Genomic DNA, 554785 nt, shown 5'->3' with positions numbered 1-554785 from the left:
ATGAATCTTCTCATATCCCCATTCCCCTCTGCATCCATGGGATACCTGCTTTAACCTCTTAATTTTAGTCTCGCCCTCATTCAAATCACTCCTCAAAACTAATTTCTGACATTCTCTTTACAGGATGCAAGTATAACTCCCTCCTCTTGAACCATTAAGCTGTACACAAGCCTATACTGAGTAAACACTGGATACTGCCTTTTCCTTTTTTCAGTCATTCATTAACATTTATTTCAGGTTTTTCGGTTACTTTTAATATTCACAGATTCTTTCAAAGTGATTTTATGTGCATTTTTCTTCAGCAGTGGCAGGCATCAGTACTGTCTAATCTGCTGCAATTAATACTCTTTCCAATTTTTCATGTCCTGCCTTAAGGTTAGATTTGAACTGGAAAGGTTTGTCAATTCCTGCAGCCACCAGAGCTGAGCCTTTATTAAAGTAGTTTCTATCTAGTTATCAATAATTCCATGGGATTTTGACACAATTTCTGATTCTTTAGCACTTCCTTTATGGCTTCTTCCCTTCTCTTGATACAGATTTTACTGAAGTTCCAGTGTATGCATCCCCAATTGCTATCCTCTCTAGAGGCAGCCATCCTCAGGTGAGGATGTCTCATTTTTAGTAGCCTCAGAATCACCTAGTTGTCTCCATTTTCCATAACTATATCAAGATGCATTTGTGCATAACAGAGTAGCCCCTATCAGCAGGGGAGAGACTTTAAAGACTCTAGCCAGACTTTCCCATCCCAGGATTCAGAGAGCTAGCTATATTATAATATTCTTCACACATGTACTGTATGGAATATTATTATATCAGTGCCTCAGTATGCTAGGTGCTCTACAAACAAAGGCAGACAGTCACTGCCTTGAAGAGACTTCAGATGAATTTAGCCAGGAAGGGATTATAGCAGTAATTTTAATTTCACCAGTATTTCCCATTATAATACCCCTGAAATACTTAAGATACCTCAACAGGCCTTTAAAGTTCATTTAAAGGCTGAGACTAACTGAGTATTAATGGCAAAGGCAGGAGAACAGATTATTGATTGGTAAGGATGAAAAGTGCAATTCTATTTCTTATATCTTCTTGTGTTATACACCACAGAATTTTCATTCAGTCTGGACCCTGGAATTATTTTGTCAAAGCCTGGTGTGTTCTTTCACTAATGAAGAAGATTCCATTTCATCAGGTAGTCCTTAGTACCACCACTCTTCTTCTTCTTCTCCTCCTCCCCTCCCCCCACCCCCTCCCGGATCGGCAACCTTTGGCACGTGGCCCATCAGGGAAATCCGCTGGCGGGCCAGGACAGTTTGTTTACCTGCAGCATCCACAGATTTGTCTGATCACAGCTCCCACTGGCCGTGGTTCGCCGTTCCAGGCCAAAGGGGGCTGTGGGAAGTGGTGTGGGCTGAGGGATGTGCTGGCCGCTGCTTCCTGCAGCCCCCATTGGCCTGGAATGGCGAATCGCGGCCAGTGGGAGCTGTGATCAGCCTAACCTGTGGACGCTGCAGGTAAACAAAGCGGATTTCCCTGACGGGCTGCGTGCCAAAGGTTGCCGATCCCTGGCTTAGCCGAATGGTCAGCCAGAGCGATTGTTCATCATTTGGTCTGTTTCTATGCAGCTGCAGAGGCTTGACGGGCCAAGAGTCCAGTGCCGGAACAGATTTGATCCACCCATGTAATAAGGGTGCCTCTGGGCATCCTCCACTCCTCAGTTGGTGGAACTTTCTCTTCTCTCATTCTATTCATAGAATCATAGAATAACAGAGTTGGAAGGGACCTCTGGAGGCCATCTAGTCCAACCCCCTGCCCAGAGCAGGACCAATCCCAACTAAATCATCCCAGCCAGGGCTTTGTCAAGCCTGACCTTAAAAACTTTTAAGGAAGGGGATTCCACCACCTCCCTAGGTAACGCATTCCAGTGTTTCACCACCCTCCTAGTGAAAAACTTTCCTAATATCCAACCTAAATCTCCCCCACTGCAACTTGAGACCATTACTCCTTGTCCTGTCATCTGCTATCACTGAGAATAGTCTAGATTCATCCTCTTTGGATCCACCTTTCAGGTAGTTAAAAGCAGCTATCAAATCCCCCCTCATTCTTCCCTTCCATAGACTAAACAATCCCAGTTCCCTCAGCCTCTCCTCATAAGTCATGTGTTCCAGACCCCTAATCATTTTTGTTGCCCTTCGCTGGACTCTCTCCAATTTTTCCACATCCTTCTTGTAGTGTGGGGCCCAAAACTGGACACAGTACTCCAGATGAGGCCTCACCAGTGTCGAATAGAGGGGAACGATCACGTCCCTCCATCTGCTGGAATGCCCCTACTTATACACCCCAAAATGCCATTGGCCTTCTTGGCAACAAGGGCACACTGTTGACTCATATCCAGCTTCTCGTCCACTGTCACCCCTAGGTCCTTCTCTGCAGAACTGCTGCCTAGCCATTCGGTCCCTAGTCTGCAGCGGTGCATTGGATTCTTCCGTCCTAAGTGCAGGACTCTGCACTTGTCCTTGTTGAACCTCATCAGATTTCTTTTGGCCCAATCCTCCAATTTGTCTAGGTCCCTCTGTATCCTATCCCTACCCTCCAGCGTAGCTACCACTCCTCCCAGTTTTGTGTCATCCACAAACTTGCTGAGGGTGCAAACCACACCATCCTCCAGATCATTTATGAAGATATTGAACAAAACCGGCCCCAGGACCGACCCTTGGGACACTCCACTTGATACCGGCTGCCAACTAGACATGGAGCCATTGATCACTACCTGTTGAGCCCGACAATCTAGCCAACTTTCTACCCATCTTGTAGTGCATCCATCCAGCCCATACTTCTTTAACTTGCTGACAAGAATACTGTGGGAGACCATGTCAAAAGCTTTGCTAAAGTCGAGGAATAACACATCCACTGCTTTCCCTTCATCCACAGAACCAGTTATCTCATCATAGAAGGCAATTAGATTAGTCAGGCATGACTTTCCCTTGGTGAATCCATGCTGACTGTTCCTGATCACTTTCCTCTCCTCTAAGTGCTTCAGAATTGATTCCTTGAGGACCTGCTCCATGATTTTTCCAGGGACTGAGGTGAGGCTGACCGGCCTGTAGTTCCCAGGATCCTCCTTCTTCCCTTTTTTAAAGATTGGCACTACATTAGCCTTTTTCCAGTCTTCCGGGACTTCCCCCGATCGCCATGAGTTTTCAAAGATAACGGCCAATGGCTCTGCAATCACATCCGCCAATTCCTTTAGCACTCTCGGATGCAATGCATCCAGCCCCATGGACTTGTGCATGTATGTGGAAAATACAGAAGATGTTTTTTTTTGTTTGTTTTTTTTTTGTTGTTTTTTTTTACACACACACACACACACACACACACACACACACACACACACACACACACCATGAAAAAACGGGTGTTTATCACTACAAAAGGTTTTCTCTCCCCCCACCCCACTCTCCTGCTGGTAATAGCATATCTAAAGTGATCACTCTCCTTACAATGTGTATGATAATCAAGGTGGGCCATTTCCAGCACAAATCCAGGTTTTCTCTCCACCCCCCCAACAAACCCACTCTCCTGTTTGTGGGAGGGTGAGGGGGGAGAAAACCTGGATTTGTGCTGGAGATGGCCCACCTTGATTATCATACACATTGTAAGGAGAGTGATCACTTTAGATATGCTATTACCAGCAGGAGAGTGGGGTGGGGGGAGAGAAAACCTTTTGTAGTGATAAACACCCGTTTTTTCATGGTCTTTGTGTATAAGAACATCTTCTTTATTTTCCACAGTATGCATCCGATGAAGTGAGCTGTAGCTCACGAAAGCTTATGCTCAAATAAATTGGTTAGTCTCTAAGGTGCCACAAGTACTCCTTTTCTTTTTACATGTTAACCTGTTTCCTTTAATGCTCACTATCTGTAGAGCCTGCTGCTGTTGTTGGACTTCCTTCACTTTGCTTCTCCCCACTTGCTAAAATCCATTCTATTTCCCAAACTTTTTGGGAATTCTCCAGCTCACTCTCAGCTAACTCCTGCAGTCCTTATTCTCTTAATTTCAATTACAGTTATTTATTTTCCTAGCCCACAGACATAATTCAAAAGTTTCTGGTTGCTGTTCAAACACAATTTGAGAAAAAATTCACTCCAGTGTATCCCGCACATCTTTAGGGGATAAAGCATAGGGTTAAGAGTCAGGAACCCAGGGTTATAGTCTCATTTTGACTATTTGCCCACTGTGTGACTTTGGGTAACAACTAAGGATCTGATCAAAATTTCCATTTAAGACTATTGAGGATTTGGCTCCATAAAAGCTGACTATTATTAAAACCTTTACTTACAACGTCATAATATTAAGACCATAATTATAACCAACAAGAAATATCTTACGTTATTTTCCTTTCAACACTCTGGACTAAACGTTGCCCAGTTTCCCTGATCTAAGCACTTTGAAGCTTTTAAGGGTTTTCATTTTCATGATTTTGCTGTCATTTTAAAATTGTGATGATCTATCTTGACCCTTCAGGGGAAGTCAGCTGTCTTAAGAGGATGCCAATAGATATATTATAAGCACTCTTCTGAATTTAAAAGGTTGGTTATCTATTCCTGCCATTTATCTATAAAACATATGATACAGGAAAGTACAATCATGAAATGAAGACGCTCTGACCATGCAGTTTTTGACATTGCCAAAATCTCCAACCTTAAGTGCTTCTTAGATCATGTTAGTTGATTTTATTTGTATATTTTTAAAAAGGAATTTAAAAATCCTATGGGACGTGAAATTTAAATTCAATAAATTAAATACAAGAAGTTTGTAAAATCTTCATTTTCCCTACTTATAGTGAGGAAAATTTCTTATAAATATTCCATGAATAATAAGGTATAATTTAAGAACAAACACATTTGTTCTCTATGCCCTCCATAAACTGTAACATTAAAGCTACTTTATTACATCAAGCAAGAGTCTAGGAATGGGCACATCTGATGAGTATAATGCAAATCATACTAGATAAAGGAATAGGATAACACCTACTTGAATGGAAGTGATTGTATGCATTCCTCTTTATCTTCATCTCCATGCACAATTCAGGTCCTTCATAATGTCTTTCTCTCCCCCACTCCCCAGCAAATGCACAAGGGGGTTCTTAGAGCCAACAAACAAAAGTCCTCTCCCATCTTTCTTCCCTTATGGGAGTGGGGAGCCCATAGGAAAATAAAGAGAAGGAAGGGTGACCTGGATCTCAGACAGTCTTGCTGGGTCAACCCTTTGGGCTTAGTCCAAAATGGGGTCTACCTCCAGCCCCTCCTCGTTGGGCATGCTGCTCCGAGGCTGCATTTTACAGTTTGGGGAGCAGTAAGACTTATTGCTGTCTCCCTCTCAGCAAGCTTGTCTCAGCTGTTTGAGGCAGGGCAGCCTTCTTCCTATTCACTGCTCCTCCCTGAGGCAGGTTTTCTCTTTAAGCTCTCCTTACCCCAGCCAGAACAAGTCTTGCAGGTGCCCTCATTGGTGTTGAACTGGCCCAGAGGAGCTCATTAGTGTCCTCTCTGCCTGTGTGAGCGCCTGTCCCAAATAATTTTATATTTAAAAATACTAAAAATAGTTAGTTTAGAGAAATAAGAAATGATAGGTTAGCTCTAACTGATTGTTTCTCTAACTGCTAACTCAGGATTGTGACTCCCACTATTTTAGTAACAGGGGTTGTTTAACAAACCTGAGGGGACACCATAATTAAAAGAAAGGAAAATAATCACAATTATTAACCAGAGTTATTTTATTACAGAAAGGAAAAGAAAACATTAAACAAAACAATACAAATGACAGAATACAACTGATAAACTGGTTATTTCCATTACAATCTTGTCTGTATGTCTCTCTGTGGAGAGCTTTCACCAGAGATTACACCTCTGAGAGTGGACTGCCTTTGGGGGTATTCTTTCATTTGGCAAATCAAGACAAGAGTATAGTATTTCCCAAATTTATTGAGAGTCATTTTAGTGTATCATAGATTCTGAAACTGTTTATAATTGAGCAAAAGAATTCACTGAAGAGCAGGTAGGTCCTGTTTGGTATATCATTGATAACCTAAACAGTTCATAATTGGGCAAAGTAAGCAATCTTAATTAAATCCTATGAAATTGAAGAAAACATTTACATCATTTACTTAAAAGAAGCCATTTAAGGAGCTGCCTTGAGACAGGCCAATTTTAAATATTAAGAAACTTAAATTCAATTAAATCTCGCTATTTCTGTTTGCCAATGTTTAGCCCCTGTCTCCTCTCTAGGAATACATAGTCTAATCATTTGGTGATTAACAGGAGAAACTGTTAGTATCTTAGGTTACAACAGTATTTCCATATGCCAATAAAATCATTACAAGAGTTTTAAAACTAATCCCTTGACAGTGTCTTAGTTAATTGCCTTTTACCAATCCATGTTGAAGTATTGGGAAAGTTTTCCTTGGGTTGGTTTCTTCTTGAGTCTTCTCTCTTTTTCTTAACTGTCTGTGGTAGCTCGCTTACAGAGATGGACAGGATGAGTTTTGGAGTGCTTGCTGTTTAAGCAAGATAGCAGAGAGAGAGTGAGAGGGCTGCTGACTTCAGAGTTTTATATTATTCTCCTTCCTATTTTCATGAAATCAGGAATCTCTTTCAAGCTTATTTAGATTCAGAGATGTTTGCTGTCATCCTTCATTGGCTCCAAGCTGTTGTGCGTTGGTTTAGGGTGACACCTTCAGCTTCTGAATATGCAGTATGTTTCATGAATATGCAACATTTCTAATTGGCTTTGTTTTTGTGTCAGGAAAATCCCAGAAAACCTTCTAAAGTTAGTGAATAATGTCTTCTTTTTTATTGAATTCCTTCAATTTTATTAGGGTTCAATGGGAAATTAAATTCTATTTTCATAGAATCATAGAATTGTAGAACTGGAAGGAACCTCAAGACATCATCTAGTCCAGTCCCCTGCACTCCCGGCAGGACGAAGTATTATTGAGACCATCCCTAACAGGTGTTCGTCTAACCTGCTCTTAAAAATCTCAAATGATGGAGATTCTACAACATCCCTAGACAAATTATTCCAGTGATTAACCACCCTGTCAGCTAGGAACCTTTTTGTAATGTGTAACCTAAACCATCCTGTTTGAAATTTAAGCCCATTGCTTCTTGTCCTAGCCTCAGAGGTTAAGGAGAACAATTTGTCTCCCTCCTTCTTGTAACTCAAAAGGTAATAACAAAATGTTTTTTTAAGTACATCAGAAGCAGGAAGCCTTCTAAACAACCAGTGGGGCCCCTGGACGATCGAGATACAAAAGGAGCACTTGAAGACAATAAAGTCATTGCAGAAAAACGCAATGAATTCTTTACTTCAGTCTTCACGGCTGAGGATGTTAGGGAGATTCCCAAACCTGAGCCATCTTTTGTAGGCGACAAATCTGAGGAATTGTCACAGATTGAAGTGTCACTAGAGAATTAATTGAGAAACTTGGAATTAATTGAGAAACTTAACGGTAACAAGTCACCAGGACCAGATGGCATTCCACCCAAGAGTTCTGAAAGAACTCAAATGTGAAATTGCGGAACTATTAAGTATGGTTTGTAATCTGTCCTTTAAATCAGCTACTGTACCCAATGACTGGAAGATAGCTAATGTAACGCCAATATTTAAGAAGAGCTCTAGAGGTGATCCTGGCAATTACAGACCGGTAAGTCTAACACCAGTACTGGGCAAATTAGTTGAAACAATAGTAAAGAATAAAATTGTCAGGCACGTAGAAGAACATAAATTGTTGCGGAAAAATCAACATTGTTTCTGTAAAGGGAGATCATGTCTTACTAATATATTAGAGTTCTTTGAGGGGGGGTCAACAAACATGTGGACAAGGGGGATCCAGTGGACATAGTGTACTTACTTTCCAGAAAGCCTTTCACAAGATCCCTCATCAAAGGCTCTTACATAAATTAAGATGTCATGGGATAAGAGGGAAGATCCTTTCATGGATTGAGAACTGGTTAAAAGACAGGGAACAAAGGGTAAGAATAAATGAGAATTTCAGAATGGAGAGGGGTAACTAGTGGTGTTCCCCAAGGATCAGACCAATCCTATTCAACTTATTCATAAATGATCTGGAGAAAGGAGTAAACAGTGAGGTGGCAAAGTTTTCAGATGATAATAAACTGCTCAAGATAGTTAAGACCAAAGCAGACTGTGAAGAACTTCAAAAAGATCTCACAAAACTGAGTGATTTGGCAACAAAATGGCAAATGAAATTTAATGTGGATAAATGTAAAGTAATGCACATTGGAAAAAATAATCCCAACTATACATACAATATGATGGGGGCTAATTTAGCTACAACTTATCAGGAGAAAGATCTTGAAGTCATCGTGGATAGTTCTCTGAAGATGTCCACACACTGTGCAGTGGCAGTCAAAAAAGCAAACAGGATGTTAGGAATAATTAAAAAAGGGATAGAGAATAAGACGGAGAATATATTATTGCCCTTATATAAATCCATGGTACACCCACATCTTAAATACTGCGACAGATGTGGTCCCCTCATCTCAAAAACGATATACTGGCATTAGAAAAGGTTCAGAAAAGGGCAACTAAAATGATTAGGAGTTTGGAATGGGTCCCATATGAGGAGAGATTAAAGAGGCTAGGATTTTTCAGCTTGGAAAAGAGGAGACTATGGGGGGATATGATAGAGGTATCTAAAATCATGAGTGGTGTGGAGAAAGTGAATAAAGAAAAGTTATTTACTTGTTCCCATAAGAACTAGGGGCCACCAAATGAAATGAATGGGTAGCAGGTTTAAAACAAATAAAAGGAAGTTCTTCTTCACTCAGCGCACAGTCAACCTGTGGAACTCCTTGTCTGTGGAGGTTGTGAAGGCTAGGACTATAACAGGGTTTAAAAGAGAACTGGATAAATTCATGGAGGTTAAGTCCATTAATGGCTATTAGCCAGGATGGGTAAGGAATGGTGTCCCTAGCCCCTGTTTGTCAGAGGGCAGAGATGGATGGCAGGAGAGAGATCACTAGATCATTACCTGTTAGGTTCACTCCCGCTGGGGCAGCTGGCATTAGCCACTGTCGGTAGACAGGATACGGGGCTGGATGGACCTTTGGTCTGACCCAGTATGGCCGTTCTTATGTTAACGACCTTTTATGTACTTGAAAACTGTTATCATGTCCCCTCTCAGTCTTCTCTTCTCCAGCCTAAACAAACCCAATTTTTTTTCAGTCCTCCCTTAGAGACCTTTAATAATTTTTGTTGCTCTTCTCTGGACTTTCTCCAATTTGTTCACATCTTTCCTGAAATGTGGCCCCCCAGAACTGGACACAATACTCCAATTGAGTCTTAATCAGTGCAGAGTAGAGAGGAATAATTATTTCTTGTGTCTTGCTTACTGTAGGGAGCCAGGGTGGCTTCCCTCCGAACCAGAGGGTAAAGAGCCACCCTCTCAGCCTGAGTGGGCGGGGCCAGACCAAGCTTACACCAATCCCCGGAAGGGGAGGGGTGGGACAGGAAGTACAAAGGGCGGGGCCCTTTGCCCAGTGAGAGGAGCACTAGGGAGGGAGATAGACACAGGCTGCTGGCTGCTCCCTCCAGACCCTGCTGCCGACCCAGGGGAGGCCCTGGGCCAGGAAGAACCTAACGGAGAGGAAGGCCTGTGGCGACCAGGACTGCCAGCCGCTGGGTACCTGGAGGACCTGGAGGGGCCAGGCGGTAACCTGGGCCAGCGTGAGCCCGACATAGAAGGGGAGCTGGAGCTGCCAGCAGCTGAATACCCGGATGAGCTGGAGGGACCAGAGAGGCCTGCTTGAGAGACCGGTTAGGAAGTAGCCCAGAGGCAGAACTCCACCGTGCGGTGGATGTATTTGGTCAGCGGGGCGCGGATGGCCCCCCTGCTGACCCAGCGGCGGGACCTTTGCCTCCCGCCACTGTCAGGGCCCTGGGCTGGAACACAGTGGAGTTGGGTGGGCCTGCGTTCCCCTACCGCGGCCAACCTGCCTTGGGTAGCAGAATCACGCACTGCCGACTCGTGCCGGCACACCCTTTCCGCTAATTCCCCAGTGCCCGAAAGGTGTGACTAAGGCCTGCCCATGGGACCATAGCTCTCCATCGCCCCCTAGGGGCTCGGTGGACCGATTGAAACCTGTCACACTTACAATACTCCTGCTAATACAGCAGAATTTTTGCTTTTTTTGCAACAGTGTTATACTGTTGTCTCATATTTAGCTTGTGATCCACTATGACCCCCAGATCCCTTTCTGCAGTACTCCTTCCTAGGCAGTCATTTCCCATTTTGTATGTGTGCAACTGATTGTTCCTTCCTAAGTGGAGTATTTTGCCTCCATCGGCCCTCGCCGCTTCCCGCAGCCCCCATTGGCCTTGTACGGTGAACCCCGGCCCGTTGGAGCTGCGATCAGCCGAACCTGAGGATGCTGTAGGTACACAAACCATCCTGGCCCACCAGAGGATTTCCCTGGCAGGCCGCGGGCCAAAGGTTGCCAATCCCTGCACTAGACAGACTGAGGTGGAAACAATGTGTTGCCTCATGTGTCACAAGGTACAAGAGTATCAAATCTTATCTAATTTGCATTTAAACAATACTTGCAACTATGACAGTAGAAATAATTTGTCATTTTAAGAAATAAACAAAAGTTTAAAACATTTGCAACTACACATGTTTTTCCCCAGAAGCTTTTCTGAAGGAAGTTTTTAGAGTAATTAGAAAATTCATTTCAACTATGATATTTCTAGAATTGTTTGTGTAGGTTTACTTAAGTTTTTCTCAGGAGGGTGAAAAGCCCACTTAACACATATATTTATTGCTCTGATAAATACAACTGTACATTCTTTTTCACAGTTGGGTCTTTTTCTAAAACATAAATGTTTTACGTACTTTGTTTTCTTGAGATAAGGATTACATTTGTACCAAACTGGTATTTTATACATAAGGAGATGTCCTGGTCTAGATAAGACACTCTTAGGGGTGATAAACATGGTTTCATGGCTAAGAAGCGTCTTCCTGACATTTGGCTTGTGTTTGCATGACGCAAAACAGAAGCCTCCTGCAATTTCCATAACCATCCTGAACCTTTTATATCATAACTAACTTTTACATACATAGATATTGTTATATTTCAAGCATCCTGGCTATAACATACATGTAGCTATATCTTAATATTTAGTAAAGGTGCAAACAAGTTTGTAATGACATAATATTAAAATAGTAATAATAATTTTATTAATATTATTTTGCATTAATGTTGAGGTCTGTACACCACACCTGTTTGGTGAACTTTCTGTAATGTATGTTTGGCCATCTTGGTCAACACACTAGGAATTGAACTGAGACCCTTCACCCCCAGAGCTGAAAGCACAAATCTGTACAGCTTGAGCTTTGTAGGTGGAGTTTATAACGGACTCATACCTTCTATGGATCAAACACAAACACACATTGACCAGGGAGTGACTTATTTGTATAGTTTAAAACTAAATTTTGACCTGAACTATGGACCTTCACAAGGCAGTAAGAATTCCCCCACTTTCACAAGCTATCCTTGGCTCCAGACATGTAGGATTAAACAGGTCTATGTACCTACTTATATTCTTCCTGGAACAGGTGGGTGGGGACAGAGTGGAGTCTTGACTTCCCCATTTTTTGGATAACTTATTTTCCCAAGGAATGGGGAAAGATTGTGTAGCAATTTATTGGCCAGCAGTAAATTTCTAACCCATTTCTCCTGGAGGAAAGAGGAAGCAGGGAGGGAATTTTGACTCAGAGGGGTATCTCTGAGGTACAATATTTCCTGGGGCTGCTGCTGGTTTACTGTGGTTTATCTTAGTCAGATCTGTGCCTATACTCATAATCTCACTTCAACATGCTAGTTTTCAGCCTAGTTTTGAGTATGTTCTTTCCTTTTTTGTTAACACCAGTACAGTATGCAGATACAAGCTGGAATATAGAAACAAACAGGCTTCTATGTATGTAGCTTTTAATAATGTCCTGAGTTAATTTAGGTTGCAGCATTTAGAGTCATATACATTCCATATACCAGATTTTTTAAATCATCAGACATCCAACTGACATGGTTTTAAAATGTAAATGGCCAACAATACATAAAGATGTTGGGCCTGCACTTTCAAGCAGGCAGTACACATATCAGAAACACGAGTATCAGTAAATGTGAATAGAACAATTTTTACAATTTATTTTTTGATGTAAGAGCTCGTCCTCTACCTGCAAAATGACAGTGTTAAAAATACTGTACATATTCACTTGACGTGTTTACATTTGCAATTTGTTCTTTTATGTGGAAGAAGAGAGACAGAATGAAAGGAGAATCCTTCTTTAGTAATGACTATTTCACTGTGTCTGTCCAAAGCTCTGTAAATATGCAGTGCTATAAAATTCAGTTATAAGAAGTAATCATTATTTAAAAAAAACAGAATATTTTTTCCTTTTCACCTGCCATTTAAATGTCTGTAGCCATTAAATTTGTCTTGAAGACCAGTTTGTCTATTGACCAGTTTTTCTATTTGTATCCTAATAACAGTAATGCAACGATTCAGAACATCTCAGAAAATTATGCTTTAATGTCTCTTTTCCAGATTGCAAAAAGTAAAGGAGTACTTGTGGCACCTTAGAGACTAACCAATTTATTTGAGCATAAGCTTTCGTGAGCTACAGCTCACTTCATCGGATGAAGTGAGCTGTAGCTCACGAAAGCTTATGCTCAAATAAATTGGTTAACCTGAAGTGAGCTGTAGCTCACGAAAGCTTATGCTCAGATAAATTGATTAGTCTCTAAGGTGCCACAAGTACTCCTTTTCTTTTTGCAAATACAGACTAATGTGGCTGCTACGAGATTCAGGGTTTGGGTTTTTGTTTGTTTATTTGTTTTATATTTTAATTCAGCCCCGTTGGGCAAAAGACATATTTAAAAGAATCTTTGAGAGGACTTTTGTGTTCAGGAGTTCTTTCTGGTGGGGAATGTGAAAACAAACATGCAGCTGATTATAAAATGAATGTTATATTATGCAAACCTCAGAGTGATAGGATGTCGTTAATGACTTATGTATTGTTGAGGTACTTTATCTTGTGGTTAATATGTTGTGTATTTTCCCAGGCAGTTATGTGGCCATTGGAATGTGAAGATGCTACTTACCCTATGTGTCTTCCTCAAAGTGTGATGCTCTTTGAAATGGAGATGTGACCACTGGCTTCTTAGACCTGGGAGGCAAATATGAAATTTGCCTTTAGACTATGTATGCCTTTTGGGAAATGTAGGTTAGTAATTTGGTAGCCATTTTTGCCAGCATTGTTGGTTGTGTTTAGTTACATTAAATAAATACGATGGGATTTCTTGAATTAATGAGGGCAAAGGTTTACCTGATCTATTTTAGTCATGTGAAGTTAACTGGTTTTTTGGAGGGGAAGGAAGGAAGGTACTTTGGGAGTGGAAAGAGGAGGTTGATTGGGATTTAATTGTTTTTGGTGGTATAAAGACACAAAGAAGGCTACAAAGGTAACATGGGATCAGATAGATATCTGAATCTGGTTGTAATCTCTAGGGCAGAAGAATTTAGTCTTTTTAGTGTTTTTAATTCGTACATAAGGCCAGATTTTTAAAGATATTTAGGTGTTGCTGCACTCTGTGCTACAATGCCTACCTATTTTATGAGCCTAAATATCAACCGTCAATGGAATTTTGACTCTTGAGGGTCTAAATCCCTTTTGAAAATGAGATCTACCTTATATTTGTGTTTGGCCATTGTTTTTCTTTTTATAAACATTCCCGGTTCTTCAAAGAGTTTATACTCTCACTGCTGGTTGCTTCCACTGGCTGGAAAACAGTTTGTCTCTTCCACCAATTCCAAGAAGGGGGTGACAAGTTGGGAACTCAGCGTTGTAACTCAGAGTGCCCTGTGTGCTGTTTTTGCTTCTCTGATAGATTTTTTTTTCCAAAGGAGGCCATGTTCTAACAATGAGGAACAAGTACAATGGGTTTATGAAGAGCCGATAATTCCAGACAAAAAAGTTGATTGCTTTTGTGATAGAATTATAATATTACTGGATGAAGGGAATGCAGTAGATGTGAGACAGGAAGAAGAGTAAGGTAGTTAGAATGGTAGCCTGAGACTTGGAAGACCAGTGTTTGATTTCCGGCTCTACCATAGACTTCCTGTGTGGCCTTGGGTGAGTCACTTAGTCTCTCTGTGCCTCAGATAATAATACTCCTCTAACTCACAGGATAAATACATTAGAGACTGTGGAGATGCTCAGATACTATTGTGATGAGGACCACACAAATCACCATATAAACTTAGATGGATTGGGTCTTAGTGAAGTGTTTGAGTCAGTGTTCACAAAATCCTACACAAATTAATTCAAACTCTTAGATAGGATTATCACATGGATTGAAAACCAGCTGAATTACTGCAGAAAAAGGGTGATGGCAAATTGAAATGTACCACGTGGGGAAGAAGTGAGATTGGAGTTAGTGACAGGTTGTTCTGCTTTAACTTTCTCATTCAAGATCTGGAGTAAATGGCATGTTAATGAAATGCACAGGACTTGCAAACACTAGTGAGGACACATAAAAGAGAGACAAAAAGAGGTCTGAAATATGGGCTGAATTGAAATTCATCTTTGAAAAATACAAGCTAATCAATACAAAACACAGATATTAAATGGAAGGGAAAACTCTGGACAATAGTACTCTTGCAGGGACTTAGCAATGATAGTGGGCAGCAAATCAGACAAGTATTTGCATTAGTGATATAGCAGTTAAATGGGACAATACAATATTAAGCTGCATATGTGGAGTCAGCCTATAAATGAGTAAGGAGATAACAGTTCCTGTCTATGAAGCTCTGGGATGACCACACTTGGAACATTGTGGTCATCTCTGGGCATCTCAACACTAAAAATATATTGTGGAATTGGAGGCAGTTCATAGAAGAGCAATGAAAATATCCAGAGGACTTTGAAAGACTGGTCCATGAGAAAAAAAATTAAAGATGCCTGTATACTATGCTTATGGGAACAGGGCATCCACATTCCTCAGGCAGGTTTGAAAATCCTACCCTGAATACCATTAGCATGGCTAACTGAGGACCTAGAGCGGGAACCTAACCCAGTCCTGATCCAAAGCCTATTGAAATCAATGTGGGTCTTTCCACTGACTTCAGTGGGCTTTGGATCAGGATGGAGAGGAATAATGTAGAAACAGAAAAATGCAAAGTTTAGGTTGAATATTAGAAAAGAAATCCTGATAGTAAAAGTTTGAAACATTTAAAATAGCACAGGTCAAGGAAGCTTGAAACATTTAAAATAGCACAGGTCAAAGCACTCACAAATATATTGGCCAGATTGTCAGTAATGTAAATTAGCATAGCTTCATGACTTCAATGAAGCTACTTGCATTTAGACCATCTAAGGATCTGGCTCATTTAAAGGAACAATCCTTTAGAGGCAGGATGGATAGACAAAATGTTCAAAGTACTTTCCATATTTAATTCCTACAATGATTCTGTGACTGTCCTACAGGTTGAACTTAATGAGAAATGAGTGATTATGAGACAGGCTAAGAGACCAGTTGTATAATTGCCCTAGAGAGCTGGAAGCCAAATTAAGAGGCTGAACCTAGGAGGATAGCAGCAGTATGTGTTAGGGATGGGGAAAGAAAAGCAGACTTTATTCATGTTCTCTGCTTGAGAGCCAGGCAAAAGGAAAAGTCAAGGAAAACGATCATGAATGAGAGTATTTAAATGCCTGTCAGTCAGTAGAGCAATAGAACCAATATATAAAACCTTGGATGTTTTTCTTCAGGTCAGTTGGCTGCAATCTGGCTTCACTCAACCTCTCACTGTTGAGAAAAGTTATTCTTTCTAAATATTCTCAGGTCAGGCTTGTTTCAGCATTGTATGTGAGGGGATGTTAGGACATGTGATTCTTTGCACTGTACTATTTAGGGCTAATGAACAGAGTACAAATGCCTAGACAGAATTATATTATTTTAGATAGATGCATTGCCAAACACTGAAGTGTAAACTCCACTGGAATAATCCAGAAAAACGTCTGGTTCTTGAATCAGGATTCGACTCAATAGCAGCCAAATTGTAAAAGCCCTGTGGGGCGTCTGTGTCCAAAACTGCAGAAATCGAATTTAAGCTTGAGCAGATAGCTACAGAAGTAAGTAAGTTATGCCATAATGGTCCATTAGAATATAACAATATGTTGCCTTTTAGATAACTTTCAGTTTGCTAATTTGAAAATTGCTACCCTATGAAAGCTTTCAGAATGACAGCACATACATTTGTTTATATTCTGTTATTTGAATATGCCTAATATTGGCTCTGTTAAGCCATTATAAAGCTGCAGCAACTACATGATGCACATTTTCTTTCTGTAAGAATACAAAAGCATAATGCGCCAGGATTTGCTGAAAACTGCACGATTAAGTACATTTGTTTTCTGCTTACAACAGAAAGCTGTGCTCTTGAAAACCTATTTAAGAACATTGAAGCTTTCACTCAGGGATGTTTCTCCCTGTCTAATGACCAAAGACAGACAGCTATATAATTCTTGGATAAAAAGAGCAGTATATGTCAGTAATCAAGTGTCTCTAGAGACCCCAATTTTTACAGCCTCATTAGCAGTGTCTAAATTAGATGTCAACCAGGTTAGCATTGACTTGTGAAGCTGATACAAAATGTGGTGAAGGGCAACCGATGTGCTCTCGAAATGTCACGTAGAGCATCCATCTCATAATATATGATACATTTGTTAGAAGAGGTTGAAATAAGTGTGTGTGGTGTGTGTGTGTGTATGGGGGGGCTTTTTGTTTCCAGTACCTTCAACTCTCTCAGTAAACCTAATTGGCTTTCTTTTTATAGTTTGGGAAAGGGGAATACCATGGTTTTGAAAAAGAATGTTCTAAGACTATCTAATTTGATAAAAGCAATTTCTTTGTGCCTAAATGGGTTTATCACTATTGATTATATATCCCAACAAAATATATAAGAAGATATTGGGGGAAACATTTATGTTTGAATGAGAACTGAAAGGCCAGTTTGCAGAATTTACTTAATAGTAAACTATCAGATTATTTAGATGCCATAATTTATGTCCATTCAGATTTTTATATTTGACTGTAACTTGTACTAATGATGATTGAAATGAATCAAGAGAATGTTTCTTGCTCAGGAGTGAAAATGTATATGTGTCTTCATAATCCAGAGAATTGTCCTTATTGCATACAATCCATATTCATTTATTGAAATGCACAACTTAAAGATCAACATTATTAATTAATTATTATTTTATTATTATTAAATTCTGTGATATCTATGCCTAAAGACCTCTGAATGCCTTAAAATATGGACTCAACACCCATTCAAATCAGTGTGTATCTTTCTGCCAAGTTTAATGGGTGTTTGAATCTGGCCATAAAAGGAAAATTGCCATCACATAGGGTGAAAGTTCGGTAAAGAATCCAAGAGCCAGCAAACAAAAACCCCACATGCCACCCTATATTCCATTAACATAACCCAAGTAATCAAAAATGGAAACTAAAAAGTTCTGAGCCTTGCCCTGAATGACACCACAAGATGTAATGGATCCAAGGCAAGAGCAATCCAGAATTTTGGCCCCATGAAAAAGAAGGATCTTGATTTTGTCCTATCTGGATAACAGTGAGAATTTCCAACCCCACCGATTTTAACGTCCCTGATGGCACATGGGTCCCTCAAATAGACTAGTCCTGAAATTTTTAAAGGTTTAACTACTACTGATAAAATTTACTCTGAGATCGAAGCACTGTGATAAGATCAGACAGCAGTATAGATCTGGTCATCATACAGGTGATATAAAAGATCATGTTGACATATCAGTTCTCCAAGTGGTTTCACATACACATTGAACAACACTGACAGACACCTGTGGGATTCCATGAAGAAAGGTAAGAAGTAATTAGACTTGCCACTGATTTAACGTTACCTGATGAAATTAATAGAACTCCCCTCCAGCAATTTCAACCACATCTAGCTGGTTGATACACTTGGGCAGCAATGCCCAGTGACCATAAGTATCAAAAGCATTTTATTGGGTTGTTGATCTCATAGAATGGTAGTGGCTGGCTCCAATAAGACACATTTTCTCAGTAAAGAGGAAGGAAACCTCTTCCAGGGCTGCAGTAATGCCCTGCTAAGATAAGGGGAGTAAAAAAAAAATCTTTCTTACCCTGCAATAAACTCTTTGCACCAGAGGTGCTTGTTCTTGCAACAAGGAAAGGTAAGAGATTGGTTTGTTTTCTCCCTTAGACAGAAATATTTTCTTACAAGAATAACCAAAGAAAGACGCAACACTACTTCATAAACAAACAGATTAAGCGGCAGTAAACTGAAAATGTTTGCCATAAGGTTTGATCCAGAAAATATACCTAATATATTGATTTAATACCATTGTGTTCATCTTGTATAATTTGAAAGGGCAGGGTGTGCAGTGAAAACACTGTGGAGAAGTCTGGAGTTATCCTTCATGGAGACTTTTTATTTTTAAAATACCAGTCATTGGGTGCAATCTGGTCCATTCCAAAGATGATAAAATTTGCTTTTCACAAGTATTTTATGAGCTCTCTGGCAGGGATGACTTAGTATCCAGAGAGGGAATGACTCAGTATGAGGCAGGGCAATCATCCAAATCTTACCTTCAAATTGGTGGAGACATGTTAACATGGATCTTCTGGAATTGCTCTCCAGTACAGGACTGCCATGCATCAATACAGTGTTCAAAGGAAACAAGTCTGGTCGGGGTCAGGAAGTCTGGATCAGTCCACACCCTTCAACCACCCATAGAGCTCTTACACACAGGTTTTTTTTTGTCTTGAAGTATGAGAAAATGCTGTTAAAGCACAGTACTGAAAGCAGTAGATTTGAGTTTTATTCCTGGCTTTGCTGTACACTTTTCGTGGAACCTTGAGCAAGCCACATAATCTCTCTGTGCACCAGTATCTTCCACTGAAACAACTGGAGAAAATAATAAGTATCTACCTCAGAAGGGTGTTGGGAGGATCAAGGCCCTAATCCAGCAAAGCACTCAAACCTTAAATTCATGAGTGATCCCCTTGAAGTCCCTTTCCCTGGGAGTAAAGTTAAACCTATGTTTAAGGCCCAGATTTTCAAAGGTATACAGGCATTGCTACCCTCAGCGTTGCAATGCTCAGCTGATTTAGGAGCTTAAATCTCATTTTCAAATGGGATTTAAGCACCAAGAAGCCAAAATCCCCTTGACACACCATGGGATATAGGCTCCTAAGTGCCTAAATCCCTTTGGAAAATGAAACTTAGGCACTGAGTGCAGCAACACCTACATATTTTCAAAAATCTGGGCCCATGATTTTTGTTTTGTTTTTGTTTTAAGATGGCTTAATTCATTAACATCTATAAAGAGCTGTAATATACTCACATGGAAAGAGCATGTTAGATAATTTAAGTCTGCAATGCTTTGGTTTTCTTCCACTAAAAGCAAAAAATAAACTTTCTGTCTCAGCCCCAATACTGCAAGCAGTTAAAGATGGTCATAATTTTCCTCATGGGAGTAGTCCCATCAAGTCTATGGGACTGTGACGTTGCACCCCATAATGCTTTATGTGAATATGCTTATGAATGTATATATGACATAACTGGAATGTGTTTTATGCTACATATGCCATGCAACCTATCTCTGTAAAGGTTATGATCTACTGACTCTATTCATCCTATTTGTATGCATGTCATTTTTGTATTCAAAGTTATGAATATTGGCTGTATGCTTGCTTGATTTTTAAGTAACCTTAGTAAGGCATTTGGTCAGCTTCTTGAGAAAGGAATGTGCAAATTAAGTGCCCAATCAAGAAACGCTTAACGGACAATGGATCTTGGAAGGCTCCAGTCCACATAAGAAGTCTACTTGATGATGTTCAAGGTAGCATGTGAACCATGGCTGCTACCTGTAAGTTCTGAGTCATGCATGGACATGTGACTTGCCCATGTGACTCCAAAACTCCATCTTCTAGCTGGAATTCTACACAGCGGGAGGGAGGAGTATCCACCCACAAGAGAAATTCTATCTAAACCCCTGGGAGACCCCTCCATTTTGCCTTCAGCTGGCTCAAGAGATAGCCTCTCCGCACCCAAGCATACCTGAGAGAAACTGGAACAAAGGACAGTAACTACAGGGGGTGTGAGTGATTGTTGGACCCAGACTAGAAGGAGACTAGTCTGTAAAAGGAAGCCTACTGGAACACCTCTGAAGGTGAGGTTTTATCTGTATTCAGTTTTCTTACTGTATTAGGCATAGATTTGCATGTTCTATTTTATTTTGCTTGGTAATTCACTTTGTTCTGTCTGTTACTACTTGGAACCACTTAAAGCCTACTTTCTGAATTTAATAAAATCACTTTTTACTTATTATTTAACCCAGAGCATATATTAATACCAGGGGCAGGGGGAGGCAAACAGCTGTGCATATCTCTCTATCAGATTATAGAGGGCAAACAATTTATGAGTTTACCCTGCATAAGCTTTATACAGGGTAAAACGGATTTATTTGGGGTTTGGACCCCATTGGGAGTTGGGCATCTGAGTGTTAGAGACAGGAACACTTCTTAAACCGTTTTCAGTTAAGCTTGCAGTTTTTGGGATGTTGTTCAGACCTGGGTCTGTGTTTGTGGCCGGCAAGCATGTCTAAGACAACCAGGCAAGGTTCTGGAGTCCCAAGCTGGCAGGGAAAGCGGAGGCAGAAGTAGTCTTGACACATCAGTTGATGCCCCAAGGGGGTTTCTGTGATCCAATCTATCACAGGGAAAATTCACATGTAAAGTTACACAGGTGCTTAAGTATTTACAGGATCAAGGGCATATATTTTCAATTTAGATGTCTTATTTTAAGAAAGGAAGAAAGAAAGAAACCGAACCTCAGTGAGACAGTAAATTGTTTCTCCTTCAAGATTCATCATCTTGACTTCCCTCACAGTCACAAACTAAACTAAACTAAATTGAAGAATATGGCATGTTCTTTACGCTGCCATTCAAACATTAGTGTGGCCTACCTGTACTAGTATAGTTAATTGTATTACATAGTAATGTTTATAGTAACAGAACACTGAGGCACAACGAGAACAGTAAGATATACTATAGAATTATAGCTCATGGTTACGTAATTATGGAAATAGTTCATTTTTTGCAATTCTTCTAAGCCAATACACTATAGATGAAAATTGACAACGCTGTCCCCTGTTAACCTACTATTTACCAGTTTTACTATACTGCATCTGCACTGTTATTTAAGTTTTATTATTGTATTGTTTATATTTTGTATCAGTGATGTATGTGTTTTATTTCTGTTTACCTTCCGACATTAGTGCACAGTCCTCTGCTGTCCTACATATTAGTCTAAGCTTGATGATATAACTGTCATCTGAAAAATATTATATTATATTCTAAATGAAGAATGTATTTCAATGCTTATGTCTGGAATAGAGTTAAGGATACATGCATGACTTTTATTTTAGCATTTCCTTACTTTTGAATGCTTGACTTTACCATTTTAATGTTCTTCATTTTTTGTATATTATATAGTTTGTTTATAATCCTGTAAAACACATTGAGGTTTATATAAATAAATTATTTTATGAAATATGCTGTAAAATTAATTCATTTTGTATACACTTACTGGTTATTTTAGGGATGGTGCAAATCATTGTGTTTAAATGTGCATTGATGAACACAACTACTTCTTTAATTCTTGAGTTAATTCTTGAGTTATACTTTTTATCAGTGTATAGTGCATAGCACTTTGCTTTTTCTCAGTCTCACATCTTGGCATCAGTCAACTCAAACCATCAAGGTTTAAATTTATAATTCATGTATGAACAACAGTGACCTCATGTGGCTATTGCTTCAGGGATGCACATTTATCAAAGAATGAAGCATTTCTTCATGACAGGATTATAGAAGAGTTCAGAGGAAGCCCATTGTGGTGTATTATAGCTTTTGTCTTCAGACAACATTTGCTACAGTATTGCTTACAAAGAACTCAATTCAATAAGAGATGCCTTGAACTGGCCAACAAGCACTCCTGGACTGTAAAACTTATCTGTCTATCATCTAATTTTAATAACACTTCCCATAATTTCTGAGAGCTCCCCAGACAAATTAGGTTTGTATAGCATGGTATTTCATAGACTCATAGGTTCCAAAGCCAGAAGGGACTGCTATGATCATGTAGTCTGACTAGGGTGACCAAACTTCCTGTTTTGGCCAGGACAGTCCCCTTTTTAAGCCCTGTGCCAGCTGTCCCGACTTTTTTTGTAAAAATGAGTATTTGTCATCCCAGTTGCTCTTGCCAATTGATTATCAGTTGGCAAGAGCAAATGGAACAAATGCCCAGTTTTGCCAAAAAAGTGGGGTGCACCTCCTTAGGGGGTGTGTGGAGGAACATTTGGGGAGGCAGTGGTGATGCAAGGTGCCGGGCGGTGGGGCTCTGGCGAGTGGTGGCACCAGGTGGCTCGAGCCAGCCCCACACAGTGTCTCGTTTTTACTTTGGGAAATGTTTACTTTGGGTCACTCTAAGTCTGACCTCCTGTACAACACATGCCATAGAACTTCCCCCAAATAATTCCTAGAGCAGATCTTTTAGAAAAACATTCAATCTTGAGAAAAATTGTCAGTGATGGAGGACTCCACTGCAAATATTAATAAAATGTTCCAATCATCAATTAGGCTGTGTTTTGGCAGGCAGTTCTGGGCTACTGAATTCCTACTGCAGGGAAAACTTTTAAGTTGCTGTATCTGCCTTTCTATGTAGCCAAACACACAGTAAATTTTACCAACACAACACCTTGTCTTTGTTTGCCTATTTCTGCTTCTGGGGCTAGCACTTTTAAACAGGAGGTCCCACTAGATGATCACAGCGGTCCCTGCTGGCCTTATAATCAATGAATCTTGGTAGAAAAGATGTAATGTGACTTATCACAAAAAGAAGGAAGACTCATACATTCCTCATTCTGTCACATTTACACAACCCATCAGTTAAATCCTTCAAACCTCATTTAATTCTTCAACTGAATAATGGGAGTTTTGCCCAAGTAAGGACCAAGTTAGGACTGCAGGATTTGATCTCACTTAGGCCCCATTCTAGCTTAACTTTAAGCATGTGAGTAGTCCCATGTGCCTAAGTTCTTTGCTGGGCTGGGATGTTACACAGGTGAGTTTTCAGCATGTTTTATTCCCAAATTCAAATACATTCTTATATTTCACCTAACTGTATCAACAATGGAAATGTTAAAACTCCAAGGAAGTCAATATCATTATGTCCCTGTTCTTCAATATATCCCTGTTCTTGTAAGTGGTGAAGCCTTCCTATTTCCCAGCCTTCCCTTCCATAATTAGCAGCTAAGTTGTCTCATCATAAGGGTTTTAACTGATGATTAAGGTAAATAAGAGCCTTACTCACCTGTCTTGCAAAACTCCCTTCTCAGAGCTTTTACATTCAAGTACAAGCTGCTACATTACACCTTAAAGGATAAGAAAAAAGTCTCAGCAATACATGTATATAAATATATTTCTCTGCAAGGATGTTAGTGCTATTCCCATAATCATCCATTCTCTACAAAGGATCTTTACCAGTTCTTTACCAGACTTTGTGTCACTCTTTTGTTTTAATACACAAACATACAATATATGCAATAATATTGGCAGAACAGAACTTTTTGTTTATTCCTAAAAAGCTAGGACCTGAGTCTGCTCACACTGAAGTCAATGGCAAAACTCCCCCATTGACTTTAATGGGAGTAGGACATAGCCCTTAGTTATAAAGATACATTTCTGAACATCAGTGGAATGTAAATTTAGGTAATGATTTGGAACCTTTCCAATTGCAGCTTAAGCCTTGGAAACAACTGATTCCCTCTGAAAGTCATTGTAGCTGAACATTAAAATTCTTGTTATACTATAGCAAACTGACATCACACAAGCATCAGTAATGACTGGTGCACCAAAGAATCAAATACCTGTATTTACATTCTAAGGACAAGGAAAAATAAAAATAAAAGGCTTGGAGTAACTGAATTATGAATTAGAAGTTTGTAAGTTTGGTTTATTTTATTTTTTCATTTTTATTTGCAGCTAATTCAATGACATATAAAATTACCAAAAGAAAAATTGGCTGTGCTGTTTTACAATGGTATACAAAAGGAATCATAAAAGATATCCTGATGATAGCCAATTCTATATTTGTGTGAAAATCATGGCTACATAAAGCTTGAATACAGATGTATCTGTCTCTCTCCCTTTTCCTTTCCAGTTTCATGGTGAGAAGGAAAAGAAATAATTAAGCAGTGTAGACATGAATTAATTATCCCACCCATCCTCACAAGTGAAGATAAATATCATAGCATCAGCCTGCATTTATCAGATGTAGGAGCACAGAATTTAGCATATTGAATCAGCTCACTTGTCCATCAAATCCAAAATCCCATGTCTGCTGTGACCAATACCTGAAATCTTACAGGGATAGACACAAAAGACTCAGTACATCATGTTGTTCATAATGCTGCTTATGCAGATTTTATTTTATATCATTTTTACTTTCTCATACATGTGGATTGCTACCTAATATATTATAATAATCAGATGCTCAAGAAGCTAGCTGCTTTTACAACCAGCAGCCATGGCAACCAATCCCTTGCTGGGTTGGCAGCCTACTCCTCAATTTACACTCAAGTCTATTCTTTTCTGCTATATTTTTCAAAGATGGTTTGGCACTCTGCAAAATCTTTAAGCTTCCTGGAAACACATCAGTGTAAATTATATCAGTTTACAGAAAGATAGATAATCACCTATCTTCATTATTCTGAAAGTGCCTACCTAACTCCTTGATATTTAGCTACTGAAATACCCTTCCCCAATATGAGTATAAAAGTTTATAGTGAAGAATGCTTTTTATAGAGTATAGGTGGATACGAAGCTCAAATTTTGATTCTAGATCCAAACTTGCCCAAAATTTGAGGGACAACCTTTATAATAAGGCTACCTGTGAAGTTCACGTATAGGATGTTCTGGTATAAGGTTTTGGTTCAGGCCCATCTTTAATTTAGAGGAAAAGATTAAGGTCCAGATCCTCAAAGGTATGTAGGTACCTAACTCCCACTTAAGTCAACGGGAGTTAGGTGCATAAATCTGGGCCTAAATTCATTGAAGGAATTTTGATGCAGTTGCCAGGGAAATTAGAAATGGCACAGTCTACTCATGAATCCATATGACTCCCATTCACTTCAGTGGGAGCAGAATGTGTTCATTCAAAGGGCGAATTTGGCTCATAATTAATATACACTGTAGATTCTTGAGATAATTCACAAGGCAAAAAACCATTGATCTCTTAAGTAAAATATAATTTGGCAGGGTTTTACAGTTAAAAACCTTTCATTAGTTATGAGACTTATTACAGTTAATATCAAGTAATTCATGAAAACTGTTGGGGGAAAATACCCCTAATATGTGAAGAAACAAGTTTGTTTCTCTAAATTTCTTAGTAGTTAAACATAAACTCTACAAACCATAAAATGCCCAGCTGTATATTGGGACAATTGAAAGAATAAAGGGGCCATTTTCCAAGACAAAAAGGGCAGGTAGTTGCCCAACTTCCTGTCCTTCGCGCCTTCAGAAAACTTCCCCTCGAGAGTAACTTGCCAAATGAAGTTACACCAGTGTAAGCACCACTTTACACCAGGTTAGCATGTCTACCTTAGCTGGTTGCATTGCTGTAACTCCATTAATACAGTTATGCAGATGCAAATTTTCTTAATTTTAGACAAACTCTTAAATTCTGGGCTTGATTCTCCAATCTGTTATGCCATTTTATACTGGTGAAATTCCACTGAAGTGCATGGAACTAACCTGGTATAAAGGTGGTGTAATGGCATGGAGAGTTAGGCCCAATACAGTCTAAAATTATAATAGTATATTATACTATTAATATTATAATATTAATATATATTAATTATAATATTATAACAGAATTTAAACCAAATCCAGATTTTTACTCTAGCAAGCAATGATCTCTGATTTATAAGGAAACAGTTACTGGAATGTTTATATTTATTACATCCCTGCTTTATGCAAGTGATTAGTTTAATAAGTGTCTGAAATTCAGCATACATTAATTTAATTAAGAGATAATATGAACTGAAGAGAACATTGTCACAGGATAATGGTCTCTTGCTTCTACATGAATGCTAAGACATTTATGGAAAAAAAATACTGAAGGCACACACATTTATTTTCAAGGAAGATACCTTACATAGTTTTATGTAAGAGCATTTATTTCTATTATGCCTAATGATTTATGTAGATCTAGAGCTTATTCCTTGCTGACTTACATCTAATGTAGTCATTTATATCTGTGCAAAGTGGCTTACTAGATGGTTTTTACACAAATCTGCACTGTTGTAAGTAACTTCATGAGCTGAAAGGGAATAACATTATTTTCAGCAACTTCACTTCCACCCTTCCAAAAGATTACTCCACCTTCTTTTTCTCCCTACTTAGAGACTATTTGCTCCAACAGACTTGCTTCTAGCCTGGCCATATTTCTCCTACACTTACTCAACCCCACCAGATGTGAATAAGTTATGGTTGGAAGAGAGTGCCATGTTTTAGTCTTTCCCCTAAAAATACTTTCCCCCCAACCCTAATCTTATTTATTATTCTTTGAACTCAGTAGCTGTATTTGGATCTATGCCTCACTGGGCTATGTACTGTACGCACATATATAATCAAGACAGTCACTGTTCCAAAGACATGAAAGTCTAAGTATATGATGAGATAAAACAGGACAAGGTAACAGTGAGATGATTATGATTAGTGCAATAAACAGCACAGTGGCTGACGATGCTTCATAAGCATCATGAAAGAAGAGAACTTTAAGGAGGGATTTGAAGGAAAATAATGTGGTGACTGTGGATTTTTACAAGGAGCAATGCCTATGCTTATGGGGCAGCACAGGGGAAAGCACAAAGGTGTAGGAGGGAAAACTTGACTAACAAGCAATAAAGGTTTCCATGATTGGCATAATAAAAACTGGGGACTATGCATGTGCTTAAAGTTAAGCACACATATAAGGACTTTGCAGGATCAAGGTCAATATGCAAGCCACATTATTCTGCAACCACTTCAGCTTCCAAGTGTTCTCCAGATGTATCCCTATGTAGAATGCACTACAGTCTATTTTCTTTGGGTGGATTTTCAAAGGCACAAATAGATGTCCCAATTCCTTTGAGTTTTAATGAGAGTGTGACAGCTATGGCAAGTTCCTGCAATATCCAGGACAAACCTTATTGAATTAAGTTAATCATATTGATTTAAGATTGATCATTCAAGCCTCTTAGGTGCTCGTTGTATTAACAATGCAAATGTTTATGTGTTGTTGTGGGATTATATGTAACTTGGGTGGGAGATGTGACCAATGTAAACCTTGGGAAGTGTTATGAGCTTCAACTCTTTCAAACAATGGGACAAGAATGAATTGTTAGTTTCCTAGGAAATATGTGGGAGGAGTGGATGCAAATGCCCACCTCTGGATCTGATCTTTAGAAGCTTCACTCTGGGAAGAGGACCTTTGTCTATGAATTACCTATTCCCAGGATCAAAAGGCCCAAATGGCACAAAGGAGTATCTCATAGATTCCTAGGGTTTCTTGTTCTGAGCCAAAGGAGTTATGAATTTGTAACCACAGGAAACCCCCAGAGAGTGGTTTGAAGGACTGTTCAACAGCCAGAGCCCTTGTTGGAGTTGGGGTGATCTCTGGTAAGCTTATTAGCGTGTGTGTAGGTTCTTTCAATGGTTTCAATAGGTTTCCCCTGTAATGCTTTACCTTAAGAATAAATGGGTTTGCTTAGAACTAGGTGCGTGGTAATTTAAAGTGTTGGGAATTGCCCTGTTAACCATTGCTGAGGAGAAAAGTAAAGAAGGACTGCTGAGGCAGTCTGATTTTGCCAGGGATATTCAAAGCAAAGCCAGAGAGCTCTGAAGCCTGGAAATAACCTCGTCAGGAGGGAGAGAGACACAGCTGGGGAGCCATAAGTGTAAGAGTGGGTGTCTTTCTTGGACCATAGCGGGGGGATACAGGGGCAGCTGCCCTGAACTCTGACAGGAGGTTGGGCACTTAACTCTCTTAAATTCTGAAAATCCCATGCAAGCTGATAAAAACATGGTCCACACTTGAAAGAATCTTTCTTCAGAGCCAAAGTCTTTATGAACAGAATTTCTGTCACCATTCCCTAGTCTATATTTTGTGCTTATTCTTCCATATCCTAGTAGATTTGTGCTAATATTTGATTTAATTATGTGAAATCCATAGCTTACATTTTTTTTTAAGTTTTCTTTGTTCTTATTCTGAGAAAAGCATCTTATTCAGTGTTGCCATTATGTTGCCTTAAAATATGGAATCCTCTAGAAGTCGCTTAATGGAGCTACAATAGTTTCTGAATCCAAGCTGCCAGCCAAATGGCAGATCAGCGTGATATTGAATAGCTGAGATCTGAAACCTAAAAACTGGAATTTATAATGAAGATACCAACTCAAGAATAATTTTAGCAGGATTTACTGGCCTTATACAATAAGGAATATAATAAGCCCCAAAAGCTAAATTTTATAAATTAAAAAGAGAAGAACAAAATAGTCTGCTCTTCCACTGGTTATAATCCTGGAAGACACAGGGTAATTAAAGTACTACTATCCTTTTTTAACTATAGAAGATCATCTCCTGACACTGCACCAATTCTCCTTTGCATGGCTTATCAGCCACTGCTGAATTGATACTCTTTGGTCTAACTGTTCTCTGTCCAGTGAATAGAGAACCATGCTGTGGTACAGCGAGGAGGGGGTGAGGCCATGACCCTACCTGCTTCTTGTCCTTCCTCAATCCTTTAGTAGCTTCATGCTCCCCAGGAGCTCAGAGGGGTCGGGGAGGGAATGAGCAGCCCCTGATCTCAAATACAATGGTGTAAAACTAGAGTAACTCCACTTTAATCTACAGAGTTACACTGGATTTACACCACCATGACTGAGATCAGAATCCAGCCCCATGTTACTAGTTTACCCTTGCCACAGAATTCTCTGTTACTTTCCTTGTAGCAGAAATCAATCCTGAAATGCTGCCAGAATCTCATGGGTTTTTCTTATAACTTAAGCTCCTCAGTGTGTCAAGAATTCAGAAGTAAATAACATAGGTTAGATGAGGTAAGGAATAAAATAAGAAACTCTACCCTCCTCCTTCTTCTCCACATGTGCTTTCCCTTGACTAGATTATAAAACAAAGATTTTGGATTAATGTCAGCTCCTTCAAGCGTTTATGTTATGCAATTAAAATGCACTGAGCAATAAAAAACTCAGGGCATATCCAACAAAAATAGCTAAAAAGGCTAATTGGAAACCTGGCTGCTACAATGACAAATTGCTCCATCTCTTGCTTTTGAGTCATATATCATTATATATCAATAAGGACTAATCTGTAAAATGCCTCACAAACTTTGATTGACACTAACTAACTGGCTAGCTGTTGCTTCACTAATGATAAGACAATCACCACAGTTTCAAGGGTAGAAGAGTCAACATTCTGCAACCTTTGATACTTTTCCCTTTGGATCTGTGAAGAATAATGATTTTGAGCCATAGAATTTAAATTGAATTACCAGCCCTGCTGCCCATCTCACATGCCCATTAGAACTATTTACTTTTACAAAAAACAATCTCACTAGAAATAAAGGCATTCAATTAGTTATTATCCTTAAACACAAATTCCCGTATTAGTGGTTTCGGTTGCCACTGTAACAATCCCAATTAGCTTACTATGCAAACACTGTGACAGTATGAATATTGACTAAACAGATATTGTTACACCACTACCATATAGACAATTGTCAAGCCAATTTATCAAGTGGTTTGGAGGGGCTTTTTTTTAATCTTAGCACCAGGGTTTCTATCAATCTATTCTCTTACATTGGCAACCACCACTGTAGCATCTGAGCTCCTAAAAGTTCTTTGTAAGAAAAAAGTGACATTGAATAACTTTAATAATGTGCTGTATATGAATTAATCCTATAACATGTGCATTAAAGTTTTTCAAACTGCAGTACCTCACTGTCTTAATAATTCTACCAATATGTGTTTTCTCTTATCTGTTCCTTGCAAAGTTTTTAATTACATTTGCTTTTCTAAGTATATCAGAATTATAACACCTCTTTCTACAGGCCTCTGTCCACCAGAGATGGAAAAGGTTTTAGTATATCTAGATGCAGCGTATCTATTCCACATGCCATCATTTTAATCTATAAAATTGTAAAAGGCTGATTTTCAGTAAAGTTTCAGGATTTGGAGGAAGCACTCCTTAGTCTAAGTCAAATAATTACCAAACTCAGGCAAGCACAATGATTATGGAATTGATTATACATTATATACATAACTATCAGGAAAGCAGTAAGATTTCTAACAAGACATGCGTGGTAATATCACTTTAAGTCTTTCTGGAGTTTCATGCATGTGAGTGGATGTCAGAGAATTAGAATCTAAAACATCTACTGACTGGGTTCATAGACATAAAATTTGGCTATATTTTGCTTCTGTAAAGCAACCAGAAAAAGCCACTACATTCATTTCTGAAGTAAGTACTTTAATGGAAAAAAAGTGATTATCCTTAGGGAAACAAAGAAGCTGGGGAATAGTGATAACACTTAGGGTCTACTGTTATCAACTCTTATCAAGCACAATTAAATGTAATACTAAGCCAAAACGTTTAAAGTCGACCAAATGTTTGCATGAAAGAAGTAGAATTGGGCTATTGAGTCATTCTCCTTATTTTTCTTGTCCAATTAACATTTAATTAAAATATTTAATTAAAGGGAACAACTTCAATAGGAGAGATTAAAGAGGCCCACCTCAGAATATCCCATAGATCAGTGGTTAGAACACTCACGTGAGAGGTGGCAGATCCCTGTTCAAATCACTCCTCCTCATGAGGCAAATGAGGAACTTGAACCAGTGGTTTCCCACATTGCAGATGAGTGCTCTAACGACAGGGCAAAAGGTTATAAGGGATGTGTGACGGGTTCGGTCACAGAGACCCCCCTTGGGACTGCCACCTGATGTGCTGAGACTGCCTCAGAGCCTGTTTTCCCTGCCAGCTTGGGACTTTAGAACCCTGCCTTGTTGAGCCAGACACGCTAGCCTGCTGCAAACACAGACCCAGGTCTGACCCACGCCCCCAAAGCTGCAGACTTAACTGAAAATGGCTTAGCAAGTGCTTCTCTCTCCAGCACCCAGACACCCAGCTCCCAATGGGATCCAAACCCCAAATAAATCAGTTTTACTCTGTATAAAGCTTATACAGCGTAAACTCATAAACTGTCCGCCCTCTGTAACACTAATAGAGAGATATGCACAGCTGTTTGCTCCCTCAGGTATTAATTACTTACTCTGGGTTAATTAATAAGCAAAAGTGATTTTATTAAATATAAAAAGTAGGATTTAAGTGGTTCCAAGTAATAACAGACAGAACAAAGTAAGTTACCAAGCAAAATAAAACAAATCATGCAAGTCTAAGCCTAATACATTAAGAAACAGATTACAGATAAAAGCTCACCATCAGAGATAATGGCCCACACTGAGCATTACCTAAGTCCCTGTTTGGATCCGGGCCTAAGAGCGTACTCAGAGGCACATACCAGTCAGCTAGACTGATATTCTGGGCGGAGATGTTTTGCAGGTATGGTTCCTAACCTCTGTAAATTCTATTAAAGTTAATGCAAAATATAGTTTATAAAAGGCTTATATTCCTTTAAAGTTTATACTAGCTGACTGGAATGTCGGTAGCATACAACTGCATTGCTACAAGGTCAGATAGGAAAGAAGTGTTTTTTTCTGCCTTTTACCAGCATGTAAAAATAAAACCCTGAAGCGAATAGGAACAAGTGAAGTAGCTTAGCTCCTTGAGATAACATCCAGTGTAAAACTAGAGACTAAAATCCATGCCACAAATCACTAGGCAACAATGAGATTCTCTGAGACCAGCAGTTAACAAAGTAAACACAAGAATACACTCAGCAAGATATAAGTGAAAAATATAGAAGGCAGAGGTGGAAAGACAAGTGATCTACAAAACAGACGAAAGGTTTAAAATCCAGAGCCCTGCAGCATCATCCTTCCTGCTGATGGGAATGGTTATTTATTTGGTGTATGCAATCTGGTCAAGCTAAGCCACAGCATTCTTATCAACAATGTTCAAGCCATGAAGACCTCCAGGAAGTTGAGTCATTTTGCAGACTTCAACAATGTGTGTCATGGTTTGTGGCTGCCCACATTGACGTAGTGGACTGTCTCTAAAACACCACTGAAATTCTGCTGCAGCACAAATTCCATGTCCGGTACGAAACCGGTTCAGAAGGATCCATTGCTTTTGCAGTAAATCAAACCTGGGTTGATTCTGCATGGGGTCCAAGACAAGATAATTATTTGTCACTTTCTCTGCAGACCATGATGCTCGCCATAAATCCCTCACCCAGTAAACTTATTCACAATGGGCACCATGACAGCAGATGACCAGGTGATGAATTAATCAAGTCTTTAACAGCAGATGTGGTATATCACACAATTTTGTCACAAGCTTTGCTACACTTTCCTCTCTGTGAACACTGGGTGAAACAATATTGCAGAGAACTGGTAACCAAGAGGAGTAGATTTCAATGACAAAACGACCTGACACAGCACAGGTCTGGGCAGTAGTCCCTACTCCAATGTGCTGAATGGAAGGTACCATGCTACTTAGTCATGGACCAGTACGAGATCATTATTTGTTGCTCGCTCCAACAGTTGTTCACTGGTTGAGTCTGCAGTCACACTAATTAAAGTCGCCAACGTACACTGCAGGACGCTTAATCCTTGGGAGAACTTGTGGACCCAGTGTTTCACTTGATGGCTTATATACATTTGTTATTTGAAGCCCACCAACTTCAATCATGTTGCAAAAGGGTGAAGATTCAATATGACATCTGAAATATCACTACAGATGCACGTGGCTCAGCCATGTTTCACATAAAGATCGTGACTTAATAGAGCAAAACCAATTATTTTAAACTGATGAGCTTCATTCAGTGTGATGTGAGTTTCTTGTAGACAAATAATGCCAGCTAGAACTTCCTTTGCCAGAACACTAATAAATTCTCGCTTGACGGCAGACAACCCTTCAACATGCAGCTGGAGGACATCTGACTAGAAAATCATCATCTGGAACCTATTTGACTGGTTGACCAAGATTCGTGGTATGTAAGACCTTGTCTTGTTTTGTTGACAAAAGTCAGCTTTCATCAACAAAACTGTGACGGCGTACACACTACACTGTTCCTCCTGCCAATTTAACTCTCCTGCTCCACTGACAAAATAAAACCACCTTGATTAGAGGCATAGAGCTTTTTGTGAAAAAGTTAGATTGATGAGTGTCAGTGTAGACACTTTTCAGAGTAGCAGCTGTGTTAGTCTGTATTTGCAAAAAGAAAAGGAGTACTTGTGGTACCTTAGAGACTAACAAATTTATTTGAGCATAAGCTTTCGTGAGCTACAGCTCACTTCATCAGATGCATTCAGTGGAAAATACAGTAGACACTGCACTTGCTTATGTCACTCAAATTGGCCTCTAGGAGGTGTATCACCATGCCCATCATGACTGCTTTGGTCCGCAGTTTGAACTCCATTGTCCTGAAGGTACACAGGCATGTGCCCCTCCCCCATTTAAAGGCCCAGGAATTTTTGAAATTCCTCTTCCTGTTTGCTCGGCATGGACAGTTCATGCAGCATCTTCCCAGCTGACTGTGCAGGCTTTCTGCAGTAGATGTGCTCCTGCATGGAGTACACTGGAGCTGTTGAGATACTGCAGGATCAGCTGCATTGTGTTAATAATGCTCAGCACCAGACTGGTCAGCAGCTCAGGATCCATGTTTTCAGGAGGAGATGGTGGGCGCACAGTTAAAAAGGGCTGTTGAAAAATGGCACGAAACGAAGTTGGAATCCCATGGAATGATGGGACAGAAAGAACTGCTTAATGGGATGGTGGGGGTGCCCCCTTGATGTACCATGATCCACACCAAGAGTTCCCAGCAGCAGAGGGTGGCAGAGGGTGGCGAGTTGCACAGTGGGATAGCTACCCACAATGCAAAGTTCTCTCTGTTGATGCAAGAGCACCAACTGTGGACACGCTCTGCTGACACAAAACGTGTTTTGTGGATGTGCACAACCTAAGTAATTAAAGTGGCTTATGATTGTCAACATAACTTAAGTCAGCTTAACTCTGTAGTGTAGACATGGCCTAAGATACCATATTGCTTCTCTACAGTTACAACTGTGTGATAACTAAATGGCAAATGTTGGAAGATGTTGACTTTTTATGGCTATTACCGTATTATATGTTTACGTACACTAGGAAGGGACTGTGCACATGTTAATATTGCTGCGTGCTTTTGTAATCATGAGTTTGGTGGATGCTATGAAGCATTTCTTGCCAAGTTTTTATTGTTAATAGAGAGGCTAAGCATAGTGTGCCTTCACATTAACACTACTTTCCCGCTTTTGTGTTCCCTTCCTGCTTTTGCTTAATAAATGTTGATTTGTCCAACCCACAATGTTCTCCAGAAGAATTTTTTCATCCCCTGAAGACTGGATTTATTGAAATAAATGTATGTCGATGTAGTGCTTCCCACAGTATGAATGCACAAGAGTTAGTTGTGTATGAGTTCTTGTCTTAACAAAAGGGAAACAAACTGCATGATAACAAGTTAGCATTCTTTGTGGTTTTGCCTAATACGTATATTGGGCCCAAATCTACTTTCAAGTACCAGTGTGTAACTTTCATTACACACAATGAATTGAGAACAGAATGTAGTCCATTATGTGGTCCATAGGAGCAGCTGAGAGGTAAACCTGGTGAACAACCTGGTCTGGAAAATCAATCAGAGTTAGAGCTGGTTGGGAGTTTTCCGATGCAACAGGTTTTTGTCAGGAAATGTGCATTCGTCAAAACCCGAAGTATTTGTAAAAATGTAACAGCCTGGGATTCCAGGGTCCACGGCTCCAGGGAAACCCCACCATGTGGACTGCCCCAGGGCCAGGGATCCCAGGCTTCTAGGGTCCAGGGCTGCAGGGCAGACAACCATGTGAACTTCCCAGGGCCCGGGACCCCAGGATTTCCAGGCTCCCTGCCATGGTGGCGGTACCCTGGAAGCCCTGGGAGCCCTAGCACCTGGAAATCCTGACCACCCTAGTGTAAGTTGGGGCTCTTAGGGCTTCCAGGCTCCCTGCTATGGAGCTGAGAGCCTGGAAGCCCTCGGTTGAGACAGGCATCTCAGGGCTTCTGTGCTCCCTGCTCTGCAGCAGGAAGACTGGAAGCCCTGAGCTTGAGCCTGAGCTGGGAGCCTGGAAGCCCTGGGACCCCAAATCTAATCAGAATTTTTTTCAGTAAGAACAATTCTTAGCTGCAACTATAAACTATAATTTTAAAAAGGTGGAAAGAATTACTCACCACAGTCTTAATGAAACCCAGGAAACTTAAATGAAGAGCCTAGAAAAGAGAAAGTAGCCATCAAAGAATCTTTAGTTAAAAGTCTACCACTGAAAGGTTCTATTGCTAGATGCAGTCTTGTCATTATAGCTAAAAAAAAACCTCATATGTGTCTGATTAACTGAGGCGTTGGGATCCTTCTGTGTTTGTGGTTTTTGAGTCACGGGGCATATATACGACATACAGAGGATGCTGGTGAGGTCTGCCTGTGCTCAACATTTTTTGAAATCGGGCCCATTAATTAGAAAAGTGGAGGTGAAGTGGACAATAGAAAATAAGGCATAAAGAGGAATCGGGCGAACAAAATGACTTGATTTTCAGAGAAGCTGAGCACATACAGCTCCCAGGAATGTCAATGGAAGCTACAGGTGTTCAGCTCCTCTGAATATAAGGCTACTTGTTTAGGTGCCTATATATGGCTTAAGTGGTGTGATTTTCCTTCTGCCTGATTTTGGAGCACAAGTCCCAGTGAAAGGCAATGGGACTTGTGTTCTTAAGTCACTTTAGATACTTTCAAAAATTCCACCGTAGATGTTTAAGTCTGAAAAGTTGGGGCTAATTCATGAAAAGAGTTGGCTAAATGTATAACAGTGTGGGCTCTTGAAGGCATCAGGTGTGTGTATAATATCCAGAGTTATAGATATAAACACACACAGGAGTAAATAACATTATCTGGTGCTATGTACTTACAGAATCTTGTTCTGTACTACTTTTATACATACTCTTTATATATACACACAGGGTTAAATGTAGGGATAGATATAGATATATAGATTCATTGATTTTAAGGCTAGGAAAGCCCACTGTGCTCTGTTAATCTAATCTGACCTTCTGAATAACACAGACCACTGCATTTTGCTCTGTAACTCCGTGGAGGGAATTATTCTTTCCTACTATGTAATGAACACTATGCAGCCCTATAGTGTGTGGTTGAAATAGAACATATCTCATAAATATATAAACTTTTGTCAGTCCATGATACTGAATAATGATACTGAACACTGTACAGAATGTGGAGGACCTTCCTCCTGTTTTCAGGAGGAGAATATACTCTGTGCATAATGTTTTGTGTCGGAAGGCAATTTAATATCTTTTTTTTTAAAGAAGGAAATATCCAGACAATCAATGGTTAACTTTAAGTCAAACCTGCTATATAACAATCAATACTGCCTCCTCTCATGGTGTATGTGTGTGTGTTTGTTAGCATGCCGATGGCTGGATCCAGCAATCCTTACTCTGGCAAAAGTCCCACTGAAGTGTGAATAAAGACTGCAAGATGAGGTCCTGAGCGTAATTATAGGAGTATATTTTTGCAAAGATTATAGTCAAAAAATCCCCACCATGCTGTATGGCCACATCCTGAAAATAATAGTATGATTGCTCAAATAAGAAATTATTCAGTCCTAAACCTAAAATGTTTTCAAAGTCTGCAATGTTTCCAATTAGAATCCAATGAATGCAGGTTTCCATGGTGATTTGCTAAAATGTGGAATGAACTTCATTTCATGATAATTGCTACGTATTTGCAGCTGAAGTGTATCTTTCAGTTTCAGCCCAAGACTTTGAGACCCTAATCACAGCTCTGGATCTGAATCTACTGATGAAACCTATAATAAAATGCAGGCTATCTCCATATTTTTGGGGGAGGGAGGCGGAGTTATACAACCAACGTAATTTTTTTTAATGTGTCTCATTATTTTGGCTTTTGTGCAGTTATTTGTGTAATCTGTAGGGCAGCAGAACATACTTATTCCAGTTCATTAAAAAAGAAGCTTTAATAAAAATCCCCTTCTATGACATTGGTCAAAGCAGCACAAGCTTTGATTACCTGTAAATTCCACAGTGCCACATGTTTCAGAGTAGCAGCCCTGTTAGTCTGTATCCGCAATAAGAAAAGGAGGACTTGTGGCACCTTAGAGACTAACAAATTTATTTGAGCATAAGCTTACTTCATCAGATGCTCACAAAAGCTTCTGCTCAAATAAATTTGTTAGTCTCTAAGGTACCACAAGTCCTCCTGTTCTTTTTACAGTGCCACATGTTCCTATTATTTTTGAAAAGCTAGGATGTATGCTGTGGTAATTTTACTACAGTTATTTCATACCCTATATTTCTGTACATCTTACATCACAATGAACTTGCCAGCAGAACTTAATGGCATGCACTTTAGGTCACTGAGAATGTTTGTAACAATTAGACTGTAATAATAAGATGTCAAATGCTACTTGAAACCAATTATTTTTTAAAAAAATCTTTTTTTCTTAGCAGACTGACTATCTTATAAATTCTGGGACCAGTCCAGCTGACATGTTGGCCTGCGACAGAAACTCCTCCCACCAGAAAAAAATAAAAAGGCCACCCCCTCTAGGGAAGGGAGTTGCAGAATTCCTCAAAATAGGTTATATGGAGTATGGGGAAATCTCAGTTGACATACTTTCTCATTGTAGCAAGCTGAGCTCTGAAACAGCCATAAAGAGCCCTCTCTGAGCTCCTAAAACTCTTCTTTGGACAACTGGGTGAGAATCTATTCACTCCAACATCAGGATGTCAGAGAATTCATGTTTATTCACTCAGTATCATTCTTATGACCCTGGTTGCCATAGATGAAAATGAAGTTGAACACAGGCACGGAATCTGACCCTAGGACATGAGAGACCAAATCTGGCAAGGCCTCTAGAAAAGGTTACTTCCCCCTTGGAACAGAAAGTGACCTCTGTCACTGCTGAGTACCAGAGCCAGGTTCAATATATCCAAAAAATCTTCATGAGCATAATAACTACATGTGGACATATGAATAACTTTTCCACCAGGTGTAGATTATATTGATATTTTCTGAAACTAAAAAGTGTCCTAGGAAAATAAATAATATTTTATAGTATTCTATCTACAATACCTTGGTGCATCTTGGTATCTGCTGGAGGATATGGTCATATATGATATGTCTTTGTACTTCTCATTGGAAGCTTTACATTTCCCCCATCATTTTATAAAAAAGGAGGATAGCGATCCATGGTTAATATACACACTCTGTCCCCAAATATGTTAAGAAAATGAATTGCTGTCAACAATAGGTTTCCATAGATTGCGACTTAGCATTGGTGGAGTTAAACTGTTTTCAGCCCTCACTACAGAAAATATACTACACAACATATTCCATCAGCGGAGAGTCTAGCACATGTGCTATAAAACAGTGGTACGAAACAGGTATGCAGAGATCTTCCAGGGGGTACATCAACTCCCTAATTTTACAACAGGCTACATAAAAAAGCACTAGCAAAGTCAGTACAAACTAAAATTTAATACAGACAGTGACTTGTTTATACTGCTCTATACACTGAAATGTAAGTACAGTATTTATATTCCAATTGATTTGTTTTATAATTATATGGTAAAAATGAGAAAGGAAGCAATTTTTCAGTAGTAGAGTGCTGCGAGGCTTTTGTATTTTTAAAAAGAAAAGGAGTACTTGTGGCACCTTAGAGACTAACCAATTTATCTGAGCATAAGCTTTCGTGAGCTACAGCTCACTTCATCAGATGCATCCGATGAAGTGAGCTGTAGCTCACGAAAGCTTATGCTCAGATAAATTGGTTAGTCTCTAAGGTGCCACAAGTACTCCTTTTCTTTTTGCGAATACAGACTAACACGGCTGTTACTCTGAAACCTGTCATTTTGTATTTTTATGTCTGATTTTGTAAGCAAGTAGTTCTTAAGTGAGGTGAAACTTGGGGGTACACAAGACAAATCAGACTCCCGAAAAGGAGTAGTCTGGAAAGGTTGAGAGCCACTGCTATAGAGGGCACTGAAAATGGAGCAGTGCTTCCTAGCAGTCAAATCAGTTTCAATACCAGCATAGAGGAGCCAGCCGGGACAAGTTATCAACAACAGGTCATTTTCCTAGTGTCAACAAGCCTCTAAAAGGAAAATATCTTGCTGCCAGGAGACCATCTCTTCTGACTTTTTTTAAACATATTTTTGGGAATAGGAGGAAGCTAAAAGGAAATGTGTTGTTCTATGGTGAAAATGATGAATGACCCTTTCTGTGGAAGTGGAAAAGAACTGCTAAGCTATTTTATTACGTTTACTGGCATTCTTGCAAGTTGAAGGGCAGCAAGTGTGTTGCCTGAGCTGGCACCACTTTGCTCAATTTTTATAGAAAACCACTGGTGCCCATATTACAAACTACCAATTTGTGTAGCTACAGCTTAGTAAAATGGCCCCCGAATGAGATAATGGCTCTCTTAATCATTAAACTCAAGCAGCAATGGCACTGCCTGGTGGGTTTTCAACAAATGAATTTTTGGGGTGGTGCAAAACAATGAAAGACTGATTGAAGTTAAGTGGGTGTGTTTGTGACAGGAAATTATGTTCAACCGCTAACATCCTGTGATTATTTAAATTTATTTTTCAGATTATTGTCGAATTGTTTTCCTTCACAAATTAGAAGAGCAACTGAATATGTGCATTAAAGAAAGTACAAATGGAAATCACCTGATTGTGGATTTGGCCCTGATTCCCACTGGTATCAGTGAGAACTGGGCAGGTGAAGGGGCTTAACACCATAGAGGAGAAACCCCTGAATGAGTTTCTTCAAAATATTTAATAAAAATTGAGAAGACAGTTGAGAAAGGAAGTGTGGCTTACTGGAGAGAGCTCTGGACTAGGACTCAGGAGTCTGGTTTTTATTCCCTTCTCTGCCACAGGTTGTCCTTTGGCAAACCACTTAACCTGTCCATGCCTCAGTTTCCCTATCTGTAAAATGGAGATGTTGATGCTGACCTCCTTTGTAAAATGCTTTGAGATCTACTGATCTATATAAGAGCTAGGCATTATCCTTATGTTTATTTTCTGATACTTGAAATAAAATAAGAGGCTGCTCACACATTTTTTGCAGCTGATCACTTTTTGTTAACCAAGTATCCAAAGTAACCTAGGTTTCCTCATAATAATAGCTATGTGAATTCTGTGGCCTGAAGCCTCAGAGAAGGGCACACATTCTCACCTGTTGATGAAATGGGAGAATGTGACCCAAGAACCTCTTAATGCCAACTGAAAAGGGGATGCAGAGGTACTACAGGAATCTCCCGATTCTGGTATGTACATTCTGGTTCATGAAAGAATGCCATGTGGGGTCTCGGATAAAAGCTGGTGTCACACTAGTCATCAATATCATTGTGGAATGTATGTACAGATAGTATGTAAGGAGTTGTATATACATCTCTCTCTCTGACTCTCTCTCTACCTACCTACCTATCTCTCTCCCTCTCTCTCTGTGTCTACCTATCTCTCTCGCTCTCTCTCCATCTCTCTCCACCCATCTTCTCTCTCCCCCTCTCTCTCTCTTTCTCTGTATCTAGATATATACTGAAAATAATTTCAAAATGAAACACAAAAACCTATCTGAAGGTAAACACGAAAGGTTTGCTCCACTATATTTTGAAGACAAAGAAAACACCATGGCACCCTTCCATGAGGAAGAAAAAGGACATCGTTTTTGCTTCATGAAAATGTGGTCTCAGCTACGCGTGGCTGAAAGTGCTGAAGAGAACTTTGGGTGAGATGAACTTCTTAAGGAGGAGGTTAACCTGTTAGTTTAGTCTCTAGAAAGGATGTTATGACTTTGTTTTACATGTAACCATTGTTTCCAATAGTCTTATTCACTATCACTTGAACCTCTATTCTTTGATAATAAGGTCATTCCTGTTTTCACTACAAATATATGTAAGTGCTGTGATGTTAAGCAAACTGCTGGTCCTGAGGTGAATCTTACAAGCTGGTGTGTACTGTTGCTCTGGGAATAACAGGCATGATAATTCTGCGAGTGTTCAATGGATAAGAGGCTGGAAGCTCCAGGGAACACGCTGAGGACTTGGGGGTTGGTGTGTGCCTGTCAGAGAGAGCGAGGTCTGGAAGATAGTAGCGGTAATGATAGCAGCTCCAAGGTGATGGACAGTGCGGAATGGTGGCAGTAGCAGCAGCAGCTTCTTCCAGGTAATGGACAGCGCAGAGTGGCAGCAGCATTTTCAAGGAAATGGATGGTGCAAAGCAATGGCAGAACTAGTCAGCTTGGGCTGAAACCTCATAGAGAGGAGCAGCCTACCCAAGGGACTCAGGTCTGGACTACCTAACCCAGCAATTAAAGCTAAAATCACTCCAGCTGGGTTAGGTAGTAGAGCACCCAGAGGTGTCCAGGTAGCACTGACCTGCTAGAATCATTGGACTGCTCCAACGCATGACAGCTAACTGTGAGTGGGTAGCGGGTGAGGAAGGAAGTGGCCAGAACACATCAGCCACTCAGTGACCGAAGAAGTACTGAGGTTGGGACTACTGATAAGACACCTTGTGGGGGCGGAGAGTCTTACATCGTAAAATTTGTTAATTTCTGGTTTTCCAAATTCATTATGCTGTCTTCCTTCTCCCCCGCAACAAAGTTATCGTTGTTGTAATCCCCGATTCAGTGCTTGCAAGAGGCGCCCAGGGTGGTGTATCTAGTTTTCCAGGTATCTGGTTGGGGGCTGGAGCTAGTGCTAGTGAAGTCTTTAAAGAATCTCCTAAAAATGGAACCTGGCACTTTTTGGTGCTGACAAAACCTGGCAGAAGGGTAACAGTTAAATTGCAGCTAGACTTGAAACAATATGTGAAAGATAGTTTTGGGATGGCCTTCTCTTCTGCAACCAAAGTGGAACATTAGAATAGGGAGAAGTAGCCTTCATTAATCTGACACAACTCTCCTCATGAATGAGCTCCCTGTTTGTGGGGGAACTTTCCAGAAAGTAAGTGGGACTACCTATTTCATGTCACTGCATGCATCAAATCTAAGTAGGGAGATAACTCCAGGATTACTGAACCCTGTCATAGTAGTATGGTGTCTTGAGGAAATAAAGACTGTCCCTGATAATAAGCACTTAGACATATGTAAAGCAAGACCATATGTAAACCACATGCTTTATATTGCAACATTTGATTTTGTTTGGCCCAAAGAAAGGGAGACAAGCAGAGGGAAGGAGGAGGAGACTGGGATTTTAGTAGATATTGGATCCAATTTAAATATGTCAGGGAGCAGCTTATGAACAAAGCTGATAATATCTTTTTCCTCTAGACCCTCAATAATGCCCAGGAGGCGAAGACTGCTCCTCTGAGATCTATTTTTCTTTCAGTTTGTCTAGTCTAAGATTTAAGAAGGCAGTTTCTTCTTTAATTTCACTGATTTCAAGGGCAGTCTTTTGTAGTTCATTTTCCAAGTGAGCCATTTGGAATTTGACATCATGTACACCTTTAGAGAGGCCAGGAATATCTTTTGAGATGGAATCCACATGGTCTGTGAGAAGTGCTTTCTGTGCCACAATATCCTGGGCTACATTCTGCTGTGGCCTTGCAGTTTTCCCCTTTAGCTGTTTGGGTGATTCAGGCTTAGGTCTTTTGTTGCCTCTCATTTTTTCATTGCAATCCATATTCAAGAGTTTGAAGTTTATCCAGGGGATTATTTAAACTTTGATGACAGAAACTTATTGCCATTTTGCTAGGAAAGTAACTATAGAGACGCATTAATATGTGTGGAGTGAGTAGGTTTGGGACTAAGCAGCCATCTTCCCCACAGGGACCATGTGACTGATACTGCCTTTCTTAAGCTCTGAAGAATCCAGGTAGCATGCACAACAGTCTATGGCCACACTAATAAAAACAGGGAAATCATCTCCGAGAGAAGATCAGAGGGGAATGAGTTATTTAGATGTCCACATACCGTTAATATAGCCAAAAAACTTCGCAAGCATAATGAGCCTGGCTCTGGTACTCAACAGTGACAGAGGTCGCTTCCTGTTCCAAGGGGGAACTATACTTTTCTAGGGGCCTTACCAGATTGGGTCTCTCATGTCCTAGGGTGTCTGTGACTGTGTGCTTGCAAAAGTATTGAAGTATAGAATGTCATGTTGAAACCTTATATTTGAACGTATGTTACAGTTACAAAGTAGGGGGATTTGTATGAAGAACAGTAGTAGATTACAATCTAAGAATTTTTGTTTAAGAGTCATCCATAATATTCCAAATACAGCTTAAAGAGATTTTTTTTTTACTGTTGACAATGTGTTCTGGGAGCATTATGTGTTTGTTTTATTAAGAAACTGTATGGCACTCTGTCTTTGAAATTGACTGGTAACTATTAACACTTCTTTATTAGGGTCTTATGTACAATAGGCCTGAAGTTGAGTCCTAAAAAGACATAAGTCTGGTCTGTGCTTCAGCAAAGAGTTAAGCTAAGCTAGAGGAAGAAGGAAAATGCAATGAAGTTGTACATAACATTGCCTCAGCATGCCCATGCCCCCTTACACAGAGCACCATACTGCTGAGGTGTCCCATTTTGTCATCCCCTCCTCCCAACATGTATGTATGATCTCCTTCCCCTAAAAGTTGTGTTTGGCAGTCCAAACATACATCGGAAACAAGCACCACTGACCTGCTTGCTTGCAACAAACCCCCCTACATCTCTCTAATGACAACCACCTCCAACATATCCAGTTGACAAACTCCTTTCCCTACCCCACCATATTGTCTAAATCAGTTGAAATCCAACACATCTTACATAACAGCCCTATGCATTGTTCCGATAATAATAACCCGTCTCATATCTAACACTTTGTAGCAGTAGATCCCACTTGTTTTACAAAACTGGTAAGCATCATTATCTCTATTTTGCAGACAGATAGATATTGTGAGGCACAGAGCACTGAAGTGACTTGCTGGAGGTCATTCAGCAGGCCTGTGGTAGAGCTAGGGAAAGAACTGAGGTCTCCTGAGTCCCAGGCTAGTGTGCTCTCCACTAGCTGTTCTGATAAACCTAACTAAGAGAGAAGATATTTCTTCCACTTTGCGTATGAAGACATTGATGTGATTTTCTGCAACACCAATTCTAAAAACCTATTTCAAGATTGGTTAAAAAAATGGATTTTCTCAGTCAGTCTCTGTAAAATCTATTGTTCAGTCCTTGTGTCTGTAATCCTGCTCATTTTTGAGAAGGGCATCATGGATATTATCAGGATTGCATCCCTTAAGAACTGCACAGTGATAACACTGAAAATGAATGTGAAAATCAGTCTTTAGCACTTACTATTATGCTATTTATAGCCTGGATTAAAGACCATTTGGAAAGGGAATTATTATCATGTGATAATTGCACTCCCTGTTGTGTTTTATTGCTTAATTATTTTTCCCTTTCTGATATTTAAAGTGAATGTATTTCTCCAAGGGTTTTTTGCATTCTCATTTTCTTTTTTTTAACGTCCAGACTTCAGATATTTCCCCTAGCCTTCCAGATTTCCCTACATTTGAATGTGTATTTTTTCTTAATTAAGAGTTAATATTAATGGTGCCTGAGAATGTGTGGGTCAATACATGAATGTATTAGTGATATCATGCCACAGCAAAGCTACGCTACTTAATTACTATGAAAGCCAGGTTTGGGGTGTATATTTCAGTGCTATGAACAATACTCCTTCCATGCAACAAGAGAAAAGAAAATTCAGCCAAGCAAAACAGACAGGAAAAAAACAGATCTTTAGACTTTGGGGTGAATGTCACACATCCACTCTTCCTTTATTCAGGGCAATAGGGCTGCAGTGGTATAAAGGGGCTCTAAAAGCCTCAGATCCTACAGGGGAAGAATTCCTGTAGTGCAGGTACTGACGAAGACAGACGTATTTCAAGGACTCCCATGCAAGTACCAGTGTAGTTGGGAAGGGCATGAGGTATGTATTGGGCATGTTGGGGCAATGGCACTACATGCTTTGGGGATTGATGGGGATGGGCTGCCATAATTTAGGCCACGTTCCAGGGCTGCCTAAGTTATACCAGTGACTATTTCAGGTCCCATCACAACCCAGAATTTGGCAGGTGCAAAAGTAGCCTCCCCAGAATCTGGACCACAGCAGCAACAAGCATTTCAATAGCTTTTGTAATATTAACAGGTGACTGAATTAGACATAGAACAGTATTTCAGAACATTTACTACTAGCAGTGGTTTTTTAAAAGAATGTTTTGGTATAATAAGAGCTCTATGCAGCTCAAATTACTCTCTGCTAAACAGCTTGCAGCATCTTCATGAACATGGATGCTGTGAGAGTCAGCCAAGCACTGACTCAGTACCTGTCACTCAAATCCCCAGCAATATAGGTTAATTTGAACCTAAATAGAGAATCAACTAACAAGTGGGGCCTCAGCTGAATGCCTAATTAGTGAGGGGAAGCAACCCCAGCTGCTGGGAGCTGATAAATGCAGAGGGGGAGGAGGAGAACAAAGAGCCCGAAGGAAGGCAGACCTGGCTGCTACTAATACCACTCCCTTTCTTCCCAGAAGAGGAGGAACTGACTGGGACTTGTAAATATATTAACAGTACTACAGACAATGGTTTGATAGAATGCTATAATAAACCATGGTGGTGGAGTGGCCTGGAATGGATGTGGGCTATACTTGTGGCGAGAAAATATGCGCAGGGGACCACCCTGTGACAGATGCTGATACCTATTCCAAATGGGAAGGACTACTTATCTCTCCAAAGGGATTGTATATGTAAGCGGGGGAACAGGCCTGCTCTTGTGGGGAACTTTCCTGGCTTCTGCACTGCCCTGGTGAAGTGGGCTAGCGAAAGGATCTGAGCCCTCGCTCCCACTTCCTTTACTTGGTGGCCTCCCTGCCCTTGAGGACTCCCCTTCCACTCTCCTGTCTGGCAGAGTCCTCGTAACCCCAACAAGGCTGGGCCCAGGATTCCTGGGGGGCTCGACCCCCAACCCTGCTGTGGTCATCTAGGACAGGGGCTAGGGTGTCCCCACTCCGGGGTACTCTCTCTGCACTGGGCGCTTCTCTGACCCACCGGCCATTACATACAAGTTAAAGCAAATGCAAGTTATTTAATCAACAATTAATTTTAAAAAGAATAAGGGAAAATGGGAAAGGTTAAAGGAAACACATCACCCCACTCTGTGGCAGGGAACATCACAAACAGTGTCTCTGAAATGTCCAGGCAGTTCACAGTCTGTTCCTTTTAAGTCCCAGGCCTTCTTCTCAGGCCTGGCTGTGCTGTAGGGATGCTGTGGGTTGGACACTTGCTCTGGTGGTGGCCACATGCTCTCAGGCTCTAAGTGGTAGGACCCTTCTTCCCAGTGTCGCCCCCACCCTGTCGGGGTTACGATCCAAGCCTAGCCTGCAGAGCCTCTTGGCTGAGGCGTCTCCCTGTGCTGGGCCCACTGCCCAGGGTCCCCCTCGCTCTCCCCAGCTGCTCACCACACCCAGCTCCGGACTGCTCCAGCCCCAGCTCCACCACTCTGTCTCAGCACTGCTGCTGCTCTGCCTCCAGCTCCCTGGGCTGCTTCTTTGGCCCCTCTGCCTCTGGTTGCTACAGCTCTGCTGCCAGGACAGGTCTGCTCTGCAGGCTGCTTCTGTGACTCTGCTCCCAGCACTGACCTGCTTCCTGGGGTGCTTTTCTGGCCCCTCTGGCTCTAGTTGCTGCAGCTCTGCTCCCAGGGCAAGTCTGCTCTCTCTGGGCTGTGCCTCTGGCTTTGGGGCTGCAGCTCTGCTCCCAGGACAGGGTCTGCTCTCTCTGGGCTGCTTTTCTGGTCCCTCTTGATCTGGCCCAGCTCTGCTCCCCAGCTTAGCTTGGGCCCCTGCGTTCTCCATAGCTCGGCCCCACTCTGTCTGACCCAGGCAAATCCAGCTCACACGGAGGACGGGACCTCCCTGGCCTCCTGACTCCCTGATTAGCCTGCTCGTCCTGTCATTCAGGCTGACCTGGAGCATTGGCCTCTCCCCATTGCTCCTGGGGGCTGTCAGTCTCAGGGTCCTGGTTCCCCTTCCACCCTTCCCCCTTTTTAGTACTGGGAGCTAGCAACTAAAACACCCCCACTGAATGTTAGTAAGGGGGCAACAGTCCCCTTACATATAATTCTATTATTACATAGATCCAATTCCCCCAGGGTCATGGGGCTGACCAAGTGCTGTTCTAAATTATGCCAACAGGAGTGGTTCCCTAGGGACCACTCTGTTGGTTGGGAACCACCAGAGCCCAGTACATTCTAGCTACACCCTCAGCAAGGAGTAGGGAGAGCAGGTGGCATAGAGCTACCTATGCTGGATTTACACCACCCAGGGATTCCCAAACAACAGAGGAATCTGCATATGAACATCAAGGGTTATTTAATTAGTGGTTTATCTGCATTGCTAGACTGTGTGCAGGATGGGACAGCTGCTGAGGCCTAATAGTCTCCATCCCATACTCCCCTTTCTACTAGATTGTGATGGTCAGTCACTGCTTCTTCTCTGTGCCAGCTCAGCAGCATTGGTTGGCATGTTGAAGGGATTTAGCCAAGGCCTTGCCCGCTCCTTGCCCACTCCTTGCCTACCTTTGCAGTTGAACTGGCACAGCGGGAAAACAGTGACTGAGTGTCAAAGTAATAATTTGGTCCTTGGTCTGGTCCTGGGGCAGTGCAACTATATACTGATCCTTACTCAGCTCTTGGGAACTCTTATGTTCTAGCTCTGAATGAAACCTTTAGAAGATATATGTACTAACTTAAATTTAATGCGAAAGAAACATTTAATACTGAAATAGTTTTAGAATTTAGAACTCTGAAATCATCAGCAAGCAAGAGGTCATATATACAGAATATTGTTTTATATTCTTCACTTTTTACCTTTTCTTTTAGTCACCTGATTCCTTAGAACTAGACTTTGTATCTGAGGGCAGAATCAGGCCTTTAATTACATGATTCTTGCATACAGGATTTTAATGGCCAAGCATTTTGTAGCTAGAATTATCAAAGGAAGATAGTGCTGACAAGTTGTTTAATATAATAGAAAAAGGATAATAGGAATTGTGTGTTTTGCAAAAGCAAATGGGATTCATAAAATGAATTCTAGAACATTTCCAGTTTCAGTATCCAGATATAGTTCTATCGCACCCTTATATATGCTTTATAAAATGTTTTCTATTTTTGTTGTATCAGAAATACAACTGACAAATGTATATCAAAGAAATATTGATTTTCATGCAAAACAACAAAATCAAGGGTGTTAAGGATTTGTGTAAGTTTCTTCACTCATGTCATTGTATCTTCTTGTTTCTTCAGCTACATCTGAACATCTGGTAGCCACTAGCAAATGAGAAATTAATTTCTCATTACACAAACTGTAAACATTTTTTTTACTGGAAAATCGAAAAATATCACCAAAATGCCTGGTGGAAGACCATAATTTGTAATCTAATTCATGATATAAAATAATTCACTTTGGAAACACCTGGAATCTCAAACCATATGTGAGGAGCAGTAAAATCTTCCCCTTAGATCCATCCTAACAAGTGTCTGACCCTCGTGCTCCAGTATATATTTTCAGAATTTGCAGGCATGAGTTATTCTTGGTAAACAATTTTAAAATGGGCTTTCTCTAATGGAAGTACAGATGGAGGATACAGCACCTTTCTTCCAAATTGAACTCTCATTGCTCTCCGGTTGTTGCATTTCCCATTGGTACTGCCCACTGTTTTCTAAAAGTACACTTTCTGTGTGATGTCTGCTGTGTAATTACTGGTACACTGAAATAATTTATGTTGCCCCACTTTACCCCAGTACTGCTTTTAAACACACAACTGTCCACTTTTAAAATACTTGAGAATCATATAACTGTTACTTTAAAATATTAATTGGGGCTCAGGGGAAGTGTCTTTTCCTTTTGATGTGTACCTAATTCCTGTTAGTGCTAATTTGAGATAAGTCTGAGCAGTTAGTAGTGAACTGACCTAACAACTAGTGGCCAGATTATCCCCTGCCATGGTAACACCCGTGGAAGAACATCTCCATTACAGCCTCACAGAGTTCCCTGCAGTGATTCTACTGGGAATATGAGGAGTGTTGTGGTTTTCCCTCACTAGGCCCCAAATGTAGGAGCTGAAAGAGACCTTGACCTTCTGTGAGGAGGTACGATATCCCAGCACCAGTTCTGTACCCCCAACGGCAACTCCACGCCAGCCTGGCTCGAGTGTAGCCCAACTTCCTGGGAGTGCCCCTGCCCAGGGACCTCACCCTCAAATGGGATTTCCACCATGGACGGTGCTCCTGAGGAAAGGAAATACAGCCCCCAGGATGTATATTTTCTGGGTAATCTTAGTACGAACACATGGAGGATGATGTATATTTCTCTAGCCTCTTTTCCACCAATTGTGAGACCTCCCATTCTTTCCCTCACCCCACTTAGCTTCTGTTCCCTCCCTCTACATGATTCTCAAACCCTCTGTGGGGTCTTAAGTGGGGGTGTGGGAATAGTGTTACAAAGGTAACTGCACCCCAATTTCTGCACAGGAGGAGTGAGAGCTGTGCACAGCGGTCCCTCTGTGCATGGGTCAGGAGGATCCTATGATCTGGCCCTATAAATTGTACCAGTGAGAATTAAGAAAATATTTGTAATTAGATTCTGAAATATCGCAAGTTATTTTGGTCAAATGATCTTTGTGAGAGTTTAAGAGGGAAAATAGAGAGGAGTTGTAAATTTTTGTTTTAGAAAGTTGCTGTCAAAGTCAATTTGGCTTACAAAAGCATTCCAAATCAGTGGAAATGAATGCTTGTCAGGTCAAAAACACCTATTCATTCAGCAATGATAGGGGAAAAGCTACCATAATATCTAATAAAATACTATATGGATTCAAATAGGCATCTTGTCAAGATTAGATTTTTCAGTATTTTCCATTAATTGTCATAATCTGAGTTATTGGTCAACAGTGATGAAGCAGACAACTCAGAGAAGAAGATTTTACATGAAGAGGGAGAAACTCATGAATATGTTTTGAAGGGAATCTTTCCATCAACAAAATTCCTCATGAAAGCTTGTGGTATTCCTTCTAACCCAAATGACTGACTGCACCATAAGAGTGGCAAAGGTAAACTATTGACATTACTCATCCACATTAAAGGGAAGAGTTATTTTTAGCACTCCATATCAAGAACAGCAGAAGGTTAATAGGTCCCTTTGGTGAAGTGCAGTTAAATGGGCATGCAAAGTGTTGTACATTGCAAAGAATAAAATGCAGTCAGATAATGAAATGGAGGAATTAGTATAGCTTTGCACAGTTGGCTATCGTTATTAGAAGGAGTGCAGAGATCACCTTCCTCTGTAGTAATACATGTTGGCCTCTACCCCAGGCAGCATGGCAGATCTTTAATCTTAAAAGATTTTTTGTTTATTCTGAAAGGTGGGGGGTTTTTTTGTTTCTTTATTTTTCCATTTTAGACTCAATTTTGAAACATGAGGCAGTACCAATCTTTCATTTTTATGTTTAGATCAGCAATGAGGTGAATAAAATGTGCTTTCTCTGAAGATATTTTTTGACTGAGGTGTGCTGAAGCAGCACAGTAAAAATTACAGAAGTACCGAGGCCACTGCCTCCTAAATTAGGCAACCTACTAAACTGACTGGAAATGGGTTAATGTGAGAAGATAATAAAAAATGCGTAGTGCTGGAGGAGTTTGTCATCAGTGGTATAGTGGTAAAGAAAGAAGTGATAAACTAACCTAAACTAAACTGTATATCTCCAAATGAGAAGTGGGTAAGAGTTTACCCATGACTACACTACTGATTGTGACACTAGAAGCTCCTTTTTCAACAGCCTAGAAGGCTATGGGAATGGTATTTATCTGCAGCTTTGCTCATGTTCTATGCCACTGCTGTACTCTCAGGGCCAAAATTCATTAGAGCTGAAAAGGAAAGGTTGAAAGGAAAAGAAAGTGCTGTATTGCCCATGGCCCGAGGGAGATTGGCTCAGGAGGGAGCTGACGGCTGCAATGCGTATGAGCAGCAAAGTTAGGTTGGAGGCAGCAATGGAGGAGCTGCCTGTGGAGAGAAGGCCAGAGGTTAGCGGTAGCTATGGCAGGTAAATAGCCAGGAGTATCTTGCAGTCACAGGGGCTGTGTAGGTAGGTTTGACTGAGACTGCAGGTGCTGAGCAAAGAGACTGGTGTATCTGCAGGGCAGTGCATGATTACGTCAGGGAGATGACTAGCTTAGAGTGCGTATCCCTGGCAGTAGGTCTGAGGAGCCCAACATACTCCCCAAGTGAGCTGTCTTTGGTGGCTGGATTGGGACCCATTGTGTGCTGTTTATCGTCTTTTGTTTAAGCAATCATGAATAGGGTAATTGCACTGTTTATTTCTGGCAGCCCTAGGAAAGCAACCCTTTGCTGTGCATTAGCATCTGTGAGTGTTTGTGGGCACCCACTAAGGGGCAGAGCCTGAAGGGCCTACTGCTAGGAACACCCACAGTGCTTGACTCTGAGAGTGTGGTGCATAATACCAGATTTCAAGGGTGTGCCACAGCACTCCCAGCGACCTATGGGGTCGGTTACAGTACCTCCAGAGAAGCAGAGGTACAGGTAAGTAATTTTCCCTTTCCAGCAAACTTAAATGTTGAACTGAGTTCTCAGATGTCCTAATTAGACACTCATGTTGGAAAACTGGGCTTCCCATCTTTACCTTGAAGAAGCTCCTTGGTTACTGCTAATCAAAATAGAAGAATTAGCAGTGAGTAATATTTATAGTTAGACTAGGCAGAGTTTGATTTTATTTTTGTAAAATTTCAATGATAAAATCAATGTTTATTTTTAAACACCTTTTTTAATTTTATCAATTTTATTTTTTACAGTTGTGGGAAATTATGGGGGGGGGTCAGGCAATGAAGGGCTCAGACCATAAATATTTAGTAACAGTAAACATTAAGATTTAAAAATTATCACTGTATAACTGTTAAAATACAAATTGTCAGCATCAAAGGTCAAAATATACAAAGTAAATAACCTTAAATCAAACACTAATAAGCTCTTAAGAAGCATTTTTCTTGCTTTGACTATTTGTAAATTTTGATGATCATCTGTAGAAATATTTTTTGTCAGTTTGGGTGTGTTTGATGCCATTGACTTTTACTAACATTTACTGATAAAAATCTAATCCTTCAAAATCTAATCCTATAGTGCTTTCTCTGGCTCCTGGGTCTAAGATAACTTTTCAGCCTTTCAGTCAGGTTCTGACTAGGACCAGAAGCTTGGTATACCATATTTCTAAGAGAGAATTTCTTAGGTGGAGATCAACATGGGAGCATTGAGGTGACAAAGTACTGCTCAAACTCAAATGAATAGAAATTAATGTGATAGTGTAACAATTCAGGAGAAGTTTGAAGATCTGGGAGACTAAGCAAGACTAAATTTGAGAATGGTGAGTCTTCCTAAGGAGCAGTATAGGTAAGGTCATCACAGCCCCTGCTGGAGGCATCACCACTCTGCCCACCTCTGCTTGAGGAAAACCAGCGTAGGCTGGACTACCAGTAAGATTTAGTCCTGGAAGGGCCAGGAGGTGACATAGACCAATAGGAGGCCAATTAAGAAGGCTTTTAAGGTAGGATGGCCTGGCAGCTGTTAGAATGACAAGGTGGGAGTGATAATATCTTTTATTGAACCAACTTCTGTTGGCAAAAGAGTTCTTCTGCTGTGTAGCTGGAAACTTGTCTCTTTCACCAGCAGAAGTTGGCCCAATAAAAGATATTATCTCACCCACCTTGTCACTCTAATATCCAGGGAGTAACACAGCTACAACAACACTGGCAGCTGTTAGGCAGGCAGGCACCGTGTGGTTGTTGGTCAGTGACCAGGTGGCAGGAGGTGGCTGTCTGAACATTGTGCTGTTTGGAGATGGAGACTCCATCACTGAAATAACAGGGCTGGCAGCCTCTCTGCACTCCTTCTCCATACATCAGGTGGGTCAGGGGCCTATACTGGGGCTGGGCAGAGTGTGGGAGCTGCCTGGGCTGGCCTGGGCATGTTGTGCTGAGGGCCACTGACTAGTTGCAGCCCCAAGAAACACAGTTTCATATGACACCCTTTCCCTACACCCTGCTGTCCCTGTCCCATATATGCTCCTCTGCCCTCAGTTTCCCATATACAACCTCATACACTCAATTTCCCCACATCCCATATATGCCCTCCTGCTATCAGATGAGACGTGTCAAAGCTTGTGTTTTAAACATAATTATCTTGCGCTTCTCTGCTGCTTGTTTTGGGCTTGCTTCGAGACCCAGTAGGTCTTGTCGTTCTTGAAAAACCTGTCAACACTGTCAGCTTGCCTGTTTCTCCTGATGGGAGTGGTGGATGAGTCTGGGACAGAGGAGGTAGTCCCAGTGTTAACCCAGAATCCTAAGGCCAGGTTGGGTCCTGGGTTTAAAGCACTGCAATCAACCGCCTGCTTTTACATTTGATTGTTTGTCTAACGGCGCAGACTTCTGAATTCTGAGTTGGTTATTACTTAACTGATTAATAACTATGCCAAAGCTTGAGAATGCCGATACTGGGACAAACCAATGGTCCATCTAGCCCAATATATTGTCTTCTGACAGTAATTGGTGCCAGAAGCTTCAGAAGAAATAAACAGAACAGTGCAATTTATTGAGTGATCGATCCTCTGTCATCCTGTCCCAGCTTCTGGCAGTCAGAGGCTTTGAGACACCAAAAGCATAGCGTTGCGTCCCTGATGATCTTGGCTAATAGCCACTGATGGACCTGTCCTCCAAGAAATTATCTAATTCTTTTTTGAACCCAGATTTACTTTTGGCCTTTACAGCATCCTCTGGCAATGAGTTCCACAGACTGACTGTGCGTTGTGTGAAGAAATACTTCCTTTTGTTTGTTTTAAACCTGCTGCCTATTCACTTCATGGGGTGACCCCTTGTTCTTGTGTTTTGTGAAGGGGTAAATAACTGTTGCTTATTCACTTTCTCCACACCAGTCATGATTTTATAGCCCTCCTTCATATCTTCCCCCTTGTCATCCCTTCTCCAAGATGAGCAGTCCCAGTCTTTTTAATCTCTCCTCATATGGAAGCTATTCCGTACTCGTAATAATTTTTGTTGCTCGTCTCTGCGCCTTTTCCAGTTCTAATATATCTTTTTTGACATGAGGCAACCAGAACTATATGGTGTATTCAAAGTGTGAGTGTACCATGGATTTAGATAATGACATTATGATATTTTGTCTTATCTATCTCTTTCCTCACAGTTCTTAACATTCTGTTATCTTTTTTGACTGCTGCTGTACGAGCTGATGTTTTCCGGGAACTATCCATGATGACTCCAAGAATGCTTTCTTGAGTGGTAACAGCTACTTTAGAGCCCATCATTTTATATGTATACGTCAGCATGTCTGTTCACCCGCTCAGAGAATTGTAATAGATTGACGAGGCATGATTTCTGTTTACAAAAGCCATACTGTTCACCTAGGTTTCTGATAGGTTGTATAATTAAAACCAATTTTCCTGGTACTGAAGTTAGGTTTACTGGCCTGTAATTTCCAGGATTGCCTCTGGAGCCTTTTTAAAAAATCAGCATTACATTCACTACCCTCCACTCATTTGGTACAGAGGCTGATTTAAGCGACAGGTTACATACCACAGTTTTGAATTTCATAGCTGAGTTCCTTCAGAACTCTTGGTTCAATACCATTTGGTCCTGGTGATTTATTACTGTTTCATTTATCCATTTATTCCAAAACCTCCTCTATTGACACCTCAGTCGGTGACAGTTCCTCAGATTTGACACCTAAAAAGAATGGCTAAGGTGCGGGAATCTCCCTCACATCCTCTGCAGTGAAGACTGATGCAAAGAATTCATTTAGTTTCTCTGCAACTCCCTTGTCTTCCTTAAATGCACCTTTAGCACCTTGATCAACCAGTGGGCCTGCTGTTTTGCCTTTGTCCTGCTTCTGTTGTACTTAAAAAATATTCTGTTAGTTTTTGTGGCTTCTGCTAGTTGCTCTTCAAATTCTTTTTTTGGACTGCCTAATTATACTTTTAGACTTGCCAGAGTTTATGTTCCTTTCTATTTTCCTTAGTAAGATTTGACTTTCAATTTTTAAAGGAAGTCTTTTTGTCTCTAATCTCCTCTTTTACTCTGTTTTTTAGCTAAGGGGACATTTTTCTGGACCTTTTATTGATTTTTTTAAAAAATTCAGTGTACATTTAGTTTGAGCAAGTGTTATGAAGTTTTTAAGAAGTTTCCATGCATCTTTCAGGCATGTCACTCTTGTGACTGTTCCTTTTCATTTCTATTTAACTAGTTTCCTCATTGTTGCGTAGTTCCCCATTTTGAAGTTAAATGCTGCTGTGGTGGGTTTCTTTGATGCTTTTCCTCCCACAAGAATGTTAAATTTAATTACATTATGGTTACTATTACTGAGCGGTTCAGCTATATGCACCTCTTGGAACAGATCCTGTGTTCCACTTAGGACTAAATTAAAAATGCCCTCTGTCCTTCTGGGTTTGAGGATTAGCTGCTCCAAGAAGCAGTCCTAAATGATGTCTAGAAATTTAATCTCTGCATCCCATCCTGAGGTGACATGAAACCAGACAATATGGGGATAGTTGAAATCCCCCATTGTTTTGAGTTTCCCATTTTTGTGGCCTCTTTAATCTTTCTGAGCATTTCACAATCACTGTCACCATCCTGATCAGGTGGTTGGTAATGTATTCCTACTGCTATACTCTTATTATCTGAGCATGCAATTTCTAGCCATAGAAATTCTATGGTGCAGTTTGATTCATATAAGATTTTTACTATATTTGACTGTATGCTTTCTTTCACATATAGTGCCATTCCTCAACCAGAGCAATCTACTCAGTCATTGCTGTATATTTTGTACCCTGGTATTGTCATGTCCCATTGATGATCATCATACCACCAAGTTTCTGTGATGCCTATTATATCAATATCCTCATTTTAACTAGGCACTCAAATTCATCCATCTTAGTATTTAGACTTCTAGAATTTGTCAATATTTAATTGTCTGCCCTCATGTGATGTGATTGAACTGGACTCTTTTTCATTTGACTGTTTCTCTTCATTTCCTTGCTGTACTTTATCAACTTCTATTCTCTCCTCTTTACTGGACTATTGAGACTCCTCTTTTAATAAATCCTCCTCACCTAAGTGATGCCTCTGTCTGAACTCTGTCTAGACCTATCAGCTTTTCCCCAGCCCTTAGTTTAAAAACTCCTCTATGATCTTCCAGAGTAGCAGCCGTGTTAGTCTGTATCCGCAAAAAGAAAAGGAGTACTTGTGGCACCTTAGAGACTAACAAATTTATTTGAGCATAAGCTTTCGTGAGCTACAGCTCACTTCATCGGATGCATTCAGTGGAAAATACAGTGGGGAGATTTTATATACACAGGGAACATGAAACAATGCACACTATAACGAGAGTGATCAGGTAAGGTTAGCTATTACCAGCAGGAGAGAAACAAAACCTTTTATAGTGATAATCAAGGTGGGCCATTTCCAGCAGTTGACAAGAACGTGTGAGGAACGGGGGGGTGGGGGGTGGGAAGGGAATAAACATGGGGAAATAGTTTTACTTTGTGTAATGACCCATCCACTCCCAGTCTTTATTCAAGCCTAATGTAATGGTGTCCAGTTTGCAAATTAATACCAATTCAGCAGTTTCTTGTTGGAGTCTGTTTCTGAAGTTTTTTTGTAGAAGAATTGCCACTTTTAGGTCTGTAATCGAGTGACCAGAGAGATTGAAGTGTTCTCCAACTGGTTTTTGAATGTTATAATTCTTGACATCTGATTTGTGTCCATTTGTTCTTTTACGTAGAGACTGTCCAGTTTGGCCAATGTACATGGCAGAGGGGCATTGCTGGCACATGATGGCATATATCACATTGGTAGATGTGCAGGTGAAAGAGCCTCTTTATCCCCCCCCTCAACCCCCCACTGTTCCTCACACCTTCTTGTCAACTGCTGGAAATGGCCCACCTTGATTATCACTACAAAAGGTTTTTTTTCTCTCCTGCTGGTAATAGCTCACCTTACCTGATCACTGTCATTACAGTGTGTATGATAACACCCATTGTTTCATGTTCTCTGTGTATATAAAATCTCCCCACTGTATTTTCCACTGAATGCATCCAATGAAGTGAGCTGTAGCTCATGAAAGCTTATGCTCAAATAAATTTGTTAGTCTCTAAGGTGCCACAAGTACTCCTTTTCTTTCTATGATCTTTCTAATTTTACATGCCAGCTGTCTGGTTCTGTTTTGGTTTAGGTGGAGCTCATCCTTCCTGCATCAGCTCCTCTTTCCCCAAAGGTTCCCTAGTTCCTAATAAATCTAAATCCCTCCTCCCAACACCATCATCTCATCCAGGCATTGAGACCCTGCAGTTCTGCTTGTCTAACTGGCCCTGTGTGCGGAATTGGAATGTTACCACAGCGGTCATGGACTTTAATCTCTTACCTAACTGTCTAAATTTGGCCTCCAGGACCTCTCTCTTAACTTTCACTATGTCCCCAGTACCTATATGTACCATGACCATGGGCTCCTCCCCAGAACTGCACTTAAGTCTGTCTAGATGTCTCGAGAGGCCTACCACCTTTGCATCTGGCAGACAATTCACCATGTGGTTCTCCCAGTCATCACTAACCCAACAATCTATATTTCTAATAATCAAATCCCTCATTAGCATTACCTGTCTCTTCTTAATAGTTATGTGCCCTATCCTGGAGTATCTTCCGTGTGAGAGGATACCATGACATCATCTGAAAGGAGGGTCTCGTCTATGTACCCCTGCCTCACTTAGCTCTTCCAGTTCAGCCACTCTGAAATCTGAAGACCCCATACTTGGTTTCTGAGGGTCATAAGGTGCTTGCACCAAATAAACACATGCCACCTGCCCACAAGGGAGGTAATAATACATGATGCATTCAGTACAATAAACTGGATAGCTCCCAGTCTGCTGATGGACTTCTGACTGTACTTTTTTACTCTTGCATGGTTTGTTCTTTGTCTTTGAGGGGGTGGGTGGGGTTCATTGGTCTAAGTTTGGAGAATGTTTGTTAGGTGTATCTGGCTCTCATACTTCCTCAGTAAACTCCCTGTTCACTAGCTCCTTTGGTTGCTTAGAAGCTGGCTTTTTAAAGCCCTGTTCTTCTGAAGTTAACCCCACCCCTTATCAAGGGATCCTAAAGAGATTAGGGAGCTCACCTGGGTTGTGCTCCTCCAGATTGGCTGCCTCACATGTAAACAGAAGCAGGGAATGCATGCAATGCAATATCCTGATGCAAGGGGATACAACGGTCAGAAGAAAAACTTACAGGAAGAAAGGAGAAGATGTGCTGTCATTTATAAGTAACTTAGCAATAAAGGACCTCTGAGCCTGTCTTTGAATTAAAAAGAGCCTGTCACCACCATTTCCTGCTGACAAATTTAGAGAAAAGAAGGTTTTAAATTTAGCCAAATTTAAATCTATTGGGCAGATTTTAAAGTGCCATGCTGTCACTTTATGCTGGTAGAAGCTGGCTATAGAATTGGTGTATCCACCCCTGGAAAGATCATCTCAATCAGAGGAAATTGTAGTGGTATAGAGCCTTTTTTTGCTATCCTCCTTCCTCTGCTGACACGGCCAGAGGAAACAGGGCATAGCCAGCACTCCCCTGTGTTGTGCAGATCTGCTGCTGCAGCTTTGCCTCTTGGGCCTATTAGCATTTTAAATAAATCCTTAAGGCTGTTCTCACTTATGCTGAGGCACCAGCTCTGTATGCAGCAGCCCTACAATTGAAGGAGTGCAAAGGTAGGCTTTACATTGTCATATATGTACACACATCTTGCACCGTATGCTTCTCAGCTGGGGCCAAAGTACAATCTCTACAACTTATAAAGGGAAAAATCTAATGTTCTTCCCCAGGTTCTGCACCATTACTGAGAGACACAGACTCAGTATTGAGAAGGAAGAAATAATAGAGCTCCCTATGCAGACTGTCATTTTCTGTTTTTTTAATCCAATTTTATTTTAAAGCCTTTGCACTTTCTAAATAGCGGAATACAATGCACAAACAATATGTCCTAAACTAAGTTGATGATAAACATAGTTCAAGTCCTGTGAAGGTTCTGCCTTCCATGGTCTCATGAGTCTTCCTCTGTGGGTTGATGGTTATATTTTTCCAGTGGAACACAGCTGTTGTGACAAGTCATGGTCACAGGAAAGCCACCTCAAACAACATTCTGAATTCAGTGGGGAACCAGTGCAGAGAGCAGAATGTTGGGGTGCTTTGATCTTCATTGGTGAGCTCCTGGGTGGCTGCAATCTGAATAAGCTGGAACTTGCTGAGGGCTTTCTTCCTAGCTATAGAGAACTGCGGTTTTCCAGCCTACACATACATGGCTTAATATGGCCATATCTTTGTTCATTAGGATCAGGCCAGCCACAGAGGTTTTTGGCAACTGTAGCTACTTGAGTATATTGCAGAGTATAAGGGATTGTGTATATGGGGAAATTAACCAGAATAGTTATTGCATAATAGCTCTCTGTGTGGAAACTTATTCTGGAATAAGAGTGTCCACATGGAGAGCTGTTCTGGAGTAGCTCTTCTGCTTTAAATTCACGCCATACCTGATCAAAATTAACTTTCAAGTATAGATGAACCTGAAAGGCTGTGAACCAATTTGACAATCTGAGAGTAAATGTCTATAATGAATGGAATAGATATGAAAGAGAATTCCCCAACGCTGTTTTCCCCTTCTTCCAACTAGCATCACATAAGTCTTGTCCAGTTTCAGTCATCTGCTCTTCATTCAAGTGCTGATCTCAAAAAGGCAGTCAGAAAGCTTGGAGAAGGTGGTGTTTTCAGTTGACATAAAGGAGATGTAGAATTGGTTGTTGTCTGTGGTACTGATGAGGCCTCACCCATGCTGTCTCATTAGCTCTCTCAGTGGATTTATGCAGATGTTGAAAAAAGAAAGGGGAGAGAACAGAGAGCCTTGCATATAAGGAGTCTGGAGGAAAGGGAGCAGTTTCACATGGGTTTGGTCTGAAAGGAAAGACCTGGGTCGCTGTGGGGGATTTCTGTTAACTGCTACCTCCTCTTGGAATTGGTGCAGGAGAGCTAGGAGATCCACTTTATCTCTTGAAAAGTCCAGGAGGATTAGTATGAATATATTTTCCCTGTCCGGGGACAGAGGGAAGTCATGCACCAGGGTGATCAGTGCTATCCCAGTCTTTGCCTGAAGCCAGCCCCAGGATGGTGGCTGCAGAGATGTGGTTTTGAAAATTATATTTAGTTAACTCTGTGATTAGCTTGCTTAGAAATGGAAGGTTGAAAAAGTGGGGGGTGGTTTTCAAGGTTGCTGGCATGAAGTGATGGCTTCTTTGGAAATGGACAGAATCACTAATTTTATCGCTGGAGCTTAGGCAACCTTCTTAAAAGGAGTTGTTGATGATATCTATTAGCATTGATCCTGGGTGTTTGCTACTCTCTTTCCTGCAGCCAGAAAGGGCAAGGATCAGATTTGCAGGTGACAGAAACACTGACAAAATCCAGAATTATCACATCTTATATGAATGGACAGGAAAGGCAGCATGGTGTCCCCAGTCCTGGGCTTTATTTGCTTGTAGAGATCTGTGAGGTGGTCTTGAATGCAGGTAGGAAAACAGGAGGGCAATTCCTCATGAAAAATGCTATATTCTGGGACTGAGTGAAGGCCTTCTGAGTTTACAGAGTGGTTTACCGTTCAGAAGAGCTCTGAAAGGCAAGACATTTCTGCCTCTATAGCTGATGAGAAATAAGCTGTTTTAGCTTCTAGTAGAACAGGAGCATAAATTTGGAGGGAGAAATCTTTGTGTCAGTGTCAGACTGCAGTTTTTTCCCCCAGTTCTCTTCCTTCCTGCTTATTTTGTCACAGGTGGTCAGAGAGCCAAGGAGATCTGTGTGGGCATGTGGTAGAAGGGGGTGCTTTGATGCCAAAGTATCTATTGCATGTGATTGTATTGCTTCTTTAATTCTCCCTGGGGTGAGAAGAGGATTCTACTAGTCAGTTGTGAAATTTGGCAGGGTCCAGGAGCCTTTGGGGTGAATCATGATGATAGCTTCCCCTTCTCTAGTGATTGAGGTGTGTCACTGACTGGCTGGCCCTTTAAGGCAAGCTGGGCTTCCCCTTGCCTGTAACCTAGAAGTTGCCCCTCAGCTTTGCCCATGATCCAGCCATTTAGGGGCAATTAGTGGACCCAGCTGGGTGAGATTGTGTTAGTTGGTCCAAGCTGTGAGAATGACTTAAACTCAGTCAGAGGGAGGTAACCCAGAATATAGAAACAAGGAGGTGTCTCTCTCTGGGAAAGGTTTGGGAAAGTCAGTCTGGAAGAGACTAGGTTAGCTGGGGAGGTGGGATCCTGAGATAGGGCTTGTAAAGTGCAGGGAGATCTCTGCGGTAAATTTCCTTGGGGAAGGAAGGTGGTACGGGGAATCCCACTGCGGAAGAAGCAGCCGAGGAGGAACTCTGTATGGCCCAGGAGTAGAGGACTTCAGCATTGTCTGAAAAGGCAGAAAAAAAGTTATTTGAGATTTATTTTGGATTTACAAGGGGATCGTTTGTTACCGTGGAAGGGGATTGAACTTTTAAGTGGTCACGGAAGACCGAGACGCAGACAGGCCATTGCAGGGCCAAGGAAGCATGCACCAGGGCGTGCCATTGATGATGACCCCCTGCAATGCTGCCTCTAGGCCCCAGGGGGTGCCCACAAAGTGAAGACCCACCATAAAAGGGTGGCAGAGTGGATTACTGACATCAAAGGAAACTGCATAGGTGCAATAAAAATTTCCTACAGGGACTCTTCACACATTCTCCTACACCTGCCATCCTTCCCAACAAACTGGCTTATTATGTTAGTTCTCAGTCAGCTTACAAGAGGTTTAGCTAAACTAACAACTAGGAACAGCTAAATACTAGGTTTACTCCTGAATCATTTGTGTGCTAATGGTCAGCAGCAGTCCTAACATCCAGTAACATTGCAGTTGCCTGGAGAGTTCATCCGTCTCGAACTGCATTACGGTATATAGTTGTCTAATATCTAGAAAAGGAGTCTCATCAGTTGCTACTCTTAACAGGGGTCTGTAAATGCATTCTTACTCTCTGCATATAATAAATATGGACAGTACAAAAGAACCATCTATATATACACCTGTTTAATCTTGTTCTGTGGGGCATAGAGTAAAAATAGCAGCTTGATTTGAAAGGAAAACCTTTTTAAAAAAACACTTTTGGGACCAAAGTGTTCATACAAATCACTGGGTTATTTATACATTCCAAAAATTATGCAAATAATCACTTTAATGGTGAATTAATCAACGTTAATCACTTGAAAAATAGCTGTTAAGTGTTTTTATAAAAATGTATGAAAGTATTTTAAATTATCATAGTGAGCTTCCTTTTTAATAATCCTGTTTTTTTTAAATACTGGCAGATGAATACTCTCTATGTTATTTTAGTGTTGAGCAACAAACACAATGGGTGATCACAGGTGTAAAATTCTGAAATTCGGTCCCAGACTCTTCCCAGGGTTTACAAGATGATTGTGTGAATTTCAGTTCTTGAGGATCTTGAGAATTTCAGCCATAGATTTCAGATGCCTCTTGTTCCAGTGGGAGATTCCTATTTCATGCAATAATATTTAGAGAGGTACATTAAATGAAAGATGCATTTAAAAACTGAAGGGCTTGAAGGCTTTGGACACACATTGCTGTCTAGCTTGAAGAGATGGCTATTGCTGTTGGATACACAAGCAACACGGCTATGTCTAAAAGATAAATGGTGAGGTGCACCCACATACATCTGAGTATTGAAGAAATCATGGCCAAGATTTCTAAAAATCTATATATGCCTATAGTTAGATTCTTAAGACCACATTTAGTCACCTAAATAAGTGGCCTGATTTTTCAAAATTGCTGAATACTGAGCAGCTCCCATTTGCTTCAACTGAGGTGGTGGGTTTTCAGCCTCTGACAATTCGGCCCTAACTGGTTGTGCTTTATGATCAAGTCTTAACCAATTAAAACGCCAAATCCTGTCCTCTGGCGCATGGGGCCACTAAGTAGGTAATGAGTAATAAGGAGCCTCTTCCATCTATGTGGTGAAAGTGCAGGGATCATATCCTCTGTAAGATCATGGGGCCTCACTACATTTAGAGCGGGGTGGGGTGGGGTGTGACCTGCAGCTTGGAGACATACTTGTGCTAGCTCTCATCAAGCTAGCCTGCTAAAAATAGTGTGTGGCCATGGCAACATGAATGGTGGTACGGGGTAGCTGCCCTGAATATGTGCCTAGGATCTCTGGTGGCTATGTACTCTGGACTGCTAGCCTGTCGTCCTGCTCACATTGCCATGGCTACACTCTATTTTTAGCACACTAGCTGGATGGCAGCTAGCACTAGTGTGTCTTCTCCGGCTTGGAATTACATTCCCCAGCTCCAGCTGCAGACTTACCCCATGCTATTTCGTATACTTTCACGCATTTTGTTTAATTGGGTGCAAAGGTTGTTAGAATTTGAAAGGAATGCTGTGTTGGTAGTGTGGTGTTGACAGAGGCTATGACATCTCCTTTGTGAATTGTTTTCCGAAGACCAAGGAATGATTGCCACGGATACAACACTGATAATTTCCATTGATGGGTACTCAATGGAGCAAAAATATGATCACGTTAGTAGCTATTGTTCCCTGTGGAAACCAGGTAGATGTTGCCAGAACTAAAAGAAATAGGAATTAGATTTTCATAAATTCTTTATAGTGTCCTTTTCTCAGACATCATGGCTACTGATTTACTGTTTGTGTGCTAATAACACATAATGTCCATTAGTACCTGGCAACATTCACAGCTAAATTACAACTGCCATCAATTGAAGTTCTCCAATATAACCTATGAAAGGTCTTTTCTGCAGCTGGTGCCTTCCAGGAATGGATTCACCTCAGTTCTCTGAGATATTGCATTGACTATTACTTCTCTTGGGCCCTCAGTTGAACATTTTGTAGGATCAATTTCTGCCTTCTTAAGAGGAGATTTAAACCATGACCTTATGATCTCTAACTCAAGTAGGCCGTATTCTTTGGGAGTGGAAATGAATATTTAATAAACATTTCTCTGAAATATTTTTGAACTTATGAGTTTCCAAACAGGAAAGAACCTTTGTCTGAGTTATTGCAGATCAAAAAGAATAAAGTGAAAGTATCTACAAGTTGGGTTTTACATCTGGAGATGAAGACCTCATAACCTGATGGAAACCTTTTCATCCGGGGTTCAGAAATACTGATAAATTGAAGCTCTGCCAAGCAAAGACACAGATGTTATTTTTGCAGATAACAGTCTTATGGTACATGAAACATTAGTCATATCTCTTAAATAATTCACGATACTATTAATATCCCATAACTTCCTTGTACTTAGGAGTGACAGTTGTATTTAAATTAATCTTCCTGAAACAGACTATTCCAGTCATAATTTGACTTCAGGAAAAACAATTTTTAAGTACCTGATCCTTCAAGCTGCTGAGCATCCTTAGTTCTCTTTGACTCAAATTGAAGTTGATGGCTGCTCAGCACCTTGCAAGATTGGGTCCTGCATTGTAAAAGGTAAAAGCCTTAATTTCCCCCTATGCTGCAGTGGCACAAAACAACCGGAAATCCAGCTTAACTGACCCAGTTTCAAATGGAAATATACTTGATTATTAATAATAGGTGTCTGGGTCAATATACTCTTTCTCCCACCACGTGCAGTACACCATGAGAACAAAGAAGCAGCTGTCCCTCTGCTCTACATTTTTACCCAGGAAAGGAAACAATGGACTATTATATATCTGATCCGCAATTTTAATTTGCATTTGGTGATGTTTGAAAAGTGCACGTATGACTGTGTGTGCTTCTAGTCTTGGGTTTGTGTAGTCTTGATGATGCATTGCTGCTGCTATTAATGCAGCTGAACCCAAGGGTAGAGCTTTAATTGGCATGTGCTGTTTCTTATTTGCACTGTAGAGAGTGAAGTTTTGTTCTTTGTTTCTATTTTGACACTTACATTGTTGGGTTTATGACTGTGTATCACACCTTCATTCCATAGATCCCAGTTCAAAACTTTCATATCCCCCTCATTCCATTTATAAAAGCTTCCCATCTCAATCACCTGTCTGTTCAGAAAATGAATAAACATGGCTTTTAATGTGCTCAGAAAGTCACCAAAAAGTGACTCTGTTGGACCTTGTGGAAAACAAATACCAGAGGTTAAGGGCTTTCTCTGAGAATGCCCTGCCCTCAGACATATGTCAGTTTGAGTTGCCCAGCTCATCTAAACTGTTACCCTAAACACTAAGAGAGGGGCAGTCTCTAAGGTACCTGGGATCCAAAAAGAGATTTACAGATCAAAATCCACACTTTGAGTAGTTTCCAGGAATTTAAAACCCGTGCAGTTTATGGAGCGCAGATGCAATACGTGGAGAGACCCCCATATGTGAGCTAAAGATGATCCCAAACTAGAACACCCAGATCTGTACACCTGCAAACATAGTGAAAGTTCATATCCAGATCTGGATTTTGTGGCTCTGGCCTGTCATAAATTTGAGTACATTCTTGGCCAGAGCCTTCTGTGCAATGTGGATGCCTTGCACCACACAATTGGCTGGTTCTGGCTGTGTCTGTCATACGTAGCCCCAGAAGGATCACCCCCCCTAGGGCAAGGGGAATGGTGTTGGGGTGCCTCCACCACTATCTTTCCAACTTCTGGTGTAGTGGGTATGGTTGTGACACCCTAACATTGTGTTGATCCCTCTACCATTTCCGTCCCATTATTATTTGTATTGCAGTAGCACTTATAGGTCCCAACCAAGGTCAGGTCCCCATTTTGCTAAGTAGTTTGCAAGCACATAGTAAGAAACACTGCCTGCACTTTCAGAGCTTAAAATCTAAATAGAAAAAAGGTGAGAGGGAAGGGGAGACACAGACTTACCCAAGGTGACACAGAGGTCAATGGAAGTGGCGAAAATAGAACCGAGGTCTTCTGATCACCAGTCCAGTGACCTGTTCACTAGACCTACTGCCTTAGGGCCATTAGTAGTCAGCATCTTTTGCAGCTGTCGTTTGTACCAGTGTACCAATCACAGAGTATTCTCAGAACCTGGGGAGTGCAAAGATGAACTTTGCACCACTTTTGCATTCTCCCTCCATCTCCCTGCTTTGCACTCTGGGTGATCTTTGAGCATAGTTGAGGACTTGTTTCTGTGTTCTCCTGACTGCTCGTTTTGTTGGTTTATTTAAATTGTTAATTAAGAAGTGAAAATGTTGAGATTTGCCCTTTAGGGTCATTGCATTCCATGTCACCCATTTTTAGGGAGGTGGGGAGGAGAGTGTGGAAAGGGCAGGGAGTCTGGGTAACTGCTGCATATACAGCAAAATACCTTTTTGGTCTGCATTAGAAAGTTGACTTTGTCTGGACACATGTTGGAGCATGGATAGGAATTTAATGTGATTGACACAGACAAGTGGTGACATACTGTTCAGGGAAAACTAATGTAACAAATCTGCTGAGTGGCAAAGCCATTAATGCTCCAACCTTTTTTCCTTTAAAAAAATCCTTTGTTTTTTATTCGTTCTTTTTCAGAGCAGTTGCAGCTGTCATCTCTGGCTCTCAATCTACTAATTCATATCTTCCAGTCATACTCTATGAAGAAACTAGATTGCATAATGAAAAAGCTATCCATTTAGATTTTTCAGAAAGAACACTGAAAATAGAGAAGTATTGTTGGCTCTGACAGCTACAATTCTGACTTGATTGGTTCAGAAGTGTTGCTTGCATTCAGACCAGGAAAAATAATAATTATAATGAGGGAAAATACTATTGTCTTGTTTTTAAAATGTACCTTTTCAGAAATTTTGTTGCTATCAAAACTGGTTAAAAAGTGACTTTCTTCCCTAATTAATAACCACTGAAATTATTTTCATGCTTTATGTCTTTTTCCTTTTCTGTTTAATTTTTCTCTGTGCATGTTATTGAAGTTTGACGAGCTAAGGATCTGTGACACCAAGGACTACAAAAGGATCACAAAAAACCTAATTGTAACCAGTCATGGGTATAAGCAGGGACAGAATTCCAATCCTATGGCTGAAAAACCCAGGACCTGGAGCTAAAGGAAAATCTTCTCTATTTGTAGCAGTACTTCTAGCAAAAAAACCAAAACAAAACCTCACACACATACACAGTAGGTTTTTAAAGTTGAAAGCCTATATCACTGAAATCCAGCTAATTCTCCAAATCAGTATTTTTTTTCTTTACATTTTTTTTCTAAACCTTCTAGAAAACTCAAATGTTAGAAAGTCAGGAAATGAGGAGTGAAGGCATCTAATCAGTTTCTTTCTGCTGTATATGCATTTACCACTTACTAGTGTCCCTCCCAATGTACACCACCCACCTAACCCTCACTTTACTCCCCTTTTGTGTTCAGAATGAACATATACTGTTTTTTGTATACATCCTTGACTAAGTGTGCAGTAAGACTTTGATAATATAGTCCCAGGGTCCATCAAGTTACACCAGTTCTGCAAGTTTTCCTATAGTGCAAATTTGGAAGCATGAGCTGGGGCTAAGGCTTTTGTCTCTGACCCTGCTGCGTTTCTGTGCATTTACTGCAACACAAGACACTTTGCTTGACCTTAGTTTCATTTTGTAGAATTGGGTTTTCAGAATTCATCTGCTCCTGTTCCTTGTTTACAGGAAGGCCTAATCCTGTGTGACATCACTATAAAATACTATGGAAATTGTGATATCATAAATACAGGATTATAATTTGAGGAAGAGAAGGAAGAGGGGAAAAAACTAGGGAAATTCTCCAAATGTGTAATTTGTTAGCAGACAATCTAAAACCCTATTCTGTATTTCCTTGTTAACAAAAACTGACTTGAATGGCTCTCCAGATGTTTCCTTTAATTAGTATGAAAGTCTCTTCTCCCTTCTCCCAATCCCCACCAATATAATCTGAATTATTTTTTGCCTCCACCCCCTCCCTCATCATTATTGTCATGACAACCTGGAAATCAGCTCCTGAAAGATGTGTACTAGTAATTTGACTATATGAGCAATAAAACTTGTCATGTGAAATAGGAATTAATACTAAAGCTTGTCAAATAGTAAAAGCCCTTGGTTTTGCAAATGAAGTACCTACCTTGATTTGTTACAACTTGCTGCTCAGAATCTCACTTCCAGCGAAATTGTGATCTGTAGTATGTGGTCATGCAGGGGCCAATGGGGCCATAGAGAGCCTCCTTTCTCCCCTGTGCAAATGTATCCCTTACTCGCTTCTCTTGGACTGCTACTTCCCCTCCAATGCAATGGGTGGACAGTGGGCAGAGCCTTGACTTTGTTACCCTGTCTCATGCTGGCCAGTGCAGTTCTAGGAGAAGTAAGCAGGTATGAGGCTGGGACAGCTTGACTCCTCTGGAGTCCTCACTTACTCATTCTAAATCATTTGCCTTCCCTTCTGCTTCTCACCCACCATGCCAGACTTCTTTCCTTGCACCTTGCCACATAAATAGGTGCTTACTTCAGGTGCAGGGGAGATGAAAAGTGCAAATGCCAGCCCTTGCAATAGAGATGACTGTAGATTCACCAGTCACAAGGCTGATAGAGTCAGTTTCTGATTTCATGTGACTGTCTCTACATGCTGAGGAATGCTGGTTCCAGGACAGTTTTTTGTCAATTTCATGTTATCGCCCACTAGTATAATCCTCCAGTTTTGGCATTTCAAGCACCACAGTGGATAGTGTATTTGTTTTTTTTTAAATAAATCCACTAGAACTTTTTAAAAAATATATTGATATTGAGTTTTGTAAAAGTTTGTTTCTAAACACATTTTGCACCAAATTTGACTTGCTAGAGATCCTGGAATTAGGCCTGGGAAATAAAATCTGATCTGCTTAATAACTGTGGAGGTTAATGGATATAACCTATATCTTTTAATCCAAGTATTTTATTTACAAACATTCTGTAATGCTTCAAATAACTTTGGAGGTGAGTGAAGTAATTGAAGAAAAAAACAAGGTAAAGTTTTTAATGGGTGAGGTGCTGTGGGGAGGGATAGCTCAGTGATTTGAGTATTGGCCTGCTAAACCCAGGGTTGTGAGTTCAATCCTTGAGGGGGCCATTTAGGGATCTGAGGCAAAAACTGGGGCTTGGCCCTGCTTTGAGCAGGGGGTTGGACTATATGATTTCCTAAGGTCCCTTCTAACCCTGATATTCTATTCTATAAAATGACTTTACTGGTTGTGTCTCAGTAACTAGGATTGGGAATCAAAGTGGAGAAAATTACCTACATTTACCCTCTGTTGTTGACTGGGAGACATCATAGGACCCTCCCCATTCCTAATAAGGCCAGGAAGAATGTGCCAAGCATTAAGTGTGCTAAGAATAAATTTGAGCTAGGATAGGGATAAGGTTACTTTGAACTCTATATTTCATGTTTTCTGACCTACCCCCGCCCGCCTGCAAAGAACTGTAATTATATTAGAGAAGCTGCAGGGGCTTTAAACAGTTCTTTCCAGTTCCTTTGCTTTTTGCTGCCTTTCCCTGCTCTGCTGTCCCCTTTGGATCTTGGAATTTTTATTTTTATTTATCGGGTGTGTGGTTCTCGTGCTGGGCTATTTTTGTTAGAAGCTGATACTTTAGTCTGAGCTGTAGGCATTGCCTTGAGAAAAGCTTAGGTTGTTCTGGGGGGCCAGGACTCTACAGAGAATACAAGTTCAGAGAGGCACCAAAAGAAGAAACAGAATAGGAAAAGAGGAGGGCCTCCTACCTTTTATTTCTGCATCTCCTGATAGAGTCAGTGACCCAGAAGTATCTAAGCTGCCAATATAACTTGACCTGTTTAGAATATCTCTTACCATCACCGCTATGGCTGAGATTACAACAGAAGGTACTGTAACTATTTTCAAATATAATTAATTGAAAACAATTTGTACTTTGACAGTGTGATTGAGTCAGCACGTCAGTGTGATTTATTGCTTTTTTGGGAATAGCAGTTTTCCTGAAGGGTGGGTTTTTGTGTGAGAAGTGTTTGTCTGGCAGCTGGAGACTCCACTGCTAGTTAGTGAAGCTAGATCACCACATGCCTCTAAAAATAGCATTGGTCATGTAACCTGAGCAACCATAGCTTAGACAGTGATCCTAAAGTGATACAAGAAGGGGAATGCATACTGAACTGGAGCTATTGAGTTTAATATCAATAGGTCCAGTCCTGAACTCCTCACGCAGACAAATCTCCCATCAGCAAAATTGACAGTGAACTCTGTCAGAGTTTCACCCATGTCAGAACATCAGAAATCAGCTCTGTGGTGCTGATCCTGCATCTGGCTCAGTGGAGGCATGGGTACACTTGCAGGATCAGGGTCTAAATTTGTAAGCTATGTTTTAATATTAATTGAAAGTAAACAGTACTGATCCTGCAAGCCTTATCCAGGTAAAGCTCCTATGGAAGCCCATGAGAGCATTGTTTGGATGACTATTCCAGGGTTAGGCCCAAAGAATGAGAAGTAATCATATAAACCACAAAACATTGATCCTAACACATGAATATTTCATATTCTTTAATATTTCCTGGCCATTCATATTTAAATAACTTTTAGATGCACAACAATATTTTATCAACAACTGCGCAAGAAGGAAGCTGTTTTAAATTCCACCTTTTTTACTCAAATATTGAATATTTTTAGTGGAATTTCATGCCAGCTTTTTTCCATTGTGCATCACTCTACTGATCATCTTCAAGTTTAATAATGACTTTTTTTAAAAAAATAGGCTTATTGACAGTCTTCCGAAAGTTTATTTGTATTTTGTTTGTGATAGTGTTTCAGTATATTAAACTTGTACTTTTCATCTTTCAGTTTTAACCATTCTGTTTGAGAGGATTGGCATTATTCACTATTGATGAATGAATCTATTTCCCATAGGCTGCAAAATTAGCAGTGTCAGAACTTGCAGTGTTCTTGCTTGATGTTAGCAATAGCAAACGTAAGGCTGATGTGGGTGAGGAGCATGTGGCTTTTTTTTATTTTATCTTCAGTGCTTGGATGAGTGTATATATATTGCTCCTGGCAGCAAATAGTACTAAAACAGGTGACATAGCCAGACAGCTCTATCCCAAATGCTGGGGCTAGTTCAAGTAGGAATTCTTATCCAAATTTGGTGAAAACACTGCTCATTTTGTATTTGCTATCTGGAGGATTATATTTGTCCTCAGACATGTGCTGGGTAGTACTGCAGGTGTTAAAGGGACTTGTATGCATGAGGGCAGAATGTGCTTAGGTCTGGTTGAGTGCTTTTGATTTGTTTTTTTGTTCTTGTGGGAAGTTCCTTGCATATGGTAGATATTCCTAACTGACAATCTCTAATGAAGAATGGCTCAAAATTAATATGAAATACACAAGGCTTTTCAATAGCATAAGTCATTTCGTGGTATTACACATCTATATAGCTTTTCTGTGTTGCTGAATCTGGCATCTGGTAATTGAAATGAAAAGTTCTTTTAAAAAAATCATACCTAGTACTGTTAAGAAGACTCTAAACATCCCTGTATCAAACTTAAAGACTCTATTCAGCTGTAATGATGTGTATCTTTTGGCCCTGTGTAAGGCAGTGGCAGCTTCAGGTGGTAATAGACGTCAATTCCATAGCACACTGACCTTAAGTAGGTAGGTTGATAGGGCTGTGGAAGCCATCTTCTCCCTTGTGTGTGGAGGAGGGTTATACTGATCATCTGATTTTTTACAGCTGGTTCATTAGGTGGTGTAAAGTTTTAATCCATGACAGCATACTATATTTTGAATTTGAGGGTATAATTAAGTTTCATGGTGGAGTATATCTCTCCTGAGTTGTTACTGTTGCAAATGAGGGAGCTTGCAAGTTCAGTGCAACAAAATCTTACAACTTTCCAGTGCATGAACTGCTAGTGACTTCCTGCCCTTAATAGTATTAAACTTTCTGCTCCTTTTATCTTTGTTATACTGACAATCCCACATCATCCAGGCTGTCAGTCAGAACTTGCCTCATGGAATATCATACATACATGTTAGCATTGCATGGCAACCAGAGAGCATGGAACCATATGTTCTATGACTGAAGAGAAGGCCTTAATGCTCCCTTTGCCGTTTTGCCCACTGAACTAAGGAAAGGTTCTCTAGATCTGGTGGGCTGGGGTCATGTCATTTTGATGCAAATATCTAGACATCTTTTCTGTGACACTCCATTTCAAGATAATGCCCTTCTTAGCGTTAATTATGTAGGATGTTTAGGGCATGATTCATCACTATATAACTTCAGTTTTACCCCAGAAATGTAATGCTGTTGAAATTAATAACATTTATCTGCAATATTAGAAACAGAAATGCACTTTATAAAATCTATTATTTAGCAATACGTAGGTCTGATTCAAAGCTCAGTACGAACATTGACTATTTCATCCTCACAACACACCTGTGTGCACGGTAAACCTTACGTTTCCAAATGGGAAAATATACTGACAGGTTAGGGGCTCAGTTGTGAGCCAGACTATGAGCATGCTCAGGGGAATAATAAAGGGGATCATACTCCGGTGTGCTGACTAGTGTGACATTAAAGGTCATAAAATGGGAGGGAGAGAAGCTGCCACAAGCTTAGTCCCTACCTCCCCAGATGTTTAAAGAATGAAGAGAGCTTTTGTTCTGGTCTCCCAATGCACTAGCTAGCACAGCTGATCCAACACAGAGGGGGAGTAGTCTACGCTGGGTTTAGGCACGCCACGGAGCTAGTAAGAAACCGGATCTGAACTGTCTCTCTGATGGTATGTCTGTTGTTGGAGTTGGAGGTGTAATTCCCAGCTTGAGGAGACATACCCACACTAGCTCTGATCTAGATAACATGCTAAAAATAGAGTGTAACTGCAGCGGCTGAGGCACTAGCTGCCCTGGGTATGTACCTGTCTGAGATGCTAGAGGCTCAAATGCTCAGTCATAGTTCAGTCTCTAGTGTCTTCCTGGTAGCTATGCATCTGTACATTGCCCGTTAGTCAGGGCAGATTGCAATGAGCCAGTTTAGCCTGAAGTGATTTACTAGAGGTTCCACAGTTTATCAGTGAGAAAATCAGGATTAGTTCCTGGATTTTTGTTCTGTGCTCAGTTCAGCAGACAAGTAAGAAAAGTTATATAGTCATAAAGCATTTGAAAAGGCAAGTTTAACAAGGTTTGCACACTTTAAAAATAATGTAGGTCATCACAGTGATACGTGAGAAATAACACATGAGGGGCTGGAGTACAGAGCCATAAAGATGTGCAACACATGCTTTGGGTGTGCTTACGCCAGAAGCTACCCGTAACCTTCAATAGCCCAGAAGTTCACACACAGGATACTCAAACAACTGCTCACTCAGAAGTGTTAAATGCATAAAAGACATTTCTAAATGCTCTCAGTTCAAAACAAACAAGTTTAACAATATTTTATACCATGAAAGAATGGCTTCCTTATTCATTTGGCTAAGATCACAAGAAGCGCAATTGGGAAAGTAACTCAAATACTTTCCTGATGGACTGTTTTTTCTCTAAATTATCCTAAATTCTCAATTACTGAGGGGCAATCTTCACTCATTGATATATTTTGCTTTCCGCCACCAACTCTCTGTGTAACTTTTTTCATGAGTAATGTACCCGAATGCATGGATGCTAAATATCTAAACTGTATTCTTAGATTCATTCACCTAAATTTGGGTTATTGCTGATTATGCACTATCTGTGTCTTATGACTTTAAAAACAAACTTTGTATCTGTGGATAATCTAAGCACTATACCCAGATGTACAGACACTTGTTTCTCAACCTATGTATGATATAATTTTTTTAACATTAGCTTTATTAAAATTTTCAATTTACCTGATATATCCTTGATCAGGAGGCAAAGGGCATATCCTGCCCATGCAAAGGGATGAAGCAGATATTTCTGTCTGACTAATCAGATTGTAACATATATATTACTGAATAATATATTTTGGAATATTGGGCCTGATTCTCAAAAAGAAAAGGAGTACTAGTGGCACCTTAGAGACTCTGCCTCCCTTTTTGCGAGGGAACAATTAACTTCCTTCCAAGCACCTAATAATGCTTACAAACTAATTGTAGCTGCAAACTTGAATCTGCATTTTGTGGACAGACAGACACACATAGGACAGTGTTTCTACATCTGGCCTAGAGTTTTTAAATTTTATATTTTAGTTTAAAATTAATTGAAAATCCCTAGAGTTCTTAGAGCTCTTTAATCCTGAAGCTTTCCATGTTCTTTCTATATACCAGCAATGTATTTATGCACTGTAAAATTGTCTGTACTGTTAAATTCAGAGTAGTAATCAAAAATAACTAGCAATAAAGTTTTAAAGAATTCCTTTCCCCAAATGTTAAAAGCTATAAACTTTATCCAACACTAAATCTACTCTTTCTGGGTGGAAACATACTGAGGATGTATCCAGCTTGTTTTTTAAGGCATTGCCTTACACTAAGGACACTAAAAAAAGTTCCACCACCAACTGGCTGTAGATACTCCCAGGTGCCACATTACTTTAAACACAGTGGGTGAATATGTTCAAAAGCACCTAAGTGACTCCAGAACCTGAAACCGTGTCTACACTAGGAGCGCTTTACTGGTATAGAAATACCAATATACTATTCCTGCAAAATGCTTCTACTGTGGATGCAGCTTTACCAGCAAATCTGTATTTTGCAGTGGTGTAGTAAAACTCCCCTCCACCCCCCCACCCTTAGTGAAACAATACTGGTAAAAGTGGGGTCACCTGCTGGCATGGCTGTATCAGTTAGGGATCACACTTTTTATTTTTACACCCTTGATCAACCTAGCTATGCTGGCAGAAGTCTGAACATGGAAGTTGGGCTATTACAAAAGGGAGAGAAAGTTGATGGGATTTCAGTGTTTAAGTAACATAGGTGATTTTGAACATTTTACCCTAGGAGCTGAGGAGACTCATTGAAAATCAGTGGAACATAGTGCATAGGCTCTTTTGAAAACCCCCCTAACAGAATCTCTTGGTGCTTAAATACCTTTAAACATTTGTCCATTAGGCATTTTTAAAAAATGATTACCCATTGCCCCTAGCATAAACGGGTTTGAGACTGAAGCTGATCCATGCTGCTTTAGTGACAATGTTGAGAGCTAAAACCTGGGAAAGTAAAAAAAAATCAGTTCTGTTTTAAAGCAGGTTTCATAACACAGGGCTGGCTTCAGTCCAGGCTGCATCAAAGTCAGAGAAACCAGAGTTGCCCTAGATGAGGCAGGTCAGCTGCTTACAGAGGGAAAGAAGCTTTCTCTTTCTTTTTGAGGCTAATGTTGCCTAGTTTCTGCTCTATTTAAGCAGATTGAAAAGTGGACAATGTTCACTTTATCAGCTAAATGCTTTTTAAACACTCCAGGTTAATTCCTGGCCCCAATGAAAGTAAAGGCAAACTTCCTTTGACCTCAGTAGGACCAGAATTTCATTCCTACTTTATATTTTTTTGTTTATTCATTGTTTTATGATTAAAACTCATGGTCTAAATATAGAAAGTTAATTCCTAGGAAATAACATAATAGTAATAACTTTTATTTAGAAACCCTTCACCCTGCCAACATCCCTGTTGAGTTGTTCTGAGGGTTTCGCAGTTTGATAAGTTCAAATAGCATAAAATACACAACCAAATAGTAAAACCAAAAGGTAGCATCTTTAGAGAAGTGCATGAAGGAGGGTCAAATCTGTGATTCAGAGGTGTCTCCCGCAGTCTTTTAAAACTGAGGAGAATGCAGAGATGGATGAGCGACAGCAGCAGTGGTTCCATGCCCTAAAGACTTTAGAATGATGAGCTCTTTGGTGTTTTACTAATTTGAAATCAATTAAAAAGTACGCCAACAAAAGCTAACAGAGGAGAACAAACCTAATGTTCTTTATACTTTTTTAGCTGTTGGCTTTACATTGACCTGTCAAACTGGTAGCGGAGAACATGACGTGAGTAAGCAGATATGAACTGTGCATCTAAAGACTTAGCTGGAAACTATCAGCAGTCAGTTATATTCTTCCTTTGTTTTATCCCACATTCATGGTCCTTGACCTGCTCTAAATATTTTTATTAGGGATCATGATTATTTCAAGATTATGTATTAGTCCATTAGGCAAGAGGATAAATCAGTAAATGTTTGCATCCAGTAACTTGCCTCCGTGCATTCGTTCACATTTGTGTGGGTTTAACCCACCCCTTGTTTAACACCACGTGCATTTTAGGGTATGTCTTCACTACCCATCGGATCAGCGGGCAGCGATCGATCCAGCGGGGGTCGATTTATCGTGTCTAATCTAGACGCAATACATCGACCCCCGAGCACTCTCCCATCGACTTCTGTACTCCACCGCCAGGAGAGGCACAGGTGAAGTCGACGGGGGAGCGGCAGCAGTCGACTCACCGTGGTGGAGACACGGCGGTGAGTAGGTCTAAGTATGTCGACTTGAGCTACGTTATTCACGTAGCTGAAGTTGCGTAATTTAGATCGATCTCCCAATGTAGACCAGGGCTAAGGGTGGAATTTGATCTAAAAGGATGTAACAGAAGTTACATGCAAGCATCCGCAGAACTAGAATGTAATGTGTGATTATGTCTTAAATTTCTTCTGGATACTGAGACTAATCCTCAGCCAATCAGTACAGCTTCATGGTAGGCAGTGGGGGTAGAAAGATTTACACCAGTGGAGGGTCTGGCCCTATATTTTTCCTTTTCCTCTGATCTCTTTTATAGAAGATTCTCCCATTTTTTGCTCTGTAATCTAGACCCGCCATCCAGGATTTGACAGGGAGTAGTGCAACTCCCTAAACAGAGGAAAGACCACAGCTGCATGTTGTAAATACAGGGATTATCAGGGAAATATGGTTGGGCAAGTGGTAGTCAATTGAATAATTCTTCAAACTCACTAGAAACTCTGAGGAATAGAGGTGATCTAACACAAGGAGTGGGACCCCTCTCTGTGGGGCGAGGGAAGGCTAATATACTCATTCATTGGGTATATCTACACAGCAGTTGGGAGGTGTAATTCCCAGCTAGGTAAACATACATATGCTAGCTCCTCTTGAGCTAGCATATTAAAAGTAGCAGTTTGGCGGTGACAGCTTGGATAGGGTTGTAGCTGTAAGCTAGCTTGAGCCACCACCATGGCCACACTGCTATTTTTAGTGTGCTGCCTTAAGCGGAGCTGGCACATGTACGTCTACCCATACTGGGAATTACATAGCCTTTGTCTACATCAAACTGTCTAATCTGGTAAAACCCATTTAGGACCAAATTCAGCCCCGGCACAACTCCATTCAAGTGGAGTTGCTTGTGTTTACAACTAGTGCTGGATTTGGCCCTTAGAAACCAGGTTTCAGGAAGTCTCTTGTCCTCTTGGTTTAAACCCCCAATTGGGCCAGGCAATGAAAGAATTAGTCCTAGTTCAGTTCTGTAGTTTGCCTTCTTGAAGTCCGCTCTAGAGCTCAGTATGAGTTTGTCTCTAGACTTAAAGTTCCATTTAGTGCTACTCGAACCCATTTTCCAAAAAAAGATAATATAAAGTAATGGAAATGTACTCAAACTTTCTATCTGGAGAAGCCTCTGCTTTCTATCTTCAAAGATAGTTTAAAGAAATCCTTTGCATATGTGTAATGAATAAAGACTGGCTACTCCCTGTACATGTGTGTGTTCTCTCAACATCAAAAGTATCCCCATACCTTTGCCTGGAGTCAAATTCTCAAAGGCACAATGAATCTATGCCTTTGTTGGATCCTTTGGTATGTAAATGAAATATCTTTCCTATATTCTACTACCTAGACTTAAGCTGTGGTTTTCTATGCACTTCAGAACAGCTGAATCTCATTTCAATCCTTGCAAATAGTTATGTTGATTGTGAGAAACCTATCATAATGTTTTCTCATAAATATTCCATTCTTGTTTTCTAGATCTAATTTTATATCTATATATCAAGTTATGGCACTCATATGGCCTGTAACTTGCACATGTTTTACATATAGGACCCAGTTTCACCTTTAGACTCACCTAGGGTGACCAGACAGCAAGTGTGAAACATCGGGACAGGGGGTGAGGGGGTACTAGGTGCCAGTATAAGACAAAGCCCCAAATATTGGGACTGTCCCTATAAAATTGGGACATCTGGTCACCTGCCAATTCCTGCTACAACTGCTGTGCAAGCATATCTGAAGGCAGAATGGGACTTAAAGCTGTACATTTAACAGTATAACTAGTAATTTAAAAGACCACATGTATGATACGATGTGAGCATAGGTTACTCACCCTTGGTAAATCAACTGGAATGTTTAAAACTGCAACCATGCATATTAATATATCTGTTTTTAAGAAAAAAGTGAAAGTAAAAAAATCATGCTCCTAGAGATTTTGTGCACTTCACAGTAGCAGCCAAAAATGTGTACAACTATGGATTTCTACAGTGCAAAAGCAAAGCCACACCTACACAACATCACTCATGCCTTTTACTGTTTATGTTGTTGTTTTGTCTTTTAAATAGTGTTGTAATCCTAATCCCAGTGGAAATTTCCGAATGTGATGTATTGACAGACCATTGTGCCGCAGCCTGTGCTGCCTGGTGAAGCCCAGTGGAGAAGTACCCTTTTGCGGGTAGAGATTGTCTTGTCAGGAGAGAGTCATCTTAATATAGAATGTTTGTAAACCTACTATAGGCTTTTGTAGCAAAAGGTATTCATGAGCAAATTAAGGAATTCTTTGTTTTGTGGCTTAGGTGGAAAAAACTAACACCACAAAAGCATTATTTTTATGGACTCATGTCCTGGCTACTGCGACCCTGCAACCAGATCCCAAAACAGACACAATCAATGTGAGATAGGTGCTTGCTGGCTCAAGGTCCATAAGCATATATGCTAAAATGTACCCTTTACACCAGACCTCACCAGACCCTTTAGACCTTTCAGAGTGTTAGCTGCAGTATGAAATACATAGACTTTTAAGCAGTCTGAATTATGCTCCACTTGACCATCTTTTTTGGCAAGGATTTATGGGGATGAGGTGGTATGATTTTAATCCTAAATGTGAGAGCTACTGGCTAACTGATTGCTATAGACATTATATGCCACTCATCTATACTGCAGAGATGGCGATATATTGTGCTAGGGCCAAAGATGTAATAAATGACAAGCATGTTTTTTCAACAGATCATTTCCTACCTGAGTAAACATGTAAAAGGGCATAAAGCAAAAGGATTTTCATATTTTCTTTTGTTATTTCATAAACTTTTCTGTGCTTGAAGTGAAAAAGATTCCTTTCTTTTTTTTTCTCCATACATTATTTTGTTGTTGAATTGCTCAGGAAACCTAGGCAGCTGGTGGGATTATTTTTGTTTTCTTTTAAAGACCAGAGAAGTATGCTAAAAAGGATAAGTTTATAAATATAGGACTAGGAAGATTTTGCAAACAACTATTTAAAAAACAAAAAACAATTCAGTCAAATAGGGACCCTATTGATTTTGAAAATCCCTGTAAGAAAAGAACTACAAATAAGTCAGACCTTACTTCAGGAAAACATCTGTATTTTGGAAGGGCACTTAAAATATGCTTAACTTTAAGCACATGTTGCCAATAGGGACTAAGTTTTTAAGTGCTTTCCTGACTCCGGCCCTAAATGAGCACCAGATTTTTAGCTAAACTAAATTCAGGCTAAAAAAAAATATGATTTTCTTACGATGATATTTTTAAAGATAATTTTAGTTTTAAGAAACAAAGAAGTGATGTGGATTAGTTTTTTTTCTCATTAAACTGAAAAAAAAGTTTCCTGCTAAATTACATTTGCCATACTGTATTTGTCATCTTGTGTAGGCTAATGCATCTCACACTGAGAAGTGCTGAAGGCATCTGCATATAAAGATATAAACAGTCTAACTGATTCAGTTAATTGCACTTCTCCATTTCCACCCATTCATCCGCATTCTATATTCATTTTTTAAAAATAAGTAGAAATAACATTGCCTGGCAGAAATTGCCAAGAGTACAAAAACTACTTGATCCATTTCAAAATTATTATTATATATTATTTGTATTATGTTGGTGCCTAGAAGTCCAGAACTCTGTTGTGGTGGGCAGATATATATCAAAGACAGGCTCTGCCCTAAAGAGCTTAAAATGTATTCAACTTGTTGTTAATAAATACCACACTTCAGAGATCCTAAAACAGGCCACGGCCATATAGGGCATCGTAATTAATTATGGTAGTACTACAAAACCAAACTTCACTGTGAGTATTCATTCAAAATTTTGCATAGATTTACTTTAACTCTGTTTGCATCCCTCTTGTATTTAATTTTCTTCCTTGGTATCCTAATGAATAAACTTTGTACATGCATACTCTTGTGAAAGGTGAATTTTAAGCCTGAATATTCTGTGACAGCAAACTTTGAATTGCAGAATTAGCCCATGGTGCAAATTGTAAATTTTGAATTTTATAATTGAATCTGATATTTGTGGTTTGAGCTGTTGCTCATTCTATATATGTTGTTTCAGAGTAACAGCCGTGTTAGTCTGTATTCGCAAAAAGAAAAGGAGTACTTGTGGCACCTTAGAGACTAACCAATTTATTTGAGCATGAGCTTTCGATGAAGTGAGCTGTAGTTCACGAAAGCTCATGCTCAAATAAATTGGTTAGTCTCTAAGGTGCCACAAGTACTCCTTTTCTTTTTATATATGTTGTGTTACTCTTACTGTCTGGTGATTGGATGATTTTTCATACATCATCCAAACAAAGACAATATCATGTGACATGTAACTAACTAGTAATGCACAAATTTTAAATATTCATAATGAACTGTTTTGGATGATGAGGAAAGCAAAAGAACCTTTCAAGAAATGTACATATAGCTTTTTTTAGTGATTACATTTCAGAATTTTGCTATTTTTGATCAGAGGCAAAAATCCTCAAATTTTTATAAATAGTTTCCTCAGCTGTAATCAAAATGCTTCTATGTTGGGGTACATCGGAGTCCTCAAAGATGTAGTGTCAGGCTCACTCAAATTCCATTGTGATTTTTTTGTTTTTAATTGTATTGCCCACCCAAGTGTTCAAATATCATGGGGGCACCCTCCCTTCCCCCAAATAATGAAATTAGCTTAAAAATTGTGATATTTTCATAGAATCATAGAATATCAGGGTTGGAAGGGACCTCAGGAGGTCATCTAGTCCACCCCCCTGCTCAAAGTAGGACCGATCCCCAATTAAATCATCCCAGCCAGGGCTTTGTCAAGCCTGACCTTAAAAATATCTAAGGAAGGAGATTCCACCACCTCCCTAGGTAACGCATTCCAGTGTTTCACCACCCTCCTAGTGAAAAACTTTTTCCTAATATCCAGCCTAAACCTCCCCCACTGCAACTTGAAACCATTACTCCTTGTTCTGTCATCAGCTACCACTGAGAACAGTCTAGATCCATCCTCTTTGGAACCCCCTTTCAGGTGGTTGAAAGCAGCTATCGAATCCCCCCTCATTCTTCTCTTCCGCAGACTAAACAATCCCAGTTCCCTCAGCCTCTCCTCATAAGTCACGTGTTCCAGTCCCCTAATCATTTTTGTTGCCCTCCGCTGGACTCTTTCCAATTTTTCCACATCCTTCTTGTAGTGTGGGGCCCAAAACTGGACACAGTACTCCAGATGAGGCCTCACCAATGTCGAATAGAGGGGAACGGTCACGTCCCTTGATCTGCTGGCAATGCCCCTACATATACATCCCAAAATGCCATTGGCCTTCTTGGCAACAAGGGCACACTGTTGACTCATATCCAGCTTCTCGTCCACTGTAACCCCTAGGTCCTTTTCTGCCGAACTGCTGCCTAGCCATTCGGTCCCTAGTCTGTAGCGGTGCATGGGATTCTTCCGTCCTAAGTGCAGGACTCTGCACTTGTCCTTGTTGAACCTCATCAGATTTCTTTTGGCCCAATCCTCCAATTTGTCTAGGTCCCTCTGTATCCTATCCCTACCCTCCAGCGTAGCTACCACTCCTCCCAGTTTTGTGTCATCCACAAACTTGCTGAGGGTGCAAACCACACCATCCTCCAGATCATTTATGAAGATATTGAACAAAACCGGCCCCAGGACCGACCCTTGGGGCACTCCACTTGATACCGGCTGCCAACTAGACATGGAGCCATTGATCACTACCTGTTGAGCCCGACAATCTAGCCAACTTTCTACCCATCTTGTAGTGCATCCATCCAGCCCATACTTCTTTAACTTGCTGACAAGAATACTGTGGGAGACCATGTCAAAAGCTTTGCTAAAGTCGAGGAATAACACATCCACTGCTTTCCCTTCATCCACAGAACCAGTTATCTCATCATAGAAGGCAATTAGATTAGTCAGGCATGACTTTCCCTTGGTGAATCCATGCTGACTGTTCCTGATCACTTTCCTCTCCTCTAAGTGCTTCAGAATTGATTCCTTGAGGACCTGCTCCATGATTTTTCCAGGGACTGAGGTGAGGCTGACTGGCCTGTAGTTTCCAGGATCCTCCTTCTTCCCTTTTTTAAAAGATGGGCACTACATTAGCCTTTTTCCAGTTGTCCGGGACTTCCCCCAATCATCATGAGTTTTCAAAGATAATGGCCAATGGCTCTGCAATCACATTCGCCAACTCCTTTAGCACTCTCAGATGCAGCGCATCCGGCCCCATGGACTTGTGCTCGTCCAGCTTTTCTAAATAGTCCCGAACCACTTCTTTCTCCACAGAGGGCTGTTCACCTCCTCCCCATGCTGTGCTGCCCAGTGCAGTAGACTGGGAGCTGACCTGGTTCGTGAAGACAGAGGCAAAAAAAGCATTGAGCACATTAGCTTTTTCCACATCCTCTGTCACTAGGTTGCCTCCCTCGTTCAGTAAGGGGCCCACACTTTCCTTGACTTTCTTCTTGTTGCTAACATACCTGAAGAAACCCTTCTTGTTACTCTTAACATCTCTTGCTAGCTGCACCTCCAGGTGTGATTTGGCCTTCCTGATTTCACTCCTGCATGCCCGAGCAATACTTTTATACTCTTCCCTGGTCATTTGTCCAGTCTTCCACTTCTTGTAAGCTTCTTTTTTGTGTTTAAGATCAGCAAGGATTTCACTGTTAAGTTAAGCTGGTCGCCTGCCACATTTACTATTCTTTCTACACATCGGGATGGTTTGTCCCTGTAACTTCAATAAGGATTCTTTAAAATACAGCCAGCTCTCCTGGACTCCTTTCCCCCTCATGTTATTCTCCCAGGGGATCCTGCCCATCAGTTTCCTGAAGGAGTCAAAGTCTGCTTTTCTGAAGTCCAGGGTCCGTATTCTGCTGCTCTCCTTTCTTCCTTTGTCAGGATCCTGAACTCGACCATCTCATGGTCACTGCCTCCCAGGTTCCCATCCACTTTAGCTTCCCCTACTAATTCTTCCCGGTTTGTGAGCAGCAGTCAAGAAGAGCTCTGCCCCTAGTTGGTTCCTCCAGGACTTGCACCAGGAAATTGTCCCCTACACTTTCCAAAAACTTCCTGGATTGTCTGTGCACCACTGTATTGCTCTCCCAGCAGATATCAGGGTGATTGAAGTCTCCCATGAGAAGCAGGGCCTGCGATCTAGTAACTTCCGTTAGTTGCCGGAAGAAAGCCTCGTCCACCTCATCCCCCGGTCCGCTGGTCTGTAGCAGACTCCCACCATGACATCACCCTTGTTGCTCACACTTCTAAACTTAATCCAGAGACACTCAGGTTTTTCTGCAGTTTCATACTTGAGCTCTGAGCAGTCATACTGCTCCCTTACATACAGTGCAACTCCCCCACCTTTTCTGCCCTGCCTGAACAGTTTATATCCATCCATGACAGTACTCCAGTCATGTGAGTTATCCCACCAAGTCTCTGTTATTCCAATCACATCATAATTCTTTGACTGTGCCTGAACTTCCAGTTCTCCCTGCTTGTTTCCCAGGCTTCTTGCATTTGTGTATAGGCACTTGAGGTAACTCGCTGATCATCCCTCTTTCTCAGTATGAAGCAGGAGTCCTGCCCTCTCACGCGCTCCTGGTCATGCTTCCTCCCGGTATCCCACTTCCCCACTTACCTCAGGGCTTTGGTCACCTTCCCCCGGTGAACCTAGTTTAAAGCCCTCCTCACTAGGTTAGCCAGCCTGCTTGCAAAGATTCTCTTCCCTCTCTTCGTTAGGTGGAGCCCGTCTCTGCCTAGCACTCCTCCTTCTTGGCACACCATCCCATGGTCAAAGAATCCAAAGCCTTCGCTCCGACACAACCTGCGTAGCCATTCGTTGACTTCCACGATTTGATGGTTTCTACCCAGGCCTTTTCCTTCCACGGTGAGGATGGACGAGAACACCACTTGAGCCTCAAACTCCTTTATCCTTCTTCCCAGAGCCACGTAGTCCGCAGTGATCTGCTCAAGGTCATTCTTGGCAGTATCATTGGTGTCCACGTGGAGAAGCAGGAAGGGGTAGCGATCCGAGGGCTTGATGAGTCTCGGCAGTCTCTCCGTCACATCGTGAATCCTAGCTCCTGGCAAGCAGCAGACTTCTCGGTTTTCCCAGTCGGGGTGGCAGATAGATGACTCAGTCCCCCTGAGGAGAGAGTCCCCGACCACCACCACCTGCCTCCTTCTCGTGGGAGCGGTGGTCGTGGATCCCCCATCCCTAGGACAGTGCATCTCCTACCTTCCAATCGGCGGAGTCTCCTTCTGTTCCCTTCCCTCAGATGTATCATCTAGTCCATTCTCTGCATTAGTACCTGTGGAGAGAACATGAAAACGGTTGCTTACCTGTATCTGCGTTGCTGGTACATGGACGCTCCCCTTTCTTCTTTTGGAGGTCACATGCTGCCAAATTTCTTCACCGTCCTCCTGTCCCCGCTGCGCAGCCTGCTCTGAATCTTCAGAACGTTGTGCCCGTAGAAGCATATCCTGATGTCTGTCCAGGAAATCTTCAGTTTCTCTTATGCAACGCAGGGTTGATACCTGTTGCTCCAGACCTTGAACCTTCTCTTCCAACATGGAGACCAGCTTGCACTTTGTACAGACAAAGTCGCTTCTGTCCTTGGAAGAAAGACAAACATGGCACATCCAGTGCAGGTCACAACAGCTGAACACCCCCCATCCATATTACCTTCCTTCTACGAGCTTCCTCAGGAGTTGTAGTAACTACTCAGAGAAGCCGGCAAGATGTAAGCCTCAGCGGGCTCTCCCCAGGCAAACTCCCTCTGTTAGCCTCTCTGCTGTTCACTGCTCAGCTGGTTCGCAGCTGACTGGCTTTTTATACAGTCAGGCCCACTCAAGGCTCAGCTGGAACCAAGCACTCCCAATTCACACTTTTCAAACCACACGGTCAAACTGTCCCCACAACAGACACTCAGATACTCACCAACACAGCCCCCTTCATGCAGCCCTTAGCGTACCTCCTCTCAGGCAGATCCCAGGCAAACTCCCTCTGTTAGCCACTCTGCTGTTTGCTGCTCAGCTGGTTCGCAGCTGACTGGCTTTTTATACAGTCAGGCCCACAAATAATAAATTCTGGGTCTCTTCTCTTGCCCTCTCCCCCTACCTGGTGTTTGAGCTTATAAAGTTCACATTTTCAATCTTTATGCAACAGTGAGGCCTAGAAACTTATTGTGAAAGCTGAGATGCTCATATAATCACAGAACGCCAGGGTCTGAGTCTCTAATAAAAATAATAATATATAACAATATTTGTTATTCCTGATCAAATGACATGACTTGGCAGATCTGCTGTTAATAACCACTTTATTACTTATGAGATTCAGACGTGTGTCCTATCAACTTCCTGAGTCTAGCTCCTGTTCTCATGGAAATCAAAGGGAGTTTTGTTTTATTTCAGTGGGAGCATAAACTGGCCTTTAGTGTGTAAATCACAGACTTTTATCAGTTTCCACTGCTCCCTGATTTCAGTAGACCTGGAAATATCATGAGAAGAGGTGGTATGTGAATTCAAGAACGGGGACATGGTTTCAGTTCCTGAGGATTTATGCTAACTGTAAATCAATGCAAAATTATTAATCTTGTAATGATTACATAACCTAGAAAGCTGCAGGTAACATCTCCTGGATCACATCCTATTAATAGAAACCTACCACTAACAATAAAAAAATAACTTCATATATTTGTCAGTCCTGCCATTGGGAAGTCAATCCTTCCAGCAGAGGGAAAGTGTGTATGTATGGTTATCACCAGGTGCTTCAATTCCAGTAGTTAATGTCGTTTTTATTCCAATCTTAAATCTCAAAAATCTCCATATCCTAATGCAATCACTTTGTTCTTCCTGCTGCACCAAGCTCTTCCTCAAATGCTCTTTTGTTTGTCTTTAATTAGAATTTAGAAACTTTGGCCCTGATCCTGCAAATAATTAATCAGTGGGATTACTCATGTGCTTACAGTTAAGGATATGCATGCATTTTTGCAGGATTAAGGCCTAAAACTTCTTTCATGCTGTGCCCTGTTGTTCATAGACATGACAAGTTTTGTATGATATCTGCAATCTAAGGTAACCTGTGTTGCCCTGTAAAATAGAACCACCACAGGGAATATGAAAGGCATAATTTCAGCTTTAATTGCAAATTTTCCTGGACTGAATCATCATCTGTTTTCCAGTTATTCCATAGTTGACTTTAGCCACTTAAATCTGCTCTTTACATTTTCATCATATTATTTTAATTTGCTTTTCTCTGTATCTATGCAAATTCACAATGAAAACACAAGTTTGCTTATTAATGAATGTCTTGGCTTTGACTGCTAAGCACTTGGATTTTGACTGATTGGCAGTTCTTCAATGATAGCTAGAACAAGTGTTCCGGTTTCTTTGATGACCACTGTGTGGAACATAAACCTAAGATGTGTTTTTGCAAACACATTGATAAGAAGAGGCACCAAATTATGGTTTCTTTTTTCATAATACTGTATAGTAAGTCAGATGAACAAATATAATTTTTCTCCCATTGTAGAAAAAATCCATTTGAAAACATTGATAGAGAATATAACAGCTTTTAGCTGTTGGGAACTGGTTTGAATGTGGCTCAAATTTCTTTGATAGTAAATTTTATCCATCTAGATGTTTGAAAATCACTTTGTGAAATGTATTGATTCTCATTCAAGTTCCTATGGACAGGTGTCCACATCTCAAACCATGACTTGGCTATCTTGTCTGCAATCTCAGCTGGGAGAACAAGGGCCAAATGGATGTAGAAACTGAATTTATCCTCTCATCCCTGGAAACACTGCTTCTGTAGTCACAGTTAAGCACATTTAAGAGGAAGCATAAAGAAGGTTGGACTGTCACGGACACAGAAGACTTCAGTCTAATGTGCTTTCAATTTTGTACCTTTCATTCTGAATTCAGTTTAAATAAAATACTAGTACATTTTTATGTACTCTTAATTTACACCTGAGTTCTAAAAATGGACAGATATTAGAATATATTTAAACATTTTAAAGACTTTAATCAATAACTTATTCTTATCTGGGTGTTAACATATGATATGATCAAATTAAAAAAAACAGCACCAAAACAACAGAAATACCCTGCTAAGTCATGGGATAAGAGAAGTTACAGATTCACAGCTAGCTCACATGTGCTTGCAGACCTCATTGTAATAAACGACCAGAGAACAAGACTTTGAAGGAGGCAAAACAGACGTAACACTTGAAAGTGAGAGAGAAAAACCCAATGGGCCAGACAGAACAAAGACCTGAAAAAGGCACAGCTATCAGAGTAATCTGATCCAACGCAATTGTGGTGAGTGAGTCTGCAGTAGCCAGCACTCAGCAGGTAGTATTCTATTACTATAAAGAATCTAGGAACAGTTCTTTAAAGGCATTGAATAATTATGTGCTACTGCTTTCTGTGCGGAACTCAGCAAATCAGTTAATTAAAAATCATCTAAAATATACTTGCCTAAGCCCTACATCTTTTTTTAATGTTGATATTCCCAGACTTTCTTAAAATATGTAACTATAAATTACAAATGGTGGCACTCTATTATGATTTGCTATACTCAGATACCTTGATTACTTCTGTATCAAAATCTTCCCTGTATGCTAGTCGTTATTTGTGTTTTTATTTTTATTGTAATTGTGCTAGGATTAATTGATAAAAGAAAACACAATGGCTTGGGAAATAAATCCCCACCTCTTTAGTTATTTTACACTGTACCTATTGTACAGATCACTAGTCACTCAGTACTTTTGCTTCACACGTGTTGTATATTCCATGCAGCCACTGTAAGACTCATGTATCTGGTGTGTTTGTTAGTTCCCAATTGTTTTCCTTTTTAGGAGCAGTGATGAAGAATTGTATTAGTGAGAGAAATTGTCAGTGATGTAACTGTATGGTTATAGTCAATGCAAGAAAAGCTGCAATAACAACTGTAGTGTAAATGCTCAGCTTCAATAAAGTTGGAAGTATGCATTTTTTATTTGTTATTAGCACTTATCTAATTACCATTGGAACTGCACTCTATTTATATAATAGAAAAGGAAAAGGAAATTAATACAGAAAGGTCCGATGATGAATAGTCCCTTGACCAGACTATAACAGGCTGTGAAATCTTTTAGAGATGTACATTGAATAATTGAATAACTTAGTATCTCTCTGAAGCTTTCTTGAAAATTCAGAAAGGACTATCAACTTCTAAATCTGCAAAGGATATATCTATCTGTTTTCATTACACTGGCAAAGATATGAGCCTGAGACTGCTATATGAATATTAAGGAAACTTCAGAGAACTGCTTCAAACTTTGCTGAAACAATGAAGTATACATGCCAGTATCTTTGATATTTTAAAATCCTAAAGATAGAAAGTTTAAGGATTGCTTCTATGCATATTAGTAAAAAAAATGGGGGAGCTACAAATGGTTTGAGATGTGGGGGGATAATGACAGCCTTCCTTTGTGACCTTGGACAAGTCACTTAGGGCAGTGGTTCTCAACCAGGGGTATTTACAGGGGGTACATCAACTCATCTAGATATTTGCCTAGTTTTACAACAGGCTGCACAAAAAGCACTAGCAAAGTCAATACAAACTAAAATTTCATACAGTCAATGGACCTGGTTATACTGCTCTATATACTATACACTGAAATGTAAGTATAATATAAGTTGACTGATTTTATAATGGTAAAAATGAGAAAGTGAGCAATTTTTCAGTAATAATGTGCTGTGACACGTGTGTATTTTTATGTGTGATTTTGTCAGCAAGTATTTTTTTAAGTGAGGTCAAACTTGGGGTATGCAAGACAAATCAGACTCGTGAAAGGGGTACAGTAGTCTGCAAAGGTTGAGAGCCACTGATTTAGGGCTTGTCCACATGGGGACACTCTGGTAAGTTAATTATCTAAAGGTGTGAATTAAAAGCAGATTAGTTAAACTGCATTACACTCCTGTGTGGACTGTGTGGACTTCTATTTAGAAAGAAAGTGGCCTTCATTCAGTTTCGCTTAATTTTAAAATAGTCTTAATTCAGTTCATTTTAGTTCTGAATGAGTGTGTGCACACAAAGTTTTAATGCAGTTTAATCCACTTTTAGTTCACGCCTGTAGTTAGTTTGGATAAACTTTCCAGAGCGTCCCTGTGTAGACAGGGTCTTAGCCTTTTTGTGCCTTAGTTCCCCATCAATAACGTGGGGGTAATAGTACTTCCTTACCTCACAGACTCATTCAGTTTGTGATTCACTATAACCCCCAGATCCTTTTGAACAATACTGCCACCAAGCCAATTATTTCCCATTTTGCAGTTTTCCATTTGATTTTTCCTTTCTAAGTAAAGTACTTTGCATTCGTCTTTGTTGAATTTAGACCAGTTCTCCAATTTGCCAAGGTTGTTTTGAATTCTAATTCTGTACTCCAAAAGTGCTTGCAACCCCTCCCAGCTTGGTGGCATCCACAAATGTAAATCATGGCACCAGTATTGCCTCTGAAAGCAGTAGGAACTTTGGATTAGCAGATGTATATATGCAAACATGTAACTCTGTACATCTTCTTCATGGACTACCCATCTGATGTAAATGTAAAAGCCATGTTACTCCTTTCAGGTTCAGCTGCATCATGTGCATTCAAAAAAGAGAGGGGGGCATGATGGGCCATAATTTGATAGATGACATTTGGAGAAGTCCAATTTTTTTCCTTTTTGAAGTTCTGAAACTACTGATTTAGAAAGGTTACACAAATGGAGTTTTATAGTGACGCCAACTTGACTGAGAACATGTGAAAAATAACCTGTGAAAATATGCGTGGGAGATGCCATTTTATGAGAAATCATTAGAAATCAGCTTCTTGCCTGAGATTCACAGTAGAATTTGGTCCATAATATATACATAAAAAGCATAAAAAGGCACAGAGATGTTTCATCTCACTCTTTCACATTGTAATTTTAATGTAGACCACTTTTTGAGCTACACTAGATCAAGTCCTTTGGATCTATAGAGAACATGACTAAGGTCCTGGACACAGAGCCATATTCATGCTTGGTGTAACTCAGTGGAGTTACACCAGGCATGAATTTGGCCCAATTTATAACGCCGCTTGCTCTTTCATAGCTCTGTCAGAGTACATTCAAATCTAAAAATAATGTATTTTTCTTTACAAGTTTCTGTCACAAGACATTATATGCACATATTCTACAGGAGGTGTTGTGAGGATAAATATATTAACAATTATAGGGCACGCCAATACTATGATAATGGGAGCCATATAAGAACCTAAAATAGAAACAGAATTTGAGTTTCAATATGAATTTGAGATTATATGGGAGGTCATTAAATAGAACACATTGTCTGTATATGGTATGCTTGAGGATCACCAGAAGATTTGCATAATGCAGCAAGCAGGACTCTGAGATTAGTATATAGATTGAAAAATGCTTCTTTCATTTGACGTCATTTGTATTTCACCTATGTGGTACAAAGTGAATCAAGGAATGAGGGAAATTTTGAGGGGACGAGGGTTGAGGGAAGTAAGACAATTGTGCAAAAGATCTTTTACAAAATCAGCAGGTTTGAAGAAAGGAAGGAAGAGTAGCCTTATAGTACAAATATACATATTCAAATCCTGTTCTTCTCTTTCCTTTCCCCATTGGGAACCAATCGCCTTGAACACAGCAGAATTGGCGTCGTCACGCAAAACAGGGGTGCTGCACGCCAGAGGGCTCATAGTGGGGTTCCCCCTGTGAGTCACTGACAAGAGCTCTCAAGCCTGGAAAGCACTTAGAAGGGCTTCTTGGTGTGGATCTGAGACTAGTCGATCTGCCAGTGCACAGATCCACCATTACAGTACACACAGGACACTACATCCTTGAGGCTACATTAGAAGCAGCAGACTGGCTCTGCAGCAGATAACTTTTAGCCTGAAGGAGTGGATTTATTTTCCATCCCCCATGGCATTTTCATTTTCACAGTTTGAGGCAAAGATTGGTCTTGTAGTCAGTGATATGAGGAAGATGGAGGAACAGGCCTTTTCGTCAAGGTAAACCATCTTCAAACGATCTACTCTTTCAAGACTTTAAGTCCTGGCCTTCACTAGGAAAATAGGTTGGTATAACTACATTGCTCGGGGGTATGAAAAATCCACACTCAGGAGCGATGCAGTTAAACTAACCTGAGCCTGGTGTAGACAGCACTAGGTCGACAGGAAAATTCTCCCATCAATCTAGCTATTGCCTCTTAGGGGAGTGGACAAGAGAAGGCCTCCTGTCAATATAGGTAGCATCTTTGCAGCTGTACTGCCGTAGCATTTCAGTGGAGGTGTAGATGTGACATACCAAGGGTACAATCTAGACTAGTGAGTAGCTGTATCATCCCCACCCTCTAATCTGGGGTGCCCTTTGTACTGTTTTGCTGCTGTAGCCTCCAGTCAGGACTCAAAACAGCCTCCAGCATGCAAGTCACACTCAGTCCCAGATCAGAGGGCAGGGATGGCAGAGCTATTCATTAGTAAGGCTGCGTGTCTGTCACAGAGGTCATGGATTCCGTGACTTTCTGTGACATCCGTGACTTCTGCAGTGGCTGGTGCCGGCTCAGGGGCAGCCCTTGGGCCACCAGCAGCAGTTTGGGTGTGGGAGGGGGCTCAGGGCTGAGGCAAGGGGTTGAGGTGCGGGTGGCGCTTACCTGAGGGGGGGATCCCTGGCTCCCATGGGCATATCCCTGCAGCTCCTAGGCGGAGGGGCCATGGAGCTCCATGCACTGCTGGCACCCGCAGGCACCACCCCTGAAGCTCCCATTGGCTGCGGTTCCCGGCCAATGGGAGCTGCAGAGCTCACGCTTGTGGCGGGAGCAGCACGCGGAGCCACCCTGGCTGCCCCCGCCCCCACTAGGAGCTGCAGGGACATGTGGAGCTGGGTAGCTGGGTAGGAAGCCTGGGAGCCCTGCCATCCCTCTCCCAACGTACCGGGGGGGTCCCAGGTCTCACGCTGCTGCCCCCCCACCAGCACCAATATGGGTCCTGGGCTGTGCACCGCCGCCCACCACCCCCGCAGCACCAGTGGGGGGTTCCGGGCCATCCCCCCATCACCCACGGCATCACCCCCCCCCCCCAAGTTTTAGTTAGGGATATATAGTAAGTCATGGACAGGTCACGGGCTGTGAATTTTTTTTTACTGCCCGTGACCTCTCCATGATTTCTACTAACAATACCTGTGACTAAAACAGTCTTACTCATTAGTCTAGACTGTACCCTGGGTATATCACAGTAGACAGGCCCTAACATTGCAACTGCCTTTCAGACTGACTGAGTCTCTTAAATTTGGAAGGCAGTCAAGCATTATTTTTATTATCCAAGTTAGGTTTGCAAACCACTTTGCTGAAGTCCACTCAGTAGCTATTCAGTCTTTTGGACTTATGTAGAATGCCAATCTATTTTGTTCAGGGTCTTATTTTTTTATTCAGGTAATGGAATCTAGGGAGGCTATGGATTTCAGAAAAATGCATGTAACTAAAGTGTAAGTAAGTGGATGCCCCCATTTGTGAATAGGGCAATTACAGCCAGGTGTTGTTGTTTTAAGCATGGAGTTAAAACATGGAGTTAAGCATGGAGTCGTTTTAAGCATGGTCTATGGCCTCATATGCATGCTAGTGCAGTTTAGATATACACCTGATGAAGTGAAATAATTAAATAATAATTATTTGGTAAGCTCTCTATTCTGCATAATTATGTAAGGTTCGGATGTTTTCAAATTTTTAAGTAAATCAGTTACTCTTACCATATGAACACTATTACATGAGGATGCCATGTATTTGGCATTATTTACTATACCATGTATGTTGAGAACTTTCTATACATTTTAGAATCTTAATTCAAGTACTGTATAGAAAGTGATGTTTTAGATATGATATAATCATTAAGATATTCAAAATAAACCATCTTCTATTTTAGATATATTTGAATTCAAAGGATTTTTATCTTACCTTTCACTGAATGTGTTTAAAGCTTTGTTATCCTACCAATAAATCTTCCAGATTAATCTCTTTCAAGATTAAAATGTCACTCTTCTGAGTCACCCCTACAATTAAACTGGATCATAATCTTTCTTTCCTTTCAAAGGACTGAGTACTGTAATGAAAACTTCTTCCTAAGGTAACACGCCTTTTAAATAGATAAATATTTAACTGTATTTTGGAGAAAAAACATACATTGTTTACTTTCTATGATTCAATGAGTCATGACTTTTTGAGAAAGTGAAGATGTTAGTGAAAAAAATTATATTTCTTAGTAGTTCATTGGAAGTTCAGAAGTGTTGCTTTATAACTTTGGCATTCTATTACTTGTAGAATATGTGCATATAATGTCTTGTGACAGAAACTTGTAAAGAAAAATACATTATTTTTAGATTTGAATGTACTCTGACAGAGCTATGAAAGAGCAAGCGGCGTTATAAATTGGGCCAAATTCATGCCTGGTGTAACTCCACTGAGTTACACCAAGCATGAATATGGCTCTGTGTCCAGGACCTTAGTCATGTTCTCTATAGATCCAAAGGACTTGATCTAGTGTAGCTCAAAAAGTGGTCTACATTAAAATCACAGCGTGAAAGAGTGAGATGAAACATCTCTGTGCCTTTTTATGCTTTTTATGTATATATTATGGACCAAATTCTACTGTGAATCTCAGGCAAGAAGCTGATTTCTAATGATTTCTCATAAAATGGCATCTCCCACGCATATTTTCACAGGTTATTTTTCACATGTTCTCAGTCAAGTTGGCGTCACTATAAAATTCCATTTGTGTAACCTTTCTAAATCAGTAGTTTCAGAACTTTAAACGGGAAAAAATTGGACTTCTCCAAATGTCATCTATCAAATTATGGCCCATCATGCTCCCCCTCTCTTTTTTGAATGCACATGATGCAGCTGAACCTGAAAGGAGTAACATGGCTTTTACATTTACATCAGATGGGTAGTCCATGAAGAAGATGTACAGAATTACATGTTTGCATATATACATCTGCTAATCCAAAGTTCCTACTGCTTTCAGAGGCAATACTGGTGCCATGATTTACATTTGTGGATGCCACCAAGCTGGGAGGGGTTGCAAGCACTTTTGGAGTACAGAATTAGAATTCAAAACAACCTTGGCAAATTGGAGAATTGGTCTAAATTCAACAAAGATGAATGCAAAGTACTTTACTTAGAAAGGAAAAATCAAATGGAAAACTGCAAAATGGGAAATAACTGGCTTGGTGGCAGTATTGCTCGAAAGGATCTGGGGGTTATAGTGAATCACAAACTGAATGAGTCAATGATGTGGTGCAGTTGAGAAAAAGGGTAATACCACCCTGGGATTTATTAACAGGGCTGTTGTATGTAAGACACAGGAGGTAATTGTCCCACTCCAGTCAGCACTGGTGAGGCCTCAGCTGGAGTAGTGTGTCCAATTCTGAGCACAAACATTTTAGGAAATTGGACAAATTAGAGAGAATGCAAAGGAGACTAACAGAAATGATAAAAGTTTTAGGAAACCTGACTTATGAGGAAAGGTTAAAAAAACTGGGCATTTTTAGTCTTGAAAAAAGAAGACTGAGTGGGACCTGATAAGTCTTTGCATATGTTAGTGGCTGTTATAAAGAGGACAGTGATCAATTGTTCTCCATATACACTGAAGGTAGGACAAGAAGTAATGGGCTTAATCTGCAGCAAGGGAGATTTAGGTTGAATATTAGGAAAAACTTTGATTTTCAGGATAGTTAAGCTCTGGAAAGGGTTCCAAGGGAGGTTGTGGAAGCTCCATCATTGGAGGTTTTAAGAACAGGTTTGACAAACCTGAGGGATGGTCTAGGGTGACTTAATCCAGCCTCAGCGCAGGGAGCTGGACTTGATGACTTCTCAAGATCCCCTCCGCAATGTTATGATTCTATGATTTTTGAGACTGGCCAAGAGTGAAAGGGAGTATTTAAAATCCTGTTTCGGATCGGACATGGAAGTGAAGACTATTTTCTCTTCTCCATAATGACATCCAGAAATCTCCTCTATCTAAACTGTTCCAGTTCTGGATAGCTTAGTGAAACCAGGTCATCATTTTCCAGTAGCATAGATGAGTATCTCATTGATATGGATTTCCTAAATCATTCAGAATTAGACTGGGTTAATATCAGTTAGGGCAATGTGTATGGAAGGAACAAACACAAGAGCAGAGGTATTCACACCTCTGTGGTTCAGGAGCCAAATTAGTGATCAGCATTACCCAGAAGAGCCACAGTAGTGTGAATTCATTGTTTCATTTATTATAGTACTATATGTTCATATTTAAACAATATGATGGGAAATATTTAGTTTTTATTTATATATTATTCTCACAGCAAAATGATTTAGTTGGGGATTGGTCCTGCTTTGAGCAGTGGGTTGGACTAGATGACCTCCTGAGGTCCTTTCCAACCCTGATATTCTATTCTATGATAGACCAAGTATTGTTGTTGTTTTATCAACTACAGTTGGTTAATAACATAGTAAGAGCATCCTTATTGGTTAATAACTTAGATTGGTTAATAATTAAATCACAGTGTTTTAATATCATGTGCTGCAAAGAGCCGCTGGAGACGCATTAAAGAGCCACTCGTGGCTCATAAGCTGCAATCCGAGTAGCACCATACTAGGGCATCTTTTTGTTTTCTCCAGTTGAATTTACTGGGATGTTAAATGTGCTGGAGGAACTTCAGATTGCTAATGGAGTGGGACCTATGCCCCAGTAAAATCAAGTGAGGAAATATTGGGGGTGGGACACAGGTAACAGCAACCCTGAAATGAGTGTTCTTGAGGCCACTGATTTTTGGTAACTCTTGCACCAACCGATCCTTTTGCATAAGTTTATTGAGAAAGTGATGCAACTCTCGCAATATCTGAATTCCTTAGGTTTCAGGTTTGAATAGGACACACATGGCCTGGTAGTCTCATTTGCTGATGATCTCTTAGCAATGGACAAAGGTCAGATGTCCACTGTGATTCCTTAAATCTGTTCACAGCCCTCTATTGCTGATTTTGTACTGTTACCGGGATGGACATTATTTTTTTTTGAGTGATTCTGCTTTATTTCCCCCATCAGAGGGATCCCATAGGGTCCTGCTGGCAATTGCTCATCTCTCTTAAAGGTGTTCTTGTTTGGCATTCTGAAGCAAGTGGGGAAGAAAGTGAGATGTTTTGGGCTGTGTGGCACTGTACCTGCATGGTATGCAACAGTCTTTTTTCCCCATCAAACCTGGATTGAACAGTGTTTCTCTTTTTCTAGCATGTGGCCAAGATAAAGTCTTGAGTGAGATGGGCTGAGGGTCAGCGTAGGCAAGACTGAATTGATGCTAATTGATTCAGGGATGGTTCTAGAGAGAATAGTGGGGATAGTGGGTGTGCCCCTACTGCTGAGAGGTTTTGACAAGCTTGGTTTGTAATATAGTTAGTATATTATCCTTGATTGTTGCTGCAGTCTCATGTAGTTTTGTTGCCCAAGAGTTCTGTTACACTTCCCAGGGATATCCAGGGTTGTGAGGCACTTCACCACCACCTGCCCTTAGAGTTAGGTAGCCTTGGTCTATTCCTGCCATGGGTCAGATCCCCAACTCCTCCAGCTACAGCAACTCGAGCACTTTTTGTTAGGGCTCTCAAGCCCCACTGTCACTTACAGGTTAGCAATTGGCACAACCCAACCTTTGAGCCTTCCGAGGGTCTCCCTAGAATGTCCACCTTCTGATCCAGTAGACACACTCAGCATTCACAGAATCATAGCTTCCAAAGAGGTAGTACACACAAGCTTACCAGTTCCACCTCAGATCACCTCTCTGCTTAAACACACAGCACTTAGATGCTTATAGTGAAATCAAGTCTAAGTTTAGTTAACAAAGCCTAGAGATTCAAGTAGTACCAAGCAACAGTACTGGGAATAAATGGTTACATATAAAATAAAATCATAACAGCCATTCTAGAGCCTAGACTTAACAAGATACTCATATCTTGTAGAATATTGCTCACTCCAAATCCTTGCAGTGCTTTACAGCAGGGCTGGCTGCAAGAGGCAAGCACTCTGTCAGTTTGCCTCCTCGATGAAGAATTCAGTGTCCCATTGCACTCCAGGATATACCAGCCCAATCCTTTGTCTTTATTCATAAACAAGACAGCCCCTTGTGTTTATTTCTTCCTGCAGATTTCCACTCTTTAAGATTTCACAGCCATTCCATTCACACCTGGGTCAGTATGCAACAAGGCATGCAATACACAAATGGCCAGACAGGGAGATGGGAGTCAGTTACCTCCTGCCTGAAGGGAACATCTTTGAGGTATGTCACTTCCTGGTAACTTGCCTTAACTCCAAGACCTTACAACCATAATTTTATCTATCTGTCTCCTTAAATATTAACTGTACATACCTTTTGCAGTGATTGATGACCAGTGGTTCTACTGACTCAGTAAAGACCACCCTTTTAACTATTATGCAGATATCTGACCCAGGGGATCCCTGTAAAACTCTGTGCACCCCTGGGTACTCTGTCTATTGGCACCAATGGCCCCCTGAGTGTCACTGTGCCTCAGTGGGTCAGAGCTGAAAATGCCAAATTCAGGACAAACTGCTGAGACATAGGGCAGACTTGCCCCAGACTAGTGGTTATTCTATCATTAGATTATACCAAGCCAGTAACAAAAGTGAACTTGTTCTCACCACACTGGTTAACAAGAGGCCCAAACTGCAGTCTCCTTAGGCATCCCAGCCCTTGGCTCACCACCCAGAAACTGGACTACATGATGAGTGGTTACTGAAAACCAATTTAATCAGATATAGGTTCCTTCCAATCCCAAAAGATCAGCTACTTAAGCCAGGTCAATATATAACTCAAAGATATAATAATAAAAGAAAAGAGTTATTAATGGTACATATACATACAAGTGACTTTTTAGTGTTCATAGATCAGGATCACAGCAGTGATGTAATCAACTGCTATCTTGCAAATGTCCCTCAGGAATTACCCAAACATATGGGGGGACAGGAGGACATCAGTCCTTGTTCAAAGCTTCATTGTTAAAAATCCAGTCCATAGAAATGAAGCAGGAAATAAAGACACCATAGAGATGTCTCATGTGTCTTTTTACATCCTCTGCCATGAGCATGGAATTTTACTGTCCCAAACAAAGTCCACAGCCTCTGTTTGTGGAAAGATACTGGCCCCAGATGAACTCCAGGGTCACATGAACATATCACATGTCCTTACATGCTTTGATGACTCACGGGGGCAACCACTGCCCATATTCTTGCTGAGGCATCCACAGGAAGGCTTACTAGGTGGGATGAGTTTCTTCTATGGCCATTGTTAGAGTGAAGTGTCCTTAATGGGCCATTAACACATAACTGTCTGGCCTTGATGCAAATCTAAGCTGGTGGGTGTTACCCAGGAATACAACACATGTATAAGATACAGGTCCAGGGCCAATATTCATAACATTAGACACAAAGATGATACATGCATATACACACACTTAGCCCTGGTCTACACTGGGGGTGGAGGGAATCTATCTAAGTTACGCAACTTCAGCTACATGAATAACGTAGCTGAAGTTGACGTACTTAGATTGACTTACCATAATGTCTTCACCACAGTGAGTCGACTGCTGCCGCTCCCCCATCGACTCCACCTGCGCTTCTCGCGGCGCTGGAGTACAGGAGCCAACAGGAGAGCACTCGGGTCAATTTATCGTGTCTAGACTAGACGCGATAAATCGATCCCCACTGGATCGATCACTGCCCGCCGATCCAGCGGGTAGTGAAGACATATCCTTAGGAAATCATAACTTTTCCAGTGACATCTTACATGACAATTTGTACAAGATTTGTTGCAATCATACAGCATCACACTGGGTCAGAAGGGCTTTTTTCATCTGTACCTAGTGTAATAATTTATGACCATTTCTCTCAAATATGGAGTTTCCACAGTTATCCATACATTTGTGACCTCCAGATTTAAGTGCTATAACACATTTTACATGGGGCTCTGCATGAAAACTCCACATGGAAGCCTCAACAGGTACATAGTATGTTAGACCAACTGCTTAGTGGTATCTGATGTGGAGAGTCTATTATATCAGCAGACCTTACACTGCACTCAGTTACTTTTGGATGTAATTCAAGGTGTCAATATCGATCTTTAAAGACATACAGTTTGGATACTAGTTTCTTGGAAGGCCGCATCTCTCCCCATTTGCTTCCCCAATAGTGGAAATCAAGTGACCAGACCCTGTTGTCAGTCCCTACATCTGTATGTCTGGGGACTGGTGGCAGAATAGTTCCAGCAGAGGATCCTTGTCTCTGAAAATCTCTTCTCAGTGTTTCTTTACACTTTGGCTTTGTATTATGCCCTATCTACTTGTCCAGGCTGTTGCTGAAATGTGGAGAGTGATATTTTTAGACTACTATTTATTCTGACTCATTTAAAGTAAATATTTGCACTCCGAAACATTATATGGACTTTAGGAGTTATATAGAGTTTAGTTTCCAAACACACATTAGTAACATAGGGAATATATACAGTACCCTGTTCCAAAAGATTTCATGCTATTTAAAGATGAATGAAATCCACTTTCCTCCAACATTCAGTTTGACATTTCAAAAGATACAAAGTGAGATACATTTTATCATCTCACAAATACATCTGTATATCCCTTTGGCTTCCTCAGAAATGTCAGATATCCTAAGATCTGCATTAAGAGAGAGTATTCCTGTTAGTATTTCAGAACTTCAAAGAAGGTAAAGTATGCATATAGAAAATATAAAGAATGCAGGTGCACAAAAATGAAATAAAATACAATGATCAAAGGTCACATACATATTTCCTGCCCCAAAGTGCTCATCCGTTTGTATCTAACAGGTACATAACATTTCTCATTCTGATCAGCTCAACCTCTTTACAGAACATATGCAGGGATCACTTCATCCATCGCTGAAATGCATCCATGTCTAGCCTGGAATGAAAAGCTGTTTAATATAGTTTAGCTATAGAGTGAATTTAGACAGACAATGCGATAATGCACATTGGAGTTTGTCCAAGAATTTGAAGCTATAAACTCCATTCTTCAGATCTTAAATGAAAAAAAAAAATTGGTCAAGTCAGGAGTTTGCTGACTTAACAGGAAGAACACCTCCAGCAGCACAGTGCCACCTAGCACCATACTTGGGCAGTTCAATATTTGCAGTAAGTGGCACCCTTCTTACTCAGTATAATCAACCTCACTTACTACAACACCTTGCCTTTTCTTAGAAAGTCTCTGCTTATGTATTGAGCACTTATTTTGTTTTGATTGGAGCAGTGTGAATAACTGATATATTTTTTTTGTTCACTAACTGATCCAACCAAATGCAAAAATGTGGTTTGGGTCAAACTAAATGTTTTGTTTTTTGAGTTTTAACTTAAAATGAAATTGAAGCAAATTTCAAAAAGAAAAGTCATTTTCAATCAGTGTTTCACTTAGGAAACGTAAAAATGAAACTTTGACTTTTCTGGAATTTTTTCCTACCAAAATATTGGTGGTGCATTCAACATAAATTTGCAAAATGTTTTGGGCAACCTGAATCTGCACTTTTTTTGTTGGAAGAGTTTTGGCTTAAAAACTTCACGCAGTTCTAGTATTGATATTCTTTGGAGGTCTCATATTCTATATTGGTCAACCAAGAGTTCTGCGGGAACTGAAATATTAAATTGTAGAACTACTCGCTGGTGTATGTAACATATTGCTTAAATAAGCTTGGAGGAGATGCTGGCAATTACAGGTTGGTAAGTCTAACTTCAGTACCAGGTAAATTGGTTGAAACTATAGTAAAGAACAAAATTATCAGACACGCAGATGACCATGGTATGTTGGGAAAGAGTCAACACAGCTTTTGTAAACTGAAATCATGCCTCACTAATCTATTAGAATTCTCTGAGGAGGCCAAACAAACAAGTGGACAAGGGTGATCTAGTGGATATAGAGTACTTGGACTTTCAGAAAGCATTTGACAAGGTCCTTCACCAAAAGCTCTTAAGGAAAGTAAGCAGTCATCAGATAAGAGGCAAGGTCGTCTCATGAATCAGTAAGTGGTTCGAGGGTAGGAATATATGGTTAGTTTTTACAGTGAAGAGAGGTAAATAGCAGGGTTCCCCAAAGATCTGTACTGCGGCCAGTGTTGTTCAACATATTCATAAATGATCTTGAAAAAAATGGTTAACGGTGAGGTGGCAAGTTTGCAGACAATACAAAATTATGCAAGATAGTTAAGTCCAAAGTGGACTGTGAAATTTGCAAAGGGATCTCACAAAACTGGGTCACTGGGCAAGAAAATGGCAGATAAAATTCAGTGTTGTTAAATGCAAAGTAATGCACATTTTAAAAACATAATCCCAACTATACATACAATATTATGTGGTCTAAATTGGATTTATCACTCAAGAAAGAGATCTTGGAGTCGTTGTGGATAGTTCTCTGAAGATGTCTGCTCAATATGCAGCAACAGTCAAGAGTTAACAATCTTAGAACGATTAAGAAAGGGAAAGATAAGACAGAAAATATCATAATGTCCCTCTCTAAATCCATGATATGCCTATACCTTGAATACTGCATGCAGTTCTGGTCACCTCATCTCAAAAAGATACTAGATTTGGAAAAAGCACAGCGAAGGGGAACAAAAATGAATAGGGGCATGGAACAACTTCCATCTGAGGGAAGATTAAAAAGATTTGGACTGTTCAGCTTGGAAAAGAGATGACTAAGGAGATACGATAGAGATCTATAAAATCATGAACAGTGTGGAGAAAGTGTTATTTATCCCTCACATAACACAAGAACCAGGGGTCACCCAATGAAATGTATAGGCAATACATTTAAAATAAACATCCGAAAATACTACTTCACACAATGCATAGTCAACCTGTGGAACTCATTGCCAGGATATTGTGAAGGTCAAAAGTATAATTGAGTTAAAACAATAATTTGATAAATTCGTGGAGGATAGGTCCATCAGTGGCTATTAGCCAAGATGGTCAGGGATGCAATCTCATGCTCTGAGTGTCCCTAAACCTATGAGTGCCAGAAGTTGGGATTGGATGACAAGGCATGGATTACACTATAAATTGTGTTCTTCTATTCATTCCTACTGAACCATCTGGCATCAGCCACTATTGGAAGACTGAATACTGTGCTAAATGGACCATTGGTCTGTCCCAGTATGACCATTCTTATGTTCTCATAGTTAATATTGCTGGTCTTTTGAATTCTCAGAAAATTACTGTATAAAGGGATATGGCTGTAGATTTAATATGCTGTATAAAATATCCCATTAAAATCCACTACCTTTTTCTGTAAGAATTTGAAATCTGACCTTTACAACTTTCCCTACTTTCCTTCTTTCTGCAGTGACTTAAGGTATAAATTACTGTGTAGGATATTACAATGCAATCTCAATCACACACGACTTATTTTGACAGGATCAACAATATCATCTGAAGACTTTTCAATGCTAATGCTTTCCTTAGTTATAATGCTTGAATAAGCTGCATCACATAAAAGCTTTCTTTAAAATTACGCACAATAGAAACAACCACACAAGGAGAAGGCTAAATGTTTTGAAGGCGTAATGGCCTTTACAAACAAATTCAGAATAAAGGGAGGGTAGGGGTTTTTTTTTATTATTTTTTAAAATTTTTTTTACCATCACTTGCAAGACACACAAGACTTCTTTTCCCATAGTTTAAATTGAGACATCCTTGTAAATCATCTCTCTGAGTTAATATGTATGACCTATTTTCTAACAAGAAAACATATCAGGGTTTTAAGGGTTTATGAATATACGCTGGATTGGTGATCTGTTGAGAATATAGGATGCTACTAGGCAAGAAAGAGTGGTGAATTAGGGCAGAATTTTCAGAACACTAGAAACCTGTCCAATTTTCAAGAATTGACTTTCAGAGGGATTTCCTAAATCACACACACATTTGAAACTTTAATCTGTACTTCATCAGCTGTGAAGCCACAATGTAGATGTAGGGTGGGATTTTCAAAACTACTCAGCATTGACTTAACTCTGCTTTCATTTAAATAAATTATAAAACTCCTGTTAACTCAGTGGGACCTGAGTTAGTTAATGCTGAATACTCTTGAAAAATCTCTCTGTAGAGTCGTCTTCCCATGGGAAACTGGTGCCAATTTGGGTTTCTCAGACTGCCCCAAGACTCTTCTTTGGGTCTGGTCTATTAGATAATACAGTTTAAGTTTTGTCTTAAACCAAAACTAGTCTTTCCCCAGCTTCACAGTTTCTTCAGCTCCTGGCTGGTAACCGGGGTGGTGGAACAATTTTTATAGTGGGGGTGCTGAGAGCCATTGAACCAACCTGTAAACCCTGTATTTGATGGAAACCACTTCAAGCCAGGGTTGTGGCAGTACCCCTGCAATGCTAGTGCCAGCACCTATTCTGGTAACAGATTTTTTTCCAAAAATACAAGATCTGCTGCTGGCATTTCCTCAAGCGTCTTCAGGTTTCTATTCCTCTTACACCTCCTTCCCTCCAGGTAGTTCCAGGCAAGCCTTATTATTTGCTTGCTGTGGAGAGCAACTTTCCTGGTGTTCTGTGATTCCTGGGTCCACCGCAGCTTTCTCTCCTCAGTTATCCTTGTATCTGGGCTTCAGACTCCAGCTTGCTCTCAATTCCCCAGATCCTTCTAAGCAGGGGATCTCAACCAGATCCACTTTGGACTTCTCTGGAGAAGCCTTCCCCCTAACTACATTCTAGCTCTTTGTCTTCCCCTTTGAGATGGAACTGGCTTGAAGTCTCCTATCTAGGCTACCATCATATGCTTCCAGATCACTTGACCTCAGCCACTGGTGCAAACCAATGGCCTGGGACAACATGACAAAGCACAGGTGGGGCTGAAGCCAAATCCCTTAAAGGGCTAGCCCACACTGTGACACTCACCCATTCTGTATATGCCCCTATGACAGGTATGACATTTTTATGCAATATTCTGGGCAAACCTTATTGAATAAAATTTATGTATCATTGTGGGCCAGGGACTTTATGTAATTCCATGGGGAAGAGGGACCACAGTGCTCCAGGAACTCAGAACAGTGGGCAGTGGTTAGGCAAATTAACTCAGGCTGTAACATGTGCACCTGGAGAGAAACTTGCATACACTTATTCAAACTGGATTCTCCGGGGACCAACAGACGAAAAAAAGGACTTTTGGTTAAAGAGCTTCAGTTAAAACTGGCTCCAGGCCTTTTCTGCTGCAACCAGTGGATAGGACCTTCTGTTCAAGCAGGGCCACCCAATTCTTCCTGGGAATGGTTGGAAACCTTAGAAAAACCACTTCGTAGGGGCTGAAGGACTGTTCATAGGCCAGAGCCCTTGCTGGAGTTGAGGTAATCTCTGATAAGCTTATTAGCAAGCGTGAAGTTTCTTTGATTGTTTTATGTTTTCTCTGTAATCATTTTACCTTAATAAATGGGCTTATTAAGAAAGAGCTGGGTGACAACTTAACTATGGCAATTGCTCCATTTACTATCTCTGAGGAGAAAAGTAAAGAAGCCCTGCTTAGGCAGTCTGACTTTGCTGCGGGATTCATGGGGTAAGCAGGGAACTTTGCAGCCTGGAAATACCCCAGTCAGGAGGGAGACTCACATGTCTATGACCAAGACAGGCAACATTTGGGGAGCTGGAAGCCGGGGCGAGAGTGCCCTTGCTGGACCATGAGGGGGAAATACAGGTGCAGTTGCCCTAAACAATGATTCTCTCCCCACCCCCCAAAAAAAACCCAACCAAAACTCATATGGAGATGCAGACAGATGGAATGTTCAAGTTTTGAGTTGTATTTTATTTGTCTTGACAGTCTTGTGAATGGAAAAGAAGATTTCAGAGTAACAGTCGTGTTAGTCTGTATTCGCAAAAAGAAAAGGAGGACTTGTGGCACCTTAGAGACTAACCAATTTATTTGAACATAAGCTTTCGTGAGCTACAGCTCACTTTATCGGATGCATACTGTGGAAAGTAGAGAAGATCTTTTTATACACACAAATTATGAAAAAATGGGTGTTTACCACTACAAAAGGTTTTCTCTCCCCCCACCCCACTCTCCTGCTGGTAATAGCTTATCTAAAGTGTTCTTGACGGCTTGTAGAACACTATCCCCGATAATGTCATGGCTAACCTGGTGGCTGAACTTTGTGACTTTGTCCTTACCCATAACTATTTTACATTTGGGGACAATGTATACCTTCAAATCAGCGGCACTGCTATGGGTACCCGCATGGCCCCACAGTATGCCAACATTTTTATGGCTGACTGAGAACAACGCTTCCTCAGCTCTCGTCCCCTAACGCCCCTACTGTACTTGCGCTATATTGATGACAGCTTCATCATCTGGACCCATGGAAAAGAAGCCCTTGAGGAATTCCACCATGATTTCAACAATTTCCATCCCACCATCAACCTCAACCTGGTCCAGTCCACACAAGAGATCCACTTCCTGGACACTACAGTGCTAATAAACGATGGTCACATAAACACCACCCTATACCGGAAACCTACTGACCGCTATTCCTACCTACATGCCTCCAGCTTTCACCCTGACCACACCACATGATCCATTGTCTACAGCCAAGCTCTGCGATACAACCGCATTTGCTCCAACCCCTCAGACAGAGACAAACACCTACAAGATCTCTATCAAGCATTCTTACAACTACAATACCCACCTGTGGAAGTGAAGAAACAGATTGATAGAGCCAGAAGAGTTCCCAGGAGTCACCTACTACAGGACAGGCCTAACAAAGAAAATAACAGAACGCCACTAGCCATCACCTTCAGCCCCCAACTAAAACCCCTCCAACGCATTATTAAGGATCTACAACCTATCCTGAAGGATGACCCAACACTCTCACAAATCTTGGGAGACAGGCCAGTCCTTGCCTACAGACAGCCCCCCAACCTGAAGCAAATACTCACCAGCAACCACATACCACACAACAGAACCACTAACCCAGGAACCTATCCTTGCAACAAAGCCCGTTGCCAACTGTGCCCACATATCTATTCAGGGGATACCATCACAGGGCCTAATAACATCAGCCACACTATCAGAGGCTCATTCACCTGCACATCCACCAATGTGATATATGCCATCATGTGCCAGCAATGCCCCTCTGCCATATACATTGGTCAAACTGGACAGTCTCTACATAAAAGAATAAATGGACACAAATCAGATATCAAGAATTATAACATTCATAAACCAGTCGGAGAACACTTCAATCTCTCTGGTCACGCGATTACAGACATGAAAGTTGCGATATTACAACAAAAAAACTTCAAAACCAGATTCCAGCGAGAGACTGTTGAATTGGAATTCATTTGCAAATTGGATACAATTAACTTAGGCTTGAATAGAGACTGGGAGTGGCTAAGTCATTATGGAAGGTAACCTATTTCCCCTTGTTTTTTCCTACCCCCCGCCCCATCCTCAGACGTTCTTGTTAAACCCTGGATTTGTGCTGGAAATGGCCCACCTTGATTATCATACACATTGTAAGGAGAGTGATCACTTTAGATAAGTTATTACCAACAGGAGAGTGGGTTTGTGTGTGTGTCGGCTGGGGGAGGAGGAGAAAACCTGAATTTGTGCTGGAAATGGCCCAACTTGATTATCATACACATTGTAAGGAGAGTGATCACTTTAGATAAGCTATTACCAGCAGGAGAGTGGGGTGGGGGGAGAGAAAACCCTTTGTAGTGGTAAACACCCATTTTTTCATAATTTGTGTGCATAAAAAGATCTTCTATACTTTCCACAGTATGCATCCGATGAAATAAGCTGTAGCTTATGAAAGCTTATGCTCAAATAAATCGATTAGTCTCTAAGATGCCACAAGTACTCCTTTTCTTTTTGCGAATATAGACTAACACGGCTGTTACTCTGAAATCTGTGAATGGAGGCCAATAACAACTGTTCTTCTTGTGTTTAAATAGTTCAGAAAGTTAATTTCAAGATAAAATTAGTTTACATAAGAACTCACTGACTAGAATGTGAGTCTAACTAAAAAAAAAAAGTTGTGAGCCTTCTCTCTGAATTTTATTGCTTTTATTTTAAACAGCACCTGCCATTTCAATGAAGGCTTTGAAAAATATTCTTTTTAGAAAAATGCCACCCATATATTTTATTTTTCTTTTTATTATGAAGGCCATTTGCATGAAAATAGTATATTTTGTTTCTTAAGAGTTCATCTTCTCTTGCTGCTTCCTCCTCATTTGAAGTCATCATAATCTTCACAATAGATTGATGTGGAAATCATTGTGATATCACAAAAGAAGGATTATGACTCCAGTGGGGTATAAGCAGCAGGAGCTGATGAACTCTTAAAGAAGAAAGACACTGTTTCCATGCAAATATGTTTAAAAATAAAGTATAAGGGAGAAGCAATACTGAATATAAAGTATGTAAAAAAACTTTCAGAATTTCTGCTATGGGCCAAATTGTGATGTGATATTACTCACACTGAACAGTATCTTAAACCATGAACTGTCCTGTTGAAGTCAGTGGGGCTACTTGTGTAATAAGGTACTTACTCAGTGTAAGGAAAGGTGTCACAATCTGACCATAAACTATTAGGAAGTGCTTTGCGGGTCAGTGAAATACTCTTTTTTACCTACATTTTTGTATGGGTTTTTAATTAATACTAGTATAAACAATTATTTTGGAGAGAATTTTTTGTTTCTTCCCCTCTGCTCCACATAAAGTGATTGATTGTGTAATGACTCTGCAGGAGTAGTCATTACTACTTTGTGGGAAGCATCACCATTGTTGGGATCCTTAAATGTACATGTTTAAAGGATCTAGAATTAATAACTGTGCCAATTCATAACATACAGTACATGTAGCTCTGTTATTAACATTGTACCTGGTTCCCCATTTCCTTTGAACTGCATGTCTTAATGGAATGCTTAGGAAAGATGTCACTTTTATTCCACAAACTCCCATTGAAATCAATGTGATGTTTTTAAAAATTGATGTACATTATCTCTGAGTCTGAATGGACAAGATAAACAATACAATTTTTATGCCATTACATATTTTATATTGATCAAAAATAAAACCAATGCAGGAATAATAAGAAAAATAGGAAATTGAGTATACAATACAGTAGACAGTTGTCACTGCTTTTTTGGTATTCAGTTCATTTAATTTTCATGTACCATCTTCTTCCATGTTCTATAATCTTGATTCTATTTCTTTTGTTATTTAGAAATTGTCTCTTCATCCCCCCCTTATTTTATAATGAATTTTACATGTTTATAACTGTCAGTCACTGATAAGTCTGTAATTCATTCCCTCACAAGCAAGCCCACTACCTCTTTCTATTATTTTAATATTTATGCAGCTTTTTTATGCCACTTTCTCTGCTAACAAACATTTCAGGTGTTGGGGGATTTTTCTCTTGAAGCTTTTGTTAAACTAACTGTGAGTAGAACACCCCAGTATTTCTATTTTTTTGACAGTTCCAGAACAGACCTGAAATTTCCATTATAATTTGAGCCTTTCCATTCTAGATTGTTCCCGTTCCTTCATTTTCAGCCTATGTGCTATGTACAGCATAGGTAGTGAGATTCAAATGTGATATATGCACCTCTGACACTACAGTTGTAGAGGCGGGTATGGCAGAAGTCAGGGAGAAGCACAAGTCTTTGTGGAGACGCTGTGTTGTGGGTGGCAATGTGCACAGATTGTCAAAGAAATTCCATTCACAAGGTTGCACTGGTAACTTGTAAAGCAAAGTACCATTCAAAGGGAAGAAGTTCAAGTATAAACACCATATTCTAATTACTTTATCTTTAAATTATGGATAGATTAATTATTTCAAGATGTGTTAAGATAATATAGAAATTTCAGCAATCAATACATCTTGCCCAATGTGCATTTAGGGCCCACACAATATAGATAATATAGTATTTGACTCAGTATTTTAGATAGTGTTACCAATCATCTTGCTATTAGATATGTTTAGTGGGAGTCCACGTCTTGTCCAGAGGGGCTCAAGCTTCTTTAATTTCCTCCATTGTCTCCTCGAGCTGTCAGCCAACCCCACTTCCTTCCATGAGATTTTCACCACTTTCAGCCACCTTCCTATATATAGTAGGAAAGTTGATTTATTGCCACTATTCCCAGCTGCACTGTTCTCACATTCCTAGGATGGACTCTAGGTGAACCCCCATGGGGGCAAAAACCACACAGGCAGTTTCCTGACTCAGAAATCCCAAGCGACCCCTCCCAGCCAGCCATGTACCCAAGAAGAAGCTTCTAACACCCAGTGCCTGCGTCAGGAATCTTCTGGGAAACCCTAATGCTGCATGTAGCTTAGCTTGCAATGCTGTGATGGCTGTGATGCCAACCCGGATCAATAGTCACACAATACCCCTTTAATAGCTCTCTGGCTGCAGGGTTGTATGACATCTCTGCTTTCTATGGGGTTCTTACAGTGGGTAACAACAACGACCAATGAGACTTAATGTAACCATTAGGCCCTTTCATAATAACAACTGTAACTGTACTAGCTCTGGAAGGCTCACTAGACTGATAAGTTTTGATAACCTATTTTGTCATTAAAGTAAACAGATATGATTCAAATACAAAAGGTGTAGATTTATTGAATTTAAAAGGTGCTATTTTTACATGGTCACTATCCCCAGTAAAACAGTACTTTATATAGTAATTATATACTATAAATATATAATAATATTGTGGGTTATTCTGGGGATTAGCTCTTTTCCAGGTCAGAAACCTACCCTTGCATATCTTAACCCATTATCCTCTTTCTCACTCCAGGGCTCCTCTCACTCCAGGAGCTGCAGCTTCCTCTCCGTGACTCAGGCTTCTGGCCAGATCACTATATGGTTTCCTCTTCCAGGGTATAGTGTCTCACGGGACCTATTGTCAGTAGCTGGTAGAGGAACCCAGGTGCACCCACTCTTCCAGGGTCCAGCCCAGGGATCCTACAACACACAGCCAAGGTCTGTGCAGTCCCAAACCTGAGTGCTTTCTCCCTGGGCTACTTCCTACTCCCATGGGCTTTCTTATCCACCCTTCCCTCAGGGCCAGGGTCCCAGGGTTCTACTCTTTCTCTGGATTCTCTCATTCCCTCTCCAATGCACAGAGGATGACTGCAGACTTCCTCACTACCACACTTTCTGTTGCCAGCTTCCTGGCTTTATACTAGTCCAGCCCACACCTGCTCAGCGGAGCTTCATCTTCAGCTTCACCAGGGGTTGCTTCTCCAGACTAGTCCCCTCACGTGTTGCCTAACTCATTCTTTCTCAGCTTCCTTAACCTTTTCAGTGCTCATATGGGGTGACCACCCCATTACAATGTAGTTTTAATTGCCTTTGCTTTTACTGTGCAAATGTCTTTCATTAGTATGTCATTTGAGTTATGTTATGATGCCAATCAGACTTGTCAAGATAAGATAGTACCTTTCTGTTCTCTCCCTTACATCATAAACTCCTACTGGTCTCCCCAGAGGAAAGAAAATGCATAATGTGTCATTTATGACTTGTTGCATGCACACGTTCGTTTATTTTTGTATGAATGAATTTGAATGTTACATAACATAATGCTATTGATTTGGAATTTGATTTTAGGAAGCTGATCTTTGTAACTTGATTTTTCTCTCCTGCAGTGTGATGTTTGATCCAATATTTATGTTCAGGAAAATGGAAGCAGTGATGTTTTTAAAATAGAAAAGTGTATAACTTGCATCTTAACAGATGACACTCTTCATTAACTGAACACATTATCCATAAATGAAACCAAATTTCATGTAAGTTACAAAAATCATGTAACATGCCAATTTTGTGCTGCTTATACAACATTACTATGTAACAATGCAGGTTTCTAGGGCTTGAAATGAGACACTTGATCAGTATAGGGATGTTTGGAGTGAATGCAATCTAAAAAGGGGACAAAAATAAGGAAAATTATATACAATCACAATGAATAAAAAGTGTAGAACAGTCAAGGGTGTGAATTATTTTAGTTTCTGTTCTAATGTATGGTGTTTGAGTGTAAATCATATCACTGCTGAAGCTGACACTGACCTTGCTCACATTACAAATCATTGCAAGACATGTAATGATGATTTCATTATCACATCACTCTTGGACTGATTTTCCATTATACAGGGAACAAAAGAGTTTTTTCATCAGTCTCAGGCTTGTGAGAGTTTGTGCTCCATCTCGTTTTTCTAATTTTAAAAAAATATAAATTGATGGACAAAACAAAAGATCTCATTCACCACAACCTATGTATTTATCATTTCTGTAGGTATCTCAAGATAGACTCTGAAATAAAAGCTACTCACAGTGTGCACAACGTCTGGGGTTCTTAAACTCTCTCTTCAAGATTCTTGTAACCTGTCTCTAATGGTAGAGATTCCAGATCAGTATTTGTCAGAAACAGACTGAGTTTGCTTATCATTGTTTAGTTAGAGCTTCATCACATGCCCCTTTCTCTCTTACCTGACTGTTCAGTGACCCAACCAGAAAGGCAGCAATTTTATAGCATCAGAAGTGGTTATTATGAGCATCAGCATGAGAAGACCCAGACAGAGGCAGCACTACTGTACTCTGATATAAAACTCACTTTGCTCTTGCTTTGGTGATAAATAGGGACTGAGTACAAGTTCACTCTCATATTTGCATTGTTCTTTAATTCTTTTAGCAATAAAAGGGATTCTTTGGAAATTCAGAATCATACAGGGCCTGATCCAATGCCCCCCCTGAACTCAGTGAGGACCCTTTAATAAGAATTGGATCAGGATGAATTTAACCAAACTATGCAAATATGTAACATCTGTTTGGATTCCTTTTTTTGGTGACCACTATAAATAATGCATCAGTTTAGCTGCTAGAGAAGTTACCCCAAAGATGATGTTACAGGTACAGATTAGTGTATGTCTGTGTATGTCTATATCAATCTGAAACACTGTTCTGAACTGTCTTGTGCCCTTCACTTTTTCACTGTAGCCTCCATCTTGAGCTGGACACCTGGGAGGTATTAGATGAAATCCTGACACCTAGCAGAGGAGCTAACAATGGCAAAACCATCAACTTGCCTCAGCCTTGATGGTCCATCGTTCAAATGAATACACCCTAGAACAACAGACTGGCTGTAGTCCAGGAAAACTAGTTTTCCCAGTTGGGAACATGGCTGGGTGGGAAAGCAGGAGTCGAGTAACTGATCTGATGTTTGTGGCGGGGGTGAAGCTGCTCTGGCAGGGGGCACCTGACATAGGAGGCCAGAACTCTATTTAAGTCCCGGATCTTCTTGAGCCAGCACCCTCTCACCAGCCATCCATCAGCTTACAATAGGAAGAGTGGGGTGCAGGTGGGGTCTGGGACCCTGAAAGGTCACTAACCAAAACCCAAAAGGATCTTGAAGCATTGAAGACACTGAAGGGAGGGGTTTTCCATGCAGCTGTTTGTTATTTTTGCCTAGGTCTGTAACTCTCGTGCTTGGTCTGAGTAAAGTGTCTGGTGTAGAGGTTCCTTGGCAAAGTCTGTGTGTTCCCCTGATTTAACTGTCATGAGATTCTTGAGTGGTTAAATAATAAACCAAAGTCCCCACAAGGGTAGAGCTCTGGTGGACTTCAGTATAGGAGAGACCATAGGGTCCCACTTCCCAAGAAAGTGGTGCTAGACAGGAGAATGGTACCTCATAAGTGAAAGGCTCAGAAAGGCTGGACTTCGAAACAGTGTCTGCATACAAACGCTGATCCCGTAGGCTTAAAAGCATTTGGAATGCAAGGGTTAGTTCCCATACTGCAGCCTGGTGTCTCCCAAAAGAGGGAGCTCAGCATGTAACAGTGCCATTTGACTCTTGGTGACTAGGGAGGAGTGAATGATTTGATTTTTTGCAGCTTCATATCTGGATATCAGACAAAAGCAATGATTATTTCGTTTATTATTTGTTTGAGTTCAAGAATTTCTCAGATATTTTCAGGTTTTAAATTTCAGCAATTTGAAACATAATATAATGAGATCTTAAGCTTCTAAAAGCTGTTTTGAGCTGTGTGCAGTGTAAGATGTTCTTAACAGCCACAGAGAAGTAAGTTAAGTAGTTTGTATTTAAAAATGCAGCTATTCACCAGTAAACAGGTGGTATCTGCTGAATGAGAATTGACATAGGTGTTCATCTTGCTCTCTGTTTCCTACTAAAGAGCCTTTAGCTTTCAGTGTTAAGCCCATTTGACACTGCAACTCTTGGGAGAAAAGACGGGCTTTTAGAAGGCCATCTCATGAAAGTGAAAATGCTCAAAACAGATTTATTTACAAAAATATGATTCTTCACAAATTGTAATGACACTGTCTAGAAAAGACATGGCACAGCTATAGAACATTTCTTCTGCTATTGACTGGTGAGATGGAATATAGTATAAAACACACTCATTGTCATGTGTCCTTGACAGCAGAATTCAAAGCTGATACTCAGCTGGTGTAAACTGACATAGCTCCATGGATGTAGGTTGTTTTACTGTGGATCTGGCACAGTGTCCATGTAACAGGGCGGGGACTCACCACCGTGGTGCCATCTGCTGGGGAATTATTTCAGTCTTTTCACAGGGCGCCCTCCTCCAGTGGTGTCTCACCACTGTCACTTCTGTTCCAGACCCATGTTGCCTCAAAGATCATGGCATCCTCTTCAGGACACAGCCCTCCAGCCATTTCTTTCCGTTCTCCCCCATTTCCGGGGGAACAGCAGTCCTCTGTCCAGCCACTCCCCTCAGTGGCAAACTGCAGCCCTTCACTGGCCACTCCCCACAGTGGCAAGTGGGGGTGAGGCACAGTGGAAACCCAGGCCCGCCCACTACTCCAGGTTCTGACACAGGGACCCTGTAGGCGGTAGCCACGTGCTGAGTCTCCTTCAACCCCTGCCGTCTGTTTCCCTGGGCCACTTCCCCGTAGCCCTAGCACCTTCTCCGCCCCTGTATCGGGCTGCAGTCTTTCAGCCAGTCAAGCTGGAGCTCTCGCTCGCTCGCTCGCTGGCGCTGGCTCTCTCTCTCTCTCTCTCTCTCTCTTCCCCCCCCCCCCCCCCCCCCCCCCCCCCCGGACCAGGCCCAGCACTGCTCTATCCAGAGTGCTGGTGGTTCCCTCAGCCCTTCAGGCACCCAGTCGTTTCTCCCTAGGCTCCGAAGCGGGAACTACCTCCTCTGCCCTCCAACTCTCTTTATATATGGGTCTGCTCTGACCTGATTGGCTTCTCATTGCAGCCCCTCTCTGATTGGCTGTCTGCTGTGCAGCCTCCCCAGGGCTGCTTTTCTCCACCAGTGTGGGGCAGACGCCTCATCACAGTCCATAACAAGTCAGTCTTTTAGAGGGCTATTATATCAGCCACTGTTTTAGGTGTGTAGCTAGTCACAGCAAAGTGGCTTGTGGTGAGCAATGAAGCTATATATTGGGTTTTTTTCTGTGGTTATTATATGTTTTCTCCTAACTTATTTTGATTGTGTCCTCAGTTCAGGAAGGCATTTTTATTCAGTTAAAAGCAAGTGCTTAAATGAAAGAACAGACGTAAGTCCCATGGAAGTCAGTGTTAACCACTTGCTTAAGTGTTGTACTGAATAAGTATGGATTTAAGAATATGTTTAAATGATTAATTATGGGCCTAGTTCAGGAAAGCAATATAAGGGCTTTTCTAAACAGTCTGAGGCATGCTTGGGTGTGAATCTACTCTGCACTATCCTGCCATGGACGAGCTGTCCCTGTGGGCCCTGCTAATGTGCATTAACAGTTCATGTGCTTTGATGTTGTCCTGTTTCAAAGAGGATTAGCTCACCAGGATGCACGCACACAGTCTGGAAGGCTAGTGTAGGTTGGACTCACCCCCCCACTCATCTTGTTATGAACTAAAAATGTTTGTGTAAACAAGCCCTGTTTTAGGATTCAATGTAATTAACTCTGTCCCTGTTCAGGTTAGCATGTAAGCAAAGTAAAGTACATGTTTAACTACTGTTCTGAATAGAGGTGCATTCCTGAATGAAGGCCTAAGTTGTTAGAAAACTTGACAGCTATAACAACTGTAACAGACCAGAAGCTACATACATGTTCTTTAGCTTAGACTGATAGGTACCTAGCTTAATATATTTATTTGCTCTCTTTTTTTTTTTAATGTTTTACTAGGACATATGTCAACCACCACTACAGTAATGGACAACAAGAATGGGTCAGTTCTCACGCCACCAGTGAAAGTGGGAAAGAAGTCAGTTACAGAGGACCTAATGACGACATTCAGCTCGCCAGCAGCATGGCTTCTTGTTGTTGCTCTGATTGTTACCTGGTCAGCAGTAGCTATTATCATGTTTGACCTGGTGGATTACAAAACCTTTGCAGGTAAGGCCACTCAAATTCTGTTTAACATCTCATATATTTATGACCAAAATGTGCTGTTTATATTTTATGTACACTGTATATTATATACACTTGGATGCACCTCAGCTTCTTTGATCCAGTCAGGTGAAAAGAGAAAGCCCTGATCTTGCAAGAAATGCTAGACTATATTCCATATATTCAATTTATATTCCATACAGCTTTGCATTTTTAAATTGCAAGGAGATTAAATTTTAAAAAGTAATTGTAATCTTTAAAAGTCTTGTTTGTCATTCTCTTAGCCATCTAATTTATGCTGAAGTACTCATCCTATGGGCATTTGTAAACCTTGTTTTTATGGAGGCTTTGCTAGCAATGATAGTGTTAAAGTTGCATTGAGATTTGCATTTAAAGCAGGACCCAGACCCCTCTGGTTCTTCAGCATGAGCATGGGTATATCTGAGCTATGAAACAGTGTGTAGCCTTAACTCTGAGCATAAATGCAACACATTAAAATTTCAGTTCTACATAAAAATTACTACTAAACATAGAACAATCACTAACAGATCATTCATTCACATACATTTTCCTTAATATTACAGAAAACATAATATAGCAATCACATGCAATCTGACACTTAGAGAAACCAATAAAAACACACATATAATATAATATAATTTATGCAAGCCATGTAAACTTTAATACTTTACCATATAGAACCAGATCCTTGGTTGGCATAAATTAGAGTAGCTACATGGTCTTCTATGTAGCAACTCTGATTTACACCAGTTTAGGATCTGGCCAATAACCAGTAAATGTGGTCCAAGCTCAAGAGTATTGGTCCAAGTATGGTCCAAGCTCAAGCTGGTTGTACAAGATGAGGGTGGGGTTACATGACCTCTGAGGGTGGTGGAAGAATGGTAATTGAGGTTGAGAAGAGGAAGTGAAGTCTAGAAGAGGTATTGAATTACTGAACTCATTACTTCCTGCTATTTATGGTTTGTGCTTAGCAATTTAATACATTAAATTTATACAGACAACTCTTGTAATATGTTGTTAACAAAGTAAAAGTTTTTTGTGTTCTAAAGAGTCCCAGTGATAAGTAAGCTACTACAAAAGTAAGACTTTTAGGGGTAAATACAGTGGTGTGGTTGGGAAACATAAGAATAAAGAAAGAAAAACCAATAAAGGTGAAAGAATTATTTTTCTTAAGTGAGAACTCCAGTTCTAATGTTACAACATCTGTCTTTAACTAGGAGTTCAAATTCAAACTTGAGCCTTTTTATTCAGAACAAATTGAGTTAAGATTCAAAGTTAATTTCCCAGAGTTTATTGGTTTACTGACAGATATATTGATGTTGCCCTGCTAAATATCAATATTGATTTACTGACCTAAAGGTTTTGTGCCTCACACAAACCTTCCAATGTTGGATTAATGGATGGCAAATAAGCTTAGAATGTAGAGAAACTGTATTTTGCTCTTTGGAATCCCTTGACTGTCATCTGGCCTCCTTGGTTTCCAGACGGAAACAATGGCAACCTCAATCCCAACAAGTATCTTTATTGAGTGATTTCTCTAAAGGATACATAACAATTTGATTGTCTCTATATTTAATTTCATCTAAACCTAAAAACTAGTATTATCTATAAAGCACTATTTTACAATTTTTTTTTCTTTTGCATAAATCATCAATTAAATATACCTAGTTGATAGTACTTAGCTGTCCCGATCCTGCAGTCCTTGAGCATATCTCAGTCCAGGCTCTCGAGTAAAGCTGAAGGACTGAACTGAAGGATTTAGCTGCCAGTTTGTGCCTACTGGGGGAGGGGGGCAGATTGGTTGAAGAAACATTAAGACATGGATAACTGTGTTCATACTGGAAGCTGAATCAGTCAAATGAAAATCTGACACTTCTGCTTCACTGATTAAGTGAGTGGTTCCAAATGAATTAATGGAAAATGACATCTTCAGGCAGTTGGAATAAAATAATGTAAAATTTTATTTGAAAGGTGACTGCGTATATTTTGTGCAATTCTGTGAAAAATGGTACCTTAGTGTTTCCAGTTGATGAGTCTTTCTCTTTTCTTCAGAAGAGACTTGGTGTTCTGATTCATTAGCAACACAAGTTTTAAACTGGATGTTAGATGGTGCACTATTAGAAAGAGGAATCCTCTCCTTCCTTTGCTTCTTCTCATGGATTTATTAACCAGGTTTCTTTATTTACAGAAATGTAACAATGGGTACATATTTCTCCTCAGCCGGAGCTGGGGCTTTCAACTAGTAGACTCCTAGTTAGCCTGGTTCTCTAAGTGAATCATGCTGCTTAATCTGTGTGTAATAGTAAAAAGGGTGTCACATAGTCCAACCTGCTTGCCTTCACAGAGCTGAAATGACTTACCCCGCTGAGGATCTGGCCCCTTGACTTCAGTGGGATTATTGTACTGTGATTTGGCTCATAATTTGGCACCACTGACAGACTTCTTAAGGAATATGCACTATATTTTCCCTTTGGTTTGAGGCTGTGCCTGAAGCATCTAGGCATGGGTATAAAATGGGAATTGTTATTTTCAGTATTGTTGCTTTAGCTTTGCAAACATGATCTACATTAATTTGCTACCACTTACATATGAAATGTAGAGTAGAAAATGGAGTTAATTCTACAATTGCCTGTCTTTTTTTCCTTAGTACCTTTTGTGTTTTATAGATTTTTCCCTCCAATTTATTTCCTTATCCACTCGAAGATTGCCTTTGGGAGTTGTGCACAGCTTACAAATATACAGCATCTATCCCAAAAGATGGTTTAAACTATCTCTTTGCAGCAAAAGCCCTATTAAAGCCCTTATAATGTCTTTATGTGTCTTTTGTCCAGAGGTCTTAGTAGAAGCGAGATTCTCCCACCATTAAACATCATTGAGTGAAAAAACTGGCCCCATTGACATCAAAGGGAGTTTTATCGTTGATTTTAATGAGACCAGGATTTCTCCCATTGTGTAGTACATTATGAGCAGTTCCGTTAGTTTCAGTGGGATGATATATTTGTTTTAGTGGGACTAACAGAATCATAAGAGAATCTAGCCTCAAAGGAGTAGCAGGCAGTTTAAATTTGAACTAATATGACTTCTTATTTGAAAGATTAACTTGAATTTTGCTTTCATGATATTTTTTTAGTACCTTGAAGAAAAATAACAGTGAGATTCTGAAAATGTCAGGGCATTCAGTTTAATAACATTGTTTTTATTCACTTTTCAAACAAAATCTTTGTTGCAACTCTCCAAAAAGAATGCCCATAGATCTTTGTTCTTGGTTACCATGGTCTCGAATCCTTGATTAGAGGACAAAGTAGCAAGTTTTTGCTTTTTTGGAATTTATTACACAAGTCCAACACATATCATATGGATCAGGTGTGCATGTATATGTGTATATTGTAATTGTATACATCCAGAAAGACTAATTTTGTTGTAAATTCTACAAAGTCAGAAGCCGGTGGTTTGGTTGGAAATTATTTTAGGTCACATCTACATTGCGAGGTAAAGGTGTCATTTCCCTGGCTCGTGTACACATACGTGCGCTAGCATGAGTATAAATAGGGGAGCCGCGGTATCTTGGGGAGCTGCAACAGAGGCACCGCTTAGCTGTGCCACATATAAACCCACCTGAAATCAGTGGGTGTGTACTCTGCATGGCTAAGCTGAGCCTCTGCTGTGGCTACCCATGCTCCTGAGGCTCCACTGCTCTTTATATTTGTGCTAGCTGAATGAGAGCTCGTACAAAAGTGTACACGAACAGAGGAATCCCACCTTTCGTTTGTAGCGTAGCCATAGCCTTAATGGGGGCCAATACGGCAGTATGTATGAATAGAAGTGCTTACCCTTTGAGTGTATGTGTACCAGTGGGCTTGTGCAGGGGCTGGAAAATAAGAGCCACCTTCTAGTCAACTGTGTCTGGCTATGTGATTTGAGAATCCTGTGATGACCCAAGAATTTAGATCAATGGTAAATTCTTTCTTCCAAATCCTTCTTTCCAAAGGTATGGAATTCAATTTTTTCAGTCTTTCAGATTCATTTCTTACACTCATTCATGTGAAAGGGAAAAAAATGAAAGCTTATATTCCTACTACATTTTATAGTACAGTTATAAACATGACTGAAAAATTTCTAATGCAATATGAAGCTGATGTGCTACAAGAGTCTGAGATAAGACACTACAAATTTCATGCATTATGTAGTGTGTGAATAGGATATGAATAAGTGACTAGCGTACTGTATTAGGAATTGCCTTTCATACTTGTATCTTCAAAAATGTAAAAAAGATTATTCATTTTTGGTTTGATCTGAGCCTTGCAGCACTGTCCTGCTTGATTTTTGCAGTCTTTTAAAGTGCAGTTTGCTGACTTGTTTTACAAGTCATTAATGTGTGTTACACATTACAAAACAAAATAATTGGTTATGGTTTTAATTGGTCCAGTTGACCACATGATTTAAGTTTGTTTTAACCCTTACAAAGATGAATTGGCCAAAGATCCAAATTTATAAATGGACTACTTACAACATGTTTGAATATTTTCAGCATTCCTAATAATAACAATAACAATGTATGTGACCAATCACAGCTAATCAGCGCAGCTCTGATTTCAACTCCTGAGTGTCATATTCACAGTGAATTGGTAGTGATTCAGGCATCCATAAAGAAAACAAATAACCAAAAAGAACCTCACAAAATAATCTCAGTAATTTCAAGAAGCAAAACATGTGAAGAGGTTTCAATCTTCTTTTGGTTGTTTCATGACCAGAAAAATAGTCTATCGTTGTTGAATAAATTATTCACAGTGAATTATTCATTCATTGCTGGTACAAATGCATGAGGAGGCTCTTAAGAAAACTACAGCACAGATTCATTTTCTCCAGTTCTCCTGTGTCTGTGTGACTGGCATGGGTGAAGAGTGGGCTGTGGGTGGAGCCATGAAAAGGCATCAGAATGCTGGGGAACCATGGGAAATACCCAGGATCCCAGCCAATCACAGAGGGGACTCTTCTGTGTTTCCTGTAGTACAATGGCAAAAGCAGCTGAATCCTGGCTGTGCTACTATAGGATAGCAGCTGTCAGCTGCTGACTCAAAAACACTTTGAAGTTAACATCTTCCTAAATTAGTTCACAATCACTGCTGGTGCTGCTGTTTAGTCATTGACAGTTTTCTGCAGGCCTGAGTTTATCCCGACAGTGGATAAGGCAATGAGGGGAGAAAAAAAGAAACAAATCTAGCTTTTTCTAACCAAAGCATGTATTCCGCAAAAAAACAACAAAAATTGCAGAAAGACTAAGAATTGTGGAATCCTCGGTTTACATGTGTTCATAACAGGACAACGTGTAGAAGCTGCTTTCCATAAAGTGTCCTTTAATATAAGATATGTTGAATTCAGCAGTAAATAAAATGAGTATTTTTCTTTGGTAAGTATGATTGGCAAATTGTGCATTTTCATGAGCATAGAATGGGCTTTCTTTGGGGGCAGAGCCTGCAATCATTGATTGCATTGGGCTTGTCTACATGGGAAGGTTCTACTTGTATAAACTAAGATGTGAATTTATAGTTATACTGGTATAACACTGCTTGTACACACTCTTAATCTCGTAGAAAGGACTTTTCTTTCTTTCTTTTTTTTTTTTGGTTTAGCTTAAACCTCTTCCCAAGTAACATAAGAAACTGGAAAAAGTCACATTTATACTGCAATAAGAGGGTCCACACAGGGACTTACACTGTTATAACTGCACTGGAAAAACTGGTTAAAAAAAGCACACACAAAAAAACCTTTGCCATGTAGAGAAGGCCTTGGACAATTTTTCCAGAGTAAGGATTGAGTTAGAACAGTAGGGTTTGGCCTTATTTGTGTGCAGTAACTTTAAATCACAGTATCACAGCCTATTGAAAGACCATTTTTACTGTACCCAATGTCACCAGTCCACATCATGAATGAACAGCCTACAAATATCCAAGTTCTCAACTGAAACAGTTTTGAGTTATATGGGAACTCCACAAATGTCCCCTAAATCCACAAAAATTACAGCCCCCCCCCCATAAATCTAAAACCAGTCAAACTGATTTAAACCAAATTCAAGTTTAAAAAAGGGCTGCCCAGCTGACATGTTATTTGCCATGTTTCACCCTGCAGCAAATTTTACAGCTGAGTTATAAGCCCCTGTAAAATGGAGTTTATATTGGAAACAATGACAAGACCATGAAGTACTGTTGTGGTGCTAGCTAGTATTGCTATTATCCCAGTTGGTCTGGTGTACAATATGATAAATTGTGACAGACCTCATGAAGTCGAAAACATGAAATTTCAGAAACTGACTTGGATAATAGGGAAGGCTCTAAGAAGAGAAACGAGTCTTTCATGCTTAAGTGTTTCAGATTACTACAAAATGCCAACCAAATTTCAGGTCCTTGATCATGCTTATTAACATTCTAATTTTAAACAAATAATGGTAAGTCACACTGGTAACAACTGCACAAGGTATCATCAGTGATATAATTTTTTTGGTCTTTTGATGGTGAGGGAACCAAGAATAATTCAGTAGAATTAATCAATTGTTTCTTTTGAGCAAAAGAATGTTTGCATTTTGTAATCTTTGTGAATAATTTTGTACAGTAGTATTTAATTGTACCTTTACACTGGTTGGCTCTTGCTGTATTACCTTACAGTGTATTTTTTTTCTGTTTTCTGAAATCCAATTTCTACTTCATAACGCAGGGATGAAATAAATCCTCATGACATAACTGCTTTATTTAGTCAAGTGCCATCCTATAATGTTCATTATTGCTAATAATGTTTCTTCACTTTTTTTTTTTATTGGCCATTCCTTGGTACATCTTGTTGTCATCCTTTATAGCCACCTATTCACAACATTGTGATGATCCCTGTTTACCACCTGGTAAAGACATTTGCCTGCAGTATTCTAAATATGTGTGTGTGTCTGTGTGTGGCCTACTTAACTAGGATAACAAAGCATGGGCAATCGCTGACCGCCAGCAAGCAGTAACGCCACTTCTTTGCTAACAACTAAATCTAGCTGACTATAATGAATAAAGTTAATTACAGTAGCATCCGGTCAAAGCAGATTTGTCAGTTTAAGACATTGTCCCAATCAACAGATTCTCAGGAGGCTCGGATATGCTGGGAGATCTTCACTTTTGCTTCATGAATGGCTTCAAAAAAGAAGCTTTGTACAAATCATTAGCTGATAACTTTAAAATATTATGCAAAAACATGTGTGTATTGGTCCCTCCATATCAGGCTTGTCCATTGTCTGACTCGCTGTGTCAGGCAATAAATAGAAGTTAATTAGTGGTTTCTGGCACAAGCCTCCTGGCTGGGGCAGACAGTAATCACAGTGTGGGCTCTGACCTTCTGGGCGGGGCACAGCAATAAGCAATCTTTGGGCTCAAGCCTCCTGGCTAAGGCAGGCAGTAAACACAGTCAGTGGCTCTAACCCTGTGGGCAGGGCAAAGCAATAAGCAATTAAGCAGTCTGTAGCCTAGCCTCCTGGCTAAGGCAGACAGCACACACCGTCTATGGGCTTGCGGCCTGCTGGCAGGGGGCAAGCCACAAACAAGGCACAGGCCTTTCACCCTAGGGTAAATAGGCTGCCATCTGAGGGCTGAGGTTGGCAGTAGGGGGACCTGGACCCACCCTACTTCACTGGGCCCCAGCCCAGGTCCCTAATAGTGCCAGGGGATCCTGCCTGTGGGTCAGTGAGGATCCTGCCAAAACACACTGACTTGTAAGGTGATAGCACAACCTGACTAATGTCTGGTTCCGCTGGTGTGGCTCTGTGGTCTGCAGGTTCTCAGTCTCCTCAGGGTAAGTGGTAGACAGCAGCTCCAGCAGTTCCTCTCCCTCTCAGTCTCCTCCAGGGTCAGGGCATGCACAGCTCATGGGTCTGATTCAGAGTTCTGCAGTGGGCTAGATATATGTGCCTCCTTTGCTAGCTCCAGCCCAACTGAGCTGAACAGCCTGACTCATACTTCCCGTCCCTCCCCTCTACTTTTGGTGCAGGGGAGGAGGTCAGCTTGGCTCCACCCACCAAGAAGAGTGTAATGGTCCCTCTGTCTCAGGCTTGCAGAGAGGCCACTCTGTTTCACTACAATGTGACTAATACATGACATGTTTCAGAGTAACAGCCATGTTAGTCTGTATTCGCAAAAAGAAAAGGAGTACTTGTGGCACCTTAGAGACTAACCAATTTATTTGAGCATGAGCTTTCGTGAGCTACAGCTCACTTCATCGGATGCATACTCTGGAAATTGCAGAATATCATTATTATATACACAGACACCATGAAACAATACCTCCTCCCACCCCACTCTCCTGCTGGTAATAGCTTATCTAAAGTGATCATCAAGATGGGCCATTTCCAGCACAAATCCAGGTTTTCTCACCCTCCGCCCCCTCACAGACAAACTCACTCTCTTGCTGGTAATAGCCCATCCAAAGTGACCACTCTTTTCACAATGTGTATGATAATCAAGGTGGGCCATTTCCTGCAGAAATCCAGGTTCTCTCACCCCCTCACCCCCCTCCAAAAACCACACACACAAACTCACTCTCCTGCTGGTAATAGCCTATCCAAAGTGACCACTCTCCTTACAACATGCATGAAAATCAAGGTGGGCCATTTCCAGCACAAATCCAGGTTTTCTCAGCCCCCCCCCTTTCCCCACACACAAACTCACTCTCCTGCTGGCAATAGCTCATCCAAACTGACCACTCTCCCCACAATGTGCATAACAATCAAGGTGGGCCACTTCCAGCATAAATCCAAGTTTAACCAGAAGGTCGGGGGGGGGGGGAGGGGGGTAGGAAAAAACAAGGGGAAATAGGCTACCTTGCATAATGACTTAGCCACTCCCAGTCTCTATTTAAGCCTAAATTAATAGTATGCAATTTGCAAATGAATTCCAATTCAGCAGTTTCTCGCTGGACTCTGGATTTGAAGTTTTCTTGTTGTAAGATAGCGACCTTCATGTCTCTGATTGCGTGACCAGAGAGATTGAAGTGTTCTCCGACTGGCTTATGAATGTTATAATTCTTGACATCTGATTTGTGTCCATTTATTCTTTTACGTAGAGACTGTCCAGTTTGACCAATGTACATGGCAGAGGGGCATTGCTGGCACATGATGGCATATATCACAACAGTGGATGTGCAGGTGAATGAGCCTCTGATAGTGTGGCTGATGTTATTAGGCCCTGTGATGGTGTCCCCTGAATAGATATGTGGGCACAGTTGGCAACGGGCTTTGTTGCAAGGATAGGTTCCTGGGTTAGTGGTTCTGTTGTATGGTATGTGGTTGTTGGTGAGTATTCGCTTCAGGTTGGGGGGCTGTCTGTAGGCAAGGACTGGCCTGTCTCCCAAGATTTGTGAGAGAGTTGGGTCATCCTTCAGGATAGGTTGTAGATCCTTAATAATGCGTTGGAGGGTATTTAGTTGGGGGCTGAAGGTGACGGCTAGTGGCGTTCTGTTATTTTCTTTGTTAGGCCTGTCCTGTAGTAGTTGACTTCTGGGAACTCTTCTGGCTCTATCAATCTGTTTCTTCACTTCCGCAGGTGGGTACTGTAGTTGTAAGAATGCTTGATAGAGATCTTGTAGGTGTTTGTCTCTGTCTGAGGGGTTGGAGCAAATGCGGTTATATCGCAGAGCTTGGCTGTAGACGATGGAACGTGTGGTGTGGTCAGGGTGAAAGCTGGAGGCATGTAGGTAGGAATAGCGGTCAGTAGGTTTCCGGTATAGGGTGGTGTCTGTGTGACCATTGTTTATTAGCACTGTAGTGTCCAGGAAGTGGATCTCTTGTGTGGACTGGACCAGGCTGAGGTTGATGGTGGGATGGAAATTGTTGAAATCATGGTGGAATTCTTCAAGGGCTTCTTTTCCATGGGTCCAGATGATGAAGCTGTCATCAATATAGCGCAAGTAGAGTAGGGGCGTTAGGGGACGAGAGCTGAGGAAGCGTTGTTCTAAATCAGCCATAAAAATGTTGGCATACGGTGGGGCCATGCGGGTACCCATAGCAGTGCCACTGATCTGAAGGTATACATTGTCCCCAAATGTAAAATAGTTATGGGTAAGGACAAAGTCACAAAGTTCAGCCACCAGGTTAGCCGTGACATTATCGGGGATAGTGTTCTTGACGGCTTGTAGTCCATCTTTGTGTGGAATGTTGGTGTAGAGGGCTTCTACATCCATAGTGGCCAGGATGGTGTTATCAGGAAGATCACCGATGGATTGTAGTTTCCTCAGGAAGTCAGTGGTGTCTCGAAGGTAGCTGGGAGTGCTGGTAGTGTAGGGCCTGAGGAGGGAGTCTACATAGCCAGAAAATCCTGCTGTCAGGGTGCCAATGCCTGAGATGATGGGGCGCCCAGGATTTCCAGGTTTATGGATCTTGGGTAGTAGATAGAATATCCCAGGTTGGGGTTCCAGGGTGTGTCTGTGCGGATTTGATCTTGTGCTTTTTCAGGGAGTTTCTTGAGCAAATGCTGTAGTTGCTTTTGGTAACTCTCAGTGGGATCATAGGGTAATGGCTTGTAGAAAGTGGTGTTGGAGAGCTGCCGAGCAGCCTCTTGTTCATATTCCGACCTATTCATGATGACAACAGCACCTCCTTTGTCAGCCTTTTTGATTATGATGTCAGAGTTGTTTCTGAGGCTGTGGATGGCATTGTGTTCCGCACGGCTGAGGTTATGGGGCAAGTGATGCTGCTTTTCCACAATTTCAGCCCGTGCACGTCGGCGGAAGCACTCTATGTAGAACCCCCGCCCGCCCCCGACCTTCTGGTTAAACTTGGATTTATGCTGGAAGTGGCCCACCTTGATTGTTATGCACATTGTGGGGAGAGTGGTCAGTTTGGATGAGCTATTGCCAGCAGGAGAGTGAGTTTGTGTGTGGGGAAAGGGGGCGGGGGGTGAGAAAACCTGGATTTGTGCTGGAAATGGCCCACCTTGATTTTCATGCATGTTGTAAGGAGAGTGGTCACTTTGGATAGGCTATTACCAGCAGGAGAGTGAGTTTGTGTGTGTGGTTTTTGGAGGGGGGTGAGGGGGTGAGAGAACCTGGATTTCTGCAGGAAATGGCCCACCTTGATTATCATACACATTGTGAAAAGAGTGGCCACTTTGGATGGGCTATTACCAGCAAGAGAGTGAGTTTGTCTGTGCGGGGGCGGAGGGTGAGAAAACCTGGATTTGTGCTGGAAATGGCCCATCTTGATGATCACTTTAGATAAGCTATTACCAGCAGGAGAGTGGGGTGGGAGGAGGTATTGTTTCATGGTGTCTGTGTATATAATAATGATATTCTGCAATTTCCAGAGTATGCATCCGATGAAGTGAGCTGTAGCTCACGAAAGCTCATGCTCAAATAAATTGGTTAGTCTCTAAGGTGCCACAAGTACTCCTTTTCTTTTTGCGAATACATGACATGACATTTAAGCAAACTTTGTATAATTAGAACCTGACCCACTCCAAGTGAAGTCAATAGAAGTCTAAGTCCCCTAGGGTCAATTAACTATTTTTGTAGAGTCAAGGCTAAACATATATGTATAGTTGTGCCAGTGTGAGCCAAGTCTGTGATAGTTGAAGTTGCATAGCACTTTGTAGGATTATTTTTAGTCTCTTTTCAATTTCTGGCAAGTATCCCAATTAAGCAGATATACTATTTAGTTGGGAAATTAAGTGTATTTTACTGTAATAGAACTGTTTTTTTGCTTGCAATTCATTTTGGATGAAAATGCCTCTTTCTACATTCAACTGAGGTTTTTGCTACATCCTTGAGCTGAACCTCTTTATAATTACTGGGCAATGGTGGTAGGAAAGGCAAATAATGTAACCAGAGAAGGTTTTATACTGTAGACTGTTAATTTTATATTTACATTTTCAATATCTATAAATTGGCATGTAAGGGAAATGGAGGGTCTGAGTTTTCTCTCCCAGCAGCTTTATATTAGTGTAAATCATTGATACATACCAGAGTTTATCCTGACTCACACTTGAGTAAATGCGAAGAAAATCAGGGCTCTAGAATACCAAAGTGATCCATAAGGAATCCTGAGTTGAATGGATTCTGGTGTTAGTGTTGGGAAACAAGGTGTATGTCTCATCTGCTATATTAAGAGTTTATTTGATATAGTTTCTTTTTGGTCTTCAGAAGCAATAGAAGTATGCAGTAGCAGCTGAAGTTAAAGTTCCCTTCAAAGACAACTAGCAGTCTGGAGACCCTTAGGCAATATGCAAACTCTGAAGTCAAATTACAGTACTTTCTGACATGTACATATGTTTTACTCAAACTAGAATATGTTTTATGAGCATTTAAACTAGTGTGAGGCTTTTATATATTATCAAACATGACAGAAATTCTAAGTTTTCACATCCTGTACCTTGTCATTATCAATGAATTAGATATCTCATAAATAAATCAATCTTTACACCAGATAATTACCTTTATTTGTACAGTGATTTCAAATTACATTCAGTATGTTGTTGCCATCACATGTAATTGAATTAAAAACACAACTGGTAAACAAATCCATTAAATAGGTTAAAATATGATTGGTACAACTACTTGATAGCAAAAGGACTGACGACAGACCTTGTTATTAGCATTGTTATTAAAACTAGACAAACAACTGAAGTAGGAAGTAGTTTAGCAACCTGCACAGACAAGTCAATTAGTACCTTTTGTGTGCTTTACAGCAATAAATAGTAACACCAACCATAAAATCTAAACAAATATGCTCAAATCATTACTGCAAATCATATCATACACTTCATTCATATACTGAAAAATCACTATTACAGAACTTAGTATCTGTTCAGATAAGAAATAGGGTTTTATCTATTCTCAAAAGCTTGTCTAAAATTTTTGACACAGTTGAAATTACTTCAACACTTTCAGGTACAGCATTTTATGACCAAAGGATATATAGAAAAGATATTGAGGGACATGTAAAACTCCAGTGTCGGGTTGATTTCAGAAAGCAAAAGATTTTTCATCAACTTCAAAGTATCATCATGGAAGTTTCATCATATAGTTCAGGCATGAGCTACTAATTACCTTAAAAGACACAAGCACAATTTTCAAATCAATGAGAGCAGAAATTGTAAGCCAAAGAGAATTCAGAGTTAGGTAAATCTGTTGATTCCTATGAGTAAAAGCGATAATTCTTATTCTTGCATTTGGACCAAACTGAAATTCCAGCAACACTGATGCTGGAAGGCTACAAACAAAGAATGATAGTAATCCAGTTTGGATGCAATAAGCATGAAAACCAGTTTCCAAATCTATGGGGGGCTCAGCAGGATTTAATACTGCAACACTTCTTAGAGGATAAAACAAGCTATTTTAATCACATTTTAAATGTGCTTATCAAAGAAAATCCAAGCAAATTCCCAAATTTCTTGTAGATATATAAAACGGGTATCAAAGACCCTCCTAGAGAATTCAGTTGGGTTTTGGTTAGATAAGGTTTTACTGCTAAGTAATGTATAAAATCTTCCCGTTTGACTGGGATTTAGCTTCAGTCACCTGGAAGTCATCCAGCTTTAAACATCTGCAAAACAATTTTGCAAGTGATAAACTGCTTCATAAGGGTCAGTTAGAGAGAAGATAGGTGAAATGGGCTATTATTCTCATAGCAATGGAGATGTAGGTACCAGCAGTACTAAGCTTTCAATGAATTGAAAGGCAGCCTTTATACAGTAGCAAACAATAAATGGACAAATGCTGTGGTTTGCTTCTATTTGAGGTCCCAATCTTACAGTCACTAAGGTATGAGAGTAATTTACTCATGTGAATAGTCATATTGAGCTCTGATTACTCCTATGTGTAAAGTTACTCAAAGGTGTAAGTGTTGCAGGATCAGGACCTAACAGGACAAGGATTAAAAGAGAATTTAATGTAAAACAAAAGTCACCAAGTTATGTGTGCGTGTGTGTTTTTCTTATTAAAAACAGCAGCAGATATCAATAAAAACAAGCCTCTACACATTTAATTGTATTTGCTTTTCAGACAAAGTTCAGCTACAGTACAGGGTTTGTTTTCCCCTCAACAAAACAGTTGGAAAACAGTTGTTCCAGTATTAAATTGTCTTAGAGAAAAATGTTAGGGCTTTTTTTGGCCCAGTTTGTAAAGTGTTCATCAGCTCAACAAAATGCCAAATTTCAAAGCATGCCTCTCCCTGAGCAACCTTCCAATCCTGTAAAGACACCATGCAGATTAAATTCAAGGCACTCACACTAGCTATTCTCAGTACTCAAATCATGGTAAGTCTAGCAACTGACCTGAATCTAGAGGATGACGCCTTCAAATTCACTCTGCCACCCACTCAGCTATTAAATTGGCTTCCTTTAGGGGATAAGAGAGGCCCATGATTTGGTCCCTATCTGAGATAACCAAGAGTGTGACCATGTGAAATAGAATGCAGAAATGTTCAAGCTGCCTAATGATATTGGCCAGGTTTTTTTAAAAAAACTGGATGCCTGAAGTTAAGCTTCTGAAGTCCTAGTTAGCCATTTAAATAAGTGACCCAGTTTTTCAAAAGTGCCGAGCACCTAGCAGCTCCCATTGAGGTCACTGGACATTCTGTATTATGTAGTGTGCTGTGTAGCACAGGTTTAAAGCATGAGTATATTCTGTGTGTGGCCAAAGAGAAAAGTTCCCAAGTGATATGCAGGGGGTAGTTATTCCAGTTTGAGTGTACTTGGTTTCAGATGTATTCTAATAAACTATCAACATATTCTCTCTCGCTAGACCGAAAAAAGACAGAATGGTCTAAATAATATCAAAATAACAAGCTTAAGCTGTTTTGCGAGCTTGCATTTTGTCAGTCATGCTCAGGAATGCAAGGAACACACTAATCCACTGAAAACAGACACAATTCTTTGCATGTTCTTGAGGCAAACAGCATCTCCCTCTCTGTTTAATTCACCCTGGATTGCTCTTCCTTTCCTTATTTCATATGTATTTTATTCTAATAGGAAAACACCAGCCTGATATTGGCAAAGTTCTGGGGAAAGCTGAGAGCAAGGATTTGATCAGTAATTTCTTTATACTTCATGAATATCTGGCATGGGATTTTAAGTACATTAAGATGCATAATTACCGCTAAAACTGTTTTTTTAAATGACAGAGAGCATAACAAAAGGTGTATAGGAGGCTAGTTGGCACAATTGTGTCAAAAGCATCACACTGCAAGGGATATTAGCGAAACTTGCAGTGGTTCCCCCCCGCCAGCCCAATTTCAGATTTTTACAAATGTCACCAAAGGAACATCTTTGCAAACCCAAATAGATTTTTTTTTTTTTTTTACACACCTTAATGTAAGGAGGATTTGCAACATGTGCCTCATAGTGGAGATGAGATTGGGGAATTTTGCCTTTGGTCTCTTAAAATTTTTAGTCCATTTTCACAGCATTATACAAAGGTTTTCTAGAAAAATGTGCTTAATTAAAAACCAGGACCTGATTCTCAGGTATGCAGTAACCTCTTTACACCACTCTGGCGGTGTAAATTGTTTACTCACTTGCAGTCTCTTGTATACTGCCAGACTGGTACAAAGTAAGTCTCAGTGTAAATGACAATAAGCCCCCAGAAGTTTAATTACATTTCAGAGGCTACTATATTTGGAGGCAGGTTGGTGTTTATTTTTTGATTGTCTAGAAAAAGTGTTAAAACTATTGAGAGGGATGTTTGTGATGATTCATTTGAAAAATCTCTGGACTTGGCAGATGGGGCAGATGCAAGAAATTTTTGTGAGCAAAAGTAAATACTTTGTGGTTCTTTATACCACTAAAATTCGCTCTTAAATCTTTTATATTGGCCCAGGGTATAAAACAGTACTGGGCAAAAAGTGAAAAAACGTTGCACGTGCAATACCATGTCAATGTGACGTGTTGAATTTATAGTATGATATGAGCGATATAATGTAACTTAGATATATCTCCAAATATACTTAATCTTCTAACTACTGCTCAAACTCAAAAGCTTTTTTTACACATTGTTCACAGGCAAACTTAAAATTATAGAAAGCTGTCCTGGTCTTCTATGTGGTATAGCGTGTTTTTAGATTAATTCATTGGTAATAAGATAAATATAATAAGGGGGGAAAGCTGTCTTATTTATGCATCAAATAATTATTTTCCTCGTACATTTTATTTGTAGCACTTATAGATCATTGTTCAGATTGTTGCCAGCAATGAGGTTGCTTAAAGCCTGCACTTAGCCTACCTTTGTAACTGAAATGTTCATGTAAGTCTGCTTCTGATTGTGTTTTGCAAGCACAAACCTTACCAGCAAACTCTGCAGTTAGAAACGGTGGTAAACAGAGTTGTATTAAATTTAATTTGACTTATGAAAATACTTACATAATAACATTATAATTCTGTTAGAAAAACAGGTGGTGATAACCAAGGCTATGGTGCCTAGTCTTTTTACAATAGGAGTCAATTGCAATACTTCTGTTGAACTCAATAGGAGCCGGATCGTATTATACAAATCCATTTAAATGGCATAACAATCCTGTTCATGATTTAACTTTGACTGTCTTAGGTAAAATATATTAAATAGTCTTCACTAGTGCCAGGCAGATAAGGGGAACCTTTCAGTCTATCAGTTAATTTGAAATAAAGAGGACAATAGCTTGGACCTGATTTCTGTCCATCTTAATTGGACTGTGGCTACACTCCTAATGGAAAAGTATGTTTTAGCATAAAACACTTCTTTCTTTCTCTTTCTTAAACAATACTTTGATATAGATCTTAGGATAATGCAGGTTTGCTGGAGAGACTAAGAAGGTGGAATGATTTGTAAGAGGCTGAAAAGTTCTCCTGAAATAGATCAAAAGGACAATTGTGGGTAAAGAAAAAGAAAGCCAGTGAAAGCTTAATTGGATGAACATTTAAAAAATATTCTTATTATCCATGTGTGATTCCCTGCACACAAGTGCATATGGCTAGGGGAAGTACTTTACATCTTCATAAAGTGACATTAAGAGTGTGTGTGCATGTATGTATGTATGTGCCAGAAGCATTTGGGGCTTTCACTCTCCTCTTTATTGTAATCTCCATTTTTCATCCCATTTATGTACATCCTTTCTTCCTTGAGTCCTCTCTGTGTACTCCACAAGAACGATGCAACCAGCCTGCACTGCCACCAAGCCGCAGCAAGTTCCTGGGCCAGTATTGCAGGATCCTTGTGGTGATGTACGGAGGAAGAAGTGGAGACAGATGGAGCATTGAGTCAGGCAGAGTAGCAGGTGGAAGCACAGCACACAACTGATTGCTGTTGATCAGCAGACTGTGAATTAGTGCTGAATTTCCACACTGTAGAGGCAGGTTATGGACTTGGGAATGAGAAGGAGACAAAGATCTTGTATGGTATGGAGGGGATGCCTATGTCGGGGTGAGGCATTGGAAGAGACAGTCTGAGGGGAAAACATTTTGTAGATCCAGATCTAAATTTAATCTAATCCGCACAAGCACAAGAAGCGGGTGTGAAAGTTGAGTTATCCTCCTGGCCCTGAGCCACTCTGATAATTGAAAGTATTGCTCTGAAAGTGTTCAGAACATAATTCTTCAGAGGAAAGAGAGCTATGCTTTAAGCTCTTGAGCAATACAAAATTAACATTCACAAGCTTTGTTTTTGGTGAAGAAATTGGCATAATTAGCATTGTATTTGAAGAAATAAAGCAGAATAACTTTAACCCCCAGAAAAATATCTTTTCAAATGTTTTCTGTTTTAACTTATGCACTCAGGAAGCTCTGTTAACAAGCTCAGCAAGGAGCCACTGAGAATCATACATCAGACCGTAGAAGAATCCACTGATTGGCTTTATGGTTTTATTTCTTTACTGTCTGACATCGTATCAACTGATGATGATGACAGTGATGAAGGTATTTGTGATATACAGACTTGTGTAACTGTGCTAACTCATGTTTTACTTGCATAATGTTGACTTACTTAACTTTTAACCTCACAGTCAAAGAAGTCAGGGAAAGCAAATAGAAGTGAACACCTTTGCTAATAAGGAATCAGCTGGCTACTAGGGTTAGAAAACTGATGTCTTTTGATAGCTTTCATCTCTCATTTCATAGGCAATTACAGAAAATATGTCAGATTTAAATGTTACTAGTGGTGTTTCCAAGTAAAGAGGACTAATTTAGGCTGAGATGATATTTCAAAGAATGGCAGCAGCTCTTCTACATTGTTTCTCTCTACTCTATAAGAATGGAAGGATCTAGAAAATGTAAGAATTAGACGTACAGTCAAAACTTGAGAAATCTAAGACGACACGTTTTTATTTGATATTTGAACAGTAGGGGATAGTATTGGTGGACAAAACACTGTAACTGGACTGAAGGGAAGTTTGGGTAACAAACATCAATAATTTAACAGTATGGTCTTGGAAATGCTACTAATATGCATCATCTCATGGAGCAGTCAGATACCTTAAACCAAACACCCAACAGTTAGTCTATTTTTATAGTTTTTGAAAGAACCATCTTTTTGTAAACAGATAATCAGTTCAGTAGCAAGTGGTGTGGTAACAGATGCACAAGTACTTCATATTATGTTTATCATCCTGTACGCATATATGCAGTTAGGCATGATGCTCATAACAGTGTCATAGCATATTCCTATTGCTTTGTGTAGCATTCCATCATAACAAAGACGATTAAAACCCAACAGGAACTTAAACTGAATCATTCACCTACTGTATTCATAAACTAGAAGTATCACCTAATTTCTGCCACTGCAAGATGTCTGCATGGGCTTTCATATTAGTATTGTGTACAAATACTAACAGATATGCTGTTATATGTAGCTTTATGACTTGGGGACCCTATTCTGAGATGTGATTTACAACCACCATAAGGTCAGTTCTTTGTGTTGTTGAGCAATAAAAAGGGTGCAGTGTTGTTTCTTTGTCAATTTTTTTGAAATTGTGCTGGTGGTCAAAACCATGCAATGAGAAACATTTTTGAGTACGAGAGTGGATTGTGTCAGAGTGGACACACCTACATGAGGATTTGAAAGGATCATAAAATGAGCTAGCCTATACCAATTCCTATATAAAAAGTTAAATCATTTAAATTGCAAGGTTCTGAATGCCTTCTGAGAGGACCTCGGCAACCCTAACTCCATTGACAGTACTCAGGGTGGAGAACAGTCAGCACCTCCCAAGAATCACAGGAGGGACTCAGCATCTCACAGTATTAGGCCCTAAGAGTCTGGTGTATGGGTCTGCTTCTTTGCAATGCTTAAAGCCACGTCACAAGTGGAGCCACAGCATTAGACTTTGGCAACAGACTGTTCCTGCTCCCACTGAAGTCAATGGGACTTTTGCCACTGACATCATTGAAAGCATTATTAGGTTTCTTTTGTTCTGAACTTCGCAAGAAGTGTCATTTGGAATGTTTTCTTTGTGGTCAATGAAAATGGAATCCCTGTGGCCCATTTTTAAAATATGGATTCAGGTTTATAACTAAACAAATTCCACTCCCATGTCAGTATCCGGCCACATGTTTAACTATAAGTTCTAGAACTTTTTCTGGTGTCTACAATACATTTAACGTATCCGTCCTTCTTCTTAGAAAGCCCACATAGAAGCAGAAGCGTGGGTGTAAATCTAAAATCTCAGAATAGAATTCTTGTTACTCCACATGTTCAGTATAGAGTTTGAATGCATTTAAAAATGAAAATAAACTAGCATGGAAAAAATTAGTGGCATTGCTACCAGTTAAATCTGACTGTTGTGTTTTTTACCATCTAGGTGAAGTGGAACCTCCATTGAAAAAAAAAGGTTGGTTTTCATTGTTATAAATAACACACGCTTTGATGTGTTAAATGTTATTAGGTACTTTTATTATTAAATTTATTAAATTAGTACAAACCTACTGTCTCTGTACCACTGTTTCTGTCACTAATTGCTTGTTATTCTACTAACTGTATATGCTGTATGGAAATTGAAATTGTTAGGAATGTCAAATTACAATACGGTTTGAAGTATTGTTTGTTGCTGTGCAGCGTGTTTAGGAGAAGTCTTAATTGTTTCATTATGCTGTGCATCTAAAAATAAAAACCCAACAACACTACTACAGTGTTATTTTAAATGTATTCTCTGCCTATTGACTTGTATTAATGTTCATTTGTGTTGCATACATGCCTGGAAAGAATAGACACCTGTTAGGAAGCAGTAGGGAATATAAAAGTATTCACCTCTTGGCCAGGTTTATAGTAAAAGCTGAAGTAAGGGCTGTCTGTATACTTCTGAAAATAACTTGTATAGTTACCACTGGAGTTTGGTAGAAAACAAAGAGGAAGCAAGTAGAACTGTGATACAAATCTTTCTAAATATTGCCATGTAGAAACACAAAACTTAAGTTCAGCTTCTGTTAACTCAAAAGGAAAATCTGTTGGAAGACCCAGGATATTGTTAATAGGATATAGAGCCCCTCATTTCTAGTTTACTGTTCAGACTGAGCACAGTTTGGTAAAAATAACAAAAGTCGTTACCACCTGTTGGTGTTTCCGTGATCTACATGATAAGAGTTTAATATCTATCAAATTTCCAATAGATAAATGTCGATATCACGGAAACTATCACTGCCACACTAAGGGTGCAATCCAGCTTTCTCTGAATTACCTGGAGTTGTATTAAGCCCTTAGCACCTTTTTTGGCAGGCTCAGCAGAGAGGTCAAGAACTGAATGGGCATGAAGAACAGGATCATCTACTCATCCTTATGAGCGATCCCTTCCTGTCAAAATTGTGGCAAACTGGTAGGCAGTGTGGGAAAGCTTGCTCTCCTATTACCTATGATTTATGGGTGGGATTTTTTCAGCATTGGACTAACTCAGTTCCCAATGAAACCATTGGGAAGTATTCCATTGACTTCAGTTGAAGCAGTTAGGCCACTAATGCACAGCATTACTTATCCTTCAACTGATATGACTATAGCGCGACCACCATTGCCTTTGATGAAGAACATCTGATTGAAGCTGAACCCCAGCAAGACAGAGGTAATGCTCGTGGGTGCAGAAAAGCATTGTGAAGCATTTGCACCCCATCAGGCAGTCCTCTTCGGCTGAAGGGGACATATTCACAATTAGTTAATTCAGTCCATAGTTTAGGAGTGCTCCTGGATTGCTCACTGACACTAAGCTTTCAGCTAGCAGCATCCACAAACAATATTTTCTACCATCTCCAGCTCGCTAGGAGACTTTGTCCCAGGTGGATGTTGACCTGGACTTTGTTATGTACCCCTTTGTCACTTTCCGTGTGGACTACAGCAATATAATATACCTGGGACCAAAGCCACAAGCCCTTAAACTCCAACCAGTGCAGAATGCTGCGGCATGTCTCCTCAGCAACATAGTCTACCAAGAATACATCGTACCTGTCTCTGCTGTCTACACTGGCTTCTCGTCTGGAATATGGAGTCACATTAAAGGTTTTGATCCTTATCTTCAACATGGTCAATGACCTGGGCCCAGCATTTCTGAAAGATTTGCCAGAAGCTCTGGCATGAAGACAAAGGCAGACAATTCTGCTCCTTGGGCATTAGGGAACTTTGTATCATAGCTATAAAGCTCATCTCAACAGGAGACAAAACAGTCTTGGGGGCTGGCCTGAGACTATGAAATGAACTCCCCCAGGAACTAAAGACCATCAGAAACCTACTCGCCATCTGCTGCAAGTGCAAGATGCGCTTCTTTGACCTGCTTTCTCTAACATAAACACATAATAGCATGTACTTTTAGAAACAAAATCCCCAAACTCTACCAAAATAAAACATCAGCACACACATGTCCCCCCTCAGTCTTCTTTTCTCCAGACTAAACAAACGCATTTTTTTCAATCTTTCCTCATAGGTCCTGTTTTCTAAACCTTTAATTATTTTTGTTGCTCTCCCCTGGACTTTCTCCAATTTGTCCACATCTTTTCTGAAATGTGGTGCCCAGAACTGGAGACAGTACTCCAGTTGAGGCCTTATCAGCACGGAGTAGAGTGGAAGAATTGCTTCTTGTGACTTGCTTACACCACTCCTGCTGATGCATCCCAGAATGATGTTTGCTTTTTTTGCAACAGTGTTACACTTACAAATTTGTGATCCACTATAACTCCAGATCCCTTTCCGGAGTATTCCTTCCTAGTTACATCCCATTTTGTATGTGTGCAATTGATTACTCCTAAGTGGAGTACTTTTCATTTGTCGTTATTGAATTTCATCTTGTTTAGTTCAGACCATTTTTCCAGTTTTTCCAGATCCTTTTTAATTTTAAATCTATTCTACAAAGCACTTGCAACTCCTCTCAGCTTGGAATCATCCACAAACTTTATAAGTGTACTCTCTATGCCATTATCTAAATCATTTATGAAGATATTAAACAGAACCAGATCCAGAACCGAACCCAGTGGGAACCCACTCGATATGCCCTTCCAGCTTGACCGTGAACCACTGATAACTACTCTCTGGGAATGGTTTTCCAACCAGTTATGCTCCCATCTTATAGTAGCTCCATCTAGGTTATATTTCCCTAGTTTGTTTATGGGAAGGTCATGCGAGACTGTATCAAAAGCCTTCCTAAAGTCAAGACATACCACATATACCACTTCCCCCGCATCCACAAAGAATGTTTGTTACCCTGTCAAAGAAAGCTATTAGGGTCATTTGACATGATTTGTTCTTGATAAATCCATATTCACTGTTACTTATCACATTATCTTTTAGGTGTTTGCAAATTCATTGCTTGATTATTTGCTCCATTATCTTTCTGGGTACTGAAGTTAAGCTGAATGGTCTTGTCAAGGTTCTTCCCCCACTCTGAACTCTAGGGTACAGATGTGGGGACCTGCATGAAAAACCTCCTAAGCTTATCTTTACCAGCGTAGGTCAAAACTTCCCCAAGGTACAAAATATTCCACCCTTTGTCCTTGGATTGGCCGCTACCACCACCAAACAAATACTGGTTACTGGGGAAGAGCTGTTTGGACACGTCTTTCCCCCCAAAATACTTCCCAAAACCTTGCACCCCACTTCCTGGACAAGGTTTGGTAAAAAGCCTCACCAATTTGCCTAGGTGACTACAGACCCAGACCCTTGGATCTTAAGAACAATGAACAATCCTCCCAACACTTGCACCCCCCCTTTCCTGGGAAATGTTGGATAAAAAGCCTCACCAATTTGCATAGGTGACCCCAGACCCAAACCCTTGGATCTGAGAACAATGAAAAAGCATTCAGTTTTCTTACAAGAAGACTTTTAATAGAAATAGGGGTAAATAGAAATAAAGAAATCCCCCCTGTAAAATCAGGATGGTAGATACCTTACAGGGTAATTAGATTCAAAACATAGAGAACCCCTCTAGGCAAAACCTTAAGTTACAAAAAAGATACACAGACAGAAATAGTTATTCTATTCAGCACAGTTCTTTTCTCAGCCATTTAAAGAAATCATAATCTAACACGTACCTAGCTAGATTACTTACTAAAAGTTCTAAGACTCCATTCCTGGTCTATCCCCGGCAAAGACAGAATATAGACAGACACACAGACCCTTTGTTTTCTCTCCCTCCTCCCAGCTTTTGAAAGTATCTTGTCTCCTCATTGGTCATTTTGGTCAGGTGCCAGCGAGGTTACCTTTAGCTTCTTAACCCTTTACAGGTGAGAGGAGCTTTCCCCTGGCCAGGAGGGATTTCAAAGGGGTTTACCCTTCCCTTTATATTTATGACAGGTCTGTAATTCCAGGAGTTGTCCTTATTACCCTTTTTAATAGATTGGAACTATGTTTGCCCTTTTGCACTCCTCTGGAATCTCTCCCGTCTGCCATGAGTTTTCAAAGATACTCGCTAATGGCTCACATATCTCCTCAGTGAGCTCCTTGAATATTCTTCAGTTCTCAGGTCTATCAGCCAGTGTATTTTGTGTGCACTAACAGCCTACACAAAATTCTCACTATCTTGGAAGTGCCATAATTGCAAACACGCTAAAAGTTGGTTGATACCACAGTCAAGTTATTTACTGAGAAAATGTTCAAGGGAATAGTAAGGACACCACAGTAATGATAAGGAAAGAAGAAGAAAGGAAGAATAATAATGATAATTATGAGCCTGAAGAAAGCAAAGATAACCTTGACATGGATGCAAATTGCAGGCAAAGATAATAGGGATATAAATAATGACAATGAAGGTGGTACATGTAACAGGGCTAATATTGGTGTCAGTAGCCACTAGAAAGGCTTATCATAGTACATTCTTTGCCAAAATTAATTTCTTCAGCATTATCACTGATATTTATATTTAGTCACTGGAGAAGACTGAACATTTATATTGTGCAGAAAAAAAATTGTAACCATCAGGTGACATGGTGAAAAAGTATTCTGTAAAGAGCTTTGCAATGTTTAACAATGTGTACTCAGTGCATGCTAAAATTGTTCAGCGTTTCCATGAAAACTATTCAGAAGTCTAATAATGGTTTCTACAAGACTTAATATGTTTTAGCTTTCATTTTTCTAAATCAATGGTTATAGTTGATAATGTTGATTTATGTTTCAGGGTTAGTAAAACATTTATGGACAAATCAATTTATTTGACAACTGTATGTTTAGTTTTTTTGTATGCTTCTTTTATTAAAATTTCTTGTTATAACAGGAGAGTTTTATTCATCGCATTTTATATGCTTATGCCTCTGCAGTCTAAGCCCAGTATCATAGTCTGTTTCTATGAGGATATTTATTGATGAAAGCAAAATGAGACTGATAATCTTTTGAATCTTTGGGATGGGGGAGAAAGCAATGTTATTACTCTTCAACATTCTAGAACTGTAGAATAGAATAATAGTTTACATAAGGCTAATTTAAAGTTAATTTTCGAATATATAGATTAGTGATTCTATGTACAAATTAATATTTTTACATATGGAAGTTATTCTCAATCTTTGGAATTTAGGATATGACCAAAGGCCATTGAAATCAATAGGTCTTAGATCAGGGTTTATTTTATATTTCACAGTTTTAACTTAACATTCTTCCTTTGTTTTAGTTGAAATTCACCCTGCGAGCAAAAAAAAAGGTGAGTGAATTTTAAAGCAATCTTAGTTTAATAAAAAAGAATGAGCTTAATAATAAATTAAGTTAGAAATATCTATGCAAGTAAAGCATTGACATGGCAGTAGATGCTGGCACTGGCTGAATATTATTTAGTAGACTTTTATTGGTGTAACAGATGTTGATATGCATAAAAACAGAGGAAACTTGGGATTTCTGAAACACACAGAAGCACTCAGATATACTGTGGTAATGGAGGCTACATATACCTAGACAGATACATAAATGCAAGGGCCTGATCCTATTGTTCTTATACAGACACAAACTCACATTAGCCCTGTCTTTCTAAAAATTAAATCACATTCCACCTAGTACATTAAAAATAGAAATTTTAGATATCAAATAGAGGAAAATGGCAACGTTTCTGTTTCATATTAGTCTTCAGGGTGTGATAATCATGTGATTTCCTAGTTTGTAGAACCTCAAATTCTAGGCAGTGATTTATCTGGAGAAGAAGAAAAGATATTGTTTAGGGATTTTCACCCTCCCTGTTCCCTACACATATTGATTTTTCACAGTAGTGAAGCAAGAAACACTAGAACTTTCCCATGAAAATTGGGAGAAACTAGCCTAATTATGCAGATAAATAAAGCTCCTTGACAACCAGCTTAGTTGGAATTCTCCAAATTCAAATGAGTTAATGAAATAATATGCTTTTTTGGGTGGTGGGATAGAAGGATAGTAGGAGACTAAAAACATACTAGAGAACTGTCTTAGTAATTATGTGCTATATGGATACAGTCTGCCTGCCCACACACTATGAACTGCAAGATCAGGGCCAAAAGTTCAATGTATAAATATCAGTAGGTGAGTGAAACTACTATCTCATTAGATTGTTGTGAACAGTTAGTTTTCATATCAAGATTTGAAAGCAGACATTTTGCATATTTCAATCTTTTTTCCAAAAATTTCACATAGCTATAACTGATAGTTAACCATGCTCTTTTGTCTTTCCCTCTTCTAAGAGCTTATCGACATAAAAAAAATTGTAGACTCATTTATATGCAATAAAAGTGATATATCAATATAGCTTTGTCATACATATAAAGGGAAGGGTAAACCCCTTTAAAATCCCTCCTGGCCAGAGGAAAACTCCTCTCACCTGTAAAGGGTTAAGAAGCTAAAGGTAACCTCGCTGGCACCTGACCAAAATGACCAATGAGGAGACAAGATACTTTCAAAAGCTGGGAGGAGGGAGAGAAACAAAGGATCTCTGTCTGTCTATATGCTGCTTTTGTCGGGGATAGACCAGGAATGGAGTCTTAGAACTTTTAGTAAGTAATCTAGCTAGGTATGTGTTAGATTATGATTTCTTTAAATGGCTGAGAAAAGAACTGTGCTGAATAGAATAACTATTTCTGTCTGTGTATCTTTTTTGTAACTTAGGGTTTTGCCTAGAGGGATTCTCTATGTTTTGAATCTAATTACCCTGTAAGGTATCTACCATCCTGATTTTACGGAGGGGATTTCTTTACTTCTATTTACCCCTATTTCTATTAAAAGTCTTCTTGTAAGAAAACTGAATGCTTTTTCATTGTTCTCAGATCCAAGGGTTTGGGTCTGGGGTCACCTATGCAAATTGGTGAGGCTTTTTATCCAACATTTCCCAGGAAAGGGGGGGTGCAAGTGTTGGGAGGATTGTTCATTGTTCTTAAGATCCAAGGGTCTGGGTCTGTAGTCACCTAGGCAAATTGGTGAGGCTTTTTACCAAACCTTGCCCAGGAAGTGGGGAGCAAGGTTTTGGGAAATATCTGGGGGGAAAGACGTTTCCAAACAGCTCTTCCCCAGTAACCAGTATTTGTTTGGTGGTGGTAGCGGCCAATCCAAGGACAAAGGGTGGAATATTTTGTACCTTGGGGAAGTTTTGACCTACGCTGGTAAAGATAAGCTTAGGAGGTTTTCATGCAGGTCCCCACATCTGTACCCTAGCGTTCAGAGTGGGGGAGGAACCTTGACAAGTTTATTCCAGTTCAGGAAGCAAAACAATCCAGACCAATATAAGGTACCTTTATGCCAATATAAGTTCATCCACATCAGAGTTTATACTTGTAAAAATTCACACTGCTAACCAACTTACTTATCATGGTATAACTTTTCTAGTATAGACTTTTGAGATTAGGACCATAGGCTCTTAAGTCATATAGTGACTTTTTAAAATGTTATCCAATAGCTCATCTGGAAGAATATTGAGGATGGGCAAGAATCCTTTGGATGATATTCATGCTTCATAAATATTTAGACTAGAAAATAAAAATATTTCTAAACCTAAATTTCTTCCTTCAAGCTGCAAATAGGCTAGGAAACCAAATATTTGAATAGCATGAATGCAACCTGAAAAGTATGGCCCCTTATTGAATTTGCCTATATGGCTGATGTTTGTGATTTGGGAAATTAATTATTCCATGCACTCATCCCTAGAGTATATACTTATTTGCATCTTTAGTGTTTTCTTTTGTATCTCCATATGGCAATATTCATTTTTCTGCATAAGAGTTCTTCTTTCCCAGCTCTGTAAAGTGTTGTCTATTTCTCTCTAAGCTTCTTCTCACTATAAAGTGTTTTGTGAATTTTGTGTAAGGAGCAATGTCTTTAAAAAATATCTTCAGAACTGGGTGAATGCCAAAAACACACAAAAAAACTACTTAGTTTTTTATTTGATTTTTGTTATCATCAATTTCTGTTATGAATGTTTTCTCTTGACAATGCCATCTTGCTATTTATACTGATCAAAACAGCAATAGCATATCCACTGTAAGGGGAACACTTTAAAATATGAAGAAAATATTTTTCAGATTATCTAAAGAAAACACAACTACCTACCCTTAGGCACGAGTGAATTTTCAATTCCAGGATTTTCTTTTTCTTTCTTTCTTTTTTTCTTTTTTTTTTCTTTTCGCTGTGGGAAGAAAGGTTTTTAACTTGGCATTCCAATCCAAAATGTACTGCTTTCTTGTGAAAGATGCACAAAAAATGAGTTCCTGACTCCAATGGTCATGAAAGATCCTTTGGATAGAAGTGAAGTAGCACTTGGTGTTTCAGAGCGTTTAGCTTCCCTCCAGCATATCACAGTCCAAATGACGCTACTGAGCTCTTTTAATTTGTGCTCCTGCCCCAGCAGAGGGTAGCTGAGTTTGTTGCTGTTAAAGAGGGAAGAGGAGGATATGAGTTTGATCTCTTTTCTGGTTGGGGGTCCATTGTGCCACAGTTGGAATGAAGAGAACATGAAAATCAGACTTAGTAGGTGGGAGTTAGGGGAAGACATGAAGAAATGTCTTACTTTTCATAAGAATAACATGTGCGTCCTTCTGATCAAAATCCTCTCTCAGGAGATCCCGGGGTCCTGTATTTTTTCTACAGAGCAAACCCAATGGCTCTTCTTCGCCTCCTCCTATTGATTTCAGGGGTAGGAGAGGTGGCAAACAGTCTCTCCAGATTTTTGTACCCCAGAATGCACAGCATATATAGGTTTCAGAATAACGGCCGTGTTAGTCTGTATTCGCAAAAAGAAAAGGAGTACTTGTGGCACCTTAGAGACTAACCAATTTATTTGAGCATAAGCTTTCATGAGCTACAGCTCACTCCAGTATGCATCCGATGAAGTGAGCTGTAGCTCACGAAAGCTTATGCTCAAATAAATTGGTTAGTCTCTAAGGTGCCACAAGTACTCCTTTTCTTTTAGCATATATAGGAACTTTATTCTGCACATCAGGCCCCAAGAATGAGGTAAGTGAATCCAATAACAGTGGTGTGTTTACATTGACTTTCCAGTTGAGTAGCTGCTGCAAAACAAGGACCCTGCCAGATGTCTGTACTCTTATTAATAATCTAAGAAGGATGAGATATGGTAATACTCCGGATGGTATTTGGTAGAAAATTGTTAGGGTAGGACAAATGTTCTTGCTGTTTTCAAAAGACAGGAGCTTGAGAAATATTCTTCAAGTTTGGTCCTATATTTTTATATAGCACAGAAGATTGAATGGATTTATAATGGAAAAGCAGTCCTTGATGGTAACAAAACTTAGCAGCTATTTTATTAGCACACGCGTTGTTTTACCTCAATCAGAGTAAGATTTTTTTTCATCTGCAATAGGGTAGGTAATAGAGCTCTGGCACTGATGCTTAACTGAAGACCCTCCACCATTTCTTCCTCACTTTAAGTATTGTAAAGAAAATAAAGCTGACATTTTTAAAGCCTTATCCTCCCCAGAAATGCTCTCAAAAGAGACTTTTAGACAGAATATAATGTTAGATGTAATTAACCACAGACCATGATAAAATAGCCTCTTTATTTCTAGATTGATTACAAAACCCATAATTTGTAATAACTTGTCCAATCTCTCTTCAGTGAGATAGAATTCATGAAAAAGAAAAGACTCTAAATGAACTTTACTTTCCCTGGGAAAATTTAACTAACTTTTGGTTGGACCCAGGGTTCCATCTCTGACTCATTAATTCTTCATTTGAGAGGCACAGTGCAAAATTCCTATAGGAATTTTATTCCTCTTCCTGCCCTCTTCTGTTTGACACAGGTTCAGAGTTTATTAGTGTTAGAACATCAGGAAAGTACTGAAAGCATGCCCAGAATGAGGTACATTGCGTTGGACATGTTGAGCGGGGTCCCAGAAAAAAAGATTTATATATTTTTGAGTTGGGGGGAGGAAGAAATCTGTATTAAAAATTAATTGGGGTTAAGAGGTCTTCTAGTATCCCCCATTTCTCCCTAATTTATCCTTTCAAAGCCCTCAATCACTGTGATGCTCCTTCACATGAGAAAGGTTACATGTTTCTTGCTGGACATCAGAGCTCTTGAACATCTGCCAGAAGGGATTACTCAAGTCAGAGACAATGTAAAATGCTGCCTTCCCTTAGATGAAAAATTGCCCTATATATTAGAGTTGATCAGAAGATTTTTTCCTGTTGAAAAATCAAAAATTGATTGGCCAAAAAACAAAATAGTTTTGGAAATGCTACAGTGGTGCCTCAAGCTGCATCCCCTCTCTAGGCCAGGCTCCCTAGTTGGCCTACATATCAGATGATGCACCATGTTCTCACTTTGTGATGTGGGGGGGGCGGTACATCATGATGAACCACAATTTCCACGAGACACCAAGGCGGTATAGCTGAATCTAATATTTTCCATGGAAAGTAGACACTTTGAAAAATTGTATTTACTCAAAATCCCAATGTTTCATGGAAACCATTTAGAGTGGAACATTTTTGACTGACCTACTACTATATATTCTAAAATGCCCAGGCACATCATTACCATGGTAAAAGATCAGTGCCAATGTTCCATGCCTTAATAATAAAATTCTCCTTTCATGACTAAAAATAGCAATGTATTGCTTTATCACCCCATCTGTCCTTGAGACCCCAGAACAAAAACATTTTATTTTGTAGCAGAAAGAATATGATTTGAGTCATAGCAGATGGAAAAAGGCATATATTTCATTGATCCCAAAGTAGTAGCATATAAACAGAGATGGTCATATCAAATTTAGCTTTAGTTTCTCTGTAGGTATGCAGGAGGTTGTGGGGAATGGGGATAATTATGTTTCTCTCGCCACAAGCTGGAAAATTTGGCGATTATCAAAATATCACCTCATGATCAAAACTCTTTTGGGTTGATGATAGGGATGCTGCTGGTCAGTCTATGCTAATGTTTTTACCATGGATAGCTTGGGTGGAGCTCCACCAATGCTAAGAGATTACTTAAAATGTGTGGGGTCAGATCCTAATCGATGCTAAATTTGTTTTGCACTGTTTCTGCAGCACAAAGCAGGCCTAATTCTGATTTCAGTGGCCATCTGAAGATTTGCTTAAAGTGTACAGTAGCACAAAGCCTCTCGGTCTGGCCCTACACCACTCAGTGGAGGGGACTATCTCAAGGAAAGGAGGCATAGCTCGATCACTACTGCATTCTGGCTATCTCCAGCTGCCATAAAAGCCCTCCAGGAGTTATTGTCTTTCGCTATAAATTAGAGCATGTGTGAGGCAACTTCAACTTAATCCTGGCAGCTCCAAGGATCAGGGGAGCATAAAAGATATAGCTTATTTTAAAGTCTACACCATCAACTCTTTGGCCAGTCCCAAAAGCTAGGCCCATAGGGTAGACGTAATCTCAGAGTTAATTCTCACAGTCAGAAATATTTGCAATTTATTTTTTTGTATTGTGGCTACTATAAAGACTTGGTGTTTTGCATAGACTGTGGCTCCATGAAATGTTAACATTTTGTTGGGAATGAGTCTTTTGTACAAAATATTTCCCCCCTACCCCCCGATTAAAATAGCTTTCATCCTAACCAGCCTCTTCCACCTACAGTAGAGCTAGACCACAGCTGTACAGTTTTGAATGTCTGCTAAGGAGACTAACAAGGGGAGAATTGACTACAATTCTCTATAAAGACAATGTCTAAGAGCAAGTTAAAAACGACCCCTCTGAAGCTCCTAACCCAGCTCATTCCAGCTCTCGCTTTGTGGTTCGTTTACACCCCCAGCAACTTGCCAGGTTAATCATGCACCTGATGCTAGGTAGGCTAGATAAACCAGCAGGGATATAGTCCAGCTTAGTTGTGGGCAGCAGCTATAGGGCATCTGGCTGCAGGAGGCAGAGTAATTAACCCTAATTTTAGCAGGCCCTTTGGGTGGGGTCCATTCCCCTTTTCACATATGTACATTTTTGAGAAACTGAAGGTTTTAAACACTCAAAGGACCAGATCCACAAAGATGTTTAGGCTCCTAACTTCCATTGATTTCAGTGGAAGTTAGGAGCCTAAACACCTTTGTAGATCTGGGCCAAAATGTTTACCCTCACTGCCTGTAAAAGCATTTTTGTTTTGTATAGCAAAAGGTATGGGGGGAGAACAAACACAGCCTGAAACCAGGATCAGTTGGTATAGTTTACTCAGCAAAAGACACATACAAATATAACCCTTTAAAATCAATCCAATCTCTACTGATGAAATTTAAAACAATTGTTGATATTAAAACCCCAATTCACTCTCAGAGTGACTGGCTAATATTAAAGCAGAGAGATGGTGGTTAAGGGACCAGACTAGGCTTCAGGGGATCAGAGTTCAGTCACCAGCTCTGATATTGGTTTCCTGTGTGACCACAGGTAAGTCATTTAATCATAAAGCTCCCTATTTAGGAAATGGGAACAATAATATTTCCTTTCAACCATATTCTTCTTCTTTGTTTTTGTTTGTTTGGTTTACATTGTAAGCTCTTTGGAGAAGGGACAGTCTCTCACTGTGTGCAGGTACAGTGCCTAACACGATGGGCCCTGTCCTCAGTTTGGTCCTTTAGGTGGTACCATAATGCATGTTATTACAACTGAATACTTATTAACAGTGAGCAGCCAAACAAGAGCACAGTAAAATAAGCAGACAGGAAATGAACCATTTGTTGATGGAAGAGTAAAAATCTCCTCCTGCCTCATCATGAAGAGGCTATGGGTCTTTATTCATACTAATGTGAGGCTGAACTGTGCTGAGAGGGCACCTCTAGTATAAAGTGCTTCAGGAAACTATAATTTACTTCTCTTTCCCCCTCCCTCCTCTTACTAATGCTTGGTCTTTGTAGTGCACAGGGAGAGCAGGGCTGTTAGTAGACACTGTAAACTCTTGATAAAGAAAATTAACATGGTAAAGGCTGGGTGGGGAGGAAGCAAGGAGGGACGAGAAGCAGAGCTTCCAAAACTGCTTGTTCAGCAGGGATTTTCAATCAAGCTGCAGATTTAGCCCATGTAAATCTGACTGTCATCAGACTATCAGCTTCTTTTGGGTCAACAGCATACAGCTGTGCAGACCTCCTAACAATATAGTCAGTGAATGTAGCTCCTGTCAGAGTTTGCAAATGGTTGGCGAGCAGGCTGCTAGCTTTTCTTCTCGGAGGCATTTAAAACAATTGTACTGCATGTTCTGTATATCCTCAGAATGCTAGATAAGTCAAGCAGTGCCCACATTTTAGGAAATAAACTCTTTGTCCCTTCTAAAAGCCAGCAACATGGGGGAAATGATAATTTTTAAAGCCTGCTTGATAACTAGAAAAACCTAACAATGAAATAAATCTTTTAAAATACATATTCCTTTGCAATAATTTAATAAACTGTGCTGGCATCTCATCAAGAATCAGGATGGTTGCCTTGGTGACAAAGATTATCCTTGCTGCTGCTTGATTCTGTCATTTTTCTCAACATGAATTCATAATATTTAGGATTTATTAACAGTATGTCACATTGATAGAGATAAATTGTGTGCTTTAAACTGGCCATGTAAGTCTTCTATGATATTACAGCTGCTTTGTCAACTCAGAAATAAGATATGATGTGATTACTAGAAAATTAAAACTATTTGTCATAAAGGGAAGACACAGAGTATCAAAACGGCAGAGAAAAAATCCTCAATAGAAAAATCTGATGTTTCGCTATTTTAAATATTTGGAGTTAGTTAGCTGTTACCATTTTATGGCTTGTAAATTAATCAAATTCAATCAACATAGAAACGTATACTTGTTTCTGCTGGTAACATTTAACTTGTAATGTGCAGAAATAATGTATTCTAGAGTGTCATATTTTCTGCTGGCTCCAACTGCCTACAGAGATTAAGGAAAAAATCCTAGTGAAGGCAAATTTTGCAAGTTCAGAGTGTATTTTATATATTCAATTTCTTTAAGGACTTTGCATGATATGTTGTGTTGTAAGCGTTGCTGTAGGTTAGATAATCCATTCAGAAATCTTGAATGTTTCTGGTTGGGAGTTATCTCAGTTAAATAGTTTGTTCAGAAATATTCATGTCAGATTGGATCTGCCTCCGATATGTCATGGGGTCAATTTAGGTTATCTGCTGTATTTACCATATTGGGTATATGAACATTTTTGAAATAAATTACTGTGTGATCCACTTAAACCATTACAAGGGGAAAACCAAACAAAGACTATATCTGAAACACAAGAATTTCCTTGGATTTTGACAGGGATGGGATGGGGAGGTAAGCAATGTATTTGAATAATTTGAAGTCAGTGGAGCTATGGTAGTTTACACCAGTTGAGGATCTCCTAACAGTCCGCAATGTTTGAACCTGTGTGCATGATTCTGCTAATAGCATAAAATTTATGAGTCTATGGGCCCGATTCAGAAATGCTATGTGAAGCTACGTAAAATATGCTCTCCTTACACTGCTCTAGAGCTACGTACACATGCTGGCTCAGATCTACAAAGGGATTTAGGCTTGTATGGCCCAGTTTTAGGCACCACTGTAATCCACAACTGCCCCATTCAGCTGCTGCCTAACCCTGTAGGTGTCTAAACTCACTTGTCCAGCTATACCGAAAAAAGGACAGGAGACGTTTGATGTGGTTTGAACAGGTTGCAACTTTATCATTAGATGGGACTATCTGGCAGATAAAAATGCACAGTGCAGGTAACCCCAAGTTCATTCAATAACCACTTAGGGGGCTTTTGCCACTGCCCACTTTTTCCATCCAGGTAGCCCAGCCAACCCATTCCTTGGACCTTACCATCCAGCTGCCTTGTAGGAGGGTTAAGGTGGGCTATAAGAAAGGGGAGTTGTTTCACTGCTGTACCATTCATAGGAGCCCTAACCTCACTGCTCCTCATCTCCATTCCTTTAACCAACACCTCCTTTTTAAGTCCTGAACCAAGCCATATATTTGGTCACTGTATCCCTTCTCTATGGAGTACCTGCACTGGACATCTGCCCTACACTTACATCATGAGTTGTGACATACAGTCTACCGCTCTTCATGCCACAAGTCAACAAAGCCTTCCCTAACCCACCATGGTGAAGGTCAATCTGGTGGTAAGGGAAAAATTCCTTCTCAGCCCCCCTTGAAAAAAGGGGTGGCTAATGCAATGACCATAGCAGGTCTTACCAAACCTGGTATTTCAACACCTAAAGGGGAGGGAAGGTGGGTGCTGCCTTGCCTGCTCTGTGTAAAATGGGGCTTCACACACAGGGCTGCCCCTTTTAAATACTGGCCTCTTTTCCCCTTTTGCATCAGTTTGACCTCTCTCCCACCGCCTGGCCATAAAGCCTGTTCCCTTCATTTGGCCAACCAGAAAAATCCCCCGCCCCCTGCTTAAAGGTGCAATGTGGTCATTGGTATCTTAATTTGTGCTGTAAATGTTCCCTGGGCATATAACTTCCTGCCTCTGGGTGTGCGCACTGGTGCCTTACTGGAGGGATCCAAATTCCTATCTCAGGCCTAAGCCCCAGAGCAACCACAAACTGGGGGGAGCTAGGTGGAGGAATGCCTATCTTCCCTTCAGGGCCCTGTCAGGTAGTCATGCTCAGAGGTTGCCTAACTCCACACAAAATGACCAGGGAGAGGAGGGGTCCTCCCTTAACTTCTAGCCTAGTGCTTAGGGCAGTGGTTCAGAAAGTTTTTACTAAGATGACCCACCAGCTGTGTTTCATCTCTTTTTGTGAACCACCATTACGTACATGCATCCTTTACAACTCTAATCTTATCCTGGTGTGGAGGGGAGGCCCTGAATGGAGGGGTGAGAGGGAGAAGTTGGAGAGTGAGCCTGACTAGCAGTCACCCCACAGTCCTGTCCTGTCCTGTCCTGCACGACTGGGCCTGCCTTCCAATTTCAGGCATTGAGACCTGGCATACAGGTCACAGTGACACTCAGATTTGGCTTGGCCACCTCTTCCTCATGATAGAGGGAGTGGCTGGGCTAAACCTGAGTGGTACTATGGCCCTGTGCACCAGGTCACAATACTTAGTGTGTGGAGCTGGGCCCAGCCCCATAGTTCAGAAGCCGCTGCTTAGGGTTGCTAACTGTCTGATCACACAAACACCCCTGCCCTGCACCCTGCCCTTCCCGTTCTCTGAGGCCCCACCCTGCTCATTCCATCCCCCTTCCCTCCATTGTTCGCTCTCCCTCACCCTCACTCACTTTCACCGGGCAGGGACAGGGGGTTGGGGTGTGGGAGGAGGTGCGGCTCTGCTGCACTGCCAGAATTTTGGTGCCTAAAATCTCCCAGTTTGGCTTCAGTAGCTTCTGGGAGTTAGAGCCTGATTCCCGGAGACTCCCAGTGAAACCGGGAGGGTTGACAATCCTACTGCCTCTGAAGGGTGGGTTTGCTCTCCAACTGGCTCTCCTTGCCCTGGGGCTTCCCCTCTGCACCGGGCTGGGAGACATGTATGTTTGAACAATGATGGGTCAATCCAGCAACCCTTCTAGAATTTCCCATGAACCACTGGTAGGTCCGGGCCTGCTGTTTGGGAAACACTGGGTTAGGGTACTCACCTGGGATGTGGAGACCTGGTTCAATTCCTCTTTTTTCTTGATGAGCAGAAAGGATTTGGATAGGGTCTACTGCTTCTCAGGTGAGTGCCTTAACCACTAGGCTACAAAGCATTCTCACACTTTCTGTGGCCCATATAATATTTAATTAAAGTGGAGAAGCTTCAAGAAGAGAGACAGAGATCCACATGAGAGTGTCCCATAGTGTAGTGCAGTGTTTCTCAACTTTTTTGTGCTGGTGATCCCCTTTGAACTTAAAAAAAAAAATTGGGACCCCCCCCCCATACTAAGACTTGAAAAAATTGTGACCCCATACCTTAAATGGCATTAAGTAAATTATGAATAATACTGGCCCACTAGTGTTAATAAACTAATATTTAAAACCTATGCAAATAATTGAAGGTTAGAAAACAAATGCGTGTGCCAGACAAAGTTTATTTTTACATAGAAAGAAACTATAAATTCACTTTTTACAAATGACAGGTCTTACAGAGTCCTTCAATGAAACACTTGTGCTTCTTTTATACCAGCTAAATTTTTATGGTGGGTTGAATTAAAGACACTCAGCAGCAGGTCATTCTCCACAGATTATTTATTTAGTTGCTTTTCTTTATTGCAACCATCGATGGGAATCACAATTCACATAAAAATGACGTTGTGAACAGGATTAAAACTTTCAAAGCTTCAGTTACAAATTTGAGAAACTTATGGTTCTGTGCCATCCAAAATATGCACATGTCTTTTGAAGGAAATGAACACTGAAGCATTTTATCAGATGAAAGCTCGACCAGTTATCTTGCAGGCTCCCTGTGAGTTCGACAGACTCAACTACTCTTTTGTTGAACGAATTAATTATTCACCTCCTGCCAAGTTCTTCATCGTCAGGTGGGAAGTAATCCCGGAGCTGCTTATTAAGTTTAAATATATGTTCAATCATAATGGTTTTAATTGTTTAATGTCCACACTCTTGTCATCAGCAATCAGTTTCATGTACTCACATCTCAGAGGAAACTACTTGAAGTTTTCACTCTGAAGCTGAGCAGACCAGGCTCCAAATTTCTTTCCAAAAAAGCTTCTTTCCTTGTCTCTCAACACAATTATGTTTTTGTGTGGTCCTTGAAAACTCATATTCAACTCATTCACATGACTGCTAAGTAAGTTGACTGAAGAAGCCATGGTGGGTCACTGAACGATTTAGCAAAAGGAGACCCGAGATCTTGTAGGAACACACGTACTTCAGCTCTCAATTCAAAAAGTCTGCTTAACGCTTTCCCCCATGAAAGCCCTCTCACTTCAGTGTGCAAGAGAAGAATTTTATGAAGTGCACCTATTTCACACATAAAACTGCGAACAGGCAAGCTGAAAGAGGCTGACTTCTTATGAAATTCACAACTTTTACAGACTCGTCAAGCACCTGACACAACTCAGAAGGCATTCCTTTTGCAGTGAGTGCTTGCCGATGTAAAAAGCAATGGGTCCAAATGGCATGAGGCATAATGGTTTCTCATCTCGAAACAAGCCCGCTGTTCTTGCCAGTCATTGATTTGGCACCATCATTGCATAGAGCAATATGTTTTCCCCAATCTATTTCAATATATTTGGTAGCTTCAACAAACAGGTTAAATAGACATTCACTAGTTGTGTGGCTAGGCAGTGGTTTACAGAAGAGCACGTTTTCCTCAATGGTAGCATCTGAATTATATTGAACGAAAGCTAAGAACTGTGCTAAGCCTGAAACGTCTGTTGATTCATCAAACTAAACATAGTTTTAACTTTTCTTTCAGCTGCTCATGAATGTCACCAGCCATTTCCTTAATACGCCTCGAAACAGTATCTTTGATAAAGGAATAGCTTTAAGCTTATCTGCCTCTTCATGGCCGAGCAGGCTGGTAAGCACAGCTAATGCCAACAGGAAGTATGAGATTCTCAGCTATTGTATGTTTCTTACGTGTTTGGGTAATATGAGAAGGGACACGAGATATGAAGCTTCAAGAGCATTCTTACTGTCATTACTTGTATTCCAAATCAGTGTTTGCTGTCTTTTCAAGCTGTTCAGTTTTCTCTTAAAGAACTCAAGAGGCTTGTTCTTTAATTATGGATGTTTACTTTCCAAATGCCGAATTAATTTAGAAGGTTTCATGCTTTCAGCACTTAGCACTTCACCACCCACAACACAATAAGGTTTATTTTCAATTGCTGTAAAACCGTACATTGAAGAGCTGGAATCATATTTTCTGCACTTCATCTTCTTTACTCCTTCATTCTGTGAAGTACTTGGTTGAGCTCTCTTTAAAAATGTATCCATTGCACAAGAAGGCCTCGCTGAAAAATGTGCATACAGTACTACGTGCTAGCCAAGAAGAACAAAAACGCTGTCTGGACAGGAAGCAGCACGTGGTTCTGTGAAGTTATATGTTTGCTTGAAGCAGGGCCAGCCTTCAACTTGCTGGGGCCTCACAGAAGGCACATGTGAAGATCTTCGGAGATGGAGCCAGTATTGGGCACCGAGGTATATTGACCCACAGGCTGGGTGGCCTCCTGAGGTGAGTCAGGGGGTGGAGGTGGTGCTTCCTCCCTAAGCCCCTGCTGCCTGAAGCCAAAATCCTGCTGCCAGGACTGAAGCCCGAGCCCGATTACCTGGGACTGAAGCCTGAGTCCCACCGTGGGGGGGGTTGAGCTGCTGCTCAAGCTTCACCTCGCCTTGCCTTGCCTCATGGGGGCTGACAGTCTGAACCCCACTGCAGGGCTGACAGCTCGAGCCCGAGCCCTGCTGCCCAGAGCTCACAACCTGGAGCCCGGCCATTGAGGGGATCACAGCCTGGCTAGCTGGGAGTGACAGCCCCAAGCCCCACTGTGGGGGGCTCAAGCATGTAAATTAGCTTCATGGGGCCCCATGTGGCATGGGGTCATGCTGGCCATGCACTTGCAAGGCCCCTGGGGTTTGTGATCCCCCAGGCTGCAAAATACTGGTCTAGTGGTTAGAACACTCACCTGAGAGGTGGGAGGTCTCTGTTCACATTCCTTCTCTTTATCAGTCAGAGAGGGAATTTAAACTGGGATCTTCCATGTCCAGATTGAATACCCTAACCACTAGGCTAAAGGTTATAAGGGTGTCATTACCTCTGCTCCTGGCTGGTGTAGGTGGAGTTAGGCAGGTACCTAACTTATTCTTGCAAGAAATGGCGTAGGTGCCTAAACTGTCTGACTCCAGGAGAGGAGTTCCTGGCTGTGGATTGCATGCAGACAGAGGTGCCTCCCTGCAGCCTGGACCTATGTGTCTCCATGAGAGAGGTGGGGCTTAGGATACATCCCTCTCATCAGCATCTCCCATTGTCTGGCTTACGCGGCTCCCCGCCTAGTGTCCTGCTTTTGTGGATTCCATTCTTAGGCTACATCTGTACTAGGAACTAGGGGAGTGATTCCCAGTTTGCTATCCTCATGATAGCTTGCATTGAGCTAAAAATAGTAGTACTACGGGCACAGCAAGCAGCAGCGTAGGCTAGCCACCCCAAGGCCAACTCACCTGAGCTCTGTGCATATGTCCTGAAGGCGGCTAGCCCATGCTTCCGCTGCCCGTGTTACTGTGGCTACACTGCTCTTTTTAGCATGCTAGCCCAGATGAGAGCTAGCATGAGTATGTCTACATGAGCTGGGAACCAGATCCCTAGCTTGTAGTGTAGACGTAACCTTAGAAGCCTATCTCTGCCTGTGCATTTTATAGGGAGACTAGGCACCTAAGTCAGGTTTGTGGTGTTCCAGCAGTTTTCTAAGCACTGCAATGCCTAAGTCTCTTTGTGGATCCCCATTGCTCTCCCTGAGTATATCTACACTAGACTTAGCTTAGGGGAAAGCATAAATATATCTTGGAAACAACTTTTGGGGAATTGTCTGCACTAGACTTTATCAGTGTGTTGCCTACTTTTTGTTAATTTGAGAAAAAAAGGTCCAGTGTAGACAATCCTGTACACGTAAGGAAGTCTCACTTGGTCTAACATGCTGAGGAGCAATCACAAAAGCAAGAAGATGTAAGTTAAATTAGGGCGGGTGTTACTTTAACTTATAATTTTTTTCTTCTGTAAACATGATGGGGTAGTTCATCCTTCGTATCCTCTCATGACTAGAGATAGTCCCTACATGTGAGGACTGAGAGACAGTGATGTCCATTAACATCTTTCATGTACATTAAATTATCAAAAGAACTGTAAAAACAGAGCCAAAAAAGCATATATTAGAATGCACTAGAAGCCATGTGTAAAATTTGTCGACAATAGCAGTGACTGGGAGAAAAATACTGATATAATTGCAGGAAGAAAACAAACCAAACTCAGTTGTAACAGGAGTCTATAAATTGGGTGATTTCTTTGTAGTCAGAATTTGGAGGCCTATAGAACAACCAAAATGCTCTACATATGAAGACGGGAAGTACAGGGTCATTGGGATCTTATGGCCAGTTTATCTTCTTACTCTGCATTGATGAGTGGTAATGATGCATATCTAGGCCTCTGCTACTCTTTAATAGGTATTTTTACCTCTTTGCAGAAAGAATGAGTGCTGATTTGAAGGCAGTAGAGACTGGTGATATAGCACTATTATGCTTTTTTCTAAACCTGGCACAAACTGTATTTTAGATAGCAAATACTGCTTGAAATTGACGGATAGGTATTGATTCTCAGCAGTCTGTGGACAAATCTGTGCAGCTGATCAATCTGTTAATGGAATATAGAAATTTATCTTTCCCATTTACCCTATTAAGCAATGCACATGATTTTATGTCCTGAACCAGTGTCTATTGAAGACAATGGGAAGACTCCCACCGACTTCAGAGAGCAGTAGATTGGGCCCTTACTGTCCAGTAGATGCAGTATGTTTTTCCTCTGTCTCTGTTGGATTAATTTTGTGATGAGTGATCTTGTAATTGGAAACAGGAAAGCCAAACCTAGCCCTTAAGTAAGGGGATGCACCTCCCATTGACTTTAGTAGGAGCTGCACCTGCTCACATCAGGGATTAATTTGGTCTAGTGTCTGATATCAGTTTCACATTCCAGGAGGTGTGCTCATATTACACTAATGCAGACAGTCTACATAGTGTTAATGGGTTTACCAAATGTCCACTTTGATATCACTTGTTATTTTTTCCCAAATGTTAGCAACCGGAACCTTGATTTTTGGTGGCAGGGGGAGATCTGTTTTTAAAGTCTGTATAATATAAATGTTCTTTGTTTGCCATGATTGTATTTTTGATGCATGAGATTAAATCAAGTATAAGGCCTATGGCACTAGTATAGTACCAAAGTCACAGATGAAATTTTCTACAGAAGAAATGGCACAGTATTTTGTGGGCTGACAGGAGAGCAGACAATTGCTAAAACATTAAGACAAGCAAGTGTAATCCACACACCTCCTGGGTGTGGTGTTCTGTCCCATCTAGTGGCACTGAGAGAGAGAGTGATTAATGAGCCTGCTTTACAGCCTTAGCTAAGAGCCAAATGGCTTTTAGCTCATGCAGTAGAGGCTCATGCACTGAGGTCCCAGGTTCGATCCCGCATGCCGACAACCAGGGTCTGTCGGTTTTACACAAGCATTCTCCAGTCCAGTTCCTAAATAAGTTAACTTCTAAATTATGTAGACCATAGGTGCTGACTCTTATTTTTCCTGATGGAGGCCCCACCCCACTCCACCCCTTCCCTGAGGCTCCGCCCTCTCTCAGCCTCTTCTTACCCTGCTCTGCCCCCTCCCCTAGATTTCCCCCGCCTGCCCCTCACTCGCTGCTCTCAGCCCCCTCCCACAAGGCCCCCCCACCCGCCCGCCACTGGTTCCTCTCCACCCTCCCCCAAGTGCCTCCCGTCAGCCACTGAACAGCTGATCGGCGGCCAGCCCCAGGGCCCTGCTGAACACCTGTGGCTGGTGGTTGCAGAGCACTGTCTGTTTTTTCCTGTGGGTGTTTGAGCCCTGGAGAACACACAGACTCAGCACCTACGATGTAGACTGTGGAACAGGGCTGTGCTATGTTATTTGGGTTATACAAGCCATCCAAAAAAGTGGAAGATGCCGATTTTGGGGAAGGAGATATTCCAATGTAAATACTGTAAAGCACACAAAAGGTAATGTTGTGAGGTATTTCTGAATTTGTGTTTGTTTTCGTGTGGGCAAGACAAGTACAATAACAAGCTGCCCATGATTTTTAAGATTTGATAGTGTTGGAATAATTCTAGGATCTGTAGATTGAGTTATTATAGAAAAGTGAGGTAAAATGTAGTCTAGCCTGTCCTGATTGGGATGTATAAATTAGAATACCATAATCAACCATTCAACATTAATTGCAGTTTTTAAAAGTTACTTGAAGACAGACCAGTTAAACATTTTGATAACAGCTGCATTCTTTGAATTTCCTATCACTGCATTTCACTCTTTCAATCAAAACAAGTCCCAGGCAATCAGTTAATTTAAATTAATCAGTAAAGTTTGCCCATTATGGTATAATATTATATGATTAGTCATTGCTATGGGCTCTGACCCTCAATTCTGGAAACTTATCTCTATTATATGTTATAAAATCTAAGCATTATTACCTGTTATTCCAATGTTAATGGTGTCCCGGGCCTATCCAAAATACAGAAAAACTACATTCTCTCCCCAAAGGAACTTGAATTTTAAATATACACCTAAGTGAATGGAATTCATATTTAACATGAAATGTCTGTCTTGATCAATCTAAGATGTTTATTTAGTTTTAGTAATTATTCAATGTTTATTAAATGTAATCATAAATGCTTAGTAAGAACATTTTTATTGAAATTCAATAACTCTTTATGTATTTTTATATAGTTTTACATATAAACAAAACAATTGATAACTGTATTACTATATTTAAAACTGAATCCTTATTGTAGGCACTTAATATTAAGTGTGACCTTTTGCAAGGTATTTACAGTGTAGAATCCATAATAGTTAATGGCAAGATCTTTTTTAAAACAAGGATATACTTTTTTTCTACTCTTAGGAATGAATAAAAAGCTATGAATTATAGAAACAATAATACACACTGAGAATAATGCTTTGAATATGGCCAGAATTTTATCACATATGATTCCAAATATACAGCTTAGAGATCCATGAATCTTTAATATATCTTTATAATTTATTTTTTTTATTATAATTTATTTTCTTTATTGCTATTTGAGAGTTTCCCCCCTCCCAATAAATAAACTATTAATTGTGTTCTTTCCAGAAATTCGTAAAGATAAGCCTGACAGACAAGAAAAACTTGAAAAACCAGCACCAAAAGGTAATTACTATTTATATATGTGTTTGTAATAGATAACATATTTATTAAAATTATAATATATTGCAGGAGCATTCAGGAAGTTCCTAATCAGGATCAGGGCCTTATTGAACTATGCATTGTATGGCCACATATAAAGACATACCCCTTGACCCCAGTAGGTCCCAGTCTACCTATTCATCTGTCTCTAAATATAATTACATAAAAACCTACATTAAAAGAACATTAGGGTTGCATAGTCAAGCACTCAGAAGTTTAAAAATTGTCAAAATAAAAATTGCCCAGGCAGCCTTGATTTGGTCTCTGTTTATATATGTATTAAAATTCAGTTTTTAATGACAAGATCCTATACTATGTTACAGGAAAGACAATTGTCCTACTCTCAGTTCTTACGGCCATCACCACAGTGTTCCCTGGCAGCGAGAAAAGTCCTGTTCAGATTCTGCAGCCCCAGGCTGGAGCATGTTCAGTGCAAAGAAATCTTTGGAAAATGTTGCTGTCGGCCTCTAACAAACCTATCCAGAGCATGTGCAAGTGGCAATTTTCAGAGGTTTATAAATTGGCCAAATTTCTGTGAATTTTCATGGAGAGAGTAAAAAAAACTTTTCTGATACTAGGGAAATTTCTCTTCCAAATTTCAAGTCTCTCTTCTGAAGCATGTGGAGGCATTACAACTTCTCAATAAAAATGATTGTAAGAATTGTTTATTATGGGCAAAAAATATATTTTTCCATAATCTCATTTTTGAAACAACTGAACCAATTTTTCTGTAATTTTCAAAAACAAATTCAGCCCGAAACAGACACTTGGCATGGAAAATTTCAGCCCAATATTTAAAATCTGGGAAAGCCAAAAGCAACTGAAAACAGGGTCTTATAATGAAAAGTATTAGGCAACCTTACACTGTTAGCTCTGCCTATAATTAAACATTTTATTCAAATCTTTTCTGAAACTACTAATTGCAAAGTAAAATACAGTTACTGTACTTAGAAAAATGTATTTTAAGGAAAGGAAATAATCTGAGAACAGATCCAACAAAGCGCTTATTCTGACAGTAGTGCCTTAACAACACAGTGATTTAAGGAATGATGTCACAGTATTTATTAATTAGCATTAGCTTGTGTTTTCCTTCTATGGAATATACCCATGTTGTGGGGCAAACTCTCTAGGAATGGTATAACTCAAAATATCAGAGAAAGGCTGTATAGTAAGAATACTCAGAGCATACATATAGAGTTTTCCTTTACAAGACCATTCTGATTTATGAAAATAATTCAATCCAACTCTGATTTGGAGTTGCGATGAAATAATGGGTGTACAAAAACTGAAGATCTTTTTATATGACATGGACAGGAAACTCACTAAATTTCAAATGCATCAAACTCAGAAGCTGGGTAAGTGCCCTGGTAACACCTGGCTCATAGAGAGGAATTCTTTTGCAGAACACAGAGTAGTAGTATGCAACTATAGCAAATGCAGATAAACCAGATAACATCACAGGCTAAACCTGTCTTTATTTTAGGAAACAAATGTTCTTATGTTCTTACTCGCTGATTAGGCCTCAACTGCAGAACTGTGTCCAGTTCTGGGTGCCACATTTCAGGAAAGATGTGGACAAATTGGAGAGAGTCCAGAGAAGAGCAACAAAAATGATTAAAGGTCTAGAAAACATGACCTATGAGGGAAGATTGAAAAAACTGGGTTCTGTTTAGTCTGGAAAAGAGACAATTGAGAGGGGACATGATAACAGTTTTAGTTTTCAAGTACATAAAAGGTTGTTACAAGGAGGAGGGAGAAAAATTGTTCTTAACCTCTGAGGATAGGACAAGAAGCAATGGGCTTAGATTGCAGCAAAGGCGGTTTACGTTGGACATTAGGAAAAACTTCCTAACTGTCAGGGTGGTTAAGCACTGGAATAAATTGCCTAGGAAGGTTGTGGAATCTCCATCATTGGAGATTTTTAAGAGCAGGTTAAATAAACACCTGTCAGGAATGGTCTAACTAATACTTAGTCCTGCCATGAGTGCAGGGGACTGAACTAGATGACCTCTTGAAGTCCCTTCCAGTCCTATGATTCTATGTTCTTACTTCTCATCCTCCCATACCTTCTTCCTGGGACTTGATGTTTCACTCCCATCCCCTAAGGACTTTAAGGGAACCAGGGCTTTTCTCTCCCTCATCAGCCTTTTTTAGGATCCACCAGAATGGGCTGTTGCCATTTTCCCTCTGGCTCCCAAAGCAGAGAAGCAGGAGCACAGTGACAACTCCTGCTCTCACTGCCAGCAGGCTCTACTTGGGTGGGATTGAAAGAACATCAATAATCCTTAACATGGAAGCTCATAATCACAATATTAGGCATTGGGTATGTTTGCTTTTTAAGTAGAAATTATGCTAAGGATTATGAGGCTACCTCAAATAAAGCCAAGTCCGAGAAGGGGGTCTTTCTTTATTCTCGCTTCCTATGATGACAATGGAATTTTTACCCTCTTCATAAGATGATATGTTAGGACTGAGGAGAAGACATCAGCCGTAACTTGGCAACCCTCCGAATAATAACATGCTAGGAGTTGGCAACCAGCTCCACTTGAACATCTGTTGGAGGTATCCCAAGGGAAAGGAGCAAGAGGGCTCTCACTTTAATTTAAAAAGGGAGGAGAGAGAGAGGTTCTGAAGTTGTATGCACAGCTACAAAATCCAAGACTGTAAATTCATAAACTTTTGTTAAGAATACACTGCGGTTCACAAATGAATCTGTCCTCAAGCCCAAGTCTCAGTTCAAGTGGCTTTCACATTCAATGTGACTTTCGCACAAATCTAATTTTAAGCTTCATTAGAGGGCTTGTCAACACAGACACACTCAGGAATGTTAAGATGAATTAACTAAAGGTGTTGAAGTTAAAACATGTAAATTAAAGCACATTAAACCCTTGTGTGCACCTTCTCATTCAGAAGTATAGTGGCCTTAGTTCACTATATTGTAATCTTGAAGAAAGAAGCTATAATGAACTAAGGCTGCTTTACTTCTGAATGGGAGTGTCCACACAGAGGTTTAATGTGCTTTAACTTCACAGCTTTAGTTAATTCAGCATTTCCTGGATGTCCCTGTGTAGACAAGCCCTAATTCAGTTAATTGGAGCAAACATTCTCTTCTTCATCTGTACTACACTCATCACTCTAAGTCTTACTGAGCTGAGAACTATTTTTACTTTGCTAAGATATGGAATTAATACCTCCTTAATCTCTTTTTTCCCTTGCTCATTTTGGGCACAGAAATGTTACCCAACACTCTCTCCAACTTTTTAAGTGAGCAGACTAAATTTGACTCCCTGCACTTTTTTTTTCATTTGGTGCAGATTAAATATACTATCAGATGATTAGTGTTTTGGAAAATATCAGAAATGTGCCCCTCACATCTGTTTTTTATTGTCGGCGAAGTGGGTAGCAATGCTTAGAATAGTATATAGTTAAGGAGTCTTAACACTTTCCATTATAAGCTCCTGTGCTCAATTTCTTATAAGTTTGCCACACTTTAACCATTCAGGATGAAATTTTCCATGCTTGCTCTCTGCCCCAGTCTACATTTTCTTTTAAAGTTTCATCAAAAATGGTTAAGCAATTTCAAAAAATGAGACTAGGGACAGAGGAAATGTTGTCAGTATTATTAAAAACACATTCCAGCTGTTTTTCTCAACAGCTCCAACAGCTCCATGGTTTGGGATTTGAAATTTGTCAGGAGGAAAATAAAAGAAGTGCTTTTTCTTCTATTCACATGGAAATCAGCCAGATTTGCCCAAACTATGGGAAATCACAATTTGTGCCAATGCAGCAGAACTAGTTTTGCTTTTGCTTCTTAATTTTTGGAATGTATTGTGCACTGGATGAGTTAGGGATCTTGTCCTCACCTCCTCCCCAAAAAAGGATGTGATCATATAATTGAAGACCATATGATAATGGCACATGCACAAAGGAGTTTAGTTAAGGCTGTACAGTAAGGCTTAATGCTGGCTTTTTTTAACTGCCGAGGGTTTGACTTTGCAACCTTAATGTTAGAGCTGATCGAAAATCTTTTAAAAAACATTTGATGGAAACCAGACAGGCTGGCTGGCCAGACAGCCTGGTTTCCTCGCAGCTCATCAACCTGCCTCCCTGAGCTCTGCAGCTTCTCGGCAGCCAGGCTGGTGGGGAGCTTGAGAAACAGGGCTCTCTGGGTTTCCAAGTTCCACAGCTCTGTGGCAGCCAACCTACCTCCCCAGCTAGGGAGCACATTTCTTGGCAGAAGTGTTTAGATTTGGGGGTCCTAATGTACGTTTATTGTAGAGATGATCCTGAATGCGAATCAGGATTGCTGAAACATATCTGGATCAGTAATCTTCCCAAAGTTTTGTGGGACCTGCTCAGTGTTTCTGTTTTGGGCCTATATCTATTGTTCATAAGCTATTACCAAACACTACATGAAAGGAATGTTAAAGTTGCAAAGTCAAGAATTCAGTACACAGGACAGATGGTGCTCAGGGAATGAATCAGGGATGTGTAATGAAGGAGACTGTCTGTGGGACCTCCTTTGTGGCAGAAGTTGGAAGGTGAGCAAGTCAGGGAACAGCAAAAAGAAAAACAATGGTGTTGAATCTCACAGAGCTTAGTAAAGTCTCTCTCTCTCTCTCTCTCAACCCCCAGTTGAAGTTGCTCCAGTCTGGATAAATACTTAAATAGTCATTGGAGTAGAGGAATTGGACCCTGGCTCTCCCATGTGGGTGCCCAAACCCCCACGCTACAGAGTCAGTCTCTTTTGTTGGCCCAATGACTGTTTAAGTATTTATCAAAAGTGGACCAGATTCAACAAGAGAGATTGAGAGACACTTATACAAGACTGTCCCATAGCTCGGTGGTTAGGCCTGAGAAGTGGGAGACCCCTGTTTGAATCTTTTCTCCTTGTCAGACGTAACGAGAATCGAACCTGGATCTCACACATCTCAGCTGAGTGCTCTAACCACTGGACTAAAAGCTATGAGGGAAGCCGTAGCACCATCACCACCTCTTCCTCTGGTCTTTCTTGCAAAAAATGGCTTAGCTGTGTAAATCCAGGAGAGGGTTCCTAGTTGTGGATCCCAAGCATAGTTAGACACCTCCTTGCAGTTTGGATTTAGGTGCCTTACTCCCAGAGAGGGCAGAGTTTAGGACACAACCCTCTCATCGGCATCTGCTATTGGCTAGCATAGGCAGGAAGCTGCCTAGCTCACTGGTCTTTGTGGATCCCATTCTTAAATGACTAGCTCTCCCCATGCATTCTATATGGAGCCTGGGCACCTAACTCAAGCTTTGTGAAGTCCAGTCATTTTTCTAGGTGCTACATGTCACACAATACCTAAGTCCCTTTTTAGATCCAGGGCTATATCATAATCCCTAGGCACAAGCAGGCCAAATTAAGGTTGCACAGGCAACCTTAAACCTGGCATTTAATTTTGTATACAGAAGTGCTGTATATAAATCCAGATGTGTCTCCCAGTAGCATAACTGCATTGCTATGCAAAGACTCAATCTTGATTTTAGCACCTGCCCAGCCCTGGTCAGACTGAGACTGAGAGCTTTGTTAAGTGGATGATTTAAGCATGCTAGAAGAGAAGGATACTCACATTATTCTAGTCTGACTCCTGCTAGTGGTGAAAAAATGTGGCACCTACCCATCCAGGCCTCCAGGTCTGTAGAAATTGAGGTATTGTATGTAATATGGCTTTGAGGGCTCCCTTCTAAAGTTGAACATGAGAGATTCCATAAAAAGCAATGAGTTTATTTTAATTTGTTTAATTTATGAAAATGTGACATTTAAATGTATTAGATCAAAAGGCCTCAGTGGAGTCAGGTGGCCTGACTGCTGCAGACCTTCATTGTGATTGAGGAGTCAAAAATGCCTCATCACCACAGCCCTGGAATGTGATCACTTTAATTTTAGCAACACCTGCCCTTCCCAGATAAATTTGTTGCCTGAAGTCATAGCTCTGACCGTCTCCATATGAGGTAATGCTAAACTCTACAAACTGAGATTACCATATTCTGAGGCTACTGTGATACCAGCACGGAGGATAAGACTCTCAGACTAATTAGAACAGTCCTTCAGCTTACTGTAAAAAAACCAACAAATTATGCTTATGCCAGCCTTCCACAATGCTTATCCACATTCCAGGCTACGTGCCCAGCTTCATCAAACTACTTTTAATCCCTCACAAAGGAGCCAATTTGTCTGCACTCCCCCCATTTACCTTGCGGCCTACAGAAGCATACATATTTTTCATTTATGCTAAGGTCACTTTATACCGCTCTGGTAATGCAAAAGGATTTTAAAATGGGCACAAATTACATTCATAACTACTTTAAGGCCCCTTTATGCAGCGTACCATGAGGGTGTACATGGGCCTTAGTGTAAATGAGAAACAGGCCCTCTCTGCATAATTTGTGTCTTTGTACTCAGCATGTCTCTTTCAAGGTTCATTTTGGTCTCTGATGCCAAAACATGAAATAGGGAGATGCCATAGGGAAGTGGAGTGAAAGGGGCCTTTGTGAAGGATGATTTGTCTCCTATATACATGTATGACACCTTAAGTAGTCTTAATAGGTCATGTGCAGCCATTTCATTGATGGCTAAAAAAGCACATGAATGGTCATCACCCTGTCTACATAGTTCAGCTATTCTTTCTAGCATTTACAAGGAGTGTCATCAAATGAAAAAAGCTCATGCATCACAGAGGATGAACAACCAGTAGGAAAGCTGTCAGTAGCAGAATTGTGCTGACTTTCTCTCAAAAGCTGGCAGCACAGCTCTATGAAAAGTTGTGCACCTTAATTGAATTTGCTGCTTTTTTCACATGCAACCATCATGCAAGAGCATGTAGTCCTGTTACTGCTTCAACATCCTTACCCCTGCCAAAAGGGGTAACGACAGGGGACACCACCTTACTTTTTCTTGTTACACGACTGAGCATCCTAAAACACACACTGAATCCCCAAAGCCTGTGAGAGTACATTACTTATGTGGTTTTCAAAGCCACGTAAGGGATTTGGACACCCCGGCCCAGATCCATCAAGACACTTTAGCACTTCAACCCCAGACATAGGCATCTAAGTCTCAGTTTTGGATCCACTGCGTTCCACAGAACTCTTGCCAAACCCACTAGGCACCTAAACTCACTTGGCACCTAAGTTTTTAGGATAAAAGTTCCCTAGACACCTATGTTTCTGCCTCTAGGCGCGTGCCCTGCTGCCTCCCTATAGGTGTCTGGATGTATATCTCCTCACTAAGCCTCAGAGTGATTTCCCCCTCTGAAGAAAGATGGGCATTGGTCTGCCTAAGTCACATACGGGGCCCAGTCTGGTAGCTGTGCTCAGAGGTTGCCTACTGGATTGGGTCCCATTCAAAATCTGGCTGGAGGAGGAGGTGCCAGTGCCCACCTTTAAAAACTTTTAACATAGTGAGTAGATGCTTGCTTGGGATGTGATAGATGTGGGTTCAATTCCCACATCTCAGAAGAGTGCTCTAACTTGTGAACTATTGGATAGTCTGATGTGGGGAATCCCTCCATCTCCCTTGTGAAAGCTTTTTCCCTAACCACTGGACTACAGAGTTGTTCTTTTGCTTGTTCTCTCTCTCTCTCTGGCCCAAATGACTGTTTCACTATGGATAAATACTTAAATAGTTATTGGGCCAGAGAGAGAGTGAGAATGACTCAGGGGTTAGGCATCCACCTGGGAGATGGAAGATCCAGGGTCTTGTCTCCCTGCTCCAGCCACTTTTATTATTAATTCACATCCACAGTGGAGCAGCTTCAGCATAAGAGATTGGGACAGTTTGCTGTGGAGCCTCCTCATAGCTCAGTGGTTAGAGAACTCTCCTTAGGATTTAAACAGGGGTCTCCCACCTCTGGCAGACAGAGGAATTGAACCTCGAGCTTCCACTTCCCAAGCAAGTGCTCTAGTCATTGGGCTAAAAGTTATAAGGTGGATGGCAGCAGCTGCATCACCACCACCTTTCCTCATTCCTGCAAGAGGCTCCTAAGCTGCCTGAGTCCAGGAGGTTCCTGTTCACTAAGCAGAAATAGACACTTCCCTGCAGCCCAAATTTAGGGGCTGTCTCCCAAAGAGGAATAGGATTTAGGACACACCCCTCTTGACAGCTGCTCCCATTGTTAGCTTAGGTGGCTCCCCATCTAGTGTGTGGGCTTTTGTGGATTCATTCCAAGGCACTTATCTTTCCTCATTCATTGTGTAGGGAGCCTAGGTGCCTAACTTCGCTTTGTGGATCATGATATTGTTCCTGTGATTTTTCTGGGCACCTAAAAGTTGGATCCCATCCTCAGTTCCCATTCATTATAGTGTAAATTGGGTATCCAAAACCTTTAGGTGGCTTTGAAAAGTCCTCTCCTTCTTCCCATTACACTAGTGAGTAGTAATAAAAATTGTTTGCTTATTATTGACATTTTATTTGCTAACATTTTCACATGTGAGGAAATGATGAAATTAGGGAACATTTGCAACAAACATTTGGTTTAACGAAATACGTACTGAGTCATGATTTTAGGAAGAAATATTTAAAAAAGAAAATCATGTCATTTGTGCTGCTTCTTAGCACCTCTGATAAAGTAAAATTTGCTAAAAAAATAATTGTGAGTAGAGCAGGGCAGGAACGTTGCTGTATATGCATGCAAAAGTGACAAGTCATCCACTTGGCATGACTCTATTTTAGTTTTTGCCAGAAAATTGAGGTGAGGAGAGAAAATGTCTCTTCCTTTTTCCATGAAATGCCACCAACTTAGTCCTTCATGGGGGTTTTGTGGTGGTGGGCATTTTTACATGCAGTTCTTTATGAGCTGGGATACTGTGACATCCAAACTCTTGTGGGTCAGCAGCTGGCTATCTACAGGCATCAAGTCTCTCTGCTAAAGGCAGTATGTGCAGCTAACTGTGTTTTAAACAGCTATTCTTCTGATGTTATGTTCTTATTACAGACGTGTACCCTTGCTAATCCGTCTTTTTGGTTGAAGTAACATCCAAAAATAAAGAACAGCTTGGAAGGCAATGTGTGAGCCATTTTCTGTTAAGAATAGAAAGTGCTCCTGTCAAAATAGTTTCCCACATTGGGATCCGAGAGCAGCATGCTTATGCAATGGAGCAAAACCAAATCCTGCAAATGAGATTAAGCTGAATAGTCAGTTACGGTGCAGATACACGATCCAACAATTTTCACAAGCATAAACAGGCTCATTTGTTAGAAAAAAAGATCCATATTTCTGTTGTACATGTAAGCAAATAGGAACATTTAAGAAAGATTGCTGTTATATATGAGAAGCTAGCATCTGTGATTCAGAGCTGAAATCCATTAGTGTATCTTGCAAATACTTTCCCTTTATCATTTTGAAGGAATAGTTAGATTTGTGGCGTATGTAACAGAGATGACTATGTCGCTATTTTGTATTTCTAGTAATTCACAAAGAGAAACCTGAAAAACAAGAAAAGATTGAACGGAAAGAACAGCCAAAAGGTAGGTGTCCAGAGCTTGAGATTGGCATTCATTCTGGCTCCTCTTTGGTCCAAAATAGCCTCATCTGTTGATGTTCAGGGCAAAGGCCATTTGTTTTCGTGGAGGGAGGAAGTATAATGAAGGATGACTGTATGGAGAGTGGAGATTTTAAAGGACTTTTGGATATATCAGCTATCTATATGGTTTTATTGAACATAAAGGCTGAGATCGTCTTCTTCTTATCATATGTGCAACATTTCTCAGGTGGCACATGACCAGGACTCATCACTGAATTTGATCTACTGGTTAGATCATTAGCTTGCCCAGCCCAGGCCGGGTACTGATGGGGAGTGCAGTATGAATGCTGATGGATTGATGGATGCTTTATGTTGTTTTTTAAACTTATAGAATATAGCAGTAGGGATATACTACCAACCACCTGACCAGGATGGTGATAGTGACTGTGAAATGCTCAGGGAGATTAGAGAGGCTATGAAATTAAAAACTCAATAATAATGGGGGATTTCAACTATCCCCATATTGGTTGGGTACATGTGACCTCAGGACGGGATGGAGAGATAAAGTTTCTTGACACCTTAAACGAATGCTTCTTAGAGCAGCTTGTCCTGGAACCCACAAGAGGAGAGGCAATTCTTAATTTAGTCCTAAGTGGAGCACAGGATCTGGTCCAAGAGGTGAATGTAGCTGAACCACTTGATAATAGTGACCATAATATAATTAAATTTAACATCCCTGTGGTGTGGAAAACACCATCACAGCCCACCACAGTAGCATTTAATTTCAGAAAGTGGAACTATATGGAAATGAGGAAGTTAGTGAAACAGAAATTAAAGGTACAGTGCCAAAAGTGAAATCCCTGCAAGCTGCATGGAAACTTTTAAAGACACCATAATAGAGGCTCAACTTAATTGTATACCCCAAATTAAAAAACATAGTAAGAGAACCAAAAAAGTGCCACTGTGGCTAAACAACAAAGTAAAAGAAGCAGTGAGAGGCAAAAAGGCATCCTTTAAAAAGTGGAAGTTAAATTCTATTGAGGAAAATAGAAAGGAGCATAAACTCTGGCAAATGAAGTGTAAAAAATATAATTAGGAAGGCCAAAAAATAATTTGAAGAACAGCTAGCCAAAGACTCAAAAAAGTAATAGCAAAAAAATTTTTAAGTACAGGAGAAGCAGGAAGCTTGCTAAACAGCCAATGGGACCACCGGACGATTGAAGTGCTAAAGGAGCACTCAAAGACAATAAAGCCATTGTGGAGAAATTAAACCAATTATTTGCATCAGTCTTCACAGCTGAGGATGTGAGGGAGATTCCCAAACCTGAGCCATTCTTTTTAGGTGACAAATCTGAGGAACTGTCCTAGACTGAGGTGTCATTAGAGGAGGTTTTGAAATAAATTAATAAACTAAACCGTAATAGGTCACCAGGATCAGATGGTATTCACCCAAGAGCATAGGCAGTGAGTTCTATGGGCCCGTGGTGCCTGGGCACAAGGAATATTCCTGGCCCGGGCTTGGCTCCAGCAATATTTGAGGCCGTGTCTCTCCCTTGGTCCGACCTTCCGCCCCGGGCACTCCACCCTGCGCATCCCCGAGCGATTTAAAATGGCCCGGGCCCCCACCACCACCACCACCGGCAGCGCAGTGGAGCTGAGTGGCTTCCTGCCTGTTAGGTTCACGTGGCTACCAGCCCATCGCTGTGGCCCCTGGGTGGGGTGGGTCTGGGTCTACGTGCACTGCTCCCTGCTCCAAGCCTACCTGTAGCCAAAGGGAAGCTGCAAGGGCAGTGTCCGGGGGTAGCAGAGCGCGGAGGCTGCACCCCTCACCCCCTGCACCAGCCCAGACCCTGCACCCAGCAGTCAAACTTCATCCCAGAGCCTGCACCCTAGACCCCCTTCCCCACCCAAACTCCCTCCTGGAGCCCAACCTCTCACGCCTTCTGCATCCAAACTCCCTCCCAGAGCCTGCACCCCTCCTGCACCCCAATATCCTGCCCCCACTCAGGGCCTGCAACCCAGACCTCCTCCCCCCAACCCAAACTCCCTCCCAGAGCCTTAGGCAGGTGAGGGGGCAGAGTTTAGGGGTGCAGGCTCTGCGTATTCTGAGCACCACGAAAATTTCTACAAACCTGCAGCCCCTGCCCAAGAGTTCTGAAGGAACTCAAATCTGAAATTGTAGAACTACTAACTGTGGTATGTAACCTATCATTTAAATCAGCTTCTGTACCAGATGACTGGAGGATAGCCAATGTGACGCCAATTTTTTTTAAAAAGGCTCCAGAGGTGATCCTGGCCATTATAGGCCAGTAAGCCTAACTTCAGTATCAGGTTTAAGAATAGAATTATCAGACACATAGATGAACATGGTTTGTTGGGGAAGAGTCAACATGTTTTTTGTAAAGGGAAATCAAGCCTCACCAATCTATTAGAATTCTTTGAGGGGGTCAACAAGTATGAGGACAAAGGGGATTAAGGATATAGTGTACTTAGATTTTCAGAAAGCCTTTGACAAGGTCCCTCACCAAAGGCTCTTAAGCTGTCATGGGATGAGGGAAGGTCCTCTCATGGATCAGTAACTGGTTAAAAGATAGGCAACAAAGGGTAGGAGTTCGGAATGGAGAGAGGTAAATAGTGGTGTACCCCAAGGGTCTGTATTGGGACCAGCACTATTCAACATATTCATAAATGATCTGGAAAAAGGGGTAAACAATGTGGTAGCAAAATTTGCAGATGATACAAAACTACTCAAGATAGTGAAGTCAAAAGCAGACTGTGAAGGGTTACAAAGGGATCTCGCAAAACTGGGTGACTGGGCAACAAAATGGGCAAAAAAAGATGAAATTTAGTGTTGATACATGCAAAGTAATGCACACTGGAAAACATAATCCCAAGTATACATCTAAAAGTGTACATCTAAAATTATGGGGTCTAAATTAGCTGTTATCACTCAAGAAAGAGATCTTGGAGTCATTGTGGATAGTTCTCTGAAAACATCCACTCAATGTGCAGCAGTGATCAAAAAAGCAAACAGAATGTTGGGCATCATTAAGAAAGGGATAGATAATAAGACAGAAAATATCATATTGCCTCTATATAAACCCATGGTATGCCCACATCTTGAATAATGCATGCAGATGCAGTCACCCCATCTCAAAAAAGATATATTGGAATCGGAAAAGGTTCAGAAAAGGGCAACAAAAAATGATTGGGGGCATAGATCAACTTCCATATGAGGAGAGATTAATAAGATAGGGACTTTTCACCTTGGAAAAGAGACGACTAAGGGGGGATATGATAGAGGTATATAAAATCATGGTTGGTGTGGAGAAAATAAATAGGGAAGTGTTATTTACTCCTTCTCATAATGCAAGAACTAAGGGTTGCCCAATGAATTAATAGGCAACAGGTTTAAAACAAACAAAAGGAAGTATTTCTTGACACAATGCACAGTCAACCTGTGGAACTCTTTGCCAGAAGATGTTGTGAAAGCCAAGACTATAACAGGATTCAAAAAAGAACTAGATACATTCGTGGAGAATAGGTCCATCAGTGGCTATTAGCCAGGATGGGCAAGGATGGTGTCCCTAGCCTCTGTTTGCCAGAATCTGGGAATGGGCTGTTCTGCTCATTCACTCTGGGGCACCTGGCATTGGCCACTGTCAGAAGACAGGATACTAGGCTAGATGGATCTTTGGTCTGACCCAGTGTGGCTGCTCTTATGTTCTTATATAAATGGTACCTAGAGCAATATATAGGTTTCTATTTCATTTGTACTATATACAGTAACTCCTTGCTTAACATTGTAGTTATGTTCCTGAAAAGTGCAACTGTAAGCGAAACAATGTTAAGCGAGTCCAATTTCCCCATAAGAATTAATGTAAATGTGGGGGATTAGGTTCTAGGGAAAATTTTTTCACCAGACCAAAGGCTATATTTTTTTTTATATATATATATATATATACACACACACACACAGAGTATAAGTTTTAAACAAACAATTTAATACTGGTACACAGTGATGATGATTGTGAAGCTTGGTTGAGGTGATGAAGTCAGAGGGTGGGATATTTCCCAGGGGATGCCTTACTGCTAAATGATGATCTAGCAATTGGCTGAGCCCTCAAGGGTTAACTCATTGTTGTTAATGTAGCCTCACACTCTACAAGGCAGCACGAATGGAGGGAGGGGAGACAGCATGGCAGAGAGAGACAGACACACACACCCTGTGTATGAGAGAGAGAGATGCGCATTGCTCCTTTAAGTATGCTGACCCCACTCTTAAGTACATTGCCTTTTTAAGTTAATCAGCAAGCTGAGATGGCAGCTGCTGCCAGGAAGCTCCCTCTGTCCTGAGCCCTGTTGTGTCCCCCCCCTGCTCTATGGAAGATGGGGAAAGCAGGGTGCAGGAGCAGGGTGGTGGGGGACACCCTGACATTAGCCCCCTTCTTTCCCCCCCTTCTCCACATAGCAAGCAGGAGGCTCTGAGAGCAGCTCCAAGGCAGAGGGCAGGAACAGCACATGGCAGTGTGGGGAGGGACAGCTGAACTGCCGGCAATTGATAGCCTGCTGGGTGGCTGGCTGCCGCACAGGGAATGGGGAGCTAATGAGGGGCTGCCGGTCCACCCCGGTTCCAAGCCCCCACCAACTGGCTGCAATGGGCTGCTCTTCCTGCAAGCAGTGGACAAAGCAGGCGGCTGCCAAACGACGTTATAAGGGAGCACTGCACAACTTTAAACAACCATGTTCCCTAATTAATCAGTAACATAACAATGAAACAGCGTTAACTGGGACGACTTTAAGTGAGGAGTTCCTGTAAATCTAAGTGCTAGATTGTGCCTTTTTGCCCAGTCCTGAGCTAGGGATGGTGAGTAGATTATAGCAGTAGCCCCTGGAGACACTGTGCCTCAACAACATCCCTCTGTGGAAGAATTTCTTCCTTTCTTCATTCTTGCACTGGGGGATAGTAATTTGTTATTGGCCTATCGGGGTGCTGGAACAATTTGTATAGTGAGGGTGCTGAGAACCATCGAACCAAACTGTAAACCCTGTATATGATGGAAACTACTTCAAGCCAGGGGGTGTGGCAGCACCCCAATGCCCCTAGTTCCAGCACCTATGTGGCCTATGCCAACAGCAAATTACAGAACTTCCTGTGCACTCTAGTATGTTGAGAATCAGAATCAAAGCTCCATCCACTGCTGGGTGGGAAGTAAGTGGGTGCTGTGCAGCCAGAGCCAAGGGCTAAGTAGCCCACACAGCAGTACAAGGGGGATTCTTACTTCTTACTTACTTTCCTGCACCTGTAGTCCAAATTACAGTTTAGCTCCAAATAAATAGTCTAGCTAATGAGCTATAGCGGTAGCTATGCCACATATTTACTGTGAAGTCATTCTGTTTGTTTTTTTTAATGAACTACTTCTCTGTAAATGGAGGTTCACTGTTTTTAAAATAGCCGTTTTCGCATTGGGATATATTCAAACACTTCTGGACTGCTAGTATAGTTCACTCTAAACACAGTTTCACTGTGGCATATCTGAGATCCCCGTGATTTCCACTGTGTCCATGGTTATATATTTAAATACATTTCATCTGTGAGATTTGAATCTGTGGCAAAAACACAATATTCTATTCTAATTTCTAATTATGTTCCATTATGAAGATTAAGAAAATGTTTAATGAGGGGGCGTGGGAAAGATAGAATAGACGTGGGAAATAATTAGCCACCCACATAAATGTTTTGTCATTTAGTTACAGCAGGAGTTTGCGTTCTCCCGTATTCTGCAGCAATCACCCTATTGTTGAAGGAAGCAAGAGGCTCAATACTCCCTGCTTTCTTACTTTTGTTTCCAGTTAGATATGGAATTAACATTCCCTAACAGATCTCGTCTGTTTCCTCTTGTTTGACTAAGGAGCTTTATCATAGTCTGGCGGTAGGTCCACTGGAGTTAAGCTCGAGACTTGGTTACTGTTTAACAACTGACTTTTCTAAGTGCTCCAAAATCCATATGCTTACTGAGGTTGTCTTGAAAATTACTTTGCTGCATAGAGGTCCAAGGTAGGGTCGGTGGTCCTAGTCTGAGGTCATCTGAGCAAGGGGTTTCCGAGATACAGCCATCTTAAAAAATCATGGAATGCCAAAATGTTACAGTGCTTATTTTTGCGCACATGGTGTGTGTGTGTTTGTGTATAACTATTGCTCTGATTTTCATGTGTGTGTGTATGTGTGTGTAACTATTTCTCTGATCTTCCTCAAACTGATATCATCTGCTCAGAATTGGTCTCAACTAGTTTCCAGAACCCACTGCCCCTTTGAGGGAGGAATATTTTTAAAAGTACTCCAAGAAAAAGTTGGATCTACCATGTGGCTCAAGCTGAGCTGCTAAATCATAGAAAGTCATCTGCACACGTGCAGGCAGCCTGCCCTCAGAATAAGTAGGGAGCTGAAGGTGATAAGTTGTGGTTACTGGAGCCACACAGCACCCCTTTACTGTGAGTTTGAGTCCTGCACTTGGCAGTTTTCTGAGAATATGTTATGGTGAGTATATGAACAGGTATAGTACAAATTAGCAGCTCAGAGCCACTGTTTGGTTTTGTGTTTTACTGTAGAATTATTTTAATTTCTGAGTTTGTGAAATATGTTACTAAAAATATAAATGTTGATTTCTTCATAGTGAAAGACAAATCTGAAAGACCAGAAAAACCTCAAAAGAAAGAAAAACCCATAGGTAATTATTTCTCTTCATGATCTCTCAATACTTTTCAGGGCACCCCAGGCCTAATTTCTCCACTCCCTTGCACATCATATAGTCCTTTAAACCTGTGAAAAGTCAGCGTAAGCACTGTGGGCCAGATCCTCAGCTGGTGCGAAGCAGTGTATTTCCATTGAAATCAGTGGAGCTATGCCAGTTTACACTAGCTGAATGTCTGGCCCAAATACCCTGATTTGGTTGCATTTTACACACATGTTGCACAGGTGATGATGCCTGCATCAGATGCAAGGGAGTGGAGAATCAGGCCCAGTATGTTTTAATGATACGATAACCTGCAAGCATAAAGTATATTAAATATGGGTATTCAGGTAAAACATGGCATATTCTCTGATTATTTTCAAAGATAAAATTTAAATAAAGTTAGTGAGGTGGGAAACATGAAAAAATGTTTAACATTAGATAAGGAGTAAGCAGATCTGCAACATAAATATTAGAGAATAGGACTAATGAATTAGTTTGAAAAACACTTTGAAGATGGATCAGTGCTAAATAAATGTAAATCATTACATTCTTTTGAAACATCAGTAAAAAATAACAGGTTTTGAAAATACAAGTGTGTGTGTGCTGTCTTGTAGGCACACAAGTGCATGCATACATTTCTGTATGCCTGAATAATGATATTCCCCCATATACCAGATGTGTACAGGTGTTTTCACATGCACATACCCAGTTTGGTATGCAATTGGTCATGATGTCAGATTTGCGTAGGCATATTGGGTATTTGTGTAGGTCAATTAAGCATGCACAAATGCATGGGTGCAATTGTGCATGCCTAACTTCGAAACATGGGATCCCACACTATAAAATATTCCAGTGGGTGCATTGTGGAGGGATTATTGCCTGACCTGATGTGTTGAGAATGAGAGACAGAAACCCATTCACAAGAATGTACTTTATTTTTATTTGTGAAATAGAAGCTTAAAATAAAACAAAGCATGGTAGTTATTATGCCCTCACAATTACATGTGTAATTAAGCAGAGGGTGATTTTATCATTAGTAGCCAATAAAAAATGTTGTTGTTTTTTTTATCCATGCTTCAGAAGCAACCACATAATTAAAAAAAACAAACAACAAAATTCCCGACTGCAGCATTCCTAGGGCAGTTGTTCAACTTGTCAACTCTGTTAGCTTCACTTTTCTTGATTAGCTACTCTCATGGTACCACTGTTGTGCCATCAAGACAGGTTGTATTTCGATAGGGATGGGAAATGAAAACAAACACGGGAGACCTTAGAGATGGTGCGTACATCTGTTTACAGACTCTACTCTCATGCTGCATACATTTTGACATCTTGAGTGGTCTCCGTGATCTCTCCAGATGCCCACTGTCATATGAACTACTTCATTGGTACCTTTTAACTCCAGGAGATGATTGTTCTATGAAAATGCCATTAAAATAAATCCAAAGCATAAAATCTACTCACATGCCCTTTATGTTGATGAGTTATAATAATAAACCCCCTATCATTATTATACTTAACAGTCCCAAAAAAAAGTACTTGCCTGAGGTGAGTGGGAAGGTAATATTTGTACGTCTGGATTATTCTATTTTTTCCATATAAAAATGTATAGGTACCTTCCAGTATAATTAGATTTCAGTGATTTCATGGACCTTCAGTTCTTAAAGATCTTCACCTGGAGGTTAACCAGCTATGGATGTGCTATTGACAAAACTGCTTTTGGCTGAAATAATTTGAACACATAAACAAAGCTTAGCAAGAGTCAACAAGTCTCACCAGCAGTGAAGCTGGCATTTAGTAGAATCACATCTTTGGTTTTGGCATGACTGGTGAAAACTAAACACTCTTTTATTTCACCTCCACTTTTTGTTTTTTCACCTTCTAAAAACAAGTCAGCCTGAGACAAAGCTTTGCTATTATCTTCATTTAACATGGGTTTACACATTAAAAATAGCACAATGATGTCCTGAGGTGAATGTGTTCATTTTCCCAATATTTTTATTGCAAAAGTGTCTATGCGGTGGTAAGAACGGCAAAATTGCAGTCTGGGCACAATTTGTGAATTTGTCAAACTTTGCATGAACCTCAGTGTTTGCATTCTTACTATTATTACTATTGGAGCAGATCTAAGATTGTAATAGATTTTAAGGCCAGAAGGAACCATTATGATCATCTAGTCTGGCCTCCTGCATAAGTTAGGGCATAGAATTTCACTCAGAATTTCCTGCATCAGGCCCATAACTTCTAGTTGAGGTAGAACTACTCATTTATTTTGTGCTCCAAACTGTGCTTGGTGCTTTTAGAGTAGGGGCCTGTATTGTGTGTCTGTAAAGAGCTTACAGTGTAATGGTTCTGTCCTACAAACATCTACTGTCCAATTTGATGTTCCTTGACTTACAATATCAATAAATCTTTTTCCTTAGTAAATCCTTTTACTTTTTATTTTTTTGTTAAGCCAATTGTGTGATCAGTGCTGTTCAATACCGGGGGAAAACTCAGTCCTTATAAGAATCTTATAATGTAAATGGACAGTGAAATGAAAGTCTCTAAAACTGCCACAAGGGGTTTTTTGGCTGCTGGTAGAGAGAGGAACCACATTGGAATTTCCAACTCTACAACCACCTTTGGGCTACAGAATGTGACTCGGGCTACTGGCTAAAAAAAAAGAAGAGAAGTTCCATGTAGTGCCTGACCTCTTTATGGCTAGTTCTCTCTCCATCTCCATATATTAATGATGTACTATATGACTGTTGTTACTTTGCACTACTTCCAACCAAAATGAGGGCTTGTCTTAACTACCGGGGAGATCAATGCTGCTGCAATCGATGCAGCGGGTGTCAATTTAGTGGGTCTAGTGAAGACCCACTAAATCAATGGCAGAGCGCTCTCCGGTCGACCCCGGTACTCCAGCTCCCCAAAAAGTGTAGGGTAAATTGACCAGAGAGCATCTCCCGTCGACGCAGCGCAGTGAAGACATTGGGGTAAGTCGACCTAAGCTATGTTGACTCCAGCTACGTTATTCACATAGCTGAAGTAGCGTAACTTAGGTCGACTTACCCCGATAGCGAAGACAAGCCCTGAGTGTAACTCTCAGCTGTGAGGTGTCTCAGGCTGTGGAACTCTATTCCAAGGCTGCCTTCAGTGTGCCCTCTTGCAAAGGATCATGCAATGTCAGTGAAACATAACTTTCCTCCTGAGTAGAGCTTTAAATGAGAACTCCGATGAACTACATCCATAAATGTCACAAAATGTGAGCTCTCTAATTTGGGGACAACCTTGTGAGTTGAAGTGAATGGTAGCTGAATGTGCCCAGTTCCTTCTTCACACAATCAGGCCCCAGCAGCCAGGTGTCAGTTGAAATAGTTTTTTGCTTACTCATTTCATCTGAACTCTTTGTCTTTTTAAATAAGTACAATATTGTGTCTGTTTATTTGTAGTTGCTCACAAAACCAAACCTGAAAAACAGGAGAAAGCTGAAAAAGCACCTCCAAAAGGTAATTATTGATTAGTTTTAGATTTAGTATTATTTTATGGTTTTTCTTTTTTCCTTTTTGGGGTTTGGAGGTCTGTTTAGAGTGTGTAGTTGTTTCAGAATGACTTCTTTGGTGATAAACTAATCTTTCCTCGGGCCTATTTGGCTAGGGTTGCCAGGTGTCTGGTTTTTGACTGGAACGCTGGGTCGAAAAGGGACCCTGGTGGCTCTGGTCAGCATCGCCAAAGTCTAACAGCTAGTCCCTACCTGTCCTGGCACCGCACTGCATCCCAGAAGCACCCAGCAGGTCCGACTCCTAGGCACAGGGGCCACAGGGCTCTGTGCACTGCCCCTGCCCCGAGCACTGGCTCTGCACTCCGATTGGCTGGGAACTGCGGCAAATGGGAGATGGGGAGGCGGTACCTGCGGGTGAGAGCAGTGCGTGGAGCCTCCTGCCCCCTGTCACACATGCCCCCACCTAGGAGCTGGACCTGCTGGACTCTTCCGGGGTGCAGCGCGGAGCCAGGACAGGCAGGGAGCCTGCCTTAGACTCACAGAACCACTGACCAGGAGCCTTCTGAGGTAACCCCATGCCCCAGCCCTAAGCCTCCCCCAAACCTGGAGCCCCCCTGCATTCCTAACCCTTCATCCTCGGCCCCACCCCAGATGTCCACACCCCCAGCCGTAGCCCTCACCCCCCACTCCGCAACCCCCTATCCCAGCCCAAAGACCCCTCTTATGCCCTGAACCCCTCATCTCTGGCCCCACCCCAGAGCCTGCACCCCTAGCCCAGAGTCTGTACTCCCTCCTGCACCCCACCCCCTGTCTCAACCCACAGCCCTCTCCCACATTCCAAATCCCTCAGCCCTACCCCTCAGCCTGGAGCCCCCTCTTGGACCCCAAACCCCTCATCCCCAGCCCCACCCCAGAGCCTGCACCCCCAGTGGGAGCTCTCACCCCCTTCCACACCCCAACACCCTGCTCCAGCCCATTGAAAGTGAGTGAGGGTGGGAGAGAGCAAACCACCAAGGGAGAGGGAATGTAGTGAGCAGGGGAAGGGGCCTTGGGGAAGGGGCAGGGCTTCAGAGAAGTGGCAGGGCTAGGGTGTTCGGTTTTGTGCGATTAGAAATTTGGCAACCCTATATTTGGCTAAAGGCCTTGAGCAGTTCCTATCTTAAGTTTTGTACAACATATTTCTTGCTTAGTTCTCCTGTTTTGTAATACAAGGATTCCATGAACCATTCTTGCGTAGCTAGAGTAATGAGCAACTGAGTATTGTGTTTTTGTTTCTTGTTGTCCTCTTCTCCAAAACTGGATTCAGGGATTTGACTGTAACAAAGGCTTTCTCACTTGTATCAGTTTTCAATTTAGTGGAGACTCTTCTGAGATGGTGTTTACCATCTCTTGCTTTGTGTCTTCTCTTATATCCAAAAATAGCTGTTCATTTTCTTGCTTTTATTTACTGCAACAACCTTTTTGTTCCAGCACATGATCTGTGCACTTTTTCACTGATAGAAATTGCACTTTTTCTCTCTAGCAAGGCAAATATGCCTTGGATAAAATGTACGTATCTTCCAATTACCACACATATTCTGGGGCAACAGGGCATGTGCGGGTGGGTTTCTGGTATTCTTTCAATTGAAAATCCTATCTTTAAATACACTTCAGATAGGAGACTTTCCGAATCCATTTAGCCTCCTCCACCAATTCATTTTGTTGACCATAGCATTTATAAATCTTTGATGATTGACTGTGGGTTCCTGCATATTTACTTTTGTCTTAAAGTCTTTGCTTTTTGGGGACCAGATGCTGCTGTACTGGGTTGGGTTAGGGTACATCTTCACTGCATAGACAAGCTGGGCTCATAACTGGGTTTTAGCCGCCATCTCCTCTCCCTTCCCACCCACATGGAAAAACAGCTGACTTGGGGTTAGACGTGCATTAATCCAGGGCTATCTGATTTGGCTGGGAATATCAGTTAGACTGAGCCTGGGCTCTGATTTAACTCTGTCTGGTACCCACTTATTTCGCCGTGATGACTCAATCAAAATCAGTCAAGTACTGATTGTCCTACAATGGCCTTCCCAAAATTCCCTCCAAAGGACAGACAGCGTCTCCTGCAGTTGGCACAACTGAGTGAAAATGAATGCTAGAGTGTATCCAAAGAACCATGGGATATGCCCCAGACACACACAAGTGAGTGCAGAATGAGTGAGGACATGATGACGTGGGTAGGGCTTTGTAGTGCAGACACTCGCACCCATGCTAAATTAACCTAGGTGCTTAGACTTTGGTGCTGATCACCCAAGTTGACTCTGTAATGAAGACGTAGTCTCTAATCTTTGTCTCTTCCTTATTTTTTAGTCAGACTAGGATTAGATCTGGAACCATTAATATGCTAATAGAGTGAAAATGGGCTCTCGGAAATTAATTTTGCTTGATTTTGAAGCTGTTCAAACACAGTGACACAGTGGATTGGAATGTTTGAATCAGACTTTATTAGGTTCACCTTCCGCTAAGGAAAGGTGTGGAAAAAGGAAATGGGAATGGAGAGAAAAATGTGAATGAAAACGTGAATATAATAATAAAAGGCAGCCACTATCTGGTATCTCTTTGGGGGAAGAGATACAGCTGGGATATACTATCCTAAATGTGTAGAACAAACTTTTCCTTAGCTAGAAAAGTATGTTTTTTAAAATTGAATTGCCCTGAAGTAAATCAGGGGTGGTCTTCATAGAAAATAAAAATTCACAAACTCAGTTTAGTCTTGAGAATGCAAAAAAACCCAGCTGTCTCCGTCCCAAACTCCATGAGGTTCAGACATCCCTAATGTATGCTCTGCCTGTCTATCCATCTATTTTTTGATGTATTAAATGTGCCCATGACTGGTCAATATATTTTGTGAAGAGTTCTGTTTGGTTAGCGGTTGGCGCTTTGGCTGTATTAGTAGCTAGGTAGACATTCCATCCCATTTCTCTCTAAGAGATTGTCTACACTTAAAACACTGCGGTGGCACAGCACTGCAGCTGTAGCCATGTAGACATGATCTACATTGATGAGAGGGATTCTCCCGTCAGCATAGGTAATTCACCTTCCCAAGGGGTGGTAGCTAGCTTAATGAAAGGATTCTTCCGTCCACCTATCGCTGTCTATATGGGGACTTAGGTTGGTTTAACTACACCACTCGGGTGTGGATTTTTCACACCCCTGACTGACTTAATTAAATCAACCTAATTTTCTAGTGTAGACCAGCCGCAAACCCTGAGGGAGGATTCTGTGCATCAACAGTTCCTGTGGATCTGCTTAGGGCACATCTCATTCATTTTAGCTGCCCCTCCCTCAAACACATTTCCTGCATCAGTGTGTGTCAGGCCACTTCTCATCTTATCTGAGGTTTGTTCTGTGTCACATCAGCTGCCAGCAGTGCTAAGGGTCATTCCAGCAGCTGGGGATCACTGGGGCATGAGGATGCCCAGGCAATGAATGTAATTCTAGCTGCAGGGAGAGATTGTGGTGTAGGAGCCATTATGATGGTTCTAAACCATTTAAAATTCCCCCTACTCATAGGAGATCCTCTGAAGGTTCATGCATCCGATGAAGTGAGCAGTAGCTCACGAAAGCTTCTGCTCAAATAAATTTGTTAGTCTCTAAGGTGCCACAATTATCCCTTTTCTTTTTGCTGATACTCTGAAATCTGAAGGTTGAGTAAGCAGACTTCAAGGTAGCTTTTTTTCCCTGATAAAGGGGTCCAAGAACGTATATTGGCAAGAACACCATCTAAACACATCAGCTAAAAAGCATACACCCAGGAAACCATAGCGTTGAGTGTCCATTCCAGAGTGGAATGTGTTAAAAGAGAATGTCGCTGTTATTTAGCTGCCACTTGAATGAAGTGAAGATAACTTTCAGGGCTGTTTTGTTCCTGTAAAATATGGCTTAATGGTAATCAGGAAGGAGAGAATCAGAGTAGAATATTGATATGCTTCTGTGTTGCAGAATGAAACCTCATGGAAAAGTGATTTAAATCTGCATGCCACCTCGGAGTTCTGTTTGATAGCTGCTAAAACATCACCAATTTATATGTGTGTAACTGACTCATACAACCCAGAACCTTTTTTTAAAAGAGGGAAATGTGAAGTAAACTGTAAATACATGAAATAGACATAGGTTCGCAAGATGTGTCATGATCCTGTGATGTTGTGTTTTGGCAACTCTTTTTCGTCAGTTTTCACAGCAATTTTTGTAAAGAAAAGTATAATTTTTATTCATTTTAGTAATTCAAAAAGACAAACCTGAAAGAGAGGAAAAAGTTGAAAAGAAAGCTCCTCCTAAAGGTAACTGTTCCTTTTCATTACATTTTAATTTTACAACAGTTTATGCTGAAAAGTTTAACCTTTATTTTGAGTAAGCAGAGAGTGAATGTGTATGAAAGTAAGCGATATACTGGGAATTTTTAGTAAATAAAATATAGTTGTTGATCTTCTTTAAGATAGTACAAAAAATAGATCGTTGAAGATAATCAGAATAAAACCATGTGCAACTGTATCACAGAGAAAGTCAAGAGCAGGCTTACTAAGTGTCACTTACAAGATCAGCCAGGAATTTTAGCACGGGTGTTGGAACAATTTTTGTAGTGGAGGTGCTGAGAGCTATTGAACCAAACTGTAAGCCTTTTATATACTGGAAACCACTTCAAGCCAGGTAGGGTGACCAGATATCCCAATTTTTTAGGGACAGTCCCAATTTTGGGGGCTTTTTCTTATATAGGCACCTATTACCCCGCCACCCCCTGTCCTGATTTTTTACACTTGCTATCTGGTCACCCTAAGCCAGGGGGTGCAGCAGCACCTCCAGTATCCCTGGTTCCAGCACCTGTGAATTTTAGGGAGTGTTGTGACTTTGTTTGGAGTTAGGAATTGGCTGTTGTATGAACAGTAGTTTTCTGGTGTCATCAGTAATTTCAGTTTCCATATTGTTAAAATCAGTTTAATAGGCCCAGTGGTTGGTTTAGCACCGAGGTGGGCAAACTACGGCCCGCGGGCCACATCCGGCCCATGGGACCGTCCTGCCTGGCCCTTGAGCTCCCCACCGGAGAGGCTAGCCCCCGGGCCCTCCCCTGATGCCCCCCCTCCCCTGCAGCCATGCGGGCAGTGCTCTGGGCGGCGGGGCTGCACGCTCCTGCAGGGTAGCACGGCAGCAGCACAGTTGCCAGACATGCTGCTCTGAGCAGCATGGTAAGAAGGTCAGGGGGGTTCCTGGGAACAGCCAGGGGACAGGGAGCAGGGGGCGGTTGGAAAGGCATGGGAGTCCCAGGAGGCCTGTCAGAGCGTGGAGGTGTGGATAGGGGTCGGGGCAGTCAGGGGACAGGGAGCAGAGGGGGTTGGATAGGGGCGGGGCAGGAGTGAAAGGATTTACCGGTATGCTGGAGTACTGAGCGGGGTGTGGCCTCAACCGGAAGAGGTGGGGCCTTTAAATCAAGATTTAAAGGCCCCCAGGCTCCAGCTGTGGCTGGGAGTCCCAGGGCCCTTAAATCACCCTGGAGCTACCTGCTGCAGAGGTGGCTGGGAGCTCAGGGCCCTTTAAATCACCGCGGGAGCCCTGCTGCCACTACTCGGGGCTCCCTGCAGCGGCCGAAAGGGCCGGGGGTCCGGCCGCTGCTCGGGGTAGTGGCGGCAGGGCCCTGGTGGTGATTTAAAGGGCCCAGGACTCCCCACAGCGGCTGGAGCCCCGGCCCTTTAAATCACTGCCGGGGAAGCCTGTCCGGCACGGTGTACCAGCTTTTGCCAGTACGCTGTACCGAACCGTACCGACTTACTTTCACCTCTGGGCGGGGGGTCCCGGGAGGGGGCGGTCTGGGAACAAGGAGCAGGGGGGTTGGATGGGTTGGGGCATCTGATGGGGGCAGTCAGGGGGTGAGATGTGAGAGGGGTCGGATAGGGGGCGGGGCCAGGCTGTTTGGGGAGGCACAGCCTTCCCTACCTGGCCCTCCATACAGTTTTGCAACCCCAATGTGGCCCTCGGGCCAAAAAGTTTGCCCACCCTTGGTTTAGCTGGAATTGCTGTACCACCGCATTATGGGAGACATGAATTTTGCAGCAACTTCTAGAGTTCTGCCTCAAGGTCAAATAACCTTGAGAGTTTCAGAAGCAGCACACTTGGAGAGGGCTAAATTCTACCCTCAGGCACATGCTCTCAGCTCCCATCAACTTCATTTACAGGCACATAAACAGAATTTGGAGCTTGGGCTCTGAAAAACCAGGTTAATTAGTGGTTTCAGAGTAGCAGCTGTGTTAGTCTGTATTCGCAAAAAGAACAGGAGTACTTGTGGCACCTTAGAGACTAACAAATTTATTTGAGCATAAGCTTTTGTGAGCTACAGCTGAATGCACTGAATGCATCAGATGAAGTGAGCTGTAGGTCACAAAAGCTTATGCTCAAATAAGTTAATTAGTGCACACTACTTATTATGCTCCTGATGCAGCTTGAAGTGTCTGCTTATGGCTTGATTAGTTTTCCAGATCTGAAGAAGAGCTCTTCGAAAGCTTTTCTCTCTCACCAACAGAAGTTGCTTTAATAAAAGATATCTCACCTACCTTCTCTCTAATATCCTAGGACTGACCTGGCTACAACTGCATGTGGCTTGATTAGACCTGTTCTCTATTTGGTGCCCCATCCTGTAAAGTCCTGACATTCCCACTGCAGACTGTGTATCAGATTGGCCCCTGGATGACTGCATCTGAAAACTGTTTTTAGTAGCTTCCACAATCTTTAATGTGTAATTGTCTAGAGGCCAATCTGATACAGTCTGCAGTGAGAATATCACCTGATGATGATAGTTAGTGAGCCATCACCTATGATGATGTCACAACATTACCACACAAAATCATGGATGATTCATTATTACCAAACTTGGACTCACTCTCCAGATTCAAGGTATCATAAGGTTGGCAAGGTTACTTATGCACTGGCAGAAGTGTACTACGGGTGCTCTTAATTAGAGGGAGTCATTTAAGATTCATCAAAAATGAAACTTTCTGTGGGAAAGGATTGGTTTGGAAAAAAGTTTAAAAAATTGGCTTTTCATATTGAAATGTAAACTAACTGATAATAAAAATAATTAAAAAGTTGAAAAAGTCAGTCAAAATGAATTTCAAAATTATCAAAATGAAATGTGTCGATTAATCTATCTGAAATTTTGTTCAGCTTTTCAGTTTGCAATTTTTTTTGAGATTTTTGTCTTTTTGTCCCAACTCAGAATGTAACAAATTTTCAATATCTCAAATTCCGATGAGATGCGAAAATCATTTCCTGCTCAGCTCTAAGTGCTCCCAGATAGTGAAAACATTTCACTTGTGTAGCGTCTTGCATCTGATGATCTCAAAGAACTTAAAAAACCTTAACAACAAAGCCATGTAATATACCAGCAAGGCAGAGCACTGTCCTTATATCCAATGTTACATATAGGGCAGCTGAGGCAGAAACTGGTTGTGAGTTGCCCATAGTAACGGAATAAGATCATGGCATCACCAGAATGAGTCACTTGACTCATTACTATGGCAGGAAGAACATTATTCCCCTCCTCATAATGAAAGGCACTGTATATCATTAATACACTTTATAAAAGGAATAGAACTTCTTAGTATTTTATCCACTAGTTTGTTTAGAGTGATTTATATGCCTTTGTTCCTTTGGGCTTCCCATTCTGTCTTGTTCTCTGTGTCCATCTTGATTAGATGGTAAGCTGTTCAGGAAAGGGACTACCTGTATTTTGTTGTTGTTGTGTAAATTGTTAGCACTAAAGAAATAATACATTATGATTAATTGAATTTAAAAGTGCTTGATGTTATTTATTCAGGAAAGAATGATTTTGACGCATTTCTTTATTACGTGCAGAAGAGAAGAAAGCAAAGAGCACCAAAGTTGAAGAAAAAGTTAAAAAGGAAGTGAAAGATGGAAAAGCTGAATCAAAGACAGCTGAAAAAGGCAAGCAGACAGAAGCAAAAGTAGAGGACATTGGGTTAATAAAGGCCAAACCGAAAGTGAAGGAGGAGAAAGCAGTGAAGGCTGAAACAAAATCAGAAAAGAAAGGTAAACAAAACCAGGAGGAATCAGCTGAAGATCCTAAAAGAGTAGTGGGAAAGAAACAGAGACAGTGAAGTTAAAGCTGGCAGAGATCAAAGTCAAACTCCAGACATGGAAAAAAAATAATAGTATCTGCCAATCCCCATTGGGTCTCAGATCACTAAATGGAAACGAAACAAACAAAGATGCTTAAGCTAAGCCGCCAGCATGACAACTGTTAGTGACACAGCTAAAGATTCATTTTGCATGTGAATGTTTCATTGAGAAAACAAGGACCAGTGTTCACAATTACTGAATATTTTACCTAAAATATACATTTTTAGACTTCTGAAAATAATTGTTAAAAGATTTGGAGGCCTAGGAAAAACATGGCTCCTTTCCTGACACTCATTATTTGTTGAGTTAGCATTTTTTACATTTGTTTACATTGCAGCTAAATTTAGTTTTCACATGAAACACTGGAACCTTTTAGGCATAATGGAACGTGAGGAGATTAAAGCAGCTTCCTGCACCCTGATTGTTTTGACCAGTGGGCTGATCCACCAAGGTGCTGTGCTTTTCCTGCAAGGCGTCAGTCACCTCAGTTCCTATTCACTGTGTTAGGAGCTTGGCACGTTGCAGGATGCACTCAACACTTTTTTCAGGCTCAGGCTCTGAGAAATTGGTTCAGATTCAAAGTGATGGCAGCATATCTGAGAACACTGGTGAATATCAGATGTTTCCAAATCAGTTCACCTCCAGTGTGATGGCGTTACAAGGTGGAAACCCTGAAGTAAATCCTTCTTTCAATAGGAAACCTTCAATTAAAATGAATCTTTGGCCCTTAAGTATCAAGCATCAATGGAAAATTGCATCTTTATTTGAAATCCTGAGGGCATGTTTCTTGCACTGATATCATTGACATAAATGGGAACATGATCATCTTACTGTTTCATATACAACAGTGGTGTTATTTGTATTATGGCAATTCAACATTATGACTGCATTTCCATTACAAAGCATTATTTTCAGGGGCAAAGTAACTAAAAAAAAAAATTCCGAGGACTGAAATTTAGCATAAAATATCTCTACCTAGGAATAATTAAACATGTTTTGACTGTTTTAAAATTACAGTAACATAAAGGGGAAAGAAACTAGTTCAGATCTGGTTTTGCCTTCCTCAGGTTAAAAAATGGTCTTTCATATACATGAAATGTTGCAGGCTTATAATCAATAATGGACTAATGCCTTTAGGCCCTGATCTCAAACCCACTGAAGTCAATGGGAGCCCGTCTATTGCCTTCATTAGGCTTTGGATGGGCCCTTTGGGAGGATTCATTTTTCTTTCATGTGTCCTTTTCTTGTTTCAGAGAATATTTTTATTTTAGTGCATAGACTTAATGCACTTGTGCCAGCCAAATACCTTAAAGTCCCTAAGTGTTTGTTGACAGATAGACTGTACCCAATCCGAATGGATTATTAGGTTTTCAATCAAAATTAATTATAAATTATAAATTCATATGTAGAATTTTTTAAGAAAATAGTTTTTCCAGCCACTTTTGGATTTATCAGATAAACATTTATTTTTTTGCGGTCCTTTGCAGAATGATACAATAGACTTTAAAGGCTTCACAAGAACTGTTTATAGTCAAGGATCTTTGTACTCCATGGGAAGCTTGACCTGAATTCTACAGCAAGGGACTGGAATTCTGCGGCACTCCAGGGCAGTGGCAGGAAATCTTGCAGCAGCTTGAGATAAATTAAATATTGAGATTTGGGGGAATTAAGTATGAACATAAACAATACCATCAGCACTCTATAATTTCTGTTATGTAAGTTTCTAATTGAATTTATGTTGGTTCTACATTTTTAATTTTCAATAGCTTGCGTAATCTTTATTTTTTTTTTGGAAAACACATAATTACATAACAGAAGTTGTCAAAGCTGCTCGGTTTGATAGGTGAGTAGGGGATAAATGGGATTTTTTGTTTTGTTTGGTCTCCTAGGCGAGGAAGGTTTGGAGGCGGTCTGGGATTATTGGAGAAGTATGCTAACTGGATGTTAGTCCTAAAATCATCAATGGTTAAACAATGTTGACATTTAAACTGTCATCATTAGCTTTCAAAATTAACATATCTTTGAGATGAATGGGGCAGTTTACCTTTCCATTAGAGCTATTGTTTCAAGTTAACTGCAGACTAAAGCAGACATCCCTGCAATTAGTTTGCACTCAGTCCACAACTGAACGATTTTGTTCACCCCTGCAAATGTTAGAAACTTTGACCAAGGTTTTTCACAATGGGTGCCTAAAGTTGAAATCCGTTGGTGCTAGCATTTCTTGGTCACTTTTTAGACTTAAAGTACATCTACACCACAAATGAAGGTGTGATAGCTTTAATCTAACAAGCACAGGTAACAAGACAGTATCAGTGAAGAAACAGTGGCATGGAACCTGGCACAGGCCAGCAAACACAATATGTACCTAGAGCCCCTGATGGGCTCATACTAGGATGGCTAACCGTCACCAAAGCCTATGCCACCATGGCCTTACTACCGCTATTCCCCACACCAGCTAGATTAAGGCTAATGTGGGTATGCCAATCTGCACTGCAATCACTCCTTAATGTGTGATGTAGATATACCCTGAGAAGCCTAATGCGAGGTATCCTGACCTTCTTAGTTTCATTTTAAAAAAAATTAGTTTAGCATCTGGAACATGATTCTGTGGCAACTTCCACAGCTGCTGAATTGCAGTGTACACAGGGCCCTGTTTATATTCCTGTTGAGTAAACTCTCTCTCTCTCTCTCTCTCTCTCTCTCTCTCTTTTTCTCTTTTATTGGACTTTGAAAAGTTCTAAAATCATATTAACAAAACACTCTGTTAGAAAATATTATTGAATGAGAAAATTTAACATGGAATATTATGGGGTCTAAGGAAGCCATTGGGTCTATCAGCAAAATCAGCTCCTCAGTTTACAGGTGGACTGAACTTTCATACATGCCTGTGAGAGTGAACTTTGGATTCTTCTGTTTAAAAGTAACCAGTGAATAAAAAATTTAAATTACTCACTAAGCCATGTTCAGAAATTGAAGATGACATGATATAAAGGTTCTGTCTTAAATCCACTGAAGTGAGGAAATTCAGAACTAAGAGTGTGCTCCTGCGATTACCTTTCCACTGTGAGTAGTCTCATTGACTTTAATGGAAGAACTCTGGTTCATAAGCAAAACTCTGGCTCACAAGCATAACACTTGATAGTGTTTGCCAGATTGGGCCCTAAAGTTGAAACCAGCACTGAAGGATTATGACTTTTGTTCTAGTTCAAAGGCAGGAATAGCAGCATGGGGAGCTGTGCAGCTGGTGCTGGGTTAGTGGTGAATTCCACTTCCCTAACCTCCCCCACTTAGAACCTTAATACTCAAACTTTATGCAGGTGAATATCACCCCTAACTGTACTTCAATACCTGAACACAGAATGAGGAGTTAAAGACAGAGTTCCAGCTCTAACTCTGAAGTCTATGACCTGGTGGCCTGAAATAAGACCCTGAACAGTCGTGTGTGTGTGTGTGTGTGTGTGTGAGAGAGAGAGAGAGAGAGAGAATTACTTTTAAGGCTGGAAAAAAATACCCAGAGAAAACATCACAAAAATAGCCAAAAATGTGATTTGTCACTGCTAAGCTTTATCTTCATTGCTGCATGGAAAAAAAGGCCTTTAAACTTAGTTTCCTCATTGCTCTTTTTCCTTTCTGCTCTGTTAGATCAATATGCGTTCTGTCGCTATGTGATTGACATGTTTGCGCAAGGGGATTTTTATACAGGTATTTTCATACATCGTTGAACTCTGTTCTACTAGTCTTTGTTTTTCTGAGAAGTTCTGCTTTTTATGCACTAAAGTTTGTTTTGTATTTTTTAAAGGCTGCAAAATGGCAACAGTGTGCAAATAGAATTTTTAAATAAAGCATAAGAACTAATGGCTGTACTATTAGAGCTTTTAACTTTTCATTCTGCAATTGCATGAATTAAAATTAAGGGTAATCAAAAAGTGTAGTCATGGGAAACTATAGCAAATGCTAAAATCTATCATAATCCCTTTGTGCCAAGAAAGGTGCAGGACAATGGAGTAATATCTTAATATGTTTTTTCCACAAACAATAACTCCAGGATACTTAATTTTCACAAGAACTGAAACTGCATTGAAAACCTTCATTGTTTTTAATGTATGAAATCTCTCATCTGATCTGTCACTTTTTTTGCTTTATCTCCCCTCTGACACACACACACACACTCATTTCTTCAAACACGCACTCATTTCGTAGCAAAATGAAGAGAGAACCATTGTTGATGACTGAGAACTGAGTTGGTCCCAGGGCATTAAGTCAGTTCAACTGTCCTAATCTTATTTAACTGATATTTTTTTCTAGAATCATGGTGCCAAGTGTACAATAGAAGTGGCACTATTTCAGAGAGGACATAATCTCAGAGAGAGGACACATACCCTTTAAATGAAACAAAATTTGCTGAAGTTTTTATGGGAACAGTCAATGTTTGAATATCCAGGGATATGAATTCAGTCAATCTTTGTGTAACTGCTTATTTGTTCAAGAGGTTACACATCCATTTTAGACCTAGATTTATCAATTAGTGCTTTATGCATTGTCCCTGTTGTTTCGTTATTTGCCCTGAGGAATCTTCCTGACACAGGTGCTTTCCTTGTGGGGCTGAGCTGCCCCAGAAGGAGGCAGCTGGCAGTGAAGGGGCAGCAGCAGAAATGGAGGAATATGTGCAGGTTATCCTGCCTCATGCTAGGGAAAGGGAAGGGGTAGGGTGTTCAGTTCCCTGCAAAGTTCATAGGATTTTGGAGAAATGGGGAGAGGGTCTGTTTTGTTACTCCCCATCCCTCCTTTCTTTGTTGCCCCCCCCCCCCCCCCCCGCGCCGCTCCAAAAAAAAATGAAGATGGGGAGAAGGCTAGCTGGAAAGAGAGCCTGTTCCCCTTAAAAGACAGGAAAATATTACATTGGCCCAGGTCCTGTCAGGGAAAGCAGATCCAAGTGGAGGGCATTGATCTGGAACTGCAATCACATTGACAAAAAGGTTAGCAAAACTTGATCATTGTTTGAGAGACCCTGATAAGTTTTAACATTAAGACAGCTTCATGGGGTTCTTCAAAATCTCACTTATGGCTCTCCTGGCATTTGCAAGGATGATTGCAGCTCCTTTTGCTTTGTCTGCTCCTCTTCAAGCCGAGCATCCTTCACAGAAGCTCTCCCCACTTTGATTGACACACCCCTGAGGCAGAGCAGGGTTGCCCTGTAAAGGAACTAGGGTTGTTGAGGTAAATTTGTTTTGACATTCCCAACATCCAGGAAGTTGGAAGGGTTAGGAGTGGGTGGAGAGGAGAGGGAGGCTGCATTAAGTAGAATTTTTGAAAATCCCCAAAATGTGGCATGATGCTACTCTGCCGTGTTTGCCTCATGGCATTGTCTCAAAATATCATGATAGTCATACTGATGCAGCATCACAGAGTAAACATGTTTTTTGGGGGGGAGTCAGGTAGCTATACACTTTGAGCTTCTCTATGACTCTTACACTCATGAAGTTACTCTACAGCTCTTTAATGTTGACTATTGCCTTATTAAAGGGTGTCTAAGAGGGGATTCGTTCTGTACTCTATCCCTCACAACTGGTTGAGTGGCAATTACTTTTAGTCCTGCTGAATCTATTTACCACCTCAAGTACAACCCAGTGAATTGTAGCTATTAAGCAATTTTAATTATATCTGTGAATAGTAAAGTAAGGCATTTCTCATAAAACAAGCCATTCCATTCACAGTCAGTGAAGAAAAACACTGAAACATCCAGCACATACCTCACTTCTTTCTGATGAGGTGATTCAAGGTAAAGGTCAGATATGCTGAGTTCTGTACTCTCCACAAAAAGCATCCAGAATGGCACTACCAGCTGCAGCTCAAATAGTCTCTTCCTAAGCCAACATGTTCATTCCACAGTGGTCATTAGTTAGCTGTACCAGTCTTTTAAATTCCTTTTCTGTATAGAAATATAGAGTAATAATAGTGTCACATTATCAGTAACTTTAATGTCCTTATTATCTAATTAACCTTAAAACCTATTTTAATTAATCTCCACATGAGCTCATGTTTTAGAACATTGAATAGCTGATGTGTTATCCTAACCAGGGGATCTCAGCACAGTTAAACTAAGGAGTTTAACTGCAACTCCACCCAGCATAGCAGCACTCTCAGCCCAAAACTAATTTCTGTCAAATCCAATATTTATGTTTATGGAAGAGAAAAAATTGTGTTGAGTATTTATATGATGGAAATTCCATGTCTGCTGAATTTGAACTTCCATCTACTTAGGTTTAGTGTGAGCAGAGTACTATCCTTAGATATTATGTGGACTACATGGATTCATAATAATAGTAAACATTATTATTGTTTAATAATATTTATTGCTGCTTTAGAGGACTTCATTCATACCAACAGTGTTCCCAAATGGTCTATTTTTATTATAATGGGACATTTTTATGTACAGAAAAATATATAGTTTATTTAATATACCTGGTTAGGTGGCAAATATGTTAAGCACTGGCAATATAGAATGATTTCTGTTTTCTTAAAATTTTATACTAGAATGAACAGCGAAAAATGTACCCTTCAATATAGTTTGACAGTGTGACAAATAAATAAAAATTAAATAATACTAAGTCTTGAATTTAACCTCCTGACTGGCTATCTAAAGATATATTGGAAAAACGTATGCCCTTTTTTACATCTGTGCAATCTCCCTGAAGTTTGTAAGGTGGCATTTTTGTAATGAGAGAGAAATATGGTCCCTTTTGTCAATTTCCTGTAGACTTTGCAGTTGGAGGCTTAGAAAGTGAGTGAAACTGACACTTCTGTTCTTGGTGAAACTAAAATATTTTGCCAAGATACATTCTCCTCCCCCCACCCCCCACCCCCTGGTGGCTGCTCCCACTGTGCCTTAGCTGACTTCCCTGTGTTTCTATTGTAGTATGGCTATACCCCCAAACTGGTCAGTTGTTGCCCTAGTCAGTCACTGTCTTAGGTCCTAATCCTGATTCTACTTCAAGAATTGCACTGCTGTCAGTTAGTAACTGAGGTTTCATCTATAGCTGCTCTAACCAGTTTCTAGTTTATGCAGAATTTTTTAAAAAATGCCATAGATAGGAACATAGCACTCAGTCCAGCTCAGCTGAAATCTATGGGAGTTTAGCCATTAATTTAAATGGGAGCTGGATCAGATCTCTATAGTAGCTATGTTGGACGAGACCAATGGTCCATCTTATGCAGTACCTTGTATCCAAAAATGATCTAGACTAAATATTTCTGAGAAAATTTGAGATCTACACATCTATCCAATTGTGTGCTACTGTATCACAAGGGGAAGTTCCTTCCTGACCTTAGTTGATGAGCTTGCTCCATGAAACATGAGTCTTTGTAATTGTCAGTGTCATATGTGTGTAGTGGGTCACTGTTTACTAGTGGATTTTACTGAATTTATTCACGCTGAGTAGCCTTTTCCTCCAAGAATATCCCATTGATCCTTGTTGGACTATCGTCGAATAAGGTGCTATTTAGCATAAATACAGGTCCATCATCTGGTCCTCAATAAATTGCTAATGTAGAGTGGGTAACTATTTACTTATAGTAGATGTTTAAAGGTGAATAGCACATGACAATTAAGGCCAAAAGTTTCAAACTCAGGTGCGTCTGAAGTTAGGTAGCTAAATATGTGGCTGTATTTTCAGAGATGCTGAGCAACATTAGTTCTCATTGGTTCTCTCTGTACCAGATTCCATTCAGGCCAGTGACTATCAGGCACAACGTAGTCCTCGTCGTATCGGGGTCCCACTGTCTGTCAAAGGGTGGGTTACCTACAGGACATCTGATGCACTTGAAATTAGTTTTATATTAATGGAGCTTTGTTCTGAATAACACCTTTGCTATTACTTACTCGGAGTTTTATATCACATCTGCTAGAGTTCATGTTCAGGGTTAGTAGCTTCACTTGGCTTTGATTTCCCTTTTATTTTTATGTCCTTATGGAGGGTGAAATCCTCACTCATGTGGATGGGCACTTGCGCACACATGTACTCTAATGGATTGCACTCTTAAAATGGAGCGGATTACTCCCCTTCATGCACTGGCGCTGCTCTGCTCTGCCTGGTGCCATGTCCTCACTTCATCCTCACCTCCTTTTTTGCCCGCTTGTTCCCCATGGGGATGCGCCAATCGACATGTTGTGCTTTGCAGAGTGCAGGGAGAACAAGGGTTGCTATAATGAAATGCCTTTGTGCAGTCACCCAAGGGGAGGGGCTTATTGTATTCCCCTCTGTCTCTGCATGCCCATGGCAATGCATGTCATAGATTCCAGGGCCACAAGGGACCACTGTGGTTATCTATTCTGACCTCCGGTATAGAAGAGGCCATAGAACTTCCCTGAATCAATTCCTGTTTGAAATAGAGCTGTCTAATTTGTGCACTGCAGAGGCGAAAGTGGTACTTCTCGATTCTGAGCTGCACCTCACAGAAGGCAGAGCTGGAAGGGGAGCTGGGGGAGATAGAAAATGTGCCTTTTTGCCACCTTTTGCAGCTTCAGGCTTTTTGGCTCTTGGTGTAAAATGGCACACTCCCAGGAGCTGCAATGATCTCCAAGGATCGCTGAAGGGCAGTAGATTCTGGCCAGACCCTCTTCCTCCCCCTTGTCTTTTGGATGTCTTGGACAGTGAAATCGAGCATGATGAAACTACCTCCAGCTTTACATGGCTTTTGTTTGTTTGAAACAAGTGTTTCATTGAGAACGCCAGAGATAATATTTTTCTTCTCTTCAAATGTACACTATATTGTTTCCTATCCACTTCCCCCACCCATCATATTAGAGCAGGGGTGGGCAAACTTTTTGGCCTGAGGACCACATCGGGTTTCGGAAATTGTTTGGAGGGCCGGGTAGGGGAGGCTGTGCCTCCCCAAACAGCCAGGCGTGGCCCAGCCCCTGCCCCATCCATTCCCCCCCCCCCCGCTGCTTCTCACCCCCTGACGCGCCCCCCCCCCCCCGGACTCCTGCCCCACCCAACCCACCCTGTTCCCTGATGGCCCCCCGGGACCCCTGCCCCATCCATCCCCTTGCTCCCTATCCCCTGACCGCCCCGGAACCCCTGCCCCTGCCACCGCATCCAACCCCTCCTCTCATTCCTGACTGCCCCCCCAGGACCCCTACACCATCCAACCACCCCTGCTCCCTGTCCCCTGACTGCCCCCAGAACCCTCGCCCCTGACTGCCCCCTGACACCCCATCCAACTCCCCCTCCTTCCTGACCGCCCCCCCCCCAGGATGCCTGCCCCCATTCAACCCCCCTGTTCCCCACCCTCTGACCGCCCCGAATCCTATCCATACCCCTGACCACCATTCCAAACTCCCTTGCCCTCTGTCCAACCCCCCTTCCCCTCCTCCCTGCCCCCTTATCGTGCTGCCTGGAGCACCGGTGGCTGGTGATGCTACAGCCGCACCACCCGGCTGGAGCCAGCCACACCCCGCAAGCACAGAGCACCAGGTCAAGCAGGGCTCTGCGGCTGCACTGCCCCACTGCGCCGGTGGTGCACCGAGCTGAGGCTGTGGGGAAGGGGGAATAGCGGGGGAGGGGCCGGGGACTAGCCTTCCAGGCCAAGAGTTCAGGAGCCAGGCAGGAGGGTCCCGCGGGCCAGGTGTGGCCTGCGGGCAGCAGTTTGCCCACCTCTGTATTAGAGAGTGACTAAAGCAGATGCGGGGCCTGGCAGATGGCTGACTGGGAGCAGGGGTTAACGGGGGAGGCTAAGACCTATACAATGAACGGCAAACTTCCTCCCCGCATTTTTCTTTTGAAAATGTGAATGATCATCGAGAACTTCCAAATCTTCTCTTGCAGGGAGCAGTTGGGTTCCCCTAATTTGCAAAGGCCTCACTAGACTCATCTCCTTGAATAAGTAGGTAGCTGTACATCAATTTCCAAAGAATGCTGGATTGATGGAGCACTTGTTGATGTATTTGCTCCTGCTGATGACATAATTGGGGATGATTTGATGACACAAAGCTGTCTTTTACTCCTCTAGGAACCTGCTGGGATAATTCTGAACACACTCTAAAATAGTCTGAAAGGAAAGAAATACTAAAGAGTAATTTAAATACCTACATGAGAAGCACGGAAAATAAAGGCTTAATCATTGAATAATTTCTGTCTAATTAGGTGTTATTTATTAATGAGCCATTCTTGCAATAATTTCAGCTGTCAGAACCAAATATTCTCTCTTTAAATTTCTGATTTAATTATGCAAAAACCTAGAGAAGCTATTTAAACTGGGTTCTTCTCTCTGACACCCTGCAAAGGCTGTATCTGCTTGGGAGGTCTCTCACATGACATAGATCCCTTAATGGAACATTATCAGTGCATGATCCCCACACCATCCCACAGAGACAAAACAGACACCCATTATTCCCTGCTTATGTCATTCCATCTTGAATCCAAGCCAGATGCTAGCACGCTAGGCCATAACTATCAGCACTCCCATGGCACTGCTATGTAACGATGCCAAAATTCCCTAAATTACTTTCACTGTTTCAGAAGCAACTATGCAGGGAATCTTTCACATCCTGCTTCCATAGAGGCGAAGTGATCTCTTGCTTTAATAGTTCACTCTGAGAAGTTCAGAGCTTTCTGTTTATGAGTTAGCAGTCAGAGAGAGAAATTCTTTGTTGGTATAAATTGTTGCAGCTCTATTGAAGTCCGTGGACATTCAACAATTTACGTAAGCATGGGATACATGCCACAATAAGCATAACTTATTAAATAAATCATATATATAGATATAGAGATATGATATGATAAATCACCTAATAAGGAATATTGAAATTCAGGGTCACATTTCAGTTAAGATTAATTAACAATGGCATAGACAACAAAACATTGTGAACAAAATATGAAAGGCCTCAGAAATCTTGGTCTTTAAAGTAGATCGTTTAGGAACATAAGAACAGCCATACTGGATCAGACCAATGGCCCATCTAGCCCAGTATCCTGTCTTCTGACAGTGGTCAGTGCCTGATGCTTCAGAGGAAATGAACAGAACAGGGCAATTGTCAAGTGATGATCGATCCCATCACCCCGTCCCAGCTTCTTTAGAAAGAAGGGGAGGAGGAGGATGGTAAAAGGAGAACAAGTACATATATATGCACTTGTTCTCCTTATAAACCAAAAGCAAACAAACCATAAAGCTCTAGAAATAAACAATTTCTGTGTTTACATTAAAGAGATTAAATAATCCTTGACAATAGCCGTATAAAGTCACCGTTAAATTTAAATAGTTGTTCATTCTTAGTACTGCTTTCTGGCAAGAAATATTAATACAAATAATAATAGCATTTCAAATGGATTAAAAAAATCAATCAAATGGAGGCACCAATGAGCTAAATTGCTTGTCTTCAATACCTGACTCAGTATTATCTTGACAGGTTAATTGACAACAGAAAATAGCTGTAGCTTCATCAGATTTTTTAAAAGTTATTTTTCTCTGTATTCACTCAGGCAGAGTTTTCAAGGAAACAAAATTGAGGCCATAAAACCTTAAGATAGAAATTTCACTTAAGATCATACATTTCTTTTCACAAACCTGAGTGGTCTTCAGTATATTAGGAAACATATGACCCTTCAAAAGAAATATTACCTCTTTTTCTATCCCAAATCTGGTAATATTTCAGGATTAGTAGATTGCCAAAAAACCCCAACATCAATAGTTGTGCTGTGGTGCACTTTGCTGCCAGTGTCCTTATTTGGAACACAAAAGTTTTGATATTTATAGGAATGGAGCATGGTCACCAATAGAATTTAAATTGGGCATGATTGGCTGGGCTGGTAGCACCATCAATTATTAAAGTTGCCAGATACTTTCCATTATAAGGCCCTATTTTCAGTTACTTATAACTATGCAAAACTTTAGCAATTTGGGCTGAAATTTTCCACGTCAAGTATTTGCTTCAGGCTGATCATTTAAAAAATAAAAAAAAGTTTCAGTCAAAATGGTCCAGCTAGTTCTGAGAATGAGGGTAATGAAACAATGTTACTTTTTCCTGTGTGACAAAAATGCTTGAGGCCTTTTCTTTGAAATGTTGTAGTACTCTCAGGCATGGTGGTAGAACTTGCAGTTTGGCAGGCCTTTGTGTCGGGGATGTGTCCTTTGCCATTCATGTGAAAAACAACACAAATCTGGCCAAGTTATAAGCCTTTAAAAAAATCACAGTTGCACATGCTCAGTCGAGACTTGAGAAGCAGCTAAAATTTCTGAAGAGTCCGTCCTCCTTGAGCATGATCCATCTACTCACAGCTCCTGGTGCTGACCAGACTGTGCAAGTACCAATCCCACCGAGCAACTGAGTACAATTCCAATGCAGGGCTATGAGGGCTCAAAAGGGCGTCTCCCAGCTGTTCCAGGTCAGGGTGAAGCCAAGCATAAGATTCACAGCAGGGATCCTGTCCCTCCTCTGCTCTCAATGACTCCCTACCCAGGTGTCCAGGCAATATGCAGGAGAAAGCTATCTGATTTGAATGCAATGGGACAAGAGATGGACTGGAAGGAGGGAAAGGTGTTGGTGGGACAAGGCGTCAAGTGAAACTGGAGGCAGAGGAGAAACTGATGAAGTTGGAGGGGGAGATTAAGAGTGGTTGGACAAGACTAAGACTGGGGACAAACTCAGATTGGTTGAGTAAGGAGACTGGGACTGGGAACCAGTGGAGGGATGGGGTGGGGGAAAGAGAGAGAGATTTGACAAGATGTAAGGCTATTGAGGGGGAACTGGGACTATCTGGGCAAGGAGACTGGGACAAAGGGTCAGAGAACAGGTGGGGGAAGATTGAGATTGGGTGAGGAAACTGGGAAAGGAGATTGTGACTGGGAGGCAGAGTGGGGTGGCGGGAGAGGCAGACTGAACGAGGAGCTGGGAAGTGGGAACTGGGCTTGGGTGGGCAAGAAGATGGGGACTTGCATGAGTAGCCTAAGGCATGGAGACTAGGAATGGGTAGAGAAGGAGAATGGGACTGGAACAAGGAACCAGAGATGGGAAAGACACAGAACTGGGAGAAGTTCGATGGGATGGGGCAAAGAGATCCAGATTAGGGAAAACTGGTAAAAGAACCTGCATCTACTAATGCACACTCCCTTCTAGAGCCTGGAATGGAACCCATGATTTCTGAGTCTCGCCATGCCTCTTCTGTCAACAAATGCCTGTGAAAGTGTGTGTATTGTCCTCCTCTAGTACTGGACTACTTAGAGGATGAAACCTACTACTGTTATCAGTTACTCTGTTAGCTCAACTGGCAGAGGTCTATGTGATGGATCTAAAGGTTCCAAACCTGCCAATGAACCTTATGGATGTCAATGCAAAGCTACATGATGGAATTTCAGGATGAGGGGAGGGAGGTGGATGTTTTTTTAAAACCTCGGAAATTACATACAAACAAATTAGAAGAGCATTAAGTTTATTAAGTCAAACAATTGAATGTTAGAAAATGCCAGAACTATGATTGTCTGTACAACTTTAATTTGACCCCCTTATGCGTATGCATTTTGATAGTCTGTAATTACATGCTCACGTACTAATTTTTCCATGAAGCCCTGCCTCATTCTGTGCACTGGATTCATCTGCTCTGAGGATGTAGTAATGTAGTAAAGGAGGCTGTTGTCTGTAGATCCCTGCTTCATTTGTTGGAAATTGGAAGGTGTGTACTATTAGTACTACCAGGACAGGTGGGTCTAGGCTTTCCCATAACTAAAGGGTTGGAAGGTGTGTGGTGAATGAGGCAGAGAATGGACGATTAAGACAGCTGAATACTACCCTGGAAAACTCAATTCTATCTCTGCCTCTGCCACAGAGTTTCTATGAAATGCTAAGCAAGTCACTTAAGCCATTCTTTTCACAGATGATCACTAATTGCGTGCTCCGCATTTTATGGGTGGCACTCACAATTGCAACTAAAGTCAATGGGAGCTCTGCTTCAGTATATACAGTGCTATATAATGCTAAGTACTTTGAAAAATCGAGTTTTAGGTGTCCCAAATTGCCCCTCCCTAGCCCCTGAAAGTAGTGGGTACTTTTGACCTTATTCTCTGTGCTTCAGCTCCTTATCTGTAAATTGAGGATAATCCCATCCTCTCATCTCACTGGGGTGTTGTGAAAATAAATAAATTTATGTTTGTAAAGCATTCAGATACTAAAGTGATGAGCGCCATGGAAAAGCCCATGAGGAAATTAATAATTCTGTCTTCACAGCAGGGTTTGAATAGTGTTCAGTAAGGGTTGGGGCCACACACTGAACTATGAGGATAAAACAAAATATTGAATAGCTGCTCAGGAAGCGAACACTGTATGTCCTGTGCACTGAACGAGGCAGGGGTTTTGTGGAAAAAATAATTTGTGAACATGAAAGACTGTATCATAATGTATACCCTCAAGGGGGCTGAAGTAAAGTTGCAGAGGCAACCTTAATTCTGACATTTACTAACTTTTGAATTATTGACATTTCAACCATAGTCATATTATTTTAACACAGTTCTTTGAATATAATATATTTATACCAAACTTCCCCTTCAGAAATCCTCAGGAAAACACAGCATCTGCATGTTATTTATCTGAGAAAAAATTCTTAATAATTCAACTTTTCTATGAAGGAATATATTCTCTTTAATTGAAATGCCAATGTACATCTCTGAGTAGTCCACCTTTGTTTCTACACCTTTGAATTTTTCTTGCTATTTCTACACCTTTTAATTTTTCAGCTATTTTGGATTCTCTCTAACCTGATGGCTTTATAGTGAGTGGTCTAGATAGTGGCTGTGCTCATGTAAGCGATCCTGAAATGGCTGTATACCAGGCTGGTCACTTTGTGTGAATGAGAGTTGCCTGAGGGTTGCTCTAATTGACACTAACTGTGATTGGTCTCAGAGGCTCATAGTGGCACCTGGGATTGCTGAGATTCCTGGATCTGGCTCTGTGAACTTTAGATCATAGTCATGCTTTCTGAATGGCTTTCTGAGATCAATAATTACGTTAAGAGCAGCTAGCTGAAGTTGAGGTGATACTGGTAAGAAGTAGGAAGTGTTTCGGAGAACTTGTCCATAATAATCCCATCCATTGGCAACATCTGCCCTCAGATTGTTAAATAAATTTTGATAGTTATAAGCTATGTGCTTGTGGCCAGAGGACATATGTATGCTCAGGAAGCTTAACCTTTTAAGTCCTTGTTTTGTGGTAGGTATGTTAGTATGTAACCTACACCATTTCACAACTACATTTTGTGTATGTTTGTGACAGCTGCACTGCAGCAGGAATTGAACTGGGGACTTCCATGAGCTGCTAAAGCTTGCCTTAAAGCTCCATAGATGATGGCTGTGACAACTCATATCCTCTGTGGATCAATATAGAGGGGCACCTAAGACACACTCACTAGTGGGCTACATACATATATATCCATACAGTATTCTCTGAAGAATATTGGGTCATTAGGAATTTGTGAAAAAAAAGTATATGGAAATTACAGAATTTAGACCGTTTTCTAGAAGAATAATGTAGAGAGAAGAAATGTATCCAGAAACTGAGAAGAAAATGCAGGCAAATCTTGCCTAAAAAGGTAGGTGAGATCATGACAAATCCAATCCATTAACTTTGCAACTTCATGCTGAAATTGACTTAAGGAAGTTCAGCTTCCGGATGACACAAGGTCTCCCTCAAGTTGAATGGGGAAGAAGATTGCTAGGATCTAGGCAAATTTACCTTTAAAGCATGTCTTTCAAAGCCAGAATATTGCGGGACAGCATGAAAAACATAGACCGCACAGCTACCTGCTTATAATTTCCCATTGGCCTTGTTCACAGCCTCAGCTTAGACAGGCACATCCTATGTTTTCATTACTGCATGAAGAACCTGATTCTCCATCCATTTAAGTCAATGGCAAGGCTTGCTTTTTCCTTGGTGGTGTAAGGTCAGGCCCAGAAGGAACAGCACAGAATATGGTCTCTGTTCACAGGGCCAGAGAGCTGTCAATTAAAAAGGGAAAGGTATAATACATGGGTTTAACTTTGAAGGGGGGAAATCCTGAAAAAGGAATCTGACATACAGTTTTGCCAAACCAAATACCATCTTTTGTGCTTCTTAAAACATTTTCCCTTTGTCCAGAAATTCCTCCCCTCTTATCCTGTGGGGGCGTGCCATCCAAAGAAAATGAGTTAGGAAAAATTACCCTGCCGAAGTAACACATTCTTTCACTGCCTTGTCTTCTGTTGCTTTCATCTTTGTTTTAAAGGTCTCTTCCTCCTACATCTGTCCTGCAGGCTTTATTATTGTTTTCTATCTATCACCCACTCGCTCTTCCATTCACTTTTTAAGAGATGTCCAGCTACTCTCTAGCACACATACTTACAACAGCCTCTTGAAATGAAAGTCACTACAGCTCGATACCTATCCAAAAAATGTCAAGTTTGTTTTCATCTTCTTCACCAAATGCTGTCCTCCTCCTCAGTACTTCAGTGTCCTTCCTCTTCCTGTAAAACACTCAATATTACTACACGCAGTTAGCATCCTGCACAGTTCAAAAGTTCCTTACACCCACACATCGCATTAGACCTAAACAGTGCTTGTCTGTTTGACTTACGCTTCACAGCAGAACCCTGTCCTTCCAAATGCTATTCATTCATGTAGTTGCTAGGGGGGTTTTGTATGCACTGTGGTACTAGGCAGCAGTTATACTGTGCAAAAATGATCCACTTCCTTCAGAGTTTACTCCTGTAATATTTTGACACCACATAATGGTTTTGGATAGGGCCAAAGAGTGAGGCCATATTTCCAGTACTGGTATTCATTTATTTAGATGAAGTGTAGTAATAGTCACACCCAGGAAGTAAGTTTAAAATCATGTTCAACCAAAGGAAAATGTTAAAATGGTGAGAGGATGCAGCAGGTGTGTGGTGAAATAAGGTCCTTTAATACATCTAGGGGACTTTCCCACTTTATTGGGTAATCTTGCCCAAATAAAAGAGCTTCAAAGCAAATCAAGATTCAGAATGGGTTCTTCCATCTTGGGAACTTAGATAGCCCCCATATTCATATTATTTGAGCTCATCACAATCTTTAATGTATTATCCTTGCAACAAGGCTGTGAGTTAGGAAAGTGCTGCTATCCCCATTTAATCAATGGGAAACTGAGGCACAGAGCGGCTAACTGAGTTTCTTAAGGTCACATCATCAGTGTTTGGCTGAGCAAGGAACTGAATTCCAGTCTCCTGAATCCCATGCTGTGCCTTAACCACCGAACCGTCCTCCCTAGTGATGGGCCTTTGTAGAAAGGAGAGCTCTGCAAGGGGAAGCTTAGCAGCACATGGAGAAATTACTATAAACTCTGTTGTAATCAAGTACCATTTATATCCTCAAAGAGCTATTTCTGTGCCTTTACATTTCTCCTTACCCTCCCTACCATTCAAAGTACAACTTTTTCTTTTTTATGGGTGGGTATATATCCTGTAGGCAGCAGCAATGCATGTATGGAAATAGTCCTGTCTGAAAGATTCAGGGAGAACACATTCTACTTCTGCAATCAATTCTAAAAAGAATTGCGTCTCAACTAGCACCACAGCATTTTTTCCATAATCTGACTCCTACACGGCACTTAAACAGAGCTTGTAGGGTTGTCTGTAACACTGCCATCTGATGATTTCCAATAATACTACAACCCTAGGTCTTTCAGAAGCAAAAGAATGCTTACTGAGTCAGATCATTGCTATTTAACTCAAAATTGACATTTTTGAAATACTAATTTCAGAAAATTATTCAGATTATAGATTCAGTCTCTCAGGTAGTTTTAAAATATGGACAGAATAGGTGACATAATTACCATTGTCTTTTGATTCCTCTCTTGCTTCTGGCAACTAAGCTTGGTCAGAGATGTTGTACTAACCCTGTGAACAGTTTTAAAAATAGAAATTCTTGACATAATCAGAATCATATGGATTCAAATTAACTTCTTTTGATTTGAGAAAATGTTGCTTATTACCACTAAATATTCCTCCATTGTTCAGCGGTACCAGTCAGGATTTGGTGTGCATCACTTGGCTTTGATAGTGCCAGGCTGGCATTGCCCATCAGGAATTTGTAGACAAACTCTTTCTTCAGGGAGAGGTAAGGCTTTAGAGTTCCTGGGGTAATACTGGATTTGGTGCATCTGTTTAGCATTAAGCTGTCTCTGAGTTGTGACTGGACTAATGAATTGTGTTATTAATTGATGATATGCGGAAGGCAAACTCAAATGCAAACAAACCATTAATTGTTAGGGAGGTGATTTTGTAGGATATCAGTTGATGTATATTATACCTCATCATAGCAAGGCATGGGTCTCCTCCATTCTGCTTATTTTTTACCAGTAAGTATTTCAAGACTGTCTATTATTTCTGCTTTACTTATTTGACTGCTGATAGTGAGTGCTAGATGTCATATAATGAAAAGTATGCATATGTGCAAAGTGCTGAATTTCTTGTGTTTTATACGATGGCTCATTGTATGATGCCAAATCCTCAAACATCCTGCACTGGGCAAAGGTAACTTTTCACTTACCAATCACTGTGTGAGTTTTTGTGTGTTCCTCCCCTCTGACCAACACATCATAATGACTTTAACTGTACAAGCACAGAGTTTTCAGTTTCCATGTTTTTCATTTGTCCAAGATCTAACTGCAAATGCATTGCTAAACATAATTTGTAAGACTCTCTTCTAAGACCTGCTAAATTGTGCAATGGTTTTGTGATATGACAACCAAATTAATTTTAACTTGTGTGCTATGAACCAAGATTGGAATATAATATCTCAACAAGTGAGATGCTAACCCAGTGCAACACCTGTCACAGAAACGTGTACTTTTCCTTTAAAAGTGATACCTTGACCTTGTTAGTCAATTTCCAAGAACCCTTTCCTGGATGTCTGTATCAAAGTCCTCTTATAGGACCAGTTCTGTCACCCTGACTCATGCTGAGTAATACCTTACTCGGTAAGTAGCTAGATTGAAATCAGTACAAAATAGTTACTTGTGGAGCAGTCATATTCAGCTTGAGTAATGGAGACAGAACTGGGCCCACAGGATGCTAGAAATGTGTATGTCTCTCAGCAGTTTGGCCTTATTTTTTTTTAAGGTCAAGGAAGGATGTATGATTTGATACTCCGATATCTTGACAAAAGCCCTCCTCAGAATTCTGCACTCTTTTGAACAGCAAAACCTCCTACAGCTTTCACAATATTTGATTTGAGCCAAGGAAGCACTTTGGAAGCTCGGTGTTAAAAACCTCAGGAAAAAAGTAGCTCTAAGAATATACTGATCTAGGGAGATTTAGCTGTGCAACGCTGTACTGATTAGATATTTTTATGGTCATGACTGATGGCACTAGCTAAGGCAGGCCTGGTGAAAGGTTCATCTGAAGGTCTGCCAATGCATCTTAAGCCTGTCTTTCTTAAATACCCTGAACCTTGCCTTTGCAGGGTCTGCCAAACTGTATGGGATAAATGTCCTTTGGAGAGTAGGATGAAACCACCAAACTAATTCCCATTAATCAGTATTTGTGGCTAGGTGAAAGGGTAGTGCATTGACCTCCTGGACCATCTAATGTGCATATAAAGGCCAAGTGAGATCTGTGGGAGGGTGGAAACTTATGTCCATTCAGATTCCAGGTGACTGATTGCAGCATGGTGGGGGAAAGGGGTTCCAATAAAGTATTTCTGTTTAACAGAATTCAGTATGTTTGCATTAAAAACATATTTGAAAACAAAAATTGTACAATATCAAAACTAGAAGCTGGTCTTGTTGCTACTCCTTTCTACTCTCAGCATATTGTGAAATGACTATAAAGGAGATGATCACTGAGGTTTTCCCCTCCCTCCTCCCTTAAAAAGCATTCAGCATACCACATTTCCAAAACTGCACACGTCTTTCCCATACCATCTGTCCCTTGTTTTTAGCTTAATAGATGGATGACCTCCCAAGGCTGTTATGTTATTTATATTAGATTTTTTTTTAAGTTTTGGTAGCATGCTTTAAGTAAAAGATATCTGCTGGACTCTATCCAGCATCCCAAAGCTGAGTGTGGTGTTTTAAATTAATTTTAAACTAAAGTGGAATATATTGAACATTTAGATTTGATACTGAATGTATAATCACTCTTTTGACACATCATAATAGTTCTGTTTGGTAGATAGCCAATGAAACATTATGAAATTTAAAGTATTAATTATATCGCTACTGATAATTGCTGAAAATACTAGTCCTATGACAGTGTTTATCCTCCAGAAACATTGACCTCATACTACATTAGAGGCTTACTGGCTGTTGGGCAATTACGTATTTAATTAAGAGCCTGATCCTGAGTGGTATTGAAAAATTGGACTCCTAATGGCTGCAAGAGGGGGTCATATGTGCTCAGCAGCTCTGAGGAGCCAACCATAAATACAGGACTTCATTCTCTAACCCATCACTCCAGTTTTACAGTGCTGTCATTCCATGCAACGTTGTGCAGCATCAAGCTCATGGTATATTATGGTCACTCATTAAAAATGTGATGTAAACTGTTGCATTTTCTTTTTAGTGTAATGTTAATGCCAGTTAAAGCCTTGCCTGTTAACAGAAGTATGGCCATTCAGTGGACATCTTATTTCGTTTCATTGGCTCCCCTCCCTCCTGTCCTCTCCTCCCCCCAAATCTATACATATATATGTTTTTCTAAGTAATTACATACTTTTAGTGACTTCTACTTGCCTGTACTTTCCTAAGGCTGATCCAAATTGCCCCAGTCACTTTTCCCAATGCACACATGTGCTGAATGGAGAAACCATTCCTCAGAACAGTGAGAATTCTAACATTCAAGGAGAAAATACTAGCCTTATGAAGAGAGTTTATGAAACTTGCAGGTCAAAACTAGAAATCCAGTGAGAACAGCAGGAGTCCGTCAAGATTTCATTGCTCTCTAGTTCTAGCATGTCTAATTCCAAGCATCGGCAAACATTTGGTGTGAGTTTTGCTCTAACAATGCCTGATGGTACAAGGTGAATGCTTATGTTAGTTAAACTGGATCACCTATTTCCACAGCGTTAAATGTAAAATGTCCCCAGTGGGCAAAGCACAGATATATTTTAAAACTTTTTACCAGGCTTTTAAAGAGATTTTGTGCCAAAGCCCTGATTTGGTGACCTGTAGGGCACACTGCAAGGTTGCATCTGTTGGGCCGAGCATTTGCCTGAGTATGAGAGAGAGAGATGGCAGGGCAGGAGTAGGAGAGGTGTTTTTTAACGCTGCTTTACTTGTGGCATTATTGGTGCCAGTGTCAGCTTTTGGGAGTGATGGATTCAATAGCAATGCTATCTGCTGTTGCCTGTTCTTAGGAGAAAAGATTCTTTGGTTAATTATATTTTGAATTAGGTAGTACTTCTAGAGGCTGCACTCTGCGCCAGCTAAGGCCCATGTGATGGAAAAGGGACTGGCTTCACACGAGAACAGGGTAGGCAAAAAACAAATTTCACTACTATCATAGGAGGTAAAGTTTGGCATCATTGCTTTGGAAATGAAATGTTTTCACACATCTAGGAAGCTGTTCCCTAGATTAAGGAAATTAGTATAATTAAATTATGTCTTATATTTATTATTTAAAATTAGAAATAGTCATCAATCCAATCACAGACATCTTTTTATCCTTTTTTTTAACCTTAAAAGTCTTTATAAACTTTGATAAAGTAGGTGCTTGAACTGTAGAGTACAGGACTCAGCTTAATCAGACTGATCCACCCATGTTAGCATCTTGACATCTCTAATTACATTTGCAGTAGTATTTCTTCCTTTCAGTTAGTGGAGAAGGATATTCTAATGTCTTGATGTTATTGCTAAATCACATTGTTTCTGATAGGTGAGTTTTATGTGAATTTACAAGAACTCCACTGCATGCAGGAAGTTAGAACCCTTCACCATACTCTGGTTTCCACCAACTATAACTGGTCCTTGAAAAATTATTTAAAAAAAAAGTTAAATGCAGAAATGCAAGTTCAATAGCTGCGATTTTATGTCCAAGTCAGGTATTTGTGCACAAATGGCTAGCTCCCCATCGAACTAGCCAGTTGTGGATATGATCATGATAAGCTCATTTGCAAATTGGGCATGCAAATGAGCACACCTGTTTATGCATGTAATTGCATGTCTGACTCTTAGGAAAAGCAGGCCCTGAATACAAAGAATAAAATAACCAGCCCTTCCATTTTGTCCTCTCTCCTACTAGAATAAAAAGGGCTCCTTTGAAACGAATAGTTAACATATTTAAAACAAAATAAAATGTTCTTACACATCTAATCAGCCTTTAAAATTCACTGCCATACAAGTTCAAATTCAGGGCCATGGCTGCTTTTGAAAAAGGGGTTAGATAATTGTATAACCAATAGTAATGGGTGTTAACCTATGATTTGATAACTTCTGCTACTTCATGAGGCAATCTGATCACCTCCAGTGGTCAGTTAAAAAAAACACACCTGCCTGCCCCTCATTTACAGCATGAATTGTTGTCCAGTTCTAGCCACTGCTGAAATCAGGAGGCTGGATGGTCTGATCAGATATGACCAATTCTGCATTACTATTTCTGAGTTCTCTGTGCAGTAGCAAAATTTCTGTTTTATGTCTTGCCACAGAGAGAGAGAAAAGAAGAAATTTAACTTAGATTTCTCTTTAACATATTTCATCAAAAGAATGGATGAAATATTTATTTGGCTACTGTCCTTTGCCTTCCCATCAAAGTGAATAGATAGACATTTAATAACACATGGAAACATTAAAGTAGCTTTTTATCAGGATATATGGAAACCTGCTCGGAACAAACATTCTGGCCTCAGGGAGACTTTTTGATTTGTGGAGTTGAAGCTTTGGTATTTTAAACACCCTCATACATAGGTCAGGTGGTCAATTTTAATAACTGATTTGCTTAAAACTTGTAAAAAAGAACTTGACAAGTCATTAGTGGTAAATGGTATAACATTGGGATTATACTAACTAACATTGGTGCAGTCATTAGAACTTTTTGGTAAAACAAGGAACAGTGAAGTAATAGGACTGTCCTGCAGAGGCGGATTTACCATGAAACAAACAGTGTGGTGGCACGGGGCCCCCAATGACAGGGCCCCCCCAAAATGCAGGACAAATCTCATTTGACAACCTGCCCGCAAGTCCCGGCTGGCGGTGCAGCTGGTGGCCCCAGGCCTCTCCTGGCTGGTGGCCCCAAGCCTCTCCTGGCTGGTGGCCCCAAGCCTCTCCCGGAAGCAGCTGGCTGCTGGCATGTCTGTGCATGCCCCTGGCAGGGGGAGGTGGCTCCGCGCGCTGCCCTGGCCTCAGGTAGCACACGGAGACCCGTTTTCCCCCTCCTCCTAAAGGATGAGCTGAGACGTGCCAACTGCAGCACAGCAGGGCTAAGGCGGCTCCCTGCCCATGCTGCCTCCCTCTCTCCACGCTGCACCACGCCCAGCAGTGGCCGGCATGTCTCTGCAGCTCCTGTGGGGGGGGGGGGTCTCCTCACATTGCCCCCGCCCTGAGCGCCGACTCCGCAGCTCCCATTGGCCAGGAACTGTGGCCAATGGGAGCTGTGGGGGCGGCGCCTGTGGGCCCAGGGGTATTAGAGAAGAGGATTATAGTAAGTAGCTAATGTAAGGGTATAGGCCATTTTAGGCTATATAACTGCTATTTGGTGCTATTGCACAAAACATTCTTAATAACCACTACTTGTTGTAATCTTAGAAACAAAGTCATAATTTCCTTGTTTAGCACGGTACGGCTGCAATACAGTCACTTTGTTATATATCCAGTGGTACCCATTCTGCGGAGAGTAAGTTAACTTTTTCTTTTTAGAAGTAACAGCCGCAAAACACCTTGTAAGGTTGACTGGTGCCCCTGCACAGTCTACTGTATCTGCACTACTGAAAGGTGCTGATAGGCTTGTGAATTTTGACTGGATGTATTCTTGTAATACATGTCCATGTGCACCCTGCTAGTACATACTAAAAGTTCCCTGGTGAACGTTGACGTAGTACTCTTTGAAACAGTACTACATCAACATGCGTTAGGGAACTTTAGTGCACACCCTCAGGGTCATCATGGACAGTTAGTGCGCACCACTCTGGTGCACACTCAAATTTACACTTCAGCTGGCATGCGCTAATGCACTGTGCAAATAAGGCCAAAGTCTCCATGCCCCATGCAGTTCTTGGCTTCTCTTCTGAATCTATCAATTAGTGCAACGAGTGGCTGTGAGTTGTCCCGTGGAAGCTGGAATGGAGACCCACCCAACTCATCTTACCTAAGGGGCCAGCAAGTATCCAATAGAAGGAACAACTTTTAATCCCTACTGAGCTGAACTAGATTAATTCTTTATAGTTCATTAGCATTGCCCTGAGACACCCTGTCCAAAAGGAAGTGCTAAGGTTACAGCTCCATAAGGCTGGGCATCTTAGCAATGAATGGCTGCTGGTATGCTAATTGAAGGGGGATGTGCCCATATAAGTATTATAATATATTTATTTATTTTGCACAATACAAAATCAAAGGGGTTTTCACAATTATTATGAACTAGTACAAAAAAAACAGTTCTAGAAATATGTACCTGGAAAAAGCAACAATGGGGTAAAAAGCAAATTGAAAACAAACATTGCAAAACAAAAGATAAAATATAAGTAATAACAAGGGGAGGAAAATCGTGTTTGGTTGTTAATGCTTGTTGAAAATAAGTGACGTCTGAGAAAAACTTTGACAGAACACTATCTGCACACAATAAAGTAGACTTACTCTTAGTCCTATGCCTACCAGCTAGCGAAGATTTTTCAGTAGGCAGTAAGGATCAAAAGCTAGATAATGTTTACACTGCATGACCCACCTGATGTTGGTTAATTGAGGATAAAATACACAATATTTTTGAACAGTGTTTCAAACAGTTTTCATAACAAGTGGACATGAGGAAACAACTGAGGATCATTTGTTCTGTAGAAGAAGATATGTTTTTACTATAGACACAGGGCTATGAATATGTGACCTTTTCATTAAAGTTTTAATCTTTTGAGTTGTTTTTAGTCTAATGAAGAAGAATTGAACTGTAAATATTGAAAAATATAGGATTGCACTTAGCTAGAATGGCATCACCCTCAGAGACTTAGAATGTCTCTTTCAATAGATTGTTGTGTTTGTTACGATATGCTTTTTCCTTCAGTGATGTCTGTTGGGTATGCACAATTTTTATGCAAAACGCAATATTTTAGCTAGAAACAGTTCTGAAGAGAAATTAGTCTGCTAGGGGCTCTGTTAAAATGTCAGCTTATACCCCAAGTTACGAATAATACACACTGTGAGGGGAAATATGGTGGTTAAAGACCCAGATGCTAAATAAGATAAAATAATGTTTTGATTCATTTTCTACACTGTTTAACTCGTACCCCTTCATGTGCAGGACAAAAGGAAACAGTGCCTCCTCATCTACTTGTAGAACAAAATCCAAGAAAGAAGCCTGAAGCACCCCCTGTTGAAGGCAAGTTTGATTCTTTTCTTCGTCAATTCACTCACTGGTCTTGATTCTACTTTCCCATTGACTTTGATGGAGCAGGTTCAAGCCTATAGACCAAAATCATTCAAGGGATTAAGTGTTTGCAGGATCGGGACCTAAGACTCTGACTGTGTGTAATCAGATCTGCATGGATTGGCCCAGGGCCCTGTGTGGAGGATCATTTACTTCAGTGAGTCTACAGGAGGGCACCAGGGGCTTCCTGCCTGAATCAGATTGCAGGAGTGGGGCTAAATTTCCAAAGTGCATTGGGGTGTTTCAGGAGGTAAGGTGCTGTATAAATGTAAACAAGCATCCTTATTATTAAATGACAATGGTGGATTACTATTTCAGCAATTGTTATTTAGGAATGTTACTATATAATCCATTGTAACTGAGAACAATATATCTTGCTCTATGTTTATTAAATTTACAGACTTACACATCAGCCGCCTCCCCATAATGCTAACCCCATTAAGTAAAAGTAAACTGTCAGCCCCCCTAAAAAAAGATCATCTTTAATTGTTCTGTCATGGCATTTTGTAATTTACTCACCTAATAATAATGTTAGTAAAATTGGTGTAATACTAATTCTATTATTAAAATGGGACTATATTCAATCACTTTGAAAATATTACCATAGCTTGCATTTCTGGTTCTATACCACTTCTCTGTCTCCCCTTCTAATTATTGTCTAAAGCCTCTGAAACCAGTAAACTCCATGTCATTGGCTTCTGTTGCCTGATATAGCATGCTAGAACTGACAAGGCAGCAAGACCATAACAGCATTCACAAAATACTGTGCAGTCATTCAGTCACACCATGGCACTTCCTGATAATCTCTCAAAGGGGATTTACTTTTATACTATCTAGAAGTTTCACAGTGTAAGAGAAAAACAGATGAGACTGAAGCCTCATGACTTACAACAACTACAAAATCATATTAAAATTTACCTAAATTTAGTAAATAGAAAGCTAGGGAATGGTTTCTGTGGAATTTATGGATAGAACAAAGAGTTAAACTTGATTAGACAGATACTTGTAATCTTATGATTAGTCTTAGTCAAAATAATTGGCCAAAAATAGTCAAGTGACTTGTTATCTCATTGCCCCAAATGAAGTTGGATGAATATTTCTCTATAAATACACTGTTCCCTTGTTTGACAAGAGTATAAATCTGTGATTATTCTGAGACACATTATAGTATATAAATGGATTGCAGTCCTGCCTACTTGAGTCAAAACATTTGAACCCTGCTTATCAGCAAAAAGAGGTTCCTATTGTGTTAAGCACTAAATGCCATTATCCACCAATTAACCATAATGGAAAAAAGATATAATGGAAAAAGACTGCTCCATTTGTTGTGTGATAAGGGAAATATTTAAATATAACTGTTGTACAACATGAACTAGGATCAAATTAATATTAAGTTCCTCATTTTCAAAATTATGAGCAATTACTGAGATTGCACATGGAAACGATCATTTATGTGTCTCACCGGTCATTTGTATGTGTCATTAGATCATTTACGCATGCAATTACAGTAACTGTGAGTGCAAATTAGGCACCCATTTGGCAAACACAAATTGGGGACATATTGTATGCATAGAATTGCACAACTAATTTCTTTTTAAGGCTCAGGGTCTGGTCACCAGGACTGAACGGTATTCATTCAAGAATTTTTAAGGAAATGAAGAAGGAAGAGCTACTAACAAAAGTCTGATATAAATAGCTGATATTTTGCCACCAGTATGGTATCTATGTTTGAGAAAGGAGACATTGGTGCTCAGGGCGACTGTAGTCCATGAAGTCTTATTCCAGAACTGGGAGGAAATTGTTGAGTAATAAACCACTGACCTAGGTGACAGTAAGAATAACTAGTACAAATTTAGGACTTTAAATTTGCAAAGCACTTGAATAAGCACTAACCAATTCATGAGTGTTATATGATAAGGAAAAACCAGAGAGGCCTTTGCAAATGATAATTAATTCTTTGAAATCAAGCGTTAACTAAGATGTTGGCATAAACAAGAATTAGTGCATCATTTATTTAATGTAGGACTTCTGATAAAATGGCACACAGGAAGAAGATTAGGACATTTGTTAGCCAGTTAGCAGGAATATACCTAAAAACTGGTTGACAAGAAAGAAAAAGAGTAGAAGTAGAGGAATACATCTGTCAAGGCTCATTCCCCACTCTGGCACTTTGAGTGCAGAAAGTGGGGTCCCGCAAGGATTTAAAAAATTAATACTGGCCACTCCAGGCTTGTATTAAACTCCCAAAGTTACAGCTTCTCTCTGACCTTGGATGGGTAGATGCTGCCATCATCCAAGGGCAAAAAACCCTTAGGACCCAGGAAGGAGCACTTGGGAATTCCTCCTTGTGGGGTACCCTCAAGCCCTTTCACCTCCCCCCCACAACCCCCCGGGGAAGAGCTGAGAAAGAAACCAAAGGAAATCAGCTGTTGCCACCAGCTAATTAAACAACATGCACAAACCTCTTAAGACACCAAAAATCCAATCCTGTTCTTAAAAAAGGTAAATTTTATTAAAACCAAAAAGAAAGAAAATACATCTGGAACTTAGGCTTTTGCTAGATTAAAAATACCCCACTTACAAAATTTAAACATGAAGAATAACCTTCTTGAGGTCTGGTTTAAAGGTTACAAGCAAAGCAAAAGCATTTGGGATTAACACAGAGGAGTCCACAAACCAATAAGAAATAAACAGAAATAAACCTAATCACATCTTTCTAAACATTCCTAATCTACTTACATATCTGGGTTGTTAAATAAGTAGTTCTAGATATGATCTGATGATTTGCATATCTGGCCTTCAGTTTCTCACAGCATAACTGCCCCCTGTTCCCCTCTTTCTAGAAGACCCACAACACCCAGACAAAGGGAAGATTTTCCCAATTTTAAAAAGTTCTAGCCCTCCCATTGGCTCTTTTGGTCAGGTGCTGAGTCCTTTCCTTTTACCTGTGGGCTTGTTAACCCTTTACAGGTAAAGCAAGTACAGAACAGCTACTAAGAGGAATTTTATAGCTAACTGGCTGGCTGGGCATCCATAAAAGAAAGCTATCCCCCCACCCCACCACTTCATTTATCACAATTTCTCAGGATGTAAAGAGAGCACACTGTAGGGCTGAGCACACTGGTTCAGAGAGACTGAGAATCCACTCATCCAAACTATTGTTTATGCCTGGAAGTAGATTAGCCATTGTTCAGGGCTTGAAATGTCAATGTTAGGATAAAGACAGCACCGGAAGAGGGGCATGGGGCAATCCAACAGTTGATAGGAAGGAATATGGTTTATGAATTCCCTAGATTGAGGTGGTCGGTATGTATCTATGTTCTGTCCCCAGTTTTGCCACTGACATATTATGTGATCTCGCCCCAGTTTCAATCTCTTTGTACTTCAGGTACCTCATTGGAAAAAATGGACGTAGCTACCCCTCTTTGTCAAGCATTTTGATCTTTTCAGATGAAAATCTCTGTCTCAGCCAGATCCAGTGTCCATTGGAAAAGAATGACCACTTTCTTCAGTGGACCTTGGATAATTACTAAGTGTTATTATATATTAAATTCCATCCATCCCTGCCTGTCACTGCCACCTCTCCCATCCCCCTCTCCCCCGACAAAAATCTAACCTGTTGTTGCAAGTCTCAGATGTGCGGGAAATAAGGCTAGGCATTGCAAACCCTTCTATGTTCTTCAAGGGTGGGCATTGCTAATCCCTTCTGATATTAACTTCTGGGTGCAACTGACCAGGTTGCTAATCCAGTCTGGAAGGGAAAGACCAAATAATTACTCTGCTGATTTGGCTGGCTCTTTTTAAAAAGTTAATGCTATTATGGATAATACTCCCCAAAGTGCAATGGGGGATTTTGAAATTGACAGTTTCAGGCCAGTTTTACAAAGGCAGTGGAGCAACCAGGACTGAGGAACAAAAAACAACAACACTGAGTTTTAAAAAAAATCAGTAAATATGAAGGTCTTGGTAGGTACATAGTCAACTAGTGTTATGTACTTCAAGAGCTTCCTCAGCCATGGCATGAAGTGACAAAGCCTCTTTTAAATCCTATATTTTATCTGCCTTTGGAAGTTTCATATGGATTTGAAGCATTGCTCTCAACTCCATATATTGCCATCTAGAGAAAGTAGGGGCACTGGTTGTGCTTTGAACAAGCCCATTATCCATGGCCCTGTTTGCTCTGACCTGAATATGCTTCTGTCTCTTGTATTCTCGCCCACTTCCTCTAACTCTGTTGCTTTACTTTCTTCTTTTGTGCATCCTCATTCGAAATAGAAGTCTGCCACATGTGTTCAGTTCCCTGCTGTTCTGTGTGTGGTTTTCTTGTTTCTGCTCACCAGTTTGCTTTGTTTTCTTCCCACAAATTGCATTTCATAGAATCATAGAATCATAGAAGATTAGGGTTGGAAGAGACCTCAGGAGGTCATCTAGTCCAACCCCCTGCTCAAAGTAGGACCAACACCAACTAAATCATCCCAGCCAGGGCTTTGTCAAACCTGGCCCTAGAAACCACTAAGGATGGAGATTCCACCACCTCCCTAGGTAACACATTGCAGTGCTTCACCCCCTCCTAGTGAAATAGTTTTTCCTAATATCCAACCTAGACCTCCCCCACTGCAACTTGAGACCATTACTCCTTGTTCTGTCATCTGCTACCACTGAGAACAGCCGAGCTCCCTCCTCTTTGGAACCCCCCTTCAGGTAGTTGAAGGCTACTATCAAATCCCCTCTCACTCTTCTCTTCTGCAGACTAAATGAGCCCAGTTCCCTCAGCGTCTCCTCATAAGTCATGTGCCCCAGCCCCCTAATCATTTCTGTTGCCCTCTGCTGGACTCTCTCCAATTTGTCCACTTCATTTCTGTAGTGGAGAGCCCAAAACTGGATGCAGTACTCCGGATGTGGCCTTACCAGTGCCAAATAGAGGGGAATAATCTGCTGGCAATGCTGGCTCGATCTGCTGGCAACGCTCCTACTAATACAGCCCAATATGCTGTTAGCCTTCTTGGCAACCAGGGCACACTGCTGACTCATATCCAGTTTCTCGTCCACTGTAATCCCCAGGTCATTTTTGGCAGAACTGCTGCTTAGCCAGTCCCATCCTGTAGCGGTGCATGGGATTCTTCCATCCTGAGTGCAGGACTCTGCACTTATCTTTGTTGAACCTCATCAGATTCTCAGCATGAGAGTGGCTTTTGTTAGAAATGTGCATCTAGCTAACATACTGTATATGACATATGGCATCTAACTGGCTCGAGGAGAAATTCCAGTTTACAGCCTCAGTCCATGAATATAACACTGGCAGAAATAACTAAGGATATCTACATTACTAAAGCCAATACAAACTTTGATAAATCTTCCTTGATATATGGAAGTGTGGTTCTCTTGTATAAATCACCGTGCTGGTGTCTGGGCACCATCTATCAGTGACCTTTTTTTCCTTCAGACACATGGTACTTCATAATACAGTACATCATTTTTTTCCTTTTGTACAATGAAATCATTTACGTTTAAAACAAGTGGATTCTAATGGAAGTGAACCAACAGTTTAAATACAACAGAAAGCATTCCAAATCAATATACTGTATGTAATGTGTGCTCATATCAGCTAGTATTTGTTGTGGTTCATATTTTCCTCTCTATTATGTGGCACAGAAGACAGCAAATGAGTCTAAGCTCGATCTTAAATGTTCCAGGCCAAGAGATAGTGTGAAAGGAAAATAGACCAATGTCTCTGCTGGAAATACCATCATGCAGTGTGTTATGCTTTAGCCCACCTTTCACAAGGAAGCTGTTGGAAATAATCTAGAAATCTTTAACTAGATATCCTGTAGCAATATCTTTTACTAAATAAATGTGATTTTTAAAAGGTACATTTGGGGGTTTTAGAGTATGTAAAACAAATTATTTTAATAACTCCCTGAATCCACTGTAAAGATAGCAAAAACTTTGAGATGATATGAACAAGGTTTCAAAGCAATATGCTCATTGGTTTAGATTACAAGTTTTAGCTATGAACACTAATGATTTAGCTATGATGAGGAAAAGTCTAACTCTTCACTGTTTCAGAAAGCCCTTGACATTTTATCTAATGAAATGAGGCACTTCTGCAATTCTTCCATTTTAGTGATGAGAGGAAAAAATTAACCAGTCATTGGAAAGAACCTACTAAATTTTAGAACACTGGATTTAAATACATATATATTTGCATAGGGTTTCATTATGCAGATTTCAATCATTTAACTTTATTTTTGTTCAGATTAGCCTGGCAGACAAACTACATTAAAAATAAACATTCACCAAAATTTACCTAACAAAGCCAAACCAAGTATTTTAAATAAGTGGGATTTTTTTTTTTAAGTTTTCCAAATCACCACACGTAATTAGCAGCTCCCTCCATGTAAAAGCACCATGACTGGGAAAAACTTACTTGGATAAAGATGCGTTGCTCTTTGAGATACAATTATGCCATATTCCCTTAGAGAGGCAAGGATAGCACCATTTCAGACGGAGCAGGAGTCAAGGCCTACAATTTTCTGTGTACTTTATGATCATGGTGATCCTCTCTGGCTCTTTCCCCCACCAGCCACACACCCTGATTTCCCATTGTGCAAGTAAAGGGGCTGTTCTTGGCTACATAGTTGAGGCTAGCATGCCACCTATCTTTTTCCCCTGTGTGTACTGTCTAGCTTCATTAAACTGGTATTTGTGTTCTTTTGCTCCCCTCTGTGTTGTTTAGTGAGGAGAGCATATGGCCCCATGTTATTAACAAACAGTTTTTGTGCTTAATTCAACACAGGCATGAAATGGAAAGTCTGTAATCACCCCATGGGGAAATCATGAACTCTTGTGTGGGTCAAAGGAAAGCACCAAGAATTTCAGATGTGATAGTGCTACTTGCATACTTTCCACAGATCTAGCAAATGTTTACATGTAGCAATCTTCAAAGCTTCCAAATAATATTTGAGATTTGGGTTTGAACACAGTAAAATAGCTTCAAAGACAAAATCAGGCAGTACAAATTCACCAGGAGCTCAAGTTTTACTGTGTCATCAGTGACCTCTGTGCCTCATTATTCCTTCACTTGCTTAGTCTAAGAAAACATTATATTGTACTGGTTGACTGAAATGAAAAGGTACAGTGTAAAAAAGATTTGCAGTGGTTACTGTACTTAATTCTGGCCCAGACGTGCCCAGGTAAGCCAAACAAAAAGGCTTACATGTTAAAAATAGCAGTTCTGCAAACATCAGATCAATTTGATTTGGATTTTTGTGACCTTTATGGACTTTTCAGTAACTTGATCAACATAGACAGTGTTACTTCCCTCAGAGAAAATAATTGGATCAAAAAGGACAAACTCATTTAAGAAATGGCTTTTTAAAGGGACTTTTCAAGTCAAATTTGACCCCAAATTTAGATTTCATTTAAAAAACCTCTAAGTGTCCATGAAACTTAATATCAATAGAAATGTTACCATGAAGTTTCTTTTAATTCCCCTTCAGTGTTTCAGTCCAACATTGCAGCATTTTGCTAATGCATGTGAAAACGACTAGAACCCAAAGTTCAACTGACCAGTCTAATTTTATTCTCCATGTTAAGAGAAATGCAAAAAAGGAATGGAACAGCATAAAGAGCAAAAATATAATTAGTCTTTTAACCTTTAGAGTGAAATCTTGGCCCCCACTAAAGTCAATTGCAAAATTCTGATTGACTTTACAGGGGCCAGGATTTCACTCTGGTTTAAAGAAGAAAAGTATTCTTAACAGATAAGGAAATTAGCTTTATTTTTAAAATATATTTTTTTGTTTCTCATGTCTCTTTAAAAACATAAATTATGTGAATTTAAGGTGTGCAAGTTGGTTTGCATAAAATTAAGTGCAGACTTTTACCCAAAACTTATGTTGAAACTGAATGAAATTTTCTCTGAGGTTCTGATAAACTAAATTAACTTTTGTTTTAGTCAGTTTGGTTTTCTTTTTTCTGTACATCTCTGTGTACTTCCTTGTTTCTTCCAAGACCAGAATCATTAGGCAAGAAAGGCTGTTGTAATATTTCACAAAACCAGACAATATCAAGTCTCCCATGAAAGCTTTTATCCTGGGATTTCCAGACAACAGGGATTTTGATAAGTGCAGATAAGCTTTGTATAACATCTGAACTTTAGGCATGTTATCTGAACCAAACCATTTCCAAACCTTTTGACATTCACCCCCACTAGTTATTTTTACTTCTACATATTCCTCTCCACAACACACAATATGGATGGCAGTATTTTGGCACTTTCCTTACCTCCTCTTCTTAGAGGTGATGGATGAGCAGACAAGTTCTTTCAGAGTCAGCACTAATGTGACTGTTTGGAGCATCTGGGAAGGTATGTGTGGATAAGAGACTCTCACAATATCTTCCTCCTCCAGACAGACTGCACCGCTTGTGTAACACCATGCCTTGTAACTCAAGTGCATTCCTAAATTTAGATCTCTCCAGCATTGGCACAGCAACAGGCTGTTGTTACTCCCAAACCTAGTTTGAAGTGGTACACTTTTTGCATGTTAATAATACGGTAACCTCTCCTCCCCCTGCCTTTCAAGAAGTACTTGACATCACAGGTAGAGAACAAGAGAAGCTGTAGAAACCGATGAAGGCAATTCAACCCACTATATCTTTTTTTGTTTGTATTAAATCCACCTTCTTGCTTTTTCAGCAAATCTTTCAATCCCCTCCTCCTTCAGAAATAAATCTAAACTAATACTGAATTTTTCTTTGTGTCAATCAATTTGCGTCAATCAATTTTCCAGTAACCTGTTCCGTATGTTGTTTATCCTTCATGTGTAATAGTTTTGCCTGGGTTTCCCATTTAGTGGTATGGGGGCTAGTGCTGCAGATGACATTCCAGATGGGGTCTAAAAAGTACTCTATAAAAAAAATTCTGAACTTCATCTCTCTGAGAAAATCTATTGTCTGTCTTCGGTAGAGTAGTGCTGAACTACTGTTTAGTAAATGATAATACATAAGTCATTTTTCTTGGTCAGACTCCTGGAGGATTGTTTCTTGTAGCATAAATTCCCTAGGTTGACTCCTGATTTTCCAACTAATTATTTATATTTGTCTATATTGAATTATATTTGAGGACAGCTAGAGTAAGCTTCTGAATGATCAAAATCCTTCTGAATTTGATTGTATAACTTGCTGTTCAGTGTCTATTACATATCCCCCTGTAAGTGGTTGGTCCACAGAGGTTTATGAGTCTGCTATAGCTTCTAGTTGTAGGAATTAATCCTTTAGATTAACAGAAGGGGTTCATTATTTTAGTGCTAAAGGCCATGAGTTCAAACCCTGCATGCAGCCTGAACAGGGTTGGCTAGTTTCCTTTATTTCCTCTGCCTACTATGTTAGGGTACGTCTACATGGCAGATTTTCCACGTCTTACCATGTGTTTTTGCCCAACACCCATTATTATCCACACTCAAAGCCCACAGGGAACCCAAGCTGGCATGCTGGAGGAATGGGTCAGAGCGTGCACTGAGCTCTGACCCATCTCTTACCCACCCACTTCACAGTGTGGAGGTACTAAAGATGCAGGTACCTGGGCTCAAGTTTAGATAGTCCTCCATTGCCATTCTCACAATTTCCTATATCTCTATTTTCTGGGCCACGTACCAAAAGCTACCTGTTGATTCATATACCCTCGCTCGGCATTTAGCCCTTCATGTTCCATTTAGTTACCCGTTTATGCTTGGAAGAAGCTCACCCATTCTATGCTTCAGATGTGGCAAGTTTTCTGTTGGCATTAGACATACTTCTTAACTTGTCATGATCCAAATGTGGAATGTGATACACAAAAAAGACAGTATGTAGGATACAGAAAATGTACTCATGCAGGACACTTAAAATTAGGTGGGATTCCTATTTTTACTGTAAATAACTCTTTCTATAACCTCAGTTTAATGATTCCTTATAATTTGCAACAATAATAGTAAGGGACATCAAATCTGTGTGAAACTTAGATAATGTTGGGGCTACAATGAATGACATCCCTCAGAATGTGGTACGCTAGAGAAGGGTGGCGGTGGCAATTTATTATAGTAGAATACATTGGTGGAATGACTTTGCAAAGAAAACAGTTGTGTTTAGTATGGGATTTCTCCCAGTCCTCCAGGCCCCCATTGTGAAACCGGACTTCCCAAAGGCGTTTCCCTCCCTTTTTAATGCAGATATTCTAAGGGCCCTTCCTCTGAGCACCTGTGCAAGGGGAAAGGAAAGCTGAGCTGGAGTTAACTCCTTTTCCATTGTGGAGCAGTTACCCTGCAACCTGTCACAGGAGCACATTTGCATATAGTTTCAATTTGGTAAGAATTCTAGAATTGGGATCTGCAGTTGGGGCTCGATTATTGTTTCCTGCCTGTCAAGGCACAGGTTGCCTTTTCAGAGCACTGCAGGAATTTCTGAACATGGCAGATCTGATTGGTGCGCCGCTTACTCTTCCTGCCCCCAGTAACAGTGAACAGAGCACCAACGACAGGGGATTTTGTGCTGTCTGATGCACCGATATATGATGAAACTGAGTTGCAGCCACACTGTATCATCTTACAAAGGAAACATTAACACAATGGCTGAACGTGATTTTTTTTTTTTTTAGTCTTTTCTCACTTCATGTAGTGCTCAAGTCACTTTCCAGTGCTTCCAAATTGAGCATCAGTGGTTTCGATAATAGGCTGGATCCTGAGAGGCAGCCTGATCTCCTTTGGATCATTCTGGTGGCTGAAATGAGACAGCAAGCAACCGAGTTTCCCTAGTGAGGGGTCCCACTTGCCCCTGTTTTAGAGCAGAGGGAATGGGACTAGTAGAGAACCAGCCCCAGGATCAGTGGAATCTGGGCACAGATGAGAATGTGGCCCAACATAAAAAGTCATATGCTCACAGTTTTTATGTTGTTATGCATATTTTCTTTACGTCTACTAATGCCCATATTGCTGATTGCACACAATTTTTGAACTTTGCATTGCTTGATCAGTGCCCTGGTTAGCCATATGCGTACGTATAAGCAAATCATTACATTGTTTGTAACCAATGGTCAGCTTAAACTTAATCATGATTAACTGGGGACTAAATGGGGGAATATGAGGCACATAAAAGCAGCTGGGTGAAACAGTTTGTAGACGAATCACTAGGGACTCGTCTTTGGTTTTCCCAAGCTAATAAAATGGGTGAAAATGACCAAATATATTTAAAATTGATTAAATCTTGAGATACTGCTCAACATTTAACCAGGGATTTATCATGTCTGCTAGAAAGTCAGAGCCAATTTGGTTCAGTAAGATTCCTTCATGTTGATAAACTAGTCCCCCTATTTTATGCAATGTACTCTTATTTGTGAAACCAGTTCACAAAGACCAAGGGGTTTATAACTTCTAAGAAAGTGTCTATTTTTGTATCAGTCACACACATATTTTTGTTTGCTTCTTTAATTTCTGAAAGCATGCTGTGCAGTTTTGTAATTAACTTTTTTGCATTCCCTGTTTTAAGAATATTCTTTTTATATATGTTTTCATGCAGAAGAAAAGCCTCTTGTGATAGCTAAGGAAGTGAAAAGTAAGTAACTTATTTTTTTCTTTCTGTTGATGTGAATTTATGCAAGGGCTAATAGCATATTTGTTGCTTGGATTTGCTAGCTTCAGAAAAGCTTCTTCTACCCCGGAACAATTTTCAAGGAAAGAGTCTCACTTTATGGACTCATTATCTTTTGCATGTGCTATTCTGTATAACAATATAGGCTAGCTTCTTGTACATATTCATAATAGCAAAGCGTCACAAAATAAAAAGCTATAGCTCTGCTAACTCAGCTGATACCCATAACTACACAACTTGAAAGGCCAAACCTGGATGGCTGTGGGGTGGGCAGTACAAAGGGCAAATATGTTTGCTGTTATTTTACTAGCATGTAATGGGAATTCATTCCCTAACAAAGAGAGAGAAAGACAACAGGAAATGAGTTTCCTGATGGCTCATACCTAATTCTATTCTACCAATTAATAACACTTATGCAATAAGTAATTAAATTGTTGTGGCCTTCATAGAGAAAAAGCTAATTTCCAGGGTTGCCCAGTGAATCCATAAAATAGAGACAAATGAATTTAAAAGATTGTCATGTTCTTTAGTAGACAATGGTTTAACTGCAATTCACCCTGAATAGCAGATATCTTGTAATGACACGTTTAAAGGTCCAATTCATAAAAATGTTATGAGGGTATATTATTTATATAGGCTTTTGATGGTATTCTGCACTTATTGCTGAGTATCTCTTGCAAGTTTTTCTATTGTCAGTCAGGTTTTATAGGGGAAGCATTAAGTCAGAACAAATGCAGGGTTACTGTATCACTTCAAAAATTGTATTTATAATAGGTTAATTGGTATAATTGATTGAATAAGTGCCTATTTCTTAAATAATTACCTGGTGCACACACTGGCTCCAATTCTATCCTCAGCTTTGTGTGGACTTGCTGGAACATAGAGCATGTTTATATATTTGAAGGGATGACAGTAGTGTTTTTAATAAGTGACTAATTGGTCCAGATTTGCATGTCTTCTCCATTGCATGGACTGATCTCCAGATATACGTTTTCTGCATTGTGATGGCAAATCTTCCAAAGCATACTTCAATTGGCCAAAACTGGGTAGATTTAGTAAAACACAGCACAGAGGGAATATGTACCATCTGAAACAGGTTGATCTACCCAATGGCACAGTTTGGCCCAATATAAGTATAAACATCTGTCACAAGTAGTCATGGTTTACCAGTGTGGGTGCCATAGAGATAAGACACATCTGGGTAGACAAGTCCTCCCACAACTATGCTGTCTTTTCACCTCACTCTCTGTTTAAGTATTGGGCCTTGTTCAAGTCTCTTACCTTATTGTTTTATAAAATGTGGGTCATTGTTCTTTAGTAAGATATAAAAAATCAACTGAACTTCTTTTAAATCTTTTCTTAGGAACAGAAGAGGAAAAGAGGATAACTCAAGAGAAGAGAGCTATTCCTGAAACTAAAAAGAAAGGCATGGAATTGGAAAGTTTGTTGAGAGGCTGATCCAGCTCCCATTGAAATCAACGGCTAAATTCCCATTAACTTCAATGGTGGCAGATCAAACCCTAAACTTGCAGTACCACAATGCTTTCCTATTGGATGATCTTCCCATACCTTAGTAACATCACCATCCCATGTTTTACTACTTTTTCAGTTTGTGTCAATATTTTAAGGCTTTTCCTGGTTGACAAGCCAGAGAACCAATGGTAAACCTGGTGGTTTAGCCCCCTGGTTGTGAAGCTGTCCATGGCAATTGTAATGGTTGTCCCTGATATAACAGGACATGGCTATATTGCCATATGTGAAAATGGTGGGACATATAGCTTTGGACTCTGCATGCCAGTTTCAATGACATCAGTACCATGTCGTTTTGATAGTAATGAATAAGATTTGCAGCTACCACTGGTAACTTAAATTAAAAGGTACCACATTCCTGCACTGATGAGTCTTGCCTGGCCTTTCATGAATTATTAAGTATCCAGATTATCCAAAATTGATGCTGACTGATTAATTTTCATTTTTTATCTGATTGCTTTGTGACTAGGTGTGGGCAATGGCTAGAATCATCTGATCTAAATTCAAAAATAAGTCACATTTTTTCAGCATGTGCCCACCAGGGCTTGGCTGACTGCATATTTGAATGTGTGATTCATAGTTCTATCATATCAAATGACTTTCTTTAATTAAATTTTAGAAAAAGAAGAAGAAGAAAAGAAATCCCCTGAGACGACTGTCCCTGAAATAAAAAAAGCAGGTAAGAAATTGAAATATGTCGGGTTTTTCAATAGACGTTTGATTATTTAATATATGTATTTTCAGTGTTTAAACATTTAAAGTAGGTTAATATTTAAATTCCCATTACTTAAGTCTGCAGGGTTCTCCCTTATTCTGTGGATTTGGGATTTGGACAGAAATAAGTCATCATCTCCTCACTAGTGACACCAAATTAAACTGTGGCATAAGTAACCCCACTCAATGTATTCCATGTTTGGGATAGCTGGTGGATGCTTGATTTTTTTAAAAAAAGTAGTATATGTAAAGTGGGGTTCAGCTCTGGCCATAATTTTTTCAGGGATAGTTATTTCACATTCAAATAATTTTAGGTGCAAATGGTAACAAGTAGCAGGGGAAATAGGTAGTTAGTTGTCTAAGGCTTTCTCTATGTTGGGAGAAATGAGTTGTGTTAGAAATAATATTAACAAACATGCTTTAACACAGAATCATAGAATCATAGAATATCAGGGCTAGAAGGGACCTCAGGAGGTCATCTAGTCCAACCCCCTGCTCAAAGCAGGACCAATCCCCAATTATATCATCCCAGCCAGGGCTTTGTCAAGCCTGACCTTAAAAACTTCTAAGGAAGGAGATTCTACCACCTCCCTAGGTAACGCATTCCAGTGTTTCACCACCCTCCTAGTGAAAAAGTTTTTCCTAATATCCAACCTAAACCTCCCCCACTGCAACTTGAGACCATTACTCCTTGTCCTGTCATCTTCTACCACTGAGAATAGTCTAGAACCATCCTCTTTGGAACCACCTCTCAGGTAGTTGAAAGCAGCTATCAAATCCCCCCTCATTCTTCTCTTCTGCAAACTAAACAATCCCGGTTCCCTCATCCTCTCCTCATAAGTCATGTGTTCCAGACCCCTAATCATTTTTGTTGCCCTTCGCTGGACTCTTTCCAATTTTTCCACATCCTTCTTGTAGTGTGGGGCCCAAAACTGGACACAGTACTCCAGATGAGGCCTCACCAATGTCGAATAGAGGGGAACGATCACGTCCCTCGATCTGCTGGCTATGCCCCTACTTATACATCCCAAAATGCCATTGGCCTTCTTGGCAACAAGGGCACACTGTTGACTCATATCCAGCTTCTCGTCCACTGTCACCCCTAGGTCCTTTTCCGCAGAACTGCTGCCTAGCCATTCGGTCCCTAGTCTGTAGCGGTGCATTGGATTCTTCCGTCCTAAGTGCAGGACCCTGCACTTATCCTTGTTGAACCTCATCAGATTTCTTTTGGCCCAATCCTCCAATTTGTCTAGATCCCTCTGTATCCTATCCCTACCTGCCACCGTATCTACCACTCCTCCTAGTTTAGTATCATCCGCAAATTTGCTGAGAGTGCAATCCACACCATCCTCCAGATCATTTATGAAGATATTGAACAAAACCGGCCCCAGGACCGACCCTTGGGGCACTCCACTTGATACCGGCTGCCAGCTAGACATGGAGCCATTGATCACTACCCGTTGAGCCCGACAATCTAGCCAACTTTCTATCCACCTTATAGTGTATTCATCCAGCCCATACTTCTTTAACTTGCTGACAAGAATACTGTGTCAGCACTACTGAGTGTAGACAAAAGCAGGGCTGTTTTTTTAAAGTGATAACGAGGAACAAATGTTAATGTCCTGTCTACACTAGAATTTGCAATCATTGTAGTAATGATTTAGTGTTGACACATATTCAAGCATGTTTAAAATTCAAATGAAGCTTCTTCCCATGTCATTTTAATATCTTTCATTTCTGCTTTTATTGTGCATTTCCAAGTTTTCCTTGGTCTATCGCATCCCCTCTCGCCCTGGGAATTTCTGTCCAGTGCCTGTCTTATGTTGTTTGATTCTTTCCTTCATGTGTGTTCTCGCCATCTTTATTTTTGTTCCATAATTTTCTGTCCTATCGATTTCTGTTTCTTCCTCCTCCAAAGCTCTTCATTTGTCTTTTTTTTTTTTTTTTTTTTGGCCATTTAATATTGAGGATTTGTCTAAGGCAGCTGTTTAGAGAAACTTGAAGTTTAGATAATAAGGTCTTGATAAGTCTCCAGATTTCAGCACCATTCAGTAAGATAGACTTTACAATGGTGTTAAATAGTCAAAGCTTAGTTAGGAGGGAAAAGACTCTGTTTCCCTAGATTGGCTTTGGGGTTGCAGAGGCATGTCTGGTTTTTGCTATTCCATCTGTTCCATCGTTTTTGCTCATGGTGCTGTCAAGAATTGCGAAGTGTTGGACCTCTTCTATGTCAACCTCATAAAGTGTTATTGGTATTTCTTGTTGGATGTTGATTCTCATGATTTTCGTTTTCTCTGTGTTGATTTTCAGCCCGACTAATTGTGCATAGGTTGGAGATAATTTGTGTTAGCTTGCTTTTCTCCATGAGTATGGGTCAGCAGGTTGATGATCTGTTACTGTCTCTGCTCCATTCCTGTTACGTACAAACTCTAAAGTTCTTATCCATTTGCGCAGAACTGCCGCTGTACCTGCCCAGTCTCCTGGGAGCCTATGAGCACAGCTGAGCCACAGCAGGGCTGCCTGATTGACTACTTCGCCTCTTTGGCTGAGAAAGTCAGCAACCCTGCTTTTAAGCCTAACAGCAACAACTGATCTGTGGCTGCTCTATACATACCCCCACAGCTGCAATCTCTCCTTGCCTCACCTGCTCTTAGCCTTACTCCAGCCCTGATCCTGGCTTGTTCCCAACCTTGCTACTGTCCTTCCAGTCTGCTCCAGCCTTGCTTGGTCCCCGGATCCTGACTCTGGCTCTGTTCCTGGCTTGTTACTCCAGCTCTGACCAGGACTGTGCTAGGCCTGACCATTTCTGCTCTGACTGCTAAGCCTGACCACCCACATCCCAGTTCATGACATTGGCATTCAGTATCCCGGAATATAGTAGGATGTGTCCAGGTGACAGTTATTTGTCATGATGTTACCCATCTCACTTCACTTAGGCCTAGTATATCTAGTTTATATTTGTCCATTTCTTTTGTTACTTGGGCTGTTTTACCAGACTTATATAGCGTCTACATGTTCCAGATACCGATTTTAGTTATGGATTTAGGATGGAGAAGATTCGTCAGAGGAGTAGCTTCCTTTCAGGTTTGGCCACTTTGTATCATCTTCTCTCTTCTAGGTCTAGATGAGTTAAGTTGAATTAGGTTCGGTTTGTTGAGCTGAGCAGTGGTGTAGGTTTCCATAACAGCCTTGTTTTTTTATGGGAGCAGTTGTTAGCCCACTCCCAACCAGGCCCTACCAGGAGGATTGGTGGACTGCCTTTGGTCTGGTTTCTAGTCTTCAACCTGGCATAGGTGACCTTACCAGTTATATTCCCACTAGCATAGTTCTCAGGGTCATGGGACCATGCAAGCTGTCCCACCATATCAAGGCATAGTCCTTGGGGAAGGAAACTACATTACGTGCCATGTAATTCAGAAATGAAACATCTGGTTTTGATGCTATCTCCTTTTGAACCCCTAAAAGCAGGAAATCATAATGGAGGAGACAAACTACAGTTTACAGTGTTGCCAACTCTCATTATTTTTATCACACGTCATGCATTATTTGGTGTTTTTCTTAAAGCCCTATCTGCTGGAGTCATGTGATTAGGGGAGTATCTCAGCTTTTTATTACAAAAAAAACGTACTTTTCTACTCTCATGATTAGGGAGAAAGGCTTGAAAACAGGAACCCTAAAGGCTCAAACACCAGAAGGCAAATAAAAAGAACTCACAATTTATTGTTTTAACATTATTGTAATTTCCAAGCTAATCTCATGAGTTTTGGGGGTCTAATTTATGATTTTTGAACACTTGGGGCAACTAACTCTAGCAGTATTGTTCTAGTGTACACATAAGGATCTTTAATGCTTTGCAGTTTGTGGATGTAAGCTAACAGTTAATGGGCATTTAGATGCAATGGTGATGATCACAGTATAGGAATAGAATGGAACAGAGCCTAACACCACACTGAAAGGGTTAAAACCAGCATCACAGGAAGCATTATCAGAGCCAGGCCTACAACTCAGGTATTCCTGGCACGATCTATGCTTTCTAATTATTCAGATCTCATGTTAAATTACATCATAAACTGAGAGGATATATATTCCATAAAGTTTACTGAAGTATAAAGTTAAATTGCGTCTTTAAATGTATAAATATAGATTTAAAAATAAAATATCATAACTTAAGATGGTGATTCAAAATAGCCTTATAACTTTATCCAGACTCTAAACTTGCTTTTCATATAGAGTTTTAAAAGATTACATTTTATGGTCAAACTGCAGTATAAAGTTATTAACATGTTCATCTTCAGAAGCCATTACTAAACCTTGTGAGTCATCTTAACGATGCTGGAGAGAGAGAAATTAAACAGAGCAAGACAGTCCCACATTTCTGTCCCTTTTTTTTCGCTCCCTAGTTTGATGCATTTTTGAAGACTTTACTAGCCTTTGTGTTAGAAGATGGTAATCCATAATATATTCTAGTTACACATGTCACTGTTATTCATCATTGGACTTGCTCTTTGAATTCATGTTCTCTTTTTTAGCATTGAGTGGCAGCATATATTGTTATCCCTAGAAGGTTTTAAACCTGCAATAATTGCCACATTTGATTAAAATGAGCAATCTCAGTGTGTGGTTGTATTTACATGCTTTGGGCAGAAACAGCAAAGTTTGCAGAGTGGTGAACTTTGGAAGGCTTGAACTTTCAGTCTGAATAAGCAACCAAAAGCAGGATTATTTAATTATTTTTACCTTTTCTAATTAAAAGGACAGGCAGTGTCTATTGCATTAAATATAAGCTCCTTGCCCAGGCCTTCAAAGCCCTGCTTTACCTCTCTTACTGCCTACTTCTCTGATTTTGTCTCTCTCTGTTTCCCATCAACTCTTTCATTTCCCTTTGTGTCCTCCATGCTTGTTTCTGCACTGTCTGCTCTACATGGCCCCTTTATACCTGGAACTTACTTCCTGAAACCCTATCCCCCAAGCTGGGCTTCATCCTGTCATTCAAATCCCTCCATAAAACTCACAGCTTCCACAAGGCCTGTTAACACGGTCTCTTCTTATAGTGAAATGATGGTCTGCATGTGTGGTTGACTGAGAGGCAGAGAGAGCCTCATAATAATGCTTTGAGGGCAACTCTGCCCCTCCCTCTCACCTTTTCCCCATCTAAAGGGAAAACATTTTACACCTCACAGCATATCCTTTATATTTTCTGATTAATGTTTTAGATTAATGCAAATTAGCAAATGAAAGGGGTTGTGGGTTTTTTGGTCCGTGTTGCAATTTTACCCCTTGCATTACATGAATGTACTTTTGCACAGCTCTGTACTAACTGCCAGTGGTGTTGGAGCAGTTTTTTAGCAGGGGTGCTGAAAGGCCAGTGAACAAAACCTTAAACCCTGCTGCATCCCCAGCACCCCTAATTACAGCACCCCTGCTAACTGTCTCTTTAGGTGTATTTGTTTGCAGGCAAATTCTCTCTCTTTCTGAACCCCCTCTTGTCATCTCTCTCTCTCTCTCTCTGCTGCTGCAGAGTAGACTAATATTGAATGTGCTCAGTACAAAATGAACTGGAGGATTCTTAATTAGCTTTTAAAAGTGTATTGTAGATAGAACACTAATCCTCTGACCTTCAGTTAGTACAAAAACATTGTGCTAATTGTTCTGAAAAACAGATAATTCTGTTGTTATAAACTCAGAGGTCTCTCTTAAACAAACATAATTGGCAGAAATAAGGGTCTGGCAAAATCCTGTTTAAAAACCCCTACTCCACGAGGCTGGACAAATATAGAGCCATATCTGCACACATTCATGAAGGAGTCTTGCTGAGAAGCAGTCTGGATGGGGTAACAAGAGCAATGGCCAAGATTTTCAAAAGTGAGCGGTGATTTTGAGTGCCTCCGTTTTGGGGTATCCAACTTGAAACGTGATTGAAAAAGGGGCCTGCTTGTTTATTTTTATCCTTTGGAAGGTAGGTGTTCAGTACTTTCTGAAAATCCATCCTTTTGGAAGAAAGCCTATTACACAGAACGTACAAATGGCGTTTAGCGAAAACAGCTACTGCTTACAAATATAGGGACTGATCTGCTCAGGAAGAGGCTTAGAACCTCTCAGGATCTGGTCTGTGCAGACAAATCCTTTGTGCATGGCATACACAGGTACCCACCAAAAAGCAACAACAACCCAGGATGGAACAAGGGAGGTCCTCAGTGCAACAAGCTGCTTATCATAGATCAGTGTGTGTGATGTGCCTGTTTGTACTTGGACATCCCTGACACGGCAGCGGTCCCTCTAAACTCCTGTACTGGACAGGGATAATCTGGTGTGCTGCCTGCTCTCAGAATACCAATGTCTTCTAGTCCTGCCTTTGTTGCATTCAAGTGAACCTGTTTGGGGACATTTAAACGGTGAGGCTGCATTTGCCCTCAAATGTAAACATTAAAATTATTACCTTGACACTGTCATGTATCTGAAATATTCACCTATGCGGGTTCAGTGAGGCACTCTACCAGGGCCTGGAGGTGACATGCCTGATAGTCCGTGGGAGGAATGGCTGTGTCCTCTGTGTTTGGAGGAGGGATGTTATTATAGCCATGCAGGGAGCAGAACTGAGGTACTCAGGGATGATGGGACAGGGCCTCTCTGCTGCCTTTTTTGCATGGTCTGATGGCAGGCGTATTGTCCTTCACTCTGTGCTGTTTAATGCCAGTCTTTGCAACTTGCAAAAGGGCACAGATCCATGGGAAATGAGGAGAAAAGGCCATTCTATTCTCCCACAGTTTGGCCTTTGCTACTCTGCTTTATAGAGGCAGACAAAGAAATCTCTATGACCAGTTTTTAAATTCCTGATCTGCACAAAAACCCTTCATTTGTATGGCTTCCCTGCCCACATTTACCTGGTGCATTCCTCATGTTACATAGTTGTTTTCTACTGATAAGAGAAATAGTGGTGACATCTGGTGGCCAATTATCTATTCTTTTCTTTTGTCTGCCTGCTTTTTCTCCTCCTGAACATTACCATATGTAAGTGTTCTTTCTTAAAGGAATGAATTTGAGATCTGTAGCTATTATTTATATCTGTTCCCCTCCCAGCCAACCATGCTGCAATGGTCACTCCTGGAAGGTGGTAAACTCTGGAACAATGTTAAAATGCCAGCCAAACATGAAACCCTTCTCAGAAGTATCACCTTCCTGGGCAGTACTTCCAGTATAGCCAGCAAACAACAGCAAACTAACCATGGTTGAATGGCATAATATTGTACTTGATAGAAACACTCTTGGCACCACCGATGGAGCCAAGACACAGCACACTACTACAAGAGGCTTGAATGGGGGGCAGGGGCTTTTGGTCCCAGATCAACTGAAAAGAAAATAAGCAGAGAAAAGCTTATGCACAGTTGAAAGGAGAGATGCTACTAAACGCCAACGTCATACTGTCCTACCAGAAAATAACACCTCATACCATTCACTGGTCCATGGATGCTTAACAGGCCTGTATATTGATAGTACTGAGGCCAGAGTTAGGCTGTTTTTTTGTTATAGTGCGACTGTGAAGAATATGGGGTGTACATGTGTTACTGTACATTTTGGAGCTGCATGGGACTTATCTGTAGAGCAGCAAATTCTATCTGTGAAATTGATGAAATATGATTGTGGAGGTTAAGGTAAGGATAGCTTAATTAGGCATTTCCTCAAATTGGCCTTTACAGGGTTTTTACAAGTGTGGATTCTTCCCCAAGAGGTGGCTGGTAGCTGTATATGGAGGAAACTAATAATGCTGGAGGAGTGGGGCTGACTGGGGATAGCTTAGGAGAGAGAGAAATGGGGGAAACAAATATATAAATAAAATAACAGAAAGATAACCGGCAGTGAGTTGCCTAGGGTTGCCTTACTCAGAGATGTATATGTGAAGGGCAAAAGTTAAGGGAGGACAGAAGATTATGAATTGATAGGGAATTTTTAAAATTATAATTTTAAAGCCAAAAAAATATGTGAGTCAGAAACCTGGAGTTGTACACATTGTAAGAGTATGCACTTGCAGTTGCTTATTGCTTTTACCCTGGTACTCCCTCAACAGCTTCCCTCTGATTGATTGTTTGTTACACTCACTTGTGTCTTGTCTCTATACCCTATGCATATTGGAGCAGAGCCAGGATGTCCTGTGTGTTTGTACAGCCCTCAGCAAAAAAGGGCTCTGCTTCTGCTTGTGGTATTATATCATCATCATCATCATCATCATTATTATTTTATTATCCATGGAGCAAAACCCACAATTCTCATTTTGAACATCTGGGTTCCCTGTCTGGTTTACTGGAGCTCTAGGCTTCGTCTCCTGTGTTGCAGACTGATTCATTCCTAGCTAATAACTTGCTCCTGGCATTATTAGCATCTCAGACCCATCCTTACTTCTTTTTCTATCCTCCCCTGGGTTCTGTTTATGACTCACCTGCTGTTTCCTGGCATTCTCCACTAATAGCTGCTTTTCCCTTCAGACACAAGCTATGCAGGCTACCGTGAAGACGGGGCTATGGTTATTAACCCATAGAAAGTCTGAGTTAAGATTTACATTGTTGCCAGCTGGTGATGTTATGTGCTGGTTTTCCTCTATCTTTCAACGTTGTTTAAAATTTCCTGTTTGTGGGGCTTTGTATAATAAAATCATAGAAAGTGGAGATGGAGATGACCTATTAGGTCACCGAATTCATCCTTCTCACAATGCAAAATGATTCCATACCGTATCTCTACAAGTTCTTTATCTAGCTTAGTTTTAAATGTCTGAACCGCTTTAGAAGATTATTCTCAGTCTTAATAGATTTCAAAGTTAAGAAATGTTTTATTAAATTCCACCTAAATTTTCCTTTGCTTAATTTTCCCTGTTACTCATAGTTATAGCCCCATGTGACATCCTAATTTACCCCCTAAAGCCTTAGATCCCAACTCCCTATTGCCTTGCTCCTTGTATTGCCATTTACACTTACTTGTGCAAAGTAGATATAAAACTGGTGTAGGTGAATGGAGAATTTGATTTGGTAGTATTTCATACTCACTTCGCACAGGTGTCTATATGACAATGTACAGCAGAAGGCAATGGAGAATCAGGCTCTTGGTGCTAGGTGTCTTGGACTGTAATAAATAATGGATTTATGGGATATAAGAATATTTCCTTTTGGTTTTACTTTGCACATACCTTTGTAAACTAAATACTGGAGGCCCCTATGTAGGTACTTGCCCCCTATACTCTAAGAAAATGAAAAACAAGCCTACTTCCTTATTGATGCTTCTCAGCTCAGCAAGAGACAAACATAGTCAAATTTGGTCTTATGGTAAAAATGAGGTTACACGTATCTGAGCAGACGCAAACAGCATTTGGCACTGGTGTAACTATTGCATCTCGAATACAGAGTCCAATTCTGGTGTCCACAACGCAAAAAGGATGTTGATAAATTGGAGAGGATCAGAGACAAGAACGATTAAAGGGTTAGACAATATGCATTATAGTGATAGACTCAAGGAGCTCAATCTATTTAGCTTAACAAAGAGAAGATTGAATGACTTGATTTCAGTCCATAAGTACATATGTGGGGAAAAATATTTGATAATTGGCTCTTCAATCTAACAAAGAAAGGTATAACATGATCCAGTTGATGGATGTTAAAGCTAGACAAATTCAGACCAGAAATAAGGTGTAAATTTTTAACACTGATCGTAAGTAGCCAATGGAGCAATTTACCAAAGATTGTGGTAGATTCCCCATCACTGGTAATTTGTATATCAAGATTCAATGTTTTTCCTACAAAATTTGCTTTAGGAATTATTTTGGGGAAGTTCTATGGCCTGTGTTACCACAATAATCCCTTCTGGTGTTTCAAAAGTATCTTAGGCCCAAATTTCAAAGGTATTTAGGCATTTACAGATGCAGATTGAGATTTACAAAAGCAACTAAGATGGTTAGACACATAACTCCCATTGATTTCCAATTAGACTTATCTCCAAAGTGCCTACATAACTTTTGACACGAGCACGTAGGCTCCTAAGTCACTGTGACACTGTTGAAAATTTTATCCCTACTCTTCTAATGAATGGGTTCTTAAGGTGGAAATGGTGATATCATTTATGTAAGAAGCTGCTCAATTCGAGGGCCTCTTCCTCTTCCCCTCCATCCCACGGCTTACTTACTCACCTTGCAGTGACAACTGGCTCAGCATATGGCTGCTTCTCCATTGCAGTTGGTATTGTGGAAATAAAACTCCGCTAAGAAAACAAGCCTACTTGTTGAGAGGTGGTTGCTCTCTGGAAGAGTGAGCAGCCTCTCAGTGACTGATTGACTGGCTGGTTTTAGTCAGTTCAGCAGAGGAAGAACTTTTAATCTGCTCTCCTAATGGAGAACCTGTTGTTGAACCTTGCAAGAGCAACTGAACATTTCATCAAGATGACAGTATTGCTCTGTCACCCTTTAAGCATTGATTATTTCAGATATGTATAGTTAATTTCTTTAATCCTTTCTTGTAAATTAATCCCTGAACATGCAGAGGTGGGAGGGATGGGCGAGGACAAACAGGGTGATGCACATACCACTTTTGTTTCTGCAGCTGAATCTCTTGTGGGATGATTTGGATCCCCATCAAGTCAAGTTCAAAACAAAACAAGTGCTTTTGGGCTCAGTGTTCATCATTTCAGACAAGAACAAGGAATGCCAAGGTTTTAAGAATAAATGGAAGATTGAGATGAGCTGGATTTGAAATACCCAGGCACTATTTAATGTGATAGCTGGGGAATCTGCCCAAACAAAGCATATTAGCATATTTTAGAATGACATGACTGTGTCTGATAGTCAGTCTGTTTTGAAGCTACATTATCATTCTTTTAAAACCCCTTTGGGGGAATGGCAAACTGGGAATGAACAACTCTGGAGTTAGTACAAACTGAATGTAGCGACTATGCAGGTAACTATATACTCACTTTGCCTCTTGCCCTTCAAAAGTGTTGAGTGAGTTATCTACACTTTCTTACCAGCTGGTTGGCCTATCTTTAATTAATTATTATAATCTGATTGCTTCTGCACTGTTTGTGTTGGTCTGTGGAATAATGCAATGCTTATTTGTCTAGTCACATTCAGAAATAACAGGATTAGTTGTTATGCCTATGACTCAAGCAATGCGAAGTTAATCTTTTTATGAAGGGAAACAATACTGTTCCCTCAAAATAAGATGCACGTCTGAATCACCAGGCCTGATATTTAAAATAATTACTCTATACTAAACACCAATGAATATCAGCCAAGTTAAAATGGTAAACTAGTCAGTGTTATATATTTTCTGCTGGCATTGTATGGACAAACTGCAGACCTGACCCAATGGAAGTCAGCGGGATATTTCCATTGACTTCGGAGGGCTTTGGATCAGACTCCATATGAAATCCTTTACTTTTTCCATTAAAAAAGCATCTTTCTCATTCCTAAAATTTGTCCTTGACTATGTCATTTTCCCTGAAAGTTCCCATGACAATACAAAGATGATCATTCAGCAGCTCCTGAATACTGTACCATAAATGACACATTGAATGACTTCTGGGTTCTAGATATGTTTTTTTGAATTTCAAATTTGATACATTATACAGTAAAAGCTTTGTTATCCGGCATGTTGGGAGAATGGGGGGTGCTGGTCAGTCAAAAATTCCGGTTAACTAAGAGTTAGTTAACCAATGGAGGGAGGGAGTTTGGGTGCAGGAGTGGGCTCAGGCAGGGGGTTGGGGTGCAAGAGGGGTTTTGGGGTGCCAGATCGTGGTGGCGCTCACCTCGGGTGAAACTGGGTGGCTCCAAGCAAACGGCTCCTAGGCAGAGGCATGGCCAGGTGGCTCTGCATGGTGCCTCTGCCCCCAGGTGCTGTCCCTGCAGCTCCCATTGGCTGCAGTCCTCAGCCAATGAGAGCTGTGGAGCCAGTGCTTGGGGGTGGGGTGGGGTGGGAGCAGCGCATGGAGCCCCCGTGGCCATTCCTCCACCTAGGAGCAGCAGGGACATGTTGCTGCTTGTGAGGAGCCGCCTGGATCCAGCACGCCAAAATGCCAGTTTCTCAAGCTTTCCAGTTGGTAAAGTGCTGGATAACATACTTTTACAGTACTACAAATGGCATCAACAATATTCCATTACACAATACAACAATGAAGAATATATTTGTGTGTGTGTGTGTGTGTGTGTGTATACACATATATACACCTATAGAAACACACACACACACATATGTATATATATGCATGTGTGTGTGTGTTTCTATAGGTGTATATATGTGTTTGTATGTATAGGTGTGTATATATGTATATTAAAAACACTCTTAAGGCAGACTAAAAATCTCCATAGATTTCAGGACCTGCTACAATTGCCATTCTTAACTCAACTACATTTAAATCAATATTAAAAAAAAAACTTCAGGTAAGAATACATAAAAGAAATGGTCATTATTAAAATCCGTGCAATGCCAGAAGTAATTACATTGTGTTTTTATTAAAGGTTTAATATTTTAAAGTGTAATTACTAGCATGAGCACATACAGTACAATCACTTCACGTATCTCTTGGTCTATACCCATTCAGTACCTGTAGTAATTTTTCAAGCCACTGATAGATACACAATATATGAAACATCCATACTCAACATAGCTCTTTTTACCTTCTTCATGCAGGCAAAAAGCTAAGGTGAACCTAGTATTGGTAAATCCCATAGGTCTGAGTTGGTAGGATGCTCTGTTACTTCTTGAGACCTTGCACAAAATGCTGGTAAGAGTCCACTTACATGAGTAGAGTAGGCTCATTTTCTAGGCCCTTGACCTCAGAAAACTGCCTTAAATCTTTTATTAGTCCATAACGAGCACTTCCTCAGTCTAGTCCTGTTTATCATGCATCCAGCTACACTGCAGAATTTCCTGGCTGTCTTTCTCCTAGAGAGGTTCATAGAGGTCACAGTTGCTGTTGGAAACAAATGGGACATCATCTAGACCTCTTAGTTATGATTGTTTAACTTTTTAATAAAATATACCTAACGGGCATTCTTGCTCTGGTTTTTAACACGCAGAGTCAGCTTTGTGGCTTTGTTATACTTAACTCAGAGAGAAATATGGTTAAATGATTAGGATAATAGAATGGGCAGATGTTCTTGAGAGGAAGAGCCCTACACAGTCATGGTTACAAATGCATTGATTTTTATCTTGATTGCAGTAGGTTCTGTGTGAAGTTGCTTCCTCATAGATTTTTGCTGCACTTTTTAGGGTGTAATTAGAGTACTGTAGGTCACCGATAAAGATGAGGGAATGGACATTGCATTATTCAGATTTCCCTTTTCACACACAGTGAGAATGCTGACTATGAACATTCAGAAATACAACTAAAATGTACATCCTAGAAAACTTCAGCTAAAAGTCTTTATATATCTGAACCTACAGCAAACGGAAGTAAGGGAAATGTAATAAGGAGTATTTAAAGGGACATCATGCACAACTTGCAGCACAGAGTAAACAAAACCTAGTCTGATTTTTCATGCTCAAAGAATTTGTCAGTTTCATGAGGCAGTTTGGAATATAATCTTTATTTCAGGCTCCTTTTCTGTAATGGCTTCAGACATTTTTAATTTTGCACCAGACTTTATTCATTCCCCATAAGTTTTTACAGCCAAAGTTTCACGACAAAACTGCTGAACCCATTGCAAATATACAATTTGGAATGTATTTGTGCTCAACCTGTTCAAAAGAAATGTGGATTGCCCCCGTTTTAGGAGAATTCACAAATCCTCCAATGTTTGAAAATATAGGGTCTGTTGTAAATATCTATTGAAGTCAATGGAACCATGACAATTTATAGCATAGATGATCTGGCCTGTGGTGGTTTATTTTAAGGAGTAGTGTTGTTATCTACACCAGTAGCTCCCAAATTTCATTGGTTCACATACCATCACCTTAAAAAATTGTTGCAAAATGAACGGCTAGACCATATAGCTCACGTACCACCAGTAGAACATATAGAACTGTTTAGGAACCCCTGATCACACATCTTACAAAATACCTTTTCTTCCTTCCCCCAATTGACTGTAGCCTGTGTAAATAGATGTAGTTCTGATGCCTGTACGATTATAATCTCATAATGAAACTCTTAATCTATTGTTAACATCCCTAATGGCCACAGATGGCTGTGGACCATGCTGTTAGTGGGAGAAGCTGATTTCATTTTAATAATTCCTAAGTGGAAAAGAATTAAGCATTAAAGAAAATGAAAACATGAGTCACTGGTATATTTTCAACTGAACATTCCCAAAGTTCACCTATACATGTAGGTGAATCACCTGCCTGCTCGTTTCTCTCTCTTACTTGGTTTACACCTGACTCCTATGGTGGAACTTTTTTGAATTCTCATGGGGTCATCTGCTTTCTTTGAAGTAGCATTTACTGTAGATGGGATGCATTCATAAACATTTCACTCTGCTTCTGTCTGAAGTGTTCTACAGGCTTGAGGCTATTACCCTCCTCTGGCATGGTGCTGATCAGGACAGACAGGCTTCATGCTTGTTCACTAAAATGTAGAGCTCATTTACAAGTGGTAACTGAAAATATGATGCAAGATGGCTTAGAATTTCAGCCACTCAAATCCTCTGATTCATTGAAGTCTTTATTTATTGTATTTAAAACTCCTGTTGAATGCTGTTCAGCTGATAATTATTGTAGTAGCTAAAGAAAGAAAAAACTATACCGTTATCTAGCCCATCCCCATTAGGTTATCAAGTCCATTCACCTTTGTTCCCAGTGGATTGACCCCATGGTGGGCACTGATATAGACCTGAAATTCAGGCCCCAAGAGAATATGTTGCCATTCTTAATCAACTAGAGCTACTTGCAAGCAATTGTTTTGAGTCAGGGAATTATTATTGTTGGTGATGTATTGAGACATCTCAGACAACACACACAGACAGATATGCTCCCTGCCCAACAACTTGCAATTGAAATGTTTAGATCAGTGATGTGCTGTCAAAAAGTTATCAAGGCCCCAATCAAAAAAATTCCACCTTCGTCAGTGATGCATGTGATATTCCCTGGTTAACGTACTACCACACAATCCTAAACCACCCCCCGTGCATTAATTCTATTCTCTGTGTTTCCCAGAAATCCTATCAGCTCCATACATCCCCTCGCTAGCAAGTCTTTCCCCTGCCACTCAGTCTAATACTTCCTGACCAGTCATGGTTTCAGCTCATTGAAGCCCCTCTAGAGCCCTCCTCTATCAGTTTCATCACAGCCGTAGCACTTGTCCAAGTAAGTTATCCAGGAGTTCTAGGCTGTGGGGTGGTTGGTCACTTAGATCCCCTTTGGTTTATGCGGTAATCAGGTCTCCCTAAGTGCTGGAGGTTCCCCTCGTTGATTGGCTGGAAGGAGGAAGCAGTGATGGTGGTCTTTGAGAAGGAGTGGATTTTCCTGGATTGGTAGGTGAAGGAGAAGAAGTCCAGACTTACTCCAAATTGAAGCTCTTTAAACTCTGGGCTAGGGCTATGTAGGCAGTCACTGAGAGGGAGAAAGGCAGGTTCCAGTGTCTTTGGGACTTAACTCAGTGAAGCAGCAGCTTGGCCCTTGCCTTCTCCTTGTGTGTTGTTAGAGTGGCTGATGGGGTGGGAGGGGACCACTAGGACTATCTGGAACATTCCTTATGCACACTTAGAGGCACTTGGAAGGAGGCAGTTTCCCTTGCTAGTAGCCACTGAGAATGTGGCAGTAGTGGGCTCCATGAGAAAGATGTGAACAGGCAACTCCGGCCTTAGCAAAACAATATTTTGCTGCTTCCTCCCCAAATCTCTGCTCATGATTAACACATGATTATACAGAGGATAGACTGGGAATGTTTGTTTAATCACAATGAAATATACACTCATTCATAACTGCATATTGCTCAACTGTCTGAGGTGTCTTACTCTTCAACTATAGTAATTCATATTAGCTAGCAAATCTCCCTACTCAACTAATTGTTTTTAAATTCTGGTACATCTGCTAGCATGACAGCAGACTACAAGGAGATTGGTCTCTCAGTGACTTTAATTGTGTTTTTTTGTTCTGATGATGGAAATTCTCACACATCAGATGCCACCTGCTACCTCCTCTATTTCCACTCTTTTGAACCCTTGCTACGGGCAGCAAATGGGACTTTAATTGCCATCCATACAAGACACATTGGCTTAAAAGTCCTGTTGTTGTGTCAGATGTGCAAGACCCAAGTCAAGCAGCCAAATGCTGTTCTCAATTATATTTTGGCCAATAATAGCATGGTCAGTAGTTCCTCTTCTGCTGATCAAGAACCATTCTGAATGTGAAATACTGAAAAAACGTCTAATGACCACTTTCAGTATGCAGCTTTCTGATATCTGACATTTCTGTTCATCTTTTCTCTCACTCTTGCTCTTTACTAAAAAGCTAATTGGAAGCTAAAGTAAGAAGAAATTATAAGATATGCAAACTGCAACTTCCATCCGAGGCAAGGTTTGCAAATCTCCGCGTGGCTTGGACAGAAGGAAGGGTTCTTTTTTGGCTTACCTGATAGAGCTTCTGCACGTTGTATGAGACCTTTGGTTCTGCTGTGTTTCTGTACAAGACCCATACACAGCATAGTACAGCCATAGGACCTGGTTAAGTCCATGCTAGCGTCTGGCCACCAGCTAAGGGAGAGTAAGGTATATGATTAGTGTTCATCTGGGTTTACAATGGGAAGCATCTACTTTGGTATCTTTTTATCTTAAATTTGTGAATCAAGGGTCCTGTTGAAGCATCTAAAGATTATAGTGGGTCCTGCTGGTTTAAGTCCAGCCTAGTTAGCGGACCACAATATATGTCCTATACTTGGCGTCCTTAAACTCTGTCACTGGATTGACGTGATATGTGGTCAGTATATCATCTACCATATAGAGGCAGGATTCAGACAATATGGTTACCCACAGATGCTGAGACTATAGTCCATGTTTGTAACCTCTAGGTTAGATTGTAGTAATGTTTTGTTTTATGGCCTTCCCAAGAAAAGGGTGCATTAGCTTCAGTTTATAAAATGATGCCTCCCAAAATAGAATTGACTCCAGGTGGACTTGACATGTCAGTGCAGCATTAGCATTAGAACCAGAGTATATTAAATTTCCACTGAGCTGAGTTGAAAGCTGCTTTGCTTTGGGGATCTTTTTACTCCTTGATATACATGCCTAGCTCCCACTGAAATTAACAGGAGATTTATAGATACAAACTACATAGAGCATCCTCCTAAGAGAAGATAGTCAACAATTTGAAAACTATGTATTTACCTGAATTGCTGCCTGTGTATAAATTTAGATTGTTCAGCATATCTGAAGTTGACCTATAAGCTATTCTAAAATATACATTATGCTAAAAATCTATGGAGAAGCTGTGTAAAGTTATCACGAACCCTGAAAGTAGAATCATTCCAGACCAAGGTTTGAAATATTTAGTCAATTAACTTAAACTCAAACTTGCCATGCTCTGAAAGAGAATATTGGGACATTCTTGTATAATGGTTTATTATAAACCTCCTAGGGATACAGTTGCATGAAAGGCATTATATAAGCTTAAGATTTTTTTATCACCCTGTGTGTAGTTTAGCTGTTATTTGCAGCTACTGTGTACTTCTAGTTTACTTCAAAAGAATGTTGATCAAGGCCTGAGGAAAAGCTCGAGCTACCTGTACTAGAAAGGGGTAAAAGATTAAAGCACTGCTTAGCTGTTTCACCGAGATACACCTATGCTAGCTTCCAGATGCTTATTTCGAGTCTGAATTCAAAATTGATCCTTTTAGCCAGTACAGATAAGAATAAAGCCAGATCATGTTTGTTAAAATATTTGGGTTTTTTAAAAAATAAAAATGTGTTTAACTGTACTTTAATTCTTTTCAAGAGCCAGCAAAAGAAAAGCCTTCATTTTCACCTTTAAAGAAAGAAGGTAAGTTGTCTCCTTACTCTACAATATGCTGGCATATTGATAACCCATACTGCAATATGTCTGCCTTTAAATATTCACTAATAACTACTGTAAACTTACAGTGGAGATGTTTCACAAGCCTCCAAAACTGACAAGTGATTCTGTTAGCTGTGGTTTATTGATTGTAAAAGTTTTAAGGGGTCTTTATAGGAAAGGCTATGGCCAAGATTGTTAGAAGTAACTTGGGATTTTGGGTGCTTTAGTGTTCGGCAGGTTCCAGTGTCAGAACAGAAGGGGCCGGATTACCAAAGGTGTCCTCAGCACTTTCTGATAAAAGGCCCTTTTAAGGTATCTCAAGTTGGGCACCAAAAAAAAAAAAGAAAAAGCACCAATCACTTTTGAAAATCTTGCTCTATATTTTAACTGCTGCACAAAATTCTAAAAGATTTCCACTTTTTTTCTTAATGTACAGTATCAGTGGACCATCTTTTTGAAAATAATCATTTTAAAAAGAAACAAAAACTATTTTCATTATTGCTGGAGATCAATAAGTCTCTACAGCTAACATCAAAGACAGTTTGCTTATTGCTAAATCTATCTGCTGGCCAAGGAATATCCAATAGGCATTTGGAACAGTATTCCCACTCTGTGCCAGCCTGATGGCCATGGTTCCTGATGCTATTATATAGCTTCCAGGAAGCATACTCAACCATCTTCTGATGAAAGGAATGCACATTCATAAGGAAAGATTTAAAGGGACCAAATGTGAAAGTTCTCCAGACAGCTCTTCCTGGGCTGATAGGCAAAGAGATCCAATAAAGGAGAGGAATATAGACGAATACCTATACATCACCTAATACTGATAGGGAGAAGTATAAGCTAATTTTTTTTCTATGAACACCTGAAAGACAGAATCAGTCAGCCAGGGAAGATCAGTAAAAAAAGCCAGTAAAAAAAGCCCAGGAAAAAATGGCAATTATGGTTGTGAGGGCCAGAAATAATGAAAGGCTATTTTCCCCCTGCAACAAAATACTGTCATGATCAAGGCTGACAACATCTCTATCAATAGGTTGTTCTGTATCTTTATTTTAGTGTTACATTATTGTCCTGTTTTGATATTATGGGTTGCCTGGATACAGGGATGGAAGGGTTAGGAGGAACTTAAGTCCTGCTCCTGTGTGCTGGAGTCATTACTTGCTGTGTCCCAATAAATGTTTTGATTTCTATAAGCGAGTATTACAATACTCTAAAAGCTAACTCCTGGACACATTAAAGAGAGTGACAAAACTCTCACTTACTTCAATTGCACCAGGATTTGACCTGATTTATTGGTCTCCTTTCCATTCTCCTGTTTTCCATTCTCCTTAAGAGTTTCAGAATCCATTCATCCTGACATTTGCAGTCATATAGGAGAATTATACTTGCTTAAGAAACAGTTGGGACAAGCTTTCCAAAAAATGGATTCCTAAAGTGAGGCCACAAAATGCATATTTAGGCACCTGAATAAGTGTCCTGATTTTCGAAAGTGCTGAGCACTTTCAGAAACTTCTGTGAGAACTATAGGATGTTTAGCACTTTGCAAAATTAGGCCACTTAGTTAGGACTGAGATTTTCAGTGTGGCCTATAGGAGTTAGGTGCCTAGGGTAAAATTTTCAAAAGCAGCTATGTGACTTCGGAGCCAAAATCCTTTTTGAGAATTTTGCCTCCAACTCACGTTAACTTTCAAAATTCCAACCCAAGTGCCTGAATATGGATTTAGGAGTGTAACTTCAAGCTACCTGGTTTGAAAAACTTGGCTTCAGTATTGCTTCCGTATTGCTATATGTTGTTAAAATCAGCCATCATGAATTTTTCTGCTCTGAAACATAAGAACAAATTGTAACAATTTCTGAATGGAAAAACAATTTAGCTATTTGCTTAAATTTTACTATTTCTTACATACTTAAGATAAGTGGAAAAGCACATTGATGCCTTTAACTGTAACTTGCCGCTCTAAAATATATTAAGGAATGTTGACCTAGTAAATAATGCCTTATATGGAAAAAATGAAAGCGAGAGCTTGGGGGCTTTATTTAGATTGTGTCTGTTGTTGTAAATGATGCTTCCAGTTTGTTTATTTTTTTATAACCTATAGCAATGGCAGATTATGATGATAAATGATTCATATCGCTGCAATATACACCTTTTAAAATTTCCATATCTGGCAACGACTAGGCACTTCTTAAAGGCTTCAGTAGACCCCTTAGCTAGATAACATGGCTGTAAGCTGCTTCATGATTAATTTCATCTAAATGTGGTAATTATCATGCTTTGAAGTAACGCCTGCAAAACACGCTTTCCCAGAAAGTTAGTGGAAGCAGAGGATTAACCCAGAAACATTTTGGTTCAGAGCAGCATATCACCCAAATATAAATGTGTTTCTCTTGGAATTTTTCAGACTTTTTATTAGAATGCTTGGCAGTCACTGATGTTAGCTTATCTCATATCAACCTTCTGATGACAAGTGAGACATCAATTTAAACTCAAGCAACTCTGTATTGTTGTTAGTAATGGTCTAGTCCTGTTTTGCAGCTTGAAGTCTACTCTATTTTGATGGCTTTCATGCTGGAATAATATTTCTAGTGTTAGTGTTTAAGGAAGCAATTAATATATAATTTATTTATGTTAACAATCTAAACACTAGCTCTTTCTATTTTCCTACTGTCACTTCAGCAGTTTCTTCATGTTTCATATGTCACAGGTTAATTAAAATAGCAGAGAGGGTATTTAAGTGTTACCAATAAGGTGGTCAATGGGACGTAACTGCCATAGCTGGGTGTCCAAATAAAAATCCTCAAAGCAGGTAGTTCAGTTCATTATAACCAATAGGCCACCTTTCACCAAATACCTCTCTGTCCAGCTCTCTCACACACCATACGGATCAACCCACAAGACATCCCCTTTCCTCACTCATCATGAATAAAATCTTATCTGTGTACAGAGTTGCACCAGTTTAAGTAAAGGTATGACAAGCTTAAGGTTTAGTTAAACGAGTGCAAAAAACTGTGTGGTCAGGCTTATTTTGATTTTGTTTAAGTCAATCAGTAACAGGTTTTACCTACTCTTAAATAGATTCGTGCTCTTAAATTAAACCAAAAATAACTGTGTTCATACCACTTTTTGGACTGGTTTAGTTTAAATTTATATCTGATGTTAAATCGGTGCAACTTTCTTGTGAAAAGGACCCTAAGTAACTCATCCCAATGCACATCCAAACAACTCAACCCCACGGCAGCCACTTCTATTGTAATTGTCTGTCTGTCTGTGTTTGTGTGCATATACTATAATTTAAAAAAAATACTTTACAGGTGAGAAAGAACCTGTCGTGTCCAAAGAACCTAAAAGTAAGACTCTCTTACATGATTTGATATTTTTTTCCATATCAACTGTTTTAAACATGTTGCAGTGTTCCCAAATAATGGTCATTAAAATTGTTGAAGATGCAAAGAAGAAAGTAGCTTCACCATTTATCATTGAAAAATGACATGTTTAGCCTTCAGCTGCTTCCTCCTTTCTAAACCCATTCACACACTGTTTCTAATTCCATGCTCTTCCTTGCCGCTGACGGTTTTGCCTCCCTCATTTTTTTAATCACATGTCTACAGTAGCCGAGGTTTTCACAGGGAAGGAAATGTCAAAAATAATCTCAGTTGTACTGTGTTCTCAGTGGCTGTGAGCTTGGTAGAAGGCTTATGCGCTGACAGGTTTCCAGAGAAATGCCCAAGTACTCTCAAATTGCCAAATAAATGGTGCCTATTCACAACCCCATAGATCATAACCTTGCATTCCTTGTGTACCTAACAGTCCCACGGAAGGAGTTCTGAGTGCGCAATGATCTCAAAATAATGTTTCAAGAAAACAGGATAGTCAACAGGGTAGCCCAGGAACCTTTGTTTCTACAGGCTTGTAACAAGTAGTGCTCCCCCATAGTTAACACACTTATCATACATCATTATAGAGGTCAGACTTCAAGTGATCAGATTCTTTGTGTTTGTAACCCTTCTGCCCATCAGAGTTGGCAGCAACAAGGGCCGGGTTCAATATCTAGGGGATCCATTCCAATAACACAATGCAAACCGGCTCGAGCCCCCACCCAATGACCTGGGACAAATATATACCACCCCCTCTGGGCGCCTCCAAGAGGCAATACTTCCCCTCTCACTAGCACGTAGTCTGAGTGTAGCAAAAAGCATTTTAATAACAGAGAGAAACAATGTGGCATTATGTTGGGGAAACACCACCAACAGGATTCATAACACAACCCATGAGCAAAAAAACCCACCCCAAGCAAATTGGGGCATGCCCTTTCCTTTTGGTTCTTGAGTCCAGCAACCCCAAATCATCCAAAGTCCCAAAAGTCCAATGACCCAAAAGTCTCTGTCCCTGGTCAGGGCAGCCCCAGAGTTCGAAAGTTTATCTGCAGAGCTTTACCTCCCAACCTGGGTGGAGATGGGGGCGGGGGTAAGGGGCACCTTACATGATCTGAAGCTGACCGCCCCACAGCTCCATAGGCCTTCACTCCGCTCCGCTCCACCAGCCACCCCACGAACTGCTTCACTCAGCTCCGCTCCGCGGCCCACAAGCAGCTCCCGCCATCCCATGAACTTCTCCACCAGCCGGTCCATGAGCTGCTCCGCGTCCCACAAGCAGCTCCCGCTGTCCTATGAACTGCTGCACCAGCCTGTCCATAAGGCACTCCAGCCATCCCGCAAACTGCTCCACAATATATCTTCAGGCTCCCCCACTACTTAACACAACGCTCAGTGATTTCAGCTCTTAGCCAGTTCAGCTCTTTGGTGAATTCAGCTTGTAGTAGGGGAGCCTCAGTGCTGGTGCACCATTAGCCCAAAGTGAGCTCAGCAGCCTGTAACTAGACTCCTAATGAAATCAAAATTAGCTCTGATATTCCACAGTGGAGAGAGGAGGAAGTGCAATTAGCATGTAAGGCCCTCACCAAGGGGCCCATGCCACCAAATATTAATACTTGTCCCCAACCTCTCTCAATTCACAGAGTTTTGGAACCCATGACCCTTGCCTAGCGGCAAGTCCCTCCATCATAACAAAAGGCCAAGTACAGTTCCAAGCACAGTTCCCATAATCAGGGTAATAACAATTTATTCTTCCTGCCCCAATAACAGAGACCCTGGGGATCCCACAGCAGCCAAAGTGACCTTGGGCAGCTATAGCCTCATTCTAGGCAGGGTGGGTGTGCCTATGCAAATGAGATCGGCCCCTGAAGTTCTTTTCCACAACTTGCCACACCTCACCACCAGATGTCAGGGTGGAGCTCATCCTGACACTGCTTACATCTTGAATGTGTGGTATATTTTTAAAGATTATGGAATATGTTAATCTCTGAAGGATCATGCTTGTCTCAAATGCTACCTATGAGTAAAAATTTCACGGATACTCACGGTTTCGGGAATGCCCAAACAGTCTCTCAGATCCATGCCTGATCTTTTCTGGGCTGTGTCGAAGGGATTTCAACCATTCTGCAGCAAGTGTCTCCCATCTTCCCAGCACCTTATGGAGGTATCTCCCTTGGGACTCAAGATCCATGCTTTGAGGAGGCCCGTTCATCATGATCCCGCCCAAGCCTGGCATGAAAACTAATCAGATAATACAAACCAAGAGTCCAGTCCTACAAATAGCAAGGCATGTGGGTAACGTTATTCATACGAGTTATCCTATTGAATCAATGAGATGACTCACAGGAGTAAAACTACTCATGTGCCTATTTGCTGTATTACTTTTTTCACTATAACAAAGTCAGGCTGGACAGCCGTAAGACAGTGGTGGAAGGGAGGTATATTAGCTCTAGAACAGTAAAGGTCATTTTCCTTATAAGCTGAAAAGAGGTTACCTCAGGTCAACTAGGGACACCTGAGTCCAATCAAGGGTTGCCTGACACCTTTAAAAACCCCACCTCCAGTGAGAGAGGAGGAGGAGAGACAAGTTGCTGCAGGGCTAGTGACAGCACAGAGAAAGGCTTCTCCAGGGTGGAAGACCACGCTCCTCCCTACAGGGGAAGCTACGTAACTGACTGCCTGTTTAGGGAGAGGACTGGCATAATAACCAGGCCACCTGCCTAGTGACATTGGAACAATTGGTATAGTGGGGGTGCTGAGAGCCACCGAACAAAACTGTAAACCCTGTATATGATGGAAACCACTTCAAGCCATAGGATGCTGCCGTGTCCCCAGCACCAGTGCACATGCCCCCATGGAGGGGGTAGGAAAAAGTATCTCCCTTTGTTTTATGTTGTGAATTTGTTTCTTTTTGTTTGGCGGAGGAGTGCTCCTGGGCTGGCCCCAAGCCCTTCCTGGAAAATATTGGGAAATAAACTTAAGGTGACCAGATGTCCTGATTTTATAGGGGCAGTCCTGATTTTTGGGTCTTTTTCTTATATAAGCTTCTATTACCCGCCACCACCGTCCCGATTTTCACACTTGCTGTCTGGTCACCCTAAATAAACCTCAAGTGGGAAAATAAACACCATCCGGCATGGGGGGCCCCCACTGCCAGGGGGGAAGTGCTGAGCCTGGTGAGATGGAGGAGGTGCCTTGCCACAGCACATAGTCCCTCTGACTTGCGAATCCCCTTAAAGAGTAGTTCCAGAGCCAGCTGCCTTTATGGGATATCTTGGCAGCCTGGCTTCAATGGAGCTGCATTGCCTGAGAATTGGAGGGAGAGCAAAGACATCATCAGAGCCCATGGGGAGGACCTATAATTCTAGTGAATCCCTGATATCTGTAGGGTTTGTGGATTGAACCTCCTCTTCTTTTGCAGGAGTGGGGACCTGGATAGAAACGCTAAGAAAACCCTTAAACAAGGTCTCCTCCTATAGAGGAGCGATGATCCCCCAGGAGTAATTATAGTGCTCTAGAACTAATTTACTGCATAGTTTTAAATGGATACAAACAAACCAATCCCACACGCATTAAACTTTATATTTTGTTTTCATTATGTTTTACAAGGCATTCTGATGCATCTTTCATGAACTTCTCAATATACTAGAGGGGAAGAACTGGAAATTGAATTTCTGAGTTAGCCATAGTTTTTTTTTTTCTTTTTAATAACATTGTGACAGATGTGAAGGATTAACTAACATTTTGTTGGCATTCTGTAATTCAGATTATGATTAAAATGATTAATTATTTCCTTTTGCAATATGAAAATGTGAACTGTAAATCAGAGAATATATATATATATTGTTTCAGTTGACAAACCAAATTCCATTAGGAAAACCAGTACGCTTTGGCTTATGGCTATTTGTTAAATTATCTTGGTTTAAGCACAATCTGTTCTAGCAGTTGCTAAGGATGCAAAGGATTAACTAAACTCTAGCACACAGTGGATGAACCCAGTGGACTCAGTCTGGTTCTTTTGGACAAGATTATTGGAGCGCTTCTAGAGGTACCCTTTCTTTTCACAACTTTGAAGTATGCTCCATGGGGGGTTCCTTTGCCCCAACCCAGATAGAGTTTGTCCATATGCTATGCGAGGAACAAGACCAGTGGAGCTACAGTTACATGGATTGACTGGCCTTGCTCCTCTGGGTAGAGAGACTCAGCAGCTGCAGGGTCTGATGCAGTAGCAACCAAGCAGTGGCTCCAGGATCACTCTTCAGCGGGGGGAGAAGGAAGCCACTGGCTCATGATAATATTTGACAGGCTACTCGAAAAAAAACAGTTTTGCTGATTGTTTTCATGCCTGTGAATTAGTGGAGTGTGTCTGGGCACTTCTATTGTTCTGATGATCTCTTTTCTTCATTCTTCACTAAGAAATATGCCAAGGGCTGTATTTTTCATTTGCAGACTTCCTTTATACTTCTGTATTTTCATGCTATAACACTTTACAGTAATTTATTTAATTTGTTCTCTTTAAGAGCCAGCAAAAGCTCCCACAGCCAAGCCAGCCACTATAAAAGCAGCAGCACCAGGTAAAGGATAAAGAATAACCTTCTCTCTCTATTTTCAGTGTATTTCACATATTTGTAAAGCTTGTTTATTGCATCATAGCACCATCTACTGGATTACACAAAAGGCCACTGATGTAGTTGCTGTGACACTATGTATGTGTTTCAGAGTAGCAGCCGTGTTAGTCTGTATCCGCAAAAAGAACAGGAGTACTTGTGGCACCTTAGAGAATAAGAAATTTATTTGAGCATAAGCTTTCATGACCTACAGCAATTCTCTAAAGAGAACAGGGCATAGGGCAGATCCCTAAGACACTAAGATCTAATGGCCTCTGATACCTACTTCAGCAGTGCTCTGAAAGTTGCAAGAATATCTTGAATCTCTCATGGCACCTACAAAATTGAAGGATGTATTTTTAGCAGTATTAGAGAAATGGGCGGAAGCCTAGAAAGTAGATTTGGATCAGAATATAGGATGTGAAAAGCCAAAGACCAGAGATATGTGAATTCAGGGTTTTGGAGCACTTCATCATAAAATAAAAGCTACCTGAAAACCTACACTGAACAATAGTCTCTAAAAGTTGGGCTCCTAAATCCATGTTTAAGCACCTAAAAGAGTAGTTTAATTTTTAAAAACCAACAGTTGTCACAGACAGCAACAGGAGCTGCTGGGTGCTCAGAACTTTTTGAAAACCAATCCATTTATTTAGGTGCCTAAATATGACTTTAGGAACCCAAAGTTAGACACCCAGCTTTTTTCGACAAAATTCATATCTGAATCCAGGCTGGATGTTAAAAACCCACACATTTTGATTGAGTAGGTTTTATTTCATGCCCATTTCTAAATACTGCACCTAGAGTTTTGGGTTTCAGTTTAAATTATTAAAACCTAATAAAACTACCACCCAACCAGGTATTTTTTCAGTGTTCACTCTTTTGAGTTATGTTACAACAACAACGAAATGGGGATTTTCAAGTGAAAACTGTATGTAAACCAAAGTATGAAAACCAAAATATTCATTTGAATTTTAACTACCTCACTTTAATTATCTCACCCAATTTGTGTTCACTTTTCAAAAAATTTCTAATGAATGAGCTTAGTAACAGGAATGTTTGTGAAATTTAAGGTAAATATTTGATAAGAGGGAAAACTGATATGGCTTACTATTGAGAAATAAAACCATCTGGTCAGTTCTGGTATATTCCTAGATCTCTGTATTGCTCTTTTTGGTTTGTGTTGTTTCTCCTATATTTTGCCTTATTCCCATCCCACAAAGAAAATCCACTCTCTGAATATTAATTCGCATAATTAAAAGTTGATTATTTTTACAGCTTGAATCTTGTATTTTTAAACAGAAAAAGCAAAAAATGTTGAGGTAATTTTGAAGCCTAATAGAGTTCCTCAACAGGAAATTGATGGCACTTCTAGATGACCAAGCTCAGTAAATATACAGTATTTGATTTTCAAAGCTAATATTCCAAATTTTTCCTGGTGTTCCTTGTACAAACTCTCTTTAGCTATCAGAATTTTGTCTGGCATTTGGCTTCAAACAGGAAATGAGAACTAGTTTGATGGGTACATGCAAGTGTTGTTGCCGTGAAAGGAGAAGCAGCAGTACTTAAGGAAACTGGTTCTAAAGCAGCAATAAAATCCCAGTTCCTGCAATCTGTCTCTGGTGTATTACATAGGCCTGGAGCATTAATATTTCTTCTGCACTGCAGAAAGGAATCTTACTAGAATTCGTTTTTTTCAATGGAAATTCACCCTGAAGGACAGGAAACCATCTGCAAAACAGATCTTTAAGGCTCCTGGAGAGTATGTTCTGAATAAAAGAAAAGGAGGACTTGTGGCACCTTAGAGACTAACAAATTTATTTGAGCATAAGCTTTCATGAGCTACAGCTCACTTCATTGGATGCATTCAGTGGAAAATATAGTGAGGAGATTTATATACATGCAAGTGTTATTGCTGCATTTAAGTTCTCAAACACAAAGAGAGATTCAGCTGGATCAGACAGATTTGCAAGAATGGAGTTTTTACTATTGCTTGACAGTCTTCTCAATTCAGAACAACTACCAGAATGCAATACATATAGTAAACCTACAATTACCATTAACCAAACCAGCCTCTATGTGGCATTTTAAATGAAATGGCCTCATATTCCAAATGATGCATATTCTGATGCCTGCTTTAAAAACTAGTAATAGTCCTAAACCAAAATCCTAGCTCCAATTAAATTCCCCTGAAATTGAGGAATTGGATCCAAATTATTCTGCTCAGTCCATCTCTACAAAGACCTGGCTGTTTTTAAAACAGCCTCTGAAGAAACTTGTTGCATATTACTCAGTAGCTTTTGTACTGTCATTTACCTGCTTGATGACTTTACTTTGTAAACCTTGATCTTTCCCATCTTCCACTTTAACCCATGTAAATGGTGTCACTTATTAAAGAGAAAATGCTGAGCTCCGATTCCCTCTTGAGTGCTGTTTTGGGGACTCCTCCCAAGCTCCGAAGTTCCCTGATTACTTAGTGGGGAATCATCAGTTCAGGTCTTTCAAAGAATAAAATAAATAAAACTCAGATCTGGGGCCTACTTCAGATGCTCAAATATATAAATGCAGTTGGTTGCTTTTAATCTTGCCATGATTTCTCTTGGATAATTGTTCTAAAATGGTTTTTCATTTTTTCATGCACCCCTGATTCTTCCAGATTTTGGCCCAAAACAGAAGGAAAAAGCAATGAAATATGACAAGAAAGATTGTTTTTGAGGTAGTTACAGCCTGATGGGAGGCAGGGAATACTGGAAATCTGGTAAGAGGGCCTGTTGTGACCAGATTTCCAGTTCAGTTCTATAGACTCAGATCATTCTGATAAATCTCCAGAGTTATGAGCATTTATAAGAACTGAACGTTCACTCTCTTTAAAAATGTAATATGCTACCTCTTTGTGCATTTAGCATTTCCCAAGCTAGAGTGGAAATGAGAAACTTTCTTATAAACCTGGTTTAAGTCTTTTGATAGCACTACATGTCAACAGAGTCGATACAGCACTAGTCCTTCTTACAAAAAATTACCCCCTCCCCATTACAAATTCTGAAATAACAACAACAAAAAGATTTACCTATATGGAACATTATCTTCCCTTAGGAAATATAAAATCAACACTTACATGTTCAAGAAAATTTAATTAGTTTTTGCAAGAATTATTGAGATGTTCAATAGTCGAACATGTCTAGATTGTAAAAGTGATTGTTGTCTAAACTGCCAAAGCTCCACTGTTGACTGATTATAGCTACATAATTATTTTATTTTTAGTTTCCAAGACAGCAGCAGCAGCTAAAACAGCAGAAGGTAAGAAAAGACATCTTTGCAGATCATTTTCACCTGTAAAATTTTGCTTTCTTTGGGAAGAAAAGTGGCAAATAAACAAAGTTTATGGGACTACAAAATATGCTTTGAAGGGGAAAAAATGTCCTTTAAATATCTGAGTGCTAGCAAATATTTTTCTGCTGGGGTCATCTGTAGGAAACTATTAAGAGGAATGGGAAATGCTTAAAAGCATCGATAAAACACACAACTACCATTAAATGTTAAGATCTATTTCTTGTTTAAATCACAGGAATAATGTAAAAATGTATGTATAAGAGGTGCAAATATTTCAAGTCAATCATCAGCAGGTGGCTCTATAGATCCACCTGTTAAGACTGTAATCTTACCATTTCTTACCATAACACTTCCAAGATCTGTCTTTTTTTTTTTAATCAGTCAACATCGCTACATCTCTTGTGCAGACCTTACCTCCTTCTTGTATAGCTACAGCACATGGAAGAAACTGTGCTGATTGACATATTGGGGGGTGGAGTCAAGGCTCTGCCCAGTTCCTTTCTATCTGCTCTTGGGAGAAGGAATAGGCCTGGAAGGCTATGCAGAGGCTCAGGTCTCAGTCCCCTTATGTCTCTATGGGCAGGTGTAGGGTAAGCCATGATCTGACTCTGAATAGGAAAGGAAAAATTAATATGTAATCTGTATCATAATGTATACGCACAAGAGGGCAGAATTAAGGTTTCAAAGGCATTTTGTTTTTCATCTTCCAACTTTTGAATGCTTCAATTTAGAACCGTAAAATCTTTAAACATAGGATTTTTTTAATGGCATGTAAACTGATTTTTCTCAGAGCAATTTAGTGTGCTAATCTGATATCCAATTCTTATTCTTCTAATTTATGACAGACTTCTTTAAAAAAATAGAATTCAAGACATTTCATCATTTTTGCTAGGATTCTGAAACACTCATCCAGTTAGCATGTTATGGCTTATTCTGAAGCAAGCTACCACCATATCCACCCATACTTTAAAATATATTTCAACAAAATTCATTTTTAAAATGAATTTTCAATAATTCCTATTGTGCTATTCCTGATTGTGAAGGTGTCTATGCTAAAATAGAATCTTACCCCTTTATAAATACCACTGATTCTTGCATGCCTGTCCTAGTCAAGCATTCAACATAACTATTCAGTACATTGGAAGTATTGTTGTGTTACTAACATTGGGTTATGGCATTCCTTCAAGAACAAGGCAGGGGGAGCAAGCTAACTGTTAAATAGAGAAGTCGCTATTCAGGCTTTTATCTTTGCTAGCCACAGTGATGAAAGGAGAACTATATCTAAACTAATTGGTAGTTAAATGGGAGTTTGATTTAAATGACTTAAAAATATTAATCTTTAAATATTCATGGTAAATTGGCCCAATAGCCTGTGATGGGATGTTAGATGGGGTGGCATCTGAGTTACTACAGAGAATTCTTTCCTGGGTATCTGGCTGGTGAATCTTGCCCATATGCTCAGGGTTCAGCTGACCGCCATATTTGGGGTCGGGAAGGAATTTTCCTCCAGGTCAGATTGGCAGAGGCTCTGGGGGTTTTTCGCCTTCCTCTGTAGCATGGGGCACGGGTCACTTGCTGGGGATTCTCTGCTCCTTGAAGTCTTTAAACCATGATCTGAGGACTTCAACAGCTCAGACATAGGTGAGAGGTTTTTCGCAGGAGATTCTGTGGCCTGCATTGTACAGGAGGTCAGACTAGATGATCATAATGGTCCCTTCTGACCTTAATATCTATGAATCTATGAATCTGCTCTTTATGTGAGATGCTTTTTAATGGGCTAGCCTCGTAGCTGACAAACTATAAAAGCACTGCAAATATTCACAATGAACTGTTGATTTGTAAGGTTTTGGGGGCCAGTTCAGCAAAATACTTAGGCACATGTTTAAGTGCATCCCTCTTCAGCAAAGCATTTAAGCATGTGTTAAGTATTTTGCTGAATCGGGGCCATAAGGAATACCTAATGTGTGACTGGCTTCTCAGGCAGTGCATCTGCTGTTAATGCTACCTGTGCTGAGCTTGTATTAAATTGAATAAGCAGTTTGCAGAGGAATAAATGGGTCCAATCCTGCCCTGTTAAGATCACTAGCAAAATTTCATTTGACATAAGCGGGAGCAGGAGCAGAAACGGGGTCAAAAGTGGCAGGGATGCAGGAGATTTTTCTATAAGAAATTACAGAATGCACATGGTGAATTTATTATGATCTCTAGTAACTGATAGACTTTTTTGACCCAGTTTGTAGCAAATCTCATTTTGTGTGTGTGTGGGGGGGAGGGGGAAGTGTATATCACTTGCTTTGTGACATTATTTAAATTTTACTTTCATCAGTTCATCATACTTCAGTGCTTTTTTAATATCAAATCCCTTACTTTTATATATTGAGAGTTTTGATTTTAAAGTTGAGCCCAATAACATGTCTACCAAACAAGTTCTTTGCAATATACTGTGTAAAATCTATCATTTTCTCTTTCAAGGTGCCCACAAATAATGCACAGCGTTTTGCTTTTACACAACAGTTCCTGCATCATCTTTGAATGCCCAAGTTGAGAGCGTTAAATATTCAGAAATAGCTGCTGCTGACATGCTGTATTTCGTTGCACACACTAGAATGCTTCCAGCATTTTTTTGACTGTCAGAGCTGCACAGCTCCCCTGATGCTTTTTGTTGGTTTGGTAGTGTCCTTCATGTCTTTGCCCTTGCTGAGAAATTCTGTAGGAGATGTGTGCCCTGCTATGCAGCTACATAACCCTGTCTGCATATTTAACCATTAGGGGATCACGTACATGCCCTTTGAATCTAGTGTTCTGGAGCCAAGGAACCAAAGTATTAAAAAACTAGAACTGATCAGGAATTTTCCAACAAAACCTTTTTCATCAGAAAATGCAGATTCATTGAAACCAAACCTGTTCATGAGAGAGGGTGAGTTTTGATGACCATTAAACACTGGAACAGGTTATCTAGGGGGGTTGTGGAATCATCATCACTGTTTTTAAGAACAGATTAGACAAACATCTATCAAGCATAGTCCTGCCTCTGTGCAGAGGGATGGACTAGATGACCTCTTAAGGTCTCTTCCAGCCCCACTTTTCTGTGATTCAATAACTCTCCCAATTCTGTTTTGTTCTTTAATAAAGGTTGAAATTGAAACATAATGTTTTGAAATCATCAAAACCTGAAAATAAAAATTGGATGATTGGTTCTCAATTTTTTGAGATTTTGACTTTTCATCTTGATTCAGGTTGGAGAAAAAAATTGATATCTTGAAAATTCTCATGGGGCAGGAAAATGATTTCCTATCCAGCTCTAATAACAGTTTCTCCAGCGATCGGCAACCTTTGGCAAGCGGCCCATCAGGAAAATCCGCAGGCGGGCCGGGACGGTTTGTTTACCTGCAGCGTCCGCAGGGTCAGCCGATCAAGTTCCCTCTGGCCACAGTTCGCTGTGCCAAGCCAATGGGGGCCACGGGAAGCAGCGGTCAGCACATCTCTTGGCCCGCGCCACTTTCCACAGCCCCCATTGGCCTGGAATGGCGAACTGTGGCCAGGGGGAGCTGCGATCGGCCGAACCTTGGGATGCTGCAGGTAAACAAACTAGAGGATTTCCCTGATGGGCCAAGTGCCAAAGGTTGCCTATCCCTACTCAAATCCTTACTGTTTTCATTCCTTCTCTTTCTGCTGGCCTGAGTGGTAAGCCCTCCCCGTGAGGGTTTAATGCTAGGTTTCTTGTTACATTTGTTAATTTTCAAATGTATTTATTTCTGAAGCAGCTTTGATCATTAGTTTTTACGATTAATTGTTTTTCCTGTAGAATTGATAGTTAATCTGCTCATCGTGTCTTCACATAGCAGATGATGTGCAGAAACCAGGATTTAAGAGGGACTTCCTTGTCCCACAGAAATCTCTATTTCAGATCAGTGTTTAAAGTGCGTGGGGACACCACTCAAGTGTAAAAGAGGTATGCTGCTTGTGCAGTGTTTACACCATCACCTGAAAGATTGTGTAGAATCTAAGCCTTCCTTGTAATAAATCCTGTATGAAAGGTTTTATAAGCCACATGGACTTAAGCAAAGCTGTGTTCCAGAAGACATTGTGGGTTCAAAACAGGTGGATACAGTGCTGGGAGATTTTTCTAAATCCAATAAATTGTCCCCAAGCCCATCAAGGCAGCAATGGAAATGATTGCATCTGAAGAGCTCTAAGTCAGATCCTGAAAGGGCTGGAAATACACCAGAGATCCCTCTGCAGCTCCTCCTAAAAAGAAAATGAAGGGGAAGCATAAACACCAGGAGAGATCTACTTCTGGTCAATCATCCTCTGGTCTATGAAGGAGTTATAGTAGATTTTTATCCCCAGTTGTGCCTCAGCGTAGATGGTTTGTTTAAATTGTAAGGTCTTGAGGGTGATGAGGTTTGCTTATGTCCTCGATGGCTGATTGCTTTGTTGTGCATTAAGAACTGACATCTTCTTCAACGCTAAGTTTATGACCCTGACTGGCTTTAGGGAAGGATCTGTCAATGGGTAGTTCCTTAGCTGTGACCCCATGTTGTTCCCCTATCAGACCTGAAGAATTAACAGAGTTTTCTCTAGAGCCATTTCTCCTTGTTTTCCAAACCTCTGCATAGGCTTCAGACCTATGGAAATTGGTGGGAAATTAGGAAGCAGAAGGTTCCTTTTGGAGAGTAGTCTGGTGTTGCTATTTTTGGTCTGGAGGCTTTAGGCCTATGCCGGATCAGTGAGGGAGTATCGTTCTTCTAAGAGTAAGAGGGGGCAAGTATAACACACGCATCTTCTGGGTTTAGTGTTCTGTCCCATCTAGTGGCGATATATATTATACATATACTGGCTGTAGGGCAGAATTGTATATATATTAGGGCTGTCAAGCAATTTAAAAAATTAATCACAATTAATCGCATTGTTAAACAATAATAGAGTACCATTTATTTAAATATTTTTGGATGTTTTCTACATTTTCAAATATATTGATTTCAATAACAACACAGAATACAAAGTGTACAGTGGTCACTTTATATTTATTTTTATTACAAATATTTGCACTGTAAAAAACAAAAGAAATCGTATTTTTCAATTCACCTAATACAAGTACTGTAGTGCAATCTCTTTATCATGAAAATTGAACTTACAAATGTAGAATTATGTACAAAAAATAACTGCAGTCAAAAATAAAACAACCCCCGGTTTGAGAACCCCTCATCTAGAGGTTGCAAAATGCTCCTCAAGTGCCTGTTAGGACATGGATTTTGCAGAATCCCAGTCTTTGACAAATGGACACTTTTCCTTACGAAATTCTGTCTTAGAGTTGACATAGAGCGATATGGGAAGAATCAGAAGGCATAGGTACTTAGCCTGCCATTTGAGGTAACTGACCTTGTCCACTCAAGAACTGATGAGACCTCAGAGAAGTTGAAGGTGCCCAGATCACCAGATCTTCTCTAGATTTAAGACGGGCTTTTTTTTTTTTTTTTTTTTTTGAGCAGAGGCATTCATGCTTCTGATATCAGACGGGTCAGTATTAGCTTTTTTCTTGGGGCAGTGTGGGTCGGGGGGAGGGTTTCATTGAGAGATTCAAATCCAGTCATCCTGGTAAACCTTACAGAGACGAGCAGGTCAGCAGCTTTGAGCAGGGGATTGGACTAGATGACCTCACAAGGTCTCTTCCAACCCTAATATTCTTTGATTCTATGATGTAGACCAGACCAGATGTGTGGCCATCATTTCCTGAAGGCCAGGCAAAGCAGGAGTTGTGTAAGCTTGCCAAAGGACCTTGAAAGAAAGCTGTATTCCTCTGAAGAATCTGTGCCGCAATTATTTGAGGCATGGCAGGAAATCTCTTCAGATTAATAAATTCTGGAGATTGCCAATCATAGGCATGTGTTTCCAGTCTGAGGATATGTAAAAACCCATTCTTCCTTCTCCATCTCTTTTCAGCGATCATTTTGAAGAGAAATTGCTATGAATGAACGTCAGCTTTCATTTACAAACAGGGAGCTATAAAGCTGGTGCCAAACCCTTAGTAGAGGAGGCGGTTCCCCCTCTCCCCCGAGTTTCTTATTTCAGAGAACAAAGGAATCAGCATCCTATATTCATGATCTTTAGAAATTGAAGAAATATGGGGTAACAAATACTTGTAATGAACCTCTCTATAACTTGAACCAGCCAATAGGAAAATTGCAGGCAAACAAACAAAAAGATTCAACACTATTAGCTTCCCCAACCTAAGGATTTGCAGTGTTTGGCTGCACAGGATTGACAGGTCTGTGTTTTACTGACTGTAACATAGGATTTATTAAAATCCTTGTATCAGAAATTGAGTATTCTAGTACAGAAAACGGTTTCCCCTTAACTGTAATGAATATAGCCTAATGACATTGATTATCGTATAATTTATATTATAGAACAGTGAACACAGTGGAGATGATAGGCAATTCCATAGAAATTCAACTTTCTCACTGGTTTGGCATGAATTTCACTTATTCACACTACTGCTTTAAGATTAGAATACTTTATCTGAATTAAATGAAAGGCATACATGTCACGAGAGAACGACAAAGAATAAAAATGGAAACATGTGACTGTTCCAAGGCTAGCAGGTGAGAGAAGGTCACGGTTTGAGAGTTACCTTGCTGCTGGTGAAGATCTAAGGCACGCTGCAGGACTATGCCGGCTTCCATGTTTTGCAGCACCACTAGCAGATTAGGGAATGGAGCAGCATAAAAAATAACCTCAGAGATTCTCTTCTGTCCCACATCTGCCCAGTGAGCGCTTCACTACCAGCAAAACAAAAAAATGCATTTAGGTGTTTCATGAACAATTAATAAATATTTTACTGGCTTTCACAAAGGCAAAAAATGTTTTAGTGAAAACTTCAGTGTGTGTAGAATATGGTGAAGTTTCAGAATTGAGCGAATCTTGAAAAAAATCTCAATTGCACATATGATAGAATATTTATTTGTTCTCAGCCACAGGCTGTGTCCTGGATAAAGGTATTTTGGCCTGGTTGATAAATTAATAAATGCTTATGAATACATGCACAACTCTCACTGTTAAAAATCTTACAAATGCTATAACAAATGTCTAACGTATACTGTACAATAGGACAAAATCCTCTGTTCTGTCAGATTGACCATTAATTAATAGAAGAAAATTCTTTTAAATTAGTAAAAGTGGCATGAGTCATAAAGGCAAGATCCAGATCTGAAATTTCTCAGAGCTTGTGGTTGTTGGGATCTAAGGTTTTGGTGTACCACATTATAACAGCACAGTAGAAGTGAGTCAGCCATAAATTCAGATTCTGATCCAAACTTCCTAACTAATTTTGTTAATTATTGAATAAAAACTTCCCTGTGGAAAGTTGCAGATATTTGTAAACTGGATTTCATGTTTCTGGAAGAACCTTGTTGAATTTGCTTAATGAAAATGAAATTTTAGGTCTCACAAAAATGCTTAAAGTGAAAGTTGGTAGTGTCACACAACTTCTGCCCCTGTTTCCCTTGTCTAAGGGTTGGGAGACTGTGAGAAAACAGGAAGCAGTCAGATGCCCCTGGAGTCAAAGAAACCATAATTTAGATATCCTTCAGTTTCAGAGAAGCAAGCATAATTGGGGAAAAAAAGTTTTACAAAATGTGTTTATATATAATATATATAAATGAACTCTGGAGCAGCACTTATGCTACATAAAACATGAGTGTGCTGCAATGTTGCAGATGTTACTGAGATGACTGGTTAAACCAGCCAAAGTAACTGTCTTCCAGTCTCCATTCTTCCTTTTTCCTTCCTCTCCTCCAGCCCCACATACCAAAAAAAAAAAAAAAAAAAAAGAAAAGAAAAGAAAGAAAGAAAAGAAAAAAGAGAGAGTTTGGTTTGCTTATGTCTTGTGATAATATATTTACTTTATTTGCAAGCAGCATTAACTCATCCCTTTTCTTATTTGTTATGAATTTTAGTCAATGATAATATGGAATTTACCATTTCAAATAGACATTTCCATCTCTTTCCCCTCTCCCTGGTTGGTTATGCCCCATGGCCTTGAATCTTTGCGAAGTGGCTATAAGTGGTCCTGAAGAGGAGGTTGCGGGAATGGTGTTCTGGGAAAATCTTGGGGTGGAAAAGGTTGGGAACCACGTCTTAGATTGTCAAATAACGCAGAGTAAGTCTAAACATGTTTTCTCTTTAATTGCTGTTAACATTTCCTTTCATCACCTAACAATATGACCATGGAATTATCTTTTAGCTATCCGGTATTAGCATTTAATCTGACTCCATTAGTCACTGCATAAAAAATACTTTTTAGGAGGAGTAAATGTAACAGCAGTACCAAAAGTAGAGCCAAAATATTTTTCTTTTTTAATTTTCAGAATCACCCAAGAAAGAAAAGCTGGTGGAAACTGGTAAATGGCTCCCATTTTTTAGTCTTATTTTTCATCTGAGCTACTGAATGTTTTAGTGGCAACTCCCACATTGTAATAACCAACCTTTTCTCATTTGTTCCAGCCAAACCATCGAAGAAGGAAATACCTGTAGTACCTCTAAAAGTACCTGGTAAAACCTGTAAAAGTCTATTTTAGACTCATTTCCTTAATTTAAACTTAAACCTAAATGAACTCAAGTCACCATTAGGGGAAGGGATGGGAACTGCAGTGTGCTAGAAGAGAACAGATTTGCCAATTTACTCAAATATATTAGAATGGCTATGGAGCATGATAACCTAGTCATTCTGTTGTACTTGAGAGCCAATTACATGCAGCTAAGCAGGACACCATTATTCTTTTGAACGTTAGATTTTGATTTCAGCTTCCTCACTTTTTTTTCCTCGAAGGGAGGAAGGAAGTCTGACTCTGGGATTCAAATAAATTAAGTCTGGAAGAAGAAGCAGTGTGTCAGGGCTTCCCCCCTCCCCCCTTTCCTTCAAAAACCAAATCAAATTATGATATTTTGGTCAATGATGCTTTAGAAAGAAATACTGTCCAATAATTAAATATCAAACACTGGCACATAAATTAGACTGAAATATGTGATATTTTCAATACTACTTTTGTATCTAGACTTCATTGTGTGTGTCAGTATTAGAATGCCAGACTTACTGAGATGCCAGACTTATTGAGATGTCTGTGAAGTGTCTGAATTGTTTCTTCCCTTTCCTGTGTGAATGCTATATGCACATTCTAAAGCCAGTTTTCCATGCACACTGTACATGCTTGCTGAAATAAGTGGAATTTTTCAAGCTCCATATATGCCTTACTGGCTAGCCTTGCTTTCTATAGATTTTAACCAGGTACAACGAGAATATCTTAACAAGGGACAAATGTTGTTTGTACACATTGTAAAGTTTGTTTCTTAGAATATATTCATTTATTTTACAGTATCTGCGGAAAGTCATAAGGGAAAACGTAAGTCACTGCATGTGTTTTTAAAATAAAAATGGAAGAATGTGTATTTATATTGTTATTAATACAAAAGTACTGCATCACTGTCATTAGAGATAGATAAAGATTTGACTTCATTAGAGCCATATGGATTTTTTTTAAAGAATAGCAATGTCTCGACTTTCTCCACCTAACAAACTGCTCCAAGAGCCAGTTGTCTTTTCCCTGAAGACTCCATAGAGTTCCAGGTGGCGGATTCCTCAGTCTTTCAGATTCAGGAGCTATTGCCTACCCAGCCTAAATCCATAAAGGGCTAGATCCGCAAAGGGACTTAAGCACCTAAAGCCCAATGTCTAAGTCCCTTTGTGAATCTGGGCCAAGGATCTTAAGGAGTGCAGGAAGTGGCTCCACCCAACTCCTTACATAGACACAAGATATTGTGAGAAGGGAAACACTTCTCTAATTTTCCTGCTCACTTTTTGCATGACCTATTGACTATATGGTTGTTTTCTTTACAGAGTGGGACAAGGTTGTGTACAGAGCGAGAAAGGGGGCATCCTATTTAGCAGCTTTGTCTTCTAATTATTATTATTGTTATCTCTGCATAAATACTGTTGATAGGTGGGTAAAAAAGCCTTAGATCCACTGGAGCTTTCTCTCTGGGTTTGCTCCTCTTAGCAAAACATAGCTGACAGGGAAGTATGAGGGGCCATAGAAACTTTAAGCACTATGTAAGTATGCTACAGTATTTCCATAAGCATGAAAAAAAATCACACCTGTACAGATTAAAAATAAAGCACAGATTTAAAGGTCCACTTTGAAGGATCTGAATCCAAAATTAAATAGTGTTTTGAACTTCTGTTTCTCTCTAGAGTCTATTTATAAGAATGCCACTTTGCATGTTTTTATCACCTTTATGCACTTTACAATTGGCAATTAATTAAAGAGCACAGCACTCCTGAGAACTAAGTAGGTACTAGTAATCCTGTTTAGCAGATGGGAAAACTAATGCCCTGTGGATCAGATTCTGCTGCACTTATTCATTTTGAATAGTATCATGCTTTACAGGGATAGTCCCACTGAAATGAACAGGACTATCTGTGAGAATAACTGCTCATTTATGCAAGTATGGGAGAGGGTGTCACATACTGGTGCTGCTGAGGTCACATAGCAAATCAGTGACAGAGAGGGGACTGGACCCCAGAACACCTGATTCCCAGTCCCTTGCTTTAGCCACTAGAGAACATTCCCTCAGTTAGAGCCCCAGCTGAAACCCTTATTCACAGTAAGTGGTAAATACTTGTATAGATAGTCTCACTGAACTCAGCTGAACAGGGATACTCACTTGAGTGCTCTCCACTGTGAGGACATGTTGCAGAATCAGACTCTTTGTCAGTAATGTAAAGAAAATCAAAGCTGACAGAATTCTCTGTATCGGGCATATTTAACATTTTTGGTTCAAAGGGTAAATTCTTAACGCTACTATCATTTTGCAGTTAAACAAAACAGAAACTAGACTAATTTAGACATTCTCTTTATGCCTCCAACAGCCAAAATAGAGAAACTAATGAAAACAAGTATGTTAAATAAAGCCTTTGCATTTTGGCAAATTCTAGAAAGCTGAAGTGAGAAATAAAGGTCATTTTGTAACTATGGGCAATCAAAAAAGCTGTTTTCCTCCTTGCTTGGAGCTGTTGAGCAAATGCTTTTTTATACATGATTATTGCTCCTGTGATACTATACTGTACGTCATCTTTGGGAGGTCATTTTTATGTGAATCATGCCAACATCTTTGGGCCAGACCTGCCAGGTTCTGAACATCTTCAGCACCCATCAGCATCAATGGGAGTTGAAAGAGTGCAGCATCTGCACCTTGTGGGATTGGACATGAGGTTGTCTTCTGACGACTTTCAGAAAATGTTCTCTTGGACTCTTTATGAAGTGCTGTAAGAACAGCTCATAGAATCATATCATATAGAATCTTAGAATCCTAAGACTGGAAGGGACTTTGAGAGGTTATCAAGTTCAGCCCCCTGCTTATGTCTTTCCTTTTCTTACTGGTTTCTTAATTTGGGTTATATGGAAAGCTGATCAGCTGGCATCCAGAAAGAGCCCAGCTTTTGAAATAGCAGAGCTCTTGGTGCAGTACTTTCTTGTTCTAAACTGTGTTCCAAGTCTGGGTACAAAATCCTCCCGTGAACTCTGTGCTGCAAAATTAGACAACAACAGCTTGTCTGTTCACGAAAACTGCTTTTAACACTGAATTTGAAGAGGAGCGCTAATGTACGAGTGTCACTGAAACTAGATGATCACAGTGGTCATTTCTGGCTTTAAAAATCTATGCATCTATGAATTGTAGAGGAAGACACTTTCTATAGCAGATTCATGGCTCAGTGCTGAAAATATTATTGCCTGGTTTTTTTGTATTGTGTCCGTCACCAATATTTGTGTCATTTATGCTATGAAAAGAGAAATCGATCAATCAAACAATTTAGTGAGACTCATACGCTAGTTTGATCCCAGCCATTGCACTTTTAAGTAGGTCTGAAAAATTAACATCTAGCTTGAGATGTGCATCTATACTGTTGGGTGAAAAAGCACAGTCCATACCAGTTACTAAACTTAACCAATTTAAAGCTTTAGTAAGAACATTTAGGACAATATATTACCATCTTGATCAAGCATAAATCTTAAATAAAGCAGATATGAGGATAGTATAATCATCAGTTACCGAGTCCTGGGTGCAGGTACGCTGTTTTTGTCATCAGCAGATCCATGCTGGTCCGAGCTGGTGTAAATCCTACCTTGCTCCACCCCTCTTTATTAAACACATCCTTTATACCTTGTTTCATAACATTACACAGGTGCAGGTTATGAAAACTACCTCATCTATAAACATTCTATTCTAAGCATATTTTCATATACACTAATCTGAAATCCTCTTAACTGATAATTTTTTACATATCCTCTTAAAACTATAATTCATACCTCCTTAACTATTTTTTTAGCCATTACTATCTTCCTTCTTATTCAGTCCAGCTGTATTTTCATTGCTTTCAAGTATTCCATTATTTCTTAAAACAATTGTCTCATTCTTACTTATCTGCTTCTTATGGCCTTGGAATTGCTTGTTGGCTAATTCTGTTAGTAAATTTCTATTTTCCCTATTCAGTTTTACTAGGGAGGTTTTCAACCGCATTTGCTCCAACCCCTCAGACAGAGACAAACACCTACAAGATCTCTATCCAGCATTCTTACAATTACAATACCCACCTACTGAAGTGAAGAAACAGATTGACAGAGCACCCAGAAGTCACCTACTACAGGACAGGCCCAACAAAGAAAATAACAGAATGCCACTAGCCATCACCTTCAGCCTCCAACTAAAACCTCTCCAACGCATCATCAAGGATCTACAACCTATCCTGAAGGACAACCCATCACTCTGACAGATGTTGGGAGACAGGCCAGTCCTTGCTTACAGACAGCCCCCCAACATGAAGCAAATACTCACCAGCAACCACACACCACACCAAAAAACACTAACCCAGGAACCTATCCTTGCAACAAAGCCCGTTGCCAACTGTGTCCACATATCTATTCAGGGGACACCGTCATAGGGCCTAATCGCATCAGCCACACTATCAGAGGCTCATTCACCTGCACATCTACTAATGTGATATATGCCATCATGTGCCAGCAATGCCCCTCTGCCATGTACATTGGTCAAACTGGACAGTCTCTACGTAAAAGAATAAATGGACACAAATCAGACGTCAAGAATTATAACATTCAAAAACCAGTCAGAGAACACTTCAAGCTCTTTGGTCACTCGATTACAGACCTAAAAGTTGCAATTCTTCAACAAAAAAAGTTCAGAAACAGACTCCAACAAGAGACAGCTGTATTGGAATTAAATTGCAAACTGGATACAATTAACTTAGGCTTGAATAAAGACTGGGAGTGGATGGGTCATTACACAAAGTAAAACTATTTCCCCATGTTTATTTCCCACCTCCCCCACCCCGCACTGTTCCTCAGACATTCTTGTCAACTGCTGGAAATGGCCCACCTTGATTATCACTACAAAAGGTCCCTCCCCGCCCCCACTCTCCTGCTGGTAATAGCTCACCTTAAGTGATCACTCTGGTTACAGTAAAAAGAAAAGGAGTACTAGTGGCACCTTACAGACTAACCAATTTATTTGAGCATAAGCTTTCGTGAGCTACAGCTCACTTCATCGGATGCAGCTGTAGCTCACGAAAGCTTATGCTCAAATAAATTGGTTAGTCTCTAAGGTGCCACAAGTACTCCTTTTCTTTTTGCGAATAGAGACTAACACGGCTGTTACTCTGAAATCTGGTTACAGTGTGTATGGTAACACCCATTGTTTCATGTTCTCTGTGTATATAAATCTCCCCACTGTATTTTCCACTGAATGCATCCGATGAAGTGAGCTGTAGCTCACGAAAGCTTATGCTCAAATAAATTTGTTAGTCTCTAAGGTGCCACTAGTACTCCTTTTTTTTTTGTGAATACAGACTAACACGTCTGCTACTCTGAAACCTTTCATCTGGATAGTAAGTTACACATTAGTCTGGTTTATTTGCCCTGTTATCTATCTACACAGAGCAAGAACCCACCCAGTTGATAGGACACAAACGGACCTTCTGGTTTCTTACAAGACACATAGAGAAGGTAGAAAAGTCCTCTTTTACATTTTCTTTGTTGTGGTCAGTTAGCAATCTATATTAGATTAAATTAGCCAAAATCTACCCTGGGATAAATCTATAAATTTCAGGGGAGTTTCACTTATTAACACCTAGTATGAATTTAATCCTAATTCTGAAACCCCCACATGGTTTGTTTCATAATGAAAAGACTGTAATGATTAAAATATTGCTACTGTTTCCTTCACTGCTCAGCAAGACTCAAAGGTGGAATTCTTTTGTATCGTATGCCCCAAATCTTTGTATTGTGGGCTAAATTCCTTTAGGCTGAAGTAGATACACCTTAAACTAGGACTAAATATGGCCCTTGCCTTTCATACCTATTTATTTGCCCCTTGCTCCTCTTCATCCGCTTACTTAGCATTTTCCCATTGTGAAAACAGTTCAGGCTTAGCATCTATCAGGATGCAGTTTGGCTACCAAACTCAGTAACTGCTGCCGAAGCCTGAAAATTCTGAAGCATGTTCAGTGAGGGTAACAATCATGATGTGATTACGAGGGGACTTTTTGTTTTAACTCTCTTCTTCAGTAATTGAAAAGAGTTCCTCTGGACTCTCTCCAGTTCAGGAGATTAAGAACAGCCATACTGGGTCAGACCAATGTCAGTCTAGCCCACTATCCTGTCCAGCATGTGGCTGGAGCCAAATGCTTGAGAGGGAATGACTAGAACAGGGGAATTATCGAGTGATCCATTCCCTGTTGCCCAGTCCCAGCTTCTGAAAGTCAGAGGTTTTGTGACTTCCAGAACTGGGGTTGTGTCCCAGACCATTTTGGTGAGTTCATGTCCTCCATGAACTTATTTAATTCTTTGTTGAACCAGTTACACTTTTGGCCTTCACAACATCACCCAGCAATGAGATCCACAGGTTGACTATGTGTTGTGTGAAGAACTTCTCCCTTATGGTTGTTGTAAACCTGCTGCCTATTAACTTCGTTGGGTGACTCATAGTTCTTGTGTTATGTGAAGGGGTAAACAACACATCCTTATTCACTTTTTTCATACCATTCATGATGTTATAGACTTCTATCATATTCCCCCTTAGTTGTCTCTTTTCTAAGATGGGAACAACACAAATGATAAAAGGATTAGAAAACTTGACTTAGGTTCAAAATCCTGGGCATATTTAGTCTTTACTATTTTAGTATCTTTCTGGTGAGTTATCAGAGGGAGACCGGTCTATCTAACTTTGATACCTGGTAGGATACCTAGTAGAATACTGGAACAAATTAATAAATAATGGTTTGTAAGCACCTGGAGGATAATAGGGTATAAGGAATAGCCAACATGGATTTGTCATGCACAACTCATGCCAAACCAACATAATTTCCTTCTTTGACAGGCTTACTGGCCTAGAGGATAGCAGGGAGGCTGAAGGGATGATAGATCTTGATTTTAGCAAGGCTTTTGACACAGGCCCAATATGACATTCTCATAAGCAAATGAGGGAAATGTGGGCTAGATGAAATTACTGTGAGGTAGATGCACAACTCAAAGAGAAGTTACTGATTGTTTGCTCTCAGACTGGGAGGGTGTATCCAGAGGGGTCACACTGAGGTCAGACCTGGGACAAGTACTAGTCAATATTTTCATTAATGACTTTGATAATGGGGTGGAGAGTTTGCTCATCAGATTTGCAGTTGAGACCAAACTGTGAGGAGAGGACAGAATTAGGATTCAAAATGCCCTTGACAAATTAGAGAATTGGTCTGAAATCAACAAGTTGGAATACAATAAAGACAAGTGCAAAGTACTGCACTTAGGAGGGAGAAAAACCAAATGTGCAAATAAAAATAGGGAATATTCGTGGTAGTACTGCTGAAAACAGTCTGGGGTTAGAATGGATCACAAATTGAATATAAGCCAACAATTTGATTTGGTTGCAAAAAAGGCTAATATCATTTTGAGGTATATTAACAGGAGTGTCCTATGTAAGACACGGGAGGTAATTGTCCCACTCTACTCAGCACTGGTGAGGTCTCAGCTAGAGTACTGCATTCAGTTCTGGGCACCATTCTTTAGGGAAGATATGGACAAATTGGAGAGTCCAGAGGAGAGCAACACATATTATAAAAGGCTTAAAAAACTTCACCTATGAGGAACTGGGCATGTTTTGTTTTGAGATCATAAGACTGGTGGGGGGGAATGATAATGGTCTTCAAATACTGTTATAAAGAGGATGGTGATCAGTTGTTCTCCATATCTAGTGAAGGTAGGACAGGAAGAAATGGGTTTAATCTGTAGCAAGGGAGATTTAGGTTAGATGTTAAGAAAAGCTTTCTAACTATTAGGGCAGCTCAGCTTTGCTTCCAAGAGAGGTGGGATTCCTGTCATTGGAGGTTTTCAAGAACAGATTGGACAAACACCTGTCAGGGATGGTCTAGATTTACTTGGTCCTGCCGCAGACCAGGGTGTCCCTTCCAGCCCTACATTTCTATTATTCTAGACATGTCTGATCTTGGTCTGAATGTAACACATTTTTATAAAAATTCTGTTATAACCAAACCAAAATGAATGCAGCAAACCCAGGGAATTTTATGCAACACTACTCTCTGAGCATCAGTAATGTCAGTGTCTGTCAAGTCATTTACCTATCTTAGAGTTTTATACAGCTGCCCATCATTGTATTATCTGGGCATCTTCCAAATAAAATCTATAGGAATGGCAATATCTGTAGTAGGTTTCATGACGTCTCTGTCACCCTCCTTTTTTGTGGTCAAAACTCTGCTTGGAGTACAGGGGTGTTTTGACATTTTACATTTTTAGTTTACTTTTTAAAAATTGATTTTGTTTTGATTTTTATTTGGGGTGAGATGGCAGGGGATTTAGGAGGCAGGAGGTGACTGAGAATACTTTGTTCCCAGATGTCACATGCTTTGACGTGGGCTTAGTGATCTGCACTGTCCCTGAGGAGTGCAGCCATGTTGGTGTTTCATATATCAAATCCATATATCAAAATATCTCCATACCTTTAGTGGAATGTTTACATGGATTTCTTACATTCAGTGGAACACATTTAATTTCAGCATGAACTTTGTCTATGTTCTGGAATAAAAAATGTGCTTTATACCCATTTAGTATAGAAATGACAATGCAGCGGCTTTGAAAATTAATTAGCTCTGAGTGATACTTGGTAATCTTGAAGAGATTTCCCAGTGGGCAAAGAATCTTAAAGTGAAAATTATGACAGAGTAGGGAAGTTTATTACTGTTTTTGCTTTTAAGCTTTGTTGTTCAGTGATGGAGAAAAGCTAGTCTCCTAACCCAAGAAAGGTCCAAACCAAACCCCTTGAGTCTAGATACCACCAAATCTTTTTTGCAGGGTGGGGACAGAATGTGGGGAAGTAAGGTTTGGCATCTGGATCAAATTTCATGATTGGCCTCTATTATTTTAATGGACTTAGCCAAAACCTTGAATCCAAACGCCCTCAAATGTTGGGAGCCTGGAAATCTGGATCTGAGTTTTGCAAGTCGGGCTCATCTTTTTCTTAACACTTGAAAAGTTCTGGCACTTGCTATCCAGCTCCTTTAGGATTTATCTGACAAGATATCAAAAGGTCAAAAGTTTCTTCTGCATAGATTTATAATGTTTTTGAGGAAACTTAAACTTGTGTCTAGCCTGTTATATGCCTGCTGAGTGAATTGAGTTAGTCAAGTCCATTTATTTTCAGTATTTGTATTTTACTATCAACTTCTTGGTTCTCAGGCCTTCATGTGCAGATTGTATAGATTAGAATGACTTCATCTATATTTTTTTTCATTTGTATGCTTTCTCATCATGTTCTTCTCTTTGCCATGTATTTCCCCTGATTCGATAAATGAAAGATTATCAGAAAGATTGTTTTCATTAACAGAAGCGCTTTATATTACAGTATATTCTACAGCTAGTTTTACTGTCCTTTGCTATTTTAGTCTTGCTCATAGCAAATGCTGTTTTGGGTTACTGTCTGGTATCTTTGAAGTATTTCTGCAGACTGTTTTTCATTCCATTATTGTTCTGAATTTTCAGAAACCGGACAAGCCAAAGAGGAAGTTGTTGCGGTTTCAGCTAAGAAAGGTAAATGTAGTTTGGAGAAAACAAGCATGCTTAAAAATTCATTTGGTCCTTATCATAGTAGTTTTGTGACTATATGTTCATTTTCAAATTCATTTAGTACCAGATTCCACTGCTCTTGTTCACAGCGAGTGGTACCTTACAATCCTGCTAAATGAGTAAAGCACATAAGCACAGGGCTGGCCTTACCATGAGGCAAACTGAGGCAGCCGCCTCAGGTGGCAGACTGTGGGGGGCGCCATAGGACCCAGAGTGTAGAAAATTGTGTCTGCTGCTGGTGCATATGTATTCTCTCTGCTCTAGATGCACAGAGATGGTGGAGTGCTGTGCTGGAGGAAGAAGGGCACAAGAGACATAACAGGCAGGCAGGAGAAAAGGTGAGAGGGAATAACAGAAAGCAGCAGGAGCTGCAGGGAGAGAGAGGAGGAGGATCCTTTTATGTACCTCTCTAGCACCCCCAGGAGCCTGGACTGATTAACACCAGCTTCTCAGGGAGCTTCCTGTTTCCTGCTGCTTCCCCGAACCCACTTGAGGAGAACAGGCAGTCAACTGAAGTAGTAGGAGCCAGTTAGGCCCTTAAGATGCTGATATCTTCCCTCACACAGGCCCTGCTACCAGCCTGCTTATTTATCCCCCTCAATTGAGTGCTGAGAGCCACTGTAGCTGGCACAGAACAGCAGTTATGAGTGGAAGAAGAAAATGCCCTTTTGGGGCAGCATTCAGAAAAAGAAAGCAAGCAAAGGAAGCTTTTCTATCTAAGCAGGAAGGAGCTCTCCTGAGACACATAGACACAAATGTTCACGCTGACCCTTCTGGCCCTAGTGAGGATGTGCGTATTGAGGAGATGCCTGATCTTCCAGTTAGTCAGAGTGCAGGTGACCTGGCAGCTACTGCACCATCCATATCTCCATCTCAAATGGATGTAACCATGCACATTCCTGAAGAAAAGTGTATATCAGAGAAGAGCGTGGTGGAGGCACAAGAAACAGCTGCTGCCGAGTTTAGTTCCTTAAGTCTAGATGATCCAGGACTGTGGACCCACTTGAGCAGTAGCCTGAGGGACTTCCTTGTACTGCATGGGCCACAGCAAGTGAAAAACTTCCTGTTCCCCAAAGACCATGAAAATAGAAGTTTCCATCCAACACATTACTGGCGTGAAATCCCCAGTGGTGACAAAGTGGAGAGGCCATGGCTTATGTACTCAAAAACCCAGAATGCTGCCTACTGTTTTTGTTGCAAACTCTTCCAGTCTAGTGTTCCAGCCACATTGGGTTCTACAGGAACAAAGGACTGGAAAAATCTGGCTAGAAATCTGGCTAGAAATGCCATGAGAAGGCAGCAAATTACCAGAGAGCATTCTATAGGTGGAAAGAGCTTGAGATGAGAGTAAGGTTAAAGGCCACCATAGACGATCAGCCTCGAGAGAAGATTACATCAGAGTCTCTTTACTGGCAAAATGTTCTGAAAAAGCTCATTGCCATTGTGAGAATGCTTGCTATCCAGAACCTAGCACTGTGTGGCACTTCAGATCAGCTGTATGTGCCAAACAATGGAAACTTCCTTCAAATTGTGGAGCTGATGGCTGAGTTTGATGCTGTACTCCAGGAGCGTCTAAGAAAAGTCACCACCCAAGAAACGTACACACACCACTACTTTGGAAAAACAATTCAAAATGAGATCATACAGTTACTGGCAACAAAAGTCAAACAGAGGATTGTGGCAGATCTGAAGTCAGCAAGATATTACTCTGTCATTCTGGACTGCACACCTGACATCAGCCATATGGAACAAATGACTTTAATGGTGCGTTTTGTAACAACAACAGAACCTAGTGAAAATGTCCCTGCAATGGTGACTGTCAGAGAGCATTTTCTAGAATTTATTGACATTGATGATACTGCAGGAGCTGGTATGACAAATGTGCTTCTTAAAAAGCTGGAAGATATACAGGAATTGTGATAGCTGACATGAGAGGTCACTATGATAATGGTGCCAACATGAGAGGAAAAGAGCAGAGGAGTGCAGACACGGATCTGAGAGTTAAATCCTTGAGCTTTTTTTGTGCCATGCAGTTCTCATTCATTGAACTTGGTGGTCAGTGATGCAGCATCAGCTTCTAGTGAGGCTGCTGAATTTTTTAGTGTAATTCAAAGCATCTATGTATTTTTCTCTGCATCAACTCATTGATGGCAAATTTTGAAGCAACATCTGGGAACATCCTCTCTGACACTGAAACCACTGAGTGCCACGCGATGGGAAGGTCGAGTGGAGGTGACAAAGCCTATCAAACACCAAACTGGGAAGATAGATGATGCCATAGTTGCCATTATGGAGGATAATGCTTTGACAGGAACTGTTCATGGGAGAACAGTGGCAGAGGGAAATGGAATCACCAGAAACATACATCACTGCAAATTTCTGTGTGGCATACTGTTGTGGCATGACATACTGTTTGAAATAAATGTTGTAAGCAAGAGACTCCAAGGTGTTGACCTTGATATATCTGGAGCAATGGAACAACTGGACAAAGCAAAGTCATACCTACAGTCTTACCGGTCAGATGAGGGATTTCAAAACATTCTGAAGAGTGCACAGAAGTTGGCAGAGGAACTTCACAGTGAAGCTATTTTCCCACCCATTCAAGAATACAAGAGTCACCGAAGAAGGCGACATTTTGATTACGGGGCACGGGATAATCCCATAAGAGATCCCAAACAACAATTCAAAGTTGAATTCTTTAACCAGGTGCTAGATTGTGCAATGCAGTCAGTTGAAAAATGTTTCATGCAGCTCAAGGAACACAGCAGTATATTTGAGATGCTGTATGATATTCCAGAACTCCTCACTATACCTGAAGAAGACCTACACCAGCAATGCAGGGCTCTAGAGACAGTGTTGACACATGTTGACGCGCGCGATATTGATGCGAGTGATTTAGGTGATGACCTGAAAGCCCTTTTAAGATACATTTCAGCAGGATCAACTCCAAAGGCTGTTCTGGAATATATGTGCACAAGTAAGATGACCACCCTCTTTCCAAATGCTTTTGTTGCTCTGCGCATACTTCTAACACTTCCTATAACAGTTGCCAGTGGAGAACGCAGCTTCTCCAAGCTGAAGTTAATAAAAACACATCTACGCTCCACAATGGCACAGGAGAGCCTGGTCGGCCTTGCAGCCATCTCAATAGAGCATGGGCTGGCCCAGACTGTGGACCTTCAGGAAGCAGTTCAAATCTTTGCAACCAAGAAGGCATGGAAAGCACCACTTTGATTATTCAAACAGATGAAAATGCCAGTGTTTACTATGCAGACAAGAAAAGTTACATTTTCTGTTCAGGCATTTGAAAGTTAAGTGTTACTTAAAATTTTTGAACAAGGCATTTTAAGTTGTTAGTTCTCCTTTATTGGGGTAGGTAGCAGAGCAGTAGAACAGGAAGAAGGCAGAATTGAGACTTTTCAAAGTTTTAGCCCAAGCGAGGGAGCATGGGGGCGTCATTTGAGCTCCCTGCCTCAGGTGCCAAAATGTTGTGGGATGGGCCTGCATAAGCATGTGCTTCATGTTTGCTAAGTGCTTAAGTTCCATAGAAGTCAATGTTACTCCTCACATTCTTAGGCCTGGCCTACACTTAGAATTTAAATCAACATAGCTATTGTGCTCACAGGTGTGAAAAGTCTACAACCTGCACTGTAGCTTTGCTGATCTAACCTCCAGTGTAGATGCTGCTCGGATGATGGAAGAATGCTTCTGTTGCCCTAGCGACCATCGCTCAAGGGAAGTGGTTTTCTTACATTAACAGGAAAAAAACCTTTCTGATGCTGTAGGATGAATCTACACTACACCTGTGCCAGCATAGCTACAATGCCGTAGTTATGAATGATAGTCTCTGTAGTGTATACAAGGCCTTAAAGTTGAGCATTTGCTGGCATGTTTTGGTGAAGCGGGGTCAGAGTCCTCAGCATGTTTCTGGATCAAGACCCTTGTAAATAGCCCCATTGATTTCAACAGGGACTACTCAGTGTGAGTAAATATGGCAGACTGTAGCCATTAGTATTTACATTAATTTTAAAAGCGAAATCCTTGAAAGTATTTTTTTCTGCAATGGGCTGTAGCATAAAGTTTTATACTGAATGTTTTCTTGTGCCAGGTTGAAAAAAACCAAATGAAAAGGATGCTGCTAACAACAAAAACACTATCAATACAAAGAAATAAATTTATTTCCCTATGTTTAGGGCCCTACCAAATTCACTGCCATGAAAAACGTGCCACGGACCGTGAAATCTGGTCTCCCACCATGAAATATGGTCTTTTGTGTGCTTTTACCCTATAGTATACAGATTTCAGGGGGGAGACCAGTGTTTCTCAAATTGGGGGTCCTGATCCAAAGGGGAGTTGCAGGGGGATCACGGCATTGCCACCCTTACTTCTTTGCTGACTTCAGAGCGGGGCAGCCGGAGAGTGGTGGCTGTTGGACAGGCGCCCAGCTCTCGGACAGCACCCTGCCAGCAGCAGTGCCGAAGTAAGGGTGGCAATACCATACCATGCCGGGCGCCCAGCTCTGAAGGCAGCGCCGCAACCAACAGCAGCGCAGAAGTAATGGTAGCCATACCGCAACCCCCCACTACAATAGCCTTGTGACCCCCCCACAACTCCTTTTTGGGTCAGGACCCCTACAATTACAACACCCTGAAATTTCAAATTTAAACAGCTGAAATCATGAAATTTATGATTTTTAAAATTCTATGACCATGAAATTGACCAAAATGGATTGTGAATTTGGTAGGACCCTACCTATGTTAGCAAAAATGCCTTAGATTGTTGAAAGTAAAATAATTTTCTGAACACAGTTTACCTCTTGCAGTTTATCCTTTGTTTACTTTTTGCATTTCTCTCAACTTGTTCAATGAAATTCAGTTAAGACATTTTCCCTTTCAGTTTCTTAGTGCCACAGATTTTGTGTTTCAAACACTGCAGGAGATTTCATTTGGCCTAAGGATTTGTAAGAACTGCATTTTACAGATGTTAAATGTTGGACCAGATTTAAACTGGCACTACACTTTATCACTAAACAAATTTTTCATCCCTAAATAACAAGAACTTATACATTCTATTAAATACACTTATTCCCAAATATGTCATGTTAAATTTCAGAAAACATGAAGGCCTCTATTTGGGCATGTGCCAGGAGGGATTGTAACCTTCTTGTGTGGGTGTGGCCCCACTTCCTGGCCATCCACCTGTTAGCTGATTTGCTAAATAATCGCAGGGACCAAATAATCTCTATCTATCACACCATTCCTGCAAGGGAATTAAATACGTATTTCAATGATATAGTCCCACTGATGTCCGTAGGACTATTCACATACTTAAAGTGAAACATGTGCTTAGGCCCTGATTCAGCAAGCCACATATCTTAGGGTTTTGTACGGGCACTCATAATTAGTATGGAGTATAGGGACTGCTACTGGGGGAGGCCCTTGCATGACTAGGCAAAGCAGAGCCTCTGGTGTGGCTCTCTGTGCAGTCGCGCCAGGCTCATCACAACCTGGCCTGAGGTTTCTTTCAAGACAAAGAAGGAAATGTTGTATTATTCGTTTTTGAAAGAAATGAAGTATCCCCTTTCACTTTACTCCTTTTCTTTATAAGTTAGGTCAAAAATGTGTTACCAGTTTATTGTGAGGAAGAGAGGTTCTCTTGTGGTCACAAGACTTAGAAATCATTTCCTTCAAAGAAATCTGTAGACATTTAATTACTTGAGAAAGGCTTTGTGTGTGGGGCAGCACTTCTGACTGGAAGTCTTCCTTAAACCTTATCTTTGTTTTGCAGCAGTACCTGTAAAGAAGGAAGAAAAAACAGTGAAGGCAATGGAGCAAGGTAAAGAGAAACTTGAAATATTTTGACATTATCTGCTTTAGAAAGACAATGGTTCAGGGGGAAAACCAGACAGCTTCATGGCAATAACCTTTAAATTAATTACTCTATCAGTCTCTGCCATTGATCTGCTCAGTTTGCCAGAGAAGAGAGAATTTCAGATAGGATTCTGGCTCAGTCTCTCGCTTATGTAATACAAAACACATTCAGACGCTTCAAGTGACTAAACCATTCTGGCGTCTTAATATTTCACCTGTCCCATAGGAGATTTCCTGTCCTGCAGGGTGACTTTCATTCAGCAACATGGGGTCCCCATTTAAAAATAAGAGAGACAATCATGTGGTAGGGCAAGTGGAGTGTCAAGCATCTGTGGACCAGATCCTCAGTTGGGATCAATGAACGTAGCTCCATTGAAATCAACAGAGCTGTGCCAGCTTACACCACTGAGGATCTAGCGCTATGTCTCGACGAAGATCTGGAGATTGTATTGCATCCTAAGAAAAACTGGAAGGCTGACGAACAGAAGAGGCCTGTCTTAGGCTACGTCTACAAGTGGAGCTGGGGGTGTGATTCCCAGCTCACATAGACATACTTGTAGTAGCTCTCATTGAGCTAGTATGCTAAAATTAGTGGTGTAGCCAAGGTAGCCTGGGCAACGCAAGCAGCAGCATGGGTTAGCCACCCTGAGTATGTACCTGCATGAGGTCTAGGCGGTTTGTACTGGAGGTGGCTAGCCTATGTTGCCACCTGCTTCTGCCCTGCTACCCTGGCTACACTAGTATTTTTAGTGTGTTAGCTTGATGAGAACTATTGTGAGTACATCTGTGCAAGCTGGGAATCACACCCCCTGCTCCAACAGTAGATGTAGCCTTACACTCATGTAAAAACCCATTGAGTACAGTTCTGGTCTTTTTTTGAAAAACTTCAGTAAAAGGGCTTTGCACTGGATGCTAGGAGATATCGTTTTACCTCTCACCCTAGAGATGAGCCAAAGACCACTTGAGTAGTCTGGCTGAGGCCTGCTGCAGGCCTCCTATGGTGGACTATGATGTAGTAGCTCTAGCAGCTCACTCACTGCACCATCCCGCACATGCATCTAAAAGTGAGCTGTGACATCACTTGTGATATTAGTTGTCGGATTCCAGTGTTCAGTAAGAAAAGGAAGGGAAGAATATCCATCCTACTGTAATGCTAGTTCAGTATTGCCAACCCCAAACATTCAGGAATTGAGGCCCCAAAATCATGAGATGGGTTAAAAATCATGAGATTTTTTGTTAAAAAAAATCATCATTTGAGGTTCTATTTATTTGCCTTTGGTTTTTGAGCCTTAAGGGTTTGCTTAGGTCATATATTCAATCTTTTCTCCACAAACACGAGGGCTAAAAATACAGTTTTAATTTTAAGATTCTCACCTACTCGTGTGATTCTAGGGGCTGGGGCTTTAAGAGCAACACAAAATACTGGGAGTCATAATAAAATCACGAGTTAGCAGCACTGCTAATTTAACAACTCTAACAAGAATTCTAGTGTTTCAAAATAAAATGTTCAGGTATTAAAACTGTTTTGCCTTTGATGTTAAATCACTAGTAGATAGAGCTGGGCAAAATAGTGGTAGGAAAAATATTATTGATAATATTTACCTGTTTTCATGTTAGTGGAAATGTAGAGATTGGTGCAACCTTTGCAAAATGTTTAAAGGAGAGCAGGAAGAGCAGGGTGGTTGGAGAGCTTCAGGGATCAAGCAGAGCTTTAACTCCATCCCCCTATTCAGTGGCCAAAAGTAGCTGAGCAAGTGAGGAGCAGGGGAGAGGGGCAGGATATTAAGTTATTAGTAGAGGCTAGCAGTGAATTACTACTTACCTTACTTCCTCTTTGCTCTTGGTCTGTCTGCACTTTGAGCTGGAGGGGTAACTTCCAGCTTGAGTACATATGTGCATTTTAGTTTTGATCGAGCTAGCATACTGAAAATTGAAGTGTAGCGAGCACGGCAGGACAGGCTAGCCATCCCAAATAAAATCCTGCTCAGGACCCTAGGTATGTTCTTGGGCAGCTAGCTCATCTGCCAGGGCTACGTTTCTATTTTTAGCAGGCTAGCTAGATTAGAGCTAGTGTGTGTACATCTACTCAAGCTGGAAATTACTCCTTCAGCTTGATGTGTAGAAGTACCCCAAGTCACAATACTCCCCGGATTACTGGACACTGCTACAAAGGTGGCTAATTAGTAGAAAATTGTACAGGTTGTTTTGATATTTTTTGTGTGTGCAGGGTGGTTACATGTCTGCTACAAATTGGACTGAGTCCATGAACTTATTTCACATATGCTGTCAAGCAACCATAAAATGGTAATGACTTTCAATCTAATCCTGAGCTGTTAATTTCTCTTATTTGTTGACTAAAGACATTTTTATGGGTTTCTTCTAGTACAACCCATTTTTATTGAATTAAATTTTTGCTTCTACAAGAAACAAAGGTTATTCTAAAGAGGTTTTTTGTTTTTGTTTTTGTTTAGATAAACCAAAACCGAAAGAAACAAGTAAGCTCTATCATACATTTTCCCTATAACTGACTCAGTACCACCTTAAGCTCTACAGATGAAAAGTAGTATATGAGAGTCAAGTATTATTAATTATTATTATTATGGGAGGGGTGGATGGATGAATGGTTGATTAGATAGAATAGAATCAAGTAAACAGAGGTATTCATATGGAAATGCTAAGCAATTCTTTTCTATTTTAGCGCAGAGGATTTGGGTCTCTTTACTGTTTACTCTCTACTTCTCTTGGCCATGAGGAGATTTCTCACCCCTTTGTAATACTGCTGTGCCAAACCTAGATTACAAAAATTTATTATTTTATGGACCAAATTCTTCTCTCTGATTGTCACTGAGACTCCGTTAGCTTCAGTGTATCAGCTGCGTATTCTGATGTCAGTAGATGTTTAATTCTGAGAACCAGTGCAGAATAAATAACAGAGGCCTTGGTGTGAATTAGTGGTGCTGTCTGCATACCAGACTATAATTTTGCCATAATTATAATATAGTATTTCAATGGCAACTATAGGATAGATCTCAGACTGCTCATCTAGTCACAATATGTCCTATATCTATTTATAATTTAAGCTAGTATTTCCTAGCTTTCTTCTAATTCGTGAGTGACTTCTGTATCAGATCCAGCACCTTCCCAAAAGTTAAGCTTTTCCTGGAGATGGCATTAATCTCAGCTGCATTTTCTGAATGGCTTTCTGGTTTATTGGATAACTTGGAACGTAAGAACTAGTCAGTAACGATTCAGGCTTTGAGTTCACAAGTGTTTGATCTCTTGAAATCAAATCATTGGTGTGACATCTTTTGGAATAATGCAATAACGGTGCTGTTAGTAATGGAGATGCACATTGCCTGAGTTCTTATAAGCAGGCTTCTGAACTTAATGGGTTTAGCAGTGTGTGATGCTGGCTGGCTTATTTTGCTAATATAATTAAATTTATTGTCATTGCTGGAATTGATCACAAAAGCTGCATTCAAATCACATAAGGGGTCTTGACATAAGCATTCAGCAGTAAGGACACTGATTCGGAAGACAGAAACTCCATCTTTTGCCCACCCATTTGGTGCTTTGGGGTGTTGCAGGATGTGGCATGGTATATAGGACTGCCGTTGAGTGACTCCTACAATATAGAGGTACAAAGATGTAGTTAATAATTTTCAATCTTAGCTCTACATTTCATTGATGGTAACATTTATATTAGACTCAGTATTAAATATTCATATATTTAGTATTTGACTTTTTGATAGTAATATTAGATAGGCAACACTATGTTTCACAACGTTGGCATTGAATTATTTCTTTTCTATGCTTGGAGCATCAGATGGCTGAAACAGCGACTGCAGAGTTTGACATTTGAAAAACAGAAGAGAGACAGACAATTTGTATATTTAAAGGATGAAATAAAGACCTATCCCAATAAAATGATTTTTTCCCAACCCTTGTTCAGCAAACTTTCTCCTGACCTTTTCTTTTGTAAATGTAACTATTTGAAAGAAAGAGGCTCTTTCTCTATATGATCATGAATACATTGAAGTAATTTATTCTACAGATTATAGTTTCACTATAACTATAACTCTGGGGCACATGACTTACGAGGAGAGGCTGAGGGAACTGGGGTTATTTAGTCTGTAGAAGAGAAGAGTGAGAGGGGATTTGATAGCAGTATTAGAATCATAGAATCATAGAATATCAGGGTTGGAAGGGACCTCAGGAGGTCATCTAGTCCAAAGCAGGACTGATCCCCAATTAAATCATCCCAGCCAGGGCTTTGTCAAGCCTGACCTTCAAAACATCTAAGGAAGGAGATTCCACCACCTCCCTAGGTAACGCATTCCACTGTTTCACCACCCTCCTAGTGAAAAACTTTTTCCTAATATCCAACCTAAACCTCCCCCACTGCAACTTGAGACCATTACTCCTTGTTCTGTCACCTGCTACCACTGAGAACAGTCTAGAGCCATCCTCTTTGGAACCCCCTTTCAGGTACTTGAAAGCAGCGATCAAATCCCACCTCATTCTTCTCTTCCACATATTAAACAATCCCAGTTCCCTCATCCTCTCCTCATAACTCATGTGTTCCAGTCCCCTAATAATTTTTGTTGCCCTCCACTGGACTCTTTCCAATTTTTCCACATCCTCCTTGTAGTGTGGGGCCCAAAACTGGACACAGTACTCCAGATGAGGCCTCACCAATGTCGAATAGAGGGGAACGATCACATCCCTCGATCTGCTGGCAATGCCCCTACGTATACAGCCCAAAATGCCATTGGCCTTCTTGGCAACAAGGGCACACTGTTGACTCATATCCAGCTTCTTGTCCACTGTAACCCCTAGGTCCTTTTCTGCAGAACTGCTGCCAAGCCATTCGGTCCCTAGTCTGTAGCGGTGCATGGGATTCTTCCGTCCTAAGTGCAGGACTCTGCACTTGTCCTTATTGAACCTCATCAGATTTCTTTTGGCCCAATCCTCTAATTTGTCTAGGTCCCTCTGTATCCTATCCCTACCCTCCAGCGTATCTACCTCTCCTCCCAGTTTAGTGTCATCTGCAAACTTGCTGAGGGTGCAATCCACACCATCCTCCAGATCATTTATGAAGATATTGAACAAAACCGGCCCCAGGACCGACCCTTGGGGCACTCCACTTGATACCGGCTGCCAACTAGACATGGAGCCATTGATCACTACCCGTTGAGCCCGACAATCTAGCCAGCTTTCTATCCACCTTATAGTCCATTCATCCAGCCCGTACTTCTTTAACATGCAGGCAAGAATACTGTGGGAGACAGTGTCAAAACTATTCAGCTACCTGAAGGGGGGTTCCTAAAGAGGATGGAACTCAGCTGTTCTCAGTGGTGGCAGATGACAGAACAAGAAGCAATGGTCTCAAGTGCAGTGGGGGAGGTCTAGGTTGGATATTAGGAAACACTGTTTCACTAGGAGGGTGGTGAAGCACTGGAATAGGTTACCTGGGGGTGGGGGTGGAATCTCCATCCTTAGAGGTTTTTAAGGCCCGGCTTGACAAAGCTCTGGCTAGGATGATTTAGTTGGTATTGGTCCTGCTTTGAGCAGAGGATTGGACTAGATGACCTCCTGAGGTCTCTTACAACCCTACTATTCTCTGATTCTAAAACCAGAAATGAGGTTTTATCAGCTTTTGGTCAACTTTGCAATAAGCAAAGTCTCATTATAACTGAATTCCCTATATGCACATTTACAGCTACTAGACTTGTCCTACAAAGAGCACGGTACTAAAACAGAAACAAAAAGCTTCATCGTTGCACTGATAAATCACTAAACATTGGAGATATGCCACATTTTAGAAAACTATAATGAGAACAAGTGAAGTGTGATTTCAGTCTGCCAGTAAAAGTCACTGAGGTTATTCATGCCTTTCAGCAAACTTTGGGAAATTTCAGACCTGCACTCCTATTCCCAGCACAACTTTGCTCCCTCCATAGACCCAGGCCTGTTATTTTCTGTAGGGAAAGCTAGGCTGTCTTCTGCCACGGTGCTCTCCAGCATCTTCAAGCACTGGAACTCTTGGCCCACTCCTAGCTCCTTAGAGGAAAGCCAAATGACCTGATCTTTCTCACACTTTCCTAGGAGGGCTGGGAAGGGTGGCAGAGAGCAATGTAGGCCTGCTTTTCCTAAATATTTTGTCTTCTGTCAGTGGTCTACCTCCCACCACCACTATTTGTCTGCAAATTGTTATTTAATTATATAGTAACAAGGAGCCCACAGTCATGGATCGGGATCCCATTAGTCTAGGTGTTGTACAAACCACATAACAAAAAAGTCATAGAATCATAGACGTGTAGTGTTGTCAGGGACCTCAGGAAGTCATAAATTCCATCTCCCTGCACTGAGGTAGGACCAAATAAACATAGACCAGGTGTTTGTCCCACCTGTTTTTAAGCCTCCAATAATGGGGACTCCACAACTTCCCTTGGAAGCTTATTCCAGAATTTAGCTACCATTATAGTTAGAAAGTTTTTCCTAATATCTAATCTAAATCTCCCTTGCTGCAGGTTAAGCCCTGTCACAGGGCACCTTTGTTACTACCCAGTGAACCGCACTGCCTGGCCAGTTCGGATGGTTTCACAATCACAAACACACACTGGGCTGGTTATTTTTCACCAAGGTGTGTGTGTGTGTGTTTATTCTCCTCTTATGTTGTAATACCATGCAATATAGGCTTACAGCAAGGGTAGGCTTTCCTGCAGCCCTCACTCCCCAGCCAAGACTCATCTCCAGAGCCATCTCCTGAACTTCCCTTGCTTCCTGTTTCCTCCCTTTTTATTCTCCCCTGTTACCTTATTAGCCCAATGATTGTCACCCCGCTGCTCACAATCCCCCACCAGAAAGTGTATAATTGTCCTCAGGTGGGCCTGCAGCCTTCCTCAGGCTGCAGCATTGTCAGTGATCAGGGTGCTGCTGATAGCACTCTTTCATGGGTGTATTACTTCATGGCCTATTTTCAGTAGATATGGAGAACAAGTGACGCCATCCTCTAATAACAGTCCTCAACTGTTATTTGAACTCTGTTATCAGATCCCCACTTAGTCTTCTTTTCTCAAGACTAAACATGCCCAGTTTTTAAACCTTTCCTCATAGATCAGGTTTTCTAAACCTTTCATCATTTTTGGACTCTCTCCAGTTTGTCCGCATCCTGCCTAAAGTTTGGCACCCAGAATTGGGCACAGTACTCCATCTGAGGCCTGACCAGTGCCAAGCAGAGTGGGACAATTAGCTCCCATGTCTTATATATGTCACTTCAATTAATGCATGCCAGGCTGTTATTAGCCTATTTCACAGCTGCATCACATTGTTGACTCCAGTTCAATTTGTGATCCATTCAAACCCCCATATCCTTTTCAGCAGTACTACCACCTAGCCTGTTACTCTCTATTTTGTAGTTGTACATTTGATTTTTCCTTGCTAAGTCAAGTACTTTGCGCTTTTCTTTATTGATTTCTTCTGGCTGATTTGAGACCAATTATCTGATTTGTCAAGTTTTTTTTTTATTTCTACTCCTGTCTTCCAAAGTGCTTGCAGCCCCTCCCAACTTGGTGTCATTTTCAAATTTCATAAGCATGCTCTCTACTCCATTATCCAAGTCACAAATGAAAATATTGAATAATACAGGGCCCAAGACTGAACCGTGAAGAACCCCACCAGATATGCCATTGCAATGTGACGGAGACCCATTGATAACTATTATTTGAGTACCATCTTTCAACAAGCTGTGCACCCGCCTTACAGTAATTCCATCTAGAATGTGTTTCCTTAATTTGCTTATGAGAATGTCATGAGGGCCTCTGTGAAAAGCCTTACTATAATCAAGATATATCATATCTACTGCTTCCTCTCTATCCAGTAGGCCAATAAACCTGACAGAGAAGGAAATTAGGTTGATTTGGCATGATTTGTTCTTGACAAATCCATGCTGGCTATTCCTTATGACCCTATTATCCTCTAGATGCTTACAAATCGTTTAATAATTCTTCCAGTATCTTTCCAGGTATCAAAGTTAAGCTGACTGGTCTTTAATTCCCTGGATCCTCTTTGTTCCCCTTTTTAAAGAAAGGTACTATGTTTGCCCTTCTCCAGTTTTCTGGAACTTCACTGATACTCCAGGTGTTCTCAAAGATAATTACTAATGGTTCTGAGTTTGCTTCAGCTAGTTCCTTAAGTACCCTAGGATGAATTTCATCAGCCCCTGCCCACTTGAATACAACTAACGTCTAAATATTCTCCAACCTGTTCTTTCCCTATTTTGGCTTGCATTCCTTCCCCACTGTTGTTAATATTACTTGCATTGAGTATCTGATCACAATTAACCTTTTTAGTGAAGACTGAAGCAAAATAAGCATTAAACATCTCTGCTTTCTTGTTGTCATCAGTTATTACCGCTCCTTCCCCACTAAATAGAGGGCTTATATTCCTTCATCTTTCTCTAGTTTACTATGTTTTTAAAGAACCTCTTTTTATTGACTTTTATGTTCATTGCTAGGGTAACTCATTTTATCCCTTAACCTTTCTGATTTTGTTCCTACATGGTTGTGCTATTCTTTTTTGTTCTTCTCCTTATCAATTTGTCCATGTTTCCACCTTTAGTAGGATTCTTTTTTGATCGTTAGTCCTTCTCTTGTTTCTGCTGGCCATGTAATGCACTTTCACTAAGGGGTTGAGGCACCTCAAAGCATTAAATTAGTACTAGGAGCAGAGGTATCTTTCCTGACCTGTTAAAAAAGAATGGAGGAGGGTGGACAGACTATCTGTTCCCAAGAAGATACTGGGAGGATTCAAAAGTATCCAGCCTATTTTGCTGACCCTTTGAAAAACGAAGATGGTGAAAGTGGGTCACCAAAACATTATCTGAAGAGATGAGAGTTGGAAATAGGTCAGTTTGCTCCCTTCAGATGGCAACTAAGATTAAAAGAGTATCCTGGACCTGTGGGAGGTTGCTTATTTAAACTTTAGTAAATCTTGCAAGTTTCATAACGAAATCAAAACATACACTGTGACCTGAAACAGGCAGGTTTCACACAACTCTTCTAATCAGTTCATCTCTTGCCATTTGTGCCATTGTATAGCTAGAGTCTCATACTGTCTAACTGGTTCATTATCTGATAAGATTCAGTCTCTGCATTTCACAAACCAGGCTTTTGCTTGTGACTGTCACTGTATCTGTGCTAAATATTTGTTTACAGAACCTGTAAAAGAGAAAGAAGTGAAACCTCCAGCTGCAACAAAGGATAAAGGTAATATAGCAGCATAAAATACTATAATTGCCAGAGGTTTTGATTTTTTTTAAAATCCCCACTATATATGGATGTCTTTATTTGTAACACAACATAGTTTTGGATTGGTGAGGAAAATAAATTTTCAGAATTTAAGAAATATTCAGACTAAGTATTACTGCCTGAATTATATGTGAAGAACAAAGCTGAGGCAATGCAAAATGTTTACAGTGAAACTCAGAATTATAGTCTCAGAATCAAGAAGCATTTGATAAGGTTTGCAAAGGATTTCAGAAAAAATGTGACAAGTTTTAAGTGATTTTTTTCTCACATTGTAATTACATAAAATTTGTTGTTTTATTTTGTAAGCATATTAAATCTGGTCAAAATCAGTGTTTTTGACTGCATTTTGAAATGGTTTTGGGGACTGTTTCAAACAATCAGTTGTCTTATCAAGCATTGTCACTGAGTTATCAGATTTTAGCCTTTAACCCTTTGGTTTGGTAATTAAACGCTACATATTTTTACAGAGCATGTCAAAGAAAAGGAAGTAAAGCATCCTGCAGCTTTAAAAGGTAAAGGTAATTATACATAATGTAATAGGATGTTTGTTGGTTTAAAATTATCATAACTAACTTTATTATAATTATAACTGAATCTAGGAGGGGCTTTCCTCTATCTTTAGAAATAATCTGAATGTTAAAATTGTCAGAATCTTGTTTACCATATATGCCATGAAAGGAGAGTCAAACAGTGTTATCTAACTAGTGTGTGGAAGCCACAGAACTATTAATATACAAATGCTTGTTCATTATGAAAACTATCTTCATCAGTGATTAGGATCTGTAACTTCTTCAAGATAAAGAATTGTTAGCCTCTTTTAGAGGCAGTTGGAAAGTTCTGAATTGAACTGCTTGTATAAACCTGTAGATGTAACATGAATAAAGTAAAATATTAGCATATGAAATGGTATGAAAGTGTGATAGATAGTGACATGCCTTCAGGGCTTTGTAAAGGCTGAGGTTAAAAGCTCACTGCTTCAACCATTCAACCACCTGAGTCTTTAGAAGTGCAAGTCTGTCTGACTATTTCTTTCTCATGTTAGTTTAAAATTTCTTATGGCATTTTTTGCAAGAATAGATGGTTAACTCAACTAAAATTTCCCTTGAGTCACTGTTTTTCAGCATGGCATGCCCCCTTCATCCACCTTATTGCTACCCTCCACTCCAGAGTTACTTGCATTTCAAGGGTGAAACAATATGTGTATTTACATAGTTTAAAAAGTGCTTTATGTTCCTCAGGATAAGAAGTACCACTTCATATGCAAATATAAAAATATCCTATATTAGATTACAGTAACTATTTTGTATTATTTCAAATAGGAGTAACTGAGGAATTTAGTTTATGTTCTCTGTGTAGAATAACACCACATGTAAATTAGTGAACTGTAGAGAAAGAGACAGCAATTGAATTGCTAGATATATACTCAAGCCCTGGTAATCATGCTGATTTACCATTTCTTTATGATAAGGGCCCCTATCCCACAAACACATTCACACATGAATAGTCCCTCTCTTCAAGTGATTGTCCATGTGAATTCCACTTTTAGTGTGCATGCATGGTGCATCCCATTGGACGAGATTAGAGTCTTTCAGCAAGCACTGTCCATTGGGGCCACACTTGCTCCCTGGATCCCTCATTCCCTCCCATCCAAGGGCATAAAGGGCACAGCAGGTCCAATTGTCCTTCAGTTTCTTCTCCTCATCCCTAACAGCAAGACAGAAATCTGCTTCACTGTGCATTTTTCTCTTAGACTTGTAAATATATTAGATCATATAATTAATGTAGGGTTTTTTTCATGTCCATTGACATTAGATGTGTGTTTGTGTGTGTGTGTGTATGTTTAGGGAATTGTCAGCTACTGGGATTTAGCTGCTGTGCCTGAAACAAACTCCCCAGCATTTAAAACTTGCCCCTGTTGTGATGCAGCTATTTTGTCTAATGATGAGAGATACCTTTTTTGCCTTGGAGATAGATGCTGTGTCAGGGACATGACTATCTGTTGCTCCTTTCTTCAAAAGGCCATGTTATACTCGCAGACTAGGGATGGTTTTAAAACTGGGGTTTTATTAACCTTAATATCCAAAAAACCAAATGCATGCAGCGTGCACAAGTCGCATACCCACTCAGTCTCACTGGAGCACAGCAACCCTTCAGGGACAACATTTTGCTTCCCCACTGTATTCTCTTTTGCCTGTTCAGTGCTGTCAGTTGTTGGTTGCACATGTGTTCTTGCTGTGTGTGTTGCACCAGCTCTGAATCAGAGCTTATATGTGTGGGATGCAGTCAGTAGGTGCATTCAATAGGATCAGTAACTGTTCTTCCAGTCAGTCAGGCCGCACTCCTTTTTGAAGTTTAAGTATGTGTGTAAATGTTTGCGGGATCAGCGCCTAAGTGTTTTATTTTTTTATTACATAAATAAACAAGTAAAAGAAATACAAGGTAAAATTGTGAAAAACCCCTCTCAATTAAGAGGTAAACATCCATTTTATATAAGTACTAGCTCGTATATAAGTTTAAACAAAATGAACCAAAAATATCCCTGTGCTTTCCATCCAACCAGTCTTTGATGGGACAGTGAAAAGTTTGCTGAATCTCTTTTGGAAAGAAAAAGGCAGACGCTATGTAGGTATTTGGCATGCTAATGAAAATCAACTTAAGAGAAAGCAAAGGAGAGAACTGATACAGCTTTTATCAACTCAGCATTTGAAGGCCATGATTTCAAAAAAGAAACTACTGCACAAATTCAGGTTTCAATCATATGTAGCAAAATGGCCGGCTTGAGGGACTTCAGGCCCAGTACAAATCTCTGTTATGGAGCTTGTGAGCTCCATGTTGGTGTTCTTGGAATAAAGGCATTGATTTTAGTTTTGGATGAGGTATTTAAACATTTTTGTGATCAATACACTCCTGCAAGAAAAGAGGGATCCTGGTATCTAATTCAGACTCTTTGGGGCAACAGGGTGAGTTTTGGGCTAACCAGAGAAAGACGAAGATTCTTTGAATCAAAACTCTTGCTATGAAACTGAGTCAGTATGTGTGAACATTTTCCTTATTACTGCCACCGATAGAAAGGCAGGAAAGAGTGAGGAGGCACATTGACTGAGACCAGCTATAGCATGAGGCGTTTTTTTGTTGAAGGTGGAGGAATTTCAGGTGTGGATAGTCCGCCAGGAGGAATGTAACAGTGGCTCCCTGTCGAGTTAAAAGGCTGAATCAAATGTCCCTGACCCTTATGGGCAGGTCCACTTCTAGTTTAATAAATTCCAATTAAGGACAATACTAAAGGAACTTACTTTCTTCTACGGAAGAAATATGTTCCTATTAGGGGCAGAATCTGAGACTTATTTAAAAATGTAACACTAAATCTTCAATTGTCTGCTGCAATAAGAAAGTCCCTTCAACAATTTCAGGTTGGTTTCATTTTGATTTGTTGGATTAGTCTGAGGCCAAAGAAACTTAGGAGGCGTACTTTCCTGTGCATATATTTTATAGTTATCTAGTTATGCGATCTATTTATTTCTATGTTTCTACACAAGGAAAAAAGTCAGTAGTTTGTATCCCTTTCACAGTACTTACACTACATGTTATTTAAAGAAACAGATGTGTATTGTTTGCTGCTCTTTGGTCCTTTATCTCACTTGCTAGGCATTGTGTGTAATTCGTTTGAAGTTAAAAAAATCCTGTTTGTCGCATTCAGTGGAGTGTTTTCTCTGGTAGCCCGTATTTTCCTTTAAAAATGGAAACTTAGGGTATGTAAATGTAAATGTCCTCTGGTGCCTAATAAAAAGAATCAGACAGCGAGGACTTTTTCAGACTATATGTCCTATTTCTTTTCTTCTCCTGTTTTAATGCTAGAGTATGATTATTTGTATAACAACAAGATCTTTGTTCTGATGAATTTATCTACTCCTGCTGCTTGTTCCTATCCTAAAATCATAGGGTCACAGCTTCTCATTTGTAATTAATCTCTGCTTGATAGAGGACCAGTGTGGGGCAGAGAGGGGAAAGGTGGCTTTAAGCTATTTTTATGTTCCCCTGATCCTGGGGCCATCATGGACCAGGTCAGTCCCTGACACAAGTTAGAGCAGCCTGAAGGTTGACATCATTTAGACCATTTGATGATATAAAATCACTGCTCCCTGTGGCTGATGGAAAGAGAGGGGAGCTCTTGGGGCCGTGTGTCTCTAAAGCCCTGGCTCATGAAGAGTGGGGACAGGTACACCTTGGATAGCCCCCTGGTGCTGCTGTTACTTGTTGCTTCTGCTGCTTAGTCCCTAATTGCTAGAGAATGCTGGGACCTTCTTCAAGGGCCATTCCGCCTAGGAAATTTCATGGAGCTCCCCTGCAGCAGGGAGGGATGGACTGTTGGGCTGTGTGTCCCCACTTCACATTGGGAGAAGGATTATCTAGCACCCTCCCTCTAACCTCTGGTGCTGCTGATAGTGTCTGCTAAGTCTCCCGGATTAGATGCGTTCAGGTAATTTAAGGCTCTGTCCCCACTGGAAATGAATTTGTATTAGCAAAGCCCATGTCTTAAGTCAGGTTGAGTATAGTGATGGATTAAGACAGATCCTTGGGATCTAGTCCTGGAAGTCTGTTGAGTGTCCTGCAGCTGTTGAGTTGAGTGTTGGAAACTAGTTTTAAATCTCTTCTGTTGGCTTAACACAGTGGATTTAGCTAACATTGGTTTATCCAGAGCCGACAGTAATCTTTGCAAGGAGATGTAGTTCTGCTAAGCATTTAAGTGCCATATCAGCTCAGAAGGATTATGACTGACTCTAATTCGCATTCCTACAAATGGTAACATTCTTTCACTCCAACCAAGTGACATTCAAAAAGGTCCAAAATTTTTCCTCCCTTTGAAAACATCATTTCCTATTTAATCCCTGCAAATGCTCACGGACCTGTATACTTCAGAGGCCAACAGATTAGCACCAGTAGGAAATGGTTATTAATAAGATGTGTGCCATATAATATTATTTATACAATGTAATAAGTGTGCTCAGTACTCTTACTGAGACAAAATACATATTCCCCGCCTAAGGTATTGAATTGAAGGGCCTGACTGAAAGCCAACTTAGAGTAAATGGAAAGATTCCTGTTAACCTCCAACAGGCTTTGGCTGAGGCCCTAAGAATCTGATCTTACATTCAGATCCACTTACATGGATCTCTGCATCCATGCAAAGTACCATTTACTTCAGTAGGTCTCTGCTTGGGGACAGCAGTCTGTGCTAATGAATCGTATTAAAGAATCAGGGATTTAATTTGACATAACGTGAGAGGTGATTGCAAACAAAATGCCATAAGGTGTAAAGAGAGAACAAAGATTATATTGGTTTAGCTTTTACCATGTGTTACTTGCTAGTTCTTAATTTTTTAAAAATGCATCATGTGTGCATCTATTATTTTTAGTCACTAAAACTGAAATCCACTGTATTTTCCTATAGAGCATGTAAAACAAAAAGCTGTGAAGACGCCAGAAGTTCCAAAGGACAAAGGTAAGGGCACAAATTAAATATAAATTCATAGATTTAATAACTAAATATCTGAATAGCTATGCAATATTGGAAAAGAGTCTCAAATGGAGTTACGTGGGTATTATTCATAATCTCTCATGAGATCTAAATTCACTACTTTCTAACACTCAGGTTATCTTAAATGCTCACATACAAGATATACTGTAGATTCAGTGTCAAATAACAAAATTAAATGCCCAAACACATTACTCCTACCAACAGGGTCATCAAAACTGAAATTAAAAGGCATAGCTGGTCAAAAATTGGAATCTGCATGCTGTGTGAAATTCTGATAATTCAAAATTTGTTTAGTCTTAAATTGGGATGGAAAAGTTGAAATATCAAAATTTCTCACAGCATGTAAAGTTCTGAAAAAATTTGAATCTCCTCATCTGAGGTGAGTGGCCTAACCACTGGGCTGAAAGTGACAAGGAGGGTAGCACTATCACTTCCTCCTCTGGTCATGTTGTCAAACTAGCCCAACAAATCTACATGTTTCAGTAATGTCAAAACAAACAGTTTAGTTTCAACATTCCCAAAACACTTCAATTTTTTGATTTTGGTCAAAACTATTTGGTCAGTATGAAGTTGAGAATAGTTTCGGGTTGATAGAAATGGCTTTTTTGGATGAATAAACTATTTGTTGAAAAAAAATTGCCCAGCTCTAGTTCCATATCTTTTGTCAGCCCCAGATAAAAAGAACCTCTCCTTAGCCTTCTTTGGCATCTTCTGGCTTTTAATTCTAACACTGGAACTGTAGCAGTGTGTGCTCATTTTGTATTTCAGTTCAGTGGAAAAATCCATTGCTGTTGCCAACCGATGTATAAAATTACTTTCCTCTTCATAAATCATTATTATTCATTTTCTATTTGAGAGACAACCTAACAATTTCTCTGAATACAAAAGAACTAATGGCATATTATAGGTTTGTTACTTTACTTATCAAACTAAGTCTAAAAGGTTCCGTTAATTATGTCTTTGTATTGTCCTGTTTACTTCCATGTTATTAAAGCCACTTGATTATCACATCTGTCTTCTTTTCTCTTTCCATATCAAAATATATGACTCACTTCCTTCTCATGTGTCATCTTTTTTCTCTAACCTGACTTCTGATAATTGTTAAATGTTTCGTTCCAGAGCCTGTTAAAAGAAAAGAAGTGAAGCCTCCAGCAGCCTTAAAGGAAAAGGGTAATGGCTCCTAGTCACATGTAAAAATGACCTATTCCCTTATTAAATATACAGTTGTTCACACTAACAAGTGCATTGTTGCCTCAGTGCACACAATTCCTTTTAACCTTAAATTACAGATCTTCTGCGAAAAGTTACAAAAACGGCACCTTCTTATTTGTTAGCCCTTTGTGTTTCTGAAGTCACATGTGATTAAGAAATAAAAATAAGGTTTTACTATTTTTGACTCTTGTCTGATCTGCAGAGTTAGTGCACCTACTGGAGAGAGAGCTGATGTCTGCTGCTTCTTATGCATCACTCACTAGCAGAATTGTTAACTAAATTCCAGTTACTGGCTAAATTCATTGACACCTGTGCAAGCCCATGGAAGACAATGGGGGAGCTCAGGTGTACTAAGGGCATAGTTTATCCTATAGAATCTTTTCATGGTTAAAATGGTCTGCTAGGAAAGAGCATAGTTTGCCTTTCAGACCCCAGACTGAACCCCTTGCTGAACTAAACTGAGTTTTGGATTCTTAACAAAACCCAATGCTAATCAACCCTTGTCTAGTTTGGTATTTTTTGTGAAACTGTTGCACAGCTCTAGATACTGTATAAAGGCATGATAATATAATTACCTCCCGGCTTCAATTTTTGCTGATAATTTTTTCAGAGCCTACAAAAGAAAAAGAAGTGAAGCCTTCAGTTCTTGTCAAAGAAAGAGGTAAAAATAGAATAATATGTAATAGAAAAATAGAAGTTCTAAATGACTAAGAGTCCATATTTAGAGATGGGATTTTCTAAAGCACCTGGAGAATTTGGTGCCCAACTCATTCTGGGCTTTTCAAAATCTCACCCTAGATTCTTAATTAATCACATGCTTCTGGAAATTATACTTAGTTGGTCCTAAAGTGATTGCCGTATAACCTGCAGTCTACTTTAAAGGGTAGAAATAATAATCATGGAGTACTAGATGGTAGCGATAGAAAAGATCCACGAAATCATCTTAGTTCGAGTTTTGTTCCGTTTAAATGTCCCGGGCAATGAAGCTTCCACGGCTTACCCTCTGAGATTATTCCACAGTAAAAGATCTTGTTTACAACAGACTTTTTCCTTTAAAATTCTTACTGGCAAACATGGGGGGCGGGGGAAGAATCTTAAAGAAGGCCTAATAGTCTACTCTTGGTTTTTTTTTCTCTTCCCACCTGTTCCCTTTACTACATCATGTAATGTGCATGTTTAGATACTCCCTTTATTTCCTTTTCCCACTATTTTCTGTGCCTCCTTACCTGTGATTGGAGATCCTACACTACTCTATGCCTTGATCCCCTTTTAATCATATTTCCACCAGTGCAGCTTCTCCTTCAAACCCCTCTGAAAAAATCCTCCTTCCACAAACCCTCTAAACCCTAGTGTTTCCCTTTAAAGAACAGTGTCACATAGCCTTTAAAAAAGCTACTATGAGCTTTTGATACATGAAACATCAACGAAAGCTACTGCATGAAATTATTGCTGTACCTGGTCCTCCATTCCTTCTCTTCCCATAATGTATACAAAATTGTCACTTTTTAAGGGGCCACAAGAAAACAAGCCATGAAGATTCCAGTTGTTGTCAAAGAAAAAGGTAAAAATTATTTGTCAAGTTATGCCATAACTGAGGCCCTGATCCTGAAATCAGATCCCACTCCCTTTGTGCAGACACAAGAGCCCCAGCCCTCAAAGGTTTTTAGGTTCCTATCTCCCACTGAAATCAATGGAAGTTAAGCACCTAAATATGGATGCTTTATGGATCTGGGCCACGGACCCTTAAAATTGTGTGCTCTTTGGTACAAGGATGCTGTTTCTTATCTGTCTATTAAGTGACATGCACTTTCATGGGGTACCTACTAATAAGATATAGATCTCACAACCAGAAGGTTGTTATTGCTCATCATTTCCCCTTTCTTAATTTTACCCCATGTTCCTAGTTGCATTTGCCATTTCATATCACTTACCCAATATAAGCACCATACCTTTGCCATGTACTGTGCCTTATATATAATGATCAGGATTTACCTTCAAATAAAGAGTACTTAAGGTACACACATCCTCTCAATAAAAAGATAAATAAAAGGGATTTTGTAGGCAGTGATAATAGGAATTATAACTAATTGAGAGCTCTCAAGTTTATGTATTCATATTAAACTAGTTCAGGCAAGAATTAGATTTATATTTAGACACTAGGTGCATGTTGATTTTGACAGAGGATGTGGAAAAAGCTAATGTACTCAATGCTTTTTTTGCCTCTGTCTTCATGAACAAGGTCAGCTCCCAGACTACTGCACTGGGCAGCACAGCATGGGGAGGAGGTGACCAGCTCTCTGTGGAGAAAGAAGTGGTTAGGGACTATTTAGAAAAGCTGGATGAGCACAAGTCCATGGGGCCGGATGCGCTGCATCCGAGAGTGCTAACGGAGATGGTGGACGTGATTGCAGAGCCATTGGCCATTATTTTTGAAAACTCATGGTGATCCGGGGAAGTCCCGGACGACTGGAAAAAGGCTAATGTAGTGCCCATCTTTAAAAAAGGGAAGAAGGAGGATCCTGGGAACTACAGGCCAGTCAGCCTCACCTCAGTCCCTGGAAAATCATGGAGCAGGTCCTCAAGGAATCAATTCTGAAGCACTTAGAGGAGAGGAAAGTGATCAGGAACAGTCAGCATGGATTCACCAAGGGGAAGTCATGCCTGACTAATCTAATTGCCTTCTATGATGAGATAACTGGCTCTGTGGATGAAGGGAAAGCGGTGGACGTGTTGTTCCTTGACTTTAGCAAAGCTTTTGACATGGTCTCCCACAGTATTCTTGCCAGCAAGTTAAAGAAGTATGGGCTGGATGAATGGACTATAAGGTGGATAGAAAGTTGGCTAGATTGTCGGGCTCAATGGGTAGTGATCAATGGCTCCATGTCTAGTTGGCAGCCGGTATCAAGTGGAGTGCCCCAAGGGTCGGTCCTGGGGCCGGTTTTGTTCAATATCTTCATAAATGATCTGGAGGATGGTGTGGATTGTACCCTCAGCAAGTTTGCAGATGACACTAAACTGGGAGGAGAGGTAGATACGTTGGAGGGTAGGGATAGGATACAGAGGGCCCTAGACAAATTAGAGGATTGGGCCAAAAGAAATCTGATGAGGTTCAACAAGGACAAGTGCAGAGTCCTGCACTTAGGACGGAAGAATCCCATGCACCGCTACAGACTAGGGACCGAATGGCTTGGCAGCAGTTCGGCAGAAAAGGACCTAGGGGTTACAGTGGATGAGAAGCTGGATATGAGTCAACAGTGTGCCCTTGTTGCCAAGAAGGCCAATGGCATTTTGGGCTGTATACGTAGGGGCATTGCCAGCAGATCGAGGGACGTGATCGTTCCCCTCTATTCAACATTGGTGAGGCCTCATCTGGAGTACTGTGTCCAGTTTTGGGCCCCACACTACAAGGAGGATGTGGAAAAATTGGAAAACGTCCAGCGGAGGGCAACAAAAATGATTAGGGGACTGGAACACATGAGTTATGAGGAGAGGCTGAGGGAACTGGGATTGTTTAGTCTGCGGAAGAGAAGAATGACGGGGGATTTGATAGCTGCTTTCAACTACCTGAAAGGGGGTTCCAAAGAGGATGACTCTAGACTGTTCTCAGTGGTAGCTGATGACAGAACAAGGAGTAATGGTCTCAAGTTGCAGTGGGGGAGGTTTAGGCTGGATATTAGGAAAAAGTTTTTCACTAGGAGGGTGGTGAAACAGTGGAATGCGTTACCTAGGGAGGTGGTGGAATCTCCTTCCTTAGATATTTTTAAGGTCAGGCTTGGCAAAGCCCTGGCTGGGATGATTTAGTTGGGGATTGGTCCTGCTTTGAGCAGGGGGTTGGACTAGATGACCTCCTGAGGTCCCTTCTAACCCTGATATTCTGTGATTCTATGATTAAACATCACTTATTAAAAAAATCAGTATCTCAGATTAAATGGGTAAATACTTTAAGAGCAGATAATAAGTAATAGCTTAGCAATGCAATAACAGTCAACTGAAACAAAGATACAGAGGTCATTCTTTGAAACTGCCAATTGCCTTAATGCTGCTTCAGAAAACTAAATAGCATTCCCTGCTAATTGCTGAGTACTCTCTAGGGGATACTGCAAATTATGAGGTAATGTTTTCTCTGGCAAAGTTTATGAAAGGCAAGATATGTACATTTTTAAGGGCAATCATTCTACATAATATATGTAGGTAATACTTAGAATAATAGGAGAGCAAGCTATTACTCCACACACTGATTCTGATGTCATTCAAAAACAACATGAAAGTTAGGTGATGTGTAGGGCCCTATCAAATTCACAGTCTATTTTGGTCAATTTCACGATCATAGGATTTTAAAAATTGCAAATTTAATGATTTCAGCTATTTAAATATGAAATTTAACTGTGTTGTACTTGTAGTGGTCCTGACCCAATAAGGGGTTTGCGGGGGGCGGGGGGAGTTTGCAAGGTTATTATAGGAGGGTTTCAGTACTGCTACCATTACTTCTGCGCTGCTGCTGGCAGCGGTGCTCCCTTCAGAGCTGGGCAGCTGGAGAGCAGCGGCTGCTGGTTGGACGCCCAGCTCTGAAGGCAGAGACACCACCAGCAGCAGCGCAGAAATAAGGGTGGCATGATATGGTATTGCCACCCTTACTTCTGGGCTGCTGTTGGTAGGGCACCACCTTCAGAGCTGGGCGCCCAGCCAACAGGTGCTCCTCTGCGGCCGCTCAACTCTGAAGGCAGCGCAGAAGTAAGGGTGGCAATACTGTACCCTCCCAAAATAACCTTCCAACCCCCTTGCAACTCCCTTTTGGCTCAGGATTCCCAATTTGAGAAACACTAATCTCCCCCATGAAATCTGTATAGTACAGTGTAAAAGCATACAAAAGACCAGATTTCACAGGGGGAGACCAGATTTCATGGTCCGTGATGCATTTTTCATGGCAGTGAATTTGGTAGGGCCCTAGTGATGTGTAATGACAAAAGGCACCAGGGCTTAAATAATCTCAAACTATTTTACACAGAATTAAAACCTAGCAAAGAGAAATGGTCTTGAATTATCATCCCCCAGATACATGACAAGAAAAGAACAAAGGGGGATGTTCTTCATTGCATCAGTCCATTGGTCTGCTCTTGGCAGAAGTGAGTTAGAATTAAAAATGTATTGTTTTTTAAAAAAGGCAAGTCTGATGTAGCATATTGTGCCGAAGATATTTGAACTGTTACTTTTCTGCTTCTGCTCTTGTAAGGCTGTGAATGCTGTGGGAATCCATTATATGGATCTAGCAGCATTTGACATGTCCCGAATGTTTGCCTTCAAGTGATCAGCCCTCCATAAATACTTCAGGTCTGATCTTTGGATATTTATTTGTTTTTTTCTATGTAATAAATAATAAAGGAAATGCCTATACAAGAGCTGTAGGTGTCCTGACAATTAATCTAACATCATAAAACATCCCAAAGATTCAAGTAGGAATAAACTACCTCCATTTCATCAGCTAGCAGTGAATCACTTACAAAACAAAGCTCCTTCAACCCACCCATGGCCTAATTTGGCCTATTTCAAAGTCAGACTAAGGGGCATTTGAATACTCCAGGCCCCACTGACTTTCCCTGGGGTTGCTTATGTTCATCACCTTTGAAAATCAGATCCATGGCATGCTACACAGTTCACAGAAGCCAGAGTATTTGTCAGACTATTATACGCATAGGATAAAATCTTGGCCCCATTGAAGTCAATGGAATTTTTGCTAGAATTTCACCCATAATGTATATCATTGGAAAGTATCAGTTATGTCTTCAATGAACCCTCACAGAACATAGATCTAGTTACTACCTGTTACACAGGAGGTCAGACTACATGATCACAGTCATCCCTTCTGGCCTTGGAATCTCTGTTTTTTTTCCTCCCTGCAGTAGATAGGTGAAAGAGGAAATATTTTTGTTAAATCAAAGCCAAATTTTGCAATCAGTCAAGAGTCATGAATATGAGACTTACAGTATGGTGGATGCAAAATCTGAAAATGAAGGAAACACCTTATTCAAAACACCTGTTCAGTGTGCAATGGCAAGCAACATTGAAAACAAAATGTTACCAGAATAGGACAGAAAATATTGCTGAAAATGTTACATATTATTAAAATATCATAGTATAAGTATCCCCTTGATTAATATGTTCAGTTCTGATCACCATATATCCTAAAAGAAGATATAGCAGATGTAAAAGGGCACAAAGGTGGTCAACTAATGATCAGAGGCATGTAAAGACTGCCATGTGAAAGTGTAAGATTGTTTAAAGAGAAGACAAGGAAGAGGAGAAATGAGAAACATGAAATCAGTGGTAAAGTAGAAATAAATTGGGTGCTGTTACTAACCTTTCCTTTAACACAAGAACAAGAGAACACCTATAATTAAATTGAAAGGCAGCTTATGAAACTGATTATTTATGTATTACATGAAAAGTATTATTTTTAATCTCTGAAACTCCTCTTCCACAAGAGATAAGGGTTAAGATCTTAGTAGGATTAAAAAAAAAAAAAAGCGTTAAATACATTTATGTCAATGAGCACATTTATAGTTATATTAGAAAAAATGAAAGAACGGAAGATACAAATCCTCATGCTTCAGGACACAACGCAACCACTAACTGCCTTCGGCAAGGCCTAAGCTAGAAAAGATTTGTCAAGGTAGCTGTACCGGTATTGCTGAGCCGCCAAACCATCCTAGTACAGATGCAGTTTATACTGGCAAGAGTACGCTTTTGGTGGTATAGCTTATACCAATTCCCTGAGTGAAATAAGCTATGCTGGCAAGAATATGGATGCTGGTATAACTGCTTCTACATTAGGGCTTTTGCCCATGTGAAAAATAGTCATCAAAGTAATCACATACTCTACCAGACATTAGTGTACCAACAAATGTTTCTTAGTATAGAACTGGCCAAAGAAGAGGGAGAAACTTCCTCTATGGGAAGGTTAATCTGTGATTGCAAATTATGGGCTTTCTTGCACCATCCTTGGAAGTCTCTGCTACTGGTCACTGTTAGATATGCATGACTAGGTGCACTGCTGGTCTGATCTGGTATGCTAGTGATCATTTGCTTATGCTAATATAATAAATACAGCATTTCCCCTACAGTTATGTGGAAATATTATAATTATCACGAGTAATAATAAGAGCTAGTTGGAAAAGGGAATTATTTCCCACAGAAATTCCTGCTGGAAAAAATCCTCTTGAAATGTGTTGAATGAAAAATTAGAATTTTTTAAGTGAAATAAAAATTTTCATTTTAATTTTGACTTCAAATGCCATTTTTAATCACAAAGTTTGGGATTTAAAGTATTTATGGCTCCTCCCCTTTTTTAAAACTGTCCCTCTTTTTTCTTTCGGAAAAGCAGTAATTAAGCAACAGTAGACTCAATTTCACAAAAAGTAATACTTTCAGCCTTGTTTTTGTCCTCTTTATTATAGGGCAATATGTTACTTGTCTTTTACTGGTTTGCTGGGAGTTATTAGCTGCTTTTGTTATTTTAACAGAAATTTGCTTTGACTTACCCCAACTTAAGTCTTGTTAGTGAATGGTGAATAGTGAATTTGACACAATGTACCAAAAAAGGAATGGCCACATTTCAAGTCTGCCAAACTTGCAACCCAAACATCATCTTTAACAAAAACAAATGACGTGCAATAATATTCTATACACTTGGGCCAGAAAGATTCCCATTTACCATTGCAGAAGCATGCGTGTTTTGGATCATTACTATAGAGTGCTGCACTTTTTTTTTAAAAAAAAAAGCAACTTTAAAGAAAAGTAGGGCAGAGCTGCATATATATAACCCTCTGCTTTGGGGCTAGTCCTTCTGCTGTTGAAGGCAATTGCAAACCTCCCATTTGACTTCATTGGGAACAGGCTCAGGTTGTATATGTTATCCAGTGAAGCAACCCAAACAGATGAGATGAAAAACAGTCACGTTCCACAAAAAGAAAAGGAGTACTTGTGGCACTTTAGAGACTAACAAAGCTTATGCTCAAATAAATTTGTTAGTCTCTAAGGTGCCTCAAATACTCCTTTTCTTTTTGCGGATACAGACTAACACGGCTGCTACTCTGAAACCAGTCATGTTCCAGCCACCCAAGTTTATGAGAAGGTAAATCTTATTCATGATGTCTTTAAAGATTGGGATTCAGTTCAATTGCTTCAGGTTCCTAAAAGTTGCTTCTGTTTTTGCTGTTCTGTGTGACAGCTTCATAAATCATTTTTATCCTCTGGAATTCATATATAAGCAGTGCTTTCAAAAGCAAATGGAACTAACCCAGTGATGCTGAATGGGTATGGCAGGACATTGACATTTTGTCAGAAAAGTGTAACCTCAGTGTGTAAAGTGGCTTTAAGCATCCATGTGCAATGCTGTGCATCATTAGCTCTTTCTTTCTTAACATGAAAAGTGACAGGTAACACAGAACATACAAACAGGGTTTGAGAAAAGTCTTCGTAAGAGAAAATTGTTCCAGTGAGTTTGTGGGCCCATTGCCCTGTGGTAAACCAGGAAGAGAAGTTTCCATTTACTCCTACTGATGTTCTTTCAGTCAGAGTGACAGTATTCAATAAACAGGGAACTCTTTTAATAGACAATGTCATCACAACCAAAGGAACATCATGGTTTGTGTAGCATTATGTCACATTAGATAGAAGATATCTAGTTCAGTGTGTTAAGCACATTAGATGTAAGTGACTTCAATATGCATACCTTTGCTAAATTAAGCTAATGATTGCAATATGGCGGTTGAATTCATATAGCGTATTAAACTGCATTATGTAATCCAGAATAATAAAGCGTTACCAGATATTGCAGTAAGACAGATGTGTAAGGTACATAGATATTGCCACACCAGATCAGACCCTTGGTCCATCAAATCCAGCAGCCTGTCTGACAGCTGCCCATACCAGATGCTTGGCGGAAACAGCAGTTACTTCAGTGCTCAGGTATTAAAGTGATAGAGTCCATAAAAGTACCTAGATAGAGATATATATATTAGAAGGTGTAAAATTCCCATTATTGCAGTCAACATCCAGCTGCGAGAAACTTTGAATATATCTTTAAAGAAAAAGAACAAGATTAGAAAGCATCCCTTTATATAGCTGGAGACTATAATAACCTCGAAAAAGAAAAAAAGGAGCATATTGAATTTTTAAGTTCCAAAAAAGTGTTGGCTCACACAAGTAAAAAAAGAAAGGCAAAGAATATGTGAACTACAAATTGTATGTTAGTACTTTGATCTTCTCTTACTCTCCTCTGCAAAAAAAAAAAAAGGATTAAAAACAAACAAAAACTCATGAAAAAAGAAAAGGAGGACTTGTGGCACCTTAGAGACTAACCAATTAATTTGAGCATAAGCTTTCGTGAGCTACAGCTCACTTCATCGGATGCATTCAGTGGAAAATACAGTGGGGAGATTTATATACATAGAGAACATGAAACAATAGGTGTTATCATACACACTGTAACGAGAGTGATCAGTTAAGGTGAGCTATTACCAGCAGGAGAGCGGGGCGGGGGAGGGAGCCTTTTGTAGTGATAATCAAGGTGGGCCATTTCCAGCAGTTGACAAGAACATCTGAGGAACAGTGGGGGGTGGGAGGGTGGGGATAAACAGGGGGAAATAGTTTTACTTTGTGTAATGACACATCCACTCCCAGTCTCTCTATTCAAGCCTAAGTTAATTGTATCCAGTTTGCAAATTAATTCCAATTCAGCAGTTTCTCTTTGGAGTCTGTTTCTGAAGTTTTTTTGTTGAAGTATTGCCGCTTTTAGGTCTGTAATCGAGTGACCAGAGAGATTGAAGTGTTCTCCAACTGGTTTTTGAATGTTATAATTCTTGACGTCTGATTTGTGTCCATTTATTCTTTTATGTAGAGACTGTCCAGTTTGACCAATGTACTTGGCAGAGGGGCATGATGGCATATATCACATTGGTAGATGTGCAGGTGAATGAGCCTCTGATAGTGTGGCTGATGCGATTAGGCCCTATGATGGTGTCCCCTGAATAGATATGTGGACACAGTTGGCAACGGGCTTTGTTGCAAGGATAGGTTCCTGGGTTAGTGGTTCTGTTGTGTGGTGTGTGGTTGCTGATGAGTATTTGCTTCATGTTGGGGGGCTGTCTGTAAGCAAGGACTGACCTGTTTCCCAAGATCTGTGAGAGTGATGGGTCATCCTTCAGGATAGGTTGTAGATCCTTGATAATGCGTTGGAGAGGTTTTAGTTGGGGGCTGAAGGTGATGGCTAGTGGCGTTCTGTTATTTTCTTTGTTGGGCCTGTCCTGTAGTAGGTGACTTCTGGGTACTCTTCTGGCTCTGCCAATCTGTTTCTTCACTTAAGCAGGTGGGTATAATAGTTGTAAGAATGCTTGATAGAGATCTTGTAGGTGTTTGTCTGAGGGGTTGGAGCAAATGTGGTTGTATCGTAGAGCTTGGCTGTAGACAATGGATCGTGTGGTGTAGTCTGGATGAAAGCTGGAGGCATGTAGGTAGGAATAGTGGTTAGTAGGTTTCCGGTATAGGGTGGTGTTTATGTGACCATCACTTATTAGCACCGTAGTGTCCAGGAAGTGGATCTCTTGTGTGGACTGGTCCAGGCTGAGGTTGATGGTGGGATGGAAATTGTTGAAATCATGGTGGAATTCCTCAAGGGCTTCTTTTCCATGGGTCCAGATGATGAAGATGTCATCAGTGTAGCACAAGTAGAGTAGGGGCATTAGGGGACGAGAGCTGAGGAAGCGTTGTTCTAAGTCAGCCATAAAAATGTTGGCATACTGTGGGGCCCATAGCAGTGCCGCTGATTTGAAGGTATACATTGTCCCCAAATGTGAAATAGTTATGGGTGAGGACAAAGTCACAAAGTTCAGCCATCAGGTTTGCCATGACATTATCGGGGATACTGTTCCTGAGGGCTTGTAGTCCATCTTTGTGTGGAATGTTGGTGTAGAGGGCTTCTACATCCATAGTGGCCGCGGTGGTGTTTCCAGGAAGATCACCGATGGATTGTAGTTTCCTCAGGAAGTCAGTGGTGTCTCGAAGATAGCTGGGAGTGCTGGTAGCATAGGGCCTGAGGAGGGAGTGTACCTAGCCAGACAATCCTGCTGTCAGGGTGCAAATGCCTGAGATGATGGGGCGTCCAGGATTTCCAGGTTTATGGATCTTGGGTAGCAGATAGAATACCCCTGGTCGGGGTTCCAGGGGTGTGTCTGTGCGGATTTGTTCTTGTGCTTTTTCAGGGAGTTTCTTGAGCAAATGCTGTAGTTTCTTTTGGTAACCCTCAATGGGATCAGAGGGTAATGGCTTGTAGAAAGTGGTGTTGGATAGTTGCCTAGCAGCCTCTTGTTCATAATCCAACCTATTCATGATGATGACAGCACCTCCTTTGTCAGCCTTTTTGATTATGATGTCAGAGTTGTTTCTGAGGCTGTGGATGGCATTGTGTTATGCACGGCTGAGGTTATGGGGCAAGTGATGGTGCTTTTCCACAATTTCAGCCCGTGCACGTCGGCAGAAGCACTCTATGTAGAAGTCCAGTCTGTTGTTTCGACCTTCAGGAGGAGTCCACCCAGAATCCTTCTTTTTGTAGTCTTGGTAGGAAGCTCTCTGTGGGTTAGTATGTTGTTCAGAGATTTGTTGGAAATATTCCTTGAGTCGGGGGTGTTGAAAATAGGATTCTAGGTCACCACAGAACTGTATCATGTTTGTGGGGGTGGAGGGGCAGAAGGAGGGGCCCTGAGATAGGACAGATTCTTCTGCTGGGCTAAGAGTATAGTTGGATAGATTAACAATATTGCTGGGTTGAGGGAACCACTATTGTGGCCCCTTGTGTCATGCAGTAGTTTAGATAGTTTAGTGTCCTTTTTCTTTTGTAGAGAAGCAAAATGTGTGGTGTAAATGGCTTGTCTAGTTTTTGTAAAGTCCAGCCACGAGGAAGTTTGTGTATATAAATCTCCCCACTGTATTTTCCACTGAATGCATCCGATGAAGTGAGCTGTAGCTCACGAAAGCTTATGCTCAAATAAATTGGTTAGTCTCTAAGGTGCCACAAGTCCTCCTTTTCTTTTAGCGAATACAGACTAACACGGCTGCTACTCTGAAAAACTCATGTGTTTGTGTGCATATAGTATATGTATACACACACACATGCTTAACTCTTGTTACATAATATGTGTTCCCACATTATTGTTAGGATGGCATAGAACTTAAGTGGTGACACAGTGTAGTAATACTAGAATAGGGAAAAAAGCACTCAGAATGATAAGATGGTGACAGATTCACACTATGTGAGACCTGTGAAGTTTTGGCTTATCAGATAGGAACTTGAGAGAGAGCATTAAAATTCTCTGTAGAACAGGGTAGATACTGTAAAAACATAGTCTAAATATTTGTTTGAGGTGCACAGCTGGAGACTTCATATCTGCACAGGGGAGATGCAAGCATCATGCCTCCAGGAGCTCTGGAGCAAAGGTGCTCATTAGTAGCCCTTGCTAAATCTTTTGAAAAATTGTGGCATGTGGTCCTCCAGCACAGTATTCCAGATGGTGTCCAGTGTGAAGATTGGGGGTTGGCGCCTTGGCCAGGTCTCCACTTTACAGATATGCCACCTCTGAGGTACTGAATGCAGCAAGCGGTGTTAGTGTCACTTGCCAGTGCTTAAGGAGTGCTGACCATGATGGCTGTTTGCTCTGCAGAAGCAATGAAAAGAAAAGTTCCCAGTGACCTCTCCTTCTTCTAAGGCTTGATCTAGAGCTCATTGAAGTCAGTCAGATTCTTTTAGTTGACTTTAATGCCCCTAATATAACCATCAATTTGGGAGCAAAATGTGTTTCCTAAATTGAAGAATTATTGGCACACTTCCATTATTACCTAGATGCTTACAGCTCCAGGGTCACATACTTACCTTAGCTTTGTTATTTGGATCTGCAATGCATTTGTATCAGGTGTTACTGATTATCAATTTAATGCCCATGCAATTATCATTTTTATCATTAGTGTTTTGCAGGTGCACAGGCTCATTTCTTTTCATGTTCTACTCCAGTGTACAAAATTTAGCTCTGTATATCTGGCAGTGGCAGCTGGATCTTTTAAATGATCAGACTAGGACAGTCAGGTTATGTAATGCACCACAATGACTTCCTTAGCCATAAAATGCATTGTCATGGATCAAAAACAGGTTCAGAAACAGAAAGCAAAGAGTAGGAGTAAATGGTCAGTTTTTATCATAGCCAAAGGTTAACTGCAGGATGCTCCTTGGTTCTGTATTAAATCCCATGTTGATAAATATTAATGATCTGAAATGGGCATGAGTAATGATGTAGCAAAATTTGCTGATGAAAGTTATTTAGGTTAGTCAGCAACAGAACAGACTTTGGGGAACTTCAGAGAGATGTAAACAAGCTACATGAATGGGCAACATGATGGCAAATGAAATTCATCCTAATGCACATTGGAGGGAATACGATAGTAATTCCTGGCTCTTACATAGCACTTTTCAGCAGTAGATTTCAAAGTGCTTTCCAAAAGGAGGTCTCATCATCCTTATTTTACAAATAGGGAAGCTGAAGCACCCAGTGGGAAAAGTGACTTGCCCAAGATCACTCAGCAGGCTTGTGGCAGAACTGGGAATAGAACCCAGATCCCTAGTCCTTGGCACTATCCTCTGGGCCATACTACAGCATGCTGTATTAAAATATTCATATACAGGGTTCTAGATTAACTCTATCAATTGAAGAAAGGGACCCATGCATCATTTATAGACAGCTTGGTGAAGACCTCTGCTCAATGTGTAACTGCAGTCAAAAGGCAAACAAAATGCTAGGATGCATAGGGATGGAATGGTGAATACTATAAAGTGTATAACAATGTCTTTGAATAAATCCAATGGTGCAGCCTCATCTGGAATACTGTATGCAGTACTCATCACTGCATCTCATAAAGGACAGTGTTGACCTAAATGGGGTTCAAAGAGAGTGAGAGGAAGGGTAGAAAAACCTTCCTGTGAAGACAGAAAGGAAATGAAATGAACAAGAGGGGGCATGGTAAAAGTATATAAAATAATGAATGATATAGAGAATTGAGACCAGGAACTTCTTCTGTTCTTCATGTCTCATAACATGAGAACAAGGGGATATTCAATGAAAGTAAAAGTTGGGAAATTCAAAACTGATACTTTTTTATGAAACATGTAAGTAAACCTTAGAACTCATTTCTGCAGGAAACCAATAACTTAAAAATATTCACAAAGGGATTGGATACTTATGCAGATATCAAGAATATCCAGAATTTTCATAATTAATTAAAACAAATTTTTGGAAGATTATTAAACTTTATGCTTCACGGCTTAAGCCAATCTCTAAATATTAGAGATCAAGGTGAGATTTATGTTAGAGGTAGAGGTAAATTATCCCACATCTACCTACTGTGGATTTCTTATACTTTCCTCTGAAGTCTCTAGTACTAACAGGATACAGGACTAGATAGACCTTGAATCTGATCCAGTATGAAAATTCCCATGTTCCTAAGAAATACAGGAGGGGATTCCTATGTTTTTTGCTCCTGAGTGGTACCTACTAGACATGCAAGCTTAGATCAGGGAGCCTTGAGAATGGAATGTGTGCTCTTATATAAAGTTTACCTTTTTTTGTATCCAGTCTAAATTAACTGGTTCTGTTTGTATTTCCATCAATGGAGGAATGATAAGCAAGTTGTATGGTTTTGGAAGAGGACTGAATGATTGGTGATCTGCTGGAGATGCTAGGATTGAAAGATTCCTTACCCCATCTCTACTTACTCCTGTGTGATATATATGGGGCTTGCTAGATACAGTTAAACTCAGGATTTTCTTCCTCAAAATAGTCTTATCAAGGAAGAATAAAAACAGGCAACAGCATTTCTGGTAAAGGTTTTGTATTGCCCAATTCATTATTCTGCTTTATTTAATTCCCTCCCCTGCCCTAATTTCATGTCCAGAAAAGACGTATTATCCCACATTTGCTCTCAGAAATTAAGCTGGCTTTTATCCGGTGTAGACCAAATTCCCTAGATAATCCATCCATTTCTCAAAAGATACAAACGCATTGCTCAGCTTCTGGAATTATGGTCTTTGTGCACTCTGTCATTATTCCTTGTCATCATAAGTTTAAGTGGGAGCATTTGGTCAGAGCAACGCTATTGGCAATGGTAAGCAGCATGAGGTCTCTTCTGCCTCATGAGATTTGTAGAGCATTTACAGTACATATCATCAGAGAAAAAAAAGTTGATTCCCTTATATACTGGTCACTGTTAAAATATAGCATTTGCAAACAGATACCATATCTTGGTAGTACAACAGTTTTTCACTCTGTATTTAGACTAGGAAATATCTGTGGTAATTGTGATAACAAACAAGGTTTTTACTATATGATACCCCATCTTTGCGGGGTGGGGGGGAGGGGCGGAGGAGGAAATAAAATCAACAGTAATGGCTATTTTCTGAAAGGCAAGAGCCTGATTTTCAATGCTTCAAAATGTGTGCAGTCAGTTACATTCAAGCAAAGTGAATAGAAACTGGACCACATCCTGCCACCCTCCATAAGGCTACTTTACATTACACCAGCAGCACTAAGCAGCCCTATAACCAGCTTTCCCTGCTACACAAAGATTCTTCTGGTACAGAGGAATACTCAGGTAGCTTATATCTTCTATGTCTGGGATATGTCTGGCTCTAATAATGGTCCCTTGGGACAGAGGGACATTACCTGGTGACATAGCTTAGAGACATAGCTAAGGCTGCACTAAATTGGGCCAAAGGCTGATTGAGCTTTGCATCATCTCCCAGCCACAGATATTGGGAATGGAGTGCAAAAGTGGCATACAGCCAATTTTGTCCCTTCCCCTCTAGCCCTGTCCTGAGTGCTGCTCAGCCAGACTCATGGACCTGGTCTAGTGGGTGTAAAAGATTGTACTCCAATTTTGCATTAGTTTTGCACTGGTGTAAATGCATGCAATGCATTAAATGCATAGCCAGACAGACCCAACTCAGAAGAGTCAGAGATTCAATTCAGAAAAATCCTCCAAACTTCAGATGCTTATCTGAAACTAATTTGAATTTATGCAAACATTTCTCTTCCACCTCAACACATCCATCCCTCCTTCTTCCATCCTTCTCTCTTTCACTTAAATTCAACCATGTTCTCCATGAATTCATTAGCACTTATTTGTATTACAATAGTGCCTAGAGGCCCAAATCAGAATCAGGACCAGAGTCTGCTAGGCTGGTTTTACCCCCAAAGGAATTCTAATCTTAAAACAAAGTAGGTGAGTATAATACACAATAGGAGTGGATATAAGATCACATATGTACAAAGGTCATTGTGCTCACAGATTGAACCAAAGCTCTGAATCGTCTGACTCTCAAAAGCCTTGAACCTGGCGGATACATTTATTTTGACTTGGTAGTGACCTCAGCTTCCAGAACCCTCGCCGCCATTCCACCTCCAAACACAGTGATCACGAGCTAATCCTCCAGCCTGGCCTAGTACCTCCTGTACATTATTAATAACGATGCTGTTTCTCAATTCTTGCCCAGCTTCCCACCCAGTAGCCAATAGATTAACAGGATATTTTTTCAGATATACACACAGTCTGCTCCAGGGTCTTGGCATATCTAATAGTCTAGGGCTGGCTGCTGTCGTCATATATCATACATTATGGGATTTCAGCTGATCAGTGGCATTACAAGATACATCATGCTTCTCTAGCCACCTAAGTCCAGCCCAAAGAGATTTGAAGGTAGCTGCCAGCCTAGCAGAGACATTAATGCCTGCTTGGAAACCCAAAGTAGACTTCAGGATATTAGCACAGGTTGTTGGATGTTGAAGATTGGTTAGAGGGTATTTATCTGCACCGATGTTGAGCTTAAAATAGTATTTTATTTAGTTCACTTGAGTTTTTGGACAGTGGTGTTTGATTTTCCTCTTCCTCCCTTCCTTCTGTGATCTGGTTCACCCATCTGCACTATGGGACAGATTCCCAGCTGTGGTAAATTACCATTGCTCCATTGCCTTCTGTGTAGCTGTGTTGAGGATCTGGTTTTTAGGTTCATGCCTCAAGAGAGTAAACAGTTTCTGGTTAAAAACTGTGGGTAAAATGGATTATAGGTAATGCCAAATATAATGCTCTAAATATATGAACTAATGTCTGTGGAAGAATAACTTCCCCTGAAGATTAAGCTAGTTAGTTTGATGAGATGATCTTACCAGTTTCTTGAGAGAACTTTAATTTAGAGCTGCGTAGAAAATGGTTTTCCATCCTGTAAATCGTTTTGAGATTTTGAAATGTTTTTTCCATCTTGAATCAGGATGAAAAGTCAAAAATCACAAAAATATTTGCAAACCAAAAAATAAAAGGGAGTTGTTATTCTGTGGGAAGGGCTCTCCCTTTTGTTGTTGTTGTTGGCAGGTTTCAATTTCATTCCAATTCAGAATTGGAAAACTTTTAAAATAGCGAATAACATTGCAGGCAGAAAAACCATTTCTTCCCTAATTCTAGTTGTAGGTACGTAGAATTTGCAATGAATATGGGAAATTTACTGAAAACCCTCAGTAGCAAGTTCTAATTAACTTCTGTATACTTTACTCTATCTGTAATATGGGTATAAATAAATAATACCCATTTTACAGAATTGTGTGAGATTTAATGAATTCACTGTAAAGCACTGTTGACATCCTCAGATAAGTCAACTGATAAGTACATACAATTATTACAATAGAGTATGTATTACTATTAATTAACTTACTTGAATCACTGCAGGACTGTCAGTAATAACAGACTTTTTTAGCTGAGAGATGGTATAAAAACTGAGTAACAAAAACAGGACACAAATTGAAAAGGATGAATTTTTGTTTTTGTAATTTTAACTTCTAAAAATCTTTATCAATATTTTTCTTAGAACCTGAAATCAAAAAAGAAGAAAAGCCAGCAAAGCCAGGTAACAGTTCATAGACTTCAATGGGTGAAAGTTGCTCAAGGGAGGGAAAGTCAGAGCAGCGGCAGAAGTACTTACAGCACTTGGTTTTAAGCCATCAGAACACTTGCTGTGATCACACTCTTGAACTTATCACATTCATGGCTAGATCCTGAATTGAAAGACAGGAATAAGGCAATTGCCTTGTGAGGTAGGATGCTAATGCTGTGAGACTTGCCCCTGGTTATGGATCTATCATTTAGAAAGAAATGTTCGGGGAATTTGCTATATAGAATCCCATTTCAAAGAGTTTAATATTTTCCCCTCTTTTTCCACAATTATTTTTCTCTCCCCTGCCATGGTCTCTCCCCACAGAAATAAGAAAATATGCATTTTTTACAGACTATCCTTAAGTCAAATAAAAAACCTTCACATTTCATTTCCTTTTGTAATTTTTATATCCTGTTTCAGTTGATTATTTTCTCTTCTACTCTGTCCTCATATCTTCTCCTTCACTGTGATAATTTTTGCAGCAAGGGCAGATGGAGAAACTCTCAGATAGGTATCTGAACAAGAGCAAGCTGTTTCCACTGACCTACCTTTCACCAGTATGGAGGATCAAGTTGAAGGAGAGGCTTGTCTTCATCTTTTAAATACTCTTTTTGCTTTAGATATTTTTGGACCCCACCATTAAGTCTCTCCTCAGTTTTAGAATGTCAAACAGCTAGGGCAGCTCAGGGAGAAACAGCAGTAGGGAGAGCGGACAGGCTGTTGCTACAACTGCCAGTACTAAACAAAATTTGCAACTGAAGGAAAGGGGAGATGTTACCTCCAACAGGTATCTACCATTGCTTGAAAGAGACCACTTGGCTCTTGTCATACTTTAATTTCAGCTGCTCTGTGATGCATACATGGAGAACATTGTCTTTTAGTGGCAACCTCCCACCTATTACCATCTTTTTGCTTATTCTATCATTCTCCAAAATTTGCCCGAGGCCAAAAATGTGTTTCTCTGACTAGCAATAACATTCTGGGGCATTTGGTAGTTTTGGCTTAAGGATAATTTTTTTCCACAGCTGTAAAAATAATAGATGTGCCTAGCCTGTGATCTAAAATCGAGGGGCTCATTACCTGACATGTATCTGGCTCCCTACACACTTGAGTTCAATTAGGACTATATCATCTTGCATGTATGTCACGTTGCAAACATAAACCATATGTACATGCAGCCTTCTCCAATTATTCCTTATTTCAATACGCACCCTTCGTCTAGGAAAGCAAGAATAATGAGACCTACTGAGAGACCAGTAGTCATAAAAAATGAAGGGGTGAAGATGGAGTGACACTTTCTAATGATGATACATAGTGTGTATAGCATATATCAAATAGGAAGGAATATGAAAGACAGAAAAGAGCAGAATTAGCCAGGTGAAAGCTAAAATAATTCATCTGTGCTTCCAAGTGTGAGTAATACTGACATGGCATTCTGAGGCACAGGTTTTGCACGGGAATGATGTTCTGAGCACTTCAGTTCAAAAAGAAGGGATCTATCTTAGACCTGTGTGACCTGAGCCCTGGAAAATGGACTCCACTTCAGCTGTGCAGTTCACAGTTGCACTTTGACTTATTTCAGTGAAAGAGTTCCTGGATCAGTGAGATGAGCATTTAACCGTGTCAGTTTCTAAAGGGAATGAGGCAATACCTCATTCCGACCCTTCATATGAAAAAGCTTCTTAATTCTCCACTTTGTCCATGTTGCAACTTAAGTCAATGTAATTTACTTTCCTCTGAGGTGTGAACTTCCCACTCCCCCCATGAGCAATGTATGATGGGATAACATGATTTTGGCAATTAATTGATCTTGGGCTATTAGTGGTAAATAGGCCCAGTGGCCTGTGATGGGATGTTAGATGGGGTGGGATCTGAGTTACTACAGAGAATTCTTTCCTGGGTATGTGGCTGGTGAGTCTTCCCCACATGCTCAGAGTTCAGATGATCGCCATATTTGGGGTCGGGAAGGAATTTTCCTCCAACGCAGATTGGCAGAGGCCCTGGGGGTTTCGCCTTCCCCTGCAGCGTGGGGCATGGGTCACTTGCTGGAGGATTCTCTGCACCTTGAAGTCTCTAAACCATATTTGAGGACTTCAATAGCTCAGACATAGGTGAAAGGTTTATTGCAGCAGTCGGTGGGTAAGATTCTGTGGCCTGCGTTGTGCAGGAGGTAAGACGAGATGATCATAATGGTCCCTTCTGACCTTAAAGTCTACGAGTCTATGAGTAACTTACATCAACTTAATGCTGTCTACACCACGCTGTGTTGGTGGGAGATGCTCTCCCATTGACATAGCTTCTGCCTCTCATTAAGGTGGAGTAATTACGTCGACGAGAGAGTGCTCTTCCGTCAGCATAGCGCATCTTCACCAGACTCGCTAAATCAACACCGCTGCATCGATGCAGTAGTGAAGACAAGCCCAACTTTCAAATCTCAGTGCATTGGAAGTTGCAGTTCAGGGGAACTGGGACAGTCCAGTAGATTGGTGATGGGATATAGAGCACTTCATCTTTTGGGCACCTTTCCAAATGCAACTCAAATACAGCAAGTCTTTAGCAACTCACTTCACACAAAAAGAAAAGGAGTACTTGTGGCACCTTAGAGACTAACACATTTATTTGAGCATAAGCTTTCGTGAGCTACAGCTCACTTCATCGGATGAACCTATGCTCAAATAAATGTGTTAGTCTGTAAGGTGCCACAAGTACTCCTTTTCTTTTTGCGGATGCAGACTAACATGGCTGCTACTCTGAAACCTCACTTCACACAGACCACCAATCTCTGTTAGATCGGACTGGAGAAACTTTGACAGAACTATATTTTGTTGGAATATGCAGTTCCATCAGAACTGAAATGCTTCATGAAATTGGGTCAGTCTGGCCAGCAGTTTGTTTTGGAAGAAAACCAAAGAGAAAATATTCCAACAATGTCAAAACGTTCATAATGAAATGTTTTGATTTTTCTTTTTGAAGTGACTTTCTTTAAGTGTTTTAAATTTTGTATTAAATTATATGTATTGTACAAAAATGTGAAGTCCTTTCAAAATAAAAAATCAAAATGTTTCATTCTGAACATATTGAATTATTACTATTACATATTATAATATACAATTTCTTTAAAGAAAATTGATATCCAAACATTGTTTCAAATGATTTGAATTTCAGACAATTTCAAAAATTTCCCTTCATGGAGAATTTCCAAATTTTCAGTTTTCATTCTCATTCGGAACTAAGCCAAATTTTCATTGCTTCACACAACAGGACTTCCAACTTTCACACAGCTCTAATCTCAGTCCATTTTATAGCACCCCCATCACTCATACATTTGTTGACAGTATTCAGGACTGAATAGGAATGGCAGCTGAATCACATTCACAATGTTGTCTTTCCAGGTCTTTGTTAGGGCACGATAGCAGGGCGTTTTAGGAAGTCTTGCATTGACCATCCTTTGTAGGGCAACTAATCAAGATTAGTGGTGCAGACTGATAAATATACATTGGTTAGACACTGGCAAGTACACTACACTATCCCCTCTTATTATGTGGAAAAATCAAGATATTCCACAAACTGAAGAAGACCCAGACTGTAATGGATTTAGGAATGCTTAGCTCCCATGTTGACCAGATAAATTGAAAGGCAGTCTTCCTGTTATTGAAGCACCTGGCCATGACAATATGGGATACAGTATAGTTGAACATGCAGTTTAGTAATATGACTTAAGTCTACATTCTGCATAGTTTACTATATCTGTATTTACCTAACATGCCACACTGCTCTAAAAAGTGATAGATAGGAAGTTGTAGACAGATCTATAGATAATGTATATATTGATTACTTAAGAATCCTTAGTTATCACTTTGAGAGTTGACAGGTTCTTATCCCAAAATCATGCACGGTATTATTCAAATTATTGTGTAGTTGGGAACCCCGATGTGCACAGTTGCAACATTCACACTATAGGAACTCCTCTGTATTTACAAATAGTTTATGAATATATTTAGCACAGTCACAAACACTCCAACTCAGTAAGATAGACAGAGATACTACAGAATGTACATCTGCACATCCATATACCCACACCATTCCTTGCAGAACAACCTGAAATGCTAGCCATTATCTTTCTCATCACCATCATCTTCTCCCTCAGCTTCTGTACCCAATGACTGGAGGATAGCTAATGTGACACCAATTTTTAAAAAGGGCTCCAGAGGTGATCCTGGCAATTACAGGCTGGTAAGCCCGACTTCAGTACCGGGCAAACTGGTTGAAACTATAGTAAAGAACAGAATTGTCAGACACATAGATGAACATAATTTGTTGGGGAAGAGTCAACCTGATTTTTGAATAGGACAATTCAATATATTCATAAATGATCTGGAAAAAAGGGTAAACAGTGAGGTGGCAAAAGTTGCAGATGATACAAAATTCCTCTACATAGTTAAGTACCAGGCAGACTTCAAAGAGCTACAAAAGGATCTCTCAATACTGGGTGATTGGGCAACAAAATGGCAGATGAAATTCAATGTTGATAAATGCCAAGTAATGCACATTGAAAAACATAATCCCAACTATATATATAAAATGATGGGGTCTAAATTAGCTGTTACCACTCAAAAAATAGATCTTGGAGTCACTGTGGATAGATCTCTGAAAATATCCACTCAATGTGGAGCGGCAGTCAAAAAAGTGAACAGAATGTTGGGAATTATTAAGAAAGGGACAGATAATAAGACAGAAAATAAAATATTGTCTCTATATAAATCCATGGTATGCTCACATTTGAATACTGTGTGCAGATGTGGTTGCCCCATCTCAAAAAAGGTATATTGGACTTGGAAAAGGTTCAGAAAAGAGCAACAAAAAATTATTAGGGGTATGGAATGGCTGCCATATGAGGAGAAATTAATAAAATTGGGATTTTTCATCTTGGAAAAGAGATGACTAAGGAGGGATATGATTGAGGTTTATAAAATCATGACTAGTGTGGAGAAAGTAAATAAGGAAGTCCTTACTCCTTCTCATAACACAAGAATTAGGGGTCACCAAATGAAATTAATAGGCAGAAGGTTTAAAACAAACAAAGGGGAATAGTTTTTCACACAACACACAGTCAACCTGTGGAACTCCTTGCCAGAGGATTTTGTGAAGGCCAAGACTATAACAGTATTCAAAAAAGATCTAGATAAATTCATGGAGGATAGGTCCATCAATGGCTATTAGCCAGGATGAAGAGGGATGGTGTAGGGGATTTGCCCCTTTTCTTTATTTGTATTCCTCACCTTATTAATGTTGGAGTGTCTTTCTTCTATAGGTTAGTATCTCAATGATCTCAACTTATTATCATATGCGTTGATTCGTTACCATGGCCCTCTTGTGGTTAGGTAGCTGATGTACCTGTTATATAAGTCAACTCATTGTCATGACATTCTTGTGGTTGGATCACGTACCTGTCATCAGAACTTCCTTTTAAACACTCTATTTTTGGCTCCCCAATACTTGTTTCCATTGGCCGTTTATCTGTCAAAGTTTATCCGTTCAAAAGTCATAGGCCTCAAGCCTTACTCTAACTTGCTGAAGCTAATGTCTTACAGGATACAGGTCTGTAGGTTCCTTGCATTACTGCTGAATATAATGCAAAGCAGAAAATATAATAAAGGCCAGCTAGACCACTGGGCTACAAAGTGGAATACCTAAATCTACTACTGAGACATGTATTACACATGCTCGTGAGAGAAAACGTGTATTCTTTTAATCATCAAGTTAAACTTTCTGGGATTCCTCTCTTAAAATATAGGCAGCATATTATTTTTTTAAATATAAAAAATAAACAACAGGCAATAAACAACAGCCACCAGATGGAACTCATATGGTTACTTGAACTGAAGGTTAGGGTAGTCATTCTAGCTAAGTCAGAGAAAAAGCATAGTAACTCTGTCTGTACTATAAGAGGACATTTTCCGGGAAATCTAGGCTATTGGCAGGGAAATTCCAGTTACCGGAACAGGATTATTTTTGCTTTTGTACAAATCTACTCATGCCAAAAGAGTTATTTCATTTTCTTTCTCAGAAAGTGCAAAAATCAATGCTTTTCCATGCTGAAAGATCAAAACATAGCTGTTTTCAAGAAATGTTGTTCTTGGGAAGCAGTCTAGGCCCTCACACCACACTGACTCAGGCAGTTACCTAGGAATTCACAGAGTTGGGAGAGCCAGCTACCTGGGTTCTGCACCATGTATCCTGTTTGGCCACATGATCTTGACCTTCATTGACTGGTGACCATATATAAACTTCCTGCTTCCTTTCTAGTCTTGTTTGAGTAATAAGCCATTGCCTTCTAGTTGCTACTCAGACCCTGTTTGACCCTGCTTTCCCTGATCCTGCCAGCTACCTCACTGTATGTTTCCCTTGGATTGGATCTTCTGGCTATTGGACTGCTTGCATGAATTCTGATCACTGATTTGGACTGCCCTTTGACCTGCCTAATCCCTGGGCATTACAGTCCAAAAGTTTCTGAGAAAAGCTTTTCACCCGGAAGTGCCAGTTCATTGAAACTGAAACTTTTCTTGCAAAAGGGTTAGTTCTACCAAATTTTCAGAGGGACCTGAGAAACCCAGATTCAAGCTGTCAGAATCCCAGATGGCCAGCTGACTCAGGAACAGATGCAGGCTGGAGCAGCAGTTGGTCAGCATGGAAACAGGCATGGGCTCGAGCTGCAGCAAGAGCAGTCTCTTGGAACTATTAGCAATAGGGGAGAGTTCCCAGCCAGGTAGTGACTGTGAGTAGGGTGGAGAAACTGCTTCCCTTAGGAGCCTAGATACCTGCTGTGGATCACCTGGGTGGGGCCTTGCCTGTGGGTTGGCTGACCCCTGGCAGAATGGGGTGGGGCTTATCACAAGACTTGCAGGTAATTGCCTCTGATGACTCCTCACACTCTCTGGTTTAGGAATGACTGATCAGGCTTAAGCAGGCAAAAGCTCAAAGGTAACTCTGGTTTAGGCAGGTTCTGAGGTAACTCATCTCATTCTGCTCTGTGTGATTCTCCCAGGAGAGTGGCTATTCTGTGGGAGGTCCCTCCCTGGATTTTTTTGTTGACAGGTTTCAATTTCATCCCAGTGCGGAACTGGAAATCTTTCATAATAGCAAAAACAATTTTGCAGGACAGAAAAACCATTTCCTGCCTAGTTCTAGTTGTATATATGTAGAATTTGCAATGAATATGGGAAAATTACTGAATACTCTATAGTCCTCAGTAGTAAGTTCTAATTAATTTTTGTGTACTTTATCTGTAATATGGGTACAAATAAATACCCATTTTACCGAATTGTGAGAGACTTAATGAATTAATAACTGACAAGTACCGTTGATATCCTCAGATAAGTCAATTGTTATGTACATAAAATTATTACAATAGAGTATGTATTACGATTAATTATCTTACTCGAAGTACTACAGGACTGTCAGTTATAACAGACTTTTTTAGCTGAGAGATGGTATAAAAACTGAGTAACAAGAATAGGACACAAATTGAAATGAAGGAATTTTTGTGTTTTGAAATTTTAACTTTTAAAAATCTTTTTATTAATATTTTTCTCAGAACCTGAAGTCAAAAAAGAAGAAAAGCCAGCAAAACCAGGTAATAGTTTATAGACTTCAATGGGTGATACATATAGAATATCTACTCTCATCAGATCCTAAATTAGGGACCAAAGCCAAAATTTTCAGTCCTCTGTGCCTAAAGTTAGGTTCCTAAATCCATATTTAAGCATCTAGGGTGAATGTTCAAAACTGCCTTTGGGACTGAGGAGCACAGGACCCACTTTCAATGGGGCTTATGTTTTTAAGTTACTTAGGAGCTTTTGAAATTTTTACCCAAAATGACTTAGCCCAAACCCTTGCCATTGGTTACATTTTTGTAACCCCACTTAAATGAAAATTGAGGGCATACTTTTAAATTAAAGAAAACATATATTTATTTAGTAACACCAGTTTAAAATAGTTTACATCTATTTTACATGTATATCATTTTAGTTACTGTTATTATTACAATATGTTAAGCATTTTTTGCTTGTGTTAAAATACAACAATAATTTATTCAGTCCTAGTTACAGACACAGTTAAGCTTGTGTTTTAATGATGATGCAATAGCTGTGATTGCTAAAATAAGAGGCCACCAACTATATAGAACTATATTTTTACCGTTTGCTAGGTGTAATATATGTGCACAGGCACAATGTCAGCATTTTCATCATTATTCTGCTTAACTGTCAATCAGCACAACATATTGAAAGACTTTGATGTGCTCACAACACATAGTTAATTAGCCAAACAAATTCCCCCACTGGGGAAACTATTACCATATTCCAACATGCAGAAAAATACTGAAAGTAAATGCTTTGAGGAGGACTGAATATTGAAATACCATTCCAAAGTTAATGAGTCTTGGATTTGACACTTTAAAAAATCCCCTACTTTAACTGTGTGATCATAATTTTCTGAAATGTGCTTTCGAAAGCTTGTAACTAATGCTGAAAAAATTAGTTAGTGGAGTTACAGACCAGTCATTATCCCTGTATCTTACCTCACAATTAATTTGACTAGCACTATGGAAAAAAATCCCAGGAGCATTGTCAAAAGTTAATTAAATGTCAGTGTTTCAAGTAATATCATATGCACATATTTTTCCCCTGAAGTCCATCAGTATGTTCTTACTTCCCATAAATGTATGCGTTCTCCACATTTTAAAAGCCTCTATTCCACATTAATTAAATTGCCTATTGAAGCATATGCACAAAGGTGGGGTTTTTTACACTTAATTGAAATTAGTCAGTAATAGAGAAGGGTCTGAACAGTGAAGTTCAGAACCAGATCTAAACTTTTTCCATGGAGCTTGGGTGTCAGATTTTGATTTGGTGCATTATAGAGATAACTGTCAGCTGTGAAATGTGCCTTGAAATATATATTTCATTTTGGGGGTTTGGTCTGAGCTCATCTCTAAACAATAACAATGCTTGCACAGATGCATGGGCACCCTGTAGAAGAATGATGCCTTTGACCCCAATGATTTACCATGATTTCCCTGAAAACTGTTCTTAGTATACTTTAGGTATGTTCTATATGGGTTGTATGTTTCCTGTTATATAACATCAGGAAAATTGCATCTAAAGGTCAGGCTTTAATAATTGCATTGAAAGAGTGTTCTTCAGGCATTTCAACACATGTGCCTAAGTTGCGAATACAGTGCACAAAAAAATCGGCCTTTAGCTGTAATTTCATTCTCTCCAGTTCCCTCTATGGAAGATTTATCCTCCTGGGAGTTTGAGACTTACAGTACTTTAAAGCCATTAACTTTTAATACCTTTGTATGAAATTACTCTGTTTCAAGAAGATCTGCATTTCCCAGTGCACTTCTATTGTTCATCTGACAAACTTGAGTATAGGAAATAGGGAAGATTTGGACCATTATTTCCGTTCCCCACAGGCATGCAGCTCAGATTCAAGCTGAAGTGGGTCCTCTCATAAAATATCTCTAAGTAGCCTATACCTCTTTTCTACCCCTATTGTTACACTCATACCAAGAAGTAGCAGAAAGTTTCTGTTTTCCTTCATATTTCTGTGTTACAAAGTGCTCCTGAGCTAAAACTTGAGAATACAGCTTAACCCCCACCAAAAAACTAAGGTTTGGAGTGTATATATAAGGCAATCCAAATGGAGATGGCACAGAAATAGAAATTATATGGAGTCAAATATATCAGAATTGGCTTTGCTGCTTCTCTACTCTATCTGTAGGATAGAAAAAACTATGGCTTTCATTTGAGCACTCTGTTTTTTGTTGGAGAGCTACAGTATAAGGATTGGTTTACTGTAGTTTAATGCCCTGTAGAACCTAATAGCATTGGCCAATTATTAATTATAATGGTAAAGCAGAGATTCTTTAAGGAGATTTGCCTTCATCACGGCCCCACGTCATCGTGGTTAATCAGAAGAACAGTGGTGAAATTCTCCTCCATGGAACTTCCTAGCTGTGCACAGGCCTACCAGAATGAACAGGAAGTAAGAGGAGGGATGGTCTCATGATTACAAGGCTAGCCAGGGACTTGGGAGACCTATGCTCAATTTCCTGCTTCACCACAGACTCTGTGTGACTTTAGGCATGTGCCTGCATTCCCCATTTTAAATACAAGATAAATATTTCCTTCACTCACAGGGATGCTGTGAAGATAATTACCTTGAAAACTGTGAAGTGTTGAGATACTGTATTAATGGGAACCATATTAGTACTTAAGATAGATAGGAGTTGTAAGGAAGGTTGAAAGGCCATTTTATGTTAAGGAGAGCTGTTTTAGTGGGTAATCTTGCTTTTTTAAATTCCGTCCACAGGTTTTCTGTTGTCTAGCATACCAACCACCACTCTCTTTCCCTCTTACCTGTATCCCTTCAGTTGAGTTACTATTGCCCAAGGGCTATTGGAGCAATCTTAACTAGTACAGTGAAGAGCAGGGCAAGGAGGGCACAACTTCTTCTCTTTCCAATCAACCTGCTGCTTTTGATCTACTTTGTGGGTTATAATTTAGCTGCATGTGTGACAGGCAGGCCTTTCTGCAGAATCAGTCTTCCTGCTGCTTAACTGGCATCTACTTTCCTAAGGCCTGCCAGGGCTCAGAAGAGAACAATTTATTTTGATGGATCAGATCCATTAACGTTGAAAACAGAGGGAAAATGGCACATTGTGCTGCCCCCTTGAATCAGTAGGCAATAACTTTACAAGAGTGGGTAAACTGGTCTAGGATAAGGTGATAAATCCTGATGAATTCCATTCTAAAGCTTTTTTTCAAATCTATTTAGTCTGAGATATATTGAAACTGTCCAAATATAATTAATCTCATTTTCCTGCCGGTTTGTTGATAACACATGTATTTCACAATCTGAAGCACCTTGTACCAACAAGGATAAAGCTGTTTCATTGAACCTTAAATTAAAACTGTACTGACGATTAAGCAGAATCATATGACACATGTTAACTCATACTGCTCCCTGAAGTATGTTCCTTGGAAATTTTAAAAGGAACAAATCACATTCATATGGGAGAGAAGCTTTAATACCCTAATTCAAGAAAGCATTTAAGTAGGTTCTTAAATTCCTTTCAAGGCACTTAGACTTGATCACATGATTAACTTTAGGTATGTGCTCATGTGCTTTTGTGGAGAGGGATGGATTTGAGCAAATGCTTAAATGTTTTACTAATAGGGACATCAGAGAGAGAAAGGCATTAAAAACTCTACGTCTTTTTACTTTTTTCACTTTGTTTTGGGATTCTGCATAGTCTCAAACATCACATTTTATTTGGAGAAGGATTTTTTTTTGTATTGCATCTTGATATTATTTATTCATTTACAGTGATTTTAGAAGCCAAAAAGGTGAAAGATGCTAAAGTAGTCCTTCATCCTGATGCTGAAGGTATGTCTTCATTTCTTGTTTTAAAGTTTCGGTCACATTTTAAAGAGAGAATCTATTTAAACACTTGAGGATGCTTCTGACATCTTACTCATGCTGAATAGTACCTTACTGTCTAAGTAGCCCCACTGAAGTCAACAGGACTTCTTGTGGAGTAAGTGCTACATAACATGTGTAAGGGTCTCAGAATTTGGTTCTTTTGTGCATCGAGGTCTGAGATGCAAATTCTAGGGAACAAGTTCTGCCTTTGGATGTCACAAAGAGACTTCTGTTGATCTCAGTTTCCCTTTTGGCCCTTTACTTGTAATGTAGTTACAGATAAATGTCAGGGTAGTGTGAGTTTAGAGTCCAATCCAAATCCCAGTAAAGTCAGCAGGAGTCTTTGTTGGGTAACTTCTTTGTTTATAATATGCATTTAACTGTGCAGTCAAAGAATAAATTTCTCTAGCTATAAAACATCCGTATTATTTTGTTATCACTTAGTACAATAAATGGTTCTAGAATTACATCCATTTCACTTACTAATGAATTCTTTTTTATAATGCATGTTCACATTCTCACTCGGTCACACACAAACACAAAAATATGTTCACTATCTGAATAGTAAACAACATGTCAAGTTTTCCATCTAGATGACAATAATCAGTAAGCATGTTCTGCTTTCAGCCTTACCAATTTATGGTTCAATAAACTGAAGGATTTTTCTTCTCAATCCTTATCTGAAGCTAATTTACAGGAATATGCGGTATATAATTAATACCCTTCTGGCATTCAGAAGAGCAGGCAAGATTCAAACATAATTTGAATTCAATGTAAAAATAGTAACAGATGAAACTGCCAAGTCTGGTACCAAGATTAATTTTGTGGTCTGCAGAAGCATACTGACTTTTTTGTTTGGACTGATTTAACTTCACCCTGCAAAGGGCAGATGGCCTGAACAGCACAGTTGGAGGGTTGTGGCCTAGACTCTGAGACTCAGTGCCCAGCCTTTCCCTAAGGGGTCACTAGAGAGGTATAATCTGCCGCAATCCAAAATCAGGAGGAAAAGTCAAAATATAAATGTTCTGAATGGAATGGAAAGTTCTGAAAATTTTCAATTCAGAGATGTCAAAATGCTTCATTTCAGTTTGGTTTGACATTAATCGGTGACCACCTGAGCTGTTAAAGTGCATCATGAGTGTAGTACAGTTGCTTCATTGCCCCCAGGCCTCGCTGTAGGCCAGGTTGCACAGTTGGACTACATCTCCCATGATGCACCTTAGCCATGAGACTCCTATGATGCACAATGGCAGTTCAGTGCATCATGGGAGGTATACTCTGGCCAAAGAGGATGGCCTATAAAAGAGAATGTCAGTGTGGGGCATCTGAATTACAACTTCCTTGAGACATCATGGCAGCTTTGGCAGAGACGGGCTAATGTCCAGCTGACCCATGTCATTTTGATTAAGTTGTGAGTCAGGTAAATTGTTTTGAGTCAGGTAAACTTGACCCAAAACTGAATATTTTGTTTTGATTTTTCCCAACAGAAAATTGAAACACTTCAGCAAAATCAGAATTTTCTTGTGTAAAATATCATTTTTGCAGAAACTGCATTTTCTGTCAAATAACATTCAGATGGAAAATTCCTGACCAATCTAATTATTATTTGGTGTATTTGATTAGAGAAAGGCATGATCCAAAGGTTAAAGCATAAGTCTGGGAATCAGGAATTTAAAAATTCAGCTTCCATTCTGACACTGGCTCCCTCTGGCTTTGGGTAAGTGTCATTGCCTTTTTCCATCAGTCAAATGTGGAAAAGGACACAGTTACCTACCTCACTCAGGAGACGCAATTTCTATTCCTGATCATGACATGCAAGTCCTATATGAATTAAGGCAAGTCACTTAACCTCTCTGTGTCACAGTTTTTCCACATAGAATCATAGAAGATTAGGGTTGGAAGAGATCTCAGGAGGTCATCTAGTCCAACCCCCTGCTCAAAGCAGGACCAACACCAACTAAATCATCCCAGCCAGGGCTTTGTCAAGCCCGGCCTTAAAAACCTCTAAGGGTGGAGATTCCACCACCTTCCTAGGTAACCCACTGCAGTGCTTCACCACCCTCCTAGTGAAATAGTTTTTCCTAATATCCAACCTAGACCTCGCCCACTGCAACTTGAAACCATTGCTTCTTGTTCTGTCATCTGCCACCACTGAGCACAGCCTAGCTCCATCCTCCATCATGTAAAATGGAAATAATACTTTCTTCACAAGACTGTTAAGGCTGAATTCTTAATGTCTGAAGATAATTTGAGAACCTTGGGTAGACTGTGCTATAATAAACCGTTATTTTTGAGATTATAGACATGATCAAATAATGTCCATCAAATTATTTGATGAATTTCAAGAGTTCTTAAATCAGTATTTGTGTTTTATTTGCCTAGCTGTAACAATTTATTATTATTTGTTAATTATAGTACTTAGTGTTATAAATGCTATCTTGTTATGGTTACACCAGTCATTATTTCAGCTCCATAAATTAATATTCTAAACTGACACTTGCTCTGAATTTAATTTGCTCAGTTAAAATTCATAGCTGAGAAGGAATTTTGTTTTTTGTTAGTTTAGGGTTTTTTGCATCATACAGTCTGAGTTCCACCTTCAGAGTTCAAATGTGTGATCTAATACAGTAAAATTTATCGAAAGCTTATTTTGTACTGAAAATGGATTTTTTTTTTATATTTTTAGGCAAAAAAGTTGAGGCCAAACTACCAAGTATGTTGCTAATGTACATAACAGAATAAGACAGGGGTTCTCAAACAGGGGGTTGGGACCCTTGAAGGGGTCGTGAGGTTATTACATGGCTGGGTCATGAGCTGTCAGGCTCCACTCCAAACCCTGCTTTGCCTCCAGCATTTATAAAGGTGTTAAATATATTAAAAAGTGTTTTTAATGTATAAGGGTGGGGGGGGGGGGTCACACTCAGAGGCTTGCTGTGTGAAAGGGGTCACCAGTACAAAAGTCTGAGAACCCCTGGAATAAGAGATGTGCAGCAAGCATCTTCAAAGATTGTTGTAAAAAGACTGTAGCTTAACACTGCAGGGGCCAAATGTTTTGGTATGTGAATTCCACAGCCATGACAAATGGGGCTGTAGGAGTACTGATATCTTCTGTCACCATGTTAAGTTCCTTCACATTGCTCATTCCGTGCTTGCCACCACTTAGAGTTCTTATCCTACGTTCCCTCTTAGCACAAAATGCTCCATTATTTCTGTTGTGATCTGAGTATTGGCTCCTGTTGCTGTCTCTTTTAATCCAGGGTAACAACAGCAGGCACAAGTGGGGAATGGGTGATTGTAGCATAGCTGCTCTGTGAAGGAAGACACATTTCTGCTTCACTGTGAAATAAGCCCAGCAATCTTGGATTTCTTTTAGTATTTCACTCTGAGAGTGAAAAAGAACTGCAGAGAATTTTTCACACTGAAAACATGTATTTCTCCCCCCATGTGCAAAAACTATGCTGAGTGCTGCCTGGTATCCTGCGAATCATAAGGGGCCAAGTCCTCAGTTGGTGTAAATTGAAGTAGCACCATTTACACCAGCTAAGATCACATGTTACATTCGACTCCTGGTTAGGACTTGCTCTGCAGCTTGCTTTGCTGGCCTACTTAAGAGGAGCACTGTTTTCCCCCTGCCTACTTGTTGCTGGGCATTGCAGCATATAGCCTAACCAGTGGGGAAGCTAAAACCTTACATGGTAGACTATGTCCCCATTAGGATGTGATGTGTGGACCAACGTATTCGCCAGCAACTTTTCCAACTGCTCTCTTGAACCATATGCAGACATCTGATAACCCTATGACCTTGTTCTCCAATGAACTGGGGTAATACAGCACTCAGGGAAACATTTTTGCAGTTTAGTGATGGGGAGTGAACCCATGGAGGCATAATGAAGCCACTACTACACCCCTTTGTGGAATGAAATTTACTCCCCCACCCCCACCCCCCAATAGCTAGCCAGCAGTGTAATTGGCATAGAGCTGGGTGAATAATGGATTTTTGGATTCTTTGGCAATTCCGGGGGGAAAAAAAAGTTTTTGAGTTGAATCAAAAACAAATAATTTTGAAATGTTTGGCATTTGAAATGTTTGGCATTTGAAATGTTTGACATTTTTTTGTTTAGATTTTGAACACTTTAAAATGTTTTTGGTTGGTTTTTTTTTTTAACCAAATGAAAGGACATTTCAAAATGAAAAGTCATTTCAAAATTTTAAAAACCCTGAAATTATCCATTTTGGAAAATCCTGAGTCAAAACATTTTGATTTTTTTCAGAAGTTTGTTTTTGGTTTTGTTCAACTGAAACAATCAGGCAAAATTGATGTGAATTCATGAAATGTTTTGGTTTTGACAAATCTGCAGTTCCTCCCCCAAAGAAAGGTTTGTGCGAAAATTTTTGCCCAGTTCTAAATTGCCACCAATTTAGAATTGTTCATGAGCTGCTAGAGTGGGTGTAATTAGTTCTAAGGGAATTTTACAGGAGCCTAATTTAGACTGTCTTACACATCACTTCATATTTGGCCTAAAATGAGTTGTCAGGAGCTATTCGGTTATGACAGTGCTCTCCTTTTCTGATTTTGCAAATGTACATGGTATTTGTACACAGTGTGCTGGCTGTTTTATACATGATCAAAGCTCTGTGTTATTGACCCAAATAGAACAACCTCACTAAAACGTACACTGTAGTGACATACATATTAAAAATATACTTTTCTTTCTCTTTTTTCTAGTGACAGTAGTGAAACCTCGTGAACACAGTAAGTATTATATCGATGGAGAAAGTTACATTTGAATGAGGAAGGCATCTTCACATGTTCCTTGTCAGAGAAGGGTTATAAGTGTAGGAAATGGGTGAGATGGAAGGCTAAGGAGTTCTTCTAGATTTATACTGGTGTAACTGAGGTCAGAATCTAGCATGGCAATTATGGCACCAACACTTACACATTTTCATCTGATTTTGGACTGGTTTGTTCTTGGAAGGAGCATTTCAGTTTTAAATTGAAATACCGTAATCTAGGCTAACGTGTAATCTATATCCTATGGTTCTTCTTATTTGCAGAGCATGAATCTATTAAACAAGAAAAAGCTGTTTCCCATGCCAAACCAGGTAGTCTTTTGTGTTCAGTTTCAAGGTTCATGTAAGGGCCCTGTTCTAATAGGTTTTATGTGCTATACAGAATTGGGGGGGAGGGTACTGCTGGTTTAGGGAAGGGGTTTGTTTTGCTTCAGGGGAGCGGAAAATTTATTTCCCACGAGGCCAGATTGTGAATATCTTTTTAATGCTGGTGAGCTGTTGTTCACACAAGTAGTCCCATTGGCTTCAGTGGAACAATTTATGGGACTCTCCTCACCAGTGGGAGTAAGGTGTTTATAACCTGGCCCTCAATGAGCCAAGGTAAATATTTGGAATCCCCCCATCTAAGCTTTTCCCTAACACAATCAGTTGTTACCTAAAATGGTCAAAGTCCAAAAGAGAGAGCACCAGCATACAGTCAATGAATCACTTACCGACAAGGAGTTCAGGGCTTAGTAGGCCTTGTGTTGATCCTGTGCACTGGGGTGATTTGTGAATTTCACCCATTGTGAGGACCATCGTGGGCCAGATTGTGAATCCCTTTCCTCTCACTGGGCTGCAGCTACTTGCATGAATATTCCCACTGAGACAGCAAGGGGATTCACAGTCTGGCCCAATAGGAGAAACCCATGGTAAGATGATTGTTTGATAGAAAACTCAGCTATTTGGTGCTCAGTTTAAGCTGCTGCTGAATAGCCTTATTGTATGCAATAGGCCCTGAAACAGCAGATATTTGAGTCTCATTGATCTTGTTTGACAGCGCTGCTGTTATCATGGGGACTAGCTTTGCATAAAAACAAACTCTTCTTGAATCAGCTCACTAATATACTTCTTACAAACATGCGTTCCTTCAGCATCAGGCAGACAGGTCTTTCTTTCTCACCTATTTGTCTTAACAAACATTTTTGTTGTGGTTGTGACAGTTTCATTGGGAATCCTCATTCTTTGTATGTTACTTTCCCCATCTCCCTTGTATAACAGTGGAGCGGGCTAGTAGATGTAGAATATCATAGATGTGAGTAGGATCTCCCTGCAAGATTCTACTGCGTAGAGCAACTGGTGATATTTAGAGATCTTCTATTGCTGCCTTCTTGTGGGGAGGGGCCAGCAGGCAATGTTCCTCATCCCAGTCTTTGAACATCCAGAATCTGTTTTTTACTTCATTGTCTACTATTTGTTTACTGATACTGGAGACTATGGGCCACATTTAGTGAAGCTGGTTGAAGGAGGTATAAAATATCTTTTCCTCCTCAGTCTGGTCCTGAATCCTATGGGAGGATTTATCCCAAGAGAGGGTGTGCAATGGTACCACCATCCTCTTGTGGATGGGCAGCTTTAAGATTTTCTCTTTGACTTAACCAGCCACCCACTTGGTAAGTAGTTCTGACCCCTGCAGGTCTCCTAGCAGTGAGGTGGTTGCTGCCACATTCCACTGTTGCAACCTTCCCCTTTGGCAGAATTTTCACCTGTATGGGCCTCCATCGGGGTCTATATGGTTGGACTCCAGCATAGATCCTGAGCTGAGTCAAGCCTACGAAGACAGCAGCAGCTCATGGGATAGTTGAATTAGCATGTCAGCATAAGTGGCCTCTGCTGAGGCAGTCTCCTGCCCTTGGCAATGAAAACCATCCAGTTCCAGTCCACCGCACACTGATGGAGGGTGGGAGGCTTTTTCTTGGCTGCTCAGTTGCATATAACACATCCAGTCAGCACGAATACTTATCCTGTGAACACAGTGAAATCAGCACTGACTTAATGGTTAGCCATATCTCCTCCAGATGTAGTTCAATTTCTGAATGCGATGGTTCTTGAATATCACACAGCCAATACAACCATCTAGTTGCAAAGTTTTGTTGGGATGGTCAGAAGCTTGCACAACTACAAACTAGGCTAGAGCCCCTGGAATTTAAACCCTTAATGAGACCAATGGATTGTTGAATTTGTTTTTGTATAAGAGATCTTTTCTCAGGTGATTCATGGTGGCTTTGGAGAAGTATGGCAGTTTGTTTGCTGGTGACTGGAAGTACTTATTTGAAAACATCCGTTGTTCTTCTTCCTGCTGTGTGCCAGTCAGGCCCAATGACAACAATTCCGGCCCCCAGGGTCATCCCTAGGGGGCTGCAGGGCCCAGGGCAGAAGTGATGAATCTGTCACTTCCAGGACTGACCACGCTGGCCAATTGTGCCAGCCCATGGGGCCCCTGAAAGCACGGGGCCCAGAGCTGTCGCCACCCCACACACACACCTAGGAGCCCTGTGGCCTGCCTGGGCTATTTAAAAGTGGCTGGGGCTCCTGCTGGCGGCGGCCAGGGGCCCCCGGACCCTTTTAAATAGCCCGGGGCCTGGGCAATTACCCCTTTACCCCCTCTCCCCCATCAGCAGGCCTGGTGCCAGTGAGTGCTCTTGCAGACTGAATGATAAGAAACCTCTCAAGGGGAGTGGCCTCTTTCTTCACTTTGATTTACAGCAGCTTCATAATGTAATTCTTATCATTCATGCCACCAAATTCAGAGGTATTACAAGACTCAGAAATCAACAGATGTACAAAAACATGTTGACCCAAAAAGGGAAAAATTTAAATTTAGATATAGTTGTGACCAGCCAAAGCAAGAGAACCAAATTCATCCCTGGTGTAACGCTGTTGAAATCAGGGGAAACATACAAGGATCAATTTGTAACTTTTTTTGCATTTAAAAAATGGGGAAAAAAGTAATTTCAAAATGAAAAATCAAAATGTTTCATTCCAAAAATGTTAAAACGGGACACTTTGGAATTCAGAACTATTTCCCCAAAATGGAATTTTTACTAACTCAGCATGACTTCATGAAGTGTTTTGATTTCAATGGTATTAGATACCCTGACAGAAAATGGTTCTATCAAAGTTTTTCCAACCACCTCTACTCAAAAGTTTGGGGGATGTATTGGGCTTAGGTAAGCACCCAGATATTCAAAGACTTCCCTAAACCAGTCCCTCTATCTTCCTACCTGGTTTCACTCAATGCTTAGAGATGCAGGTAAAAGGGTTATCCAGCCACCTTTTGAAGATCTGACTGGACGTGAGAAGGAGGGCTGCATCCATAACAGGGAGGTCTGCCACCAGGAATATGAGCAGATCCATAAGCTGAGGAAGACTAGGTTAAGGGCATCTGGTAGGTGGGTGACTATAGGAGAGGGGTCCTCACTCTTAACAAATCATGTTCAAACCTACACAAAGATTTGTCTGTTGTCTCTTTGTTTGCTTGTTTATCTATATCGGTTGTCTCTTGTCTTATACTTAGAGTGTAAACTATTTGGGGCAAGGACTGTTCTTTTGTTCTGTTTGTACAGTGCCTAGCACAATGGGGTCCTTGTGCATGACTGGGTCTCCTAGGCACTACAGTAATACAAATAATAATGGTTTGATTTCTGGGTACTCAATTGTTGTTTTTAGGAGAATAGTTTAAACTAAGGTTTTATTTCACTTGACTGTCTTAATTCAGTGACTGTCTAAATGAAAGCTTAATTCAGCTGAACTATTTGATGTCAATATGCCATACAGGGTTCAGACATGGTGTTCTGCTCTCCTGTATCAGGAGAGAAAGCTGGAAATTTGTGTATTTGTGCCCTTTGCCTTAAATTAACTTCATTGCACATCTTGCAAAAGCACTTGAATACACAGCACTGTCACAGCCATAGTCTTATTATAATCGAGTGCTGCGCTAACCTCAGAATATCCCAACATACAAATGTATTAAAAGAGCTGTCCTCCCTGTATTCTTACTTGAAGAGGCAGGATATAGTGAAAGATTCATGGAGAAAATGTTCTTGTGAGGCTTCCATCATAACTAGGGAAAGCAAAAACCATTCAGTTTAAAACTCAGATAAGCATTGAGACTTTGGTGCTTATCCAAAGCAAATGGAAACTCCAAACCTTCTGAGGTTCACCCATCACTCATCCATTTGGATGGTATAGTCCAACTTTAAAGTCATTTAGACCTTTTCCTACTGTATTGGTATATGAAACTGTTAATATACAAACCCTAGATGAATGGAAATGCACTGGAGTTAAAATGTTCACATTTTAAAATTTAGGTGAGATGTTAAAAAGAGCTGCTTTATCTAAAATAGCTGCTGCTTCATTGTGCCCAAATGGACCTGTCAGTTTCAAAGGTAGATGTGAGATGGAGCTGAGTCAGTTTCAGTGCACAGCGCTCATATTCACCTGACAGTCACATTGCAAGGGAAGAAAATATAGTTCAGTAATAAAAACTAAATTGCATGTAAATGAACAGAAATTACCAACTACTTTGTGACAGCTGAAAAGTTTCACCATTCAGTTCTGTATCTTCTTTGTTTTCAGTATACAATAAAGGTATTTTTCAGAGCTAGATTTTATTCCATCAGTGTTAATTCCCTTTGAAATAAGCCAGTTATTTATTGTATACATTTAGTGGCAAATCTCACTCACTTCTTTGTGGCCTCTCAGGGCGATCCAAAAAGAAACTGATGCAACAAGAGGATTTGGCAAGCCAATGCTAGGGATGAACGTGCCCAGAGCACTGAGAATTTAGTTCTTTGGAAGCAAATGCTCAGCACAGATTTGGGAGGGGGGTTCCCAAAATTGCTATCACTGGCTAAGTGGAAAAAACAGTTTCATTTTGAGAGCTAATTGGAAGACACTATCAAGAGTCTTATTGTTTTCCCATTGCTAAAGCTTGGGGCCTAATAATTTGTCCTGCCATGAAATATCTCACCAGGCAGTCAGAATACATATTTTACAGTTCTACAATAAAAGTGATGCACAAAATCATGGTGGCTTATGTAAAATATGCTGAATTTATAAATATATTGCTAGTTATACCCCTGTGCTAACATCACATGAATTTCTATCTTTTATACTTTTTTCTTAATACAGAGGAAAAAATCAAACAAGAAAAGACAGTTCCCACTGAAAAATCAGGTAAGGGAGGTGTCCTCCTTTCTAGATTTATGCTTTTTTCAATCCTGTTCAGAATTCACACTCTTGTACTAAATTTACATTGCAGTTATTACTCAGAATAATTTTGAAATCTGTAACTGGTGGCATTTAGATCCAGACAATCCCCATGAGCATACTTCTTTAGGAAGATGCTATGTACCTCAGAGTTGATCACGTATATCAGTAATTTAGATTATAATCTCTTGAGGGTCCTTGTCCATGATTGGGGCTTCTAGGTGGTACAGCAAAACAAGTCATAATAATAATAAATTATCAAACATAAAGTCTTTTGTGGATATTTTTATTGCATAATTCCTGTGTGTTATTTTGAATATGCTTCTTATTTGGTGCATGACCTATTTTCAAATTAGATACCCATTGATATGGTGCATATTTGAAAAGAGTTCCTTTCTTTAAATAGTAATTGTTATATTGTTTGTCTTTATGTTGCACTGTTTAGGAATTTGCACAACAATGGTATTTCAACACAAAGTGATGATACATAGGTCTGCACATCTAGTAAAAATATTGTTTTGATATTCAGTATACAAATATACTACTGCTGATTTCCACAGTAAAGTCCAAAACAGTTTAACTTTTATATCAGTGTATTAATAGCTTTGGGAAAAATACAAAATACAGTATTGCGGTATTTTTATATGGAATATTGGGACCCTCATATCATATCTACAAGTACTGTTAAATGAGAAAACTTAGGGAAGGAAAACCATAGCATCCGTGTATCTTCAGCCTTTTCTACAACTAAATTCAACCTTTTTTTAAAAAATACCTTTGTAAATCTGGCCCATAGTAACGTTACTTATGCATCTTTACATGTGAAGGGAGTGAAAGGGTTCAGCTAAGAATGAGTGAGGAGGGAATATACGAAAGGGAGGGAGCAAAGTTAGTAGGCAAAATGTTTACAATGTATTTCTTTGTTCTTTATCCCTAAATGTGACATTTTTACCTTCTTTTATCCTCTGTAGTCAAGTCAAAGCCAGCAAGTATGTAGTATATACCTTGCTAAGGATAAGTCCTTTAATATAGTTGGATGTGTGACTATTTTACTTTTAACAAATAAAAACTTCGTATTGGTAACTTATTAGTTTTTTGCTTAAAGCTACATTCTCTCTATCCCAGCAATTCTAATCTCTGCTATTGCTTTGATTTAACATACTAGATTGTCGTTCCTAACTGACAGCCCATTCAGTTTCCTGTGCATGTGGAAGGAGGGGTCATTCAGCACAAAATTAAATTTTAGCTCATTGTTTATATTCATCATCTCCTGTGTGAAGTCCCTGGCACTTCCTGGTTTTCTAGGCATTTCCCAGAATGCATCATTCTGTGGAATCACAGTTAATCATGGAATTCCTGGTAATCTTAACAGGGATGGGACAGAGGCATTTAGCATTGATTTCTGGGATTCATTAATTTTTTTTTAGCTTTGCAGTTCACCTTTGAGTATGTCTTGGTACTCACTGTTTTCTGACAATGTCGGGGGCATCAGAGAAGGAAACAATGGCCAACATAGCACTCACCTGATCCTCCTGCTCTAAAAATTGCTCTGGCCCCTAGTTGCGTGCCGTTGGCCTAGCTACTACCATGCTGTGAGTGTTTAGGGTTGCTGCAGTTTTCATTTAGGCAGGTGTGTTTATTTCCTACAAATTATGCAATGCTAGTCGTCTGTTCTTAAATGAGTGTTTCTCTTCAGTCTTCTCTTGCCTTCAAAATGCCATGCAACTTACAAATTGATAGAAATTATCGTGCAAGTGAACAAAAAAATGGAAACATGAATTGCTGCTGAAGAGGCTTTTTCTCCTTTATTCTCCATAGTGACATATAGTCTATTCATATGCTCTGGGATTAGGGTTGCCAGCTGTCTAACCACACAAACGTGAACACCCTTGCCTCACCCCTACTCTTCCCCTTCTCAGAGGCCCCGCCCCACTCACTCATCGCCCCTCCCTCCATTGCTTGCTCTCCCCCTCCCTCACTCACTTTCACTGGGCGGGGGCAAGGGGTTGGGAGGGGGTGCAGACTCTGAGCTGGGGCCAAGGGGTTTAGAGTGTGGGAGGGGGCTCTGGGCTGAGCCTGGAGCAGGGGGCTGGGGTGCAGGAGGGGGGTGTGGGGTGCAAGCTCTGGGAGGGAGCTTGGGTGCTGGAGGGGACTCAGGGCTGGGGCAGGGGGGTTGGGGTGCAGGAGGGGGGGTGGGGTGTAGGCTCCCGGAGGGACTGTGGGTGCAGGAGGGGGCTCCAGGCTGGGGCAGGGGGTTGGGTGCCTGCTCTGGTCAAGCGGTGCTTACCTCTGGCTGCTCCTGCCTGCCCTAGCCCTGCACCACTCCCGGAAGTGGCCGGCATGTCTCTGCAGCCCCTGTGGTGGGCTACGGGTCTCCACACTCTACCCTTTCCAGCACGCCACTCCGGAAGCAGCTGGCACATCCTTGCGGCCCCTGGGGGGGGGGGGGGGGGGGGCGGGGCCTGCCCTTGCAGCTCCCAGTTCCTGGCCAATGGGAGCTGCAGAGGTGCCGCTCAGAGCGAGGGAAGCGTGTGGAGACCCTCTGCCTTCCCCAAGGGCAGCAGGGACGTGCTGGCCACTTCCGGGAGAGGCATGGGGCCAGGGCAGGTGGGGAGCCTGCCTTAGCCCTGCCAGACTTTTAGTGCCTAAAATCTCCTGGTTTGGCTTCAGTAGCCTCTGGGAGATAGAGCCTGATTCTGGGAGACTCCCTGCCAAACCAGGAGACTTGTCAACCCTAACTGGGATGTATTCTGAACTTTTGGAGTTCAGCTTAAGTATCTGACTTGCAAACATAAATGCTTGGTAAAAGGATGGTAAATTTGCACAGTACTTTCCTTTTTTGACAATTCAGAACTTTCAATAGAATAATTACAGAGCTGATACAAACCACTGTTGGGAAGGTGAGTTCCCATTGATCCCCAGTGATGTGTATTAGTCCTCAAAATACTTCAATGATCCACCTATTTGTGATCTGTGCTACTGATTTGAGGGTAGACTATATCCATAAGTACTGAATTTATACTATTAAAAAATTACCCCCTTGTTGGTTTTGCGGCATATGCTTTGAATCTCCATTTTGCAGGGTTTTTCATCCCTTGATGTACGTGCATAACTCCTGGTAACATTAATAGAACTTATACATGTGCATCATGGGGAGACTTGACACCTAGATGCAATATTACTTATTACTATTGCTGCAGACTTTATAATGAATAGACTGCTAGAGGCTAGTCATTTGGCTTTCTTCCACAATAACAGCATGCACAATATAAGATAAGTGTTTATTCGTGAAGAAAACATGCACGCGGCTCTTACTTACTTTAAAAAAAAGTATGACTGACTTAGCTTTTTCATACTGCTGCTTTTGTATAGAGCACGAAGCTGTCAGACAAGAAAAAGAAGTTCCACAAACAAAATCAGGTAGGCTTTACTGTATGTTCAGTTATCCCTACATTTGAAACTGCTTAGATAACTCACAATAGAACTGCATATGACAAATGCCAAAATGTACAAGTGCATGACACTGTTTAACTTTTTGAAGCATACTGTGGCTTTGAAGTGTGGCAAATAGCCATTACATGTTACTAGAATTCTTATGTCCATTTCTTCAGCTATATAAAGACAATTTCCTGCTCCCTTGACTCCACTCTTGTCAAGAGAGTTCATAGAATCATAGAATCATAGAATATCAGGGTTGGAAGGGACCTCAGGGGGTCATCTAGTCCAACCACCTGCTCCAATCAGGACCAATCCCCAACTAAATTATCCTAGTCAGGGCTTTGCCAAGCCTGACCTTAAATACCTCAAAGGAAGGAGATTCTGCCTCCTCCTTAGGTAATGCATTCCAGTGTTTCACCACCCTCCTAGTGAAAAAGTTTTTCCTAGTATCCAACCTAAACCTCCCCCACAGCAACTTGAGACCATTACTCCTTGTTCTGTCATCAGCTACCACTGAGAACAGTCTAGATCCATCCTCTTTGGAACCCCCTTTCAGGTAGATGAAAGCAGCTATCGAATCCTCGCTCACTCTTCTCTTCTGCAGACTAAACAATCCCAGTTCCCTCAGCCTCTCCTCATAAATCATGTGGTGCAGTCCCCTAATCATTTTTGTTGCCCTCCGCTGGATGTTTTCCAATTTTTCCACATCCTTCTTATAGTGTGGGGCCCAAAATTGGACACAGTACTCCAGATGAGGCCTCACCAATTTTGAATAGAGGTGAACGATCACGTCCCTCGATCTGCTGGCAATGCCCCTACTTATACATCCCAAAATGTCATTAGCCTTCTTGGCAACAAGGACACATTGTTGACTCATATCCAGTGTCTCATCCATTGTAACCTGTACGTCCTTTTCGGCAGAACTGCTGCCTAGCCATTCGGTTATGTCAGCAGAGTTTGATCCATAGTCTGAAAAGTGTTTGTTTTGAATACTCTCACCTACAAAATAATTTTGGTATTATTCTGCTATTCATTTGGATTTCATTGAACTCCTGCATGGTTCAAATTCTCAGGACCAGGTACAGTTCCATTTTCTTCAAGGATCGTTATCTCCCTATACTAGCATTTTATATACTAGCTTGTTCAATCCATCATATTGGACTATCCATTTTCATTTTGTTAAATGACTTTTGGATATTATCATTAGTATGAAGTATCTCTGTGCAATGTATTTACTGCAGCAGTATGAAGCAGTACAGTACAATTTCACTATAAAGAGATGATCACCCCTATAAAAGAGAGATTCTGCTCTGGACTGCAGAGTGAAAGAAGCTGTGTAGATGTAAGGCGGCTGCTGTTAATAATTATATTTCATTCTTACAGAGGACATTTTATCTGTCTTTCTCAAAGTGATTATCATTATTGTTATAGTTGTAATGTTGTTAGTTACAATAGTAACTTCACTAAAAACAATGCTTAATTATATATGAGAATTAATAAATAAAGCAAGCCTGGGCCGGGAAAATATTATGCCAGCCTTCTCCATACGTCTCCATTCTGAATATTATTCTTCCCTCTTTTACTTCTCAGCCAGATCAAAAGTAACTGCAAGTATGTGCCAGAGACATTTTCTACTGAATATAAACCTGCCTTTAGATGCATGATGCCTTGGATTGGGTTTTGATTTTTGCAACTTTGTCATGCTAGAGAATGTTATTTTCGTTTCTAAAAGTGATGCATTGTGGATTTTATTCATTCTGCCTAAAAAGCGAGTGAGCCAAAGCTACAGGTGATCTAATACTGTGCAGCTGCAACAGTCAGATCAGCTAGTTTGTGATTATTTTTTTATATAAGTAAAGTAAATTATCCTAGTAGCATAATTTAGATTAGTGTGGTTTTAGGTGGGTGTGGTCAGATCAATTTTTGATAAAGTATAGATCAGTTAGAATAGTTAAATAATGTTTAGCATAACAGAATTAGAAGAAAATGTTATATAATTTATTTGTACTGTTTGGAAATAGTTTGTATAGTGAATTAACCAGGCATGTTTGCTAGCCTTTTCAATAGCCTGTAGTTTTTACATCTAACAGAATAAGATACCCAATTCAAATGAAGAAAAGAATGAAAGATCATGATGTTTAAGTGAGTTAGAAGAGAAATTAGACAACACACACAGAATGAGTCTTCCTTGCACTCCAGAAATTCCCCTTGTTGAGGACTATGGGAGTTTTGGTTGTGTAAAGAAGGATTGGATTAGTGTCAATTGCATTGTGAAATTAGATGTTACGTACTGCACATTGTGTTAAAACAACTATAATACTTTTAATAAATATCAGTGTTTATGCTTATGAAATGTGAAAATTAATTAATACATTCTAAAAGCATTGTAAAATACATAGATGTAGTTCATAGAAGGTCTGATTCAAAGCCCATTTAAGTCAATTGAAAGCCAAAGCCCATTGAGGTCAAAGGGAGGATCTGGCCCATACTATATGTGGAGGTTAATCCTTCAAACTAAAATAATCTATTGACATTATTATATGATATCTCTTCGAAACTGAAAGTCATTTCAGATCACATGGACTAATGTCCATTATTTTCTAATGTAGACAATACAGATATATATTCTTTACAGAAAGCTGCACTGCTGAAATAATTTAGCAATACTTTAAAGAAATATTCAGATAAAGTAATATTTGAACTTAATTAAAACAGACTGAGGACAGAGAACAGGAAAAATAGTTACCACCTTAGGAGTGATTCTGAAACAAGTTTTCATTAAAAAAAAAAACATGTTAATACAACTTTGTTCATGTTACAAATTGTGAGCTATAATAATATAGTTTTATTGGAGGGACATGTCTGTCAGCAGAAGAGAAGGAAAACCTGTAAAAAGATGAGTGCTTGAGTACTGAGAAAATAACTAAAGTACATACCTTCTCAGATAAGGTATCAGAAAGGTCTTTGAGGCAGGATCTGTCTTTGTTCTGTGTTTGTACAGTGCCTAGCACAATGGGGCACTGGCCTCTTGGTGCTACTGTGATACAAATATGTATGAATGAAAGTTATAAAGCAAAATCCTGAGAGGTATTGACTACCTTCAACTCCCACTGAAGTCAGCAGGTGGCAGCAGCCCCTCAGCACTAGGGCTGGTAGAAAATTTACCTTTGAAACTGTTTTGTAACAAAAATTTTGTCAACAAAACAGAACTCTTGGGGGAAAGGATCTGCTTTCTGTGGAAAAATTACAACTTTTAATTTTAAAAAATCACCCAAAGTCTAGAAGTTTTAGCAGAAAACAGACAAATTTCAATTCAGAAATGCAAGCCTTTAATTTTGGTGTGTGGAACTGAATCAAAATGTTTCATTTTTGCTCAGTTTGACGTTAGACCACATCCTTCTGAGCTACTACGGTGTCCCGGGGGACTTGTAGTTTGGGTATCTGATGACTGTTTTCTCTTCTGTGAGTGGGCTCTCCAGCCAGAATACATCTCCCATGATGCAATGTGGCCATGGAATTTTCATGATGCACCATGACAGCTCAGCAAGAGGGAAGACTGTGTTGCATCATGGGAGATGTTACTAAAGCATATGCTGTTCTGACACATGCCATTGACAAACAATAGCCAAGATGAAAAGGAGTACTTGTGGCACCGTAGAGACTAACAAATTTATTTGAGCATAAGCTTTCGTTAGCTACAGCTCACTTCACCGGATGCATGTCAACATGTGTCAATGTGACTTTTGTGGGAAAAATCCTTGAATCTGCATTTTGCTGCTTGGAATGATCGTATTGATCTAGATAAATAGTTTTCTAATTTAAAATATCAACAAACAGATATCCAACTGTGTATCTAAATATCTTTATCTACAATTTATACCCTGATCCAGTAATCCCTGTGTAGCTCTAGTTAAAAGACTTTCTGGATCAGCTTTATAGAGCATCCTCATTTACATGAATATCTCTTGGTTTTAACTGATCTTTTCACTCAAAGAGGAGTATTTATTCTGGATGGCAGCTGCCCAATCCTAGTACTAACTGGCTTCACTGCAAATATTTCTAATTAATTTATATGTACATTATAGCACTGTAAAGCCATGGTCACTGAGTAATCCATGGTCTTCAGGGCTTGTGTGTAGCACAACTATATGCTAAATGTGTATGGGTATTTTGAGTCAAATTTATTTCCAGTTTGTACCCTATGCTATCCCATTAGAATCAATGGATCGGGCATAAATCAGCGGAGAATTTGGCTCATTATGTGAAAGGCAGGCCATAACATAAATAAAAAACTAAGTCTGAAGTACTCCAAAATTATCTCTGTAAATTTTAATAGTAATCACCAAAATTAATTAGCATTTGATCATTAAAATAATTAGTAAACCATCCCATTTTCATCATCTCCAGTTTAGTGTGAAACGGTGTCTGTGATGGCAATTGGTCATTTATCAAATCAGAGACTTTAATTAAATCTAAAACACCGTTTGTGCATACTGATTACTTTAAAGGCTATCAAATTATGACTGGTTACCTAGAACAGACGACAAAGCTGGTGGTATTTTTTCTTAAATAAGAAGTAATTGTTTAATGATGTGAAATGCTAACATACAGTGGGAGAAACATTTAGTGTGGAATTTTCAAAAGATCTCAACATTGGCCCTTCACTGCCCCTGTAGAATTCAGTAGTAAAATTCCCAACCTTGGGGTACAATTTCTGTCAATGTTTTAACACTGGTTTTAATCCCCAGCTTTTCTGTCTTGGTGCAGATGAGGGGGAAGAAGACAAAGGTGACTCTAAGTCTTCTTTACGCCTCCCCCTCTTCTTCACTTTCCCCCTCCTCCCCATCTCCCCAACCTGGGCCAATCATGGGGTCAGACAGTTTCCTGTTCAACGGCCAAAGGAGAGATGTAGTCTGGCTTCAGAAAATGGACAACAGACGATAATTGGGGCATGAGGTCCCCAAACTACAACTCCCATGGGGCACCATGCAGCATTTTCAAATGTATTATAATAATAATTATTATTGGATGTTCAGTTTTTAAACAAAGTCCAAATTTTCTAAAGAAAATGGACATCTTTTGTAAAAAGTTTTAGTTGAAGATGCAACTTTCCATCCAAAAAAAACCCAGTTTTGATGGAAAACTTTTGACCAATCCTGTTTATGATACAGAGGGCCACCAGATGAAACACATCATTTTCAGCTGAAGCAAAAGGTGATAGTTCACCCAAAGTGGAGTCTTAAGAAAAGTTTATATATATCCCTGCAACCTGAATGCATCCAATTCTGTACTGTTCTAGTTAAAAGGGATTACGTTTCTGTCTGGCATGCAGGGTTTCTGTCTTTTCTTATCTTATCTTAAAATCCATAGGATAAAATGAACATTAATGAAACAGAGGGGAAAAGAGAGTTTCATTTTCCAGTCACCAGGTCTCAAACCATGTAAATTCAGTACTGGGTTTACAATGGTGCCATGGCATTGGGTCCTCACTCAGAAGGGGCCCCAGTGCCTGGACTGTGGCCCCTTCCCCACCCCACCACTCGCTCCTCTCTTCCCCTTCCCTCTGCTCACTCCTCTCTGCCCTCCCCCACCCCCGTGTGAGCAGCGGGCAGGGCCTCAGGGCGAAGAGGCTGAGTGGGAGTGGGGTCTTGGGGTGAAGCGTGGATGGAGCCTCAGGGGGAAGAGGCTGAGCAGGGGCAGGGTCTCAGGGTGGAGCAGGGGGTGGGGGGCTCACAACAGATTAATCTGGCCCTATGTAAATTGGTGCAGATCTTTCACTGGAGCTATGTCAAAATTACACCAGCTAAGGAGCTGGCCTATTGTATCTATTGTGTATTTTTTTTTTTTTGCAGTGCCTAGGGACCACAAATGATTGTGCAAGGTGCACATAGCAAGAGACAGTTCCTGCTCCAAATAGCTTACAGTCTAAAAAGACAAGGCAGATGGTTTGAGGGAACAAAAGGTACAGAGAGGTGAAGGCACTTGTCCTAGGTCAGACAGCAGGTCAGTGTCAGAGCCCTTAATTAGGGTACATGCCTGGTAGGACAGCAGAGGTGAAAACTTAAACTTAAACACGCTTTACAGAAAAAAAGATGCTAGGTAGCTATAACCTTGAGTGCTTATCTGAAAAGAATTCCATTTAAATACTTACTGGTCAGAAAAGCTTTCATTGGCACAGCAGCTGCATGTTGGCTTATAGCTCTTCAAAGGGTAGGATTCGCAGCTTTCACTGTTTAATTTCTGTGTATGTGTCCATTGCATGGATTTATTTATTTCCAAATTAATATCCTGTGGGGATAGTTGCAGTTGAAAGTTAAGATCTATCAAAACTGTCAACTTCTAAAAATAAAATAACATCAAGCCTGAATTTCTTCATTTTTATTTATTTATTTCTGATTGTTTTTCTGAAGAACCAGCATCTGAAATGACAGTAGCAGGTAAATTTTACACTTCTCTGAAATGTCTAACAGACAGGACCAGTTGTATGCAGTGTTGTTGCAGTCTTGTTCATCCCAGGATATTAGAGACAAGGGGGGTGAGGTAATATATTTTATTGGACCAACTTCTGTTGGTGGGAGAGACAAGCTTTCGAGCTACACAGAACTCCTCTTCCGGTCTGGGAAAGGTACTAAGAGTGTCACAGCCAAATAGGAGATTGAACAGATAGTTTAGCATAAGTAGTTAGCACATATTCTAAGGGACCCTTCAAGGTGAAGTGGCCCATTAACTCCTCTGTAGTCATAGGGAAATAAGGGGGTTAGTGTGTTACAGATTGTTGTAATAAGCCATAAATCCAGTGCCTTCATTAAGGCCATGTTTTTTAGCATCTAGCAAAGTAAACCAGTGAAACACAACCTCACTAAACATGATTAACCAAATCCTTGGCTGGTGTAATCTGGCATAGCTCCACTGAAATCATTAGTGCTACACCAGTTTACAGCTGTTGAGAATTTGGCCTGATGAACTGATTCTTTTGTATTCACTGTATTTATTTTAAAGTGTGTGTGTTTGGGTGAGCTAGACAGAGGTGATTAGCATTAAGCCATCTTGCGTTAATCAGATAGCACATGCACCAAGAGACACTGAATCCTTATTACAGCTGGCTGGATCATATGGAGTGAAAATGAACAGTTCTAAGGCATACTGCCAGATCTCTGCTGTACTCAACAGGGAATGTTGGAATGGCGCAGATGCCTGCAGTTATCCACTGTAGTTAATTTCAGTGTGCTTGGCTGAGAATAGTCTTAACTGACTAGCTGTATTCTGGGGGGTTGGAAAAGGAATGCTGAAAAAGGGCATATACATATATCATGCTAAGACAAGTATGTTTGTTTGGTGTAAAGCTTAATACAAATAATATAGTGCTCTAGACCCACAGTCCATTGAAATGGGCAAGATTTATCCCTGCTGTAAATTTAGGAACATTAATAGTCACACCAGGGATCAATTTGCTCTAGGTGTCCAAAATAGAATCCCCAATAAAGGCCTCTTAGTTAATGATATTTCCTTGCAAATCTTTCTAGCCAAGAAAAAAACAGAAAAGGCTGCAAAGGAAAGAGAAGGTAAAAGCCAACTATTAGATAAGTGTGTGGGTGTGTGTGTGTTTGTGTGTGTGTGTGTAATATAAGATCACCATAGTAGTAATCTCATTGTCCTTGTTGTGAATGTTACAACTCTTATTATTGTTGTTTGAAACAATCTCTGAAAGGTTTGCCCCAGTTTCAACTGAAGACTGACCTTGATAATCTGATTGTTACAAAGTTAAATTGTCCCTTCCCTAAACTGTTATATTTCTTTCTCCTTTGTAGAAAAAACAGAGAAGAAACATCCCAAAGAGGGAAAAGCCAAAGGTAATAAAGGGAAGAGAAGCTCCGCAAGCAGTAATTTAAAATGAGAACATCAGGTTTTATGTGGATTAGAATGGAGAGCTTTATTAGTCTTTCTAATGTGTGTAGGGGAAAACCCTGGAGTTGCACATGAAGGCAAAGTAATTCAGCATATAGGGCCTTCTGTGTATTAGGGGGAGGGATGAAATCAACACCTCAAACCTGGAGGTAGGCTGCAGTGTGGCCCTCCACAGCTAGTACATTAGCCTGTCTGCAGGATTCCCAGCCACTGTATTTACATAGGAGTGTAGTGGTCCCTTCCCGGGTGCCATAATGCTGCGTGCTGGGACAACATATTTGGAGCTAGCGTAGGTTCCATCTCCTCAGTGCGTGGGATATTTTGAATTGCTGACCTGTATATTTTGTGATGACTGCATTTGCAATTCGAGATAATTATCATTTATGTAAAACATTTCCTGATCACATACATGCTGGCTAAGCTGTTTGGGCTCCACAGTTTCAACCAAACACTGGTTTGTTCAACCAAACACTATAGTCATTTGTAGCTGAAATGATGGTTTACGTAATGCCAAGTAAAATAATTAGTAGCATTGGACAGACAGACTAAGGTACTGAAAGGCATAAAACCACATATATGGAGACCAATTTATGGATATTCGTGCTAGTTAAACAGAGATAATTTTTCATAGAAGTGCAGATCTGGAAGGCCTGCCTAGAGCCAGATCTTCACACACTGATCCACAAAAATCAGAGAGAGATCTGTCCACACAAAATGATGGGGCATACTTTTTTGAGGATTCAAATGGTCAGTTTGAAGACAGCTATTAGTAATATTTTAAGAAAGCAGATTTCTTAAACTAACGTCCAGAAGCACAGTTTTCCTTGTTCTGAAGTTTCCCTTTTTAAAAGCTTTGTTTGCAAAATCCACTTTGATCTGTTTTGTTTCTATAAACTGTAAAGTGTTAACCAGTTCAAAACCTATCAATTGTGTGTTTTTACCTAAATGCTAAAACTTCATTACTTAGTATCTAATGTGTTTCTTTAGCAATGCCAACAGTAAAAGAAATTTTAAGACAGCACAACCTGACAACAGGTAATCAATATTTCCTTAGTCTTATATTTTTAAAGAGAGCCCAACCCTGCAAGCTCTTTATGTGCACAACTCTCATTAAAGTCAATGGGAGCTTCACAAGGGGAGAGCTGACAGAATCAGGACCATATTTATGTATTTGTAGACTGCTGTATTTGAACTGTATCTCTGTCCTTAACCCAAACATATTATCAGCCAGTTACCTTTTAGACCAAGTGGTCTGTTATGAAGTTGGAGATGAGTGATTTAGAACTAACATACGTTCCTCCTGGGAAATCTGTTCAATAGCACAAGTGAATGAGCACAAATCTGTCCAATTCACCTGGTTTCTCAAGATGGGCATCTATCCCTGTAAAGCAAACAACGTAAAGAAGGGTGGGATATTTCAGTATGAAGTCTGCCTACAGTGTCTTGTCATGTAAGCTCTTTGGGATAGGGACCAGCTTTTTATTCTTAGTTTGTACAGCACCTAGTATGGTGGGGTCCTGGACCATGGCTGTGGTTCACAAGTGCTATGATAATACAGATCATCAATTGGTTCTACTTGTGGCCAGATCCTTGACTGCTGTAAATCAGTTCATGTGAGTTTAGTGGAGTTACACTGGTTCATTTCAGTTGAGGATATAAGCCTTTAATCTCACTAGAGAGTAATAGCTGTCTGAAGTAGAGACTGCGGAGTCAAATCCACCCTGAGTTATACTTTGTGGACTTCAAAGAGATTGCCCCACTTTAACTGCTAACAACATTTGGCCCAAGTTGTTTAAAACACCCTGTGGTGTCTATAATTGAGGTCAAATATTTTTAATTATAACAAAATGTGCAAGACAAGTGAACACAAAATGAACAATAAGGAAAAGCAAAACAAACTAAAAGCAAGCACATGGAATGCTGGTCCGCTTCCAAGTGACTGCTCAGAAGCTTAAAATTAAGCACATGTATAAATGCTTTGCTGCATCAGGACTGATCGGCTTTCACATAAGAATATATCTGTTCTTCTTTCATTGGGAATGGTGAGTCCTGGGCTCAACAAACAGACTGTAACTCCTGCTAATTCTGTAGTTGAATAAGAGGTGCAGAAATTCAGGAGATAAAATCTGTGTTGCAAAACAGGCCTCATTATTTGATGCTCACTTTTGGAGCTCAACACGTAAATATAGGTAGTGCTCATAGTGCTGCCAGTTATTAACGTTGCCTGACACTTCCCATTATAAGACCCTGTTTTCAGTTGCTTATAACTTTGCCAAACTTTAACCATTTGGGTTAAAAATTTTAATGCTCCATGCCTGATTCAGGCTATATTTTTGTGAAAAACTTCAGCCAAAACGGTTCAGCCATTTCTGAGAATGTGGCTAGGGAAATACACTGGTTTGCCCATGTTGAATCCTTTGAAAAGCACTTGTATCCCCATGCTTTCAAGCAGGGACTTGAAATTTAGCAGGGAGTGAGAGTTTCATGTCAGGGATGTCTTTTGCCATCGATGTGAACATCCACCCAAATTTGGCCAAGTTATAAGCCTTTGGGGGAAAATTTAGTTCACACAGCTCAACAGAAACTTCTTGAATGTTAGAAACTAAGTTCCCTGAAGATTCTGTCCACACTGGGCATTCTTTATCTTGGAGCTGAGCAGGACTTCCTTGCAATTGCAGTTCTGGGCTCTGCTGTGGGCTGTGCTGGATCCAGAAACTGAGACTAGGAATTGGGATGGGGGAGACTGGGACTCTCTTGGCAAGGAAACTGGGAGTGGTAGCTGGGCAAGAGGGCCTGGGAGCCAGTTGATGGGAGAGAGGGAATCCTGAGATTTGATGAAGAACTGGGATTAACTAGGCAAAGACTAGGAGAAGGAGCCAAGAAAGAAGTGGTGGAGAGTCCAGAGGAGTATAAATAGGACTCCCTGTGCAAGGACTGGGACTGGGTTGAGAAGTCTGAGGAGCGGAGACTGGGACCAGGCAGGTGAAGGAGAATGTCAGTGGGAAGAGGATCCATTGTTGGAATGGAGTCGAGATTCCTGAGTCTCCCCATTCTTCTGCTGCCAGCAAATCTTTGTGAAAGCCATTGGCAAAGTATGAGTCTCCTCCCCATCTAGTTCTGAACCACACAGAGGATGACACCCTATTACTGCTATCACTTATTCTGTTAGCTCAAATGGCAGAGGTCTGTTTGGTGGATATAAAGGTTCCAGCACTGACGATGACTCCTGTGGGTGTCAGGTGGTCGAATTTTTCTTCAGTTTGCCCCGGGAATAAGGGGCTCAGGGCTGGGGCAGAGGGTTGGGGTGGGGAGGGCTGAGGGCTCTCTGGTGGGGCTAGGGATAAGGGGTTTGGGGTGCAGGCTGTCCCCGGGAGAGAGGCTTCCCCCCCACCCCACCCCAGCTCTCTCTCCCCTCAGCAGCAACTGGGCTGGGAGGGAGAGGCGCCTCTCCCCGCCACCGCAGCTCCATGGCTGGGCTAAGCTGAGGCCAGGGGAAGGGCACCTCTCCTCACCGTGGCAAGTCTGGGGCTGGGGAAGAGACATCTCTCCCTGCTGCAGCCCTGGGTGTCTGCATGGCGCTTAATAGGCTGCTGCACAGCCACTCTGTTTAGAGAGATCTTAGGCTAGATTTAAAATTGACTCTGCAATATTAATTCTGCTCACTCGTACATGTGCATTATGTTACGTGATTACATACTCATTACATATACCTTAATTACATGATTACATACTCATTTTTTGACAGGACCTCTGCCTCCTGGACTATGCTCTGGGAGTGAATCAGGGTTGTATAGTCAAGGAGACTGTTTCCTCTCGGACCCGTATTTGTTGCAGATGTTGGAAGGTGTGTAGTGAATAAGGAAGGGGACTGCAGGAAGAGAAAGGACAGTCTCATGATTAAGGCAGTTGAATGCTGTCCTGGAGAACTGGGTTCTGTCACTGCTACAGAGTTCCGATGTGATGCTGGGCAAGTCACTTAAACCAAACTTTTCCCAGGTTGACAGTAGTTGTGTGTTCCTCATTCTCTGGGTGCCTAAGACCTAGGGGTTTGGTTTGCAAAAGTGCTGACTTCTCACAGATGAAGTTAATGGGAGTTGTGCTTTGAACATATGAGGTGCTATATAATGCTAAGTACTCTGAAAACTCAGATTGGGCAGGGGAAAATTGGAGGAGATTTGACTTTAATCTCTCTTTGCCTCAGCTCCCCATCATTTCACAGAGATGTATGAAAATAAATTCATTAATATTTGTGAAAGACTTAAATACTATCATGATGAGCACTATAGAAAAATTTATGATAAATTAATATTTCTATCTTCAGAACAGGGGTTGAAAACCATGCAGTAAATCGGGGCATCAGTCACATACCAAACAAGGAAGAGAGAGAGAAAATATTGATTAATTGAGCAGCATCCCTTCTGTGCACTGAATGAGGCAGGGGGTCCTGTAGAAAAATTAGTATGTGAGCATGTAATTAAAGACTGCACCATAATGCAGGCACACCAAGGGGACAAAGGAAGGTTGGACAAGCTACCTTACTTCTGGCACTTTTTGACTTTGGTTTTTCAAATTTCTTATTCTTTTAACATAGTTATATGTAATGACATCAATGATATTTTTTTTTATTTCTTATGTCTTGTAAAACCAAACCACATGCTTCAACAGGAAAAGCTCATTATTATTATTATAAAATCGGGAAACATTCCAAATTCAAGATAAAAAACATGTCAATGTATTAAAAAGCCCCTAGACTTGGAGCCCTGGCCCACAGCCCTCACTTACACAAAAATTACATTGACTATGGATAATGCAAAAATTTATTTACCACGATTATTTCTTCTAGTAACCACTTTGTTTACATTATGTGATAGATCAGTTTAGTCACATGATATTATTGCTCTCTGATTCGATAATCCTAGCCCTTAAAGAGGTCTCAGGATGGCTGTGCAAATATATTTCCATAAATACAAACAGATAATCCCAAAAGTATTTTACGTTGTCTCTTTCCACTGTTTTCGTGAACAAAAATGTTTGTTGGTGTATTTGCAGACAACAAATAAAGGTTTTATAAATAACATCAAAGTGAATTATAGTCAAACATTTGTCAATTTTATATTTCAGTATTAGCTGAACTCTAAGAATTTTAAATCTGAGACCAAATCTAAGATCATATAATGAGTTTGAGCTTCAGTTCTGCTTCCTATGTATTTCCAGTTAAGGCTGATACATTAAGCCCAGTGTATTAAATACTAGTACTTTGTACTGGAATAATCAAAGCTGAAAAGTATTTAAGCATTCTGGGATAATGTAAAAAATTAAATAAGAAATCTTCTGTTGGCCTCTAAAGCTTAAATAGAGTAGTTTCATGTTCTTAGAGTTGGATTTGAATCTTTCATCTGTTTCTTGATATTATAATGCAATCAGATAAAGAGCAATAAGCAATTTTAAAATCCGTATATATCTTGAATTTTAGAACATTCATATATACAAGGATTTAAGCAGAACCCTGCTAAGCAAAAGCAATATTGATACTCGCAGTAGACAATAACTTATATTCCTTAGTAAACCTGCACACCAATTATTTAAAAAAAAAATTATATCAGTAGATATGGGCCTGTCTAAATGTCAAAGATGATCTTCCATAAAGTTCAGGAATATTTGGCTCTGTAGTTTTTGCTCAGTCTATACAGAAATAGGCACAAGCAGGGAAGTTCAGACACACACCTAGAGTCAAATACTACCCAAACTCAGGACTCTCCAGGTCCCAGTTTGTCACTGGGACTATTTCATTTATTTTATAAGACTGTCCTGTAGGTGTTAACATTTACAATTGAGTTTGAAAAGCTAAACAACTGTATAGGTCATTGTTATATTATAATTATTTTACTCTAATTATTTACAAATAATGCAACAATACAGTGAGGGAGAAATGGAGGTTGAGATTACAACGGTGAGACCATGAACTCTGATAACAGCTACATATAACATACATTTTTGTTAAGCTGGTGCAATGTTCAGACTAATGGGCAGAGTGATTCTTTTCTAGGTAAAACAAATATATTTAGCAATAGAAAGGTAGCTTCACAAGCAGCCTTTATTTCAGGAGTAGAATAACAAGTCTTGTATCTGTGTTTTACAATTTTGGGAGGTCTTAAAGGTCCTCATGTCAAAGAAATTTATGCTTGCTGCCCAGTCGAGGTCGAATCTCAGAGAAAACTTAAATTTTCACTAAGCATGATAGAAAAATCCTTTATACAAACAAATTATACTACCATCTCTATTGAAGGAAGCATTTTTCAAATAGATTTATCCTTTGCTCCTACCGTGGTAGATTGCAGTAATTTCTCAGATGTTGTCCTGTTTAAAAAGGATTGATCCAATCACATTATCACCAGAAGATATTCAAGGGCACATAGTAATCACCACTTATAATGAATTCATCTGCTGGGATTGCTGAGGTTTTTCGAGTCTGTATTAACATGTAGAGATTGACAGTTACTATTAAGTTATTTTATTGTCTTGCATTTAGTGTCTACATGTCATGTATTTTTCCCTTGCAGAGAAGATTTCTAAAGCTGCAAAAACAGCAAGTAAGTTCTATTTAGTGTTATAGCCATTTGTGAGACCATCTTTGATGTTCAGGTGACATATACTTGTCAATGCTGGAGCATATGAGATTTTTCAAAAGTTATTTATTCTGACACACTGACAAGGAATGCGTCTTTTTTTCCCCTCCCCTGAAACCTTTAGAGGATTGGGGGGGGGAGGTGTTACATACTTTATTAAATTTAAGATTGAACTTTTCTACAACAGACAAGAGGCAACTGCCACAAAAGAAAACTTAAACTAGCCGAGAGAGGGACAAACACCAGTATAAATAGCTCTCAACTGTGATAGCTCACCTACTGAAAATCCAGTGTTACATCTTATCTATTGTATGTCAGACTGTTTGTATATTGCAAATTTGTGATGGATTTAGTATCCTGGCAGTAGCTTCTTCTCACAGCTCCACCCCTTTTTTTATTTAAAAAAAATCAGTTGTTGAGATCAAACTTCTGAATTTGGTAACTTGACTGCGACTCGATTATAGTTCATTGAAGCTCAACAAAAAATATTGAGGAGAAAAAACATGACCTTCTCAAAAAAGGAAATGAGGATAACTAAAAAGAACACTATCGGTAACAGCTGAGACTCAGAAAAATGATAAACTCAAAAAAACGTATATTAAAGATTCCCCAATTTCTTTTTTCACCAAAATTCATCATTAAATCACTAACATTATTTTTCACTTCTTGGATCTTGAGAGTTCACACCATTTCCTAAAAAGTAATGGAATGAGCTCATACTCTGAGGTACATCGTGGTTTTATACTTAAGATCTGTACTGCCCATATAACATATCTGACTGAATCTTTGACTGACTATTTTAATATTTAGTACTTCATCTGAGCTGTGAATACCAGTAACTTTGTGTTAGTAATTCCATTTTTCTGAGGTTATCCTCTCTGAAACCATGTTGAGAAACTAACAATCTCTGTGAGATATGTATGTAGATAAAATGAAAGATTTAGGGCCAGATTCAAAGCCCATTGAAGCCACTAGAAAGTCTCCCACTTCAGTGAGTTTTGGATTAGACTCAGAATGAACACATATACGAAAGATTAAAAACAAAAGGTCAATGCCTGGTTTAATTATAAGGAAATCAATGGCCTGTCTCTGTAGTACCATCATAGTCTATTATAAGATACACACTTAATATCTCAATACATGAGACTTGTTCTACCCTTTTGAAACATGTAAATCCCTGTGAAGACTGCAAGTTTAGTACAAATACAGCGAACGCTGGAATGGGCTGGATCAGTGCTGGATCCTTTACAAGTGCACACGCGTACTGAGTTCTTGTCCAAACTAACTCCCTTTCTGGGGGTTGGCTTTATTGGTAACTAGAGCTGTGCAAATAACTGCCAGTGAACAACAACAACAAAAATCAGTTCCAAAAAGTTAGGGGGTGGGATGGGGAGGATTGTTTTGATTTGAACTGAAACTGAGTTCTTTTCAACATTTTGGTGAACTGAAAAAAGTTGGGGAAAAATGTTTCAGGATGAACTAAATGCTTTGTTCAACCTGAAATGAAATGTTCTGTGTTGGGTATTTTGACCTTTTTAAATAAAAGCAAAGGAAATGAAAGGCTAGAGTCACAAAACTGAAGAGCCCTTATTATACCAAATAGCCCAATGATTAGGGCACTCACCTGAGATGTCCAGGTTAAGAGCTATTATGGAATAGCAGACTCTAAGTGTATGTCTACACTGCAATTAAAAACCCACTCCAACCTGAGCCCAAACATCTACACTACAGTTAAATAGACCCTTAGCCTGAGCCCTGCGAGCCCAAATCAGCCAGCCAGCCATAGGTTTTCAGTTGCACTGTAGACATACTCTATGTGCCTGTATATAAATGCAGAGCTCTTCTGTTGACTCACCCTAGACTGTGCTAAACCCCTAGGTTAAACTTCAGGGTGGTCACTGCAGAGTTGTGCAGGCAGATTGGTGTAAGAACATAAGAAAGGACATACTGGATCAGACCAAAGGTCCATCTAGCCCAGTATCCTGTCTTCGAACAGTGCCCAATGCCAGGTGCCCCAGAGGGAATGAACAGAACAGGTAATCAAGTGATCCATCCCCTGTCGCCCATTCCCAGCTTCTGTCCATCCCTGCCCATCCTGGCTAATAGCCATTGGTGGACCCGTCCTCCCTGAATGTATCTAGTTCTTTTTTGAACCCTGTTATAGTGTAATTAACTCCAGCTGCAATGAGGCCCAAGTTTGAATTCCCCTTTTGGAAGCGAGGTCTTGAACCCATGTCTCCCCATTTCCAGGTGCGCGCTCTAACCACTAGGCTATTGAGTATTCTAAGGTAAGGTGCTCTCAAACTCTTGTGCTAATGCTGTTACACTTTGCATAAATCTTTAAACAGTAATTGAAGCCAAGATGAAACACAGGTGTTCCCCTTCTCAGGGGCATGCAATAACTATGAGTCATTCCCACTCTTTCTCTCTAGCCCAATGACTATTCAAGTATTTTGATTCAACAGGAGAGATTCATTGAGACTCACTGTAGAATAGCCAAGTGTCTTGTGGTTAGGGCACTCATCTGGGGTAGAGGCAGCCTGACTTCAAGTCACTGATATAGGGTAGGGATTCAAACCTGGGTCTCCTACATCCCAGGTGAGTGCCCTTACAATGGAGCTACTGGGCAGAAAGTCCTCATCTTCCACTGTCTTGTTAATAGCTCCTGAATCCCCTTGTGACTCTAGCAAGAAAAATTGATATATTTCATTTTGATAATGTCCAAATAATTCAGTCTGATATTTCTGAAGTTTTTCCCCCTTTTTCGTTTTACCCAAAACAATTAATTGAAATTGACAAATTCACTAAAAGTTTCTGTCAACCTAATCAACATTTTTCAGCCAAAAACAAATTTTAAAAAATCAAATAAAAATTTTCACTCTGATCTACTGGTAAAACAAAAGCAATAACACGGTATCAACCACAGTTTCGTTGTTCCTAGGGTTCTCTTAAGGACCTTCTCTCTCCCAGCTCCATAGTTCCTTCTATCCCAAAAAGGTCCTCTCACCCTGCTTTATATCATGGTTGGAGTTAATTAAACCAGTCTGCCAGCACAACTCAGTAGTGACCACTTAGAATTTTAACATGGGTTTTAGCATAGCCTAGGGTGAGTCAACAGAAGACTTACTGTACTCCTCTACAGGATCTCAGAGTCTACTATTCCGTACCAGCTCTTACACCTTACTTGTTCAATCCTCCAGTCATGAAAGTACATATTAGTTACTTCCTTTAATTATTAGTTTATTCATTTTATTTTGCAATACTTACATAGTACTGCTGTGAATGTGCTTTACAAAGCACATGGTTAGATCCTGCTCCACAGTGTTTAATTAAAGATAAATCATAAGGAGGGGAGCAGGCAGTAGGGTTATCATATTTGAACATTCAACAAAGAGCACACTCCACAGAAGGGGGGGGGATTTGCTCACGCCCCCCCACCCCCAGCCCCGCCCCAACTCCACCCCTTCCCCACCCCCATTCTAACCCCTTCCCTAAATCCCCGCCCCAGCCCCCCCTCCTGAGCGCACCACGTTCCCCATCCTCCCTCCCAGCCACGCAAAACAGCTGTTCCGCGGCGCAAGCACTGGGAGCTAGGGGGTGAAAGCGGGCACTCTCTCGAGTGATCAACATTCACTTTTTTTCTTGAATGATCAACATTCACTCTCTTTCTTGAATGATCAACTCTTCTTTGGGGAAAAATAATAATGGCAAAATCCCGGGCATTTTTAGATATCTAAAAATTCCTCCCGGGCAGCGATTTAAGAACCAAAAAAGCCAGACATGTCTGGGAAAATACAGACATATGGTAACCCTAGCAAGCAGTTGATGTTTATCAGCAATGGAAGCCTGTGTTAAAGGCATACGGCCTGATAATCCGTAGTCCTGAATCTTGTGTAGTCATTTACGCCACTGCAAAATGAATGTGAAATGGGTAGAAAATGCTAGTGGATGAGAGTGAATGCAATGGAAAATCAGGCCCATGGACAGAGATCTGAAGGAGGAGAAAGAGAGGTCATTTGGAAGGAGAGGGTTTTCCAAGCATATGGCACAGCATGAGAAAAAGTAAAGTTGAGAAGGGGACAAAGGTTGTTTTCAATGACTTATGCATACTAGTGATGTTACTAAGCATTACTTATAATGTTAAGTATAAAAATGAATGTCTCACCACATTTACTATAACTCTAGGGATAAACTGATCAGTTTTATAACCAAACATTGTATGCAAGTCACAGATTTAATGCTGCACAGAGAATCTGAATGGAATTATTTAACATGCAGTTTTAGATCCAGTAATGAGATTCTGATTTGCCTAACTTTGCAGAAAGAATTTAAATAGTTGTGTTGTTTATGCCTATTGGACAGTGAATTAATTTCCCCCCTCTATAACTAGGTCAAAAAACATTTCTCAGAAACAAAACTGATTGGCTATATGTATTTAATAAATATGCAGAATTTGTGGCAGATCAGAAGATAAAAATCAAAGTAACTATTTAAAAATATCTCTAGAGTTGAATGATTCTGCTACAAAAGCAAACAACAATAACAAGTGTCTTCATGTTCTTTATTACACAGTTGGTTCTTACCCCTTTGTTTGGCTGATTAATCTTCTTAAATCACATTGGTAAATAGAGGGAAAGAAAAGTATGTATGTATGTATCCATTGTGACGTTGCTATGATGCACCTTCTGGAAGAGACACTGTGTATAAAATGTTGTTCTCCTCCAAAAGGTTTCTAGGCACATAAACTAATGCCAGAGATTACTTATCTTCACTTCAGGTGAATGTCCATGAGAACAATCCCTCTGCCACCCCTGAAATGTAACTGTTCCAGTGTTTTATTCCATCTCTTCTAATAACATAACTTGTTTGGAGGTCAGAATGACAATCCAAAAAATTTCTTATCATAGATCTTGTGTCTCTACATGTTCATAAGAAATTACATAGACCCAGTGAAGCAAGACTGATCTTATGTTTCCAAAGTTCCTATTAGTGGAAGTTGAACCCATTAGAGCCATTTCAGTTACACCATGCAACCCAATGGGACCAGCTCTGCTCCAGTAATGACCACAAACACCATTGGAGGTAGTGTTGAATATTTTTAAATATTTAAATTAGACTTTACAGTACTTATCCCAGTATTCCTATTGTTGGAATTCTACAGTGAGAACCCAGGGTGGGGAGGGCATTTTAATTCAGTCTCACCTTTCCTTATAAGGAGGACTGAGGGTCCTCTTTGAAAGTACCAGGTCTTATCCCTGGCATAATTCCAGCACTGTTTCTTAAATTTACCTATACCTTCAAAGAGAAATGGTGTTATTGTGGGAGGAGTAATTCACCTGCATTAGAAAGTTAAAAGTGTTTTGTTTTACATTGGTCAACAATATATCTGGTATTAACTTCCATTTAGTTGATATCTATTACAGTCACCTTGATGGGATATTTACTGTTTGATTTTCATGTTGCAAAAAATAAATATTTAATCGTTCAGTATCTAACCGCTTTTCAGAAAATACGATGTTAATATAAAACATTAGCTGATCATGCTGGCCATAGGAATCAGCGTGCACAGACCTGTCACATCAACATATCTAAAGTACATGATCAGAGCACAGCTTGCTCTAACAGATCACTATAGCTCTTCTTGTGAGGAATGAATACTAACGAAATCAACAGCACTGCAAGACTGCTACAGTTAATGGAAAAACTCCCACTGACTCCCAAGGGCTTTGGCTTGGGACCTAAATTTACTTCTGTTCTGTGGGGAAATAATTCCGTGAATGATTTATCTAGTTTATTCTTCCGTTTCACAAATGAAACATGTCTGATGGTCGTGTGTTGTCACTCTTGAAGAAGCTTTTTGCAAGTTTGATGTTGGCAATCATCACTCAGTTTCAGACTGTGTTCTCTGATCATTGGTATGCTTTGTTGAACGGTGTCTGTTTTCATCAGTTAGGTGTTACATTATTATGTCTTGCATGGTTTATTATCTAACAGGAAGAAGTGTTTAATTAGTTTGGAGGGAGTGTTGCACTTTTGGTTCATTCACACACACACACACACACACACGGTAGCTGTGTGGCTGATTATAAGAGATTGTAGGATGGAATACAGTGCATTTCTCTACACATGCAAACCGTACATCGTCTGAGTTAAACCTTCACATGAAATGGTTCCAGAGTGAGTTAGCAAGCTTTAGAGTTTTTTAGTCCACAGCATGACATTTTAGATACCACATGTCATGTTCAGCATTATGGCTGCTAATCAGTTAGGGATTCCCCTCTCTGTGGGGACATAAGATCTGCAGATGTAAAAAATGTATTTGCTCTCGGTTCAAATTGCTTTCTACGGTTCATAATACAGTATTAATTATAAATAACTATTATATATTTTTAAATTACAATAGTTATGAATACATTATGAAAGCATTCTCAGACCAACCCTTCAGTTTTGCTCCCTCCATCAACTAGAGGCACCTGTGGTAGAATTTAGATTTTAATTACCAAATTTGTGGATGTGATTGGTAGACAGACATCTTGGGCCAGATCCTAGCCCTCTTTTTATCTGGACATGGTGAACTCTGTGGGAACCAGGGGGAAAGGGGACTGTAAGCCTCCATTAAGGCTCCCTGATCTTCATGCCACAAGGTAGCAGGCTGGGTCTGAGGACCAATTTAGAGCAGCATGAGGGCTGCTCTAAATTACAGCCGCTACTAAGGGCCCCATGAGGCCAAAACTGCATCTGTGGATTGATGCAGCATAGGGAAATCCTGTCCATGTCCCCTCTCCTGTGGCCACACTACCTATGCCAACAGCAATAGGGAGTGATGAAGGAGCTTTTTCCTACTGGGACCATACCAGGGTCATCCCACCATGACTGGCTAAAGCAGCTTTACAACTAGAATCTTCCAGTCAGTACATCAGAGAATTTCTACATCTCACTGGTGGATGTGGCTCTTAATCTTATTGGTGGAGCTGGATTCGCATATCACTTTCTTTGATGTCCACTTAGCACTTGCTGCAGTGCAGCTTTAGTAAAGAGTAATTAGTTGTTTTTTTGCAGTCTCCAGCCATTGGTTTTGTTAGAATTAATATCCCATTGAACATCTCCTTCGCTCTTTAAACAAAGCAGCTGTTTGCAGCGAACATTGCCTTTGTCCTAATTAAACTGACAGCCCCTTTGGAAGCACTTATTTCTTGTAATCTCAAGTACAGTATTACTGGGAGTTACATGTATATGAGTGTGTGCGTGTGCGCTGGTAAATCTGCCTTCAGGTTTTGCTGATTGATCTGCTTTACACCATGTTTTGTAGATTAAAAAAGGGTAGTCCCCTTTAAATTCCTGGCCAAGGTGTATTTTATTGATAACTGTACTACTAGTATTTTGTTGTCCCATCCTTACTCAAACTCCAAAGCTTATTTCTTCAGCTCAGTCTAGAAACTCTGCTAGGTAAGCTAGGACTGCAAACCTTTTAAATGTTTAAGAATGCTAAAACTTGTGTCTTTTGCTACCAGAACTTGATATTTGAGAGAACTTTATTGAAATGGTTGTCTCCACCATGATTATTTTTTTGAAAAATGGTCATATTGCTTCCTTCATTCAGTGGTGACTTTGAACAGTGTTTGTTGCCAGCCTCGAGATTTATATCATTATAAGCCTCAACATTTATACAGAAACCATTAAGGGGTTTTTTACATATGCTAATCAAACCCTGTTGCATAAACCTCACACGTGTAAAGATTCCAAATGTGACCTGCTTTGAGACTTTCCTTCCTTTTCTTATATAGCTTGAAGGACACTGCTGTACTTTTGCCATGTATTCCTTTTCTAGCCTACAATTTTGTTTTATTTTCAGTGTTGATGTAGCCGCATGGATCCCAGGATATTAGAGGGACAAGGCAGGTGAGGTAATGTATTTTATTGGACCAACTTCTGTGGGTGAAAGAGTTTTCAGTTTACACATATCTTCTTCAGGTGTCTGTATAAGTTAAAACTCTTTCACCCACAGAAGTTGGTCCAATAAAAGATATTACCTCACCCACTTTGTCTCACTCTTTTATTTATCATTTTTATTTTGGGTGTGGATTTTCTCTGTATGGTGCTCTCCAGAGAGTTGCCCGGTCTTCATAGGTGTACATTGCTAAGTCAAAAAAGAACACAGGATGTGAAAGCTAAAATACAATCTGTATGCTGCTATGTTACATGTGGTCCAACAGAATCATGCAACAGAGAGCTAGCTCAGAATTGTGGGAGTTGGTAACTGACTCTTGGAGTCATAGGCATAAAAACACTGCACCTGATAGTGAGGTTCTGTGAAGATTTGAGAGTGCTTCAGTGAATAGTAATTTTATGGGTCCCCCCCACTGCTCATCTCTGACCTCCTATATTGATGAATAAGGCTTGTCGTTGTCCTCTTGGTTCCATTCCATTTTTCTTCCATTGCTACCTTCAAATTATCATGTCACTGTGACCTTCCCTTGAGTAGAGGGTCTTGGGAGTCTAGTTCCCTCTACAGACCATTATTGTTGTCTTGGAATTGACCAGAGTGGGTACCAAACACTGAAACAAGTTGCTTCCTTGCTTCCACTGCTTCTGCGGTGCGTCAGCCCATGCGGTTTGGAGGAGAGAGAGAGTCACTGAATACGAACATATGATTCGAGCTCTCATACTCCATGTGATAGCATTGCCACTATTCAATCACTAGGCCAGCCCAAATACCAATTTTATAGCAGTTTTTAATTAAATAAATTAAATTATCTTTAGAGTACTTCTACTAAGTGGGATATGTGAACTATAGTACAGTGTTTGCCAAGATGATGGAGAGAGAGCATATAGGGAAAGTTCCAGCTGTAATTGTCATACAATATGTTACAAGGCATCAGTTTATTTTCAGGATGTGCATTCGGGTACAGCCTGCATTTCTTTTATTGTGTAGCCAAGACAGAAAATGAGATGTGGAAGAAATATACTCCTGAGGGATAGTTTTTCTGCTGCTGTCTCTGATACAACATTACAGTGCTGAAAAATGTCATTTTAGAGTGGATGGGTGAACTGATTTGGAAAGCTTCTGACCTTTCCTGCTGATGTGTATGATGTTGCCCCATCCCCATTAAAGCATGTTGGTTGTTTCCTGGAGGGCAGACTGAGCTTGTTTTTATGGTATCATTGAGCAATAAGAACTAAGGGGCGAATGCTCTAAGAAGAACACTCTTGTTATTGAAGAAAATGGTGAACTCATATGTCGAATGTTATTTAAAAAATTCCATTTTGTTTCAAATTGAGAAGCCAGTGTCTAAATATCCACCATATGCTGATTTGAAGGGAACAACGTTTCTGCTACTGCATGAGCCCTTAACATTTAGCTTTTGGTATTCAAGATCAAATTTAATTGACAGTTATAAAGCCGTCCTTTATGTTTAATAGGTACGTGCACACACTTTGGCAGATATATGAGAAAGCAGGTGGTGAAGTTCATGCTCTTCAAAGAGGATTCTTGACCCCTTTAGGTATCCACCTCCTACAGTGCTTTCTGTGATCAGCCTGTATTTTCATTGAGGTGTTAGAGAGAGCCCAAATAGGCAAAGTAGCAAAACAGAGGCAAATCTCCCCCAGCCCTCCTGCATTGGGTAGCCAAATTAGTACCTTAGAAGAACCATTAATTTTAACATGCCGTAATTAATTTTTCTACATTGTTTAATCAAAATACAGTATTTACATTCATAATAAATGGAAAGTGATCAGTAAGAAACCAGTGAAATTATCCCCTCTTCCCTCATATTCCTAATGGCTTACTAATTAGTTGCTTCTAATGCTATGATTTCTATAATGCTATGATTTTTTGTGCTTTGTTGAATTGTTTAATATTATTAGGGAAACCACATAATGGAATAATTTGGTTCAAATGCCAAGGCTCTAGTAATGATTGTTTCCCTCATACAGTCTCTAATTTTTTTTTTTCTGACAAGCCTACCACCATTTCCTCTGAACAAAACTACTTCTCTTTAATAGAGTATTTCTCCTACGTGACCTGCTTCTCACTTTCACGCAGTGCTCTTATTCACAAAGAAATGGGACTGGAATCACAGAAAAGTAGGGCTGGAAGGGATCTCGAGAGTTCTAGTCTTTGTGTCAAAGAAACAAACATTTCTTCAGTTTAGGTTTAGGGAAGTTTGTCTTTTCTTCCTGTATCAACCGAATAGACCATGAAGAAAAAATCAGATTGTTTTATTCCACTGTAATTACACAGCGCCTGTCCTGTAGTCCTTACACAGACAAAGCTCTCATTCCTTACCTGAGTAAGGACTTCAGTGGTAGAGCTGTAGAATTAAAGTTCATGGAATCATCGGACTGGAAGGGACCTCAAGAGATCATCTAGTCCAGTCCCCTGCTCTCATGGCAGGACTAAGTATTATCTAGGCATCTTTTATTTTGCAGATTTTGTATGTCTCAGAAGGATCAAAGTACAGAGTTAAATCTGTGTTATTTAAAATTACAATGGATTAGCATGATGGCCCAGATCCTTAACGGTATTTAGGCCCCTAATTCCCATTGGTCCAATGGGAGTTAGGATCCTAGATACTTTTAAGGATCCAGGACTGAGACCTTATATCTAGTATGCAGTGTTGTTGTCACTGTGTCAATCCCAGGACATTAGAGAGACAGGTGGGTGAAGTAATATCATTTATATATAACTTGTGTTGGTGAGAGAGACAAGCTTTTGACCTTACACAGAGCTCTTCTTCTGAAGGTAGCAGTGCACATGCCTGGAGGTGGAAACAAAGGTGCCTAGGGAATCTAGTAAACATAAATTCTGCACTGGTAAAGTTTGTAGATGACCCAAAAATTGGGGGAGTGGTAAATAATGAAGAGGGGAAGTTCTCTGATACAGAGCAATCTAGATCTCTTGGTAAATAGAGCGGTCTGATTCTGGGATTTAGGTGCCTAAAGTGGCAGTTAGACACCTAAGTCTTTCTGTGAACCTAGCCCCAAATATTCATTTAATTTGTTACTGTGTTGATTGCTTTTGTTTTCTTAATGGTAGGTTTAGTTTTAGTTTATTTCTGAAGACTACCAATAAAAAATCTAAAGCTAACATGGAGGATCAGGAACAGAATATCACATGTGGATGGAGCACCCGGTCTCATGTACTGGAGTATTACTACTAACATAGTGTCAAGTATCAGGGGGTAGCCGTGTTAGTCTGTATCCACTAAAACAACAAGGAGTCCTTGTTGTTTTTTACTACTAACATAGAAATGGGAAATGGATGTGCTGCTCCTGTGAGCAGAGCACACCAGGATATTAGGACTTAGTAGCAATATTATGGATACAGCAGCACCTGGCACAAATGTAGAATGTTGCCATGATCTCATTTCTAGTATAATAGATAATACATATTCTGTAGCTTATAGTATTGTGTGTAGAAAAAAGGGAAACACTAAAACAATACACCCAACAAAAAGGATCATTCTGAAAACCACTTCCCCCACTCCTGTTTTCGGGAGTAGTGTTCCTACTATAAGGCCCAGATCCTTAAAGGTATTTAGGAGCCTAGCTCCAGCTGAATTCAGTGAGGGTTAAGCATCTAAATACCTTTGAGAATCTGAGCCTTAACGCTTATCTTTGCTTACACTTGCTTTTCTTGCCTAACAAATGTGAAAGATGGCGCTGTATGCAAAGGCAGAGAACTCAATTTTTCATTGATTGAAAAGTAAGAAAATGTGCCATTTTCTCAGCAATGGAAAAAGGAAAAGAAAACAGAAATCGCTACAGATACTTACCAGCAAAGTGGGAGGAAGAGAGATAGCAGTCATTTGCAAAATGACTACTTTAGGGCTGCTGCTGATTGGCTTGGTCAAATTTAAAGGGCCAGCCCCAGAAAGGCATGTTGGAGGGGAAAAAAGTTCCACTGGAAATATCCTCATATTGCAGTATATTAATTCAGTTGTATAGCTTCCTGGTTTATTAAACCTTGTACACTGATAAAAATATCTACTAAGTCTCCTTTAAGGTGTGAACTAGCTTACTGTATTCACACTGGAATGTATGTATTTTCTTCTAGGGGCCAAATCTCCTTAATTTACTCCTGCTTTGACTTTACCCTCTGAGCAAGAGGCAGTGTGCTGCTGAAGGGGAAGCCCCACAAAGCATTGTGCCAACCACTCAGAAGCACAATTTCTCCAGAGAACTACTCATATTAGTGGGGTGGAGGGTAGTCTGCAGTAGCACGTCACAGGGGGCAGCATGCTCCTCCTACTATTATAGCCAGCCACGTCTGCTGTCTGTCTGGCATGTGGGGAAAGAAAGGGAGCCCTGGCTCCAACCATTTTCTTATGGAGGGAGTTGTCAGGCACAGAAACTTCTGCTCTCCCTTCCACATGCAGAGGCACAATCTGGGTATGTTTTTTTACAGTCACAAAAGAAGGATCTTAACCCGCCTAATCTTCTGCACAGCTGGGGAGGAGGGCATGCTAGCCATACCTGATTTAGAGGAACAAGAACTGGTCCTTTATATGCAAGGATTCCTTGATTAGCCTAAAATTTGTTGAAGCTTTTTAAACACAATAAATAACAGATCACCTGACCTCTGGTCAAAATATACAACATTTTGAGGTTGAGTACAGCATAAACTTGCTAACTAAACAGAAGAAACCAACTTAACAAGGAACTCAGGAATAACAGAATCTAGGCCATTGTCATGCTGTCTGATACATTTGATTCAGAATGATCCTAAATATGTGACAGTTCTTCCAAGCACTTTGAGATTTTTACCATTCTTTTTTTCAGCTGCTACTTTTCATGTTTTATACCAAGGCACATCCTATCTAATCTCTTCCTAAAGGCCAGATTATCTAAATTCTTCTAGGGGTGTCCCTCTGTCCCCCAATAATTTAGTGGCTACTAACTATAGCTTGTAAATCAGACTTTTAAGTGAAATGACCATATAAATCAGAAGAGCTGATGATTGTAGAATGATCAGTTTTAGTATAACTTCACCAGAAAATTCTGTTGTATTTTCTCTGCTCCTACAAGAGCTTTGTGTAAAATGACTCTTATCATAGACCAGGGGGCCAAGCGTATTGATCCTCTGAGCCACATAGGACAATATTCAGAAGTTCGAGAGCTGGGGCACATCTGGCGGGGTTTGGGGCTTCTGCCCCGTGAGAGGCACCTGCTGGAGCTCAGGGCTTCAGTGCCACTCCTACTGAAGCCCTGAGACCCCCTTTCCTGCTGGCAGAAGCCCCTACCCCACCACCCTGCTGCAAGGCAGAGGTCCTGAGCTACCCCCCCCCCAAGTGTGGTAGGTGGAGAATGGGGGAGGGGGGCATTGGGGAGGGGGGCAAGCTGCACTTTAACTGTTTAACTGTAAAAGAGCTGCACACGGCTCGCAAGCCACAATTTGGCTACCCCTGTGATAGACCATACTTGCACCTGGAAATATGCATAAAGCAAGAGAGTTTAAATTCCAGTATTTATAGCATGTTGGGTACTTTGTCACTTTAAATATCTTTAAATATAATATTTATTGGAACTAGCAAGTGTATGACACCCTTGTTACCTGCTTGGTAAAACAAAAAGAACCAGCTATTGACTTACTTTCTTATTTTTATATCCATTAGAAGAATATGCAGAAATAATTTCCATTAAAAAAGACAAAGGTGAGTTTGTAATTGGTGACTTCCTTGCTGTACATTATTTTTCCTTGTAACAATCAGCGTCAACTGGATATTTTGTTGGATAGGCGATCTAGTCATTTTCAGAAGCATCAAATGTATCTAGCACAGTTATCAAGTGTAGTATTGAGCTGGATAAAGAACTAACCTTTTCTGTGCATCAGGCAAAAAGACCAGAGAGGGAAAAATCACTAGAGTGAATACACTTGCATTTGTGACAAACCGTGCTGTGCTCCTCCATTTGATGGGATTTGGCAGTCAATAAACAGACTTTGCATCTGAGTTTCTATTAAGGGAAGCCCTGCAGTCTGTTTCATGTTAGACAGTTATACTGAGGAGCTAAACTTTCTTATATTGAATGAACAGGAAAGAATAAGATATAGGCATCAGAAAATCAAAATTGTATGAGAACTAATTTCTATCTAGTGCCAGCATTTCTCCTTTCATTTTCCCAAACATGTAACTGACTAATATTCATTCCATGAAAAACTTTAATTCCAGAGTGCAATTAACATTCAAATGTAGTTACAAAATTCAACATTCCTGACAAATTTGGTATTTCATCTTTTGACTTTGAGATGAAAGACCATATTCTTCTGATCCTTTAAAAGAGCTGAGAAGGTAATGGAAAAAAAGCATAACTATAAAAGGCTGAGTCTCAAGTGGCACAAAGGTAGCAAAAATTCCCTACGTATTAAAACCCTGGGAAAGAAATACTTCCACATATGATGCCAAAGTTCTGAAGGAATGATAGGGCTGGTCATTTGGAACAGTTATTTGCGTATCTCCTGCCATGAACGTTTGATAGAACTCTTCAGAGTGTTCAGAATGGGTCACTGAATTAAAGAGTCATGAAATGGATGCTTGAGTCGAAGGGCCTTTAAAGACATAGAGTGAAGCCATTCCAGGAAACAAATATTCGGACAGCTAGACAGAGTATATCTAAGGGAAATAATAGATTTATGTGGGAATGTTGAATATAATATGGACCACTCTCAGTTATGCTATAAAAGTCTCAAAGCGCTCAGAACATATTGACTTTAGTTAAAAATCCCATTCAGCTTTTCCTCTTGATGACTTAGAGTCTAATTTCTTACCATGTTACTCCAATGTTATGCCACTATAACACAGTTGAAGTTAATGGAGTTACACGAGCATTAAACTGGAGTAACACAGTGGTGAGTCAGGTTTACCATCTGCAAACTGTACATATTAACAAATTTTTTGTCTTCTTTGTTTCCCTAGCTCCAGTCCGCTTCTTCCAATGTGTTTTCCTAGATGGATACAATGGATATGGATTACAATTCCCCATTACTCCAGCTCCCGGCCATGAAAAGAGTCCTGGTCATGCAAAGACTTCAGGGCGGAAGTCAAAGACACCAGGACAGTAGAGAGACATGTGACCTGTGTATTTTTGAGACTTTGCACTTTATCCCTTCTACTGAGGTCCACAGTAACTACAGTGGTACTTGGTACTGTAGAAATGCGATCCAGCAGATCTCAGGCACCTGGAAACGTTTTTTACTCTCTGGTGCTGAGGGAAAAGCGGTGGTGGATGAACACTATTCATCCAAACAATACTAATACTGTTCTTGAAGAAAGGCTGTGGTGTTGAAATAGTGTTTGTCAGATTGTGCAGTTTGTTTGTGCATGTGCATTTTCCTGCCTCTTCTGCTCTTCTTATTTTTCCCCTATCTGTTCTGAATTCAAGTACATCTATTTTCCATGTAGTAATTTTTAAAGAGCAAAAAATATAAATGCAAGGCTTATTTCAGTAAGATTTTTTGCAAGATTACCTGGAATCCTAAATCATATCCTGTCAATGTTCAATCAGATCTCTGACATGGAAAAAGCCGCAGTAAATCTGAAAAATGTGCTCCATGACTTGTGCTATTTTTATGTATAATTGACCAGTTAAGAATGAAGCTCACATCTTACCTTTAAGCTGCTCAGTATACCATAGTAAGGTTCACTATCCAAACTGGTAATGATCAGTATTTACATTTAAGTTGAAGGCAAGCAATAAAAACTTGCTATATTTTTCCCTTATGTATATGTAAAATCATAACACCTCACTTTCCCTCTCATTTTGAGATCTGGGGAAATGAGCCAAGGTGGTGCTGGCAAAGGAGAGGTGAAGCAAGGAGGTAAACTGTGAAGATCTCATGAGTGGGAAGGAAATTTTTACTTCCTCTGTCTCTTCTTGGACAAAGTCATTATCAGTTCAGCACAGACTGCAGATAGATCATGCTGGCCAATCATTTGTTAGAAAAAGTCAGACAGGAAGCTATATTATCAGACACTACTTGTGAAACAAAATCAAATTTTCAAGTAAAAATGCCAACATGATATAATCTTGGAGTAATCAGCAAAAACAGGACACGTGCAAGAAATCTTGATGGTTAATTTTACTAGATGAGCTGGAAAGCCTTATAAGTTAATAGCTGGGCCTCCGTCAAAGTGCACTGTATTGTCAGTTACTTTTAGGATGCGTGCTGCAAGTAAACATGCCAGTCCTCAACCATCTTGTTTATTTCTTCCGATAGTGTGGATTATCTGTTAAAGAAAGGGGATGCGCTGGTACTTGACCTATGTGAAGGTGTCTGATTGTAAATCAGTGTTGTGATTGTCTGTACATGTCTAGCAATGTAAATAATAATGCATTTTTGCAAGCTGCTATTTTTCTTCCTTACTATATTTATGAATTTAATCTGTGAAACATGCAGCTGTGATCCCAGTTTCATAGTTACCATCTGAAATACCATGAATTTTAACATGGTAACTCATGAAATAGATCTGCTCACACCTGTAACTCATATATAGCTCTTTTTTTTTTTTTTCAGTATAGTGCAAGATAACATCACCATAATACCGATGCTTATCTCTATAGGAAGATTGACTTACATGGGTTTCAGATAACTATGTCCCAGAAGGACTCAGGCAATTTATAATGGGATGTGGAGTTTTTTACCTCTAGGTCACTGGGTCAGATTGGTAATGGCTGAAAGTTGTTACTTTCTGATTGATGTTCAGTGGCCTATGTGAAATGAATTCTTGGTCTCAGCACACTCTGTGTTATGCAGGTACCTGCCTCTCAAAATCTACCATCCCACTAGATGTCCTTGACAGCCGTTTAGAAACTCAACTCCCATCTTGTGTCTAGGGGTTGTTCTTCCCAGTCAGGAAGGGGTCACATTGGGGATGTGGGTGCAGAGTGCTCTGACTCTGCAGTAACCAGAGCTGTAAGCCTGGAACCTTCCACTATGAACAGCCAATTCCCATGATTTTTTTCAGCAGGCCTTCCCCCCCCCCCTCGCCCCCCCCCCCCCCCAGGTCTCCATCCCCTCAGTATACCTTTTGTGTCTCACCACAAATTGTGTGTATTTCAGTGTGTCGTTACACAGGTTGCTGTCCTATGATTTTCCTACTAAGGCTGTCTTAATGAAGGGATTATAACTTTCAGAAGGTCAGCTCATTTAATTCATAGCTTTAGCCAATTCAAATGATAAGCATGACATTTTAATTTTTTATATAGTCACAAGCTGTTGGGTTTTTTAGCTTTTTTTGACACTTAATTTCCCTTTTTGCTCATGATGACTTGGCTGTTTCTCCCATTGTGATTTAATTTGGGAAAGTACAAGAATGTTTTTTAAGAGCCTGTTCCTCTAGCACAGTGGTTCATAGAATCATAGAATCATAGAATATCAGGGTTGGAAGGGACCCCAGAAGGTCATCTAGTCCAACCCCCTGCTCAAAGCAGGACCAAGTCCCAGTTAAATCATCCCAGCCAGGGCTTTGTCAAGCCAAACTTGTTCCACCACTTGTGCAGGGAAAGCCCCTGGCGGGCCGGGCCGGTTTGTTTACCTGCCGCATCCGCAGGTTCGGCTGATCATGGCTCCCACTGGCAGCGGTTTGCTGCTGCAGGCCAATGGGAGCTGCTGGAAGTGGCGGCCAGTATGTCCCTCGGCCCGCACCGCTTCCAGCAGCTCCCATTGGTCTGGAGCAGCAAACCGCAGCCACTAGGAGCCGCGATCGGCCGAACCTGCGGACACGGCAGGTAAACAAACTGGCCCGGCCCGATAGGGGCTTTCCCTGCACAAGCAGCAGAACAAGTTTGGGAACCACTGTTCTAGCATTTCAATTAGATATCAGATTGGCTCTGAAGAAGTAAAACATTTGATCTTTGCTTCAATGGACAAGTGATGTAAATCTGACCAAAGACAATCACTTCCTAATCTTGGCCACTGACATGAAAACTACTGGACACTCCTCAGTCAAAATGGCAGTCCTTTTCCTTGGGCCTTCATAAACTGAGTTTATCTGAAACCTTAACAATGCATTACTTGAATTGCATGGCTTTACTTAAATCAGATTGAAATGTTATTAAAATGTATGCTTATTCTCATCAGTTTTGGAAAATAAAACATATCTGCCTCTGGCTATGGGATTTTTTTTTTATGAATCCAAGAATGGGGAAAAAGGATTTGTAAAGGTAACTTGGTTCACCCATGTTGTGGGTGCACACAAGTCTTCTGAATTCGGGAAAGAGTATCGTTCAGCATGGGGGATATGCTTGATGGGCAGTTTCCTTTTAGAATCATAGAAAATTAGGGTTGGAAGAGACCTCAGGAGGTCATCTAGTCCAACCCCCTGCTTAAAGCAGGACCAACACCAACTAAATCAGCCTCACAAGGCATTGCAAGATGAATCCATTCTACCATACATCACTCCTGGATTCCGCTTTGGTTTGTAGAAGGCTTAATGACAGGTCTACATAAGAATCATACGAATAAATGAAAAGTATTATTAAAATGTTCATATAAAACATATTAAACCACACACAAATGTTCTTTCCAGTGACTAGTCAGTAGTCCCCACAATGGGCAGTATGGCCTCTTACCAGCAGACAGAGAGAGACAAGGATAACAAAACTTTGTGACATCTGCCCTTATGAAGGGAACTGTATCAATGCAGCAATCCAGTTGACTAGGTAGAAGCTTCCACTAAGGAGGATTTTGTCTATTATTTTCTATCTTGTCAATATTGTTATTGACCAAATATAATATATATATTTTCTGTTACTTTCTTTTTTGTCAGTAAGATTAGACCTCTATTTTGAGAGGTCTCAGTCCCCAGAGCATCTGCTGAGGTTAGTTGGAGCTGTTGGTGCACAGCATTTCTGAAACCAGTCCATGAGGGATCTCTGTGAGAGCTCCATACAGAGTGGGCTGCTGGTCTGTGTCTCCTGCTCCTCAGACGTGGTTATCATTCTCAACAAACAGGCCACAAAAATTAGTCAACTTTCAAACTCCTTCCAGCACAGAGATTGGAGACTTGGTTTAGAGAACTTTTTAAACAGGCACCTCTGCAGAAGAGCAGATTAGATACAAGCGGTGTTATGGTTATTCACCGGTCCTCTCCAGGGTCTGAGAGTCTTTGTCTCCATCCAGCAGACTGAGTCCCTACTGACAGCTCAAAACTAGATAATCACCAAGACTTAAAGTTTGTTGTCTGCTCTTCAAGAGCTGGTATATCTGAATGTTCAGTTCAGTACTGAGCAGGCAAGTCTGTCTTATTGTCAGAGCCATATGTCCTGGAGCGTGACAGCTCGGCTTGTGCCACTGGCCATAATTACAGGCTAGCTATACTCCAAGTGGTGGGCTCTGTGCATCCTGTACCATTGGTGATCCCATACACTCACTTGCACAGGTACCCTTATCCCAGCTAGGGCTGCACTCAGCCTTTCTGTCTCCTCCACCAGACTGGAAACTAGAAGTTGCAAAATGATGGGATTATCTTTGGCACCCCTTTCTCAGGCAAGAGATTTTGGTTTTAGGAGAGGGAGAGTGCTATGGACCATCATGCCTTCCTGCTGAGCAGGATTCTCCCACTGCCACTGACCTCTTCCCTCATTAGGACCTGGAATGAACAATTGCTTTGGTAGGGCCATGCAAGTTCCACTGGTGTTAGTTCACCCTATTGCTAATGAAGTATTTTTGTCCACACATATCACCATGTAGGCTGGCCTTTTAGTCCAAGAAACTCAACTTGGTCAGATGGTGGCACAAAAAAATGTTATCCCCAAGCAAAGAGTATGATGCTAATCAATTACCTAGACACCATAGCCAGGAATGCCCTCTTACTCTTTAGTCGTGAACTGAAGGGCAGGGTGGCGAGAACTGAGATTAACAGTGTGACCACAGTAATTTGTATATATAACCAAGGGAACACAACGGGCAGGGACATAGTCACTGAGGCCCCCTGTATAGTCTGCTAGGCCAAAAGCACTCTGGTCACCCCATCAGTTGTGTATGAGCACTGAACTATAGTGCACAGCGGCTCAATTCTGAACAGCTCCACCAAAACAATGAAGATGCCACTTTAGAGTTCATCCTAATATTTCAGAAGTGGGGGATGCCACAAATGATCACTACGGTGAACAATAATAAAAATGGTTTTCATAAAACCATTTATTCAAGGATCTCAACGCACTGTACAGATATCACTATCCCTAAATTACATATAGAAGATTCCAGCCTTCTGCTAGGTCTAAGAGTATCTAGCAGCAGAAGCTGCTCTACTTTCACCTATGGTGGTTAAACCTGACACCTGCCTTCCATGATCTTCTGCCTGAAAAGCAAAGTTCTCAAGGTAATAGTGCTGTTCAAATCCATGCTCAATTTGGTAGCTCTGGGCCTGGGATCATGGAACCCAAAACTCAACTCTTTTCTCTCAACAAGCAGTTCTCCATGAGTACCCACCCTGGTTATCTGTATTTGCCAGCTTGACTCTTGAGTGGTTGGGCATGAGAGAAACTGGTCCCTTGGAGCAGGTGGTAACCACAACACTGGGTACATGCAGAAGTCTATATTTACTGCTACAAGACCTTTCTTGTTTTCAGGGCCTATCCAGAGAAAAACAGATGAGTCCCCTTGGCTTCTTTACTGACCTTTTGCAATTCCTCCAGAATGTCCTGGACAAGGACTGACCGCAAATTTGTTATGGTTCCAGATTTTGCTGTTAGCGTTAGTCAAGGAAAGGCTGAATGGTCATCGTATGTTTTAGCAGAGTTAATCTGGAAGTAGCCAGAGTCCTTTAGCAGTTAACAAAATTAAGTTGAGGTTCCAGACTTCAGTAGGCAACCCAGACTGTAACCTTGTCCTGAAGCCCATGAGACTAGCTTGCTATATTTTCTGGTCAGATCATTGGCAAGCCGTAATAAACTAGCCCTATAAATTCAGGTCAACAGTCCATAGGACCCTTACTTGTCATCCCTCCAAACCCTGGATTAAAGCACCAAATAAGTTTCTCATTTTAAAGAAAACATTCCTGGTGAAATCTCAGCTAGGATGGTGACAGAGTTACAGGCCCCTTTCTGCCAAATGGGTCGTGGGAGGGGGCGGGGGCAGGGGAACGGGACTTTCAAAAGTGCCAAACTCACTTCAGAGCATAAGTCTCATTGAAAGTCAATGGAACTGGTGCTTCTAATCACTTAGATACATTTGAAAAATCCCACCCTACGAGCTTCTGGTACTGCATCTGTTTGTCTGTCTTTTTGTCCATTTTCCAGAAGCAAGAAAGAGAAAAGATTCCTAAATATGAGGCAAGTGTTTTCCATATACCTGACAAGGACACGAGACATCAGGAGTTCAGACAATCTGTTCATCCTGCATGGAGGGCTCCAAAAGAGCTGGAAAACCTTTGTACAGCCACATAGGCGAAGAAGCAGATTATTCAGTTATGGCTAAAAAGCCTCCCTTAGCCATCAAAGGTCACTCAAGAGATGCCTCATACCTTGAATTAGATAAGGCAAATACATGACTATCCTTGTACACTTCCTGCCTTCACAACAGGCTTGGTGTGTGGAGGCCTGTGAAGGTCTCTTCCTGGGGAGCCACATCCTCCAGGTAGCAGTCTGTCAACATCCCTGCTCATGTCTCAGTGCCTGCCCTATGTTGGTTATTGCACTCGATATTTCTACAGCATTTATCCAGCTACTGACAGGAGGTTGTATTACCCTCAATCTGGACTGGCAAATTATTGGACAAGATTAGCAACTAAGAGAGTGACCTTTCCTGGTGTGTGATATAGCTCATTGGTGCAATGCTAAAACTATCTCACAGTTTGTTCCTAATTGGAAGTACATTTGTTCTAGCTATTGTAAGCAAAGTGACATGCAACAGGACAAGAAAAAAAAAAGAAAAATCCTTTTGAAATCAACCCCCCAAACTGAATAATTGCAGTTAGTGTGGAGGATAAACTGAAACAATCCCATCTGTTTCTTGCTTTATTCATGGACAAGCACCACACAATGATGGCCCTGTAGCATTAATCAGACCAACTAAAAGAAGAATAAAGTAGAGATGTTTACACACCTCTATTTTAAAATATTTGTATGGGGTGATGGGACTATGGAGATGGAACTGCATCTTAATTATAGCACCCATTTTCCATGCGTTTCCTTTCAGAAGATGAACAAGGCATGGTGGAAGCCCAGTACTCCATGCTGTTATACTAGAGCCAGGCTGTAGCATTCAAACAAAAAGCTAACCAACAACAACAAAAAACAACCCACCAACAAGCCAAAATGATGAGAGCTTTCACTCCCTCTCTCTCTCTCTAACTAGCTTATCTTGTCAGAGTTGACACAGCCACCCTTTCTTCAAACAATGGATTGTTTTTGGGGAGTAGAGGCGGGAATGATGAGTGATGGATCTGTCTTTCTTTGATCACTGTGATGAGTCTCAATTTCCAATGAGAAGGTCTGAATGAGCCATTGCTGCATGGGAGATTTTAAAGCATGTGGCTTTTAACAGTATGTTCTGATGCTATACACACATATATAACCAAAGGTCAGCCAGTGAGAATGATGGTACCCACCTTGGCATAATGAGATATCCAGGAAGTTTGTAAAGCAGAACAAGAAAACTGTAAATTGTCAGTCAAATTAATTTAGCAGGGTCGTTCTTTTAAACAAAGTAGCAAAATATAGAAATGATTTTAAGGCAGCAGAATTAGAAAACTTCTAAGAAAAGGTCTGGGTTTGTTTGTAATTTTAAAAATATTGTTATCTTCTTGTTTAGCACGAACAAATTCTCTTCCTTGTAATTGTCAAGCCTGTTTTTTTCAGGATATACCACAGAAGAGGTTAGCCTCTCCTGGGACCAATCCAGTGTCCATTGGAGTCAGTGGACTTCTATTGACTTCAGGGGTGCTGGAACAAATTCTACAGTGTGGGTGCTGAGAGCTATTAAACCAAACTGTAAACCCTGTATTTAAGGGGTGGGCAAACTTTTTGGCCTAAGGGCCACATTGTGGTTGTGAAACTGTATGGAGGGCTGAGCAGGCAAGGCTGTGCCGCCGCAAATAGCCTGGCCCCGTGCCCCCATCCGCCCCCGACTAACCCCCTCAGAACTCCCGATCCATCCAAGCCTCCCCTGCTCCTTGTCCCCTGGCCCCCCCTCCTGGGACCCCCGCCCCTAACTGCCCTCCCAGGACCCCATCCCCTCTCCAACCCCCACTGCTCCCTGTCCCCTCACTGCCCCAAACCCTATCCACACCCCTGCCCCCAGACAGGTCCCCCTGGGACTCCCACACCTATCCAACCCCTCCTGTTCCCTGTCCCCTGACCCCACCCCCAGAACCTCCACCCCATCCAACCTCCCCCTGCTCCCTGTCCTCTGACTGCCCTGACCTCTATCCACACCCCTCCCCCTGACAGCCCTCTCAGGACCCCACCCTCTATCCAACCCACCCGCTCCCTGTCCCCTGACTGCCTCCCTGGACCCCCTGCCCCTTATCCACTCCCCACCCCACCCCAGCTCCCTGCCCCCTTACCATGCTGCTCAGAGCAGCAGAAGCTCGCAGCCCCGCCGCCTGCGCTGCCCGGAGGAGCAGCGGGCCAAAGCGCGCTGAGGCTGCAGGGGAGGTGGAGATAGCGGGGGAGGGGCCAGGAGCTAGCCTCCCCGGCCCGGAGCTCAGGGGCTGGACAGGACGGTTCTGTGGGCCAGATGTGGCCTGTGGACCATAGTTTGCCCACCTCTGCTGTATATGATGGAAACCACTTCAAACCAGGAGGTGCGGCAGCACCCCTAGGTCCAGCACCTATGCATTTGGCTCATGTCCTAGATGCACTTTTCTTTTTTTAATTATTATTTCTTATTTAAATTATTATTAATTATTATTATTATTAAATTATTTCACTAATCATTTTGGGAAGCAGCTATAAACAAGGGGGAGGAGGGGAGAAAACTTGAGCACCAGAAAAGAGCTCTGGGGTTTTTGTTTTGTTTTTTTAACAACTTTGTTCTCAAAGTTAAAATAAAAAGCACTCAGCAAATTAGTGACCATTGACAATGAAGTTACCAAATGCTAAATGTCTCAGAAAATTAAACGCTAGTGTGCTTTAGACCTCAGCAAACAATGCCTCTTGGGTACATTTAATTCTGCTTGGAAATGCTGTAAAACTGTAATTTAAGAAAAACCAATTAAAGCAGGTTTACAGCAGGTTGCTGCTATCCTGTAGCCTCAACTGGAGAGAAGTGATAATAATGCTAAGTCATTCTAGTTCAAAATTCAAAATGGAGAGGTCCTGTAAGACTGGAGAAGGGCTAATGTAGCACCCATCTTTAAAAAGGGGGGAAAGGAGGAGCCAGGGAATTCTAGACCAGCCAGCCTGACTTCCATATGAGGGAAACTACTAGAGCAATGTATAAAACATTCAATCTGCGAATACCTGGAGAATGAAGGGGTAAATCACTAGCAGCAACAAGGATTTGCCAAGAACCAATCATGCCAAACCAGCTTGATTTCCCTCTTTGATGGGGTAACTGGTCTTGTACATAGGGGAATGCAGTGAATATAATATACCTGGACTTCAGCAAGGCTTCTGACACAGTCCCACATGACATTCTGATAAGTAAGCTGGAGAAATGTGGGCTTGGCAGAATTACCATTAAGTGGTTACATGATTGGTTAAACAGCCACAAAGAGTAATTATTAATGAAATGCTGTCAGATTGGAGGGAGGTCTCAAGTGGAGTTCCACAGGGATCTGTTCTGGGGCCGGTGTTGTTTAACATCCTTATTAATGACCTAGATGTAGGTATAGAAAACATACTGATCAAGTTTGCAGATGACACAAAGCTGAGGGTGAGGCCAATACTTGGGAGGAAAGAACTAAAATTCAAAGGGATCTTGATAACTTGGAGAACTGGGCTATAGACAACAAAATGAAATTCAACAAAGACAAATGTAAGGTGCTACACGGAGGAAAGATAAACCAAATGCAGAGTGGGGGGAAACTGGCTTGGCAGCAGCATTGGTGAGGTGGATCTGGGAGTTGTGAGCAATGAGTCAGCAATGTGACACTGTTGCAAAAAAAGCAAATGCAATTTTAGGTTGCATGAACAGAAGCATAGCAGGTAAGTCACAGGAAGTGATAGTACTGCTCTACGCAATGCTGGTTAGGTCTCAGCTGAAGTACTGTGTCCAATTTTGGTCACCAATGTATAGAAAGGATGTAGAGAAACTGGAAAGGATCCAGAGGTGAGCAACAAAAAAGGTCAAAGGGATGGAATGCCAGCCCTATGAGAAGAGGCTGAAGGAACTGTGTATGTTTAGTTTGGAAAAGAGGACATTAAGGGGGGATATGATAGCAGTCTTCAGGAACTTGAAAAGCTGCCATCAGCAAGATGGAGAAAAGTTGTTCTCTTTTGCCACAGAGGGCAGGACAAGAGGCAATGGGTTCAACCTACAGCACAGCAGATTTAGATTAAATCTCAGGAAAAACTTCCTAACTGTAAGAACAGTAGGACAGTGAAACAAACTGCCTCGGGAGGTTGTGGAAGCTCCTTCACTGGAGGTTTTCAAAAGGAGGCTGGAGAGTGCTCTGTCTTGGATCGTTAGACACAACAAATCCTGAATCTTAGAAGGGGTTTAGGCTAGATGACCCTTGTGGTCCCTTCGAACCCTCTGATTCTATGAAACCTCCTGCACATTTTTCATTTGATTCTTTTCTTCTATAAGAAGAATGTGGGCCAGAGACCTGGAATATTTTGGAGAATTGAAAATGTTATTTTGTTAGAAAAACAAGGCTGTCCATACAAAGTGAGGTTAAAAAAGACAAAAAAAAAAAAAAAAACCAGACATTTTGGGTCTGATTTGTCCTGACTAGCTACTTTGTATGCAGTTCCAGGGGCATTTGCATGAAGAACGAACTACTCTCTCACTTCATTCATAGTGAATAAGGCCAGAAGGGACCATTAGATCATCTAGCATGATCTCCTATATATCACAAGCCATTAACTTTCAGCCAATTACATCTAGACTGAGCCCAATATCTTGTGTGTGGCTAAAGAATAACTTGCAGAAGAGCCTGTAGGGCCAGCCTGTGAGATATTTTTAGGGTCGTCTGCTTTTCTCCTGCCTTGCTGTCCATATTTCCTGGCTAAATGAGGGATGTCAATCTGCAGAGTTCAGTACATCTGCTAGTGGGCCAGATCCTCAGCTAGTGTAAATAGCGTATTTCCATTAATTTTAGTGGTGTTATGCCAGTTTACACTGGCTGAGGCTTCAGTCCAAGAATCCCAGCTATATGTATACATTCCCAAAACTGGATTTCGCCTTTTGTGATGGCTCTGGAGAGATAAAGAACAGAAGGTGGCTCATTCACCTGAACTCTTTTAGGGGAAAGGAAAGTGGGATGGCTGCAGAAGTGTTTAATTTTAGAATAATGAGATATAGGCTCCAGTACCAGATCTCAGCTTTGGACTGTGTGCACTGGTCAAGGGATTGGGCAGTCCTTTAAAATAAAGTTTTCTGTGATGCTTCTTGGGGATACCCAGTGTTGTGAGGCACCTTGCTACCACGTGCCCTTAGCATGAGGAACCCTTGTCTACCTGCAGTGGGTCAGCTCCCCAGCTCCACAGGCAACACCCCTCTCCGCCCACGCAGGCTACATTGTCCTTCTTCAAGTTAGTGATAGGCACATTCCAACCTCCAAGCCCTCCAGGTGTCTTCCTGTTCTGCCCCTGTTCCGTTGGACATTCATAGATGTGCTGCTTCCCAAGAAGCAGTATATCCCAGCTTCGCCTCAGATCACCACTCCACTTAACACACAGCACTTAGATATGATTGTAGGGAAAACAAGCAAAAACTTATTCAACAAACAGAAAAAATTCATGTGATAGCAAGTAGAAGTATTGGAAACAAATGGTTCTACATAAAATAAAATCAGAACACACATTCTAGAAGCTAAACTTATTTAACTAGATACTTTCATGTCACATACAGCAAAGCTCACCCCAAAGTCCTTCCAGCATTTTTCAGCCAGGCCTGACTGTGATCCTTTTTTCATGAGATAAAACACTCTACTAGTTTGCCCCCTAAGTAAAGGATCCTGGGTGTCTCTCTGCAACCCCAGATATATTAAAACAGTCCTTTGCTCTCTATTCATAAACCAGACACCCTCCTGCTGTGTGTTCCTTTGTGCAGATTTCACAATCTCCTCAGTTTCAGAATCTTGATTAACTGGTGACTCAGTATCCTAAAAGACTTATAATGTGAGCCACACAATACACAATGACCAGACAGAGAGATAAGCATCTATTAACCTCATTTGCCTGAAAGGAACCTGGCCAAGGCACTACACCTCCTCATGACGTGAAATTAATTTCAGGTTTTAAGAACATAAATTCCAATATAGATACATAACTTCTTAAATATTAGCCAAACATACATTTCACCTTGATTATGGTGGCCAGTGGGCTACTGGCTCTCGCTAGAGATCTTACATGCCACCCTTTGGTGAATTATTGTGCATATATATCAGAGGTGGGCAACCTACGGCGCGCGGGCCACATCTGGCCCACAGGACCGTCCTGCCCAATCCTTGAGCTCCCCGCCGGGGCGGCTAGCCCCCAGCCCCTCCCCCGCTGTTCCCCCTGCCCCGCAGCCTCAGCTCACCACGCCGCCAGCGCTCTGGGCGGCAGGGCTGTGTGCTCCTGCAGGGCAGTGTGTCTGGCTCTGGCCAGGTGGCACGGCTTCCAGACATGCTGCTCTGAATGGCAAGGAAAGGGGGCCGGGAGGTCCCGGCAGGCAGTCAGGGGACAGGGAACGGGGGGGGTTGGAAAGGCATGGGAGTCCCAGGGGGGCCTGTCTGGGGGAGCAGGTGTGGATAGGGGTCAGGGCAGTAAGGGGACAGGGAGCAGGGGGGGGTGATAGGGGGTGGGGTCCCAGGGGCGTGGTTAGGGATGGGGGTCCCAGGAAGGGGCAGTCAGGTGACAAGGAGCGGGGGGGGTTGGATGGGTTGAGGGTTTTGAGGGAGCAGTCAGGGGTCGGGAAGTGGGAGGGGGCGGATAGGGGCAGGGTCAGGCTGTTTGGGGAGGTACAGCCTTCCCTACCTGGCCCTCCATACAGTTTTGCAACCCCAATGTGGCCCTCGGGCCAAAAAGTTTGCCCACCCCTGATATATATGATCCAGCGGACCCCTGTAAAACTCTATGCATCCCCTGTGCCCTCTGCCAGTTGTCATCAAGAAGTCCCTGGGTCACATCTTCCAAAACCCTTCCTCCTGATTCCCCTCAGAAAGTTCAGCCCAGTGGCGGCGGCTGGACTCACAGTGCGGCTGCCCAAGTCTTCTATTTGGGTATCCACTCTGCTACTCTTGTAAGCAGCTTGCAGACTGGAATCTGCTTTTGTTTTTTGTTTTTTTAAGTAAAATAGCTTTGATGGACATCAGCCCCAGACCAAATCCATTGACGTACCCAGAATAAATCTGCTGGTATGGTACTAGAGGCTTCTGCTCTTCTTTAAAATTAACATTCTCTTTTTCTTTCCCACTCCCTCCACGCTGCACTGCTGTCATACTGATCGACAGACTTTGCCACAAAGTATTGCATCAATTGGCTGGCTCTGACCAGCCGTTACATAAGATTTTTTTTTAAAAGGTCATTTCAATACACACTTGTAATCCCTAAACCATTCCAAGTATCCATTGTCTCAGATGCCCATTTAACTAGGGGAAAAGAGTTTCTTTCAATTTGGTCTAATCACTATAGAACAAAGAGGGAACTATTATGTTAATGATAAGGCAGATGAAACGTTTCCTAAAATTAAATTAGCAAGCGCATTCAATTACACTCCAGCCCCTGTGAACTTAGTCGGCAAAATTGTTACCAACTCAGAAAACATTCATCCATGCTTCCAACCACCTTAAAGAAAATAATTTACTATGTTCAGTGTGAGGATTGGTTAAACTTGGTTCTTGATTAAAATCAGCCTCCTTAAAGTGGAAGCTAGTTAAAATAAAAGATGTCCTACTGAGATATTTGTTAATTAATTCTGTTGGCCATTCAAGTGCTGAGCGCCATTTACATTTTCCTAGGACTTTATTGTCTCCAGAAAGATGAGAGCTCCCTCTCCCTCTCTCTCTCTCTGTCTCTGCTGGCTGTTCCCAATGCATTTTAGGAAAGCAAAGCTGAAGAAACCTGATAAATGCTGATGTAGCAGCTACTAGACAGAGAGTACATGGTTCTGTGAGGTGTTGAGGGTCCGCTCCTTCCACTGAAAACTGAAGTTGTCCCCTTCCCTCACACCAGTTGGTCAGCATCTCTCAGGATCAGGCTTTTAGGTTGCCATGAACATAAGGAACACCCTGTGTCTCTCCCTCTTAGATTGTGAGCTCTCTGGGGCAGGGACTTTCGTTTATTTTATATAGGTGCTATGTATTTGTGTCACAATGGGTCACTGATATGATTGGTCTCAAGGTGCTCCCACAATACAAATGAATTAAATCCAAACAAGGGTATCGAGATCTGGCCCTTAACTATTAGTGATTAAAATGGAAACTTCTTTAGCATGTGTGGGTCAAATTGGAGTTTTGTATGCTTTGGCACAGGTAGAATGGCCAGTGATGGACTTGTCCAGCTTAAGAAATGGAAAAAGATGTGGTTTAATGTACAAATATTTGATTTCCTCTGACTGAGCTAACTCGATGTCCTGTGTGCCTATAAGTTTTCAACATGGGACCAATTTTATGGAAGTCGAAAACCTCTTAAAATAGAGGCTTGTACTGAAAATACAGAACACGGTGTCACTATAGTAGTTAATTTAATGCATTTGTGGTTTTAATGTGTTCTTTGAATGCACCTTTTCCCAATGTTTAAAACACAGTGAGAATCTCTTTAATGACATCTGGGAAAGGATTTCCATTACAAAGTGATTTTTAAGGGTTTGAACTTGTTGATAAATCCAATGAAATTATTATTTAAACAAAAACCTATAGTCAAAATCATGCTGACAAGAATACTCTAATAGATAAAAAGACATTTTGTATTGGCAATTTAGCAAAGGCTAGGATTTATGCGATGAAAATAAGGAATGTGTGGTGAAATTATCTTTCAGTCAGTGACTCACTGATTAACATAAAACTGTAAAGCAGACTGTAATATTTTTTGGGCCTCTACATTTATAATGTAGCAAGTAAAGAAGATCTGTTAGCTTGTAGACTAGCTATGATCATCCATTTTACATATAAAAACGGGGAGAGAGGGTTCTGAGGAACATATATGTGAAGAGGTGTTATGTGATTTATGTTGCAACAAAGTCTATTTAAGCATTGCTAAGAGTATTGATGTGACACATGCAAGCTTCTGGCCCTCAGGCGAAGATGTTCAGAACTGGAATTTTTCATCATTCTGTCTCCCCTGTTTTATTTATTTTGTTCATTTTGTGTGCATTTTTATATTGAATTAGTCAGGGAGTCTCCAAGTCCATGTCCAAATTCATCATTACAGAAAGGGGAACAGAGAGGGGACACAGGCAATGTAAGGAAATTTAAATGATGGACATCCTTTCTGAGCCTGGGAAAACAACAACAGTAGACACCTGCCCATTAACCACATTGCGACACACTCCATTTCAGTGGGAGTTAGGCACCCATTCGTCCCTTTGAAAACCTAGATCTGCATTACTTCTCCTAGACTTGTGCAAATTTGGGCTCATTTCAGGAAAGCCTTCAAGCTTGTGCTTCTGTCCATCCATATTCAGCAAAACACATGCTTAAAATTGAACATATTTGTTGACTGAGGGTCTTGGTGTCATCTTTGACTCTTCTGTCTCCTTCCACTGCAACATCTATGCTGTCGCCACAGCCTCTGCATTTTCTCTCTGTGTCTTCAAAATCCATGGGTGCCTCTGCATTTCTACCACAAAATCTCTTGCCATCACCTTATCACTTCTAACCTTGAGGTGCAACCTTTTTCTCCCTGGCCTCCTGGACTCTCACCTCACCCCACTGCATCCTGGCCATCCAAAATGCAGAAGCAATATCATCCACCCTGCTTGCTGATCTGACCATACCTATTCCCTCTTTAGATCCCTCCATTGGATTCGCCTAGCTTAACGCATCACATTTAAGACCCTTATCTACCTTTTTCAGGCTCTGCACCATTCCACTCCCATTGTTTTCACTTGTCCATTCACTCTAGCCCAGCCATTTAATTAACATTCACTTCATGTTCTCTACCAGTCTCATCTTCATGCCTGCTTACATGCTGCCCCATCCACCTAGGAAACTCTTTCCTTGGAAACTGAATATGAAAAGTACTCTAATAACATTGTCTCTGAGCTAATATGTTTGTGAGTAATTGGACTGGCATACGTGAACTGGTTTAAAAATTGAAAAGGAGCCTACAGCAGTCATTTGAGTGTTATTACATGAACGGACTATGTCATTTTACAGTTGTTCTCTTATTAGATGCTAATTAACATCCAGCATGTATATGCGTCTCCATGAGGATGGCACTGAAATGGGCATACATACAGTGGCATAAACATTAAAATGTAGTTACTTCTCTATTAAAGTACATAACCATTACAACGGTAAATTATAACTAAGTGCAGTAGTGTTCCGCACAATGGTGCAATAGTGGTCTACACAATCAGAAGAATAAAACGCTTAACTATGTTTCCCTCTGAGACTTTATTGTTGCTACAACATGCCTGTTAAACAGCGCTCTTATTCATTCTGGATCAAATTCCACGCGTACCCATCCCTCCTCACCTTTTAATATTCTGCACAATACTCCAGACCTGCACTGGCCCCATTTATGCTTCCCTAGAAGCTTGTTGAAGCGATACCGCCAAAGAGGTCTCACCTGAAAAGTTGCCCCAGCAGCCCCTGGTGAAGCAAATCCCTGTGGGCTATATAGGGGTGGGGTGGACATAAACAGCTAATAGGCTATTTAGCACCCATGAAACCAAAACATGTTTCAGAAGAAATATCTGTTAAGGTATATTACTTCTCTGTGTTTATGCATTACCACATTAAACATTCTATATTACCTTGTGTTTCTATCTTACCTGAATGGTATTGAACAATTGCTGATCATTAAAAACCCTATGAGGATTTAACATGGAAGCGTTGTCTTTTCTCTGTCCAGATGACATGACTACTGCTGAAATCCCCCTGGTAGAGCTGCATGCCTTAGATATAACTCACTACTTCTTTGATACAGGAAGAAATTGAGCTATATTCTTCTTCTTCCTCTGAAGCACCTGGTAATGGCCACTGTTGGAAGACAGGATACTGGGCTAGATGGACCATTGGTCTGATCCAGTAGGGCCATTCTTATATCTTCAGAATTGGACCTCCAGATGTCCATGGAAGTTAGCTGTCCATCAGCCTGGGGACTTAATGATAACAATTATACATTTTTATAAAGATTGAGGGCTCTAGTTTCCATTAGGCCCTTCAATATATGGAGAATTTTCCCTGCTAAGCCAGTGGAAGTCTGAGAGGTGAGGTAGAAAGGTGAGGTAGAAAGAGCCTACTTTGTGTCAGCACAGGACCTTGTAGTTGAACAGCCTGTAGGTTTCAGAGGCGTGGTAATGACTTCCAGGTCACTAGTTTAAATCCATGTCTGGCTGACAGTGAATGAACATTATTTCCACCTGACTGCTGCTTAGTGGCCAGTGTGAAATGAATTGTTTTCTCAGTTTGACTTCCAGTGGAATGAAGTCCACATCACATTACCACAGTCTCAGCAGCAAAGCCAAAGACTAAATAGGCAAAGAGGCTGAACTATCCTGCCAGTGATCCCTCTGGGATCTGGCATGAATTGCACTGGTGAGCTAGTATGGGAAACTTGCATTGTCATTGTAGTATCTGGTTTTGTACCACTATTGATGCTTCCCCTGAATTGCTTCAAGAAAAGCCCAGACTCAAAAAATGCTTGTTTTATTGTATCTCAAGAGCTATCAAACTGGCATCATTGAAAAATACACCAGACTGTTCTTGCTGGAGAGCTAAGGCTGAATTTATGGGAATAGTGCTGTGTTGGGCATATGACATTTAATTAAAGCATGGCTAAATCTAACATCACTTGGCTCGAGTTCTGTAGCCGCTGCACAGATGGAAGTGCTGTTTATTTGAATAGGAATTCTGGGCATAGAAAAGCCTTTTATGTGTATGTGCACTGCTTTAATGATCTCCAGAGCTTAAAAAGATTGTTGTGATTCATTTTTAAAGACTAAAGTAACATTAATATTCTCTTCATATGCTTTCCCATATGAGAATTTTAAACTCAAAAAACCCCACAGCTCCCTGGTTGAACTTTATTTTATCTTAAAATTATTTAAATTGTTAATGAAGAGCTGAGAGAGCAAAGAACACTCCTATTTGGTTTTAATTAGGGCTGTCAAGAGATTAAAAAAATTAATTGTGATTGATCGTGCTGTTAAACAATAATAGAGTACCATTTATTTAAATATTTGTGGATGTTTTCTACATTTTAAAATATATTGATTTCAATTACAATACGCAATATAAAGTGCACAGTGCTCAATTTATATTTATTTTTATTACAAATATTTGCACTGTAAAAAACAAAAGAAATAGTATTTTTCAATTCACCTAATACAAGTACTGTAGTGCAATTTCTTTAACATGAAAGTTGAACTTACAAATGTAGAATTATGTACATAAAAGCTGCATTCAAAAATAAAACAATGTAAAACTTTAGAGCCTACAAGTCCACTCAGTCCTACTTCTCGTTCAGCCAATCGCTCAGGAAAACAAGTTTGTTTACATTTGCAGGAGATTATGCTGCCCATTTATTATTTATGTAACCTGAAAGTGAGAACAGGCGTTTGCATGGCACTGTTGTAGCCGGCATCACAAGATATTTACATACCAGATGTGCTAAAGATTCTTATGTCCCTAATGCTTCAACCACCATTCCAGAGAACATGCGTCCATGCTGATGACAGATTCTGCTCGATAACGATCCGAAGCAGTGTGGACCGACGCATGTTTATTTTCATCACTTGAGTCAGATGCCACCAGCAGAAGGTTGATTTTTTGGTGGTTTGGGTTCTGTAGTTTCTGCTTAGGAGTGTTGCTTTTTTAAGACTTCTGAAAGCATGCTCAGCACCTCGCCCCTCTCAGACTTGGAAAGGCACTTCAGAGTCTTAAACCTTAGACCATTGGGTCGAGTTCTGTAGCTATCTTTAGAAATCTCACATTGGTACCTTCTTTGCGTTTTGTCAAATCTGCAATGAAAGTGTTCTTAAATCAAACAAGGTGCTGAGTCATCATCCGAGACTACCATAACACAAAATATACGGTAGAATGTGGGTAAAACCAGGGAACAGGAGACATACAATTCTCCTCCAAGGAGTTCAGTCGCCAATTTAGTTAACGCATTTTTTTAACAGTATGTACATTAGGAAAGGGAGAGATAAGTCAGAAGCATGTCCTCTGGAACGGTGGTCGAAGCAAGAATCAGGCATATGCATGTTTAGCATACCTGGCACATAAATAGCTTTCAATGCCGGCTACAAAAGTGCCATGTGAATGCCTGTTCTCACTTTCAGATGACATTGTAAATAAGAAGAGGGCAGCATTATCTCCCATAAATGTAAACAAACTTGTTTCTCTTAGTGAAGTAGGACTGAGTGGCCTTGTAGGCTCTTAAGTTTTGCATTGTTTTGTTTTTGAGTGCAGTTATGTAACAAAAAAATCTACATTTGTAAGTTGTACTTTCATGATAAAGAGATTGCATTACAGTATTAGTATGAGGTGAATTGAAAAATACAATTTCATTTGTTTGTCATTTTAACAGTGAAAAATTTGTAATAAAAAATAACAAAGTGAGCACTGTACACTTTGTATTCTGTGTTTTAATTGAAATCAATATATCTGAAAATGTAGGAAAACATCCAAAGTATTTAATAAATTTCAATTGGTATTTTATTGTTTAACAGTGCGATTAAAACTGCGATTAATCGTGATTAATTTTTTTGAGTTAATCGCGTGAGTTAACTGAGATTAATGAACAACCCTAGATTTAATTTATCATCATATTTTCATCATGTTCAGATGGACCTTTACATCCCTGAATGATTCATTTTAATTACCCCGTCAATTTGTAATTAGCCACAACATCGTCCGTGCTGTTAATTACCGGGATGAAGATGTTTAAGCTTGATCCAAGTTCTTTTAAATGTAACTCGTGTTCCTATACTTCACTGAGTAACAGGATTGATGACCATGCCACAGGTGAAGTATTGAAATGAATTCTTCTGCTCATTGCACCAAAAACACACACATTTTTTCCTCACATTTTTGAGTGTTTCTTTCCCTAAGGATCTCATCTGTGCGGGATTCTGACTCCTGGGTTCTAACTGCAAGAAGGTAGAACTCCCCTCATTCTCAAGGGGAGAGACCTCGGAAAGGAATGGTGGGAGAATTGGGGTGGAGAAGGGTACTGAACACACCAAGCCTTGTATGCATCATCAGGCACCACTCCTGCTGAGTGTAAGTGCCCCCCCCCCCCCCCCATCAGCTATTTCTTGACCACAGTTGGCGAAGAAGCTCCCTGGCAGGAGATGCAGGACAGTGGCTATTGCTCTAGCAGGTTTTCTCAGCGTTCTAATGTCACTTGTCATGTGTCCTTGCTTGGTTCCCACCAGGCCTTCCAGGCAGCTATGGTCCAGAGTCCTAAATTCCTGAGGCTTTTGCTTTAAGTGCTCCTACAAGTCCCTTTGATACCTGTTTTCAGTTAGTGCTTCAGTGCCTAGTTTTTGTTGGTGCTTCAGCGCCTGCCTTGGATCATACAGATCTGATGTTTGGCTCTTTTTTTACATCCTTATGTCAGTGTTTTTCAGCCTCAGGTATGAGCTCCATGTTCTTTAGGTGGTTGGGTTTTTTTTAAACACTTCCCATCCCCTCCCAATATAAGCTGTGATTTAAACTTAGATAAGTATACTGCTATTTAGATTCCCTCCATGTAGACACTCTTATGCCAGGATAAAAGGGACTTTTGGTCAGTTTAGCATATGTCATTTGGGAGGGGGTTTAAGCTGAGCTAAAAAAAGCCACTTTTATATCAGAATGAGAGTGTCCACATGGGAGATTATAGTGGTATAACTATGCTGATACCACAGCTAAATTTTTCCCTTTGCTTTTGTTAGGCAACCTCAAAATCCAATTGGTGTATCGGTGCTTGCTCTAGTGTTTCATTTCTACATTCGTCATCTCGGTGCCTGCTTTGTCTTGCAGCTTGTCTCAGTGACTTGTGCTTGTTTATATTCATTGACAAAAAATACGCTACTGCAGAATTAAGTTGCTTGGTGGTATGTTGGCCCCTTGCAGAATACGAAGTCAAGCAAAACTCAAACTTCTGAAAACAAGGAAATACACAGCTAATGTTGCCCAGGCAACCTTAATTCTGCCCTCTTTCAGCAATGCCCATTGATACAAACATAGTCTGCCAACCCCATAGTTGCTTAAATGTACAAGTGATTCACCTCCTTTTACAACTGATTCACACTCACCCACAGAATTCCATCTAATACTGTTAAAAGACAAAAAAAAACCAGGTGTGTGTGTGCGGGGGGGGGGGGGGGGGGGGTGAGGAGGAGAACGCCACACAGTACTCTTTTTCCAGTCATCCAGGAACCCTCCAATTTCCCAGTTAATGTACTTCCAATACTTATTATTAGCTTTCATATCGCCGCTGTAGTGATTCGTCAGATGCTCAACCAAAACAGCAAAAACTATCAGAGCCTGAACACAGATCTCCGATGCGGGTCAGATCTGCTGTCATAGATTGTATGAGGTGTACATCAGGAATAAGGCCCTGAACAATTCCCTCAAAATGAGTCACCACAATGTCTGGTAGATCACAACCTCTTAAGTCACCAGTTAAACACCAAAGAGTGGGCAAAAATCAGTTCCCATATCATAGTGTACTCCATGCTCTCCTGCAATCTAATGATCCAGGACACCCAGAAACCACACATATTTCTTTTCCCTCCATGGTCAAGGTACTTGCACTGTCACTGCCAAACCTCCAGGCTATGTGTCTTTGTAAACACCACAGTAATCTGCTCTTTGCCACTCATCCCACCCCCTGGTCTAGTAAAATAAATTTTCTTGAACAATGTGTTCTCATTTCCTACCTCCTCCCTATTCCTGCTGCTGCCCTATTCCTCTGTCCCAGTCCCACCCTCACACAGAAAGTCCTCTTGCTCCTTCCAACCCAATATAACAAAAATAACCAGCTGCTGACTATTCAGCTCCCAGTAACATCCCCATAAAATAACAACACATTGTAACAGACAACTTGTAGTAAGCAACATGAGTTATTACTTTTTTTTTGCATAGGTGTAGGAAGGTTTGGACTAGACATTTCAGTGGCAGGGTGTCACCAGGGCAATGGCATTGGTACATTTCCTTGAATTATGCAGGCAAGCATAAATTAGCTGCGTAGAACTCCTCTCGTGGTTTTTTCTCTTTATTAGCACATGTGCACTGTCATCCTTCCAGACTGCCCATATACACCAGCGAAGAAGTGAACATGTTGTTAAATACTGTTCACAGTTTGGATCCCCCAAAGACTTAGTGGGTGTCATGCGATACCTTGGGTAAAAATTGACTAATTGAAGCCAATTTGACCTGCATCACAGCAACAATTTGATCTCTAGCTCTGCAGGGGAGCGGGGACCTTGTGGCTTATGTCTCTGGAACCTCTGGCTCAAATGACCTCACTAACCCTATTCTGCATTCCCATGAGGGTAGCTAATTTGAACTAAAGCCCTGTAAGTGTGTGGATTTTAGAGCACTTGGAAGCATAAGTGAAGTGTAGCGGGGGGGCATGCAGGGTTAAGTGCCCCTCCAGATTTCTGCTCAGCCTGCGGGGTAGGGACAGGGAGAGGGGCTCTGTTCTTCTCCTGCCATGCCTGCACGCCCTGGCATGTTCAGCCCCTGTGTCTGGCAAACAGGTCTGGGATGGAGAGGAGAGGGGAAAGGGTGGGACCAGCTGCTTCTCATGCTGGCTGAAGGTGGCTGCTCTGGGTTGCTGCTCTGTGCAGCGTGGTCCCGCTGGGGTGGTGGCAGGGGCCTGCCCCCTCTGTTCCCCACCTGGACCTGGCTGCTGGGGAGAGGGGCTGAACAAGCCATAAATGTGCTGGGAGGGAGAGGGAAACATGCCAGGAGCCAGCAGGATTGGCTGTCCTGGCCCAGGGAGGTGAAGCTGGAAGTTCATCCCAGAGGTGAGGTGTGGTGGTTAACATGTGTCCCCCTAATATCAGGAGGCACCAGTCATCTATGCTTGGATACGTCATTCTTTAAACAGGAAGGATAGAGGGACAATGGAGGGAAGGGCTCCTCTACCCATCCATCTGCAGCATCAGAGGCTCTGAAAGGTGTGAAGTGGCCCATTCATCTTAATGAGAAGTGTTAGGATATAGATATTCAGGCCTGTCTGTAAAGGCCTGTACTCTAAGAATTTAGGTGTATTCTTATCACTTGGCTAGTTATAGAGGTACAAAAGAGAATCAAAATCACTGTCTGCCGGTGTAAGGGCCTTTTCTTACTGTGACAGTCTGAGGCCCTGTGCTTAGGCTGAGATCTCTGGCTAAGCAGCAGAGGCAGCCATAAGCTAGGAAGCGAACGGTCACATCCTCACATTCCAAACTAGTCACATTGAAATAAGGTGCTATTGGGCTGTTAGGAATACAATCCTGTCCTGAATACAATCCTGTCCTGATAATGCCTATCACCTCCAGAGAAAGGGAAGTGCCTAGAAAATGTAAAAGGAAACAGCATCCTGTCTGGCAAGAACTCACTTATCAATACTGGGATGTGAAATCCTCACTTCTGTATTGTTTTGTCATTATAGTTCCCACTTTGCTATTGTTTGTCTGTATAATCTCTGCCTGGTTCTGTGATTGTTCCTGTCTGCTGTATAATTAATTTTGCTGGGTGTAAACTAATTAAGGTGGTGGGATATAATTGGTTACATAATCATGTTACAATATGTTAGGATTGGTTAGTTAAATTTCAGGAAAATGATTGGTTAAGGTATAGCTAAGCAGAACTCAAGTTTTACTATATAATCTGTAGTCAACGAGGAAGTGAGTGGGCGTGGGTGGGAGATGGGAACAGGGAATGGGGTAAGGAAATTGGAATCATGTTTTGCTAAAGAGGGGAGATGGGAACAGGGAATGGGGGTAAGGAAATTAGAACCATGTTTTGCTAAAGGGGGAGATGGGAACAGGGAATGGGGGTAAGGAAATTGGAATCCTGTTTGGCTAAAGGGGGAAATGGGAACAGGGACACAGGTGTAGGGCTCTGTGGTGTCAGAGCTGGGAAGGAGGATACTAAGAAAGGAAACTGGAATCATGCTTGCTGGAAGTTCACCCCAATAAACATCGAATTGTTTGCACCTTTGGACTTCAGGTATTGTTGCTCTCTGTTCATGCGAGAAGGACCAGGGAAGTAAGTGGGTGAAGGAATAAGCCCCCTGACAAGAAGTTCTCAGCTGAATGAGAATCATAGAAGATTAGCCCTGGTCTACACTAGGACTTTAGGTCGAATTTAGCAGCGTTAAATCGATGTAAACCTGCACCCGTCCACATGATGAAGCCCTTTATTTCGACTTAAAGGGCTCTTAAAATCAATTTCCTTACTCCACCCCTGACAAGTGGATTAGCACTTAAATCGGCCTTGCCGGGTCGAATTTGGGGTACTGTGGACACAATTCGACGGTATTGGCCTCTGGGAGCTATCCCAGAGTGCTCCATTGTGACTGCTCTGGACAGCACTCTCAACTCAGATGCACTGGCCAGATAGACAGGAAAAGAACCGCGACCTTTTGAATCTCATTTCCTGTTTGGCCAGTGTGGCAACCTGCAGGTGACCATGCAGAGCTCATCAGCAGAGGTGACCATGATGGAGTCCCAGAATCGCAAAAGAGCTCCAGCATGGACGGAACAGGAGGTACGGGATCTGATCACTGTATGGGGAGAGGAATCCGTGCTATCAGAACTCTGTTCCAGTTTTCGAAATGCCAAAACCTTTGTCAAAATCTCCCAGGGCATGAAGGACAGAGGCCAGGGACCCGAAGCAGTGCCGCGTGAAATTTAAGGAGCTGAGGCAAGCCTACCAGAAAACCAGAGAGGCGAACTGCCGCTCCGGGTCAGAGCCCCAAACATGCCGCTTCTATGATGAGCTGCATGTCATTTTAGGGGGTTCAGCCACCACTACCCCAGCCGTGTTGTTTGACTCCTTCAATGGAGATGGAAACAACATGGAAGCAGGTTTTGGGGACGAAGAAGATGATGATGATGATGAGGTTGTAGATAGCTCACAGCGAGGAAGCGGAGAAACCGGTTTTCCCAACAGCCAGGAACAGTTTCTCACCCTGGACTTGGAGCCAGTACCCCCCAAACCCACCCAACGCTGCCTCCTGGATCTGACAGGCGGAAAAGGGACCTCCGGTGAGTGTACCTTTTAAAATACTATACATGGTTTAAAAGCAAGCATGTGAAAGGATTAATTTGCCCTGGCTTTCGCGGCTCTCCTGGATGTACTCCCAAAGCCTTTGCAAAAGGTTTCTGGGGAGGGCAGCCTTATTGCGTCCTCCATGGTAGGACACTTTACCACTCCAGGCCAGTAATACGTACTCAGGAATCATTGTACAACAAAGCATTGCAGTGTATGTTTGCTGGCGTTCAAACAACATCCGTTCTTTATCTCTCTGTGTTATCCTCAGGAGAGTGAGATATCATTCATGGTCACCTGGTTGAAATAGGGTGCTTTTCTTCAGGGGACACTCAGAGGTGCCCGTTCCTGCTGGGCTGTTTGCCTGTGGCTGAACAGAAATGTTCCCCGCTGTTAGCCACGGGGAGGGGGGGGAGGGTTGAGGGGGTAGCCACGTGGTGGGGGGAGGCAAAATGCGACCTTGTAACGAAAGCACATGTGCTATGTATGTAATGTTAACAGCAAGGTTTACCCTGAAAGAGTGTAGCCACTGTTTTATAAAATGTGTCTTTTTAAATACCGCTGTCCCTTTTTTTTTCTCCACCAGCTGCATGTGTTTCAATGATCACAGGATCTTCTCCTTCCCAGAGGCTAGTGAAGATTAGAAAGAAAAAAAAAATGCACTCATGATGAAATGTTCTCTGAGCTCATGCTGTCCTCCCATACTGACAGAGCACAGACGAATGCGTGGAGGCAAATAATGTCAGAGTGCAGGAAAGCACAAAATGACCGGAAGGAGAGGTGTCAGGATTCAATGCTGAGGCTGCTGGAGGATCAAACCAGTATGCTCCAGTGTATGGTTGAGCTGCAGCAAGGGCAGCTGGAGCACAGACTGCCACTACAGCCCCTGTGTAACCAACCGCCCTCCTCCCCAAGTTCCATAGCCTCCACACCCAGACCCCCAAGAACGCGGTGGGGGGGCCTCCGGCCAACCAGCCACTCCACCACAGAGGATTGCCCAAAAAACAAAAGGCTGGCATTCAATAAATTTTAAAGTTGTAAACTTTTTAAGTGCTGTGTGGCATTTTCCTTCCCTCCTCCACCACCCCTCCTGGGCTACCTTGGTAGTTATCCCCCTATTTGTGTGATGAATGAATAAAGAATGCATGAATGTGAAGCAACAATGACTTTATTGCCTCTGCAATCGGTGATCAAAGGGAGGAGGGGAGGGTGATTAGCTTACAGGGAGGTAGAGTGAACCAAGGGGCAGGAGGTTTCATCAAGGAGAAACAAACAGAACTTTCACACCGTAGCCTGGCCAGTCATGAAACTGGTTTTCAAAGCTTCTCTGATGTGTACCGCGCCCTCCTGTGCTCTTCTAACCGCCCTGGTGTCTGGCTGTGCATAACCAGCAGCCAGGCGATTTGCCTCAACCTCCCACACCGCCATAAATGTCTCCCCCTTACTCTCACAGATATTGTGGAGCGCACAGCAAGCAGTAATAACAGTGGGAATATTGGTTTTGCTGACGTCTAAGCAAGTCAGTAAACTGCGCCAGCGCGCCTTTAAACGTCCAAATGCACATTCTACCACCATTCTGCACTTGCACAGCCTGTAGTTGGACAGCTCCTGACTACTGTCCAGGCTGCCTGTGTACGGCTTCATGAGCCATGGCATTAAGGGGTAGGCTGGGTCTTCAAGGATAACTATAGGCATTTCAACATTCCCAACAGTTATTTTCTGGTCTGGGAATAAAGTCCCTTCCTGCAGCTTTTGAAACAGACCAGAGTTCCTGAAGATGCGAGCGTCATGTACCTTTCCCGGGCATCCCATGTTGATGTTGGTGAAACGTCCCTTGTGATCCACCAGAGCTTGTAGCACTATTGAAAAGTACCCCTTGCGGTTTATGTACTCGCCGGCTTGGTGCTCCAGTGCCAAGATAAGGATATGGGTTCCGTCTATGGCCCCACCACAGTTAGGGAATCCCATTGCAGCAAAGCCATCCACTATGACCTGCACATTTCCCAGGGTCACTACCCTTGATATCAGCAGATCTTTGATTGCGTGGGCTACTTGCATCACAACAGCCCCCACAGTAGATTTGCCCACTCCAAATTGATTCCCAACTGACCGGTAGCTGTCTGGCGTTGCAAGCTTCCACAGGGCTATCGCCACTCGCTTCTCAACTGTGAGGGCTGCTCTCATCTTGGTATTCATGCGCTTCAGGGCAGGGGAAAGCAAGTCACAAAAGTTCCATGAAAGTGCACTTACGCATGCGAAAGTTTCGCAGCCACTGGGAATCGTCCCAGACCTGCAACACTATGCGGGCCCACCAGTCTGTGCTTGTTTCCCGAGCCCAGAATCAGCGTTCCACAGAATGAACCTGCCCCATTAGCACCATGATGCCCACATTGCCAGGGCCCATGCTTTCAGAGAAATCTGTGTCCATGTCCTGATAACTCACGCGACCGCGCTGACGTCGCCTACTCGCCCGGTATCGCTCTGCCAGGTTCTGGTGCTGCATATACTGCTGGATAATGCGTGTGGTGTTTAATGTGCTCCTAATTGCCAAAGTGAGCTGAGTGGCCTCCATGCTTGCCTTGGTATGGTGTCCACACAGAAAAAAGGCGTGGAACGATTGTCTGCCGTTGCTCTGACGGAGAGAGGGACGACTGACGACATGGCTTACAGGGTTGGCTTACAGGGAATTAAAATCAATAAAGGGGGTGGCTTTACATCAATGAGCATTTCAGGCAGGCCTTCACGGAGGGTTCCAATAAGAAATGGTGCACCTAAGTAATTGTTCTTATTGGAACAAGCAGGTTGGTCTGGCCTCTGATTGATACATGGCTAGATTTACCTCGCTGCACCTTCTCTGTAAGTGACTGCATTGTGACCTAGAGGAATGAGTCCCCTAGACGGGGGAGGGGGGGAAGCAAATGAGTACAAAACAAATCTGGTCTATTTCTTGTTTTGATCCACTCCATCTATCTTTTACATCTTTGGCTGGCAGCAGACGGTGCAGAAGGACTGCAAGCCATCCATATCTCATGGCTGCTCGGCAGAAGATGGTGCAGTAGGACTGCTAGCCATCCTCATCTCTTGCCTGCCTGGCAGAAGATGGTACAGTAGGACTGCTAGCAATCCGTATCGCCTGCCTGCTCACCATAAGATGGTTCAATAGGACTGACTGCAGGACTAAAGAGAATGACCTGGTCAAGTCACTCCAAATTTAGTCCCTGCGCCCATGTCTGCCCAGGCGCTCCTGGCCGACGTGGCCAGGAGCACCTTGGACATGACGATGACGGCTACCAGTCGTACTGTACCGTCTGCTGCCACAAGGCAATGGGTTGATGCTGCTGTGTAGCAATGCAGTACCACGTCTGCCAGCACCCAGGAGACATACGGTGACGGTTATCTGAGCGGGCTCCACACTTGCCATGGTATGGCGTCTGCACAGGTAACTCAAGAAAAAAGGCGCGAAACGATTGTCTGCTGGTGCTTTCACGAAGGGAGGAAGGGAACAGGGGCCTGATGATATGTACCCAGAACTACCCGCGACAATGTTTTAGCCCCATCAGGCATTGGGATCTCAACCCAGAATTCCAATGGGCAGCGGAGGCTGCAGGAACTGTGGGATAGCTACCCACAGTGCAACACTCCGGAAGTCGACGCTTGCCTCGGTACTGTGGAAGCACTCAGTCGAGTTAATGCACTTAGAGCATTTTCTGTGGGGACACACACACTCGAATATATAAAACCGATTTCTAAAAAACCGACTTCTATAAATTCGACCTAATTTCGTAGTGTATACATACCCTTAGAGTTGTAAGAGACCTCAGGAGGTCATCTTGTCCAACCCCCTGCGGAAAGCAGGACCTAATCCCCAACTAAATCATCCCAACCAGGGCTTTGTGAAGCCAGGTATTAAAAACCTCTAAGGATGGATATTCCACCACCTCCCTAGGTAACCCATTCCAGTGCTTCACCACCCTCCTAGTGAAATAGTGTTTCCTAACAACCTCATGGGGAGAACACCCCATGGGGATGAATACTGCCTGAAACAACAGCTCTGAGATGTGTGAACTGCTCCATTCATCTCAGTGGGTGTTCCCATCCCCCTCCTGAGTGCTGTAGAGCCTGTGACAAGCATGAAGTATGCCCATTCTCAGCTCCCCCACCCAGGGGGCAGGACTTCCTGAGATCCTGGCTCATATGAAGGGCTGGTAGGGGAGCCTCAGACTCTCCCAAAAGGGCATGTCTCCCCCTTACCCCAGCTCACATGAGAAGGGTAAGGAGGGGGACCAACTCCTGTAAATGGGCACAGGTTTCCCAGATCCTGGGACAGACATTCAGGGCAGCAAGGGAGTCTCAGATGCACCCAGAGGAGCAAGGGCCCCCAAGATCTGGGTGCACACATCTGAGGGGAGAATGTGTGGCTGACAGGTGCCTCTGTCCCGTTCTCCCTCAGTTCCCCTGCCTCTCAATCCCATGTCCTCCTTCCCTGTTTCCCACCTCTCCACTCCCCTAACCCCCATGCCTCTGTCATCAGAGCACACAACCTCTCTCCCATCCCTTCCTGATAACCCCTTCCCCTTACTGCAGCCCCTAACCCCTCTTCCACTGCTCCTCTTCCCCCTAATACTGCTCCCCTCTCAGAAATCATTCACCTGTCCATTCCTTCCCAATACTTCGATTATATTTTCCCCAAAATAAAATTGCCACCCATGAGTGAGGCCTTGTATGAATCACAATTTCATGGATTGACCAGAAATTGTTAAATTAGCCTATTACTGAGATTTTTACAACAGCGAGGAGGAGGCACCAAATTTCAAAGCAATCTGAGTAAGCATTCAGTTTTTATAGCACTTACAAGAGTCAATGTGTAAAGCAACAGTTCTCAACCCGTGGCCCATGGCTGCACGTGATCCCGCTAAGGCCCGGCCCTGCAGGATCTGGGGTCGGGTCTGCCTGCCAGCCCCGTGGGGTCAGGGTCCAGGCTGCCACCCGACCATGTGCAGCCAGATCCAGGATCAAGGTTCCCACACAGTGGGGTCCCACGTCCCTGCCACCCATCCCCCTGTCCAGGGCTCTGGAGGGGTCCTGGACATAGGGGTCTGTGGAGGAAGAGTCTGGGGAGGAAAAGGGGGCACACTGTGGTTCTCAACCTGCATATGCAGCCCACAATGTTAAATAGGTTAAGAACCACTTATTTAAAGCATATAAACTGGAGGGGTTTGAAAGCCTCTAGCCATTTTCCTCATTGGCCCAAGCTCACTGTAAATAAATGTACATTTTCTGAAATACCATTCTCAGTTTGGGTCCCCCAAAGATGTAGTGGTGCCATGCACTACTTTGGATAAATCTTGACAGATTGAGTGAGACCATTTTGACCTGCAATAGTCTCTAGCTCTGGGCAAAAAGAAACCCACTTTGAAACATTTTGAAAAATGGCTCTTTTTTCAGGGCTTATATCTCTGCAACCTCCAGCTCAAAGGATCCCAAATCTGGGTCACTATCTATACTTTGCATCCCCTGAGGCACACCAAATTTCAAAGGAAGCCAACTAAACATGTTGATTTTAGAGAATTTAGAATGGTCAATCTTTAAATAGAAGTACTCGACTTAGGAAGGACCGATCAGTTGCACACATACAAAATGGGAAATGACTGCCAAGGAAGGAGCACTGCAGAAAGGGATCTGGGGTCATAGTGGACCACAAGCTAAATATAAGTCAATAGTGTAACACTGTTGCAAAAAAAAAAAAAAAAAAAAAGCAAACATCATTCTGGGATGTATTAGCAGGAGTGTTGTAAGGAAGACAGGAGAAGTAATTCTTCCACTCTACTCCACACTGATTAGGCCTCAACTGGAGTATTGTGTCCAGTTCTGGACACCATATTTCAGGAAAGATGTGGACAAATTGGAGAAAGTCCAGAGAAGAGCAACACAAATGATTCAAGGTCTAGAAAACATGACCTATGCGGGAAGATTGGAAAAAATGGGTTTCTTTAGGCTGAAGAAGACTAGAGGGGAGATAACAGATTTCAAGTACATAAAAGGTTATTACAAGGAGGAGAAAATTTGTTCTCCGAGGATAGGACAAGAAGCAATGGGTTTAAATTGCAGCAAGGGCCATTTAGGTTGGACATTAGGAAAAACTTCTTGTCAGGGTGGTTAAGCACTGGAATAAATTGCCTAGGAAGGTTGTGGAATAGCCATCACTGGAGAGTTTTAAGAACAGGTTAGACAAACTGTCAGGGATGGGCTAGATCAGGAGTTGGCAACCTATGGCATGCGTGCCGAACACGGCAAGCGAGCCAATTTTTAATGGCATGCTGCTGTCTGCCTAGAAGACTCTCGAGGTCCCTTTCAGTCCTACAATTCTATTATTCTAACCTTAGCTAAAGTGGCACTGCCGTGTCACTGAAATAGTAGTGCTTCTTTTGATGCACCACTACTCTTTTCACTCTTGAAGCAAGAAGTCACACCTCCAGATTAAAGACAGGCTCAGGTCAAAAAATACATATACCTATCTGGATTTGGATTAAATTGTTTGAATTAGCTGGTTGATCTATCTTATTATAAAGCTATGGCTGTCTTGCAAAATTTGACCCGCAGTACAGATTCATATTTTTCTAAAATCCAGGGATGTTCAGATCCAGAGGATTAGTTCAGGGCCATTTCTGATCTACAGCCAGGTAACTGTCACAGTAATGGGTAACTCACCTCTCTTGGAGTATTTATTAGCAAAAGTCATAGATACTAAGGTCAGAAGGGACCATTATGATCATCTAGTCTGACCTGCACAACGCAGGCCACAGAATCTCACCCACCCACTCCTGTGAAAAACCTCTCACCTATGTCTGAGCTATTGAAGTCCTCAAATTGTGGTTTAAAGACTTCAAGGAGCAGAGAATCCTCCAGCAAATGACCCATGCCCCATGCTACAGAGGAAGGTGAAAAACTGCCAGGGCCTCTTCCAATCTGCCCTGGAGGAAAATTCCTTCCTGACCCCAAATATGGCGATCAGCTAAACCCTGAGCATATGAGCAAGATTCACCAGCCAGATACCTAGGAAAGAATTTTCTGTAACAACTCAGATCCCACCCCATCGAACATCCCATCACAGGCCATTGGGCCTATTTACCATGAATATTTAAAGATCAGTTAATTACCAAAATCATGTTATCCCATTATACCATCTCCATAAACTTATCGAGTTTAATCTTAAAGCCAGATAGGTCTTTTGCCCTCACTGCTTCCCTTGGAAGGCTATTCCAAAATTTCACTCCTCTGCTGGTTAGAAACCTTCATCTAATTTCAAGTTTAAACTTCCCAATGACCAGTTCATATCCATTTGTTCTTGTGTCCACATTGGTACTGAGCTTAAATAATTCCTCTCCCTCTCTGGTATTTATCTCTCTGATATATTTATAGAGAGCAATCATATCTCCCCTCAACCTTCTTTTAGTTAGGCTGAACAAGCCAAGCTCCTTGAGTCTCCTTTCATAAGACAAGTTTTCCATTCCTCGGATCATCCTAGTAGCCCTTCTCTGTACCTGTTCCAGTTTGAATTCATCCTTCTTAAACATGGGAGACCAGAACTGCACACAGTATTCCAGGTGAGGTCTCACCAGTGCCTTGTATAACAGTACTAAAACCTCCTTATCCCTACTGGAAATACCTCTCCTGATGCACCCCAAGACCTCATTAGCTTTTTTCACTGCCATATCACATTGGCAGCTCATAGTCATCCTATGATCAACCAATACTCTTAGGTCCTTCTCCTCCTCCATCACTTCTAATTGATGCGTCCCCAGCTTATCACTAAAATTCTTGTTATTAATCCCTAAATGCATAACCTTACACTTTTCACTATTAAATTTCATCCTATTACTATTACTTCAGTTTACAAGGTCATCCAAATCTTCCTGTATGATTTCCCAGTCCTTCTCTAAATTGGCAATACCTCCCAGCTTTGTATCATCCGCAAACTTTATTAGCACACTCCCACTTTTTGTGCTGAGGTCAGTAATAAAAAGATTAAATAAGATTGGTCCCAAAACTGATCCCTGAGGAACTCCACTGGTAACCTCCCTCCAGCCTGACAGTTCACCTTTCAGCAGGACCCGCTGTAGTCTCCCTGTTAACCAATTCCTTATCCACCTTTCAATTTTCATATTGATCCCCATCTTTTCCAATTTAACTAAAAACTCCCTATGTGGCATGGTATCAAACGCCTTACTGAAATCTAGGTAAATTAGATCCACTGCGTTTCCTTTGTCTAAAAAATCTGTTACTTTCTCAAAGAAGGAGATCAGGTTGGTTTGGCACGATCTACCTTTTGTAAAACCATGCTGTATTTTGTCCCATTTACCACTGACTTCAATGTCCTTAACTACCTTCTCCTTCAAAATTTTTTCCAAGACCTTGCATACTACAGATGTCAAACTATCACACTTTTTTCCTTTCTTAAGAATAGGAGTCCTGTACAGATAGAGAAGATATTTGAATAGTCATAGGTATTATTTCCTATTATCCATTCCTTGTGTTGACATTGACACATTTTTGTTTTATTTGTTTCATTATATGTTTGTAAAATAACGTAATATACTATAGCAAATTCTGACTCTTCTTTGGCACCATTTATTTGGCTTCCTGAGAGAGTATTAACAGAAGTGACACAGCCAGTTACTGTACAAATATCAAGCCACACTAGCACTAATATAACTTTTTGGAGGCACTTAAATATGACATAGGAAACCAGTACATCATGTGAAACAGACAACAATGTCATACTGCCAGGAAAAGATTGTTCATTTGTATGAAGGATGTATCTTCTTGAGCAGCCTCCAAGGTCAAACGAGTCTGGCTTCTGATTCATCTTGATGTTCTCAGACAGAGTGGAAAGTCTTCATATTTATCCCCTTATACAGCAGTTGGGATGTCTTTAAATGAAGAACTAAAACATTTTGCATTTGACCTTGCTATTGGGAGATCTTGAGTTCCATCACCCAAGGGTATATCAAACTGCAATCGCTCAATTTTGTTTACACATGCCAAACCTTTCTCTGGTTCACTGTTAGAATGTAGTTAAAGTGTAAAGTGAATATCAAGGAAAAATACCTAATGGTTAGATTTATCAGACAATACAACAATCTCCCCCAAAGTAATAGGAGCCTCATTGCTTGACACACGTAAGGATGGATAGAATAGGAGACACTCCTGCATTGGCCCTTGAGGGGTGGATGAGATGACCTAAGGATGTTTCTACCTCATACTTGGCTTGTCTGAGACTTAACATCCCATATCTCACCCTGTCTGAGGACTGCACTGCCCCAGGAATAGTCCAAAGAAGGAATGTGACTTTCAGAGTTACCATTCCTTTCCTAGCTTCCCTGTTCTGGGGGAGGGAGTTCTGATTGCCTTTTCATAGGGAGCAACATGCCCACTTCCCTCCACTCTGAACCAGCTCGGCTGTTAAACGTATTGGTGAGTGGAGCCAAGGCACTCCCTTCCTCTCCTGTTTTCCACCCACCTACAGGGAGAGTGGGGAAGAAGGAGCCCTGTTGAGCCTGTTTCCTATCCCAACCACACAATGGCAATCTGGATAGGCTTTGCAGGAAGGTGAGAGAGCACCCATAACTCTTTTCTCCCCTGTACAACTTCATTAAAGCCAGTTGCAACCTAGCTCTCTGTGTCTAATTTTAGAAGGTGAACAGGGAGAATAAAGAAAACCTGTCAGAAGTTTTGTAAAAACAGTAACAATGATGCATTCACCAGTATGGTTAATTGAATACTGTTATTCCAGGCTGGTTTCCTTTGAGTTTTATACCTTCATCCGATGCCTGATACCCCTATACAGACCTGAAGAAGAGCATTATGTGGCTTGAAAGCATGTCTTGCTCTCTCTCCAACAGAAGTTCTTCCAATAAAAGCTATTACATCACCCACCTTCTGTCCATACATTCAGTTCTTTCATCAGCTGCTCATGTTCTTTCTGGTACTTGAACAATTCAGGTTGCTCTGCAATAGCCATCATTTTCTGTATGCAAGAAAGCTTTAAGAATATACATTATTGCAAAGTGGATAGTTTCATAAGATTCTTACAAGCATACACTTTTAAAAATAGCCCAGTGACATACAAACTATTTAGGTTTCATGTAAGATCTCCAATCCTAAACTGTGCCAATGTCACCTTTACACACTTGTAAATATCTCTAATTATTCTTCCCTTAATCATATTTTCAAGATGTTAATAATTCATTGAGAACGATTTTTATCTGTAGATCTCAGTGCTTTTCAAAAGAAAGCATGATTTCACAGGTAGGAAATTGAGGCACAGAAAGATGAAGTGATTTGCCTGAGGTCATACAGCAGGGCAGTGGTAGAATCAAGAATTAAAAAAACCCAAACAGGTCTCCTGACTCCCAGTGAGATGCCCTGTCCACTGGATCACTCTGTTTCTGAGTCCAGACAATAGATCTCAGACAGCTAAAGTAGGTTTCCCAGCACGCACTACTAAATCTATTCCAGCATAGTGGTTCAGTAATGATCCTCTGTAAATCTGGATAGTTTTGCAGACGTTAATCATTCAATTCTTTTAATGTTATGGGTCTCTGTAATTAAGTCATTATTTGATAGGTTCAAGTCTACTCACTCAACCTGAGCAATGACATGGCATCTGTTTTTCATCAAAATGGTTTATTTTTTCCACTCTTCAATGTGGGGCCATCCAGATCGCTTTAACCTTTCCCTTAAGCTATTACATTGTAACCTCCTTCTTCTTGGGTTTCCTGCTTATTATTTAGGACATTCAGCAAATAAACCTCCAATTACCTAATTTTGTTGAACATGCACATCACGTGCACTCTGACTTTTCCATTAAAGGAGGTTTTTGGTGTATTTTTCCCCAGTTAAATAATTCAGGGAAATGGTTCAAGCTGTGCTAGGTTTCTTGCAACTGAGAAATTTTCTTGAGACAATGTCTTTTGACTGCTGCCTTTCAACAGAGATTCCCTCTCCTCCTCCCAACACCCCCTTTTTCTTGCATATCGTTCAGCTGCTCTGTCAAGATCAAAGTGCCAGACTGACAACGCCTGGAGACATACTGCTATTAGCCTTACTAGCAGAGCTGTTGACCTAAATTGACAAAGCAGCCTGAGTCAAAAAGTCTTAAGCGAGGCCACCTTCACTCTCAGAAGCTTTATCCATTGTTCTAATAGAGCTGACTAATGAGCATTCGTTCTGTCTGGGTCATGAGGCAGACTTTTCTTTGCCATCAGTATGTTCTTTCCAGTACTTGGGATTTGTTTCATTTATAACTGAACTGCCAGGCTTTGCAGTTCTAGCAGCCTAAGAACAAAAGAAACAAAATTATTTATCAGCCAAGATGTGACGCATCTATTGAAACACTTATGGTAAAATGGCCCAAAGTGGATTTCATGCGATTCATAACTAATGGCTTTTCTACACTTCAAACACTGCACCGCTGCAGCTGTAGCACTTCAGTGAAGACACTACTTACACCAAAGGGAAGTCTCCCGTCAGCATTGGTACTCCACCTCCCCAGGAGGCAGTAGCTGGGAGAATTCTCCCATCGACCTAGCACTGTCTACACTGAGGGTTAGGTCAACTTAACTACATCATTCAAGGATGTGGATTTTTCAAGCCTCAAGAGACATAGTTATAACCACCTAAACCAGATCTAAATGGTGAGTTTTATTCATTAAATTACTGATTGTAGGCTTAAGCCAAGTGCAGAATAAGTATTTAGTTCCCATGGTCTTCCCCTTCCTCATCTTATGGTCTTGAGTCCTAATGGGAGTTGATGCTTATATTATATACAAAAGGTTCCTTTGTTACCCAGCGTTATCTGAACCCAAAGCTATGGCAACTAGTCTCTGTTTTCCAGGTTGTATCAGAAAATAAATCAGCGGGGTACACAGCACCTCCGTCTAATAAATGATTGGTACACACAAAAGAGCGGTTCCACCCCTAAATACTTGTGTTTATTGAGTTCAAAGCACACATCTAACATAGCAATACTCTAGAGAACCATAGAATATAGTTACCGAAAGTCTGAGGTGGTGCTGAATGGGAACAGCAGATTTCGGGTGGTGAGCCTTCCTCTGAGCTGCTGGGGAGATTGTCAGTGTCTTCTTGCTCATAGAAAATCCAAACTCTTTCCAATTAATCTTTTAATAAGTAACTCAAAACAAATAATAACTCAAAGTAACTTCTAATAAGCTGACCATTTCCCTAGCAACAGCAAAGAACTCATAATTTCTACTTACCAGTAAAGCAACTGAAGTAAGAAACTTATAATTACAGACACCCAGGCTTAAGGTCAGCTCCATGTTAGTAATACTGCAACTGTGCAGCTGATTGTCTAAGCAAGACCAAATTCTTCCTTGCTACATCATGTCCTCGCTTTCAGCTTATGGTGGCTAAGTGCACAAGATAGCTGCAGGTTATGTCAAATCCAGTTCTCTCGTAACACTTTCTTTCAGTTGATGGTAGCCTCTCTCTCTCTCTCTCTCTCTCTCACACACACACAATGGCTTTCCATTTTAAAATGACTCCATGATTGAAATTAAAATCCAAAACAAAAGAATCCTTCTGGATTCAACATATCACAAAATGAGGATGTCAACAAGCAAAAAAAACCCCTCAACTGAAATATATATTGAACTGTCAAGGGATCTGTGATGGGATCTAAATTAGCTCAAGAAAGAGATATTGGTGTCATCATGGATAATTCTCTGAAAACATTTGCTCAATGTGCAGCAGCAGACAAAAAAAGCTTACAGAATGTTAGGGACCATTAGGAAAGGGAGAGATACGTCAGAAAATATCATAATGCCACTACAGAAATCCATAGTATGCCCATACCTTGAATACTGAGTGAGGTTCTGGTCGACCCACCTCAACAAAGATATATTGGAATAGGAAAAGGAAATGAAAAAGATGAGGGGTATGGAATAGCTTCCATAGAAGGATTAAAAAGACTGAGATTCTTCATCTTAGAGAAGAGACAACTAATTAAGGGGGATATGATAGAGATCTGTAAAATCAGGACTGGTGTGGAGAAAATGAATTAGGAATGGTTATTTACCCCTTTGCATAACAGAAGACGTAGGAGCCACCTGATGAAACTAATAGGCAGCAAGTTTAAAGTAAACAAAAGGAAGTACTTCTTCCTACAACGCACAGTCAACCTGTGGAATTCATTGCCAGTGGAAGCCAAAAGTAGAACAGAGTTCAAAAAAGAATTCGATAAGTTAATGGAGCATGGGAGCATTAGTGGCTATGAGCCAAGATGGTCAGGGCACAACCACCTGCTCCAGGTGTCCCTGAATTTGCAGAAATTGGGACTGGGCAATGGGATGGATCCCTCAATCCCTGATCTGTTAATTCCCCTCTAAAGCATCTGGCACCAGTCACTGTCAGAGACAAGATACTGAGCTAGATGGACCTTTGGTCTGACCCAGTATGGCTCTTCTTATGTAAGTTCCATAGAAAATTACTCCTGAATAAAAGCAGCAAAGAGTCCTGTGGCACCTTATAGACTAACAGACGTATTGGAGCATGAGCTTTCATGGGTGAATATCCACTTCGTCGGATGCATGTATTCACCCACGAAAGCTCATGCTCCAATACGTCTGTTAGTCTATAAGGTGCCACAGGACTCTGCCGCTTTTACAGATCCAGACTAACACGGCTACCCCTCTGAAGCTTGACTCCTGAATAAAGAAACTATGTTTTCATTGAATTAAGAGAATGGGAATGCACTGGCTTGGGGAAATGTAAAGGACATGGGATTACTGTGATCTCAATTCTCAAATTATCTTAACCGACTAATCAAAACACAGAATCTTCAGTACTGTTTTGGTTGTTAAAGAGCATAAACCATCACCCATATGATAACCTGCAGATATCAGATTTAATTCTCCATATCAGAATAATCAGTTATCGTGCTTACGGATGCCAAATTTGGGGCCTGATTCTCCACTCCATTACACCAGTTTGATTATGGTGTGACTCCATTAAAGTCATTTGGGAATCAAGGCCACACAGACTGCCTGTAAGGGGGAGGGGAATCTCCTTCATTGTACCACAATTTCACATTGGTGTACTTCCATTGCCTTAATCAAGTTACTCCCTACTTATACCACTGTGAGCAAGAGAGGAATTAGGACCCAAATCTGTAAGATGCGTGGTAAATTAAGCAACAAAAGCCCCTAATTTTCTGGTACAATCAGACTGCGTGTGTTCCATGTTCAGCGTGGGAAATCTCCAAAAACCCTGGAATCTGCCTAAAACAGAGTTTTTAGAAGCCCCCTCCACCTCAGAAAACCCTCAAACAAAAATAATAAAATACCCATGAAGCATGGAGTGAACTAAAACAAGAGCAGTCACAAATGTGTATTCTAACTTTGCAAATGCTAAATCACACTCTGGTGAGTGCACAACACTCAACATATAGTAAGACATGTTCCCTGCTTGGAAGAATTCATATTTGAAGATCAACTCAAAATAGGACACAGATGTGTAGGCCAAGAAAGGGAATTCATGGAGAACATTTGGTGATGAAAAACAAAGTAGGAATAATTGTCTGAAAGAATCAGTTTTAAGAAGGGAGATGAGGGAGAAAAAAAGAAGATTGTTGCAGACAAAAAGAGGGACGTATGATAGAATGTGTGAAGCCAACAGACAAAGGCAGCAGTGAAACAGAGTAGAAACCTAGGGATGGAAAAAGAGGATATGGGAGCAGAGATGAAGGTGTAGGAAAGATTATTTGGGTCTTGATGATGAAAATGAGGAACTTGAATTTGTTGTAATGAGAGATGGGAAACTAATGAACACATTTAATTTGAGTAGGTGGGGAATGTCACAAAACAGTGGAAGGGGAAGATGTTAACATTTGGTCAATCTATATTTGTTCATATGTGTCATGAACTAATTGGATTGTTTGCTCCTTGATCAGTGGCTCTCAACTTTTTCTATACCATGACCCCATGTTGCAAAAAGTTTCAGGATTTCCCTCCCACTTAACTAAAAAAGAAAGAGATGGCAGACACCCCCAAGATATATTTGTGACCTTGTCAGGGTGATAGCCTCTGATCAAGAGTACTGGACAGGTGCGCTTTTTGTAAATCATGTTAATGACTTAATATTGGGAAGAAGAAGAAGAGTTGAAATTAGGCAAGCTTTCAAGTCGGGGAGAAAGGAGGGATCACACATTTGTTCATAGCAGTAGAAAACAGAAGCGGTGGTGAGGGATCAGGAGTGAAAGATATCAAGTTTTGTTTTTTAGGGATTGCATTTGAAATGCTAGATGGGTATCCAAGAGGAGATCTGTGAAAGCAGATGAGTTGGAGAGAGGGGGTGAGATGTCAAACTCAAATGAGCAGTCATTGGTCATATTTAGTCATTGGTCTGAAGTGGATTTTTAACTTGAAGCAGCATTAGGAAGTGCCCTTTGGAATCCTCCATTTTTCTGCCCATTACTATGGTGAACTTTGCTTCAATGAAGAAGGGCCCATCTCATAGACTTTTCAGCCAGAAGAGACCATCATCATCATCATCATCTAGTCTGACCTCCTGCAAATCAGGAGCCACAGAACATCACCAACCTACTCCTGTAATGGGCCCATAACCTCTGGCTGAGTTACTGAAGTCCTCAAATCTTGATTTAAAGACTTAAAGTTACAAAGACTCCACCATTTACTCCAGTTCAAATCAGCAAGTGACCCATGACCTATTCTACAGAGGAAGGCAAAAAAACCCAGGGTCTCTGCCAATCTGACCTGGGTGAAAATTCCTTCCCAACACCAAATATGGCAATCAGTTACATGCTGAATATGTGGGCGAGACCCACCTGCCAGACATCTAGGAAAGAATTCTATGCAGTAACTCAGAGCCCTGCCCATCTAGTGTTGCATCTCTGGCCATTGTAGGTATTTTCTACTAGCAGTCACTGATGTAGTAGACTAGTACATTGTAGGCAATCTCATCATACCATCCTCTCCATAAAATTTATCAAGATCAGTCTTAAAACAAAATTAGGTTCTTTGCCCCCACTACTCCCCTTGGAAGGTGTTCCAGGACTTCAGTCCCCAGATGGCTAAAGCCCCATTAATGCTGTTCTGTGTATTGAACAGACGAGGTGATTTCCTTCCTGGAATCCAAGCATCCCTGCCTCCCTCTCCAGCCTTTGCATCTCCCACCAGGCAAGGAAGCAAAATGGAAAACAAACACTAAGATTTGGTCTACACTGGGGGGCGGGGAAGAATCGATCTAAGTTACTCAACTTCAGCTATGTGAATAACGTAGCTGAAGTCGACATACTTAGATCTACTTACCACAGTTTCTTCACTGTGGTAGGTCGACTGCTGATGTTCCCCCATCAACTCGCCTACACTTCTCACTCCGGTAGAGTACCAGAGTAGATGGGAGAGCGCTCGGCGGTCAATTTATCATGTTTTCACTAGACGCGATAAATCGACCCCCACTGGATCGATCGCTCTGGAGGTAAGTGTAGACATGCCCCAAGATAATTTCCCTAACAGCACCCTGCTCCTTTCATGGAAAAGAAAGATTCAGCTATTAGATTCCTAGTGTGACATCGCAGTTCCTTTCCCTAAAATGTGTGTTTTTTTCTGAAATATTTAACAGTCTAACTGGAACACTTTCTTGCTTTGGGTCTTAAAATGATAATAGCAGCTAAAATTTCTCCCAGATCCTGTACCTTAAAAACAGTTCTTCATCAGCCCCCATCTATTGTTTTCCGGAAAATTACCCAAAATGTGTGTTTGGGATTATGGTTTCGGCTCCTAGGGGCAAGGCAATTTGATCACAGAGATAAATTGCTGGCAAAGACTTTATTTCACCTATGTCACATCGTTCAAGTCAATTTCCCAGGAACGGATATGTAGGACACCTTTCCTAAGGTCTATTACTCCGTGATTAACCATAATGGAATCCAAACCTGTTACAATTTCTTTGAAATATGAACCTGTCTCTCTCTCTGCTTTCCAGAACCAGGGGAAAATTTTCAAAGAGAAGAATACATATTTTACTGAAAATACATTTAGAGAATGAAAAGAGAGTGAGATACCTGATAAGTAAAATCTATTTCATTTAAGTGACCCAGTAAAAATTGCTAAATCAATTCAGAAAGGAAGGTAGGTTAATTTAAGTAATTATATTATATATAATGTTCTAACATTATATAGTTTCACATGTGCACTTCACAGGTTGCTATAAAATTTCTTAGTGCAAAGCCTATCTCAGTTGAAAATTGGTGTCACTGTTTCTTCAAGCCCTTTGTTCCAACCTTACCTGTTAAAAGAAAAAGCCCAGATACTACATACGTGAGGAGCAATTCAAACTGCAGGGAAAAAGGAAGAGATCTACAGAGATATAGTATCTTATTCTGTTTTCTACAGAGAGGGAAAAATAATTTTATCCAGGGATGCACTGCCAGAATTTTAACAAAGGACCCCCTCAAAACTTTTTTCTAGTGCAGTGTGTGATATATGTGATATTCCCTCGGTAAAATACTCTTTCCCCTCCCATCACAAAAGATCCTCCAGCCTTTGGGCTTATGCCACTGATCCCATGATTGGAGCTGAACTAGTGGTAGCAATGGTGGGAATATTAGGGGAAATGCTTAGGTATATGGAATGTTAGCTTTTCTGGCTACAGACTCTTTCTAGGTTTTCTTCCTGCTTTACTAAAAGTCTTTAGTTAGTTTTTAGTAAGATTTTTTCTGCATAATTCACTTCTATTTGCATTTTCCTCTACGGTAACTCCTCACTTAAAGTTGTCCCGGTTAACGTTGTTTCGTTGTTACGTTGCTGATCAATTAGGGAACATGCTCATTTAAAGTTGTGCAATGCTCCCTTACAATGTCATTTGGCAGCCGCCTGTTTTGTCCACTGCTTGCAGGAAGAACAGCCCATTGCAGCTAGCTAGAGGGGGCTTGGAACCAGGGTGGACCGGCAGCCCCCCATTAGCTCCCCATTCCCCGTGCAGCAGCTGCCCAGCAGGCTATCAGTTGCTGGCAGTTCAGCTGTCCCTCCCCCTACCACCATGTGCTGCTCCTGCCTTGGAGCTGCTTTCCAGAGCCTCCTGCTTGCTGTGGGTGGAGGGGAGGAAGGGGGAATAATGTCAGGGTGTCCTCCTCCCCCTTGCTCCTGCACCCCACTTACCCCGTCTCCACAGAGCAGGGGACACACACCACAGGGCGCAGGATGGAGGGAGCTTCCTGGCAGCAGCTGCCCTCTCAGCTTGCTGATTAGCTTAAAAAGGCAGTGTACTTAGAGTGGGGTCAGCGTACTTAAAAGGGGAAATGCTCATCTCTCTCTCTCTCACACAGTGGGTGTGTGTCTTTGTCTCTGTCTGCCATGCTGTCTCCCCTCCCTCCATTCCTGCTTCCTTGTAGAGTGTGAGGCTACATTAACAATTGTAGGGCTCAGCCAATTGCTAGTTCTGTCCCTTTATATAATTATTTATTATAAAAATATAACAAATATCTAACAACGCTATTACAAATGCTATTTTGATGGTCTGAAGACACAAGTTCTACTTTTGTGGTTTGTCACCAGGATACACAATGGTGTTATATCTTTGTACTATGCTGTTGCTGATTTGCTGTTATAAAATCTGATCAATATTAAAACTCCTTTTGATTTCAATAATGCAGGAATTCAACAGGAGTAGGATTGGACCGATATAGAAGTACATTTAAATTTTCCTTTTTCATATTGCCTAATGTCTTAAAGTCTTACTTCCTAGAGGAATGAAAGTTAAAAACTGACAGAGCAAAACAACTTTTGCCTTTCATTTAACAATAGAAGTGTTCTTATTTCAATACTGGAGTAAACTCTGGGCCAGATACTTCCAATGGAATCAATGGCATGATACCAGGTTACTCCAGTGGGTGCAGGATTGGGCCTTGAAATACATCTTCCCTGAACTCTGTATAGCACATCATCCAAAGTTACAGCAAAAGGACTCAGGAGCTGTACTCAGAATTCAAATGAAAGTGAAATACACCTACCTTTTAGCACTAAAGACAATGTTATTGATAACTAAAATAGGCTGTTAATTAATAGAAAGCTTCCTGCACTGAAGGGAGATGGTGCAGCAAAGGTCTGCTCCTCTTCCCTTTGAAATCAATGATAAAACTCCTATTGATTTGTTTGTGGCATGACTGAGACACAAAAGATTAACCAGATCATTTCTACATTGTGCTGCCAAAATCCATGCTCAGTGGAAACTCTCCATCTGTGTGTGTGTGTCAAGGATGTTAATTACCTCCACACTACCATCACTCCTTTCCTTGGACCTCAAAGAGGATTCTGTATGGGGTTGGCTTCCATGAAGGGGAAAGGGCAGGAAATGCGGAGTGGGCAACTGACTGATGGGAGGGGCTTAGAGGGGAGAAATACTTCCTCCACACTCCAAGGCCATGAAACTTATCTGTATGTGGAACAGGTAACGTGGCCTGAGACTCGTGGAGCCCCTTCAGTAATGAAAAAATCCAGAAGTCCCTAATAATGTGACTGTAGAGTAGCCATGCAGGCAGAGAATGAGAAGGTTTATGGGAGTAACAAAGCTGGCACAGAAGCACAGGGTCTCTTATGGATCTCCTGAGATCAAGTTCAGATCCCAAGGGATCCTTCAGGCAGGTGCAGGCTCTGTGATTCATTCCATTGGTGGGGAAGACAAAACCATATACTAACAAATGATTGCAGAGGACCTGCATGGGGCCTAGTTTCTTCCTGCAGATTTTATTGTGTGAGGGAGCAATCTAGCTCTGTGATTTTATGAAGTAAATTTTATTGTGTATTTGACATTATTTATAAATATCACAAGCAGCTGTCCTGCACCCAAGCTTATAAAAGTGGACCTGGCTAACAGGAGTCTATTCTTAAACATTTTGGCACACCCTTAACTTGTGAAATGTTCCTCTGCAGTTATGTGGTTGCTAAAGGTGAAATGTCCCCGTTTTATCATCTACAATTTGCTAGATGCGCTTCCCTCCTTACAGATCAAATTATCACTTTAATGCACAACCAGTAGGATGAATAAACTCCCTGTGGGCTGATATTAGCAGGAGTTAGATGTCACTAAAGTAAAAATAGTGAAAACACATACATGGAGCTCATTAAAATTTGTCCCCATTAGAGTAGTCCTAAGTATATTTATTTGACTCCCACTGCTATTTGTGCTGCAAACTGCAGTGTCACCTCTTTTACAATGCACTATTACAGTTATTGATCAGAGCACACAACTACCAGTGTAAATTTAATTTAGTAAGCAGTTCTGGCCACTAAAATAAGTAAAAAAATTCTAAGATCAGTGGACTGTTTACTCTAAATGAAAACTAAATATTCTTTGTAAATGGTGGGCTTCAATGTTTCTTTGAGCATGGAATGATCAGACGCTATCTGCACGGCCAGATACCCATAATGGTAAACAATTATCTTTAAAAAAAAGAAGATGAATTTTTTCTACATTTGAGGTGGAAGGAACTCAAAAGAAATATGTTGGGAGAGAAAAACAGAACACAAGAAAGCACAGCTGCCTGAAGCAAGCTGTGGAAGGAGACATCCATTAAATAATTGAATTAACCTCTGTTCAGTCTTTTTCAACTGACTGAGATTTATGTTGATAGCTTGCTGTGTGTTTTCTTCCAGGTTTCAGAGTAGCAGCCGTGTTAGTCTGTATTTGCAAAAAGAAAAGGAGTACTAGTAGCACCTTAGAGACTAACCAATTTATTTGAGCATAAGCTTTTGTGAGCTACAGCTCACTTCATCGGATGCACGTTCACTCACAATATAGGAGCCTTTTGCAATGGCTGCAAAAGAAGTTGAAGTATGCAACTCAGTAGTGGAAAAAGTCACTTGAATGGGTAATAATAAAATAAAAAGAAAAAAATATCTGTAACAACTTATATTACTACAAATCTGGGGCAGCAGTGCTCAAATATTTCATATTTCTGGACCATATCTTAATAGAGAGATTGTCCGGTGGACACCTCCGCTCCTATTTGCCACTGCACAGTCCTCCTAATAATCACGTAACATCCAATAGCAACTTGAGTACTTGCTCAGCATGGGTCATTAATGAGCTTTGAACTCAGCACCTGAATCTCCAATGAACCCACCTCTGCTGTTTCAGCTAAAAGAGAAACTCCATTAACTGAAAGCAATAGTAGGTTGTTCTATTCTCTGTGGACAAGATACTAGAGAGGAGCACAACATGCAAGGTACCATCTTCTGACCCTTCTGTTCCATGTGTACATAGAACTGATGTGAGGGTTAGAGAGATGAGATGAGGGTTGCTGTGTCTTCAGTGTGCCAATAACTCCCAGTTATATATCTCCTGAACCACCCAAAGCAATCGATTACCTAACATTTGGATGAGACTGGGGCTCAGCCGAGAGCTAGCTGGCCAAGACTCAATTCAGGAAAGAATGAGGTGATGTTGGAACAGACGGGGGAGATACTGTTTCCTTTGACTGAAAGCTTCTCACCATTTTTGGGGCAGGTGGGTAATCTAAAAGTTTGATTTGTCTCACAGTTATTAGAAAAATCAAGTGACAGCTACAACCAGGTCACACGTTTTTCATGTACGTACAGCCAGGTAGTTGTGCCCATTTCTTTCAGACAAAAACTTTGAAACGGTCATCCATTTTTTTTTGCAGTGTTATTATAACCATGTTGGTCCCAAGATATTGAGGACCTGGTGGGTGAGATAATTCACCAACAGAAGTTGGTCCAATACAGTGTAAGAGCCAAGCTTTCAAACTACACATAGAACACATCAAGAAATCTGTTATATACTGCCAGGCCCTCAGATACCAAAGAATATCCTCCAAGAAGACAGTCCAGAATACACACCTTAACACACTTAAACATTCCCTCACCAAATAAAGGACTCTTCACCAGAGAGGTAGATCACATAATGGAACAGGCCACCCAAATTCCCCAAGAGAACCTGCTTCAATGTAGGAAAAAAAACCCAGCAACGTTCGACTACATACCCCTAGTTGTCACCTACCACCCCCACAAACCTGTTGTGAAACCTGCACAACACTTTCAGAAGAGCCTAGGAGCTTAAATTCATAATTTTGCTAGACACTACAAAATCATGGTCTGAAAAGACACTGGATGTAGGGCTTATTACAACAATCTGTAATCCACTAACCCCCTGTTTTTTGTCTTATGACTGGAGGGATGTTAATGGGCCCCTTCACCGTCAATAGTCCCTTAGAATGTATTAAATACTTATGTTAAACAATCTGTTGCACCTTGTATTTAGCTGTGACACTTTCCCAGACCTGAAGAAGAGTGTGTAGCTCAAAATTTGTCTTTCACCAGTAGAAGTTGGTGTTCTAAAAGATATTACCTGACCCACTTTATCCATTCCTTTGTTAACTCCAGGTTAGATTTTGCAATTCATTTTACACAGAGCTACATCTGAAGCCCATCTGAAGCTGGTGCAGAAATCAGCACTCCGCTTGATATGAGATACATCATTCTGGGAGCATAGGACACTATGCATTTGGATCTGCACTCACTTCTTATAAGAAACTGCGTGGAATTTAATTTGATTTAATAGCCTGGGACCTACTTAGTTGAAAGACCTCCTTTCTCCCCATGCCATACTGCAACAGCTGTCATCAGAGTAGGTACCGGAGCAGAAATCACACTCATATGATAGAGCGGGGAGAGCTGTCAGTGCATTCTCTATGTGGGCCCCTCAACTTTGTAACTCCCTCCACACGTGGGTCCAAAAATGTTCCTAGTTTGTTAACCTCCAGGACACATTTCAAGACATATGAAATGTCACCCACTAGGTGGGTGCTTATGGGAAATCAAAAAGATCTTCAAAAATAAATAGCAGCAGCATTGAATGTTTCTGTACGGGAGGCATGGACATGCTCAGTGTTCAACAAATAATTTTGGGATACAATCTGAACATCAGTCGTGACAATTGTTCGACTGTACACAATGAGTATCATGTAGCTACAAACCCTGTAGATTACTGATGTACAGAAGAGTTGGGGCAGGGTAGGGGACTGTCACTGAAAATCCATGCCATCTGATGTGCTCACAATGAGGAAGCAGTCCCTGTCCTCAGACAGTAGAGTGTCAGAGTACCACTGCTCTATCGGTTTCTGATAGCACCGGTTCTGGAATTCTCCTGTTGCTGCTTCCTGCTTTGCCCAACACTTCAGGATGCTAGAGTCACTGCACCCATTGAGTTCTTCTGCACCTTTTCTGCAGTCACAGTGGAAAGCCAGCCTGATGCCCCCAGGTTTCCACAATGAGCTATGGGAAATCATTCAGTACATATGTCAGCTGAGGACCAGATTTTGGTACTCTCCCTCACACTCAGTAGTGCCTTAGTCACAAGTAGTCTCACTGACTTCAATGGGATGACTCATGGTGTAAGGTGCTGTTCAAAGGAATATGTGTAACGGAATCTGATCCTGAGAAAACATCACTGCTGTATTTTACAAAAAAACAAACAAACAAACAAAAACAAACCAAAAAAACCCCTTACATTTCCCAGGTCTACGGTTGATTTCTCATTTCCCTCACTTTGCTTTACCACCCACCAGACCCATCTGTACTACCCAGTTGGTTTACAGCATGGTGGTGACATATTTGGAGAACATTCTCTTCATCCAGATCTATGTACTTCAAGTACTTATATGATCCCCATTCCTGTAATGTCCAAGTATCTCACAAGCTTTCGTGTATTTATCCTCACAACACATCTGTGAGGGAGGGCAGTGCTATTGCCCTCATTTTACAGATGGGGAACTGAGGCACAGAGAGACTTACCCAAAGTCACACAGAAAGTCTTTGGAAGAGGAGGAAACCAATTCTGAGGACCCAGCTAGTAGCCTAACCAGTGGACTATCCTTCCTCTCTCTCCATCAGTAGGAAGACTATTCAGGGTCTTTCTTCCACACAAACAATTTTGCTGAAATAATGCCTGACAGGCTGCTACAAACCCAGATATATTTGAATGTAGTCAGTTATAATTTAAAAGTTACATCTTGGGCACCTTTCAAACTTCACAGTATAACGTCTTGTGTTTGTGTTACGCCCACGCTATTTTCCTTCTTTATCCTCGACTATATGTTTATGTTCTTTACTAAAGGTCAGCTGTGTAACGCTAATAGAAGCGAATCCCCTTGAGCAGATCCCTGTTATTTTATGATGTACAGCAAAGCAGAATGACTTTAGTTGCACACAAAGAGTCTGATCAAGAAAGCAAAGAACCACAGACAAAAATGACAAGCTGTTTTCAAAATCAAGGAGTAAGCTAGTAATAATTAGGCTGTTTCTACTTCAGCCTCTCTAGATACATTCATGCAGAATGATTTCTGACCTCCATTAGCTGTGCCCATTTGAAAGGATCCTTATTAAGGGTTTGCATTGATTCTTATATTTTTCTGCTTACATTGAGTCAAATACCATAGACATATTTTAAGAAAGAACTGGATAATTTTGTGGCCATTATAACACTGCAGTAGTGATGCATGCAAAGAAAATGATCATCAAATCTCATTGTTTAGAACATATCTGGATTGCCAGAAGGGTCAGAAAGGAATCCCTGTATTACACTTTCTCTCATGTAGAGCACTGCACAACAGTCCAGATGCATTATGGGCTTTTTCCCCTCCACTTCTTCTGAAGTATCAGGTCTTAGTCAACGTCAGAGGCAGGATATCAGACTTGATGGACTAGTGATATGATCCAATATGGCAAATTCTATGTTTCTGTGATGAAAAATAAACAAAACATACACACAGACCTACTTCGCTATAATGAACCATGTTCCTTGATACATTTAAAGGGTTGGCATGTATAGTCCCTGTGACAGTCTGTACCCCTGTGTTCACCTCTGTCACAGGATTATGATACATGTTGTAAAAAGTATGTCTTGAAAACTCACCATTTGCTGATCATTACTGTCCTGGTAAAATATGTGTGGCAACATTATATGTGAAGTTATAAGATTCCTCTGTATGGTATAACTAAGACATGTTCCAAGTCTGGGGAGTGGCCACAAAGGCAAACTGACACCTAAGTCAGGTGTCAACAAAATTGAATGGACCATCATCTGTCTAAGTGACCGCTCTTTGGCAGGAAAGAGGTTATGGGTGAAAAATTGACGTCTTGACAAAGAAAGAGCTTGCGGTTCCCATCCACACAGGAACCTAATCTGGAGATGTGTCTTGAAGGAGAGAAAAAACTATAAGAAGGGAGAGTAGACATCTCAAACCATCCCTCCCTTTCTCTCTCCCCACAGCATCCACAACATCTGAAGAACAAAAGAAGCAGCATTGGTCTGGGGGAGGGATGCAGAAATTCAGCCAGTAAGACTGCTGAAACATGGTCAGAGAGACTTAGCTTGCTTAGTTAGGCATTAGATGCATTTTATTTTTATTTTTCTTGTAACCTATTCTGACTCTCATACTTGATTATCCAAGAGAGGTTGTAGAATCTCCATCACTGGAGGTTTTTAAAAGCCAGTTCAACAGACACCTGTCAGGGATGGTCTAGGTTTACATGATCCTTCAGTAGTGCAGGGAGCTGGACTCGCAGCCCAAGTTGGAAAACTGAGAGGACGCAGCTGTTCATCAGTCCAGATTGTACCCTGGGTATGTCACAATCCCCAGATATGATATTTTGCTGTGGTGAAAAAAAGGCTCAAAGGCCTATCTCCGATACTGTTAAGAGATGGGCAGCACAATTCTGTAGTTACAGGGGGATTGTACCTACTGAGGGACATAACTGAGGAATCTTATCCAATATAATCTTTCATTCAGACTGGAGGTTAACCACACTCAGTGTGCAGCTGCCAGAAATAGCTTTCTCCTTCTTGCCCGTTTAGTTTCAGAGTGATGAATGTACAAACAACAACAAATTCAGGGCTGAACATAATAGCCAAAGCCTTCTTTCAAATGTAGAAAGTCACAGACCTAATCCCAGTATTTTAGGAGGAGGAAGAACATATCAGAATGAATTCTCTCTGTGGTGTCTCTAAGTATGCTGAACAGCTTCCGTCGTTTATTGGTGTAATTTCCACGATGGGAGAGAGAATCACCAGTGTACACGCATGCTAACATAGTTAAGGGGACACTGTCAACCGCAGGGCTAGCTGTTACTGTGTTAAAACTACCTCCAGGTATGCCCTCTTCAAGCTACAGGTTCTATGATTGGTTACACCGGTGGAGTGTCACTGCAGGAAAAAAAAAAAAAAAAAAAAGTACACATTTTCCTTGCATAGACATATCCTGAGTGACTGGAACAGCAACAGTGCATGCTATGCCTCAGGCCTGGTCTACACTAGCATTTTTTTTCTGCATACCACACTTAGCACTAGTGCAGTTCCATGGCGACAAACATGGGGGTGCTTAGGTAAAAGAGGAGCCTGCTACTGGAGGGGTTTTTAAACCACTGTCTTATGTAGCTGCTCAGGCCAGGTCTATGTGACATCATGATTGAAATGACAGCGAGCTGCCCCTACGCTATCTACTGGCACTCCTGCTATTGCTACGACTGGTGCAGTTGGTGTTAACTGCGAGACATTTTTCAGAAAAAGTCTAATGTCTGACACACCCTTAGCATTCAAGAGAATGAAACTGCTAAGCATGATTGAAATGTCGTGAGTGGGTGAGGGCAAAGCAGACAAGAGCTGAGCTATGGAATGTCAGAGAAGCCATGCCTACCCCAGCATTTATAAGCAACAAAATGTGTTCCCTCCCAAAGAAGCTTCCCAGCTGAGCACCCATTTGTTCCCATATGCTAGTGCCATCTGTGGTCCTATTCCCGCCAGCCTGCGGCCTGAAAAAGTGTCTCTGCAAGGTACAAGGTCCTCAGACGTGAGGAAAAGTTGGAAAGTTAGGCACAGAGTCAGAGGGATTCATTGGTTTCCCCAATACTGGAAAACCTGCTCAGGATTCTCAGCTGCCCCCTCCGTGCAGTAAATCCCCTTCAAAGGAGTTTCCATGAGTTGCTGCCTACAGGGAAAGCCATCTAAGGGTGGCTCAACCTGAGTGAAATCCTCATTAAAAACAACAAGTTGCTTTATTGCCAGAGAAATATTCATTTTTTAAAAAATGGCGCATGCATTTAGGAATTCCTGTAAGGATTAAAGGAGATACTGTCAGATTACATGTCTTGGGTCAAAGTGATCTTTTTATAGGGTTGTCCCATACAGGGGACTGCAACCTCTGGGAATTTTGACCAAGAGAGTCTTCATCTGATGGGAAATTGCTCTTTTACCAACTGAGAGGGAGTTGAATCGAGAGATCTTTTGATATGTGATAGAGGCTGTGTGGCTCCACACTGTTTTCTGGCTTCCCCATGCTTCCTTAGTAGTATAGCTTCTTACCATTAGTGCCTTTAGAACCCCTAAATACTGGGCTTTCAATCAACAGTGGGGCAGATGATTTAAATTAATATTGACAGTGTCCTCACTAACATACGCCTGGAATCGCAGAAGGGTTGACAGGGAGATGAAATAACATAAGCAGCAGTTGACCTCATCCCTCCCTATCCATCGGGCTCAGAATTCCTAGAGTATCTGCAGAGCATCTCATGCATCAGCGTAATGCCGCAGTGTTTGGGTTGTAAGGGAATATTTAAATCCCAAGAGTTAAAGGCAAAAGTTAAATTAGTAAAAATATTTCTCTTAATGTTACGTTACATAAGCTATACATTTATCAAAGCTAAACTCTGGGGCTCAATTAGCACACAGTGTCTCTAACAATAACAAATTGCTTCTTTGTTCAGATTTCAAAGACTGGGACAACAGCTAATGTACCACTCCTTGGGGAGTGAAAGGGAAGAGAGAGAGAGAATGTGTATATGTTGAGGGGAGAGCCCACTGGCTTAAATGCTTTGATTTAAAATGTCGTTTGCAAAGAGAGACCCTGTCTGTTTACCCTTGTGAGGAAAAAAAAAGTCTGGAAAATAAGAAACAGTTAATGGAGAAATTTTAATGTAATCCTTTAATTACCTCATCTGCATGAGATTAGATGCTGAGTGAATTAGACTAAGCAGAGAAAGAAGAATTAAAAAAAAACACTAAAATTGCAGTCTCCAAACATTATGAATTTGCAGCCAGATAGTTTGTCACCATTCACAAAAAATAGATATCTATGTACAAAATAAAAAATAATAATCCAGAGGAAACTGTTTTCTGGTGTAATTGACTGTGGAGACTGAATGTACTGAACTGTTTGGGATCTCACAGTCACTTCTGTGGTAATGAAGTGAAATAACACAAACACAAGATGAATTTGTGACATCAGTAATAGCCAGATCCCCATGGCCAGTTACCTGGGAGTAAGGGACATAGCAGTCCTTTATTCCTGCATATACTGATTCTGTACAAGCCAGAATGGTCTTGACGACTGTTAGCCTGATGTAGAAGGGGCCTAAGAGAGGGTTCGTCACTGAATTCATAGAGCTACTTGCAGCTCTGGAGAGTCTGACCTCCTGTGTGACACAGGGGATGTCTTCTGGCATGTGTTATGCAGAGTTTAGACTAGGTGATCATAATGGTCCCTTCTAGCCTTAGAATTTATGCAAATATATTTAGAACTTGATTTTCATGTGACAAGGTTTCATATAAAATACATCCTTTGTATGGATGGTTGTATGCATGTGATTTTTGTAACAGGTGTATTGACCTGTGGTGTTGTGAAACTTCATATTTATTAGAAAAGCAATGTGACATTGGTCTGTGCATTTGAGATAAAAATGTACAAAATATTCACTGTGAAATACAAATCTAATCCAAACTTTCTCATTTTGCTAGGAATTGGAAAATGGACCAATTTTTGTGTGTGTGTAGGAAAAAAATATACTCTATGAATTCCCAAGAATTTGTTTGGAGAGAACATGGGGCAGTTTGAGTGAAAACAGCCTTGCAATGAAGACATGTTGGGGTGGGGGGCAAATTTCATACAAAGTAAAATTTGAGGCCTCTGAAATCATGATCACCACACTTCAAACATTCAAAAATGTCATGAAATATAAGTTTTGAATCTCACACCAGTGATTTGAGGACAGTATTGAGTTTTATGATTGCCATGGGTAAGACAGAGAATGTGGCATTATTCTTTCACATTAATTTTAACTTTCACCTTAACCATATATGGAGCTCCAAATAAGTGCTTTACAAGTAATGTTGGAATTGGGAACAAGTACTGCTGGGAAGCAAATACTATGAGGTAAGGAACAATGTACTGAAGTCAAAGCCACTATTACTGTGTGCTTTTCTGAATAAAAAAAAGCACTAGCTAAATCTGTGTATCATAAGATACTCATTGAGATCACTCCTGAGATTTACCCTTAGAACTGGCTTTTCAAGAGCCTGCTCCACGCTGTAATGAGCTTCTGTCTCCTACTTTATTCCCACACCCAGAGAGGAGACCACATGGGCTACACATATATTACACCCACCCATTCTGAAACTCTTTGGGCTATGCATTACTTTCAAACTTGACTTTCTTGGATGTGCTAAGATAGCTAGTCATTAGCTCTTGTGATATGCCACTACTCCACAGCATTGCCACACAGTCCATTGGGCTACTTAATTTTATAACTACTGCCACATCAAATCATGTGAGGCTTCTAAAGACACTTGTGTAATTCAGCTGGAATTGGCAGGGAATGACATTTCCATAAACAATACCTTGAAGAAATTATCTTTGAGTATTTTCTTAAATATTGTATTATCCTGCTTCAGCTTTGAAGTCACCAATTTATAATTACTTGTAAATTGATTCACAATTTCTGTATTAATGTTTCATAATATGCTTCAGGATAAAAGAAAGAAAGATTTTTGTCTGATGAGTTAAAGAATAAGATTATGCACACAAAATATTTAACAAGTTCACTTAAAGAATTACTGTCGCCTTATTGAAACCCCAAATTTGATCTACCTTACAATTATTAGAATCTGGTGGGAAATGCCATCCAATTTAACTTTTAAAGAAAATCCATAACTATCTCTGGCATACTAAACAAAACCAAACAACATGTAAAGAATTGTTTACATAGGTCCTCCAATTCTTTGTGTTCTCCTGATGTACAGACAGCAGAAGGGAATACATTATCTAATTAACCTGTTTCCAAAATGTTTGCTGATATCAGTGTTCCAAATCACGCAGCTCTCCAATTTTTATATTTTTAAAGTCAGCCCCAGAAGACTGCCGATCAGCTTGGGAGAGCAATATTTTAAGCGACTTACAACGAACTGTGGCTTTCTGGATTCCTGACCATGAAAAAATGGCTGACCAGAATATCTCCTGAATGGCGGGGGCTAAAATTAAGAGGATGGAGTTACTGTAACTGCTACAGGAGAACTGGAACAGTTGCAGAGATGGGTTATTGGGATGATCAGAGGAATGGAAAACCTACCGTATGAGAGGAGACTCAAAGAGCTTGCTCTGTTTATCCTAACGAAAAGAATGCTGAGGGGAGATATGATTGCTCTCTATAAATACATCAGAGGGATAAATACAAGGGTGGGAGAAGAGTTATTTAAGTTAGTCGCCAATGTGGCCACAAGAACAAATGGATATAAACTGGCCATCAACAAGTTTAGGCTTGAAATTAGATGAAGGTTTCTAACCATCAGAGGAGTGAAGTTTTGGGACAGCCTCGCAAGGGGAGCAGTGGGGACAAAAAGCCAAACTGGCTTCAAGACTGAGCTTGATAAGTTTATGGAGAGGATGGCTACGATGAAACTGCTGACAATGGCACATAGCTAGTCTGCAACTCCTAGCGGCACATATCTCCAATGACTGGTGATGGAACACTGGATACTGAGAGCTACAGTTACTGAGTTACTACAGTGAATTCTTTCCCAGGTGTCTGGCTGATGGGCCTTGTCCACATGCTCAGGCTCTAATTGATTACCATATTTGGGGTCAGGAAGGAGTTTTCCCGCTGGTGAAATGGGTAGAGAACCTGTGGAGTTTTTTGCCTTCCTTTGCATCATGGGACACAGCTCACTTTCAGGTTTAAATTAGTGTAAATGGTGGATTCTCTGTAACTTGAAGTCTTTAAATCATGACTTGAGGACTTCAGTAACACAGCTGGAGGTTATGGGTCTGCACTGGGAGTGGGTGGGCGAGGCTCTGTGGCCTGCAGTGTGCAGAAGGCCAGACTAGATGGTCATGGGGGTCCCTTCTGACCTTAAGGTCTATGAGGAGAGGACTGCCTGGTAGGGTAGCCAATGAGATTAATCATACGATCCCAGGCTATCAGAGTTACTGACTGGAAAGTATATCCTGCTCAGTACTGCCAACCCAAAGAGTTAAAATCATGAGCCAAGCCCCCCAAATCATGAGATTTTTTTTTTTAAAAAAATCAAGATTTTTTTAAAAATAAAACAAATTGTTCCAGCAACCCCACCAAAATGTGTATAGTGGGGGTGCTGAGAGCCATTGAACCAAACTGTAAACCCTGTACATGATGGAAACCACTTCAAGCCAGGGTGCTATGGCACCGAGTACACTAATTCCAACACCTATGCATTTTGGATTCTTATTGTTTGTTTTGTTGTGGATTCTATAAGCTACATTAGAGCCACATTCTCATGCTTTTCTCTGCAGCCACAAGTGCTAGAAACTCATTTTTTAACTGAAAAGCTCCAGCTCACAACTGCAGGAACTGGGGTTTAAGAAAAATACCAAATATAGTAATATGGCCAATAAAATTGTGTAAATGGGCGACACTGCCGGTACCACTAATGGGCACCATTCATGTTAGTGCATTAATAAAAAAAAGTAAACAGGAAAGTTGTATTATTTTCAATTTATAGTAGAAATATGGGAAATAAATATTTCCTAAATGGAGGACAAAAATGGTAGAACTTCTTATTCTCTTCTTATTCCCCCCCCCCCAAACTTTGCTACACCAGTAGCTGATGGCATACGCAAATCAACCTAACATTGGCTCTTTAGAAAGCAGCGGCCTTCTCTGAAAAAAAAAAAAAAAACCCAAAACAAAACGTGGTGCTACTATGCACAGAGGCAAAAGAATGGGCAGGAGTTAAGGCATGACTAAAATTGAGTAAGACAGACAAATTGGAGGTGTAGAAACCTGACAATGGCCCTTTTAAGTGACACCAGCCTTCCATATGATTTGCTTTACTTAACTTAATTCTTGAAAACAAATGACATTTTAAAAACTTTTTTTTAACCCAAAGCATATGATAAAATGTCTACACAGTATTACATGTGCTATAGCCCAGATTCTGGACTGTGTAGTAAACTCTGATTGTTGCTCACCCTTGAGATATCAAAGACACAATTAAGACACATTTATGGTCCCCCTGATCCTGGAGCCATCCAACCACAGGACCTATTCCTGGCCTGAAGTAAAGCAGTCTTAGGGTTTTCCTATTTTGTGCAAAAGGGCTGTTCTGACAGTTGAGGATTGCTGAGGTTATAGAGATGCCCTGACCACAACCTCTTTTTCCTGGACATCTCTTATGCTGAGGGCTAGAAGGACAGTGGCGTGGGAACTGTTATGACCCCTTACCTCACATGAAGATTTATACACACAGGAGGAATCCTTGGGAGACTGGCTTTGTGCTGCTAGAGCAGGGACTAGGATTTGGCCCTGTGCATACAATTGTATAATATAAAAGAGAATGAAGATGTCAATTTGTGGTGGTGATATCTGAGCCCTGGCTACATCCCCACTAAAGAGTGAGAAGGGAAGCAGCACTCTATCTGTCTCAGTAAGAAGCAACTCAGTTCTATGCTTCAGCTCTCATTGCCTCCCTGAAATAATCACATGGAGATTGTCCTCGCCTGCAAATTGAGCAGAAATGTTTCCACAGTGACACCACTGCACTGCAAGAAATCTCATGTGTCAGGTTTTGTCTTTGTCTTCAGCATCATTGTGAAAACTAAACCATCGTTGCAATTTAATTGCTTACATCCAAAGTAGATATGCTCTCATAAGGAAGAATTGTGCTTACTCTAAAGGGATTTAAATCAGCATTCAGCCACAGTATAAAAAGATTCCTGCTCATGAAAATTATGCTACTGAGTTTCTAACAGCAGGGTGTTTTGTCTGGTATTTTGAAAAGCATACTGGGGTAAATTCATTTATGATGAAAATATGTTCTTAATGATGCAGCTTTTCAGAGGCCTGAAGAGATATGAAAAACAGTTTATGCAATATACCTACGACTTTGAGTCTGAGTATGCAAAATTCAACATCCTTAACTATTTAAGTTCTAATGACAAACATATTTGTTTTGATGGGCCTCCACTGAAGGATTACAAGTAGATGAATTCAACTCCAGACCCTCTTCTGTTGTCTCATCCCACTGTGGAGCGCTACGCCCCTTCTGCTCCCATATTCACCGCCTGATCTGGGCCACCTCCAGCGTGCTGGATCATATCCTGATGATGGTATCAGAAACTGGCAGCAGGAGAGCAGGCTGAGGGAATAGGGAGGCGAGATTGGGTCTGGCTTCTTTTGAGAGAGCCAGGTCCACTTCCCAAAGGCTCTCAGATACTACGGTGATGAGGGAGGTACAAGAACCTTTACAGTATAGAATAGAATGACCAGAAACACTTTCCCCTGCATTACATTGATTTCAAGAGGCTGCCCCGACAACTGTGGGAATTGTCCAGTCCCTACAGTGTTGACTACCTAGATTAGCCAGTGTTCAAACAGTTAAAGTCCTGGGGTCTGATTCTCCACGCATTTACACAAGTGTAAATCAGGAATAACCATGGTGACATGAATAGAATTATACTGATGTGAAATAGGTGTAAATAAGAAGAGAATCAGGCCTGTTTATTCAAAACGCTATGATTTCCATAGGGGTTCTGTGGTCCATTACAAATCTCCTGAACCACACATTCTCCTCCTTCCCACACACCCCATCAAAGAGAAAAAAAAAAACTTACTGAGCCACTATGCTTATAAAAATAATCCCTGATTTAAAGGGTCAAGAAAAAAATAGAGATGGTAATTGACTGTGTCACTGATTTTTTTTTTTAAAATGATATCCATGTAAACCAATAATGTGCATGCTACTAGACCAACAGAAGGATAAGTAATTACTAAAATATACAAACTTAGTCAGAATCACATGCTGAACATCAGGGGAGTCAAAGTGTTATTCTGGTTCTCAAAGAACCAAAAAACCTACCTTACTTGCATGCACGGTTACCCCAGTTACTCATTCAAATATGCCATACTAAGTGAAACGGACTGGTTTCCAGCAATTAATTTGTCAGTGCTCAGCTGAGGCCTAAAGCCTTGGGAAGAGTTGGCACCTGATCTCATTTCTCAGTTTATAGACACTATTCTGCAACAATCTAATCCCTATATTAGGCTTCTAACAGTAATAAAGTAAACACAGTAGTACCATATGAATTTATGACTGGGACCTACAGATTGTACTATGCACATGCATTTCCATTTGTGTGTCTCAACAGCATGAAGCTTTGTTTTTAACTAGCGTTTCATTTAATTCACTAAGGGCCAGATTTTCAATATCAGTCAGATGCATGTGTTTATGGATGCCTGACCTATGTGCATAAATACCAGATATGCGATGACAAATCAGGTATGTGTACACACATTTAGCCAGTTATGTGTCTGACAGGCTCTGCATGCATGCAAATACCTGATATGAGCATGCATACCTGTACATTTAAATTAGACATGGGAAAATATTTGGGGTGAACTCTGGTCTCCACTGAAGTCAATAGCAAAACTCCCATTGACATCAATGGGACTAGAATGTAATGCTTAGTACATAGGAACACAGGATTTGCAATACTTATTGCATCAGACCCCGGTCCCTCCAGTCCAATAGCCTGATTCTGACAGTAGCCAGCACCAAATGCTTTAAAAGAAGTTGCAAGAAACCTTGCATTAGGCAGATGTAAGATAATATGCTCCCCATATGAGTCTCCTCCTAATTGTTAGAGATTGTCTGAAACCTGAAGCATGAGATTTAATATCTCTTCCAAAATTTATTAACATTAATTGTAACAACTCTGGATATTCTTGTTATCCCTACAAATATCCAATCTTGGTATGTTTTTGGTCTCAATAACATCCTGTGGCAATGAGTTCCACAGTTTAATCAAAATTATGTGAAAAAGTATAAGTTTTTAATGTCATTAGATGCTCTTGCTCTTGTGTTATGAGACAGAGAGAACAGAAGTTACTAATCTACCTTCTCTATACAAATTATTATATACTTTTGTGATGTCCTCTCTTAATCTCCTTTCTAAAGAAAATGATCCCAATCTTTTCAATCTCTCTTCATAAGTGAATTCTTCCATGCCCTTTATCATTCTCTTGCACTTCTCTGAATGCCCTCTATTTCTACAATATCCTCTTTGAGATGTGGTGACCAGTACTGCAAACCGTATTCCAGACGAGGATGCACCACTCATTTATATAATGAAATTTTCGTATGAATCATCATCCATCCCATTCCTTATCCATTTTAACATCATGTTTGCTTTTCTGACTGCAGCTGCACATTGAGCAGAGCTCTTCATTGATCTGTCTACAACGACACCCACTCTGTTTACTGAGTTGTTATAGTTAATTAAAAAGGTGCCCCACATGCTAATGCTAACATGAAGATCTGACCATGAAGAAGCAGGGGGTTTACAAGAACCTAGCACAAAATTATTAATGTGACAAAACACTCTAGCTCATGCCTTCAGATTTCAGCACTCAGCCTTACGGGCCAGATTCCCCACTGAGATTGGGCCCCTCTGCACAATACAGGAGGGAAAATGAGCTGCAAATCACCAGCAGAGCATTTCCCTGACAAAGGGGGACTGTATGATGGCACAAGTGCACCTGCTACAGTACTTACAGCTCAGTCTAGGGAGCCATGTTGGCAGGGGCAGGAAGTAAGGAGTGGGAAGTGGAAGTGGCGCAGCTCTGATATACCAGTCCTCCAGTAATTTAGGGGTTCATAAGCCAGATTCTTAATCAGCCTGGCAGCTGCACTAAGTGACTTCAGGAGCAGGGTTGACCCTCAGAACCAAGGATCTGAAACCAGCTCCCTGACTTTCCCTCCTCTCCTGTGCTAAGCAAAACTCTGGAATAGGAGACAATCTGCCTCAAAGTCTTTGGCACCAGTTTAAACTCTCAAATGTAGTTCAGATCCTTGGTAAGTACAAAATTTTACTATCTTGTTTTCTGTTAACTAATGCTGGGTTGTATAAGGAGCCAAATTAATCTCTGGTGTAACTCCTGTTATATCTAAATCCATTTCCTTCCCCTCCATTCAAGTGACAATGATTACCTGAAGGAATAGTGTTTGACAACCACTCTAAATCCTCCAACACCTGCAGAATTAAATTACAACAAAGCTCATAAAACTTCTAGATGTGTGACAGAATGGAAGTATATTTTAAAATTATGATTTAGATGGCTGGATAGATCTGATAACACATTATTGTCCCCAAAAGTCTGCATGATTTTCCTTGCATGCTGTTATTTTGTATAACATAGCAATTAACATGGAATACCCTAATAGTCATTTCTGAGCTATTAATATTTATAAGCGTGATAAAATTACTGCTTTCAGTTAACAGGCGCCTCTTCAGGTAGGATAAATGAAGAAAAAAAATAGTAGATCAAATGTGTAATTGGAATATCATTCCAAAGACTCTTACTGGACTTTCAACAGAAATATGAGCATATAAAGGCAATTTCCCTCCTTATTACCAAATTAATACTACCTATTTTCTTTAAAAATTCTTTAAATGTTTTCATCCAAATATTTGAACTTAAATGACTGTTTTTCTATACTTCTTTCTCTCCCACTCAATTTAACACAGGGTAAAATACTTCCCCCTCACCCCACAAAAAAACTTAAGTAGCTCTGCAGTGGTATAACTTAACTTCGTATTTTAACTCCTATGATAGCAGGATTTAAATAATCTGAAAAATGATGTTTAGGAAAACAGGAAATATGGTACAATAGACACATTCAAATAATTACAATTGACATTCACTTCTCATTTCATTAAACCATTATGTTGATGGATTTTAATGTGATTATATTCTTTAAAGTGGCTCTGTGTTAATGGTATTATGGGGTTCCATTTATATTGTCTGTCAGTGATTGACATGAAACTGTCCTCGGTTAACAGTTAAAATACATTTTTTTCATAATATTGACCCCTGAACATTCAATTCAGGATCTGAAGTTCCAGCTGAGTTCTTTCCTTCTTGCACAGTCTTACCAGTAAAAGTTTCTGCAGGCCAAACTGTATTCCCTGTGAAACCAATTCAACCCATTACCTTCAGATTATATCCTGAGGAACACCTGTGTAATTCCATGGTCTTCAGTGTGTGGAGGGGACAAGGGAGTACTCAGATGTAACTGATTAGCTCTCTAATTGGAATTTAGAAAACATTTGTACTGTGACAAAGTTCCTGCTCTACCTTGGTGGGTCTTGAGCTTACTGGCAGATTTGCTCACCTTGGAGCTTCACAGCAGCCTCAGCTTGGCCATTTTTCTGAATTCATAGTCCAGGTCCACTCCTCCTGTGTCTGACCAGAAGTTGGGAGGATTTGGGGGGGAACCCAAGCCCACCCTCTACTCCAGGTTCCAGCCCAGGGCCCTGTGGAATGCAGCTGTCTGGAGTGCCTCCTGGAACAGCTGTGCAACAGCAACAACTCCCTAGGCTACTTCCCCGTGGCCTCCTCCCAACACCTTCTTTATCCTCACCATAGGACCTGCCTCCTGGTGTCTGATAATGCTTGTAGTCCGCATTCCCGCTCCTCACACACACACCACAAACTGTGGTGAGCTCCTTTTTAAAACCCAGGTGCCCTGATCAGCCTGCCTTAATTGATTCTAGCAGCTTCTTGATTGGCTGCAGGTGTTCTAATCAGCCTGTCTTAATTGTCTCCAGAAGGTTCCTGATTGTTTCAAAAACCATCCCTGTTACCTTACCCAGGGAAAAGGGACCTACTTAGCCTGGGGCCTTCTATTACTCTCCTATAGCCATCTGGCCCGACCCTGTCACAGTACTAATGATGCTCAATCTGGAACAAGATTTCAAATGTGTTGGTTCTAGGGTGAATAAGAGCAAAATGTAGTAAAAACACATTTTTTGGTCAATGTTATGGCTCTGAATGCAAACAGGGTACATCTTTGGTAAGAATAAAATTGTTATTTTGCATGTTTAGTTTTCAGGCTAGGTAAATTTACAGTTCTTTTATTCCTTCTACAGTGGTGGCCCTTAATAACTTTCTGATTGCTTTAGCTAACTAAGGTCCTGATCTTACCTGAATTATATTGAAATCAGTGGGATTGTTTTCAGAATAAGGAACTACACAATTTGAGTAGGAATAGCAGAATCTGATCCTAAATAAGTCTCTGAAGTCTGATAATCTCAATATTTGAAGTATTTAAGGTATTTCTTACAGTAAGTAAGGTACAGGGAATCACAAGAAAGTAGTGTAGATAGTGAGGTAACCTTATCTATTTAGCTCAGGTAAAGATGAAACATTTTTAGGAGCTACCTCTGTACCTTTTCTTTATACACAGGCAATACTTCTTGTTCACTGTTATTTTCTAAGGAGTCCCTTTACATTTTTCTCTTCGTCTAACGTTATAACTAACCAATGGACTGCCTGTTCCTGGAATAGCTTCTTTATTTCCTGATGTAATTTGTTTACCATTAATATGGGACAAATATTGGGGTGGGGAAATAGTGAATGTTGAAATTTTTTTTAATTTTCTCTGTTTGCTTAAGTTTTGTGTCCCCTTTCAGTGAATATTTTCAGGAATGCATTTACGAGCAAGTATATTTGTGAAGATAGCAAATATACAGGAAATTGAGGGACGGATCCTCCACTGAGAGCTACCGAGAACGGGAGCAGTCAGGGAGTCACCTAACTGGCTCTTTGAGTCAGTGGCCAGTTTTGCATCAATCTCAGTGGTATAATCTCCTTGACAACTTCTTATGATGCTTCCAGCATCAGACTGTGGAAGATTAGTGCACAGTAGTTTGACCAGGAGTTGACCAGTTCCCCTTTGTGATATCCTGTCCCTTTAAATGTTTGAGCACTGCACCCCTCCCCAGTGCAAAGCCTTATTTTTTGGTTGGTTTCAGTTTTGCTGCAGGAACAATAAAAGTTTTTGCAGAAGTTAGCTGTGCTTAAATGAACTCCTCTTTGTCTGCCTGTATCCTTCTCTGCTGAGTCCAAATATAGCACCCTTCACACTGAGACAGTACCCAGCACTTTAATTGGAGAGGGTACTACATCCATGGCACAGATAGGCTGTCCTGAACTGTATGTGGTCCTCTGTTTTTTCAAAGTTTAAAGTTCCATTCCTACAGGCTGCTCAAACTCTCTGCAGTTTTTGGCTAGGCCTGAAATGGACACAGATATGGCATATTTAAGCAAGACTGTCTGAGCAGCCAGAGGAGACCTCTCCTAGTAAAGACAGTTTATTATGAGAGTAGGAAAACATCAGAGCTAATTTGGTTCTGAAAGACTGCATACAGAACATTGTCTCATTAAGCGTAGAAAAAAATTCTTACCTGGAGTAATTTGCTGTTCCCTGCCCTTATCATTTGTATGTCGCCTACTGTACTGTAGAGCAGGACCGCACTGGTCTATCTATGCAGGACAGCGGCTTTTTCAACTTCTGGAATGTGCAGGAGCTGTTCTACGTTTAAGATATCATTAAAGAAGCAGCCCACTATTATGGATCAAAGGTGAAGCATCATTTCCTTTTCCATGAGTGGGAGAAAACTGGTTAGATGGGATGCCTCCGTTGAGAATGGAGGAATGTCTTCTAAGTGTGTGGCCCTAAGAGGGATAAGTGAAGAAATCTGAGAGGAATGCTAGCTTGCCCTATTTATAGGATGCATGCACACACTCTTTCAGGTAATGGCTTCTCTAATCTCTTGCACTTGAGGGATTTAAAGGGAATGGTGATAAACTAATTGTAAAAAATAATTTCTTTACTCCCCGAGGTATGAAACAGTAAAATCACCTTCAGAAGGGGCCATGCTCCTTGCTTTATGTATCATCATACATCACTTCAGCCTCAGCACACAGCAGTCAGAAACAAGAGGCTGCACATTATGGCAAGTTTATCATCAACCAAACTCCTAGAATGTGGAGTGGGGGCAGGAAGGGTGGTTCAGAAGGTCTTTCTGCCTGTCACCTCCAATCGGCTTACACATTCAGAGATGAACCATTGTTGTATTCCTGCTCTCTCTCTCTCTTTCATCTGAGGCTATGTTGTTCTAATCTATTGTATGTGAGCAGGACTTCCCCCTCCCCTCCCCTCACTCCTTCGTATTTATGACTAATTTTCTCCCCACTCCTGTGGAATAAAAGCCTCCCCACTGCCAGATGTCCCAGATCTGATTACTGTATTCCCAGAGGAAAATTGTGATTAGCATACAGCACCTTGATGCCCGACTGTATGCACAGTAAAAGCTCAGCTTCTTCAGTCTAGTTAATGTGGAGGTAGATGCCAGCCAACCTAAATCAGCAGTAAATATGAGACCAGGAGGATATGCACTGGACTAAAATCAGTGAAATATAATGGACTGTTATGATTAGTACTTTTCCAAAGGAAGGAATTTACTGATTTCCAATAAAAGCCTTGGGCTGGGAACAGGGGAGCTGCCATCTGCTGCTGTTGAGAGGAATGCTGGCATTTTCTGAGCTAGTCTGTGCACTGCATTTCCTTTTCCTGCTGTGTCTCCTGGTTCCTTAAATCGCCTGTTAACCGCTGCTGGCACCATTTATTTCTTGTTCATTAACGTTAGATGGCCCTATCACAGAAATCTCATAACAAGCCAAGAAACTATTGTTCCACCCAGCACTTTAATTGTTGTCACAGTTCACCCTTCCACATGAATGCAGCAGGCACGAATGGTACAGTATGTCCTCACAGGAATAGAAACTTGCACTCATGGAGCCAGAAGGAGAATCTAGCCCAGAGAGGATAATAAGCAGGTGGCTCCAGGAGTCAGGGACTTGCTTGATGTGTTATAAGAACAAGAGGAGCCCTAAAAGATATAGGGGAGGAGCTTTAAAATTGCTAAGTAGGGCACTGAGCCAACAGCCACTAGAAAGTAGATTCTGATTCCAGCTGGTCCTGCTCCTCCTGAGACAGACAGACATGGTCTGACCACATCTGGCTTTCAGGCTCCATATTTTCCCTGTGCTACCCACATCCATTCTGAAAATGACTTGGACTCAACTATCCCCACAATTTGACTCCAGGCATCCAGTCTCATTCTTGTACCCTCCCCCTTTGAAAGTTGCATAGATTCATAGATGAATGGTATCATCCTCAAAGGATAAAGGACAAATTAGGTGCCTAAATGCATTTGAGGGCTAGATTCACAAAGGTGACTAACTGCCATTTTAGGTGCCAAAGTCCCAGATTTAGGCACCAGTGGTCTTCACAAAACCCCTATTCAGCTGCTGCCAAGCACTGTAGGTGCCTAAATTCACTCAGCACATACATTTTTGCAGTCAAAGTTCCCTAGGCAACTGTGTTACCTCCATTCTCTGGGAGAAGATGGGCATTCCTTTGCCTAACTTGCCTGAGGGGCCTGATCTGGTAGATCGGCTCAGAGCACATCTAATAACAACGGCCTACCTTATAATCTTTAGCCCAGTAGTTAGGGTACTCACTCAGGATGTTGGAGACAAGCAGCTCAAGTCCCCTTACTTCCCCTCACTGAGGAGAAAGGAGTGGAACAGGGATCTGTCAACTCTCAGATTAGTGTTCTAACCACTGGGGTGTGGGGTATTCTGATATGGGGCTCCCTCAAACTCTCCTGTTGAAGCTGTTCCACTTCAATAAATAAGTAAAGAGTCATTAGAGCAAGGGGACTGGATCCTAGATTGTCTTCATCATGGGTGAGTGCGCCGACCACCAGACTATAGTCATAGATTCCAAGGCCAGAAGGGACCATTGTTCTGTTATAATCTAGTCTGACCTCCTGTAAAACACAGGACATAGAACTTCCCCCAAAATAATTCCTAGAGCATGCTCAGCATCACAACACCTAAGTCCTTTTGTAATCTACCCTGACAGTCCAACCAAACCCAACTGGCTACTGAGTCTTTGAACTATGGATGTGGCCAGTTCTAAGCACCTAGAGGCTTTGGCCATGCCTCTTGCCCCCTTTGAAAACTACATTCACTTAGGTGAATAATAGATTCCATTGTAAGCACCTAGATAGCTTTGAAAATCCTGCCCATGCTACTATATACAAAATTATCAAGCAGCAAACAGTACTGTGCAGTCCTGAGGAAGCTTCTAGAAGGAACTAGAGACAGAGTTCTTACTTGAACAGAGACAGAGTTCTCATGGGAGATGCCCCCCATCCACTGATAAATATATGGTACCCCACAAAATGACTCTGGTGGGGTCTAGGCAGTGGGTCCCTACATTCTTAATGGGGGGCTGTAATCAGAGGGTTCTATTTTTTAAGAAAAAGGAAATTTATATTACAGGGTACTATAGCCCAAGATGTTAATTTAGTATTAAATGTGCACATGGTATGGTAATTCAAAAGGCAGTCATGCTTGATCATATCGTTAAACATGCTAGGCCTGTGTCTTAGTGACCCATAAATATACAGATCAGTTGCTCTGTGAAGCAGGACCTGCAGCACTCCTGCCTTTGACCAGTGGAGGATGTATTGTATTATAGGATAAATAAAATTACCCTCTTGAGAGTCTTAATGCTGTTAGAATATAAATACTTCCTTTCGGCCCTAGCCTGCAAACTGCTGTGTGTTTACTCCCATGCATAATCCCATAGAAATCAATGACACTATGTTTGGGAGAAACTGAAGGATCAGGACTTATTTAATTATATTTAATTTTTTTAAAATTAATTTTAAAAATATTTCTCTTTTTAGAGCTATCTTTTCATGACAAATTGTTCATAGTGGCAGGATGGGAGGAAATATTTTGTTCCACTTTTTGAAAATAACATGTAAACATTTAAAATTAATTTAAAGTTTAAAATTTTTTAAAGGTAACATTTTCTTCACTTCTCTATTCCTCACATATGGCTTATAAGCTGGATCACCTCTCCTGTTACACCTCTTTCTAATATTGTCTTTCTTCTCTGCCCTTCTGCCCCTCAACTTTGCCCATTTCCAGCAACTTCTTATAGGAGGGTGAAATGTTTTCAAAACGTTCGGTATTAATGAAGGCCCAATCAGTTGCTTATACAACCCCAAAGGAGGTTCGGTTGCGCTAGAGGAGCTGCTGAAGTGAAGTGCCCACCACACCACCAGAGGGACCTGGCTAGGAGCAGGTTGGGGGAAGCTGAGGGTGAGCTCAAGTGATGAGAGAAGTATCTAGTTAGATGCAAAGGAAGGCTGGAGGTAGAATTAGAGACCAAGAAGGAAGACAAAACCTCTTAACCTTGTTCAAATGTACCTATCAATAATTAGTAGTAAAACCCTAAAGCCTGGGAATGGAAGGAAGCTCGAGGGCTCAAGCTCCTCCCTTCTCTCCTGAGCCAGACACCTCCTGGTGATCCCCATGTGGAGAACTATGTTGCCATAAGGTAGTCACGTTCCATCAAACACAGGCTGGCTGAAATATGGTACTCACTGCCAGGAGACATCATGGAGGTAAATCAGCACAAGGAAGGTTGATCAAATTTATAAAGAAGAAGGTGCAATCACCAACTAGGCTTTTTAGTAGGTTGACTTCAATATAAGATGGTAGTAAATGAACTGATTATTTTTTCTAGGGCTAATATGTCAGTCAGTGAGAGACCCTATGGAGTCTCTTCACTTAAACGTACCTCACAAAAGGCAAAGTTTATAAAAAAGAGGTCTGGGGGGCTCAAGCCCAAATCAGAGTTATGCTTTGCCTGGCCTCCTTGGTCCCTCATTGTTTGAGAACTTCGTTGCCGACACTTCCTCCCATTAAAGAGGCCCCATTGCATCCACCTCAATTGATGTAAACACTGTTCTATAAATATGCAGTGGTGAAATGCAACGGGCAGTTATCCCGCCCAGTTATATAGCATTCAGCTCATGCATGCCAGTTCCTGCTGGTCATTTGTAATCAGCAACCTATTATTTCAGCCCAAAGTGAGAGCAATCATGTTATTAATGTTTATTTCTTGCTTAAGGGAAAATAATGAGAAGGTAAAATTATATTTTCTAGGGGAAAATATTCAAGCTAAACTACGCTATTTGCATTTTATTATCTTTGCGGAGGTGTAAAATTTCTGTCAACCTGGATTTTATGTTACACTGATAAGGTGCTTCCAGGGAAAGGAAACTAGATAGAAAATTGGCATTGTTATGCATTTCTGAGATGCTCACATTTAATCCTTTCAAACAGCTGAACTTTGAATAATACAGTCAAAATGATTTTCAGAGTCTGCTAGATTACATAAATGCCATTCCATGAGTTATGCAAAAGTGGAGGAAGGGACCCACCTTCTTCACCCCATCCACACCCCAAATGAAACAAGAAAAAAAAATCACAGAGAGGCAGCTCAATTTCACTGGAGAGTGAAGCAATTCCTATTATATTATCTTCAGAGCTAATTATTTCCTTCCATACTGCAGCACAAAGGGGGCCAATGAAGAAGAATTAAAGGGCAGAATGGCCCTGAAACCAGCAGAAGAGAAGGAACAATGACTGCAGCATATTCCCCCTTTCCTTGCAAGTCCACAGAATACCATCCACAAGAAATGAACGTGTCTACAGATTTGAGAAGAGGCTGCTATCCCTTTTCCACAGCATACTGATTCCAAGCCTAACTGACTTACATAAACTCCTAGCAGCTTTCACTACCCCTCCATGTCTTCTACTATCCTAACTTCCGGGATTTGAAGATCATGACGCTTGAAGGAGGCTGCAAACCTCATTTCTTGAAGTGAGAGTGGATTGGAAACCCCGCAACAGTCTCCTTGCAAAGCTTTCCCAAACACTTTCACCCCTCCTGTAGGGTTACTCTAAGGCTAGGTTTAGTCAATAAATGCTGTGGGGTTCTTTAGAAGGAAAAGCATGACATGAACATAAGCTGCTATTAGGTTTGAGAGTGCCTATGCACCTGGAATTTGTATGGTTAAAAGTAAAATCATCTTTATGTTACTGAATAGGGCATGGACAAAGGCTATGATTTTTAAAGGATAAGAAAAGAAAGCAACATCTCTAAGAAATGCAGAGTGCAGGCAGGAAAAAGCAAACACAAAATGTGTTCTTAGTTTTTCCCCCCTGATTCTTTGTGGAAACATGCTGCTCACTCTTTATTTCTTCTTTAGGCCTTTGTAATATGACCATTAAGTGGACCTAATAATAATGTAAAACCCTTATGGGCAAAAAATTTCCAGCTGATAGACCAATACACAGGAGAGTTTCTCTGCTGTAGGTAATACTTTGTTATCTAGATCACTTCAAGCTGTCAGACTGTTCTTGCTATTTCTAGTTAGCATGGCATCAGCGGCAAAAGTGTGATATAACATACAAAAAAACCCAAGGGAAACACAATGCTTTGGTATCACCAGCATTTTCATCTGGCATAATTTTAAAACTTTGTAAAATGCTTTCTTATATGTGACTATCCACTAACAATGGAAATAAAAAATTGTTGACACTTATATTGGTTGAGTGGGTTAACCATGCAAGGGTTTCTGGGATGGTTCTCAGGACCAGAGCTCAGAAAAAGTGAACTGCTCCCCATTCTCACTGCTTCAGGACAGGGGAGAGGGAAAAGCAGAAGGAGTTTCCCACTCTGAGAACTTTTTGTAGATCGAGGCAATAGGCCAGTGACTGGCAGTGCCCTGACAGAATGAGATGAAGGTGGTGGTCACTCAGCATTCCTGAAGGTTGTAGTAAAAGGTAGTGGGAAAGTTGCCCCTCCCCAGATAAATTAGTAAACTGCCTTCTTCACAGCCATGGGTGAAGTCTGGCTTGGGAATCATTACAAAAGTGATAGAAAATAAGACAGAAAATATCATACTGCCTCTATATAAATCTATTGTATACCCACATCTTGCATACTGCATGCAGATGTGGTCGATCCATCTCAAAAAAGATATTTTGGAATTGGAAATGGTTCAGAAAAGGGCAACAAACATGGCTAGGGGTATGGAACGGCTGCCATATGAGGAGAGATTAATAAGACTGGGACTTTTCAGCTTGGAAAAGACACGACTGGGGGCGGGGGGGGAATGATAGAGGTCTATAAAATCATGACTGGTGTAGAGAAATTAAATAAGGAAGTGTTATTTACTCCTTCTCATAACACAAGAACTAGGGATCACCAATTGAAATTAATAGGCAGCAGATTTAAAACAAACAAAAAGAAGTATTTTTTCACATAGTGCACAGTCAACCTGTGGAACTTCTTGCCAGGGGATGTTGTGAAGGCCAAGACTATAACAGGGTTCAAAAAAAGAACTAGATAAGTTCATGGAGGATAGGTCCATCAGTGGCTATTAGCCAGGATGAGCAGGGATGGTGTCCCTAGCCTCTCTTTGTCAGAAGCTTGGAATGGGTGATAGAGGATGGATCACTTGATGATTACCTGTTCTGTTCATTCCCTCTGGGGCACCTGGCATTGGTCACTGTCAGAAAACAGGGTACTGGGCTAGATGGACCTTTGGTCTGACCCAGTATGGCCATTCTTATGTTCTTGTTTCATCTCTTTATCAGAGCTCTGGAGCGGTGTTTTGAGAACTTGGTTCCCTGCTCTGTCAAGCAATGTCCCTTCCCATATAAGAATCAACCAGTTTGTACATATCCTCAAGCATGCAAGCCTAGAATGTGCGTTCTATAAACATTCATGCAAACAACACTCAATTGCCCAGAATGTTTGAGAATAACAAGCACAAAAAAGGTGCAAACACAGACATAGTAAATTTGCTTTTACATTTCAATTTTTTTGAAAATTAGTGTAGGGCTTATTATCAACCACAGAAAAAAAATAATCTGATAGAAGGATGTGAGGTTAAAATGTTACTATCCAATCAAATGACTGCTTATAGCACATAAAATTACTAAGTCACCAGCGCTTCATTGGAAAATACAATTTGGTTCACTGATTTTTTTTATTTTTTTTTTAAATAGCACACAAACCAAACTTTCAGTACTAGGAAATAATCTGACGTCTCTTCTGCAAGCTTGGGGTGGGTGAGGCATCATTAAAATTACATGAAAGAAGTGCACAAGTAAATAGAGCAGAGGCTTAGGTGGATATGGGAGGAGGGACAACAACTTGTCCCATTAACTGAGGACTGATGTCCTTAAAAGATCTCCCACCTTGGCCCTCATGATGTTATCAGATGGATATTCTTTCAGGTGTCGAGCTGGCTGGCTAGCATCAGCTGTTTAAGATAATAGATGAAGGGGAAAAAAACAGTCTGGTAATCTATCCAGAGGGAAGGGGTGATTAGTCAAGGTTCAGCTACTAAAAATGCTCTAAACCAGCCAACCGTGTACAAGTATGCTGAAGAAGTATTGATGTGTTAAATTTATTTTTCTCCATAGCCCAGCATGTAGGAACTTCACTGATAATGGAACCAGCATCATCAGGTTACTCATGCAGCTGATAAGGCTAAAGTAAAGCCTTGCCTATATGAGAGAATTTTGGCAGTGCACGCATCTGCCATGCTTGTATCATGATTTATGACCTCACATAGGAGTGCTTGCCAGTACCATTGCGATTGCATTTGTTCAAAACAAGGTTCTCCACTGTAGTATCCTGGACTGTTGCAGTTCTAATGTAGGCAGGAAACACTGGTGTGGCATTGGTAATTACTCCTCCCAGTCTAGACCACAATGTTCCAGCAACCCCTTCAATGATCACTGTGGCTCCTGTACTCCTGCATGCTTTCTTCCTGTGAGCTAGTGCAGTTTGAGTCTTCACTTTTATAAGGTGCAGTACAAGCAGAATGAGGTTTTTCTTCTGTATAAAACCAAAATCTCTCTGCCATTTAATTATTTACAAAACATGTTATTTTATACATTTTAAAAAGCTATGGTAATTTATATTCTTATTTTATTAAAAAATGCTACAGTATCTCTCCCAGATGTGAGTTGCTAGTTTTACAAACTGGGCACTATGGCATAAGTACCCACAATGCACTGGGACTGAGACAGAGAAGGGAGTGCTATGGGGATGTGCTGACCAGGTCTTCAAGAGCCAGGATGGCTGGTGTGAACACAAGGTCCACCATTACAACCTACTATGGTTGTAACTTGTAGCGGTATAATTCTCTATGATAGGCAAAACCCCTCAGTGTTGGCCTAATTCTGCTACCACTGAAGTTAATGGAAGCAGAATTAGGCCAACACTGAGCCCTTTTGAAAATTCCATCCTCTATGTCTAGTGATACAGTGAATCACTGGAACAGTGATTGTATATGCATTCCAGATAGAACAATGACTGAGCTTGTGGAAATTGTAAAATATATTTCTCTGGAAGGGTAATGAGGATGTTATAATTTTTTTTTTAAAGTAACCAGGCAATCAGAACTGACCCTTGGAAATTGTACCTTATCAACATTTAAACAAGAAATGCTGCTGAAGCTCATCATTAAATATAGGATATGGTTGAGCTTACAGTCACAATGTAAAATTGCAAAGAGTAGCTTTTTGATCTGTGTGTGGTAAAAACCTAGATAAAAGAAATTGTTAAAAAAAATTGATTAGATATCCATAAGCTTCAAGGGAAGAGGATTGCAAAAGTGACATGAGATAAATGCTTGAAGTCATCAGCCAAAAACATGACTACATCTTAAAAAATCAGCCATCACTAGCACCCTGGAATCTGGGACGAATCAAGAGGATCTGGAGTGATGATGTTGTTGTGCCAACACTGTTTCAACCTCCTCACTACTGCTATGTTGTGACTGCCTTTTCATAGGAACAGTATCATTGTCTTGGAGAAGCTGACTTCAGTGGAGTTATTCTAGGTTTAAAGTGGGGTCACATCAAACTCCGCCCTTCCTGGCTCTCCTACCCAGATGTAACGCCAATAAATGTGAGAGGAAGATAAGATACGGTACACAGCAGCGAAGTAGGAAGGAGCAGCTTGAGAGATGCAGGAGCTAGTTCTATTGACAAGCATGACCTATTCCTCGGATACATTTCCTGGCATTCTTCATCTGTGCATATACTGATGACCAGATTGCACACTTTTCCAATAAGTGTCAGCACATAACAGTATTGTGAATGTGAAAATGTGCCACCTCTCCAACACCTACTATTGAATTGTTAAAGTGTCATCCAATATCACCAGAGTTAACACAAATGTTGATTTTTCCACTCAATTATATCTCCTTGTTCTTAACTTAAGTCAGTTACAACCCATTCAAGCAAAGTATTTCCTCCTCACACATTTTAGCACAAGCAGGCTGACAAACACCCTTGTGTACAAACAAAAATATATGTATTTTAATTTTCATTTGGTCATATTTTATTTAACAGAATGTCATTCTTCCTTAGTAACCAACAATGATTTAAAGGCGTTCGCTTGCCAAAGTAGCCCACTGATCACAGAGAACTGATGATATTTAAATATACAATATAAACAGTGACAATGTTTCACAAAATTGTTAAATCTGCAGATTATAGGGCGGAACACAACAGATTAAAAAACAAACTATGTTATTACTGCCCAGGAATGAAATTCAAACCGGAGGACCACTTGTGAAAAGAATTTTTACTGAAAATATATAGAGAACATGATCGATAGTTTTGTCTTGGCATTACAAGTTTCAGACCCCCCCTGAGTCCTAATAGTTCTAGGCTATGAAATAAAAAACAAAGTTATCCCGAGGATACAAGCACTATTTGTAAATTAGTTCTGTAATTTGTATATTTGATATGATGCTGATGCATATTTTCTATACTGCTCCAAAGTAGATTGTTACATGAGAAAAATGTATTTAGTGGTTACTACTACTTGAGAAGTACAGAACACGAGAGCCTTAGTGACCCCTAGCCGGAACCTTACCTGTATTCCTCTGTGGATGAGGTCAGCTATTGTTATAAACTTACCAGTTCACCCTGTTACCATAGATTTATATAAGGGAAACATTTAAAATAGTTCTCAAAACTATTGTCTGCACATCACCAGTGGACTATGGAGCCCTGTTCCTCAGTGATTCACTCAATGAAATATTTTGAGAACCCAAGATGGTATAGGGATGGGAGGGGGCAGGAATGAGAAAAGTTGCAGTCCTGGGAAAGGATCGCAGGATCTCTTTTGCAATATGGTCTACAGAATGAAAAAACTGGAGGAGAACCAATTTAAAAGAAGCACTATCAACCTGAAATCTAGTCAGCTGCAAAAAGAGAAGCAGTTTCAGGTACTACACCTGTCTCTGAATCCCCTTGCCAATGTTTGTGGTTTTGCAAATGCTTTCCTATTTAAAATATATATTTTTTCCCCTGTTGCTCTGTGACAGACCCAAAGAAATCTCATGAAAAACCACATATAGGGGAAAACAGTGAGTGATTATATAAGAACGTTGTCACAGGTACGAAGCAAACGAGTTCTGAAGCTGAAGAGAAGAGGGAAAGCCCTGATTTCAATTATAGTAATCTTCGGTGTTACTTGCAACAGTAATAGGTAATACTTTTACAGACAGAAGTGTGATGTTCAAAGTTGTTAGTGTTCCTTTAAGTCATCTAGCATCTGAGTGACTAATATCTATCATCATCATTAAGCCTGGTAGTACTCTTTTTTTTTTTTTTAACATAATTTCAATGGATAATATTGATGTTTATTTTTAAAGATTTTTATCAAATAAAATTTTCATAATTGTGGGACATTGGAGGAGGGGGGAAGACAATTATTTAATGACACTAAATGTTGAGATTCAACAATTTAAAGCTTTATAACCCATTAAAACACAAATTGTCAACATCAACTGTCAAAATATACAACAAATACTACCTTTTTTACTATTCAATCACTAATCCATTTGAAACAAGCCTAAATCAGGCATCTAAAAATCACTGGATTTTTGTTCCTAAATAAGTTCTCAAGTACCATTTTTCTTATTTTGCCTATTTGTAGATTTCAATGATCATCAATCGAATTATTTTTCATGTTTGTGTGCGCACAGTGAAATCAACTTTACGGACACTTACTGATAAAAATCTAATCCTTCCAAGCCCAATTAACATCACTTGCAGAACTGCTTAATACCGGAGACAGATCAACTATAGCTTCCTAAGAGCTCGAGCATCTTTCTAAGTGTTTAAGGATAATTCCCACCCCATATATATTTGCAGCCTTTTAAACAGGGAAGGCCCAGGTACTGATTTCAGAACAGGCTGGACTATCATCTGGTACTGCAGAAGGACCAACCCGTACAAAATAAGCACTGTGGCAAGGAGTTTCAAAACACATCCCTTCTTCCCCTGCCTGGAAGAACTCATGCAAAAGAGATCTCCAACTCTCTTGTTCCACTACAAGAGAATCTCAGGCCTGGTTGTTTGTCCTGCTACAAATGACTGCATAGGCTGCTGGGAAATATTCCAGCAGAAATAGAGAGAAGAGATGAGATAAGAAAAAAGACTCAGACTGGCATATGGGTCAAGGTTAAAAATAAGATATTGTGTTAGAGTGAGGAGAAAACATTTCCCCTCCCTCCTGACCACTGCTGTGCAGCATACTAAGTAAAAGGAAGGCCTCTCTCACCATCACACTAGGGTTGTTGGGGCAGCCCTTCCATTTCCTAATTTGCCATTCTTTTTGCAGGGCACCTGGCTTTTCTTTTTCTCAATGGTACTTTGTCTTTTTGCCGCCTCTTTGCCTCATGACCTCTGAAATGGAGCTGTCAACCAGCGAGGGCACAATACTTACTCCCCTAGGTCTTTGATGTTTAGTCAGTCAGGGACCTGTCTACTTCGTGAGATACACTGACCCCTAAAGTCATACTGAAGAGCTCATTTACTCTATATAGTGACTGAGATGGGAAGAGTCACCAAGCCTAAATGCTTGAGAAAAGAATGGATGCTGAATTGGGTTCCAGGTTCCTAGGGCCTGTACAAAGTGGGAATTTTCCCCTTGAGAGAAGGAATATAAACGCCCTTTGCAGTTGTGGACCCTTTAACCATCACATAGCATCCACAGGCCATCAGTCATTGCAACACAATTTCATATTTTGTACTGTAATTAAAGCCATCTTGTGAAGCTTCAGGAAACTCCATCAGTACCAAACAGAGCAAAAACGGAACTCTGCTAGTCCAGAAACATGGGCAAAGGGCACAAGAAAAGCTATATTCTATTTACTGGAAGCGATAATCCTTCAGACAAAATGTTTCTTTACAGCATTTTGACATCCATCTTGCTGTAAGTTTGGGACTGCTGCTATTTTAATTTGAATATATTTATTTTATCTTTTTGTATTACCTTTTCTCCTGCTTTTTCTCTTTATTTTTTTTTTATTATTAACCAAGGGACCTTGCATTTGGGCAATACCGAGCGTTGTTCATGGTGCAACAACTTCTCTTTGGAAATGTAACAGCATTTCCAAACCAAAATAGACACCTTATTAACCTGTCATTTGTTTTCTGTTCAAATGCTATCATCTACTTCTGAGTTAACAGCACATTGTTTGTCACAACTTTTTGGAGAAGTCTTTTTGTGAATGAATGGCACTGAATCTTTCTGATTCATGTGCTTTTTTGATCTGTTTTGGCACCAAACCAATACAGTAGTTATATGCCCTCCCAGTCATTGGGTCAAGCAAGTAGTTGGCTTGGTGGAAGGACTCTCATAGGCAAAATACTTTGGCCTCATTTTAAACCAGTTTGTTGTGCTGTATTATTAAAAACTAAAGTCAAATCCCTCCCTGCCGCTCCATGAGCTCACTTTTCGAAATTTCCTTGCTTGTTTGTAATTGTTCCGTCCCATTCAAAGTCAGCATTAACAACTCAGGTGGCAAATCATTCAAAAGAGTGGACAGCCACCACAACATAAAATTATTCTGAATGTCGGTGTAGAACCTTTATTCCATTATTATCCTCCCAAACATCATTTGGTATAAATTTAACCAATTTATTCACAAGGAACAAGTAGCACTGAGGCATGAAAGAAAAAGTAATGAGAGTTTGTGAGCTGTGATTCGACCATACATCAACAACTGCCATACCATGGAAAAGATAAAAATGACAAAACTGGATGCTGGGCTATATGATAATCATCCAACCAGGGACCAATATCGTTTTGTGGTTTTAAACCCCTATGTGGAAAAATTGGTCAGGATCTCAGAAACTGATATGGACATGTTCTCAGAGAATTAAGATATGAAAACCTGGCTGAAAGACATCTCAACGTTAATATGTACGCTAAATTTAAATCCCAGGTACGGGCCTGTTACACGTTCTCAAGGCAATCAAGGGTTAGGGCCACAACAGTTTGTGGGAAACATTTTCTTCTTCATTTCTGCAGCAGCAAGTATATATCTATTTGTGCCCCTAATTCACCAAGGAATTTTGGAATGCAGGTCATTTCTGGGTTCGAAGGCTTTCAAGCTAGAATGTTTAGGGAATTTCTAAGGAAATTTGAGATTTAATCATCTGATAATTTTCTCAAACAAAAGAAAATAGGGACAGTTTAAATTACTGAGATATTAATGTAAGTGAGCTAAACACCCTAAAAATATCATTCCTACCATATACCAGTACCATATATATGCCTTCTCTTATGAACCGCACACGTCTAACTCTCTTTCCCATTGCCTCCCTATCTGAAAAAAAAAAGGGTATAATGATCTACTTGCCTTTGTAATGCTCTTTGAGATCTATGGATGAAACGCACTATTCTCAGTACCACAAAAATGCAGGCTAAGCTGCCAGCACAATACGATAAGCAGGATGACGTGAATACTTTTATATCATAATAAGATGCCATTCCACTCCTATGATATCAGACTAGAAGCCCTGAAATGAAGTAACTTCTCAAGGCCAACCCCATGCGTTGCTTTCCCTTATCCTTCACATAGACATCTACCTTACGGCCATCTACCCAGCACTGGTGATATCCCAACAAATCATCCCCCAAAAGCAACTGAAGGGTTTTTCTGTTTTTAAAAGGAAAATCACATCCATCTCTGATGCCTGATTTGAGGGCATTTCTTCTCCTGCTTCCCCAAACCTACCCTTTCCTGAAATGCTGAGGTGATGCCAAAACCAACAGAGCAGAAGAGGACATGCAGTCAGATGGTCTTTCTTTTTGTGAAGTGTTCCCAATCCTTTTGCATGATGGTTCTCAGAAGGTTTGGAAACCTTTTTAGTCACCATTATAGTATAGGCCTAAGTAAGAAGACTAACAAAAAAGGAAAGGTATAATTTTGTCTAGTGCTACACTTAGAATTTGTTGAGCTTGCGATTAAACAGCACAGAGGACATTTCTCCATGTAAAGCACTGAGGTAAAACAATGCTTGTAAATGTACACCACAAAAATATATATTTCCTTCAGCATGTAGACTTGATTAAACTAAAACAATGGTTTATTTCTGTGAAGAGACATAATATACTCACTGGATTCTAAAACAATTCTTTTTTATATTGTACAAGGAACTTACACTCCTTCTGGGACGTAACTGAGATAAAAACCATGTTACGTGTAATCACTTTTGGATCCGAGAAACCATGTAAATTTTGGTATTTATAAGAGGTTACTGTGACCTGATCCAATGCTCAGTGAACAAAAAGATCCCCATTGAGTTCCTTGGGTACTGGCTTAGGTCTTTTGAGCACAAAAGGTTCCATGAATTCTCAGTATTTTACAAGCATCAGTTTTACACTCAGAGACGTAGTTTAAAGGGAATTATTAGAGCCTGCTTAAGACCTGTAACTATCATTTTTAAACCATATGCCTTCTTCACTTAACCACCTGACCAGCTGCATTTAATACTGCTATCTAATTCCTTTTCCATGAAAGATTTCTTTTTTTCCTGACATTTAAGCAAAATAGCACAGAACTTGGGTTAATACTGTCCAAACAAACAAAAGCAGGAACACAAGATTCCAACCTATGTTTGAAGTTATACAACTAAAGCATTAATGGTACAGTACAAAAACGAAACATCCATCTTCCATAATCATGAAGGTAGCTGAAATTTAGACTGAAAAATGGACTGAAAACTATTTACAAATTAACCCTATTTTTAGACAAAATTGGCTTTCCTTTTGCTAAAGAATATTTTCTACATGAAGCAGAAGCTAGAAACTCCTTCTCTGTAGATGCCTACAAGTTAAGTGAAAAGCTTTGTGCAACAATTGTTTTTTTTCTTATTCACTTTCAGATTCTTATCCAGTGTCAGGAATTGCTGCTGTAACATGAAATTGCTTCTGCTAGACATAGACACCAAACAAAATGCACTGAAGCTCAATTCTTCAGTAATGAGACTCTTTCATGGAAAAGTTAGCTTGGTTCTTGGTAAAAGGATGAGTTCTCCAGTATGTAAGCACTATACTGTATCCTAGTTTTACTTTTTGGAAAGAATCTATAAATGCTCATTAAAGTAAGGACTAGATTAGGCATCAGAACACATTACATAAATTGCAGTTAAGTGCATCCTGTAAAGAATTAAAAACAAAAAACAATTAGCCAGTTGGTATAAGAAGTTTCATAAAGTTACATATTTTTCTACCATGAAGCTTCATAAAGATTTAAGAGGCAAATGATCTCATTCCTACATTTAACAGAATCTAGTGAGCCTGCACTTCAACTGGTGTAGATTAAAATCAATAGAGTTATGCTGATTTACACCAGGATCTGGCCTTGTCTCCACAAAGCTTCAACCAAGATTTGGACCATCCCTATCTTTAGTTATGATGAGACAAGGAACATTAACTCTGGGCAAAACTTTGAAACCCATATGCAGGAAAAAACTTCATTGTGAGAATTTTGCCTGAGTAGGGATTTCAAGATCAGGATTTATGTGAACATACGATTTTGCTATCCCTGAGTGCCCAGTATGTGCAGCATACATCCAAATATGGCATCTTTATGAGCCTTCGGGGTGTAAGTTGGATATATAGCATGGTGTTACTCTGGTTGTGATAGTGTAATAGCACAGAATTCATAACTTGGTTCCGTAGTCTGTTAAAAGGGTAACAACAGTAATAAATACACTTGTTTCTACCATTGAAAAAGAGGTTTCTATAAAATCTGGGAGATGGTGGATTTCAAAGGTGTGAGCACCTACAGGTCCCACAGACTTCTGTTGGAACTGTCAGGGCTCAACATTTTTGAAATTCAGGCCCTGTATATTGTTCATTTCATAACTATATTTTCAGGGTATAGTTTGTGTGTAGAAATGCAATGATTGTTCAAAGAGATTCCCGGAATATAATCACATGTTGAGGCATTAAGTGCAGACATATACCTCTCAGCAATCTTACTAATCAATCAATAAGTAAGTACTAAAGCTGTATCTCTGTTTTGCTTGTACTAGTCAGGTGACTTATGGTGGTTTCTGGGTAAAAAGAGAGGATGCCATTTTGGAAAGGGCAGGACGAACTTCTGACAATACCAACATTCATGTATCTTTATAGCTTTAGTGCTGAAAGATACAGTTCTCTTGTGGGATTTCTTACTTAAAATTCTATATTAATTCTTTGCTCTAAAGCCACTACTGGAAATGATATGTGACCTGTGAATAATATCTTTGCATTTTAAATAGAAAAGTCATTGTTGCTGTAGTGGAAGATCTTCCTTGAATCACAGACACCTCAATATTGGTGTTTCTAGGGGATCCCAAGGTTCTTCCCAGCTGTTAGGGACCAAGTAAGAATACCTTAACTGATTCTGATATGTTCCGACAGTACCCCTACTATTCAGCAGTATTGTCTTGGCTTTCCTGTGTCTTCCCATCCTTGTCTGAGTGCAGTTTTAATTTCATGGGCACATTCTTATCTTGATGCATATCAACACAACAGACATGAACCTATAGCCCCCAGATTTCAGATGACTTGGTTCAGTCCATAGTGAAACTGGTTGCTCTTATGAGGTAAGAGTATTTCTGTAATATGGCACATGTTTCATATATACAATTACACCACAACCGAAACAAAAATGTCTTTAATGTCTATGTTGAGTAGCTTGACTATGCCTCATTCATATTAATCCGTGCTTGAAGTGGGATGCTGTACATAAGATTCTACTATGTTAATGATCACAGTCTCAATATACAATCTATAATATCTCTAAGTACATTGAATAGGTATGATTTTTATAAACCCTTGATTAAATATTCTTGTCTAACAATGCCACTTTATATGTTTGTTAGAGATTGGTAAAAATATATATGTATTCAGTCACCGAGTGCACAGGGTTTCATAATTAACCCTGAGCCTGCAGCTGCAGTTCAAAATACTAGTTATTACACTGCATTGGGATGAATATTTTTTCACTCCAAGAGAGGAGAATGTTCTGGAAAAATTCTTGAAGTGAACACAATATGCAACAGAAGTGACTCCAATATGGCACACACTGAAAGCCCCAAATTAGGCAAATGAGCCAAGCAGCTTCCAAACCCCCAAACTTCTCTTGTAAACTAAACAGAACAAAAACTCACAAATCCATACAGCCAAACAACAGGGCAGGAGAGGCATTTGTTCCCTGCTCATCTGTTACCTCTTTTTCCCTATAATGCATGACTTATCCCAAGTCACCATCCAAAACCACAAGGTTACTGGTGAAATTAATTCCTGTACATAGTGTAGTAACCAGTGTGGTTTTACCTATCTCCAAGTTCTTATATTCCTCCTTATCTTTGAATGCTGCATGAGCATGACAGGGAAAAGAAAAAAAAACAGTCAATATGATAGCTGCAAGATGGCTTCCTACAGAAAGGACAAAAAACTTAATTAACCATGTGTGTGTGTTCCCTTTTTACAGTGCTTTTCACAGACAAATTTTAATAATCACTTTTCCATATTACTCGCCTACCATAACTTACAAATTCAAAGTGGAAGATTACATAATATTTACAAACAAGTTGGCACTTACAGAATAAATTCTTTTTTTTTTTTCAACCCAGGGCACCCATGTTTTAGGCAGACTAGCATAACCTGCTGCCTGATTACATTATGCTACATTAACATGAATAAATAGAATTCCAGCTGGTACATGCCTTCCCAATGGTTTGCTTGCTGCTGAAAAGCAGTACCTTCCACCCCAATTCACGTTCAATGCTCAGAAACGGTCAGTCCAGTGAAAGCAGAGGCTGCATGTTTTCCTCTTCGTTTTTATCCAGGCGTTTTGGCACCCCAGGATCTACGACTGACTGAGATCTGTAAAAGGAAAACATGTTTTGACTTTTCTTGATCGAGACAAACAAAAGTACACCAGTTCTTTCAAAGGGCTCAGAAATAATGGTACAGGCGGCATAACTATCTTATCACAGCAAGTGATCAGAAATACCCTCATGAAACAAATGCAGGGAAGGGCCAGTGCTGGTTTGCTGATGTAGGAGTAGAGAACAGAGCAACAAGGCAGGATCTCTCCCTAGCACACAATATAGTGCAAGCTGTCTACTCTGCCAGCTCATGTACCGACCTACTCCACCAAAGAGCGAGAGCCTGCTGGTAAAGGGGTGCTTCCTGCAGTCCAGCTGGCTAATGGAACACTGCAGTTGGTAGCACATTTTAGTTAGAGGCACAAGTTTCTACTACTGTTCAGAAGGGAAAAGTGCACCCGGCAGGGCATTCCACTAAGCCAGTCCCATTGAATCCTGCCATGGCCAGTAGGACTCCCAGAGCAGAGAACACATCCCTCAACCTCCATTATCAGCTTTACAGGGCTAACCAGGGAAGGATTGTAAGGCTAAAGTCACTGATAATTGTGAAGCTCTTTGAGATCCTCAGATGGAACGGAATATAAAAGTGCAAAGCTGGTGTTATAATACCCTGCTGCAGCCTTGATTAAGGGGGCAGCTTGGTAGATGGCACTTTCTAACACTACTTTCTGCAGCTCCCTGGATTGAAACCTTCCATCCATGTACTAACTAGGCTTCACCCTGCTGGGATTTTGAGACTGGACAGCATCACTTCCAGAAAAGGTCTGGCTTCCGGCCTTACATGTTCATTCCAAAACCAAAATACTTCATTTCAAAAGCCAGTAAAGGTTGTGAAGCGTCAGCCGTCTAGTTCCCTATTATACCATTTACAGAACTCAGGCACCTAACGAGAAGCTAAGAACACTACGAATCCTGCACTTCTTACATGGTAAAAAATAAAACATACTGGGCCAAATGCTGTACCAGTGTAAACGGGCACTGCTCCAAGGAAGTCAACGGAGTTATGCATTTACACCAGGAGAGAATTTGGTCCATCTTTCTCATCAAGTACAGTCAATAAATAATAATAATCATGTGAGCTTTTCAGGGCAGGAATTCTGTCTGTTTTATATAGCTCCTATCACAATGGAGTCCTGATCCTGTTCAAGTCTTTGGCTGTTACTGCAATACATGTAAATAAATAATAATTCTTCCCAATGAAAAAACAGAAATCTTTCTTTTCCAATTGTATAAAGCCCCTGTTTCTACCTTCATCCCTTAAACCTATCAATGGCATGGCATTGAAATATTGCCTGTCCTCGGTCACAACTTCCTGTACTTTTGGGAGAGACCCTTCACATTGTGGGATGGAAGGAGGAAATATTTTGGCGGCAGACACATAACCCTATATGTGTCTGAGTGTATATGCATGCACTCATATACGAGGTAGGAACAAGAAAGAGAAAAGTGGTGTAGCCAAATAGCTCACAAATAACGGGAAAATATAAAAATGTTTGACTACAATATCTTCTGGAGACCCCTTTGTTTATCTTTCTATTCTTACATGAATATTTATTTCTTACCTAATAATAGTAATAATAAAATAATGCACTTGTTCCCAAGTACATGCTGGAACTAGGCACTTGTCCCCAGGTTCAGGAGGAGAACCCTTCAGTAGTGTTAATAAGTTGGTGTGCTCGAGTGCAAGACTAATTTCTCTGTTATATTTCACTCTTCCTCAACAGGCAATTTAAAAAAAACCCTCTGACACAGAAGGCATTGCGATTGTCATTTCTAAGGAACCATACTGAATTTCAGTGAACCTTTTTGCTCATGAAGTTAGTAAACAATCAAGTATGACACAGAGCTGACATGCTTACAATCTGGAAGAGAATACAGAGATGACAGTCACCCTTCACTAGTTTCTTGCTATGCTGTTTAAGGGTTTAATGGTGCCCTGACTCTAGTGGCCTTGCAAGGGTGTACATTCCCTCCATCCCACTCCCTGCAACCAGCTGTATACCCCATATTTCCCACTGTAAGCAAGTGAGCAAGGTGGGAATGGACTGGGTGGGGCCAAGGATCCATCACCAGCATCCCTTTCACGCTGGCCATTGAAATTTGCTGGGCCCTGAGGTGGCAGAGAAAGGCACCACGACTGTCACCAAATAATTATAAATGAGAGAGAGGATGAGGACACTGAGGGCATATATGTACTGACTTCAGTCAAGCCACATATGGGCATGGAGAGAGCGCCCCACCCAAAACCCACAAAAACCCTGAATAAGCCTTCAAAGGGGAAGACACGTTCCAGTAAAATGTAACATCTCCCCTTAATATCCAGATCAATGAAGTTAGCTTTAAAAATCTGTGGCTGCTTTTGCTGTACTCATCTCTCAATGTTTATTGCTTCTTTGAAGCACCTCTCTCTCTTTCCATGCTGTGGTACTTCAGTGACACATCAAGGTAACAACAGCAGCACTTTTCCATTTCTGTAATCATTCTTCCTTAGATGGAAGGTATTTTAAATATTTCAAAAAAATCTTCTAGCCCCCCTGTGAAATAGGGTGGTATTGTTAACCCCCCTTTTAGTGATGGTGAATTGAAGCGCAAAGCTGAGTTGCAAAGGAGCCTTAGTACAAATGAGAATTTGGCACAGGAAGTTTAGTAGAGACTAGAACTCAGGTTTCTTTACCAACAGATCATCCTTCTGCTCAAGTTTGGTTCACCTAATCCCCGAGAACTTGAATGAGCTCCCAGGCATTTCTGAAGGATACATTATGGATTTAAACAAGGTGTATAGGAGCAAGCTGAATGACAGAGTAATGACATTCTTGGCAGGATTTTAGTTTGTGAGGGCAATAGTTACTGAAATAGCAAAAGGAGTTAAACAAGAAAATAGTTGGCTTTGAGATACATATAAAAGCCAGGAAACTCAGATACGGCTGTCACTCCACTCTTCGTTTGCTCTCTTGTTACTAGAGATGTCAGACAACAGTGTGTGCTGCTGCATACCAAGGCAAAACAAATCAGGCATGTGTGCTGTTGGATACCATACCAGTGTGATACTGAGGCAAAACAAGTCAGTCAAGGAGAGGGCATCAGCCTTAATTCTGAATTTAATTACTTACTTCTGTCATTTTCTATCTCAACCTCAACTTTATATTTAATACACCAAAGCCCCAGGGCTTTCTGTCCAGCATCCTGACTGCTCCTCTCTTCTGCAGAAGTTGCACTTAGGGCTTTCTGTATTCAACAGCTGGGAAGGAGAATTCCAGTGTACACTGCAGATGCACTATGCAGAAATCTGAAGGCATGCATTTCAGATGCAACACATTCAGTTAAGTTACATGCACACAGAAATAAAAAGTGTTTGTTGTTGTTGAATACCCTCTCCTGTTCTCATGTGTCTACAACACTTACCCAGATGGAAAGAATACCGTTCATTGAATGTGAAGATTCATTTGAGGCTAAAAGTGAAGGGTTTTTCAAGCCATGAATAAAATGGGAAGAAAATAGATGCATATTCTACATTAGAAAAACAGAATGAGGAAGTCAGTCAATTCATTGCTGTGCTTCTCTAGTCTACACTAGAGATTTGCCCCCGGGGCTCTGCCCTTGGCCCTCTGACTTTCTCCTGTTATACTCACCCCCTTAGGTGAGATCATTTGCTGTCACGGCATCAGATACCATCTTTACAACGATGAGTCCTGCAGATCTACATCTCCACCTCTGCTCTCACCCTCTGTCCAAGATTGCATAACTATCCATGTCTCATAACTCCTCATTAATCATGTGCAAGCTAAACCAAATTTCTCATCTTCACCCACCCAAGCCCTATACCATCCTATTTGTTCCATCTCTTTTAATAACTCCATCATTGTCTCTGTCTCTCAGGTTCATTCTTCTCTACTCCCATAAAACTTATAAAGTGAGGGAGAATTATCGCTTCTCCCAATATACAAATAATAATAAACTAACGTCTCCCCTTTTCTCTATTTCTACAGCTCTCATCCCTCCCATTTCCAATGCACACAATGTTCTGCAGTCAAAATTATCTTCCTTGTCCACAACTCTGAAAACACTTCCCTCTGTTAGAATTCCTCCCCTGGTTTCCTCTCTCGTTCTGCACCAAACTCAAACTCTTTGAATTAGATCTTCAAGTCTGAATCTGAACCAGTTGCTGAAAGCAGATTTTGCCCCCTCATCCTCACTTTCAAGGCTCTACATTGTTCTTTCCTGCCTATATTTCTGCTCTCATTTCTTGCGACTCCTACCCACCTATGCCCTGCACTCTGACAACTCGGCCTTCCTATCATTCCATTTGCAGTCTTGCACTTCTTTTCCATACTATCACTCCTCTAATGTGCCAAGCCATCTTGGTCTCCTTCAGCTTTTTCCTAAAAAACTGACTTGTTCCAGTTGGTCCTGTCCTCGTGCTATATAACTGTAAGATAACAAATTACACTATATACACAAAGAAATCGCAGCATACCAAGAGATTTGGCACTTTCTGTTCTCTCTTTTTCTCCCCACTACTTGGTCCTTATGTAGTCTAACCTATTGTAAGCAACTTGGTGAGGGACCTTCATTTCTTACCTATAAAGTGCCATGTACACCTACTGTAGAAATTACACCGATTATGATTATTATGAAAATCAGTGTAGCAGACTTCTTTCAAATGATTTCCCAGGTTATAAATTGTTTGGGGGAAATTATCTGTGGCATCAAGAACAACTATTATAAGGAATTTGGGAAGTGTTAATACCACCAGAAGCAGATTTAACAAACCTCTTCATGGATTTGGGAGAGAGATCTTTTTCTAGTTCTTTTGCAGGAGTGCTGTAGGAATCCACACTGTATTCACTGTCATCATCATACTCATGGTCTAGCAGAGTTCTTGCCCATGTGCCCATGTCATAGGGTGGCAGCATCCCTCCAAACTCAGAAGGTAGGATCTCAGGATGAATTAGCTGATGCAGACTGTTGAGATTATTACCATGCAGAAATATCTGTACATATGAGGATAAAGCCAAAGAAGTGACACAAATCAACACAGCCCAAAATAATATAATGATTATAACTGGAAATAAATATTTATACTGGGGCCCCATTGGGCTAGGTGATGTACCAACAGAGGCAGACAGAATCCCTGCCTTGAGCTATCATTTTGTGTCTATGAGCCTGCAAATACACAGGTGAATCCCTTTAAGCATATGAACAGTTCCACTTAAAGAGTTTGCAAGATCAAGTGCCTAAGAAGACAAGCATACAAAAAATGAGAAGACACAATCCAATACATATTTTTTCTTTAAGTGTTGTAATTCCATAAGAAATTAATCTTGACTTTTACCAACTAGCCTTCAAACATTCTCTGAGTTCTATCAGAAACAAAAGTGGTTTAGGACAGTGGTTCTCAACCCGTCTTTACCCAGGTACCCCCTAAATTAAAGACTCAAACCTGCAGCTCCCCAACCAGAGGTGATGCATCTGGGGGATGGGGGGGCGTGTGTGTGTCACAATTACAAGTGCTGATGTAGCAGGGCAGAGCAGTGATGTGTCTCCTTGGAGAGCTGCTGCCTCCTTGTGTTGTCAATGACTGTGAGGCAATCCCTTCCAATGACAGGGGAAGAGCTCTCTTCTGCACTGACTCTGCAATTTTTGGTTTTGCACTCCCAAACCAGACAGGCTGGGTGGCTTGCTGAGGTGAGTCAGGGGGTGGAGGTAGTGCTCCCTTCCCGAGCCCTGCGCCTGCGGCTGAAGCCGAGCCCAAGTGCCCCCGTCCGGGGCTGAAGTCCAGTTTATTTTGGCCAACCCTTGAAACCTGCTGGCGGCCACAGACCCCTAGGTTGAGAGCCAGTGCCATAGACCTCCTAACTAGGCCTACCCCCAGAAACCTGCTGGGGACCATGGACCACTGGCGGAGAACCAGTGTAGACCACCTAACCGGGAAGATGTTGATGAAGGTTTTTAAAAAACAAAAACCCCCACACATCCAAACCACAGGACTTGGTGGTGATGGGGGACTTCAACTACCCAGGCATGTGTTAGGAAAATAATACTGCGGAGGCACAAAATTATTCACAAGTTCTCAGAACACACTGGGAACAACTTTTATTGAAGAAGGTGGAAAAAGTGACTGGGGAGAGGGCTGTTCTACCTTTGATTCTGAAAAATAGGGAGGAACTGGTTGAGAATTTGAGGGTGGAAAGCAGCTTGGGCGAAAGTTATCATGAAATGAAGTGTTCATGTTTCTAAGGAATTGTAGGAGGGAAAAAACTCCAAGAATTAGTAGGTAAGGTCCCATGGGAAGCAAGTCAAGGGAAACAGTTATTCAAGAGAGTTTTCTGTTTTTTTTTTAAAGATACACTATTAAAGGCACAGGAACAAACTACCCTAATGCACAGGAAAGATAGGAAGTATGGTAAGAGACCACATTGCCTTAACCAGGAGATGTTAGATGACCTGCAACTCAAAAAGTCATACAAAAACTAGAAAATAGGTCAATTTATGAAGAGTGAATATATAAAAAAAAGCCAACACAAACATGTAGGGAGAAAATTAGAAAGCTCAAGACACAAAATGAGATTAAACTACCTAGAGACAAAAAGAGTAATAAGAAAACATTTTACAAATACATTAGAAGTAAGAGGAAGACCAAGGACAGAGGTAGGCCCGTTACTTAATGAGGAGGGAAAGAAAATAATAGGTAATACATCAATGGCTGAAGTGTTGAGTGCCTTTTTGTTTTAGTTTTCACCAACAAGATTAACAGTTATCTGATGACTAACAGTGAACATCAGTATAAATGGGGTAGGATCTGAGTCTAAACACATTGTTATGAATTACTTAGACAAGTTAGGTGTCTTGAGGTCAGCAGAGCCTGAGTAAATACATCGTAGAATAGCACTGGCTGAAGAGATCTCAGAGCTATTAGCGATTATCTTGAAACTTACACCTTATTATCTTTTAGGTAACAGTCTATATGGATTTGTCAAAAAACAAGTCATGTCAACCAACCCAGTTTTCTTCTCTGACAGAGTAATAAGGCTTGTGGATGGGGGGCGGGGGGGATCAGTAGATCTGATGTCCTCAACTTTAGTAAGGCTTCTGATATTGTCTCACATGAACTTCTCAAACAAACTAGGGAAAGTATAGCCTAGATGAACCTACTATAGGTGGGTGCAAAACTGGTTGGAAAAGTGTTACTAAGAGAGCAGTTATCAATGGCTCACAGTCAAACTGGAAAGGCATGTTGAGTGGGGTCCCACAGAGAGATCCCTGGAGGTCCTGGATCTGGTTCTATTTAATATCTTCATAAGTGACCTGGATAATGGCAGAGAGAGTACACTTATAAAGTCTGTGGATGATACAAAGCTGGGAAGATTTCAAGGGCTTTGGAGGACAGGATTAGAATTCAAAGTGATCTTGACAAACTGGAGAAAGGGTCTGAATTAAACAGGATGAAATTCAAGAAGGACAAGTGCAAAGTACTATACTCAGGAAGGAATAATCAGTTACACAAATACAAGATGGGAATTGACTGCTCAGGAAGGAGTACTGCAGAAAAGGATCAGTGGGGTTATAGTGGATAACAAAATAAAGATAAGTCAAAAATGTAATACTGTTGAAAAAAAGTGACCAACATTCTGGGATGTATTAGCAGGGGTGTTGTAAGCAAGAAACAAGTAATTCTTCCAGTCTATTCAGTACTGATCAGGAATCAGGTGGAGTATTGTTTCCAGTTCTGGATTCAGAACAAATGTGGACAAATTGGAGAAAGTCCAGAGGAAAGCAACAAAAATGATTAAAGGGTCTAGAAAACATGACTTACAAGGAAAGATTGAAAAAAAATTGGTTTGTTCAGTCTGGAAAAGAGAAGACTGGGGCAGGGGGCGCGATATGATAACCATCTTCAAGTGAGTAAAAGGTTGTTATAAAGAGGAGGGTGATAAACTGTTCTACTTAACCACCAAGGACACGACAAGAAGTAATGGACTCAAGTTGCAGCAAGAGACTTAGGTTAGACGTTAGGAAAAACTTCCTAACCGTAAGGGTAGTTAAGTGCTGGAACAGGTTACCTGGGCAGGTTGTGGAATTTCCGTCACTGGAGGTTTTTAACAACAGGTTAGACAAACTCCTGTCAGGGATGATCTAGAATACTACTTAATCTTACTTAAGTCCAGGGAATTGAACTCGATGACCTATCAAGGTCCTTTCCAGTTCTACAGCTCTGACTTTCTAAGAATTTCAGGTCCCAGGTTCATATTTTGAAGGTGTTGTGCAGATTCCGTTTGAGGACAAGGACTGATAGGTCAGATGTGAAATTATCGCTTTCTGAAAGGTGTTTGTCCATGTGTGATAGAAAAACGATAAGACAAAAACATCCTATGTGAGTTCATTTCAGAGCATAGTGATTGTCTGATTTCACTCACATAATTGTTGTTGGGACATTTGATGCACTGGATGAGGTACACCACATGTGATAGGCACGTGTAGGACCCATGGATCTTGAAAGGTGTGTTGTGGGGGGTATTGGTCATCATAGCAGTGGAAATACGTCTGTAGGTTTTGCATCTGTTATGGCAGGGTCTGATTCCGCTTCAAGAAGGACAAGTGCAAAGTACTACACTCAGTTGGCATTCTGTTATCCGTAGGGAGCTTGCTTCTGATGAGCCCAGTTGGTTGGGGGGTTGTTTGAAGTCCAGAAGAGGAGGGTTGGAAAAGATTTTTCAGGATATGGTCGTAATTGTGTAATGATACCCCAAGAGAGCCTACTTCCACACAGGAAAAAAGAACCCCACTGACTGCACACCCCTATTTGTCCCTCAACCCTCTTCTGGCCTTCACACACCCCGCCCCCACTCCGTAGCTCAACATCAGAAGCAAGCTCCCCACAGACCAGGACAGCTATATGGGTGAAACCAGACAATCTAACTCTGATTTAATTACAAATGATGTACATGAGGCAAATTAAAACGACATCTCAGAAGTTACTGTGGTATGCACATACACAAATCCCTTTCCATAGGCATTTATACTGAACATTTTATACAGTATGTGCATTTGGCGGCAGTCGTATCTTTGGAGTAACTCCACTGATGTCAATGCAGTTGCATCAGGGAAGAATATGGCACTACGTATTTAAAAAAAAAAACCCTGAAGTCGTTTTTTAAATCTTTTTTTTTTTGGAGGCAGGAGAGAAGCCCTTCATAACAGAAATCTTTAAAAGCTATATTGAAATACATTACACAAATACCAATTAGAGATTTTGAGCATGTCTATTTACAATACACTAGGATACATCTGCAGACTATAATTGTTTAACAATATAAAAAACAAACAGAATACCCTTTTCCGCGTCTTCTCTTTTAAAAAGGGCCGTATAACTGTGTAGAGGGCATGGATATACCATGGTTGATTGACAAAATGAATTCCTCCAAACCGAGCTGGAAAACTGTCCTATAGAACGTAAAACAAACATACATCATGAGTAAAGTAGATTCTTAAGAGAAGACATATGGTGTGTGTCAACTCAATTTTTTTTTGCTGAAATGCATTCATTTGCTTACTTAACCTTAAAGAACTCTTTTCCAAAATGGTGTCCACTCAATGATGGTCCAACATTCCATTCCAGAGTAGCAATACTTTTAGGCACACAATTTCCTGACAGAATGATTACAAAGGGCTTCATAGCACTGGGATGACCTCTTGATGTCCCCTCCAGCCCTGCATTCCTATGATTCTATGAACAGCATTCTAATAAAGAGGGCATTTTTGTCCCCTAGGTATATTTTACACTTTATGATCTGCCCAGAATCCACCAATACAACATGCTTTCCCCTGCCTTTCTCCATTCAATTTCATTTATCTTTAATCTTAATAGTAGTGCAACACATTCCCATCTCTGTCAGTATTGCTGAAATACAGTAGAAATGTTCCTATTTCCTTGTTCCAGTCTTAAAAATCAAATGTAAACCTAAGCTGCAAGTCAAAATGTATACAATATTGTTTATATTTTGCAAGATTAAAATGCATTAAACATGATCATACAATATTTATGAGCCTTGTTCTCATCACATATTTAGAAGCTGTGAGCTGAAGTATATGGAGCAAGCTTCTGTACTGAGCCAACCATTTCTTTCTAAATTGGTTTTGGCTGTTTCGCCAGACACCTTTACTAAAGAAACACAAGAGGGTGGAGAATTCATTTGTATGGCTATTTGCATGCAGTATTTTGGTTCTCAGGGCCAAAAACTGCAATACTATTATATGATCAAGTATGCATATTATTTTTGAAAGTTGATATAGCAGGCAGCAGAAACCCTTCCTTTTACTGCCAGAAAGAAAATTTGAAGAGGCAAGTGATTTCACTATCCCTGTTCTGGAATATTGCCACCAAATTCATTATGTCCATATGTGTGCATATGCCCAGCTACTGGGATAGTCTACTTCCCTCTGATGTCTAAGCTAGGCCTCTTGCATTAGGCATAGGTGCAAAAGGTTGTGGTAATAAGCGATGGTCACATAAACACCATCCTATACCGGAAACCTACTGACCGCTATACTTACCTACATGCCTCCAGCTTTCACCCAGACCACACCACACGATCCATTGCCTACAGCCAAGCTCTACGATACAACCACCTTTGCTCCAACCCCTCAGACAGAGACAAACACCTACAAGATCTCTATCAAGCATTCTTACAACTACAGTACCCACCTGCTGAAGTGAAGAAACAGATTGACAGAGCCAGAAGAGTACCCAGAAGTCACCTACTAGGACAGCCCCAACAAAGAAAATAACAGAATGCCACTAGCGGTCACCTTTAGCCCCCAACTAAAACCTCTCCAGTGCATCATCAAAGATTTACAACCTATCCTGAAAAATGATCCCTCACTCTCATAGATCTTGGGAGACAGACCAGTCCTCGCTTACAGACAGCCCCCCAAACCTGAAGCAAATACTCTCCAGCAACCACACACCACACAACAAAAACACTAACCCAGGAACCTATCCTTGCAACAAAGCCCGATGGCAACTCTGTCCATATATTTATTCAAGTGACACCGTCATAGGACTAATCACATTAGCCACGCCATCAGGGGCTCATTCACCTGCACATCCACCAATGTGATATATGCCATCATGTGCCAGCAATGCCCCTCTGCCACGTACATTGGCCAAACCGGACAGTCTCTATGCAAAAGAATAAACGGATACACATCTGACATCAGGAATCATAACATTCAAAAACCGTTAGGAGAACACTTCAGCCTCTCTGGCCACTCAGTAAAAGATTTAAGGGTGGCAATTTTGCAACAGAAAAGCTTCAAAAACAGATTCCAACGAGAAACTGCTGAGCTTGAATTAATATGCAAACTAGATACCATTAACTTGGGTTTGAATAGAGACTGGGAGTGGCTGGGTCATTGCACATATTGAATCTATTTCCCTAAGTTAAGTATCCTCACACCTTCTTGTCAACTGTCTAAATGGGTCATCTTGATTATCACTACAAAATTTTTTTCTCCTGCTGATAATAGCTCATCTTAACTAATTCGCCTCTCACAGTTTGTATGGCAACTTCCAACTTATCTGTATGTGTGTATATATATATATATATATCTTCTTATTATATGTTCCATTCAGTGCATCCGTTGAAGTGGTTAGTAGCCCATGAAAGCTTATGCTCTAATAAATTTGTTAGTCTCTAAGGTGCCACAAGTACTCCTGTTCTTTTTGCGGATACAGACTAACACCGCTGCTACTCTGAAACCAATAATTTAAAGTGCCTCCCAGTTTCACCTATATATATATATATATATATATATATATATATATATATATATATATGTGTGTGTGTGTGTGTGTGTGTGTGTGTGTGTGTGTATAAAACATTGCAGGAGGAGTACTGGTTTCTTTACACTAGATAATATTTAGGTACATCGATGAGCTATATAATGGCTTTCACTTGAATCCTTACTATATTTCATTACTTCATCATTTGTTTGTCTTGTGCAGAATGCCCATGTTAGCCAGTTCTCAGATCCCCAGAGGGAAAAACCAGTTGAGCTCTGAGAAGCTTCTTTAAGCTTCCTAAAAGTCCTTCCTAAGAGGACTTTTGATCCTGTGAGAGAATAAAATATAGCATGAGAGGTGGTTTGTTCCTCCCAGAAGCTCCACTCAAGATGGACCCACACTATAAAGAGTGAGTGCCTACTCCAGTCTCATCTTTATAAAAGCAAAAAAGGTACCATCTTACCACAACCAGTAACGTCAAAGGAAGGACACGTGCATGCACGAACACACAAAATTCCCTAGTCAGTCTTGCAGATCTCAGCCCAAGCAATTATTAAGTTCCTTTACTCTTTAATTCTTTTATTTGATCAAAATCACTAGGCTCCATATCACAATATCTGGCTCAATCTCCAGGGATGAAAACAGCTAAAACAGAACCACAGAATTGGAAGGGAGCTCCTGGGTCATTGTGTCCATAGCAGGCAACTCCAGCATATAATCCCGTACATACATTTATCAAACTCCATCTTAAAACAAGTTAGGTTGTTTGCCTCCACTAATCCTATGGGGAAGCTGTTTCAGAACCTCACTCCTCTGACTGTTAGAAATCTTCTAGTTTCCAGCCTGGATTTGTTGATGGCTAGTGTATATCCATCCATTTGTTCTTGTGCCAACGTTGTCCTTTATCTTAAATAGCTTTTTTACCTCCCTGGGATTTACATCTCAATGTATTTATGGAGAACAATCATATCCCATGTCAACCTAGTTTTTCGCTAGGCTAAGCAAGCCAAGTTTTTAGTTTCTTCTCATAAGATAGGTCCTCCGTACCCCTAATCATCCTAGTAGCTCTTCTCTGCATCTATTCCAGTTTGAATCATCTTTCTTGAACATGGGTGACCAGAACGGTGCACAGTATTCCAGATTAAGTCTTGTCATTGCCTTGTACAATGCATTAATACTTCCCTATCTCCACTGTAAGTACTTTGCCTAATACAGTCCTAGGACTCCTAATAGAGCCAAATAGTGTTTCAGGCCCTCAGAAGAGTCCCACACTACCAGGTACACACACCTGTCCCCAGTCTCTCTCAATTCACTGGGTTTTGGAACCCATGTACGTTGCCTGATCCAGTCTTTTTTTCACAGCCACATCATGTTAGTGGCTCATTCATCCTGTGATCCACCCTATATCCAGGTCTCTCTCCTCCTCTGTCATTTCCAACTGATGAACCCCAGCTGATAGCAGAAGTACTTTTTAGTCCCTACACGCATGGCCCTGGCACTCTGTACTGGGCACTTACTACTCCATTCATCCAAGTCTTCCTGTAAAAGATTCTGATACTCCTCTGTACTGATACCTCCCAAGTTGGTCATCAGCAGATTTCATTAGCACACTCCTACTTTTTGTCCCAAGGTCATTAATGAAAATATTAAATAAGATTGGTCCCAGGAAAGATCTTTTAGGAACTCCACTAGTGAACTCACTCCTGGGTGAAAGTTCTCCTTTCAGCACCACCCACTGACATCTCCCCTTCAGTCACTTCCTTACCCACCTTTCAATTCTTATACTAACTAATAATTTCCCATATGGTACCATGTCAAATCCTTCACTGAAGTCCAGATAGATTTAATCTACTAAATTTCCCTTTTTTTCTTTTCTTTTTCTTTTTTTCTCTCTCTCTCTCTCTCTCTCTCTTTTTTTTTTTTTTTTTTAAGACAAGTCAGTTATCAAAATAGGTTAGTCTAGGAAGATCTACCTTTGATAAATACATGTTGCATTTTATCCCCTTTTCTGTTTACCTCCATGTCTTCAAATTATTCCTTCAAATTTGTTCTAAAGTCTTGCATGCTACCCAATCCTTTCTTCTCCTGTTATTTATACCTTTGACACCAGTCTTTCCACAACTCAGAAGTCAAATGTACACACATGATGATCACAGCTCCTCAGGAAAGTCTGCAAGAACTGTCATAAATATACAGAAAGGCTGTGCCACAAAGAGATCATTACACATTTTGCCAAACACCTAGGTCCTGCCAACACTGAGAAGATTTACAGCAGAATGAGTGAGAACTTGGATCCCTAATTCACCTTGTCACTAAAATAAATCCCCATATACCATGCTGAAAAGATACATTGTGATGTTTAAAAGATAGTAAATTATCCACATATCAGAGAAACTAGAACAAATATTTTGGAAGGAAAAATTGTTTGGTGACATTGCCCCAGTAGTTGCAGGGGGTTCTACATATCCACAGGAAACTGAACTCAGTTAATCCAGTTTGCCATTCCAGCATAGAAGCAAAGGGCAGCATGCTGGATCCCACTGTGCAAGAGCTACTGAACAGGTCTTCAGACAAAGCAGGCATGTGTGATGTGGGGGATGGAGTTACAAAGGGTGGAATGGAACAAGGAAAAGGTAGGAAATACTACCTATGGTCCCTATACTGTTTCCATTATCTTCCAGAACATTTCAGAAGATCAAGCACTTATCCTTATGCAGGAGATATGGAAGACATTGAACTAAGCTAGCTACACAGGACTTCAGTGCATGAATAATTATTTCTGTTGTCCCCCCCCCATTTACAGTTACACTCCCAAAACAAACTCAGAAACACTCAGACTAGTGAATAAGCATGGTGGGTGGGTGTGTCAGTCATCATTAAGTTTATTAAATATTTCTGGTTTATTGCTTAGAAAATGCCCCAAGTAGTTGGCAGAGGAGTTCCTAAATGAAAAGGTATCTATGCACATGCTCTGGTTCAGTATGAAAGGTATATGTAATATGTATATGTAATCCAACATTAGCCTGATCCTTCGGGTAACTGTCAAGTCACCGTATTCCCTGCAGATAAAAGGAGTATCTGGAGAAGGTGCCACTTAGGGCAATGCAGTTACCACCTCCTCCTCCTTTTGAATCTGGTTATGCTGAAGGCCCTGGATATGTGTGGAGTAACACTGACATAATCGATGTCATTGGATACGAGATGGTAGCTGCTGTCTCACTGTGCAAGTAAGCATACCCCAGAGCTACTGAAGATTTCTTCAAAGGGTTTCAATGATTTTTAAGGTTTTGGGGGGGGCGAGGGGGGTTTTAAGTGACTTATGATTTGGGGTACCTCAAGTTCTGGGTGCCCAACTTGAGATGCCTGATTTTCAGAAAGCAGGTGGTCAGTACTTTCTAAAAATCAGGCACCTGTAATGTGTCTCCAATTGGGCACCCAAAACTTGAGGCACCCATAAAGACTTAGGTGTTGTTCCACTCAGCCTTGCAATGCCCTACTGACTTAGGGTTCCAAACCTCATTTTCCAAAGTGACTTAGACTCCGATTTTTAAGTCTCAAGTGCCTGGACCAAAGTTACACAGCAAGTTAGCAGCAATGCTGGGACTAGAACTCATGGATTCAGGTCCTATGCTCACTCCAGTAGAACATACTGCCTTGTAAGAGCAGAAAGAGGCAGCATAAGTAGCAGCAGATGCTGGAGGAACACTAAGAACAGGTGTATTAAGGAGTGTAGCTCTGGAGCTAGAAATGTATCTGACATTCTGGCACTACTCACATATAACTAACTTTTACACCAGGGATGCATCAGACAGATGGCCATCCTACAAATCAGCAGGTGAGAAATTCTTCCAAATCAACGATTCCTGTGTTTTTATATAGGTTAAGTCACAGACACGGTGACAGTTGCAAGAGCCCCTAGAGACATATTGCATGGCAGCAGAGCTGCCTGTAACCCAGGAATCACATTCTTCATGGACTCTATGAAAAAGAAATCCCATGCCAAAAACTGACAAGAGATATGTATCTAGGAAGGAACCACAAAGCAAGCTATGCACTTGACTGGAGAAGTGATTAGCCAGCTGATGGAGCATAACTGAATGGTTAAGAAGAGTGTACTTAATCTCTTCCTTTATTCGCAACACCGGCAACTAATTACATTTGTTTGTGTGGATTTTTTCATATTAACCACTGAGAAACATCACTGATTGTGTGGAATAGTGCAAGATAAGTACACATCTGATAAATAATCAATTCTAAATACAGTCATTCCATGTATGATGAGTAGTACTGCTAATTAGTATTGTTCACAGCCCTAATGAGCCAAGGCTTACAAATGCTGGTTAATAGTGTGCGGTCAGATAAAAGATAGAGCCCTACATGTTTTCATGTAAGGTTGCCTGATGATGACTGTTAGTGGTTTGAACATTGGCCTGCTAAACCCAGGGTTGTGAGTTCAATCCTTGAGGGGGCCATTTAGGAATGTGGGGCAAAAATTGGGGATTGGTCCTGCTTTGAGCAGGGGGTTGGACTAGATGACCTCCTGAGGTCCCTTCCAACCCTGAGATTCTATGATAACTGGCCTCTTCTCTAAGGTCACCAAGACAGTTAAGGGGAATGGTCCTGAACAAACTGCCTTATTACAGCATTTTCAGATCCAAGTCCAAGGAACCCTAATTTACTCACAGCATAGTGGTTCCCCCTGCCCCCCCCCACCCCCTGCTGCTTCTCATAATTTGTATGGTCTGTCTTTACATGCTTCTTTTCCAGCAACCTGCTGCTTTCAACTTCTAGGCCATGGCACATGCCAGAGAAGCCAGGTTTCTGCTCTCTAGTTGCATTGGCACAGTGTTCTAGTCCAGTACTCTCTTCTGTTCAGATTTTGCTGTTATCTCTATACGCATAGGCTCAAAGAGAAGAAATAAAGACTGCTACCCATAACTCACACTGCCTGGGTCCACGGACAAATAACTGGGATCATTCTACTTCAACTGCGTGTGGACGTAATCATCCTCTTTGGATGTGCTCAATTGACTTTATGCCGCCAGTGTTCAGGTATTACTGATATTTGTTTATTTAATTCTTATTCAGTTTGAAATGTCTCCACACCATCAAGGTGTGCACACAGCAAGTCTGTTACCCCATGCTCCCACAACTGTTACTCTAATTCTCTTTCTACCCTTCCTCCCCACCCCCAGTTACTTGTTACCACTTTGCATCTTGTCTTTTGGCACGTCTACACTATTACAGCTGCAGCTGTGCCACTGTAATGCCATAATATAGATGCTTCCTACATTGATGGGAGGGGTTTTGCCATCAGTGTAGGTAATCCACCTCTCCAAGAAGAGGTAGTTAAGCTGATGAAAGAACTCTTCTGTTGACCTAGCTGCATCTACACCGGGATTATGTCAACCTAACTATGCACTCACAGCTCCAAGAGATGTAGCTAGGTTGATTTAATTTTTAAGTGTAGACCAGGCCTTAAATTTGATGGTAAGTTCCTGGAAGCAGGGACTGTCACCTACTGTGTGTTTGTACAAGGCCTATCACCAGGGCCCACTTATTTTGACTGGGCTTGCAGGCACTACTATAATGCAGGTACTAATGAGTTATATTCAAAAGCACAGTAAGGTACCCACCTTTCATTGAAAATCAGTTAGAGTTAAGGAAATTAGAACTCTAGGAATTTTTGAAAATCCCACCCTTTGCATCAGCACCTTTATCTATAGGAAAGCTCAGCTTTCTTTCATATTAGAAAAAGGGTCTTTCCAAAGCCTGCATTCTGAATTCCTTGGGCGCCAGCCATCTCGGAGAAGTACAGTGCAGTACCTGGTGGATTAGACCCCAGTTCAGCCTTGAAGTCAATGGGTCTATTCATGTGTTTTCCAGCTAAGCTTGTGTTAAAGTGCTATGATGAATCAGAGCCCTAGCATCTGAAGGAGACCAGCTGGACCAGCCCTGTGGAACGTAGAGCCAAAACTGGGGGCAACTGAATTCTAATAAAACACAAGCCCAAAATTACCATATTACATTATTAAAAGCTTAACTATCAGTGCTTTGTTTGATAGTTCTTCCTGCAGACAAAAATTCAGATCTCCTACAGCTATTCAGAAGAGTCCATCCTTTTTTGGGGTGGGGTGGGGGGCAGGGGATGAAGGAGGGATGTCAATACAGTTTTAAGCAGTGTCTAACAGCACACTACAATATACTTCTTATGCAATATCTGTATATATGCTGTATCTTTGTACTGGAAACCTGATCAAGACACTAGAACGTTTCTGCCCGATATAAGGCACAGAGTTCCCAAGCTTCATTTTTAGGACATTAAACAGGAAACTGAAGGAAAAACAGGGGAACAATTGAAAAATTTGGACTGGTCCAAAATGTTAACACCTGCCAAGGATTTTTTTTCCCCGGAGCAGAAAATCTGAACTAATCTGGGAACTGAGAGCCACCGCTGCCCACATTAGGGATGGATAAACCTTAGACCTGCTCCCAAACATAAACCTTCATTGAAGATATCCAAAAAACAAGGCATTCCAAATAGATTGCAGTGAAATGTGTGCTGTATATTGTAGGATATTTGTAGTGTCCCCAAATATTTGCACTAAGGTCCTGATCCTTTATACACTTACATATCTAAAGCTATCCAGGGCTGAAGCAAATTACTGTAGAAGAAAAAGCCTTCATCTGGAAGATTTAGACAGTAGTGAGATTTTATTTGGTACCCTGAGCACCTTTCCAATCCAGACAGGTGGGTCAAAAACTGCAGAATTAAAAAAAAATAAAAAAACAAAACTGATATCAAATAGGAAATCTGCCAATGTGATATATGCCATCATGTGCCAGCAATGCCCCTCTGCCATATACATTGGCCAAACTGGACAGTCTCTACGTAAAAGAATAAATGGACACAAATCAGACATCAAGAATTATAACATTCAAAAACCAGTCGGAGAACACTTCAATCTCTCTGGTCACTCCATTACAGGCCTAACAGTGGCAATTCTTCAACAAAAAAACTTCAAAAACAGACTTCAATGAGAGACTGCTGAATTTGAATTAATTTGCAAACTGGATATAATTAACTTAGGCTTGAATAAAGACTGGGAGTGGATGGATCATTACACAAAGTAAAACTATTTCCCCATGTTTATCTCCCCCCCCCCCCCCCCCCTGCTGTTCCTCAAACGTTCTTGTCAACTGCTGGAAATGGCCCACCTTGATTATCACTACAAAAGATTTTTTTTTTCCCCACTCTCCTGCTGGTAATAGCTCACCTTACCTGATCACTCTCCTTACAGTGTGTATGGTAACACCCATTGTTTCATGTTCTCTGTGTATATAAATCTCCCCACTGTATTTTTCACTGAATGCATCCGATGAAGTGAGCTGTAGCTCATGCTCAAATAAATTTGTTAGTCTCTAAGATGCCACAAGTCCTCCTTTTCTTTTTTTAAAAAAGTGAGTTTCTCACTTCGACTGTCTCAGCATTTCACACTCTCGAAAAGTTACTTGCAGCGTAGAACCCCACCACAACTTTTCACACTTCTGCTACTTGGAAAACAGTAAGAAAATGGGGAAAAGCAGGTTGCTCCACACACAAATTTCTTTTAATTTTCCTGTGGGAAAACAATTATTTATCAATAGGATATTTTCCAATGGGGGACTTCTCCTAGGAAAATTCTCATGGGGAAAAAAATTCCATTTTCCACCTAGCTCTAGTTGTGAATATCTTGTTAAATTATATGGCAGGCAGATTTTATTGAAAATTGCACTGTGCATAAATATAGCAACAATGTTTTCCTAGCATTTTGAATAATCACTGTGAAATTACTGCTCATGAAAGGTGCCATATTGGTACTGCTAAAGACAAAAGTCTCTCTCAACAAAATACGTATCAAATAGACAGATGAAAAGCAATTCAGTCTTCTCTCATTACACCACCTCTGTGCCTCAACTCTGATCCAAAGGGACCACCTCTATGAAAGATGGAATATTTTTATCACCATGAACATGCAGTCTTTGATCTCTCTGCTTGAGGCTACTCAAAAGGGGCCAATTGTTGTGATGGTTTTAATGATTTGGACATTTTCCCAATCTATTGAGACCAAGGACATTTTACAGAGTCCACAGATAGCCTCTACCTTGTGCTGTGATTGTTCCAGAATTTAGCTGTATAAAATTTGAATTGGTTACCTAGAGGTGAAAGTCTCTATACCCCATTATAATATACCAATCTCATGAGCCATCTAATGTCCACTTTCTAGCAAGGAAGGAAACAAAGAGCTTCTGATAACGGCAAAATGAAAAGATAATGAAATGGGGATAGGAGAAACTTGAGAAAGATATAGTAATAGTGGGGAATGGAGAAGAGAATGGAAATGACCAGATAGCAGTTAATTTGGGGAGGAATACATAAGATGTGTCCCTACTTGCATGCAGGGCAATATAAAATATTCAAGTCAATATAACATGCCCCTTCCAACCAGGCTTTTCCAAAAATTGCACACAGGGAGATAGGAAAGAAGAAAATGGAAAAGCAGTATTTCATGAAGAGTCCATTTATTTCAGAATGAATTTTAAACATTTAATGGATTTTGTAGAGCTCTAACTAGATTCCCACCACATAAAATTTGTTTACAAACACCATGTAAGTAAATCACAGGAAAAATATGGGATTTCATTTATTATTTCTGCATATCATCTCAGCAATTTTCCATAAGATTTGGATCCAAATATTTCCCTATAATTTTATAAGTTTTGTTATATAATGTCTGGTTGAAACTCACAAGCAGCTGCTTTTGGTCTGTATTCAATATGCAGGATGGTATATATGTGGACATAGCACAGTATAGATATACATATTTTTGGTGGAGAGAATATGCATACATAATATTTATGTAGATGGTTTATTCCAAATCCTGGGATTCTCTACTTACATTAGTTTTACACCAGTAGTGCTGATTTGCACCATACGTAACAGAAGACTCATGTGCACTCATGTACCAAGCTCGATGAATGGCACAAGTATTAAAAAAGACTGACAGAAGAGAAGACCTCCCTGCAGCAACTATGATAGAAAACATGAAATCCTGAATGAGTTTTATCATCTTTTAACTGATCATTCAAGAACCATCCCTTCGTAACTAAGTAGACAGAATTATTCTCATCGGCTGCACTCTCTATCAGTGAAGCCATATGACAAGCTGAAACAAAATCAGAGCCACTCTGCCTTGATGTGAGTAGACATGGCCTGTTTCAATCTGTCCACTGATGGAGGAGGAAGGTGGCAAGACAATCTGGAGACCATGTCACAGAGTTACTCTCATACCTCTGGAGGAGGAAAAACAACACACCAAGCAAGGAAGAGGTTTAGTCAGGCAACAGCAGCAGCCAGGTCACAATAGGAGACCAAAAAAAAAAAAATTATGTCCAATGTGCTAATTTTAAGCTTTATAAATTCATGAATTGTATTACCAGATCTTATTTTAAGAAATAGATAGCAAGTGTCATTATACCTCCATTTACCAAACTGAAACATCCAAGATAATGGACCATGTAGAAATAGGGTTGCCAGCTTTCCAATTTCTGAAAACTGGACACTCCCTGCCCCTGAGGTCCTGCCAACCTGCTCCACCCACTCCCTCAAGGTTCCACCCCACCCTGGGAACCATCGCACTCTCCCCATCCCACCAGTTACCTGTGGGGGGGTTGGGGGAGGCTCTCTTCATAAGCCACTCACACAAGTCACACAACAAGTCTGTGGAGGAGCTGGGAGTAGAACTCAAGAGTCCTGACTTCCAGCCGTTCCCCACCTCCCCGCTCTAACCCACTAGCCCCCACTTCCCTCCCAGAGACAAGACCCAGGGATAAACCCAGGAGTCCTGGCTCCCAGTCCCCCCACTTCTCTAACCACAAAACGCCATTTTCCTCTCTGAGCTAGGAATAGAGCTCTGGAGCCCTTAGTTCCAGCCCCTCCCTGCTCTAACCCATTAGGCCCCACTCCGCTCCCAGAGCCAGGGAGAGAACCCAGGAGTCCTGACTCCCAGCTCCCATAGACCTCCAACACCAAGGCACGGGACAGTCCTAAACATGCTCAGGCATCCCGTATCCATCTGTGACTGTGGAGCTGGGGGCAGAGGGCTGCTCACTTCCATCTTGGGAACTTTCCATTGTTTGTAGCCACAACCTGCTCGCCGTGGCTGGCTCAAGAAAACTTACATGGAAATATTGGTTCCGCTTCTCCCGAGGGGTTTAATGATCCTCCACTCCTGGTTCCTCCACACCCCATGGCGAGGGGCTCTTGGGGCCCCGGCTACCGGGCTACCTCGACTGCAGCTAGGGTGGGTGGTCTGCAAAGCGCCAGAGCCTGCGAACTTCAGCCACCTGGAGCGAGCGGGCTCCCGAGTTCCCAGGGAGTGGCGCCCAGGGGCAGCCAGGCTCCTACCTGCATGGTGATTGCACCATGCATGAAGCCGGGATTCAAAGCCCAGCCCTTTAGGGAAAGCAGTCCCACGCGGAGCCCGAGCCCCTTTGTGGCCAGTGGGGGGCGAGCAGAGAGTAGAGTTGCCAACCCTCCAGGATTGTGCTAGAGTCTCCAGGAATTAAAGATTAATCTTTAATTAAATATGTCATGTGATGAAACCTCTAGGAATACATCCAACCAAAATTGGTAACCCTAGCGGAGTGGGACCAGGGGCTGCTCTCCAAATGGCCCTCTCCAGACATCTGCGCCCTGCTGGTAGCGGGCTGCCCCCTTACTTCCCATGGCCTCTCCAGTGTGCTTGGAGCTTGCCTTCCCCTCACCCACTCTGCTTGCAGCATCAGTGCGAACCTGCAGGTACTCCCCTTCCCCAGCCCCTGGCTTGCCCCCTCCTCAGCCAGAGCCACCTCCACGGGCAGCGAGAGGCCCCCTGTAGCTGCCACTGAGGCTCTCCATTAGCAGCTGCTGGTCTTTCTGCCCTCTCAGCTGGGAGTTGATCGCGGTTACTTTGGGAACCAGATTTTTAGTGTCCCGTCAGCAATGCTGACCACTGCCAGGTACCCTTTTCAACCAGACTTTCTGGTCAAAAACCAGACACCTGGCAACCCTAAGAATTTGTTTAAAAAAAAAAAGCCACACTTAATAGATTACTACAAATTAAAGATTAATGATTTCAGATGTCAGATTATCAGCATAAGACATGAAGATAGAATTTCCTATCTACACACCAGATTGAGCAGGCAGGCCTCAGCATTCTACCGGTAGATCAACAATGTATCAAAGTAGCTGTTTAATTTTTAATCTACATAGTTCACATACACACACGACAAATTTGATGTTACCACAGTAAAAAGGGAAACAACCAGATCATGCTTACGAAACAAAACAAATAAACAAAACAATCCACCCAAAACCAAAACCTAGCACACATAGCCAAAGCAAAAGGGCAGTTAGTCAGCAGAACACCAGCCATGAGAAAGGACACCACCTACCACCTGGATGCAGAGAAATAAGGAAGGCACAGATTATTTATTTAGACTTTCTCATACACAATAACTTCTATTTGAAAGGTACATCAAATCATTTTAAAATCCAGCACTGTTAACTATACTCAGTGATTATTCATGCAGAGGAACCTGCTGACATATACACAGGGCCAGCTCTCGGTTTTTTGCCCCCCCAAGCAAAAACAATTTTGGTTCTCCCCCCCCTCCTTTTTTGGCTGGAATGCCGCCCCTGGAAACGTGCCCATAGGCACCGACTCCGTGGGTGCTCTGCACCCACCGGCAGCTCCCCGCCCCAGCTCACCTCTATTCTGCCTCCGCCTCCTCCACTGAGCACACCGCCGCTGCTCCGCTTCTCCTCCCTCCCTCCCAGACTTGCCGTGAAACAGCTGTTTCGCACGGCAAGCCTGGGAGGGAGGGGGGAGAAGCGGAGCAGTGGTGTGCTTGGGGGAGGAGGCGGAGGTGGAACGGAGGTGAGCTGGGGTGGGGAGCGGTTTCTCTTCCCCCCCCCCCCGAGGGTTACTTCCTGCGGCCCTCCCTGTGACCCCCCTTCCCAGCTCACCTCTGCTCCGCCTCCTCCCCTGAGCGCACCACCGCTCCGCTTCTCCTCCCTCCCTCCTAGGCTTGCCACGCGAAGCCTGGGAGGGAGGAGGGGAAATGCGGCACACCTGGGGGGAGGAGGTGGGGCCGGGGATTTGGGGAAGGGGTTGGAATGGGGGCGGGGAAGGGACGGAGTTGGGGGCGAGGGGCACGAGCACCCGCCGGCGCCGGGTAAAGTCGGCACCTATGAATATGCCGCCCCAAGCACGTGCTTGCTTTGCTAGTGCCTAGAGCCGGTCCTGCATATACAGCATGTTTTAGCATCATGGGCGTAGCATGCTGTTTCTCCTCCCAAAGGAATCATATTTCTTGCTTGTCTATTGATAGGAGATGCTAGGCATAAAGTTAGACGTAAGGACCTGGGTTTCTGTTTATTCTGAATCATTTCCACAGGTGTTGCACATGTACAAACAAAACCCTGCTCTCTCAATCATGTTGTTTGCCAGAATGGCTACCTTCTTCTGTTTCTATGAGATAACTTTTTAAAACGACGATCGGTTGTTAGCTGATAGCTCAATCCCCAACCTGGATGCTTGTGGACTGCTTTTCACCGGTCCCTATTCTCTGATTTGTCCAGCTTGCATGGCTGTACTAAGAGATAAAACTCCCACTGGCATAGCTTGCAGGGTCATTGGATTTATGTTTATTAAAATATATATTTTAAAGAAATGTCCCATTTAACTTGGATCAAGCCAGAGGCAGATGTTTAAGTCCTCACAGCAAGCTGTATTTTTAAAACGACTTCCAGTTTCACAGACTAAAGCTGCCAATATACAAAAGGCAAAGGCAACCATAGAATTAAAATGGGTCAAAACTGGGTTTTTTCCCAGGGAAAGCAAAAAAATTTAACTGGAATATATTAAATTTGGAAATGCTGGTGCTACACTTCATGGGAGCTGCAGTTTTGGTGACTCAATCTCCCATTCTCCTCCAGAGGCTGGACTCTCTGGTTGGACTCCACGTCCAATGATCTGCCAGAGAGTCTCCTTGTGGAGAGAAGAGGCAGTTCACCATGGGAGCCCCTGGCCATGGTTCAAAATGGGGACACAAGGCAACTGAACAACAACTCCTATGAGGCAATATAGCTGTATTTCAAAACCTGCTTAGAATTAAAGATCCCATGCATTCTCAAAAGCTGTAACGTTTCTGTTTAAATGTAAACATAAATGCATCAGGGGAAAACATTTTAACAATCTCATGATCAGAAATTGGATGCCATGTAGTTACCTTTTGGTCAGTTACGCGATGAAGCGAACAATTTACAAGTGTTATATATGTCCCAAGACATCTTCACTGCTCAAAGCCCTCAGCTGCCAAATAGATTGCTTTGCTTTCCGAAAAAATGTTATTGCCTGAAACTGTATCACCTCGAGCTATGATCATGTCAGAATTCACAAACTAAACAAGGCAAAACTAAGTTAATGTTTTGGTGGGAAAGTTAGTGCTGTTGAATTGGTGTTGGCAGTTCAGTAAATGGCGCTCATTAGGATATAGATATTCAGGCCTGTCTGTAAAGGCCTATACTCTAAGAATTTAGGTGTATTCTTATCACTTAGCTAGTTATAGAGGTATAAAAGAAAGAATCAAAATTACTGTCTGCCGGTGTAAGAGCCTTCTCTTACTGTGACAGTCTGAGGCCCTGTGCTTAGGCTAAGATCTTTGGCTAAGCAGCAGAGGCAGCGATAAGCTGGGAAGCGAATGGTCAGATCCTCACATTCCAAACTAGTCACATTGAAATAAGGTGCTCTTGGGCTGTTAGGAATACAATCCTGTCCTGATAATGCCTATCACCTCCAGAGAAAGGGAAGTGCCTAGAAGATGTAAAAGGAAACTTAGTTTGATAGCAAACTGTCTGGCAAGAACTCACTTATCAATAGCTGGGATTTGAAATCCTCATTTCTTTGTTGTTCTATCACTGTAGTCCCCATTTCCCTATTGTTTGTCTGTATAATCTCTGTCTGGTTCTGTGATTGTTTCTGTCTGCTGTATAATTAATTTTGCTGGGTGTAAACTAATTAAGGTGGTGGGATATAATTGGTTATATAATCATGTTACAATATGTTAGGATTGGTTAGTTAAATTTCAGGAAAATGATTGGTTTCAGAGTAACAGCCGTGTTAGTCTGTATTCGTAAAAAGAAAAGGAGTACTTGTGGCACCTTAGAGACTAACCAGTTTATTTGAGCATGAGCTTTCGTGAGCTACAGCTCACTTCATCGGATGCATAGCATATCGTGGAAACTGCAGAAGACATTATATACACACAGAGACCATGAAACAAAACTTCCTCCCACCCCACTCTCCTGCTGGTAACAGCTTATCTAAAGTGATCATCAAGTAGAGCCATTTCCAGCACAAATCCAGGTTTTCTCACCCTTCTCCCCCCCCCCCACACATACAAACTCACTCTCTTTGAAACCTCTCTTTATAATGCGCATGATAATCAAGGTGGGTCATTTCCAGCACTAATCCAGGTTTTCTCACCCCCCCCCCACACCCCCGTCCAAAAACCACACACACAAACTCACTCTCCTGCTGGCAATAGCTCATCTTACAATGTGCACAGCAATAATCCAAGTTTAACCAGAACGTCTTGGGGGGGGGTTGTAGGAAAAAAACAAGGGGAGATAGGCTACCTTGCATAATGACTTAGCCACTCCCAGTCTCTATTCAAGCCCAAATTAATAGTATCCAATTTGCAAATGAATTCCAATTCAGCAGTTTCTCGCTGGAGTCTGGATTTGAAGATTTTTTGCTTTAAGATAGCGACCCTCATGTCTGTGATTGCGTGACCAGAGAGATTGAAGTGTTCTCCGACTGGTTTATGAATGTCATAATTCTTGACATCTGATTTGTGTCCATTTATTCTTTTACGTAGAGACTGTCCAGTTTGACCAATGTACATGGCAGAGGGGCATTGCTGGCACATGATGGCATATATCACATTGGTGGATGTGCAGGTGAACGAGCCTCTGATAGTGTGGCTGATGTTGTTAGGCCCTGTGATGGTGTCCCCTGAATAGATGTGTGGGCACAGTTGGCAACGGGCTTTGTTGCAAGGATAGGTTCCTGGGTTAGTGGTTCTGTTGTGTGGTATGTGGTTGTTGGTGAGTATTTGCTTCAGGTTGGGGGGCTGTCTGTAGGCAAGGACTGGCCTTTCTCCCAAGATTTGTGAGAGTGTTGGGTCATCCTTCAGGATAGGTTGTAGATCCTTAATAATGCGTTGGAGGGGTTTTAGTTGGGGGCTGAAGGTGACGGCTAGTGGCGTTCTGTTATTTTCTTTGTTAGGCCTGTCCTGTAGTAGGTGACTTCTGGGAACTCTTCTGGCTCTATCAATCTGTTTCTTCACTTCCGCAGGTGGGTATTGTAGTTGTAAGAATGCTTGATAGAGATCTTGTAGGTGTTTGTCTCTGTCTGAGGGGTTGGAGCAAATGCGGTTGTATCGCAGAGCTTGGCTGTAGACGATGGATCGTGTGGTGTGGTCAGGGTGAAAGCTGGAGGCATGTAGGTAGGAATAGCGGTCAGTAGGTTTCCGGTATAGGGTGGTGTTGATGTGACCATCGTTTAGTAGCACTGTAGTGTCCAGGAAGTGGATCTCTTGTGTGGACTGGACCAGGCTGAGGTTGATGGTGGGATGGAAATTGTTGAAATCATGATGGAATTCCTCAAGGGCTTCTTTTCCATGGGTCCAGATGATGAAGATGTCATCAATATAGCGCAAGTAAATTGTAAGGCTCTGTGGTGTCAGAGCTGGGAAGGGGGACACTAAGGAAGGAAACTGGAATCATGCTTGCTGGAAGTTCACCCCAATAAACATCAAATTGTTTGCACCTTTGGGCTTCTTTTCCATGGGTCCAGATGATGAAGATGTCATCAATATAGCGCAAGTAAAGTAGGGGCGTTAGGACAATCCTGCTGTCAGGGTGCCAATGCCTGAGATGATGGGGCGCCCAGGATTTCCAGGTTTATGGATCTTGGGTAGTAGATAGAATATCCCAGGTCGGGGTTCCAGGGGTGTGTCTGTGCGGATTTGATCTTGTGCTTTTTCAGGAAGTTTCTTGAGCAAATGCTGTAGATGCTTTTGGTAACTCTCAGTGGGATCAGAGGGTAATGGCTTGTAGAAAGTGGTGTTGGAGAGCTGCCGAGCAGCCTCTTGTTCATATTCCGACCTATTCATGATGACAACAGCACCTCCTTTGTCAGCCTTTTTGATTATGATGTCAGAGTTGTTTCTGAGGCTGTGGATGGCATTGTGTTCTGCACGGCTGAGGTTATGGGGCAAGTGATGCTGCTTTTCCACAATTTCAGCCCGTGCACGTCTATGTAGAAGTCCAGTCTGCTGTTTCGACCTTCAGGAGGAGTCCACCTAGAATCCTTCTTTTTGTAATGTTGGTAGGCAGGCCTCTGTGGATCATTGGGCGCCCCATCATCTCAGGCATTGGCACCCTGACAGCAGGATTGTCCGGCTATGTAGACTCACTCCTCAGGCCCTACGCTACCAGCACTCCCAGCTACCTTCGAGACACCACTGACTTCCTGAGGAAACTACAATCCATTGGTGATCTTCCTGATAACACCATCCTGGCCACTATGGATGTAGAAGCCCTCTACACCAACATTCCACACAAAGATGGACTACAAGCCATCAAGAACACTATCCCCGATGATGTCACGGCTAACCTGGTGGCTGAACTTTGTGACTTTGTCCTTACCCATAACTATTTTACATTTGGGGACAATGTATACCTTCAGATCAGCGGCACTGCTATGGGTACCCGCATGGCCCCACAGTATGCCAACATTTTTATGGCTGATTTAGAACAACGCTTCCTCAGCTCTCGTCCCCTAACGCCCCTACTTTACTTGCGCTATATTGATGACATCTTCATCATCTGGACCCATGGAAAAGAAGCCCTTGAGGAATTCCACCATGATTTCAACAATTTCCATCCCACCATCAACCTCAGCCTGGTCCAGTCCACACAAGAGATCCACTTCCTGGACACTACAGTGCTACTAAACGATGGTCACATCAACACCACCCTATACCGGAAACCTACTGACCGCTATTCCTACCTACATGCCTCCAGCTTTCACCCTGACCACACCACACGATCCATCGTCTACAGCCAAGCTCTGCGATACAACCGCATTTGCTCCAACCCCTCAGACAGAGACAAACACCTACAAGATCTCTATCAAGCATTCTTACAACTACAATACCCACCTGCGGAAGTGAAGAAACAGATTGATAGAGCCAGAAGAGTTCCCAGAAGTCACCTACTACAGGACAGGCCTAACAAAGAAAATAACAGAACGCCACTAGCCGTCACCTTCAGCCCCCAACTAAAACCCCTCCAACGCATTATTAAGGATCTACAACCTATCCTGAAGGATGACCCAACACTCTCACAAATCTTGGGAGAAAGGCCAGTCCTTGCCTACAGACAGCCCCCCAACCTGAAGCAAATACTCACCAACAACCACATACCACACAACAGAACCACTAACCCAGGAACCTATCCTTGCAACAAAGCCCGTTGCCAACTGTGCCCACACATCTATTCAGGGGACACCATCACAGGGCCTAACAACATCAGCCACACTATCAGAGGCTCGTTCACCTGCACATCCACCAATGTGATATATGCCATCATGTGCCAGCAATGCCCCTCTGCCATGTACATTGGTCAAACTGGACAGTCTCTACGTAAAAGAATAAATGGACATAAATCAGATGTCAAGAATTATAACATTCATAAACCAGTCGGAGAACACTTCAATCTCTCTGGTCACGCAATCACAGACATGAGGGTCGCTATCTTAAAGCAAAAAATCTTCAAATCCAGACTCCAGCGAGAAACTGCTGAATTGGAATTCATTTGCAAATTGGATACTATTAATTTGGGCTTGAATAGAGACTGGGAGTGGCTAAGTCATTATGCAAGGTAGCCTATCTCCCCTTGTTTTTTTCCTACAAACCCCCCCCAAGACGTTCTGGTTAAACTTGGATTATTGCTGTGCACATTGTAAGATGAGCTATTGCCAGCAGGAGAGTGAGTTTGTGTGTGTGGTTTTTGGACGGGGGTGTGGGGGGGGGGGTGAGAAAACCTGGATTAGTGCTGGAAATGACCCACCTTGATTATCATGCGCATTATAAAGAGAGGTTTCAAAGAGAGTGAGTTTGTATGTGTGTGGGGGGGGGGAAGGGTGAGAAAACCTGGATTTGTGCTGGAAATGGCTCTACTTGATGATCACTTTAGATAAGCTGTTACCAGCAGGAGAGTGGGGTGGGAGGAAGTTTTGTTTCATGGTCTCTGTGTGTATATAATGTCTTCTGCAGTTTCCATGATATGCTATGCATCCGATGAAGTGAGCTGTAGCTCACGAAAGCTCATGCTCAAATAAACTGGTTAGTCTCTAAGGTGCCACAAGTACTCCTTTTCTTTTTAGGAAAATGATTGGTTAAGGTATAGCAAAGCAGAACTCAAGTTTTACTATATAGTCCACAGTCAATCAGGAAGTGAGTGGAGGGGGAAATGGGGGGGGGGGAGGGGAATTGGAATCATGTTTTGCTAAAGGGGGAAATGGGAACAGGGAATGGGGGTGGGGAAGTTGGAATCACGTTTGGCTAAGGGCAGGAGTGGGAACAGGGACACAGGTGTAAGGCTCTGTGGTGTCAGAGCTGGGAAGGGGGACACTAAGGAAGGAAACTGGAATCATGCTTGCTGGAAGTTCACCCCAATAAACATCAAATTGTTTGCACCTTTGGACTTCGGGTATTGTTGCTCTCTGTTCATGCGAGGAGGACCAGGGAAGTAAGTGGGTGAAGGAATAAGCCCCCTAACATCTCTTTCTTCTGGACACAACTGAGATAATGCTCCAAATCAGTGTTACAAGGGTACTGGGCTTGCTGGAGTTGCCTGCTTTCAGATGAGATATCATATTGAGGACTTGACCACTTGTGGTTGTGAAAGATCCCATGGTACCCTTTGTATGAGATATAGGGCATTAGCCTCAATGCCTTGGCCAAATTCCAACTTGTATTATCACATTCTGCCTACCTGAATTCCTCCTATAGTCTCCACTGTACTACAGTACTCTTTACTTTAAGTCAAACTACCTTAAGGAGTAGTTATACACTGTTAAACAGATGTTGCATTCCACCCAAGAGATTATTGTATTTCTTTGATGGAGGATGTGATCCTTGTAGTTATACAAAATATAGGCTTGTCATCATAAACACTATTGACTGGGAAGATCCATGGAGGAGAAGCGTTGGTAGATCCACTGGTCTCATTTCAATCTTGTTTTTCTGTTCCTCCCCCACAATATGGCTGCATGCCTAGGGACAGAACACTCCCAAAGTTGTGTTCCCCAAGAATCAGACTCCCCAAATCTTGCACACGTCCAGAGTTGCACTGGTTCCACTGCATCAAGAGCCCTGCACAGTCTCCAGGAGGGAGCAGGACTTGCCCCATAGAAGTGTATAATAAAAAGAATATTCAGATCCAACAAGTAACTTGTTCTGAGGTACAGCATCTTTCACAGGCATTCCCCAGGGGCAGCTGCAAGTTAGTTACAGCACAGCAAAAATCTCCCAGCCAAACCAAGAGTACTTTTAAAAAAATTAAATGCAATTAAAGAATAAACATAGTTCATAAAAATGCAAACATATGGACTTTTACGAGTTCTTAAATTTGTCTTTACGTTAGTACTTTTAATGATCTGTATTATTGATTAGATAGACGTTAATGGCTATTCTGGAGCTATTAGAGGCTATTGTTTAAATACTTATTTATGGAGATTTGGAGCTATTCCCATCTACCATATAAATCCCTATTTAAAAAAAGATGCATATCACATAGATGTTCATCTCATTAAAAGCCATTATAGTCTATTGCGGAAACTTACATCTAAACAATCCGTTGGGATTGGAATGCAGAATGAAAATAACTGTAAAATACAAGATATTCTGCATGAAGAACAACCACATTATAATAATTCATCTCTTACCCAGTTATATTTTTCTCCACACCCAGGCCCCAAAACATCCTACAGGGATTAGACTACTTTATTATTTGTATTGCAGTAGCATCTAGACACCCCAATCAGGATTCAGGTCCCATTACACTATGCACTGTACATACTCATTTCATGAAAGGAGAGTCTCTGACCCAGACGAGCTTACCATCCAAGTATACAATGAGCAATAACATGTGGATATGAGATAAGAAAAATACAAATTAACAGCCAATCATGATTATTATAATAAGCAGTGACCACTGCGCACCAGCTGCCTAACCAGTGTTCAGAGTATTGCAGGCATCATGATAGAAGTGTTAAGGAGACATTACAAGGAGGATAATGGGGAGGCTTTGCAGAAAAATTTAATTTTTCTTTCCCCTCCCACACAAGGGGAATGGGGAGGGGGGGGGAGTGCAAAGATGCTTGTTGCAAAACCTAAAAAAATAAAGGCTGGTCTCAATTGGAAGTGGGGAAGACTTAGCAAGAGCTAAATACTTACCCCATTTCTTGTTTCTTCATTCATGGATGTCCTCTCAATAAGGGGCAAAGGCTGCCTGTGAGGCCCACTGCAAAAACAAACTCTCCCAGGTGTGTCTAAAGTAGCCTGGTATCTAAGCATGGAGACCTCCCCCAAATGGGTTTTTTTTTTACAAAAATTAATGAATTAATTTGATTAAAACATAGGCCAGAACATGATGTGTAGAAACGCCAATATTTTATTTTTATCTTCACTTTGTGAAGTAAGGAAAGAGGTGGAAAAAGAAAGAGGGACAAAGAGCAGAAAGAAAAGGAGCTATATGCATGGAGCAAGTTGGCCCAGAACTTTCTAACGGTTCAAAGGCCGACAAAGTCCCTAGGCAGCGTTGCTCCTAAGTACAAAACTCCAACTACAAACATACTGCATTCAAGGATATGTGATCACAGAAATGCTGAGGGATGAAGGGATCTTTTCTGTTCCTGACAATATTTACTTAGTGCTACCCAAAGCGGTAAGTTATTTGAATTTCATGGTTTCAGATACTGAAATCTTAAATTTCACGTGTTGTAACAAAGCATGAATATGTATTTAAAAATGGCAAAAGACAAGCATGTAAAGCCCTTAAGTCACTGTTTCTCAAACTGGGGGGCCCGACTCAAAAGGGGGTCGCTAGGCTATTGTAGGGGGTTTGTAGTATTGCCACCCTTACTTATGCACTGCCTTCAGAGCTGGGCAGCTGGAGAGGGGCAGCTGCTGGCTCGGTGGCCAGCTCTGAAGTCTGCACCACCACCAGCAGCAGGGCAGAAGTAAGGATTACATGGTATGGGATTGCCACCCTTCCTTCTGTGCTGCTGCTGGTGAAGGCGCTGCCCTCAGAGCTGCTCCATTAGGTCTGGTGTGGAGGCTACCCGGGCCATTGTCCAAGCACTTCTTCCCTGGGCTGAACTTCAGTGGCACTGCAACCCTGCCCAAACCACTCACTCAAATCTGGATGCGGGGGAGGGGTGCAATAAAATCTATTCCTCCCTACCCACTCCAAATGGTGCTCTGCAGTTCACTAGTTCCCGTTTCCACATATACTGTTTGAAGATGTAGATCATTCTAGCATGTAGATTGAATGGGGTACAAACATACAGGTAACAGTTATGCTGAAATGAGACTTCCTACATCCCTACCATCTTTTCCTTCTTTAAACTGTACAGAGTGCTGAAAAAAAATCTCAGTTTTAATTAAAAATGTAATTCCTATATTGGCCTTCCTGTTTTGCGATTTAATGAAATATTGAGACTGTCTGATGAAGGCTCACCATGGCAACTGTTAACATCATTGGGAATTGTGTGGGATTACAGAAAAATTGAAGAGCTGTTGATAATTGACAATATTTCCACTATTATTCATCAGCATAACTAAGGGGCTGCTTAATGCTACCTAGGCACAAAGTCAGTTAACCAAGGCGGAATAGAAAGTGAAATGCTTTTAATACAGTTACTTGATGGTTTTAATATCAATTTAGTGAAGAGGGACAAATTGTTCATAGTTGATTAACTTCTTTACCATTCAACACCACTGAGAAAAAACAGGAGAGAATTATTTATGTATCTGTTTGATAGATAGTATGTCTGTGGGTGTCACTTAGAAAAGACAAACATATGGCAAGTCTCTCAAAAGATACAGTAGCTAAGTTTATTTCACAAAATTCAGTGAATAGAAACAACCCATTTCAATGCAATCACATTTAGGTGTCAAGGGAAAGGAGGTACAAGTTTCTAGCTTAGACAACTATGCATATGAGGCACAAACATTTGATTTTTTCCCTCACTCACTTCTCGTCATCCTTTTTAGACTAAATACAGTTCTATTTGCTATGGGTACAAATATAAAAAGCAAACACACCTCTTTAGGCTGCTTCAGTGCATGTGCATAGCTGGATGTTCGTGTTTGGAGGATATTATCACTACAATAACCATACAGCAGTTAGGAGTTACTGGCTCCATCTTTCTACAGGATACTCAGTAACAAATATTCAGAGGCAAATAGCCCCATACCAAGCCAGTAAGGCTGGTGAAAAAATAAATACTTAGCTCTTATACAGCACTTTTCATCAGTAGGTCTCAAAGCACTTTACAAAGCATGTTACTATCATTGACCCCATTTTACAGATGGGAAAAACTGAGGCAGAGAGGCAAAGTGACTTGCCCAAGGTCACCCAGCAAGCCAGTGGCAGACCCAAGAGTAAAACCAAAGCCTTTTGAGTCCCAGTTGTCTATCCATTAAAGGGTCAGAAAAAAAACACCCTCCCCCTCCCCCCACACACAAACACAAAATTTCCTGCAGATTCTGCTAACCTTTTCTAGCCAGTCACACAAACAGTACACTGAAGGCAAACACACAAATGCTCTCACGCAACCTCTGACGGACACTAGTAACAAATATTAGAAGGTATACAAGCCTTTACTATTATAGTAGGAAGTACCTGGCTGAAGGGAACAGAAATGAAAGTGTTAATAGAAACATCTTCTCCATTTGCTTATCTATGACAGCAGTGTGCCCAGTCCCTGGCAGAATTCCTCAGTCATCACTGCAGTTCCACAAAGCCAGAGACAACAGACTGCACCATTCAGTTATCCGGTGCTGCTGTCACCTCTGGGACATCAGAGTCTGCTGCAAAAAAGCAACAGGTTGTCAAGCCTGCAGCTGAGGACATTTAGGAGGGGAAAAGCAACATCAAGACCATATAATGGTAACATGATTCATCAAAAAGAATAATTGGGCAGGAGAAGAAAGTGTATATGAAGGGTAGTGACAATCCAATTATTTTGGCTTCATTTCTACCACTTACAATAAAAGCACACATGGCCTTAGCTGTTCCCATGTGTCATCAAATATTCTATTCTATTTTAATTGGCTTTCCATACTGGTTTCTTCAGAGGTTTGAGTGTCGCCTTCATTTGATCCTGCATTGATTTTCTCTGAAGTTTCCTCTTTCCATGGCTACCGCGATCAATTAATGTGCTATATATAGGGCGGTCAGTTTCTCTTCAGTGTTTTCATTATATTGCACCCGCACTCAATGCCTGAGGTTCCTTGTTGTGAGCAATAGGGTTGAGTATATTAATAGCAAAGGTATGAAGATGCCCTCAGGTTTTCTAATGCAAATGTGGAAGATTTAATCAACAGCTCAATATTCCCAAACGAAAAGCTTCAAGAAAGAATCAAGGTTGGAAGTGGGCCTCAACAGAGTCCACATCATGCCCCAAATCAATAATAAATGGTTCCAAAAAAACCCCCACTAGCTCTTAAAAAGCCCAAATATTAAGGAATCTGGAAGTGAACAGTTAAGGGATTCAGCCAGTTCCTCACTGCCGGATAATTCTCCTCCCCACTCCCATCAGTCACTGTCACTTAACTTTGTCTCTGTTCTGCAATGGAAATATGCTGTTGACGTACACAGTTGGCTTCATATTGTGCTTACATGTGCAGTAAAGTTTCTGAAAGGACTCTAGTCCCAAGGTCAGTCATTCTATAAGCCAGGGGATTGCAACTTTTTTCTTTCTGAGCCCACCCCCACCATACTATAAAAACTCCACGGCCCACCTGTGCCACAATAACTGGTTTTCTGTATATAAAAGCCAGGGTTGGCATTAGGGGGTAGCAAGCAGGGCAACTGCCTCGAGGCCCATGCCAAAAGGGGCAAAGCTACATTGTTCAGGCTTCGGCTTTAGCACCAGGTGGCAGGGATCAGGGCCCTGGGCTTCAGCCCCATGCGGTGGGGTTTTGGCTTTCTACCCTGGACCCCAGAGAGTGCTGGCCCTGCTTGGTGGCTCCCTGAAACCTGTTTGCGTCCCCCCAGGGGGCCCCGGACCCCTGGTTGAGAACCACTGCTAGAGCCACAGTGTGATGCACTGGTGGAAGAGAAAAATATTTTTATGAATAAAACTGGAGTAGCTTGGTGGTATGCAATGGGTTGATTCAGTCATATTGCCAGTATATGTAAGTGTATGGTTTCACAAGACCGGGTCTTGATTTTTGTATCTACTCATTCCAAAAACAAAAAAGGTACATCAGTAACACTGTAGTACAGTGCATGTGATTATATACTGGAAATAGATTCTTTGCTTATGAAGTGAAGTTGTACAAGCATTTATAATTTAACTGGGTGGATAAGACACTTGTTTCCCCATCCCCCAGCCCTTCAAGCCTCCACTGCACCTCACCTCCATGACCCACAATCCCCCTGCTCCCCTCTGTTCACGTCCATCCTCTGTCCCTGGTTCCCTGCACTCTTCTTCCCTTTAATGTCCCACCAGGCTCCTGACCCCTCTACCATATACCTAAGGGTAGGTCTACACCACAGCCAGGAGCATGCTTTCCAGCACAGGTAGACACATGCACTAGCTTTGCTTGACCTAGCATACTAAAGATACCAGTGTAGACAGTGAGATGGGGTAGCAAGGGCAGCCAGGGCCATAAATAGGACAGGGTGAGTGGAGGAGCCACCCAGGGCACAAAGCCGCAGGGGCAGAAAAATGGGGCCAGATGCAACATGTGTGTACACTTCAAATGTGGTATCTGGGGGGTCATGTGCCCCCCCCCCGAATATTTTTGATTACACCCTACAACCCAGACAGGCTGGTTGACCCTTGAGGTGAGTCAGGAGGTGAAGGTGACACTCCCTTTCCGAGCTCCCCTAGAGGCATGTCCCAATCCAGCCTCGCACCTCTTGGGAGCACACCCCACAGTTTGAAAACCTCTGTGGGGTAGCCCCCCGAACCTTTAAATTGTGCCCCCGCATTATCAACAGTTACGTATCACCTCTGATTGGGGTGGAAAAATGACAAAAATACTAGTAGGGGGTGCAAATATGCTTACTTGCCTGGGCGCTAAAATGCCTAGTTACAGCTCTGCAGGCAGCAGCTCGAGTTAGCTGCCTGAGTACAAACCTGCCCAGACTCCCTCGCTACATACTTCAGTAGCTGCCCACGACACCACCAGTGTATTCCCCAGTTAGGCTCTGTCATAAATATAAAGGGAAGGGTAAACACCTTTAAATCCCTCCTGGCCAGAGGAAAAACCCTTTCACCTGTAAAGGGTTAAGAAGCTAAGATAACCTCGCTGGCACCTGACCAAAATGACCAATGAGGAGACAAGATACTTTCAAAGCTGGAGGGCGGGGAAACAAAGGGTCCCCTCTGTCTGTGTGTTGCTTTTGCTGGGACCAGAGCAGGAATGCAGGTCAGAACTCCTGTAAAGAGTTAGTAGGCAATCTAGTTAGATATGCATTAGATTCTGTTCTGTTTAAATGGCTGATAAAATAAGTTGTGTTGAATGGAATGTATATTCCTGTTTGTGTCTTTTTGTAACTTAAGGTTTAGCCTAGAGGGATTCTCTATGTTTTGAATCTGATTACCCTGTAAGGTAGTTACCATCCTGATTTTACAGAGGTGATTCTTTTACTTTTTCTTTAATTAAAATTCTTCTTTTAAGAACCTGATTGCTTTTTCATTGTTCTTAAGATCCAAGGGTTTGGGTCTGTGTTCACCTATGCAAATTGGTGAGGATTTTTATCAAGCCTTCTCCAGGAAAGGGTTTGGGAGGAAAGACATTTCCAAGCGGGCTCTTTCCCTGTTATATGTTTGTTAGATGCGTGGTGGTGGCAGCAATAAAGTCCAAGGGCAAAAGGTAAAATAGTTTGTACCTTGGGGAAGTTTTAACCTAAGCTGGTAAAAATAAGCTTGGCTGGGGGCGGGGGGGGAGTCATGCAGGTCCCCACATCTGTACCCTAGAGATCAGAGTGGGGAAGGAACCTTGACAGGCTGCTATTTTTAGCACCCTAGCTCAATTAGAGCTAGCATGTGTCAATCCACACATGCTAGGAAGCAGGCTGCAGTGCAGAAATACCCTCAGAGTCCCCTTTCAAGACTGAGGAGCATAGCACAGTTTTCAGTGAGTTTTAACAAGGTGGCAAGTTTGAAACCTGAGTATGAAATTGTCAGCTACCCCTGAAATTGTCAGGTGCCCCAGAATGACTCAAGCTTTTTTAAAGAGGCTCACTTTTAAATCATTTTAACTTGGCAAAGTAATTATTTACGTGAAAATCCTGTCACAGGTGATGTGATAAATTTGATGAAGACATACTGAATTATTCCTACAAAACAAGGAGGTTGAATCCCTGCTTTAGAAGCAACCCCTTGTTAGAAGTAGAACTCCACCTCACCTATGGAGGCACTACAGCAGGAAAGCTAGCTCCAACATACGCCACAATGAAGTGACTAGCTCTACTCCATCACTGGAGTGCCAGAAGAGTTCTGAGCGAAATGCTGGTATGTCATATTGTTGTCAATTCCAGATGGTGGAGATGCATTCAGTTTTATCGACTGAAGTACACTTCAAATCCTACCCTTGGATTTACATACCCAGATCTCACTGACTTCACCGAAAAGCACATGCAGGTATCTGAAGGGCAGATTTTGTGCATGTCATAGCTCCGTTAATCCTCAGATGCTTGTCAGCAGTGCCCTTTTGGAGTCTTGCTTGATATTTGGAGATTGGATACTATCTCACGCACCAGGCTGTGGCTTCAAGTGCAGACTCATTTGATATATGTACACACATGCTTGCAGACATCTGGATAGCACTTACTCTAGCTAACACTGCAAAGAAATTTCTTTTAGTTGGCAGCCTGTTTTCACATACTCCTTGCTTTCCAAAACATTAAACTTTGGGACTGAAACATGTAAGGTGGGAAATATGGGCAAAGCCCCATTGGACTTTATTTAAGTTACGGGAGATATGAGAAAAAATTTTAAAAGGTACTTTTCCTACCCTGCATAGCAACAATATTCATACTGAGTCACAGTTGTTTGTTATTTAAATATTTGGATCTATGCAGGAAGTGAGAGGAAATTGGTTTCCAGACATTCTGGTGGTGTATTACGTCACAAGTCAAAGCGTGAACATTTTAACAAGAGACCATATTTCCCACAACAATAAGGACTCTACAGTTTATATTACATGTTGCAAATGCAAGGCTTGCAGTTCTCTTTTAAAGATTATGGTCCAGTTCCTCAACTGCTGTAAGTCACCACGGATCCATTGACGGATCTCTATTTCCAGTAGAGATAAGGAAGTTTTAGTACCGTTATACAAGGCACTGGTGAGACCTCACCTGGAACACTGTGTGCAGTTCTGGTCTCCTATGTTTAAGAAGGATGAATTCAAACTGGAACAGGTACAGAGAAGGGCTATTAGGATGACTCGAGCAATGGAAAACCTGTCTTATGAAAGGAGACTCAAGGAGCTTGGCTTGTTTAGCCTAACTAAAAGAAGGTTGAGGGGAGATATGATTGCTCTCTATAAATATATCAGAGGGATAAATACCGGAGAGGGAGAGAAATTATTTAAGCTCAGTACCAATGTGGACACAAGAACAAATGGATTGGGAAGTTTAGACTTGAAATTAGACGAAGGTTTCTAACCATCAGAGGAGTGAAGTTTTGGAATAGCCTTCCAAGGGAAGCAGTGGGGGCAAAAGACCTATTTGGCTTTAAGATTAAACTCGATAAGTTTATGGAGGAGATGGTATGATGGGATAACATGATTTTGGTAATTAACTGATCTTTAAATATTCATGGTAAATAGGCCCAATGGCCTGTGATGGGATGTTAGATGGGGTGGGATCTGAGTTACTATAGAAAATTCTTTCCTGGGTATCTGGCTGGTGAATCTTGCCCATATGCTCAGGGTTTAGCTGATCGCCATATTTGGGGTCAGGAAGGAATTTTCCTCCAGGGCAGATTGGAAGAGGCCCTGGAGGTTTTTCGCCTTCCTCTGTAGCATGGGGCACGGGTCACTTGCTGGAGGATTCTCTGCTCCTTGAAGTCTTTAAACCGCGATTTGAGGACTTCAATAGCTCAGATATAGGTGAGAGGTTTTTCGCAGGAGTGGGTGGGTGAGATTCTGTGACCTGCATTGTGCAGGAGGTCAGACTAGATGATCACAATGGTCCCTTCTGACCTTAGTATCTATGAATCTATAACTGGGGCGACTGCTGCCGGAATACCGTGTTCAGTTCTGCTGCCCACAATTCAAGAAGGATGATAAATTGGAGACGGTTCAGAGAAGAGCCAGGAGAAAACGTAAAGGATTAGAAAACCTGCCTTATAGTGATAAGCTAAATAGATTGAATCATGTAATAACTTTCTCTGCCAGATTGAAGAGCCTATTATTAAATATTTTCCCCATGTAGATACTTAGACTGTAATCATGTCACCCTTTAACCTTCTTTTTGTTAGACTCAATGAGCTCAATGTCCAGAAGTTGCAGCTAGACAAATTCAGACAGGAAACAAGGTGAACATTTTTGTCAGTGAGGTTAATTAACCACTGGAACAATTTACCAAGGGTCATGGTGGATTCTCCATCACTGACAATTTTAAATTCAAGATTGGATGTTTTTCTCAAAGCTCTGCTCTGGGAATTACCCTGGGGAAGTTCCATGGCCTGTAATCTGATGTCCTGTAGAACACATGATCATAACAGTCCCTTTAGCCTTGGAATCCAGGACTTCAATGAGGCTACACCAATTACAGCAGCTGAGTACTGAATCCTCTATATTCTTCCAAAGATACAACCTTGACAGATGGGAAACTATCTCCAGACAAACAATAAAACCTTGTGCTTGTACAACGCTTTCCATCAGAGGATCCCAAGTGCACTTAGCAAACTTTAGTTAAATGCTATTGCAGTATTTACTGTATGGTAGTAGCTCATAGCCAAATTTAAATTGGCTTAGACAGGATCACTCATGTGAACTGACTACTTGCTAAGAGACTGTAAACAAGGAGTGAAAACAAATAGTGATTTCGGAAGAAAAAACACTACAGGATTACATATGCAAAGACAGCGTGTCACAGAAAAGGGTAATAAAAGTCCACCTCTGATATGGTCACAACTGGATGCCAGGCATCACAGCACCAAAAAGATTAACAGACTTGACTGAGTTTCAGAGAAGAGCCCCAGAAAGTGATCAGGCAGCTGTACTTATGAGAAAAGATTTAAAGAGCTAGCAATGTAGCTTGCAGATACTAGGGGGTGGGGGGTAGGGAGGTTTCATAACAGTCTAGAAATATCTGAAAGATGTTAAACTCCACAGAAGTTAAAGAACCATTTAGGGTGCTTCTCAGGTGCATGGATAGTATCAAAAGGGACTGTGGCAATCATCTATTCTAATCTCCTGCATAACACAGACCATAGAAATTCACCCAGCAAATCCTGCATTGAGCCCTATCACTTGTGGTGCAATACTCAGGGGTATAAATTGAAGTAATGGGATGAAGTTATGGAAGAGAAAAAATTAAGATGAATATCAGGAAAAAATTTGAAACAATAAGATGTATTAAGCCGTGGAATGGTCTCAAGGGACATGGAAGACATTGCTAGGGTGAGAATTTTCAGATGAAAATATTTTTTCATTGGAAAAGTCAATGTGTCAGAACCAGAGTATATAATGGGAAAGTGCCAGTTTCAACAAAACTGGTGTTTGGTAGGTTTCTCAGGTCCAGGGTGGAATTTCTGGCCAGGGAGAAAGCAAGCCCCCAGAATTGCCAATAGCTCAGTGGATAGGGAACTCACCTTAGACAAGGAAGGCCCAGGTTAAAGTCCCTGAATCAGAAAGAGCAGGAGCTTGATTCTGGGTTCTCCCACATCCCAGGTGAGTACCCAAAACACTAGTCTATTGGCTATTCTGGAGACACTTTCCCATTTTTCCCCCCAGCTCTACTTTGGCCTTCTAAAATCAAGACACTAGAAATTATAATGCAGGAAATAATTCTGTATTGGCAGGAAGGTTAACTGGATGATCTAGAACATTGTTTTGATCTCTGTGAGACAGCAATACCCTAATCCAGACAGCACTTAATATGTTTAAATGCTTTGCCAAAAGTGGATGGACAGAAGCTCATGCTAAAGTGCTTTGTTGAATTGGCAGAGGTTACCTGGGAATTCAGTGGCACAGCCAGGAATATACTTCCTGCTCTTGTTTCCCAGCCCTGAGCCTGAACCATAAGGACTTCTTCTTCCAATACCGGCAGCACCCCATCCACCTCAATGAAATGTGAGCTTGATGGCCTAATCAGTGCCATTTGTTTGCTACCATTATTCAGCCTAGGCAATCTCGGTTTTAATTTGTTCAATCAGAGAAGTGAAACATGGTTAGAGCTTAACATCGGCTAATGTAGAGGGAGTTTTCAAGTGCAAGAAGTATGAAATGTTTCCAATATTCGTATTGTTTGAACAAGTGACATTGTTCTCTGGCAGTACAGCTGATGAAGAGCCATGGCAACAGAATATTTTCATGGGCTTCCGACAAGCCAACACTACTTTTCATAAGTAAAAAGGAAACTCCAGGTAAAATGCTGCTTCCTCTTGAATTCCTCTCACCCCACCTCCCAAGTGCCACCAGAGCCTAAGGGGAAGTCTGCTTAGGTATTTTTCTGGATGATGCAGTGAAGGAACTAGCAGTAGATAAGTTGTGACAAGTCACTTAGGAAACTTGGCTCCAAGTTGGGATTGCAGACTTAGCTTATTGCCTCTCATACAAATTGGTTCAAGTGTCTGCACTTCATTAGGCCAGCTGTGACAATGTTGACTCACCTTTGCCAAGTACTTTGAGAGCTACAGATGGAAAAGTGTTATTAGCTACTACAGTTTTAGATATTGTAATTAAGGATCAGAAAGCTTCAACAGCTTGGCTGGGAGGCCCTGTGGGTTACACACTGACTGTGCAGCTAACTAATGTGGGTTCTAGCCTTGGCTCCGATTCTTAATTTACTGAGCAATTTTATAGACGCTTAGAATGAATGTAGGGCGGCACTGTGCATACCCACTTTTGGATGGGAGTTCAAGGGGGTGGGGAGTAGCTACATAGTGAACACGCTTATCATGTAACGATGTGCTTTGACTAAGATAAGGGTTGTTCCTGAGGAACCCTATCATAGCCAACAGCTCACCCCTTTATCAAATCAGACACATTTCATTCTATTCCCACCATTAAATTAGGCTTGAATAAAGACTGGAAGTGGATGTGTCATTACACAAAGTAAAACTATTTCCCCATGTTTATTCTCCCCCCCCAGCCCCCGCCACTGTTCCTCACATGTTCTTGTCAACTGCTGGAAATGGCCCATTTTGATTATCACTACAAAAGGTTTTTTTTCTCTCCTGCTGGTAATAGCTCACCTTAACTGATCACTCTCGTTATCGTGTGTATGGTAACACCCATTGTTTCATGTTCTCTATGTATGTAAAATCGTCCCACAGTATTTTCCACTGTATGCATCCGATGAAGTGGGCTTTAGCCCATGAAAGCTTATGCTCAAATAAATTTGTTAGTCTCTAAGGTGCCACAAGTACTCCTGTTCTACTTATGCTAAACTGTTTGATCTTGTATTTAGCTGTGACACTTATTACCTTTCTCAGACCTGAAGAAGAGTTCTGTGTTGCTTGAAATCATCTCTCTCACCAACAGAAGTTGGCCTAACAAGAAATATTACCTCACCCACCTTATCTCTAAAAAGAATGGTGGCATTCTGAAAGCTTCTCAGAAATTTGGAGCATTAGTAATAGGCCAGAGGAATGAGTTGCTGGACAGAGGGTAGGTCACGTGGTGAAAAGTTGGTGACAAATGCAACTTAGTACCTGGGTATCACCACCAAATGAGTGGCATAGATGTTTCATTTGCTGTTAGAGACCTTGTACACTAAAGCTGGCCTATTTTTGTAATGCAGACTTCCTAGATTTCACTAGGTCACCTGGTCACAATTGTGCAAAGTACTCATTTTTTTTCCTAACGGGAAAAAAAAAAAATCATACAAATAGAAATATCTATAAATAAAAATGTCAACCAGGCCACATACTGTAAGAAAGGGAAACCCAGACTGCAAGTTTGTTACTGAGAAGGCATGGCTTCTCCTGACTGACTAAAGATATTGAATTTCAACACGTTCTAATCTCATTGCGTACATAGGAAGCACCTGACATTCAGATCAGTAATTTTGTAGTCTCACTGGTCCATGGAAAGTTATTAAAGCATACAACTGTGTCTATAACTGGTGTGACCACAACATAACAGCGCTGATAAGGCAAGAGAGCCATGCAAACAGATAGAGCAGAGAAGGCAATTAATTAACACCATAACATACCTATGCCAGGAGTCAGCAAAGTGCTATATTATGAATGCAATTGTATTTCTTGGAGTCCACGGTATTAGATACCATGTAGCACCTTGGCCACCACCAGCTCTATTTCCCCTTCAGCAGGGCCCCTTTAAGAACTCACTCAGCTTCCAGTCACCTTCTCAGCCCAAAATCCATTAATTTACCCCTCAGCAGGCTGGCAGCACACTTTGTCAAAAACAGAACTCAAAAGTCCCAAAACAAACACAAAGTCGTTCATCAGTTCCAGCTCCACAGCCCCGTTTCCTGAGATTACTGTCACGCCTCCAGACATCCCAGCTACTTCTCCCAACCATGCAACCCTCTTACTGCTTCCAGCTGCCTTTTAAATTTGAATCACCTGATTCATCTCAGGTGGGGCTCAGCTTGTAACCAGGGCTGGCTTAGCCCCAGGCTCTCCAGCCCAGGGGCAAGCCACCCCGTTACAATCCAGTTAGACTTTGTGGCAGCGTAAGGGTAGAAAGTGAAGAGGTGTTTAAGGAAGAAGCTATGTGGTGGATCTAAAGGTTCCAACCTTGTTGATGACCGATAAGGGTGTTCTTATAATGCTCTGTGATGGACTTTTGGGGTTTTTTCAGTTTGATTTTTTAAAACCTAGGAAATTTCACCCCCAAAAATGTTAAAACACATTATTAATGTTGCAAAGTCAAGCATTCAGAAGTTACAAAACATCAGAATTGAGTTAAATGTTAAGTTGTCTGAAAAAATCAGGTCATAGGCATGTTATACTGGGCGTGCAAAATTAATGGGAACTTTTGACTTTACAGATGGGAAACACAGGTAAAGAGTGATTAAGATGGGGATGATGCCTGCCTCTCACTCCCTCCTCACCAGAGTCAAAGACCTCCTGGACTATGACTGGGGAGACTGGCTGCATCCCCTGACGCTCACTCGGCACATGGGGCTCTCCATGCCTCACACTCCCCAGCGCGTACTTCAGGAGGTGAGGGCCGCTTTACCACCCACTGCTTGGCTCTTCCTTGATTGGGTCCTGCGAGAGGACATGCCTAGCCCACCCTCCACCCCAGGCCCTACGGACCTAGTCATCGGGCTCCTGCCGCGTGGACCTGCCAGGCCATCCCACCCCTTTACCGCGAGCCAGCTGCACGACTTGCAGCCGGTTTGGTTCTGGACCGCGCCAAGAAAATACCTGTACACGGTCGAGCTCCACACTCTTCACGTCCTCACCCTCGCGTCCTGCCCCGACACAAAATGGCGGGACCTCTTGCCACCTCTGGAGGGTGAGGAACCCCGGTGAGCCAGCCTATACTCCACCCTGGTCCTGAGGCCCACTGGGGACATCAGCTGGCGGATCCTTCATGGAGCTGTGAGCACGGGAGTGTACTTGGCGCGGTTCACTCCCCTCCCAGACACCTGCCCCTTTTGCGGCGTGAGGGAGACCCTGGCGCACATGTACCTGGAGTGCGCCAGGTTGCAGCCCCTATTCCAGCTCCTCTTGGATATCCTATTACGTTTTTGGTTGCACTTTTCCCCTCACCTGTTCATCTACACACTCCCCATCCATGGCCCCACAAAATCGCGGGACCTCCTTGTCAACCTCCTCCTAGCCCTGGCCAAAATGGCCATCTACAAAACCAGGGAGAGAAGGTTGGCTGATGGGGTTTCCTGCGACTGTGGGGCCTATTTCTGCTCCTCATTCCATTCACGCATCCGGGAAGAGTTCCTCTGGGCGGCGTCCGCTGGCTCCCTTGACACCTTCAAGAAGCAGTGGGCACTGTCCGGGGTTCTCTGCTTGGTGTCCCTGTCAGGTTCCCTTCGTTTAGCCCTATGACCTCACTCCCATTCCTGTTATCTCATTACTTGTCCCCCGTAATTATTTCAAATGCTGATTGATATTGCAAAATAAAAATCACATACTAAATCCAAACTTTCCAAAAACAAGAGGAAAACCCCCACACAAATAAAACACACACGGTGCCCTTAGTCTCTCAAATACCTTGTGCCACAGAGTCACTTTATGGGATTTCTGTTCAAAGCATAACAACCCAACCTGCATCTTTGCTCTTTGTCCTCGCAGCCCAGCTTACACACAGACTGTTCATTTTAGCTCACTGTTTCATATATGGGGCTTGATTGTCCTCTCACTTACACTGATGCATTCCAGTCAAGACCAGGGAACTCCACCAGAATAAGTGAGGGGAAAATCAGGATCACAGTCTCTCAGCTCTCACCATTCACCGATGTGGTAGTAGACTGAGCTCTGGTTGAGGCATTTCAAGAATTAGATCAAAACTTGACCCAGCACTACATAGTTCCTGCAAAGCTAGCAATATCCAAGTGAGTAAAATGCAAAGATAAGGTTGTTCTTTTGTTTTATACAAGTAATGGAAATGTTTAAATAATTAAAATCAGAAAAAAACAAAGAAAAGGAATATATGGCCTTATAAAAGCAAAGCACACTGCCACAAGAGTGAATCATAGGTATTTTTCCATAAAGATTCCTCCTTACGTTCAAGGTAGCAATTATTTCACAGATTAATGATTGTTAAAATGAAAAACTGTAAAGACCACAGAAAACAACTGGCAGTTGTGTAGTATCCTTCACAACGTCTCTGGGCCAAGTAGAATGCTCTAAAATGATCAGCATCTATAGCAGCTGTAAATTACAGTAAATATATAGGGTCTCAATTCTCCAACGCGCCGAGCACTTTGGATCCTGATCCAAAAAATACTTAAGCACCTGCTTAACTTTAAGCCAGGGCACAGTCCCAGTGAAGTCAGATGTGAAACCAGAGTGCCCTGCACCTTGCAGGACCAAGTACTAGGGCATGATTCTACTGCCGTTGAAGTCAATGACAAAACTCCTGTTGTGGGAGCCAGGGCAGACCAAGAGTTCATTAGCCCTGTCTAAAATGATGAGGCAACCCGATTATCTCAAAAGGCGAAAATGTCCCTATTTTAAACAAATGTGCCTCTTTTGTTTGTTTTGAATATGCAGGTTTTCAACCTGGAGCCAAGGAAATAGAGTAAGGAGTGAAAAAGGGAACCTTACCTGAAGGCCTTCTATGGCTAATCTCAGCATGCTTGGTGTGAGTTTGGAGGCCTGCTTGAAGGTGAAGTTGCTCCAGTCTATAATCAAAACAAATCCATTCACTTGAAGTTCAGGATCTTCAATCATGGCTTCTAAAGAAAGAAGTATGGCACGCAAAATATCCACCAGTGTGTACCTGTCGATAATAGAGGGCGAACTGGGTTAGGCTAACCAGAAGGGAATGATGAGGGCATGCAAAAACATGAGTTAAAAAACTTCTAACCATTTCCTCTCATGTTATTTATCAAACGTAAACCAAAAGGATGGATTTTGATTTTATATTTACCATATAGGTAACCTCGGATAAAATTAGCTATCAAATATAAGCAGCAAAAATATAAACTGCCAAAACAAATGTAAATTTTCCCATAGAAAGTGACAACCTTCTGAGCTGCCTAATTATTTTCCCATTTATCAAATGTATACACTGTAAGATCTGTGCAACTTCTATTGTTTTAAGATCATAGCTGCATGGAAGATAATTACAGTCAGACACTACAAACATGCACCCAATGTTCCCCGGCACAACTTTCCAAAGGTAGAGATTACAACTCCCCAGTCTTCAACTGCTAACAAAAGGGAATTTCAACACCTCTCTCTCTCATTATTGTTTACTCTCAGATCCATAAAGTACACTGTAGAATTTTCAAAGCACAACAAAAGAGTCTCTTCATGAAAACAAAAAAAGAAACACACCACTGCTTTGGAATATCTCTGGTTAAAGGCAATGTCAGCCTATTAAGATTTAATTAATCACCTTCTGAGTACTTTTTACCCCCTAGCAAGGCAGTTTCAATACTCAGTTTAGAATCTGATGATCATTTTCTTCTGCTACGGTCCACATTAAATTTTAGTACAGAGATTTTGTGTGCACGCTGCATCTAGAAATAGAAATAGTATATAATGATGTATTTTACACACACATATAAAGATTCCTATATAAATAAACATGCAATAGAAATGATAATTCCATGCTGGTCTCACCACCTAAATTTGGTCTCTCTGAGTCACAGCCTAGTATGGCCTACAAAAACTGTAGACTTTCCAGAGTAGGCTGCTAGGGGGTTCTTCCCTTGTAATTATTCTGCCAGCTGAACAATACTGGTAAAGGCCCCAGGTCTGCAAAGAGATCTGCTACCAAACCAAAAAACAAACGGGAAAATGGTAAGCATGTTTCATGAAAATTTCTGAAAGAAATTAAACATTATTCATTTAATTCAATTATTTTCATGATTTTTTTTATTTTGAAAAATTTTCATTTTGAAATCTTTCACGTTGTTTTGTCGAGATAAATCCCACTCTCTATTATATGTTAAAACTTCCCCCCTTTTTTCCACGCTGGTAAAAAGCGGGCATGGTAATAAGAGAAATCTGGGGGAAAAAACAATTTCTCTCTCTCACTTTATTACTTGCTCTTTCTTTACTTCCACTGGAAATTTTTAAAAGGGGAAAAGTGGAATTGCCTTATAATTTCCAAATGAAGGATTGCAAAAGGTGAAATTTTTCAATTTTTGCCAAAAAAATATTTTTTTTTTGATGAAAAGTTTCCATAAAATGAAATTTTCTATGGGGGCGGGGGGAGGCAGTCTTTGAAACTCCGTTTTTTGATGCAAAATGGTCAAAAACATTTTGACCAGCTATTCATGGACTCTTACACCCCTACGTGTCCTCTTGGAGTCAGTGGGGCTCTGCATGACCATAAGAGCTGACTACAGCAGATCCCTTTGCAGGGCTGAGACTTTCAGCATTCCACAGCCACCCATAACTGGCCACTTTCCAGAAGCTGAGCAATAGACTCCACCCAGCCTAACTGCCATATCATAGAATATCCGGGGTGGAAGAGATCTCAGGAGATCATCTAGTCCAACCCCCTGCTCAAAGCAGTGCCAATCCCCAATTTTTGCCCCGATCCCTGAATGCCCCCCTCAAGGATTGAACTCACAACCCTGGGTTTAGCAGGCCAATGCTCAAACCACTGAGCTATCCGTCCGTCCGTCCCTGTTCAGTCAAAGAGGAAACATTTAAAAATAAAAACGGAACCTGAGTTGTCAGCTCTATTCCAAAGCTCAGTATAAACCACAGAGTAGACCAAGCACCAAGTTTTTACCACCATGTCATCAAATCCTGTGTGTCAGACAGACAGGCAGATATATGTATATGTTAGTCTGAGACATCATGCATCTTCCTATGTAGTCGCCTCCTAACCCACCACTGGAAAGGGGTGCAGGACACCCAATCAAAGTGGTCTTGAAAACACCCAGTACAGTCTATATTGCACTGTTGATAGCACAAGCACTATAAAAGACTCCCACTTTTTTTCTACTGTAGAAGCAGCTGCAGCTCTCTTGTTTGGGAGCATGAGAGCTCCACTTTGACAGAGTGTCCCGCACTCCTTTCCAGTGGTGGGGAATGGAAGAGGCACAGGCATACTCTCCCACGGGCACACTAACTTGTATTAGGGATGATCAGAAAAGTTAAAATTTTGATGAAAAAGAGAAAATATTCCATGAAAATGTTCACCAGAAAGGTTATCTGACTAGCTGTAGTACATAAGGTATTTAAAGATGGCTAGGGCATCTCTCTCTTCCGTTGGGGCCATGCACTGGGATTATGCCATCCTTAAAATGGTAGGCACCCTTTTGGTTTAAGCAATCCCACGTGAATGTGGGCAGCTCATTTATATTAAATGCCAAGATGCTGCACAAGTCCCCAGTGGGCTGAGCTGGGTTTGCGGAGATTTGTTTTCATTCAGGGGGACAGACATTTCTTCTGAACACATTAGTCCATTACAAAGCAAGTCTGTCGGGGATCCAGAATGCCACATATATATTGTTTGCTGGATCAGACCCCTAAGCTATCATGACACAGAGAGTGAAATCCTGACCCTGCTGAAGTCAATGACAAAATTCCCATTGACTTGAATGGAGTCAGGATTTCACCCCTAGTGTTGAAGGAGCGGTGATTCTACAGGGCTAGATTCCGATACCCTTACTCACATTCTATAGTACCTTATTCCACAAAAAGGTCCCATTAAGATGGTACTCAATGTGAGTATGGGTCTCCGAATTTGGCCTATAAAACTTATAATTTCATGGTTCTCAGCTGAAAAGGGAAAGGATTTCTCCCTCCAATGAAGAAGACAAAAAGAACAATGATAGAACTACCAGAAAATGCTTTCACTTGCTATCAGGAGAAGACACACAATTTATCCATGAAATAAAATAAATCAAGTTAGAACCATTCAGGAACTAGTCCATGTTTAAAAAACAAACAAAACAAACCCCCCACCTTGATAGGAAATTAGCTGAAAATAAAAGATAAACTATCTTACCCTGGCATTTTGATTATCTATATTGGGCTTTCTTTCTTGATTTTGCTATATTACTTAAGCCAGCTACATTGCTGAAAACCACAAAAGAAAGAAAAATCCATTATGGGCAGTGCTTAGTTTTTGCTGGGGCTGAACTCTGGCATCTGTGAGCTTGGCAGTTCATAACCCCAGCACCCCCTGGGCTCTCAGCCAGCAGCTGCCACTCTCTGACACCCAGCTCTGAAGGCAGCACCACTGCCAGCAGCCGTGCAGAAGTAAGGGTGGCAATACACCATACCACGCCATAGTTCTGTGCTGCTGCTGGCGGTGGTACTGCCTACAGAGCTGGGTGCCCAGCCAGTGCCACTGCTCTCTGGCCACCCACCTTGCGCCCTGGCACCTCTTTCATTACAAATTAAGCACCGATTATAGGCCACTTAACACAGCTTTTACTCTGAGCAAATGCTGAGGCTACCCAGAAATCTAAATCCAACATGATAGAGGAAACCTTAGGTGTTGCAAATTGTGTATTAAAGTCAAAGCAGAAAAGCTCTATAAAATGAAATATGAATAAAGGAGCTATATTACAGTTGTTACATAGCACAGAGTTATCTGTATAAAGCTTCATCTCTAGTCCACTCTACACAATACATGGGACCTATGTAAACTGAAGTCCTTTCACAGGCTTGTCCTGCTATATGATGAACCCTAACACATGTTCCATTCTCATCTGGACTTGACGTGTGTGCGACTATGGTTGGTAGAAAATTACTTGTCACTGAGACATGCAATTCTTTTTAAAAACTGGATACCTATAATCGTGCAGCTACATACCCGGTAGCCAACAACAAACTAATTCAAGCCCCATGCAACAACATTCTATCTTTGCATATTTCCTAACATTTTCCAGGGACTGATTAGGAAATGTAACGGAATGTAGAGCTGGATAACTATTTTGTAGTTGTTAGTCAAATCATTGGATGAATAACCTGCCCCCCCCCCATCCAGTTTTCAACCACCTCAATAGCTAGTCAAATACTTCTTGTTCCATACATTCTTCAATCCATAATGCCAATATTTGTGGACTAATTTACCTGGGAAGCTCTAGAAGATGTATTGTGGAGTAACCATTAGTAGCTCCATAGTTAAGATTGCAACATTGTTTCCATTTAAAAAAGAATTTTGAATCCTCTCTAAATCTGAACAGCTTGAAAACTGTTAGGCCAGTTCAGAGGCCCAGGTAGAGTTTGTGGTGCACCTCAGAGGCCATTTGATCAAGCAGTTCCTGAGACAGAGCCCTCCAAAATGAACTGTTTAAGTATTGCTAACCTAAAATGTGTTTCTCATGGGATTACATTTCTTTTGACCTTCTCTCTCTCTAATTTCATTTACCCTCTTTTTATCCTCTCTCCTTATTCCAATCTTTCTTCAGTCTCCTCTTTTCATTGCAGATTGATAAATACACACACATGTTCATTCCTTACAGCCCCACCCCTTTCCTGTTTTATGTTTTCCCTTTATTAATTGTTGTCTCTTTCCTGACCACTCACTCCTTTTCTTTCTTGATTCTCTCTTCTTCTTTCTCCCTTTCCTCCCTATTGCTTGCCTACTCTCTCCTTTTCTTGTCATCACCCCTATCAATGCTTCTTCCTCCCCAGATCCTATGAAAAAACCCTTGACTTTGGTGCCGCACTGGTCAAGCATTGTTCAAAAACAGGTGCACTAGTCTAAATGTATTAAGCTCTATTTATATAAAAATTTGACATCAAAAGTATTATATAAAGAGATGCAAAAAGAAAGCTAACTAATGGGAATTTTGAGACTTGGCTTACATTTTAGTGTTCTGCACATCCCCAATTTTACAATATTTTTATATATAATTTCTTTGATTTCCTTGGATTTATAAAAGCCTCAGTAGGTGCCCATCCTACCCCCTGGGTTGTACTGCTAAGATCCATGTGCAGTGTTCAGATAACTTTCAATTTAACTAGAGAAATGTCACAAAGCAAAAATGAAAAGTAGCATTAACTGCAAGCACTAGCACAAAATATAACCAGAATGAGATGAGATTTGTTGCAGTTGCTAGTTGTTAACTACTGCCATTGTACAGCGTGAAAGAAAGAAGCCATCATTTTATTCCATCGATCTGTACTGTTACAGCCATTGGCCAGCTCAATGTGTGTGCTAAGTAGCATGTGCCCATTCTTCACAGCAAGACCCAAAGACTCCAGCAGATTAAGTCATTTTGACCTCCAGGCCTTTCAGCTTTTAGGGTGTTTGTTTATTGAGGGGACACTGAGTGCTTTATTTTCCTCTGACCCCAGTTTTCCAATTACTGCTACAGTGGTTTCAGGTGAGCAATGTGCATTGTGTCTGATTTGCTATAATGTATGGCTTTACAATAACCTAGAGCTAACCTGCACCCCACTGCTGGAGAAATAAATCCTGTTTTATTAATGGCTGACTTCAGTCACACTTTTTCATATAGCCTCTCACATGACATACAGTAGCTAGTAGTGTGTAACTAATTCTTTTAAATAATCTAGAATTCACTATTAACTGTATTTAATGCCTCCTATTTATACAACCATGATTTATACAACTGTTTATACAATACTTTTAGCCTAGAAAAACGTATCAGTAACAAAGCTGGAAACAGGTGATCATGTACTGAATGAATACTGTGGGCTAGGTTCACAAAAAGCATCACAACGTCCAATTTTTAGGCACCTAGGAAATCACTGGGATACACAAGGCCTGAGTTAGGCGCCCAGGCTTTCTGTGCAATGAATGGAGAGAGACAGATACCTAAGAATATGATTCAAAAAACAAGCAAGCTAGGCAGCTCCTTGCCTAAGCCAACCAATGGGAGATGCTGAGGAGAGGGGTGTGTCCTAAACTCCACTCCCTCACAGAATTCAGCACCTACATATAGGCTGGAAGGAAGCAGCTCTCTTGGCATGGGATTCTCAGATGTGAACCCTTGCTTAGAATTAGGTGCATATGGCATTTTTTGCAAGAAGCTGGGGTGGGGTGGAGAGGAGGAAGAAGAAGAGCAACCATCCTGTGCCCTGGCTTCATCCTCATACAACAACTGAAGCTAGAGAGAAGACAGCTAGATCACTGGTGGCAGAAGTTTTATGTCAAATCAAATCACCTATGTCAGATGTTTTTAACATCTTATGCCAGAGTTATGTGGGAAGCAAAGTAGAGTTTCTTTGCCTTTACCATAGCATCTGTCAAATCTTGCATCGGCTAATTCCCATTTGTTTTGAATAGCAGACAGTCTGGTTCCTCTGAGATGTCGTATTAGCTCTATGGCTGACGTGAGTCCCTACCATTATGAGGAAATTGGGTGTGGATTCAGTCTGCTTCTGTGGATGCAAAGTGGTATCTGGGTCTCCACTTGAGTTTAGGTCAGTGTAGCTTCCTGAGGTACTAGATGTGTTGGGAATATAATCATACCACAACCTTTTAGAGTCATGTCCACCCTGGCTGGTGAAGGTTTCCATTAAAGAAGCTGTTGTACAGTCACTGCTCCAAAAAAAAAAAAAAAAAATCACTTCATTCTGGCAGTCTCTAGTATCCAGTATCTAATTAACCAAGAACGGTAGATACTTTTAGAAGGTTTTGGCAAGACAACTCAACTACAAGAGATGCCTCAGATCTCCTTGACTCTTGTCAATCCGGGTACAGGTGTGGGCACTGACAAAAGAGGAGACCTCATAAAAGTCAGCTAAAGTTAAAAATCTTTTGTTTTATGTCTATTGTGTTAGCACCCAGAAGCCGCAATCAAGGTCAAAGAGCCTACTGTGTTAGATGTTGTACAAAGCATAGGGAAGTATAGCATTTGCCCCAAAGATCTTACAGCTTTGATCTTTTGGATTTGCCATTAATACCCAGAGTAACAAACTTCTATTATAGTGTTTTCATTAATTATAATTCATATTTTAAAAAAATATATTATTTCACACATAGACTGACCTTAATATCCAAGTAGTGTTACTATTTATTTGCATAATTATTTTGACATTTTGTTCAACTCATCGCTTCAAAAATCTACTTGCTAACTCATCTGGTGACTAGGGAGTCGCAGAGTAGGATGAGCCCTTAATGTTTGAGGAATTTAAACTGCCATTTAAAAAAGTTTCTAACCCGTGTGGTTGTGAAAACAGCCCTTTGAATGTGAAGCCGTGCAGTGTCTTGTTCCTGAGTCCTCAACAGACCGCTCCAGTGCCTTTGATTCGGCTTATAGATTTCCCCATGGGACAGCAGAGTAAAATTAACAAGTCTGGTCAATTTCACCACTGATATTCAGAACCCTGCAGACAGCTGTGAAACTGACAGGAATAATGCCAATTTTATTCTGCCATTCTTGGGAAAGCTCTGAGTGATAGTTGAAGCAAACATTAGTGGTAGTTATCTAGGAAGATATTCCAAAACACCCACAAAGGGTAGTGGAGGATGAGGATACAAAAGAAAAAAAAAAAAAAAAGCCTTCACCCACTGCAATAGCCAGAAAATTTTTGGAAGGAGTAAGATAATAGAGATCCTTGCTCCCAACAATCAAAAGGCTATGCCTGGGGGGAGCGGGAGGAGAAGACAATCTCCCTTCCAGTAACCAGTTGGAAGCATAAAATAGATAAATTATACACCTATTATCCAAATGTAATCATATACCTCATATTAATCAGAAGTTAATATGAAAGATTGAGCCCTATGTACAACCCAGGCACAGCCCCTGGTAGGAATCCCATCACCTTTTCCCTACCCAAGTGCTGAGAGAGGTGTTGGACTGCTCACTAAGACATTCCCCTTAACCCTTGCACTACAACCTCAGCCCATCTTTTTTATAGGTTTCTGGTTTAGTCTTTCAGACTGTAGGGCATCTGGTAGAGTTTTCAGGCCCTGCTTTAATTTAGTGAATGTAATGTCTTGTTTGGCACATGGGCTTGTTTTTTCATAGGAATGTTTTGTTTCGTTCTTTTCCTATTCCTAAGTCCTTTAATTGGTTTGATGGTAATTGGAACTATATAAATGACTGTTGATGCTACATAAATCCTCTGGTCTGTGGCTGTTATTCATTTAAAAAAAACAATTGTCACTTTTTAGTTGGAACTGTTAATATGTTGGCTATAATAAATTGTACACGTATGATAAATTATATTTATTGGCTTGTAGCGCACTGTTAACTTAGTCAAGAAAGTATGCAGGGAATTCACTGATTGAACAGAAGCTTTTGAAAAGTTTTGTTATAAGTAAAAAGCACACTGGTTTGCGTACTGTTAACGCATTAAGGGCTTAATCAATGTGAGAGACGGGTGCATAGCACCACTCAGGATCAGGCATTAAATGAATATCAGGTCAGCTGCATTCGTGGGGAGGCAGTGCAGTCCCTTGGATGGGATACTCGCCTGGGAGTCAGGAAATCTAAGTTTTATTCCCAGATCTGCCACTGACCTGCTGTGTGACCTTCAGCAAGTCAATTCCCCTTTCTGTACCTTTGTTCTCCTCCCTTTGTCTGTCTTATCCCTGTGGACAAATAACTCTCTCTTTAGGGCAAGGACAGTGGGATTCCAATCTCAGTTGGGGTACCTAGGTAGTTGGGGTATCGCAGTCACACTACGACTGTAATATAAATAATAATGTGTTCAGTTAAACTTACATAAAATTGTAATTATGTTTTGTCTTTTTAATATTCTCCCAGATGATCTCATGTAATTTAAATCAAATAAGAACACATCTCACTATTAATACAGGAAAATAAACCCACTCTTGCCACATTAAAAACAAGTGATTAACAAGTGCTATTTTTTTGTACTTTGACTAAGAACTAGTGCTCTGCGTATTTCCACATAAAACTTATTTTACCAGAGTGCAATTATGAAGAAGAAAATTGATCATACTCGAGACAGGCCAGACTAGATTTGTGAGAGAATTTCATCATAGCAGAAGTACAACTTCAACAAGATGTCTAACTTGTCATGTCCTTCCACTTATTCCTGTCATTTTGCTCTTTCTTTTAGGATATTACCAGCTTCTTAATTTAAGAAAAGGCTTGAGGTTGTCGTTTACAGGGTAAGGAGCTATAGTGATGTAACTATTTATTAATTATTATTATTTTTGTGGCAGTGCCTAATCCTGCAACCTTTGCACACATCAGTAGTACTTGCTCTCTTGGGTAACCTTAGTGATTTTAATGAGATTACTCGCAGGAGTATAGTTTGCAGGAGTGGTCCATAAATAGTTCGCACCTAATGGATCCATGAATAGATCTGTATTGAAAGTTAAACAATGTTTAAACTGCCTGTAATTTGAGGGCTATAGGTGATCCACCAATAACAGAAGGAAATTATGTATAGCATCCCCAGTGATGCATTTTTAAACCAATTTTTCCCCTCACAGAACACGCTGCCTGTTACTCACATACCAGGCCTTGATAATAATACACAGCACTTGCATGAGCTCACTAAGCCATCCTCACGCCAGAACGGACCACAATCAGCTTTAGGGCCTTTGTAGCCTCATTCAGTTTTGAAACCTTGCGGCAAAAAACTTGTATAAAGACCCCTCCCGTCTCACTGATAATTTCACCAAGGAGATCGTCAGATGCAGAGTAGGAGAGGTGAAGGGAAGAGATGTTTAACATCAATCTGACACATGCATAATTAGATGGTTCAGTAACTAATCTTGCCTTCTCTGGCTGAGGAAAAGTACTCAGAGCCTGAGCTGCATGTGCATCCAGACTTTTCAGTTCCTCTTCAGAAATGGGAATTAGCCCTGAGTTGGAAGAGCATTGTGGGTATTACTGATATGCAAATGAGCACTACCAAGCAGCCCTCTCTTTCATTGCTTTAGATGTATTGTGTGCTTAAGCAAAAGGAGCTGAGACAAGATCTAATAAATATTTGTCAGGCCAGTTGGACAAATTATCTGTTTTGCCTCTTTTAAATGCATCATTATTTCAGCTGTGGAAGAGGCAGAGGAATGTAAATCAAGGAGCATGTCCTTTGCCTAATCCATCAATAAGGGAAAAAGGAGTCCCTATCCCCCGCCCTGAATATACATGGCAGTGCACAGAGGGAGCTTTAAGTCAAAATGTGTCATCTCTATTTCCTTTTTCCCGCTCCATGCTGCGGTCCAGTCCTGCTGTGTGTAAAGCAGGGTGTGTCCCTATTGCCCTCCCCATCATCCTGTAACTACTGGATTTCATCAGTGGTGGGAGGAGGTTTCAATCATAGAGTCATAAAGTTTAAGGCCAGAAGGGACCACCAGATCATCTCAGCCTTCTGTATATCACAGGCCACCACCAACACTCAGCATCTACATGCTAAACTCAACAACTGAAATCAGACCAAAAGCATTACAGCCCAAAGGAGACTAGACTGTTCTGTGCCACAGGAGGGACTTAGGTGCACCAGTGCCCAAGGCCCCTGCAATGGCAGGGAAATGATTAAGGAAGATACACCCAGACGATCCTGGCAATGATCTGCACCCATACGCTGCAGAAGGTGATGGCCCGCCAATGTCACTACCAATCTGACCTGGGGGGAAATTCCTTCCAGGTACCACATATGGTGATCAGTTAGACCCTGAGCACATGAGCCAGCCAAGCACCTGAGAGAGAGAGAATGCTTGGTGCCACCTCACAACCTTTGCTCACCCTGTCCAAAGTCTCATCTCTAGCTGTGGCCATTCCTGATGCTTCAGAGGAAGGAGATACAACTACCACCACCCCAAAAAAACCCAGAATACACTGGGAGGAAGAGTCCCTTCCTGACCCTGGCTGGTGGCCAAACCCTGAAGCATGAGCTTTTAGGACCATAAGACATGCAGTCCAATGGGGGTGGGTGGGTTAATGAATGAGTGCGTCTCAGCCAGGTGGGAAGGGGCATGTGTTAGAGTCTGGGCTCAGTATTTACCTGCTCTGGTCCCAGTTGGCAGCGAACAGGACCAGGATCTTCCTTCCGTAGTGGTCAAGGTTGGCCAGCCCGCCGGGGAAGCCATCCTTCAGTGCCTGCTTGATGCCGGGGTCAGTGGCCTTGAAGCTCTTGAACATGTCCAGGTTCTGCTGCCGGTACTCAAAGTACTGAGCCAGCAGGCGGAACGCCTCGAAGTGCTGAAATTTCCTGGCTCTCAGGAAGCGCAGAATGAAGGCATCATCTGTGCGGAGGAAGCCAATGTCTGGCCGAGTGATCACCATGTCCCGCACCTCCTGGATGTCCTGGTGCAGGGTATCCGGGTTCTCATTCAGCTCCAGCCGGGCTTTCTCCAGCGTCTCTGGGGACAGACCTGCCTGCAAATGAGTCATAGTGCTGCTCCCTCCTCTGTCGCTGCTAACTGTGCTCCTTTCCCTTATAGGATGCACCCCCACACCACCCCAAAAGGCTGATGCAGTTGTTCCTTAGAGCATGTACCCCCCTCCCCAAATCTCCCCACAACCTGCTGCTCCTCTTCCTTGTAGAATGTATCCCTTAGCCCCAGCAACCTGCTGTTCCTGTCCCTTAGGAGACCCCTCTTCCACCTGGCAAAGAACCTTTCCCCCAGGACCCCAATAGCCTGATGCTGCAGTCACTGTAGAGAGAAAAGCCAATAGAACAATAACACCACGCCACACACAAACACCCTATTGCTGCAAATCACTATGGAAAGAAGCCCAGCAACAGCTAGTAATAATAATTAATACAGTGGATCCCCAGCAGAGTTTCCAGGAAGGGGGGAGGGTTCTTTCCCCCAGAAGACCCAAGTTTGCCCCTTCGGTTAAGTAGGCATTTTATCGGTGTAATAAAAAGCTGCAGTTGTGGTGGTTTTTTAAGAGCCACATGATCACAGAGAGCGAGTCCAAAAAGCAGGACGAAGGACTATCTCTGGATTTGGGATGAGGGTTTTATCCCTCCCCCGTGCAAACAGTGATCTCACCCCTGATGCTGCAGTCACTAGAGAAACAATAATAATAATAATAAATAAATAAATAAAATAAAGGTGGTTCCTCAAACTGAGAGTTCCCGGTAGAGGTTGCTTTCCAAAAGAAGGACCATTTATTTAAGACCAAGGTCTGCCATGGTTAAGAGGCATTTTTCTTTGATTTAAAAAGAAAAGGAAAAAAAGCTACATGTCGTTCGTTTGCTGGTCTATATTTAAAGATCCTCTTGAGCGCAGACAAGGACTCCAGAAAACAAAAACTGCCTATGGCTTGGGGTGGGCTTTTTCCTTCTCCCCACCTACACACACAGCGATCTCAGATGGTACCCGCGGGATCTGGTGCTGGTTGTTGTATTTCCCCCACCCCCGCTCTATTATTTTATTTTATTTATCTCAGCCAGGTCTTCCCACGCACTGCACGCCGCCTTGGAGGGACTGGTCTCCGGCCCATCCTCCTCCTTCTCCCGGACGGCTGAATTCAATCGCTCTGCAAAACGCACAGTCCTCAGCAGCAAGGAAAAAAGGGCTGGGGAGACAGCTCGCCAGGCAAACAAAAACCTAGGCAATGCGGCACCTCCCGGCATCCATCAGCAACAGCAGCTCCCCTTGCTGGCGAGCCCGGAGCTAGGCAGCTGGGAGGAGAGGCAGAGTCGCCGAGCCCGGAGCCCAGGACCTGCCCAGGGGACGCGGCGGGCTCAGGCTCCCCGAGGCGCGCGCTGCCGGCAGCCCGGCTGGTGTCTGGCCGGGGCGATGCGGCGGCTCCGCCTTTGTGTTGTTCTGGAGCAAGCCGCCGGCTCCTTGTGCTGCTGCTGCGGCTCTGCCTCGTGTTCAGTGCGCGGCTGCTGGCAGGTTTGCGTCAATCAGGGCTCCCTAGGCGGCGGCTGCCGGTGACTCCAGCTCAGATCAGCCCCTCTCTCGCTCACGCCCTTCCCCCTGCTTGCTGTCCGCGGGAGAAAGAGAAAAACCCACAGAGCAGCCCCCAGATCGCTCCAGCCCAGCCCATCCCCCCGGTTCCCCCCTGCACCTGCTCCCCTGCCCCTCCTTGGGCCACCAGCAGGCCTCTTGCAATGGAATATTTATATTCCGGCAGCTGAGAAACGCCCCCCTGCCCTCCCTTTCCCCCAACCCATCTATTCCTTCCCACTCTTTTGTGTACAGAGAGCCGAACTGCAGTGGAATTAGCAGCTATTGTTGATTTAGATTCATATTGACACTCATTAGTGTCTAGTTCCTACAGGAACCATCCCTCTGCTAAATGCATTTGAGATACTAAAAAAACCAAAACAACCCCCAAACATCGGTGGCTTTGGATTATTAAAAACGCCTTTGCAGCAGGAAAGTTTAGAAGAGAAATCCAGGAGAACTACTTGGCAGTGTGTATGGGATGGAGAAAGGGGGTTCAGCAATGGTAAATTACAGCAGCCCCTGTGACCCTCTAATTGTAAATCCTTTAATTCAGACACACACAACTGCTCGGGAAACATTGACCCTTTGTGGAGAATGATTCTTGCTTGTTCTCAACGTAAAAGTGACTTCTGATGTATTTGGAAAGTTCAGTAAAATTCAAATTGGCCAGTTTTGAGACATTTGAACATGGTTTTCTGCTAAGATTTTTTTTCAATGATGATTTGCACTCTGACAACTCAAACACGGCTTCTTTTGACTGTGGTTTTCTGATTATAGAAATACACAGAAAAAACACAATCCCACGTTAAAGGCCTCAATCCTGCAAATGCAAATCTCTTTGAATCCTTTCAGATTACTGACATTTCTAAAATTAAACACATGCATATATCTTTGTAGGATCAAGTCCTGGTTGCAGTGCCAGAATTTTGTTTTTCTTCTTTATCTGGCTGTTTCTTATGGTTTTATACTCCAGTTATACTCACTCCTTTTTGGTTGAGTTTTCTGAAAACAGAAATGTTAAGGGAAAAGAGCCTCCATTTAATTAAAATAAATAAAACTCCCAGTTTTCCTTGAGCTACAGGCCATTCCTCTTTGAATTCATTATATTACAAAGGAATACTCTGCTTCTTAAAATTGGATTTAGCCCTCAGTGAAGACTACTGTCTTTCCCTGGTGTCTTTCACCATGAGCTTGCACTTCTTACTCAGGCTAAACTCCTAGCTCTAGCTCCTTAGCATTGCAACACCTAACTCAATCCCCAGCCCTTAGTTAGGTGCTGTAGCTCCCTACTCAATGCACAGAGAGGTTAGGTGCCTATGAATGGGATCCACAAAAGCCAGCAGGATGAGCAGGGATTTGCCTAAATTAGCCAATAGAAAATGCTAAAGAGAAGGGTGTGGTCTAAGGCCTCTTTCCTCAAAGGAAGTTAGGTGCATAAATCGGGGTTGGAAGAAAACTCCTCCCTCTGCTTGGAATACACCCGTGAGCCCTCTGATGGAGTTAGTTGCCAAAGTCCTTTTTTGCAACAAAACAAAAACACACAAAAACAGACAAACAAAAAAACCCAAAGAAGTAGATGCACACTTCTAACCTTTAGCCTATCAGTTAGAGCACTCCCCTAGGCTGTAGAAGACCCAAATTCAAGTCCCTGTTCCAATGACTACTTACACAAAGTGGAACAGTTTCAAAAGGAGAGACTGAGAGGACATAGCCCAATAGCCTGTGCACTCAGCTAAGAGGGGGAACTATGGGTTCAAATCCAGACTCCACATCTGGCGGAGATAATAATTGAACCTGGTTCTCCCACATGCGGGTGACTATACTAACCACTAAGCTACAACTTATAAGGAGATATTAGTACTTCCTCTTCCTATGCCATTTTGTGCAAGGTTTGATCGGTTACCCTCTAAACACACCTACTGTATTGGGCCCCACAGTTGAGATAGATAAGGAATGCCTAGTTTGAGGATCCCACCAGGGTTTAGGAGTGAGCTAGTTGTCCAGGCAACAGGACATGCCCAGATGCAGATGTTTGGGTACTTAAGGGACTTTAGCAGCAGAAACTTAGGCTCCTAGGGACTTTAGGCACCTACCTGGTTAAGTAGCAGCTATGCCACGGTTTTAAGTAGCTACATTTTGGATTTGGGTGCCTAAATCCCTTTATGAATCTAGCCCCCCACTGAAGCTAATGTGAGTTTTGCTTGAGAAAGGAGTGCATGACTGGGCCCTTAGTACGCAAATAAAGTTTATTAAGCTTTAAAAATCATTGAGTGTGCATGAAAGACTACAACACGTACATAATTCTTTTACCCAATCCAATATTACACTGTTTTCTTTGCAAGATTATCCAGTTAAAAATCCAAAACTTAAAGAGGTGCAAAGGCAAAAGAGGAAAAGCAATGGAAAGGATGATAAGGGCAAGGAGAGAGGCCCAGACCTACGAAAGGTGTTTAAGCGGCAGACTTCCGTTGAAATCAAAGGAAATTAGGAGCCTTAACAGCTCTGTGAATCTGAGCCAGATTCAGATTTTCCTGAGCTAGTGAAAAAAGTGATCTAAATTACCCCAAAAACCCACCCAGAATTCTAAATTTAATCAGTTTCCCCCAGTCAGTTAACCAAATCCTCTGTCCAGTGAACAAATAGCACTCAGATACTCAAAACATACTCATCACTGTGTAAAGAAACAGGTGAACATAGAAGTATATACAGTGAATAGCAATGATAACACCTTTCTCAGTAAACCAACGCAGGAGTACAGGAATGCGATGAGTGCCCCAAACTCCCATCCAAGTCAACACAAGAAGAAATTATTCAGCACCTTGTAACATCAGGCCCATTATGCACACTCGTTGCGACCTATCATAAGAAAACACCACATTTTGTAAAATATCTATTTTTTGCAATGGCAAACACCCATACATCAGTGTTCCCTACTATCCTGGTTTTCACCATTCCTGTATCTAGATACCAGAGTAGAGCTGATTGAAAAACAGAAGAAAATTGCTACAAGTGTTGAACATTTTGAAACATTTCAATTTTTTTTAAAAAAGAACTGATTTAGAAATTTTTTGCAAACTTTTTTTCCTAAAAATTTTCAATAATTTGGAGCTTTTCAGTTTCTTTCCTCACTTTTTCCTCTCTCAGCCCACATCCCCTTGATCCCTTTTTCTATTTTATCACTGAAAAAGAGGCAGGGGGTAGGGGAAAAATCAGTGAGGGGGGAGGGGACAGAGAAAACAAAAATGGTTTTGATTTTTGTCCAGAAAAAATTCCCAGAACAAAAAATGCTCTGTGAGCATTTCATTTTTAGCACAGGCCCTTTTTCTATTTAAAAATTTGTCATTCAAAAATTTTCAACCACTCTATACCACAGTAAAGTGCAATTCACAAGCTTCCCGTTATGAGCATTTTGATAAAAATCTGTGAATTGTACAGACAAAGACCGAAATGTCCTCAAAATAACTGAAACAGATGGCCCTTCCTGGACTGAATGGATCCAGAACAGGGACATTAAGAAAGATGCACATAGCTGGGCAGCCTGAAACTAGAGGATGCTTAAAGAATACAGCCTTGGACATGTTCTCCTTGAGCCAGATGGGCCACAGCAGGGGCTCACGGTGACAGTGCTTTTGTGTTATTTTCAATTCTTGTATATAAAAATGTGAAAGGTTTGTTCTAAAATAAATGAGTTGCTAGAAGCAATAAGGGATTTTACTGTCATCTGAAAGCAGATTTACCAACCCATTTAAAATAGTGTAATGAAGAAACATGTGTTTTCCAATGTCACCCAACCTAAACAGTAAGAAAAACAGAGCCAGCAGTGTAGTTAAATGTAACATATTGATGGCATGATGTAATTTATTTATTATGCATCCCTACTTTTCCCTCTGTAAAATGGTATGGGTGAATAAATCCATTATGTAAATCTAAGCCTATTTCCTGTTGCATTTATAAACTATTATTTTTCCTTGATGCTTTTAGAGTCAGTTTAGCACCAAACTTCGTACAATTAAAAATTAGGATCACAACAGTTCTACAAATACTACAAATCAGTTGCCAGATTTGAAACAAAAATAATAGTCAATTAAGCAGAGGTTCTTACTGAAGATGTCTTCAGAGATGCTAATTCTCATTTAGAATGAAATTGTTTAACAAAATTAATATACAGAGGAGTGTAGGAGCTGTAACAAGAATGTAAGAATGTGTAACTAGATAAAAGAAATAATGGATGGGCTTATAAGGAAGTAATTACACCAGGGGTTCCTTGATGCCTTTTCCCTCTGTGGAAAGGGATCAAGGCTTTCAGGCCGTTCTTACTGCTGCAAGTAAGTAATTCAAGTTTTAGAAGCAGCAGCATTTCTGCTCCTGGTTTTACCATAGTGCAGCTACACACATAAGGCCAGATTTTCAAAAGAGCTCATCTATCAGTTAGGCACCAATAAAGTCCTGATTCAGCAATGCAGGTAAATCTAAGCTTAATTTCTAGCAAGTGAATAACTAAAGTCCATTTATTCATGTCTGAACACTGGTGACATCATAGCAGAATTTTCAGACGCCTTCACAGACTCAGCAGCTGATCTCCTAGTGATCCACCACACACTGTCTATCTATCTCATTGCTGGTATTTCCCTACTATGGTGACTCACCACCATTCTTTCCATGATAACTTTCTCAAAGTTATTTCCATCTGATGTGACCAAAGTATATAAGTTTGCGCCTGTTCATTTCCAAGAGCATAGTTTGCTTCTCTCCAGTAATATTTCTAACGTTTGGTTCTTTTCCATCCAAGACATATGCAAGAGTTTTTGACAGCACCACATCTCAAAGTCTTCTATTTTCCTCTTGTCAGCAGCATTAGTTTCCCAAAATTCACATCTATAAGTCGCTATGGAAAAAATTATGCTTTTGACATGTCAAACCTTTGTAGATTTAAAGATGCCACAGTTTTTCAATACTTCCATAAGGGAGGCCATGGCTCAGCGAGTCATCCCTAGTCTTCTAATTTATTTGGCCCAGCCTCCTTGGTTGGATATGTATGATAAATAATTAAATTCATCTACTGGCTCTACAGCTTGGCCGTTAACTGTGATGTTTGCTTGCATCCTGTTATTATTGAGCTTGTCAATATATATGTATTTAATTTTCACCACGTTCAGATAGCCCATTTCATACATATGCTTTAATCTATGCTTATTCAGCTAAGCACTTGAGCATGTGCTTATAGTTAACTACATGCCCCTGTGCTTTGATCAGGGACTAACGGTAACATTTGCAAAAGTGCCTAAATGACTTTGGAATCTAAACTCCATTTTCAAAAACAATTTAGGAACTTAGGAGTCCAAGTTTCATGAAAGTCAATGAGAGTTAGGCTCTGAAGTGCCCAAAACACTTTTGAAAATAAGACTCAGGTTCTGAAGTCATTCAGATGCTTTTTGAAAAATTGACCCTAAGTGGCCAGATTTTCAAAAGTGCTCAACACATTTCCATAGTCTTAGAGGATACAAGGGGTGGCACCAGACCCAAACTTCACAAGTAAAAATAAATATTCCACTCTGCCAGGCACAACAGAAACAGAAAATCTTCCAGAGGTGAATTCTAGGTTGGAACAATTAATCTGTCATATAAAAAGTGCATGTCTGCCAGTCTGATGTAATACTGGAAGAGAAGCTTAAATCAGGGCCAAATTTAAGGGCAGGCCACCCAGGTGACCACCTGGGGTATGGGGGCTTGGGTCCCCCAGTCTTGGGTTGCTGTTTTAGTTGTTAGTGACAAAAGGGAAAATAGAATGTTTGAAATAAAATGTTTCAGGTATTCTGCGTGTGGATTCATTCTTCACTAACCACCTAGAATGTTCTGGACCTTTGTATAATCGCATGGAACCTTCCAGACTTTCTGAGAACTACATTTTCCTTGAACCTCCTAGAAGACTGTCAGCCATGCCCTCGCAGATATAAGGGGCAGGGTGTTGCCAGTCAGTCTGTGAGATGTAAGAATGAAATGAAGTGAAGTGAGAGCCCAGCTGTGATATTGTAAAACTTGGGTAATTGTGAAAGTGTACTTGTGTATTAAGACTTGAAGAGTGAAAGTAGTGACTAATAAAGGACATACCTAACGAGACGCCAGAGATATCTATCAAATCCCCTTCTATGCAATAGTATAAAAGAAATAATGTTACTTCTTTTGCCATTCTTAACAAGTAATGTTTGATGATTTTCTAAGACTGGGGAAAATAGACCTTTGCTCTCCCTAATACCACCTGTTTTCCCCCATAGAAAATAAAAGATGCCCCCGAAGAAGACTTCAAGAGCTCAATATAGCAAAAAGCTCAATTGCAATCTAGTCTGCAGCAAGGGGCAAATTTGATGGGAATAATATCTGAAACAGAACAACATAGACCACGCTTCAGGCAGTAGCGGTCTTCCAGTGCAGAAGAAATTGAGGAGTGAAGCGTAAGTTATGAAAGTGATATTGAAAGCCCTATAACTGAGGAATCAGAGTAGCAGCCGTGTTAGTCTGTATTCGCAAAAAGAAAAGGAGTACTTGTGGCACCTTAGAGACTAACAAATGTATTTGAGCATAAGCTTTCGTGAGCTACAGCTCACTTCATCGGATGCATTCAGTGGAAAATACAGTGAGGAGGTTTATATACACACAGAACATGAAAAAATGGGAGTTATCATACACACTGTAGCTCATCTTAAGTGGTCACTCTCCTTACAGTGTGTATGATAACACACCTGCTGATTGGGTCCGCACATGTGACTTTGGTGGCCAAATGCCTATCTTCCCAGGTTTGTTAATTGTTCTGGCACTTAGGTGGGAGATCGGTGACCAGATGCCTAGAGGGAGGCAGCACTGCATGTGGTTAAGCAGGAGATAGAAGCCTGGGAGACTTAAGTGAGGCTGTGTTGCACAGGTCCAGAGGCAAAAGCTTAGGCACTGAGTAAGTTTAGTGCCTACAAGGTTAGGCAGTTGTTAGGCAGGAGTCTTGTGGATTGCAGTGGTGCCTGAAAATGGGACTTAGGTATCTCAGTGCCTTTGTGAAGCTCACCCCCAACTGCCCAGTTTGTTCAGGCAAATGTAGCTTGCTGGTGCAGCTTTCAGGGCCTGCTTGAAGCCATTTTGAAAGTTAGCCTTGACCTTTCTGATCCTAATACTTACGGAACCACAACACTTCACACTGTGACTTCCTACATTCATGAGCCCTATACGCTGATACAGTGGACAACAACAAGGAGTATCAGCAATTAACTTGATACAGCGGCTGCCATTAAAAAGTCAGTATTTATTGGTAGTTACCACACTGTCATTTCAGTTACTTCCTGTTGGGTAAGGAATACGGAAAATAGTGCACTCTCACATACTGCTGGCAACTGGTGGTTTATAAATAGAAAATGCATACCTGGCTGAGATGACCAGTGCCATTAATATGTCTTGGTGAAGGGCTTCAAAGCATGCATGACAAAGGAGAGCTACAGAAGACAATCCATGCTATGGCTACTACTGCAGGGAAGATAATGAAGCAGCAGGCCAACGCTCCATTTTTTGAAGGTGAGGTCTGAGTATTTGAGACAGGCCTACAGGCTCAGTCCTGATGGCAAAACATTAAAATGACCGGTGATTGCTAAGTAATGCATTCCCTGTGTTATCAAAATTAAGGATTTCGTCTCTGAGTTGTGATCCCTTGTTTCACTGTACACTCACCTCCTTTTCGCTTGGACGTTACAACTTAAACTTACTGGGCCACTCTTGTGAACTGTTGACCTATCAGAGATAGTCGTACCACTAACATATTCTTCTGCCCGAGGAGCTATTTCAAAAGCAGCACTGGCTCCATAATAGTAGAAGCGATGGCAGCAGCAATACCTGTAAAGAGCTGCTTTCATGAAGCCATGTGGCTTCTATAACAACTTTTCAGAACTTACATCATTATGAACAATGCTACAGATTTTTACATGACAGTAGATGGGGCTTTTTATATTAACCATAGATATGTAGGACTGGAAGGGACCTAGTCATCTAGTCCAGCCCCCTGGGCGGAGGCAAGACCACCGACAAATACATGTAAAGCTACTGATATATGTATCTTTTCAATAGAACTCATAACAGCAGCAAGGATGAGCACTCCTCTACTGACTCCAGGCCTGATACAGTGTCCACTGAAGTGGGTTTCGGATCAGGTCCTTACTGCAGATATTTCTCCAGCTTACTGGAAGGAGCACTTGGAAACAGATTTGTGTTTTGGAAGTAGCAAAGTCAATCAGGAGTCAAGGAGCCCACAGACCACTTTCCCACCATTGAAAATTAATGTTTGTGTTTGCATTTTAAACTAATCTTAGGTCAGAAAAACAGTCACCTCCTCAATTGTGTCCTCTTGTTTTTCTTTTCTTTGTCTTCATAGATTTATGTCTGACAACCTTCAGCTGACACGGAGGTGTATTCAGAGGACCCAGCAGAAAGAAATTCACAAAGAAAAGTGAAAGGTGATTCCAAGAGATGACACAGTCCTGTTAGTTCTGTCAAAATAATTTGTTCTTTGGGTATTTATTCCACTGTTCCTGTCAGTTTCAGATTGGTGGCTTGGGCTTTTTACAGAAGTCCTTGTCAGAATAATAGAAACAAAATTATAGAAAAGGAAATAAGGGAGACAATCCTAAAAATGTCTCAAGTTTAATTGTAAAACTGCATTTTTTTGTATGTGTTGGTTTGGATTGTTTGTTTTTTCTGCCAGTCTCAAACTGACACCTTGATGTTATGACAGCAGAGGTAACAGAAAAAGAGAGGGAAAGTCTTGTGAAGAGATTTTTTCAAAGGCACGAACTGGAATTAAACTTTCAAAGCAAGTTGGGTGCCTAATTGCCTTTTTGCCTTTGAAACTTTCCCCTGAAATCATAGGTTAGTGGGTTTTTTTAAAAAATCACTGAAAATGCATACAAGAGCCATATTCCCTGGTGAACGAGGTTGTGACATATGGCTAGAAAGGGTTAAACATCCTGCAAAATAAATAACTCTCAAAAGACATGTGGGGTGATAATGTTTGCGTTTTTGTGTATTTACATATGTCTGAGTAGGATCCACAATATAATCAACAGTCCCTGTCTATGGTGTATTCTGATAATTCAGAGATCAAAAGAACATCCTAGCATTTAAATGAATTGTAAACATGGGATATCTCTGTATTCATCTCTCTTTGAGATGTATAGCAAATAATCTGTGAATGGTGGAGGAACAAGTAATTTACCTTATGTTAATTCTATAGCTAAGTACCAATGATGGACCTCCTTCAAAATCATGCTAATTACCTTTTGAACTCCAACTTGTCAAAAAGAACATGAAATTGGATAAAAGATCCTTAGGTCCTGATTCTGTTATCTCAGATCTGCTTAGGCTTCATTAGGGGAAGTTTGAGTCTCAAGATTGAGGTCCTAATTATGCTGGTATACCCTGAATATGATATTTGGACATTGGACTATAATCAATGAACTATTTCTAAAAGAACTCTTTGCAACTACAAAGCTCACCATTCCTGCTATGGCTCTGCACCTAAATGAATTAAACTCATGTTTGTATGTATATTGCTCTTTTAACCATACTCTCTCTCTTTTCTTTTTTAATAAAGTTTAAGTTAGTTAATGAGAATTGGCTGTAGTGTGTATTTGGGTAAGATCTGGAATATTCAATAACCTGGGAGGTAATGTGTCCAATGCTTTGGGACTGATAGAACCTTTTCTTTTATATGATGAAATAAGATATACAGAAATTTTCATCATATTTGACGTGGGTACCTGGATGGTGGCCTGAGGCTAGATTACTTTAAGGGAACTGTGTTGTTTGGATTTCTGAGTAACCAGTAAGGTAATAAAGAAGCTGTTTTATGCTGTCTTGGTAAATTTAAAACAGCATATTGGAATATCCACCAGCTTTATGGGGATTGTCTGCCCCAATCTTTGTAGTCCACCGTACTTGAGTAACCATAGCTGGCGCCCACTAGGACCCCGGTCACAAGGCTTTCCTCAAAAATTCAAAAGTGCAAATGACATGCATACACTGTCCAGATATGCTAATCATCTACAAGCACTAAAGGTGTAAATAGCAAGGAGGAAGAGGACTTGATAGGGTGCCTCAAGGAGCTATAACTAGGACCTTGTTTACACTACCAGGGTAAATCCAACCTTAATTACACTACTCCAGCTATGTGAATAACGTAGCTGGAGTCGACCTAGCTTAGGTGTCTTCACTGCGCTGGGTTGATGGGAGACACTCTCCCGTCGACTTACCTTAATCTTCTCGGGGAGCTGCAGTACCGGAGTCAACCAGAGAGAGCTCTTCCATTGATTTAATGGGTCTTCACCAGACTCACTAAATTAACACCCGCTGCATCAATTGCAGCAGCATCATCTCCCCAGTAGTGAAGACAAGCCCTAGGATTGATGGAATTTAATAAAGCCAAAGAACATTTGGGCTGAAAACTCAAGAAATACTTCTTGACAGTTAATGAAATAGTCTCCCCAAGGGATGTGGCAGAAGTCCCCCATTGCTTAGGATATTTAAAACTAGACTGGACAAAGGACTAGAAAATTGTGAAGAAAACCGTGCTGCACTTGGAAGGAAATGGGCTATAAGAGGAGTTCTTAACTATTTTGTTGCCTGGACCATATTTTAATAGTGATGGGATTGTGAAGCTGCTCTATACCTCTTAGTGATCACACATACCACCGCTACTCCTGTGCAAACTGTCTCCCCACTTTCAGTTGCATAATGTCCACCTGCTAGCTACAGCAACTGGTTATATGGAAAAGTGATATTAGGAAAACATATGGACTTTTAGGAATCTTTTAATTTACTTAACACTGGAAACAAGAAGGAGAGCCAGCAACATGTCAATCACCCACAGTCCAGGGACCATAACTTGAGAACCACCAGGTTATATGGTCCAATTCCTTTTAGACTTCTTTGGTTCAAGAAAGTACTGTACCGTTTTGGCAGTGAATATGCCTTATTAATACATGAGTTAGAGATAACTGCATAACTCAAGTATGGAAAAGCAATGAGTAAGTAGTGCTTGGATATCTATGATACATGGAATGAAAGGATATATTATTACCACAGCCATACACAAAGTACTCTCTTTATATGACTGTGATGTGGTGTCCACCCCACACAAGACCTGAAGGGCAAATTAGGCCAATTAACCTACAGGTTCCACCTGCAGGAAAACCAGGGAATTCTAAAGCCTAATTTCTGACTAAATCCAGCTGCAGGAGGAGCTGGCCAGGGTTTATAAAGAGAGGAAGTTGGCAGTAGATGGTGGCTGCAGTGAGGAAGCCTGCAGTCACACTCTCTGACCAGTAAGGTCTGAGAGGGATAGACCCAAACTGCTGGTTTGAGGGTCAGTGGACTGGAATCCAAAGTACAGGGCAGTCAACCCAAAGTGGTGCAGTCAGCACAGAGGAGATGGAGACTGCCTGAGACTTTGAGGGAGGAGACTCTGATAATACCCCAGAAGGGGAGGATGATGGGGACTTGGCCAGATAGCTAAGCCTTGAAGGAGAGACAGTTTCTCATTGGAGTCTGTTTCTGAAGCTTTTCTGTTGCAAAATTGCCACCTTTAAGTCTGTTACTGAGTGACCAGAGAGGTTGAAGTGTTCTCCTACTGGTTTTTGAATGTTATGATTCCTGATGTCAGATTTGTGTCCATGGCAAACTAGATACCATTAACTTGGGCTTGAATAGAGACTGGGAGTGGCTGGGTCATTACACAAATTGAATCTATTTCCCCATGTTAAGTATCCTCGCACCTTCTTGACAACTGTCTGAAAATGGGCCATCTTGATTATCACTAAAGTTTTTTTTTCTCCTGCTGATAATAGCTCATCTTAATTAATTAGCCTCTTAGAGTTGGTGTGGCAACTTCCACCTTTTCATGTTCTCTGTATGTATATATAGCTTCTTACTATATGTTCCATTCTATGCATCTGATGAAGAGAGCTGTGGCCCACGAAAGCTTATGCTCAAATAAATTTGTTAGTCTCTAAGGTGCCACAAGTACTCCTGTTCTTTTTGTAATGAAAGATTTTCAGTCTTGTACTTGAGTCAAGCATGGTGAAAATGGGACTATAAAAGTCTTGTGTAGCTAATAGAAGATGAATGGACAATAGGAATAGAGTGGTTACACCAGTACCACCTCCTCCAATAGTTTCTCTAAACATCATACCCCCAGCCAAATCAATGTTTTCTCCATTCAGAAACCACAGTGAGTGGTTTACAGGATGTATCATTTTGATCAATCCAGGGCATGTTTATCTTTTCTTGTATGTAACAATGTAGCACATTTTCTAAGCACTTACTGACACAAGGAAGAGAAGAGTAAGTATACACTGCTGTGCAAGAACACATGTAGGGTACATTGTATTGTGAAAAAAAAGGAGACATTAGTAGCAATTAGTCTGGAATTGAATTCTTGAAAGTGATGATGCCAATTTTGGTGCTAGTGATATATCTCAGAAACCCTGCTGAAGGACACAAAGGAGAAATTATTGATCTTGCAGTTGTTGGAAGCGAAATAGAAAACTATGACTTTGTCAATATTCCCATTTCTAATTGCTTTGAATTGTTAGCAAGGAAAGTGTAATCAAGTCATCTTGTATCTTCATTGTAAATGGAAGCAAAGGACACAATACTTTACATGTAAATGTAGGGAAAAAATGTGTTATGGGAGATGCATGTGGGAGCTAGGTTGTCAATCATAGGAGAGCTGAATTTACACTGGTGTAGATTATGCTATATGGCTTGTACTTGGCTGGATGGAGTGGTCAGCATGTCCTAGGAGCTCTGGAGGTTGGATGGTTTGCAATGGGGATACCCGCAATTTCAGTTAAAAGAGCCTGAAGGGATGTTGTTGTCCTTTCAAAAAATAGCTTAGTATTCACTGATTATGGAGATCAAAAGTGTATTTATATAGGGAGGAAGAAATTAGGTAGCTGGGGGAAAGCTTCCTTTCTGAGTAATATTACTTAAAAATCACCCAATAAAAGATTTTGCATATCCTCTGTTCTTTGAGAGTCTGTGTGATTTGAGTCTAATAACCTACGTCATTTTTACTGCAGAACATGAGTAATCTCAAACACTGGGAATAAAGTAGAAAGTTTGCACCATATAGCGGATGGAAGAAACTCTGGAAAAGAAAAGTTTAGGAGTCAGTGGACTTAAAAGTAGACAGATATGGGTAAATCGCTGGATGTTCAGAATGAATGAAGTGGCAAGGACACTAAGGTAATGCATAGCTCATAATGATGAGCTGAAAAAGATCCCCAGGAAGAGTTGGGTTTTCTCATGAGCAGGAGGCAGTTTCAACAATGAAGTATCTGAAGAGCTGAAGTAAAATCCCCTTAAAGAACTCTTCATTGACACAAGCAGCCAGCAAAGAGGTTCACACGAGTTGTGGCAGCTTATGTGAAAAGCATTTATATAGCTATATATTGCAGCCACTGGAACATCCTTAGGGACAATTTGCTTCATGGCACCAAGCCTATAGTCCGTTATAAATTATTCATTGCTACTTGGATGCTTAAGAACTTAGATATCTTGTCATCATGTCACCCAAGCAGTTACATCTCGATAAGAATTTGAATTTTTCTTCTACACCATTTGAAAGCTGGTTTAATGCAGCTAATTTTAACTTATCCTTTATGAAAATAATGGCAGTGGAAAGTGCTTCCCTCTTGTTCAGCCTTTTCAGGAATTTGCCCAGCTTATAAAAGAAAATTGCTGGGAAAATACTATGCTCACTTCAGCTACCCACGTGACGATCAAGGAGGAGGGGCTCTAATTTTAGTACATTCAACTTTTCCAGTAACTTAGTGTCCTTTTTGCCATAACACATTTTCTGATTACTATAATAGTTTGTAATATAGTTTTGATTTGTAATTATGATCTCTTTCCTATGAACTTGGAAAGCTATTAAAACACACATCTTTGTATCTATATTTAGTTGCCTTTTCCACAGTAACACAGTTACTGTCAAAGGTTATTTCTTCTTGACATAAACTTCATTGTGATCATTCAATGACAGTTTTACCCCTGGATCTTTCAGAAGGAAGTTAATCAAATGTCATTGCTTTAGTACAGTGGTTCTCAAACTGTGGGTTAGGACCCCAAAGTGGGTCATGACCCCATTTTAATGGGGTAGCCAGGACTGTCTTAGACTTGCTGAAGCCCAAGCCCCACCACCTGGAACCAAAGCCAAAGCCCGAGGTCTTCAGCCCTGGGCAGTAGGGTTCAGGTTACAGGCCCCCTGCCTGGAGGTAAAGACCTTGGCATTTGGCTTTGGCCTCCTGGCCTGGGGTAGTGCAGACTGGGCTTTGGCCTCCCCACTCAAGGCAGCGGGGCTCAGGTGGGCTTCAGTCCCCCGTCCTGGGGTTGATTAGTAATTTTTGTTGTCAGAAGGGGGTCATGGTGCAATGAAGTTTGAGAACCCCTGCTTTAGTATCTCTATCCCAAAACCTGCAACAAGACTGTCTTGGGGACCTCTACTTTCTGCTGGTGGTGCCTCCTTCTGGCTATAGCTGGGGATTAGCTCTGCCAACCTGATACCCTCTTCTCACAGTTCTTTGGCTCATCGTCTCTCTCTCTCTCGCTCATTCTGCAGCTCCTCTCTTGTTCCTCAGGAGCTGCCATACCTCATCTTCATGGCTTAGCCCTCCAGCCAAGTCACAATAGTCTTCCGCTTCTGAGGTACTATTGAAGGCTATGTCTACACTAGAGACCTGACAGTGGCACAGCTATACCGATGCAGCTGGGCCACTGTAAGATCACTTGTGTAGTCACTCTATGCCAATGGGAAAGAGCTCTCCCTTTGACCTAATTAAACCACCTTCAAGGACCAATGGTAACTATGTCAGTGGGAGAAGCTCTCCTGCCAGCATAGCACTGTGCACACTGCCACTTATGCTGGTGAAACTTATTACACTCCAGGGTGTGTTTTTTCACACCCGTGACACAAGTTTTGCCAACATAAGTGGTAATGTAGACATGGCCTAAGTCTTCCACACTGTCCCAGGCAGTCCTTAAGTTCACTGCCCTGACTGAGCCACTCCCTCAAGGGCTAGAATGAATGGACCCAGATTGTCTTCAAGTTCACTGCCCAGATTGTGCCACTCATTCACTGGCTGGTAGGGGAACCAGCTGGGTTCCAGCACAGGGGCCAGCTAATGTCTGTAATATTATGAACCCTCCTGCCACTCCCCTGGATTACTTCCTACCTTGCCTATCCCAGACTCATTCTCTGCCCTTTTAGTTAAACCCCGGTCTGCTAGACAGCTAGACAAACCCTTCCTCTTGGGTCCAAATCCCTTTTTCTCCCTTGTTCCAGGACAGTGACTGCAGCCCCTTTCTGCTACCAGCTCCCTGGCTTTACAGAAGCCCCACCTGTTCCTACACAGGTGAGCTTCCCTTCCTTAGGACTTTCCTCTCAGCCTAAATGTCCCTTGGTTTTCCGCTTAATAGGTTAATTGGCCCATCTGGCCTATGTTAACTCCTTCAGGGTGAGTGTGAGGAGCAGACCATATCACAAAGACACAATAAATGTGCAAATTAATTTAGATTTCAAAAACTATTAATAGTCTAATGAAATAAAGATATTATCCAACCAGTCTGACAGACATGGCTGAAAACCCATATTGCACTCTCTCAGACACAAATGATATGTATGTTATCCACAGGATTTCAGAAGGGTACTCAAATGTCTATCTGTGATAACATTCACATCACCTAGAGACACTATTTTAGCTAGGATAATATTGTAGAAATTCTTTACATACTACTGAGAGCACAAACTTTCATTGGTTCAGTCTTATTTCCCTCCAGGATGCCCTTGATCTATATCCATTGCTCTACAATGTGAGATTTAACATTCCAACTTTGCAATAATGTCTGGATTATATGAAGACAACCCCATGCTCTTGTAATAATCTGCTTAGTCCTTTTTCATATTATCATGTTCCCCTGAAGTCAAACTTGTCTCTAGAGGAAATGAAATATGAACATTACCTTTCTCAAAGGCAGGTGCATTTTTTTTTTCCAATTGCAAAGGGTGGTTTACTACATATATGTTCCAGGAATATAATGAATATGCATCTCTGTGAGTCACAACTAGCAGTTCAAAATGAAACCCAAAACACAATATTCTTTTGGACAGACCCCAAAAACAACTATTTGCCCCATAGCCTTCATACTCTGGAGAAAAAAGAAGATGCTGGGAAAAATGATCAACTGCGTTTAAGTCAATAGGATTTAGGCTCCTGGGTCACTTAGATGCTTGTGAAAATTTTCCAGAGCTGGGAGCCAGGGCCTCCTACATTATAATCACATTCATCCACTGTTACTGCAGGAGAGTCTCTTAGTTTCCCTGCCTACATTTCCCTATCTGTACAATGCATGGAATACTATTTAATTGCCTCACAAAGGCATTGTGAAGATTAATACGTTATTTGCACAGTGCTTTTGAAATATAAAGTGCTGTAGAAGTGGCAAGTAGTATTATCAGGGTGCTTTTACAGTACAGAACACACTGCCAAATACAAAGCAGAAAATATTAATTTAGTTGCTAACATTTTGAGCAATTCATAAAACAAGTGACATTACAAACATCACTATACATGAGAGCAAAAAGAAACACCTTTAGAAGACCTCTTCCAAAGGGAGAACACCTCAGTCCATCTACTAAATTCAGTGGGACTAGCTACCTGAAATAACTTAAAGCCTAAAAAAGACACAAAGCTAATAGTATTATGAGTCACATTGTCAAATTGCCTGGCCTCAATTTGTGCATGTGCAACATTGTATGTGCAAGAACATGCATAACGCCATTTGCATTCATGCTGAATGTGCAAATGAAGTGTAGAGGAGTAAATATTATCAGTTGTCTGTACGAGTGACAGTTTCCAAAAGAAAATGTGCACAGATACATTCATACAAAAGAGCAACATTTTAAAACTTGGTCCTAAATCTACTATAGAGTGCCCCATGGCTATGGAAAATTGCAGATGGAACTAAATCTAAATATACACACTTAACCATATCACTATCTGCTACTCAGACAATAAATCTGAGGGGATGTGTAAGAATTCAAATCTGTTAAACTATTTAATAATCCTTGAATCTCAATCTCTACACTCTTAAATCTTATGTATATTTTGGCTCTTAGTAAACTGATGGACTGATAGCACTGAAATGAACCTGACACTGACCAGACAATATGCAAGCTTCCACAAAAAGTCCCCCATCTTAATCTTGATCTATGACCATTTCAGTATTCTAGTCCTGGCAGGGACCTGTGTCAAATTATTTGATGAATTTTTGAGGTGAACAAAAGTCCAAAAGGAACCACAAAGAAGACACCAGATCCATTTCCTTTGTACCAGAGGTGAACAGCCTAATGTTCTATCCTACTCATTCTCCAAAGATGAAAGGCTAGTGCAGTATCTTGAATGCCAATGTATCCTTACTCTTTTTATTTTGTATATGTACCATATCTATCATTGGTATTTTGTGTCCCTCACTGTAGTTTTAAAGCACTGTGAGCTTGATCTTGCAGCAGGAAAGTTTTTCCACTGATGGGAATGATGACAGGATCAAGCCCTACATATACAAATTAAAAGTATCTGCTCATCCTATACGGACCCTACTTGCCATTTATCCTCTGTTTACTCTGCTTTCTTCCGATGGATGTTCTTTCTTTACCTCCATGAAAGATTCTACTGCAGTGACATTCTGGAGGGAAGGCTTAGCCCAAGAGACGCATCTTGTATTTCATTCTGAAGGTAGCAAGATTTGGGCTAAACTTGTTTTCTTGTGGTAGAGAATTCCCTTGTGTATAGACTTCCACAGATAAGAACTGCCTCTGAGGTCTTGGCAGCTAACCAAAAATAAAAACTTTTCTCTTCGCATTATTTAGCCCATTTCTGGATGGCTTCTCATAAGTGTCTCATCCTAAGGCTGAGGTTTCCAAGGCTCTTAAGAGGGTTAGGGCCCAGATCCTCAAAGCTATTTAGATGACTCACTTCCATTTATTTCAATGGGAGTTAGGCTCTTAAATATGCTTGAAGATCTACACCTAAGTGTCTAACTCCCATTGACTTTCAGTACCTACCTCCCCAGGTATCTGAAAATTCCAGCCTTAAGCCATATTTTCCAAGGAACTATACTTGATGACTTTTTTCTACTTGTTTTGCCTTGTTCACCACTTAAGCACTTCAGGTAAATTTTTCAAAAGCTCTACGATGATTTTCAATTTTTATGCCCTTAAAATCAGCTAGGTACATTTGAAAATCCCTTCCTTCATACTTTTCTGTTTTCAAATAGCACTAAAGGTGTAAGGCATGGAAGCAATGGCTACCTTAGCACTAGCTTAATCAATTATACCTGCTCTTATGTACATGTAGTTAGACCAACTACCATGATGCTAGGGAATAAAAGTGAAATCCTGACCACCCAAAGTCAATGGCAAAACTCCAACTGATTTCAATAGGACCAATATTTCACTCTAAGAGAGGATTACATCTCCTTTTTAAACAGGTGTTTTTGGTTTAAAAAGAAAAAGGACATGGGGAAAAAAGAACTAGAATGCAAGAATGTTTTGTGCCCTTTATATTGCCTGCAAAATGACAGAAGACTTTCAAAGTCTTTGCGGTTATTGTGGAAGAGAACCGGAAATAAAAGAAACATTCTTTGCCTCAGAAAGAAAAATATGGATTTCCCTTCCCTTTTCACATAAGCCTTCTGAATTGTTTGGCACCAGTCAACATAATGTGCTTTGTTTTGAAAACTGCATTATTTTATTTTGCCTTTTAAGCTTTGCTCTGCAGGAAAACATATTCTGTAAAAACAAGAAAAAAAGGTAAATATAGTTAACAAGCAATGTTACTATTTTATTCTCTTCCATTTTATTTTCAGGGCATAAGAATACATTTTAAATACTAACAATGATACATCAAAAACAGATGATACAAGATGATATTAATCACACATATCCAGAAAGCATAACCCTATTTCCAAAAATGTATTCTGTTGTTTATATAGATGGAAAGATACCTTTGCTAAGAGTCTTAAATGTTTCTCAAGGTGAGCAATCATTACACATGAATAGAACTACTTACATAAATAGGACTATGTGGTGGGGCGGTGCCCCACGCCCATGCCAGATTGGGATACAACAGGCCAAAGCGGCTGCACAAGGCAGCAGCCAATCAGGGAGGGCCTGTTAGAGAGCCAATCAGGGCCAGTATTACAGCCAGCCAATCAGGGCTAGGCTAGGCCCTATATAAAGGCTGCCCAGGAAGGGAGCCTCTCCAGGCCTTCAGAGGGTGAAGGTCTGAATCCTGTGTGAGGAGACTAGCACCAGGGACAGTTCAGTGCTATGCAGGTGGGGGAGCAGAAGGGAACGCCTGCCTGGTACTTGCTGGGCTGCGGGCCCTAAGAAAAGGGGCCGAAGGGGAAACGGCCCAGGGAGAGAGACGGACAAAGGGAGAGAAGGAGGGCAGGCAGGAAGACTGCCACCAAAGGGTCCCTGGGTCAGGATCCAGAGTAGAGGGTGGGTCTGGGTCCCCCCCCTTCTCCCTTGCACTTCCACTTAGCCATTAGGAGTGGCCATCATGGACTACACCAGACCCCTGCTTTGGGGTGTGGTTGGCCATGGTGCCTGGGACAAAGAGAAGGACTGCTGATAACACCAAACCCCCGGTAGGGGGTGAGACCGGAGCAGTGGGCACTGCCAGAGGTCAGTGTCCTGAAGAGGATGCCACAAGCTGGGAGCAAGTCAGGTTGAGATGCTAGTCTAGGGCGAGAGATGGATGGGACACCACCGGCAGAGGGCGCTCTGCATGAACTGAGCTAATTCCCAAGGACAAACAGCAGTCCCAACCCTGTCACAGACTACTTGCATAAATAAGGATTCCTCTTAGGTGTGACCCAAAGGCCTTCAAAGTCAACAGAGACTCCTACTGACTTTAATGATCTTTGAGACAAGTCTGCTGCGAACAAGTTGCTGCAGAACTGAGGGCTTGGTTCAAACAGCAGTATGTCAAAGCACACTACTGAACTTGTCGAGTGCAGCTGCAGGGTCCACACAGCCAGTTACTGCATGGCAGGCTAGTGCACTGTAGATTTACACCCCAGCTTGCCAGGCACTAATTCTCCATATGGACAAATGCTGACACCTATATTTGATGAATTCATTCAGGCTTATTATGTACTTTCCATTTTTTCAAGCATCAGTTACTATCAAAACTGCTATCAGAAAATTTTGTTGCAGTTTACTAATATTATTTAGGTTCTGTAGTAAAACAAATATTCTAAAATACAAATCATGCTAATTCTTTCAGGGAGTAGTAACTATGATTACTTTTGCTTTCAGCAGCTGTTTCTTTCATTACCACAAGAAAGTGTAAGACACATGTAAATAAGGCCACATGTGGAAATGTCTGCTTGTCCTTTCCCATTTGGTGGCACAGATGCTTATGTTTTAAGCAGCTGACCCAGAAAACAGTGGGAACACAACCATAAGAACTGCATAAGTTCCTTTTATTTGGGGAAAATCGGCTTATCTGTACCTGGAAAGAGAGGAGCCTTTTTGGGTCTGTCTGAAGATCACCCATGTTGCATTAGCCACAGTAAAACCGGTTACTGTTTCCTTGAACGGCAGCCAAAACCAGTGCAAGATAAGTCGAAGTGTGTCTGTCTGTCCTTGTGTAGTGTTGCAGTTGTACCCTGTAAAACTGTGCCCACTCTTTAAGCACTACTTGAAAGGAGCCTTGAAAGACTGAATCTCTTTCCTGTCACTTGCCATATACATGCCTTTTGTCATTGCTAGCACTTGTTAGTCCTGAAAGTTATTTAACCAGACTATCACGGCTCTAAGGTGACTCCAATCAGCCAGCCTCAAGGTCAATGCTCTATTTTCAGTTTCCCAGATTTCCACTGAGAACTTAATACTTCAGACAGCCTGGCTTCAGAAAAGTGCCCCAGGATCCTTGCCTTTGGTGCTTTCCATTTGATCCACTGTATTAGCAACAATTTTATGTATATGTATTTTATGTATTTACTATTAGAGAAAGAGAACAGACATGCGTTTCTGGCATTTTGATTTTCTATTTGCATGCTTTGCCCCATCCTGAAACTCCAAAGTACATTTCTTGGGGGTTTTTTGGATTTTTTTTTTTTTGCATGGACTCAACATCCAAATGCTATTTTTTATCTATTAGTTCAACAGAAGGCTCACATTTTGAATTATCACCTTGCCAAAGCCTAAATATAGTACACAATGTAGTACAGAGCCAAAATGAAGGACATAAAAATACTGTAGAGCAAATTCATGAATTTTCTCTAACCTAAGAAGAGATCAATGTGGATCAGCTTCATAATCCAGCATTTCTCATCTAAATAACAATACTAAAAACTCCAGATCCAAGTGAGTAAATTTAGGCCTCCACATGAGAGGCCATTGGTATATGCAGTATGTGTCTGCCTCACTTGGCTTCCTAGGCTAGATAGTGGATCATATCACAGAATTTAAGTGAATAAATAGCTGGACTGTGGAATTTTTGCATCCTACTCCACTCACATGCTATGCATAAAATAAGTCCTTGAATCATAACTTAACTAGAGAAAAATATGCCATATTCAGAGAAGCTAGGTTGTTCTGGGAGTTAACCAATGTTCTGTAACTAAATACTCTGTGTTGATATTAGAGGTGGTCAGAAAATAAAGATACTTTTTGCAAAAAAATCTGCTGAAATGTCTTTTTTTCAAATAAAAATGTTGAAACTCAAAATGTGCCAAGCAACTTTAGCATTTATGAAATGTTGTATAGAAAGTAAAGTGTTGTTCTACCCTGAAAAGTGGGGGGTTTCTTTAATCACCCAAAGTCACTAGTTGCTTTTCAAAATTTTATCCAATGTATGTACTGTAAAAGAAAAGCTCTACTAAGAGTTCACATTTGTGTATTAAGAGACAAGGTGGGTGAGGTAAGATATTTTATTGGATCCACTTCTGTTGCTGAAAGCGACAAAATTTCGAGCTACAGGGTGATTTTGGTTCAAAATTTCATGCATATTCAGCATTTCATATGAAGTGCAATTATACTGGAGGACTTTGTGTAATATTTCACATTGAGTAACTTTTAGATTTTCTTAGAGCAAACTTTTGCCCTCTGCTATGGGCATGTAGCCCCCATGAATATCAGTGGGAGATGAACTTGTATATTTGAGGGAAGAAGGTCACTTTGTGTTTTGCTGGAGAGTCCCCAGAAGATTACAATTTGATATGAACACATAGTGACATCATCAAGTTGCATACGCCTCTTGCATTTTCTAAGATCAGTGAGTTCTTGCCATTTTTTGTCTTTGTGTTTCACCTGTCACAGTTTCTGGGTGACTGCTGCACCTGTTTTCTCCCTCAGTGGTAACCTCTTAAAACTTTTGGCTACCAGCAATCACCTCTCTTGGGCAGAGACCCATGTCTCACTCCCTTCTGACAACCATCAATCTTACAGGGCTCTAGCAGGTCAATAATTCCAATCCTTCCGCAAGGATTGGGGCCCCCACTTGGACAGAGGGTCCTGTCCTTTTGCTGGATCAGAAAGAGGGCCTTACAGGGGAGTAGTTTGGGGGGGACACAGAGGTGAGGCACCACTCCCCCCTCCCTGATTTCTGCAATTGCCAAGCTGCCCTGCAGGGCTTGCTCTGCTCAGACTGTGGGGGGTGGCTCTGTTCTTCCCATGCTGCGCCTCCACCCCCCCCCCCACCCCACCACCACCACCACCACCTCGCTGGCACGTTTCAGCTCATGGGGAGCAGAGGAGGTGGCAGGATGAAGCAGCTGTTCTCCTGCCCTGTGGGTTGCTGCCTTGGCAGCTGGACACTGCCTTCTGGGTCCTAGTGCTTATCTCTTTCCTGTAGAATGGTGAATGCCTGTGGGGGCAGGACAGGGAGGACAGGGGTGGAATTGCAGGAAGAGACAGTGGGGAAAGGGGATGGCATAGGGGAGGGCAAGAGAAGGGGATGGGGGATGGGATGGGGTAGGAGAAAGGGGGAGGGCATGGGGAAGAGAAGGGGATATGGGAATAGGCAGGAGGAAGCAGGAGCCCGGCATGGCGACATCCCCTCAGCCACAGGAGTACCAGAGCAGTAACATCCCTGCAGCAGCAGGTGCCGGAGTGGCCTCCAGCAGCAGCTGATGCTCCCCCATTAAGCCAGACCATTCTCACCCCACCCCCAGCAATGACAGCCCAGGTACCACTCCAGGTGGGGGGAGAGAGCCAATGAACCAAGGGAAATGGCTTCAGCATGCACATGTGTGCTCTTCCCCCACCCCCCCAAATATAACAATCAGACTAGGCCTGAGGGAGCTTGATTCAATTTAAACACAGGCTATTTATCCAAAACTCCTTTCTTTGTCTGTTGCCTCTGGAGAATCCAGTTTGAACTAGAATATGAGAGTCTCCCCAAGAGGTGCCACCCCTCTGGGAGGGTTGCAAGCTGGCTGGTTTTCCTTAATCACCCCCCACTGTTTTTAGTTCCTGGAGGAGCTGTAGTAGCCCTACCCCAAGAAGTAGAACACAGTCATACATAAACCACTCATTAAAAACAATAGACTCCAACGACACTGAGTGGGGTTGCAATATCTGTCACATCACCTACCAAGCTCAACTTAAATTATAGTTGGAGATATTGATATTAATATGTTAATTACCTGAACATCCGTTTTTAAAAATATGCCAAAATAGCTACTGAATAGCACAAAGTATGTGAGTACATTAAAGGTCTTTTACTCAAATCCCTACATTCTTCTGATCTCACCAATACCCTAGAACACAAAAGATTTAGTTTGAGAGAGAACATGTTCTTATTCAGGTTCTGTTTGTTTAGGAAGATATTAATGTAAATGGAACATCCAGTTCTTTTAGCTTCAAAGTACCTTTATAGAACAGATTTTAGCAAACTGATTTTCAAATTAATAGGGTTTATTCACTAAAAATAAATCTGTAGACTTGTAGACAAGGCTCCTGCCAATCTCAGCCAAAACCCACATAGAGGGTTGACACTTTGCTTTCACGTCTCTGTGATAATAGTTTATTCTAATGAATATCTTCCATCACACTAAAGTTCTTGCTTGACTCTACAGTGTCAAAACTAGCCTATCTGTATTTCTCCAAAGGCATTAGATGGTGGGTTGCGAAGGCAAAATCCACAAGAGAGAAAGCAGACTTCCATCAGATGATTTCATAAGATGCTATCCTCCCAGTCTTCCTTACAGTCAAAAATCAAAGTATAGGACATAATGTCACTGGCTTAGTTTAAGTTGATCCTTGACGTAGGGGCCAAATAGTGAAGATCAGCTAAAATATATGGGCGTCCTGTTATACCTCTGTCATCCTTTCAACTTGGTCAACAAAAGCCATCTATAATAGGATATGTACAATGTCAATATATGTGTGAGCACAAACAAGCTGTACCATGGTTCTGCTTCTTTCATTCTTCCTGTCATTGTGACCGCTTACTAGCGAATGATGATAATGCCCACTCCTCTGTTTCCAGAACCGCAAAGTTAGACACCAGCAACTTACTTTTCAATTTCCTCAGACATACTAGCCTCAATGGGCACAATCCTCAGTTAGTGTCAATCAGTATGGCTCCATTGAAGTAACTGATTTACAGTAGCTGAGGATCTGTCCCATATATTTAGTCAACATTCTTAAAATATAAACATACTCTTAAAGAAAACCATATCAGTGCTGTAATCAGACACTGCCTACATTTTTCCTTTGACAGCCAAGCTTTGGTAGTATGCCAAGATCCAGTTAGTAACAATTTTGTCTGTGCTGCAAGTCTATAAATCACATTGGTACATTCATTGCTTTCCAAATGCTGTAACAAAGACAGCAAGGCCTTCTAACATAGACAGGATGAGAAGATTGGAACAAAGTTGTAGGAAGTACTGAGACACCCCTTGAAGTGTGTGCTCCTTTCAGAGGATCCTCTGTTCTTACAACATAGTTTTCTAAAACTATTTTTTCTGTCTCCTTTATATCAGAGCACTCTGTTTTACTGTAACAATATCCAGAAATAAGAGAAATTAGTTCTGTGCTTTCGTTTGTTGCTGGTTAACTGTCCTGACTTCTGTCATTGCCAGGTCCCACCATGTAAGTCATGTTTTGCTCCAGGGGAGAAAGATTAATCTTGCCTTTCACATATGGTACAATAGTTGGAATGGCAAGAACGAATATAATGCTTGTGAATCTCTTAAACATCAGTAATATTTGTCCATTTACATTCAGCCAAATAATTCCAGCTACATTCAGATGGGCAAATATTTATTCTCTCATTACGACTGCTGCTAAGAACACCAGCCCTGTGCTAGGAGAGAGTTAGAAAGACCTTACCTATTCCTTCAAACACATGAGGAAAGGAGGAGAGAAGAATATATACATCTCAGGCAATTTCTTATCTTTGCCCTGTGGAGAAAGAAAAGAAAAGACCTCTCCCCCCAGCAGCCACCAGACTCTGGTGGGAAAAGGAGAAAAGAAACTCTTTTCTTTGTATCTTGTGGAAAACTAAAAGAAGAACTACTCTCTCCCAAGCTTAATGGGGAGAGGTAAGAGAACTCCCTACTCCTTACAGACCATAAAAGAGGTAAGACTCATAAAAGACTAAGGGGGGATATGATGGAGGTATATAAAATCCTGAGTGGTGTGGAGAAAGTGAATAAGGAAAAGTTATTTACTTGTTCCCATAATATAAGCACTAGGAGCCACCAAATGAAATTAATGGGTAGCAGGCGTTATTTAAAACAAATAAAAGGAAGTTCTTCTTCACTCAGCGCACAGTCAACTTGTGGAACTCCTTGCCTGAGGAGGTTGTGAAGGTTAGGACTATAACAGGATTTAAAAGAGAACTGGATAAATTCCTGGAGGTTAAGTCCATTAATGGCTATTAGCCAGGATGGGTAAGGAATGGTGTCCCTAGCCTCTGTTTGTCACAGGATGGAGATGGATGGCAGGAGAGAGATCACTTGATCATTACCTATTAGGTTCACTCCCTCTGGGGCACTGTCGGTAGACAGGATACTGGGCTGGATGGACCTTTGGTCTGACCCAGTATGGCCATTCTTATGTTCTTATGACTTCTTTAAATTCAAAGCAGTATGTAAAATGGCATGTGTGTCCCCTTAACCCTAATGGTTATAGTGGCATGGGGAACACTCAGAATGAGCCGCCACTGGCAAGACCATACTTAGAAGCTCTTTCTCTCTCCTTTCCTTGGAGGCCCTAGTCTTCCTTGCCCAAGATTGTTCTGCAGGCTGTTATCATGGTCCTATCTGCCTTCGTGATAACATTGCCAAGCTATTCATATTTCGCTCTTTTAATTTTTCCTCCTGAATCAATCTCTCCAGGTCATTAATCATCTATGCCTGATGGGAGGAAACAAAATCATTAATTTGGAATTAGGGTTCACAGAGTATCCATTACAGCAGGGGATTGTGTAAACTCTACAGATCTCTCAGGCTACCTGTCCCTTTGTGTGTACTGAAAACTATGTCAGACAGCAATACATAGGGGAGACTGAAGCAAAGAAGCCCAATTCTGGAAAAAAATTGTGCACTGGACAGGAAAATTATTGAAAGAGCATATGGGGGTATAACTGCAAAGGTTAGAGGTGAAGGTGTGCTTTTTTATGTCCTGGGAGGCCAAGACAAAAATCTTAATTTTTTACAAGAGATTCATTTCTGATAGTTTGTGACATAGTAGCTGATAAATGTCAAAGGGATAGTTTTGAGATCTCTTAATCTCAGTTCAGGTCTCTAAAGAATGGAGTTATGCCCAAAATATGCAAGTGACCTGGCAAGAACCAGTACAAGCCTCTGGTTATGAGGGAAAAAATAACTTAGATTCCTAATTGTTTCCCTTTAAGAATCTTTTGCAGCTCCCCTAATGTTGTTATCTCTGAACATGTTCATTTCCATCCTTCTGACTTCATCTAGTGTATATGGACTTGTGCAAAGGAGTGGTTTGTGACTGAGAAGAATATCAGCTGAGCTTTACCCAAGCTGGCAAATTTTGTTCTTTGGGGCCAGTGTGTAAAGGATTTCTTTGTTGCTGACTTGAAACTAGATTTAGCAGGTGCTATGACAGAATTTTCTATGGAGCAGATTCCACATAACATGCATTTTGTGGTGAATAGGAACCTTTGTATACTGCATTTATGGATATGGTTGACAGTATCCAATTTGAAGAGCTACTAGCAAAAGACACAAAAACAAATTGTGACATACCAGGGTACATCCAGACCAGTGTGTGTGTGTGTGGTGGGGGCGGGCTCTGTCACCCTTGCCCTGCAACCTTTGGGTGCTTTACAATGCCTTGCTGAAGAAGCTCCCGCCTGGGCCACTCACAACACACAAGCCACGCCTTGAGTGTCTGTGTATAACTGCAGCTTGCCAGCACACTTGGGTTAGACTCTGGCTCTCACCAGCCTTGGTTATACTGTAGAGTGACCCAACACCCACTCCATCTCAGATTTCCCCCCAGACATGTATGTTAAGTACTGCTCAGCGTTCTCCTAGATAGAACAAATATTTCAAGTCCATTATTCCTCTAAGGGAATAATATGACAGCTTATCATCTCAAATAGTTATCCAGACACTTTGATTTAAACACACTGGATTAGATAAAACAGTAAAAGAAATATATTAATTACAAAAAGATTTTAAATGAGTACAAGTAATGAGGCATAAGTCAGAAGTGGTTACAAAAAAATAAAGATAAGATGTTTACTAGTGTCCAACTTAAACTATTAATTCAAGCAAAGTTTCTCACCACATGCTCCAGCAGATTTCTGACCAAATTCTGAGGTCAGGAATCCTCCCCCCAGAGTCCAATACCTGTTTCTTTATCTCTTCAGTTGCAGTGAATATGATAAAAGAAAAGGAGTACTTGTGGCACCTTAGAGACTAACAAATTTATTTGAGCATAAGCTTTCGTGAGCTACAGCTCACTTCATCGGATGCTAAATCTCCCCACTGTATTTTCCACTGAATGCATCTGATGAAGTGAGCTGTAGCTCATGAAAGCTTATGCTCAAATAAATTGGTTAGTCTCTAAGGTGCCACAAGTACTCCTTTTCTTTTTGGGAATACAGACTAACACGGCTGCTACTCTGTGCAGTGAATACGATAGGCAGTGAGAGAGACGGGGGGGTCCTTTGGGATATTTCTTTTCTCTTTATAGTTTCAGTCCCCCTCTTGGAAAACATTTCCAGCTGGGCACTAGGACACAGAGTCTATGTGGAAGGATGTTCCCTGCTGGTGTTTTTTTTGTTTGTTTTTGTTTTTGTTTTTTTAAGCTTTCTTTGTTTCCCTTCCTGCTTGATGACTCTGTTTAGTGCTTAGATGCAAATTAAGCAGAGCACACATTCACTTGTTTAGGACAGACCAGTTTGTTAACTTCTGTTTGGGCAGGGCTGTGGAGTTTGGAACATGTGTTAAGAACACCATACAGGGGAATCTTTTAACTTTACACACAATGTTGCCACACATATTTTACCAGGACAATACTGACCAGCAAATTATGAGTTTTCAAAGGATACCTTACAAGGCATACTGGGTACAAAGATTATTACAAAAGTGTGTAGGGTGTGAATATAGGGGTATATTCTGTCACAATAACAGCAAATTTTGTAAGTACATCAGAAGCAGGAAGCTTGTCAAAGAATCAGTGCAGCCACTGGACAATCAAGGTACTAAAGCAGCACTCAAAGATGATGAGGTTTTGGAAAAATTGATAAATTTCACAGTAATAAGTAACCAGAACCTGATGATATTTACCAAAGAGTTCTGAAGGAATTCAAATATGAAATTGCAGAACTACTAACTGTGGTACGTAACCTATCACTTAAATGAGCCCCTGTACCTGATGACTGGAGGAAAGCTAATGTAACATTGATTATTTTTTTTAAGGCTCCAGAGGTGATCCTGGCAGTTACAGGCCAGTAAGCCTAACTTCAGAACCAGGCAAATTGGTTGAAACTATAGTAAAGAACAGAATTATTAGACACACAGATGAACATGGTTTGTTGGGGAATAGTCAACCCTGCTTTTCTAAAGGGAAATGATGCCTCACCAATCTGTTAGAATTCTTTGAGGGGGTCAACAAGCATGTGCACCAGGGTGTTCCAGGTGACACAGTGTACTTTGACTTTCAGAAAGTCTTTGACAAGGGCCCTCACCAAAGACTCCTAAGCAAAGTAAGCAGTCTCATAAGATAAGAGGGAAGGTCCTCTCATGGATAAGTAACTGGTTAAAAAGGTAGAAAACAAAGGGTAGGAATAAATGGTCGCTTTTCACAGTAGAAGGAGGTAAGTGGTAAGGTCCCCAAAGGATCTGTACTGGGGCCAGTACTGTTCAACATATTCATATATGATCTGGAAAAGGGGGTGAACAATGAGATGGCAAAATTTGCTGATGATACAAAATTACTCGAGGTAGTTAAGTCCAAAGCTGACTGCAAAGAGTTACAAAGGGATCTCAAAAAACTGGGTGACTGGGCAAGAAAGTGGCAGATGAAATTCAGTGTTGATAAGTGCACAGTAACTAACATTAGAAAAACATAATTCCAACTATACATACAAAATCTTCTTCAATGCTTAGCCAGCCAGTCGGCCATAGCAATCGTTCACCATTTGGTCTGTTCCTGCACAACCGCTAAGGCTTGATGTCCATCATCGGAACAGATTTGATGAACCTATGTAATAGGGGGTCTGTCTCTGGGGGCCGCCTCCACCCCTCGGTTGGAGGAATTTTATCCTGGATGTTACAAGCCACCCAGAGAATGGCATTCGCTGGAACGTCTTGTGGCATCCTTGCGACATGTCCGAAAAGCGTAAAGCACCACCTGCAGACAATGGCCCCAGTAGTCTGTAGACCCGAATGACCATAAATATCTTCCTCACAGATGAAGTCATTCCACTTTATGCCCAGTATATGACATTGACCTTTTGTGTGGAAAGCCTCCAGCTTTGTCCAGTCTGCAAGACGTAGTGTCTATGTTTCACAGCCATACAACTGTATGGGAAGGATAGAGCTCAAATAAATCCTGAACTTAGTTATCATAGCAAGATGATGTTCATTCCATATCAATTGTAAACGGCCCATGGCAGATGCTGCAATGCAAATCCGATGGAGAAACTCTGTGTGAGAATTGGAGGAGCTGGTAAGTATGGAACCCAGATAGCAACAGCTGGAAACTGATTCGATGGTTTCATTGTTCAAAGAGATTGGAGTCGTGGGCGGACCTGGTCCTAGATTTTGCAGTTTTGTCTTTGACCATGAAACATGGAGACCAATCTTCGCTGACTCCTACTCCATATGCTGGAGTGCCTCACAAAACCTGTTGGGGCTCTGTACTAAAAGAACATCATCAGCGTAGTCAAGGTTGGTGAGTGAGAGATTATCGAACTCAATGCCTATGGACCTGACGGAATGCTGCATTATGAAATCCATTGCCTGACAAAAGAGTGCAGGGGCCAAAATACAACCTGCCTAACACCAGATACTGATGTAAAAGGCTCTGACATCCAGTTCCCCAGACAAACATGGGCAGTGGTTCCTTTATGAAGCTCTCTAATCAAGTCCACCTATGCCCTTTAAGGCCTTCCATAACATGACATGGTCTACAGAATTAAATGCCGCCTTAAGATCAACATACGCTACGTGCAGAACTCGTGAGGTATCTCCAAGCAAAGGGCCAAAATGGCATCTAATGTGGACCTTTTCCTCGTAAAGCCTGACTGTTGGGGACTACGCTTCCGGTGTAGCAAAGGCTCCAGGCATGCCAGCAAAACGTGCGCAAACACCTTTCCTGGAACAGAGAGCAAGGTGATCGGCCTGCAGCTCTTACATTCACTGCGCGGTCCCCTGCCCTTATAGAGTGAGATCACTATACCGTCCTTCCAGGTGGTTGGCAGGGTTCCACTTCTCTACATCAGACGAAATATGGCCAGAAGCGATTTTGCTACAGGATCAATAGCACATTTTAGCAGCTCTGAGGGGATGCCATCAGCATCAGCTGCGTGTCCATTTTTTAGTTTAGAGATGGCACACTTCACTTCATCCAATCTTGGTACATCAGTACAAATGTCTGGATCTGGAACTGCAATGACTACCAGATCATCCAGCTCTGAGCAAACAGCAGCTGGAGGGTGGTTCAGAGCACTGTGATAATGTTCCACCCAGCATGAGAGAATGTCATCATCTGATTTACATAGATGGGCTTGACTGTCATTCAGGATGCCATTTGTAGTGACTACTTCTTGACTGCTGAGGTTGCAAATGGCGTGGAATGCTGGCTTCAAGTTGCCCCTGGCTAAGCCAAATTCAACATCACCCGCCACTTGGTTATAATATGCCTCGCGGAGTGCCAGGGTGTTAAATTTTTGCTTCAGCTGATTACAGATACGCTTATCACCATGCTGGCAGGCTGTGGCCTTCAATTTAATTATCTGGAAGGCCTCCTCCAACAGCCATGGTTGGCATGTTGGATGCCTATAGCCAATCATCTGCTCAGCAGATTGGTTGAGAGTAGAAGTGAACAGGGACCAGGAAATCTCCACGTCGTCTGGCAGATTAGCTAGAGCCGAGAATCTGTTGTTGATGTCAATACAAAACCTGTTGGCTAAACCTGGCACATGGAGTGCATCAATGTCAAACTTCTTCATCATCGCAGAGGGTTTACCTGCTCATTGGAGCATCAGCACCATACAGGCGACCACTAGGTGGTGATCTGTGTTCGCTGCACATTCCGCACCACGATATACTCTACATGAAGTGAAGAGACGCCTATTACTTGTAATGATGTGGTCCAGCTCCTTCTGAGTGACACCATCATGAGAGATCCATGACATGTGGCGTATGTGTCCTCGCTTGAATCATGACCCAAGAATGGAAAGTTTCTGGGAGTCACAGAATGTAAGCAAGTGGCGAGAGTTATCATTGCGTGTGCCTGAACCATAATGACCAATGACCTGTTCAAACCCAGTTCAAAGGAAGCCAGTAACTGTATTTAGGTCACCCAGGATCATGAGATTTTTGTGTGGAAGAGCTGTGCATACTTGATGTTCCAATTGATCATAGAAATTATATTTAACTGAGTCAACAGATTCCTCTGTTGGTGCAAAGACTACTATAAAAGTGAGGTAACTGTGCCGATGTTTAAGACGTGCAGTAAGTAAATAAGGAGACACAGGCGTCCAGGTTGTCGGGGAGGACATGGCCTCACCTCGCAGTAGCACTGCTACCCCATATAAATGATTGGGGCTGCCAGAATACATAAGTAAAGAATCTTCCACCTCATGACGTCCGCAATCTAACAGCCTTGCTTCTGTTAGTCCTGTGATTGATATTCAAAGATTGTCCATTTTGTGTGAGACAGTGACCTGATAACCATGCCTGTGAAGAGTTGCAACATTCCAAGTTGGAATTTTGCTGGACTGTCGTAGATCAATTGGATTCCTCCCCCTACCCCCAAGTCTGACTAGTACCTCATCATAGTGGAGTGAGTGTTACATCTGAAGTAGGGGATTGCTTGTTGGAGCTATGCCATCAGCCATGAAGGGTTGTCCGAAATATCGCCTTGAGCATTATGCGTGGTGGACAGATCCAACGTGAACCCTGAAAATGATGGTAAGCACATGCAGCGAAGATGCAGAGCAGCAGCTGCACCTAGCTACCCGAGGTAAAGGATGTTGCTGAGAAAAACTCAACTGTTTGGGTCGTACAGAGTGAAGCCAGTACTGGTAGACCAGGAAAAAGGTCACGTTACTGCACCTCCGTCCCATCCCAGTGGGATGAGGTATTTCCCGGGGTACTCAGCACCAGGGTTAAAGTCCCTACCTTACTTTCAGCTGTAGATGCCTTGTTGGTGCCATCTCTGCTCGGTGCAAATATGACAGGTTCGTGCCAAAGCCCCCCTGCGGACATGCATCCTCTGATGTCAGCAGGCACGTCTGCAGTACATTGTGATAATGCATCCAATTGTATCTGGGACATACAAAATGACAGAGTCTAAGTTAGCTGTTACACTCAAGAAAGAGATCTTGAAGTCATCGTGGATAATTCTCTGAAAACATCTGCTCAAAGTGCAGTGGCAGTCAAAAAGCTGACCAAATGTTAGGAACGATTTGGCCAGGGATAGTAGTGTAGAGTGGCCCTACATGCCTGAACTTCAATGGCACAGTATTTATTCCTGTAGACAAATAGGTAGTTCAGTGTGGGGGAAACCTGCAGTGATTTGGTTTTGCTGAAATAAGGAGGCGCCCGGTAGCACCTTGAAGACTAACAGATTTATTTGGGCATAAGCTTTAGTGGGTAAAAAACCCACTTCTTCAGATGCATCAGTTGCATCTGAAGAAGTGGGTTTTTTACCCACGAAAGCTTATGCCCAAATAAATCTGTTAGCCTTTAAGGTGCCACCGGACTCCTCGTTGTTTTTGTAACATGGCTACACCTCTGATACTTGGTTTTGCTGGTAAACTGATAGCTTCCTTTTCCAAAAGTGCCTCTCGTGACCACTAAAGTTCAATTAAAAAAACCTAATAACAAAATATTTAAATAATATTTCTCCTCCTCTCTCCTATTCTACTTTGTTTTTACTACGGATTCCTTTCATCTGGTGCATGGCATTCTCTTCTTTCATTACAAACTCTAGAGATCATCTTACCCAGTCATCCAGCAAATAAATTATTTTCATTTATGACTCCAAATAGTCTCTTCATAACTGTCAATATTTAATGTGTTAGATGCAATCCTGAAAGGGCCCCAGACCACAAAACATATTTACTAAGCAATGGAAGACAGTACGGGGGGGAGGGGCAGTGTTTCTCCCTCTAGCACACATACTGTATTGTTTCATTTTGTCTTTTCTTTAACCATATTTCAGAATATATTTTATCATTATCCAATTTTCTTTGGGTATCACACATACAGATCTCCATTGCTGGCATTTGTGTACATCTTCAATACCAAGTAGCAGTTCTCTTGAAAGCAGTGAGTATATTGCTGTCGTGTACATGCTCCCATATGGGGCTAGAAGTTTAATGTGAGGAGCAATGGCCCTGACTCCATTACTGTTCTGCTTCAACAGTGACCCCTCATTCCTTCTTGCAGCCTCATGATGATTTATTTGAGATCTCAACTCAGCAAAGCACTTAATCATGTGCGTAAGTCCCATTGATGGGATAGCTGAGACCATTCTGGGCTGCGGTCAACTGCATTCTGGAATGCACTCTTTCCCTCAAACACCCTTGACAATGGATGCCAACCATTCATGGCTCAACTGGGGTGCATTCCGTGATGTTAGAATGTCCATCACAGATCAGCATGACCACTGTCATTCATGCCAGAGAGAGGGACAATCATTTAAAGGCCTAATCTATCTACATAACCTTCTCTGCTTGGGCCCTCAGAACAGGAGAGTCATCTGAATATATTCCTTATAGAAGAAACTCTTCAGCCATCAATTGTCAGGTCAGCACCTAATAAGTGACTGACCCAGATTTGGCTTCAATAATTTGTTGCTGATGTAATAATGTCTCTTTGTTTGAGGTCTCTAGAGCTTCTGTTTTGATAAAGGCTTTCAGAGAGTGAACTCTGTTCTCCTGCCAGGTTTTTTGTGTAGTTTTCCTTTGTGAATATTGTGCAGACAGAATAATGGGCTTACCTACATGTATACGCATTTACAACCTACTCACACAGGCTAGTGTGAGAAAATGGAATGGGCTGCAACAAGGATTTTATTGTCAGGACTACGTTAATTAAGAGTCGTACAGCCACAAGTTACAGTAGAAATGATGTTTGCACTGTTGTAGCCATGTTGGCACCAACCAGGATATGAGACAAGGTGTGTGAGGTAGTATATTTTATTGGACCATTCTATTATGGAGTTCGAAAGCTTGTCTCCTTATTGGACCAACTTCTGTTGGCAAAAGAGAGAAGCTTTTGAGATTCACAGAGGTCTTCAACTTTAACAGAAGTTGATCCAATAAAATATATTACCTCACCCACCTTGTCTCTTACAGTAGAAATATCATTTGTACAAGCTGAACTTAGACAGTCACAAATATAAAAATTAAGTCAGAATACAAAAATTATAAAAACAATTAATTCTTCATTTGTAACCTTGGGTCTAGTAAAATGGCTTTCCATAACAGTACTCTTCTTCCAGAATTCTCCATTTCTGCCTTCCCACATCTGCCATTTGCCCGCTCTGGGACAGATTCTGTCTGGACCATCAGAGAATACACATGTGCAGGGAGGGTGCAATGAGCCTTCACCCTCCCCTTGCCCAAAAGCTAGGCAGACTCAATCCTTGTATTCAGGTGAGCACTGGGTCTGCTCCTTCCTACCCACTCTGGAAGCACAGCATACTTCAAGAGGATAGGGAGTAGGTGAAGGTATAGTTCCACCCCCTCATTCCTTCACAGAGCTGGCTTTGCATTGAGAATGGAGCACAACACACCTTTCTAACGGACCAGACCTATATAAATCTTTGACTCACCACACTAGTAGGTATGGTATGGTCAGAGTTAAGCTGGAGACTGGCCATTAGGGATCAGCCAAAGAGAGATTTTAGCTCTGATCCAGCAAAGCACTTAAGTCCATGCTTAACTTTAAAGCTGTGAGAAGGCCATTTGACTACTTCAGTGGAACTACTCACACTTAGAATTAAGTGTGTTTTGATGGGAGGTGGAGCTGTGCTGTAACGATTTAGGAATACTCTATGCTGACAAGTCCTCTTTACTCCACCCTTAGCTCCAGAGATGCACAACTATCAAATGTTAGCCCTGCCTGTGGGCCTAGGCTCACTCAGGTTACTTTGCAAGGCCCTTATCAAAAGAGATATAACAGCCACATCTGTTTTCCCTCAGGTCATCCAGTGGAGAGAATATCTGCTCTCCCCTAGGTCTCTTCCTCACTCAGCCCCCTACAAAGGGTCCTGACCCTCAGGGGAAAACAAACAGTCCTCCCCAGTCACTCTCCTACAGCTGGGCCTTTCCTCCTCTTAAAAACAAAACAAAACAAAAACCTCGCACCATGCCCAGGTGTGGCAGGGCAGGGCTAATAGAACATATCAGGCTTCAAAGGTGAGGGTAGCCCTGCCATAGGACACAAGAAAGCCTAGAGGAGAGAAAGAAAGTTGGGAAGCTAATTAAGATGCAACAAAGATAAAGTAGGGGAACTATGAACACTTTGCAAGGAGACTATAAAGATGTTTGGGTGAGCTCCAAAGCTTAGTATGATACAAAATATGTAATAGAATTTACCCCTGCCCTGCAAATATTCCTAATGAAGAGGATAGTACCCCTGCCCAATGGTATTGGATGGAGGATATGTTTTCAATGCTGGGAAAATGTACTTACATTAACAAACAGGAATTTGACAATTATTCTAACATTTGGAGATTTGCTGTCTTCTATTAGCTATGCAGGGAAAGTTCAGCTCTCCAGATTGCAAACAGTGATTGAAAAAATCCTTCTTTGTTTTTCTGTGAGATTGATCAGTGACTTGTCATTATAAATCCTGTGCACTGCTGTTCCTCCTCCTTTATGGACCTTGGATGAATATATCTATAGTACAATCATGAATTAGTTTGTTATTTATGTCTGAAAAAGTAAAAATGAATTTAAACAAAAAATACTGCTCTAGGCTGAAATTCAGTCTACAGGCCACAAGTGATTTTCTTTGGAAATGTTCAGAAATAATCAGTTAGCTCTTTTTACGATACAACAATGTAAAAAACAAGTATTCTTACTAGCTTTAAATGGTTTAAATTATATATTTTTTTCTAAAATAAAATATTGCAGTCCTTCTCATGGTTTATTTTAATTATTATTTCTATAATGCATTTATAGGACTTTGTGGATATATACAATTATTTAAAAACCCATCACATTTTATGTGCTACATCGAAACACTAATAGCCAAATTAATTCCTGCACCTGGGGGAAGCTGGATGTTACACCTGCCCTTCTGCCTCTTTGAAGTGGTATAAAATATATTTTTCTGAGGGTCACAGGACAACAACGATTCTGGCTCTGGAATACACTGTATCCTACACAAATTTAGACCTTGTTCACCCAATTTTAATATCTTAGATAAGCAGGTAATCTTCTCAACGTATCTTGAGGGCCAATACATGTCATATACTTCCCCAATACATATGTGGGGAATTGAGCTCCATAGTGCAGGCTACTGAGAATGCAATAGCATCATTTCCAAGACATAAAACTATGAATTGTAAGCTTGTGCACCCAGCTGATCTCAATTGCTATGGCATAAGATGAGGAAAGAGACAATCTTTCAGATACACAGGACTCATATTATAACAAGCTTTGTAGATTAGAATCATAGAAGGTTAGGGTTGGAAGGGACCTCAGGAGGTCATCTAGTCCAACCCCCTGCTTGAAGCAGGACCAGTCCCCAATTGTTACCCCAGATCCCTAAATGGCCCCCTCAGGGATTGAACTCACAACCCTGGGTTTAGCAGGCCAATGCTCAAACCACTGCGCTATCCCTCCCCCACAAACCAACAACTTTTATTAAACCCATTGGAAGCAATGTAACCTAAGACGTCACCCTGCAGAGAGGGTAACAAAGCAATTTTTAAACATTATCTATTTTTTAAAAAAATGTACATCTACAAAAATAGCGTGAAGAAGAAATGGGCTTTGATAAGAAACTTGAATGAGGAAAGGAATAGAAGTGGCAGAGGGGGTCAAGGAGGGAGTTTCAGAAATAAGGAGTAGCAGGAAAGAAGCCAAGGAGGTAGAAACAGGAAAAGAACATAAAGAGGACATCCAGGCAAGCAGATCTAATGAAGAATGGGGAGATGGAGAGGGAGTAGAAGGATCTAACAACTAAGAGGTACAAAGGTGATGAATTGCAAAGGGCCTTGAAAATGAGAATGAGGAACCTGAATCCAATTTGGGAAGTAAACGGACACCAGTGAAAGAATTTTAAGAAGGTATATTACCAAATTAAATTATTTCTGCAGCAAATAGATAATTTTTTTAGCAAAGTCTGGGATAGGTTGGAGGGGAACGAATGGACAAGGGTACAGAGAAGGAAGCTGTAATAATCAATGGACGTGAGATTTTCCAGTGTGAATGGAAAGGAACAGGTGGATTTTTGAGCTATTGTGGAGATACAGCCAGGAAAATGTAGAGATGGTATCTATAGGAGATGAAAGAGGAGTTGAACTAAACATGGCAGTAACCCTTTGCTACAGAAGAGGTAAGGGACTCTGAAAGGAAAGAGGAGTTCAGTTTATGAACTGTTGAGCTTGAACAGGCAGGAGGACATACAGGAAGAATAAGAAGTGACAGAGAGGACATCAAAGAAATGACTGGTCTGTGCAGTAGATGGAAAATTCACAATGAGAAGCTCTGCATTGTATCTCCGTTGGCATTCACCAAACTATCTGCTGTTGCAGAACTGCAACAGTGCTGCTGATTGAAACAGAGCACATGTTTTGGTAGAGGAGAAGAAATCTTTAATGCCATAATACTGATGAGATCATTTTTACTTGAAGAACAATCAAAGCGAGGATGGCTGAGACATTGACATTTCAAAATCCACTGACTGGGCATGCACTGTAACTACTATTCCTAAGACTCTCACTAGGCAGTCAGTATTATGAATCTGTAAAATAACATTACATACTGTTCCAATATGTAATAACATTACATATTACAGATCCATACTATTCCAAGGCATACTGTTCCTCTCAACAATATTGTATAAGAATACTACATACAGTTCAGCCAAATCTCAATGATTAGCTCATTCATCACTGATTTGAGGGTGCTCTATTGCAATGATTTCTTGAACTGGGCACAACCGGATGTTTTAGGAAGTTGAATTATAATCCCACAAAAACCAAGGTTATATCTGATACTCTACGTTATTTGAACTTAATTTTGTTGCAGTTTAATTCTATACTAATTACTAGCTTTGTCTACCATTATGTGTACTTGACTAAATCAGGGGTAAACTTTTCTACCCCACCTTCCCATCTCATAATCTTGTCTATTCTGGCATGATACATCAGTGGAGGCTGCTTCTCTCTGTGATGCTTTTATTACATTAAGCATAAATATCACAAAATCCTTTCTTGTCAGCTTTTGATTTGCCAAATATTTGGCCAAGCCAATGAACAGATTAAGCTTACTATATATTACCAGATGGCCTTATGGGTTTGTATCCCCTCCTGGGCAAGTTCTGCTGTCATCTCGGAGCAGCTGCACAGAGCCCAGAGGGATCTGTGTACTTTTCATTCATTCCGCTGGGTCACTCATCATTAATATTCAGAGGTAGAAGAGGTGTCAGACCAGAGAATTGGTGCTGGCTCATGTCAACACACTGACATGTCAGTCATTAACCCTAGAGGCTACCAGGCCCAATTCAAAACAAGAGTAACTGCTGGACTGAATGCATCACTGATGGGGATGAGATTTCTTTGTCTCAACCAACCATTCACAGTATAGTAACGTAATTAGAACCTTACCCACCAGCACTACCATATGAAGCCAAATAGGATCTACTTTGAGATAAAATCCCTAATCTAAATCAAGTGCAAATGATTCTACTGCAGTTATAGAGCGTTCTCAGAATCAAATTGCATTTAAAGTATCTTTATTACGAAAACAGTAAAATGCAGCTCTATGGTAGTTCTAGATTTGCTGGAATTTCTTATATGACATCTTGATCATATAAAAGAGTAGATTTTTTAAATTAAATACAGTCGTCTTGGGGAAAAAATAGCAACAAAGTAATCCCTAGAGTGTTTGATCTCAGTGCAATTTCCCACCACCACACTTGTGATGGCCTCTGAGTGCACCTACTGGACTCCCTAAAGAATGCTGCCTGCTCTCATGGAGCAGCTTTGACAGGAAACGTGTGGCTAAAGTGGCAAACTTCATGTGGGTTGAAGATCTCACACTAGAAAAATTAATTGCAGTTATAATAATCACCCAAATCCTCTTCCTGTTGAATTTTTGTCATCTTGAATTTCCAACTGTTCAACAAATGTTAACAACAGCAATTATAGCATCTTCTATAGAATTAAAATAATAGAAATGTAGGGCTGGAAAGGACCTCATTATGTCCAGTCCACTGTGCTGTGGCAGGACCAAGTAAACTTAGACCAGCCCTGACAGGTGTTTGTCCAACCCCTTCTTAAAAACCTCCAACGACAAATCCGCACAGACACACCCCTGGAACCCCAAACAGGGGTATTCTATCTGCTACCCAAGATCCATAAACCTGGAAATCCTGGACACCCCATCATCTCAGGCATTGGCACCCTGACAGCAGGATTGTCTGGCTATGTACACTCCCTCCTCAGGCCCTACGCTACCAGCACTCCCAGCTACCTTCGAGACACCACTGACTTCCTGAGGAAACTACAATCCATCGGTGATCTTCCTGATAACACCATCCTGGCCACTATGGATGTAGAAGCCCTCTACACCAACATTTCACACAAAGATCGACTACAAGCCATCAGGAACAGTATCCCCGATAATATCATGGCAAATCTGGTGGATGAACTTTGTGACTTTGTCCTCACCCATAACTATTTCACATTTGGGAACAATATATACCTTCAAATCAGCGGCACTGCTATGGGTACCCGCATGGCCGCATAGTATGCCAACATTTTTATGGCTGACATAGAACAACGCTTCCTCAGCTCTCGTCCCCTAATGCCCCT

At 41.0% G+C, this 554785-nt stretch overlaps 3 protein-coding genes and 3 long non-coding RNA genes across 8 annotated transcripts; 3 read left to right on the top strand and 3 right to left on the bottom strand.

Annotated features, from left to right (window-relative positions):
- Positions 1–69959: 69959 nt before the first annotated feature.
- Positions 69960–189285, top strand: TRDN (triadin). 2 transcript variants are annotated; one of them, XM_007056294.3, is made up of 11 exons: positions 69969–70423; positions 116232–116441; positions 134216–134353; positions 136234–136263; positions 141502–141531; positions 160074–160130; positions 169594–169653; positions 176324–176377; positions 179821–179877; positions 184130–184189; positions 187749–189285. In XM_007056294.3, the coding sequence occupies exons 1-11, from the start codon at positions 70402–70404 to the stop codon at positions 188009–188011; spliced, it is 981 nt and encodes a 326-aa protein (XP_007056356.2). In that variant the 5' UTR covers positions 69969–70401; the 3' UTR covers positions 188012–189285. The 2 variants fall into 2 exon arrangements, with proteins under 2 accessions (XP_037750643.1, XP_007056356.2); XM_037894715.2 differs by lacking the exon at positions 141502–141531 and having other exon boundaries at positions 69960–70423.
- Positions 189286–189557: 272 nt separating this feature from the next.
- LOC119565784 lies at positions 189558–222024 on the bottom strand. 2 transcript variants are annotated; one of them, XR_005224689.2, is made up of 5 exons: positions 221883–222024; positions 205865–205928; positions 204398–204518; positions 193784–193962; positions 189558–189665 (listed from the first exon to the last, which is right to left on the bottom strand). It is a non-coding gene; the product is annotated as an uncharacterized LOC119565784 (long non-coding RNA). The 2 variants fall into 2 exon arrangements; XR_006289574.1 differs by lacking the exon at positions 221883–222024 and adding an exon at positions 220024–220127.
- Positions 222025–224700: 2676 nt separating this feature from the next.
- On the top strand, positions 224701–371766 carry LOC119565715 (triadin-like). Its single transcript, XM_043543140.1, has 37 exons — positions 224701–224797; positions 225147–225182; positions 226582–226644; positions 227368–227427; positions 245360–245404; positions 248732–248767; positions 253312–253365; positions 256657–256692; positions 265095–265127; positions 265231–265278; positions 266100–266126; positions 274839–274886; positions 280710–280757; positions 283264–283287; positions 290011–290061; positions 290571–290615; positions 295553–295603; positions 296759–296809; positions 297462–297512; positions 298362–298412; positions 314799–314837; positions 322459–322497; positions 326259–326318; positions 329041–329067; positions 331081–331107; positions 331410–331457; positions 336318–336362; positions 337367–337384; positions 339768–339815; positions 341424–341444; positions 346244–346270; positions 347357–347395; positions 347642–347683; positions 348726–348773; positions 354299–354328; positions 367981–368019; positions 369280–371766. The coding sequence occupies exons 1-37, from the start codon at positions 224701–224703 to the stop codon at positions 369423–369425; spliced, it is 1698 nt and encodes a 565-aa protein (XP_043399075.1). The 3' UTR covers positions 369426–371766.
- Positions 371767–379258: 7492 nt separating this feature from the next.
- LOC122465043 lies at positions 379259–400559 on the top strand. Its single transcript, XR_006289573.1, has 3 exons — positions 379259–379286; positions 382131–382133; positions 400418–400559. It is a non-coding gene; the product is annotated as an uncharacterized LOC122465043 (long non-coding RNA).
- Positions 400560–403444: 2885 nt separating this feature from the next.
- LOC122465042 lies at positions 403445–407255 on the bottom strand. The gene is made up of 3 exons (XR_006289572.1): positions 407103–407255; positions 406881–406967; positions 403445–406161 (listed from the first exon to the last, which is right to left on the bottom strand). It is a non-coding gene; the product is annotated as an uncharacterized LOC122465042 (long non-coding RNA).
- A 44684-nt stretch (positions 407256–451939) lies between these two features.
- On the bottom strand, positions 451940–514022 carry CLVS2 (clavesin 2). The gene is made up of 5 exons (XM_007066196.3): positions 512064–514022; positions 500793–500967; positions 462507–462617; positions 457947–458167; positions 451940–453171 (listed from the first exon to the last, which is right to left on the bottom strand). Exons 1-5 carry the CDS (start codon positions 512450–512452, stop codon positions 453084–453086), a joined length of 984 nt encoding a protein of 327 aa, XP_007066258.1. The 5' UTR covers positions 512453–514022; the 3' UTR covers positions 451940–453083.
- Positions 514023–554785: the final 40763 nt, after the last annotated feature.

Source organism: Chelonia mydas, chromosome 3, assembly GCF_015237465.2.
Source record: "Chelonia mydas isolate rCheMyd1 chromosome 3, rCheMyd1.pri.v2, whole genome shotgun sequence".
Taxonomy (NCBI): Eukaryota; Metazoa; Chordata; order Testudines; family Cheloniidae; genus Chelonia; species Chelonia mydas.
Note: the sequence above shows the minus strand (reverse complement) of the source record. Positions and strands in the feature narration are given on the sequence as shown.

Excerpts from the sequence above, each read along its gene's own strand:
- TRDN (XM_007056294.3), top strand. The coding sequence starts at position 70,402 with ATGGCTGAGATTACAACAGAAG. Across the intron at positions 134,354-136,233 it reads TGATGATGACAGTGATGAAG|GTGAAGTGGAACCTCCATTG; the intron begins GTATTTGTGATA and ends TTTACCATCTAG. Across the intron at positions 169,654-176,323 it reads ACGGAAAGAACAGCCAAAAG|TGAAAGACAAATCTGAAAGA; the intron begins GTAGGTGTCCAG and ends ATTTCTTCATAG.
- LOC119565715 (XM_043543140.1), top strand. The coding sequence starts at position 224,701 with ATGGGGGAATATGAGGCACATAAAAGCAGCTGGGTGAAACAGTTTGTA. Across the intron at positions 245,405-248,731 it reads TTCACCTTTAAAGAAAGAAG|GTGAGAAAGAACCTGTCGTG; the intron begins GTAAGTTGTCTC and ends AATACTTTACAG. Across the intron at positions 298,413-314,798 it reads AGTTGTTGTCAAAGAAAAAG|AACCTGAAATCAAAAAAGAA; the intron begins GTAAAAATTATT and ends TATTTTTCTTAG.
- CLVS2 (XM_007066196.3), bottom strand. The coding sequence starts at position 512,452 with ATGACTCATTTGCAGGCAGGTCTGTCCCCAGAGACGCTGGAGAAAGCC. Across the intron at positions 458,168-462,506 it reads AAGAGAAGACGCGGAAAAGG|ATATTTCTGCATGGTAATAA; the intron begins GTATTCTGTTTG and ends TCATATGTACAG. Across the intron at positions 453,172-457,946 it reads TCTCCCAAATCCATGAAGAG|ATCTCAGTCAGTCGTAGATC; the intron begins GTTTGTTAAATC and ends TTCCTTTTACAG.